The following is a 548,162-nucleotide window of genomic DNA, read 5'->3' on the forward strand; positions in this document are numbered from 1 at the left end:
TTTTAGAGCAAGCACTGAGTAATGGCTGCTGTGTACTGTTCCAGCCCGTGATGGTGTCACTGCCTGCCACAGGAATGGGCAGCTCCTGGTTTATGTTGGTTTTGTTGCAGCAGCTCAACTGACAGAAACTTCCTTTCTTTCAGCAGCTCTGGCTGATGCTGGGGAAGACCTGATGGATTTGTTTTTGCAGTCATGATGGTTTTCTGTGTATGTTCCATCTTTTATATACTTTTTATATCTCCTAGTGATGTTGCAGTCACTTGACAAAAACCATTGTGCCTGCAGCCAGCACTGTACCCAGGAAGGTGCTGCCAGTAGACAGCCACGAGGTGTCCACGTGGTGCACAGAGGAGCCAGGTTCATTTATTTAGGCTGAGATGTGTAAAACTTGGGAAAATGGGGGGGGGGGAATGGAAGTGTGCAGAGACACACTGAAGAAGCAGATGTTCTGACACATGACAATGGACATGGATGATATTTCAGGACTTTAACAGAAGAAAGTCAAGGAGAAAGAAAGAAATCAAAGAAGGGAGTGGCTTTTTTGTGTGAATTGCTGAAGCCTGTCAGTATTTGTTTTGAATTTGTCTGTGGCTGCAGTCAAGCTTCTGTGTGCTTCTGTATTGATGAGAAATTGCTGTGAAATCCATCCCCTTGCTCCACTGCCAAAACTTTACATTTCCAATTCTAACAGATTTTGGGTATCTGAGTCTGAACTGGCCACTTTATGGCAGGCAGTGATGTGGAGAGAAACCAGCTCGCCTGGATGGTGACTCCTGCCTTCTGTGCTGAGGTGACAACCCTGTGAAGGTATCTGCTGCTCTCCATTGCCGCTGAACACGGCCCTGGTTGACTAAATCACTGTTGGACATCCAGTGTTCAGACATCAGTGTGGGGCTGGATCCGAATCCATTTATTAAAGCTCTTAGAGCTGAAGGAAAGTTTTCAGGTAATGCCATTCTGTTCCATTCTAACTTAGAGGAAACATCTGCCTTCCTCCTCTAAGCTTCTCTTAGGTGCAGCGCTCAGTACTCTGGCGTGAAGTGTAGGTAAGGAAGATGTGGATTTCTCCTCCTTCTTTAATGCCTTATTCTCAAAACCAACTTCCTTTCTGAGCTTAAACTATCCCTTTTCCCATTACCTTTTGGAAGAGTGGTATGCCACAGAAGAAAGACTTGCTTTTGCATGCAGGAAAAGAAATTATCTCTGTACTACTCCACTGCAGCGGCTTCAGTCAGCAATAATTCAACCCCAACCACTCAGAAATCTTAATTTATAATGACCTAAAACTGTTGTGTGATTTGGAGTTAACTACAAAGGTGTTGAGAACTCTCTGTGGCTGATATGACAGCCACATTAGGTAAGAGGTGGGGGACATGAACAGGAGCATTGCTTTGTAACCACTAAGCGTAGTGAATGGTATTTCGGTGTATTTGGGTCTCTTCCCACCAACTACCATAGTCTGATCTGTGTTCTTGGATGAACTGCAAATTTTTGTTTTCAGTTGACCACTTGTCTTAGTGTGGCAAACTTGAAGATGGTTGAGAAATTCCCCTTTCCTCATCTCCTGTTGCCTCTGTTGTTTTTCTCAAGCTATTCCAGCGGTGTTTAAATATCACTTCACTGTGGAATTTGTTTTCATTTTGGTCTAGGTGATTATTTGTATGAGTAACAATTATTTGCATTATTATTTGCTTAATTAAAATCCAAAATGGGTAGGCATGGCTGACCAGCTTTCCAAAGCATTGTCAGTATCTCAGACTAAGAGAACCATTTCATGTTCTGCTCTTTGTTATCCAAGACCATAGCTAGGAAAGTCCAGAGAAAGAAAAGATGGAGATGGATAATCTTGTTAATAATTGGTTCATGTTTGCGAGAACCTGCACACAGGTGGCTAAATTACTCCTAAAAAGTAAATTTAAACTGATAAAAGGGAAGGTTAACATCCACAACATCTAACAACTTGATTTTGGTATGTTGCTATGGCAGGAGCATTTGCCACCCTGACAAGTCAGGAAGAAGGGATGTTTGCAGTGATGCTGTCTCACTGATGGCATTAACAAAAGCATCCTGACAGAGATGTCCTTCACTGATGCATCAGTAATCCCTGCTTCTCACTGCAGTAGCAGGAGAAATGGTGTAAATCCAGGGGAAGGAGCAGGGGCAGTGCTTGTGAGGGTGTGGCAGCTTTCCCATCCCTAAAATCTGCTGTCCTGTAGCACCTCCCGCTCGCCAGGTACTGCAGGAGTGTCAGGCTCCTGACCCCAACTTCATCACTGCTGGGGAAAATCAACTGGATACCCTTTAAGCAGGTCAGGTACTTGTGATTTTCTTTTTCTTCTCTGAGTGCATTTATGAGACATTAGGTGCTGGTCACCCACCAGAAATTCCCCTTCCAGAATCCAATAACGGTAGTTGTGAATCTGCTGTATTTATTATTATTTATTATCTTTCCCTCTGTCACCGGTCCAACGAGACTTACAGGCTAAAATAGCTATGGCAGAGATCAAGAAGCATTTGGACAACACTCTCAAGCACAAGGTGTGATTGTTGTGGTGTCCTGTGCAGGGCTGGGAGATGGACTGGATGACCAACGTGGGTCCCTTCCAGTTCAGGATATTCAATGGTTCTGTGACTGCTCTTGGTACTGTCGATTATAGAATCTGAACATTTTGGGTTGGAAGGGACATTAAAGACGTGTTCCAAACATCTTGTTCCAAACCCCCTGCCATGGGCAGGGAGACGCTCCACTAGACCAGATTGCTCAGAGCCACATCCAGCCTGGCCTTGGACACTTCCAGGGATGGGGCAGCCACAGCTTCTCTGGGCAACCTGTGCCAGTGCCTCAGCATCCTCACAAGGAAGAATTCCTTCACAATATCTAATCTCACTCCGCCTTCTGTAAATTTGAATCCTTTCCCCCTTTTCCTATCCCTTCATGGCCTTGTCCAAAGTCCCTCTCCAGCTCTCTTGTATCCCGCTTTAGGTACTGGAAGGGGCTGTACGGTCTCCCTGGAGCCTTCCCTTCGGACAGCAGCTCTCAGCCTGTCCCCACAGCAGAGGCGCTCCAGCCCTCAGCGATCACCTCAGCGCTCCCCTCTGCCCCCTTTTTCCACACAAACACGATTTAACTCGGACCTCGCCCGCGGCACTCGCGGCACCCAGAGCCGCGGCAGCGCCGGGCCCCGCGGAGCGACAGCGCGGCAGTGCCATCGCATCCCGGGGCGGTGCCATCGCATCCCGGGGCGGTCACATCGCGTCCCGGGGCGGTGACATCGCGTCCCGGGCGGAATCGCATCACAGAGCGGCGCGTTCCGCTTCCGGCGGCCGCGATGGTGGAGCAGGGAGGCGGCGGCGGCGCCATGAGCTTCCTCAAGCGCTTCCCGCCGCCGGCCGACGGCGTCCGCCACCAGCAGCCGGACACGGAGGCGCTGCTGGCGGGGCGCAGCCTGGGCTCCGGCACCCTCTACATCGCCGAGAGGTGCGGGGGACACGCGGGGCTGGGACCCCCCTGAGGGGCCCGGGATGGGGGCTCGGGTGACGGGGCCGTGATGTGGGGCAGCCCTCAGGGCTGTGAGGCGCTGCCGGGCGTGCCGCTGCTCCTGCTCGTTTTAAAGCAGGCAAGAGGGAGCAGCACGGCCAGGGACCCGGCTGGCTGGGGAATTCTGCGCTGGATGGGACTTGGAGCAGCCTGCCCTGGTGCCAGGTGTCCCTGCCCACGGCAGGGGCTTGGAAAGAGATAGCTGTAAGGTTCCTTCCGACCCAGACCATTCGGTAAAATTCATCACGGTGGACATATGTGCACTTGGAGCCCAGAAAGCCAGTTGTGTCCTGGGCCACAGCAAATACAGCATGGCGAGCTGGGCAAGAGAGGAAATTCTGCCCCAGTGCTTTTGTGAAACCCCACCTGGAGTGTTGTATCCAGCACTGGAATCCCCAACATAAGAAGGACCTGGAAATCTTGGAGCAAGTCTAGCAGACACCACAAAGTTCATAAGGGGACTGGAGCCCTTCTGCTACAAAGACAGGCTAAGGAAGTTTGGATTGTTCAGCGTGGAGAAGAGAAAGTTGTGTGCAGATCACACAGGAACCTCCCAGTATCAGAAGGGGCACACAGGGAGGGCTGAGAGGGGCCCTTTGACTGGAATGTAGTGATAGGACAAGGAGGAATGGCTTCAAACTGAAAAAGAGCGCTAGATTGATTATGAGGAGAAAATTCTTTACTGTGAGCAGGGTGAGACCCTGGCACCGGTTGCCTGGAGAAGCTGTGGATGTCCCATCCCTGGAAGTGTTCAAGGCCAGGTTGCATGTGGCTCTGAGCATCCTGGTCTAATGCAAGGTGTCCCTGCCCAAGATAATGGATTGGAACTAGATGATCTTTCAGGTCTTTTCCAACCCAAACCATTCTATAATTAAAACCATAGCAGCTCTTCTCTTTTGACAGAGGAGTAGACAGGGCTGTTGGGTTTCTGCTGTTAATAACTACTCTGGTTCTGTGAAGTGTTTCATGTTGTATTAATCATGTGGAGACTGTTCTTACTAGGCAGAAATCAGTCTGGTTATTCTAGAAGATGTTATCTGAGCTCTTTATGGTCTCCTTTCAATTCTTCCTGCATTGGTATAGCTCAGGGAGACAGCTTGATGATTAAAACAACTTAATTTTCTTTAACCATGGAAAAGTACTCATAATATATTCTGTAATTGAAGAACACTGTTGGAACAAAAGCATAATTTAAAATGTGCACTTCTAAAAACCTCAGACTAGGAAACTTTTATGAAATGGCCAGTATTGTCAGAGGAGCTTTTGCCCCACCTGAGCTTGTTAGTGGTGTGTTGGAGAGAAATCTCTCTGGAATTTTGTTCACTGTTTTATTTAGTCTGGTTACAACTACCAGGACTTTTGTTTGTGTGGTATCTGCTCTGAGGACGTGTAATGTTGAGTTTCCTTGTAGGTTGCTTTCAGTAGACTTTAGTGTGAGGCACCTGCAGGTCTGCCAGCTTCCTCTCCACATGTTTCAAATGCACCACAGAGCTTCCACCAGAGTCACTTGTTGGGATGAACAGAGAACACCAGTGTTTGCAGGAGTGCTGTGGGAGAATGGGGCATCCAGGAGCACAGTATGGCTCTTGATCCAAGTACTGACTCTCCACCAGCAGCTGTAAACATTGAGGACCGCATAATTGAGGCTAGGAAATAAACTCCTTGATCCCACTGTACTAGCTTTTGCTCTCAGCCAGATTTTTCAAGGCCAGGAGTCTTCTGTGAACTTCCCATTGGTTTTGTCCCACCACAAAAGCTTGTGAATGCTGAGTTTTGCACATGGTGGAGGTCTTGCTTTCTGCTGCTGAGTATTTCTGTTCACTGTGTGACATCATTGATTACAGGCACCCAAATCTAGTTTGAGTTTGATTTCTCAGTGCGTAGAAAGGTGTTGATTGTTGTGTTAAGAAGGAGGCAGCATCCTGGTGGTGCCAACCTGTGCTGTCTCTTGCTGTGTTTAGGAATGACAGTGAAAGTGGGGAAAGCAGAGGCTATGGCACAGAAGTTGGGCTGGAGGAATACCCACAACCCAGCTCTGCTGATGACAGAACGGGCTGTTTTTCTACCTGCAGGCTATATCCACATCAGATCTATAATCCTCTAGGAGTTATGACACTGTCTGGCCTTTCAGTGTCCTCTTTGTCTTGGAAAATCACATTTAATAGCTTGAGTTACAAATCACACTCTGGAACCTCTGTAGTTGGCTTTGGAATGATAGATATCTGCAGGGAGGAGAAAATGGAGAGGCAGGGAGGAAAATTCAGCATTTAGTTCAAATGTGATAAAGCTGTGATGGCTTTAGGGTTTTTAGCTTCACATTCTGTAGGCAAAGGTGTCTTTTACCTCAGCCATCAGTTAATGCTCTTGCAAAGTCCTGTTCAGGCAGGTCCAGGACCGTGTGTGCCTGCAGAGTGGGCTAAGTGCCCTCTCCACAATTACTCACGTTTTGGGGCTGGTTTGCTTTTCTGCAGGCTTGAATCCGATACTGTGAATTCCTCTGTTAGTTTCTAACTTGTCTCTTCTTTTTTTCCTCCCTCGTTAGTCGCCTGTCTTGGCTGGAAAACTCTGGAGTTGGCTTCTCCTTGGATTACCCCACCATAAGTTTGCATGCTGTCTCCAGGGACCTGAGTGCCTACCCAAGGGAGCACTTGTACGTCATGGTGAACGCCAAGTTTGAAGGTAAGGAGTGTTGCTTGCTGCTCCCACTCAGTCCTGAGTGACAGGATTTCCTCCTCAGTGGGAGGAAATGTTGATTTTAGGTAATTGCTTGTATTTTGTTTTTTATTTTCCTGAAGGATAGTCATTGTAGAAACACAGCACTTGTTTAGAGTCACTTCTTTGCAGTTCTGCTCGCAGCTTGTGGCTGTGTACACTGAAGCTGTTGAGAATCAGTTCTCTGCCCTTTTACACTGTTTTAAACCATTTAATTCCTCTGCCAGTCTCCCTGTGATTCCATCTTGAGTACATTTTTTTCTTTATTGAATTTATGTTAATGATGCTGCCCTCTCCAGGCTTGATGAATTCCTGCTGTTTCACAGCCAGGGAACTTTTCAGTAATTTTCTCCCACAGCTTGGTTAAATACAAATAAGAAAAGGCAATAGGTCATGTTACCAGGCTTTGATGAATCTTTGTAGATGGCCCACAAAACATACCTTTTGGACCATGTTGCTTTGATGTAGAGAAAGCAAACTTTCTGTTTCATTGTTTGTATAAGATTGTACTTATATATATATAGATAGATAGATATTTTTCTTCCTGCAGACCTGTTAATATTTTAAGTGTGTCAAAAACTGCCATCACAATTGGAGATTAAATGGGTGTTTGGTCTTAAGCAGGTCTCCTTTTCCCTTTCATGCCTACTGGTCATCACAGCTAAAGATTAAAATCTGGCATTTAATTTTTTTTAAAAAATGTATCCAGAAAGTAATGACAAGACTCTGAGGAGATGGAGATGCTTTTAAGCTATTAGTGCATTATTTCCTTCCCTTATGTTACTAATGTTCTCTGACAGTCTATTACTACAAATAATAAGAGGACATTTGCATATTCCTCTTGGTTCTTCCTCATTTTCCTTTAACTGTGGTTATTTTGAAGTAAAAAGAGTCTCGTCTGAAGAAAGATACTGTTTGTAGCTTTTAATTCATTATGATTATGGCATTTGAAAATATGCCATAATATTTCACAGGATATCCTGTGAAAGCCTTTATCTAGAAATCCTTAATAGACTGATTTTTTATGGATATATTTTTTAGTATATCAGCTCTGCCTACAATAAATCTTCCAAAGCAGATAAGTTTTACTTTTCAAAGTCTAGCCCTGGCCTGCAATTTTAACTGCTGAATAGTGTTAAACCTTTCCACTTAGTTGGCTTCAGGAGCCTTCATTTGCGGTTGTGCAGGGTACATTGTGTTCTTCCTCTCAAAGTTTTGCGTGTGCTCTCTGTGTGTTTGTGCCTTGTCCTCACCCCTTTTTTAGAAAAAGGCACTCAGAAGTTGACTGCATTGAAAACCAAGAGCTGGACTCAGCAGTAGCAAGCTGTGCCTGCGGGTGTCAGTTGGAAAAGAACTGGGTAGCTTCCTTGCACACTTCATTTTTGCGGCAGCTGGCTGGCAGCTTCTTGGCATCTTTGTATTCTTGGTGATGCCAGTTTTGTGTGTGATAAAAACCACTCTCAGTGGCACAGCCTCTTCTCCTGTAGAAAATAATTATGCACTTCTGTGGCTGTCAGTGCATTGTCCCCAGCCCCAAAATGAGGAACTGCAGCCATTTTTGTGGGTTTTTTATTCACAAAAGGTAAAACACCACAGTGGTGCTTATTTATTCATGTACATGGCATACAGAAGTCAGGAAGCACCGGACATGTCACTGGTTCTGGGTGTACTTTGTATTTCTGACATCTTTCTGGCTGACTAGGAATGTTGGAAATGGAGCAGATGATCCTCTGCACATGTCAGAGTCCCCCGTGAGGGGCCACACTGGAAGCTAGCTGATTTCTTGACAGTAATTTTAAGGATCCATAAAAAAATCCATGTGATTTGAAAAATGGTAATAGTTGTGAACTGGGGGGTTTTGAGCACTGTTGTTTTTAATAAGAATCAGGCAATTTTCCTGAAATACTTGAGTACACTGTGTGACCAATACAGAAATCTTTACTCCTTAGGTTATAAACAGAGAAGATTTCACATGTGTTGCAAGTGTTGTTGAGGTGCTGTGAGAGGGCCTCATATATCCATGTGGGTCTTGGACTGTCGTGGAGTTTTTTGGGAGAACGGAGTTGAGGTTTTGTGCCTCTCCTGGGTTGTTTCTGATTTGATTATGTGTGTGTTCCTGAAAGAATAACCAAATATGACTTTTTTTTTTTACAAAATAAACATGTTTCTTCTAAATCTTTCAATTTCTTAAAGAGGAGACAAAAGAGGCTCCCATGACTGAAGAGGAGGGGGATGACAGCGATGATGACGTCGAACCGATTGCGGAATTCAGATTTGTACCTAGCGACAAATCAGCCTGTAAGTGCGAGTGGGAGCTGTGTTTTACTTCAAACTGCTAGTTATATGTGGGAGACACTTGGGTGCAGAGGTGTAAATACTATGATCCTTCAGTGTCCTTCTCTAGTACTTGATTCCTCTGTGCTGGAAAGAATAAAGCAAGTTGTTTTGTCTGGCTTGAAAAATGGACTCCTTCAAGCAGCTGCTTCTCAGGGAGAATTCCAGTTCTTTAAAATAGAAACTGTTGAGTATAAATACACAGCATGGATAATCTCACTTGTATACATTTGCAGAGAATATGTATGGGAAATGTCTTTTTAATTACAAATTCAGTGATATTTGAGTCAGTGACAATTTCATTAGAAACATGCTAATGCCCAGGCACTACCACTGGAAAGCTGTCATATCCTGTCTGGTGTGGAGCTTACAGTTGGATTCAAGTTTTAGGAATCTGATGGATGAGATGCTGCAAGTTTTCCTGCAGTAGGTAACCACAGACATAACTGTCCAGAAATAAACCTTTATCATCAGTGAAATAATGCAAAAGTGGTGTTAAGAGGCTAAAGCACCAGGCTGGATCTCTGAAACCTGTTTGTTTCTTACCTGGCTTCTGGCTTGTTGGGTGATGTTTTCAAATATGAATTCAGTTGTGGTTCTCCTAAAGGAGTATTCTGGCTCCCTCTGCTCAGTCAGAGGGGGGTTCTTGCCTGTTGCTTTGGGGCGTTGGTGGAGTTTGTGTTCCCTTGTGTTCCTGCAGTGGAAGCCATGTTCTCAGCGATGTGCGAGTGCCAGGCCCTGCACCCAGACCCGGACGATGAGGACTCAGACAACGATTACGAAGGGGACGAGTACGATGTTGAGGCCCGCGGTTGGTAACAGTTGCTTCTTTTGAAATACCTGCCAGCACTTGGTTACCTGGTATCTGTCATAATTGTTTATTACTCATCTTGCCTAAACATCCCTTTTGTCACAGGCACAGTATAGAAATTCATAAACCTGCAGAAAATCTGGAGTTTAGCTGTCACAAATGACAGGAATTCCTCAAAAGCATTGTTCTGGCTCTCCAAAACCCACAGACACAAAGAGCAGCCTTTCCTCTTCCCAGTGGCTGTGCTAGCCCGGGTTCAATGCCTGTGCTGCTTTGTGGTCAGTCCACATTGCTGTGTGTATTCTTTACCTGATGTAAGCAGCTTTTTAATCTCTCAGTTAATCTGAGCATAACTTGCCCAGCTGCTCCCCTATTCCTCCACCTCTGCATGTTTCTGGCTTCTCAGCTTAAGTCTGCCAAACATAAACTTGTTTTTGCAGAGCTAGAACAAGGTGACATCCCAAGCTTTTACACATATGAAGAGGGATTGTCACATTTAACTGCAGAAGGCCAGGCCACGCTGGAGAGGTTAGAAGGCATGTTAGCCCAGTCTGTCAGCACCCAGTACAACATGGCTGGAGTGAGAACAGAGGACTCCATAAGGGAGTTTGAAGGTAAGACATGCTTTTGTTTTACTAAACAATATGTCTTCATCAGTGACACAGCCAGTGGGATCCAGTGCACCCTCAGCAAGTTTGCAAACACCAAGCTGAGGGGTACGGTTGACACTCCGGAAGGATGGGATGCCATCCAAAGTGTCCTGAGCAAACCTGAGTGGATCCATGGGAACCTCATGAGGTTCAACAAGGCCAAGTGCAAGGTGCTGCACCTGGGTTGCAGCAACTCCCAGTGTCAACACAAACGGGGAGAGGAAGGGATTAAGAACAGCCCAGCCAAAAAGGACATGGGAGTGCTGGTGGATGAAGTTTCACCTAACCTGGCAATGTGCACTCACAGCCCAGAACACCAGTCGTGTCCTAGGCTGTAGCCAAAGCAGTGTGGCCAGCAAGGTGAGGGAGGGCAGTCTGTTCCTCTGCTCCACTCTGGTGAGATCCCACCTAGAGTGCTGCATCCAGCTCTGGGATCCTCAGCATAACAGGATATGGACCTACTGGAGTGAGTCCAGAGGAGGTCATTAAGATGATCGGGAGTCTGGAGCACCTCTGCTATGGAAACAGGCTGAGACAGTTGGGGTGTTCAGACTGGAAAAGACAAGGCTCTGGGGAGACCTTACTGAGGCCTTTCAGTACTTAGTCCCCCCTTTCAGATGGGAATGGACTTTTTTGTAAGGCACTTGTGGGACAAGGGGGAATGGCTTCAAACCAAAGGAGGTGAGACTCACATTGGTAAAAGGAGAGATTTTTTTACCATGGGGGTGCTGAGCCACTTGCCCAGAGAAGCCCCATCCCTGGAAGTGTTGAAGACCAGGCTGGATGGGTCTTTGAGCAACCTGGTCTAGTGGGAGGTGTCCCTGCCCATGGCTGCAAGGTCCCCTCCAACCCAAACCATTCTGTGGTTCTAAGATAGTGTCGTGGTTTGGCCCGGAAATGTGTTTCTGGAAAGGTCTAAGTCGGGCCAATCAGTGGCCAAATTCAAAATTGGCATGTGATGTGGCCACTGAGGATCTGGATAGGCCTCTGAGAACACACGGGGGTTAAAAGCAGGAGATTCCCAGAGAACTTCCTCTTTGGGAATCCGGCGTTGGTGAGTAGGTCTGGCCTCTCCCCTGCCCAGCTGCGCCTGGGTGGGGGAGGCCATGACAGGGAGGAGGCCGGGAGCCCCAGAAGGTGCAGAGGTGGAGGAGAACATGCAGGGGTTGATGAGAATTGAGATGTCTGGGCAGCCCCCCCGGAGAGAGGGACAGAAATTGTGCTGGCAGCTCAGCTGGCCAGAAGCGGGGGATGCGGCAGAGAGGCGCCTGGCAGCTGTGGGAGTCCTGGACAGGCAGAAGTGAAGATTTTAACCCCTTGGTAGACTAATAGAAACCTTACAAATACTGAATCCTCCTGAATGAGGATGAGGTGAGAGGGAGAGATGAGAGATGAAATGGGCAAGCGTGAGGAAAGCTGGAAGAGGAGAGAAGAATCCTGAGTGGAAGAGATAATGGAGTGGCCTTGGGCTTTTTCTTGTATAGCCATGGACAGACCCGTGTTTTTTCCCTGTGACCCAGAGACTGTATTTAGGGGGAGGCAACACCCGGGAGTCAAGAGTGAAGCAGCGGCGTGAACAGAGACAGCTGAAGAGGGTGTGGGATGCCCTCTGTCTCCGTGGAGAGGAAGATCTCTGTTCATGAGGCCCCTCGGCCCCAGGGGGTGAAATTTGGGGGGGACTGGTGTCCCAAAGTTGAGAGACTGCTGTTTCTGGAAGTGGGTGGAACATCTTTAAACGGGGAGCCCTAAAAGCAGTCCTGGCCCGTGTGCAGTGGTGAGAGCACTGGACATGGGGGGGAGAAGTCACGAGGGCCGATGTTCTCTGGGTGGGGCCATGGGTGACACGGAAGCACAGGAGGTTTTAATTGTGCTTCTGGGGGAGGCCTATGAGGCAAGGGGGGACTCCTCTCTCCCTGATGGATTTGAGGGTTGATAATTTGAGGGGTGGTGAATCTGTGGAGAAAAGGGAGGGGGAGGAGGAAGGTATCTGGAAGGTTTTTACTTTTAGCTTGGTATGTGTTCCTTTTTAGATTTGTAATAAATAAAGTGGTGTGTTTTTCCCTCCATCCCCGAATGGGAGCCTGCTTTGTTCTGTTCCCGGGTCACATCTCACAGCAACCCTTTTGGAAATATACCCTTCATGGGGGCCCTGGCATTGTGCCAGGGTCAAACCATGACAGATAGGAAAGCAGTGGCTCTCCAGTTTGGCTAATCCATAAAGCAGGACTGAGCGAGTGCGATGCCGTGGGTGATACCTCCCTGCAGAAGGTGGGGGATCACCCACATGGCACCATGTTGCCTCCTGTGGATTGAGGGCTGCTCTGTTAAAGAGTGAGCCCTTCAGTGTTAGAACACTTGATTCTTCTTGGTAGGATTTCCTGGAACAGTGGTAAAGCGAAATTGATTTAGGATTAAAAAAAAATTAAATTTATCAGTCTACACCAGAGTTAGGAAGTGGTTTCTACTCTAAATGAGTTGTGGTTTTGATTTGGGGAGTTTTTTTTGATGCCCCAAATTATAAATTAATGGTTATCTTAACAGAGTTCAGGGTGAATTCTGAATCAGCACACTGAAACGAATTTATTTAAAAAGATCTCTTTTTTCTAGAAGGATGCTGTCTCTTAATTCTATTGATTGTTCAAGTGTATATTTAAGGAGTAAAATTTTTTTTTTGTATGGGGAAAAACACCTGATTTCTCAGACTCGTCTTTTCTGTGTACTGTTTTCACTAGAGCAGTATATTACATGGGAGAAGAACAGGGAAGTAGTTTAGTAGTATTGCTTCTTTTTTATATATAAATTGCAGTGTTTTTTATATGCCCTCATGTTTTTGAAAGATGGAAAATGATCCAGAAGTTGTGGATTTCTTTCTCAACCACAGGGAGAGCTTTTTAATCTTACTTGTCTTGTCAGCTGTTTTAAGGTTCTCTTTGTTCCGCAGTTTTGAATAAATTTATGTAAAGACAACTATAGGTGATAGGCTCCTGTTTCAGCAGTGCCTTTTGTTTGAAAATTTAGTCAGGTTTCTGAATTCCAAAATTCCAGAAATGAATGTAAATCGAATGGCAAGTATGTCACCTGTCTCAGAGTCATCTTCATCAATTTTGTTTACTTTTTAATCTTACTTGCTAAAGTACTGCTGTTTGGTTTACTGCAGTTACAAATATCCTCAGGGCTGCTCAGTTTCAGAGTTACTTTATATTTTGACATTGTAGCACAGGGCAATCTTTCTTTTCAATGATTGTTTCAGAACAGGATACAGCCTCTGCTAGAATAGAGTTATTCAAAGGAATCATGACATTTGTTACACCAAAACTTCATTTAAAACACGAAATAGTTAAAATCCAATGTTTAAGTCTTTAAATAAGACATGGTGAGGTGAGGTTGTAGGAAGTGGTGACATCTGTAAATGACTGACCAACAGTGCTGGAGCAAACCCAGAAACTTGTGAGCTGATCAGCGTTTCCTTAGGCTACTTTCAGAAGTTCAGTGAAGGGGTTTTCTGTCCTGGCCTCCTCTTGTCAGCAGAGGGCATCTGCTCTCTTTCCTGTGAAAACATCATCTCTCATCCGCTTGTTTACGGAGCACTGCCTGTTTTCTTTCAGATGGGATGGAGGTGGACATAGCACCAGTAGTTGCCGGGCAGTTTGAAGATGCCGAAGTTGATCACTGAGGGGGACAGATGCTGCTGTAAGTTCTTCTGACTTCTCACACCAATGCTTTTCAGTCCTGCAGAGCCTTCCCTCTCTGTAATTTGTGTAGTGTATGTGATCATAGAGAAAGTGTTTCATGATATCAGGATGATGATGATATAGAAGGAAAAGGGAGCTGTAGTTATCACAAATAGAAAGATGTTTAATGATCTGTGCCAAAATGCCTATTGGCATAAACCATTACCCTGCAGAGGCAACCTGCATGGATGTGCCTGTCTGCAAGACAGGTCAGCCTTTTAGTTGATTTAGGAATTATCTGACCTCAAAGGCTCATGGATGCTGATATATGAACACTAGAAGCCATCCCTGGGAAGTTACTGTCTTTAGTGTCTGTTGTTTTGCCCTTAGTGTGTAGGATTTCCCAGGCTGTTCCAGGGGGCAGAACACTTCATAGCACTCCAAGTCCATCTCTTCCTTCATTATAAGCAGAGCAGGAACAGTTCCTGGTAAAGTTACTGAGCTATCTGGATGGGGTTGCTCTCAGGAGTGAACAACTTAGAGACAACACCCTGCTCAGGTGGTTGTGCCAGTGTGATCCCTTGTCTTCCATCACCTGCTTTTCTGCTCTTAGTAGCATTACAAGATGTGCTAGTGGTTCCTTGCTGGTGCTGGAAGGGAAAGGAAGAGCAGCTTTTTCTGGGACTGTCTGTAGAGATGCACAGGCACAGTGGGGTTGTGATGCCACCCTTGCTTCAGCAATTCCCTCTAGTGCTGAGTCTGTACGTGCTGCTCAGGTGGTGCTGTGTTGTCCCAGTTCTGCTGCCTATCTCAGAAGGGAGACTGACAGCTCTTACCTTAAAGTGAGTGTCCAGCTATCCCACTTGAAATTCTGGAGAGAGCAGCTGTGGAGCAGAAAGCCAAAAGCTCAGGGGAGGAAAGAGGAAAGGGACACAAAAAGAGTGTGACCCACTGAAAGAAAAGTGGGAAAGTACTTGATTAGGGACTACAGCATCACAAAGAAAGAAGCTGCAGTCTCCAAGGAGGGCTGTTGTGGAGGGGTGCTGCATACCTGCATTCCTCCTCTGTTGCTTATTTTTCTTTGCTGCTGCAGTTCCGAAAGTCTCAAGAGTAGTCTTGTGTTCTCTTACTGACCTCCACCTCTGCCACTGCTCCTGAATTGGTATTTACTGTCTAGTGTAAGAGCTCAAACTTCTGTAGTCACATGTCTACCCTGGGAAGGACTTTCCAGAACAGAGAGGAGTTCTTAAAAAATAAAAAAATTAGATACTGGTTGTCTTTCCATGGGCTGGTCCACCAGTTTGGTAAAGGACACACTTAAAAATCAGAGAAAAGCCTTTAGCTGTAGATCAGGTGCCTCTTAGTAAATGAATGGAAATTTAAGAGTCTGATGACTATCCCCAAGATTACTTCGGTCAATGACTTACTTAAAAAAATCATGCTGCTGAAAATTTCCAATTTGACTGCTTTATCTATTATCCTGGTTAAAATTTAACTGGATTAAGGAGCTAGTTAGTACCTGATAGCAGATCTCTAAGAAGTCTCAAAGTGCTGGTGGAAGTGTTGTAGACTGTTCTTCTAGAAAAGGACAAAGTGCACCCAGTAAGAAGTAGTGTTGGTTAGTGGAATTATTCCTCTGCCTTCCATGGTACAGCATGTGCCTGTGGGAGATGAATACTGTGAGAGGTGACTGGAGAGGATTTCCTCCTGTGCTTGTGCTTGTGCTGATCACAGCTGAGGGGCTGCTCCGTGTCAGAGCAGATCAGTGACCTGCACCTGCAGTGTCAGGTGCTGCAGTGACATCACTCCAGGCAGCAGTTTGGGATGGCCCTTTTTAGAGCAACCACCAGCCCGAGTGTGTGGATGTAATCTAAGGAAGTTTAGGAATCTGGGATCTAAGGCAGCAGCAAGGAACTGAAGGTAGAAAGTGACAAGGACAGCTCTTGGAGGTCTGTGCTAATCATCTTGCTCAGAGGGTGGCTTGGCTCACACTCTGTATGTAGGGGTGTAGACGGAGCATGCTGTGATCTTGTAGGTACTCCATGGAGCAGCTTGGCCCTTTTAACCTCCTGAACTGCAGAATGATCTACAGGAACATCTTGTTGGTGATCCCTTAGAGAGCAGTGTGCTGCCCTGCCTCCCAAACAATGCCCTTGTGTGATGCTCATGCTGCATGCCACCCAAATGAGATGTGACAGTCTCCTGCTGAAGCCCCTGGAAGACTTGCTGGCAGTTGGTTGGTGCAGGACATTCCCAGTGTTCCTGCAATAAGTGGGGTTTTGTCCGTGGCATCACGAGGCTGCAGCAATTGTTCTGAAGCAACTGGTGTGTCTGCATGTGGGTGCAGCAGGGTCTGCCAGGGCACCCCGGTGCCTTCTGTGAGCACATGCTGTCCTTAGCTGACCTGAGTTAGAGCTGCTGCCAAAGGCAAAGATGCTCAGCCCTTCTGACAATTCATGGGCTTGTAGCAAAGTGCTGTCCTCTGACTGCAACCAACAGATAGCTACTACTCTGTGATGCTTAATAACCTTTTATTTTAATGCCAATTATGTAAACTTGGGTGTCTTGTGTCTTTCAGATTCCTCTTGTGGCACTTCCAGAATAAGCTGTAAAACCGAAGGCATTGCAGTGACTATCGGGAGTTAACCTTTCTTTTAATGACCTAAGTTTAGACATCTAGGTCTAAAAATGCTTGTAGAGATGTTTAAAACAGGGTTTGACATTTGTGACCACTATGGGGTTATTTAAGAAAAAACAAAATAAACAAAAACAATAAAACCTCTTGCATCTAACACTTGAATGGGGCTAATCAGGGGTCATTTCATGGAATTACAAAATGATTTGGGTTGGAACAGACATTAAAGATCATCTGGTTCTAGCCCCACCTGCCATGGGCATGGATGCCATTGAGTAGATCAGGTTGCTCAGGACCCCACCCTAACCTGGATGTGAACACTTCCAGGGATGGGGCAGCCACAGTCTCTCTGACAAAACTCTCTGGCCTTTTAAAGAAGCCTTTGTAGGCATTCTAGGACTTCAGAAATAAAACTGTAAGTAGAACAGAATTTTAGATGGTCCTAGAATTTTCCGTATTTTTTTACCTGTCATTGACTCTGTGGAATAGAAATGGGAATAGAAATGTTATGACTAAAAGGAAATAGGGTTGGCCAAGGATCAAAAGAAAAGCTAAATTAAAACCCCCTCAAGTAACTGGCTTTACCATTTCAGTGCTATCCCTTTCATTTCTCTGAAAGCTGAGCTTGGGTGGTAGAGGAGATGGAATAAAGTCTGTAAGGTCGAGACAAAGAGAACTGTTTTGTGTCTTTGTATTAAATGTTAACATTGTTAAATAAACTAAGATTTTTGTATCTCACAACCAGCTCACTGTTGCAGGTCTCCCTCCTTTACTTCAGCAAGCATCTTGAGCCCTTGAGTTTCAGAACTCTCTTCTGTAACAAAAAAATCTTCAGTGAAGCCAAAGCCATTTTCATCATTTACCTGGATGTGAGGATAAAAGGGCAGAGCACTTGCAGAGTATGCCTCTGACAGAGTTAGCCAGACACATTCCAAACTTAGGAACCCAGCTTTAGATTGCCAAGGTGTTGGTCCTGCTGGAGCTCCTGCTGGAGCTTTTCCTGTTTCGTCTCTCTGTGGGGTGGTGATTTTTTAACCATTGGAAAAAAATCAGCAAATTTGGGTTGTTTCTCTTTTCCTCCAGTATTGAAATGAAAGTCTGGACCAAACTTCTTCCATTTTCTTTTGCTTTGAAGTTGACCTGTGATTTTTTTTTGGGGGGGGTGAGGGTGAGGTATTGCTGTGTATGTGAACAGTTTACTGGCCCTACATTCTGCTTACACGTTAGGATGTGATTTGGTTCCAAGGTACATGCTAATTATAACCACTCTTTGTTGAATATTCATTAGGAATGCCAGTCAAATATTCATTAGGAATGCCAAAGTGATGTGATTTGGTTCCAAGGTACATGCTAATTATAACCACTCTTTGTTGAATATTCATTAGGAATGCCAGTCAAATATTCATTAGGAATGCCAAAGTGATGTGATTTGGTTCCAAGGTACATGCTAATTATAACCACTCTTTGTTGAATATTCATTAGGAATGCCAGTCAAATTAGGGATGTCTTAACAGTGCTGTGAACCACTGATGTAGCTGAATAAATGAGGTATTCAGCATGTTATGCAACAAGACATTCTACAGGAATGTCTTCACCAGCCCTTTTGTATACATACAAACTTATTCATGTGAGTGTGTGAGTGTTATTGTCATGGATTCGGAGTTACAAAGGAGGATACAGAGTTGATTTTTGCACTGTCGTTTGGAGAATCTTGGCATGGTGAGATTTTGGGACAGGTAAAACTCTTACCGACACCATAATTGAGGCAGAGGGTTCATTGAATTCTAAGTCACCATCCACTGTTGAAGCAGACTGGTGGGGGTTTTTTAGTGTGTGAAAATCTGAGTTGGAATGTGGTGTGTCTGTTGTTTTCCACGTTAAAGGCAGCCTGTTGCATACCAGGTGGGCAGATGGGCAAAGTTAACTCCAGGGCAGCTGGACTGTTCACAGCTCCTCTCAGCACTCACTACATCCAGAAGGAGAATTTGTGCTGTACTAATGTGGAGCTCCAGGAGCAGATATCTCGTAATGCTTCCAGTCAAATCAATGGAGCAAGATGATTGAGGTGAGGTGGAAACAAACCTGGATGAATGCTGAAGGTAGCATTGAGAAGTGCCTTGTGTGGGTTGACAAGTTTTATTTTCAATACAACTTTTTATGTGTAAGTGTTCTGGACTTCATAAGCATTTGTTAGCTCAAATGTAAAATACTCCTTTTTGCCTGCACTACCAAAACCAGGTACATTCTTCAGTTCCTAGTTTAGGTTTCTTTTTCATTATTTCTGCTACTTTTGTTGTTTTTCTTTTGTTTTGCATTAATTTAGTCAATTTAAGCCTTGTCTAATTCCTAGTGATTTTAAAAAAAATTATATTCTAATGCCTGTAAATACAGCAACTACTTATTAATAACCCAGATATGTACCAATTTCTTTCTTTTAAACTATATGTTATATGCCAAAATAAACAAGGCAGACACGGAGAAGTCAGATCTGATTTGACCTCTTCACTTTATGGACTTTGCTTTTGCAGGCCATCAAAAATGAAGAGGGAGTAGGGCCTCTAATCTCACAAATCTTGGCTGCCTGTAGGTTTGTATATCTGTTTTCTTTTTAATGTCTATTTTTATGCTCTGAGGTTTATTTTTGAGACCTTTATCCTGTGGGCTCCATGGCTTTAGAGAAGACATCAAATAATGTAGATTTTGAAAGACTTGTTTCCATAAGAAATGAGATGAAAAAGTGGGGGGGGGGAAGTTATTAGGTATGGATCACTTTAAAAGGAAGTAAAATAGATAAAAAGCAGTAAGGCAAGAAGGGGAAGGTAGAAACCCCCAAAATGATGTTTTAGAAGCAGAATGTATAAAAATATGTATTTTTTCATAGGATCACATATTTTCAGGGTCAGTGTGCTGGTGTATGGTCCTTGCTAGGGAGAGTTTTAACAAGGCCAATTTTCCTTTGGTAGATCTATTCACACTGGTTGAAGAGCTGCTGAATGATAACCCAGCAGTTCTAGTTCTCTTCAGCATATTAGCAGGCTAATTTTTTGTTATTAATAACTGAATACAGGGTCATAGATAGGACTCTTGTATGTAAAGCACGTTCATATAATTGATTTAATTTTGTAATACAATCTTACACGTACCTTGGAAAAATAAAACAAGAAAAGATTTTATCGCAACAAGGAAGAAATTACATGGAAATATTTATTTCCCAAACCCCTGCAAAAAAGATGGCTGACAATAGTAGCTGTTAAAGACTTCATCAGTTTACTGTGAAAAACCCCCCCATCTGATTTCCTTTCTCTTAAAATACAGTTTCTAAGGTGACTTGAATGATGAGGTGAGGGACATGATACTGAGATCTTTGTAGAATTTGTTAACCATCTCCTTTCAAACCAAGTAAACATAAAAAGAAAACTGAATTTACTCTTAAATTTGAGAAATATATTTTGGCATGTTTAAAAATTAAGCTGCAGCCAGAAGTAGAAACCTTGTTCTAGGAACAGAGCTTCAGAGGGTAGTACCCATCAGTGGTGTTTGTCTCAGCTGAGGCTATAAAGGGCATGCTTGTGTATGTAGCATTCCTGTAGTTTTTATCTCTGTTATTTATTCTCCTGCACTGCAGATTCGTTTGTTTTTTAAAGAAGTTGGTAAGAGCTACATAAAATCAAGGACAAATTGAGTACTGCATGATTCATCCCTATATACTGTGTCTATGTGAAGAGGGAGCAGTAATTGATGATAAAAAGTCGAGGTTTTTGCCTAAAATACCATTTGATGTGTGTGTCTACAGAATTTTATGGTATTTTATTGCTGCTTTTTTCCAACCAAGGTAAACATTCAACAGTCTCCAATGGGACAGGATGTGACAGAGCCTTCCTGGAAGGAAGTGAGGGGTTACTTACCTGCACTCAGGTATTAAAATCATCATTATTAAAAGAATGTTGGTCATACAGGCTGTAATTTTGGTGTAGGGTGCCTCTAGAACAGAGCTGTGGAGACTCTTCTAGGGAGTAGTGTAGCCTTTTCTCCTCTCAGAGGTAGGTATATGGCAAGTAGGAATATGATGATGTCAGTATAAAAAATCTTCAGCTCCCTTTTTGCAGGTGCCTTCAGTGGGAAGAAATCCAATAAAATCAAACCTTGAAAGGATGGGGTATTTCTCTAAAATTAGTTTTGCATGCTAATAAAGGTCAGCAAATGGCACTTATGGCTAAAGTGACAAATTTGTGTTTTAACAGTCCTTCATATTCATATGGCTTAACTGAAAATGGTGGCAGATATTCCCAAAATCCCAATACTCATTTACAAAATAATTATTTTAATACAAAGTGGTAAGTCAAATATTTCAAACGTGAAATCTGAAAATACAGCATAAAGATGGCACGGAAGTCTGTCAACAGTTCTCTGAAAGCTTTATGTCTGCAGAGGTTGGAAATATTTTTTAATGTAGTGCTCCCAAATTTCAGGATTTGATGTCTCAAGATTTCCGAGGAAAGATTTCATCCCATATAAAAACCACAAGTATTGTACCTGAAATGAGAGGTTACAGAAAGGACCTTTATTTAAATATGTTTGAGAAGGACACAGTACTGGTATGGAAAATAAACATTGCTTTCAAGTATTTGAGTCTCTAACACAATACAGCAGTACCTTTTGCAAAGGATGCTTCAACAGGCCATGCAAGTGCTCCCTGTGAGATAATAATCTTGTTTTTCATAGTTCATGCTTTGATCTGTGTAAGCCAAGCCAAAGGCAGAGAGTTTGTCTGAGTGAAGCCAACACCTTCCTGATCAGGGCTGCTTTCTTTGTGGCTGGATGTGTAAATGACTGAACCAGCAGCTTAACCTCCATCCCTCACCTGGGTTTGTTAGCTGTGCCTGTTTTCATGGTATGGGATAGTGGGTGTTTTTTTGAACATCATTCTGATTTAGGGTTTATTTTGAAGCTGAAAAAATGGTAATTAGAGATAGTGTATGATTCTCATAAAGAAACTTCTACCTCAAGTTGCTAGGGACCCACAGGGATCACTGCGTCCAAAGGCCATCCAGATACACTTTATTTCCCACAGTAAAAAAAACCAGATTATTCTTTCAGAAACAAAGAGGATCCTGTTTGATGGTGTTGCCCACACATAAGCTTGTATTTATGAAACTTCTCAGATCACAAAAAAAGCTTATTAAAAGGGATTCTGTTTAGGAATCAGTGCAGGACTTTGCCTATGCTGGATGGGTTAGTGAGACTTTCCCTGGCTGAGTCCCAAAAATCTCCATGCTGGAGACTGTAGCATTTCTCCAGGAAATGAATTTCAGGGTTGCTGCACCCTTCCTCCTGAATGTTTTCCTGGAGTCGAAGCTGAATTTCCCATGCCCCAGTTTGTGGCCTTGCTGTTACTTGTTACTAAAAAGAACAGTTAATCTCTGTTATCCTTGAACTACTCTTGAAATAATGCTTGATTGTGCTTAAAACACACTTCCATTTTAATTTTGCAGCCCATACAAGTCTGGTTCCCTCAGCCTGCCCCCTTAGATCATGTACTCTAGGCCCTTCATTGTCTCTGGTCCTCCACTGCCTGGATCCTGTTTTTTGACACTTTGCTCTCGAACTGGGGGACTCCAAACCACCCATGTTCCAGATGTCACCTCACAGGCATTGTGTAGAAGGAGGCAATAATCACAGAATCAATTTATTTGGAAAAGCCCTGTGAGACTACAGAGTCCAACCTGTGACCGAACACCACCATGGCAACAGACCATGGCACTGAGTGCCACATGCAGTCGTTCCTTGAACACCTCCAGGAGCAGTGACTTCACCACCTCCCCAGGCAGATCTTTCCAATATCTAATCACACTTTCAGTGAAGAAATTCTTCCTAATGTCCAACCTAAGCCTCCCCTGGCACAGCTTATGTCTCCTTATCCCATCACTGGTTGCCTGAGAGGAGACTGACACCTCCTCTACCCCAGCTGCAGCCTCCTTTCAGGTATGTGTGGAGAATCATAGAGTCCTCCCAGAGCCTCTTCTTTCTCCAGGCTAAACAACCCCAGCTCCCCCAGACACTCCTCACAGGACTCGTGCTCCAGCTCTTTTGCCCTTCTCAGGACCCACTCCAGCACCTCAACGTCCTTCTTGAACTGAGGGGCTCAGAACTGGACACAGGACTTGAGGTGTGGCCTCACCAGTGCTTGAGTACAGGGCGACAGTCATTTTGCTGGTCCTGGTGGCCACACTATTGTTGATGCAGGCCAGGTGCCATTGACCTTCTTGGCCACCTGAACACACACTGGCTCATATTCAGCTGCTGTCAACCAGCACCCCCAGTTCCCTTTCTGCTGGGCCACTTTCCAACCACTGTGACCAAAGCCTGTAGCCCTGCATGGGGTTGTTATGGCCAAAGCACAGGCCCCAGTACTTGGTCTTGTTGAATCTCATGTTGTTGGTCTCAGCCCACCTCTGCAGCCTGTGGAGAGCCCTCTGCAGAAGTGCTGATCCCAAACTACTGAATCAAATCAATGTGCTTTGTCTTGGAGAGACACCAAACTGTTGTGGACAAACATCAATTCAGGTCACTGTTAAACATACTGGGGCGTATGAGCTCCCAGTACTGACACCAGCATACTCTGCGTGGTATTGGCCACCAGCCCGTGTCAACCCATTGATTGTGCCAGTTTGAGGTCAGTGGTTTAGCCAATCTTTATTCCATCTAACAGTCTTTTTGCGTGACCCCACTTTGAACCAAGAACACTGTGGGAGGTGGTATTGAAAACCTTACTGAAGTGAAGGTACACTACATCCCTGCTCCTTTGTCATTCCCAACACACTCATCACAGAAGGCACCAAGTTAGTCAAGCATGGATTACCCTCATTAAGTCTGTGCTGATTGTTCCTGTGTTTGTGTGTTCTACATGGTTGGGAATGGATTCCAAGACTAGATACTCCACCATTTTCCTGCTGGCTGAAGTGACACCAACTAGTTTACAGTTCCCTGGCTTCCCTCTCCTCCTTCTTAAAAGCAGGCATAGTATTAGAACATTTTCCATTGGCAGGAACCTCCTCCAACTTCTCTAACTCCTCATAAATTAAATTCCAACATTAGCCAACTCTACCTTCATTTCTTGGTGAATCCCACTAGAGTCAATGGATTCACAGTCACATACGTTGTTCCTATTTATTGTTCCCTTTCCAAAACCTTACTGATTTACACAGAGGTTTGGGAGCAAATTTTGATTGGGAAGGCTGAGTGGTACCTCAGCCTGTTCCATGCCACGCATCACTAGGTTGTCTCACCCATCCACCAATGGACCTGCATTTTCTCTGGACTTTTTATTTGTGATTAGTATATTTGTAACTCTGCATGTCCCTCCTCTGAGTTCCAGTAGAGATCTAACCTTCCTGTCTTTGTTTCCAAGTTGAGGAAAGCTCTTATACTCCTTTGCTGTCTTTCCCAGTTTCAACCTCTTACATGTTCTCCTTTATTGTAGGGAATCTCTTTCTCTAGCCAACAGGGAAAGGCTTTTTATACAAATTCCCAGTCTAACACCATGTGACAGATTCCTTCTGCACATCTAAATCTATTACTGAGCTCTCATGAGCTTTTTCTAAAAATCACCTTTTCCCATTTATAGCAGTTTCCAAGGGAATTACTACTGACTTAGCAATTCCCTAAATAAGCAGAATTTTGTTTTGAATCCCAAAGTCTGGACAGCTCTGCTATTTACCTTCCCAGTCCTCCTCTGCACCCTGAACTCTTGGGAGGACTACAACCCAACTGGCCACATTCAGGACCCATTCTTCTCTGTAGGCAGGTCAAGTTCAGCATTACCACTCACTGGCTGTTTAGGATTTGAATTACACATAATTACTGTCAGTTTCTAGGACTTTCAGGGATTGCATCCACTCATTGCATAAGAGTTTTTGCTCTGTCAGATGATGTCTATGGAGCTGAAAACCCCTATGAGGACCAGGGCCTGGGAATAGGGGTAGTTTGTTTTCCAGTTGTTTGTTGAAAACCTCCTTTGCTTCCAAGTCCCTGAAATACTGAACACTTCACTGCACACGGACTTGGGATTCTTGTTTCTTTGCTTAAGTGTCCTGAACTTGCTGGCAGCCTCAGAATAGCCTCTCCTCTGAGCAGAAAGGTCAAAGTCTCACCTGTTGCCTTTTCCCTTGCTTACCTCCTCCATTTACATCTACTGCTAAGTGACTGTTCTGGCACTTATTTTCTCAGGAATAGTATTAGTTTTTCTGGTAAAACTGATCTAAAGAAGGGGGCCTTGATTCTGGTTTTATAGTGTTAGAAACGTAGCAGGAGGCTAGGCCAGGCTGGATGGCTTTGAGCATCTTGGTCCAGTGGAAGGTGTCCCTGCCCCTAGCAGGGGGTTGGAACGGGATGGTCTTTAATGTCCCTCACTCTACAATACAATTCCATTATATGCTAAGCTGGCACCTGTCCATGAAAGAGCATTTCATTTTATTGACCTCATGACTATCTTGTCACCAACTCTTCCATTCATAGCTGCCATCTCCCTGCTACTGAAAGAGCAGCATTAGCTCAGTCCCCCATCATTACTGATGGTATAATCATGCCTGGACAACTAACATGAATTCCTTTGGCAGTAAAACACAAACCATCTTTGTTCCACTGGTACTTACTGAGTCTATGTTCACAGTGCAGAACTTAGGCCTGTCTGTGCTAAGTCTAACACTTGCTGGCATCTGTGGTTATTGCAGGAATCCAGACTTTAATGCTGCTGGAGAATCACCTTCACCAGAACATCGGTGAAGCCATTTTGAAAAATGAGTAATTAACTACAGTTTTGAGGTTAAATTCCTGAAAGACCACAAACCACCAGTAGATTTTTTTTTATCCTAAAAGAAAACTTCCATTTCATCCTTGTCTTGTGAAAGTGATAATCAATCTTGCTCTTCTTCCAAGTGTCCTATCTAAGAACATTGTTTATGATGTGCTTACAGCCACATCAGGATTCAGTTGTATTCTAAACTCTCTCCATATCTTTGCCCTCATGGATTTTTGCCACAGCCATAAATGAGAATATATTGCACTCTCCACTGGCTATTTTAAGTTTCATGATATGTTCGTCCAAGGTATTACTGTGAGGTAGTTATTACAGAAAAACACCAAAAAAACTCTTCTGAAAGAATTTCCCAAAGTAAGAACAAAGTAATTTAACCAGCTGAGAGGCTGATGCTGGAAGAAGTAAGACATCAGATTAGCCTAACATTGTGACTCTGCCAGTTTCTAGGAAGTTTGAAACAGCATTTCTGCTGACAAATGGATTCTGAAAGTAATTTTTACAATTGAATTTAAAATATCCCTTCCCTCATCATCTACTTTCATGATTCTGTTTAGAGGTTCTTTCTACAAGAATTTATCATCATAACAGTTCATTTTCCTAGACATCTCATCATTTTGTCCAATCATGACAGAAAAAATTCTATTCCTATTATTTTCTTATTTTCAAAAAGTGTCAGAAAAAATTCACTTAATGTTAAAATTTGTAGATTTGCACTCCTGTATTCATCAAGTCAGTTTTCAAATACAATCTCCTCTATACTTGTACCTCAGACATTACATTTGTTTTGAACTCTTGAATTATAAGGTCTCTTAAATGTATCCATGAAACATCCTTATTCTGTAATGAGATATTTTGGCACCAATAGATTACTCAGTCCTTCAGGTGATCTACAGACCTGAGATCTGCCACTAAATGTTGGCTACAGTAGTGACACTGTGCAAGAGTGATGTGTTCTGAGTATTCACATCTTTACAACTGCTCAGTCTGGAGGAGTTCCTTTCCCTCATAAATCAAGAGACACCATTCAATGTGTTCTGTGTGCATATTCTAGATGTTAACTAATGACAAACCACTGTTTATGAATTTTCATAGAAAGGTAACATTGCTTCATAACCACATTCTAAGTTCCTCAAGCCATGGGTCCATTTCACTTAAAAACTGTTGATTTTCTTACATCAAAAATCACCTGGAGGTTAGCTGCTATTCTGCAGGACACATCTTGGCATGTACATAAAACATGGGGTTTTGTCTCCTGTTTCTTTAAATTACTTGCCAAAAGATTAAATCTCATATACTTACAACTTGGAAGATCTTTAAATGTTATGAGGTTGAAATCAGTTAATGAAAGCTAAAGCTGAATTGTGAGAAATATTATGTGGTCTGTCAGGACCCGAGCAAATCTGATCAGCTTTGCCCATGACATTTCATTAATTACTCAATGAACACTTATCAAGCTTACTCTATTCAGTCATCTTGTTTAGAGATCTAATTCAACAAGATTGTATTAAAGTGAATTTTAGTTAGCTTTAAACTTCTATCTTTTTTTTTTTGGCTGACTGAGAGTCAACGCAAGCAGAACATGCACAGACATGAACTCAAGAAAAGGAAGTTTTTGGTCATAACAGGATCCTTTTCCAGTGTTTCCTGTGTATATCTTACATGCTGTTCTGCCTTCATCACTGTTGTACCTTCTAATAGGATTAACAGTCATGAAAGAACCAGGATTAGCAGCCTGCTTCTTTATATACCCTAAGCAGAAGGCTCAAGATTTGTAGGGACCAACTGTAAACAAACAACAGCATGAAGTATCACATGGAACATGTTCATCTGCACACAGCTAGAAGTCAAAATCAATAGCTTCCAAATTAAAACCATAATTTAAGTTAGGAAAAACCTAGTTGGTAACACTTCTTATTTTTAAACTAAGAGCAGTCAGTGTCCAACATTGACTAGGGGAAAAACACAGAATGAGAACTGCAAAGTTCAGACACTATGGGGATAAAAAAAGTGGTAATTGAGAAAGCATATTTAAGGCACTTGTCCCAATACCTGTGGGTCGTATTTTTTTTTTAATTTATCATCCCTATGTTTTTGTAAACTGTCACAAAACAAGACAGACACTGTGTGGTAACCAGTATGTTTCTCTTTTTGAAGGTAATCAGGCTGATATTTACTTTCAGGTAAGGACCACATGATCTTTAAAGGTCCTTCCCAATCCAGGTAATTCTATAATTCACTAAACAGTGCTGCAGGCACTCTACATAGAGCATTAAAAAATGTTAAAAATACACAGCCTGCATTTGCAAAATGGAACCACGATTCTGAATGATTTCAACACATAGATTATAATTTACTATTTTCTGGATTTATTTAATGCAAAAGTCAAACACTCTCAAACAAAGAACACATATTCCTTGATTTATGAACCATGTATTAAATAACACTTTCTCAAACACATAAAGTATTAAGAACTTACCTAAGCATGGTGCTAGCCAATACACTAGAGAGTAACTCAAAAATTTGTCATAGAAACAATCTGCATGTAATGAAAACGCCAGTGCTGGGTTAAATATTGCTCCTGTAAGATTTCCACCTGCAATAAGATGTAAACAGCATGAAATTAAACCATGTTTTTAAATATTTACTTTAAATTCAAATGCACCATACTACAAGAAATCTACACCCCACAATAAAATGAATTACCAGAAACAGTTTGAACAGGTAAAACTCTACTGAAGCTCTTCACCTGATGACTCAGTAAACAGTTTAACTGTTTTCTCAAAGGCTTTAAAACATGGAAAGGGTAAGCTATAACTTCCTTTATCTCTTTCTGGCAAATATTCTTTAAAGAGATAGGTCTGGCTAATGCAGAATGTTTCTATTGATAAAACTAGAAGCTATTTCTGTATCATGATTTTAGAGGAGACAGAAATTACATAAGCCATTACATTATAGCCTCGTGTCACATGAAACACATATGCAAGATAAAAGAAAAAACTGTCAAGTAGTGTTCTTGCTAAGCTGACCTCTATACTTTCTTACAAGAATACTAATATTATTATACCAATGTACAGAATGTTAGGATTTTCACATGGTATATGAACTGTGGGAAAACTATATATGTTGTTCAAAGAAAATAGAAGCAAGTGGCACTTCACTGTCTTGTAGAATGAAGCCAAGCATCTTTCCTTGCCTCTGATTTCAGATGCAAATGAAGTTGGCCTAAACATTTTCAAATAACAAGATCCAAACACATTACACTGGGGACTAAACTGTAATTACACTGCAGGTGAACCTGGAGCTAAGTGTGTTTAATTCTGACATATGCTGCTCCTCTCATTGCAATTCTGCAGAGAAAGCATTACTCATAGCTAAATTACCTGTATTCCTGTACTGTTAGCTACTAACCACCCCATACCTGTTTTATCTATTAACCTATTAACATATTCTATAATTGCATCTGTATAAGTCCTTACGCTTTACTCTTGACTTCTCCCCAGATAAGCTTGTATGAGCTTTGAACTTAGCCTTTGTACAAATACCCTGCTGCTGTAATCCTCATTTGCTATGACTGTGCAATCATTTATCCAAAGCTTTAGTAAGGTCTTTGTCACTCTCTTCTTCTGTACCTCTCTTTCCATATTCTCCTTATTATTTCTTTCACTATTATTACAGTTAAAGAAAATTTTAATCTTTGTTTGCCTGCTCAGTTTACTGTGGTTCTGCACTTGTTCTCAAGAACAAGTCAGATTTACTGTGCAGTCTGTTTTTCTGCACACTGACATATTAGCAATGTCCACGGTTGCCAGGAAGCCCAGCTACAATAATTTACTTTGCTTTAATCTGTTTATGACTCCACTGCTTCTGTTGTTATATCTACAAACATACAGCTGAAAGCAGAATTTCACTCTCAGGATGCAGTTGATGAACATTAAGCATTGGACAGAGTTTTAACTGCTGTATTTCTTCAATATTCATTACTAATAACTACTGGAATATCAACCATAGGCCAAGGGCATCACTATAATCTTACTTAAAATTATTAATTTAGCACCTCAGTCTGTGTAACAGAAAAGACAAATTATTTTATGGCAGAATAAGTGTAATCTCTTTGATGGGGTGTGCATAAAAACTTTAAAAGGGGAAGTAATGCCACACAGTGCATGAGAAAGTATTTTTACCTTTTTGCCTTTATTAAAGGCCAAAATTGGGAAGAAACTCAGAATTAAAAATATGTATGTCATTTGTACCTTGACATGTTAGGTTCAGAAAATCTAACCAATTTCATATGATTCTGACCTAACTATAATGCCGCCTGTAAATGAAAAAGCCCTCAAAAGGTGTATTTTTTTAACCCCTGAATAAGTACTTTTCCAAAGGAGTTATATAGAAATATTCTTTACCAGCTTGTATGTGGTCTGGATCGTTAGCTAATCATTAGTAATCATTTGTAAGGGTAATATGTAAAGACATAATGTTCTCTTTTCAGTCTTTATTTAGCAGAAAAAAGAATGAAGCAGTATTGGAGCTTCTATGTACAGTATGTACTACTATAAAAATTTGGATTATGTAGGATTAAATGTAAAAAAAATACAAATGTTTTTAAATATGAAGAAGTATAAGAAAAACTAAAGTAACAGCTTGTGATTTTGAAAATACTATATAACCTGATGTCATTTGTTGGAATAGGGTGCATGGCAGACCTATAAACAGTAAACCAAGAGGTGCAGAAGATTTCCTGAGAATGATCCAGCCCAGCCAAATTATGCATCTGCCTGCTTTCAGAGCCTGCAGATGAGAACCCACCCTGCTGGAGGTCACTATTTGTGACACCTGATTTGTGAGTGACTCTCCGTACTGCGTGTGAGCAGCAGAGGTGGGACAGACGTGGCTAGGGCTATGCCATGACATCCACGGGATATATGGGATATGTGCAGCAGCAGGCATCGTCCATGGCCACTTTCCAGGCTCCTCATTACCGCCCCAGCCACAACAGGATCTGAGAACCTGTATATTTTTCCAGTAGACAAGCAGATTGTAGTTTAAAAGAAATGCAAAGAAAAATGACCAGGTGGCCCAGGGTGTTGTGCACACGATGCAGAAGAGGCCTGAGGTTTCCTAGAAGCTTGTGCAGATCGATTGCACCGGGCAGTCCCAACAAGCCCAGGTTTATGGCACAGAAGGCACTTGGAACACTCAGCCTTCACGTGGCACACTTAGCCTTCTCCTGCTAGGAAAAGATAGGAACCTGGCCAATGACACTAGGAGTGAATTCTTTGCATGAATTAGCTAAAAGAAACGCAGTGTGACATGTATTATTTTAAATGACTGTGTGCTAAGCAGGAGAAGAATGTTAGGAATCAGGAATCCAGATTTCCGTGCTTGTAGAAGAGGGAGGAGGATATTTGGCTACACTTCCACCAAGCAACTCAGAAACAGATTTAATGTCCTCAAATGCACTGACACCTTGCTTCTGCTTTTAGAAAGTAGTTCAAATTGCTAAGTTAATTTTCAAAATTCCCCAACGACTTTTATCTTTTAGGTATTAGCTAATCTCAGCTAAAGATACTGAGTTAAGATTTTTACATTACTACATCTAAAAATGTGACTGTACACTGTTCTAGATGCTATTATGTTAAATAGCATCAATACAGCTAAGCCTTTAGGACAAGGCATCAATGACATCCCAGATGTCTGCAGGTAAGAGAAGTGATCTCCCTCTCTCAAAGGGATTTGGTGATTCCCTAGATGACTTTTTCTGTGGCGGGGGCAGCAGCAACAGCAAGAGTTCTGTAATCATCTCTTTCACTTCTCCAAGCTGCACAATCTCCTTGCCAGTAGGAAAAGGACTCCCAGCAGGGCAGACCTCAAGTGACCTAACAACTCTTGTCACTTCCGTGGGGACAAGAGGGAACACCTGCAGTCAGAAGAAAGAAGTTCAGACTGACTCCCCTCACCTCTCCCTTCCCATTGATCCAGAGGGGATGCACAGGTGACAGCGTTTCAGCTCTGGGAAGCACGAGGTGACAATCAGGTACCAAAAGGCAGGGATATGGACACACATGGCATTACAGACAAGGGAGGCTCTAATAAATCAGGCACCTATTTTTTTCCCCTTTTTTGCATTTGGTCTCATGAGGTATTATTTCTGTATGCATTCCACAAATAACCATTCCCACTTCTGATTTAAGGAAGTGGTTAAATGAACTGCACTGATATGAATTATGCATTATTTAAATGCAGAGCTTCCATATTACCTACCAGTCTGTAGGCTGCTGTTGCACAATCAGCACTTTCTCCTGATGCAGCCAGCGGTGCTCTCCCAATGTCACTTTGTAATCAGAGCACATAGTATGAAATCTCTCACGCTGTATAAATAGTTGGATTATGAAACAATCCTCCACCGAGATATTTTAACAGTTAACCATATGTACTTGCAGACCTGACATCACTTTAACTGCATAACTCATTTCATTCTTAACCCCATACCTGCCTGGAACGCAACCAGGCAAACTTTATATAAACGCTAAATGAACTTTGCATACGTAGGACGATACAAAAAGAACTCATCAAGGAAAGTGTAATTTAAGAAAAAGCATTTTGCATCTTAATACTTCTAAGAAAACAGTAAGAATCCCTTCTGTTACAACTTTATTGCAGGAACAGAAGAAGAAAAAGTAAAAGGACTAACCTGCATACACGAGCATGGTGATGAGAAGAGCAATTAAATGGACTCTGTATTTGGGGTTAACGCTTTCGGCTTGCAGGACGGCCAGCTGGAAAACGACAGAAAAGAGCAGTTCTATGCAGAACGCCTGCATCTCTGTAGTCTGCATGGGGCTGCTGCAGCCCTGTGAGAGTGCACCAAGATGCGGCTCTGCCATCTCCAGACTCCAGATAAAGTGCATGAACACTCTGGCGAGCACTGCAGCCACGAACTGAGCGGCGATCTTGAGTCCCCCCATCGTGAGCGACGTCCCGCCGCCCCACATGGGCTGCAGGGTCCCGCAGGGATTGCATGTGCTGCCGGCGAGGCTCAGGCCGTGCAGGACGGTGAAGCCGTAGGTGAGGGTGAGGGCGGTGTGCGGCTTCGGCTCCACGTTGCCGAGCAGGCTGAGCTCGTTCGTGCAGGCGCAGATCTGGAAGGTGCTGAACATCTCCACAAGGAAAGCGAAGAGGAGCGGGCGGGAGCGCAGCCGGCGCCGGGCCAGCCTCCGGCACAGCCCCACGGTCACCACCACGCCGGACATCAGCAGCAGGGAGCTCCCGACCCCACGGACGGCCATGCCCGCAGCTGCACAGGCCCGAGGGCTCGCGGAAGGTCCAGCCCCACCACCTGCGGGGAGAAAGGAGGCAGGAGAGGGAGGGAAAATGCCCCCGCTTTCCCCTGGAGGTAGGAACCAGCTTCTGTCGGCACCTGCCAGGAGCCTGACTCACCCTCCGCTCGGCGGAGCAAAGGGCAGGGGTGAGGGCAGGGGGATCCCGCTCCCTGCAGGGCACGGGTTAGGACAGGGAAGCTCTCTCCCTGCGGTGGAAAAGCACGGCGAGGGCAGCGGCGGCAAGGGGGCTCTGCTGCCCCCTCAGCCCCTCCGCCGCGGGACGGACCGGGCTCCCCTCTCCCCTCAGCCTGCCAGAGGACCGGGAGCGGAGGGAGGGCCTCGGCTCCCGGCCGCAGGGGAACGGGAGGGGAGCCGATTTTCCCGGCGAAACGCTGCGGTGTGTCCGTGGCTGCGGAGCGGTCCCAGCCCCAGCGCCGAGCCGGGCACGGGCTCGGCCGCGCCGCCCCCTCCGGCGGGCGCTGCGCAGCGCGCATGCGGGCGGGGCGCGCGGGGCGCTGAGGGAGCGGCCGGGGCGGGCAGGGGCAGCTCGGCGGGGCCGGGGCCGGGGCCGGGCACGGCAGCGGGCACCGGGCACGGCTGTCCCCGGGGATCGCAGCCCCCGCCCCGCGGTTTGCAGCGAGCTCGAGAGAGAGACTTTGGTTATTTGTTTAGAGTTGCGCAAGCCTGCGTGCTCGGTGTTGTTCAGCAAAAGGAGCACGCCAACTATCAGAACTTTTTTTGCTATTTGTACATTGTATCACACACAGGAATTGCAGAATCACAGAAACAGTTAGGTTAGAAAAGACCTCTAACGTGACATGAAGTCCAGCCTGTGACCGAGCACCACCATGGCAATAGTGAAATCAGACCTCACTGAGTGCCACATCCAGTCTTTGCTTGAACATGTCCAGGAGCAGTGACTCCACCACCTCCCTGGGCAGCCCATTCTAATGTCTGATTACCCCTTCCGGGAAGAAATTCTTCCTAATGTGCAGCCTAAACTTCCCTTGACGCAGCTAAAGCCTGTGCCCTCTCATCCTCTCACTTGTTACCACAGGAGCAGACCGACCCCCGCCTGTTTTCTTTCAGGGAGCTGTAGAGAGACAAGGTGCCCCCTGAATCTCCTCTTCTCCAGACTGAGCACCTCCAGTGCCCTCAGCCACTCCTCAGATTTGTTCACCGGCTACAAGCTGCATAGTTCTCTTATTGATTAGTGCTCTATCTGCTATTGGTTAATGATTCTCTCACTTCTCATGCTAGTTAGTCTGCATGCTCAGTGTTTATCTTTTTTGAGTGTTTTTCTTGGGTCAGGGGTGTGTGAGCTGGTGGTCGGGATCTCACCCTGCCAGAATTACCTTTTACCCAGTTGGAGCTGATTCAGCACAGTTGCTGAGTTGTCTTTATTAGTTTCTTCCTTATCTTGTGAGTTCTGCTAAATGTCCTTGTGGCCCGTAAATTCTGTGCTGTGCCCACTATCAGCAGTACATCCTTCTTCCCAAGCTCTCCCTAGGTCTGAGGTCATGGAAACATGTTAAGCTCTAAACCTTTACAAGGCAATTCTACTGACAGTTAGTTTGTGTTTCTAACACCCGGACATCACTTAGAGCTTGTTGGCTGCTCTGTTTCATGGATAAAACCTCCTTTATTGTTGATCAGGCTTGAAATATACAAAGATCAAACCTTGAAGAACATCCTTTCTTAAGAAAAATTTTACATTTACCACATTTTGTAATGAGAGGGGTTTCTTTCCTGTATTTTTGGGAACCTGGTGGTGGAAAAAGCAGGTGCACAGATTGATTCAGCCTCTTCCTCCCACTTGCTTGCTGGGAGAAGGGTGTTTGACAGAGTGCCCGGAGGAAGCAGGTGCTGATTCTCGGGCTTCTCTGGTGGAAGCAGTGCTAAAAATAGGCATCAGCCTCATTCTGCTGAATGTGGTAATGTTGGCATTCATAGCAGGGCCCAAATGGCATCAGGACCATCCTGGAAAAATAGGCATGGGCTCCTTTAGGATAATTCTTTGGGCCTGTAACTGAGAAGGATGAGTCCAGCGTGAGGTAACTGGGAAATGCGTCCTGTCCTGTTAGGCTGGGGCTGAGTTTTCCTTCAGTCTCTCCCTGCAGTGCTATTTTATAGTATTTGGAATGGGTTGTAGCTCTTGCCAGAGTGTTTTTCTGGTGGGAAAAGAGAAAAAAATGCCCAAACTCTGAGCACATGAATAGTTGTGCCATGTATCATTGGTTATACTGATTTAGTTTTCACCCTAATAAAACAAAAATAAATTTATTTCGTGGTGCTTCTTCCTACTTTTTCTCCTCTCTTTTACAGACTGGTGATGTGTTTTTAGGAGTGTCCAAATACTGGTTTTATGAACTCTAAAACTGAAGCGCTGCAAGCAGCAGTAGCCACTGTGCTGCTATTCAGTGCACCTGCAAGGAGGGGCAAATGCTGGACGTTTTTCCAGAATTCCAGTGTCCAGTAGTTTCGCCACAAGGTGGCATCAATGACAGTGAATCAGACCTCACAGGAATGACTTTAGCCCGATCAAGGGCTAGGGTCTGCAAGGAGGCAATACACAAATCTATTACTTCCAAGCAACAACAGCCAGCTTTCAGTTGAAGGTCAACCTACCAAAAAGATCAAAGTTGAAACATACATAATTGTTTCTCTAAAAGGGAGTGACATGACAAGCTCTTCCGCATTTCCAGAAATGTAGGACCATTGAGACATCTGGGCTTAAGAAGTCTGGTGATTAAAGAGTATTTGGAAGATGCATTTGGCCTTGAGAAATACGGTTGTTTTTAACAGGAGAGGAGAAACACAGCAGTTGAACAGTGATGATATAGAGAGGGGAAAGGAGAAAATGACAGAGCAGTTAGTATTTGGCTTTTACTGTTTGTACAGGATTAGATGTCAAAAAAACCTGAGTGAAGCAAGGCAGGAGACATGACTGTGTTAAGTCATTACATAAATCTCAAAACACCTCCATGAAAACTATGCATGAAACAATTGTTTTTCCCAGCAATGATGTTTTGTAGATGTGATGTGGAAGAAAAAAACCCTGGTCTCTTTCAGAGCCCTGGACAGTTATTTGCGCACACGGCCAGTCATGAATTTGTCATTTTTAAACAGACAAATAAGATGTCTGATTTAACAGCACGGTCTCGAGGTGGATTAGTGGAGTGTGGATTGGAATTTATTGTATCTTTTAGTTATCTGTACAGCCAGCTGTGAATATTTTACTTCCTGGTGTACATATAACTATATTTTTTGACCACCAGAGGGTAGTACCATTCCAAAGAATTTCTTTTGGTGTGCTCCTGTAGGAGCTTTATTTTGTATTTTGCCACAAGGAGATGAGAATAGTAGATCTCCTATGTATAAGTTCAAGCCCTTAATTTTGTCATTTGTAAAAATGAGTGTTCAAGCCTGAAATGTCTCTTAAAATTCACTTTACAACATAGAGTTTTTTGGTACTGAATTAGTTAGGCTCATCAGTTTCTTCTTCTTGGTGGCATTGGTGGCTCTGTCTCATTCCAGGTTGTCTTTGTGTAGGCTCTTTCCTCCCTGAACAGAATTCCCTCACAGTCCTGCCTGCTCTATACCAGGACATATATAATTTCCCTTTTGTCTGATTTGTCCCATTTTCTTTTCTCCTCATTTCAGAATCCCTCCACATCCTTTTCTTCCATGTTCCCTTCCATGCAAATCAGTCTTTGTATTTTCCTTACTATTTGTTTGTATTCCTACTTTCCTTCTTTGCCCAAGCCCTTGTATTTCCTGCTTTTTCTGTATGCAGTTAACTGCTCTTAGCTGTGTGTATGGTTTCAGCCCCTTTCCTTCCTAAAATTCCCTCATCTACTTCCTTTTTCTATGGCAGGCTGAGTCATTTGGAAGGTATCAACATGTCAAGAATTCTTGGATGGGTTTTGCAGGGGTAAAATTGGGCATTATCATGCTGGAAAATGCTTCCATCCACATTAATGTTAATGAATAATTGCAGAGGAGCTGAATCTGTAGTTCAGGTAAGAATATAGCAGGGAATCTGTGTGCCCTGTTTTCTCTGTTGTGGTTCAGCTGGTTTCCCCCAAAATTAGTCTGACATTTAAAGGTGCATTGGAAATACAGAAAGTAAAAGTAGCCTTAGTGCCTCCAAACAGAAAATCCTTGTTGAGCAGGCCCTGGCAAACTCAGGCACAGCTTCAACACAGCATTTCTTAGCAAGCAGCTGTGGAGGTTTGGGACATTTCCCCTTTCTGGCTACATTTCACAGCAGTTGGATGCCAGAGGCAGGATTTGCACCAGAGTGCAGCTCTGGTGTGCAGAGAGGGATCCAGGTGCATGGGCAGTAGAGAAGAGCCAGGGATCACAGCAGCTCAGTGCAGAGGATTCTGAGCTCTTAGACTGATTCTGAGCTCTCAGACTGAGGATTCTGAGAGCCTTTGATTTCAGGGCAAGAAATGCCACTGCCTGTGAGGGCTCTTGCCACGAGGATTTGGTGAGGGCATTGGCACAGATGAAAGTGTGGAAATTGTAGAGACTCTTTAAAGCTCCAGCAAATTAAACAGCGTCAGGAATGCTCCTGAGCACGGAACTCAGCTGTTTCTACTGATTCTCATAATCCTTACATGGTTTTAGCCTGGGCCAATGAGCAGTATCCAAAAATATTCCAGGGTGTGGGTTAGGGGATACATTACAAATAGGCAGACTGTTCTTTCACTGACTTTCTGAGGCTTTCATAGACTAGACATTGGATGCCCTGTGCCAGCTGGCCTCAGGCAGAGACTGGTCCCAGACTTGTTTAATTTACTAATGTGAGTATAATCACAGTGACCAGGGCTGGCCACTGGACTGAAAGTCTGTTTTTGCAAACCCTGTTTGGTTTAGACTCCAGAAACTGAAGGGACCTTGCTTCCATCTGTTCCCCTACTCTGCCTCCAAAGGTTACTGTCTTGTACAAAAGGACCAGAAGGTTTATTTGCTCTTCAGTCATGACTGGCCACCTTGCACCTCTAGCACTGTGTTAGTAGACCACTGGTTTTTGTTTTCTGATTGTGCTGTTGGCTTTGATAGGAAGGACATTTTTTTTCCCCTGTAAGTGTAACAAGCAGTGCTATTTTATGAGGTGAATCATGGACAAAGGAAATCTCTAAAATATCTGATGTTCCTAATCTCTGAGGTAACAAGACATATACAAATTAATGTAGATAAAATCACTGCTTGGGAATGTCCTGACTCATATGCAGGACCTTGAACTTGGCTCTGTTGAACTTCGTGAGATTTGCAAGGGCCCACTAAATCCACTCTAATCAAAAAGGATAAAAGTTAAAAAAGCTAAAGGCAGAGAAGAAGCTTCACATTTTTTAGAAGCTCTTGTTTTCCATGGCCATTTCTCTTTTTTTTTTTGTTTGTTTGTTTTTCCAACCCCTCTTCTGGATTATGTAATACAAAATAATCCTTAGTTTTGCCTTTTCTGAAGTATTGCTGTTAGCTGCCGTAGCCCATTCATGATAGTGAAGTGACACTTGCTGATAAAAATTGCAGAGAGTGAAGTCCTTCATTTTCTTTTCCCATCGTGTTGCTTTTCATCTGTTTGAAGCTTGTTCCAGAATCAAACTGCTTGCCTTAAAAAAAGGTCCTGTGTTGAACAGGGAGTCCATGAAGTGAATGCTTGTTGTCTCAATATGTCTGTTACACCCAACTTTCAAAAAACTTTTTATGTTGCTTATGAACATACTTTACTTGATTATATGAGGTAACATAGAACCATATTTTAAGAACTGTAAATGCTGAAAAAACAGTAGAAGGCCCTGAGCTGAAATGACTAATTTTCAAGTATGTTTAGGACTACAATCTCCAAAAGAACCAACTGAAATCTGCTTCTATTTAATATGCATAGTGCCATAGATCAACAAAATTATCATTGATTTATTTTTTTTTTTTACTTGTGTTTGTTTCTAGGAAAAGGAAATGTGTAAGTGCAAAACACAATGTTCTGCTGAACTTGTAAAGAAAGATTGATTTCTGAATTGCACTTGCTCTCACTAATAGTTATCTTTCTCTCTGTGAAGTACATGAAAACTAACAAATAAATTACCACTGTCATTTAGAGTGCCTCCAATGAATATTTTTGTACCCATACAGTTTCTAGGGACTGTATTGTGTCACATCACACTGAAATATATTTAGGATGTCTTTGTGTTTTGCAAGGCTGGGTTAGAGGCTTGAAATCCAGCAGTCTTTTTAGCTCACTGTCTTTACCCTCTTTGGAAACTTTTCAACCTGGTTCACACTCAGTTTTATCTTTCTCCTTCATGTATCTGGGTTGTGAGTGGCATTCACTGTACTGTGTGAGCAGGAGGGCTTATGCTAGTAGTGCTTCCTTTTACACTTGTTACCAAAGCACCTTGGATTCGAGTTTTATTGTAGGTAAACTGTGCATTCAAGTGTAAATAATCTCTCTGTATGATGTTGGTGCACACCTGCCAAGTGTCCTTCTTTACCACTAATCAGACATCACATTCCCTCGACATGTATGAAAGCATTTATCAAAAAAGGTGTTAGCAAGCGTGCCAGAAATTTCTTTGTGGGAAAGAAGTGAGCTCTTTTGTTCTCCCTCTCTCAATTGTCACTGATAATGACTCATGTGTTGCTTACAGCCTTGAAAGTACAATAGCAGTAGTTCAGAAAGCAAAACGGAGCTCTGCTTTTCTTTATGAACAGGTGAGGAAAGATTTTGAGAGAAGGAGGCAGCCCATCTTAGAAGGATTTGAACCAGACAGCTGCAGCAGCAAGCTTGACCAAAGGTGAGTGGAGAACCAGATATAAAGGGAACAATCACAACTTGTAGTTGGCTCTGATGTTGTCTGCCTCTGGTGCCAAAGGAAAGATTGTTGAACTGTGGAAAAGGAGCATGACTGATTTATGCCTGTTTTTATGCTTGTGCCTTCACCTTGAGCTGTACCATGCCCATGTCTATTGTGGTTTCCTTCAGAGAGAGCATTTTATAAGCTTGTCTTGTCAACAGCTGGAATTGCTGTTGATAGGATGCGTTTGTTCATTGTCTGTTCCTGATGCCATGAAGCTGAAGCAAAGGAGAACTTCAGTGTCAGACAGGAAGATAATTTTGAGTGAGTGACTAGTGAAGTTGTTGCTTCTAGTACTAGGAGACATCTCGTGCCAGTTTATCATTACATTCACATAATTGCTTTGAAAGTTTAATAAGATTATAGCTTTATTAACACAACTGGGTTTCTTTCAATTCACTCAAGCAGATACAGTATTTTTTTCCATGGAGGATTATTTTGTTTGCTTATATTTTGTATTTCAATCCATGTAATTTTTGCAGCGTAAGAAGAAGCGTTGAGTGGTATTCCTTCCATAAAGAAATCATAATTCGTTTGTGAGAGATGAGGTAATCTGGTAGCAAAGCATGCATGCTAGTCAAGAGATGTGCAGTCTAATCCTTATTGCATAACCATGTGTTGTGGACTTGTTTTGAATCCAGCTGACACTGTCTGCAGCCTTCTACTTGTCAACTGCCACTGTCATCACTTGGGTGTATGGCTCATCATTGCTGAGTGGCATGCAGTCACATCTCAGATGGGATCTCTATCCCTCATGTAATACAATTAATTAGAAATAACATGATATTGGAATATTACATGAGCATTAAAAAGTGTTTTTCACAGCACTATTACAACACAGTGAAACATTGCTCGTTTTACTGGGCAGTAAATCAACAGATTGTTAAATGCCTTGGCTGAGATGACAGGAGGGCTGTAGATTATGTGGAGCCTCTTGCCTCCCAGATTTTAACCTTGATCATAAAATCAAAGTATTGGCACCCTTGACACATACTCCCTCCAGCCACTTCAAACTATTAGTAAACCCAAGAACTGTGACACCTGAAAGTGTAACAGAGTTCCTGTGCATAGAGCACACAATCTTGCTCAGGGGACTGGCTATGATTTTGTTGGGTTTTCTTTATCTTCAACTGCTCCTGCTCAGGTGTTCTGAGCCTAAAAATTGAGCAATGGGTTTGCTATTTGCTGTGGACATGCTGGACCCAATCTGAATCAACTGGAGCTTTGAAAGTTTTTATGAGGGTGAGATGAGGGCACTGAGCATCAAGATACCCTTTTTCATCAGTAAGATGTTAGACATCATACTTCAAGACAGATAAGAAGAGGTAATTTGAAGGGTAACACTGAGACAGCAGACGTAAGAAACAAGTACTGTGTCAAGCCTGCTGCTTCTCAGTTATTTGACCTTTCTATGAGTTTTAACCTGTTGAAGGGTGCCACACTGAAGTCTGTCAAGCATGAACTTCCATGTCACCTAGGGTCAGATTCAGCCAGTGCATAACTACAGACAACTGCTAATTTTCTGTAATGCCACTGGTTTCCCAGAACTGAAGCTTTTGTTGTAAACACCCATTTTCTCCCACCTTCTTTGATTTCTAGCCTGCAGGATTTCAAAAAACAATTCAATATGTGACTGAAATGAGTTTCCAGAGTTCTTTCCCTTTTCAGAGGGAAAAATAGGCCTGAGAACCATGAACAGATGCCTTTCTTCTCAGTAGATAATATTTCTGAACTTAACAAATGAAATAGTTTCATTTTATTTACCATATTATTGAGGAGTTGGACTGAAGTGCCACAACAATTTCCCAGTCCACTAGGGGCCAAGTAACCATGAAAAATGACACTTTTAAAGTTTATAGAAAAAGTAACAACTGTGCTAACTGCTTAGATAACCACTTAGATCTAACAAAGAGAAATGTTTTTATAGGCATGTCAAGAGAACAGTGATACAATACAAACAAAAACCTATAAAAGCAATAAATTAACAATATTTTTAGGGCTAATTTTCAGGCAAGAGAAAATTTGCTAATTAAATTTAGCAATGACATAAAATTGGAACACAAAATCAAAACAAAGAAAAACTGGAACATCATGTAGAAAGCCTGCATAACCTTGAGGACTGGAGTAATAGAAGTCATATGGTCCTGTACTGGGGACTAAGGAAAAAGTATGATAGAAGACAGGAGATTTGCAGAATGAGTAGAGGTAAAACATCTGGATTCAGTTGCCAGCTGCCAGTGTACTGTGGACCAGCTGTAAGATGTGCCTAGATGAAGGCAAATGAAATCTTGAAATGTCTCTTTTTGCTGTTTCAGAAGACATGGAAGAAGCTAAAGCTCCACAGAGAGATGAACTGTTCACTGTAAAAAACTATATTGACACAAGAACAAATGGAAAGATGTGTGAAATGTGAAGTAGGCAATCATTGCTAAGCCAGAAATCAAACACATTTATTTTCAGCTTTGATCCCCATGCTTCTAGTAGCAGAGAACCCAAATTAATGATTCAAGGATTCCTTTCCAGTCATGTTATCAGTTATGTTCTGAGAATCACAGCTGAAAAATGTGAGGGCTCATTTACTGTCAGTAATACTTCTCCTTGCTAAAATACAACAACCTCCAAGAAACCTGGGAAGTAATCTTAAAGAAAAGCCAAAGTCAAGTTACCAATTACATCAGGGTTCATTAGACTGTGCCAGAGCACCACTGAACGTGCATAGTTTGTCTAAACAATAAATATAAACAGGAAGAGGGGTTTTAATTAAGCTGAGGATCAAACAGAGGATTTCAGTAATACAATGTCTCTCCCAGTCTGCTCTCAGCAGAATCTTCAGCCTGATCTCTGGAAAGTGAAATTGGACCCAAATCGGACAGGGGGAAACTGACTTGCATGTAAGAGCAAAACTGAAACTGAAGGTCAGGAAAGTGAGAAAGACATTTGTTTACTTTCAGAAGCAAATGTACCTTAAAAAGACAAAGCCTGAGCCTTTCTTAATGAGCTAGGGCTTAAAAGAAATCTTGGTTATGTAGGACTCTGCATTAGTGTTTGCAAATGTCCTCACTCCAGACCAATTCCATAATCTCCAACTGGTAAACCACTAACAACAAGGATAATAAATGCTTAAGATTTCAAGACACAGACTTATAAGGAACCAGGGAACTAGACTTGGTAATATTACTTGGAAATTAAATCCTACTGGTTCTAATGAAAAGGGAGTATGGAGAAAAAAAATGTAGCTTTTTGTACACTAAAGGATGCAATGCATTTAAAGCAAAACATATTCAAAGCATAATAATTTGCTGCATGGATTCCATTGGGTGAAACATTTAATAAGAATGTGTGAAAACCTAATTCCCTCAGTGTTTACAATCTGAGATAAATCTAATGAACTGATGTTAAGAGTCAGTAGACCATAACTTTGCACATTTCTTCAGAAATGTGACTGATATCTTACCAGGGTAATCACAGCTCATATGGAGACCACAAAGAAGCATAACTTGCAAAAAAAAAATCAATTTCCTTTAATGACTTGTAATGGGTCCTCTGTTTGAGACTACCTATTTAGTGTTAATTAGCTCTGATGCTTTTCAGCCAGGGGTCTGTTTTGGGCTGACTCATCCCTACCTCCCCCTGAAATTTCAGCCGGAGATGTTTAGTCATTTCCCAATATGAAACGAGAAGAATAAGTTGGTTTTCATTGTTAAAATATCTTAAAAGCCCAGATGCTTTTGTGGTGTAGTTTTGGTTTTTTTTTGTTATTGGATTTTGAGTTGTTTCTTTTTGTTTGTTTGTTTGTTTGGCTATGTCAGGTCTGCACTTTTTGTGCCTGTGAAAATTGACCTAAATTTGGCCAAGTCAGGAGCCTTTAAAAAAGAATCTCACTTCTCATGTTCTGGGGAGTTGTGCTAAACTTCAACAGTAAAATAAAACAGTGGGTGGGAGAATGACAGAGGTTGGATGTGATGGTGAGAGAGAGGGGACATAAACAGGAAACTAGGACTGGCCTTATGAAGGTGTTGGATTGGCTGCGGGGGAGTACAGAAAGATTTACTTAACAGTTTGATTTGTGTGGGGACAAATATATTGGACAAACAAAACAGAAATGACAGGATGTATGGGAAGTGAGAAGCTGAGACTGAGCAAGAGATGTTCGCTATAGGACTGGAGAGGTTAACTCCTCCATCTTCTAGGATATTATAAAAATAAGAAAGAAATGCTGAAGTTCTATCATGATGAAAATCATAGAAAAATTGTAGAATAAAATAAAATATTTTCCCTCTCCAATTTTGGCCAGCTTACAATGAATAAGACTTTGGAACATGCAAGAAATTAGGGGAAAAAAAGGAATTGAGCTGCTGTTACTTTAAAAGGTGGACTACTGACATATCTATGAGATATCTAAATTATAGTTTTGTAAGTTCACTGTGGTAAACTCTGTATTTCCAAAGGAGACTCAGCTTACTTAAGACTCAGATTGCGTAAACTTGGTGCCTAAAGACAAATTACATCAATCTCCTCTTGAGTGAGTGTTCTTTTTTGAACCAAATGAGGAAGCTGGGACCTGTGGAAAAACAGCACCAACTCAGGTAATTAAAATCCACCATAAGGAATATACTCAAAGGGCAATAATTAACGTGGTGCAGCTGACTTCACTTTGGCATTTTGCAGCCTTCAAATGCTTAGATTTGCAAATTTTGTGAGTGTTCTTTCAGACTCCTTTTTGTGCCTTTAATTAACGTTGTGTATTGTTTGTATAGAGGTAGAGCCTGGAAGCCCTAGGCAAGGATTCTAAGGCTTTGCAGTCACAACATGGAATAGCTGTCAGAAACCCAGATTTTTCAGTTACTACTGTCTTGGGCTACATTTGAAAAACTGAGATGTATGAGCTTTGGCTGGGAGCATGAATAGCAGTGTGTAGTCCCTGATTTGTCTACTTAGACTGTGTGCTTTTTCAAACTGGAAACATGTTCTCTTTGCACCATCTCTGCTGTCCTTTGTTACTACCTTAGAACTCTAAATTCTGTGCTAATCTTACTAACATAAAGATGGTTAGTAATAGTCTGTAATATCAAACGTTTTAAAATCCTTAAGCCTCACTGCTTAGAGCTCCCCAGCTGGATGTTGCAGGCTGAGTGCTGTTAACAAACAACAGAAATTGTAATTTTGTTTGGTTGTAAGTGCTTGTGGTTTTGAAGACATTCTTCTTCTCCTTCCCACAGAGCTCAAAGTGAATTGGACATGCAGTAGTGACTGTGAAAGATTCTGGCTTCTATGCATTTCTTACACTATTAGATAAGCTGCTTGGTTTTGTAGCACGTGAACCAGGTAGAATTGTCTTCCTTGCAAATGCTTCAGTGAGTGTCACTCCTTGCCTCAGGCAGGCAGCCAGAGACAGTCTGTCTGTCTTGTTCTTCATCCAGCAGTTCCTCTCACTGAGCTGTGGGAATCGGGCTTTCTCAGGTCAGGGAACTTGTCTGAGGAGCTCAGTCCCTGTGGATGGCAGCCATCATCCTGCTCCAGCTTTCTTTGGGTCTCCTGATGCAGATCTTGGAGGTCAGTGCATTCTTTGGCAGCTGTGTCTCAGCTGTGTCTCTCTGTGTCTTCTTTTTTAAACTTATTTGGTATGTTTAATACAGGGAGGTTTTGAGATATGCTTTGCTTTCTGCAGCATCCTAGAAGCCTACATAAAAGATTTGGTGAAAAGAAAAAATAGATAACAGTAGACTAAATATGCTGTGATTTGATTGCCTGGGAGTCTGTAGACTTACACCTGGAGGGACCCTGGTCTAATGTGCGTGGCAAACGTGTGACTGACAGGAGAATTTGGCTCAGATTACAGGCATGTGGATGAACTGCAAGATCAAAACTTGCCATTCCAATTGGAATAATAAGAAAAGTAATCTCAAGCACTCAGACAAACTTTGGTTTCTTCAGCTGCCTTCTTTTGATCTGCAGTAAGTACCAGCGATCACACTTTGTATGATTAGTTTGTTAGACAAGAGAGAAGTGCTGGTGTAGATGTTCCTAATGACGTCCCTCTCTGCCACAGAAGGTGACACCACAGCAAACAAAAATAGTGGGCATAGCTAACAAAACAGTTCCCTTGCAACCAAAGTGTAAATAACACTTTGACATTATGACTTCATTGCTATATAATGCTTTCTTTGGAATTGCATTGCAAGCAAAAAGGCAAATTACTTTAAAGAAAACCCAAATCTCTGTGGAGCAGAGGTCTCAAGCGTGCTATTTCTTCATTGGCCATCTTGCAGAGCAACCAGCAAACTGCAGCTTAGCCTGTAAGCCTCTCTGGAGAACTAATCTGGCCTTGATGGGAGCAGAGGCTTTGCAACAAATCTGGAGAATTTAGAAACAAATGGAGATCAGGTAAGAAGTAAAAGGAGTTAACCAAAATAGATAATATCACACCAAGAGTATGTTTATTTTGTGAAATAACTGATTTTTGAAAAGGAAAATGGGGTCTTTTGGGACTTCAGTGAAGTAGTTGGTGTGTTGCCACAAAGATAACTGAGCTAACAGGTGAAAGTGAGGATTAGGGCAAGAAGGGTGACATAAACAGGTGAGGTCAAAGTTTCCTACTTATTTGGGATTTTGCATGATTGCATCCTGTGAGCCCATTAAACTGGTTGGTTTGTGCCATATTGTCTATGTTAGACTAACAGGTCATGACGGAAAGACTCATGGAAAATATGAAGGTAAACAGCAAAAGGGGCCAATCCCACTCTGGTTTTGCCAAGCTCTCTGGGTTGACAACTAGCAGCTGTCAGGGTGTTGTCACTGCATGTGTGTAGGCTGTGCATGGGGTTTTTTGGCTTATTTGGATGTGTAAAATTGTCTGTGACTATGTGCTTGACATGGTCTACTGGTAAGTCCTGGGCAAATGCAAATTCTGCTCTGTATACTGTCTGTAAACCTACAAAACATCTTTTTTCTACTATTTTATAAAGTAGACTGAGACTTAAATAACTGGTTTTGGAAGTAGTTTGCTGAGTGGACTTGAAAAGGAAATCTCTAATTCCTCACTCCATACAAAGCAATAATTTCAGCTGTGTTTCTGCTCACTCTGAATACCTTCAAACAATTGCACTGTTAAAAAAAACCAAACCAAAACAGACCTAGAAGAAGGTTGAAGAAGGGGAACACTTTGGAAGTAGAGAACTTCTTATATAGGTTTTGAGGATTTGGGTTGCTTGCTGAGCTGATTTATTTTTTAAAAGCACTTAAAGTAATACATTTCAGTTTATTTTCCTTTAGTAAGTAAGCCTTGTAACCTGCTGTGTTTGTGATCTTCTCAGTCATCACATTACCTTCCAGGGTTTGAGAAAGAAAACCAGGGAAAAAATATAGGCACTGGCCATCTCTGATTGGAATTTGTTTAATAAAAGCAACCTGCTTACTTCTCTTTCATGTTTCAACACAAATCTTCAGTTCTAGATTTACTTATTAATCCTGAGGACCATCTGCTGAAGGAATTTAGCTCCTTTGTAGGAAGGAACCACATGCAATTCCTACCTAGGCTAATAAAATCTTAAGTGGACTTACTAGTGGTTTGAATATAGTAGCATATAAGCTGAAGATAATTTTTTAAATAGCTCTAATTTGTATATGTACATGGTGCAGGACAAAACAGAGGTGATGAACTCTTGTTTTCCTACTCCCTGGCATAACATAAATGACTATCAAGGATACTGAGCAGAGGAGGATTTGGCCCACTCAGATTATTAGGTTGTTTTCCTGGGTATATTTTCAGTGCCTGTTTGTTACAGAGATTAGTCATGTATCTGCAATGTTGGATGGTTTTCCTCCATTTCTACAAGAGGATGTGCTGCTCCCAGTGGAATTAAATAAATAAGCACTGATTTTTGCAGTACCAGTGGGTGGTTTGGATGTCTGTATGTGTCACGCTGGAGCTGTGAGTTCAGGCTTGGCAAATTATTACTGGATCATTTAGGTTGGGAATTATTACTCATAATTATTTTATGGCGGTGCCTACAAGCCATGGCCTAGCCATTGTGGGGACTGATAAAAACATCAGAGAGAGGCCTTGATCTTGGTCTGTACAAGACATGATCCAGGTATGATTTTCATGTATGGACATTTAATGGGATTTTAATGACTGTACAGCTTAGGCTGGGTACATGTTTTGTCTGGTTAGTTTTTAAAACTGAAATGCATCAGCCAAAGATTGTGGCATCCCTGGTGACTGTGCAGATTATACACAGGCTAAGAGCAGAAGAAACAGGCTAGCTGTTTCCTGTCTTTTTCTGTTCATGAAGAAAGACAACATAATGAAAAATTAAGATGATTAATAAAGCAAGCAGCATTTCCAGCATACCAATTGCTTCTTTGTGGCTGAGCATGATGGCACCATCCTTATCTTAAATTTTATTATGGAAGCTGCAGTACTATTCTTGTGGATTTTGTGTAGTTCTTCTTGCCAAAGGAAAGCATGGGAGAAAGCATCCCTGTGCTTGAGGGAGTTCCAGCCTGATGAATAGCAGATGATATCTGGTGCTACCTGGTACCCCATTGCTCCAGATACACCACTCTGCCCTGCCCAAGGGCATTCAGTGCAGCTGGAGATGCTGCAGCTCCTAGAGAGAAACTTCTTTGATCCATTTGAACAAGAAAATGTAAGCACCATCCCACAGAAATTATCTTTCTGCAAATGCAACTTATTGAATTTGTTTATTCTGGTGGCATTCTCTGGCAGGAATATCTAAGGATCAAAATATTAATTTGGAAGCATTATTTTATTGGAATTTAGGTGTGTAAGTTCAAAAGCATTGTCCTTCAAAATCACCAGCCCAAGTGATTTCTTTCTGGCTGGCAAAGTTTCTTGCTTTCTGAATTTTTCTTGGTGAGCAGTTCAGCTCCTGTGTTGCTCTTAATTCTACCCATGATCCTCAGAGCAGGCATTTCTTTATCTGCATCCACTGAGGGTTATGATCTGGAAGCTGTGCCCCAGGCACACCTGCCTCACAGGGGACAGAACTGACCTAAACACACATCACAGCACTCACAGTCACATCAGGAAAGTAAATAAATAACCACAGCATTGCAGTTAGGTAGTCAAGATAGCTTGGACCAAGACTAGATGTCCCTTTTCCCTGGGGTGTCTTCTAACCTTTTATGCTTCTTTTTGACATAGTAATTTCTAAATAGTTTGTTGCACTGTGACAAAATTCCTGTAGCTATTTTTCTTGTGATTATTTCCTTGGGCACTTTCATGCTTTTTCGCAATTCTACTTTAGTCTTCACTTCAGGCACTGCTGGGTACACTCTGGTGATTATTGTTGTGGTAGTTTAAGATGTGGCTGCTCGTTCTGCCCCTCTGGTGTGGGTTACTGCTTCACCTCACAGCTGTCAGAATGAACACGTGCCTGATGACAAAACCAAACCCGTAGAAAATAGATAAAGATGCATCTGAATTAAGACACTTGTTTTTGGAGAGAAGCAGGCAAAATGCAGGCACGCACTTCCTTCTGCTGACTTTGGTGGAGGGATGAGTGTACCCTCAGCAAGTCTGCAGATGACACAAAGATGTGTGGTGCAGCTGATGTGCTTGGAAGATGGGATGGCATCCAGAGGGACCTGGATGAGCTTGAGAAGTGGATCTGCGGGAGCTTCATGAGGTTAAAAAGGCTAAGTACAAGATTCTTCATGTGAATTGGGCAGCTCCTGGTATCAGTACAGACTGGAGAATGAATGGATTGATTGAAGGCCTGAGAAAAAGACTTGGGAGTGCTGGTGGATGAGAGGCTGGACATACCCGACAATAGTCACAGCCCAGCTGTGTCCTGGGCTGTATACTGCAGGCAGCAGGGCAAGGGAAGGGATTCTGCCCCTCAGCTCTTGTGAAACCCCACCTGGAATATTGAATCCAGCTCTGGGATCTTCAGCATGGAGGGGACATGGATCTGAGTAGTGCTGCAAAAATTATCAGGAGGTTGGCACACCTCTGCTGTGGAGACAGGCTGAGAGAGTTGGGGTTGTTCAGCCTGGAGGAGAGAAGGCTCTGGGAAGACCTTCCAGTCTCCTGGAGGGGCACCTTCCAGTGCCTAAAGGGGCTACAACAGGGCTGGAGAGGGACTTTTGACAAGGGCATGAAGTCAGAGGACAAGAGAAAATGGCTTTAAACTGAAAGAGGGTACATTTAGATTAGACACCAGGAAGAAATTCCTCTGTGTGAGGATGGTGAGGCACCGTCACACATTTCCCAGGAAGCTGTGGCTGCTCCATTCCTGGAAGTGTTCAAAGCCAGGTTGTATGGGGCTTTGAGCAACTTGGCCTAGTAGAAGATGTCCCTGCCCATGGTAGGGGGGCTGGAACAAGATGAACTTTAAGGTCACTTCCAAGTCAAACCATTCTATGATTCTATGGGAGCTCCAGCCTGAGGTACCAGCTAACAGCTGCAGAATCGAAATGTCTTAGACTGATGCAGCTGTTGCTAAGTGACTGAGCCAAATATAGCATTTTAGTTTAGCATTTCAATTTAGCAAATTTCACACATTAATATAGCATACAGGTGTTAATTTATTGCGTTAGCTATAAATATGTTTATGTTAATTTTTTTCACCTTGCATTTGAGACTGTCTAGCAATAATGACAGGAAATAAATTGAAAATTAATTTGTCTGGTTTCACCATTTTTTCTTAGCTGATCCTGTAGTATGGTTTGCATCTTGCCTTCTGATTCCTTAATTGCAGTTTGCACTGGAGAAAACCATCTAATACTTGAATTGCAAGCTAGCCTCAGTTAGAAGCAAATTACATAATTATTTGGGAAACCAATCAGGAAGCATTCAAATCTTCCTTGGTGACGTGGCTCCTTTAGTTGTACAGCTTGCTTCCTTTTGGATGGCAGACGTCAGTGTTAAGATTAGCTTGGCACTGTGAAAGTGCTTACTTGGCATTTAATCACCAGAGCGAGCACTGCTGGATTTGTGATGCTGCTCCTTTGCCAACGTCCAACGGGTTTAGGCACAGCAGCCCTCACATGTTCCTGCTGAAACCTGGTCGGCTCTGAAACAGCGTGTTAGAACAAGAGCCAACAGTTTGATGCACAGCTGAGAACTCAGAGACTGATACAGATACCTTGCAACTGGATACCCATGAGAATTAAAGAGCTGAACTGAAAGAGATTAGGCAGCTCTTTGTACATTCTCCCCTTCGAAGCGTAAAGAACTGAGAACTTCATTGTTTTGTAACCACTTGTAAACTAAAGGGGAAAAAGAATTACTTCAGCACTGGCTTCTTGAATATGGGTTGATGGAAACTGCTCTTCCCAGAAATTTAGCCACACAGGCAAAATAAGAAATCCTCAATACACAGATTTCACAACAGAGCATTGTCCATCCTGACGCTTAAATGTTCCCAAACCTGGTTTCCCTTCAGCAAGTAGCTTTGCCCTCCTGTTTCAAACACAATCCGCATACATCACAGTTGGCTCGCTTTCTGCACTGTTTTTTGAAAATAATTTACCTTGGACCTCTAGGCTCTTTTTCTCTAGACAGCCATTTGCAACTTAATCTCTGTGTATGATAAAGGCCACTGTCACCAGAGAATCAGTTTCAGTATCACAGTTTCCTGCAGGGCTGCTCTCTGCAATGCAAAGCCTGTGGACAGAGGCTACCAATTGCAAATGGCAATATCAAATGTTTCTTCCCTATAGTTCACCTGCCTGCTGAAGGTTAGTTCTCTGTATGATTGCAGGCCCAGATCCCTTCTGCAAGGTTTATATTTGCTGCGATTGGAAGCTTTCAGAGGCAGCTTAAAGGATTGATTTAGTCTGAGAGCAGAAATGGGAAGTAGGAACTCCTGAATTCAAAAGGCATTATTGCAGTAGTTTTGCTGCAGAGCCTGAGGCTACAGATTGAGCTCTTACCTAATTTTCCCCACCTGCAGTACAACTCCTAGGATGGTTTGGTGATTAATTTATGCTGATGAAGTTAATTGTTTGGTAAGTATATAATAATTCAATGAGAATCTCTACATATCCTGGAAAATGTGGCAAAAAGAAAGGCAAAATAGCCATCCCTGAAACTGTTAATTAACAAACTGAAACAAGATGGTTAGATTCAGGATAGAAATCTCATCCGAGAATTTATGGCAAATTACAGCCAGTGCAACTTGACATCCCTCTGATTGCAGAGGCAACTTGACAGGAATGTAAAGTTAGATGTTGGTATGTTCCTGAAAGCTCAGTTTTATCCTGGCAGTTTTGCAAGACCTGTGTGGTATGCTGAGGCAGCCACTGAAAAAACTCAGGCGATTGTATGTTGTTATTTAGCAGTTCCTGGAGGTATATACAAGGAATCAATGGGAAAGGATTATGCAATAAAATAATTTATTAAGCTTTCCTGTGTCCTGCAGAACAATCCATGACTCATCAGCAATTTGGACAGCATGGAGATGTACATCATATCAAAGGAATTCTGCAGGGCCAGCTCTCTTGGCAGGCTTGTTGTGATCTATATCTCTAGGGTAACTCTGGTTATAGTTGACCAACCAGTATAATTAAATTATCAGTATCACTGTCCTCAGCCAAATTGCCCCTGAGCTTGTATAGCTCCCTCTGTTGGGTTAACTATCAAAGTCACTCTCTACCCTGAAAAATAGGTGTTCCATCTCTCCAGCTTTTTGATGAGTTAATAATTTGAACTGTCTTGTTATTTCTATGATATTTTTTCTGCTCCAGGTCACTTCAGATTATGTTGCTGAAGACCTTTACTTTGCACTTTAATAAAATTTCACTGCACTCGTGTTTGAAGCTGCCATGAAATCTCAAATTCAATGCAGTTTTTCCAAAACATTTGAAGTCAGCTACTCCATAATCTTTCTGTTATGATGCACTAAAGTCCTCTTGGACACAATGCAAATAGGTAGAAGTGAAGGACAGAGTTTTCACATGTTCAAAGCTTGCTTGTGAGACATCCAAATGCCCAGAGACACCATGTCTGTCAGTGCTCTGCAGTTTTTTGGTTGCTATTCATGTAACCCAGTGAGGCAGAAGAGCAGAGATAAGGGAAAGAACAGGGGAAGATTCCTCTCTGCAGTTTATTCTCCAGGGTTTTATTCAGTCCAGTTTTAAATGGCTCAAGCTACTGAAGTGATTCAAGCTATGACATTTTGGCAGGGTGTGAAACAAAATCTGGCAGAGGTGCTATGACTGAAGGGCTGGTTTTGCACTCTGAAATGTGTGTCAAATCTTTCACTGGCTTCAGTTAAAACAGAATCAGCTCTTCAGTGTAATTCAATTTGAATAAGCTCAGCAAAACCAGCAAAATAATATACTTTTGTGGTGCCATTACGTTGTTACAATCTCTCTCAGCCTCACCCTCCTCTGTTTACAGTGTCCTCTCATGCAACTAAGATTTTCTGCATAGAAAAATGAGCTGCTTTTGTTAGGTTTTGAGTAATAAATAATTCTGGATTAGTAGTCTCTTGTCTGATGTCTCATTCAGACTGTCTTTTGCATTACCTAGCTATGTTTTTAAGCCCTGACACTGGAAGTGAAAACTCTCCAGAGGCATTCTGTAAAAAGTCAATAAAGAGAGGAAAAGCTAATTGATTTTAAAATTATCTTTATTATTATTTTCCTTGAATGGTAGCTCATTAAACTTGGGGAGTTCCTAATGAAAGGTAAATTTAGTGCACTCTATTTTTTCCACACTTATGGAGTTGTGTCCCCTTGATGTTATGCTTTCTTTTGTATTTCTCCCCACTTATAGGTAAAAGAATTTTTTTTTAAAAAATAGCATAGTTCAGAATAATTTGGACTGTTTTAAATTTCGGTAGTGTTCTTCTTGCTTTCTTACTGGTTGAGCAGGAGTCACTGAGCACAAATGCATAAATCTATTTCTGCCGTGTTCTTCTACATTCTCACAGAGGAGGATTTTGCTCATCATAAACCACAATAAAATGAATGGAAAAGTGATTCTGAGTGTCTGTTATAAAACTATTGTGACTCTGTAAGCTGAATCCTGGAAGGAAAACCTGTCACAGACTTGTCTGTTGGGAAACCTGTCCTAGGCAGCAAATATACATTTTGGGCAGTATTGAGTTATTTTTTTCTGATTTCTTTATATTAAGGAGAGGAAATTAAAGTCATGGTTCTGGGACAGTTCAGAGAACCAGTTCACACCTGAGGACAGTCACCCAAACAGTTCTAAGAGGGATGTGCCACACAATTTCATAGGTCCTTTTACTGGTGGCTGAACGAGAGACAGCAAGCATAGATTGTTCTGTGATTTCTGCAGGTATATTGTCATTTGGGAGACAGGCTCTCATGCTTGAAATGTTTTCCTGCCTGCCATTACTATGCTACTTTCCACACTTCCTTCACTGGCAGCAATTCCTTCATGCTCCAAAGGCCCAAGTGAATGAGCAGTGAATGACCTCTCCCTTCCCTCCCCTCCCTCTCAGCAGTGCCCCTCTTGTTCTCCCTGGGTGCCTCATTCTTTGTCTGCTGCTGCCTGTGTTTTGTAAAGCAGAGCTGTTGCCATGATTCTTCACTACAAAAGTGGTGAAGCACTGGAATGGGATGCCCAGAGAAGTAGTGGATGCCCCATCCCTTGGAAATGTTTGAGGCCAGGTTGGAAGGGGCTCTGAGCAACCTGGTATAGTGGAAGGTATCCCTGCCCATGGCAGGGGAGTTGGGACAAAATGGTCTTTAAGGTCCCTTCCCACCCTACTCATTCTAGGATAATTTCCAGTCCAGATGGGACACGGATCCCTAAAGGAGTGTCTAGACTGTATTCACATCCTTGCCTTAGATTGGCTGGCGGGATCAGGGAGGAAAGGGACTTTCAAACTGAGGTGAATGATTGAATGAGGCTGGGAGATGGAAGGAAGGGGAAAGGAGAGGAGGTAGGAATGAGTAGATGTTTCTTGATACAGCTGGAGAAGAATAGGGGCAGACAGGGATAGGTGTTTTTTAGACTGCAGGCAGAGGGAAGTTTGATGTAGGGAACCATAGCTATGACTGAAGTTGGGAGATTGAAAGACAAAATTCTGAACTAAATTCCGGTTTTTGGAGCATATCAGTACTGTTTTTAATATCTGAAAACAGGCTCTTCTGTTATGGCACTCATCTCCACAGATTCATGCACAGTGTAGGATTTACAATACAAATGGTCAGTCTGTGGTATGAATTCTTATAGCTCCAGTGACTGACCCAGTGTGTTTGAAGTTTATACCTCCACCCACAAAGAGCTTACAGCATTTAAATATGTTTTTACCTAAGATTACCAGTGCCTAGTAATATTTTAGTGCCTAGTAAAACCCAAACTATTAAGATCATTGAGAGAACATACAAAACTTAAGCCAAAGCTGTGATTCTGTACAGCTCCAAAGAAACTCACTGCACAGGGTAAAACTCCCTCCTTGCTTTCAAGCTTGAATTAGCAGCATGCCTCAAAACTCAGATATATGTGCTTAAATTCAGCTGTTAGCTAATGAATCAAAGACTGACCTCACTGTTAAGCCATTGCCCATCTGTATTTTATGACTTTCAGAGATACACTTCCAGGCTGTAGGAAGGCTTCCAGAATCAAACAGTCATTTGTGGCTTCCCTAGTATTCCCTGACTTGCTGACTGCTCACCAAAGCACTGAGTGCTCTTAGCTGTCTCTGTGCAATTTCCTGGCTAAAGGAGATCTGGAATGTAAAAGTGTATTCATCACCAGAGGTTTTGCAAGATTCCAGGACTCCAATGAAGCGGTAAGAGATTATTTAAAATTGGAATGGCATGAAGGTTCCTCTGAGTTTTCAACCAACTATAGGGTAACTTAACCAACAAGAAAGTAACCCATAAAAAGAACCAAATTATTTGGGATTTAAGCATCCAAAAAAAAAAAAGAAAAAAAAAGAAAAAAGCACCAAGTTGTAATTACTGTTATAACTGTACCAGACAGATCCTGACCCTTTACTGTGAGCTTCTCAGTACAGAAACAGAGGACTTAGTGGCAAGTGGGAACGTGTACAGTATGATGCCTTAACCATTTATCTGGAATGAAACAACTGCATGGAGTCAAATACTGAGAAATGTTTTTGCATAAGCTGGATTTTTGACTTCAGTGCTAAGATCAAAAAAATGTAACTCAGAGCCAGTTTTGCTAAGATGGTGACCCTGGTTCTTACTCCTGTATTTGAACTTATTCTAGGGCAGAGAAATTATAGCAAACCTTTCTACAGGATGGTGGGAGGTGCTTGTTGATGTTAAATATGCATCAGAGGTAATCTGCTATCTGTATACATTTTGGAAATTATTTTAACTTCTGTTGTGATGGGTATTGCATACCATCTAACACCAGGATATATAAGATAAGAACCAGATGCTACTCTGTGCTACTCAGGTGTTCTGGCCCTTTATTTTTTACTTTGCTTTTCTGGCACTAAAACTCCTTAAAATTTACTGAGGAAATGAAAGATTGTTGTTGTCGTGCTTTTGTGTGTTTGTTTAGCAAAAACATTTGTGCATCATAGATTTGTGTCCAGAAACACATTCCACACTGCTTTAGTGTACTGCATTATCTGGACAAAATGAAAAGGAAATAGTTGTGATTTGAAAGTGTTTTTACATACATTTTATAGAGCTGTACAAACTTATATGATATGTAGGGCAGTGATGAATCGTAGTTCTGTCTTCTTCTTCACTTCACACCACTATAACAACATTACTTTGCTGCATTGACTTCTGATTTACTGGGTGAGAAACCTCCAGGCAGTAGTGTGCTGACCCACCATCACCTTCAGTTTTGCTTGCTGGTGCTTGCTGTTTCTTCATCTTCACAGTATGATATTTAGCTGAGGAACTTTGTAATTTTGTGTTGTATAACTATAGGACTCCATTTTTCTTTTTATCTTTCCTTTCCCTGCTACTAAAATCCAGAGACCTGTAATTAGTTTTCAAGTCATTCATGAACTCTGTTTTCTTCCATGTAGACCGAGTCCAATTTGTCTCTGTTTGCTTGAGCAGATTAAACGAGTGGACAGGTTATTGCAGGGGACTAAGTGGGCACATCCTAACAAGTTACTGTCCCTCAGCTAAGCTTCAGCTCCTGTGATTTCACATGCTCTTGTGTTCCTCCTGCATCGTGTCAGCCAAGGTATTTGGGGATTTGATCTGGGTAAAAATACCTAGGAATACTCCTAGGTAGACCAGTTCTTTGATCCCTTCCATTACATAGCTGCACAAATAGCTGTGTTGGCACAGTGCAGGGAGTAGCTCAGGAACAGAGATGCACAGCAGAGTAAGAACGATTGATACTGGTGCTGCTGACAAAGAAGAAATCATCAGGCTGTGCCCCATGGCCATGTACTGCTTGTTCTGCTGTGTGTCTGAAGGGGAGCAAAACGCAGCTCTTACGTGATCACTGTGAAATCGATTGCTCAGCTGAGTTGGTCTTTGAGGCTGGGGTCTGCTGCCAGGCTTCTTCCCACAGAACACAGGAGACCCTTTTGAGGCATAAGAAATCCCCTTTTTCCTCCATATTGGAAAAGGGCCATCTGACTTGAACCTGAGTGCAAGGCAAGATGGATCCTTTGCCTGAAGACCCCTGAACTCTTAGCTGTAGTGCTTAGAAATGCAAATAAAGAGATTTACATTTCACTCATTCCTTTCTGAAGTATCAAATTCTGGTTTGCAGTGGTAGCTTTCTTTCCTGTACTTAGGCTGTTCATGGACTGTCTTCCTCCTTTCATTCAGGGGCTTTCTCTGAAATATCCAGCAATAGTTTCAGACAAATGAATCTTGAGCTTTGGGTAAATTCAGAAAACTCTAAGTATTGTAATTCCTGGATATCTCATTAGGATTCCACATTACTACAGAGTAGGAAAACAGCAAAACTTAAGGATTCTTAAGGTTTTGGTGGGATTCCTTGGCAGAAAATATACAAAGGTTCAATCGAAAGAATTTCTCAACTGAGTTAACCTGTGCATTGATTTTTCCCTCTCAGCTGTTTCTTCTCAAGGCTGAACATGCCCAGCTCCCTCAGCCTTTCCTCACAAGAGGGATGCTCCTCTCCCCTCATCATATTTGTAGCTCTTTGGGCAAACACTATAGCTACACAGCCCACTCCAGGAGCTCCATGTTTCTCTTGGACTGAGGAGCCTGGCACTGGTCACAGCACTCCAGATGGAGCTCTCCAGGGCTCAGTAGAACTCAGTACACACGGTGTGTATGGACCAGGCCTTGGGTCAACCACTGCAATTTCGTGACTTATCCATTCTCCATGTGGTTGAATGAATGTATTTGGTAAAACATCTTGTCAGGCATGTTTATGGAGTATTTTGGGCTGTTCTCTTGTCTGGCTTCAAAATTTATTTTTTAAAAATTGTCAGTGTGCATCCATATTTCTGAAAAGGTTTTGGGATTTCAAGTGAGGCACAAAAAGGAAGTCACTCTTCAGCTCTCAGTTCAGGGCCAAAGGGTAACTCTTGGGTTTTAACTCCAGCTTTGATGGAGCACCCTTTATGGATCCAGGATTTAAACTGAGCTGCATGGCTTTTGCCTCAGTTCATTCCCTCCCCACCAGCCCCCCCAGCAGCAATCCTGTACGCTCCCATGTATCTCTGGGATTCTTGACACAGTCTGATCCTGTCTTTGAAGTGATGGGACTGATACATATTACCCTGAACTACATAAAAACCTTTATGTTGCAACTAGATTAGGGACAGAGGATGCTTGAGGGAGCTCATGCAATCTGCCTGTGTGCGTGGATTTGAATCCAATGTTGAGTGTATCCGACAGAGGGAAGTGCTTCCAAGTGCACAATTCCACAGCAGGTTCAGCTGACTGAAATCAGCTCTGTGGCATTCCCACTCTCCCTATCAGTCCCAGACTTGAATTCTCGCTTCCTCCATTTGTTTACTTTTGCGATGTTAATTTTCTGCAGGTTTAGCTCCCGAACAAACTTATCACGGGAACTGATAAGCGTTGGTACAAGGGGGAAGGGCGAGACTGTGGCAGCGCTGTCTTAATCTGTCGTGTGTAGGGGCATGCTGTCTCGGTAAAAGCTTGTCTCCCTTTTGCCTGTATCTGCTTCACTCCAACATTTCCCCTTCGTACCTCTAGAGAGCACGTCCCAAGAACACCTCAGCACGCCCGCGCTCCCTTCTCGAGAGCCCTGCGCTGTACGCGCAGTCAAACCCCTCCTCTTTTTCTCTCCAGGCACAAGCGCGGAGCCGAAAACTCCTGTTAACTAGGGTGACAACTTTCCAGCAAGCTGTGGGTCACGGGGAGAGGGGACACCCGGATCCCGGCAATATAAGGTATAGACGCCTCGGCTTGTGCAACACCAGCAGCAGGGCAGAGCTCATTTTATTCTTGCCTTTTTTGGATCTGCACGCACACAGACCTCGGCACAATGGAGCCGGCTCCGCGATAGCGCAGCGCGATAGCAGCAGCACAAGTAAAGTCATCGCAGCGCTGCTCGCCAAGGGTGCAGCTGCGGGCGATCCCCTCCCCGCGTGGCAGCTCCGCTGATGGCGTGATCGCCCAAGACTCCTACGTCCCAGGCAGGCCAGCGCCGCTCCCGCCCTCTGCCCGGCGGAGCTGCGGGGCTCCGGGAGCCGCCGGCAGCCGCAGCACGGCGGAGCACATCCCGCGGCTCCCCGAGGCGCACCGCGCTCCGGGGTCCCGACCTGCTGCGCCGCCAAGGTACCACCCCCTCCCAAAAAAACTTTCCACCGCGGCCACTCGGCTGCGATGCCGCGCCCCGGCCGCCGCCGAGCCAAGCGGGAAGGACCTGCCCCCAGCTCGCAGCCCCTCCCGGCTGCCCACCTTGGCGGCAGGGGGGCTGCGGGGCGGGCCCCCGAGCCAATGGCCGCGGCAAGGCGGGCAGGGCGCGGGGGCGGTGCCGGGCCGACAATAGGGGCGGTGTGGGCAGCGGGGCCGGGTGGGGAGCCGGGCAGCACCTTGCGGCGGGCGGAAGGTGAGTCCCACCGCGCCGGGGAAGGGGATTTCCTGGCTTGTTTTGTAACCGGGAAGTTTGCGCAGGGGTTGAGCGAACGGGTGCGTTCTTCTTCAGCCCTTCTCTTCCCCCCTCCTTTTGAAATTTTCTTTTAGAAGAGAGTACTGACCCTGCCTCCCCCCTCCTGCCTCCCCCTCCTGCCTCCCCCCTCCTGTCTCCCCGCTCTTGCCTCCCCGGCCCATTCATTTAACAAAGAGAGTTGTTCTCAGTCCCCAGGCTTTGCGAACGGGGAGCCCTTCGGGACCGCATGTTTGCCCCGCAGAGGTTGGGGCTCAGCCCACAGTTTTTGCCAAGCACCCCATCCTGGCTTCGGCTGGAGGGGCGGGCGCTTTGGGCAAACACAAAGAATTGAGGAGCTGGCCCCATGCTGGGCGATGGGGTGATGAAGCCTCGGGCTTTGTGTGGCTGGAGGGATGGAGAGGTGGGAGCTTGTCTTTTAACCCCTCCGCCCGCGTGTGTGTACGAAACCGTGGCTTTTTTGTTAGTAAAGTATTTAAAAGCAAAGCTGAACTTTGGGATCGTGGCACAATTCAGATTGGAGGGAACGTCAGGTGGTCTCTAATCCAGCCTCCTTCAACGCAGGAGCTTCTGCCTGGGGAGTGGGGAGCAGGGAAGGGACATCGGAGATGGGGGGCACCTCTGGTGGCTCTTGGATGCACCTGGGAGCCCGAAGGAGGAGGCAGCAGCAGCAGGACGAGACTTCGGAGGCAGTAGCGCTCCTGTCTTCTCTGTGCATGGAAATGCCCCAATCCGCAGCTCTCCCATGCCTGCAATCCCTGGTCTTGCTGCTTTTGTTATCCAGAGGGTTTTAAATTCATGGTTGTTGGGAATAGCTGGCTCCATCCGTATGTGTGTCACGGTGCATCTGCTCCTGCTGAGCATTACTTGATTCTTATTTCAACATTGCCTCCAGGAGTTTTTTTCTTCAGGAGCAAGATTTATAAATAGGTGTCAAAACCTCGCTCTTGCTTGGGACTGGCTGTAAGGCGTATACTTTATGTGGTGATTATGTATGAGAGATGTGTGTTAGAACAACCATAGAAGCTGTTCAGTTAGCTACTCTTTCCTTTTTCAAAGTGAAAGCAGGTATTGTAGCTGGGCGAAATGGCTGTGTCGGGCACAGACGGAAGAATGTTTGTTTTCTTTGCTCGCAATTACTCTTTGCCCGGTGGCTTACGGATGCCTTTCACGGAGCCACCTCCCCCTCCTCCATACCTGGAGTTTCCCGGTGCTGCGCACATTACCTGGCCAAGCAGGGAGCATCTTCCTGTCTGCTGCTCCAATATCTCTTAGTGTGGGTGTGCTGGTCTTGCTCTGAGCTTTATAGGGTAAGGCTGGAAAAACTCCTCCTTGTGGAACAGTTTGCGTGTGTGTCCACTGGATGCTTGGAGACTGCTTTTCCCCCTGCATATTTTTGTGGGTAAGTCAGAGAAGTGAAGCTCATCTCTGCGCAGGGAACAGAAGGTATGGTGGGAATTTGAATATGTCTAAATACTGATACTGTTTAACTCTGGATTGCCTGTCTTGTGCCACAGAACAGAATTTGTTCTCAGCTGTACTGTGTAACAAAGCTAGTCTTAGGCTGGACAATAAACTGCCAGGTGATTTTTTAGCCTTTTTTGAGTCCTGCATCTTTAAATGGGATGATATAACTGCCATTCTTTGATTTGGAAATGAAAGTTAAAAATAAACTTGAAGAGGAAAAATGCCCTTGTAGCATGATAGCAAGAATGCTTTTACTGGTTTTTGAGGAATACTATGTGCTCTGGGTGTTGCTCAGAAAAAATGAATAGGGAAAAGTGAGGCTTTTTCATGCTTTTCTGTGCATCATGGGCACATAAGAAGAAATATGTGCTAAGTCCAATATAAGTGCTGCAAGTGAAAATATATTGCTTGTCTGTTGTGTTTCTGACTGCCTTGCTTGCACTGGGTTGAAAACTGATGCTAGCTCTCTTTGTTTGAGGGGTCAAAGAACTATTTTATTATCCTTTTTCAGGTCTCTGAAGGGAGACTTTTTCTCTCAGCTTTGATTCCAGTGCAGGAATTTCACCAGTTTGCTGACTAGTATCTTGTCTTTTTATAAATGTGAGCTGCAGTATGGCTTCTTTTCTTCTTTTTCCCTTTTGTGCACCTGTCTCACTTCCTTAGTGTGGGAAGGTTTGTAATTTCAAAAGCTTGTTGCTATGGTCCAATTTCCTTATATGCTTAAGAGTACAGAACAACCTACAGCTGAAATAAACTTTTCTCAGCTGAAAAATACAGAAATGATCCAGGGTTCCACCCTCAAAGTGTTCTGGTTTTACAGTTCATCCTGTCAACAGCGGATTACAGAAGCAAAAAGACTTTGGAAAGAAACTGACCGGTCTTGGTGAGGATATGCAAGACACAGACTGAAACTAGACAACTAAAAATTAGCCATATTTCTTAAAAGCCTAGTCAGCCATTAGCCCTCTGACAGGTGCAAGAATGCCCACTGTTGGCTTTTTACCTCTATGGGAAGGAAAAATGATACTGTGTACCAGAATTGTACTGTCAAAGAGTGTTTTTCTATACTTGGCAATGGGCCGGACTAATTTTCTCAGCCTGATGTCTTGGCTTGTATAGGAATTGAGGACAATGTAAGCATGTTCTGCTTGATGCTGAGGGCTTTCTTTTGTGGAAAAAATAGTCCAGTGTGTGATTTTTCTTATGCACTTGCACAGCTCTTACCTGGGAGGAGCTGCTTTGCACCCCTATTCCCAGAGATGGGAATAGCTAGGTCCATTCCTCTTGGTGGCAGCAGAACTGGGACCGTCAGCCAGTTCTCACTGATGCAGCACAGAAGTTAGTGATTAGTTTTTCCCATCTGAGGTTAAGCACATAATGCTCTTTGGGAATGAATAGGTTAAAAGTACCTGATGCTGCTTGTCTTAATCAGGTGTTTATGCAAACTGAACTTCAAGTTTGAAATTCCTGCCCTTGGGTGCATTTATGCACAGCATGTGCAGATGTGATGTTTTAGCTGTGAGGGGTAACGCTCAGTGCTCCAGTGGTGATGACTGCTTCTGGCCTTGTGCAGGAAAGGGAGCTGACTGTTGTCCCATCTCACCTCAGGCATATTCTCAGAGCCGTGGATGTCTTTGGGTCCTTCCATGGTCCGTCTTCTTTTGGCACGTGACACTGGGGTGCATGTCACAATTTCAGGGCCCTTCATGGGATCCATTTGATGAAAACATGGATGCTCCGAATTAAAACATGGTTGCTCTCAGCTGAACATGTTTCCCCAGGCTCCCAGTATGATCTGCAGAGAGAAGGAGGCCCTTTCAGGATGTGTCTTGTGTCACCCTCCTGTAGGTATTTTTAAAATAGGTCAGAGAGTTGCGCTCTAAAAATGCTGATTCCTCTTGTAGTCTCCCTGGTCTCCTCTGTCTGCCATGTGTTGTGTTGTATATTGGAGCAGCAGAGAGGAGTTTTACCTGCTGCTCTCGCTTTGGGGATGCAGGCAGCATTGCTAACAAATCCATCAGCAAAACCACTGTTGTAGTGTGGTTTTCACCCTTCCTCTTCATTTTAGCATTTTTTTGTTGGGATGGGGGAAGAGGAAACAAAACAAAGAAAGCCATCTGAGAAGTGGATTTCCAGGGGAATTTGAAGTAAAAGTCCAAGTATTCAGTTCTGGTTTGTGTACTAATACACTCTTTCAGGCTGGCAATCCAAGTGTTCCGGCTTCCACTTGTACACTATCAATCTCTAGTGTGTAGTCTGAGATGCAGGTTAAACAATAACTTCCCCTCCTTTCCTTCTTGCAGTCTGTACTCTTTGGACCTGCCATATAGCAAGTTTGTTTTACTCTTAAGCTGGTATAACTGCCTTCAAGCCACTCTATTTCTTACTTCCTGTCAAAAGTCAGAAGTGGTGCTGAATTAGGCAAACTTGTATCACCTTAGGTTTAAAGAAAAGAAGAGAAAAAGTTGACTGGTGTAGAGAAAAAGAAAAGTCTTAATTAGTGAAAATTGGGCCAAATCATAAGATTGCAGAAGTAGTAACCAAATGTACTTTCTGGAAAGAAATAATTTCCACCAAGGTAGTCCTTTGTGATCCCAACTACTGTGTGAGAGACAGTGCACAAAATATATTGTGACTACCTTGAAGCATATGACATCCAGATGCAAACAGTTCCTCGATCTCAGTGGGCCTTCAGCTGTGGGGCTGTGAGGAAGTCAAGTGGAGAGTATGTGCTGCAGGCAGGTGGGGCATAAAGACTTGCGTCATGCCTTTTTTTTTTTCTTCTTTTTCCATAAAGTCTGTCCACCTGTAATCTAAAAGGAAAACAGGGGAGGAAAATAATTCTATTCATATTGTGAGTGTTTCAGGAGTGGAGAAGTCTTCCAAGTTTACCTTAAGGCTTTGTTTCCTGCCCTTGTGAGCTTGCTGTGTGTAGTTACATTGTCTTCCCATGGTTTCCTGCTGATGGCGCTTGATGACTTTCCAGGTGGCAGCAGAGAGAAGGAAAATCAAATACAAAAGGTTAGGAGACAGTTTGTCAGCCTGGCTTGCTAAGGTCACAGCATGGCTTTGAGCTACTTATTCTAAGCATCAGGAGGGCTTTGAACTATTTGTCACCTTTCTTAATGACTGTAGTTGCACACCAGTATTTTAGATGATGCTTCCCTTACAAGCCAAAGCCCATTTCTCAGGGCTGATCTTCTGTTCATGAAGTAAGAGCTGGAGTGAGAAATGTTTTTAATTGAACCAATGACTTGCATCATGTGTTTTATTCCCGATTTGCATGTAGTGTAATGCAAAATGCCTTGTCACTTATTTAGCATAAAGAAATTGCAAAATAGATTATTAGTACCTACATATTCCCAAAAGAACATTCTCTGCTGATCTAAAGAATGGCTTGCTGTCTTAACCCAGTCTCTTCTGAGACTGGGTTAACAGAAATTGCTGTGGAAAGAGTAGAAAAGTGATTACTTTTGTAAAACCTGTATTTAATTTCCCCAGCTATCTGTAAGTAAACATTATGCAATTTTGCCAACAAGTTCAACTTGAGGGCTTTGTACCAGGATGATTCTGTGATTTGCCTTTAGTAGGTATTTCAAGAATGCCTTATTTCAATCATGCTTTGAGAGGATGGAAGTCACAGCTGAATGTGGAATTCATGTGCTTCCAGGGTTCAGACCTGTTTGGGGTGAAGCAAAAGCTCATTTGCTTCAGTAGCATCAGGGAGGGATATTCCAACCCCTCTTTCCCAATGCTCTGCACACTACTGAAGCTGTTAGATTCATTCAGCTCAAGGCCCTGTGCTTAGCTGTGTGAGGTGTTTGAGGCTGTTATGGAGCTCTCTAATGCCAGCATTGTCAAGGTAGAGGAGGGAAAAAAATGAGGCCAGGGTGGTAATGTAGCCCCTGCTTTTCTCACTCGTTAAACTGGTCACCTGAGCCTGAACTTCTGTGCCCCTTCACAATAGAAGGTGGATTTGTCAGGTAACAGCTGCAAAGACCAGGGAGTGCACAGCACAAAGAGGGATTAGCAGCAAATGGACACATCAAGATTCAAAATGCAATATTGATTAGCTCATTAAAATTAATAAGACGCTCAATTATCAAAGTCCTATTGCATTTTGCAGTTCTTCTGGAAATAGCACAATTTCTATGTCATTTTCCTTTCAGGAATACCTTACACAAGACAAATTTTAATGTCATTTTCCTCTGCAAACCACAGAATGTGTTAACGTTTAATAGAGCCCTAGTTCATCAGTGTTTTATTTAGTAAAACATTGGTTTTGTTAGGGCAACGTTTTTAATAGACTTGAAGATGTAGGCATAGTACTAAAAAATTTCTTTTATTGAGAGTGATCTAAATTAGTGTACAATTGGGCTAATGTTGTTTTAGGTATGGTCAAAAACTAATATTGGGCAGATATTCACATACTGGCCAATTTTAGCAAATCAGACAATTTTGTCTCAACAGCACACAGAGGGGAAAACTCTTTGATTGTGTGGAATTTTTTTTTTCTTTTTTTTTTTTTTTTTTTTCTTTTTCAATGGTATCTTTAATAAAGGCTTTACTTGAGAGGGTTTGAGCCCCCTGACACAGGACCAATCTTGCTGAAATGAGAAATTGCTCTGGAATACTCAGTTTCCATGCAAGAGAGAAGCTGGAGGAAGATAAAGTCCTAGAACTAAGATCCTGGAATGATTGCTAGGTGGATGGCACTTCTCATGGATGTGGTCGTTGCTACTTCTTTTTTTCTACAAAAGTTTGATTGAATTTTTTTGCCACATTGCTCAGGAGAGCTAATTTTCCTGTTTAACCACAAAGTGTTAACCGCAAGCTTATAGTTCCCATCCCTGTTTTACCCTGCTGTTGTGACCATCTTCAGTCCATCTTTGGAATAAGATGTGTGTTCACTTCCAGTGTTCCTGCTTTGGTCTCATGATCACAGGTGATAATGAAAAAACTTTGGGAGCTGAACTCAAAGAGAGACCCAGAAATGAAATGGTGATGACACCACATAGTCCTTCATCAAAACCATCCCCTTTCTGATAATCAAAGTCATTGGTAAGGTTCTTTGGTAAAATGTATGCAGTTGTGGGTGTGTGTTAAGGTGTTTGATGCTTTCTGTTAAGCTCCAAGATTCTGGAGATGTAAAAGCTATGCAAAAATATGTGTCATATAAAAAAGACTTCTCCCACTCCTATCTGTAAAGAAAAATGACAGAATTTGATCAAAATGTGCCTTGAACACTTAAATAAAGAGATTTAAGCACACAGAGGCTTTGGTTTGAGCCTCCAGTTCCTAATTTTGGGTGAGGAAATTATGATATCCACTAACTCTTTGCAGTGAGTTACTAGCATTATAACGTAATTCTTCAAAATCACTGAAGTCTTCACTGAGTAGCCTTACAGAAAGTCAGAAAAGTTGTGAGGGAAGGACGGAGAGGAAACTGCAGCACCAGCAGCAAGTATTGTCTCACAATTATCTTGATCTAATATAAAAATCTGCATTTTACTTTCTGGCTCATCAGATTTCTTATTGTTGCATCAGCCTATATGTCTTGGTAATCAGGTGTCTGGGAAAAATTGCAGTCTCTTACATTTGTGTGTGCTATAAATTCTTCTGTGCAATTTTTACTCCCTTGGTAGCAGAGAGAATGAGTAAAAGGGCTGTACCATATTCACAGCAATCAGCAGGAGTCACATCCACTACCTTGTCACAGCCAAAAGACTCTGCAGAAGTGAGACTGGAAGCACTTTTCCAGGCCTGCTTCAATTCCTTTGCATATATTCCTAAACCAGATTTTAAAGAGTATGAATAAAATTAAAGTGACACTTTATCTGGAGCTGTAACCTCCAATGTCAGATTTGTGTCTCTTGCCATTTCTGGGAGCCCTGACCACAGTACTGAGCTTAATTTGCAGTGTGTATGGGGGAAATAACTTTTGTATTTTTCCTGTTTGGTTTCTTTTCTCTGCTTTCATTCCTTGATCATATCTCTTAAAGCATTGTTTGTTAGTTTGTTTGTTTTCCTTTTGCCTTTCTACAGAAACCTTGTTCGTCTCCTGCCTATCTTTACTTTCCCCTGCCACTAAGACTGATGAGAAACAGATTCTTCATTCTTCTGTGATCCTGAAGATACTGGGCAAGAACAGATGAGCAGCAGGGAGGTGAAATATTTTGTCCTCCACCCCACTACAAAGCATCTTGTTTGGGGCTTGGGAGGAGGATGAAGAGTGGATAGTGGAAGAAACCCATTATCTTCCTCTATCAGCCAGGTAGTTTTGGTGATGAATATCTGGGAATATTTAAATCCGTAGATTTCATTAGGCTGAGGAGGTAAGGGTAGGGCTGGGAATGACAAAAGCAGGTCTTGATTCAAGAAGAGAAAGCAAACAACTCAAGATTCCTTCAGGGCTCTCCTGCAAGACAGAAAATATGCAACAGTGTATTCCTGTGTCGGCTGTCTTTAGTCGGAGGCAGAGGGTCACAGGTGGTGTTTGGATTGCAAGTTCAGTAAAGGCGCCTCCTTCCCTTAGAGGAGGCAAAACAGTGTCACTTGTTAGAATTCAAAATCCATCTCTAAATGCCTCAGTGACTTGTCATCGAGTGACTCACTGCACTGTCATAGTAGGGCTACTGCCTTCCACATCCAAGTTATACTTGCTGAAACAGTGTCCTGCCAGCTCATATTAACAGTCCCCCCTCCCAAGCTTGTTTCCAATTGACTCACAGTGAAGAGGGGGTTTGGGGGTGTCAGGGCAGGAGAAGGCTGCGAGGGCAGATCAGAAATCTCACTACTCTGTAGACTTCAGGATGCCAGTTTTTCTTTTGTTCTGCGTGTCTCTGAAACAAGTCCTTGAGTTGCAAAAGAAAAACATTCAGAAGTGATGAGCTGTAAAAAATTGTAAGAATTTAGTCATTTACTTTGTCCAACCAAAAATGTCTTTTCTTGTAGGCAAAGGCTTAGTTTAAAGTTATTTGCTACTTTAGAAAAATGCTAATGTTGAAATGCTTTCAGCTTGATTTCCTTTATCTCCTGCAGCTCGTTAGATGATCATCAAGATATTTTTTTAAAAATGTTAGTTCACATAATAAATTTTATTCTAGGTGACCTTTATGTTTTTTATAAGAGCCAATTCTAACACTAGGTACATCCTGCAGGAGCCCTTCCTGCCTTCTGATCCAATACTTATTCATCCTGGGACCCAGTCCAAATGCCACCAACAGTGTTTGTGTGGGCTTTTTTTGTTTGTTTCAAAAACATTTCATCACATGATGACATATGGCAGCATTAAATGTGCAGCTTAGGATGTAATGGTCATGAAGATGAAAATAATCTCACCTGAGCAGGAAGTGGCTTTCTGCTTTTTACATTATACCTCCTTTAAATTTAGTATTACAGTGGGTGCATTGTGTTTCTGATGATGCTGCTTTTTAAATCCCACCCTGTTATTTTGGCTCAGTATTGAGGAGCAGTGACTTCAACAAGGTGATCTCATCCAATGTTTGGTGTAGCTGTGTTTGTTTTTGAAGGCTTGAGATCCTGTTCCATCTGCACTTCCTGTAGCTGTAGGTAAATAATCTGAAATCCAAGATGATGAGCATGCCTGATCTCTGTGCTCTGAATCTCCTTTCTCATTAATTCATGTGCTTTCCTTCCATGATGGGGCTCTTGTGAGTGTTTTTTCTTTTTATTGGGGTATTAATGGGGTGAGCAGGGAAAGGGTTCTCTGTAAACATAACTTGTGCTAGTTTCAGCATAAAAACTCTCTCAGTGAGGGCTCTAAATTGCTAATGAATTAACAACAAATTTTGGAGGAGAGTGTGATTGACTTAAGATTCTTCTCAACTAGCATATGAGAAGCTTGAGCTTTGCTTTTCTTCTCAAAACCAGTTTGCACTCCCCTCCTCCCCCAAACTATAAAGCAAGGATGTGGTCATTGGCAGCTGTTTACCTTTTGATGTGGTCAACTCAAAATTAACATTAAAAGTATAATTCTGAAGTTGAATTTTCTTGGAGACTGAGTGCATGATGAAAGGACAGGAGGGATCTCTCTCCACCTGCTGGGAGTGTGCTCTTTGCTTGAGTTTCTTGGGAGCTGAGATCGGAGGATGAAGCTTGACACAGCTGAGCTCATTGTGGCACACAGCCATCCAAAGGCAAGGGTGCTTTTCCCTTTCAGCACTTGGCTGTGAGCTGACCTGGCAGGAAACTTTGCAAAGCAGTATGAGTGACTGTAGCTGTGGTGTAGTATTAAAGATCACAGAGCTGCCTGCAGGTCTGAGTGCTGGAAGCAAGGTCTGTGAGACATACATACAGTGAGATCTAGTGGCCCCTCAGAACTGACGCTCAAGTAAGTGCCTTTTTATTCTGCTGTTGTGATACCTGCTGTATACAGCTTTTTAGTTTGCTTATTTTGTTCCTACATCCCTCTGTCCCCAAGCTCTCTGAACCTCTAGCACCTGCCCAGTCAGCTCCTGCAGGACCTGCTTATGCTGAAGAACTGAAAGTCCTTAGTGTAGAATGGATTTTATAGAAACATAGAATTGCTTGGCTTGAAATGACCTTAAAGATCACCTAGTTTCAACCCCCCTGCCATAGGCAAGGAATCTTCTACTAGAGCAGATTACTCAAAATTCCATCCAGCCTGGTCTGGAACACTTCCAGGGATGGGGCATCCGCAGCTTCTCTGGGCAACCTGTGCCAGTGCCTCACCACTTTTCTATAAAAGAATTTCTTCCTAATATCAAACCTAAACCCACCCTCCTTCAGCTTAAGCCCACCCCCCACCTTGCCCTGTCACTCCATGCCCTTGTAAAAAGTCCCTCTCTAACCTTCTTGTAGCCCACTTTAGGCACTGGAAGGGGCTTTAAGGTGTCCCTGGAGCCTTTTCTTCTCCAGGCTGAACAGCCCCAACTTTCTCAGCCTTTTGATTTTGACTCTTCTCCAGCTGGTTCTCTGTCTTTAATAAATGTCTTTGTGGGAAAGACCCTGACAAAATATCCTGACTGGATCATGTATTTCTCCCCATCCTGTTATTCTGTTGCTCTGAATCCTGCTTTGGTGCCGTATGGAGGAATAATTCTTGTAATCCCTGCCATGCTGTAGAACTTCTGTGCTTGGCCTAGTGGGTTCATTTGTTAGTGTAGCAGAGCACTTTTGGGATTTTCCCATCACCTATCTGGATAATGTCTTGTGCTGTGTAAGTGTTCTATGTATTCTTGAGAAGTTTTTCAGAATTGAGAGAATAATTATAAGCTGGGCCCAAACTTCTTCTGGTGTTCAGCTGGAACTATATTTTTATTCTGAGACAGAATTAAGTTGCTAATGCTGCAGCCAGTCTCACAAAATTAAATAAGTCTACTGTTCCCCTTCTATCTTGTAGTCTTCCACTTCATAGCCAAAGTGCTATAGTGTAGGAGTTGTACAAATGTTTGATGGCTTTTTCATGGAGGTGCTGTGATTCTTTGTCACCTTCTACCTAAACACTGCCAGTAAAGGCTCACAGTGAACATAAAACTGTGCTGGAGAAATAATACGCTTAGTTCTGTTATATAGGTGTAAAGGGCAAACAGGGAAGCAGCAGGCACAGGAGGAGTGGGAAAACACATTTCTGATATAGCATAATGTCATTTTATCTCTGAATACCCTACAATATATACAGAAAGACTTCAACAACATCTGTGCCTCAGAATTCATAGCCAAGATGAAAACAAAGCTTTCATCTGGCGGGAACTGTGTAGCAGGTATTTGGTAAGATCTGCCTGGCATGAAAGAGCAAAAGCCAAAACTTGTGGAGGGCTTTTTCCTTTTGTTTCCTTTTTCTTGTCTTTTCCCCTACCTTGCTTCTTTTTCTTTTCCTTTTTTTTTTTCTTTTTCTTCTCCCTAACCAGGAGGCATAACTCTGTCAGTAGCCTGTGTGTTTCAATGGGAACATTCAGGGACTGTCTTAGCAGCACTTGTGAGCCTAACCTTGAGAACAAAAGTAGTGTTTCATGTGGTTACGTACTAAAAGATGTGGGTAGGCATCTAGTGGGAATCCAGAAAGCGCGTGGGCGCTTGATTCCCTCAGAAACTGTTGGGATTTGGCACCTAAGCTGGTAAAGTACTTTAAAAAACTCTTAAATATCTTTCTGAAAATTGGGTCTGATGTTGCTAATCAGTGTGAAGGATTTTTTTATTGTGATGTAATGGTGGCTTTGATCGTTGTTACTTTCTAGTAGATAAAGAGAAGGAAGTTGAAAGAAAGCAACAGAAGTGACTTTGGGATTGGAGGGATTGACGCAAGAGGAAGATAAAAGCTATATACTTGTGTAGTTTTTATAAAATGAGTGGGAGGGCAGGACTGCTATGGGCTTCTGAAGGGTATAAATGCCAAGGAATGGAGGGTGTGGAAGAAAGAAACTGAATCTCTACTCTGCAAGTGCTTGTGCAGGCAGGTAGCCTCACACACAGCCTCATTCAAAAGGAAAATTTTCATAGAACCTTGTGAGTGTCACAGGGATGTGCCGCTGAGGAACAGAAACAAAGGGGTGGCTGCAAGGAAGGTACCTGCTTTAGTACTTCAGTCAGGGTAAACCACTAAAATCTGCAGTTGTTTGCATCTCAGACTGGTTGGCATCTATAAATGTCATCACATCACACAAAAGCTGCTTCCCATTTGTGCTGGCCTTCTCAGACAGGAGAAGCTTTAGGAAACTCTGCTTTAGGCCTTTATAGCTCCTGTCCTAAACTTGGATTGTTAGGCAGGGTGGAGATCCAAGCACTTACAGCTGGCTGCCATGGTGACACAGTTTAATCTCACTGATCTCTTGTGGTATCTGAAACTTTCACCAGGAGGGAAAAGCAGGGTTACAGCTGCTCCAGGGCTCAGGTTGGTAGGAGGGGGACAGCAGGAAGGTAAAGCAGTCTGTCTTGGGACTGTTCTTCTGAGATGTTAGGACATCTCTTATTATATCCACTAGGACATAAATATTATATTTATGTCTGAGGATATAATCCAATAAGATTTGGGTGTCGTGGGGAGTGCTTGATGTCAAAGGCATAAGCAAGCTACTTGAAGATGATAAAGCATTAGCAGAGAATATCGAGTCTTAACTGCTGGAGGTGTTGGATGTGTCAAGTGCATTTTTCGTAGCTAGTAGATCCATAAACTAATTAGAGATAATTACTAAAGGAAAAATTAGACCAAATAGAGAAATGTTAATAAGTCACCAGAGCTGGATGGCATTCAAGAATCCTGAGGAGCTTGAATGTGAAACTGCAGAACTGCTGGCCAAGCTGTTTAATTTATCACTACAGACAGACAGCCGCTGTGCCAGAGGACTGGGAGCTGCCAGTGTGATTCCCAACTATAAAAAGGGCTCTAGAGGGGATCCTGGGAACAACACAACAAAGTCATGCTACCAGGAATGGAAAGGATCTCTGAATATGTAGAGAAACGTTAACTGTTAGTGGGAAAGTTCGTGTGGCTTCTGAAAATGAAAATCCTGTTTCCCAGTTCCATGAAGTTCTGGGGGGTGTCAATAAGGAAGGGCTGAAGTTTGAATTTGCAGAAAGCTTCTGTCAACACCTTAAGCTCCTGCAAGTTTGGAGGTAAGGCTTTTTTTATGGTTTGAAAGCCACATGGATAATAGGAAGTAAAAAAATTCACATCTTATGATGGAGAGGGAAACATCACTTCAGCAGCAACCACAAAGGCCACCATCCTCATTGGGAAGGTGATGTATGACACCATTTGGCTTTGGTATCAATGCTCAATGCACCCATATCTCGTGGGTGATGTGAAGTTCTGGTCTCCACATCTCTTGCAGAGCACAGTGGCATTTCAGAAAGGGCAATGAAATGGGCTACCTTCCAAAAAGAAGCTAAAATAGTTGAGACTGTTCCATATGGGAAGAAAGGGAGGAACACAGGTTTAAATCGCAAAGTCAGCAGGTAAAGCCATCAGCTCCCATGCTTTTACAACCAGGGAACTTTTGATTAAACACGATGGGCTTTGATTTTAAAATAGAAGACCATACTAGTGCAGTGGAGAATTGGTGACTGTAGCCTCAGAATAGGTAGAATCTGGTGACAGGCTTTCAGGCACTCACCTGTGCAGGGCAAATCCCACTTGTACTTTGCAAGACTCTTGCCTTTGCAAGAATCTCTGCATGACCCTTCCTTTCCCCAGGGCTCTCCTGTGCAGTTTTTCATAGGAAGCAATTATCCAGGTGGCTGGCAAGTGTTTGACACTCCCTTGTGTGCACAATGAGATTTTTTTTTTTTAAATTTTAAGTGACTTATTCCTCATAGATGTAATTTTTTTTTTAATGCTGCCTTCAGCAGGGTGTGCATGTGAACTTTATTTTAATTAAGGGTGAGGAATCTGTTTTACATAACTATATCCCAGATTCTCATGAGAGAGTGAAAACAGCCCTGAGGGATTGATGAAAAGGACAGTGAAATCAGGTTGCCTCACCGATGGAAGGCTTGATTCCAGCCTCTTAGGTTTTCTGTACCTGTGGGACTTGCTCCAAGCTGGTTGACAGCCAGAGGAATTGAACCACTGCAGAGGCACTGCTTCCTCACAGCTTTATTTTGGGCCACTAATTTGTGGTTTCTGGGCAGATGCTGTGGTGGCTGTTGCAGCTCTGCCTGAGGTTGTTGTCCCTGTAGTGGGAGTGGCCAAATGGGATGTGAATCTGCTTCCAAGCCCTTTCAGCCATGTCCTGTTGCTGGCTCAGACAACTTCTGCCGTGGTGCCTGTTGCCAGGGTATTGTATTGCAACATTTGGTTTATCCATCTCCTTGGATCATAACAGGGGTGCCTGTTATGATCAAAATGTGATTCCCACCAGCCAGAGTTGCTAATTTACTAGCAGTAGTATTGGGATTGGGTCAAGATGGTTCTCTGAACCTTTGAGAAAGAAGACAAATGGCGCTGGAAGTCACAAACAAATGCTGTTGGCTAAAATTTGTTCTGGGTTGTAAAACCTGGAAGGGACAGGGAGCTGATGAGTAAAATGTTTCTGTACCATTAAGGAGGGAAAATCCAGGGTGTGCGTGTGGCCTTTTGTTTATTTATTTTTTCCTGTTAAGAAAAAAAATGTGATAAAGGCACTAAAACTCAGCTGTTGCTTGAAGTGTACTGGAAGTGGGGCATACGAATAAAAGATGATCTCCTTCACTGTGCACAAAGAGAAATATGAAAAACAAACCACAAACTCTGTAAAGAGGCTAATGAAGTTTGTGAGTCAAACCTGGCATGTTTTTAGCACCTGCTGCTTGTTTGTGGTGACTGAAGGAAGCACCCCTTTCAGAAAGAAGAGCAAAACTATCTGTAGAATGAGGCTGTTATCAGAACTTCGGTGTTTGAAGAAGCTGAACTGGTGATAGACTGCACACCTGAGACCTTCAGCTTGATTCCTGCTGAATCTGGTGGTAGCTGGCAATTTTTTCTGATGCCAAAAGCCTAGAGAGATTTGGCATGATGCCACTCCATGAGTGCGGTGTTGGTTTTGTTCTATTTCTGCTTCTGCCCCAAGGGCTGGCTGTAGAGAGTGTCTAGAAATATGGCTTCTCTTACCGGAATCTTACATGAATTAAAGGAGGGTTTTGATGCTCAGCTCTTAATGTTTCATTGAAATGGCAGTTCATGCCATTGATCTGAAAAGTGTTTAGAAATTAAAATGGATGGGAATTAACTGGTGATGCTGGGGCTTTGCAGCCCCAGGTGAGCATCTGCCACCAATCTCCTGGGGCAGGAGGAAACATGAGTAAGGAGGTGGGGCAAAGATAGGCCTGTGGGAATAGATGTCCTTCAGCTGTTCAGCAGAGCAGCATAAATGAGTGCACTTTAGAGAGAAAGAAAGGAATGTGATGGTCGTGTCACAGCTTGGATGTGCTTTGCTCTGGGGTGAGTTCATAGGTTGGAGCATGTGCTTTGAGTGGAGGGCAACAGGTTCAGCCTGATGTGAGGTAAGTGGGGAACAAGGTCAATGTCAGTCATGGCAGTCTGAGGGGATGTGCTGAAGGCTTTAAGCACCTCAGAGTGCAGAGGCTGTAGAGAAATGTCTGATGGTGAAATGTTTTTCCAGAAAAAGAGGCCTGACCATTTCCTTCATCTTAACAGAACATGAGGAAATGGCCTCAAGATATGCCAGGGGAGGTTTAGATTAGATATTAGGATTTATTTTTTTTTTCACAACGTTATAAATCATTGGAACAGACTGCTTAAGAAAGTGATGGAGTCACCATCCCTGGAAATGTTCAGAAAATGTTTGAATATATCATTTGAGGATATGGTTTAATGGTGAATGTGGTGGTGCTGGGTTGGTAGTTGGGCTTGATGATTTTAAAGGTTTTTTTCCAACCTTAATGACTCTATGATTCTATGACATGAAAATTCCATTCCTGGCATAGGTGGTCAGAACAAGAACACTATAAGGTGTGCCAGCAGCAGTGATGCAAATCTCTGGTTTATGCAACTTGTGCCCTGTAGGGACTAGGGTAAAGTGTTGTAATCACTTGGTAGTTTAAACCGGGAACAAATCTGAGGCTCATTAAGGTGGAAAGGCAAAAGAGGGTGAGCAGTGCCAATATCTCTGATTGGGAAAGTTGCACAGATGATGGTTAAGGGTGGTAGAGCACTGCCAGTTCCTCCTGTTCTCTGAGCTGTTTCCATTCTGAGAGTAGTGCCAGCTGCAGCAGCTTCTGCCTGGCAGCCTGTTCCAGCAGCAGATCCCTGCTCCATGCCTTGCTCAAGTTGCTTGCAAAATTAAGAGGGTTGGAGAGTTGCAAGTGCAGAACCAGAACAGGACAGAAACCTGGAAGATGTATTTCTTCTCTGCTGTACACCTGTGTGACCTTTCTCAACTCACTTCAGCTATGTCTTCATTTTATAGAAGGGCAGTGGAGCTACTGTGCACTTTCAGGTATTCTGTGTTACCTGGCAGAAGTTGTTCTTCCATCCACATTAGTAACGTTTTATCACTGAGTAGTGTTTTATGCATGAATGGTTTTCTGTGCAGTGCTTAGAATTTAGAAAAAGTCCTGAAATTTTATGAGCCTCTTGTACAGGCAGAGCTGGCCAAGGGGGTGGGGGAAGGAGGAGTTGAATGCTTTTCTGGAGAAGCTCTTGTGCATTTTCTCTTCCAAAATAATTTCAGGCTATTTATTTATATCAAACCTTCATTAATTCATTGTACATTGTGAAACAGCAGATAGTGGGTTCTTTTGGAAAGATGTACAGATTAGAAAATACTTCAACACGTAAGCCATAAGCAAGGAAATAAGAACACCCCAAGGAATCGTATGAAGTGTGATGCTTTCTGGGCCTGCTACACAGCAATGGGTGAAGTCATTTTTTGCCCACACAGCTCTCCTAAGCCTGAGTACTTTGAGTTTTACTTTGCTTGCTTTGGCTTCTGAGGCAGCCGGTGTCTGGAGCTGAGGCACTCCAGTGCTTTGCTTAGTGTCCCCAAAAGACCTGCAAACTCAGCCAAGCTTTTGGGCTTGAAAGAGATGAGCTGCCTAGCTTGAATTGCAACTGGGTGCCTCTAGTTCTGGGAGGCTGCAATGACTGCGACCTTTTGAAATCTTGTTCAAACTGTTTTTGTTGCACTCAGACAGGAATGTTGTGTTCTTTGTTCCATCTCCTAAAAGGCAAACTTTTCTGTATAGACTGCTTGTGGCTTTTAGATTTTGATATATATGGGTCAGGGGAGGAAGCAGGCATAGACTGTTGGATGTTTTCAAGCTGCTGAAAAAGTCCTTCTGAGTGCGTGAAGTGGGTTTTAAGATCCCAGCTGGATTTTTGCAAAAAACCTCTGTCTTGATTAGGAAAAGAAATAAGCCTCCAAATGTGGATTGCTTCCAATTTGTGTGCACACAAGCGAGTGGGCTGACTGTTCTCTGAGACAGACCTGTGTGGTAAAGGGTTACATCTTTAATTCTGAACCCCTTCTCCTGCAAGGAAGCGCGCAACATCTCAGCTACCATTACTGAAATGTCATCTTTGCCCAAGCAGAATAAAAATGTGCATTCAGTAGTTAAAATTGAGGCAAAAGTTTGCATTGTGTCTTGGAAGGGCTCTTCTTGATGCCTGTACACCTTTAGGTACATGTCTTCACAGAATCACAGACTGGCTGAGGGAAGGGAGCTCTGAGGTCATCAGGCCCAACCTGCTGTAATCAAGCAAGGCCACCAACAGCCAGTTACCCAGGACTGTGCCCAGATAGCATTTGAATGTCTCCAAGGATGGCGACTCCACCACCTTTCTGGCCAGCCTGTGCCAGTGCTTGATCACCTTCACAGTGAAAAAGTGTTTCCTGATGTTCAGAGGGGCCCTCAATGTTTCAGTTTGTGCCCATGGCCTCTGGCCCCGGGCATCACTGACAAGAGCCTGGTTCTGTCTGCTTTGCATCCTCCCTGCAAGTATTTATAGACACTGATGAGATCCCCCTGAGCCTGTGCTTCTCTTGGCTGAGTACTCCCAGCTCTATCAACCTTTCATCATTAAAGAGATGCTCCCCTCAGCATTTATGCAGCCCTTTGCTGGACTCTCTCTGGTCTGTGTGCCTCATAGAGGAAAGCCCAGAACTGGACCCAGCACTCCAGGTGTGCCTTCACCAGTGCTGAGGAGAGGGGAGGGACCATCTGCCTTGAACCTGCTGGCAACACTTGGCCTAACGTAGCCCAGGATGCCATTTGCCTTCCTGGCTGGAAGGACTCACTGCTAACTCATGCTCAACTTGGTGACCACCAGGACCCCCAGGTCCTTTTCTGCCTGAGTGTTTTCCATCTGGATGATCCTCCTGTAGGTGCCTGTGGTTGTTCCTCCCTGAGTGCAAAACTGTGTTGCTCCTTGTTGAACTTGATGAGGTTCCTGTAGGTGCACCTGTGGTTCCCTGGGTCTTCTGGAACATCAGGATTGACATTTGCCTTCATCTAGTCTATGGTCCCTTCTGCCAGTTGCCATGATTGATCAAAAATTACTGAGCTGGCCTTGCAATCGCATTCTTGGATACATCCTGTTAGGGCCTTTGTACTTATTTAGAGTCTCTATCTGTAGATATGAACAGAAACTTCTAGACAAGGCCTAAGGCTTGGGAATCAAGCTGCTCTTTGGTCCTCCTTTCTTCTCTACTTTCCCTCTCTCTATTTCCTGCTGATCTCAGTCCTCAGCTGCTGCTTGAGGCTCTTTGCTTGCATGACAAGGCTGTTGTGGGTTTGGCTTTAGATTTAAAGCCTTCAGATAATGTGGCTTTAAAACCAGGACACCTCTTTTGCAAAGGTTCTCATGCTGTGTGGGGCTGCTTCTGAGGTGGTGTGTCATTTACATGCACAGTTTGGTGTGTGTCTCCTGTGCAGTGCTTGCTGTTTATTCCTGGCTGAGGAAGGGAATCTGCCACAAGGACTGGCTCTGCAACTTCAGCTCAAACTGCCTTAACTCACACTATTTACTTTGGAAATAAAAGTTTCAATTGCTGCTGATAACCCAGCTGATTGTTATGTTTTACATTTAGCGCAGTTTTTTTAGTTCATTCCTTAATGACTTATGAAAATAATTTTAGAAGACTTAGCATTAATTTTGGAGAAGCTGGCGTATAGGCCTGCGAGGCTAGCAGCAGGTGCTGTAAGTAATCACTCTTCTAAATTAAGCAGCACTTTCTGAGGCAGTAGGTCAATTTCTGGGTAAGCAGCCTGCATAGAGATTCTTGGAATCAGCTGGATCTTGACCCAGCAAGTGACTCAAGGCTTTGTGTAGGTTTAATTGCTTATCTCACTGAAACCTTTCATTTTTAGAGGAAACTGGGGCTGTGCTTGAATGTCTGTTAAAACTGTGTTATGATGTTGAAATCTGTGTCACCTGGCTTTATACTTGTCTTTGTAGCTCATTTTTCACTGCCATTGGAGGTGTGCTTGGAGCATGGGCAGTGTCATGGCTTAACCAGGTCAAGCTGCCTGCAGCCAGGGTATCTATCATAGAATGTTTTGAGTGGGAAGGGACCTCAAAGATCATCTCATTCCAACCTTCTGCCATGGTCATGGAAACCTTTCACTAGACCGTGTTGCTCAAAGCCTCATCCAACCTGGCCTTGAACACTCCCAGGGATAGGATATCCACAGCCTCTCTGGGCCACCTGTGCCAGTGTCTCACCACTCTCACAGTAGAGAATCTCTTCCTAATATCAAATCTAAACCTGCCTTCTGTCATTTTGAAGCCTTTTCCTCTTGTCTTATCACTACATCCCTTGTAAACTGTTACCCTCTGTTTCTTGTAGACAATATATGGGTACTGAAAGACTGCAGTGTTCATGAGTTGCTTATGCTAAAGTCTGTGCTGCTGTGGGTTTCTCTCATTAGTACAAGAGCAAGCCAAGTAGTGCTTGAGAGCTTTGTACTGTTTGTTTCTCCACCTTTGTGTCTGTGAGAGGATTTCTGCAAAAGTTTTTCCTCTGATATCTCTAGTGCAGCTCTCATGGGATCTCTAAGCAGTAACTGTTGACCAGATTGTGCTCAAGTGCTGCCTGTCACTTGTGCATTGTCACAGCTCTGGCCAGCATTGTTCTTGCTCAGGGCTTGGAGATTGCCTGCAGAAGTGTGACCTACTCTTTGTAAATCCACTATTGAGTCTGTGAGGCTGATGGGGTCAGTGGTGTTTGTGACTTCAAAACTTAAATGATTTTTCATAGGCTCTGCAAAACTCTGAGGAAATGGGCAAAATCTTAATTGCTGTTACTACACAGAGTATGGTTTTGGAACCGTTTGTCTAACTTGTGGAGTGGGAAGGTGCCGTTTTTACAAGCTTAAGCTCTCTTTAAAATCTATCTTCCCATGTGAAGATCGTGCCAAAAAGTAATGTGAAAGGTGGAATTTCTGCTTACATGGAATCCCATGTAAAGTGGGATAGAGCAGGAAAAATGTCCTTCTGTAAGGATTCAAGAAAGGAGAGAGTTTCAGATAGGTGGAGAGGAAGAATGGATTTTTGTTGCCTCTGTATGACTGTAGGCTGGGACTTGCCCTATCTTTGGCTTAGAGTTGGTGCTTGCTGTGCTCTGTTGGTTGTTCAACCTAATATCAAACTGGCGCTTGAAATCATATACCTGCTAAAAAGGTCTGAAGCCACTTTTTGCATTCTTTATCTTGATTTTTTGGCTATAGTCAATCATCTTCAGACCAAAATGCTCTTAGGCTTGAAAGTCAGTGTTGGAATACAGCCCTTTCACATTAAAAAAAAATTAATAATCCAAATGACAGACTCCTGAAAGTAGAGCTCAATTCTTGTGAACAATGTTACAGAATGATATGGCTTTTGTAATTTTTTCAGAGGTCTGTAATCCCTTCTCACTTTTTAGGTTAAAAATTTACTGACTTCTTTGCTCTGAAATGTTGAAGAGGAACAGTTTACATGTGCAGAGTGTAACAGATAATATTGTACTTCTTCTCTAGATGTATAAGCAGCTTGTTTTTTTGATAGCTCAGCTTTGCTTGAAAACCTCAATTCTCATGTAGCTCTGAAGGCAAACAGTCCTTTTCAGGTGATATTCTAGTTCTATGGGAATTGGGACTGAAATATTTTTAAAAAGAAATTGTGGAGAGGAAGTCATACACACTGACTCTTCACTCTTTATGGATCTTCGACAGTGGATGCCTTGTGGGTTTAACAGATTATTCAAATGCATGTTGATGCATTCAGATGATCCCGGTATATTCTCTGGGATGCTGTGAGATGTCTGTAAGCTTGGAAATGGAGAGGTGCAATGGGCAAGAGCTGGATGGACAATGAATTGGTGATGGGAGCATAGAAACATGCTGATCATGGACAGGCTTTTCAAAAGGGTCAGAATTTGAACCTCTCTTAAATTCTGTGGGGTGGAAGGCAGGGAAGTCTTCCTACATGAGTTAGCTCTGTGTGGGCCACAGGAATTGAAAGCATCAGGTAAAGAAGAGACTAGATGTTCAAGAGGTGTCTGGAAGGTTGGCTTTCTGAATGGACTGCTGAAAAGAAAGCAGAGGACCAAAATTCTCTGCTCCAGATTTGTAGATTTTTATAGGTAGCTTAAATAGGTAATTTAAGAATGTTGCTTTGTGCCTATCTCAATGACTGCCCTAAACTCAGTCTATCCAAATATTTTTTCCAGGCAGCATGAAGAATTTGTAATGCTTTCTGTTATCAAAAGCAGAGCTTGAAAGAGTCCTGCACCATACCAAATATATGAATGCTGTGTTAAGGAATTTGGACATATTAATAAAAACAACATATTACTCTTCCACTCTCTCCTCTGAAATTAAACGCGTCAAGCAAATTGCTGAAACAGTAGATGGAAACTTGGCAATTATGTTTGTGTGGCAATTTGATTCTGTTCTCCCAAAATACCTCTGGAGAGCATCCAACTGTAGCTCTGCTCTGATCCCAGGACTATCCTGCAGATGCCCTGAGAACAGACATGTAAGCAGCAAGCTCTGGTGGCCTGATCTGTGTAGTTGCTAGAAAGCTTTAAAATCTGGTCTGCTCTCTGACTGCTTTCCATTTGGGAAAGGAACTGATACCATTCCAATTTTAACTCTGGAAGAAGAAGGGAAAATATACAAGCTTCAGAGAAGCAAGTTTTTGTCTAGGCTGTGGAGCCAGCTGGGTGTCTTGTTCTGTCTTGTCAGGCTGCCTTCTCGTTTGGGGCTGTCTCTGAGTGTTTGACAAGTGTATTAACTCTGGGAAAGTAAACCCACTTTTGGTGTGGCAAATGAACCCTGGTCTTCCATGACCATCCTCTGCCACAGCTGTTTCAGCACAGCTTTACTGACCCATAAAAAGTGCACGATCTTCTCTCCCTATCCTTTCCCAGTTATCATGTGAAAAGCCGTCCTCTGTTTTTGCCTTAAAAAGTACTTTTGAAGTGGAAGTTCCCTTTCGTTCCACTGACTATAAAGTGTGCATGATAATTACAGGACAATTGCTGTGTTAGCTGAGATACTGAAGTTTCTGCAGGACAAAACCCTGCTCCAAGCAGCAACAGTTCAGCTTCTCTCACTCAAACCCCAGAGGCCAGGAATGAGGACTTTCCTCAGTTTTATGCTGAGCAGTGACAGTGGTATCTGTGTGGATACAATTTATTGCACTGTAAGTAATAGTTTAGTGGCCTTGCATATCATAAATGCTGTTTCGTGCTGGTGTCTGGTTTTCAATAGTATGGCAGAGAATTACTTAGGCCTTTTAATCTGCATCATTCAAGAAGGCAATATTTTAAAAATGTGATTATGATATCAAGGGTTTGTGAAGTGAAGGGCAGAGAGGCTTTTGCTGCTCCAAAGTTTTCCTGTCTAGAGAATGTAAGTCATAAGCATGACAACTATGGGATTTTTTTTTTTTCTATTTGATTTGGTGGTTTGGTTTTTTTTATTCTTTGAGTCAGGCTTCTTTATTTCTCCTGCATTTGGATCCTCTTAAAAATGACTAGTTTCAGGGAAAAATGCAAGCCTACCACATAACCTGTGGAAGTTTTCTGTCATTTGCTAACTAATTAATGCTTTTAGAGTGGTACCTGTCTTGTTTCTTCAGCAATGTGTCTACTTAGCTGTGCTCTTGCTCCAAAATGAGTCATGTTTCAGTCTCTGAAAGCCCCACTGTCCTTGACTGTCTTTTAAACTTTTTTTTTAATCATTTGTTTGGGTTATTTTCCATTGGTTGCTGCCAGGGAGATGCTGTGGTAATTGAGGAGGCTGTTCCTCTTACCTGTTGTATCCCAGTTGCTGTATTGGTTATTTAAAAGAATATAATCTGACTTGCACCCCAGGTGTTGACTCTGTCTTGTGCAAAGCCCTGGTGCCTCCAGGGATCCAAATAAAGGATCTTTTAAATAATTGGATGCTACAGACCTTATGCTGTTGTCTGTAAAACCAGGGGCTTTGGGCAGGACCCAGACCCCCCATTCAGGGCAGAGATAGTGTACAAAGCCTTTGGCCCCTGGAATACCTGAGTTCCTCAGCTCCCTGCAGGATCAAGGCCAGGATGGGTTGAACAGGGCTCATAGACATGCTTCCCTCAAGAGAAGCCCTCAGCTCTGGCACATACTTCCTGGTCAATATTTGCTCAGTTAAGGGTGGCACAGGGATGGTAAAGTTCATCAGCCAGTGGTAAACTGGTTTCCTGAGCATTAATATCATTAGATTTTGGTTCAAAGGCACTGTGTGGGCAGAAACTGGTCTCAGACTTCAGTGACTCCTGTCTGTAAACCCATCCACCTTGTCCCAGGTCGTGTTGGGAATGGCAGTAGCTATTTTAGGGCAGTTCTGGAGGTATTGGGTGGGAAAAGATAGGGATTTGGGTGCTGGAAAAAAGTTCTAGAAAAGCATCTGAAGGTGGGGGTATTATTGCACAAGTTAAATGATACCCTGCATGCAACTGCTTTGTGGTTGGGGTTGTTTTAAAGTGTGGTTTATTTGGCATTGAATAGCTATCTGAGAGGTGTTTTTAGCCACTGTGCTTTTAAAATCAGCATGCTAAACCCCCTTGGAGTTGTGAGAATATGTGCATATGCAGACTGGTGTTGGTTGAATTCAGTTGTTACAAAACACACCCTTGGAAACCTCATCTGGGATGGTGTTGGCATGTCCCTCACATTTTGCCAGTTTCCAAAAGCTGACAGGTAGTACTGTGTGGGAAGTGTTACAGGGATAAATCCTGAAATCCTAATTTGGGCTAAACTCCCACTCTTTTCAGTGGGTGGCTTGCTGGCATTAAGGCCAAGTACCCCTCAGCTATTACAGATGACCTTTCTGTCCTTTAAAAGTCAAGGAGACTGAGACTTGATGCCTCTCTCTTGTACTAGAGATCAAACTGCAGGATTGCAGCCCTTGAAGTTTGAACATGTGCTGAGATTTGTGAACAAGAAGTTGGTTAACCCAAAACATTTCCAGTAACTGTTCTTTAGATTCTCAGTAGTGCTGGTGAAATGCCAGAGATCTGGAAACAGAAATTACCTGGTGATTTAGAACAGTGCATGAAGAAGGCACTCATTCTGTAGAGGAAACACTGATGTTCTGAAAACTCTACTTTTCATAAATGGAGAATATATAACCCCATTTTTAATGTATTTTAAATTGAAAAATTTTAATTATTTCAAATTACCAGCATAAATTTATTGAATTTTTTTGCTCAGATAACTGATTTTTATTTTTTTAGGAGAATGTTTCTATGAAATCCCTGCAACTTTTGTCAGTATATTGCTTTCCAGCAAAATTGAATTAAATGTATTTTAGAAGTCAAGAGTCTGAAAGTAGGTACCTGAACTTCCTGACTATCACCAAGTGATTGAGATCATAAGTTTTTCTGGCTTCATCTCACTCTATGCAAGAAAGAGGGAAGATGTTGTGTTTGTGTTGGCAGCACTTAAGAAAATCAAACAATATTTCAACAGTAAAAAAGGCCCAAATCCCTTCAGAAAATGTTGCTGTGCAAACCTTAGCTGGCAGAAGGTCTTCCCAGCTGAAGAGCTCCTTTCCTGCACCTCAGTGGAGCATCAAAATTAAAGTCTGACTGAACCCAACTTGATGTCAGCCTCAAATGTTACGCAAGGGCATCCCAAGAACTTGCTCATTTGCGGCTGAGGCTCTGAAGCCCACACTGAATTGTTTTTCTTGCCTGTTTCTCCTTAGGTGGTCACTGCCTATTCATACTTCAAACTCAGGAGGGCTCTTCCATCCCATCACTGGGACTCCAAGGGGGAAGAAGTGTTTTCAAATACTTCCATGCCCCTCTTAACCACTGTGTTCCCCCTCTGGATTGTGTACACAGCTCTGTTTTTCCTTTTTTTCTCTTCCTGAAAATGTTTCTTGTGCTAGCTGAAGTTGCAGAAGCACCTGGAAGAGATTCATCTCATGCTGTGTGCTCTCTTGCTACCTGAATTGCCTTTCCTCTAAAGAAGTGATTGATAGGGGGAGGGATGAGCAGACAAGAAGTACTTTGGCTTTCTCTCCCTCTTGTGCCTCCAAGATCACAAATGAGGTCTGTGAGAACGGGACAAGAGCTGGCATCTCCCAAGTGCTGGAACTGTACTCCACACACTAAAATTCATAATGAGAGTGTTGTGGTACTGATCCCAACTCTTCTGTTGGTTTTCTGCTCAAGATTGTCACAACCACTTTTGTCTTCATCACTAAACCGGGGGCTTGGATGCTGAGGAGTAAAAACATGTTTGATACAAGTAGTCTGAATGATCTTGTGTATCTCTTTCCTTTAAAGCCTCCCTGTCAGTTTGTGTGGCTTGTAATTGCAGAATTGTAGGCTGGCAGGAACCTCTGTGTGGATAATCTAGTCCAATTCCCCACCTAATGTGGTGGCAGCTGAAACAGTCAGCTCAGTGGCATGTCCAGTGGGGTTTGGAGCATGCCCAAGAATAGAAATTCCCATTATCTTCCTGAGCAACCTGTGGTTTTCTGAATCCTGTGCTTTTGTGTCCATCTCCCCTCATTCCCACCCAGAAAAAAGTGTGGTTTTGTTGTGGGGTTTGTTCTTATATTTAAATGGAATTTCCTGTATTTCAGTTTGTGCCCACTGACTCTTGTCCTGTTGCTGGATACCACCAAGAGAGCCTGGTTTCATCTTCTTTACACCTCCATCAGGTATTTATGCACATTGATAAGACTCCTCTGGACTTTTTCTTCTGCAGGCTGAAGAGTCCTAGCTCCTTCAGCCTCTCCTTATATGCCAGATACTCCAGTCCCTTAATTGTCTTTGTGGACCTTTGCTAGACTCTCAGCAGTATGTCCACATCTCTGTTGTACTGGGGAGGGAAGGACTTGTCCCAGCACTCCAGATTTGTCTCACCAGCCCTGAGCAGAGGGGAAGGATCCCCTCCCTTGACCTACTGGAAGTTGTTTTTCCTAGTGCAGCCCACATGCTGTTGAACTTTTTTGATACAAATGTGCATTGGAGGCTCATGGCCAACTTGATGTCCACCAGGAATCTCAGGCCTTTCTGTGCTTTTTCTGCTTCCTTTCTGTCTGTTGGCTCCCAGTGTGTGCTCCTGAGCAGCAGGGCTTTGCATTTTCCTTTGTTGAACTGCAAAGGTTGGTGTTGGCCCATTTCTGCAGCCTGTCCACATCCCTCTGAGTGGCAGCAGGCCTGCCTGGTCTGTTAGCCATAGCTTCCAATACTGTATCATCTTCAAACTTCCTGAAAGTGGATTCTCTGCTGCCACCCATAATCTTTCCTTTATAAAGAATTTAGAGCCCTGGGCGAAGTGTTTAATGAATCAAATCTCTCAACAGTTCTAGAAAGTACATTGCTGTTCACTTGGGAAAGTCAGACAGAGATGAGGAAGCTTCATTAGCACTAACAGAACATTAAATGCTGTGCCTTGTAGTAAAGGACTTCATTATTATTATTTAGGACTTTCATTCCTCGACTCTCTGATACTTCATGCAATACCAGCTCTTGCCCTTTGCTAACACCATAGCAACCTGCTATAAATGTCACTATATAATGTGGTTTGTTGGCCAAAAACTGGACAAGGAATGCTTTCTAGGGCAGGAAATCCATGGGGGCAGTAAAAATAAGTGCAGTAGAATGCAGAAAAAGTCCTAGTGTTATTTTATAGTATTGCAAGGTGATTTTTCTTTTTCTCTCCAAAACTGTGCCCTAGAGGAAATAGAGGCATCAACCGAAATTCTCTCAATGCTTTATCTATATCCCCCTCCCCCAAAACCTACATCCTAGGCACAGTCTAAACCTTTGGGCTAACAGATGGTGTTGAGAGGGGGAGGGAGGGGGAACAATTTGCATCTAAATAGCTGAAATAAGAAAGGGTCATGTCCCACAGACCAGCCCCACTCACCTGCTGTTTAAATCCCCCTGAGAAACAGGCAAACACATTTGGTTTTTTAATGTCTGCGTCAGCTGTACTTGCTCACTGGAACTTTCTGCCCTGAAAAAGCTGCAATCCTCTGCATCTTGCTGTATGGATTCTGTTCTGCCCCCAAAAAGATGAACTTTTAAGGCTTTAGTTCTTTGAATGGATTTGACAGCTGTGTCACTCCTGTTCAGCCCTCCCATCAGAGCGACTGCTGCTGTTGCTTAGCACAATTAGCACAACCACTAATGATACAGAAAAGGTTCAGAGCAAATATTGCCTCTTCTGTCAGCTTGCTACACTCACGGCTGCCTGATTGCACCTTCAGAGGTGTTCTTGCCATATGGTCCTGTGGCTTCGTGACGCAATATTCCTTGCTGGTTTGTGTGCGTAGGTGGGATGGGCTTTGGCTCTAGTGACCACCAGGCTGCAGCCCAGTGGTGATCCTGATCCTGCAGAACAGTGGCGTGGTGTTGAATGCCTGTGCTTAATCCCGCAGGCATGCAAAGCCAAGTTGCTCTAGCTTCCTGACTGTATCCTGTAAGGATTTCTCGGGTCGAAGACCTTGCTGCTTTGTAATGATTTTGTTTTGGAGTGTAAGGGTCATTTGCCCACCTCTGTTACACTTTCATGGAGACTACTCTGGGTCTACCCCCCTGTCCTGTCCTGGCAGCAAGAAGTGTGCTTTTGTCTTTTTAGGCAGAGTTTCTCAAAGTTTAAGGCTGTGGAAAGCCTGTAATAAGGAAAACCTCCCCAGTTCTTCATAATCATGTACACATTCACCACCCTGAAACATAGTAGTTGCTTCTTAAAGCTCATAAGCTTTTGGAGGTCTGTTACTCACTTAAGATAGCTTAGCCACCTTCAAAACCACCCTACCTTATTTTCCAGGGATATTTGGAGAGGCAAGAGGGCTTTGCAATGAAGTTTAGTCTTAGTACAGAACACAAGATGTGCAAAACCTGGTTCTACCCATCAGTTCCTTGGACTTTCACACTCAAATGCTAAAAATAAATAATGTGACAATAGTCCAGGTGGTTCAGGAACTTCATTACTTTTGTCTGTTGACAACATCTTCTGTACTTCCCAAGAAGCCAGAGGCATTGAAAGGTTGAGTTTGGCAGACTGGAAGGCTCTGCAGGATAAGGAGGGGTGCAGATGATGTCTGGGGACTCACCAATGTCTTCTATGTGTTGATCTGGTAGAATAAAATATCTGCAAAGGAGGATTTCTATTTCTGGAATTGCAAGACCTTTAATCTCCTTTCTTCAGCACAGCCTGGAGGGAATTGGTGAGGTTAACCTTTGCTAAACTCCTGGGCCCACCCACCCACAAGTGTCTTGGAAGAGGAAATGGCCTCAAGAAGTGTCTTCGTTTTTTTTCTCATTTAATTCCCAAGTATATTTCAGTACTGTGGGTAGTAGTGGTTGATGTGCATTAGGGCAACATGGATCTGGGCAACAGCCTTGTTTACATGCCTCTGGGGAATAAGTTTATTTTATAATTTAACATAGGTTCCAGTTAATGGAAACAAGATCCGGTGTATGAATGCGTAGAAAAATAACTGGGAAATGCACAATACCAAATTATATTAATTTAGAGCAGTCTGTGGTACTTTATAACTTTCCACAACTGTTTTTCTTTTTAGAACTTTGTCACTTGAGGATAACTATGTTTTATAAATGGTCATATCACATGATGCATGCTCACTGTCTGGGAGTAAACAAAATAAGTGAGTTAACTTGGGTGGTGCAAGTTATATACACACATGCACACATAAATCTGCGTGTATGTGTGTGGATATACATGTTTATACATCCACACTCTCTTCTGTAGGACAAATCTCTGCCCTGCTCCTTCTGTCCCCTTCCCCATTTCAGTGATGTGGGCAGGTGACTGCCTCTGGCTGCTGTACTGCTGGTCTTTGCCATGGATAAAATGCTTGTAATGCAGCAGGACCCCGCAGACCATGTAAGAGCAAATCCAGAAATGAAAGATGCTATTGGAAATATTTATTTTCTCTGGTTTTTAAAAGCAAGACCATGTAAATTGTGCAGGTGTAGCAGAGGTGTGTGTTACTTTTTGACAAAGGAGGCAAAAGGGGGAAATATGAGGAATTGGGTGCCCTTTGAGGTGAGGTTTGCAGGTAGTGGGATGAAGACTGGGAAACTGGATTTCACAGACTTCTAGAATGGCTTGTGTTGGAAGGGACCCTAATGATCATCCAGTTTCAACCCCTTGCCTTGGGGACTGCCCTCTACTGTGCCAGGTTGCTCAAAGATCCATCCAACCTGGCCTTGAAGACTTCCAAGGATGTGATATCCACAGCTTCTTGGGCAGCCTGTTTCAGTGCCTCACCACCATCACAGGAAAGAATTTCTTCCTGGTATCTGCAGTATACCTGCCCTCTGTCCTATGGCCATTCCCCCTTGTCCTGTAACTCCATGCCCTGGTCCAAAGTCCCTCTCCACCCCTATTGTAGCCCCTTCAGGTACTGGCAGGTGCTCTGAAATCTCTGTGGAGCCTTCCCTTCTCCAGGCTGATCAATGCCAGCTTTCTTAGCCTGTCTGCATAGCAGAAATGCTCTGGCCTTCTGAGGCTCTTTCTGGTCTCTTCCATTTTCGCTCCAGCAGGTCCATGTCCCTCTAACACCGAGGTCCCCAGAGCTGGATGCAGCACTCCAGGTGGGGTCTCACCAGAGTGGAGCAGAAGTGGAGAATCCCCTTCTTCTACCTGCTGGTCACAGTGGCCTGTGATATAGGCTGCTTTTATTTCAGCAGGTTTCTTTTTGTTTCTTTTATTAAGTGGCTTACCAAGTGGCTGACTGACATTGGAACATTTATTTCTGTATCTTCTCAAGCTCTCTCATTGGAAGAGGAATTGGCTGTACAGAAAAGACCATTCTGGTGGTCTACAGTGTTACTTCAATCACTTTCTCTGCTTGGAACAAAAATACTGAAGAAAAAGATGTGCTGGATTGGAACCATGCCTAAAACATTTCTTGGCATAATGGGATTATTTTACTTATTTTTAATTAAAATAGAGTTCTAACTGGATTGTTTTGAGCATACTTACAGCTCTGGTTTGTTGTTCTTGGTCTAATTGCCTCCCATGTTAAAGATATCAATATTCTAATCCACCTTCTCCCTTGGGATACTGGCATTAAAAGAGGATGTGGAATGCTATGTAAATGATTTACAGGCAGGCAAGATAGAAAATGGTCTTTAAAGGCATTAGTGAAAACTTAGGTCTTCCTTTACCTGTGATGTCTTGACAGAGAGACTGGTGAATTTTTATTTTTTGGTATGTATTTATTTCTCTGTCCTGACAGGTCTTTTAAATGGTTAGAAATGTAGTCTGAGAAAAATGCCAATAATCTCAGCCTTTGAGGAAGAAGCAGTTAATGAATCTTCAGGGAAATACCCAGAGTCCAGATGCTCTGTGGGGAAGAAAAGGTTGGGAGCCAGTGGACCAGGGGTTGGAGACAATACATCATCTGAGATCTAAGATGGAAGCTGTCTGCTGACAGCACAAGATACTGAAATGACAGAATTATAGGCTTATTTGCTTAGGACTACATTTTGAGAGCCCATTTTAAATAGTAATGACTTGGGATTTGAGTACTCTACTTAAGATACCTTGGTTACATTTTGTCAGAAATAAAGCGTTATCTTTTTGCAGATTTTTAATTATCTTTACGAATGGAAACCCTTTGGGGAAGTTTTACCTGTGTGGGATATAAACTCAAACCATGCTGTAAGTTTAAAGAATATATATTAGGCTGAAATCCAACTTCTTATTTCAAAGCTAAAAGGGCCCTTACAAAATAAAAGGCCACAAGTTTAGATGTCGGTTTTATAACATTTTAATAGAGTAGCAGAGTCTGACAAAACTTTTGTCCATGTAGAATATTTAAGCTCCTCAGATAAAACTAGATGTACATTGAAGAGTGTTCACAGGAAAACAAGAGTTATTTCCAGCCTGAAGAGATTTTTTCTTAGAAATAAAAGCAGCCAAACATGCCATGTATGTTGGGAGGCTGTGAATGAGCACCTGCAAATACCAGTGGTACAAGAATAACCAGGAATGGAACAAAAAGTTGGATGGGGCCCTGAGCAACCTGATCTGCTGGGAGGAATTGCTGCACATGGCAGAGAGGCTGGTCTTAGTTGATTTTTAAAGGCCCTTCCAACCCAAGCCTTTTCTATGATTCTGTGAATACTTGGGCCAAAAGAAACAACTGAAAAGAGTGGAAGAAGCAACTCATGCTTGCAAAGGAGACAGTTCACTTAAGCTCTGTTTTGGTCATGCTCTGTAGTGGATTGATTTGGAGGATCTCTTTTCCCCCAGCAAATCTATTTTACTTCACTGAATCCCTCTGCAATGAGTGTAAGAACAGGAAAGATGGAGTTAGTGCAGGTTGTGCCACAATAGGAGTATGAATTATTAGTAAAGAAGAAGGCAGCACTTGCCTGGGAAAAGTGTGAAGGGGGAAAAATTGCTTTGGGAATGCATTCCCATGCATTGCTCCTGGATGTGCTCAAGAACCAAACCTGGGATTTCTTGAGAGCTGTGAAATAGCTGTTTCCAAAACTTGCTGCCCTGTTCATATCTGGAGTATTTTTAGCAAACAGCTGTTACTGTAGAGGTGAGAGGAGAAATTATGGTGTGCTAGTTACAGAATTTAAAGTATCATTTTATATTCTCTTGCCTTGGATAGGAGAGAACAAGTGTGGTCAGGTAACCTGAGGTGGGTGCTGCGTTTGTGTGGCCAAAACAGTGAGAGAGCTTTGGGTTGTGGGTAGGCACCATACCTCTATGACAGCCTGCTGTAAACATTCTTGACTCTTAATTGCTGAAATTTGGGGAGGATGATCAGAAAACTGCACCTGGAATTGCTGCATGCTCTGCTCTCCTAGTTCTTATGCTGGTGGCCTTAGGAGCAAGTAGCTGTAGGATTTGAGCAAGATGACTCAAAGCAATGGGAGGGAATACTGTACTGAACAAAATACCTTAACTCATACAACTTCCTAGAGCATCTGCCTTTGGTTGTTGTCTTCATTTTGGAAATCAGTTGAGTTTTATCTACCTATTGGCAAAGTTACAACCTTGTCTATAGATCTGTCCAGTAGTGGCCATATAAAGATTTTTAGCATTTTAACCACACAAAGGACAAATTACAACCTGACAAAGCAGTCTTGAGATGAATAAAACATGCATACTGGCAATCCATCGAAATCCATCCATCAGTGAAATCCCAATTCTGCTGAATGTGCGGTTCATATTGTTGCTAATTGTATGATGTAGATGCTTGTCCACTGGGAATTGGATGGAAATTAGCAAGTCACTTGCTTCAGATGCTGACAGGGCTGTGAATGGGAGCTCAGTCAGTCTCCTCTGGGTTGGGTTTTATGGCTGCAGTGCTGCTGCTTCTTGAGAAAGAATGAGTTTTAAATAGGTAGCAGTGAAGATCCATGCATCCTACTGAAAGCTGCTTAGGTCACTGTAACAAGAACAGAGGGTAAGAATATCTGTGCCCCAGAAAAGCCTTGCTCAAAGATGTTGAGGAAAACCTTGCCTGCTATATCTAGCCTTGCAATTAACTCCTACTCCTAATTACATAGTGCCTTAAAATGGGCCTGCCACTGTAATAAATGATGTTGTTATACTTCCTTTTGTTCAGTGGAGTAAAAATAGTTCACTTGGCTCATGGGCTTTATTTAACTGAGCGCTAATGCAGACTTGGTTGTAATATATTGCAGAAACAGCAGTTCCTTTGTGCCCGTCCTATAGAGCTTTCTTTTCTCTACTGACATACAGTAAGTATGATTGGAATCTGAGTAAATGATGTGATAAAAGGCTTGATGGTGCTTCCTAAAAACAAACTGCTGCTCATTAAATTAAACGATGATGATTCTTAATGGGCTAGTTAGTGCTCTGCAGCGCATTTGGTACAAGTAAGGAAGTGTAGGGATGTGAGACCTTGCCACTATGGCTCCTCCTGTATGTTCTGGAATCAAAGCAGGCAGAATAGGGAGTTTTGCTAGATAGTATATAATTATAAACACAGAGGTGGTGTTCTTGCAGCAAAAGACTACTGTGACAGTTTAATTAGGGTAGAAACCACAAGCCACCTTAGGCTTTTTCATTTTGCCTCGTAAGTGAACTGCTCATAGAGCATTTAATGGATTGCACTTGAAGGAGTAATCACTGTAAACCTGAAGCAGATTTATGTGCAGTTCTCAAATTTCTTGTCTTCACTGATATTAAATTAGGTCTTGCAGTGCTGGGTATTTGATGGTGCTTGCCTCTAAGTTCAGTTTGTCTACAAAAACCTCATATTTGATGCAGAGCTTATTCTGTCTTTGGAGAACTATTCATTCTCCCTTCTATTCCCAGCTTTGAAGAACCAAAACTTTTAACAAAGCAACATGAAACTGAACCAATCTTTGTGATTTTATTTAATTGAAATCTACTGCCAGTATGAAAATGCTGGCTAGCAATTAAGGGAATGTGACAGTTTTGCCAGTCATTACATAAATACTATGGAGCACTGGGCTTCCTACTGTCATTAGCTGCAATGAGCACAATGGAGCTATACACAGGAGCAAGAACTACTCTGATGATAAATGTTTGCATTTCCAATTAGCACTGAACTGTTGTGGCATTTTCCCCTCAGTCTAATTGAGGGTCTTGGGTGGTTTCATTCACTAATGATAATTGGGTTGTCTTCATGCTCTTTACTTTCCCAGCAGCAAAGGAGTTGAATGAGTTTTGCTTTTAAGAACATTGGTTTCCTCCTTGCAGGTCTCTGTGTCTCAGTGTTTCTTCACCTCAGAAAAAAACTGAGCTTTTACAGGTTAATGTAAACTTTTATCTATTTATGTACCGTGGCTTTTTTTGCTAACCACTGCATTGCGGTGTCCTTTGTGCCTGTGGGATGTCGTTGACTTGATCTGACAACGTTCTTGTTTTCTTATATGTTTCTTACCCCCACCCCCATTGCTAAATGACAGATCTCTGGATTTAAAAAGGTGCAGTTTTTGCAAATGCTAACATTTGCAAAACATGTATTTAAAGTGTGAATACATTGTACTGGGAATTATTTCACATTGGGAGATAGCAGGGCTGAATTCTGAGCCCTGTGCTCCATGTCCATCTTCCTGCATTGGAAACTTTTGAATGGAAAAATGATTAATGATTTGGCTGCTCTCAGTTGCTGTTGCTGCTAATGTGTAGTTAGGACTCTGAGCCAAGTAACTTAGGCAAGAGTAGTGGGGGTGGGTTTAACTGTGTGCATTAATATATTCTCTTTATGCTGCATCTAGTCATTTCCTCCGGAGCACAGATTTCCTCCAGGAAACCTGCTTATATGGGCTTTGGATATGCTTTAATATAAGAGGCCTTTATTTTTCCCACCCTGCTTAGCAAGCTCCGACTCCAGTGACTGCTTTGACTTGTATGGTTGAAGCCCTGCCCTCCTGTGAGCAAAAGCAGAGCCGGAGCCAAGGCTGCTCTCTGCTGTGCTGGAAAAGGGAGCCTGTCCTGACATCTGTAACAGCAAACTTGCTTGTTCAGGCATGTAGGCTGGGGGAGGGGAGGCAACTCTTCTGGAGATGAGGAAACAAGGAGGATGATTTGTGGGCTGAGAACTTTTAAAAACGATACTCTTGGTTCTTTGTGTTGCAGCTTGGATTTTTTTTTTTCTTCTTGAATATGGATGACATTTACTTCTCCTGGGCTGTTTAAAAGCACTGTTAGGAGTGGGTAAATGCTCAGTCAAAATGAGGAGGCTGCTGCCCAGGGATGGGATCAGCCAGAGCTGATCCCTGCAGGTCTCCAAGTTTGAGTACTCGAGCACAATTAAGGGGAATTCATCATGTGTTCCTGGTGCTTGGGCATAGCTGGCATTGATTGTGAAGTCGTTATTGTTTGGCATGGCCATTTATTTGTGCAACAGCTGAAGCCAAGTCTAAACACGGCAATTTAAGCTGGCATTGTCTCTCTGTGGTTTTGGATTCAACCCTTATGTGGTGAAAAGGGCTTGACCTGCCTCAGTGCTTCTGAAACCCTCAGTGTGCCTGGGTTACTGTCACAGTGGTCATGCATGGGCCCACACTGTGGAAGCTGGTGAATGCTGGGCCTTGATTCTTTCAAGCAAAACAGAAAGAAGCTTCCTTAACTTGAATGAAAGGAGAACTCTGTTGCTAGGAATCGAGTGGTTATAATTAGTCTGTTCTTCTTTAGCGGTGTATCTGTGAAGCAGGATGGGTTAGCATGGATATCTGCCCAGGGACAGATTTTGCAGCTCTCCTGCCCAGTGCAGGAATGTTCATATTTTCCTGCAAAATCTGGACTAGGGAATCTCACCTTGCATTTAGCCAAACTGTTGGGGTTGAATTAAAGGCTTTTTTTAAATGGACAGTCCAGACTTTTGGCTTTTAAAATTCCAAGCCATGGGATTGCCTAGCTTTTCCTGTTGAGTTGTAAGCGGTCAGTCATCCTTTATGTCTGGCACTATGGAAATAATGCTGGCAGTGGAGCAAGACTGCAACTGGTAGTTGGCCATCTGCCATGAGGGTGTCTCCCTTCCCCCTCCTCACACCCACCCACCCACCCGTGCTGTAGCAGTGGATGCATTCTCTTCTACGTGTACACTGATGTTGAGAGATTATTCTTTCACTTAATTTAGAGATTTCATCTGCGTCTTTAGGTGTTGGCAGCACCTGCAGGGATCTAACAGGTAAGTTCTAAAAAGACATGAGCAAACACTGCTGTTTTGTAATTATTTGTTAAAACTTTATGCAAACCCGTTGTTTAGTCTGTTGGAGGTTTGTGTTATTTGTTTATCTGTTGTTATTTTTTTGTTTTTGTTGTAGTTTACATGTAAATGCAGGGTCTGGGCTGGTGCTTTCCTGGTCCTTGGCTTTTTTGGTTTAATTGGCACATTTACACAGAGCTCAGCTGTGCAGTAACTGGTTGGGGAGACAGCTCCGTGCTCGGGTTTCTGAGGGTTTTTTTAATCATCTCTAAATGCAGTGATTGGTCTCTCCTCCCTCAGAGTATGTGTGTTGCAGCTGCCTTTTTTGTGACAGCATGTGTTCCAGGTCCCATCTGGTGTTGGGTGGAGGAAGAAGACACCTCTTGCCTCTTTTTCAGGTAGAAGGCGTGGGGTGCCTTTCCTTCAGCGTGAGACTGGTGTTTGAGACTTAGTCCCACATAAAGTAATAAAAAACGAATTACTGTCTTTTCATCCTGTGTGGAAACCCAGCTGGTAAACTCTGATGTTACTTTTTCTGCTGGGGTTTGCATGGAAGCGTGACACACAGGGAGGGAATCTGCTGCTTGCAATGTGTTTGAACAGGGCAGGGCACAGCCTGTGCCCTTTCTCACCAGGGCAGTGTGAGGATGAAGGAGGTGATTTTAACTGTGTGTGTGTGTGTGCACACAAGCAATTTCTAGCCACGGGGTGGAAGGATGCAGGAATACTGGTGCAGAGGTAAAACACTTGTTGTGATCAGGATCAACTCAATTAAAGGTCAAGATTCTCTCTGTCTCTCTATGTTTGTTTTTTTTTTTTTGTGGGCAAGACACCCTTTCCTCACCTTGCCAACAATAGAATACTATTGTCCTGCAAAAATGTGAGATTTCCTTTTGGTAGTAGGCAGAGAGGAAAGAGCGGTTGCTGAGCATCTTCTTCCTCCCCATCTTGTTTAATATAGTTTATTCTTCTGTAAGTTGTAGTGAGTAACTTACAGCTACTCTCTTGCCAGACTGCCTGAATTATAGATGTCTCTTTTATGAGTTTTCATGTTGACTCCTGCAATTAGTATGCATTGGACGTAGTTATCTGTATGGCATCTACTGTAGCGTAGGTTTCAGCCTTTCTGACTTTTTAATTGCTTTCTGCTTTAGCAATCAGTCATCTGTCAGTCTTGCTAAGGAATGCAAAGAGAACACAAGCAGCTTGATAGAAACCTAGAGTTCAGTGTGGAGCAGCAGGTTTCAAATGATGTGCTTAAGTTAAGTGGAAGGAAAAATTACATACATAGAGGGTCTTTGTTCTCTCTTTTTTCTGCTTGTGTGTGTGCTACAGTAGGGTCAGAATGTCCCACCTACTTTTGGGTCCCACTCTGCGAGGTGAATGTCTCAGGAGGCTGTGCCTGTACTACAGTTTATGCCTGTAGTTTAGGCATAAACATGATTTCCAAGGCATGCAGATGTGGCACTTGAGAATGTGATTTCGTGGTTAACACAATGGTGCTGCGTTAATGCTCAGACTTGATGATTCTGTGATTGTCCTTTGCGTTATATCTTCTTAACAAAGATCAGCAAATCTGCATGGATCTTTGCATCTGTGAATGACCTCTGAGCTCTTGGATGCCGCTCTTGGCATCTGTGGGTGCTGTGTTCTCTTCAGTACTTCTGCTTGTTCTATCTTATGTCTGTCTTTTTCCTGTCTGCAGTTGGACTCTGTTGAGTCTGAGGCACTGATATGTAGTTAATGGGCTGCAAAAGTTGATGGGAAGGGACAGGGGTGCATTGAAGGCAACCATAACTTGACTACAGCAGTCACAGATTGCAGTATGTAATAAAACTTTTCATGATTTCTGTATGCTGAAACAACTCAAACTTTCAGTATTCTCAAATGTCTGCAGAAACAATAATCCTACATTACAGCTATGCCTTCCTAGTGGTGTCTACGGAGTTTGGTTTGAGTGCTGGTATTTTAATATATGTAGTAGTTGAGAATAATTGTGTCTGCAGCTAAAATGTATTCCCTCATCTGACTCTGGCTGAAAAGTTCATGAACTGTTTCATTGCTTCCACTGTTCACTTAATCACAGCGTGGAAACTTAAGATGGATTTCTCAAGGCAGAGTCGTACTGGTGTGAAGAAGGAAATAACTCAGTGCAGCGATGCTTTGCATTCCTGTTGGAATGGATTGTGCCGAGCTGGGTGACTCATTTCAGTGGCCTAGCGCTGATGTTCTGCCGGCTGGGGAAGAGATTGCCTGGTGCTCTCAATTTGAGCAGAGCCTACATGAGGGGGTTTGTTTAAAGCCTGCTTACTTGTGAATTGGCAGAAGATTATTTTAGGAAGAAGAGAATTTGCACAGCCAGCTGGGCTGCAGTGAGGGAGATGGGTACCTCTGTAACCACTTGGCATGACTCTGGGCTCTCAGTTCTGGCTTGGGGGTATAATTCTGTCAGAAGAGGCTTTCATCTACCTACTTTGAAGCCAATAGAAGTTGAAAGTATAATGATCTTGCATATGACCTCTGTATTGCAGTGGGGAGATTCACTCAAGCAGGTTTTTAGTTTCCCCTTTAAATATATAGTGGCACAAGGCTTTTGGGAACCCTCTAGTGCAGCTATTACAGGGGGTAACTTCTGTGGAATTTGAGTCTCTTAGTTTTATGGATCAAGGGGTTTCTCTCACTCCCCCATCTCCAAACAGCTAATGTAACTCCAAACATAAGACTCTGATGAAAAGAAAGGTCTGTGAACTTGAGTCATGGAGGGAAAATGAGAGGGTGTACTATAGGCTTTGCCTACAGCAAAGGTGCAGTTATCAAATAGGTGTGAAACAATATTTCTTGTAAAACTATGTAACTTCTCAGCAGTTACTTTCTCTTTCAGGGAATAATGTAACATAAACAAGAGCTTGTATTGCTAGTTTCTATCCCTGCGGTAAAACAGTAATTCACTTGTGAGCTATCCTTTCTGGCTGAGGGATTTTGAAAAATTTTCTTACATTGAAGAAACTGAGAGCAGATGTCCCTGGGGTTTTGCACTGGTGGAACTGAGAGGGAGGATGCTTGACATTCAGAGATCTTTTTTATACTCTTTTTTTTTTTTTTTTGAGTTTTTTTTCCTTATGTTCCTTTTTCCCTCCCAACACTAGCCCAGCCTTTGGCTGTAATCTGGGGCTTTTTTTTTTTTATTCTTCTCACTTTTTTCTTCAGCCTGGAGCCACATACTGCTCTATTTCGGTCTGATGTTGCATCCATTCCCCAACTTAGTAAACTTTACTCTGTTTAGTCTTTCCTCCCTGTTTAGTTTTGTGCCTCTGACAGCAGGTATACTGAGCTCTCTGCTCAGTGGGAGAGGGACCCAGAAGTGAGTCAGTCTCCATCCCAGCCATGCCTGCAGCTCCAGGAAGTCTGGCTGATGGGGAAATCTTTGGATGCAACTTTATTCAAATCCCTGCTGGGGGTAAATCAGGCTGTTAGAGCAGCAAATGTGGTGCCACTCTTGGGGAGGTCTGTTTGGCAGGCACAGGGTTGCTAACATTCCTTTTCTTTCTGCTTCTCTGTTTGCAGTATATTCCTAGCACCTTCCTGGCAATTTGTTCTTTTGTAGTTAAATAAGATCAAAGCAGAGACTGCATCTTTTATGGGACACTGCTGCTTAGGTTGTTTTGAATGGTTTAGTTGTGCCAGTTCAGTTCCAGCCACTGACACTGTGATGTGCAAAGCCCATCAGGAAGGCCTCAGTATCTTCATGTTTCACAAGATACTTGTGCAGCAGTGGCTGCCAAAATTATCAGTTGGGTTTTAGCTTCGACTTTTTTCCACTGCTTAGGCAGGGAGAGTATTCATTTGCACCAACCACTTTATGGCTGGCACTCCAGCTGTCACTTAGTTCTGTTTTATACCCGAGAATGGCATGAGGCTGAAGTGTGAGTGGTGGGACATGCACAGGGCACATGCGAGGACACGCCCAGACAAGTGCACAGATAATTTCCCCCCACCCCTCCCAAATGCCAAAGCTGTCCCACCATTAAAAACAATCCCCAAATGCTAGTCTGTCATTTAATATTCCTTTGCATAGTGTATTGGAAAGAGAATGGGGCTAGGGTCAGACCTTTTATAAAGTTCCCTGTGTGTGAAGACTTGCCCAAAGCCTTGCAGGCTGTACAACACTGCCAATCCTCCCATTTAAGGTCAACTGTGAAGAAACTGGGAATCAATCAAGTGGAAGCAAAGGTGGAGCTGCAGGCCAGCCATGGCTTGGCAGATGACAGGGAAACTCTGCTCTTGGCAAAATCTGGCACATTGCTGTTGAGTGACTTCTGTGGCCAGTGTTTGCCTGCCGTAGTTCCCCACAGCAGTGAGAGCAGTGTGCTCTGGGTCCAAAGCTTGCCAGTTACACTGAGGATCAGTAGCTTGGCTAAGGAAGACTTTGAAGGCTGGCTGGGTGCTGCGTGGCCATAGGACTGTGGTGTGCTGGTGAGATCTGTTCAGTGTGACTCAGTGTCACACTGAGTCCAGCCTATGGAAAGTGGCTCCCTGGCCAGTCAGCAGTGATCTCAGCTTTATAACTAAACTTCTTACTTGCAGAGAGCAAACAGCTTCTGACTTTCTGCCACCCTGTAATTCTCCCTGAGTGAAACAACTTCCCTTACTGCCTCTGAAAGTGGTAAAGCTGTTGAATTGCTTTTTCCACCCAAACAGAAATTGTTCCCACTTTGGTCTTTATTCAGCAGTTAACTCCCAACTTACTTTTGAAAGAAAACATAGTGCAGATGAATTCTAGTTTCCAGAAGGATCTTGCTGCAGCCGGGCTGTGCCTGGAGTAATGCTGATCTCATTTGGGTGGAACAAGTTAGCTGTTGCAGAATAATCTATTACCCTGTTCCCAAGCTTCCGTCTTTAAATCTGCACAGCAGGGATTATTTACTTATGGATTTAAGTGTGTGTTGGGGATCTAGTTTCGTTTGACCCTCCCAACAGAAAAAAATGCAATCAGCTTCCTTGCAGTTGGAGTTGCAAGGAGTCGGTACAGCTCAGGGCTTTGTGGCCATTTCTGCTTCTGAACCCTCTCAGCAGCTTTTTAGCAAAGGAGCCTGAGCAGCTGCATCAAAACTCTTGAGTACAAACTTCAGTCTCTGTGTTGTGCTGTGCTGGAGACTGATGCAAACCTTTTGACATAATTTTTAGGAGAACTAGCATGGATCTGAGAGGTATTACAAACTCAGAAACTTGTTGGCTCCTCTCAGGTATCCTTACTCTTCACTACATCATATTTACCTTCTCACCCTGCACTTCTGCTCCATGGTTTGCTTGAGAATTTGTTGTACCCTGAAACAGGCTTTTCTCAATGATCAATAATGCAAATGCTCAAGTATAGTCTTATTAATAGGAAAAAAAAAAGGGATCTTGAGTAGAATTTGTTGTGCTGACACAAATTTTTATGTTGGGTTTGTGTTGCTATCATTATCCTTGGAAGAGTTCAAAAAGCCTGTGGATGTGGCACTTGGGCATATGGTTAATGGTGTACACAGCAGTGCTGGGTTAATGGTTGGGCTGAGGTTGCAGGTCCATCTGCAAATACCTACTTGTGATTTACTTGGTAATGTGTGGTTCTAGTCTACAATAAATAAATAAATATGGCTTCTAACTTGTTTTCTTTTCCAGTTCCCAGTAACGGCCTCCCCAACTGAAGATGTCTAACAATGGAGTTGAAACAGAAGACAAACCACCTGCTCCTCCAATGAGAAATACCAGCACTATGATTGGTTCAGGAAGCAAAGATCCTGGGACTTTAAACCATGGCTCAAAACCTCTGCCTCCCAATCCAGAAGAAAAGAAGAGGAAGGATCGATTTTACCGATCTATCTTGCCAGGAGATAAAAGTACAGTATTTTATCTCTTCTACTAAACCTGTCTTGGTTGTTTCAGGGTACATAAGGTACTGTAGATATGTTGTTTCTAATGATTAATCCTGTAACATTTAATCCATCTCATTTTTTTCACAGGATCATAGAATACTAAAATTATTTGGGTTGGAAGGGACCTTAAGGATAATTTTGTTCCAACTTACTTGTCATAGGCAGGGATAACTTCCACCAGACCAGGTCCCTCAGAGCCTCATCCAGGCTGCCCTTGAACACTTCCAAGGCTGGGGCAGCCACAGCTTCTCTGGACAACCTGTGCCAGTGCCCCACCACCCTCACAGTGAGGAATTTCTTCCTAATAGCTAATTTAAACCTGCCCTCTCTTCTTTTTAATTCATCCCCTCTTGTCTTATCACTCCATGCCCTTGTCAAAATCCCTTTGCAGGTCTCTTTTAGGCCCCTTTTCTTGTAGGCTTTTATTTTTTTTTAATTTATTTTGCCTTTCCCATAAATTATGAACACTGTCCCTGAAAACCTGGACTAACTCTGGGACTGGTTCTTTTACTTCCCAGCTTGGCTTGTCCATAATGTTTTTGAATATCATAAGGTTTTGTGCCAATTACAAGCTGGCCAATAAAGCTGGCACTGGCAATTGGTGGAGAGCAGAGAGAGGTCATTTGCTTGTTTTGTTGTTTTAAACAGCAAATAATTTGAGTTACACAAGACTAACATGCAATCTCCTACTAGACTTGTAATATTTTTCCTCAAGGCCATTTACTCTGTTCTAATGTCTGGGTCAGGCATGGTCTACTTGGTTTTAAGAACAATCTGTCACTGAAAATTCCTGCATACTTCTTGTGAACTGAAGGAGTTTTTAATGTTCAAGGGACTGTAACAGATGGAAAAAGAGATAGGAACTGTGAACTGTACATGAAATTCTAATTTTTAGTATGAGGATATTTTAAAAAAAAAAACCTCTCTCCTATGAATCTTTTGAAGTGATACAAAAAAAGAAAAAATCCCCATCTCCTAATATGTGCTGGTTTCTTTTTATATCTGACCTATTTTTTTGGAGTTCCTCTTCATAATACATCAGCTTTTTCTGTATTGCAGTGGTTTCTAAGCACTGGGTAACTAAAGTCAAGACTAAATATCTTCAACTCCCTGGCCTTCAGGAGGGAGGCCGCCTCCTAATTTTTATTAGTGAAAAGACTAATTGAAATGATAGCTTCACTAATTTAAATAAGCAAGGTGGTGGATAATTTTTCTACAAATTGAATGTGGAATTCATTATTATTATCCTTATCTGATTCTTCTGGCAACTTTGGATTGTTTTACAAATGTGAGGTTTTGAACCTGCAATCCAGAAACTCATAAACTCAATGTTAAAAATCTGCCAGGTCTGGGTTAGAACTTCCCATTATGAGTATGAATCCTAAAAAAGCTGCAGGATTTCTGTGTTGACTTACTTAAGGGAGAGGAGTTTTTAAACCTCTAGGATGAACTGTTCCAGAGATCAAAGAAATCACCTGAAACTTGTAAAGGGGAAAAAGAAGTAGAACCTGAAATGCTAGTTTGAGTTGGATTATGAAGGAAAGCTACAAACAAGGAGAAAAATGAAGTTTTGGGGAAAATCACAGACAGACTGCAACTGATCCAATGCTGCCCATGTTTACTGAAGATTGGCCAACATGGCAGATGCTTCAAGACATGAGAGATTTTTGTTTAGCCAAGCCCAGCAGAGCCTTCTGTTGCAATACACCTGCCCAAACGAGAATGATTGCTTCTGTCCTCTAATTCCTGTTGAGCAAAAAATTCCTTTAACACTGTCACCTTCACTTCAAATTGGTTGATTTTCATCTTATGAAGACTTCTAGTTTCATGGTGACAGCTAAATTCCTAGTGTGTCAGGCTTCTTAAATGTAGGGAAATTCTTCAGTGTTCACAACACTTCTCTTTTTTGTGCCTGAAATAATTTGGGTGTTATTTTTTAGGTTTGTTTTGTTTTTTTTTTTAAAGGGAAGTTTTGTTATTTTTTTAAAAGGGAAGTTGGTTTCCACTCAGTTAGAGGAAAGTAATTTTGAGCAAATCTGTGCTAGGCCTGTACATGAGCAGAGGTGCTGTGCAAAGGACACATGGGGCATAAATCCAGGGCCTCATGCATGTTTGCGCACTTGCATTGAACTGTACCCCTTGCCAAGCAGCTATGGAGGTGTCATGCTCTGCCTGAAAAATGTAGGATGTAATTTGTAGTCCTCATTTCCTCTGTCCAAGCCTAAACCACAAACCTGCAGGCTTAATACTGAGTGGGTCCTGCCCAATAGGATGCAGAGCTTGTGTGACTTGTTGCTCTCAGCAGGACTTGTGAATATTTTGAATTTTCCTGGGCTCAGGGGGCTCGTCGGTGTCTAACTGGGTGTCAGTCTGGCTTGAATGGAGCACATTTATCTCCTTTGAACTTTGCTGAGCTCAGCTGCAGCTTCAAACAGAGGCAAGGTTTTACCCACAAGATGACAGTGTGCAGCAACCAGGAGCCTTTCCATAGTGACTGGGAGCACTTTACTCCATGTTAGCTGTGGTCAAGACCTTTCTCATCTCAGTGTGCTTCAGCATGGCCACACTGCATGGTCAGACATCATCCTTCACAGTTGCAGCTCCAGTTGCCAGAACATTATAAGGAAAATTTTTGGGAGGCTCTTGTAACAGCGTTGAACATGGAAGGCTGTGAATGAGAAGGTGATGAGGTGTTTGTGGGAATAAAGCCTTTGGTGGTAGTAAGTAGGTCATCTTAAATATATTATTTCTCTTTTGTATTTTTTTTTTAGATTAAGATTCTTCAAGTCTTTTTAGCTCATTGCAAGGATAATGCAATCACTTTAAAGGGAGTGCCTTTCTCTTTAGTTCTTTTTCTCTTATACCACCTGCTATGACATAAATATCTGCTTACAAAGACAATTGTATTACTAATGGTTTAATAATGTTTAGGCTTTTGGATCTGTCAGATCTGCCTGAATATGGAAATTTAAAAACAAAAAACAAAAAAAACCCCAAAAACCCACAAAACCACCAAAAAACTAAGACTTCTGGATAACAACCTAATGCCCTTAAGCTTTGTTTAGGAGTATGTTCAGCTCTGTGGTGGTAGCTGTCCCTGGATCACGTGTGGGCGTTCATTTTCTGTGTGGAGCTCGTGCACAGTGGTGCTGGTAGAGGTGTCCTCTTCTTGCTCACCTGAGCAATGGACTTCTAGGCTGAGATGGCACCTCAGTCTTTGGCTTGGAAGAGTGCACTGATCCTGTAGGCAGGCCTATGGAATATGGTGGCTCTGGTGGCACTCCCTGCACCTCTTTGCCTCTCATTTCCATCCAGCGCTAGTGGTGCAGCAGCCTCTGTGCTGCAGATGCTCACCATCTGCTAACCAGCAGCTGCTCCTGTCTCCTCCTCGCTCCCTTCTCAGGGATGGCTCCTCCAGCATTGCTCTTTTCCCCTTGGCAACTCTGTCACTCCTCTGTGACTCAGCTTCTCTCATTCCCTTTGTTTGAAAGAGGGATCAAAAACAATCTGTTCCATCTTTGTGTCCCAAATGGAGCATCTGATCCTTTTCTTTCTCCAAAATTACTCTGTGCAACTGTAGCTCTGTAATGATACAGAGAACAGTGCCAGAACTGGCATTGAAGGAAATGGGATTCAGTCCTTTGGGGCCAGCCCTGAGCCTCTCTACACAACCAACCACAGCAGTGTCTTGAAGAATTGCTATACTGAGTGTTAGCCTTGCAGGCTTCTCAAATACCTGGGGTTTGGCATTCACGTTGCCAAAAGTGCACTGGGGAATGTCAGCCACAAAACAAATTCTGTTTGGCTTTGGATAAAAATGGGGAGCAGCTGGGAAATGTGAGTGGTTTGCTCACCTTCTCCTGGCTCCACTGGTTTTAAAATGCAGCAGCAAAGCCAACTAGAATGTGGTTCTTCCTTAAACTAATCTCAGTTTCTGGAATACAATAAATACTAAAAGGAAGGTGGAGTCTTTAATAGATAATGAATATGGATGAACTTAATCCAATGCATAATGATAATCTTGTTTGAAGACCCCAGTTTAAAATTTGCAAGGTGCATCTGCTTTGATATATTTCCTTCCCTGTTTCTTTATGACTTCTGCTCCTCACCTGCCAGATTCTGCTATCTTGCTCATGTCTTCAAAGCTGGTTATTAAAACCATCTTTTGTTCATTTTGTGAGCAAAAAAAATTGAAGTGCTTTTGCTCATAAGATTTTATAGCAGAATCCCACATTATATTTAGGTTTCTTCACAAACTTTTGAGGAAATAAGATGAAGGAAGCAATTTCTAAGCAGTATTTGTAGTTAATTTTGTCCCTGGCTTTTCTACGAGAGGCAAGTGTATATTTAAAAGCACATAATATTGTTTTGTTGGGTTTTTTTAAAGTTGCTTAAAGCAACAAATACAACTATGTGTTCAAAATGGACTGGCTTCCACTTACTGCCACTGTAGAGCTTTTGACTCTGACCTGTGTAAGTTTGAGTGAATATTTTAGGTAAATAGCTCTCATGCTCTTGAGTCTAGATATATTAGTTGATACCTTACATACTGAATATATCAGTTTCCTTCTTTTATGCTTGTCCTGTGTTACAGGATTTTTATTTCTGTTGTCCACTCACTGTGGCTGCTCTTAAGTGTGGAAAGAAAATTTTTAAACTTGCTGTTTGTCTGCTTCAAATCAAAATCCTATGACTAGTGTATGTGTGTGGGAGGGTGATTGTGTAGGTGAATTAGAAGCTATTGGGGAGATTTTAATTCTTGATGCATGTATGGATTTTTTAAAATTTGTTGTTGTTTTTGTCTCTTGCAGCTAATAAGAAGAAAGAGAAAGAGCGGCCGGAGATCTCCCTCCCTTCAGACTTTGAACACACGATTCATGTGGGGTTTGATGCAGTCACGGGAGAATTCACAGTAAGTGAAGCTGGAGGAAAAGATAACTGTGTGGTTTAGCTTATTGCTAGGAGGAGCCAGGGCCCATTAATCTTTTATATATTAATGCTGGAAGGGCTGTTACCTAGTTTGATCTCATTTGAAACACATCTGCAGAGGTTACCCACTAATTTATGCTGAGAGACTGTCAAATTTGGCACATCCCAGGTGCTCAGGCTGCCAGCAAACTTTTCCTTTCCTGTTTTTTTGGCTGCTGTGGTCAGCTAAACATGATATATCTCTCCTCCCTTCTCTTCCCCTCCCTTCCTCCTCTAGAGCTGAAAGAAGTCTATAGCATAGTCTGTGTCCCCCAAGTGGGACTCTGAGAGTTTTCCTTTGGGAGGCATACAGCTGTGTACAACTACTTAGGAGAGATCATGTATGTGCTGCCCTAAGGCTAAATGTCAGATGCTTTTATGTGTGATGGTTTTTTTTTGTTTATTGACATGTAAAATACTGTAAAGACAGAGTTGTATTCCATCACCATCATCATATTTTCACTCTTATTTCGGTTATGAGATAGTGTTTCCTAGCGGCAGAAGTTGTTTGTGAACAAGGTGTTTCTACCTATCTATAATATGCTGCTTTTTCAGGGACTTTATTCCCCTACCCTGAGCCATGTGCACACATGTGTTTTGCATGGCAGCCTCTAGGCTTGCCCAGGTTACCCCACCTGGGTAGTGGAGCATTACCTGAGCGGTGTGTCTAGCCATCCTTTCGAACAGCAAGGATAACTTCATTGCTCATGGATCCCAGTCTCTGCCACTTTGTCCATACAAACTGTTATCCCTGCTGGTGAGGAAGGGCACAAGCCTGGCTGTTTCCCAGGTGTGTTTATTTTCTGGCTGAAATGATGTCCCTCTAATGAAATTCTGAACTTCAGATGTGAAGTTAACACCTCTGCTCTCCCAGCTCTGGTTATAGAGGGCACCACACTGCTGTTACCAAAGAACTCTAGTGCTACTCTAGTGGGAAGACCCAAATGAGTGCTGCATGTCCATTGTGCTGGAGGCTATGCAGTGCATGTTACTTCTATAGTCTTTCTTGAGTATATGTAAGTATGTGAATACCTGTGCATAAAGGATTTTGTGTTTTGTTTTGGTTTGTTTTTTTTTTTTTCTTGAGTCTTTTCCTGAACTGCAGTAATTGGTTCTTCTCCATTCTGGTTTTTGAATTTTGGTCTGCAAAGCACCTGGGAGTCACCCAGAGACCTAAGAGCAGAGTGACATTTACATGCCCAAGTGTGATTTGTAACACAGGCAGTGGCTAGGGAGGCAGACATTCACCTCTTTTTCTTTCCTCTCATCTTCTGTCCTCTTTTCTCCCTATTTCCCTCACAATACTGTGTAACTCCAGAAGCTGGGGCAGAACAGTGACAGTGGGCTTATGTTTTGTGCACGTTAGACCAGCTGTGTGTTACCAAGGTGCCTCTTCCCACAGGGAATGCCGGAGCAATGGGCACGTCTGCTGCAGACTTCCAACATCACCAAGTCAGAGCAGAAGAAGAACCCCCAGGCAGTGCTGGATGTGTTGGAGTTTTACAACTCCAAGAAGATCTCCAACAGCCAGAAATACATGAGCTTCACAGGTATATGGTGTTGGTCTTGTGTGGCTGCTTTGTCCAGCTCTCTATGGTCAGGGCACGTGGGGCTTCTTTTGTTTAATTGACAAGTAGGTCTCTCTTTTCAAGGATAATGTGAATGAGATTCCCTGGCTGCTCAAGCACCCCTCTCCCTTTAAAATGCTCTTCTGTTAATCTGGATGCCCAGCATAGCTGCAAAAGAGGAGGTCAGTCAGCTGGCTGAGCCTCCCAAACACATACTTTTTCTGATGCTCACAGCCAGCATCTGGAAGGCAGATCCCAGACTGCTGGGTCTGGGTTCCCCCTGATGACAGTCCCTGCAGAAAACAGGCAGCTAAATTTTGCACGAGTTTCAATTTGCAGGGTGGGTGTGGATGTTGCTTTTTGTGTACTTGGGGCGAGAGTCTCTCTGCTCCCATGTGCCATGGTTGAGGAATGGGCCTCAGCTGCCTGGGTGCTTGAAAATTGCTGGCTGGGTTCCTCTAAAAGTTGAAACTGCCAAGGTTTTGTGCTTCTTTCTATGGGTTATCTGCCCTCTGAAGGACGTCTGCAACCACCACTCCTTTTCCTTTCAACTGCAGCTCCTTCCCTTTCTAAATATTAACCCCTACTTTGGTTCTTTTGGGGAGATAGAATCATGTCACCAGATCTGGTACTAATTAGGAAGGCTCCAAGCAGGGATAAAAACACAAATATTCCCCATATGTGCCAGGACAGTCAAATGAGAAGCCCATCAGTTGACTTGTGGGGTCCTCTCTGCTGTTCCAGGAAGTTTAGGTGGCTGAGACTGAGTATTTTGCAGTCAGGAGTCAGCTGCAGTGCCTCTGCTGGGGATTTAGTCCACTGATAGTATTTTGTGCACATGCACAGAGGGCAATATTCATTCAGGTTTTGCTTTGGGCAATTCCACCCTCCAGGATTTGTGACCCCTGCATTTGTCTGCATTTATTTACCCTCTGTTCCTATATCTTCCAGGGTTCAGCTGGTTCTGGGAAGCTGGAGTTAGGGAGCTAAGTTGAGGAGCATCCTTTTTTCCTGCCTTTTCTAAAGAGAACTTGTCCCTTGCTCCTCTCCCTTCTGCTGCATTTATAACTCATTTCTAATGGCATTATTATCTGTCTTTCAGATAAATCAGCCGAGGATTACAATTCATCTAATACATTGGTAAGCCTCACATTCTGTCTTGAGTTTGGGGATTAAAAAAACTTGCAAAAACTAGTTAATTACATGTAAACTTGTAGTTTGCTTAGTATTTTAAAATCTGAACTATATATATTTGTATTGTGAGTACATGTGTATAAAAGCAGGCATGCTCCTTTTTTTTTGACTGGTGGGGAATAAAGCAGACAGCAGTAGGATTTATAGTGAATAGAGAATTAGTAAATGGAAATGAGTGAATTAATTAGTAGAAATAGTTCTGTTTTCATAGAAGTTGGTCTTTTCCTATACCTAGAATTTGATAACCACTCTGCTGTCAGGGTTTATTTCTCTATAAACATCTGTTTTATAACAAAGTTTATTTACTAACCTGTGAGGTCTGATTTACTAAAGCTAATGTTGATTAACCAAACTAATCTCTAGCAGAACAGGAAATAAAAGTCTCTCCTCCTCTCTGTTTGACCTTTACTCAGTCCTCGCCAGGGCAGGCACCACTCCTATTTACTTTGTTAGGAGACATGATAAATTTTTGTGTGTGCCTGTGAGATGGAAGAAACAAAACTTTCAGCTTAAGATGGTTCATAAAGCCCCACAATTCTCTCAGCTCTTGTTTTCTCATGGCCATGTTATTACCTAGAATAGGTTTGTTCTTCTTCCTTCTAAAGGCAGATTATTCAGGTCTGATAATTTAGGACTCTGTAAAAAGAAAAGAAAAATGTTTCTGCCGTTGTTCATTATTGCACATCATTGTATGTCACTCCTCAGAAGTTTCAGAGGTGGGATTTTTAAATAAATCCTGACAAAAGCAGTAGTTACCAGTCTACTGAGATACCCAATGCCCTCCCTCAGGCTAACATTTAATTTTGGTGATATTCAGGAAATTCCCAGTGCATAGTTTTTCCTTGTTGTTTTTCACAAACTAGGTTTTTGTGTTATGTCAAGTACATTTTGACAATTATTTGATGTGATGATGACTTCAAGTACTTTAGCACAGTGAAATACCATGTTCCTCTCCCCCTCTTTTTCTTAGGATTTTAATACTTTTCCCCCCCACCACTCTTAGGGAGGTGATGATGCATAAACAGAACTGGTCTAGTGGGTTGAGGACCTTACCAAGTTTATTTTGAAATGTTTGTAGTGTAAAGGATGTAATGAACTTCAAATCCAGTTTCATGTGGATAAATTTAAAAGTGACTTTCATTCCTAATCAAAGTATTGCAGGAAATTCCAGATAATTTTTTAACCACCTATAAAACTGTTTTCAAACAAAATAATTGTTCCTATTTTTCCATAAATGTTTATGGGAAGTAATTCTAAAAGAGATTTGAAACAGTTTTGCCAGATTCTGCTTCCAAAATCTCACATTAATTAATTAGTTCTCAATCACCATATCAGAGGTGATGCTAACCTGACCTCCTAACTTTTAGAGAAAGCATTAGGAGTTTGATGCAAATTCTAGTGTTTAAAGTCTGAAATTTTCATACTGAATGGTCAGGGTTTGAAGCAACAAAAAGCCCTAAGAGACATAAAGAGTATAAATAGGGACAGATATTTCCAAACCTGGGTGTCCCAAAACCTGCTGGTCAGCTGTGTGGGTGTTGGGAAAGCAGTGAGAGAGCCCAGGTCTCCTCAGGTCCTTGGGAAGAGGGTTGCTGTGACTCAGGCAGATGAGGAGCTCTGCCTGAGCAGTTATGTCAGGCAGTGTTGGACTGCACATCCATTTCCCATGAAGACCCAGGAACCTTGGGTTTTGAATTTTGCAGACACTCTAACTCACCAACCTGTTCTGCAGTGTTTTTCTGCACTTGCTTCAGTGCAATCTCTGTTCGGAGCTTAATCCAATGTTTGTGATTTTGTTTATAACATGTGATTGGGTTTTGATTTTTGCTATTTGTGCAACTCCATGCAGAATGTGAAGGCTGTCTCTGAGACCCCTGCAGTGCCCTCAGTGTCTGAAGATGAGGACGATGAAGACGATGCAGCTCCACCCCCTGTGATAGCTCCACGACCTGAACACACCAAATCTGTGAGCAGAAATTGTTTGTTCAGCCTGCACTGCTGCAGTCACAGACGGGCCTTGACTGTGACTCTTAGTCCCTCTGCATGGCTTGATGCTGAGCCCTTCTTGGGAGCAGGAGGGAGGCAGTGGGAGCCATTCCTTCTGGCAGAGTACCTTAGTGTTCTCACCTGCCTAGTTGTGGGCTGCTAACAAAGCAGCTATAGAAATGCATCCCTGACAACAACAGTAACAAGATGAATAGAAGTGTTTAAATCTTCACCTGACTCCTGTGTTTTTCCCAACAAAATTAGATATACACCCGCTCTGTGATAGATCCTCTTCCTCCGCCTACCAGAGATGTGGCCACCTCTCCTATTTCTTCTCCCTCGGAAAACAGCACAACAGCACCCGACATGCTGGTCAGGAACACAGAGAAGCAAAAGAAAAAGCCAAAAATGTCAGATGAAGAGATACTGGAAAAATTAAGTATGTCCTTGTTCTTTAAAAAAGTTAAATTCCAGGTCCTGTGGAGTTGGTTTCTCAGAATGTCAATAAGCTGAAATGTTTCCCCATCTTGCAATCCCTTAGTGAAGACATGGGTACACAGTCACAACACAAAATTGGGGGCAGATGTAAGGGGGGAGCTTGAATTTAGGCTGAGCCCCTGTGATACTGGCTGAAGTCCCCAGGGAACTACAGGTCTTCAAGCTCTGCAAAACAAGCCCTGAATAAATAACATCTATTTAGCTATGAAGTCTGAGATCGTTCCACATCTTATTCTGTAGCTCTGAAGCATGAATGATTATATTGCAATGTTAGACATGAGGTGTCTAAAAGATGGAGAGAAAATTAATGCATCCCCAAGTTTGCCTTCCACAGTATCATGGTGTAAAGTGACTTGGTTATTTTTAAGTGCTTTAACATTTTGTGGGTAGCCAAATTGGTGGGTTTTTTCTGAGAAAAATTCATCAAGTCTCTCAGATGTGTCCTCATGTCTTTAACAGTTCCTATCTTCAATGCAAGTGCTCCACTGCTTCCCAGTGGTTTTGGGTTATGCTGTGGCATATCCAGCAGCTGAACCAGCTCTTTGATGCAATTGATTGCTATCCTCAGCCTGGTTTTATTAGAGTGGAACATTTCTAATTCTTTGAACTACTAATCCTGTATTAATTATGTCCATGCCTTCCTTGTCAGTAGACTTAAATTGTGTTGGCACCTCTATGATAAGGCTGGCCTCTTTGGCTTGAGGATATATTTGCCAGTATTTTAGGAGTAAGAGTCTAATAGTTAGATGAAGACTTAATCTGAGGATATAACTTAATTTTTTTAAAAAAAATTAAAATGGTATCTGAGTAGCTAATTTCTCTAAATAAAGCCTAAATTGACTTGATGGCTTATTAATTGGAACTGCTTGCTATTAGAAAACTCACATCCATTGTTTCAAAACATCAACTTCACCAACTCAACTAGCAGGACTTTTGTATCATTAAGGATTCAAGACATTTTTGTGACCAGGCAGGGCGAGCAGCAACTGTGGCAGAAGAAAAAGTGCTATTCTAATAAAAATACACCCACTTCAGTCATGCAGGGAAGTGCAAGTGCTACTTTTGGGAGTGTTGGGAAGCAGATGTAACTTCTGACACCTTGCTTGCTCCAGGTGTCAGCTTCTATATGTGGGCTAGTCAGAAAAATGTTATGAAGTTTTAATCTTTAGTCTTGATCTGAGTAAAAATGTCTTTTGACTGAGGGTAATGGAGCTGTGCTTATGCAGACAAGCAGCCTTTGGACATTTTAGTTTGACATGTAACTAAAATGATGGGAACCATAAAGCAAAAATATATTTACACATACAAAAGATGTGCTAAATGTATGCTAAGGTTAAAAGGAGGCTGCTCAATCCCTACCTCTCAGCAGAAACACAGCATTGGTGCAAGCATTAATGAATCCTCACCTGACTCTTTGGAAATATCCCACCATTTTAGAGTCACCAGCATTAAACTGGGCAAAACTGGCAACGGCCACTTGTCACCACAGTATTCTGTCCAGTCCTTGCCTTGGGGAAGCATTTGCAGTCTGAGCTTGTAGCCTGGGTTAGGCTTTGAGGGAAAATTTCTGAATATTTGTCCAGAAATACCAGTCCTCAGGGCAGACAGCATTGCTTCTGTAATTGTAGAGTGGGTTTTGTAAAGCCAGATTTCTCTTTCTGCCCTCCTCTCCAGACATGAGTGATATTCCCTACTTCTACCTCTGTCTTTCCTAAACCCTCTAGGTTTGGCTGCTCTCCAGTGCTGTCTGAAAATAGCCTGCTCTTGCTCTGCTTGCTACTGGATTTCTTGGCTTAATGACCACGAGCATTTTCTTTGCCAGTGTACATCTGTTGAGGCTCAGCCCAGACCCTGTGAGAGCAGCACCGTGTGTCGGCAGCTTCGGTGACTTGCAAACACCAGCTCGGATGCAGCTCTACATCCTTGATCCTATTAGCCACCCTGGTGCTGTTAGAGGAGACTGGCTCTCAGCTGAGCTCTAGAAATTGCTGGCTCTGGTTCCTTCAGCCTAAAAAGGATGTAGTTCCTGCCTGCTGTAGGGAAGTTATCAAATTCAGTTTAAGTTTGCAGCCACTTGGAGCCCTTTGCTATGGAACACCAGGCAAAGTGTTTTTCTCTTTGAGGAAGGCAGTAAGAAACTTTCTTTTGCTTTTGGGAGAATGAGCTGAGGTGGTCTCAGGTTGCTCTGCAAAACCAGAGGGATGCTAGTAACTGCTCTTAAAACCTGTGCTGACTGTCAGATTCCTGGAAGAGCAACAGAGCATTGCCCAGGACAGGCAGGGGAGGTCTGGGTCTGGAGGGTCTCTCTACTTTCTCTCCTGAGTCTTGCAGCCCAGTCACTGGGTCAGTAAATGGTTGTGGTTGTCCTGTTACAAAAACATCATAAATACTTTTTTTGCTGCTACAAATAGTCATGCATAGGGAAATCTTTGACTAGTTTTACAACAGACTGTTGCCTCCAAGATGATTGAGAGCCCAGCCTCCAAATTCAGAGACATTGCAGTGCGGGAGCATCTTAGATCATCCAGGGTGTTGAAGCTGGGAGTGACTTTAAGTAGCAGGTTTCGAACAAATAATTGTTTTTCCATGTGTTAGGCATGTCTATCCCCATCCTGTACCTAGTAATGACTGCCAGTGAAGGTTAAATGTTCTTAATTTCTGGAGGGAAGTTCCTGATACAGGGGAATGCTGCAGCTGGGATGAGCGTAAATAACTGAGGACTTCCATGGTGTCCATGTGCCTCTGGATTTCTGATGAGTGGCTCATGAGACAGAGCCTACTGTGGTTGATGGAGCTGTTCTTACAGCTAGCTCTTGTTGCTGTATGAAAAAAGGCCTTGAAGAAAATCCTCTTGTTTTTTGTTTTTTACAGGAAGTATCGTGAGTGTGGGCGATCCAAAAAAGAAGTACACAAATTTTGAGAAGATTGGACAGGGGTTAGTATATGCTGCTTCTCTGCCCTAAACCTTTCTCTTCCTTATGCTAAGAAGAATTCACCAAAACCAGACTAAGTTAGCTTGCTGAAAAGGCTGTTGTGGAGGCTTTGAAAAGTTTATTTTGTTTGGTTGTTTATTTATTTTTTTTCTTTTTGTCTTTGGTTGTTTTGCTGGGTTCCACATCCTCCCAAATATTCTCCTGTTCCTGGCAAAATCACAGGGACTGGGTTTTTGTGGAATTGTGTTGTAAGAAATTATGCCATTAGATGATCAGGTTGATAAATACAACTACAAGCAGGGAAAGAACTGCAAGACCATCTTCAATTTACAGATTTGCTTCTGAATCAGCTCTCCTCAAGGCATGTGCTATGCCCCTCTAAGCAAAGGTAGGGGGAAAATAGAGGTTGTAGGAGAGACTGTCCTGAGGCAAAACACAGATCTGCAGACAGATCCATGTGCTGAGGCTCAAACTCCTGTTTTCCTCAGTACAATGTCCCATTTGTTTACTTCAGCTGATTCTGCTGCTCTGTTATCATGTTGGGCATTCTGCAAGCCTGGGTAGTCATGCTGCTTGAAATGGAATAAACTCACAGTCCCACAGTTTGCTGGTTTAGCAGCAAGGGTTTGGACAACCATAGTGTTCCTTATTAGGAACTTTTCTCCCCATAAATCCTCTGGCTTCTGGCTCGACAACAGCCTTGTCTCAGAAATATTTCAAATGTTTACCACTGGAATTATTGCATGTAAAGGAATGGGATTGAGAGCACTTCAGAGAGACAAGTGGGAAGGGGCATGTGTTAAGCTCTCACTTTTACTTTGAGACACTAATATATAATTTCTTTTTCTTTTCTCTGTTTTGTTTAGAGCCTCAGGTACAGTTTACACAGCAATAGATGTAGCTACAGGACAGGAGGTAAGTGCTGCCAGAGTACCACAGCAGTGGCTTTTGGATTGTGACCCAAAAGTTCAAGTTGATGCTACAAAATAAAGACTGTCTTTCAGGGATTCATGACATCTTATTTTTAATGAGGTCTTTATTTACTTACTAATGAGACATGGTTGAGTGGTCTGAGCAGAGAACTGGAAAAAATTACTTCACAAGTTTTGATTGCTGAATCATTTCATATTTATAAAGATTCTTTCTGTGATTGGAAAGGCTAGAAGCAAATGTTTGGACTGGGCAGTTCCTCAGTAAAAGTTTCTCTCTTTTTCCCCAAGATTACTCCCTGTCTCCATACAAACTCTTTTATTTGCCCTCTGCTCCTCTGCTTCCTACACTTACAGGACTTAACTCGCATAGAAATAGTTCCTGTCCCACCCTTGGCCACGTACTTTCTGCCCTTGAATTGTGAGAGAAGGAATGCCTGTATTTTCTTTTTTCCCCTCACAAATATGAAAAAGTGCTATACTTATTGCCTGCATCATAAACTAGTAGTGATGGATATGCAGCATCTGTGGAAACCTTTATTTCTAGATGGAGGATTTTTTAAAAGATGAAAGTTTGTGTTATTCCAGATATATTTATGGAAGTCTGCAACAATGTGTGTCTGCTTTGCATTTGCACAATGTAAGAGTTATTCACCAGTAAATTTCATGACTGTGCTTTTTGCTGAAATTCCTTTACCTCCTTTTTCAGTTCCTGAAGAATTAACACACTTTAATTGCAGCCTTTAAGGAAGGGTTCTTATATTTATTTTGAAGCAATGAAAAATTTTATAGGAGGGGAAAATCCTTTGGTTTTCTGCTTTCTTTCTGGACCCCTTGGGTGACTCCCTTGTGAAAATTTGAACTCTTGTATTACAACAGACTTTTAAATCATTCCTATTACACTAGTGTGATCAGGCCCTGAATTTTTAAATCTGCCTTTGAGATCACTATAACTTTGTCATGCTGTTGCTTGTTCCTTTCTATGAAGTGCACTGAACTCAGGAGCTCAGTGCAGGGAAGCACTGAGAATTTCTTTATCTGCATAAAATGCCTTCCCTTTCTTCTTCATCTTTCATTCTTCTCTCTGGTCTTGTACAAAGAGCAGCCTGGGGTTTTTGTTTTTGTCTCCTTAAAGTACAGCCCTCATGAGTACTGTGGAAAAGCAGCATGTCTGTCTGCTTCTGCCTTCTCATGTTTTGGGATTTTTGTGTAGTCTTCCCTGCTATACTATCAAAATGCTAATTGTATCCATCTATATTGGCTCTCTGTGACTTATTTTTTTTAATCCTTGTTTTTGTGAGTTACTGTAGTTGCTGGCTCCAGTCCATTCACTCAGGCCTCTTTCTCTGCATGTAGCAGTTTTGTAAAGGCATAGTTTCACTTCATTCCCTTTGCCAAAATATTGTACCAAAGGCAGTTGAGGTGTAACCTCTGTGAGTTATCTCTGCCTCCAGCTGTGCTGTGTAGCTTTACTGATTTGAAAGAACCTCTGAGGGCCAGGGGCTCTCACGAAGTACTGGTAGTATGAAACCTGAACACAAGAGTTACAAACATGTTGTAACTCTTCCTTCCTGCTCTTTGCATACATACATGCAGAGCAGGCATCCTAAAACAGGAAGAAAGCTACAAAACCAAAGGGTTGCAGCTGAAAAATCCATCCCTGTTGCCCTTCAGGCATGACTGGACATAAAGCTGACTCCAATTCATTTATTTTCAGCCTTTTATCTAAACATTGGTGCTTCTCTCCCCCAGGTCTTCTTGTGACAAAAGAAATAGAGTTACTACCTTGAAGTACTAAGCATGGTTGTGTTATTTACTCACCCTACTTCTGATTTCTAGAAGCCAAAATTTACATGGGAGCAGGGAAAAAAAAACCCAAAAATTTTCCGAAACATCCAATTAAAAATAAAATTAAGAAGAATCCTTTCAGAAACAAAAAGTTTTTGACATACCAGTCTATGCCAGAGCAAGGGGATCTCTGTTACCAAGAAACTGTAGATGGAGACAGCTGTCCAGCTGTGACATTAAGGTCCAGTATGAAAATGGCAATTCCCCTCGTTCTTTTTTCATTAAGTATTATCCAGCAGATGTGGAAATGGACTGGCTGCAGGAACCTGCAGAGTTATGGAATGGTAATGATGATGATGAAAAAGTGACCTCATGATCAAAAGGTGTTTTTCCTCCCTCATGTGGATGTGGGACTAAATTGACTGGTACTGGCAGGTTTCGGGGACTCCTGCAATAATGCTTTACTTGATCTCTTTTCATTGCAGGTTGCAATCAAACAGATGAATTTGCAGCAGCAGCCCAAAAAAGAACTGATTATTAATGAGATCCTTGTAATGAGGGAAAACAAAAACTCCAACATTGTCAATTACTTGGACAGGTATGTCAGTATTTGAAGGGCTCACAAAGGGACACTGGAAAACACATCCTTGTCTTAAGGGTTCCTGGCTCAGCTTAATGCAAGTGTAGGACAACCTTGCACTGCTTAAAGCATTGTGGGGGTGTGGGTGGCCTGGCAGTCTGTCCAGAACCCAGTGTTAATGGGATGTCTAGGGTCTCTTCGGAGATGCTGGCAACTAAGGTCCTGTCAGGACTGCATCTTTCATCTCTCTCCTTTACCAAATTTGACATAACAAACTTCCTGCTTATTTCCTTCCTGTTACTAAAGGAGAAGTAGAAACGGTTTGAAATGTATTATTTCTATTTGCTTTCCTCTTCTTTTCTTCTCCACTGAGCAATACTGGTGTTCTGCTGCCAGAGGAGCAGACTGCTGCCAGAGTTAGATGTAGTGTTGTCCCTGTGACTGTCCACTGAGGTTTTTGTGCAGTAGTATGACAGCAGTGAGGGTGAATGACATGTGACATGTAACATGAGGTCTGCGGAGACCTCAACGCAGCTTTGCAGTACTTTAGGGGACTTTTAGGAAGAGGGACAGTGACTTTTAAGGCAGACAGTGATAGAACAAGAGGGAAGAGTTTTCAGATAAGAGGGTAGATTTAGGTTAGGTATGATGAAGAGATTCTTCACTGTGAGGGTGGTGAGGCACTGGCACAGGCTGCCCAGAGAAGATACAGCTGCCCTGGCAGTGTTCAAGGCCAGGTTGGGTGAGCCTCTGAGAAGCCTGGTGTAATGAATGGAAGGTGTCCCTGCCCATGGTTCCAGGTTTGGAACAAGGTGGTCTTTGAGGTCCCTTTGAACCCAAAGCATTCTATCATTCCATGATGCTGAAAGCCTAGCAGGCAAAAAGCATTGCATGGTGGCTTGAATTCACCATCAACATCACAGTGCTGCATTGTGTCAAGCCTGTGTCACTGACTTGTTAAAACTATAGCTTGTTTTCCATTTGAGCTGCAGCAAGATTCTCAGCCTGCTGCACTCACCATCTGAATGTAGCAGTTCTGATGAACCACAGGTTTGCCTTATTATGAGGGTAAAGACTGCTTGGATAAGGTGGGCTGCAGACTTTTAATCTCAGCAGCTTGGGTTTTTTGGAAGATACAACAAAGGGATATGACCTAGAATCTCTGGAAATATGAGAGAGGATTTGCACACTTTTTTTGCTCTGTGTGTATATCAAAATCTAATCAGCTGTTTCTTTAATAGGTTTCTTTTGCAGGCTTTTAGTGTCTTAGCTAAAAGAGGTGGTACTTACAAAGTGCAGTAGTTGATTTGCTGAATTTTTGTGGTGCTGAGTCCCATGCAAAGCTGTAAAGAGCTACTTTGTTGAGGAGACAGTCTGCTCCTGAAATTTTTGACAGAGGTGTGTGTGCAGGGATCTGATGCTGGGCACATGGCCTCTTCCTGGAGAGAGGAGAAGAATGTTACCAGTGTAAAATGAAACAAGTGGTTAAGAATTGCATCTGGGCTAGAACTATTATTTTCCTCTGGCTCATTAGAGGCTTTGTTTTGACAAAACTGTTTGAGAGGCATTCTTTTCCCGTTAGAGAGCATTGCTGTGCACATTCACTTCCCTTGTCTAGCCAGTGCATCCCAGCTGCAGGATAGCTCCACATCCCTGTCTTGTTCAAACTTTCAGCAACAGAAGCTGCTGCTTTTGTCCTCCACTTTCACTAATCTTTTTCAGAGGGATTAGCTTTTGTTTGAGTGCTGCACATGGACAGAACAGCAGCTGGGATGAACATGGCGGTTCTTGTGCCTATTATGCCACTTCAGCTCTGCAACTGCAGGATTCTTTTGCTGGGGAGCTGTGTTCCTCTTACCCAGCCTAAATGTCCCTGTGCTTCCCAAGTGCTGAATTAAGCTGATATTTGAATGCCACTTGCTGGCTTCTGCCTCCTGCTGAAGGAAGTGGAGAAAGGATGTGCTGATCACTGTGGGGCCTGGTTTCTGCTTTGTGGTTTTGTTACAGTGTCTGTCCTTCTGAGTCCCTAATGGGAGCTGCAAGGTAGTCACTGGCATAAACCAGCTCTCTCAGCTCCTGCCCTTATGCAAGGGTTTCCTGTGCATTGTCCTCTGTTAACTGCCTGGCCTACTTGGTGTGGTTAAGCAGCTTTTCTGCTGCAGCCCTAGTGGCCGGTGTTGCACAAAGGTGTGCTGTGATATTTAAAGTAGTGACATGGCCTGTACTTAGGAGCTGGATTTAGAAGCATCTGGCTCTGAAGACAGTGACACTACTCTTCTGTGCAGACAAACAGCCACTTCTGCTGAGTTACCTGCTGGAGGTGCCAGTTCCTTTCTGCTGCCTGAGAGGCCCTCAGAGCCCTGCTTCTAAACACAGGCATCAGATGCCCAATGCTTGGCAAAGCAAACCTCCTGCCCTTTAGTTTTGCTCTGAACAACTCCTTAACTTAATAAACCCCCAAATAAGTGGTAGCCTCATTTACCCCAACCCCAAACTGTAGTGGATGGATGGTCAGTGAATAAAGTGAAGGTGTAAGACAGTCATGCTACAAGAACACACTGGTTTCTTTCCAGGCTACATTCATGTTTGCGTGTTGGAGGCATGTTACTGGTGCAAAATTCTGTACTAAATTAACTCACACTTATGGGCAAATCCAAATTCCATCAATTTCATCAATAAAGAATGTGTATTTGTGATAGAGAGGGCTTGGTGAACGGCTTCCTAAGGTATCTAAGTGGAGGCTGAGGAACACCTTATGGGATCAGACATTACCTGCTCTTGCAGATGGATGAAGAGAAAGCTGTAGACCATCTCCTTCTTCCTCACAGATTTTCACCAGGTCTTTCTTACAGCCAGCTTGTTCTGGAAGGTGACTGTGGGTGACAATATGTGACACCATGCTGTGCCTGATGTCGCATCACAGCAGTGTGTAGGTGTATGGGCTTCCTGGTGGTGTCTCTAGAACTGCTGAGAGTGGGTTTGAGTCATGCCTACAGTGGGCAGCTCCGTGACTAGGACTGGCAAGAGAGTGGAAAGATCCCCAAGACAGTACCACCCTGGAATGACATTCCTTTGGTGACAGCTGGCAGGGAGCCACTGTTAAGTTCCCTTCCCTGTGTGTTATGTCAAATCTATCAGCTATTTTGTTGCCAGGATCTTGGCACATATTTGTGGCTGCTCATGGCTCAGCTTTGTTTCCCAGTGTGGTTCTTGGCTCGCTCCATCTGTTTTGGATGCAGAGAGATACCAGCTTGCTCCCAGCATGTGGAACCTGAGATTGTCATGCAAAGAGCTCATTCTGCCCTCATTCTTACAGTCAAGTGCATTTGGGCTGCAGAGAGTGCTACTGGCAGTGATGGGAAACCTTGTGATGTCCATGGTGGGTGATGTGTTGAGAGGATGCTGATAAAATCTGCAGAGAGCCTGATTTGGCAGAAGTGAAGAAGCAGCTTCACTTCTGGCATAGGGGCAGGAAGGAAGAGTGTGGATGGAGTTGGGCTTTCAGAGACCCACAGAAAGTAAATGACCCACAGAGTTAGCAGGAGCGCTCCTGAAAGCAGTCTTGCTGCTCCCCTCACTCAGAGGGGCTGCTCTGCAGGTGGTACTGCTGTTGCTGGGGTCTGTAATGCTGGGAAAACAAAATGCAGTGCATCAGCTTCTGTTCCATAGTGGAATTTGAGACCTCTGCTGCAGCAGAGCCCTGTGCCCCTGGGCTTTGTATCCTGGAAGAATCTGCAGATGGCACCTCCCTGCACAGTCCTCAGCATCATCAAATCAAGACACCCACTTTGTCTCTGGAATTAAAAGCTGTCCATAGCTGTAACACTACTGTCATCCAGGTGTAGCTCAGACCATTATAACTAGTTAGGGGGATTTTTTTCAACAGCTTAGTGTTGTCAGTGTCCGTCCTTTGGGGATAAATACCACACCTTGATCACTCCTGTGATGTCTCACTCATCTCTGTCTACTTTCCATGCCAAGCTTAATGGCTTCTTTCTCCTTTACTGTTGCTTTCTTCCTAGTTGTTCCCTAGTACATATCCCTGCTTTTGCATTTGGCTCCTGCCAAATGCGTTCCTCAGTAGGATCAGTGTTTTATAGAAAGCAAATATGTCCTTGATGAACTCTAATGCCAGATGAAGCTTTTAATTAGATTCTCTGTCCTCTCACTTTTGACTCATCTGTCCACTTGAAAAATGAGAGGATAAGCTGAAAAGGTGGGTTTTCATACTGATTGTTCTTTCCTTCAGAGATGTGTCATCCTGATGGCCTTACTGGTCATGGAAGTTTGTGTTGATGGGTCCAAAAATGGGCAGAAATAGTTGGTGGGTTTTTTAATGTGTTTGTTTTTCCTTTGGTTTCTTTTTTTGGTTTGTTTTGGTTGGTTTATTTATTCTTATTTGTTTGTTTTTAATGAGTTATTGCTGAAGCCTTCATTGCCTCTCTTCTACTTTTAAACATGGGTACACACACACTCAGCAGAGCGGAATATCCCAAGTGACTGAGAAAAGCCACTCTCATCTCAGCTGTCTCCTCCCCGTCTTCCTATGAGCTTTTTTAGAAAAGACCTGCCTTTTGGGGGTTTCATTTTTTGTTTTAAGTCTTTAGAATTGCTGTTTTATCCAATAAGGCGTACTCTTTTGCCTTTATAAATGGTTCTGAAATTTTCAGACCAAATCACAGACTAGTTTGGTAACATGGAAAAGATTGAGGTGATTTTCAAATGCACGATGCTTAAAAAAAAAAGAAAAAGTGTTCTTTGATTGATTGTGGGTAGCCATCTTTTGTGTCACCCAGAACTGTCCCTGGGCTGAGGCAAAGCAGTTGTTGCTTAGGACAGCAGGAAGCCAGGAGTAATGAAACAGCCCCCAGCATCTCTTCCAGTGCAAGAGCCCTCAGAAGCCATTGCTGTGTGCCAAATATCTGGGTTGCATGCTTGGACCCCATCCTTGAGTAGTAGCTTTCTTTGCCTTCTCTCCCAGCAGCGGGAGAAGTTGTAAGGTCGGGTCTCCATCTTAGTCTGCATTCTTTCCATGGCAGAAAAATTCAGCCTTGCTTTTATGGACAGGAAACTTGTAGCCAGCTCTCGCACTACATCTCTCCTCAACTTTCTGCACTCGCCCTTCTCTTTGGTCATTCAGGTTGTGATTGGATGCTCCCATGCACAGACAGTACCAGGAGCATGTGGTTCCCCAATGCTGTTAATTGCAGCTCTTGTTTTTATTGCGCTTGTAAGAGAGCTTTACAACCCTGTGCATTCTGATTTTAAAATCTGGCTTGGGCTCTTCAGTTACCTTGTAGGAGAAGAGCTCTGGGTGGTGATGGAGTACTTGGCAGGAGGCTCCCTGACCGATGTCGTGACGGAGACCTGCATGGACGAGGGACAAATCGCCGCCGTGTGCCGCGAGGTGAGGCAGCACTCACGGGGAGCTCTGGTTGGGAATGGGACACAGACTTCCCACAGCCTGTCACTGACTCCATGGAAATGTTTCCAGCTTCTGTAACTTGACAGTCGTTCCTTAAGAGAACGGCTTTCATCTGTGGGGATGCAGCATGCAATGCTAATGCAAGCCTCGTGTTTCACCCCAGAGGCAAGAACTAGAGTGGGAAATGGGGCTGGGATCCTCTTGGTTTTGTCTGTTCTTTAAGTCCTTTGGGACTAGCTTGTCCTTCTAGGACCTGCTGATCCCAGTGTGACATCTCCTGTGCCCCTACATATATTGCATATGTGAAAGGTCCTAACACACAGCGCCCTTACTACCAAAAATACACAGTCTGTTTGAGTTCTTTAGTTGGCTAATTGTGACTGGTGAATCATTTCATGTACAGTAAGAATATCTCAATTATTTTTCAGTGTCTCCAAGCCCTGGAATTCCTCCATTCAAACCAAGTTATTCACAGGGACATCAAGAGTGACAACATCCTGCTGGGAATGGATGGCTCTGTCAAACTAAGTATGCAGGGAACATTACTGCTGATGACTTATCAACCCCTGCCAGTTATCTGCTCTGGGCCAGGCATTTTAGGGAGATGGGTGTTGGAGGTGCTTGATGCTGTCATGATGAACAGGCTGTCGAAATGCTACTGTAGATATTTCTGTGGCATTTGCTTTAATGGAGACTGGCAAACACAAATCCTTGTGAACTGATAGCAGACTTGAAGTGAGGCTTGGGCTTCACTTAGCTTTGGGCCATCTGTTTATGTGAACTAAAATAACTGTTTTAATGCTACTCCAGCCCAAAAAGCTTTGTTGGAAGGTGTAAGGCTAGAAGTCTTTATTTATGAACAACCTCTTCAGTCTGGAAAATACTGCAGGTACTCAAGGGGCAGGGGAAGTGGAGGGAGAATTGAAAACTGTGTAACTAGAAATCATTTAATCTTATAATGCCAACCCAGACTGGTGCCTAAATGCTGTTTCCTCCTTGTGGTATCAGTAGTAATGAAAATCTTGAGACTGTTCTCCCTGTTGAGCGCTAAGGTAGCTGTTGTGCTGGTCATTGTCCATGCAGAGATAACCCTGGAAACCAGTGAATTATTATCTTCCACCTGTAACTTTAACAGAATGGTGCTCCCTTTTTCTTCCTCTCAGTTCTGTTGGCTAGCACCCAACAGGCATAAATAAATCTATTTTTGTCGGCAGCAACAGCAGATATGACTCAAAATTCACAGAGTGCAGATATGCTGAGTAAGAAGGTGGGGTTTTTTTGCACATAATTGCTTTTTAAACTAAAACTGAACTTTGATAGAGCCAGGTCTCAGGAGCATTAGCAATGAATAGTTGATGGGGGCCAAAGTGCTCTATTCTTATGGAATAACTTCTTTGAACACAGTGGCTGGTGCCAGGCTGTAGTTTAAAGTTAGAGAAATCCCTGTGGATATGATGCAGTAACCTTCTAGATCTGAGCTGCTTGTTGGCTTTGCTGGATATTTGCCCTGTTTATGAACCATATGTCCTTTCCTGGTATTTACCCTTGATGAAAACTCAGCTAGGAATCAGTTTAATTTTCATAATTCTTCCTAAAATTAGACCTGTGATGCCATAGGATGTCAAGATGGGCAGTGCATCTTGCTGTGTTGATTCTGCTGGGCTCACAGGAACAGATTTAGTTTTCTTTTGGTGAGCCAAATACAAATTAGAGCCCAGTAAAACATAGGGTTCAGCAATCTTTGTATGAAGACCCTCCATTTTTCTCTCTGTTCAAAGAAAATAATCAATATAAATTTAGGCACTTTAAATTTATTCTGAACACTCTTTGCTCTGTAAAATAAATACTGCTTCAAGGATGATATGTCTACAGGGGAAGTAATACCCGTGGACTGAAAATATCACCAGACAGTGCAGCATGTGGTTTGAGAGGAGTATGTAGATCAGTCTTGCATTAATTCCTGTTTTCACATACCCAGGAATGGTCTTTAGTCCATATATTACATAGTGTGTAACATCTCAGTAATGCTGCAACACAGGTGAGTGTCTTAACTTCTGTGTGTAGTTATTTCTTGATCCCCATCTTTCACACTGACAAGTTAGCAGCTCTAGAATCCTCATGGCCTCTGAGAGCCAGGTTTAGAAACTTAGCTCTAAACACCATCCTCTGTGTTAGCCACAAAACCACTCCTCCTGTCACAGCTGCAGCAGCACACCAGACAGTGCAGCAGTGTGAAGTGTACTGTATCTGGTGTCAGTAAGGATTGTTTTTGGAGAAACTTGCTGATTCCTATGTCTTTTCCCCCCACCCTATTTTAATTTTCCAGCTGACTTTGGCTTCTGTGCCCAGATCACTCCTGAGCAGAGCAAGCGCAGCACCATGGTGGGCACCCCGTACTGGATGGCCCCCGAAGTGGTGACACGGAAAGCTTACGGGCCCAAAGTGGATATCTGGTCTTTGGGGATCATGGCCATTGAGATGATCGAAGGAGAGCCCCCGTACCTCAATGAGAACCCTCTGAGAGTAAGAGAGTGCTTTTCTCCTCAGGTCTTCACTGAGCTGCTGGTGGAGCTGAGCTTGTCTGAATCCTCTGGTGTGGTTTCATCACCTCCAACCCCGTCTAACTCAAACGATCCCGTGGCCTCCTTAGATGTCATAGTGAGAAGACTGAGATAGTCTTAGTGAAAAGCCATGGTTTGCTCTGGGTAGCAGAGGTGTGGGCTCTTCTATGAGTAAGATCATGACACTCCTAATTTCCCACTTTCTGCGATGCTGATAGAGGCAGAAGTTCTACCTTAAGGCAACAAAGCAGTCATGTCTTGAAACTTTCTACACTATAAATGAGAGAATTTTCCTCTGAGCAACCTGGTGTAGGTTCCCTGCCCATGGCAGGGGTATTGGAACTAGGTGATTTTTAAGGTCCCTTTCAACCCAAAGCATTCTATATTTCTATGATTCTATTCAATTCTATTCTGGTAGGAGCTGTTTCCTATGGGCAGATTGTTCCTCCTTGCATGCTCCAAGTAAAATTCAAAGTGTAATAAGCCTTTAGACAGGGCTTAAGCCTCCTGATGTCTTTCCTTTGTTTAATTATTAACAAAGGGAGATATGCTGTCAGGATGTAGGGACGTCACTGCTCTTAATGTAAGCTAGGTTTATGGTTCTTTCCCCATTTACACGGGTTGGAGGGATCTTTATTTTCCCATCTCTTGCAATGGAGGGGATTTTTGGGACAGAAGTGTAGCAGCCAAGAAGACTATAAGGAATAAAACAGTGCTGAGTTAAAGTAACAACACTTTGGCTTCATTTAACTCAATTGATGGCAATTCCCAGGCTATCAGACTGCTCCCATGGGACATGTTGAGTGATGCGCTCAAAAAGCCTGTATATTAACAAGTCTCTGACCGATTTCTGTTTCTCTTAAAAATTGATCCAGGAAATTTTTCACATTAAATCCTGAAATGGATGAATGTTGAGTCTCTCTATTCTCAGAGGAGCATGTATGTGAATGCTTTATCCCCAGGCAGTAGCAAAACTGCTTTTTTCCTGCAGGAAAGATGCCCAAGGGTCTGTTTGGCATCCTTTATAAGGAGCCAGCTGCATCTTTATAGTGTTGATGTGTTAGGCCTTGTGCACTCAGGCAAAGTACCAACAGAAAAAAAATCTATTTAGTCAGGGTTACCTTCCCATGAGGATATAGTCATTACAGGAGTAATGTTAGAGTTGTGCCAGTTAACTTCCCTATGTAAACAGGGTCTGGAATGTTGTTTTTGTCCTTGTAATCTATTGAGAGGGCTGCAGGATTCAAAACCCAGATTACTAGGGTAAAACAATAAAGGATTGGATCTCATCCACAAAAAAAATAGGGCTGGCAGCAATTCGGTTTGCTGAAATGTAGGCATTGATTAGTGCCCCTGATAAGGTGGGTTTTTTTCCTCCCTGTTGAACTATGGGGAGGGAGAGGAGAAATGGGTGTCTCTGATCCAGAGATGGAATCTAATCTTCATAACCTCCTGTTTCCTGGGTGCTTGTTTTTGTCTCAGGCCCTGTATCTCATTGCTACTAACGGGACTCCAGAACTGCAGAATCCAGAAAAGCTTTCACCCATATTCCGAGACTTCTTAAATCGCTGTCTTGAGATGGATGTGGAAAAGAGAGGTTCTGCAAAAGAGCTGCTACAGGTACGTGATGGGGAACAAGACTGGAATACTATAATCACACAATCCTGAGTGAGGCCAGGCTTAGGGGTGAGATCCTCTTTGAGGTCTTATATACTGCATCAGCTGAAAGCACGAGGTAAGGTAACCTCTCAGGGGCAAAAGGCAACTGAAAACCACAGCCCTCCAGCAAAAATCTATAATAAAGTGATAACAGACTGCTCCCTTTCCAGGACTGGCTACTGGCAGCAGCTGTGCAGTGTGTTCTGTGTCCAGACTCAAACAATAGCTGTGTCCCAGGCCTGCCAGATGCTGAGCCCCGTGATTCCTGTGGTTTCTTCATGTGGCTGGCCATGACATCTGTGTGTCTTGTCTTGTCATGCTTGTTCCAATTTGGACAGCAGAAAGGCTTCTAGCTATCAGATATTCTGGCTGTCTCCTTTTGGGAGGAGGGATCACTAAGCTCTTTGAAGTGTTCATGGCTTCAGTTAACTGGAGCAGTTCACTTTTACCAAATTTGCCTGATACTACTCCTTAGAGAGATGATGGAAAATGATGGAAGAAAGCTTGTGAGATGTCTTAATTATAGAATGACCTGGATTGGAAGAGACCTTAAAGATCCTCTGGTTCCACTTCCCCAGCCATGGGCAGGAACACCTTCCACTAGACCAGGCTCCTCAAAGCGCCATCCAACCTGGTCTTGTACAGTTCCAGGGATGGGGTATCCACAGCTTCTTTGGGCAACCTGTGCCAGTACCTCACCACCTTATAACCAGATATTTCACTGAAAACCTGGTGTCTTAGTCTGACAGTGAAAGTTGAGGACCAAGCTGCCAGGATTTTTTACCAACACGGATGAGAAGAGTGTTTTGTGTGTTCTTTCTGTCAAATTTGCCATGAGGGTAGGATATATAAGTCTTTATAAAATAGATCTGTGATCAGGAACACTCAGACCTTAAGTATCAGACAGTTTACATTTTGTTTTCCTTTCTCTCCACTAATTTGTGTAGTGGGCTTGGATGTGTTGCTGCCTTCTGTAACTATAATGAAGCATAAATGTCTGACAAGATGGTAGTAGCTGAAAGATCGTTTTTTCTTCTGGACTTTTCAGTCTTTAAATATCAGAAAGAAGTTATGTTCTGTTCCTTGAAGCAGGAGAACATTCTGACTGTAACACTTCAGCTTGTTATTAATTACCTTGCAGCCTCTGAATTTTTACTTTTTATTTTTTCTATCTCTGAAGCATGTTGCCTTGGATGATCGATCCCTTCTGATCCTCCAAATTCTTGTGGATTATTGTTGCTTTTTGTTTTCAGAACAGCTTGTGGACTTGCCCTTCACTCTCACCTGAGAGCTGTTTTGATAATCAATATTGTTTTATTTAAAAAGAGCACCTATATAGGAGACTGAATGGTGCTATGTTGCAAGCTCTGTGCTGCTCTCCCAAATTTCAGCTGCTTTGAAAATTTCTGATATCTGGTGGAAGGCCAAGGCGGTGCTTTCTCCAGACCTGTGACAATGGGGAACAGGGAAATGAGAGGTGATTCTTGCATGGAGCCCTATCCCTTGTGTCTGAAACACATAAGTTGATTTTGGTACACCTTCTTTCACACTGGATTTCACTATAGATTTTGCAACTTTATAATTCCCCAGGGGAATTTGCTGACTTTTGCTTGATCTTGAACATATGCAAACATTGGATAATTTAGCATGTGTTGGGTGCAAATCTTTTCATCACTTCAGGCAATCCCCAACATTTTGTCATAGAATCCAGAGCTTCTGGATTCATGTATTCAAAGACTAGAGTAGGTTCTTAGATTTCATATGGGTTTAGGTGAAAATGCTTAGATAGCCACTTCTGGGGCATGTTCTGAAAAATCTAACCATTTTTCCTTTTGCTTTGTCCTAGCACCAGTTCTTGAAAATTGCAAAGCCTCTATCCAGTCTCACTCCTCTGATTATTGCAGCTAAAGAGGCGGCCAAGAACAACCATTAAAGTGGTGAAGTCAACACAGTCATCATGTCAAGACTTTTAGATGTTCATTTCAGAGACTGAATTACTTGCCCTTCTCCCCTTCTGCTCCTTCTTCACAGGGGTGTTGTTAAAACTTTGAGTTGCCCTGGAGGGTGGCAGAGGCATTGTTCACTGTATGTGGAAGGGCACCCAACGGGACATGGCTGATCTTACATGGTGAACTGTCCTTCCATCCTTGTGGTGGGGACGAGAGGGGAAGAACATTTTGTATGGATGACAAGATCTTTCTGAGAGCATCTGAACCTGACTGACATATAGTGAAGCCAGTTTGTTTTCCTATTTCTTACAGTGTTTATTTTTTAAAATAATGTGGAACCTTACGCCATGTTTATCTTAATAAATTAAATCTTTTGCTGGCTGCACTTTCCCTGCTTCTGCCAAGCTGCTGTTACACCATGGAGGCTGCTCTATGCTCTGGATGACTCGAGGAGGGAAGGAAGCAGGCAGCAGCAATGTGAACAGCAGTCAGCTGAGAGGGGAACGAGGGGGTGAAGGTGCATCCCTCCTGCAGCACTGCTGGATGCTTCGAGGAAGCATGGACAAAGCCTCTGCGTGCTTCCTGCAGCCATTGAAGAACTCAGTTCGTGGATGATCTCTTTGCCAAATTGTGTGAACTGCCCCCTACTCCCCTCTTCCCCTTTTAGTGGCAACTCTGCTAGTTAAACAAATCTCAAATAATTTTTGTTGTTCTAGGAAATAAATCACAGGAAGAAAATGACAGAGCTCTTCTAGGGTTATTTTGTCAGTGCTGTGAGGCTTTTTAGAGCTGCTGTCCTGTGTGATTAACAAACAGAACAGTTACTATTGTAAAGGCAAGATTTGCCCGCAAAATATGTTGAAAACTCTTGTTTCTTAGAGCAAGTCCAATGGAAAACAAACAGATAATGGATGCTGCTTTCTCTGTGGAGATGTGGGGACATAAATTTTTAAAATTATGGTTTCTTTATGCTACTGATTCCTTGGGTTGCCAATAGTCTGTAAAACAACAGGAAACCTGGAGCTACTAGAAGAGGGACTGGTTGTAAACACTGGGCTGATGTTAAACTGTACACTGATTTTTAATAAAGTGACTGCTGCGTTTCTTAACTTGGGCATGGAGGAGAACTGGAGAATTCACTGTCACCAGACAAGTCTGTCATTGCGCGTACAGTCAGCAGGTACTTGGATGTGTTGGATGAAGTAATTTAACCTTGTTTTTTACCTCTTCTGCAGTCCTTTGGGATAGCAAGTGGCTCCCAAGGGCCACTTCACACATAGTGAAAAGGATACAAAAAATGTGTATTGTAACAGTGGGAGCTGCTTTCTCTTTACTGCTTTGTTCACTTATGGGGTGAGTTTAAACCTATTCTGGAGTAACCTATCATCCTTCTGTTGGACAGACATTCATTACTTCATGCTGAGACCTGCTGCTGGCTCAGCCCTTTCCTCTCTGATCCTGGGCTTTAATTAAATATATTTTTCTGATTTGGCCCCAGAGTCCATGACAGCTATTACACTAACTTCACTGGGTGCAGGTACTTAGTGAGTTCTTTTGCTTCTGAGGGGCCTTCTCCTATCCTTTGTGCTCCAGGGCAGTCACTATTTGACAGAAGGCCGAGGGGTGAAGTCTATTTCCCCCCTCTATAATTTGCAGCTTCTCTCCCTTTGTGTCTGTATACTACATCTACCAGTATTGTTAAGGTTCCTCTCGTAGCGCTTGTATCCAAGGATGAATTCCTTGGGCAAAACAGTAGAGATGCCAACCTGGAAAGTGATATGATCTATTGATGAACTCATCTGCTTGGAGCTCAGATGGTGACTGTAGCATGGAAGGCCACTATGCTTGAATAATTCCCTTTGAAAAGGACTTTGTATTCCCTCTGGAAGACTCAGGATGGCATATGTGGGAGGAATAGAATTAGTGGCTAGATCTCTCTTGATCTAAAATCTCATTTGACTGGCAGATTTGGCAGTTGACTGTTTTTCAGACAGCGTAGGGTTCAATTTGATCCACAATGTGTTTCATGTCTCTGACTTCTCTTTGATTCCTTTTCCCACTCCCTTCTCTGCATCTCATTGAGATGAGAACCTTAATGCAGATGTGCCCTGTCTGTGAGCATGCACGGGAGTTTATTTTCCTGCAGCAAGATTTCTGCTAAACTTCCCCAAACAAGATAGAAAAGGTTATTTTTGTGTGTTTTAAGTTGTGCTTCTGGATCCTCTATTGCATAATGAAAAGGGATCAGCAGTGACTGTTTATCCTTCATCTTACAATGTGCTTCTGTCTCGTCGACTTCCACATGGACTCAGTCATGCCTGGTTTCTGTTGGCTGCTGGAGAGGGGTGCTGCCAAAGGTCTTTCTTTCTGCTGGGAAAAGCTGCAAGACTGTGCCCATGCTTGTGTCTCATCTTGTCCCAGGCTGTTTTGTCCCCACCTGTGGGGGTTGGGTGGGAAAAGGAGGCGATTCCTACAGTGTGCCTAGACCTAATTTCTAGTTACCAGACACATTGTGGTTTTATGTTCTCAGAAAATATTTTAAAATATTTTAAAAACATTGTAATTAACCTAGTCTTAAGAGAATGGGTTTATTTTGTTCCAGTTGTTCTGAAATGCATCCTTTCCTGCCCTCTCCTTTCATGTGTGAGTTGCCCAGCACCAGCACCTCTGTTTGCATTTAAAGAGCCCTTCCTGTCTTCTGAAGCCTCTTAAATAGTGACTTTCTGACTTAAAATTTAATCTCCAGGGCTTATTTTCTGAGAATATCTGTCCCTGATGTTACTTGAAAGTGACTACAACTTGACAGCTTCTTTGGTGCCTTTTTCCCCCCTAACTTTCTCTTATGCCTGAGTTGAAACCATTTTTAATCACAGCCATTAATTATTAATTTGCATGCTAATATTAAAGTTCTCTCTTCCATATTAGAAAATTAAATATTCAGTTGTTTCGACTGTCTTTTCAGAAAGCTGATTTCCTTTTTGGGGGATCTCAAGCAATCTTATACCAGAAATAATTTTGTATCCTACAGGCTTGGTGGAGGGAAAGGAAAAAACTAATCTTTTCTTAAACACAGAGAGTTGTCTTATTTGAGTATCAGTTGGTATCTTCAATAAGACTTTTCCTATGTTTTAAGAATGGGCATTGAGTTTTTGTATTACTTTAGCTATTAGGGTTTTTTAGAGTTTAAAGGTTTTTTTTTAAACCAACAACTTGACTTGTGTCTAAGAGTTTGTGTGTGAGAGGGGTATGGAGACCACGTGGGAAGAAGGCAGGTTATTTGGACAACACTCTCAGGCACATGGTGTGATTCTTGGAGTTGTCCTGCTCAGGGCCAGGAGTTGGACTCAGTAATCCTTGTGAATGCCTTCTAACTCGGGATATTCTGTGAGGCTGAAAGTGAAGAGCCAGGACAGGGGTGGAGGGCACAGCAGAACTAGCTGATTGCAGCAGCAGTAACACACCTTTAGCCATCCCTGAAATGTCTTCATTGAATGGATGTGTTTTTAAGGAGCATAAATCTGACTGATTTGTTGCTACAGGCACTTCTCTAGGCAGGCATTATGCTCCTACCAAACTGCCTTCTCCTTTTAAACAAAAGGGGTGCAGGGATTTCTCAAGCAGAGGAGGCTCCTTGAGAAAGGAGGTTTCCATGGAGACACTTACTTAACTTAAACAATCTGGCAAAGGCTTGAGAAGAGGTTTGGTGGGTAGACACCACATCGACACCACTGTTTTACAAAGCAGCTGGAGTTGTTTCAGTGTTTTGTTGCCAACTTGATGCCCCTTTTCAGGGGATTGGTTTTGAAAAAGTGCTGAGAGCATTGCCTGGTCAGGATTGTGAGGTATATAAAAGTCTGGCTCTTCTTAGCTTAGCTGAGAGTCTGTTAGTATCCTGATCTATCTGTCTCAAAACACCCCAGGTCAGTGTAAGCAGGGCACGTTTGCAGCAGAGTACTGTGCAAGACAGGATTGCAATGGTTTGTAGTCAGTGCTTGCTTTCTTAGAACAAACCCACCCTTCTTGGCTGACAGCAAAATTGGTTCTGACCAGTTTCTAAGAATAATACTTGTTTGAAGCCCACTCCTAATTAAGAGCATAGTCCATTTGTCTGGTGAATGACAACGTCCTCATTGTTAAAATTGCTAAAGGTGAACTGATTATCTGCTCATCTTTCCCCCATAACACAGTAAGACTTTTTAATGGCTTCTTGTTTCAGCTGTAGTAGACAGCCTGTAAGTGCATTTTGGGGTGATAAGCCCAACTGGATGGAGCATATGTATAATGAATGCTGTAGGTTCTCACAGTTTATTGCTAAAGACAGCTCACTGTGGCAAAGATGGGACCTTAGAGAAGCAGCTGCCAGCTTTGACAGGGAATGGCCAACAGCAGCCAAACTGCAATGCAGATGGGAGCTGGACAGAAACCTGCTGCCAGAATGGAGCCTACAGCGACTGGTGGGAAAGAGAGTTGGTCCAAAGGCTAGGATGAAGCAAAGGCTAAAACTTCAATTGCACAGTTGCTGAGGAAATTCAGGGAATGTCACAGCAGCTTGCTGCATCTCAAGGCAGCAGTGTCTCTGAAGGAGGAGAGCAGAAAGGAGCCTGGAAAGGTGCTGAAAGTGGAGAGTGGAGCAGCAATATGGCTCTGAGTCACAGCTTGTGCTTAAGAGCTGGAGCTAATCCAGGAGGTTCACAAAAAATTACAAAATTCAACTGAAAAGGAAAAGTAGAGCTAGAACCAAGGAGATGGCCTTGATGTGCCAAGGAACTGAAAAGAGAGGCCAGATTTCCTGAATGTGTGAAACAGCAGAAACAAATTTAACACCGGCTTCTGTGGATGACAAGTAGCTCATTCCTTCCTGCCTTGCAGCATCAGTGTCTTGTCTTTTTGAGATCAGCTCTGTTTTGGGATTGTGTCAGCAGCTGCCCAGCTTCGCTCTTATGTTTGTAAAGAAGGCTTTTTGCTCTGCAACTACTGATTTCTGATGCAGCTCTCAGCTGTTAGTAGGTGTTCTTTGTGTCATGTCCCACCTGGAAATATGGAGGCTGTTGCAATTTTAAAATCTGCTGGATAATGTACTTCTCCCCATGCTGCCTTGGCATAACTCCTGTACTGTACTGCTGGGTTTGTTTAATGTGCCAGGTCAGCTCAGCCATTTTAAAAATAAAAATTGAAACCTTATATAAACCTTGATTAATTATTTGGTTCTGCTTGACTTGCTGTTTCAATGATCCTTGCAGTGATAGTAGAAATGAACGGGGGTGCTTGAAGGTGGGGTTGTGTTTCTCTGACCTATTTTAGATTAATCAGGTCTTATTTGATTGAGCCAAGTGACTACAGTAAAAGCTGTTGCAGCAAGTGTGCCTTTCACCACTTATTTTAACTTGTTTGGACATAGTTAATATTCTGAAAAAACAGACTGGAAGCAGGATCTAGAGCACAGCTTGAAGAAGAAGGGAAGGAAACTTGGATGCTTGTTTTCTCTGCAGGTGAAGTTTGGTGTCTGAGACTCCTGGTGTGGAGGAGGAATCGGGGATAGGTTTGAGATGGGTATGTGCACCCATCACTTTTTCTTTTAGGGTTGGTAAGATAAGGCTGATGAGAAGAACAGGAGTTCATCACACTGCCAGGATATCATCTGACCTGGATGTTTTACTCTGAAGTCTGAGAATCCCAGCCTGGTGCTGAGAGGTTTCTGAGGTCAGCACCTGTGGAATGTGGGGGTGAGGAGCAGTGAGAAGCTCTGACAAGCTCCCATGAGTCAGCTGGGTGCTGAGCCAGGTTTTAGAGAAATCACTGAGACACAAGGGAACACCTTGAATGGGGGACTTTACCAACTAGAATAAGGAAATCTATGTGACTCTGTAAAATCCCCTCTGCCTTGAACAGATGCTGGAGCTGAATAGTGCTTTCCATCCATTGCTTTTCCAGGTCTTTTTCAGGAAAGCAAGAGGAGATACAGCCATCAAGTTGTGTTTGACAAAGATGGGGGCCACCATTGTTTGAGCAAGAGGAATGTTGCAGCTCTACTGGCAGGGATTTGGGGTGATTCCCTTTGCCATGGTGTGGTAGCATCCCATGTTGGATGTCCTTGTCCCATTAGAGAAAAGAAATCTGACTGGGCCAACACCACTTCCCCTTCCTAGAACCATAGAATGGCTTGGGTTGAAATGACCTAAAAGATTCTTTAGTTCCAACCTCCCTGCCATGGACAGGAGCACCTTCCACTAGACCCAGGTTACTCAAAGCCCCATCCAACTTGGCCAAGAAGACTTCCAGGAATGGCGCATCCACAGCTTCACTGGACAATCTGTGCCAGCGTCTCACCACCCTCACAGTGAAGAATTTCTTCCTAATATCCAATCTAAACTGCCTTTTTTTTAAATTTTATTTTGAAGCCATTTCCCATTGCCCTGTCATTCCATGCCCTTGACCAAAGTCCCTCTCCAACTCTATTATAGCCCCGTTAGGTACCAGAAGGTGCTCTAACATCTCCACAGGGTCTTCTCCAGGTTGAACAACCACTCTTCCTCCAACACTTCACAAAGCTGGGTACCAGGCAAACTTTGCTCATGGTAATGTATGTCCCCACAAAGTTCCCCTAAAAATACTACTGGATTGCTGTTCTGGTGGCTTTAGCCCCTACCCCATGGAGGGGGCATAGTCTATTTTAACTAGCTACCATTATCCATGATTTCTGGGGAGAACTAACTTTCTTGGAGGCTTCTCTTGAGATGAACTTGGTTGAGTTGCCAGCAGTGGATGGGTGGTGGGAGATGTTGGACAATGAATGATGGCAAGGCTTTACAGAATGGTGGATGTTGATTTCAGTGAAGTATAACTTGTCTGAAGATTTTTCAGAGCCCAAGGCAGCTTTTCTTAAAGGTAAATTCATAATCAAATTTAAAAGCAAATAATTATTGAGGACTTTTTTAATAGTTTAATAGCTGGGGAGTCAAATAAATAATTCTGATTATCAGATCAGCTGATCTGTGGAGGGGGAGATGGGGAGGAAAGACAGCAAAGAGCTTTGGGGAAAACACAGCTTCTGAGGGGTCTGAGCCAGACAGCAAACTGGCAGCTAAATCCTAGTGGCAACAGTTATTCTCTGTGTAACTGCACGATTTATTGGTTGGTTTATTTAGGAGTGAAATGGGGGAATGAGTGGTAGGAGAAGCAATACGCTGGCAGGTGCCACAGAGAGGAGTGTTCTTTATCACATGCTGCAGGAGCACTGCAGCTCCTCGAGCAGAGGATGCAGAGGTTGAGGGTCCCCTCATTTTCTAGCAGCACCCAGAAGACTTCCAACTTTGGTTCTCAAGTTCGTCTTTGAGGAGGATCTGTAGCTTGAGCACGGAGAGCAGAGAGCTGGCGAGGCTTGCCTGGCCCTTTCTCATTCCTGGGGCTGTGATGCCCTCTCTCGGCAGCTGCACCCAAAAGTCATTTCCTTTCATGCTCGTTTTCTATGAGCAACGTAAAAAGGAACTTTTTGTATTTCGTTTGGAGGATGCACACTGAAAGCAGCCAGGGCACACAGGCATGGATAAGGAGACCATCCTGACATGGAATCTGGTGTTCTGCTACGTCTGTTCCCTTGTGATCACCCCACCTCCTGCTTTGTTCCTCTCACATTTTTAAGTTGCACCAGCCTTGTAAGACAATGTCTTGCCCTAGACCTTGGGTTATGTGTGAGCCCTCTGCTCCTTAGCATGGATCCCTAGTGCTCACCGACACCTCTGTGCTTCCCCCAGGTCTGGTGGGACTTTCTGCTGGGCCAGGCCTGCTCAGACAGACTGGTTAAGCCTGGTAAGGAGAAGGGGCACCATGCCACAAGGGCTGGCAGGGTTAAGCGAGGCTGCTGGGCAGAGGCTCCTCCCCTGTGGATGCAGTCGGGGTGAAGTGAGCCCTGGCTCATCCCACATCTTGCGCCCTAAAACCACTAACCTGCATAAATTTGGGGCTAACAGCTCTTGTGGCAGCCAAGGTCATGGTCGTGTGCAGCTGTAAACGTGTCCAGGGCTCAGGTGTGCCTGGATCATGCCCTGGAGGACAGTGGGCAGGTAAGAGTCCTCTCTTTTCTCACCAGTGGAGAGTTGAAATGCTCAAAGGTGGACAGGGGAGAGGCTTGACTGGCACAGGGGGGCAGTGAACTGGGGGGAAACTATTCCCTCAGTCCCACTCCTTTTCATTCTCCAGCCTCATGGCTGCATGAAAAGTGAGTCCCTAGATGAGAAGCATCCACTGCTTTTTTCTATTTGTCACATTTTATTACCACATCAGCCTCTATCCCCACTTCTCACTCAAGGTCTTTGTGTTTTGTAGTCACTCTGAAGCCCCCCAGGCTCTGGGAACAGCCCAACCCAGGGATACTGTAAGTTGTCCCATCTCTTTTCCACTGTGAAGAATCCACCAGGTAGGTCCCAACACAGGAAGGACCAGCATGAGATCAGTGGCAGTGCTGGGGCACAGAAAGATGGCAGTGTCCCCAGAGCAGGCACCAGCCAGTTGAGGTGTCCCCTTGCACAGGGACAGTGGGTTGGGTGCTCATGAGTGGGTGCGGGAGCTTTAGGCAATGTCACCATTGGCACTGCTGTGCTGGGGAAGGGAGGTCTCATTGATGTCCTTGTCCATGCCATCCACCATGCGAAAGGTAAGAAGCACCCAGTGAGTTCTCTGGACTTATCCTGGTGATGACAAGTGTCACAGTTTTAAGAGCCTGAGTGGTGGGAACCATCTTTGCTAGTCCAAAATGGGACAGCACCTCTGACTCCCCACAAGTCTCTTTGACTGCTCAGTTCCCTGAAGGGTGGTTTATTACCCTGGGATAGTGGGGGATCTTGCTGCAACATCCCCACTGAGGAGTAGCAGGTATCCCCATCACTCTTGAGACAGGAACCATCAGGGCAGAGCTAACACTGAGCTCCAGGTTCACCAGCCAAAGAGGAGGAGGAGGCAGCACAGAGCTGTGTGTGCTGCCTGTGTACTCAAGAAACAAAACTCTGAAGTGCTTCACTTCTGAGACCTGTCACAATCCTCCCTCGCCATTTGCCACGTTACCTTTCTTGGACACAGAAGCATTTGGCCGAGAGATGTTTTATCACACCCTTCTCTTCCTCGCTGGTCCTTGCGTGATTTTCCCCTCTGGAAATCCCTTGGCCACTCAAGGTACCTCAAGCTGTATCCTCCTGCGTGTGCTGCAGTTCCCTGATTTCTGGACAAAATGATGCTGTTTCTTAAAGAACAGCCACAAACTATGGAAGAAGAGTGAGGACTGTCCCTTTCTCCCTTTGGACAAGGCTGCAGCCAGCAGCAGCCAGTCCTGACGTGGGAGAGCGGACAGCAGAGCTGCTGCAGCAACAGCTGTGAGAGGCAGAGTCTGTCCACACCAGCTGCTTTGAGGACGATGTAAAAGCTCCTTCCATCCACTGAACACAGCCTGTATTCCCGCTGGGGGCTGGTTCTCCACAGCCAGGCTCTTGGTGTGTCTGCCTGGTGTCTCTTCCTGCCTACCTGAGGGATGTGGCTTTCCCAGAAACGATGCTCAGAGCCCCTCGTTGAGCCCCAGGACGTGGGAGGACTTGCCTGGCAACTTGGCATGCATGAGGTGGTTTTTTTAGTTTATATTTTGGCTCTTGGTGTATGTTTTCTATTGGGTGGGTTGCACACTCCAGAAGAAACTGCCGCATCTTGGGCTCAACTGGTTGGACTTTGCACCATTACCCACAGCCAGTCCTTGGGAAGGGACAGCAGCATTTCTTGGGAGCAAGTGCATTTGGAAACAGCTCTGATCAACCCAAGCAGCCTGAGAATTGTTAGTGAAGGACATGTCCCAGGATGCAGGAGGAGGGCCAAGCCCAGGTTTCCCAGGAGGCTTGCCAGCATCCTGCAGAACCTGCTGCTTCCCATTTTCACTGTGCCTCTACTTCACCCTGAGTCTCCCCACACCAGCAATTTGGGGGCAGCTGATGCTGATGATGCTGATGTGTCTTCTGTGTTGGAGCTGTGTGTCAAAGGCTTCAGGCTGGGGGATGGCAAGAGGACCTCCCAGCCTGCCCCTTCCCCTGCAGCCTCATCCTCTGGGGCTTGATGTGGAGCTGACTGTGGACATCTTTATTCTTGGACATGCTGTGCATCGAGGGACTGGAGGAGTCTCTGCTCTCTTGTGATGGGGCTTGGAGCTGGCCAGGGTCCCTTTCTTCCCTCTCAGCCCATCCTGTGTGCCTCTGGGGACTGAGATTTTGGTGGGATACTACTTGCTGAAAAAAAAGCAGATGCTGCTCTCCCCTGGCTGGGAGTCTGAAGCTTGGATCAGTTCAGGTCACTTCCCTCTCCCTCCATCTCCCTTGTCATTCCTGGAACTGCCATAAACTGTGCCGTTTCTATCACAAATCTCATGGGAACATCATTACCTGCCTGAGTCCCTGCTCTGAAAGTTGAGCTGTTCCTTGGGCCACTGTGCTGTGTGGGATGGGGGACATGGTGGGGACACACTGGCCCTTCATGCTGCCAAGGCAGTGTGTTGTGAGAGGACTTAGGGTAGGAGGGTGTGAACATTTGTTCATTTCCCAGCAAAATCCTCCATGATGTGGCTGGCAGCTGGGCAGGGACACCATCCCCACTCCCTGTTTGTGCCATTTTTGCCCTGGATTTATCTTCTCCTGATACAGAGACAAAACGCACTGGGTTCAAGGCTGACCTGCCCTGCTCTCCCCTTGGAGAGGGTTTGTACAGCACCTGTTCCTTGCAGATATTTCCTTTATGGACTCATAATCTCCAAGGCTGGACTTGCTGGTGGCAGGGCTCCAGCAGATCCTTGCTTGCCTTTTTTTTCCAGTTTCTGGCAGGTCTAGGACAATGACTGGAACACTGGGTAGGGATTTTGTGCTCAAAATAAGCTGGTGAACTCTGAGCTGAAGATACTGAAGCCAGAGCAGCATCTGCCCAGGTGGTCAGACCTTTGCCAGGTGTCTGGAGAGCAAACTGATGCTGAATGCTTTGCTTTTCTATACCTAGAAGAAAGCAAAACCACAGGAATATTTTTGGGCAGAGAATAGAGATATTTGGTTTTTTTTTTTTGCTTGTTAGGAGGTAAGGCTATGGTAGTGCTTTCAATAAGCTTTTTCCATTTTTCAGGCTCTTACCTCCACTGAAAGAGCTTTTTTTGGGCAGGTGAAGTTGCTCAACCCTGTCCCTTTATCTTCATGCAACCCTTGGGGTTCGTCCACGCCGTGAGGAGGCAGCAGCTGGAAGAATGGCAGCCTGAACAGGGATGATGGTGAAGGCCCTTCAGAACTTTTTTTTGGGGAGTTGCTGACCCTACTACTGTCTTCAAAGGCAGAGCAAAATGCTCTGGCTCTCCGTGCTTTCCATTACTCCTTAAAGCCTTCCAGGCCACCTCCATGCCATGCTTCCCCTTGTCTTGGACCTTCAGGACTTCAGTGTGGCCCCGTGGCGAAGCTGGGCTCCACACGGCCCAAATACATAAGGAGAAAAATCCAGTGGATCAGCTCAGGAGATTAAAGCTGCAGGGTACCTGGAAAAGCTGCTGCTTCCTAAATCTCATTAGTGCCACCAGTCTTCTAAATCTCACCCTTTCCTGCCCTATTTATCAGATTTCCAGGAATTAGACCATAAAGCACCTAATTTTTCTGGAAGCTCCCACACAGCCCCGTGCATTTTTGCTCCAGACAGCTAAATGTGAGCTGGAGAGCCACCAGCAAGAGAACCAGCTGCTTCTACCTTCACGTCTTGTGGTTCCTGCATTTATTTAACTCCAATTCTCCCAATTCCACAGGAAGAGTGATGTTATTTTAGGACCCAGTGCTAAGGAAGGATTAGCAAGGCTGTTCCAAAGTGGAACTCCTCTATGCCTTCTGCTCATCGTTAAGTTTTGGAGTGAACCAGACTGTCACCTCTACAGCTCATCTTCTAATGAAAAATTTCTCTTTGTAAAGTGAACTGCACAAAAAGTGCTGGCCCATCCTTTCTGCTCATTCTTGCCCTTTCTGTTTCCAAGGGTAGTTTGCTGATTTTGCTTTTGACGGACTCCCTGATCTGTCTTTACCTCTAACAAGAAAAATCCCAATGTGAGAAACTACATCAATGGAAAAACTGCACCAGTGGTGTTTCAGAGAGCCCTCCAGGGCGGGAGGGGATGTTTGTTTAGCTTCTGCTGCAGTGAAGAGCTCTTATGGAGCAGGAGGAGTTGCATGAGGTTGTGCAGCTTCCTATCCTGAGAAACTTTATTATGGGATTTCGCCTCTCTGAAAGCCCAGAGTGCATTGGAGGTTACAAAATCCAACCTGCTTTTGTTGTACAGACCTGTCCCCTCTCCTCCTTCAAAGGAAGTTATAAGTCTAATAGGATTTAGATATTAAAGCCCCAAACCATGCAAAAACCCAAGTAAAATAAGCAGTTTAGCATCCAGGGTTGCTCAGAAATCTGGTGCAGTGGATTCCTGCCCGGGGCTTACAGTTGTGAAAAATATTTTAATGGAGGAAGTTCAGAAGTTTTAATTCTGAGGGTTAACAATGACACATCTTCCCCAGATCTCCTTTGGGATATTTCCTCAAACCCCATCCTTTTGACACTTAATTCTGCCAAGGTGGGATGTGAACACTAACCTCTCCTATTCTGGGTGGGCAAGGGATAAGTGAATCAATCCCAGGTTTGTCCCCAAGTCCCGGGTGTCTCCCAGAGCCATGCCGCGAGCAGCTGCCTGCGTCCCATGGCGAGATTTTAATTTCTCTAGCCTTGGGGACTGCATTTATTAAGCCTCTCATGGCCCCTCCTCCCGTGGGAGGGACGGCTCCAGCAGCCTCTCCAATACCGGGTGTCACACAGCGGTGCCACCATTCGCGTCCCGGAGTGTCACAGGCAGGGGACACAGCAGCCCCAGAGCAGCGGAAAGCAGAAACAACCCGTCCGTGCGCCTCACGGCGCGGTGAGTTCCCTCCTCCCTCCGAACCCTCCGAGATGCTCCTGCCGGCCGAGCTTCCCCCCTGCCTCCTCTCCCCTGCTTGCCTTGAAAGTTAGCACCGAGGTTTTTCCCACTTTTCCTTTGTTATCTGTGGATGTTTGAGTGTTGGCTGGGATGCGGCAGCGGGCGATTGACCCGGCTCCCGCCTGGGCTGAAGGGAAAAACGGAGCCCGGAAAGCCGGAGAACAGGGAGAAGCGATAACAAAAGGGGAGGCAAGGCGGGGATTTGTGGGCAGGGGGCTCTCTAGTACTTTGCTGGGGAGGAGAAGGTGCTCAGCAGAGCTGCTTCGGCCCGGTCCGTGCTGGATGGGTCGGCTGTGACCTGTTGAGCGGATAAACGGGAGCCGGGATGAGGCGGGAGCGGCGGCGGCTCCTGGGGTCGCTGTGGCCGGGGCAGCGGCGGGAGGGGAACGGCGGCTGAGCGCTTGCAGTCCTCGGGATAAAGGGCTGTTTCCATAGTAAAAGGGAGAAAGGAGCCTCTCTCTTTCTTCCCCTGAGCTTGCCTAGCGTGTGAACGGGGAGCTTGACTCAGGAACAAATAACCCGTGAAAAGGTAACATCTGGGAGCAGCTGTAAATAATCACGACTTGGGTAGAAAGGCTGGAAGCAACACTCCAATCCACCATCTGCCCTGATGCTGCAGCCGGCGTGGGAGCTCTGATGGGCAACTCTTTGGAGAGCAGCTCGGTTTGCAGCTGAAACAGGATTTGACCCTGGCTTTAGGCTGCTTTTGTGGTCCGAATGCTTCCACATTATTTGTAGGCATAACCACAATTAGCAATGAAACAGAGGAATTTTTGCTTCTAAGAAAGAGTGAATTTTAATTCAGTATCAGACACTGGGAAGATGTAAACCTGGGGACTGGCACTGGGATAACTTTAAGTTGCAAAATGTAAACTTTGATTAGCTGGACGTTCAACCCATGGTGTACATCACCTTCTCTTCACTTCTAGACTTCTCTGGGAATCCTGACCTCACAATGCAGCATCTCTCCTGATAAGTTCTGAGAGATGATACCAGGTGGAAGGACTAGAGAGAACAGAAATCATTTCCTACAGATTCTTCCTTAAAGATTTTTACAACAAAAAAAGGCAAAATATACTATGAGACCAGCTGGATTTTAATTAGAAATTGTTCTAAATGTGAAAGGAGACAAAGCTGTCACTTCCTTTATAACTTTACTATCGAAATGTCTAAAAGTTGTGCAAGATTTTCAGGGCAATTTGAAATCCTTGCAGAGAATACAAACACAAAGCTTGTTCTCACGACCAGTCCTGGGACTTCCTTACACCATGACATTGGACCAAGGAGGTGAGCAAACCTTGTCTTTATGTATCATTTCTGGTGATGGAAACACAGTTTTTAAATTTAGTTTGTCAGCTTTTTTATGAGAATGTGTGCAGCTCACAATGTAGCTCTGTGCAAGTTGTTACCATACAGCTCTGCTTGGTGTGATAAAGTATCAGCTAAAATAAAAGAGAAAGTTGCTGGGTTTTCTTTCTATACGTTTGTGGCCTTTTGACAGTATGACCTTCTTTTCTTTGCAAACCCAGAGGCTCTCCTTCAGGCAAGCCTTTCTGGCTGTGTGCAGACACTTTGAGAAGCTACCATTACCAGCTGAGACCCACATGCTCCAGTGTGGAGCAGATCCTGCCCACTGGCAAAGCCCCAGCTCGGTGACTTTTCATGGGGGACAGGCTGCAGGGAGCTCTGCAGTGGTCATTACCTGCAACACCATGCACATGTGCAGCAGCAGCCTGGCTTTGGTCCCAATCCGACTCCATGTCCCAGGATATCTCGTAGGAAGAAGTCTGTGCCTCATCCTGGAGTGACCTGCTGTGTGTTGGCCTGTAGAACTGCCCCAGACACCTCTGTGGTGTGCAGCAAACAAGGGTCCTGGGCTATGTTTTGGGTGAGCAGAGAGCATAGAAAGTGGGAGAAAATCCTTTGTGTTACAGATTTTACTGAAAGGAAAGAGCTGGTGTGGGTAGAGCAGCTTGGAGACATGGCCTGTGATGCACCCTGGGCTGTGCCTTCACGGCAGGATGAGCCCTGAGGGTGCACAGGCTTGGCTCCACACTGCACCCTCTGCTCCAGCTACAGACACGTGGTGTGAGGGAGCTGAGCAACCAGCCTGCAGGTGCTCCTCTCTTCAGCATCTTGTCCTCATCCTGTTCTTCTTCATGAGCTGGACACTGCTCTCCCAGCAGCATTCAGGCAGGACTCACAGCTGGCTGCTTTTTGGTGGGTGAGGGCTTGGCATTTTATGAAATCCCAGTAAACAGAGGATATCTTTGGTCATGTTCCCTGTTATTCTCCCCACCATCAGGACATTGACATTTGCTGAATCTTTTCCTTTCTCCAGGAAAAGAGGAGGGAAGTAGAAACAGTGACATTTCAGAGGCTTGAACAGTAAGATGTCCCTGCCCATGGCAGAGGGTTGGAACCAGACGATCTTGAATATCCCTTTCACACCAGGCCATTCTGTGATACATTGATTTTATGAACATGCCTGTGTCCTGGTCTCATATTGATCCTTTTCTCCTGTCATTGTTTGCCTTGCCAGACTTCTGGTGTCTCCAGGGAAGATGTTGTGTTAAGCAGGATGCAAACCTGCTGTCAGGGTCAGGATGGACTCTCCATGCTCATGGCCCAGGTCCTTTCTGGTGGCTGAGCAGTTGTAGCCTATGTGAGTGCATATGATGCTGCAGCAAGAGTGAGATGAGAATCCCTGTCCTGGGACTCATCCTTGCTGTTCTGGTGCCAAGGGAAGCTCTTGGGGCCACCACAGTGTGCCAGCTCTTTTCTTTCATTGACACTTGCAAGGAAAGCTGGCTGGGTGAGGGGTTAGCTGTGGTGGTGGTGGTGTGCTATAATAAAAGCAGGGAGCACGAGAATAGCAGCAGGCAGGGAAAGAGGGCAGGGCTGGGGGAATGAGTGCATGTGTGAATGAGGCTGTGGCTGCTGCCTTGAGGGGCTGTTTTGACGTCAGCTCCAGTTTTGGGTGCAAGAAGAAGGAAGCACATATCTGCAAGCAGGGCAGGGATCAGGAGCAGCTCAAAGCATCGCTGCAGGCCTGCTGGAGTCTCAGGCTGGACTCACTGCTTGTGCAGAAGTGCTTTAGAGTCAGTCCCTGCCTTACTCTCCTGCTTCTTTTCCTCTGTTCTCCAATGCAACTGTGAGCAATTCCTTGTTTCTCCAGCTTCCATCTGCTCCAGTTAGGCTGGAAGGCCCTGGAAGGTTTTCAGCCCCTGAGACACTTTCACAGGACTGTGACAACTACAGGTCCTGTCCTCTCTGCTCCAGCAGCCCCGGCTGCCACCACCAACCCAGCCTGGTCCTTTTGGCAGCTGCTCTTAATCATTGACCTTACTTTGGAAGGTCTCCAGAGCTGGAGAAATAAAAGACACTTTAGAAAATGGGGAGGGGGGAATTGGCAAATCAGTTGCTTTTGAAAAGATTACTTACTTCTTAAGATGTACTTGCTACTGATTAACCTTTGCTCTGTGATTGCTTTAATTGATTCATGCCTCAAAGCTGTCAGAAAGGTTCTCTGGGGTCATGGTGCCTCTGTCCTAAGCACTCTCATTCCCTGCAAAGCTTTTAAGAAGTTTTTCATTGAGCACAACCCAATCCTTGCAAGAAATGCAGGTGAATGACGCCAAGCCTTTTATCTTCTCCATCCCTCAGATTTGCCAGCCTTCATCTTAACATTTGCTGCTGTGACCTCTTCCTTCCCTCCCTGCTGCCAGCTGGCAACCTGTTACCAACAGGCTGGGCTTGTTCTATATTCCTTTGCAATTAATGGTGAATGCTCTCTGGGGAGATGGGGGAGTGAGGTTTTGGCCCTTCTGTGAGAATGAGGCACTGTAAGGTTAAGTGCTACTGCCCTCAATCAGCCTGTTGGTGCCCACCTGTGGTTCTTGTGACTGCTTCATTGTCACCCCACATATAGAATTCCTGTGGCTGTTGCTTTGTATGGCAACAGGATGATGCCCCCCTGGCAGTTGTGGCCTTGTCCTCTCCATGCCAGGATGCAGACGTTCCTTGAAGGAGAACTGGCAGGGCTTGTTGGGTTTAAGGGGTGAATGCCCTCTCATTTTGGGCTGGGCTCATGCCCTGGCACTGTGGATGTGTGTGAGGCCATTCATCTGGTTTATTTATACATCTGCCCTTGCATGAGCTGAGTTGTGCCCATTTCTCTTTGCTGGCTCTGTTCTGGGTGATCAGGGTGACCACTCAAACAGAGGAGATGGAGCACAAGTCTGATGAGGAGCAGCTGAGGGAGCTGGGAATGCTCAGCCTCAAGAAAAGGAGACTGAGGGGCACCTTAATGCTCTCTACAACCACTGAAAGGAGGCTGTGGCCAGGTGGGCATCTGTCTCTTCTGGGTAATGAGATAAAATGGCCTCAAGTTGCACCATGGGAGGTTTAGATTTGATTTAAGGAAAAATTTCTTCACTGAAAGGGTGCTCAAGCATTGGAACAGATTGGCCAGGAAAGTGGTGGAGTAACCTGGAAAAAATGTGTATATGTGTCATTTGGGGATATGATTTAGTTGGTAGGCTTGACAGTGTTAGGTTAATGGTTGGGCTTGATGTCAGAGGGCTTTTTAATCCTAATGATTCCATGATTCTAACCAGTCCTCCAGGAAGACCAAGGGAAGAATGAAAACACGTGCCCCAAGCTCTCAGCTAAAGAAATCACTTGTTTCCTCCAGGATGCTGGAATGTGAGTGCTGCTGAGTGCTGATCCAGCAGATCTGACTGTTCTTCGTGTCCTTGGCCCCGAGGAGTTCCATCAAGGCTCTGCCCATGGCTTGTCTGTGCTAATCTTCTTGTTTTGCTAAGCAAACTCCATGTTTCACACCAGCAGATGGATGAAAATCAAATGAGCCATACAATCCTCACCTGTTGATCTTGTGGCACTGTTGGCACAACCCCGAACTGGGAAACTGAGGCTCTGGGTGATGGCTCCGCTGCATCCATAGTCAGAGGTTAGGTCAGGGGGATTTGTGTGTCAGAATATCCTGTTGCTCTGAAATGAGTTCAGAATTTTCTGAGCTGGCTTATGCAGAACTGTGGTAGTGTTTAATTAGCTAAAAAGGATTTTTCTCTAGGAACAGCAGCACCACATTCTTATGGTGCAAAATCTGGCTAGTCCTCATGCATTTGTATACTGTCAATGACTGAATGGATAAACTTCTGTCTGGTGGCATGGAAAGCATCCTTTCCTCCCCTCCTTGCAGGGTGTTTTGCTCCAAGGCTTGAACTTCAACACCCACACTCTGAGGGAGGGCCAGCACTGGGCTCTTCAGAACAGTGGCTGTCCAGGGCCCCTGTCCTTTGTCCAGGCAGAGCTGCTGAGCAGAGATATGCAATCTGGAAACCTCCTTTCTCCTCCCCTCTTGGCTCAGGGATGAAGTCTTCCCCCAAGGGTGTTGCTTGGGGCAATGCACAGCCCTTGGTGGGCTGTGGGGCTGGAGAGGGTCCCCGACACTGTGTTCCAATGTCCTTGTCTCCCCTTGACGGCAGGGCACAAAGAGCTGCTTAGGCATTCCCAGGAGCAGAGAGGGACCCAAGCCAGGGCATGCTGAAACACACAAAGTAGGATTTATATCTTCAAAGAAATATTTCCCTCCTTTCTGAGCTCTTTTAATTTTTTTTCCAAGGGATTTATTCCTCCTCCTCCTCCCGCCCAGGCAGGCTTTGAGGCATGGAAGCACTTTTTGCCTCCCCACAGTGGCTTTTCAATGGAGGGAGAGTGACTTCTTAGAAAGCTGTGGGCCACCCAGGGGCAGGGCCTGGGGCTGTGCCCACATGCTGCACAGGGCTAGCTGAGAACAACTGCACACATTGCTGCTGGTGACACTGCCTGACCACAGGCACAGTGATAACAAAACTCTTCCCTTCTGCTGTTGACCACGCTGAAGTGTGGGGAGCAGCATCTCACCCCAAACTGGTCATGCTGAGTCTCTGTTTTCAGGCTTGACCTGGGGAGGTATAACCTCAGCCATGCTCCTGATTCCCTCTTTGGGTGAGCAAAGTGACACCCAGACGTGGACGGCTCGCTGCTGCCATCTGGGACCAGCATCTGGCTGGGGGATGAAGGTCTCTGTGTGATCACAGATGGAAGGTGGCTGTTCCTGAACCCCTCTGGGGCCAATTTCTGCCTCTGCTTACCTGTATTGCCAAGGGGCAGGGTGCTGGCTTCCCCAAAGGGTTCTGTCCTTTTGGGGTGGGAACCCAAGACTGAGATAAGAGGTGCTGTATAACCCAAGATAATGGGTTATATATGAGGTATATGAAGGCTGATTAGGGTCAAAAACAGAGGAAAGACTCTGCTGAGGGTTCTGGCACCAACAGAGCCAAAGATACCTGTCTGTCATGCTCATTTCTGCAGTGCTGGAAAAGTGCCCATGTACCCAAGAACACTTGGATCAGATTATGCCTGAGTCCAGCCAAAGACATGGCATTTGTAAAAAACTTTTCTCCACCTCTTCTTTTTCTTTCTTTCTCTTTTTTTTTCTTTTTTTTTTTTTTTTAAAGCAACTATTCAGCTTTATTCAAAACACTCGTTTTGCTCCTAGCAGGCAAGAGAGAAAATCTATTGTAGCACTTTGAGACCCTTTTACAAACATGATGATTTCCCCTTGCCTGTTTCCATGTGAAGCTGAAAGCATTTGTATAAAACCCATTGTAAATGCTCTGAGACTTGGCCAATCATTTCCTGGGCACACATTTGTTAATGTAGCCTGCAAAGTGCTTTGAAAATGAAGAAAAACAGCTGTAATTTCGAATGATGATAAGTATGATTAAGGATTAAGGATTCTGCAAGTTGTTGTGAATAATGAGCCATCACTGGGCACTGGACACTGGGGACAAACATACTCCAAACACAGAATCATAAAATTATTTTGGTTAAAGAGAAATTTAAGGTCATTTCATTCCAAATCCTCTGCTATGGGCAGGGACACCTTCCACTACATTAGGTTGCTCAGAGCCCCATCCAGTCTGGCAGTGGACACCTCCAGGGATGGAGCAGCCACAGCTTCTCTGAAAAACATGTACCAGTGCCTCACCACCCTCACAGTGAAGAATTTATTCCTAATTTCTAATGTAAACCCACCCTCTTTCAGTTTAAAGTCAGTAACTGCCTCAACTCTCTCAGTTTGTCTTCACAGGAGATGTGCTGCTGTCCTCTGATCATGTGAGACTCTTGAGAGAGGTATCTTGAAGAAACGGACTCTAAACAGTCCTGGGAAAGGGATTTGGGAGAGGAAAAGTGTGCCTGGTGCAAAACTGTGTTTCAGTTTTACAGCTTTATTTTCTATGGTGATCACTCTGGAATAAAACCGGGGATTAAAATGCCTTTTGTATGCTAAATTCTCATGTTGGGTATTGTTTCAAGGTGAATAGATCTCACCTTGAAGTGAGGCTTGCTTCACTATACAGGAGTATGTTTAGAAATTTGGGGCTGCAGCAGCATTTCCAAACCTGTATCGCTCATTCTTAGCCATGGGGGCTCCTCATGGGCTTCTCAAATTGACCCCAGAAGATCAACTGGTTGCCTGAGAAGATCTTGCCTTAAAGCATGTACCCACAGCTGAGGCACTTGTGGCTGAGCAGAGCACACCACCCATTCCCAGCACAGCTCCTCCTGGATGTCCTCTGTGATGGGGTAAGACCCTGTGTATAGAGACAGGATTTTGGCAGTTTTTATTTGAAATGGGCTTGTTTATTTTTGTCTGTTCAAAATGTGACAGGATGTTCCAAAAGGTAGGGCATGAACCTTGGTGGAAACCTCCCCATGTCTTTGGAAGCCACAGCCACTGCCTGTTAGAGGTGTACTACAACAAATGGAATGGAGAAGCATTGTCCCTGCAGTCTCAGGAGCTGTAATTCCTTGTTAACCCCTTCTACATCCACATCTGTTGGTTGTGTCCCATGTTAAGCCCTGTTGTTTCTTTCTGCTAATGGCTGTGTTCTTCCACCTCAGAAGCCAACAGATAAGCAATGCACGAGACATGCCTTGCACATGTTTGTCCCAGGCTATACCACTCCCTGGGATCCCAGGCCAGGGCTTATCAAGCAACTGCTGAAAGTTGTACTGATAAATTATAATTATTATCTGTCAGGGAGAGGATGCAGATGATATTCTTTATCATAGGGAGGTTATGACTATCTTTATTTAATTTTATTTTATTTGATTTTTTTTCATTTCCTGAGTTACGCCTCATTAATTTCTTGCAGAAGATCTGAAGGTAGATGATAGTCAAATAAAAAGGATCCTAGACTGTGATCCAGAGCCTTGGGCAGACTGTAGGGTAGAAATGCAGTTTAAGGTTGCTCTTTGTTGGCCTTTCTGGCTAGTGGCAAGATCTGTGTGCAGCTCATGGTGACAGTGGTCAACCAGCAGCTTGCCAGGAGGTTTTACTCCTTCGCTTCTGTTGGTGTGATGCTGTGAAAGAACCCCAGAAGAAAGGCCAGGAAGTGATGCCCTAAAGACTGGTGGCAGGAATCTCCAGGCTAAGGAGCTGCAGATGCTGGAGAGGCTCAGCTCAGGTTCAAGGCATCTCCTAGTCCTGGCATGGGGTTTACTTTCTCTCCAAACCCCTTGGAAACAGTGAAATGGGCAGAGTGGGCATCACTCCTTTCTGCTGTCTTTTTCTTAGGAGAAGCTGGCCATGCTCAGGGGCCGAGAAATTACCATCTCCATGTCCCTCATGCGGCTCCTGTTGTCCATGTAGTTTTTTTCGCCCAACTCTCTTCTTGCAGTGAACGGGGAAATGTAATTTTAAGATCTGGAAAGAGCCTGCAACCACAAAATCATGGAATCAAAATGGGTCATGATGGGTCAAAATGGGACCTCAGTGGGTCATCTAGTCCAACCTCACGGCTCAAGCAGCATCACCCTGGACCACATTGCACAGGTGGTTCTTGAGTATCTCCAATGGGAGACTCCACAGCCTCTCTGGGCAACCTGTTCCTGCACAGTAGAGAAATTCTTCCTCTTGCTCAGGTGGAGCTTCCTGTGCACCAGTTTCTCGAGAGGAGCCTGGCTCCATCCTCTTGTCACCCTCCCTGCAGACACTTAGGGGTGAGGTCTCTTGATCGTCTCGAGGCATCCGTGGCAACTGACTGCTGCCGGTGCTGGAGCGCCTCAGCGCCCTCCCTGCGCCAACCGCTGGGACAACAGCTGGGACAGCCGCTGGGATGGCGGCGGGGACGGCCACTGGGATGACTGCTGGGATAACCGCTGGGAGAACCGGTGGGACAGCCGCTGCCCGCGAGAGACCCCCCGCGCCAGTCCCGCGCCAGGCCCGCGCCAGTCCCGCGCCAGGCCCGCGCCGCTCCCGCTCGCGCTCCCGGGCCGGTTCGAAACCGCCGCGGCGCTCCCGGCTCCGCCCGCTCCTGGCCCGCTCCGCCGCCGTGAGCTTCCCGGCGCTGCGGGTGCTCTGCGCTCCTGCCGCCGCTGCTCGGGGTTCCCCCTTGGACAGCCGGAGCTGACCCTCGCCCCCGGCCGCGCCGCCGACAGCGCCTTACAGCCCCTGCGGCGTTAGGTACGGTGTGGGGCACACCTCGGTGCAGGGGAAAGGAAAGATGCTCAGGAGGCCCCAAGGGAAAAAGCTACAGGGCAATGCCGGATTTGGCTGCCGTACCTTTGCCCCTTGGAAGATGGATGCTCCAGCCCCAGTACCCAAAAAGACACAAGATTTTAATCCTTGTTTAAGCGCTGGCCTCTCAAGCAGGTTCCTCTTTTCAGTGCTTTCAGCATTCAGGCTGTGTGGCTGAACATATTTCCTGATTTTTCTTTCCTTCTCTTTCCTCTCTCATCACCCCAGGCTATTTCCCATGCTTTTCCTCACTCTCTGCCAAGCAGTGGGAAAGCAGCAGCTCTGTTTGACTGCCTGTGATTATGGGGACTCTTATCTGCAAGCAAAGTCTCTGTTTGCCATAGAAAAAACCTGAAGTCCCCGGGGTTTATGGAGCAGAAAAACATATGTTACTGCTTTCATGCCTCACTTGTTAAGGAGTCCTAAACTTTGCCATCCTACTGATGCGTGTTACTTGCTTGCTCTCTACTCCCATGGCTTTTCCAGCAAATGGATGCAAGTTTGCTGTTTCCCTTCTCTATGCATTTAACTTTGCCTGGTAAAGATGGGCAGGAATTGCAGACGATCTCTGAATTTTAAGAGAACCGTGTTTCAAATCTAGATGCAAGGACTGTGAAGCCTCTTGCTAAGTCCTGCCAAGGACTGAACTGGTTTTTTTGGCTTCTGCATCTGTCATTTGTTTCGGTGTTGTTTGCCCCTTAGGTGGTTGTTGGGCCCAGTTACTGGGATATTATCTTTCTTGGGATCAGATACTTGTGAATTCAATCAGTGTTTGATGTAGTCTGAGGCACTGCAGATTCAGCCAGATCTTGGGAGTTATAATGTTTTTATGGCTTCTAATTGCCTTGTCCCAGCTGTGGCAGCAGACTGGCAATTGGTTACCATGGATGAAACCATGAAGGATGAAATCATGGGACAGAGGGTCATGGAGAACCTGGAAGGTGGCTGATTGGTAAGGAGGGAGCTTGTGTTAAATGGAACACAATTACTTGAGAAGATGGAGATGAACCTGAGGGTAAAGACTAGGGAAAATATGCAGAGGTAAAAGGGGGGGAGTGATGCCTCTTTGGAAGGACGCATATAAAGAGAACAATGGAGTGCCTGGACATATGAGTACATTTTAACTGAGAAACACCCTTCTGACTGTCCTTGTGTCTGTCTCTGTTTTCCTCATTCTCATGTGAGACCTGGCACATCTAAGAGGGATTTCTCCTGGATTTGTCCTAGGAGTTGCCACTGGACTGTTTGCTGATAGCAGCAACAGCACAGTGTAAATGCATTGCAAGACATCAATCTTGCAGAGCTGTAGAGGGAGATGGGCTCTTCTTAGGAGTCACTGCCTTTAGAGTGAAGCAGCCTCAAATTTGGTGAGCTGTCCTTGGTCTTCCCTCTCCCTGTGAATTCTTTCCTTTGCATCTCCACACAAGCATCACCTATTTTCTAGTGTCTCAAGTAAGCCGTGTGCTTCATTCCTCAGCAGAGACCCAGCAGTCCCTGAAGCTGCTCAAAGGCTCCCCTTTACCAGGTGAGTCCTGTATGCCCAGAGGGAGCAGAAGCCTTGGATCAAATCATGGTCTGGGAATTGAAAAGATAGTTTCTGCTTTGGACAAGAGCTCACTGATATTTCTTCCTAAGATCTAATCTCAGCCTACCTCCTTTCAGTCTGAAGCCATTCCCTCTTGTCCTGTTACTCCCTGCCCTTGTCAAAAGTCCCTCTCTAGCTCAATAGTAATCCCTTTAGGTACTGGAAGGTGCTACAGGGTCTCCATTTACATCTTCATTTATTTGAGTGGAGATATGCTAGAGAACATCTGTCCCCTACTTGACAAGATAAAATTTCAGTCCCAGTTTATTGCCTTTGTAGAATTCTTTGCCCCTTTGCAGGCTTCAAAGGAGCAGCTGAGTCAGATCACTCTGTCTGTCGGGGGCTGGGAGAGGAGGGAAAAGGTCTCTGGAAAGAAAAAAGGGAAAGGATAGGAAAAGAGGGATGGATGGATGGATGGATGGATGGATGGATGGATGGATGGATGGATGCCCGCAGAAGCTAGAGTTTAAAGCAGGGGACAAGTTATGTTTTTCCCAGTCTCTTGATACTGAAAGGTGTTATTGCCATAGTGATACTGCTTGGGCAGCAAGGTTAATGGGGATTCAGGGGATGCCAGAGAGAAAGGCATCTTTTTTTGCTCTTCTTTGGCCAGCCTGATGTTCTTGGGAGAACTGGAGGCTGGTGGAGGGGGTTGTGGACAGCAGGTTGTGTTTGTCCCTCCCTTGTTCCCCAGGCTCTGCTGCAATGAGCTGTCCCTTTCCCAATAACACATGGACTTGGAGAGGTGACTTCATTGGAAAGACTAAGGCAGGAGACAATGAAATTCTTAATTATAGTGGTGTCCTAAGTACTCTGAGATGAAGCTCTAATACTGCCCAGAGAAATTTTGGATGCCACATTCCTGGAAGTGTTCAAGGCCAGAGTGGATGGCACTCTGAGCAACCTGATCTAGTGGAATGATCTTTAAAATTCTTTCCAATACAAACAATTCTGTTGCTGTGTGATGAAGCTGAAAACACCTTTCCCTTTCTGCTGGGGTTGAGTCTAGGGTAAATTATTTAAGCATTCAGAAGCTCAGGGCCAGCTGATGTTTGATACATGAGAGAAACTGGATGCTGCAGGTATCGAGTAGCCTGTGCTGTGGATGAACAGGTGTAACCTGGACAGACTGTGGCTACTGTGTGCCAAAACTCATGGGAATTGCCACAGAAATCCCAAATAGCAGGTGACTGTGCACTCCATACAAGGATACTCTCCAGAGGAGGAAACATGACCTACAAGGAAAGACTAGAAAAGCTGGGATAGTTGAGGCCAGAGAAGGTTTAAGAGGAGACATCTGTATGTGAGTACTTGTAATACCTAACAGGAAGAGTTTAAGATGCTCACTGTATCCATGATAAACAAGGCATGAAGTAATGTCCATAACTGTAATGCAGGGGACAAGACACTGGGAAAAAACCTGCCAGCTTTTAATTATAAAGCAAGTTAGGACTTATTCAGCCTGTCTTGAGAGATGGTGGGATCTCCATCACTGACAATTTCATGTGGGGTAAACTAACACCTAGGTTTAACACCTGGCATATTGCTGTAGCCAGACAGATGATGTGGGCAGTGTTCCAGGATCTCCATAATCTATTTTCCTGTCAAATCCAGTGTGCTCATAGACAAATATTGATGTGTGAGCCTTGTACCACACCCGGGAATGTGAGTAACCAACCTGATGACAGCAAACCTTATGGGCTTGCCTTTGACAGCAAAACTTACGGGTTTGGTCCAGGATCCTGAATTCCTATTGCTGAAGGAGAAGGGCTGAGCAAGAATGGATGCTGTGCTTTGGTGATAGAGGAACTCATATTTTGGGGGATCCTTTTAGGAGGTAACAAATATTGTAGTCCCATGGCATGTGACAATCTTCTGGTAAGAACTCTGAAGGCTCATATATTCAAAATATATTCAAAAGCTGTGGCTGTTACTTGGTAATTGCTGGGTTTATGCTAGGTGTGCTTTAGGCCAGCTGATGAAACCAGCCAGATCAGCTGTCATCTGTGCCACATCCCCCCAGCTCTGCTCTGGAATTCTAGAGCAGGATCTCCATCCTGCCACATGAGATTGGCATCAATTTTTTACTAAGGGTGACTTGCTGGTGCCAGGATCTGGCACTGCTGATCTTCTAGGGATGGCTTGACCCCACCAGATCCAAGTGTGTGTGATTCCCTATGACTGTCCTGGATGGACAGACAAATCTGTCTCAGGAAGGCATTTAGGGCATGACATTCTTAGTGCTGCATAATAGTTACTGGTCCAAACTGAACCCCCTTTTTGTTTCCTTTCCATCCTCTTTCCTTGTACTCCAGCTGCCAGTAGGCTGGGCATTTGGAAAGGGTATGAGGGGAGTGTCTTTTCTCTTTTAACTTGTGTCTGATGTCTCTGATTTGTTCGTGCTTTCTGCAAACAGGTCAGTTTTTTGGATGTGTCAGTCTGCAAGGATTTATGCACTGATTTCTTCAAAGTCACACTGGGATCTGAGTAATTTCCAAACCCTTTACATGTCTGTTTCATCCATGTGTATAGTGCAGCAAACTGTTTATTCTTCTTCTTAAATCATTGTTATTACATCTGAAAAAGCAGGGAAATCTCGAGTCTTAAGCTGGGATTTTGCAGCAGGTGTTCCAGGATTTGAACGTGGTTGATGTGGACTCAATGATGTGATGGCACTTTTAACACTACAGAAAAAATCTTTGACTAACTCGACTCCAAAGAAGAGCTGTATAATGGGGCTTCTTTACATGCCCCCACAAAACTGTTTTCCTAAATCCTTCCTTGAAGTCTTGGTAGTGCCCTGCTGGGTGAACCACTCTTCACCTAGCACTAGTCCCTGTGCTGTTTGCTTCACTGTAACTACAATGGTTGCAATTTACCACAAAGTTTTTTATTTTTAATTATGGTTATGAATAGATCTCCTACATGTACATCCTTGCAGTTGGTCTTTCTACACTTGAAAATCTGTACCAAGTAAAGTTGTTTCAGCCAGGTAATAATTATCTCTTAAGAGATCAGTCTCTGCAGTGCTGCAGTTTTGCCAGGATAAGAGAGCTGTGTACCTGGGGGGGAGGGTTTAGTGCCTTTTTACATGAGCTAGTTAAACTGATAGCATGTTTCAAACAGGTCACAGTGATGCTGAATAATTCCCATAGCTAATCCTAGATTCAGGTTCATGTGACATAATTTGAAATGTGCTTAAGTTAAGGAATTATTTTCCCAGAACCTCCTGTATAGGAGGCAGAGGTAGACCATCAAAGGTGACTCAGAGTACCTAAGTTACAACCAGTGGCACCACTGACTACTAAGAGGATTTGCAGTGACCATCCTTCTTAGCTGAACATCTCCCTTTGGTATACAAAATTAGTTGGGATGTTCTCAGCATCCTTTCCTGCTGGTCTCAGCATCTGCTTGGGAAAGCTTTCTCTCCTTTCTCAAATATGGAAAGCTTACCCAACAGTCTCCCTGTTAAACGTGTGTTCTTGTTTCAGGAGGAAGATGAGATAAAGCCACTCAGATGGAGGCCAGGCCCACCACCCTCAAGAGGCTGAAGCTTGGGAAGCTGAAGGTGGTCCGTCGGAGCCTGCTACAGAGGTACGAGCAGCAGCCCTTCATCTCCTGCCTGGCTGGTTTCTACAGCTGCCGCTGGAAGCGGTACCAGCGCGAAAGGACCGAGCCTGGGAAATGCTGCTGCAACATGGTAAGTGAGCTCCAAGCCAGCACAGACTTGGATTTCTGTACTGGGGCAGGGAAGTCTAAACAGACAAGGGGTTGACGACACAGAATCCCAGCCCAATATCATTTGGCATCTGCTGGGATCTATTGGGCTGTTTAGATTTTGCTCTAAATGCTTGATGAATTGCTGCTTCTCTGGCAGGTTCAATTTGTCTGTGCCACCACACAGCTAATAAATGTGGACTTTGCACCAACCTCTCCTGGCCAGTGAAACATCTCAAAGCCATAGAATCAAATTAAAGAAGTAACATTAAGGTTGGGTGGGCAGTAAGAATTGTAAAGAAGGTTGCTCTACAGTGCAATTTCCTCTCATGTGAAGTAGTTAAAATCCCATTCATTTGGGAAGTAATGAGTTTTCCACGAGAGTGAGTAGTAGAGAGTATGCTTTTGAGGACATTTTCCTGGTTACAACGGACAGGATGGGAATTCCCCTCTATATTTACTTCAGTTAGAATTCCAACACCAAGCTACATATGTTTAGGGACAGTCTGAAAGTACCTGCCATTTGCTTTGATTGCTCTGGGCTGGCCGTAGCTCTGACTGCTTGTCCTTCCTCTCCCTCTCCAGCGGGAATGCATGTTTTTCCCATTGCTCGTTGCAGCTTTCTGCTTTTCTCTGGTCTTTCTGTACACGTGGGGTGAAGGTAAAAATGACTACAACAGCTTTGACTGGTAAGTACCATCTTTTCCCCCTCTTCCACCCCTTTGGCCAGTCACTGGGATGACTGGGAAGGGATGAGCACCCTGTGGGGCAGCTCTGGTGCAACAGGGCACTTTAGTCATGGAGCAAAGATTTGGCACCATAAACTCTTGGTTACAGCATCCTAACTGAATGTCCAGTGACTCTGGAGGTGCCGAGACTTGGTCTTTGCTTGGGTACAATTTTTAGGTGTAAATGTGAAATTAGGAGAAAGAGGAGAATCATCGTCACAAAAATTGTGAATGGAAGGGACTAAATAATGTTTCCTTCTCTGAGTTTTTCTTTTCCTCCTTCCCTTTCTCCCCCATTCCATGTCAAGAAATATAGTGGCTGGAATCAGAGGCATTGCACCAGCTATCTCACTGAAAGAGAATTCCGTGTTCCCAAATTCAAAAGTAAGAAATAATCATCAGGGATTTATGCATATCTTTTCCTTCTGTACTACGTAGGCAACAGTTATGCAAATCTGGCCCCTAAAATTAAATTAAAGCTGCTCAAATATTATGGGAAGGAAAGGTATAATAATGTGTTTTAGTCTGATGGTTGATGCAATCAGGGATTTTGGGAAGGAGGCTCCTAATCACTTTTGCATGTTACAGCATGGGCTATTTCTCTACCTTTCTTTGTTTTATTGCTTAGAAAATTTCAGAATTTCAAGGAAGAAGGCTGTTGGTCCTCTCTAGTCCACATGCTAACCAAAAACACTGTTACAGTTTTAAATTGGTTTATTTTTAGGTATAACTATGGGAATCTGGGCTTCTGGTTTCTCTGGTCTCTTGTTATCCTGATTGTGGCTGCAGTCTTGTTCGCATACATCTCACTGTTACTGGTAAGTAATGCTGACCTTGATTTGTAGTCCTGAAAGGTGAACATAGGGGTGGCTTTAATGTGTCAGACCAAAGCTCAGTCTAGTCCTCCATATGATCCTTAGACAGTGAAAGTTGGGAAATGATCTGGAACACAATGAGCATTTACAGTACTTTCTCCCCGTATCTACCTGCAAATGACCAGTTTCAGCTCAGGAGTCTCTGAGCCAGGTGTCGTTTCTGTGATTTCTTTCAATGATTTCCCTTTGATAAATGCATACAATTCCTCCTTGAACCCAAGGAAAGCTGACCCAGCAGTGTGTGGATTTCGCTTTAGAGGGAACTAAAAATTGTTGCTTTGGCAGCAGGGAAATATGGGGCTCTGAGTCATGTGGTGGTGGTGATATGTCATCACAGCTGAGTTATGCTTCTAATCCTGGATAAAAAGATCTACTAGAGGAAGGAGAACAGAACTTTTTCACTTGACTGACTCTGATTTGCTGGAGGATTTTCTCCAGGTAGAGGCTGTAGATGTGGTCACAAAACACTGCTGAAGTTTATGCTGAAAGAGGTTCCTGAAATCTTCACTTTTCCAAATCCTGTGAAATTTTCTGATATAATGTCTGCTTTAGTTAGGGAAACATACCAACCCCAAAATGTTCCTAAAATTTCTACTTAATCATCCTTTTTCTTTGTTCTTCCCCTCATAAGAAAGCTCTCAAATAAAGACAGATTTGCACCTGTTTTTCCACCTTCTTCATCCAGAGCTATAGGCCATGAATTCACTTTGACTGCAGGCACTAGAGTTCACATCAGTCCCTTGCCTACTCTGACTTTCATTTGGAAATGCCAGGTGCTGAAGGTGAGGTTATGGCTTTGTCTCACCTCTGTGACCAAGACAACCAGCTTTTATCATCCATTCCTGCTGTCCTTACCCATTCCCTGATGTGTCATCATACAATCAGTCTGTAAATTGCTCATGACAGGGAACCTCCTTTGGCTTTGTCCATGCAGTACCTAACACAATTGGTTTCTGGGGTGCTTTTTTTCCTGATGAAGTACAAATAAATAGAATTTGTATTCTAGTGCTAGTGATAAAAACCCCATAGTGATAAATAGGACAGGTGCTTGTTCATGCCCACAGCGATCAAGAGCATTGAAAGAGATGTGGATTGACTGAGCTCTGAAAGGGACTAACAACAATAATTAATTAGAAGGATTTTGCAACACCATGGTGGCTCCAGGGCTCATGGGCTATTATTCAGCAAAGCCTACCTGGCTTTTGCAGGGGCCATGGAGTAGTGTGGGTAGTTTGGTGGTTGCAATACTATTTCGGGCAACTCAGAGCTTTGCCAGAGATGCCCATATGACACGGATACATCTGAGATGGTGCTCAGCAGGCTGTGGATTTGGAGTCAACCTCAGGATCACACTAACTCATCATAGCCCATGCTAGAAACTGGCTTTACAGAATTTCCTGGGCTTAAAGAGGCTGAAGACCCCTGAGGCTGATGTGTCAGCTCGGTCATGCTCTGTCTGAATCCAAATGTCAGCCAGTGTCCAAGTAGTGGATTTTCTTTGAGCATTTTCAGGTTTTTGTCACTATGGATATGGTGACTACAAGCTATCAGAGCAGGTGATGGGCAAAGTAAAGCCAGAAAGGAAGATGGAGGACATGAAGTGAAATTGGTGTCCTACACAGTTTCCTTCAGTCCTGGTCTTACTCTTTATTATGTAGCTACATCATCCTCTTCCTCTCAAGCCTCTCAGTTCTGTCTAACAAGGCTAACAATATTTGCCTTCCTCAGAAGGGTGAGCATGGATAAACCTGAAAGATTGCAAGTAGTCTGGATGGTATCAGACAACAGGAGAAGCACTTCAGAGGTTCCTCTGCTCCAGGAACAGCCCCTGCAGGGAAGGTCCATTTGCTTCTTGCTTTTATGAAGCGGTTAAGTGACCCATCCAAAGCTGTTGGGTATTTCTCAGGACACTTGTCCTGCCTGACAGCCTCAACATGCCAACATGTCCTTTGTAGCAAGACCGCTGCATGCATCCATGCTGGGAAATGGTTGCTGGGGGTGTGATGCTGCTACTTAAATGTTACTAGGTCTTGAGGGAAAGCGGGGCAAGGAAAGTTATCACTGCCACCACTTACGCTCCTGCTATCTGAAAACATGAAGGGTATTGTAGCAACTGTGGCTGGGCAAAGCTCATCCTAGCAGAGCTCTTTCAGAGGAGGACTCTACCAGGAATCCACCCCTCCACCAATGTTTGCAGAGCTTCCCTTTCACTGAAGGCTTTGATGGACCACCCAGCAAAACACTGGGAGCATCACAGGCTGGTAAGAGTAACTCAGCCCTTCCACATCTAAATAAGTCATTCAGTGTGGGAACTATACCATAGGTGGGTTGTTCTAATATATTTCAGAAAACTGATGGCCAAATAGGTTTCTGCCATGATGAATTACATCCCACATTCTGGTTGAACAGTGTTGGATGGAGAGTACCTTCACCTAGGTGATGTTTTCTGGTGGTGTTTTGCATGAACAGCCCATCACATCATGGAAAAATGTGTGATGGAAACTGAACACCCTGGTCCCTTGCTGGAGCAGAAAGATTTGATATCAACCAGTAGCTGGTCTGGTTTTGCATGTGAATACCATACCCTCTCTTATTGATGGCGCCCAGCTGGAATCTGCAAGCCTGCTTCCATGACCTTATTGTGACCCACTGAAGCATACAGACTTCTGCCCACCAGGCACAAGTGGTTGAAGAAAATGCTGCACAAGAAAGCGCTGTCTGGACAAATATGCTCTCCATCCACATGCATCATTGTAATTTGTTCACACAATCAATTTCAATTAATTCAATTGTTCAACCACTCCCCAAAACAATTTTCTCATCCCCATTATGGCTAAAAGGTTAAACTGAGGGGTGTAATTACAGAACTGTTTATGCTCAGTGGAGAAGAAAAATCTTTTCTTGTATAGTCTTTCAAATCCCAGCAGATAACATTTGCCTCTCTGCAATTCAACCATGTTTTTTTCTAAGGGTTGTGAGAGGGTGACTTCAGACTGTACAAAGTGAAGAGGTTCAGATGTGATGTGACCTCTTCACTCATAGATGGAGAAGACACAAAATAGTACATTGACACTGAAATCCAAACTGTGACCTCAAAAAACTCCATCCCTAAGAGACTGGGGTACCAGACAAGTTCTGAGTTTTTTGCCATAAAGTGAATTAATCCAGCTGCTGTGAACATCTGAGTGAGCAGATGTTTCAGGTGAGCCAAGTGTCTAAGTGCCTGCTTGCATTTCCTTGTAGTGTAGGTTCAGAGCCTGCCCACACCTCACCAGAAGTATTGAGATGATTACAAGGTAGTTCCCATGCTGAAGTAGAGTGGAGTTAAGCAGCTCCTGTCCATGCTTTGCAGAAAAACCTTGTGGACATGCAGAAAGAGGGAGACAAAAATTAAATTCTCATTGCAGTGAATTCATTTCTCTTGACACTGGGAAGCATCCCTTAATCCCCATTTTGCAGGTAGAAGGTGGAGGGGAGACACTTCCACACCTCATTTTAATGAAGAGAAGAGTGCAAGAGTTGGCGGTTGTAAGATTCTGGGAGATTATGGGATTGGCAAGAGGGATCTTCACTCTAACCTTGGCAGTATTAGTCAGAAACACACTGATTACCTAAGCCCTCTGTACTTATATTAGACAATCCCAGAAAGTGTGTGGAAGTAATTTGGAGTAGACAGACCAGTAAGAAGACATGAGGGAATATCATAAAACAGTATGAGCGCAGATTTAGGTTAAAAATTAGGGGAAGGTTTTTCACCCAGAGGAATGTTGGGCACTGGAACAGGCTCCCCAGGGAAGTAGTCATGGGACCAAGTCTGTCTGAGTGCCCTGAGTTCAAGAGTATTTGTACTATGCTCTTAGGAACATGGTGTGATTCTTGATGTGATTTTGCACAGGGCCAGAAGATGGACTTTGATAATCCTTGTGTGTCCCTTCTGGCTCAGAATGTTCTAAATATTTGGCTTTACTGTATGCAAGGACCAGGTCTTTGTGTAACATCACTTGCAGCAAAGGAGCAGAGTGGCTTTTTGCTCTCATTTTGTCACCCTGAAATAGCTTGTTTTCTTGGGGCTGATTTAAGATATTTAGCAGTACTTCAGTTCTCTCTCAATTGCTCCCATGTTACTCATCCTGTACTGGGTGCAGGAAACCAACATGTCAAAAAGCACTTACATTCACTGCTGAGTTTATCACAGAATTGTAAAACAATTTGTGTTGGAAGGGACCTTCAAGGTATCTAATTCCCATCCCCCTGTCATGGACAGGAATGTCTACTACTAGACCATGTTGCTCAAAGCCCCATCCAACCTGGCCTTATATCTTGCTTCAAATCAGCATGATCCTGGAAAGAGAGTGTGTTTGTAAATGGAAAGGAAACAACTTGCAGTCGAGTTTCAAGAGAAAGACCCTCTTCCCCAAAGTCTATTTATCTTGGTTTCATACAATCCCACTATCTTACAGTCTGGAGGGACTTGCACCATAAATGATCTTCCTCAGTGGAGCACTGATGTCTACGAACAGATATTTTTCTCTAAGCCCTGATACCTGGTGATACTGGTCCCAAAATGATCCTTTATAGTGGTTAGGAAGTTTCCCCAGGCATTTAGACTCCTGAGCATAGACCTCTGCATTTTCACAGCAGCAAAGTGTTTCTTGGAGTAAAGTTAATCTCCAGACTCACTGGTTACTTAGGTATGGAACTATGTGAAGAAGTTCTGCATGAGAACCATGGGCTGACTTGCCTCATTCTTGGCCTGCTGGTGTTCAAGGCATCTCAGGTTGTCCTCTGTCCTGGCTGGGGTTTGCAGCATGCTTCACAAGAACCGTCCCCAAGGGCTCCATCCAGCTTGCCATCAGTTGGAAGACACATGCCAGCCATCAAAAACTGGAGTCATTTAGTCCTCAAGACACTTTTCTCCAAGACAGGTCTGAGATGTGCCTGTCTCTTACATTCCCTGTGGTAAATGTGGAAAAATTGCCTTTTTTGCTGTCTGCTCTGTACTTTTGAGCTGGTCTGAGGCATTTTTTATTCCCTGACTTCTCTCCTGTGGTTGATATGCCTCTAATCACAATAAATGCATATAAAATAGTAAAGGTTAGTGCTGTATTGGTTTATACAATAATAATTGACCCTGGCCATCATTCCTCTTTTAGAGTCTTTCCTCAAAAAATGTCATTGTAAGCAAGTACCCCAAAGTGCCCAATTATCTGTTACCTGGGAAAATGTCTTTGATCCTGAAGGGCAGTCTTGGTATGTGCTTGGCCATTTCAGAAGCATTTTTACCGTAGCACTAAACTTTTCTCTCCATACACCTGTCTTGCAAACATTGACACTGTGCAGGAAGACCTAGTGTAAAGTAACTTCCCAATGCAAAATTAATTCCAGAAGTGCGTCACGGGCACAGGTCACACCTTCCACCAGGATGCATACAATCTCTTCTTGATTTCCCAGGTCCTCGCGATGTGTTTGCTTGCAGAAGGTCAGCAGCTGTACCTGCACTGGAGTCACAAGGTGGGGAGAGTCAGGCCTTTCTGGTAACTCTAATCTATGCTTTTAATTGAGTCTATTGTGTTTCTTTGCACAGAAAACCTCTTGGACTATGGGAGAGAAGGAAGAGAGGGAAGAGGTTAATCTTATGAGATTGAGATACCCATGAAAATGATATCTCCACCTGAGCTGATCGCTCACACTCCTTTTGAACTCAGTGGAGGGAAATGAATCCTCTGAGGATGCAATTCATCCAGCTGGTCATAGGCCTCTAAATTAAGATGAGATGAATCAGACTTTTTTCTCTCACTGACTCTAAAAGGTGGCTGCAGTGACTCATTCAGGTGAAGATGTCTATATTTGACACATCTACATCTGGTAATATGAAGTCAAAAGCAACGTTTTCATGAGAAGCATTGCATGATTTTCTGGATCAGACCCAGCAACAGTGTTTGCTCTCTCCACAGGAGAGAAAGATGGCTTTTCCAAGGCATCCTGGTGCCTTATGCCTTTTGGTCTTTGGGTGGTTCCCTGGGAGTGTTCAAGACCAGGCTGGATGGGGCCCTGAGAAATCTGATCTAGTGTCCATGGCAGGGGGGCTGGAACTAGATGATCTTTAAAGTCCCTTTCAAATCAAATTGTTCTGTAGTTTTTAATTCTAGGATTTGGGAAATGCCTTTTGGAGTTTTGAAGGCACGGAAACAAATTATCAAGGACTTGTTGCTATAAAATTATGGGTTAGAATAATCTTCCTTAAGTAATTTTTGAGGCTGTGTGAGGCATTTAAAAATGCTTCTTTGTCCATGCAGTTTAGGGTAGGATGCAATGCAATTGCAAAAGCTGCAGGGGGAGGGAATAGCTGAACATGCTTGATCCTGTGCTTCTTCATTTAAGTAATGGTTCCAGAAGAACCAGAAAGTTGTAGAACAATTTGTAAAAAAACAATCAACCAAAAAAAAATTTTAAAATAATAATAATAAAAAAGAGGCATTCTTGGGTGCAAGGGATTAGGGATAGATTACTAAAGTATTGATCCACAGAAGATCCCCTGAAGAATGTTTAGGGCCTTGGTGCAATTACCTTTACTTGTCAGCAGAAAGATGATATACCAAGAAATGTCTGCCATTACCAAATAAGAAGCTGAAGAATTGACTGAGGCATTGCCTCACGTTTTTGGTTAAAAAGTGCTTTCATCTCTTGATTATGGGAGGGTTTGTTATTGCTGAAACCTGTTACAAGGCACCTCATAGAGTAAGGAAGTTGTGTTGTTGTCCCTTTTGAGTGGATTTTGTCACTTCTGAGTTTAGAAGTGGTGGATTCCATCTGCAGGTTAGGGACTTAATGTAAGCTGATCACCTAGGCTCCATCTATATCAATAGAGAGAGAGAGAGGCATATTCCATCATAGTGGAAGCAGGAATGGATCATCTCTGAAATTCCTCTTTCTCCACTGATTACAGACAGAATCCTGAGAGATGACTTAGTTGGGTATCCAACTCCTGAAATCAGTCCTGCCATACTGATAGCATTGTGGATTTGGTTTTAGACCTGTTGGATCTCTCTGCCTCTGAACTGGCAGTCAGTCTCATGCATCTGAAACAATTTTTCTAGCTGCTTAAATTAGCCGTGACTAGGATGGATGGCATATCCTATGCAAAAATGCTGAGGCTGATTTATGTCTTCTTTGTGTACCTCCCAGATTGGTACTTTTCTTGTCCTGGGCTTCTCTATCGCATCCCTATTTGCATTATCCATACTCTGGCGAGATCACCGGAAAACTGTCCGCCTGTCATTCCAGGTAAGAGGGCTTAGGAGGTCTATTTGAAAGAGCAGCTTGTTTAAGGGAGTATTTTGTGACAATTGGCAGAAGATACCCTGTATCGTGGATGCTTTTCACATGGTCTTTGTTAGCAAGGTATGTCCTGAGAAAACTTTTATTATGACTTTACATTTCCCAAGGTTGAGTTTCAAGCTATGTGATTTAACACATCCCACTTTGGAAAGATATAGAAAATTACAGCCCTGTTTTCTTTTCCCTCCTCAAAAATTTAGGTGTACTGTTAAATTTCAGGTGTCCAGGGCAGGTAAATCAGACCCCTTAGGCTGGTAGGTTTGCTGAAGCATGAACTTTCTCCCTCATCCCAATCTGCTGGTACAGCACAGTTTCAGTCTTTTGTGACTCACAAAAGCTTAATCTTCTGAGAGCATGAGCACATTGGGTTTTTGGGAGCAGGTGGAGAACGCTGGTGTCAGGTGGGACGAAATGCTGGATGCAGGAGGTCAGAGTTCATAGTTGCTGGCCTCCTCAACTCTCACCAGATCTGAAGGTGGAGGCAAGAGCTGTCCAGTGCTGCTCAGTGTCTGAGCATCCAGGTCCCCACTTGTATTGGGACGGAAGAAGCATGTAGCCTTTGACTGCACAGCTGCTTTGCAGGATCCAAACCACTCTACAGTTCTATGATTTCATGCTGTTTGGCTCTGCTACCTCTCCCCTATGTGACTTGGTGCTTGTGAAGGCTGGGAGCACAATGCAAGTAGACTGGCAGAGGAATTGAAGATGTGGTGTTCGTAGGGAGTGGTTAATTGCACATTCCTGTTCTACAGGTCGCTAACCACTGGGTTATCCACTGGCAAAGGTAATGAGAGACCATCAGCTTCTCCTCCTCCTGACAGCCACCAGGGGATGTGGATGAGGAGAAAGGGACACAAGAGCCTTTGTTCCCCAAAGGTGCTGTTTATTTCAGGTGTCCATGCCCTTTGAGATGGCCTCCCATTGCTGTTCTCAAAGGACATGAACCTCTTGTAGATACTGTGCCATGTCCATTAGGCCAGCAAATATATCTCAAGTATTCTAGACATCTCAGATGGCACCTCTGCTTTCACGACTGAATCCTGTTTCTGGTCAGGAGATGTTGGTATCAGGTGTCCAGGGCAGGCAGTGTCATGTGCAGTAGCATGTCCCAGTGACTGCTGCTTTCTTCAACCCTTCCAGCTTAGAGAGTTGAGCATCAGGACTAAGAAACAGGAAAGGCTTGCATCTGGAGAGTTGGGTTTTTTTCCTAGCACATACCTTAATAACTGTCAGTTGTATCTGGAATATTTGCCACAGGGCACTGATGTGCATGAGAAAAAAAATGGACTGGTTTCTAGTTCAAATTTGCCTAGTTTTAGGAAAAATGTGTTAGACCAACAACCGTTCAGATTCTGTATTTCTGCTTGGATTCCAACCCTTTTCATGCATTCATGCTAAGCATAGAGTTGATTCCTGTTTTATGATCTTCTTGTTTAATCTTTAGAATTAAAGAAATCACATCTATTAACTATATCTGCCCAGCAATATAATCTAATATATCTGCTTCTATTATGGTTTCATACCAGAGCTAGTAAATACCACATTTTATCACTCAGGGTTGTTGACATCAATTTAATGATTTAACTGCAGTGTGGTGTGGTGTGGAGATAGCTATTGCCTGGATGGGATTGGATTGGAGTTGTTTATATTGGGTTAAACTGGAAGATGCTCACAGATTATGGATATCAGTAGTGGCATCATGTCCTCACGGAAGAGAGTAGTTTTGTCCCTTTCAGCTGATTTAGGAGAAAGTAAAGAATTGAGGAGCACTCCTTAGGCTGGGACACACTCCTCCATGGCCTGGTCAGGGGCACATGTCTCTCTTCTGATTCCTGAGGTGTTTGGTGGATCCAACAGAGGTGAGGGAGAGTGGTTAACTGCTGGTGTCTGCAGCAGGAGCCCATCCAGGTGTAAGGACTGTAGCTCTAATGGGATTATTTCCATCTGTCTCCACAGTTCATCCTTTGACTAAAATTCTTTTTTTTCTCCTTGCCAGGTCACAGCTCCTTACCTCCACATAGGGGCAATTGCCATCATGGTCCTTCTTGCTTGGCCTGTGGCTCTTCATGCCATCAGAGCAGATAAGAAAGGTATGGCAGCTCTGGTTCCTGCTTCCAGAATGATAAAAGATATATGCAAGCATGGGAAGAGAGGCATGCAGGAGCCCTTTCCTCCCACACCTGCACTCCAGCTGGAGGAGACTTCCAAATTCTGCATCTCTCAGGGAAATTAGTAGGGCTGGGGCTTGGGCTGTGCACAGCCCTGTTGCTGTCCAAGTGTGTTGCTGGTTTGCTTGTTATTTTGCAGTGTTTTGCCCTCTACTGAGACAGTGATCTGTGTTGAGATGGAGGAGACTAGCAGAAGCACCCATGTTCTGAGTCATGAGTGAAAATTTGTTTGGCCCTCTGCAGGAAAAAACAACCAGTGGCAGCTCCCTTGGCTGATTTTTGCTTGCTGTGTACAGAAGTGATCTTCAGTCCAGTCAGACAAACCACTTCAGACTAGCATATCTCAGGAGAGGCCAGCTGAGAAAGGGGAAAGGTCTTTTTGATCAGTTCCTAGTGTTATCTCGTGGGAAGTCCCTGCCCACCTCTAGGAAGAATGACCAAATGTGTAAGGATAAAGCCAGATGCCAGGAACAACTGCAGAAAAACCTAACTGGAGTGGTTGTTTTTCTCTTATTGTCTCTCCATACAGCCAAAATTATCTACCTGACATTCAACTTCAGATATTGGTTTGCTATAACAATCACAGACAGAATGGACTGGTGAAAGTGTGTTTTTCCCATCCAAGACTTTTCCTGTTGAACTGCAGCTGGGGAGGTTGGGGACCATAGACATTATATACCACCATGCCTGAGGTTGTCCTAGCTTAGTACACCATCATCTTAGTGTAAGCCCAAATTCCTTCAGAGCTACTGGCACAAAGGATGGTGGTGCCCATTCAAGAAAGAGGCGTTGGTGCATAGGTGCTCATTTCTCAGAAGAACTCTTTTGGTCCCTGAGGAGAAGGACTCCTGGGGCTCTTGGGTAATGTGTCAACAGACTCGGGAGAAGACAGATAGATAATGAGTTGGCAAGTGTCTGAGGTGCAATATCCATGCTCTCAGGGTCCGTAGGACTATCTAGGTCACACACAGAAGGTCACTACCAACCATCTGAATGAACCAGGGAAGTATTCAAAGTAAGGAGATGCAACATAGTTGAAGGAGAGGTAGCTACTTTTCTTCATTGGGAATGAAACTTGAAAATGTTGTTTGTTCTCATCTGAGCAAGAAAAAATTAGGATCCTTCTGCTGAGGATTGGTTTTCTACATATGGAGGAGATTTCATTGCATCATGTCTAAAGAAAAAAAAAGAAATAAAGCCATATCTTGCTGTCAGGCACAGTGAGATGTAATTAAAGCTTAAAATCTGCAGTCCTGACTTAGCCTGCATCCTTGCTTTGACCAATTTGTTTCTCTGAGTTCCATAGTTTGGAGAGAAAGTGAAAATTAGAGGAAAAAGTAAAGGAAAAAGGGATGGGACAAAGCCCAAAAGCTACTTAGATGGAGGATTGGATTAAAAGTTAAGTGGCAAGGCAGACTCATATGTTATGATGTGGATTAACTCTAGCCTTCCTCCTTCAAATTCTTTCAGTTACTCAGGTGATAATTGTTGGTCCATACCTGGCTATCCTTCTCTTTCTTTTCTTGATACCTCTGGGGATGTACTCTCCTTGCATCAGAGAGATGGGAACACTTGGACCAAAGCCAGCCCTCATTGGACACCGTGGAGCACCAATGGTAAGTCTGAAGAAATGATGTCATTTCTTCGTCCTGTGTGTTGCTATGTTCATCATCATGTTTTGTTGTTTCTTTTTTTTTTTTCCCATGAAATCTGTGGAGGGTGGGAAACATTTCTGGTCATTGGGACTGCATGCCAAAGGCCTCACTGCAAGGGTTGGCTTACAAGGAAAACAATGTTCCTGAGGGACAAGACCAGGTTGGAGGGGGCCCTGAACAACCTGGACTAGTGGAAGGTGGCTCTGCCCTGACAGGGAAATTGGAATAGGGTGACCTTCAAGGCCCCTTCCAACCTAAACCATTCTATGATTCTGTTATTCTTGTACACAATGGGTTTGGCTAAAGTGGGAGAAAACAAACAGTAGACTTTAGCAATATAATGATGCTCCCTTAATAAAAAGCAGAGATGTTACAAAGAGGAAGAAAGTATTTGCAGAGTCCTCCAGAGTGTGTTTGAAAATTATCTGCTCATGTGCCTTTTTTTCAGCTGGCACCAGAAAACACTGAGATGTCATTTCTGAAGACGATTGAGCATGGTGGGGATGGGCTTGAAACAGATGTCGCCATAAGGTGAGGGCAAAACGTCGCATCTCACAGAATATATGCTGGTTCTTCTAAGAGCTGTCTTTGGAGAGATGCAGGGGGCATCTCTCCAAATGGCAGTTGGGTTTTACTGGTGGCTGGGACAGGGTCCCTCAGCTGTCATGTGATGACAGGGGCTGTAGGGCATGGTTGTTCTCAGGCAAGTCAATAAACTGCAGCTATTGATTTAACAATCGTTATTTCTACAGTGTGTTTTAAATGCCTGGCAGAGTATAAAAACAAATCCCTAATCTAGCCTGACTTCCAGGTCACAGTGAGGGTTATATCAGGTCTACAAACCAACAGAAAATTGTGTTGAGATTTGTGGCAACATTGCCCTCATTATTAGATCTTTAATTGTCTTTCAATGCCATGAAATCCTAACATTCTGTGCAGGATGAGCTGTTAACAGGCACTGAATAAGAAAAACACTAACATTTGGACGTTCTACTAAACTATACCTTTCTGTAAAAGAAAATTTTGTGTTTCTGTTGCTATCCATTCAGAATTCAGTCCTCTGAAAACCACAGAAACACTTTTATGTCAGCAAAAAGATATTTTAATCATAAGTAACTAACCATTTTTGAGGGAGTTGGCAGGCAAAAAGGTCACGTCCTTCACGTTGCCCCTAGGGAAACTGAGACACAGACAAGCATGACTTCTGTGAGATCTCCTAGAAGTATTTAAGCTGGAAATAACCTGGTCTCATGAGCCTCATTATTCCTCTGTGTTGCACATTCTGCAAAGAACTGCTGTACTCTGCTGCATTCACAGTGGCCCACATGTTCTTCTGACCTGGCTTGAGTCTGCTATGCTGTGAATGAACCTGCTCCCCAGGTGACCTGAACTCTTGTTCTCTGGCAGCTATGATGGGGTTCCTTTCCTCATGCATGACGACACCTTGAGGAGGACAACTAATATCGAAGAGGTCTACCCTAATGACACTGGTAAAGCTGCTTCGTTTTTCTCCTGGGACGCCCTGCAGAAACTGAACGCTGGAACATGGTTCCTTAAGGTAAGCATCATAAAGGGCTAGAAGCATTCAAGGTCAGTTGGATTGAACTCTAGGCAACGTGATCTAGTTGGACACATCCCTGTTTATTGCAGGGGGCTTAAACTAGATGAGTTTTAAGGGTGTCTTCCAATACAAACTTTTCTATGTTTTCATGACTATCACCAACCGGATGTAAAATAGACACCAACTGTCTGTTATTTAACGGAATCAGTGTTAGAAGAGGAACTTCTAGTTAAGTCAAAACTCAAATAATTTGGTCTTAATCCATCAGTTTGGGTCTCTTTGCTTTGTTCAGTTTGCCTTCAGGCTAAGGAGACCTGTAACAATTGGCTGGTCAGTGTTCTCGTGTCACCTTATCAAGGCAGCAGCAGATCTCATGGGCTGGGGGAAGAAGAAAAGAGCTACTTATGCAATGTGCTGTTTATAATATTCAGAGCTAACAAGGTGGCACAGAGAAGCACAGCAGAGCTAGCTTTGAACTATGCAATTTAGGTCCCAGAAGCAGTGTCCTCACAGCTGGGGTTAGCTTTCCCTATTTCTTATGTAGAAGAAATAAGCAAAATAAAATACCCCCACCTGTTGAAGACTGACATAAAACTTTTTCCCTCTTAGAGATACAGCTGGCTCGCAGAGCAAACTACCTGATTGATTTTTGATTTCCTTTTTTTTTTTTTTTTATATCTGTTTATTTCTAGAACAAACCATTTGTAGGGATGGGCTCCCTGTCAAAGGCAGATCAAAACCAGGCAATGAATCAGTCCATTTACACGCTAAGTAGTTTTTTGCGCCTGGCAGACAGTCACAATAAACTTGTGATATTTGATCTCTACCGCCCTCCAGAGAAACATCCTTACAGGAACTTGTGGCTCCGCAAAGTCCTGGATGTCATCCTCAAAGAGTCGAAGATTAAACGCCATCTGGTAGGGTGGCCTCACTGCATATCCCTTTTTCTTGCTCTCCTCATTGGGACTTTGGGGCTTACTCTGCATGATTTCACCTGCATAAAATTGGCCCGTTGCATTTCACTTGCTTTAAAAGGCATCATTTGGAGTATATTCCTAATATTAGTTCCTCAGAAGGTTCACAATAGTGTAATCCTTCAGCAGGTCAGGAAAAAAGGCAGTGTATATACCAGCTGATGCCTTAGCTCCTAAACAGCACCCCTCCATAAAGGTAATAATTATCACTCTATTCCCTGCTACCCATGTTTGTTTTATATATTGCATAAAACTTCCTGGCTTAAATTAAAATAAATTGCAAGTCTTTATTGCTTTCCTCTCCCTGGCAGTGGATGAATGCTAAACTCATGGGACTCAGGTTGTGCACCCATTGATGTCTGGGGAGTTATGCTGATCTGTATCTCCTGAAGATCTTTTCTTCCATGCTGGAAGAATGGTAGAACAGAACATTTTTTGTTGCCTTTTCCATAAGCCAAAGCTGTGTTTTCATTAGTTTTTAACACTGCATCTTTTGTTGGGCTGTATGAAGCATACTCACTGATTTCCAGCAGATAATCAAGGAACAGTGGATACTTATTTCTTGATACAAGTGATTGCAAATTCTAACCTTGCATCGGAATATTATTTGATCATTGGGAGAAATATTGGGAGAAAATTTGACAGGCTGGGTTAAGTCCCTGAAGACATTATCTTTACTGGGCTTGTGCGCACAGTGGGACATATTGGGGCATGAATTCTTCTGCTGAGAATTCACTGGTTCCTCTTGCTGCCTGCAGGTCCTGTGGCTGCATAACAGCGTGAGGTCCTTTGTTCAATCTGTTGCTCCAGGGTTTCAGCACACGATGGGCAGAAAGGCACCAATAGAAGACCTATTAAAGCACAATATTGTCAAACTCAATCTGGTTTACACTGAGATGTCCAGTGAAGATATCCGGTAGGTTTCAGCCCCAGGTACAATCTTTGGGGTGCATGTGGACTATGTTTGCCCCATGCATGAGGCAATGTCTCCCTCCAGTGACCAGTTCCAGAGACTATAATAGATCTATTTTGGGAATAGATCATTCAGATCAAGTAGCCATCCCTGATGTATTTTAGGAGTGACAGATTGCAGTTCACTCCTACTGTTGATTAAGAGGTGGCAGGTGTAATTAAATCTGGCTGTCCTTATTTCCATACAGACCAGGATCTGAGGATCTTCTGGTAAGAACAGCACAGCTGTATCCTGATTTCTTGTATTTTATTTGTGCCATCCCCAGTCCCACCAGCACCAAATCAAGGAGGATGAACAACTATTTAACCTCCCATGGCTCTTCCACAAACACCAGTGGGAGTGCATAATGCTGTGGTGAGAGACCATCACCCTCTGGTAGCCAGTGTTTTAGAGACATCATTTATTGTCTGTTGCTACCAGTAGTCTGTTGCATGTGACACACTGAAAATGTCATTTCTATGATGAAAGGCTCCACATTCATTGCAGAAGTTCTCAAAATGCTACTCTCACATGGCAAAATAACCCAACAAATCACCAAAAAAACCCCAGCTTTACCTGTCCAGCTCTCCTATTGTAAATAGGATTTTTTGCTTTTTCCAATGCCCAAAACCATTGAAGTCTAGTTGAAATGAAAAAGAAATGAAAAACTTTAATCCTTTTGACAAGAGTAATGTTAATGGTTTCTCAGTTATAATTGTTACAGGATGTAAAATCATAGAATCATAGAATCACAGAATGGTTTGGGCTGTAAGGGACTTTCAGTGCCATCCAGTTACAGCCTTCCTGCCATGGGCAGGGAAGCTCCCACTAGACCTGGTTTCTCAGAGCCCCATAGTCTGGCCTTGAACACCTCCAGAGGTGGGGAGTCCACAACCTCTCTGGGCAGTCTGTACCAGTGTCGCAACCACCCTCACAGTTAAGAATTTTTTCCTAATGTCTGATCTAAACCTTTCCCCCTTCAATTTAAGGCCATGGTCCCTTGTCCGGTCACTCAATGCCCTAGTAAAATGTCCCTCTCCAGCTCTCTTGTAGCCCATCTCCATACTGGAAGGTGCTCCAAGGTCTCCTCAGAGCCTTCTTTTCTCCAGGCTGAAAGGCTATAAAAATCACAGGCAGATCCATTTGGGTAAACCTTGGAGAATTCCTGGGTAGATTTATAAATGCTGATATTGATGATACATCACTTTACCTTTTATACAAGGAATGAACTTATTTCATATTAAGTTTCAATAGCTTATAATAACTTGAGAAATGATGCGTTGATGGAGCAACCATAACAAACTTGGGTGGCCAGCTTTGAAGATTAGCTCAGCTGGTCTAAGCAAGTCAGGTGCTCTAACCAACACCAACATTGTGGGTTCAATCCCTACCTGAGCAATTAACTGAAGAGCTGGACTCTGTAGCCTTCTGTGTCCCTTCCAGCTTGGGCTGTCCTGTGATTCTGCAGTGGCTTGGAACACACTGTGGGAATATTATAGAATAACATGAATGGTTTAGATTTAAAAGATCTTAGAAGACCATCAAGGCCAACCATTATCCCAGCACTGTCTAACCCACCACTACACCATGTCCCCAAGTGCCACATCCACATGTTTTAAGTACCTCCAGAGATGATGATTTCAGCACTTCCCTGGGCAGCCGATTCCAAAGCATGATAACCCTTGCCATTAAGAATTTTTTTCCTAATATCCAATCTCAACCTTCCCTGGTGCAGCTTGGGTCCATTTCTTCTTGTTCTATTGCTTGAAGATCTTCCATGCTGAAAGAATGGTAGAACAGAATATTTCTGTTGCCTTTTGAAGGAAGAGACTGGCCCCTACCTGGCTACAGCCTCCTTTACAAACGCATTGTTACGTTGATTCATATGGCAGAAGGATTAGAAAGGTTTTGACCTTTTGGGCATTTTATCTAAATTTGTTTCCAGCTGTTCAGCTATTCTGTATTGACCAATTGTTAATGATTAATTATTGGCTGGTTGGCTTTCCTTTATGTTCCTTATCTAGGTCCTAAAGTAAGCACTCCCTACAGAAGATTACAACCATTTCCCATGATCTTCCCGAATCAGCTTGAGTAAACCCGAAGGAAGTGCTATCTCCTTGCTCAATGAAGGTTGTTGCCTTTTGGTCTTTTAAAGGAAATATGCTGAGGCAAACATCACCACCAACTTCTATGTGGTCAACGAGCCATGGCTCTATTCCCTGGCATGGTGCTCTGGGGCACACTCTGTGACCACCAATGCCGTCCACTTGCTGAAGAATCTCAGCCAGCCACTCTTCCTCATGGTAAGTGGAAGTCTTTCTCCATCTCAGGGGTGGGAAACAGGGTGGGGATGTTCATGATTACCTCTGGAGATGATGGGCCAGTTCACACATGGGTAAAGCATCCTTGAAGGATCCTTTGTGTAAGAAGGACCTGAGTTGAAGCCTGGCTTACCTGGAACCTCAAAGCCACTAAAGGTATTACCATACCCTTCTCTCCTCTCCTGGCTCAGGGTGAAGCACCCTATTTGTTTGGATTATCTCCTTAGGCCTTGAGATAAGGGAAAAGAAGCCATATTGAGACTTGTGCAGGAAGAAAGGAAGGGCCTTTGGGGACACAAGTTGATACTTGAGGATTTCCATTTCTAAGCTAGCTTTTGAAGCACCTTACTGATGTCAAAAATTTCTCTTTTCCCAGAGCTTCCCACTGCCCTTGTTAAACTTGGTCTTGTTCTGCAAGTCCAAGGCAAACAACCACAGAAATAAGTCTTCCTTCTGGGAGGAATTTTCACATAATTTCTCTATTTGTCATTCTGCCTTGGACAACCTCTGGGACCAAGAAGAGGAATTGGTGGGGAATTGGTCCCACCAGAGTCTCTTTAAGGGATTTAAACAGTTGGCTTCACAGTCTTGAATTAGATTTTACGATGCTCTCCTACAGAGAAGATCAGTGTTTCAGTCCATTCTAAGTTTGGGTGGAGGTCCAGAGTAAGAATGAATCTTCAGATGCTCTTAGACTTAAAGTGGGAACCACCCCAGACTCTCTGTGGTGTTCAGTAAAGGGCAATTTTTGCCAGAGAAAATGAGATGCCACCAGTTGATGTTATATTAGGGGTGAAGCTGAGAAGTGCAAGACCTGCCTTACAAACAAGAGGTCTCTGTGGCATTCACAGTGATATGGTAAAATCTTCTTGGCTACACAAGAGACCTGCTTGTATAAAGGAGAAGGATTTGGCACCAGCACCCAGTGCTGAGTGGCCACTTTGAAGTGCCACCAAATGCTTTAAACATCCAAGGGATGTTACTGCAGATGCAATGCAGCTGAACAGCCACATTCAATCAGGAAGAAAGAACTTGAGCAACTTTTTTTGTAAATCTCATGGTTCTTGGTGGTGGACGCAACCTCTGTTGTTTTCTTCCAGACTCCACAGCAGTACAACATCATGTGGATTCTGACAGATCTGACCTCTGCCTTCCTCATCTCACTCATCTTTGCTCTGCACTGGTAACTACCAAGTTGTTAATGGCCATCCTAACCTGATCTTTTCCTCCAGGTGGAGGGAAGGAGGAATGCTTTCAGATGACCTGAAGGATTAAAACTACACTTGAGAACATTAGCTTTCCCTTCTGGAAAGGGAAGAAAGACCCAAAAGTCCCCCAAAACTTCTCTGTTTCTCCTTCTTGCTCTCATTTTCCCTTTCCATTTTGGCAACCCAGGCGTTGTCTGCCCTGAGGGTTTAGTGAAAAACTGGTGGATTTATAGTAACAACATAAAACCAATTATCAAAGTTGGTGGGCTGAGAAAGGGACTGATTTTTCTATTATTACTATTTGACAGTGTTTCATTGGACTGATTTATTAGGAAAGCTCTCAGTGTTAATATTTGAGCATCCCATGTCTCTGTAGATACCAGAGCCCCACAGGAAATCCATCCTCCCACACAACAATGTCTGACCATGTCACAGAGACCACATTCTGTTTCCTTCCACTCCATCAAAGATTATTGGGGAATTTGGGGTTCATGGAACGGGCTCACCTCAGCTGGTCATGTTTGGCTGCTGGATGTTCTGCTCTGCCTCAGCTGTATGAAGAACGTGCCTGTGCTCTCATCCCAGTAGTGCCCAAGAAAAGCAAGATGTGCTGGGCTCATCAGCTGGCTGGCTGTGGGTGGGTGGGAGCAGCCAGCCTAGGGGAGTGTTTTGGCAGGGTGCTGGCAGTACAATGGTGCTGCTGGTGGCAGCAAGCAGAAAGTTTGGGAACCCCCAGGATGAGCACTCTTCGCTGCTGTTAACTGACTTGGTTTGGCATAGGAAAAGGTTGGAGTGCTAATATTGCTCTGGAAATGGTAAAAAAAAATTAATTAGTAGCAGTTTGACAGTGATTAACTAGCAGCTGTACAGGCATTTTTGCTTGGCATCCAGGTTTTTCCCAAGGCAAGGTGGTTCTTTCCTTCCCCTCTTACCCTGCTCTGCTTTCCCGAAGTCCTGCTTTCCCTTTGTTTTCAAGGCTACAGATTTCAGGGTGGTACACAATCACCTCTGTAAAGCATCACCACCACCATCAGACCTTGCCATGCCCAACTCCTCCAGGATCATGATCACGTTGTGTGCATTTCCCAAGCAAGGGCATCCCCAGCCCTCCTGGGACCAAAGGGCCATTAGCAGTGCCTCAGTGTCCTGTGTGGTCTTGTCAGGTTTATGAGCACACCAAGATCACAGTTTTTAAATTTGCCTGGCTGCTTTAGAACCAGTGTCTGTAAACATTTTGGGGGTTTTGGAGCTCTTAAATCTTACTTAAAAAACAGGGCTTAGTCAGAAAGTTGCCTTCAAAATGCTGCTGCACACATGAAATGTGGATGCTTAGACATCAGTCATGCACTTGAATCCTTTCTCAGTAAGAACCTGAGAAAATCCCAAAATACCTGCCCTCAAAAAGCAAGAAAAAGCTGTCCAAGGCAGTAGGAGGCTGTGAGGAACATCACAGCAGGCAGTGGCCTGACCCAGGTGCTTTGCCCCATGCAGGTGTCGAGAGAAGAATCTCTCCTCCTGTGCCCAAGACAATAACCCGATGATAGAAAGTGGTGGCAGCTACAACAAATTCAAGACAGGTGAGCAGGGCAAGGAGAGCAGCTGCATCCTGCTCAGGGTGGTCTCTGTGGGAGTACTGAGATCCTGAATGGGTGGTTGGGGATGGGTGTCCATACTTAAAAGGAGGGTAATGAGGAAGGAGGCAGTCTGGGTTATTTCAGCCCCAGACCCCACAGCACCTCAATCCAATTGGCCCTGCTTCAAGCCGAGGCTGGGGCAGATACCTCCAGATGTCCCCTCCAATACTCATTACTCTGCAATGCTGTGAAAAGAGACTCTGGAGACACTGAGAGCTCTTGGTTCTGCCAGGCAGGATGGGATTGGCTGGGGACCCTCCCACGCACCACATTTCTGCACCCATGGGGCTATCAGCTATCACCCAGACAAAATTACCCAACCTGGGCTGCATGCATTTTCATACAGGTTCTGTTTGCTCACAGTGGCTGTCAGAACCGATGTAGATGTTTGGTAGCTCACTGTGTGTCTCCTTTTCCAGAGCTCAGCAACATGCCTGCCGTCCTGGCCTGACATGGGCAGAGAGGGGACATGGACCTGCCATCTCGATGAGGCTGGGGAGACCAGCTGGTGGGGGCTCAGATCTACCTGGTGAGGAGGAGCCATTTGCCTTCATGGCCCTGCTGGAGATGAGCACCAACCTTCCTCTCCTACAGCTTTTCTCACATTCCCATGCCTGTCAGGGATCCTTGGGGTGCAGGAGAGCGCAGATGGAGTTGCAGCCATGAAGAAACTGTGTTATGGTGAGATGCAGCAACCACATGGGAGCCACCATTTACCTGAGACCACTGGCATCCCACAGGGCAATCATTCCTGCTGTGTGCAAGCCCTGTGCTGCAAGCACACGTTCTGCAAGCATCTGAGCATCCTCCAGACCTCCTCATTCTCAGGTGCCCAGATTTCTTGTATCAGACCAGCCTCTTCTCCACACACTACCTCCCATCCTCCCCCCTTGCAGATGTCCTCCATCCCCAAGAGCACACTATTCCCACCACAATGATCAGGTGCTGCTGGCTGGGTCATTACTATCGGTACCTTTCTATAACACAGTCAGGAGCAACTTTGGTTTTCCTTTTCCCCACTCTTGCCCTGCCACAGAGCCTAACAGGACAATCTCCTCACCTTGTCTGTGGGCGAGGGCATGTGGGGGCTGAAGGACTTTTTAGTGTCTTGGCCATGTAGCTACTAGGACTATGACCAGTAAGAACCACTTTTCTTCAGAAGGATGGAGCTGTGTTTGAATTGGTCCTACCAAGTATTTGCTTTTCCCTTAGGAAGGTCTGTACACCTGTACTATAGCCTGGGATTTATTCCAATTTTTATTTCTCCCAGTGGCTGCTGGCACACAGTGGGGAGGGGGCCTATGCTTTGTAAGGGAGATGTAAACATCTCTCAGGTTTAAGCCATATCTTTCTACTTGAAGAGATAATATGTTTTTTGTAAATTGCAAGTGATGTTTTAAATACATTTTATCTATCCTATCCTGTTTTGTTCTTATTTCAGCAAACTGGGAAGGGGAAGAATACAATAGTCTTTATGTGATCTAGACTATAGACATTTCTTGTACGTGAGCATTTTGTTAAATGAAATGATCACAAGTGAGAGGGCAGCATTAAGTTTCAGTTATCTGTGCTGAGAAACACCCAAACCTTTCCAAGTTGCAACTTTGGAGTATTTCGGAGGTTAGAAATGCTAAAAATGAAGATCCTCCTTTGGAAAAAGGCTAAAGAGCTGAATAATTGTAGAGCAGCTCCAGATCTATGAACTACGGGGAGTGGATGGTGTTAAATCGCCCTCCCCGTACCCTGCATACATAGGTGGTTCATAACCTTTTGTGGGTACCACTCACGTAGGAAATGTGAGCAGCAAAAGCAGGAGGTGGGGAATGTGTGGGTTAAGCATGGTGTGCACCATGGGCTCCTCAGCCTGTGCCTTGGTGTTCAAGTGAGGGACTTGGCTGTGGCTCCCCAACTGCTGCCTTTAATGTACATTGGGAAAAGCCACCTCAATGCTCTTTGATGCGTGTTATCTAGCTGGTGCTTGGCCAGTATACACTGATAACGCCCTGTACTCACCTCCTCATCCTCAGAAGCCTTGCCTAGACAGAGCCTGGCCAGTAAGACCTGTGGTTTCCTTTAATGTCCTACACTCTATCACATCTCAGCTACTATTTTTGTTGCTTCTCAGCTAGCAAGGTCTGGCAACCTTGTTAAGCACATGACTGGTCATCTGACTCCCATGCAGAGACTTTTCACCCAACATTTCCTACATGCAGTGATTAAGCTCAGAACTGGTTGGAAGATTCAGCCGTTGTCATAGAGGACAAGCAGTGGAGACTCCCAGACTTCAGTGTTTTTTTACCCCAAAAGAAAAGATTTCAATTAATTTCCAGTCTGGGTACACTGATGGTTTGTTCCCCCTTGCTGGATGCTCTCATCAGGAATTGAACAGTGCAAGGAGGAATCTTGCCCACAACAAGAACCCGGGAGCCCTGATCCCACCCTTCCCCCTGGAGATGTTACCACGACTGCACAGTGCAGAACAGCCTCCCACAAGCCACTTGATGCTTTTTAATTGGAGTATTTCACTTGGACATATGTTTTTTCATTGTACATCGCTTGGTGTGAATACAAAGAGGCCAGCAGATGCTAATACATAAGACACACAGGTACACACACACAGAGTCCCAGCCCTGCCCAAAATTATGGGGTGCACGGGATGCCAACAGAGCCGTAAGTGGAGGGATGGGGGTGGTGGCAGGGGAAAGATGACCAGGACAGCTCCAGAAAACACTGCTGTGGTGCATCGTCTGCTGAGTGTGCAATGGGTGGCAGGGATGGCTGGAGACTCAGAAAAAGCAGTGATGGTGTGGTGATGATAGGCATGTGTCTAAGGACAGGTGGGATCCCTGGCTTATGGCAGCTGGGGAAGGGAGAGAAATGTCAGAGATAGATGGTGAGAAGCCAGCTGAGCTCCCAATGTAGCCCTGGTGTAACCATATTCCCATCACCAGAGTGCTTTGGGTAGGGATGACGGAGGAAGGGGATCTCCTAGCAGCCCTGTCTGGCTGGTGGATGTCCCTGTGCAGCATCTCATTCTCTTTGATGGAGCAACCAAAATCATAAGTCACTGCTGCATCCCACTTGAATGTCACAGTCCTCGAGGTCTGGTAGGCAGTGCTGCCAATTCTGCCTGGCACACCCTGGTGTTGGAGACCTGAGCTCAGCTGAGCTCAATAGAGCAGCATGTGACACCCCACAATGTGGACTTCTACAAAAGCAGTCAAACCCAACCCAATGCACAGGACCAAGAGTGGCCTCAACATCTACTGAGATCCACTCAGTGTTGGCTACACCAACACTAGATCTTGGTGTACAATTTTCCCCTCTCTTGCTACCCCACACCCAGCCATGTCTTCCTTTGAAGCCTGGATTTTGGAAAGGCACCCCCCAGGTTTCTCTCCCTGCATCCTTCCAGACACAATATGGTTTCAGGCTCCTCTCTGCCAGCAGGTCCCATCTCTGCTCCAAAGTAAGTTGGTCCGCACTGTGTGACACTGGGTGGCAGATGAGACAAACAGCCAGCAAATGAGTACAGCCAATCAAAGATGGAGAAATGACCATCAAAATCAAGGGTCTGCCCTTGCTGTGAGTGGTTCAGGTCCAGTTAGGACTCATGAAGAGCTGCTTTACACAGAAACACGCACACAAATCACAATAAAATCATCAGCTGGTACAAACCTGATGGCCAAGTTAATGTTTGAATTACAGCCCAACATAGGCTCGGCTTCAGTCTTCCAAACATGGGGTGTTCAAAACCCCTATATCCATATTGAAGTTTGCAGTAAAATCAAGGTTAATTGTTCTGGACACAGGGAGCAAAAGAAGATAATTAATTTTCCAAGCTTCTCTTCCAGCTGAACCCTTAGGTTGAGAAAGATGAGCCTTACTCAGCCTCTGGCAGTCATGGATCTTGGGGAAGCTCTGGGCAAGGGATTGTTCTGCAGGTCAGCATCCAGATACCGGCACAAAATACAGGATTTTTTTTTCCTTTTTAATATTTTAAAAAATAAATAGAAGAAGAAACAAAACTTTGAGATTTGTTCTTTAAATATTTCCAGCATTGCACGGATAGGACTTTAGTACTCTAGCCTGTTCGATCAGTAGTTTGTTTATTCTGATTCCTAGTTAAAATGTGCTCCTCCCTGCCTGCTTTTTCTTTCTGTACATCTTAAGAACACAGTGTATTCTTCTGTAATGACTAAAAATCAAGCCCTGCACTGTTTGCTGGACATCTCTCCAGCATGGGTCAGGGCTCTCTTATTCCTCTTCAAACCTGAAATTCCCAGAACTTCACCAAAAACCAGTTAGCATCCCAACATCTCTCATATTTAAGAAAAAAAAACAACAAATGAAAACAAAGCAAGCCACACACACACAGACACACACACACACAAAAATCCTCTTCCAAGAGCTTTTGTGACCTCCTGCTGGAGTGTCTTTGCCTTGGTCACTCTCTGAGAGCAGTGGTTTCCCCTGGAAATCTTTGAGGTGTAGGATTGAGTTGGGATGAGGGTGAGGAAGGTGAGTAGGAGGTCAGAGATAGTCATCTTCACTGGAAGGGGAGGTGGGATTGGAGCCCTCAAGGTCAGAGTCCATTGAACTCCCTGATGGTGTTCGGCTCATCTTCCACATCTGGGAGGCAAAGTTTCTTGCCCAGCTGCACGGGTATCCCACAGCCCTCAGCTGGTGAATTAGCCCCATGACCATGTGCCAGTGGCTTCTTGCAGTTCACTTGCTACCCTTTGCACTCCTCTGTTTGCTCATGGCTGTTAGCATCTGGCTGATGTACGAAGTCAAAAGATCATCCATCTTGTACCCCTGAAGAGGAGAGGGAGGATGTTACCAGCTTCTAGAGTACAGCTTATAGTCTCTGGCTTGAGCCTCCTGAACACACTGGCTACCAGGTCTTGTCTTACAAATTTTCAGGTACATTTTGATCTATTTCACCATTCTCTGTGGGTGAAATGTCACCACCACAAGGAACACTGTCCAAACACAATTTGCAACATTGAGATGGAGGAGCTCCCTGCTGAGGTTCAGGACATAGGGAGCTTTGGATAGGACATAAATTTTCAAATGACCAGCAAAATACTGAATGCCTCAGATTAGTAACAATTAATCTAAAAGGCATTTTTATCCTTTGTACTTTAAGATGGTCTAGGAGGAGGTTTATTGCTGTGATTGTTACTAGGGTCAAGCTGGGTAAATGGTATTGGTTAAAGGGCTCAGGAGTACCCCTTGTATCAGCTTTAATGTCTTTTTCAGTCTAGTTACAGGGAGCAGTCCCTCATGCTCCTGACACAGCAACATCCCAAGCACCTTAGGCTTGCTTGCTTGTTGGATGATGGAGCAAATGAGAGCCCTGATTCATTGAGCAGAGCCATGGGAAATTCAGAAGAAAAAAACTGCATCAGTGGATCTTCTGAGAGACTACTTTCTGCCCAGAGAATTCCCGAGACACAACTTGCTGCCAAAGTCAGGATTTGGTCTAATTTTAGCACTTCTTACCAGGGAGGTCTCACAGAGCAGCTTGCTTCCTCTCACCAAGTTGCCAATGGTTATGTGGAAATACGTGTTGCCACTGCTCCAGTTGGAGATCTTGGTGAAGGGGTGAGTGATGAGAATATCCTGGTGGGAACACAAAACTGATACTTAACATGCAAGAGAGCCTCAACTTCCATGAGGGCTGTGGACACTTTTCATTGTCCCTGTTCACTTTCCATCACAGCAGGCCAAGAATGTCTGCTGTGATGAGACACATTGGAATGGCAGATCAAGACTCCAGATCCTCCAGAGCTTGTGACCACATGAAGGTGGTGAAAGTAACTAGTAGGATCTCATTTATTCCAACTCCTGTCCTATTTCCTGTGAAATGATTAAGGAAGGAGTGCATGCATCCTCAAGGTACAGTGCCCTAATAGTTGATGCTTCCAACTCATATTTTGTTGAAAAAGTCTGGGCTGGCTCTGTGCAACAGTGCATTTCTGCCTCCAGAACATTTTCTGTCTATCCAGCCTTTTTAACCTGGCTTAAAGAGAACTCACTAAGTACTAAAAATCACGCTCCTTGGGATGTCTCCTGTGAGGGCCTGGGGACTGGGCTCGGGAGAATCTGGTGAACACCCAAGTTTTGCTTACCTTGGTTTTGGGATCAATGAGGCTGACTCCATGCTTATTGATGGCAATTAGAAGGATTTCTGGATAATTTGGCTCTGTAGTTTGCTGTTGGAAAAGAGATGAACTGGTTATGGGACATATCAAGCAAAATCAGACCCCTTCCTACTTCCTCTCTCCCTGTCTTCTCCTAAGAGCACTGGCTTCTACTGTCCTTGATGGAACTCTAGTGCCATGGTGGATGGTCTGGATTTGGTTTGTGGTGGGTAGAGACACACCCCTTGGAAAACCACAGCTTTCCCTTTGCATTGGGAAAACAGAGAAGAGTTCTTCTGTGTTCAGCAGCACAGCTGTGGGAACAGCCCCAATGACTGAGCTATGCTGAAGCTCTACAATTCTTCTGTCTGTGTAAAAAGGCACAGCAGCAATGAACAAATGTATTTGCCCTTTACCGATTAAGAGTATTACATTTTTCCCTGTTTCATCAGGATTATCCCAGTCTGGTTCAGATCTGGAGCCCCTCTGTGGTACAGGGCTCCTGATCTTGGCTAAAAGCTGCCAGAGAACCCCCAGGGCAGGTACCTTCACTTCAAAGAATGCTGATCCAAATGTAGGCCACTTGAAGATTATCTTTAGAAAGGCAAGCTTCGCTTCTTCTCTTGTTTTGCCCGCATGTTTGTTGTAGTATGCCACGATGGACTGCAACAGAGAACACAACAGAGATGGAGGGTTTGCAGTACCTGGCACCAGGGATGTTTGCAGGCAAGGAGCATCAGTTCCTTAATGATAGAATCATAGAAGAGTTTGGGTTGGAAGGGACCTTTGAAAGGTCATCTAGTCCAACTCTCCTGGCTGCTTTCCACTAGACCAGATTGCTCTGGCTCCTGCCCAACCTGCCCTTGATGCTTGGTTCTAGCCTCTGTTCCAATAACACTTCAAAAATGTGCTGGCTGGTCACCAGAGCAGGGCCTGGAACCAAGGCAGATCCTTCTTAGATAAGCTGAGCTGATGACTCCATTAAAGAGATTATAAATTGTGATTATCCAATTTATGCAGCAGAGGAGACTGAGAGACCTTCAACCCAGAGATCCTCATATCAGATAGGAAACAGAAAGCACTTATTGGACTATTTCTTGACAGTGAGACACCTCTAATTTTTTAAGGCTAGACTTGTTTGCACCTGTGCCACAGCTCTCCCTGTGTAAAGCAGGAAGGATTATCCCTTCACTCATAGTCTGCATTAAATGACAGACCACCTCTTCACGAGAACATCTCTTAGCATGTTTCCATCTGGCTTTGCATCCACCAGTACAGCCATGGTCTCAGGACAAAGAAAACCCACGGCAAGGCATGTGTATGTGAACATGCATGTACAATCTCTCCTCTTAGTGGTGCCAGGGAAGCTGAAGCTCTGGTAAGGCTCGAGAAGGACCAGGTGTCACTGATTTTGGCAGTCCAACACTGAATGTCAGACAAGCCACTGAGAGACTGGGCTTCTCCCATTCTGGTGTATGAATCAAACTGCTGGTTTACCCTTTTCCAGTCATCTGGAGAGAGCTGCCGGATGAGGTCCTGAGGCACCAACTCCTTCAGTAGTTTGGGGATGCTGGGGAAATAGGACTTGTCATCCTCAAACTTGACCCGGTAGATGAGAGCTGCCAGCTGCAGGACCTCTTCCCGTGAGCACTTGTGGTAGCCACGCAGGTACTTTGGTAACTCCTGCATGGAGGAAAGAACAACAGAAAGATAGAGAGGATGTCTGTGGACCTTCACCCTCACATGTTAAATGGAGTTCGTGGAGGTATCCAGCCCCTGGCTAGGAGATTGTTCCCCGGAAACATCTGCAGATGGACAAGCCTTTGCAACCTACTCCTAATCCCTCCCAAGTCTTCACTGCTACTGCAGAGTCCTGGCGCACCTGGTAATAGTGGAAGATTGAGTCTGCCATCGAGTCTTTTCCAGGCGTTGTGTTGGTCCACAGTTTTTTCATGAAGAACACTTGGTAGGTGAGGGAAGGCACTATACCTGTGCAAATGAAGCAAATGTAACAGTGATGGTGTGAGTATCAGCTGGCAATCAGTGTCTGCATCCAGCAGTGCCCATGTGCCATCACAACCTGCAGGGACAGGGGCATTCACAAGGCAAACTGGGCTCTGACTTTGCAGAAAAAACTACATCACTGCCATGCAAAGATTAAATAAGATGGAAAAAGTGTCTGGGTTCACTTGCACAACTGTACTTCATTGATAGTGCCCATGCCTAACACAGGACAGAGGAATTGTACCCTGGAGGCACCTGTGTCTTGCAGCCACTGGTAAATTCAGCAGAGCTGCGGCCAGTTCCACTTTGGATGTGGTCAGTGAGGTGAGATGAATCCCACCTCTGAAACCTTCCTGCAGGCACTTCCTGGAGAGGTGCCCTCCAGCAGGTGCTTCTCACAGGGGCCAGGACCAGCCTTGGAGCAGAGGTTCTGCTGCTCCTGGATGGACCCCCTCCGAGGTGATGTGCCCAGGGATGGTGCAGAGAGCACTACCCCCACCAGTGTGACCCAACAGATCACAGAAACACAGAATCACTGAGGTTGGAAAAGACCTCTGAGACTGAGTTCAGCCATTAACCTAACACTGCCAGGAGCATCACTAAACAGTGTCCCTGAGCACCACATCATTTTTTTGAACACTAGAGGACAGTGATTCCACCACTTCCATACACAGCCTGTTCCAATGCTTGTGGCAGACTATGTGGTCAATCTTGTTTGAAAGAGCTGGAGGGCAGTAGGAAGGCTGTGTGTGACCCATACTGGAAAAAAACTAATCATTACCATCTTTTGCTGGTCTTGCTTTCTTTATCCAGTCTGTCAGGTGTCTCACAAAGTCAAAGAAGAAATCTCCCTCTGGCACACTGATGACCTGGGAGACACAGCACATAATCATGAAGGCTGAGCAAATAAGTTATACAGTAAGATCACAGAATATCCTGAGTTGGAAGACACCCAGAAAGATCATCAAAGTCCATCTTCTGGCCCTGCATAGGATATCTGTAAGAATCACACCATGTGCCTGAGAGCATTGCACAGATACTCCTTGAACTCTGTCAGGCTTGGTGCCATGACCTGGGGAGCCTGGTCCAGTGCCAAACCACTCTCTGTGTGAAGAACCTTTTCCTAGTATCCAACTTAAATGTTCCCTGACTCAGCTTCATGCCATTCCCTTGAGTCCCATCACTGACCACCCCAGAGAAGAGATTAGTGTTTTCCTGTTCTCTTCCCCTCATGAGGAAGTTGCACACTGCAATGAGGTCTCCTCTCAGTCTCCTCTTCTCCAGGCTGAACAAGGCAAGTGACCTCAGCTGCTCCTCACACACCTTCCCCCAAGGGCCTTCACCATTGTTGGAGCCCTCTCTAACAGCTTTATTTCCTTCTTATATTGTGGTGCCCCAAACTAGGGGCAAGACTCCACAGGCAGGGTTGGCCATTGCCCAGCCCATGTCCTGTAGTTGTTGCTCACTGCTTTGCACTTCTTGCACTGATATGTTATAAACCGCTGATGTGAGAAAGCCAATGCCAGCACCTTGCTTCAGGCTCTGTCTCTAATTTCACCCATTACTCCTTATTGCAACTTGTTTCACCACAGCCCTTCCTTTCCCTTCCTGATGACTATCTCCATATATTTCTCCCAGTTGCCAGAGGCAGCTCTAAGCTGCACATTTTTCTTACTTAGTCCTTTCTTATAAACCAAACTCAGCAAGAGGCTAGGAGAGCTTTGCATGTCTGTACTTTAAGTCCTTTGGGGTAACTGCTGTTAAGTCAGGGCTGTGGGACTGCAAACCTCACCTGCATCAGGTCAGATCTGACTTAGGAATGCCACACAGCTTGTAGAGAAATGCTTCTCACCACACACCTCTGGTCCCACCAATGTGTACCTACTGGCAAGAGGGTTGTCCTGGGTACCTCAGGGCTACCTCAGCCTCTGGGTGGGTCACTCACCTTGTCAGAGATTTTGACAAAGAGGCTGAAGCCCTCAGAAGACTTCAGGAGCAGCCTGTTGGAGATGTTCTGGCAGAAGTCCTTGGCTTTTGTGCTGGACTCCACCTCAAATGCCTACAAAGAGAGGAAGATCACCACTGCTATCTAAGGGTTAATTTCCACTTTTTGATCTCTTTGAGGAGCTCCAGGTGCACATGCACAAAGGGGTTTAGGTGGCCACCACCAGTGAAATCAGTGACAGTGTGGACTGGGGCTCTGGGCGCTGAAAGAGATATCTGCAAAAGCTCTGTCATGCTACTGCTGTACCATTGTGTTTTGTGATGCTATATCCTGTGCTGGCTTATCCAGAGCTCTCCAGGCAATGCAAGAGATTTTTCTGATCTAACAGTGAAGTGTCAGAACTCTTTGCTTGAGGGAAGAGGGGTAGGAAAGACAGAGTGAGAGACCTCCAGGCTGATTTGTCCTACCTGTCTCTCCAGTGATGATGAGGAAGTCAGATGCCTGGCTTAGACTAGGTCTAAGCCAGATGCCTGGTTTCTAGATAGCTGAATAGAGGGAAAATGATTCCTCACATTTTATGGATGTTTAGAGGTCTGTCCCATTCGTATGCACATCCCAATTCTGATTTTGCCTTTTGAGCTGTGCTCAGCATTTACATTGCCTCAGTTTTTCTCTGACCAATTACTGAGATTCAGCTCATAGCAGCTCAAGGAATTTAAGCTTCTGACTACCACGTGCACAACTAAACCACCAAGCCACCAGGACCCATGTTCCACATCCCACGAGAGTCTGATCTGGGGTTCAGTGCTGCTAATGCTCAGCACCACGTCAGTGCAGATGCATGCTGTACTGGAATGATGCTACTCTGCCAGTCCACCTGGTGACTTCCATGGCCAAATGGACCACAGCAAACCCGTCCAAGTGTAGAATTCCCCGCATCCTCCTTCTACTGGCTCGCACACAGATGCATGAGTATGAAGTAGTGTCATGCTCATTCCTGGTCATGTAGGAAAAAATACTCAAAGAGATGAGAAACCCCAAGAATTCTCTCAGCTCTCCATTACAGATAAACAAGGGCACTCCCAGCTACTGCAGAGGAATCATACTTTTCCTTCCATGGGTGTGGACTATTTTACAAATAAATAAACTTGGAAATACACACATTTATTTGCACCAAGGGGTATGAGGGAAGAGAGAGATGTGAACCTCATAGGAAGATTATTCAGTAGGTGAGACAGAAGTATCTGCAAGGACATGCCCATCTGCTCTGGCATCAATATGACTAGCTGCCTTACCAGCATGTAAGATGCTTAGTGAGAGCTTCCTTAGTGCAGGTATAATTTCTGTGTCATCTCAGGTCAGAAGGGGTAATTTCAGTCACCTATTTGCCAGTCCTGCAATAGTCTGCCCATTTCCCAGGGGGGCCCATCATGGTACCCCTTTGGGTATTGTTGGGTGGACAATATATGTTGGTTTAGGCTCCAAGTAACTGAGAGCCAAGGTCTGTGAGCTACTGTGAGTGAACGGATGAGCCCATCCAGTTTCCCTCTTTCTGCAGTCATTCTCTAAAGCCTCCAGCGAACACCAGCAAAGCACCCATGTCTTGAAAAACACAACTTGCAACAAATCTGAGTAGACAAGGATGGATTTTCCTTGTTAGGCTTTGGCCCAGAGGCGTCTGGAAAGGCTGAGTTTTCCTGGATCAGAACCAATACTAGCCTCTTCTGAGATTTTAATAAGAAAATTAACAACCATCCTGACAGAAAAGAATTTCCTTCTCCCCCATTTACCTCATCAGTGTCATCAGGGAAATAAACCTTGTGGAAAATTTGGGTAGTTTTGTGCTGAATGGCTTCTACCTCTACCAGATGGGGTGGGTATTTTCTGGATCCATTCCTGCAAAACAGGAGGTAGCAAGTGTCACAGCATCATCATAGCAAGAATCCCTTTTTAAAATCTTCCCTTTTTAATGCATATCCTTTTTGAGTAACTTCAGCTTCTCGCTTAATATTAAGATTATTTTTCCTCCAAAAAAGAAGGAAGTGACTGAAATGGACCTGGATGAAGTTGATTAATTTCTATTTTTCTGCACTGCTTATCAGTAACCCAATGTCCCTCTCAATCATTTTGGTGGAAGAGAGAGAGGCTGTGAGCTTTCACTGTGCCCCCAGTCATGAAAATATCTCCCAGCTGTATTTTTTCACATATATTTGGACGTTGTGGTACAGTCAGGACTAGGAGGTCTTTCAGTGCCACACCTCAAGGCCTTCTGGAGTCTCTGGATGCAGTCTGCTGCCAAGGGGTGATGTTTCCGGGATTGCAGGAACCTCTGGACATGGGGCAGGAGGATGTTACTTGGAGGGAAAAGGCCTGTACACAACCACAACAGCTCCCAGCCTTTCTCTTCACTGTATCTGCACAAGAAGAGACCCAGGAGGAAAAAAAATCACTTGTGGCACAGACATTTCATATCTGCTTTGCCCAACACAGTCTAGTGTATTTGGGCCAAGGGGAATGGACAACTCTTACTTGATGTGGTTGTCTGTGAGCTGCTTGAGGGTCTGGCAGTAGATTTCATCCTTTAGGGGTTCAGCTTTCAAGGCACCTTCAAATATTTGGTCTGTCAGCTCATTGACTGAGCGGGTCCTTTTGGATGGGTAGTCACCCATATATTTCAGCACAGGTGGGAGGTGGGGGTCAAGGATGAGCTAACTGGGATATTTGGTGAAGGCCCTCTGTTGATGGTGTTGTTAAAGACATCCTAACATGACTACAGAAGTGACTGAAAAGGGATATTCAGGCATCAAAGTCTGTCTATAAGGCCATGTGGATTCATTAGGGCTGTGGCCATCCACAGCAGGTGCACCAAGCCAAAACAGTGCTAGTGTGTGTCGACCAGTAGGACTCAATAACTGGTCCCTGAATCTTCACTGATTAAGAAGTAGACACACCTCAGATTTCAAGGCTGCTTAAGGTACAGATTTGTGGTGAAGACCCATTTCCAAGCCTGTGGCATGGTCCCACAGCCCTCAAGAGGGACCACAAACTGTTCTTTGGGCTTTGCTTGGGGCCCTAAAGAGGCCCTGCTCAGTCCTTTGCTTATCAGATCTCTTGCCCAAGGGGACTCCCAAGCAGAGGAAGGATATCAATAAAGGCCATACAGGCTTCTTGGGACAGCTCCTCGCTGCCCAGGATCTTCTTCAGCAGGGGCTGTTTGATGGGCTCACGGGTGTAACACCACAGCTTGTCCTTTCCACGGCTCTTGGTGATCATGACCCGGCTGAGAGTGTGCTTTGGGGGTGGTCTGGTGCCAAATGCAAAGCAAGAGGTGGAGAGATTAAAGGGATGATAGGAACAGCTTATGGCAAATTTTCACCTAGGACAGTTGCTCACAGCACCTGGCTAATGAACTCTTACATTACAAAGGACATGATAATTTAGCAAGTATCCAGTTCCAGTCCTGCTCAAAGAGAATCACTTTTACTCTCCTATGGCTCAGAAGAGTCTCTTATAGACCCTACCCCAGCAATGACACCACACTCACTTACCCTATCCCAAAAAGCTTCTAGCCACAGGAAGGATGACGGCAATGAATGGTCAGGGCAGCCGCACTGAAAGAATATCACCTAGCAGTATAAGCCTGACAAGGGGAAGACATCTCAGAGGATCCGGTCTGCCTGTTTGGATTGCCAGCCCATCCAAACAGAAGTGGGAGCATTGATCAGCAGCATTCAGCAGTGGTGCACATTTAAATTTTTAGAGCTGAGATGAAAATCTCTATATAGCCTAAGCACATCCTCCCATATAATATTAAATTTCAACTTGCTACACCTCTGCTGAGAAGAAATCCTTTATAAAACCTTGTCTGTGGAAAACCTGCAGCTCAAATGCCATGACCTAAACCAGAGGTTGCCGTTGTACAAAGTCACACAATGGGGTATTCAGAGTCTTTTCCAGTAGCAAAATTTACCTGATTCCTAAGCTACCTGCAGATGGACTACTACAATTTTTGAGAGTGGTTTAAAGAAATCACCTAAAATAGTCATAGGAAAATTCCTCCAAAGTGTATGGCTTTACTCTTTCTTCACTGTCTGAAACTGCCATCTGAGAGGTTCTGATAACATCTTGTCGTTGGTCAGGGGTCATTGTGACCAGGGCCTGTGGGATGAAAAGCTCTCTGTTACCTGGTGTATTTGAAATAAAATATACCTGATGTATTCAAAGAGAGGAAGCAGATACAAAACAAGAACAGTAAAAATGAGAATAATCCATCTATTCTCTTTAACAGCCAGTTAGAATTGTGCAGTTGTCATTTCTCTATGCCATTCTCAGTCACTGATGCAAGGAATAACAAGTATTTCCATAGTGTGGATCACTTCCTAAGGAAGATAATGTGCTCTGGAACCTACAGCTCCATAAGTGAATGTAGCAGTTCCCTCTAACCACAATACACCTCTAAGCAATCAGGACAGCTGGAAGGATTTAGCACAAGACATGGATATTCCAAGTCACAAGTTTGTGGTGTCCTGAGAGCCAAGGTGAGAAGAAAGGCTGAGATCACTTTTGCCTTGGACAACATGTAATCTCTCTCATCCACTTTGGTTTCTGCCTTACATTCAGGGAGACTCTGGCCAAATCTAAGCCCTTCACAAAGGCTTTGACCTCCCTGGACATTGCACCAAGTTGTGTAATTCCGTAAGACTACTTACCACGATCTCCAATGGAGGCATGGTGACAGTAGGCAAGACATAGACAGAATCAGTTGGGAAATCCCCTCTCTGCTTGGTCCGTTCATTGTACCCATTAGCCCACCCCGAGTTCATCACTTGCTCTCCTGTGTCCTGGTCCAGAACTATCAGGTCTCCTTTAAGGAAGCTGAGGAACCCAGATTCTTCTCCCACTGCAAAAAAACCCCAGCCATTGGTTAGAACTCTTTTTTTTTTTTTTTCCCAAACTCCTCAAGAATATTTAATCTATCTCTATGTTTATCACTGGGCTATTTACTTGCCTGGATTTGGGTTGTCTTGGAGAGTGACCACATACTTGGATCTTTTCCTTAGTCCTTCAAGGAAGGTCACCACCAGATCCCGGATATCCTCTGCATTGTTGGAGGTGAAAGTGTATTCATCACCTTTAATAGTGGCCAGGGTGAAACTCTGCCCTTGCAGCTTTCCTCCTCTGGGATATATTTTTATAGGAGACATAAACATGAAACATAATGACATCCAGAGGCAAGGCCTGAAAAAAGACTGATCTATGGTGAGATTGTCAGCCAAGTGTATTCCTCCTTACCTGCTGCTTGACACAGCTGTGATCTCTGGGAAAGAGAGCTCTAAGAGAACCTGCTCCTGTTCATCCACGAAGTACACCCCTGTCCAGTTGACAGCTACAATCACATCATTTTTAGGAAGGCTTGGCCCTGGGGTTAAGACAAGACATTCAATCAGCTCATGAAGGCTTTTAGGATACAGAAAATGTTTCAAAGGAGGATGCAATTATCAAAAAGCTCTGGTTTTTTTTAAGGAAGAGAAATAGTGGCAGACCCATAGCCCGAGCCATTGTTAATCAGGATGCAACAAAAAATAATGTGTCCAAAAAAGACCAGCTAGATGGTCCCCTTCTTGTCTGTGGAATCCCCATCTCTCCTTCCTTTTGTTTTAGAGCATCTTGTGCTCTGGGGATGTGCTCTACTGACTCACCTGAGAATTTGAAGGCTTCATAAAACCGAGAAAACAGCAAAGGCCACTTGAAACGTGCAAAATCCACTACTTCTTCCTTAACCTTTTTTGGGTCTGCCCTCTTCTGAGTGTAAATTCCCTACAGAAAAAGCAAACCACAACCAACATGAAGCAAAACAGTTATATCCAGGAAGAGAGCAAGGAAAATCAATCAATGTAACCTAAAGATCTTGGAATAAATATTAATGGAGGTCTCAGTGTGGCTAAAGGCCAAACTACTACAGGAACAAGTGACAGTTTGGTCAAAGTCCTGGCCTTCAGTTCCTACTTTATGGAATAATTTGACTTGGGGAAGGCTGGGCAAGCATTTGGACTTACCAGTCTCAGCAAGGTTTGTCTCAACGGACTGTGGGTTTCCCTAAAGTAAGTGTTTACTTTTCAGCTTGACATTCCTTTAGCTGGAAGCAGACACTCATCCCTTAAGCCCCTTATTTAGGGCATCCTTAGACACCTGCCACTTCTGTACAAAGCTGACAGGCTGATGGGGGATGTGCAAGATCCAAGTGAATCCCTGTGTCTCCACTGACAGTTAAGTTGAGGTGAGACTCCCTGTGCACATGGAGATGTTTACGTAGTAGGGAACCTAATCTGAAGCTGGCTCCTGATGTTAAATGAGTGCTCATCCTCATGCCAGGAACATCACCCCTCATGAGTGGTTATGAGTACTGGGTAATGAGTTATGAGAACTGTTGTCATGTGAGAGTGTCACAAATGTTCTAATTGAAGCCAGGGAGGTTTTATAAAATCTTGGCACAATAAAGTCTTGACATTACCCAGAGACATGAACCTCTGTAATACAGCTGGTAACACCACAAACTTGTGTAACAGGAATGCCACCCCTGACAGGGTGTTTTGCATCTCACAGTAAATCTTTGGAGGATGTCTTTTGTCAGATCTTGCATAAAAACCAGTGGTAAAGCTGAATATGGTTAGTACAAGCCCTGCCCTTTCTCACTGTTTTAGATTCAGGCCAGGCTAAGAGCTGAGCTATGATGTCTGACACATGTTTAAAAAGCACGTGAAGCTATTGAAGCATGATGTGGTCCTTGACAGGTGATCTATTGTCCCCACCTTTTTATGTGCAGCTATAATGAGCTGAGCCCATTTTTCCACTGTTTTTGAAGCTGTGATCTCTCTGTCAGGAATGTAGGATGGAATTAGATTTAGCAGCCTTTCCAGGACCATCTCTGACCCATAGTCCACGTAGTACTGCTGGGAAGCTAGTTCTGCCAGATCTTCCTCCTGTGGGAGTCAAACAAACCAAGTTAATGCTGTCACCAAGTCATCACAACATCCATCCTCCACCACTCAAGAAGCCTGTTGCGGAAGCTGGGTGTACTACAGAATTGTGTGGGCACGCTTCTTTTTGGCAGAACTTCACCTTTTGCACATCTAAAGTTCAGGACATTGACCACTAAAAGCTATGATTAAGCCTTAACATGTTCATTGTTAAGAGTGCTCATGCAGCACAAGGAAGCATCCAAGCCCAGTCAAGAGTATCTGATTGCTGTAGCTCCTGTTTTCCAAGTGAGTACCATAATGCCCAAGTTAATGGGTGTCCAGGGAGGAAGAGTTATCATCCCCTTTGTTGTAACCTATTTCACCATCTCAAAAGCACTTGTTGGACCAGACTGGGAGCTGCTGAGGTCACATACCTTGTCACACCGGTACTCCCCAAACTTCACCCCTCTCACGATCTGTTGGTAGATGAGATTGGTGGCCACGTTGTCCTCACTGGGGTTGTGCCAGGGGGTGAAGATCTCCTTCCTGAAGAAGAGCCGCCACGGTGCGTTGCGCTCCTGCGCTCCCTGCTCCTTGGCATACTGCTCACATTGGGACACAGCATCCATCACGTGGTCATTGCCACTCCCCAGCGAGGACACCTAGGCAGGGCAGAGAGAAATGTGGCATTCACCTGACCAAATGCAGACCTTTTTAGGTAGAGACATCTATTTTGAGTTGCTCAGACTACCTTTATAATTAAAATAATCAAAATAATCAATGGTTCTATGTCATCTAGCCAGCCAGGTCCTGCTGCATGGCTGGATGAGCCATTCCATTTTGAGCTCCAGCTTCCCATCCAGACTGAAAGGAGAGCATCAACGTGATTCAGCAAAGCCAATGGTCCCATTTTAAACTATTGTTGATTCATACTGTTCTTTGAAACACACTGTTTCAAAGTCATGGGCTTGGATCCAATCTAGCTAAGTAAGTATCAGAAAAACCCAGAATAAAAGAGGCTGTCCTGTTACAGAAATGTACCTGTCTTCTCACTGGGGTCTGCCATGAAGCCCCCAAAGCATTATATCTCCTCAGACTTAGCATCCCTTGCTGAATGTCTCCTCAAAAAAGATGAAGAAGACAGAGTATAAAACCATTTTCTTCCCCACACAGAGGCAGAAGTGGCCACTTCTGTAGGTGAAAATATGCTTCATCCTCTTATACAGAAGCTTGGAATACTTGAATTTCATTGACTTATAGCTGTTGTCTCACCTGATGAAGCTTTACCCCTCTCATTTATGCTCACCTGTATTTTAACAGAACTTCTGAAAATATATATGTTTTTAGGTTAAATAAAGTAGGTTAAATGCCAATACAGGCATGGCAGTTTGGATTTTAACTAATTTCAGAAGATTAATTTCAACTGTTACCTTTCCAATTAAATTTAATTGGCTCCCTTGCATAAAAATCCAGGTAGGATGTTTTACTGAAAATTCATCTCTAATAAGCTCAACTGAAAGTAAGAGAATAGCATCTCATAAGTTTGTAGGAGGAAAGGAATTTCTGAAGGTTTCTGGTCCACCACATTAGTCAGAACAGGTGCATCTTTGAATGGGTTTCTCTGTGCATTTTCCTGTTAAATTCTGAATATCTCCAAGGAGTGAGATTTTCCTACAACCCAGCTGCAAAGTTTGACAACTCTTTTTGTGAAAATCATGCTGACACTAGCACTGTGGAAATAATCCCTTTGCCTTTGGGAAGTTACGTAACAGCAAGGAGAACCCCCCCTTTCTCTCCCAGAACTATTCAGGAACAGAATTTAAGACATACCTTGTCAAAAAGTGCAATGTAGAGCGAAAAGCCAAATCGGTCCTTCAGGCTGATTTTGTCAGCCAAAGAATTACAGAGCTCTTTAGCAGTTGTTGCAGAGTCTGTCAACAGTGTCTTTGTTGTCCCATCCATAAATGTGACAGGCAGCATGATCGGTTTCTTGGACTTGGTCGCCTAAAGCATTAAAGTCAAACTTTATAATGTTACGTGTATTTCAATACTATTTACCTGCATACTCTTCCACCCCACTCTGGTAACCACTTACTAATTCCTGATCCCACTGACTCGCTGCTTTCCAGTGCTACCACACCATAATTATCAACAGGATAATGTACGGCCACTGGAAGCACTTGGAAGTCACAGGTATTTTATTTACTACATTCAGTCATCAAGGTGCCTAATCCAGAAGATAAAAGCATGCTTGGGAATGCTCACGGACACCAGAACACAGCTGTATATGCTTGCAAACCAGTTTAGAAAATGAGCAGTTTTTGTACAAACTGCCTGTTTCAGCTATAATTATCCCCAAACAAGCCCCAGGGACCGTTCACGGGAGGCAGTTTGCCTGCAGCCACCTTCATCTGGAAGACAGTTTTTTGAACACACAGGGGCTTGCTCTGTGCCAGCTGGCCTCAATGTCAACAGCATACTTTTAATTTGCAAATACTGATGCAGCCAAAAGGATTGATCTCCAACATACTCTGGAGCAAATCCAGGATGTACAGGGAATGCAATATGTTGGAATGTCATGAAAATTGTTGACAGAAATAGGCATTTTGTTGTCCCACATTCTGTCCTGACAGTGAAAGGCTTAACCCCTAAGCCCCATCTCCCTGAGGAGGACATGGAGGGGCTCATACCTGCAGCTCCAGCCAGCTGGGTGGCTGTGTCCTTGTCCCATTGGCAAACGTCCGCCTCAGCCTCTCTTCACAATAAGGAGCATAACCTGGGGGGCCTCCATTGATGAAGTTCCTTAAATACTGTTGGCAGCAGGGAACACATTGTTTAGACCTTTGGCTTAAGAGGCCAAGCATTTTCAAAAAGTAATGTTTTACTGGAGAAAAGCCCTCTGTGACTAATGACAGTGATACCACTCAGGCTTGGATGTTCCTACATACAATCACTGGAAGCTGAGAGACAGTAGGACAGTCTGCACCCCTGCCCTGTTCTTCTACTGTGCATTTCTGGCCTCACAGGAGATAAGATACCAGACCAGATAGACCTTTGATCGAAGCCAGAGCAGCAGCTTTTCTGTTCCTGCTATTGCTGCCAGTGATTTCTATCTTTGTATTTTAAAGCTGTGTTATAAAATGCTATTGAGTTGGCCAGAAAGATGGGAGCAAATGAAAAATATGTGTTGGTAATGATTCTGGGGGACTGTAAGTGAACACCACTCAGAACATTTAACTGACATCACAAAAGATCTTTCACAGTGACATTAAACAGATATCGCCTTAGTCAGATTTAAAATAGCATTTTGGCCTAAACAAGAATTTGAAGCACTTCAGTGTATGTCAAAAATATAACCACTTTATTGTGGAGAAAATTAAATCCAGTGATTTCCACAATATGAAAGATAACACACTTAAAAATATTACCCAAACATCTTGGCCAAAATGTTAGCTAAGACTAAGAAATCTGTAAATTAAATTTTTCTGAGAGACTTTGTCGAAAGATAAGAGTTCTCTGAATGATAACACACAGCTATTCCTTCAGAAACACAGACTGCTTTATAACACTGCCAGTCATAAATAACATGGCCAGAGAGACAGATATCTCTGTCAGTCCTAACTTACAGAGACACTATGAAGTACCTATGTAACACGTCTAGGTAACAGGGATGAGATCTGCTGCAAAAGATCATAAATGGTCGATGCAATGTAAAAGTGTGGTTCTGATTATGCTATTGCTGATAATGAACTATGCAATTACATATTTTTTCACATTCCTATTTCCTTGTGACTGAATCTTCCCATGTAGACCCACTGTTGGTTGAAAGAAAGGAGTAAAAAACAGGAGTGCTAATGTGCCTTGGCCCATGTTTAATACATGATGCGATAAAGGTGTCTAATGGGATCCAAAGCATAACTTGAATATCTGGGAGCTGGAATACATATTGAAGACCTGCCTCATTATCAGTGAAATCCTTCTCAAAATGTTCAGTTCTAATTGATACTTTGAATGACAGAATCATAGAAGGAAATGGATGCCATCCAGAAGGACATGCCTAAGAGCTGGGTCTTTATGAACCTCATGAAGCTCAACAAGGACAAGAGCAATTTCCTTCACCTGGGCTGGTGTAATCCCAAACACAAACACAGGCTGGGCAGAGAATGGATTGAGACTAATCCTGGGGAGAAGGACTTGAGGGTATTCATGGACAAGAAGTTCAACATGACCCATCAGTGAGCACTCACAGCTCAGAAAGCCAAACGTTCCCTGGGCTGCATCACCAGCAGCGTGGGCAGCAGGGGGAGGGGGGAGATTCTGCCCCCTGCTCTGCCCTAACCATATGCCACCTGGAGTGCTGCATCCAGCTCTGGGGCCCCCAGCACAAGAAAGATGTTGAGCTGTTGGACCAAGTGCAGAAGAGGCCGCTAAGATGCTCAGGGGGCTGGAGCACCTCTGCTACAGAAACAGCTTGAGAGAGCTGGGGCTGCTCAGCCTGGAGAAGAGAAGGCTCCAGGGAGACTTTAGAGCACCTTCCAGAACTTACTACGGCTACAAGAGAGCTGGAGAGGGACTTTTGATAAGGGCATGGAATTACAGGACAAGGTGAAGTTGCTTTAAACTGAAAGAGGGCAGGTTTAGATTGGGCATAAGGAAGGAATTATTTCCTGTGAGGGTGGGGTAAGGCACTGGAACAGGTTGCCCAGAAAAATTGCTTCTGCCTCATCCCTAGCCAGGCTGAATGGAACTCCGAGCAATCTGGTCTAGTGGAAGGAAAGCCCTCCTGGCAGCAGGGTTGAACTATAAGATGACTTATAAAGATCCCTTCCAACCCATTGTATGCCTCTGTGATTCTATGATCCAGTGGTTGTATGATTCTATGTCTGAGTCTCCAGAACTACTTATAAATTATTTCTGACAACTGCTTCACTATCCTAAAGTAATCTTCTATTATTAAAGATTTAAACCAACACAGCTTCCTGCACCATACTTCTCAGATCTCATTTCCACACATAATTTAATTTTCTGTGACTTTGTCAGTGATTTATCTTCTTTATTAAATTTCACACTGACAAGGCCTGGGGATGAAGGAGGCATTTCTATTCCTGGCTTCAGATCTTTCAGTGCTGAACACCAAGTACCTAATCTGATATCTATGGAAATAAATGGAACATCTTTATTTCCAGTCAGGCACTGGAACAAATTGTCCAGGGAAGTGGTGGAATCACCATCCCCGGAAGTACTAAAAAAATGCAGATATGGCACCTGTGGACATGCTTTAGTGGTAGGCTTGGAAGTGGCTGGACTTGATTTTACACATCTTTTCCAACCCAAACAATTCCATGTCTCTGTAACTTATTTGGAAAGCAGACTGTTCAAATCTAGGCAACAGAACTTTGCTCAGAAAATAGAAAATGCTTAAGAACAGCCTGATTTTCAAAAATGTCAGCCGCTTGGCATCTCCCACTGACTTCAGTCCTGCTGATTCACAGTGCTACTGAAGATGTGTTGCATGGCATCTCATGTGGCAGCTTGGAATTGGATGTTCTCAATATGACACATGATGGGGAACATAACATCATTCAGAGAGCACCTTTGCAAATGTACTTCCACATAAATTAAATCCTTCCATTTCTATGTGCATTTTTTTAGTATAAATTTATATTCGTAATTGGCTGTGCTCTGTTCCTTGCCAGTTTTGGTAGAGTAGGTGCCTGAGGTCAGACTGCCAAAGCCAGTAAATGCTGAATTCACAGACTTTGCAAATAAGAAACAGAGAAGAAATGTGGGCTATTCTGGTTGTGTAAATTGCACTTGCAGCCTCCCACAAATAAATTTCCTACCAGAAGTTACTTAACCACATCTTCACACATCTACATGCAGGAGACATCATGTAATTTGGTTGTCTACATTACCTTCAGAGTCACAGGAAAGAGACAGTCACTTCTCAGGAGTGATTCATCTGATTGACATTAGACACTGAACTTGGGATCATGAACAATTTCCTTAGGAACTCTGTCATCTTAATTTCTGGCAAAGACTGGGATTCCCTCTACTGTGAAACCCAAGAGAAAAGCTGGTCCCATGAGTGGAAAAGAAAATGTATTGGTAGATAATTCATTAGACAAATGTCATCTACCATTTACCTTCACAAACTTCTCAGAAGGAGCAAAACATCCCACACAAAGGGACATCAGTATCCAACCCCTAGCATGGCTGCTTTTGGATGGGTTCTGAGTCAGCTGCTTGCAGATTTGACAGTAGATTTCATCCCTACAATAAGAATAAAAAAATAATTAAAAGTTAAACAATAAAAAAGAGAAATTGTTTCACATTAATTTCTATTAATAAACATAAACACATAAATTGGCTAAACCAGAGATTAGCAAGTGTCCTTCATTTGACACTTTCCAATTTTTAAATGCTTAATTTAGCAGCTGAAATGAGTTTGAGTTTTTCATTAGCAGACCATTAAAAATATTCACACAAACAAAAGTGATACAATAGTCAAATGGAAAACAGACTAGTGAGGAACAAGAGTGGGCATTTAAAAGAACAATCCAGTGTCATTAGGACTTTTAGAAATGTTTGAATCTGTTTCATGGTCTTTCCACTGGGCCTGATATGGGCAGTAAAGAACATGATCCAGCCTAGCCTGCATTATACAACATAACCATAAAAATAATGAAATGAGAGCTTTGTAAAGCTGCAGATAATATCAAACTTGTTTGAATAGCTCAAGAAAAGCTCAAGGAAGAAGGAATGGAAAGAACAGCATGTTCATGCGTTTGTTTTGATTTCTAACCTTAAGGCTGGCCGGAGGATGCCATTACCAATAATGAAATGGAGTTTCTCCAGATTGGAAGTGGGTCTGTCTTCAAGCATGCTATTACCCTGCAGCGTAGACTCACCGTCATGAAGTCTCTTTGTCACCTGCCAACCAAACAAATTGGTCTCTTTCAGGACAGCCAGTTACTATGTCCCCCCCACCCCCATCCCAAGTGTGTTGTGCTCCCCCAGGAGGACTCCTCCACCAGCCAGGAGGGCTCTCAGAAGTTCTTCCATCTAGGATTTTAACAGCAATGGAAGGGTTTGACTGTGTTTGCTTTTATCACGTATGGGTGAAATTAAAAATGGTCCTGTCTAGTTACACTTCCACCTGCTTGGTCCTTTCCCAGGGTTTCTACAATGATACCCCCTTGCATCCCAGCTCTGAACTGGTCCTGCTGCTGGGAGAGGGCCACCAAGGGTCCTCGGAACAAACCATCTAATTGACAAGGAGGACCTGTCCCTTTAATCTAATCACATTAAAATAATCATCAGTGTTTTCACTGGCAAAATGGACCCATTCCCCACGCTCATGGTGCAGCTGAAACTGCATAAGCATGGTGCTGTTTGTGAAAACAAGGATGGTGTTTGTCTGCCTAGCAGCTCACTGTCTCAGCTAGTCAATCCCATCTCCATTTAGAGGAGATGGACATCTCTAGAGCACCTTCAGAGCCAATTAGGGTGAGCTGGATTGGGTCCTGTTTCTCCCCACTGAACCCTAAGGGAATATCTCACAGAGCAATCTTCATGCTCTCAAGCAGCTGTAGCCAGGTAAGATGATGCCGGCTCTGGAAATGGGCAGTCTATCAATTGTTTCTATCACCCCCACCTGAAAGATTTATCATTCCTCACTCTTTTGAGATGGCACTTCTCAAAAGCTCTCAGCCTGGGGTTACTGCTCCCACAGGGAGTTCTGTCCCTGGCACTGGAGTGGAGCAGAGTGCTGTTGGAGACCCCACCTCTGCTATCTATGGGCAGGAAACTAAAAGCAGGGATAACAATCAGACCATCACACTGTGGTGAGAGGTATCGGCAGCTGGATGGAGGGCTGTGAAAGAGGGGAGGGAAGGTGCTGGATGGATGGAGAACAGGAGCCGAGGGGAGGCCGGCGCGAGGTGCAGAATGACTCAAGGAGACACGGGAAGCCAACCTTTCCCCTTAAACACTCCTTAAATCTTTCAGGCAGAGAGACAGGTAGCGCCAAACCCAGAGGAGGGCTGGTTCTATGTTGTCTAGGGAAAAGCAGAAGAGAGTCAGAGAGGGCTGCAGACAATCCAACGGCACTTGTGCTGCCAGGCGGCCAAGCGTCTCCCCTCACCTCCTCCGTCAGTTTGGATTTCTTCTTGAGAGTTAAGGAGACCAGTTTGTGCCGCACACTGTTCTTCTTGTGCCCATCAACATGAGTACTCTGCAAAGCAAGAGGAGTGGATGCAAAGTGGTGAGATGCAAGTGCTGAAAAAGTGCTCTCTCTGAAGCCCTTCCCTGGGCTCCTGCAGAAGATCATTAATCCTGAGCAGAGAGTGAGATGTGCCAGAGGCTGGTGGGAACCAGAAGTCTGGACCCATATTCCTGTGCCCCTTGATAACCCAGGGCTGGCTCTGAATTTTGTAGATACTCTCTAATCAGTAAGGGTCCCTTAGAACAAAATTACATCTTAGGAACATATGAAAAAACTTATGTTGGATACATGGCTGATTTGTGCTGAGCCCAGGTCCACCCAGTTCTGACCTATGACAGTGGAAATGAGATGAGCAAGACCACTCTCTGAGACAATCCATTTGCACAGCAGGCTTTTAGCTGGAAGTCATCTAGCCAGGGATTCATGGACATGTAGTCCACTCACTGTGGTTTCATAACTTTTAACCAGGCCTGTGCTCTATCAGGTTTCCCAGAAGGATACCTTTCATGTGGGACAGCTCCAGGCATGACTCCATGTCATCAAATTACTTGCTGACTTTCTACTTTTATAGCAAACACTTGGACCCAGTTAACCTCTACCCATTTAAACAGCTTTGAAAAGACCATAATTTCACATTCAATTGACACTTTGAGTCCTGTGGCTGTGACAGTTTATATCCATTATAAACATGAGCTGGTCCTGTAAACCTGGATTTGCATATCATTTTGCTCAGGCATCTTTTTGTACTGTGAAGAGATAATGCAACCAGAGAGAAAAAGGACAGCTTAAATTTCCTTCTCTTCTGTACTACCAGTTGGCCAAAATACACCTTTTTGTAATAAACAAGTAAGAAATTATGGGCCGAAGGAATGAAAGGTGATTGTTGGTGTATATTTTTAAAGAATTGTGGTCCTGAGGCTACTCTCGTCAGGTAATTCACTAGAAGTGCTGAATGGTATTGTCACTTTAAGAACAAGGAGATTTGTTATTTATCTCTGCAAATACTACAGAGATTTGTCAAGAAAACTTGAAAATTAAACTGTGGCATCCAGAAGATGCCAATAGTAGATTATATCTTGTCCTACTGAATAAAGCAATTGCCAAAGATGAAAATGTACCAGCACTGTGGACATTGATTTATTCAGAATAATGTCTTGTCTGGGAAGGATACTAAGATGAAGTCCTCCAGTGAGATCCAGAAGGCACTCAGGATATAATAGAGATTTTGTTTTTTAAAAAAAAAATTATTTCCACAGCCTAATCTCCTGGTAACTAATTACTTCCTCCTCCAAGATTAAGGGCACATTTTTAATTTAGTCTCTTCTGACTCAGGGCAGATCAAAAGGAAATCCCCAAATAAGAAACACAGGACATTGCATTCCCCCCTGTACTTTAGCCCTGCAGGGTGGAGGAGAGAGATCAAAGTCCCAGGAGAGATATCAGGGCACTTCCTTCACTGGGGAACATTCAGCTGGCAGACATTCCCTGTGAGGAAGGGACAGGATCACAGGCAATTCTCCCTTCATAGCATAAATGAAAATAAAGTCAACAAACTGATTGCCTGCAGCAAACCCCTCAAGTTGTTTCTTTCTGACACATTTCAATATCCCACACCTAATAATAACAACATCTCTTTTACAGCCACAGCAGTTACCTCTCCTTCTCCCTGCAGAGCCTGCAGCTCTTTCTTATAGGTCTTCTTCCCAAGAGTCTCATAGATTTTTGTCATTACTGGTATCTTCTCACCACCATCACTCATGGCTGTGTGGTATTTTGGCTCAGGGAGGTCTCCCATGAAACGCAGGATAGTGATCCATACAGCAAGTGCCGCCTATTTGAAAGGAAAATTACAGCCCGTTAGCTCACACCAGGGCAGCGGAGGTAGCGGTCCAGGTGATCCATCGGGACCCCACTGTGGTCTCTCTGTACATCTGCAGGAGATAAAATACTTCCCTGTATTTCCGGTGCCACATGTAACAGTGGCACACTGGTTTTTTTGCCTGCAACACACATCTTCTCTGAATGCTGGGCAGGCTGCTGGCTGGGACCACAGGGCTGGCTGGGACATTCAGGCTCTGTCTTTGTGCCACCATGAATGTGTTTATGAACCCTACAAGGGGTTTGCCGCTTTACAGAAGATGCCAACCTTACCAAGGGGCAAGGACTGGCAGCTCCTAACCCACTGCAGAGGGGAAGAAGAACCACAGTGAGGGCAAGCTCATGGATAATGTAATATGCATTATAGCCATGGAGGCTCAACCATTTCTGCTCATGTGATGCTGGCTATGGGACAAGCAGTTTTTCTCTTCTAGTTCTGCATTGGTGTGTATGACAAGGTAAGAAGCCACTTTTCCAGCTCCCTAGAAGCTTAACAAGTTGTACTGAAGCAACAATTTCCATTGCCCATGCCCTGAGCCCACAGCACCTCATTGTTTTAACACCAAGGTACACAGAGGGACCCTCCTCTCTAATGCCCCATCCTTCTGATATTCACTGTCTTACCAGCACTCAAAGCATACTGGTGGGACAGTGGCCATGGACACATGTGCAGCAGATGAGTTTATCCCAAAATGGAAACTCCTGATACCCTTTGGCTAGAGGGTTATCCAGGCTTGCCCCAACCCACCCAGCCCTGCTCAAGGTTTTTCATCCCCTGCCTCACCAACTGGTCTCCTTCATCTTCATGGTACAAGAGAGGCTGCTTGAGGGGCCGGCGGATGTATGTGTGTGTTGTTGTGCCCTGGAAATACGTGGCAGCAAACTTGGCAAATTTGTACTCTGAGAGGTCTTCTTCCTCCTCTTCAGGGAGAGGCAGTGCTGCATCCAGGTCCTCTTCCTCCAGCTCCTTCTGGACTTGCTCAAGATCCTGTTGTGGAAGGAAATGTCAGACACTCAGCATGGCTTTGGATATCAAACTATCATTTCCATTTGGGCCTGACTTTTCTGCCAGTCTGATTTCCATCCCAAAAGGAAAAGTCAGCTGGAGGAAAGCCATGGAATATAGCTCTAGAGCCCAAGCTTTGAAGGACATGCCTGTGCCCAGGAATGTCCCCAGGGCAGTAGGAGAAGCAACAACCATGGCCCCACTCATAGCATGGGGAAAGGATGTCTAAGAGCTAAATGCCCTAAGTTGTGATGAACCTAAAAGGGAAGATCTCAAAGGTCACAAGTCCTTGATAACCTTATAGTGATAGCACTCTCCTCCATTTGGGAGTCAAGGGGAAAGCTGCCAGGATGCCTGCCCATCTCTAGCCACAGCACAATAACCCTCTGGGGTCACACAGGAGAGCCTGACCTTGAAGAAAGCCTTCAGAGACCCACTTTTTAATTACTGTATTCTTTCTTGATCTATTAATGTTTTGCCAACACCTGTCATGTGTTAGCCAGGCTCCTGTACATCTTCCAATACCTCAAAGCCATTGGGTGCCTGTCCCTCCTGGCCAGGAAGGGAGGAGGTTGTTCCCAGGAATCCAAACATTTTGTCCACCATTTCTGAGTCATTCACTGGCTCATTGCGAGCTCTCTCCATTTTTTCTAAGAGCTCTTTCTTCCGACGTGCTTCCTCTTTCTCCTTTACTTCTCTCTCTGCATCTTCCCGTGCCAGCTGGGCCAGGCGTACCTGCAAAAGAAGTGCAGTGACTGAACTGCTCCTTCCAAAGAGCTGGCAGTAAATTCCACAGGGCATGGATTTAGGGAGGCAGGTGGCCTGTTGCTTAGGGCACTATACTCGCATCATAACTTGGAGCAAATCAGTGACATGTCCATGTCTAAGTTTCCCAACTGCAGAAGGACAAAGCAATTCATTTTCCCTATTCCTTAGTGCCTGTTTAGGGGTGTTAGTCCATGCACAGAAATTCTCACTGACCTAATTTTTTTTCTTTTATACAACAGCCCTGCATGTCCACACATACACAGAGTGTCCCAGTTCCCCCTTTATACAATAGCAAAAGTGAATAATAACTGTAATCTCTGGCATTCCTGTGCAGCAAATCAGAAATTCTGGAGCAGACTCAAACTAATAGAGCACAGAGTACTTTGGAGAATTAAATACAAACCACTCAAGCAGGGCAGAAATCCCTTCGATATTTTTGTCATTGCCCGTCAAAGGAGCAAAACTAATTCCTGGAGAACAGACAGAACCCCACAAAGAGATCAGTCCCCATGTACTTGGTGTTTCTTTTCTGCTTCTTCTTTGGCTTTCTTGGCACTCATCTCCTTTCGAAGTCGTTCCTCTTCTGCCAGTCGAAGTTTCTCTGCTTCCAGGCGTCGATAATACTGTGGGAATAAACAGAAGAGCCTTTCTGAACAGGCATCTAATTATTTTTTGATTTTTTTTTTCCTTTAAAATTGGATCCCAAGAGCACATGATGCAGAAGCATGTATTTCTCCCCTCTCCTCATTTCCTTTTTTCCTCCACGGTACTTACTTCCCCCCGGAGGCGCTTGTAGAGCCTTCGGGCGATCATGCCCCGGGCGTAGGCCTGGACGGTGAGGACAGCCCAGAGGCGGTGGCGGAAGGCCCGACGGACCAGGTAGCCCCGGCACCGTGCCTGAAACTCGATGATCCGCCGGCGAGCCATGTGGTACTGCTTGTGAAGCTTGCGGGATCGGTACAGGGCCTGCAGCCTCAGGAAGCCAATCCGCATCTGCAGGAGGGAGCAGGATGAAACCACCCCGCCAGCCAGGGGCTCACCCACCGTAAGCAGATTTCCACTGCTAATCTCCTGCTTGCACGGCTATAAATAAGAGCCACTGAAATCAGTCCCCACGACAGCAAACCTTCTGGAAGGAGGGTCTACAAGAGGGTGGAGAAATGAAGCACCGTGGCTGCTGCATTGATTCAAAGCCCAGGAAAGACAAACACAGTTTCTTCTCCAATGAGACTTTGAAGGGATTCAGGATGTCTGGTTGGCCATCCCAAGGCAGCCACAAGCCATGATGGCTGCTCCTACAGAGGTCCAGCATCTGCACAACTCCTGCCTGACAGTCAAGGTGCTGTCTGATGGCAGGAGGCAGCATTCTAGCCAGCCTGGAAGTAGCACTTTCTACCAAGTTGCAGGCTTGAAAGATTGTATTGAGATACTTTAGACCTTAACACACTTTCCAAAAACCACTGCTGGTGGGTCAAAACTAGATGGTGCAGGGAGAAAAGAGCACTATGGACTGGGAGGGTGAGAAACTCAAATATGATCCCACATGGAGATGGAATTAATTTTTTAGAGGAAGCTGCTCTTGAGTTTTCAGTCATCTGGAAATTAGGGGAAGGCTTACAAAACCCCAAATGACCCATTGGTGCAATGGACATATAAGTCACAGGGGAGAGGACAACTACAAGGTGGTCTCTTCAATGAAATGACAAAGCAAAAGAGCAAACTTCTATTCATCACTCCAACTGATAAAAGCCAACCTCACCACTTCCGACATTCAATGGGACATTTTGAACCAGGAAACCATTATGTATGTCCCAGGCTAGAGAGGCAGGAAGGCAGAGGCATGAGGAAGCACCCCTGTACTTACAGCACCATAGTTCTTCCTGCAGTTATGTCCACGCCAGTATCTTTGAATCATCAGGACTGAATTTCTCACTTTCAGAAAATTGGACCTGCAAAAGCATTTCAATCATTTGCCTCTGTGGTTTTGACACATCATCTCCTGGGTCTCATTTCTTGGAGATTTGAACCTGAGTGTCCAGGTGGAATAAACACTGCATTTTTAGTTTGAAAATGTCTCCTTCCCCAGCTTTCCATGCTTTCATAAAAACATCTGTAGGCACTCTCTCTGAGAGGTCTCTTCAGGGAGATTATGCCACATTATGGAAACGGGAAGAACAGGAGATTATAGGAATCCCAGCCCAGCATCCCCTTCTCACACCTAAAATCTTTTCTCTATGTGTCCTTCCCATTTCATTTTAGCACCTGAAAATGGATTGAATCCCACCCACACGATCGAGAGCAAACCTCACCAACAGCACACTGCTATCCCTATCTGCTCCTCCAGTCCTTCTCAGCCTGATCTGATCCTACCTGCAGACAACAATTGTGTTGGGAGGTCTTGGGGGTCTTGCTATAATCAGTGTGTGAAAGATTGATGAGTTATTTAGTATGTGGCCTTTCTGCAAAACACAACCTGAGTCACAGCTGAGGCTTGGACAATCACAGAGCATAAAACCCCAAAAACTGTCCCTCCTTCATAGGTGTAGCTTGTCCTTGGCTGCGGCTCCCTCTCTTCATCCACAATGGCGCCATGAGCTACCCATTCTCTTCCCATGTCTTGAAACTGGGCTGCAAAGGGAAGAGTTCTGAACCCCTTGGGCCGAGCAACTTTAGTAGTAGGTGACTGAGCGTTCCCTCTGCAGTCGTGGGGATCCCCATAAATTGGAATCTCAGCATGGCCCTCAGCTGGCTCAGAGCCCACTGCTGCACTGTCATAGCAAACACCACATCCTCTGAAGATGGCAATGAACAGGGACAGAAGGTCCTGTTTTGTCCAGATTTGAGGCAGATAACACAGTTACCCTCTTGTTTCCTCTACTGTTTTCCTCCAGTACTTGCTGCACCTGAGTGCCAACATATTGGGGTCCCCTCTGGTCATCTGGGCACCAAAGAAGTGATGCAGCCTCCAGGATCCCCTTGCTGGATGAAGCACCCCACATAGCCCACCTCCCATTTGGCCGTGGGGTTCATACCTACCTGTCTTTATAACCACGAACCACCTTCTGGATGAGGATGACTTTGTCCGTGATGGCCTTGTCTCTCTCAATCTCCAGCAGCATGTCGTGGTGGTCCTGTGGGAGGAAGCAACACAACACCAATGTCTCAAGCCTGAGATGTGGCCAGAATGGGTGGTACAAGACCCTTCCCCAGGATAGTTGTCCCAAATAAACTCTGGGGTCATTTTACATACCAAGTATTATGCCACCTGCTCACTGGGGAAGTCCTAACATAAACCCTAGTGATTTACAGTCTTCATTCCCAAATGAACAAGGTCATCCAGAAGCTGCAAATGCAATACTTCACAGTCTGAAAACAACAGAATTACACTATCCTTCCCTGCAGAGCTCCCTCCTAGTGCTCTCAGACATGGGAGCAGCTCCTAGGAGCACTGGAGAGGTTTGCAAACAAACTCCAGGCTACCTGGGTCCCATCACTTCTTCCAGCCAAGACTGCAATGCTTCCCTAACCTAAGGAAATAAAAAGCTCCTCAAAACACGGAATTTCCTTTGCCCTGAGGCTTTCAGGTGCACCAATCCAAGCTTTATTCTGATTCCTCCCACATTATCACAGAATCACAGAATCACAGAATTTCTAGGTTGGAAGAGACCTTCAAGATCATCGAGTCCAACCCATCCTATCTTATACCTCAACTAGGTCATGGCACTAAGTGCCACATCTAGTCTCCTTTTAAACACATCCAGGGATGGTGACTCTACCACCTCCCTGGGCAGATGATTCCAGTGTTTGACCACTCCTTCTGTGAAAAACTTCCTCCTTAGGTCTAACCTGTATCTCCCTTGGCGCAGCTTGAGACTGTGTCCTCTTGTTCTATCTGTTGTTGCTCGGAGAAAGAGACTGACCCCCAGCTCACTACAGCCACCCTTCAGGAAGTTGTAGAGAGTGATAAGGTCACCTCTGAGTCTTCTCTTCTCCAGGCTAAACAAACCCAGCTCTCTTAGTCGTTCCTCATATGGCTTGTGTTCCAAGCCCCTCACCAGCCTCGTTGCTCTCCTTTGGACACGCTCAAGCATCTCAGCGTCCCTCCTAAACTGAGGGGCCCAGAACTGGACACAGTACTCTAGGTGTGGCCTCACCAGTGCCGAGTACAGGGGAAGAATGACCTCCCTGCTCCTGCTGGACACACTATTCCTGATACTGGCCAGGATGCCATTGGCCTTCTTGGCCACCTGAGCACACTGGTGGCTCATGTTCAGCCGACTGTCAACCAGTACCCCCAGGTCTCTTTCCACATGAGCACTGTCCAGCCACACCATCCCCAGCCTATAACGCTGCAGGGGGTTATTGTGGCCAAAGTGCAGGACTCGGCACTTGGACTTGTTGAACTTCATCCCATTGGATTCTGCCCATCCATCCAACCGTTCCAAATCCTTCTGCAAAGCTCTCTGTCCCTCTAACTGATCGACACATGCTCCCAGCTTAGTGTCATCTGCAAATTTACTAATGAAAGACTCTAAACCCTCATCCATATCATCAATAAAAATATTAAACAGAACTGGCCCCAGCACAGACCCCTGAGGGACACCACTGGTGACTGGCCTCCAGCTGGATGCAGCACCATTCACGACCACTCTCTGGGCTCGGCCATGCAGCCAGTTCCTAACCCAGCACAGAATGTTCCTGTCCAAGCCACAGGCTGCCAGCTTATCTAGGAGTATGCTGTGGGAGACAGTGTCAAAGGCCTTGCTGAAATCCAAATAAACAACATCTACAGCCTTTCCTGCATCCACTAGGCGGGTTACCTGGTCATAAAAGGTGACCAGGTTGGTTAAACATGACCTACCCTTCCTAAACCCATGCTGACTGGGTCTGATATCCTGGCCATCCTGTAAATTCTTCATGATGGCACTTAATATAAACTGTTCCATTATTTTGCCAGGTACTGAGGTCAGGCTGACTGGTCTATAATTACCAGGATCCTCCTTTGCACCCTTTTTGTGAATGGGTGTCACATTGGCCAGCTTCCAGTCTTCCGGAACCTCACCAGTGAGCCAGGACTGTTGGTAAATTATGGAGAGTGGCTTTGTAAGCTCATCTGCCAGCTCTCTCATTACCCTGGGGTGGATCCCGTTCAGGTCCCATAGATTTATGAACATCCAGGCATTTCAGTAGTTCTTTGACTGTCTCCTCTTGGATAAAGGGGGAACCATTCTGCTCCCTGACCCCATCAACCAGCCCAGGGGGGCAGGTATCTTGAAGGCAAGTCATCTTCCCACTAAAAACTGAGGCAAAGTAGTCATTAAGCACTTCTGCCTTCTCCTCATCTGCAGATACTAAGTTCCCTGCCTTGTCCAATAGGGAACTAAGGCTGGTCTTACCCTTCCTTCTAGCATTAATGTATTTGTAAAAACATTTTTTGTTATCCTTTACAGAAGTCGCCATTCTAAGTTCAAACTGAGATTTGGCCTCCCTAATTTTCTTCCTGCATGCTCTAGCAGCCTTCTTGAATACTTCCTTAGAGACCTGACCCTCCTTCCAAAGCTGATAGGTCCTCTTTTTATTCCTGAGTTCCTCTAGAACCTCTTTGCCCAGCCAGGCTGGACGTTTACCCCGCTGACTTATTTTTTGGCACACAGGGACAGTCTGTTCCTGTGCCCTCAAGATCTCCGTTTTGAGGCATGTCCACCCTTCCTGAACTCCTTTGTTTTTAAAGGCTGTCTCCCAAGGGACGCTTTGAATAAGTCTCCTAAACAGGCCAAAGTCTGCCCTCCGGAAATCCAGTGCAAGAGTCTTACTGGTGCTCCTTCTGACTTCACCAAATATTGAGAACTCTATTATTTCATGATCACTCTGACCCAAGCGACCTCCAACCATCACATCTCCCACCAGCCCATCTCTATTTGTAAACAGCAGATCTAACATAGTCCCTCCCCTGGTGGATTCACCCACCAGCTGTGACAGAAAGTTGTCTTCCATACTCTCTAAGAATTTCTTGGACTGCTTCTTTTCTGCTGTATTAAGTTCCCAGCAGATGTCTGGTAGGTTGAAGTCACCCACAAGAACAAGGGCTGACGATCTTGAAACATTACCTAGCTGCTTATAGAACAAGTCATCAACCTCTTCTTCCTGGTTGGGTGGACGATAACAGACTCCCAGTAGGGTGTCAGCCTTGTTGGCCTTCCCCTTAATGTGTGATGCAGCTTTCTTTCCCAGTCATGGCAAGCTGAGCCATGCCGCACTGCGTGCAGCAGAGGCAGTTCCACATGTTTCCTGCTTTGCTCGACCTCCCGCGGCCCCTCAGGGCCTCCCAATTTCTCTGTTTCCTGTCCTGACAGCTGTGAAATCTTGATAACAGGCTCTGCAAAGAGCAACTAGTGGGAACAAGTTCTGGGGAAGAGATGGGGGTGTTTGTACTGGCAGTGGGATTTGGGGGTGAATTTAGGTGTAAGCAGTCAGGCTTTATCATTGTGATTTTTGCTCAAGAGAAGCCTCACCTTCCCAGAACAGCACAGGAATGGGTTTGTAAGGAAAGATGAGTGTGTATGGGGCTGCAGGGGACCTGCAATGTTGGACTGCTCTGTGTCAGCTGGACTGATGCAGAAAAGGAGAATGTAGGCATATCTTGGGTTGCACAAGGATGTGCAGAAAGCAAAATGTGCCTGTTGTGCTCATGTCCCTCTCTTTGGAGGGCTCTGCATGGGCACCTGTCCTGCTGCTGTGTCTTTTGGGTGAAGGCAGGACACAAAACTGAACCACTCAGCCCAGGCGGGAAAAGGCTGTGCACTGGATGTGACCACTTTTGTGTTGGTATGGATTTGTGAATGCATCAGTGCTGACACCGTGTCAGGACTTCCTCCTGCCTGCTGCTCCTAAACTGCCCCCAAATGCTCTGCCTTAAGCCAGGCTCTACCCGCCTCTGCTCTATGCCAGCCCAGAGACCATGGAAAAGGGTCATGTCTTGTGATGGAAAGGAAATGGTAGGAGACACCTCCAGAGGCAAGGATCCAAGATGGCAGAGGGAATGTGGAGAACCACCCACCTTTAGAAATATCTTTGTCTTGCCAATCTGCCAGTCATCATCCTTCCCCAGCACTGCTTCAGCAATGCGCTGGCACGTCCCACGCAGGTCACCCTGACAGAAAAGGAGCTGGGATTCACCAGGACCAGACTCACCCATCTCTCCTCCCAGGCCCAGTGTAAACCTCTTCTGGTCCCAAATCCTGCAGTTTTCTGCTAATAAGGCTCTTATGGCTTTACTGTCACTCTGTTTAGGATGAGTGAGATGGACAGGCTGAGTATGGCTACCTGTCCCTGCCAGCCCTGTAACCATTTTTCCTCACTTGGAAAGCCCAGAGCACTACTGTGACACCTGGGGATCAAATGTTGCGTAATTGATTTTGGAGAGGAGGCACGCCCCTGAAATATCTCTGGAGATTGCCCAGGAGAGAGCACTCGCTACCTGTGAAGGAGGATTCTCACCTGCTTGTAGGCTGGCTTCACCCCAGGCATGAGCACCCGGTAGCGGTCCACAAACTCTACAAAGGTGTAGCGGATGGGGTATCCAGCCCGGCGGATGCGGATGGTCTCCATCATCCCAGAGTACCTCAGCTGACGGACGCACAGCTCCCGATCAAACAGCTAGGGAGGTTACGGGACACCAGGGTTTGATCACAAATCTTTTAAGAGCTAGTTCATTGTACATATGGGCAACTATGCGCTCCTCCACATGGGCCTGATGAGGCACAGACTGCTGGAGACGGTTTTGATTTTCTTTGCATGGTTTTGTTATCTAATTCATCCCACGCCTTACTCTTGGACTAACCAGAACAATACTCAGAAGCAGCAGCATGGGATGATATACAGACCCAGAGAACTCCAGCCAGCATCCCGACACAAACAATTTTTTCCCCCCTAAAGCACATTTCAGAAGGAAGTAAAAGTTTTAGAATAACATAAAGTAACAAACAGTCAGGACTTTCCACTGACCTTTTGCTTCCGCTATGCCATTTCCTATCACTATCAGTACGTTTTCCTTCAAAGGCAGGGACAGAAAAATGATCTCTCAGACAATGTTCTCTTTTGCAATCACCCTGCACAGCTCTGTGTGCCTTTATCTGGGATTCCTTTTCCTTTGGATTATTAAACCAAGGCCAAAATTAAATTTAGCAAGAAATCACATTTCATATCACACTGCAGTCTCTGATTCAGTGTTAGCTCACCCATTTATTTCTTTTATGGGGAGATTAATTTCTCTTTGTCTAATTCTTTCAAACTTGAAACTTGTTTTCCTGTCCCACTGTAGACAAATAGATTGAACAGAGACTTCTAGCTTAGCACTTGGAAGACCCGATGAAATACAGATTTCCTATGCAGAAGTCAAAATACCAGACTGAATTCCAGACATCCAGCTGTAAAAACAGCTCAGATTCAGGGCATACAGAATAATTTGCTAACATCAGTTCAGGATGTACACCTACTTCTCAACATCACCTATGTCCAAAAAGAAGGTCTTGTTCTAATCTCTGCTCAGATGACAATCACACATCAGACATACTATTAAATATTTACCCAAAATATTCCATTAACAGGCTAACAGGTTTTTACTCTCACCAAAACCAGGATAAGAGCACAGTAAAATGACCTGAGAGATCCACCAAACCTTTCGCTCTACATCATATTAGGTTCTCTGAACAGCAAAAATAAGTTTCAAACAAACACTGCTTGTACATAAAAGCCCTGAAATTCAGGATTTTATGCTTTTTTGCACTCGACTGAGCTTTGCTAACACTGACTTTAGATAAAGCTCCAGCCCTGGCTAGATTATTTATTAAATAAAGCTCTTCCTTTCCAAGCAATACCACAATTAAGCTTGGTGAGCAGGAAACAGTGATTGCTCACAGCATCAGAGTCTGATCCTGGCAAGTGGGATCAGGGTGTGCAGCACCCACCTTACCACCTGTCTTCTGCTGCAAAACTCGGAGTCCCTTCCATGAGCAGTTTGTGGTCAGGGGGATTGAGAGCCCTCCCCCTCCTTTTCATTTGCTCCCAAAAGTTTTCCCCCATAATGTTCATTGCTTTTGAAGCAAATCACTGTGAGTTGGAGCAAGATAACTCCTCTCATATTTCTTCTGTGCTATTTTGCCTCTTATTTTCCTCTGGCTTTTAGAGCCATGCTTTTTAAAGCATGCCTTTTAGAACCATGCTTTTGTAATTGGTGAAGAAAAAAAAATAGGCAGTGGAAATGATCAAATAGGATTTAAAATAAGGCAGATCCACTGTGAGCAAAGATTTTCAGGAAAACACCCACGTAAAGATGATTTTCAGAAAGCACTGAACTCTGTCACAGAACTAAACCCATGGCTCAGCTGAAGTCTCTGGCAGGAAGGAGCCTACCCCCAATGGAAACGGAGAGGCATTTCCTATAGGATAAGGGGCTGCAGGGTGAATTCCTTGAGATTGTCCTTGGGAAGAAAGGCAGGGGCTGGAGCTACCCCTGAAAAAAGTTTTGGGGTGCTGTTGGACTACAAAGCAAGTGCCTGATTTTGCCAACCCTTTCTTGACTCTGCTGCTTGAACAGCAGGCTCTGGGTTGGTTTTCCAAGCATGCAGGGTCAATCCTGACTCCACTGATGCCCAAAGGAGTTTTGCCAGTAGCTCCAGAGCAGAATGACCCCAGGGGCAGTCCCATACAAAAAGCAACCAGGAGAGAAAAGCAGGACTTACCATGGGCTTCTTGTACTCATTGGGCTTGATACAGCGGACAAAAAAGGGCTGGCAGACACTGAGAGTCCTCATCAACAGCTCCAGGGAGCGCTTGAACTGGCTGCTGAGCGTCGGTGAGCGCTTCCTCGTCTCTGCTCCCTGCAAAACCGCAGCGCAGCGCACTCAGGAAATGAAAGGATAACACTGACTTTCCCCTCTGGCTGCGGCCCCTGGAACCTCCTGCAACAGCCAGGGCTGGAGCAGGGAGCAGGGCCAGAGGTGGCTGCAAGTTGTGGTAGGAGAGGGGAAGGGCAGAGCTTGTGAACTTGCAGTGGCCGGGCTCTGGCAGCCACTCCATATGGCTCTATGCAGGCAGAAAAAGTGCCATGATTTAATTTCTCCTGCTTGAACCTCCCTGTGTGACTGGAAAACCCATCTTCCCTGTGCAGAGCCATGAATAAGATCCGCCCATAAGAGCAAACAACCTCTTCTGGGCCACCAAAATTCTCTCTATTACAGTCTGGGGCAGTACAGCTGCCCAGGGATCCTCTCAGGAGCAGCGTGGGCTTCCCTGTCCCCATGCATTGCAGCACGGGCATGCCAAACCCTCTGTCATGGTTCCTCATGTCAGGCAGGGCTCCTCTTGAAGAAGAACCAGAGACTCATTCAGGGTAAAAAATAATCCAGGAGAATGCTTGCTGCAGGGTGACTCTGCAACAGTTCCAGAAACTTCTGCTGAGATTCCTCAGCCTGTACTACCACAGATTTGAGTTGTTTTTGGAAAAGAATATTAACTAGACTAAATGAGGTGAGTATTTAGGGGGATCAGGATGATTTGGAGTATTTTTCTTGGTTTAGCTCCCCTGGTCAAATTAATAATCTATTTTGGGGCAAGTGTTTCTAAATGAGACTGTGTATGTTTCCCTTAATAGTCCCTTCTCCCCGCTCTGGGAAAACCTTGTTAAACCACCTGCAAATCAAGTCCCTAGCTCATTTCATGTGCCAGACACTATTACCTGAGCTCATTACACATCAGTCACAGTGGTGCTATGTGTCTAGTGGGATCTGGTGCTCAGGGAGCTTTTGTGGGGCAGCAGGTAGTGCTGGAGGGCTGGAGGAAGAGTTGGGCACCAGGAGGTAACTCCCTCTTAATTAAAAACAGGCTGAGCATGTAACATGACCTGTGATATGCCCTGATGGCCAGAGAATTCCCAAAAGGAGAATTCCAGCAGGATTTTAATTAATTTTTTGCTTCAAATATCCTCTTATTTGCAGGTGGTCAAGCCATGTGTGGAGTCACAAAATCCTCATCTGCACTGGCCTTGCTGCCATGTTTTGCAGTGTTTATTTGCACATTTCTGTTACCGTGTTTATTTCTACTTTTGCTAAAATTTTTACATGTGCTTCACCACCTATCAATAATAACCTTTAACATTCCCACCCCTCAAAACTGAGGAATTCCACAGAACCACAGAATAATTTGGATCGGAAGGGATTACAAATTCCCTCTAGTCCAACCCCTTTGCCACAAACAGGGAGTTTACACAGCTCAGGTTGGATGTGATGTTGAGACAAACCCAATCAAGACAAACACAAAGTCATCATGGAATTCCAACAAGAGAAAACCCAGCTCATGCAAACACCACAAAAACCTGGCCTGCTTGCCAAGAAGAGCATGGGGGGTTACCAGCGATCTCTCCCAGCAAAATCCTCCCCAGAAGGACAAATTGCTAACAAATCTAGAGTAATTAAAGGATACAGCTGCTACCTGCAGAGCACTGTAGAGTCTGATTCTCATATTTTGTTGCAGATTTTCTGAGGAAAAGGCTGTTTCAGCAAGAATCCTGGTTTGAAAGGCTTTGATGAATGTTCTTATCACACTGCTAATTATGCACACAAGGTCACCTCTGTGAGGTGGGGAAAGATAGCCACAGGGGTTGGAAGCAGCAACAGATGCAGGAGCAGGGCTGGCAGTCCAAAACAATTACCTGTTAGCCAAATTTTAGTCAGTTTGGGCTTGGCTGGGAGAGATCATTTTTAAGCCATGGTGTTAGGAAGGGAGCAAAACTTTGTACAAGGGTCTACAAGGGAATGCATGAGTGGTTTGCTCCCAGACAGCAAGAAATGCCTCCCCAGCTGGCTGGTGCCTTGCATTTCTTTCCTGCATGCATCCAGATCTGGCAAAAAGCAGTGGTGCCATCTCCATCCTTACATCTCAGGACTTTTTGCTGGGAGGGATTTGAAGGAAGGGACAGTGACCAGAGAGCAGCTTGTCTTCCTGTCCAAATAGTCAGAGCGGTCTGGGCTCCCCCTGTCAAGACCACATCATCCCATTCAGGGATGATATTTCAGAGCCTGACATTTGTGCACAGACCCCTCTCAATGGTGGGCACCACCCCTATGGGCACTTTTTGGTCTCTCAGACACACAATAAATAACAAGTGTTTTGCATCAACTTCATCCTTCAGGGATGGGTGACCCCTCTCAAGAAATTGTCGTCCCTTCTGCCTCACCTCAACACCAGCTCAGAGAGAATCACACCTCTTCCCTTACTTCAACAAAGTGACCCTTCAATAAAACGACTTCAAAAACAAGGAGTGGAGCAGCCTCTCAACATAGCCTAGCAAGTCACTGAAAATATAGGGTTTACTGCAGAGGAGAAGCTTTGTTTTTTAAGCTAAAACCAGACCCAGTCCCCGTAGCCTGATGGATAAAGGGCTGATGCATTCTGCTTTTCCCCAGCCAGACACTTCCTAGCTTTCAAACTTTGAGACTGTAACGTCTTTGGGACTCAGACTATCTCTTCACTTGTGTTCATACAAAGCCCAAGCAGAAGGGAGGATGAGACCGTGTAAAATGGGGAAGGATGAGCAGGATTCACAGGTACCATACCCCAGACTGAAGCACTCAGCCTGTGCTTAATATCAAGGAAGGAAAATACTCAAAAACAGAAGAGCAAAACAAGAAAAAGAAGATAATAGATGATTTACAGAGAAGAAGCATGCAGAAGAGAGTTTAGAATGATGTGCAGACCAGCATGACATCCAGACATGCTTCAATTCCACTTCTTTCTGCCATCTCAAGCCAGTCTGAACTTTGGAAGTGCAAACACATACATGGCTGTTTGCAGTAACACCAAGACAAAAGGCAAGGAGAATGGTAACTGAGCCAGAAATGGTAGAGATTATTCCTTCTGTCTCTTTGCACCTTCTCCTCCTTGAAGGACAAGGCTGCTGGTGCACCAGAAACACCATCAGGAGACAACAACCTGCTTCAGTGGAAATGCAGAAAGATGAAATACTTGAGGAGAGCTAGGGAAGGAGGGCAAAGCATGTGCCGCCAGCAATACTTTGGGGAAAGGTTCTGGACAAAGGACCATCCTCCCATCTCTTTAGGATTATAAAGCCACTAAATTGAGCCATGCCAATGTGACATGCAATTTCTGGGCAAAATTATGTTTTTTCTTTGTTATATTTTTGTATGAACTGTCACTGGGGTGACCTTCAGGTGACCACTGAAAGCTGAGGCCACCTCATTCTGCAGCATCATATAGTGAAGAGAGTCTTTCTCCTAAAGGCTGTGCAGTCTGGAAAGCGCCTTCCAATGCAATGGTGACATGGGCTACATAACAGTGCCAAGTATCACTATTTTGAACTACAAACTTTTATATATATATATATATATGTGTGTGTGTGTGTGTGTGTGTGTGTGTGTGTGTGTGAAAAATCATGTGTCTAACAAACATGAACAATTATTATTCATTAGAAAACCTACAAAATGCAATTTAGTTGTAAGATCAACTATGACAACAACAAAGCTCCCATTTCCCTGTATCACCTGTTGACATCTTCAAAGGAAAAAACTGGTCTAAACATTTCTGACAGATTTTGCACATTTGTCTCCTGGATTTAATCCCACCATAGAATCACAGAATTATTAATGTTTTGGGTTGGAAGGGATCTTAAAGTCCATTTAGTTCCAACCCTGGTGCCATGGGCAGTGACACCTTCCATTAGACCAGGTTGATCCAACCTGGCTTTGAACACTTTCAGGGATGGGGTATCCACAGCTCCTCTGGGCAACCTGTGCCAGTGCCTCAGCACCCTCACAGGAAAGAAATTCTTCCTAATACCGCAACTAAACATTTTCTTTTTCAGTTTAAATCCATTCCCCTTGTCCTATCACTCAAGGCTCTCTCCAGCTCTCTTATCCTAACTCAGGAAAGACTATTATTTTTGCTTCAACTCTAGAGCAAGGCCCAGTGATATGTTCCAATTGAAACAATTTAAACTATGATATAGAGGGGAAGAAGTCCACTTCTGGAATTAATGGCTTTCAGTCATTTTGGGTCAGATCCTCCTTATTGGAATTCCAAATCCAAACATCCAAGACACTGCAGAAGTAAAAAGGGATGAAATTCAGCCCCATGCAAAGAGCTGAATTTTGAAAAGCAGGCTAATCCTCTGGTTATCAAGGGTTTGTGGAAATGTGAGCAGAGTCACAAAGCCTATATCATAAAATTTTTAGCACCTTATGGCCAAATAACTAGCAAGCAAGTTTTGGGAAGTAATCAGAACCAGTCAGCACATGAGATGTAACAGAAAAGACTTAAATGAGTGCCAAAAGCCTGTTTTGACAATAATTACAAAATTTCGTATTATCTCGTCTTTGAATGCTTGGATCTGAGGTCCCCCCTGAACAAGTACTAATCCTCCACCTCCAAAAATGATAGCATTTCCTAGCAACCCAGAAATGCAGTCCAAGGGTATCTCTTTGCATGTGAGCTGTCTTGCCTCAGAAAGTGCAAAACAGGGTCAGATTTGCAGCTGTTTTGAGGAATAATGTCCCACTGAAGCCAATTGCGGCACCATGGTAAACAACAGCCAAATCCCAGATGATCCATCTGAAGTTATTTAAAGTGATTCAAATATCAGGGAAAAAATACTCAAAACTTTGGCCGAGCCTGGTTCTGATTTTATCCAAACCAAATTCCCATCATCACAAAGTTCTTCTGAGTTGAGTCCTAGAATTAAGTGACACGGTCATATCCCTGTACCTATTCAACAAGCTGTAAAAATGCTCTCCAACACATTGGTCACTTGAAATGGATTCTCTATAGATAGTACAGGAAGAGGAATAAACCAACAGGAGTAAAGCACAATCCTTGCCAAGGAGAGGTGAGTATACAAAAGAGGAACTCGTATTCAGTTTACCTTTGGTGTGGGTGTGGGCGACTGGCCAAATGTGCTGGATGCATAGCCACAGAGAAACTATATGAAGCACAGGTAAAAAACAAAACAAAACACAAAACAGAGACAGAGAAGAGCAAATAGTGAAAAGAAGGAATAACTGAAATGGGAGCCTGACATTTTTAGTCTCGGAAGTCCAGCTATTATATATTTCATGAACAAAATGCATTAATTCTTAGATTTTTGTATAACCCTCTCCTGGATTTTCTCCTTTGTCTTGATGTTTACTTCTCTGAATGTGAGGGATCTGCCAGTGTTCAGCTCCTGCTTCTTGGAAACAAACTTTATACATTTTTTTAACCTCACTCTTTATCCATCCAATTTCAGCCACTCCCACTCTTCCACACACATCTCTGCTCTCAATATACAGCGATTGGGAAGGTACCAGGAACAAACCACAAAAATTGTAAAGAAATCCCTTCCTTCCTCCTCAATTTTAATCCCAAAAATCACGTATTTTTGATAGAATTTAAACTTTTGCAAGGGGAAACCTCCCCCCACCCCCCAGGTTCCCATTTATTTTTCACTTTACAGAGTTCCATCCCCCACTGCTCCTTCTACCTGTTCCTTGAACAAGCAGTGCTGCCAGACCATACTAGCTAATTCCTCAGTGGAACAGTGTATAACTCCCACTCAATCCATAATTTCATCTGGCACAGCTCAAAGCAATGTTCCTGTTCAGCAAACACATGCAGATAAACCCTCTCTGTGATGACCATGAATAAATGAGACATTACAGCCCCATGTGATCCAGAAATACCCAGTTCTCCCCACAGATTTCATTGTGTGCAGGTATTAGGTCTTTCAGGGACCAAACAGTTACTACAACATTCAAATATACAATCTCAACCAGTTTTCAAATTTCTCTGATCTGTGGCTTTCTCAAGTTTCTGGAATATAAGGGCCCCATTTGAAAGACTGAATGTAAAGCAGATGTGGACTTGTAACTGACTCACAAAATCCTACAAACTCATCAATAAGCTCCTGAGGACCACCATTTGGAAGGTGTTGAGCAAAATGCCTCATGATTTGATTTAGCCCTTAGCACAACAGCCCCTTGTCTCTCTTTAAGAGAAGATGTTATATTTGATTGACCAAGCCTGAGTGTCTCTGGAAAGTTCCTCCACAGACTGCCTCACAGAAGCTTGGGGAAGGCATGCACAGCTCCAAGGCATTCCAAGGACGCTTCACCACAGAGCTTTGCAACATGCAATGTCCATGACCCAGGCTCACTTGCTCCTTCTTTTGGGGCACATAGCCTAAAAAAGGGGCTGAAAACATTACGGAACATTGGTGGAAAGCAATGGAAAAAGCATCTCAGCCCCATGTTGGATCCTGCTTGTCTGGGAATTTTTGTGTGGTGGTGTTCAGGGAATTAGTGCCCTCCAGGTTCACAGTGACATTGTGCATGACTAGAGGAGCTGGCACACAATGTTGGCTCTTCTTCCAGTTCCATGCCATCAGGCTAAAAAATCTCTCATTCCAAAAAGAAACTCAGGCATCATTAAAGTATCAAAGTACAGAGACCACCACTTGGGACAGATTCTGAAGATGTCTAGCAGAACTATAAAAAAAATCTCAAACAGTTTACATTAAAAAAGGGATCCAATGCTTTCAGAGGTTTCAGTTCTCAGATCCTAGACAACATCCAGGCAGACATCTCAACTTTGCTATTATATACTTCCAGCATATTTTAAAGATGCTTTGGTAGGGATCCCTGTGAGAAAGCTTGTGTAACTGTTCAAACCCTTTCACTGATGCCCCAGAGTGCATCTCTGCTCTGCCCAAAGAAGAAAGAAATCACTTCCAAGGTCAACCGCAAAGCTTACACCAAAAATAAAAAAGCAGCGAGGAATAAGCAATAAAAAGCAAAGTAAGCAGCAGCACTGATGTTAAGGGAGTTAGCGTCTATTTCAACAGGAGTATCCACTTCTGAGGATAGCTCTGAACCCAACAGGAGTGTCATGCCAATTGGCAGCTTAATTAGTAATTGATAAATGTTTTCTTATTCCAAATGAAGTCAAAAGAATAATGATCATTAATTTCAGCAGGAGCAAAACTGAATGGCTGAAGGTTATAAACAAGGCTTGCAAAACAGCACGTAGCATTTTCAAAGAAATGTTTTGGGAATGTAAATATTTCTTTCCCTTGGCAAGTAAAGGAATTCAACACTTACAACTTGGCACTCCTGAAAGTCCCTAAGTCCCTTGGTCCATCAGTGGCATTGGCTGGCATTTGGAAATGGGACTCTGACTGCCAGAAAATTTGTTTGCTTTGAAAAATGTTATCCCCACACCTTCTGCAGTCCCATGATTTTTGCCTTGGGAAAGACTGGGAGATTTGGCCATAGTGACTGATCTGTATAAGCTTTCAGATCCTGCAAGACTGACATTTTAAAAATTTGGAAGCAGGGATGAGTACAGAGATTTAGATGTTTAACTTTCCGAAGAAAATACCATACATTTGTGTTAATAAAGATGGAATGATCACTAATCTCAGCATTTAAGCTGGTATCCCAGTAATAAATGCTCATATGGGGTGGAAAGGGTTAAAGCAGTAACTCTGCCTTTCTCTGAAACTTCAGGGCACAAAGTCTTCTCCCACACTGAGCATGGAGTAAACACATAACCTCCTGGAGAACTCAGATATGAAAAGAGGAGCTTTGAAGTTCAGCTTTCATAACTGGTGTTCCCTCTCTGTGCTGTTGTAACAGTAAAACACAACTGTTCCCTCCAAGTCTTGTTGTGGTGCTTAAGGACCAGCAAGATTGTCCTTTTGTTCTACTCCGGTTGACAAATATTTGGCTTTTAGCTGGACTCATAGAAAGCTTTGGGTTTGAAGGGACCTTCAAGGTCACGTAGTTCCAATCCTCCTGCCATAGGCAGGGACATCTTCCAGTAAGCCAGATTGCCTGAACACTTGAACACTTTGAGGAATGGGGCATCCACAGCTTCTCTGGGCAACCTATACCAGTATCTCATCACCCTCACTGGTAAGAACTTCTTCCTAACACCTAATTGAAATCTGTTAGTTTACTTCTCATCCTATTATTCACATATCTGGATGACCTAACTGGAAGGCACAGTTACTTTTCTCTCAGATTTCTACAATCACAAACCTAATTGTTCCAATCCCTACACAAGTCTGAGGGGCCATCAGAGAAAAAAAAAAAAAAAAAAAAAAAAAAAAAAAAAAAAAAAAAAAAAGATGAACCAAATGCAGTGAACTGGGGGCATGAATGTGGATACACCCATGACACTGCATTAACACTTCCTGATGGTTGACTCTCACTAACAGGTTTGGAACACCCCAAGGAGCATAGGAGCAATATGACTCTGCAAATCTTCCACCCCTTCCAGGAACACCCCTCCTCCTGAATGAAGATCTTCTCCCGCCTGCATTACCATTGCCACATCTGCTTGGAAGATCTGCTTGATGAATTTGTTTTTTGAGGAATGCACCAGCTGAATGATGTCTCCATGCAGCGTGTCCCTGTTTTTCTCCAAGAAACCTAGAGAAATAATGGGACAACACATAGATGACACAGTGCAACATGGTCAGCACGTGAGCTGCAAGCAGCTTCTGGGTTATTGGATTGCTGGATGTTCTTGGTGAGGTAATGGGAGTAATGAGCGGGCAGAGAGAGAGAGAGACCATGAGAAGGAAGACAGAGGTGCATCTTCAGACTGGACTGAGGATGCAGTGGTGCAAAGCACTGCCATTCTGTCACAGGCACACGTGAATGACACAGCACCAAACTCTGCAGCTCATGGGCACAGCTGGAGGGTCAAGTCATTGCAGCCAGAAAAGGAAAACATTGACACGACCATGGACTACCACCCTGCCCTGCTCCAACACAGTAGTGGCTTGTCTGCCCGTGAATATCCCCTCATACCCTGCAGTGCTCTAGGAACTGCCCCATACCTTTTGTTTCGTAGTAAACAATTCCAGCAAAATGGTTAATGCCAAACTGGGTTTCGTAGTTATTCTTCGGAGGAATATAGTTGGTGTTAAGCTTGTGCTGGGAGTTCAGCTTGTGTAACATGGTGGCATCTGTACCCTGCACATGCATGAAAAGATCTGACATTTAATCAAGTCTATTCCCATTGAAATAACTTTCCAGTAAACAGCACGTTTTCTTTCTTGTCTTGGTGACAATGTGCATTTATGTTGAGAAGTGATATGTTGTAGAAGATATGTCAAGTGCAGAAATTAGGGAAATTTATTAAATATCACTGCTATGTAGTGCTGTATTCAAAATAATGCTCCAAAAGGAGTATATTTAACATTATAATCGCTTAAACTTTGCCAATAGATGTTTTTGAGCCTCTTGCAGGCATATTTTCCCATCAGAAACACTTGTTTCTGTGACAATGATGGAAGAAAATTTAAGAGAGCAATAAAAACTATAACTAGGCAGGCTGCTGGTGAATGTGTGTTTGGGGCTGAGCAGATCCCTCACAGGATGCCAGCATACAAGTGCAAAGGGGATAAAATCAGGAGAGTCAGTGGCAGCAAGGCTGAGCCCAAAACTCACCTTGGGGAACTTGCTCTCCTCGTCAATGAGGGAGATGATGTTCATAGGCTTGATGGCAATCATGTCCAAGGCATCCTGGTTGTCAGTGAACTCGATGTGCTGCCAGTTGATGTTCTCCAGGTTGTACTCCTCCTGCTCTAGTTTGAAGACGTGGCGCACAAAGAACTGTTGCAGGTTTTCATTCGCAAAGTTAATGCAAAGCTGCTCAAAACTGTGGAGGGAAAGTCAAGAAAAGGCCTTTTTATATACATCCTGGTTAATTTTTCTACATCTCTCTGCATGCTTGAAGCAATACTCTCAGACCTTGTCAACTACTCAATAAGGCTGCTGTTAGCTTAGAATTTCTTTATTGGTTCGGACAATCAGTTTTTCTCCCAAATCAATGTTATATGTGTGGTCTAAATCAGTTTAGAAACTGATTGATTAGCTCTGTTTCTCATATTTCTCATATAGAAATTTCTCATATAGAAAAAGGCTTGATCCAACACAGTCCAGTTCACTTCAGGAGATGTGAAAGGACTGCAAGACTTTGAGCTTGGGCTTGTGAAGGAGGATTAAGACCTGGTTCTCTTTTTGGTGGCTCCATACCTGTTCACAGTGAAGTTCTCAAAGCCAAAGATGTCAAGAAGGCCAATGGATCTCCTGATACTTTTGAGTTCCTGGGAAGGAGGTCTGTAAATTGCAGCATTGATCTTCTCCACGATCCACACAAAAAGTCGCCCATAAATTCCCTGCAAGATCCCAAAGATGGAGCTCACTGAGACAGTTCAGCAGTCTGTCCCACTAGTCTGTGTCACCATTTCACCCTTGATGGCACAGGTTCTCCGGAAGCATGGCCAACAACTAGAAAGTTCCTGAGGACGTGCTCACTAACGTTTGTGCCAGTTGCCATAATCTACCATTATGTAGATCAAGGAAAACAGACCTGAAAGCCTAGCTAAAAGCCAACTAAGAGCAAAGCCCCAAAATTGGATAGTGCTAAATTTTGGATCTATGGGCTTGCTGTGAAGCCAGACAGTCCTTTCCTTGGTTTCCACACACTTCTCTTTACAGATTAGCAGAGCAGAGTCATGTTTTGCTGAAAGAACATCTTGCTCACTTGAACAAGGTGCTCACTGAAACACTGCAGCACTGGCTGAACAGTCTGATGATCTAATAACACAGATACTGGTGCTTCAGTAATTCCAGAACGTCATGTTTTAAACTGTTATTAATTATTATTTTATAAGCTACAGCAGTGTGACCAAGAGAGGAGCCCAATTCAAAGGCCCATCACCACTAGGGAATACATTACCAGGATTTGCAGGCTGGTTAGCTATCAAACCAACTTGATCGACCAATTCCCCACAGATAAAAGGAGGACTGAAGTTGGCCAAAGCATGCCAATAATGATTGCATTGCAATTTTACATGGGGCTGCAAACAGCACAGCAGTGATGCCCACCTAGCCAATCAACCTTCTTCACTCCAAAGCCTCAAGATGTTCTAAATGCTCTGATGGCTTCTGGACTGCTCTATCCCTGGCCCTGTGTTTTTCAGCTGTATTTACTGCTGCTTATGTTCCCAAATCCTGAAATTCAGATGTGTGTGCTAGAGGTGTTGGTAGAGGTAGGTGTTGCTCTGATTTACAGCAGCTGAGGATCTTTCTAGAAGCTGAGGTAAAGTAATTTCACAATGCTGAGCGCTTCGTCAGGTTCCCCTTTGAGTACAATCTCCAGTCCAGATTGCGAATCTCTTGCAGAGCAGGTTACCTACGCTCTTTCCATCTCAACTTTTTGTACATCCCAATTAGAACATGGTTTCAGGGGCATTTACTGATCTGAGCTCACACAGGCACCAAGTGAGACTTTTCCTGTGCAGTGGATGCTCCAGAAGGCAGATTTCTTCAGCTTATCAAGAGAAGACATCAGGAAATGCCCTGAGACTTACCTTTACAAAAGCATCCCTCACATCCAGCGCTTGTTCCATGCTGAGAGGGGTGGAGACAGTTTCACCCCTCGTGATTATAGTCCGGCTGGTAAGGCAGTTCATCACGTCCTGAGGCTCAACCTGACAGACACAACACCAAACACAGCTGCTGTACAGGGGAGGTACCTCAAACGAAGACACAGGCTTTTTCAGAGAGAAAAATTAACATTTTTTACTGTATTTTAATCTGGAAGGTGTTCCTGTGACTTAGCATGAGATGTTAATGAAGTGTGGGAAGAGAGGATGAGAAAGCAGAGCAAAGCCTGCAAAGCTGTTATGCTACCAGCATGGGTTAAAGCTTTGCATCACCTTGACCCCTTTTTATACTTCTTCAGGGAAATGTCCACTCCCTAAGTGGACAGAGAACTGTGGGTCACACTCTGGGACCAGCAGTGCCTATGGAGATGAGATGACGTCCCTGTTAGGTCTTGAGAAGGCCACTGAAGAATGCTCCAATCACTGCATGGATGATTTCAGTGAGGGTCATCTCACGTCACTCTTCAGATACACAGAATATATATGACATCTGTCTCAAGTACCTTTATGAACTTTCTTTATATCAGTGAAGAAAACACCCTACTTTAGGGACTGAGGTATTTTGGATGCCCTTTCTAGGACAATGCGCTAGACCTATCTGCTGGTATGAAGGGGACCTCAGATAATTGGATCATGGAATCATAGAATATTTTGTGTTGGAAGGGACCTTTAAAGATCATCTAGTTCCAACCCCCAACAGGAACAGTTTCTTCTAGACCAGGTTGCTCAAAGCTCCATCACACCTGGCCTTGAACAAGCCCACAAGTGGAGCAGCCACAAAATCCCTGGGCAACCTGTTCCAGCGCCTCACCACCCTCAGTGAAGAATTTCTTAGTATCAAATTTAAACCTGTCCTCTTTCAGTTTGAAGCCATTCTGCCTTGTCCTATCATTCACTTGTCAAAAGTCCCTCCTCCAGTTCTCTTGGAGCCCCTCTAGGTACTGAAAGGGGCTCTAAGCTTCTCTTAAGGGGCTCAGAGCCTTCTCTTCTCCAGGCTGTCTCCATAGAAGAGGTGCTCCAGCCCTCTGAGTATCTTTGTAGCCTCCTCTGGCTACTCAGCCCAGATGGAGACATTCACCCTTCACGCTGCCAATGCATGACACAATATTGCTTATCCAGGCCTCTTCAGCCTCCTGGAGCTGGTGGTGCAAGGAGAGGCTGGCTCAGACAAAGCTTTGCCGCAATACTAAAAACGTGTGATGGAACCAGAAAGGAGCAGCAGCACTGCAGGGCCACTGACCTCTAGCAATGTTGCTGCGGTGATGAGCGATGCTGACTGAACAACCTCGCAGGCATCCAGGTTGTCATAGGTCCGAGCTGGGGAAAGAAAGGCAGAGGGAAAGCCATCAGCAAGGGACGTGTCTCTGAAGAAAGTGGATGGGGTGAGGGAAAGGGTCTTTCTCCACTGCCTCTGTGTGATGTCCTGACAAAATCTGGCCATCAGAAGGGAGAGAAAAGTTCACGCATCTGCAGAAGTCCTGCTGCTGACTGCAAAGGACCTGTACTCTGCTCTGCCAGACCAGATAGTAAAGAATGTAGAAATGTTTTAGCATCTAAGTGCTTTAGGCTTCTGTCTTCTGAAGAGGCTTTTAAAATCACTGTGTCATTTCTGACAGCAGAGCTGCTTGGTACATTTACAAAGGCATATCCAACCACACAGGCACCTGTCAAACACTCCATTAGTCTCTCTTTGTAAAACCTGAGTCTACTGAATGGCCTGTGTCCATATTCCACCTCACAACACTGTGAAACAGAAACGTGGATGTCATTGAGCACACTGCAGCCTGGCAGTGCTGCTGTGGGCAGGTGGAATTATTCCTTATTCCTTGTCCTTACAATGCCATAATAAACACCTGAGTGCCTGGCATGGCACCATGGCAGGTGTTCTGGATACAGTCCTACATCCCTAAGCTTGGCTCCCTGTCAGCAGCCAGAATAAAGAGCAGCAGTGCACTGGACCATGTATTTTGTCCTTTTACCTTCATATTGCAGGTTGCCCATGTGCAGGATGGCAGCCAGCAGCTTGGAGATCTCCCAGTTCTCGGTGTCGGTGAACATGAGGACCTTCATAGCGGAGCGGATATTGGCGTACTCCTTGCTGTCATCTCTGCCATCACAGGTTGTGCAGTTACCCTGGGGAGGCAAATGGGGCACACACTGGGTGATAGCACTGGTTATACTCCAGTGCTCCCTGGCGTGAGGCAAAGCCAGGGAGCACTGGAGTATAACCCTAAGCTATCAGGGCTTCCCCCAGAACCAGCAAGGTTTTGTTTAAGGGATGATGCTGAACTTGGAGATCTGGCTCTGCTCTTTGTCATATTCTATGACTCAGTGCTGAGCCTTGTGATCTACACTTACCCCTGTTGTTCCCAGGTACCCTGCATCTGACTGTCATCAGCAGAAGAGAAAAAGCTCTCTGAGATGGGGATAGAGAGCTGGAGGCTCCCACTGATCCAGTTAGAAAGCTGGGTCCCAGCCTTATTGATGATGTACCAGCTTTAATTACACCTGCCTCTATCAGCTCCTCTGGATATCAACACTGGTATATAGGGAGTGGGATTGGAGATTGCTGGCCCAGTCACGCACTTGGAGCACACAGAGCTCAGTCCCATACTTTGCTGAGAACATGCCATCCAGACAAGCACTCCTCTACACCCATCACTGCCTCAAGAGCAGCAGGTCTTATCTAACACCCTGGCTACTTCCAAACACGTGGCATGGGCACCACACGCCATCCCATCCAAGCTTGTGTTCTACTTCACAGAAAGTGTGGAAATAGCCTGGTCTAGACACAGGGATTAAGGATTTCCACTAAGACTATGAGCCTTGTGGTGGTGAGACAAAGAGATCTGTCAAACTCTGTGGCTAAGGCTCAGAAAGGTCATAACCAGCAAAGCAGCTCTTGGATGCAGAAGCACCTCTCTTTTCCTTCTCCCTTGCTAAGGACCTTTCACCACATCACCCCACCAAACCTCTGTTTCACTGCTCTCTCACCATCGCAAGGTAGTTGTAGTCCGTGGCTTTCCCAAGACCCAGCTTCTTCTTCTGCTCCACAGTCATTCCTCTCAGCATGCAGTAGAACACGTGGTAATTCCTCTCATCCTGGGCCTACAGGAAAAGAGCAAGTGCCAGCTCTGTGAGAACAGCACGGCAAAGGTCGGCTGCCCACGCCTCGCAGGTGTATCACCTTACCTGCCTGCACACCCGGGACTTCTCCAGCAGGTACTGCTCAATCTTTGCCCCCTCTATGGCTCCCCTTTTGTTGAAGTGGATGTCGATGTACTTCCCAAATCGGCTGGAATTGTCATTACGGATGGTCTTCGCGTTCCCGAAAGCTGCAAGAATTATGGTGCGTTAGAGAGGGTCTGATGCAGGGAGGATGATGGATCAGGTCTCATTAAGGGAGGAAAAGTCAAAAGAATGAGGCTGAGAGGGTTAAAAGCAGCCTCAAAGCCTTCCTTTAAGTTTGGCTGATCAATTTCATCTCAATGTGAGGAAACAAGATGTATACCAGATGACTTTTCTTGGAAATACAGAGAGGAGCACAGAAGAGGAAGCTTGGGAATAGGGTGACCTTATCAAGGAAGAAAGGCTAGGATGGTAGGATTTGGGCAGCAGCTGATGAAATTAGAGGAGAGTTGAGCAAGAGTATGAAAGATGACACTGTGCAGAAAATGACAGAGATGCTGGCGAGTAATTTGATGACTAAGAGGGAAAGAAAAGGGAAAATATGTCCAAAAGGGGAATACAGACAACTAAGCCAACCTCCAGTGGAAAACTTCTCCCTGCAAGCAGACTGTGCAGAGAAAGGTACCCGTGTCCATCCTCTGTTGGGTGTGGATGAGCGCCCTAAACCAGCACACCCTGCAATTTCTGCTCCAGGATTTCTGGAAGGTGATGGACATGCACTTGAATTACAGAGCTTCTCTTTCCTGAATCTCAGCAGTGACCAACTGCATATTCAATATTGCCCTGTGTGGTTGTCACATTTCTGTTGGTTCCTAGAGGGTTATTTACCAAGCAGAGGAGGTAAAAATCACAGAATGATTTGGGTTGGAAGGGACCTTCAAGATCATCTAGTTCCAACCCTTCTGCCAAGGGCAGGGGCACTTCTCACTAGACCAGAACAGCTCCAATGTTATTCTTTAAAGAAAATACAGTTTTTCTGTGTAAGCGTAAAAGGTACATCTGGCATCATGTTGGGTCAAGAGGGTTAGATAACCTATTTAATTTACAGATATCCAATTAAAACAGTGGGGTTGATCACAGTAACAGCCTGCCAATGAACCTATTAAGGCCACAAGCTGATTCTCATTATCTGGTTCTTTCTTGGACTCCTCTATTTCTTTTTCTGCATTTTGCTGCCATTCATTGGTCTTAGAAGGAAAAGGTGGGGGGCGGGGGGGGATGGTTTGCTATTGTATACAGCCAGCAAAAGGTGCTGTGAGGCTCAGGTCCTATTAAACTGATGTTTTATGGAACCATCTGAGAATAGGAATAGGATTTTTGCAGCTATGGCTAAAAAAGCAAGCAATTAGTCAGCTGAATGCAACACTGATGGGACACTGAAGCTCTGCATGCAGTCCAGCACTGGAGGAGGTGGTGAGATTTTTCAAAAGAGCTTTGATTGAACATCAGATATGCAATAACGTATTGACCAGCACTTTTACACACTACACAGAGAATTAGGTAAATTTCAGGGGTTTGTATGGATTTTCTGGGGGGAAAAAAGTACTGTTTTAAGTGGAAAACGACTTTTTTTTTTTCAATTTTTAAAGTAACAAAACAGTTGAAAAAATAATACAGGTCAGCTGAAATGCTTTGCTTTCAACAATAGTTGTCAAAAATATTAAAGGAAACACTGACAGCTCGAATCAGAGAAAATGAGTATTGTGAAAAATAAATTTAGATGGAAAGAATCTGAATGTGTTGTCTAGCAAAAGTGTACTTAAAAGAAATAAATTTGTCACTTTTTTGGAAACTTAAAGTGTGACGGTTTTCTTTTATGGTCCTGAATCTGTTTCTTATTTTTTCCAGCAAAAGAATTCTTTATTATCTGAGGCCTCACCTTCCAAGATGGGATTTGCCTCCAGGACCTGCTGCTCAATCCAAGAGTGCTGACCACTGATTGCTGCCAGAAACTGCAGAATCAGTTTTGTGCTTTCTGTCTTCCCTGCTCCAGATTCTCCACTGCAAAGACAAAGGAGTGGAGGTCAGTGCGAGCCATGTTGCATCCCTGCAAATGCCCCTCCCTCTGTCTCCAAAGGAACTTCTCTCTCTTGTGTCTCTTCTGCTAGGATAGGCAGGATGAGACCATTAAGGATCAGTTTCCAGCATCCCAAGGACTGGTTGTGGGACAAATGGTAGGACATGGTACCAGACAGCTTCCAGCCAAGATCCAGATTTTCTCCATGTTCCATGTGGCCCAAGCTGTTGCTTGAGTTTGGGTATCCCCAGCAAATGCCATCATTCAATCAGCACTAAGAAGGTCATGAAATACTTTCAGTCAGTGCTTTTCCAGGTATGATCACCAGACCATGACCCTGTGGTCCAGGATCTAGCTGCTCCCATGGGACATCATCACCAGTCTTGAGCTGTGATAAGGCAGACTGAAATACAGCCTTTTACCAGAAGAGAATAGACAGGTCTCCTAGGCTTGTTCTAACAAGGAGCAGGTGAGAGAGGAGAAGCTTATGGGGCAGGAAGCCAGAGCTATTCCTTAAACTCTTCTCTTCACTGAAAGATAACCTCAGTTATCTTGTGAAAGGCTGGGCAGAAATATTTGGGTGTCTGATACATGGGGTAGCCAAAATAAGTGACCAAAACAGACCTTCCTAACATTGAGTATCTAGCCTTGGCCTCATGGGCAAATAGTTTCACTTTTCAGGCCACTGACACACTGCAGGGACTCTCCTATGAGCCCCATGTGATGCTTTTTTAGACCAGCAAAATAAGCCTTACTTAATGGCCTTTTCAGACTCATGTATGTGAAATACTGCACACAGGATGTTACAGAGTTATGGTTTTTCATGCAATGAAACTTAGGGTAGGCGTGCCTTGGTGAAAGGGGTGCTTCATATGAAAAAAACCTGTGGTTTCAACATTTATTCGATTGTGTTGGAGAGTTGAGGACATCAAATCTGGCTCATACAACCATCTGGGACAGATACTGGAGGGAAGTATACCCATAACTGTGACCAGGTGCTCCTTGGTGCCCAAGGATGATCATTCCAGAGCAGAGCCATGCATGGAGACACCGTTCAGGAGTGTGAATGACCACAGGTCCAGTGACCAAGCTTGTCCCTGACCTTTCCTTGTGCAGAAAGCATCCATGTTTGCATTTTTCATGTCTGTGGGAGTACTGAGCTTAAATTTAAAAGTGGAGGTTAAAGATGAATATTTGGTTGTAAGGCTAAATACCAAAGTATTGACAAAGCACCTCTACCAGGAACAGAGTGACTGCGAACAGAGACCTCCTCTGCACTGGGAATATGTGGATGGAAGATCTAATCAGTCATTCAATGTCTGACTCTATCTATAAGCTATTCCAAATCAAGCATGTTGCATCTGTTCAGCATCTGCTGTCAGGATATGACCCATTTGGAAACTCACCTTATGATGCAGCACTGGTCCTTGTTGTTGCGCTGCATGTTGAAGTAGCAGTTGTCAGCAATTGCGAAGATATGTGGTGGCATCTCACCAATCTTTTTGTTGGTATAGAGGCGTATCTGCTCAGGTGAGTAGATGGGTAGGAGCTGGTAGGGGTTTACTGCCACCAGTATTGAACCAGTGTATGTCTGGAGGAGAAGCACATAAAGGTTTATGGGGACAGTGAGGTGTAGCTGAGAGACTTCAGCAGCGTGGATGGGGTGTGGATGGAGGCCAGAAAAATCAAAGCTTTTTAAAAGCTGGATGAATGATGATGCTCAAGTCAGAAATGCTTGCAGGGGGAGCCTGGAGTAAAATGGGAACAGAAGTACCAGAATACCTAAATCAGTTCATATTCAGCCTTGCTCATGCACAGCATGGTTTCAAGCCTTAATTCATAGTTTGTATGCTCCAAGTTAAGATTCAGAGACTTAAGAGAAGCTCATATTTGCAAAAATATCACCAGAACGAGCATATATCCAGACGTATCTACTGCATTGCATATACAAGAAACCATAGGTGAAAGAAACCTGACAATTACTCCCATATCTCAAGGCAGGACCAATTGGATCTCAACCATTCTGACAGATGTCTATCTAACCTGTTTTTATCGATCCACAGCAGCTGTTAAACTTCCCTCTGCAATGCATCCTTCTCTACATCTCAGTCTAACCAAATCTCTCCATACTTCAGTTTAAATCTTGTCCTGTGCAGATGGATATTGCCCACAAAGCCCTGACATATCCCTTCTCATCTATTTCTGAAATTTTGTAAATGGCCTTTGGTCTAGCTGTCCTGGGCCTTGGGTAGCAAACTCCTCTGTAGTGCCTTCCTCTTTCCTTTCTGCCCTTCCAGATGCTGTTTCTCTCAAGCCTCTCATCAAAGGACTCATGAACTTTGTTATCTTGCTCTGATGCAATGCCAAGCTTATGAAGTTTGGCCACATCCCAAGCTCAAGGCAGAGAATAAGGATCTCCTTCCCATTTCATCTGTCTAAAAGTCCATGTCTAGAGCAGCTGAGTCAATGGGCCTCCACCTTGGGCTAGCCAAGGGGCATGAGATGCAGGCTACTTTCACTCTGTGACTTCAAAGAATTCAAGTCACTTTCTCTAGGTTAATTTTTAGCAACTGAAGTTATAAGATTAATCTTACCTTTCTTTCCTGCTGCAACCAGCTGTGAAAGTGCCCCCACTACTGCATAAGTTTTTTCAGGAAACAAAATAAGCAATTTAAACATTCATATAATCCTTATGGGTTTTCATCTGCATGGCTTAAACCCAGTAAGACTTTGGCACAAAGCAACAAAGTGGCACAGCCAAGGATGCTTGTGAGAGAGAAGAAATAATTTGCTCCCATCTGTCCGAAACTTGCCACCAGTTCAGGCCTCCTGAAGGCAGCCAGTAGGTGGCAATTGTGTCCCATAGTAGGGAGGGTGAAAACCATTAGGGGCTCCTCACCTTCTACTCTCATGGCCAACACGAGAGCAACTTTCACTTCAGTCCCATATGAGGTTTGACTTTACAGTGCTAACTGAGAATGGACACAATACTCTTCTCTGTAACGGGGGATTACGTGCCAGTAAGGGAAAAAAGCTCTTTGAGCTCCAGAACAATGTTGTCACAACTCCATAGAGTAGAAATTGGCTGTGAAATTATGTAGACTAGATTTTAGAAGAAGAAGGTATTGGAAAAAGGGAGCAGAGACATCCCAGAGAAGCCTTCAAAGGGGACAGAACAGGTAACCTCAGTGCTCAGTGGAGGAGGGAGCTCAATTTCTGAATGGAATTATGACACCAAGATCCCTAATGAAGACTCCTTTGAGTCTTCATTACTTCATTCATTTCCTCTTTACAATTTATCATCAGGTTAATTTTAGGGACATTTTGACATTTTTAATCTTCCTTGAGCTTTTTTTTTTTTTTTTTTTTTTTTTAAAATCTAACTCCTTGCAGAGGTCTCTGAAATCACTGCATTTCAGTAACACTGGTCTGCCCTGCCACAAATGTAAACAGAGAGGTTTTTAAAGTGTTAACCATTAGGTATTCTTTCTGGATGCTCCCACTGACCCTTCCCTTGTGATCCACAAAACACTTTGTCAGCATGAACTCTCGTACTGCTGCTTGTTTTCGTGGGTCATTCCTAGTTGATAAATAATCACAATTTGCCCAATTCTCACAGCTGACAGAAGGCAAAACCTTGTTACTCTGTTGATCAGGGGCCAAAGGGCACTTCCAAGGAAATAGTAGCTTACTGGTTTCTATTGCTGGGTGATGTCAAAGCCCTTTTCTATTGGAAAAATAAAGCTTTACTGAGAGCAGGGACTCTGCCTTAGCTGACCACAGGAACCACATCTCACAGCAAATTCATTACTGCCTGCATGACCTACATTTTAATTAGCCCCAAACAAATCCTTTCTGAGCCTGCTTCCCTCGCTACCCAGAACACCATGGCTGACTTCATCTGGATTGTTATGGGGTTAAAGCTCTACCAAACATTACTGCATTTTGGCAGCCCTTAGAGAGCAACAGCAGGCACTGGTTTTATCTCCAGATAGAGATTTAACCTTACTCAGAAGTCCAAACTCCCCACCAGACTCTCTTGCTATTCAACATAGTTTCTCTTGCTGTGTGCAAGCCAAACTAAGGGCAAGAAGCCCTTGTTGAAGATTTTCATATTTTGCTGCAGACATTTCTTCCCTTCAAGTTAAGGTCATTACTGAGAAGCACTTAAAGCTTTAACCACATTCACAGGTTGGGGACTTTCCAGCTCTGGAAACCTGTCACAACTTCAACATGTGGGTCAAGCTCTGCACCAAAGTGGATGGATGCTCTCCATGAATTTATGAAGCAGCAGCAATGGTGGTGCAAAGTAAATGAGAAGGCCACAACGGTGAACAGAAAAAGGTGATTCAGTGGAAGGCATGACAGCAATTGCAAATGACATTGCCAGGCATCATACTTACCCTCCCGCCGCAGTTTGTCTTATGAGTAAAATGTGAGGGAGAAGAAAAAGGGAAATTATATTTTATTAGAGCAGAACTACAAGCTCCAGAAAGCTAAGGACACAAGGAAACAAGAGGAACTGAAGTCCCACTGGGAAAGTAATCATTTACTCAGGAAGCTCAGAAATCCTTTCAAGCAGTGAAACTTCACTGTCTTTGAGACAGTGCTAATTCTACCACAGAAGAAAAACCAGCTCAGCAGACTGGGTGTCCCCTGCATCCATGGCACTCATATGGTGGTACCTTGGCTTTGCAAAACTGTCATCAATATTTACCACATCCAACACAAATCTACTCCTCCTAGTGCCATCACTCCTAATAGCTGAGATCTAAGGTTGGGCTCCTGAGCCTCCAACTACACACCTGTAGAAAGAAGTGGTGTGCATGCCTCTCTATCAAGCTATGCACTCTCTGTCATTTTGAGACTGTCATTCTGATTTTGAGATTGCTCTAATTGCTGTGCTGTGCCCAGTTCCCGGGCTGGCACTCCAAAGCCATTAGTGGTGTGGAGTAATCAAGACACAGTAACATGGAACCCCTGTGATGCAAATGTCCTTGTGGGATGTGGCCATCCCTTAGGCAGGAACTCTGTAGGACACACTGCACTGTCACCATCGGACCAGAAGAACTTGTAGAGAAACTGATGTGGTTATTGTGTCACTTCAGCCCAAATCACCACCCACACTCACCTCCAGGCTAAAAGTTGCCCTTTGCATCAGCCTTTATTAGGATGATGTTGCCAAACAACACTTTGCACAGTGCTTATTTGTGTTCCTAATCTTCCTGGATGCCTGTGAATAGCTTGGCAAGGGAGCTCAGAGACAGAGCTCTTCCGAAGGAGCTTTGTGTATTCACATGCAATCTGATGATACTGTACACACAGAATTGTATCTGTGGACCTCAGGTCAGTTGGAGAGGCAACAGGCATTTGCTGGATAACACAGACACCCCAAAAGAGATACACAGACACCACTGAAAAAATACCAAACACAATTCAAACTTTCTCAGAGAGAGTGGCAGGAATCCACTTTGTGCCACTGCAGGGTGCCCACAAGCAGGGGGAAAAGGGGCAATGCTCAATGGGTAAATTCAAGTTCCTTGAATGAGCCAATCAGCTACAAATTACTGGCCATCTGTACTTCGCAGGTGGCACTCAGGTTGCTTGAATTCAGTTATCCACATGAGTGCTGCACCTAACCTTGAAGATGGATATGCTTTGAGCTGGGAGAGGTTGGACTATAGACCTCCAGCTTAAAATTTTCTTCCAGCGTAAACTCCTCTATGATATCCAAGCTTCAGTCAGCTCAAAAGCATCTGAGAGGCACTTCTGTTAGCATAGCTGAAAGGCAGTCTTGGCTCTGCTGGCTCTATTGACATGGATGCCCATGGAGACACCACCTCAAGTATGAATTTGGGCTATTAACTTACTGGTTTACCATTATAAATGGCAAGAAAATTTGATTACAAAGGGAGAAACCCAGTTCATCTAATGTGGGAATAATTTTCTGATTATACTGTTTTCATCTAAACTGACAATATATGGCCTTAGGCAACATGCACAACAAATAAAATGTCTGGGGGAGAGATGCATTTGGAGGTCTCTATTCTCCCCCAGGCTTTGGGGACTTATGGGTGCCTTTTCAGCACCCATGTCCCCTTTCTCCAGAATTGGACTCCATCTCTGAAAGAAGAGATGGATATCTCCCAGAGAGGGGAAAAGAGCTGTCAGTCATATTAACAGCCTGTGCAGCAGAGTGGTGTCTGCTCCATCACTGTCCAGCCCTAATCCAAAATCATCCAATCAAAAAGCACTAGACATCAAGCAGTGATGAACAAACAGACTTGATAGATAACATCCCACCCATACTCTGTTAGCTTATTTTATCTGTGAAGTCTAACTGTCTTGCAATTCCCTCCAGCCTGAAAATCTAGTAGTCTCTAGAGCTTTTAAAAATTAAATGGCCAGGAGGCTTTGAAAAGGCCTTCAAAGGCACAGCAAGCACTTACCTGAACATCTGAAAACTGTAGGATTTAAGAGTAATACCAAATTTTCCATCTTTGCAAAGGCTGTTTGAGTACATTATCTAGCAGTAAACACATGTGCACTCTGAATTTCTGTCTGAAGGATGTGCAGAAGACTACACAGCATAGAGAACATTGATGAAACCAGCAGAGACTTGAATGCTGACTCCTGTCCTGCTGGGGAGGTGGCATTTGGAATGCTGTCACACAGAAGAGAGATGCAGCTCTGACTGGTTCCCTGTAAACCCCTCAATCTGTGAATGTCTTGGATGGCAAGGCTGCACTGGGTCCACTGGGCATGACATGACTGAGCTGACCAAAGGAAGGACACTGCTGTCCTCAGAGATCAGCTGCCAGGATCCCAGGCAGCTAAGGGCTAATAAACCATGAACACAGACTGGGGAGGTTTTTTAGAGCTGTTCTGGGAGTTGCTTACTTCTTTGTTCCCAGTTATTTCATGCATGCCCCTCATCATCCTTTCTCCACCCCTTCCACCTCCAGCAATGATTGTCTTCAGCCCCTTGGGTTAAATAAATTAATAGCTCAAGGGGAGAGGGCAGAAGGGTCACATTCAGTTTACACCTCTACAAAGGTTTTTGCTTTAGGATGACTACAACATGCTCATGGCCTGGGTTGAACTGGTTCCTCTGTGTGCAGAAAGCTAATGCACATGCCCAAAACTTTTACAGGGGTTGGACAGCACGGTGGTGTGGACTTTGGCCATCATCTAACTCATGGGGTCTTTCACTGGGGCATCCAGAAGCTCTGCAATGTTCTCCAAAGTCAGAAGCCCTTCACCACCGGGGACAAGGTGAAGGTAGAAACCCAGATGCTCAGTTCAGTCAGGGTTCCCCCCACATGGGTTCTCCAGAGCTAAGGAGAGCAGGGGGTGGAGTGCAGAACCAGAGGTAGGCTGAGGTGGACACTCACATAGATGAGGTGCTCCCGATAGCGAATCAGCAGGTTCCTGAGAATTCCTGCTTCATTCAGGTCCCCCAGGCGGATCATGTCCTCCACCCCATGGATGGAGGTGGGGTGCATGGGTTTGATGTGGCTGGCATTCTGTGGGGAAATCCAGTGCTCCTGGGAAAAGAGCAAGGCCACAGAAAGGTAAGTCAAATGAGAAACCACTTGGATGAAAGACACAAACAACCCACCCCAAAGAGAAAGACCAAATGGAAGAGCATACACAAGAGATCATCAGCACATGTGCCACAGCTTCTATTCCTGGAGCAAGGCAGTGATGAATGTGAAAGATTTGTAACAGAAGAAGAAAAACATCTTTTTATTGGAGTTCTATTGCAGCAACAAGAGACAGGAGACACAAGCCATCCTGGCAGAAGCCTCCTCCAGGGCAACATGGTCATCCAGCACACCAGGGGAGTTTATAACAAATAGCACATTTGTCTTCCCCTTCACAACTGCATTTTCACATCACTGGTTAACCCTCTCCCACAAAATACTGTTGAGCAGAGCGAAGATTTAAAAAAGGAGAAAGGGATAGACAGGCCTAGCAAAGTCATACTTTTATTGGCAGTGTTATTTAGACTCAGCACTTCTAAGGGCTTCAAAAGCCACTACAAATTGCCCCCGAGGACCTTGCCAAACCAAATCTCTATTACCCTTGAAGGGAGTGAGAGCATTCACAATTACCTCAGCAAGAAAAAAAAGAGAAAAGAAGCACAGAGAACCACCTTAATATGAACCTTACTCTAAAATAGCCACCACTGCACAAAAAAGGGTGGAAAATTAAAGGAGAACCAGTGTTTTGGCACATCAGGTATTAGTAGGAGGTCAGGAAGGACTGGATAAGAACAGAGGAACCTCAGGTGTAGGTGGGTTTGCTCAAATAACTACCTAAATGTATTTGGGGGCTTCTGCTATCATTGCTCTCAAGAAGGTTCTCAATTTTGCACTTCCAGTACAGCCATGAAAACAGGGACACAACATTGTCTTGTCTTTACAAATAGAAAACTACAGCACAATTGATTTCCAAGGACATATGGGAATTCCATAACAAAGTTGATTATCATGGACCTGGGACCCCGGGCCTAGCAAGGCCATAGAGCTGAAGAAGGGACATCACAAGCCTTTGTACGTACATTGCCTTCATCATCCACGACCTGGATCTGTCCAGAGTCACACAGTTTAACCACCGCTCCAATGGGGACATCGAATTCCCGTCCAGTTTTGAGGTCCATCCACACATAATCCCCCTGGAACCAAAGACAGCACAGTTACACTCAGCACTGCAGGGAGTTCAGCATCCCTTGGGATACAAGCAGTTGATGTTTTGTACCCAAGTCATTAGCACAAGTCAAATGACTTCCCTCGCAAACCACAAACCACCCCTGTTCACAGAGGCTCAGGAAAGCTGATGCTTTGCATGTGGCACTTGGGGATGTGGTTTAGTGGTGAACACACTGCTACTGGGTTAATGGTTGGACTCGAAAATCTTACAAGACTTTTCCAACCTTAATGATTCCATGAATCTGTGAAATCCCCTGCGAGGTGCCAGCAGCAGAGCACGGTCCACACAGCATATGGACCTAACTCTTTGCTGTCCCACTGCCCTAACTCTCTGCTTCTCAAGCTCATGAGTGGTTGTTGGTCACAGAGTGGTTACAGAACAGTGATACAGGCAGAAAAACCCACCCAGGTAGAGGTTTTCCTCTGTGTAATGTACAAGCCTAGGAAGTCACATTTAGGAGATCATTCTGAGCTCTGCTAACCTTATCTGGAGGCTTGGGGCACCTTTCTTCCTTGCAGAGAATCACTATCAAATATACCTTGGAGACTGCTGAAAAGGGAATGGCTAAAGATGGATTAAGAACATAAACAGAGAGGCAGATATATGCTCTTGTTCAGGAGTTCTTCCAGCTACAGCAATGTGTAGTGGGCTGTTTATATTTAATAGTTCTCAGTGGATTTTATCTGCTGTGAGCACTTTCACTGGACTCCTGAAGCTGTGCAAAGTTTTGGCATCCATTACCCCAAAAGGCTGTGTCCTTTTACACATTTCAAATGTTTTACCTCTTTCATTTCAGACCTCTGTGTTTTCATTTTGAAAGACACAGCAAGCAGTTGACCCCTATGCACTCACTTCATGCCACTACTGCTCTGTCAGTCCTGCTGGGCAGGCACTATCTGCTCATCAGCTCTGTGGATATTAAATTACTTAAATGCAAAAAAGCTTTTAAATAAACTGTTTTCTCAATACAAAAGCAAACTCCAAAATAACTCCAAACTAAAGCCCCAGACAGGACCCATGCTGGAACAAAGCAGAATTTTTTTCCACCCCTATTTGCAAGGTGAAAGGGTATTAAAATGGGGATCAATCTAGTTGTCAAGTGTGTTTTCATTCATGAACCTGAGATTAATGCTGTGGACTTGTAGCCCCACCTAACACCACATTCTTGGGGACCAGCTCCACTTGTACCTATTATGCCTGATGCAAATGCAGTATCTACCTTTTGAAGTCCTGAAAAACTGCTGTGAGAGGGAAAAAGGAAAACCAGCATGTATCACTTTGCATGTGCTCTGATATAACCCCTGTCCTGAGTATCCATTATCAACCATTTCTGTGGGCAGAGCATATTTATAAATTTGGTTTGGCCCAATAGCTGCCAAACAGTGTTCATCCCTGCGCTGGGTGGTGGCAACTGGAGACGTCACCATCCAAGTCATCATTCATTAAGACTTCCAAAAGACACAAACCTGTGAGTACTACCAGGATGTAAGGTTACACTCAGGGAGCCACACATGGAGAAACTACACACCAGGAATTCCCAACCATTTTGTGGCAGACTCTACCCTTGGCAGCTGCTTGCTAGGTTTCCACTAGTATATCAACAAAGTCATCCTGCTTTCATGGAGCTCAGGATCCAGTCCTTAGCTTGGGTTTTCATTTCCTCAGAGGGTTGTGCTACAGCTCTAAGTATCTTTATCCAGCTCATAAAAATATAATATTAATACATTTTTCTCATTGACTGTCTTAACATCTCATAACTTAGTTAAAAAGGAAAAAAAAAATCACAACTAATGAAGGCAGTGTCAGGAGCAGACACATTATAAATCCATTTATATTAATATTTATTTTTTAGCTCCTTTGATCCAAGACTCTCAAAGCATTTCAGAACATTCAGCACTGTTATCCTCTCTGCACCACTGGGCAAATTCATGCACATGGTGGGTAACCTGATCAAGGTATCAGCAAGAGATGAGTCGGGTTGCTCAGCTCCTGCTCAGCAGAAAACCTTTCCAACACCTTAGCAGCTCTGTAAAAATTGCTCTTGATCAAAAATCCAAGAATTGTAATGCCGTTTTCAAAAAAAAAAATCTCTACTATTAAATAGCTGTAAAAGCAGCCTGCTTCATATGCAGTATTACAGCACAGCTGAGATAAAAGGCAGTCTGCTCTCCCCAAGGTAAATTGATACTCTGCTACCACTAAGACAACTTCTGTGCTTTGTCTGCCTAATGCACAGAGTGCTCATCCCCTCAAACTGCTCTTTTTAAACCCATTAAAGTGCAGTTCTTAATACTGGTGAAAAAAGTCTTATGGGATGGGCTAAGCTGGTAAGCTCAGGAAGGTTGAGGAAGTTATAAAATAACATCACTTATTAAGAGTGCCAACCCATTTCCTTTTCTAACTTTAATCAATTTCAAGTAAACCCCATGGAAGTCAGTTACATTCCTTCTGCTGAAGCAATCACCCTTGGATCAGCCCGAAACCCAGCAGATATATTGAGGATTTCAGGGCAAATCAGGGTGATTCATGTATTTACCAGCTGTGGCTTGTAAGTTGCATAACCTGCCTCATGCCTACACTGGTGCAGTTTATTTCCCAAAATACAAGACAGAGTACTGGAGAAGTGAGAATGCCACCAGACCCTTTACAGTATCAGTGTAGTCTGCCTCTTCCTCCTCAATGCAGCCAGTGGGTTTTCGTATCCTTCCAAACTAGAAAAATCTTCCAAATTGCTCTGGGGCAGACCATGAGCACCTCACAAACTGGGGGCAGTGACAACCAAACAGTGGTGCAAGAGGAGGAAACAACACACACAGATCCACACAATTCATGGAGAGGATCTTTAGGAGGAGCTTCCAAATGTGAAGAGCAAGAAGGCTGCACTGCAGGGGAGCTGCAGTGCTTGGTGGGGGGGACAAAGGAGGAAGGCGAGAGAAGCTGGCGTAAGCAGTACAAGGATCCCATCAACAGCAAGACAGATTTCAAAGCAGCCTGAAAGCTTCCAGCCATGCTCAGGGCTTGGGACCCCCTATCTTACCGCTAACATGGTCGTGGGCTTCAGGACCTGGTTGACATTGCGAAGTAGTGTCCATCTGCCCTGGTCTCTCTCCTGGTCTTCCACCACCTCAGGGCACGGCTGCACGAAAACGACTTTCTTCTTCTTCAACATCTCCAAAACTCTGTGGTGGTATTTGTCCCTCTCCCTGCTTTCTATGTGTATTCCACCATGGATGGTGGCCGGTTTGCTCTAGCCCTGCGGCACGGCCATGCCTGCTGCTCACAGGACACCCTCTGACCTGATTCACAATATGGCTCTTGGTGAAGATCTTCTCCTAGCAGAAAAATTTCCACACACCAGCCATGGTCCTCCCTGGCCAGCTGACACGCTCACTGTATGTGACCAGCACTGTGGGAATCTCAAAGCAAACTGTACAACTCTGCTTCTCTTCACTTAAATTCTTCCAGTCTCTCCAGCAAGGGCTGATACTCGGTCAAGAACCTGAAGGACACTGAAACTACTCGTTCAGGAAAAACAACTGCAGGATTAACAGGAAACTTCTTCATTTCTCCAGGACTCCTCTCCGTTACCTTCCTTTCTTAGTGAAATAACCGTCTGCCAGCTTGAGGACTTTCAGCACAGAACACTCTGGGATACTTATTAATCCACAAATGCAGTCAGTCCCCATGCAACACATGGCATTTAATTAACCTAATACCTTTACATACCAAATTAACCAAAGCGCAGCAGGAACTCAAAACCAGAGGCCATCTGCATTTTCTTTAAACTGATCGCCTTGAGTAGATCCATAGCAACTGAATTTTAAATAATTGAGTGGAAGGTGTTCAGCACAGCACGGCCTCCGTGCCTATAGGTGAGGATGAAAATGGGCTCAATACAAGGAGCACAGAGATAATGAGGTTGCACAGACTCTACACCTGCCAGCTCCACAGACCCACTTCTGCAATCACTCCTTCTCTACAGGGAGGACTGTTGTAGTAAGGACTAATCAGGACCACTGGCCAAACCAGAAGAGCACAAGGCATTTTGCAGTCACCTCAGATTTGCTTTTGTCTTGTCCTGTATTTGATACACTTGGAATTTCTCATTTTCATCTAAGAAAGGCTTTTCTGGTCATTTGGAGAATTTCAGACTACTACAGCTCAGCCCCAATTTAATCCATTAAAATTTTGAATCTAAAGCAGTGCCATTTATAGAGACCAGAGCAATTAGATAAAACAGTGCATCTGCTAAGACATTCTCATTTATCACTGTTTTAATACAAAGCTCTACTAATGCCTTGATTCCATGGGGTTTTGAATCCATTTGTCCATGAAGAACAGGGCACAGGGACATGGTTTATTGGTAGGTCTGGCAGCATAAGGTTAATGGTTGGATTCGATGACCTTGGTGGTCTTTTCCAGCCTTAATGATTCTGTGATTTTATATGCTTGAAGGTAAGCTGTCTAGACAAAGAAAGGCTTCATAGGTACCCTTCGTGGGACACAGTCTCCAAGGACATCAGTAGATGATGGGCACATTAAACTCAGAACGAGCTAGTTCTGCTCATCCATGAGCAGCAGTGACAACAGCAAGGTCACCCTTGCCCAAAGGGCAGGCAATGTTGAAGGCTTAAGCTGTATTACAGAGCCCTAGAACAATACGGTGTATAACCCTGTACACCTGTATGGCTGCACAGGGAAAGTGAGGAAGAGATCATGTCTCATGGATAAGAAGCCAGGTGAAGATGAATTAGATGGATGTCCACCAAAGCAAGTAAAAATGTACATGAGGCATGCCAGTAATGCAGGGAGAAGGGGACAGAGTGAATGTAACAATCCCAGGGGAGATGTCTACCTCCAGCATGACCTGAACACACGATGCTGTAAACGACTGCAGCTCTGCTCCCCTAGAAAGCAGAAGACAGATGTCAAATCAAAGCTGAAAAACAATGAGAGGACCCATGTGGAAGGAAAGACTGATTAAATATGTATCAAGGGACCCATAGAACTGGCTCTTTGGATTTGAGTGGGGTTCTACAGAGGCTCTTTATTCACCAGAATACCTCTCCCCACTGCTGTGCCACAGAAACTGGAGCAGTGTGGGAGCAGCAGATCCAAGAGAGCAGCTGGGGTATTTATCTCACCTTGCACTGGAGCAGACAATACCATCACTGCTCATACACTGCGCCATATTTCTGAGGCTGTGTATCCCAGTGTGCTGATAAAGAGTAAGCTAAGGAGCAGAGAACTGCAATGATTTGCCCCAGGTTATCCTTGGAATAGGATCCAAAGGACAGATGGGACCCTCGAGGGCTGAATCCTGCCTCTGAAGTCCCATTATATGAGCGTGCTTCTTTTTCTCCTGGCACTGGGGCTGTTGAAGATCTGTAATTTCACACATTACCACTCTTTTTTTTTTGCACAGCTCCTCTGCTAGCAGCAGATTTTCTAGGGACACTTAGGGAGAGTCACAGGTGTCAGCCAGAGACACCCGGCATTTGCAGTGAGGTCTGCCTGAATGACCCGAGCGTGCTGCCTCCTGGAAATTGGAAACCCCATTCCTTGGAAGGGATAACCTAGCTTGGAAACCAGCCTCCCTTCTCTATGCATCAAAAGACAGAGGAACAGCACTAAGCCTCCTGTCAGCCTGCTTTTTCTGAGGGGATGTGCTATGCCTTATGTGGGAAACAAGTAAACACACTTAGTACAATAAGGGGAGGAGGAAAATAAACCTTTAGCTGGCTGGCAGCCTGTCAGAAATGCCATCCGGTTTAGATTACAGCTCTCTGGGGTAACATTAGACCCTTCCCTGCAGAGACAGAAGTATGAGCCAGAAGAGTCATGCTGGACCCTGCTCTGGTGATTTACTACACCTCTGCAGCAGCAGGCACAGCTGAGATCAAGGTCCTGCTGTGACACGCTTTGTGCATATTCAAAGTAAGGGATAAATGTTTTCCTAAAGAATTGATGTGACACAGGCAATAAGTTCATGCTGCTGCTGAGGCCTGAGCTCCCATTAAGTGCTATTGCAGCAGCATGGACCTTACTGTCAGAGAAAGAAGGGAAATTTCACCTGCAGAAAGCACCCTCACAGCAGGTAAAACACCCAGTTTAATGAAAGCTTGAGTTTCTTTGTCCCAGACTGTTTTTCACTCCCAAAGAAAATGCATCAGACACTAACAGGGTGGAAGAAGTGTTCTTGAATCAACTATTTTGCAGCCAGCACTGATAAGCTAAGTTATTCAGTGACAAAAGGTCAGGTACAACTCAACTAACTCAGTGTTCACCTCTCAGCAAGACATCCAGACCTTTGCTAGATGATCATCCCTTTCAAATGAAATATCCTAGTTTAGCCTAGCTTATTCTACATTCAAGGGGAAAAAAAGAGGCACTTGTTTGGTCACCAAAGCAGGTAATTCAACTAGGGCATATGATGCTGTGTGAAGGAGTGTGTGAAGGGGACAGTTTGGAGCTACAGAACTGCAGTACATGTGTCCAAGGCTAGCTAAGGTGGATATGGAAAAATCAGTGGTTAGCAGAGGTTGTCTGGACTCAGGCCAGCAGTTATTCCCTGAAGCTCTAAAACTTGCTTTTCTAAAATAAGAAAGATGATACCCTGCAGAATGACTGTTGATGATTGTGTGGGCCAAATGTTATCTGTGGGCCATACCTCTGACAATTGATGTAAACCAACCTGTTTGTGCATTTGTGCAGTTGTTTGTTGTTTTGTTTTTTTTCTTATGGAAAGAGTCACAATAATATATTCAGGTTTCCAGAGCTGAGTCCTTTATTCCCTTCCTGTTCATCTTTGAAGAAAAAAATCCTTAGTGCACATGACACCAGTGCAAACATAGGGTGTTCCCCCAGCTGCAAATTTCAGTGTGATTTAGAGAGCAGACTGAAATCTGAATGTACTGGTGCACTGCAGTTGATTATGCCAGTTAGGACTTGCAGCAGCTACCTGAATCCTGTGGGCAGTAGAATGTCTGTGCTCTACTAAACCTACATATCATCACCTCTAGATATCACCTGTCTGATTCAGTTCAGCTCTCAATTACACAGGTGTACCCTGCTCAGTTTAATGGAGCTCCTCCTGGATTCACAGCTGTGTGACCCAAGGGAGAACCAGGACTGCTCATCACTATTCTTTGCACTCATTTTCAGTTGTGCATTTGCCACTATCATGAGGAAGAGGTAGAAAAGGAAGAAAAAGCTTGCATTTCTGCTTGATAACAAATGGTAACATAGAGGAGAAGTGCACATGCTGGTAGCTAGTAACACTAATAATATTCCTGTTTCAAAGAACATTCCATTCACAATTTCTTGTAGCACACCAGGCACCAGCTGTCAGCCAAGGTAATGAGCTACACACAAAGGTTTCCTAAAGCAAGGGGAGAGATACAAGAGGAGTTGTTAAATAATTCAATAATTGATGCACTGCTTACCTACCCTGTAACTCTGATACTGACAGGAGTGAAAAATACCTTCCACAAATACCTACCAATATTTCCCCATTTGGTGCTGAGGGACAGTCAAAGGCTCTGGGAGTAAAAATTATAGATTTAGCCTGATTTACCAGGGTGCAACCTAGTGTGGTGTAATGAGGCTCAGCTCCCAGTGATGCTTGAACTCTTCCCTGGCTTTTGGCAAGGAGCTTGTTGTTGACTGTTTGGGACCTCTTGGCTCAGGAGAGGAGTTAAGCATGCAGACAAACATGGAGATAGAAGATTTAATCCGTGACTCTTACGGCATTACTGCCATGGGTGAAGTGGAGAATCCGGCAATCCGTTGATGCTACAAGCAGATTAGGCTGTCCTCGGGTGTCACCCACCCAAAAGCCATGCCAGAGCCCTGCCTATCAGGTCTCAGACAAAAAGCTGAAGGATGCTGCTTGGGATGTGATTGAAAAATCTGCTAAGATGCAGAAGTGGAACAGGAAATGAAGACTGAGCCTTTTAGCCCCATGGCTGGGTCCCGTCCTAAATGCAAATGGATGAAATCCAAATGAAGACAAAAGAGCAATCATAAGAAGTACAAATCTGGAAAACCGGATTGAGGGAAAATAAGAACAGGAGGAATCAGAAGGGGAGCACTTTAGGAGGCGAGCATGTAATTCAGTACTGTTTGACCAAGACATATTCCTTTAGGTCCTAGGAGTAAGAGGTTGCCGGGTACCACTCTGGGAACTTTCAGATCCACCCTAAACCTGCCAGGAACAATAAACTCCATACCCCCAGACAACCAAAGGTGCAGCTAAATCTTCCTTAGTTTGCAATAGCAGGCATGAGGGAAACTGCTTCTCCTTACCCACCCGGAATTAAATACTCTGGATATTTTTCTAGAAATGAATGTTCTATATGTCAAGTTTTAGGAAGATGGTACTAAGGGAATGCCATCTCCTTCTCTAAGCATAGTTTGGGAGGGATTTCAACAGGTCCCTAAGGCTGGACAATACCACTCAGCTATCTGTTCCCATCCCTTTGACAGTACCAAGCCCTGTAGTGCAGTAAATACACCTTAAGGATGAGATGCCACCCAAGGGACAGGCTCGAGGAGTGCACCCATGGGAATCTCGTGAGGTTCAACAAGGCCAGGTGCAAGATCCTGCACCCAGGTCAGAGTAACCCCCAGTGTCCATACAGGCCAGGGGATAAAGGGATTGAGAGCAACACTGAGAAGGACAGGATGGATGATAAACAGGACATGGCCCAACAACGTGCACTGGCAGCCCAGAATTCCAACTGCATCTTGGGCTGCACCCCCAGCAGTGTGGCCAGCAGGCCAAGGGAGGGGGTTCTTTCCTCTCACCTCCATTCCAGTAAAACCCCACCTGCTCTGGGGCCCCCAAGATGAGAAGGACATGGACCTGCTGGAGTGAGACCAGAGGAGGCCATGACAATGCTCAGAAGGCTGGAAAACCTCTGCTATGGAGATAAACTGAGAGAGTTGGGGTGTTCAGTCTGCAGACGAGAAAGTTCCAGGATGATCTTAGAGCCTCTACAGTGCCTAAAGAAGATCCAAGAGGAAGCTGGAAAGGGACTTTTGACAAGGGCATGTAGTGATATGACAAGGGGGAATGGCTTCAAGTTGAAATAGGGTTGATTTAGGCTACAAGAAAGCTTTTTAGCAGGAAAAGGGGGTAATGGTTTTAAACTAAAAGAAGAGAGATTTAGATTAGATGATAGGAAGAAGTTAATTTACAGTGAGGGTGGTGAAACACTGGCACAGATTGCCCAGAAAGGTGGTGGATGCTCCACTCCTGGAAGCTTTCTAGATCAGGCTGGACAGCGCTTTGTGCCACTTGATGCAGTTGAAGATGTCTGTGCTCATTGCACAGACATCTTCAACACGGGGGCTCTGGACTAGATCAGCCTTAAAGAATCTGTGATTTATTTCTTTGATTTGATCCCCAGTGGACCAGCTCAGGACCAGCAGCAATATTTTCATGTGTTTCTACAAAGTGTTGTGCTGGTTTAGTCCCTGAACGAACTCCCCAGGCAAAAAGCAAAGCCCCAGCACAGGAGCAGGGAGAGCAGCAAGGACACAGAGCTGGCAACATGGCCAGGGGAGTGGAGCTGCTCCCTGTGAGGTACCTGCTGTGGCATCACTGAGCAGAGCTGATGGATGCTCGCCACACTCTGGGATGAGCTTTACTCCCTGCATGAAGGCAGAGAACTGTTTGATTTGATTCATGAAAGCAGAATCCCAGCTGATGAGCATGAGAGCTACAGAACTATGTATGTACTATTTACCTCCTATGATGGAGGTAAATAGGTATGTCTACAAAACATTTTTCTGCCTCTGAGGCATACAGCCTTTTCAAGATCACAATGATTCACAGAAAGGACAGTTTGAATTACATTGTACAGTACTGATTAAGGGAGAAAATGAAAGATGATACGCAGAAATGTACATTGGAAGGGATGTTTCTAATCCTGGTTCTTGCAGACTGTTCAAAGAAGCCTAAAAACAACCACATGAATTTAATTGTTTTGGCTGATTTTATTCCTTTGGAAACAAGGAATATTTTTCCACCATCTGCGATAAAAATATATTTTACTTTTCACATGCAACCTGTCAAATTGTGTTTCAGAATTTTATCTTTATCTTCCATGCTGTGGGAAGGTGCTTTCTGCTTAATTCTTTGCTTCAGGCTCTCCTTTGCTCCTCCCTGCATTTTCACCACCTCACTGAGACCCAGTATGCAATTATTTCCTGTGTACCAAATAGACATGGGACTATTGTACACTGCACAGCAATTCCTGCATAAACAAAAATGCAAACTTAGGACAAAGAGGTGCTTAATCATACTGCGAAAGTATTATTTTCCTATATAGTAGTACTCTATACTTGTGTAAATGCAATTTTCCCAGCAGAAATGTGTCTGTGCTAAGGGTCTGAATTAGCCAAAGTCACACTGATCTGTCTAGATAAACCCTACTACTTGAACAGAATATCTCATCTTTGGAAATATTGAATGAGAGGGGAGTAATGCTACTTCTCCTTCATTGCCACACCATATCTGAGCAGATCTGTCCTTTTTGCACACCATGTATGCTTACCACTGAGGGTTGTGATGATTACTGGGGAGAGGAGGGGTTCTGGAGGGAGGTTAGTTTGCAGCTCAGAGAGCAGCATCCTGAGGGAGTTTGTGATATACCTGCTGAAAGAAGAAGCTGACTGCTCCAGGGATGTGTTTGAAGAGCAAGTCTCTGAGGAAAATGGAGGTCAGGAGAAAGCATAAGAGAAAACAAACAAACCCTCCTTGCCACGCTTGTGATGCAATTCAAAACATTTCAATACTGCTCTTTGTTCCTTAGGTGTCAGCAAAAAAGTTGCAGAGATGCTGCAATACAAGTAGCATCCTTTCTAAAGGAGAAAAGACACTCCAAGATGTAAAACACCCCAGGTTTAGATTAGGTTTAGATTTGGTATCAGGAAAAAATTCTTGACAGTGAGGGTGGAGAGGGACTGGAAGAGGCTGCCCAGTGAAGGTGTAGCAGTCCCAAACCCAGGAGTGTTGAAGGACAAGTTGGGTGGGGTTTTAAGCAACCTGATGCAGTGGAAGGTGTCCCTGTCCATGGCAGGGGATAGTAAGGAGATGATCTTTAGGGTTCCTTCCAAGCCAAACCATTCTATGATACTGTGATTCTATGAAAAAAAGTCTTGAGAACATGAATCACATGTTTGGTTTTTTTTTCATAATGAAATAGAAAACAAAAAAATCCTGTGAGCACTTACCAAAACCCAGAAAAATAATCTGTATTTCATTGCTTGCTTTGTGGTTTTGAAGACTCCAGAGTTACCTCGTACAAGATCACCTTGAAAAGGAAACTCGAAGCTGGTTGATAATTGCAACCTCTTGCCTGGATTCTTCAATCCCTCTGCCTACAGTATTGGAAAAACTTACCAAAGTGCTGGTGGTGGGCCCTTCTGGAGGAGGAGGTGGATCAGCCACAGAGCTGTGCAGAACAATATCAGCCCCATCTGCTGTAACTCTCTGGAATTACCAAATGCACCAGGAGACTCGTTTCTGATGATTTCTCCATGGGTTTTAATCAAACTTTGATGCTAATAATATATGAAATTCCAGAAGGCTCATGGATAATGTAGAGACCACAGAGGACAACCTGGCTCATTAAGGGTCTGAAGGGACCAGTTGGCAAGTTCAGCTAGACAAACCCTAGAGGTTGCAAACTGAGATGGAGTGGAGTTTTTAGGCTAACACAAGATGACAGAGATTGAGACAACCATCATTGTTCAAATCACACCTGCAGCTGCCAGACCCAGATGAGACAGTCGACTTGTTGGATCAGGACACACAGAGATGTACACTGTGGATGCCTTCAAAGTGCGAGCTTGGAACAGCTCTACAGCTAATGGTTTAGAGCTTGTTGGGCACACACTGAAGAGACCTGGCCTTCAGAAAGTGACCATTAACCAGACATCAGTCCTTTTCACACACATGAACCTAGAAATCTGTTTCAAAATCCAAGTCCCACCAAATAATCCCCAGCCGCTGCAAACAAAGCAATGGTTACAGCTTGGAAAAGGAAGTTGGACCTATGTCTTCCATGAAATTTCTAAGGAATGTTGGCTGGCAAGACTGCCAGTTGGATAAGACTTTCATATAGGCATCCTGAACTCTAGTAGCTGTAAAATTGAAACCACAAAAGAAATAAGCTCAGCATTGTGACACAGCAAATAATTCCTGTAGTTTTGGTACTTCTTATATTCCTCATGGATATTTTATTACATGGACAGTCCGTTCTGCACATGCTGCACAAGGGGGATATGGCCTCCAAAACCCATTTTGAGAAAGGTAGCATTACAAATAAGTTTTGTTAAATGTTACTCCTGGAACCAAAATTTTGGTTTGGTTGTGGGGGTTTCAGGGAGCCTAGCATGGCATAGAGGCTTGTTCAGAAACTGGAAGCTAATGGGTACTCATGTAAACCCAAATCATGTGAAGGGAAATCAATTCATATGAGTAATACTCATCAATTTTATACTTGTTTTGAGAAACTCAGTAATTGCCATACAGATTTAATTTTGAGACTGCAAAGAGTATTATCATATAGATATATTAATTAAACCTATGTTTCAGGAATTAGCTGACAGTATCAGCATGGAAATATGGTTAATGCCCCCACTGCATTTTGCTGGATGCAAATGTTGTTTCATTTCCAGCATCTATGTTATTGGAAAGACTGCCTGCTCATCTCACATCGAATCTAGCAACTTTATGGGGTAAAGGGGCAGTAAAATGCCCTCACAAAGTGATTTGTAGATCATGAAAATGCAGTGCGTGACCTTAAGAGTCATTTGCCAGCAAAGATGCTGGCAATAAAACGCCTGGCTGAGTGGTAGGGGATGCACATAATTGCTCACATTGCACTTGCACGGGCTGCACAAAAGGCTTCTCAGTCACGGTGGGCAAATCACTGTCCCACACAGGTGTTTTCCCTAACCTTAAAACCAAGCATGATTTGGCTCCTTCTTCAGCACACAGGATAAACCAACCTTGTCTTCTCCTGGGTTCTGCTAAAGTGGCTGTGAGGAAAGGACGGAGGACATCTGCTTTTTGGTAGAAGAGTTGGGAGGGAGCAATACCATCAGGATGCAAGGGGCATTACTTCAGGCAGGACATGCAAATGGGAGTGCAAGGTTAAGGCACACCAAAGACCATCTATGGCAGGAATCATCTTGCTTTCTCCAGTGGCCCAAGAGGTTTCCTATGGCAGAGCAGGACAGGCTGGATGAGATACTTCTTTAAAATACTCTTCTCGTCCAAAATTAAGGGGAGATCAAACTCTGGTGGGTAGGTTCAGAAAATGGCCATGGAGGTGGATGAGAAGTAAGGACACTGTACAAGTCTTAGAAGGGAAATGCATTAGGGACTGCTAACTAAATAAGTCACATCAGGCTTAGGAAATAACCAAGCTGAAAAGTCAGAGGTGAAGGCCAGGAAATTAGCTGAAGGCTAAGAAAATACTTTGGGGAAATAAGAGTGTATGCTTATTGGTCCCTTGGTGTTCAGCTACAGTAATTTTGGATACAGAATGCCACGTTAGACACACCTGGGTCTGAACAAATCTGAACATTTGATATAAATTCCCAACTTTAGCCCTCTGTACCTCTCAAGAATTTTACAATTGTTTCTGTTCAGGAACAAAAGTTCTTACAATTTACAGCTGGTGAAGTTTTTGCCTTTCACAAAAATTGCCTTAAGGAGGATGAAATCCTTGTAAACCTTTAAGACTGACCTTTGGCCAGTGCAAGAAAGCAGTTGCTTTCCTTTGCCAAACCCACCTCCCTTGTGCCACCTCCCAGACAGGGCTGATTTGTGAAGCAGAGAAGAAAAGGACTGATCCACCATCATATCACCTTCCCATGTCTGTAAAACTTATCCATGTGGGTGTGGCCAACAGGGAAAGGGCAATTCCCTTACATTGCAGCACTGATGCACAAGCTGGGCAGTACTGCTGACCACTAGAGCAGTATCTGTAAATATACTGCTCTAGTGGTCAGCAGTAGTAGTAAAATGGTCAGGAGTAGTAAAATGGAAATGCTAAAGTATCAGAATGCAAATTCCCAAGTCGCAGTCCATGCTTACTCATCTCATTTCCCTGTTGTCGAAAGTTCCAGTACAAATTTCTAAAGTGGCAGCTGGCTCACTGGCCGATCTCAGGTTATTTCACTCCCACAACTGAATTTTCTTTGTTCTTCAATAGATTTTGAATTATTTTTCAGAACTCTCCTTATGTGAATTCAAGCAAACATGTAAATTATCTGACTATTTTGGCTACATTTATGAACCATCTCAAAATTTATTTACTCTTCAAAAATTCTCACTATAAATTTTCTTTAGAGATTACCATTTCACCAAAACCTGTAATGCAACAGGAAAAACATACAAACAAAGCCTTTAGGGAAAACACTTGCATTTTGCTAAAGTATAACATGGAGAGTATAATTTTGATGTTCTTATTGGAATTCTATCTCCAAATCAAGCTTTTAATTTCAATGGAACGATTTTATTTATTGCCCAAGAAATGACATCCTGACAAATATTCTCTATACCCCCACCTCAACTTTCTCCCAAGAAAGAAACGCCATTTTTCAATTTGTGTTATTTGAAAAGGTCTGTTATTGCTTTTCTTCCCCTGGGCTCCAGGAGATGTGCTCAGCCTCTTGAACCTGATTGTGAAAGCCAGAGCTAAGTGGGTTTCTTTAGGAAAACTGCTGTCAAGTCTACTCTGTGCTAGCAAATGATGCTGTGTCTTGAAAAGGGAATGAATTTTACACCATAAGAACCAAATCTTTCACTGGTGTACATCAGAGTCATTCCATAGAAGTGTCTGTAACCCCAGATCCATGAAATGTTGAGGGTTCTATCTTTAATGCGTTGCTGTCAAACATTTTCCAAACTTGCAAGAGGAATTTGATGGAGAGGAAGGTCACCTTGTACAGGGAGAGACACCAGCCTGCTGCACAGCCTTTTGTATAAGGAGAAGACAGCAAGCATGGCCCCACACTCCTCTGAGAATGTCACACCACAAACACTCCTTACAGCAGACATGTTGGCCTAAATATCTACCTTTTACTCAAATCCCTCCAATTGTCAGTCCTTATACATATCCCACCTGAGAACTGACCTAAGTAAAAAGAACAGGGAAAAAAATCATAACTTACATAAAAGATTTTTAAAAGTACATGTGTATTCTATGATTTTTGTGGAATTATGGACAAGGTTTTCCAGGTAACAGCTGTCTCACACATCTGGGACAGAGTGGAGGGCAGACAGAGGCAGGGGGTATGAAAGCAGGGGGATGGGATGGGATGGGATGGGATGGGATGGGATGGGATGGGATGGGATGGGATGGGATGGGATGGGATGGGATGGGATGGGATGGGATGGGATGGGATGGGATGTCCTTTGCTCTGCTGCTTGCACAGCTGGGATGAAGATACCTCCTCCCATTAAAAACAGTAATCAGAGGCTCCACGGCTGGATGAACAAGGGAAATCAACACCTGTGTTGATCCCTAGCAGCAGGATAAGATATGGGGTGGATGAGAATGAATGATTTCTGATCTCCCTCCCCAAACCTCACTCCTGAAAAAGGGGTTGATAGATGGGCCAGCAGCCCCCAGCTCCACCAGCTGGTGCATTGTGGCCAGGTGAGATTCAAGATTCATGACAAGATTTTTTTTTATTTTTTTTTTACAGAAAACCTGTAAATACAGTGAGACTTCTTCAGGGTCCAGTTATAGAATCATTTAGGTTGGACAGGACCCTTAAGATCATCAATTCCAATCATTAACCTTACACTCTATGCCACATCTTTAAAATACTTCCAGGGATGATGACCCCACCACTGCCCTGGGCAGCCTATTCCAGTGCTTATGGTGAGGAAATTTTTTCCTAATATCCAATCTCAACTCCCCTGGCACAACTTGAGGCTATGATGAGTTGGAGCGTTTAAGAGAAAGAGGCAGTTTGAAGAGCTGAATTCCCTCTTCTTGCTCCAGATGACAGGTCTCAGCAAGTTAAATGCATCTTTAAGGGCTCTGACAGTCATAGAGAAGTTACCATCAAGTAAGACAAAATGATATATGAGCTATTCTGCAAGAGCTGTCCCTGGGGAAACATGTGGCCCCAAGACTGAGTCAAGGTGAAATTTGTTATTGAGTCCTTTGAAGTTTCCTATACCCTCAAATGAATGTCCTGCTGACTGGGTATTTTGTTACTGCCTCTTAAAAAAGCAATAGTAAACTCAGCTGCACATACAACGACTCTCACTCAAAGCCTTCTCTGTCTTGAATTCAAACAGATGAAGGTTTCAGTGCATACACTTCAGGGAAGATGAATCCTGGGGGTTTGCCTGAGGTATCAAGGAGCAGGAATGAGTGCATTTCAGACAGGCTCTCTCAGAAGGTATCTCCATGCCAGGGCTGAGATTGCTTGCTCTACCTTTATTTGACATCACACAATTTATATTCCACAGCCATAGCACTGCAAGAACATTTCCCTAGCCTGCAGCTTCATTTTCAGCGCACAGCAACCCCAGCACTTTAATTGTCCCATAAACGTGATGGAAAGGATTTGATGCAAAGAACTGTTAAAATGCCAAATGTCTTGAGCACTGCAACTAATGAATGGCTCCCAAAGATTCATGTTTCAATCTATATGCAAATGTGCCCTTTGGTTGGCTTGTGCTGGACTTTTCACTGCTGCATTACAGCTATCCAGGGAAGCCTCAGACTCATAGATCAGACAAATACAAGGCATAAATGGGAGAAGACTTAAATTATTCAGTGTTTATGAGAAAGAAAATCCAAATAGCAGAGTTGCACTTTGCTTTTTATAATAACATGATTACAGATGAGCCCCAAGCAGACCTACAATATCATTGTTTTTCTCCCCCGCCCCTTCCTCCTTGCTAGCAAAATACACAGCAAAATAAATCACTTGGCAAAGCTGAATGTGCTCAAAACAGCTCCAGGTAAAGCCAGTGCCCACACAGCCCAAGTGGAAGATGTCTGTGAAAGATTTCAAAATCTGGGCTCTGCTATTCTTAACCCCAGCACAGTAAAAAAACCTCCTGGAGCATCTGGTAGTCACATCTATTCCTGCTCATTTACAAACTGCACAAATCCCCTTCACCTGCATTGCAATGTGCAATTCTGGTCTTAACAAGAAGAAATTAAGCTGGAATAGTGAAGGGCTGCTGCCATCACTGGCAGACGGCAGAATTTGTTTTACAAGGTGGGGGAGAAAAGGTTTTGTAGGATTTTGGTCAATTCCAGGGGTACGGAAGCAAACTGTAACTCTGTATACAAACACTGAGAAATGGCAAGAAGGACAATTTTATCCAAAGGCCATTCCTGACATGCGAGCAGGAAGCCACAAATATCCTCAAAAACCAGAAACATGAAGATATTAAGGACCATCCTGTTCATGTAGGCCTTGTGGGCTTTAAAGCTGAAGCTGTACTGCAGACTTTACATTTGAAGAAATGCCAGAGGCGTCACAGGAATTGCAGGGTGGATAGGAGCAAGGAAACGGTGAGACTTTGGCACTGCCCCCAAGAGTCACCTCCCCAGCAGCTCTGACAAGCCAGGAGAGCAGAGCTGAAGTCTCTGACCAAGCCTTAGCTCCTGCAAAGTTTGAAAATAGTTGGAACAACTTCCTTGTTTTGGTGTTGAACTAAAAAGAACTTTATAGTGTGAGGCATCCGCTGTGCTTGATCCCTCAGGATCTTAATACCTGGCTGAACTTTGGTTTCCTTTATCTACTTGTGTTAGGTCTCTACTGTTTCTCTTTGCTCTTATTTCGACTCTTCTTCCTATAACTGCAGGAGCAGGTTAGGGGGACACTAAGAATGGGAGAACCCTGCAATAGCAGCAATGCTCTTCATGTGCTATGGACAGAGTCAGGTGCCTACAGTAACACAGATACAGTAATCTGAAAAGTCTAGCTTAATGGATGAGATTTGCAGGATCACAGAATATCCTGGGTTGGAAGGGATGCATGAGGATCATCCAGTCCAACTCCTGATGCAGAACTCGGTCCTCCACAAAATACTTAAATTTTGCAGCATGTTTTATTCCCCAGCAGATAAGTGGGTTTGATTTCTCTTGGGCTGGCCCAGCAACAGCAAATTTGCAGCACCTTGGATTTAAGAGTGGGCTGTGGGAGGGTTGCCTACAAGAGTGAGAAGATGGATCTGGCAAAAAAGAGCCGTGCAGCAAGCACCAGTCTGCTGCCATTTTTTACTAGGAGAGCCCTCTTCCTGGCCAGGCTGTGTGGTCAGCTGTGGGCAGGACCACCACACCCTCCCTATCTCCAGCCCAGTTCCAAAAACATCTCTACTTTAAGTAATAGATGGAATGTGCATGAATGAGCTGCTGCTGTGCTGCAGAGCCAAACTAACTTGTCAGGCTGCCAAGGCAGGAATTCAGGAAGCCCTCCTTTTCCATCTTCCCTTTCTTTGTGCATAGAAATGGACTTGCCACTAGTAATTTGCTAGTGACTAAAGCTGATAAGTTTGGCTCTCTGCAGGCCCCTGCTGGGGAACAATATTGGCTTTTCTTTTGGATTACTGGGTGGAAGACACAGGGCAGGCAGAAAGCTCTGTGTGCTTTCTCCTCCTCGCTGGAGCTGTGTGCTGGTCTCAGTGCTCAGTTCTCCCTAAGGGAGAATCTGGTATGAACTGTTCTGATGAGAGAATGGAAGAGAAACAGTGTCACAGACTCATCTTCAAAATTTCTGGATTTATAGCTGGGTGGAAACCAAGCAGTAAGGGCCAAATGCTCTGTGCTCATCTATCTCAGGTGACGATTTGGGGTTTTGTTTGACCTTGCTGGAGAAAGTTCCCAGGGGAAAAAGGGGTAAGCATGTTGCGCACATTCAAGAATGAGGAAAAAAAAAAGAGAGAAAGCTCCTTGGAAATAGAGGTCATGAACAACATAGATGTATTTCCAAAGTCTTACAGCAAAACTGATATAAGTAAAAAAAAGGAATATTGCTGCTATTTGTAATTAAGAATCACATAAACAGCAGTGTTTAGGAGAGAGCAAAGTGTTTCCTGTGTGACTCAGAAAGGACCTTTAGATGGGACAAACTGGTGTGAAGTGACTTCAGAAAGGGCCTGTACCTGCTAACAACTGGGTAACCTTACTTCACTACAGAGGGGTCCTTCCTCACCTTATCCACGCTGCAGAGATGGTTGCAGTAAGCAACAAATAAAACACAAACCTATTTCTCTGATATTTCTGAGCAATTGCCTGGCATCTGAGCCCACAAGGAAGAGTGCCCAGAATTATTCAGAAGCACGCTGCAGCCTTGCCTAGATAAGACACTTTGTTTTTAGATAATGAGCAAGGTATTCAATTTCAATAAAGCTCCACAAAGGGTGAATTCAGACTGGTACAGAAGACTATGATCCAGCAGCTGAACCACAGAGGGGTAACCCCCATAGAGAGACAGCAGGCAGCCTGCAGTGATTCCATCCTAGACAGAGTTGTAACAGGGTATTTCTCAACTGCTATTCTGACCTTTTTACCTAATTTGTTTTAATTTCACATCAATTTTCCTTGGCACCACTAACTGCATCAGCTAGTTTGTGCACGGGGCCAACGCCTCAGAGCCTTTAGAAGGAGGACCAAGCTCCTACACACCCCTGCCAAAGTACAGCCTGTTTTTGTTTGGCTCAGGTTCCAGCAGATTGGGGAAACACTATAAAAAGCATTTCAGTTGCTCCACAAAATCTCTGGCATTCCTTCCACCCAAAGCTATCCTCAGCTCTTTGTGTCACTGCTGTACAATGAAGCTATGGGAAATCCTTCAAAGGTCCAATGCTTCCTGCGGGACAAAAGCAGATTTACCAAGCAAAACACAGAATTCAATCAAAATTCTTGGGTAGATCTGGTCCATTGCATCAATGTTTGACTGTGTTGACAAATACACTCGAGTCTCTGCAGCCCCAACCCAGGATACGTGGGGGGACTGTCAGTCCTCCCCAGGTGAGACATGGCAATGAGAAGCTGAGAGTGAGACATGTTATCCCCAGACAAAGGGAAAACACTATAATATGAAGCCCTAAATTATTGCAGAATCTACATGTGACCTGCTACGCAACTTAATTCTTCAATTGATAGAATCACAGAATGGTTTGGGTCTGAAGGGACTTCAAGGGTCTTCTTGTTCCAAACCCCCTGCCATGGCCAGGGACACCTTCCATTAGACCAGACCGCTCAAAGCCCCATCCAACCTTCCTTTGAACACTTCCAGGCACGGGGCAGCTTCTCTGGGCAACCTGTGCCAGTGCCTCCCCATGCTCACAGGAAAGAATTTCTTCTTAATATCTCATCTAAACCTGTCCTCTCTTAGTTTAAAAGGACTTCCCTGGTCCCATCACTGTGGGCCAATATAAAAGTTGCTCTCCTTTATTACAAGATGACTTTAGGTACTGCAAGGTGATATAAGGTCTTTCTGAAGCCTTCTCTTCTCCTTCTCAACCCCAACTCTCTCAGACTGTCTTCATATCAGAGGTGCTCCATCCTTCAATTTCTTTTAAATGTGCAAAAATACTCCATTTTTACACAACCAAAGCAGAATTGCTCCTGGAAATTGAAAATCAATTTTTGGACTAGATCCTATTTTAAGGATAAGGCAGTAAGTTGCATGTCCAGGATTCACATGCAGCTTTTGGGCCACCCCAGATGAGAAAATAGAAGTGGAACATTGTGTGAGGTTAATCTGGACTACACACAGAGAGTAATGATTTCCTCTAAGCCAATCAAGGATTAAGGCCAATGAGTATCTCTGCATCTTGTAACAGTCCTTTTAAGGAAATAAGAAAGGACAAAAATAACCTGACTTGACCCGTCCCCTCCAAAAATATATTTTATTAGTGCCTGTGGTGATGGAGTAAAAGTAGAGAAGCTGAAGACAGGAATAATTCACTTACCTGTCGTAGAATGACCATGGTTCCTGTATAAACACATCAGCAATCACCAGGAATGGACCTAAATCAAAAGAAGTCAGCAATTAATGATTCTCCCCCTGACTCAAGAGATGCACCTCGGGGACCATCCCAACCCTACAGCACTTCCACAGCCCTAGGTGTGGAAGAAAGCTAGTAGCACTGAAACTCCCAGTGCTTTCGTAATATTAACTCCAGACACTAGGAGACAATCCTCTAAATACATCCAGATTAATGCTGGCACCGTGGTGAATGAGACTGGGACTGCAGGTCGCTTATGCAAGTAATATTTTGTAAACTGAGTCCTAGAAAGTCATCCAAGGATTAACCCAGCAAACACACTGATACTGATTTATTACACGTGTCTTTGGATCCTGTGGTATGAACTAAAGCACATGGAGGTGGCGAGTACTGTCCTTAACACATGACATGGCTGAATAGGTTTTCATGTTTCTATCCAAACTGATTTCAAGAGAGGAAAGAAAATATCAAGTCCCCTAGCACAGCCTGAAACTAAGACCTGGATTGGATGGAGCATTTCCACTCTCTGCTCCAGCTGTTGTGCAAATTGTATCTTTGTGGGATTTACGTGGGAAAGTCCCATGCTGCCCCTGAGTTTGTGCTTGCTGCTCTACTGCCATTTCATAGCTCCCAAAATTAAGTGTGTTGGGTTTGGATGAACGAAAAATGCTTTCAAAGAACTGAATTTCTGCAGCTTTTAATCTCCGAGTCATCCTTCCTACCTGGCAATCAATAATAGTTGTATTTATGGTGTGGAATGTTTTCCAGCACAGTAAAAATTCTCATGCCTTAAAAAGCAGGGGGAAAAGCACTCAGTTTCAGAGACACAATTCACAGGACATTGGACATTGAAGGATAATCTTGAAGGACACAAGGCATTTCCATTCACAGAGGCAAAATAATCTGGATTCATCATAAAAACTTGAGTACTGTGTTTCAAGTTTTAGACATAATTTTCATTTTTATGCTCCCCCCTCTAAAAGGCAAATATTTCTCAGGGGGATGGGAGGGAGAAGTCTTTCCACCTTCCCCACAATCGTCTCCAGGTGGGATGTCCCAAAGAGAGAGAGACTCAGTCTCACAAAAAAAGGTATAATAATGTCCCATGCCAGTGTCTCTACACACTTTCTTCATGGCAAGGAAAATGATCTCTCTCCCCACCAGCAGCAACTGCTCACATCCCATTCAGCAAGGTACAGACTTGGCCTTCGGTGCTGATCCTGCTGGCTGAAATGCTGTTGCCTCTCAGGTGCAGTGGGAAACAGATGTTCCCATCCTAGCTGGAAAGGTAGGATTTATCTCCATTAACTCCTGCAGAGACTGTAAAAGGCCAGCAGATTTATTTATTCCCTTTCCCTCTCTAGGCTGCCTGCACCACCTCTACATTTTCACAGACCACATATATGAAGTAGATAATTACCCCACTGAAATTTGTAGGCTTTTGCCATTCAAGTGCCTTCAACCACCTTAATGAAAACATCCATCTGCAAAAACCATCTACATGATCCACAAACACTCTGCATTGCCTAGGAAAGGAACTGGTGTCCTAAGAGAAGCCAAGGCATCACTGTTCTTTAGAAAATACTCACTAGGCAAACTTTGGCCACAGGCCATATTTAATGAATTAATTTTGCTTTTCCTAGAAGGTAAATGAATGGTGGAAAATCACGTGCACACTTTAATAACTGAAAGGCTGTCAGGCACTTTTCCTAATTCTAAGATTGAACCTTCTCTGTAGCACTTTAAATTATTACTCTTCTCTTTAATTCACATGGATTGAAAATAACCTTCTAACCCTGCCAAGCAGCGATCCCTGAGGCAGACTGCCTAGGGATGCTGAAGAGTCTGTTCCACTGGGAAGAGTTGGTGAAATCTTAGCCAGGCTCAGAGCCAGCACTGGGGGAGGTTCTTCAGAGGTCAGTGTTGGACACTGGAGTGGATAGCTGGATAGCAGTTGGAGTTTCCTGGTTGAAGGACATCTGCTATGGACAAGTCATCTAGTAGTTCCTTTCCTCCCTTTTCCTCTCTGAAAAACAGAGATCTCACCCAACAAGGGAGCTCCTCAGTATCCCAGACATAATTTTTATGCTAATCAGGCAAGTGACCTAGGTGAGCTGGCCCCACTGGGTGTCCATATGGCAAAAACCATGCATGGGACATCTATTCTGACAAGTTGGGCTAAAGCCACAAGTCCACACCTCAGAACTGCTCCTTCAGTTTCTGCCCTGCTGCTGCTGAAGCAAAGCACTTTTCCATGGTTATCTGGGCTCCCAGCATTAAAACTACCTGGTGTGTGGGCACCCTACTTAGCCTGGCCTGTGGTGATGCTGAATACTCTTCCAAAACTTGCTCCAGGTTTGTAAGAGTATTTACATACCAAATCCAGTCTGGCTTCAAACAGGACTTTGGTGCCCAGAATCTTTTGTGGGTTATTTTTATTTTCTGAAGGTGTAGCCTCAGCTTAATCTTGTTCAATGCATTGTCAGTCCCTTCATAATGCCTTTGCAAGATGTAGACAACAGACATCCAGCTTCCCCTACAGCTTGCTCAGCAGGGAACATCCCAAAGGGGAAGGGGCAGACTCCCTGGCCTGTTCTTTCCATAGGGATCAGTAAGAAGGATTGGGCTTGTCTGAGCACCAGAGAGATCAGCTGCCTACTAATTCATGAGGGCCGTGGTGGAGCAAAACAGCCATCTGGACCCTCTGACCCTCACTAGCAGGTGAGTGTAGGGCACTTCAATCCCAATCCTGTGAGAAGCTCTACAGATGGTCTGGGAAATGAGCTGGGCTAAACAAAACATACCCAGCACCTCTCCCAGATCACTCATATGTAGCACAAGGGCACAGAGACAACCCTCTGGGAAGTGTGTTTTTTGTAAATATGGTTAATTTTGCAGCTTTCTGACCATCACTGGTTGAGTATCATCTGAACTGAGCATCTGAGGGAGGCAGTGGGGTGAGGCTGAAGGGGCTTTAAAGTACATCTGGATGCAGAGTGATGTGTGACATGGAACTATACATGCCACTTGCTTGCAAGCTGTGGTCTACAGAAGCCAAGGAGCACTTCAGTATGAGCTCTCCACCACAGTGATCTCCACCATGGCTTTCCTGGTTATGGAGAGATCCTCCATACAAAAGGAATCCATCAGACTCTGGAGGGAGAAAGTCTGAGGAACCTGGACAAAGCCATTATCCTGCAATTGCAAGGAAGGGGGTTGCTACTCTAATCTCTTTAACTGGCACTTCTGTGCCCCTTGCTGGCACTTCAGGACTGGAGTCCAACCACATGACTGGCCATACTTCCTGGGGGATCACTCCACTGTGCTAATCCTCCAGAGCACATGCTCATTAATCATTGGTCAGAAGAAATTCAGGAATTTAATCTAAATGTAAAATCTATTCCTTTCTCCTGAAGTTCTGCAGCCTAAATGATTTTCCGAATGCAAGTGCAGTGAAAAAAAAAAAAAAGAATAATTTATGGGATGTGTGCATTCAAATTCAATGCTTGTCCCCAACTGTACCCACCTCGGTGTAAAGCCTGTCTTTTGGAGAACACTTTGTGCACTCCAAATTGTAAAAAATCCAGAATTTCATTCAGCTTGTGTCTACTTCACTTGACTGGCAGAAACATGTGTCACCTTAGCTGAGCAAAGAGATTTAACACGTCAGTGATCTCTGCACACTACTGCTTTCACCTCCTGCCCTCCTGCAAGGGATCTGAGAAGGATTAAGGATTTTCCAGCATATTTTACTGTTCATCTGAGAAATGGTGAATAAAAAGATCAGACCTACACCCTCAGGGACAAGCACCTTTGTCCTTACCAAAACCAGGATTACAATCAGGAAGGAAAACAATGGCTTTTGAATGCAGTTAAGCTCACAAACCCCTACCATCTCTGGGATCTCTAACCACTGGCTGTGGATGGCAGTGAGCAGAAAGGAGGAAAGCAATGTCCCTATGTACTACTCCTCCTAGTCTTTGTCTGTCTGGAAGCTGGCATGGTTGGGAAGCTGTGACAGTTTGTATTTTTGCACTCTGCCTGGAGCCCTGAATGGGAGGCAGGGCTTTCAGGTCAGAAGGCATCAGTCTGAAGATGGCAGCCATTCCTCTTCTTCTTGACTTACAGCAATCTTCCCTGCTAGCTTGATCAACAAGCAAGCTCTCAACAGAGACAACACACTACTTCTTTAGGTAATTAGCTCCAGCTCAAGCAATCCTCAGTGTTAAAAATTATCTCAGTATCCTGTCCTAGGGTCTCATCCTCTGTATTTCCCTTCAGCTTCCCACCTGAGGAAGTCACAGATTACCAACGACAACTGACCACATAGATGGGCCCACATGGAGAGTTTTGTCTGGTCTAGTGGAAGGTGTCCCTGCCCATGGCAAAGGGGTTGAAAATAAATTATCTTTAAGGTACTTCTCAACCCAACCCATTCCATGATTCTATGATATTCCCCATTTCTCCAATCTGAGTTTTGAACTGAAGTGTTACAGTAGCGGCCATTCACTTGCATCCTCCCTTCCTGTGGCACCAGTATCCTCATCCTAGTAAGAAGAAATTGTCATTTCTAACTCCTCCAGAATAATGAAATCCAGCCTTCTGGTTTTGTTACCTGTTATCTCCTATGGAGAAAAGATGCATTCCCATGGAAAGCAATGATATTGCCTGGGGGGGCAATAAAAAGCAATGGGAATTCACCCAGAGCATTCTCTGGTGGTTTGGTTTTTTTTTTTTTACACACAGGACAGCACACCCTGAGCTTTTGCTAGTGAGCAAACAGTACAAGACTCTCTTGGCAAGGACATGGCAAGCACCACCTGGCCACATGTTGCCTGCCACCGGTGCTGAGAAAGTTCCCTTATTTATGCCTTAATTGCCGCCTCCGCACAGACGGATCAGCTCGGGGTCATGCTGACAAATGACGTGAGGAATGCAAGGAAGCTCTCACCTCATCAAGGCAGGTCACAATAGCAATAAGCCGCAGAAAACATTGGAATTACCATTGCTCATGTGAGCGGCGCATCCATGACACAGCCTGCCTGCGGGCTCCACCTGCACTGGGATCAGCAAAGAGCCTGATTTCCTGGAAAAGCTCTGACCCAAATTCCATGAAGGTCAAGAAAAGCCTTTCCTACAGCTTTTGCATCAGAACTTGAGTGACTACCAGATTTCCAGTGAATGCTGGTCTCAGGAGAGGAACAGCTGCTTGAACAAGAGGTGTGCTTTGGGGTAAAGAATTACCTCCCTGTCAGCTGCAGATCCATCTTCAAGGACAACTGAGGGAAAAAGACAAATTCAAGCAGAGCTGGAAGCTGAGATATAAAGGTAAACCTGAGCAGGGTGGGTAAAGAGCCCTTGGGAAGTCCTGGAGCCTCAAAAGGGCTCCTTGGTGTGCAGTACTGTGCAACTAAACAACAGCCTGCAAGGGCTCTTTTAGGAGATGTGCAGCTTTTTCTCTAGCTATTCCTGCAACACTCAGCCTTACAATGATGAAAGGCACAGGATTAGGTGCTAATTAGATTTGAGGGTACTCCCTGTCAGGCTTCTCCTTCTCGTGGGCGGATGCTGTTCTCAGGGAAGACCTGGTAGTCTTTAATTGTGGTGGGGTTTTGTTTGGCTAGTTTGTTTATTTTGTGTTTTGCAAAAAAGGGATGTTCCAGATCTCCAAACTCACAAAATCCCAGCTACTTGGAGTAAAAACAACCTTTCCTACACAAAAGAACACAGAGAACCTGCTAATCAATTAGCCAAATAACTACAGGGTGAAAAGACCACAGGTGCCAAGTTGGCTTTCTGTCGTAAAACAGCCCAGCACAGGAGCAGCCTTGCTGTATTACATACACAGATACTTTGCATTTTTGTACATTTCTGTACATAGGGCTTTTTTTTCCCCATGCAAGGAGGTCCAGGAAGAAAGTGCAGTGTTAATGCACACTGCAGTCTGTCATTCTGCAAGTGCAACTGAAACCCAGGGAAATGATGCTCGTAACTGAAACCTCCAATAAACATGGTGTCATCTACACAACATGAGTGACAGACAAGTGTCAGGGGCTGTGCAGTAGGTAGCGCTTCCAGCCAAAGATTTCAGTACCCAAAAAGAGGGTATGATTTTCAACAGACCCTTGGGTAGAGATGAACAATATGAAAAACATGCTGAGCACTTATAAACTGAACACTTACAAACCATGTGCTGAGCTCTCCTCATTGGTCAGGCTGACTATGGATCAGCTAAAAATGCAAATGATGTTTCTTTTGACCCAGCTAAAAATCTCAACAACCAGATTCCCAGCAGTATCAAATGATTGAGATAAAATTGGGTTGAAACTTGGGTTGAAACTGTGCTGATTTCCACAAGTTGTAAAATGCGGCACCATGAAATGCTGAGGCAGTGATCTCTGCTGAGACTGTGAAGGGTTTGAAAAGACAGCAAAGAAAAGCAGTGTGATCCTCTGTGCCTTCCTGCACCAAGAGCTGCAGCACTAATCAGCGCCTGTAGTGACAGCTCCAGGCTGTGCCATACTGTTTGCTTTTGCAAAGCACTGCCCTGGTCAGTGAAAGGACCATGGAGACTCATTCTCCAGCTGCAGGGTCTCAGAACTTTTTTAGAATCATAAAATAGTTTGAGACAGAAGGGACCTTTAAAGGTCATCTGGTCCAAACTCCTTGCCACAGGCAGAGACAGGTTCCACTAGATCAGATTGCTAAAAGCTCCATCCAACTTGACATCGAATACTTCCAGAAATGGGGTATTGATCACTTCTCTGGACAGCCTGTTCCAGTGCCTTACCATCCTCATTGTAAGAAATTTCTCTCTTATCTAATCTAAATAAACTCTCCTTCAGCTTAAAGCCATTCCCCTTTGTGCTATCACTACATCCCCTTGTCCAAAGTCCCTCTCCAGCTCTCCTGTAGCCCCTTTCATTATTGGAAAGGGCTGTGACTTCTCCCAAGAACCTTCTCTTCTCCAAGCTGAACAAACCCAAATCTTTCCTCTCAGACTGTCTTCATAGGAGAGGTGCTCCAGTCCGCTGAGTTTCTTCATGGACCTCTGTGGTCCCTTTGATCCTCTGCTTTGTCGCTACCAATCTCCTAACAGAGTTACCCAAACACTTTATATTTCAGCTGAGGACAATACAGACAGTTCCCCAAAGAGGCTGACACCCCCTGTGTGTTTAGCTGTGCTGGGGGTGCATTCTGAGCTGTACTCTGTGACTACCTCAGATGTAGCCAGGTGGGCCATCTCTTTCTTCTCCCAGACAAACAGCAGCAGGACAAGGGGACATAGACTTAAGCTGTACCAGAGAAGGTTCAACTTGGATATCAGGAAGAATTTCTTCGTAGAACTGGTGATTAGACATTGAAATGGGCTGCCTGAGGAGGTGGTGGAGTCACCATCCTGGAGGTGTTTAAGGAAGGACTGGATGTGTCACTCAGTGCCATGGTCTATTGACATGGTGGTGTTCAGTCACAGGTTGGACTTGGTGATCTCAGAGGTTTTTCCAACAGAACTGATTTTGTTATTCTGTGCAAGAGTGCAAATCTCCAAGTCAACACCATGTCTCAAAAGGTGATAAACTAGCTAACTCAAAAAACTAACCCCAAAACACTTCAGACCTCAGGATGTGATTTTAAGCAGAAATCAAGACAGAAGCAAATTTCCACAAAGCCAAAAGCCTGTTTTGTGATGCACTCACTACCTAGGGATGGTGGAAAGCAATGCCTGAACATTTCCTTGCCTCCTCCTGGCCATGCCACAGATCAGAAGAGAGCTGGGAGCAAATACTTGTCACTGTGTTTATCCACACAAGCCTGGGGACCATGGAGTAAAACAGAAGAATGCAAATCCTAGAATGGGAGCCCATTAGCATATCTCTCTGTTGTGGCTTTATGCCTCACATCAGCATCCATCATTCCCGTGACACTGCTGTAATTCAGGTGTCTTTGTGGTTCTCAACCTTTCCTATTCATGCTCCAAGTCCCATCTGACACCCAGAGTGGGACTGAGCTGTTTATATGCAGACACTGGGCTTCATCAAGTCAGCAAATATTGGAAGGGTGAAGGATCTGGAGGACAAGTCTGATAAGGAGCAGACAAGGCTGCTGGGGGTGTTTAGCCTGGAGGAAAGGAGGCTCAGGGGTGAGCTTATCTCTCCTTACAGCTCCCTAAAAGGAAATTGTAGCCAGGTGTGGGGTCAGTCACTTCATCCTAGTAACAAGCAACAGCACAAGAGGAAATGGCCTCAAGTTGTACCAGGGGAGGTTTAAACTGAATGTTAGGAAAAAAACTTTTCATTGAAAGGGTTTTCAGTGAAAACCCAGGACAGTGGTAGAATTACCATCCCTATGGTAAGTGTTCACAAGGCATGTGGATAGAGCATTTAGGGACATGGCTTAATGGTGAACATGGCAGTGCTGGGTTAATGGTTGGAATTGATGAATTTAGACATCTTTTCCAACCTGAACGTTTCTAAGATTCTCTAAGATCACCTCCATAACTATGGGGACACACTAGTGCTTCCAAGGCCCAATTCATTCCATCTGTCAGGATTATTTATCACCATAGACTACAGTAGAAGAATGAGGTGACTGGTTTCACTTTTGTGTCCCCTCCTTTCTCCCATCCCTGAGCAGCTGTGAATATGAAACAAGACCACTTAGCTGACTCTGAGGGTTTGAACCCCAGACCTCTATTTGGAGGGTTTTGGTAGCAGTGCCATGGAAAGAGACACCTTAACTGAACGAGTCCCAGCCAAAATGTGACATTAAAGCAAGAAATCACAGAAAACTCGCCCCTCTGGAAAGTCAGAGAATTGATATGCAGTAGCCTCTGTTCATCTGAGAGTGGTCAGGAAACAGGCATCAATTTTTTAAGCCTTCAGCAGGAAGTTCAATAGATTTGCCCTGCATTCAATCTCCTCGAAAAGTCCAGCAGGTAGAGGAGCTGAACAAAAGACCTGACCTTTTCTCCCTCACTGAGCTTTCACACAGCCCAAGCAGAACAATGGACCACGGCGGCATCTGATCCCGACTCTGCGCAGAGCACTCAGCACAGCCTCCCAAGGAGGGCAATTTCCTTTGTGCACCAACCTCTACCGCCAGCTGAGTATTTTTCAACAGCCACAATAATTAATCAAATAAAGTATCCTTTTGCAAGGAGGTCAGGTGTAATTTCAGCATAATCCACACGCAGCAGGCTGAGCTGATCTAGGGAAAATGCTGCACTTGCAGGTTGGCTGAATGGTGTTTGCAACTGTTTTCATCTCCTCTTTACCAGCACATGAACTCCCTAAGTTCTGCCCCTACACACAGGGCCCAGCACATGACAAGAATAAATTAGGAGTAAAGCCTTTGTTTGAAACTGGGGGTGATCTGAGACATGAACATGCTCTCAAGATTCTCCTCCTTGGAGTAGCCAGTGCTGGGCTGTACTGGAAGCCCTCTTGCTTGTCCTGAGCAAATTGAGATGTCTGGACAGCACTGTACCAAGACCAGAGCTCAGAACCTGCCTACCTGTGATTCAGAGAAGCTCAACTAGCCTGGACTGAGCAGACCAGCAAGTGCCAGTGGGATCACCATGGACCTGCTCCTTCATAGGCTGGTAAATTCCTGCTGTTTATAGAGCAAACAATACACACAGATGTGGTCATTGACTTCAGCCTGATGTGTTTTACACTGAATGCTTGGATTTGGGAGGAGATTCATGCATTGGGCATCCTGTTTTGGGACAGGTTCAGGAGGCTACAACCTTCTGAGACACCCAAGCTGTGCCAGCCCTGCAGCTGAATCACAAGACATCAGCTCTTAGCCTAGATGCACGTGTAACCCTTTGGCTGTATTGTTCAGGGACCTACAAAGACTCTGTTATCTGAAAACAACTCTGTAAAGGTCACAGAATCCTAGAAGGATTTGGGTTGTGAGGGCCATTAACATTATCCTGTTCCATCCCCTCTGCTGCTATGGGCAGGGAGCATTTCCACTAGATCAGGTTGCTCACAGAGAGCCATCCAACAGGGATAGGGAATCCACAGCTTATCTGGGCAGCCTGTTGCAAAGGCTTGGGAACCAGAAATCTAAGGAAAGGAAAGGTGCTTAATTTTACAACAGTCTCTAGATGACCCTCCACCACACAGACAATATATGGCAGAAGTAATTTAGTGAACTTAGCTCAGCTCAGTAAATTAATTACTAACTCACTTCTGGTTTTTTACCTATAGGAATGTTCTCTAAAGGGAGCCTTTACTGCAGCCACTGTTTAAGCAACAACTCTAGCAAGATATTATCCTGTGTTATTCCTTCTTGAATCCCAGCCTATTTATGGAGGAGGGGCTAATGCTATCCTCATTACACACAGAGGGAAACTGAGGCATGGAGTGAGGATGCCACTTTTCCTGAGGTCATGCAGTAGAACCAGGGCACCCAAGGCTGTGCCTATGACTCCAGATCAGAATGTCTTTATTAAAGGCAGCTCCTCTACCCTTCGCTATTCTTAAATTGGCATAATAAGCAGCTGTCTCACCTCTACTCTTGCAGGTCCCTAATGATCTGGCCTTGGCTCTCTCCTTTTGGTGCTACTACTGCTGGCTGGAGCAGGACTTCTTCAAGCTGTTATAATCCTGTGAGGGTTTTGTCTCAGCAGGAACCCCTTTCCTGGGATTTTTAGTGAAATCGTCCTTCTGCCCTAACACTATCCTCTTATTTTTTCATGGTCCTGGAGAAATTCAGGGTGGCCCTTCAAAAGACTGGGCCTCCAAATGCAAGGGCTGCTAGGATTAAGTGGGTTCAAATCATAAGATACCAACCCTGTTTTTTTCTGCTGAGACTCCTGCTGACTGCTGAGGTTGTTTTGCTTGAACAGGGACTGTAAAATTAAGTGGAGACTCTGCTCTGCCCTTTCAGGATGCCTTTGGTGCAATCACCATCACACCCCTCAGGGCAGTATCAGGCAGAGCTGGGAGACATCAGCCCTGTAATAGTCCAGATGAGAGGGGGAAGGACACTCCCTGACTCATTGGCTGCACATGCAAAAGTCATATTAATTTTTCAGCTGGGGATTCTGAGTCACAGGGGCTGCTTGCTGCTGATCTACTGCTCTCCTGCTTGGTGTTATTCAGTGCATGGGATGCTCTGCTCTAAAGGGCATCATCTAACTGAGCTGAAGTCACTCATATAGGTCAGAGAGTTAGACTAAAGGGCACATAAAAAGGTAGATTTAGATTAGATATTAGGAGGAAACATGTGAGAGTGGTGAGACACTGTCACAGGCTGCACAGAGAAACTGTGGCTGCCCCATCCCTGGAAGTGCTGAAGGCCAGGCTGGATGGGGCTTTGAGCAACCTGGTTGAGTGGAAGGTGTCCCTGCCCATGGCAGGGGGTTGGAATGAGATAATCTAAAAGGTCTCTTTCAATCCAAACCATTCTATGATTTTATATGTCAGGTGTTGCATAGGCATAAAGTAGAAGTCATTGCATCCTGAAACAGCCTGGATGGACAAAAGGACTGGAGTCTCCAGGAAGTAAAGCAGCTTTGCTCCATGCCAAGCTCCCACCTAGCAAAGAGAGAGCCAGAAATAGATAGAATTTAATCTGTGGAGGAGCAGCGCTAACAAAAGCCTCATTTACAATGACAAAATTCCAAATAATAAGATTTATAGATGGTCGGTTGGGCATAGTCCCTCCTAAGAAGACTTTCCTGCAGCTGGGGCATCCACAATAGCTTTCTCACCCCACCTGAGAAGGCCAACAGGCAGTGGCATCATGCTGCAGGGCACCAGATTTCTCCCATGCTCACCTGTGTCATTTCAGGAAGTGTTTAGGAACTTTGTTTCCTTGTTACAACTCAAATTTGAAGTGAACTTGATCATCAAACTACTGTGATTAGGTGACACATCTAAAGGGACAGGTAAAGTGGCCACACAAGCCTTGTTTCCTATGGTAATCAGCCTAGATGAGAAAGCTAGCTTTAATCAGGTCCTTAAATGATTCCAGCATTAACAAACTGCTCTGTTCCTACCCTTCTTTACAGTACTTTGAGATACCCACACAAAGAAAGGTGAGGCTGTTGATAGTTTGCTATCATTTGCTCTCAGCTACATTTAAGAAATTGGTGGTTTCTGGAGACAGGTCTCATTTCCCTGGCTGAAGTCAACATCACACCTCCACCTGAAAAGCTTGAGTTTTGTTCCTGTTTACTTAATATCTTCCCTGACTGCTGAGCTCAGGGCTGGGAGGACAGGACCTGGTTTGCTACCCTGAAGGGTAGTCTGCCCTGGGAGAAAAACAGATATAACCGGGCATTGGGGGAGGTCTAGAGGGCTTTTTCTAAGAGCAATAAGGCTGTCCTAACAGCTTTCACCTTCTGTTTCCCACCACCCAATTTGTATTGGTAAAATTAACCTAAATCAACTGCAGTCCTGATTTACTTCATCATTTGGCCAAGATCTTAGAAGTCTTTTCCAGCTATAGAGAACTCATGCAAACTCATGCAAGAAGACTTGACTTGAGGAAGGCTCTTACACAGAAACTACAGATGAAATGATCACTCCTTTGTTTCTCCAGACCAAAACCTTGTGTGGGCTGCATGAGAGACAAACCCAGTGTGTGTGTGTGTGGTTTCTGGAGTTCATCTCAGCCCAGGGTAAATCTTCTGGCCTTGATGGCACTGATCCAGCAAAGCTGAGGGATGAGAGGAAGCAGGACAGAAATAGCTGGGGTATCACTGCGTAACAGCAACCTCCACTGATGCTGGAAAACACCCAAAGGCTCAGACGTGGGAGGCAGCACTCTGATGTGCTCTAGCTGGGCTTGAGGGCTCCTTCCACCTCAGCACAGCACACACGTGCTGGACTCCTCTGTCCCAGTGCAGGAGGCCTGCCTGTCCCCAGCCTCATCATCACCTCAGCTCTGGTGATGAGAGGTGGTATGGTGTGGTTTGTAGGTGCTCCTCCTTCCCTTCCAGCTCCACTGTTGCTGGGAAGATGTTTGAGACCACTGAGCTCATGGGAGCTTTGCCTGAACTCGATGCCACCAAGAGGCAAAGCATTTTCTTCTCCCAGCATCTCCTGTTGGCATGAATTCAAACTCCTGGACACCAACACACACCAGGCACATGGAAAACTGACTTACAAAGCAAGCCTCACCCCAACAAAGGCTCTGGAAATCACAGGAATCCACACACAAACCCCAGCTTTTCTAGCAGAGATCCAGCTGATCAATATCTTTGTGACAATTCCCTAATGGCTTTCAGGAAATCTGATACTTAACCTGCAAGAAATCCCACTAAGCTCCTCTCTGTATCTGCTGGAATAAAAATATTTTCAATGAAAAAAGAACAGGTTTTGTTGTATTTCCCTTGGCCCACATGACACATGGGGCTTGTACTAAAATGATGTGCTGACACTTTATCTTCTCCAAGATAACTAAGAAGTGCAGTGAGGCTGATCTCTCAGAAGAATTCTTTGAAGGAGGATCTCTGGGCATGAACAACTTTTTAGTGAGTTGAGCTCCACATAAAATAGCCCACACTGGATCCAGCCTGTGGGCTCCCCATCTACTATATTTCTCTGACAGAGGATGCCTAAGGAGCAGTATAAAAGCAGATGGAGTGGCATTACTCTGCAATGTTCCCCCAGAAATTAGTAATTTGCAGCTCAAGAACCTCTAGAGCCAAAAAAGGGGTATTTTCCTTTCACATACATGCTTTATAGTTTTTAGAGGCTTTTTGCAAAGGAAACTTGTCCAAGTGCTTTTTTAACCCAGTACTTTGAGAATCCACAGAGTTCTGCCATAAGGAGCACTACAGATTCCAGATTGTGCAAACTTTTTTTATCTTTGAGCCTGGCCTCTGTAAACTTTATTTGATGCTCCCTAATTTTTGTATTTCAAAAAAAAAATAAGGAAAATCTTTATTTTGCATTCACCACGCAAACATGACCTTCCAGGATTTATAACATACCTTCCTCTCATCTCTTCTCAGCTTGGAGCCTTTGTCTAAACAATCATTCCTCCTGTGAAAGATGTCCCAGACCTCTCACCGTCTTTCCTTTCTCAGAATTCTACCCAGTGAAATAATTTTTGTTTCAGATGACTTGAAATGAGAAAAATCACCAGAGGAGTGGAATGTGCTCTCTGGACAACAGCAGATATCAGGAGGAACACAGAAGGGCTTATTCCTAATATTTGGGTCCTGGTCCCAACCTAGCACAGCCCAGAGCACCTTTTCCCTGTGCCCTGGTGTTTTGGGCAGGTGAGTCCTGCTCAGGTGGAAGGTGCTTCCTAATTACAACCTGCAAGCCTTACGAGACTAAATCTCAGTGATCAAGGCCAGGTTGGGTGGGACTTTGAGCAACCTGGTCTAGTAGAAGGTATTCCTGTAAAAGTCTTTACAAATACATGGAGACATTGAGAGCTACCATGATCCTAGATTTATCTTCCCATTTCCGAAGTCAGGAACAGCTGAAGAGAGTGTCTTTGTCTGATGGGGTGAAGCCCCTTCCAAGCACAGCTCCCACTGTACAAGCCAGTGTGGGGAGAGGGGACAAAGCCTGGATTCACAGAGGCTCTGTTCACCCAACACTCCATGTAACATCAGGCATAGCCTCGTGTAAATCTTCCTTTCTCCACACTCATAAAGTGGAGACCAAGCTAGTTGTGCAGCAACAACAGCAGTGCAAACCTCTTCCCTGGACACCTGTCAGTCTACAGCCATCCTCACAGTGTGAGTTTTAACCCCTTTCATGCATGTGAAACTGTGTTCAGGTCATCTGCACCTACACAATGCTGTGTCATTACACCAGGTTAAATGCAGGAAAGGGGATGGCAGCAGCTGAACCAACATCCTGGGAAGGGCATTTGCTGGGACTGCAGTCTCAGAAGAGCTCAATAATTTTCTGTGACTGCTCTGAGGCTGACAGTGGGACAAAGCACTCAGTTTTTAGATTCCAGCTGGGCTGAGGTAGAAGTTGCTACCCAGCTGCTCAGGCTGGGCAGGTCTGGGGGGAGACTCATCTAACAATTCCAAGATATGAAGGGGTCCGCAGAGATTTATAGCTATGGATTTCTAACTTTTTTATTTTCTTTGGTACTCAATCTACTTCAAGTGCCTGTTTTTTACTGGATTTTCACATTTTGCGCTCCCATTGTGCACAACTGCACTCTGCTCTCTACAAGTGTCTGACTATGAGAGGTTTATATTGGATACTAGGACAAATTTCTTTGCAGACAGGGTGGCCAGGGAAGTAATGGAGTCATCAGCCCTAGAGGTATTTAAAAGACGTGTCAATGTGGCACTTCAGGACACAGTTTAGTGGTGGACTTGGCAGTGCTGGGTTGAGAGTTGGCCTTTATGATCTTAGAGGGATTTTCCAGCCATTGTGCTTCTACAGGTCAGAGCAGGGGCTCTGTGCACAGCTCCAGGCACAGCAGGGATTGGGAGGGTCTGCCTGGGGATGGTGCAGCATAGCCATGGACTCTGCTGGGGCAGTGCTGTCCTGATAAGCTTTCTGGCTCTACCTAGCACTTGACTGGGGGACCAAAAAGTCACAAACACATAGGCTCATCCCATATCAGTTCTCCTCTAGGACACTGCCTAGCAGAGAGGAAGGTTTCACAGTGCAAAGCTCTCACAGTCTTACGTGCTGTCTCCACATCCTGCCAAACCCTTGGTACAGTGACACTTGTCCCACTCTGCTTTGAGAGAAAAACACTGGCTCTGCTCCAAGAGAAAAATACTCCCCCCCTGTTTTTCCTCTCACCTTCGAAAGGGACTGGCAGAACTGATGTGACCGTGATTGGAGCCAGCATGGTCTTGATGTGGACAACCGAAAATGTGCCCAGGACTGAGTGCCTGCAGCCACCTATCCTGCCAGCCCCTTTCTGCCAGGCTTGGAAGCTGCTCTCTGCAGCTCCAGGAAAGGCTTTGAAAAAAAACCTATTAGCTGACAATGCCTTCATTAATCACAGCATAATCCTTTCCATGGCAACCCAAGGATTGCGAAGTCACAAGTTAGCAAGTGCAAGACAGAAATGCTGTACAGCACCCTTGGCCCAGGGAAACTTCACAGCTAGCGAGAGGAATCAGTTGCTCTGAGGAGGGGAAATGAGTTAGAAATAGTATTGCCTCAAAAAGAGGGTCATCCCTGGCCAGGATTCAGATCTCATAAATGCCACTGTCCGTGGGGAGATCCTGTAGCTCCATGAAGTTACTCCAGTCTCACCCCAAAAAGCCCAAGAAGAGATTTTGGCCCTACACCTTAGTTTTACCGAAGATCAACGCTTTCAAACAGGTCAGGGAGAGAAGAAGGACAGTTTGTCACCAGGCCATCACCACAAAGTTAAACACAATTTAGATACACATATTTAGGAATTATAAGGGCTCAGAGATTGCAAAGCCACAGGTGAAAACAATTTTGACCATCAAAGAACAGGAGAGAAGTGCTGTCCTGGATTTCTTTGCCCTTTTTTGTCCCTCTTTGATTTTCCCTGGGACAGTTTAGGCAGAGGGTAGGGAGGAGACTTCATGGGGCCTCACAGAGATGCAGATTTTGACTGAAGCTTTGGCAAAGCTCAGTCAAAGCTGCAAATCCATTCCATACCTTCACACTACCAGTGTTGGGAGCTTGCAGTTCCTCACCTCGTGGGAAGAGTAAGATCCATAGCATCCTATAGTGAAGGATGGGTGAGGAGTCAGCTTGCAACAACCATGTCCTTGCCACCTTTATGTAATGCATAGGTTAACCCTGCAGGGTTGGTTCTGGGACATCCTTTTGCCCAGACTATGGAGAGAAGCACTCACACTCACACCAACACCACAGCCCAGGGCTGTGAGAAAACCACTTCTAGCTTCTGCCACCTCCTTCTGCAGGGGAGACTTAACAGCAAGGGGCAACCAGGCAACATTAGACCCACCAGTGTGCTGCCTTTCAAATCCCCCTCCATTTTGCTTACATGGCACAGCCTCTACCATACACCCCAGTCTTCCCAGAGACACCAAGATATGCCAGTTCCACTGTTCCACTTTCCTTAGGATAACTTAATTGTAAATACCCTAGGAAATCCTGGGATTTTTCTTTGGTACTGTGCTCAGCTGGTCCAGCACAGCCCACGTACAAAACATCATACTCCCAAACCAGGCAGCAAAATGCAAACTGCTTTGTGGGAATTGCCTATCCCATATCAAGCCTCAGTCCCTTCCCAGGGAGACTCCTAATAATTTAAATAGCCTGGAAGGTCCTGAGTGCTGCTTACCAGCACCGGTGTGACCCCAGAGACCCCCAAAACCAGCCTGGACACAATCTGTGCTGTGCTGCAGCTGGGGAAACTTGAAGAGCAGCACCTGCCTGAGCACAAGTTGTGCTTTATCCACCTAAATGGTGTGTCTGGAGCTGCGTGAAAGCAGGGAGGGGGTGAAATGGACTGGGAGCACACCTGGGGCTTGTGGCACTGCCAGTGGATCCATGTACCAGGGACATCCCCCAAAGCCCCTCCCCATCTTTAAGCGCATCCAGAGGTATCCCTGGATGTGAAAGGGCTGTGGAGCAAAGGCGTGGAAGGTTTCACGCCCCAGCACACGAGGGAATGCCCTCCACCCTTCACTCCAGCTCCCTGCTAGGTGACCCCAGCCAAATTAAGCAGCAGCTAGAAATTACCGAGCCGCTAATCCATGCGGCAGGAGCCGAGTGGCTCGGGGCTGCCGGGCACTGCTGGCAGGTCTGCGTCGTGTCGCCTCCCCCCTCCCATCGAGCTCAGCCTCCCGCCCAGGTTTGATCCCGCTCGCTGCCCGCAGCCCCGGCGGGAGCACCCCCACCATCCCATCCATCCACCGCACCGCATCCCACCGCATCCCACCGCGCCCGCATCCAGCCCCGCCCGCAGCACGCCCCGGCTGCCCCGGGTGCCGCTGCCCCCGCTCCGCCTTACCTCAGCGGGGCATGGCCGGGACAGGGACAGGGACAGGGACGGGGACGGGCACCGGTGCCCGGCGCGGAGCCGCGCTGCCGCCAGCACCGAGCGAGGGCAGCGCCGGCCCCGGCTGAGCCTCTTAGCGGGGGAGGAGCCGGGCTACAGCCGGCCCCTGGGTGGGGGTGGGTGTGCTGGGGGTGTGAGTGTGCTGTGGTGCCTCCGTGCCGGGAGCCGGCAGCGCCGCGCTCCCGCAACATCCCCACGCCCCAAAGATGCGTCCTCCCGCAGCCCTGGAGTCTGCCCCGCTTCGTGGTGCCATAAAATCATAGAATGGCCTGGGCTGCAAGGGACCTGAAGGATCTCCTAGGTTCAACCCCCCTGCCATGGGCAGGGACACCTTCCACTAGACCAGGTTGGTCTGAGCCCCATCCAGCCTGGCCTCGAACCCTGCCAGATATGGGCATCCGCAGCTTCTCTGGGCAAACAACTTGTTCCAGTGCCCCACAATGCTCACAGGAAAAAATTTATTCCGAGTATCTAATCTAAATCTCCCTTCCTTAAGTTTAAAACCATACCCCCTTTTCCTATCACTATCAGCTCATGTAAAATGTTTTCATGGCACCCATGCTACAAGTTTAGCTGCAGTTTCAAGTCCTTGTTGTGCAGAGCCCTGACGGACCCCTAGGAAAAGTGTGGCTGGAAAGGTCCTCCTGCCCTGTGCAAAGAGGTCTCTGGGCTGTGCAAGGGACAGTACTGAGGTCCTGTGGGGTCAGGGCAGGAGCTGACAGGCATCCTTGTTTGAATGCACCAGCCTTGTGCACTTTTTAATGTGAAAACTGGGACAGGAAAACACTTGAGGACCAGGAAACTCAGAGCTGAGGTTTTGCCTAGAAGCTTAACTCTGTCCTGGTGACTCCCTGCCCAAATCTGGGCTAGTGTCTTTTTTCCTTCCTGCTGAGAAAGGTGGGGTTGGATTTTAATTGTGCTACGACACACCACTGAAGTTTCTTACTTAGGTATAAAGCTTGTCATTTTAGCTAGTGAAAGGCGCAAAATACACCCTTTTATTTGCGGTGCTATCACAAAAGTTGTTTCTAAGCTCTACTTTGGAATAAGAGTGTTGGAAATCCCCCCTGAGGACCTGATTGAATGTGGTTTTTTGGTGATACTGCAGAATTAAGGAGCAATAAAAGGGAGCCTCCTTGCTTCAAAGCTAACCCTGTTCAAAATGTAGAAGTCACAGCACAGTAACCTGGTCCCTTCTCCAGCCCTTAGAAATGCCCTCCTGATGCCCAGTTCTCAGCTGTGAACAGACTCAGCTGACTTTAATCTCAGGACAGATGATTTGTGACCACCTGGAGCTGTGCCCATGTCACTCAAGCCCTCCTCACTGTGTCAGTGTAGCTGGTGTGGATGTGAGGGCAGGTTCTGGCTGTGTCTGGGCTTTGCTCTGGACTGCATCCAATGTGCTTGGAATGGCTTGGGCAGCTTGCCTTGTGCCCAACAGGACCCATGCATGTGTGGAAAGGCAGTGAGGGAGGCTCTGCCAGGAACACAGGGCTGGATGTGCTTCCTGCTGCACCACTGGCCTTGGAGGTGGGATTTGGAGAGTGCAGGGAGCCTTTGGACAACTGCACTGAACATATTCCAGTGGCCAATCCCTGGGTATTAACCTGGACTGTTGGCCAAGGATGTGGCAGCACCTGAACACTTCTGAGGGACAGGCAATGAACCCATCCCATTGCTGAAGGCCCTTCCATCTCTGCAGCCCCTCCTGCTGGAAATCCCTCATCCTTTAGAGTGGCACGAGGCTCATATGGCAGGGAATGCATACAGGCTCACGGCTATAGGGGATCCAGGTACAAGAAGAAATACTTCAGCACTGACTTTCAAGCATAGGATGGATGTCTGTTCCTCCATGAAGATGTTCTTTCATGTCAAAGGCAGACCCTGAACTTCCAATCTATCATAGAATTGTAGAATCATACAGCCACAGAATCACAGAATCACAGAATGAGTCAGGTTGGAAGGGACCTTAAAGATCATGTAGTTCCAGCCCCCTCCCATGGGCAGGGACAACTTCCACTAGACCAGGTTACTCAGAGCCCCATCCAACCTCTCCTTGGATACTTCCAGCATTACATCACATTCACAGTTTCTCTGGGCAATCTGTGCCAGTGCCTCACCAAGCTCACAGTAAAGAATTTCTTCCAGATATCTGATCTAACCTCACCCTCTTTCACTTTAAAGCCATTCCCCATTTGTTCTATCAAAACATGCCCTTACAAAAAGCCCTTTAAAAAGTCCCCTATGAAAACTAATATGGAACTATATGAAACTAATGTTGCGAGCAGAAATCCCTGGAAATGACCATGCTGGAGGGATGGGGAGGTGCTGCAGGACCCTTGGTGAGCCTGGACTAGATTGTGCTTGGAGCTGGGCACTACTCTGTTACTTGTTCCTGGTTCCAAATATGCACAGTCTGCACATCTCCCCACTGACGTGCTCAGGTCCCACACCAATTCCAGAATCCCTGCTTCCATGGTGGTGTGCACCACCAGCAGACACAGGCAGGGCTACAAAGCAACCTACAACTTAAGCCCACTGCTCCAGTACCAGCAAAATTGAGGTGTGGATGCACAACCTCCATGCCTACATGATGGTCTGTGCCTTACCCAGGCTTGCATAGACTTTTTTTAGGATGTGCACAAAGCCAGACTCAGTAAGGCCACCTGGCTGACACCAGAGCTCCTTTGCTATGTCCACCATCAAGCATCACAGCCCCATAGGTGCCCAGCCAGGTCTGCTGCTCAGAACATCCTCCAGGAGAGTATCAGGATGTTTGGGGGACTGAAGTGTTTGTAAGGCTTTCCCCCTAAGATAGGTCCTTGCAGGATGTTTCAGTGGTGGAGGCTGAGGAGTAGGATGCTCATTCTCTGTGTATTATTTGGTGACACATTTTGTCCCAGTGGATGATCCCAGAAGCTGAAAAGTCTGGGAAAACTCCTGCAGGCCACAATAAAAGGGCTGTTTCCAGATGTCTCCTCTGGGCTCTAAAGGGTGGGCTGCAGAAGCACCAGCCTCTTCATGTGCAAAGACTTTGAGCACAGGCAGCTGGTGGAGGGAAGCTGAGATGGAAGCAAGATCCCAGTGCCAAAGCTTTGGGTCTGTGTGTTACAGCAGCAAGACTGGAGATTGCCATGGGCAGGGTGAGGCTTCTCAAATGCTCCCCATGTGCATTGTGCAGGTTTGTTTTCCGAGGGAAAGCCATCCAAAATCAACTTCCTCCTTCTACTTTGCCCATAAACTCTCTCCCCATTTCTATTTTTTCAGCAATCTACAGAGCTCTTTTCTAAGTCAGGCGAGGCTCAAAAAATCCCCAAGTTCCCTGCAGTGTGGTGAGTCTGGGGCATAGGATGCAAAGGTTTGTAGTCAGAGGAAGTTACTCATTCCTACCATGGATTTTCTCATCAAATGTGAGTGTAACCTTGTGTGAAAGACTCATGCAGATCACCTTGCCTCAGTCTCAAAGTTCACAGAGAAAATAATTTGAATGGAGTTTGGTGAATCGAGCAAATTCAAAAGGCTCTGCAGAGCCACCTTGTGCCCATCAAAAGCATTCTGGAAGAACACAGCAGTTCAAAAGCAAGGAGTCTGAATAAAATATACATAATTTATTTATTTATAGGAGGTTTACAGCTGTACAATGTTGGCTTTCTGTTTGGACCACTCTCTGATCTTGTGCAGCACGATACATCAGTGCCTTTGGAGATGAAGACAAGTCACAGCCTGTTTTAACAGGCAGATGTCAGAAAGAAATTGATTCCACAGAATGTAATGCCAGGCTGCTTGCAACCATTGAAATGATTAACAAAAGAAATGTGAAATAATCAGACACGTGTCCTACTCCACTCAAGAGGGACTGCAAAGTGCTTTTCAGACCTGCCCTTCTCTCAAAAAAAAAAAGAAAAAAACCAAACCCAAAACCCCCTGAATATTTCTGTTTACTTCATTCAAAGAGAAAAGGCATCAGCAATAGGAATGGCATTTCAATATTTCCTCTCCCTCATTTGCTTTACAAATAAGAGAAAAAGAAGAGTAAGAAAGGTATTTTTTGTTCTTCCATTGAAAATGTAGGGGAAGAAGGCTTCTGCTCTAACTTTTCCAAAACTCTTTTTTTTGCTTAAAAAATGACATATATTACTGATATTAAGACAATTTGGTCCTGATATAGAGTGATTTTTTTAGAAGCTATTAAAAAGCTGCCTTTCCTCTCTTTATGGCTTGATTCTCTGTAGGGAAGAAGTAGATTGCCCATGGGTACCAGAGCACCACAACTCCTTGGTGAGCTTTGGCACTGCTCCTTGGGGATCACAGTGCCATCTGGCACATGGCAGGGCACTCCTGGACAAATGGCTCTCTTTTGCTGAAGCTATCCATAGCCTGATCTCCCGAGAAAACACGGCTAATGCAGGCAGGCTGGACACCTCCACCTGCTGATGATGGTGCAAAGCTCCTGTCATGTTCCTGCAGTGCCAAATAGCTCATGCCTCTGCCAGGTGAGGTATCTTTGGGCATCCCTCTCACATATCACTCTGAACATAAGCCTGTGAGATCTTCTCCTAAGGCCCAAATCATACCTTCTAGCCCCACAGTCCTGCTTCCAGTTATTTTTGGTGATGAATCTCATTAAAAAAAACCAAGATAGAATCAAAATATCTCTGAATTGGTCTTTCTAAATTCAAGGATTTGCTGTGAACGTGGGATCAAAAAGTTGCTTTACCTAACTAGAAGCATTTAAGTAAATTCTGGAAGACACTGAACCAAACTTGGTCCCAGTGGTGGCACCTGGAGTTGGAGAGTGCTCAGTACAAGCAGAAGTAATTGAGATCTGGAAAGAGCATCATGGGTACCACTGCTTGCCTTTAAGTCCTGAAAAAAAAGACCTAAGAACATAAGGAAATCTGGTAAAAAAGCAAACTCTTAACTGCAGGACTGTGAAGAGGAGGAAAGGGGAAGAGCAGCCCACAAAAATCAGTGCAGCTGCACCATCTACTTCTGGTTGCACCAAGAACTGAGCTAGCAGGTACTCTGGAGAACACTTCACCATGTTTCAGACTTAGCAGACGTTTAGGGACTTTAAAAAAAAACCCCAGACTTGCAGGACAAACATGAGTATTTAATAGGACAAGCAGAAACCCTTTGCCATAGCAAAAGAAGGCTTTCCTGTTCACTTTTGTTGCAGGAAAAGGACTCTGCCAGGTCAAAATTTAGGAAGATTCAAAGATTTTATCACATGTATTAATTTCCACTTGCATGCAGGTGACTGCAAGATATTTGCTTAGAAAATCTGACAGAAAAATCCCTTGCACCACTTTAAAGGCACATGAATAAAACCCCCAAACAACAGGAGAAAAAAAATTGTTTGAAACTTGTCCTAGTCAGCTGCTGAAAGGTCAGACAACGGGTTGTTGTTTGGTTTATCTGGGATGGTTTATAAGAAGCCAGATTCTGCCACCCAGTGGAACAAGGAAGATTAACCCAGTTCTCATGGAAACCAGGAGCAGACTGTGGCCCCAGACACGTTCCCAAGGATGCATTTGGGTTGTGCTCGTGTGATTGGCTCTAGACTGTGCAACTCATCCTCCACAACAGGAGACTGGAAATTAAAGGTGAGAGATGGACACTGGTATGAATTAAATATTCCCAGCATTTTCAGGATGCACTGGGAGCAGTGCTCCTCTAGTACTAGCTAAAATCCCACTATTTTTAAAAAGAATTTGAGAAAGCGAGGCACTGAGAAATGATGCATGTAGGCAGCAGTACAGATGGAGCTCATGGATCGAAGCTCCCCATCCCTTGAACTTGACACTTTGGCCTTCAGAGGAATGAATCTTCTCTTGCCTAAACAGTGAACTGCCCCAGCAGACAACCCACCCCAGCTCCTGGGGTGAGCTCTTGGGATGGGGACGGCATGGAGACACGGAGACAGTAGGCACCATGGGAGTTGAGGAGGCATCCACAGGAGCTGGGTCCAGACTGATTCAGAACCTTGACCCAGAGAACAGTTATCCCACCACAGCTGTTGACATCTTTCTGTACTTCAGAGTTGTGTGGGGCTGAACAAGGCTTGGGTGGAGACAGCTTGTCCCCAAAATGATGGAGCCTTTGGTCTTGTTGTCCCTGTGGATTGGGGCTGCCTTGATGTGTTTTCCTTGCAGTTGCAGTATGCAAACCCATACCCAAAAATCATCCAACAGGCCCCATCTGCTTGTCCACTTCTCCTCTGCTGTGGTGCCTCCACAGATAAGTGATTACATGGCAATTTCAAGGGAGACAACTCCATGCACACTACTCTTAACCCAAGCAGACACACTGAAGATGCACTGAAGCAGCTGGTGGGACCACCGTGGCCACACGTGTGTGTGGTGGCACGTGTGTGTGCCAGCCTGTGTAAACAAACAGCCCCAGGGCATCATGCTCTGGCTGTCAGGACACACAGCGTGCTCACAGCGGTCCCACAGCGCATGTGGCAGCCAGGGGGGCTGCAGAGGACGCCAGCAGAAGGGTCATTGCAGTTCCCCAAAAAAAGGCACCATTTTTTTAACATTGAAAACACAAGATTGGCTCCTTGGAGTGGAATGCATGCGTGGTTCATATACATTTTGCAGATGGTAGGTAGGCTCTGTGTTTCTCTCCCTATATATATATGTATATGTATATGTATATGTATATGTGCATGTTTATATTCACATATGTGGCACCAGAAGAGTCACCCTTGAGCACTCAGACATTAGTGAGGATGTTACTGCTGCGCAGCATCACAGCAATGGTTCCAGGGAGATCGTTTGACCTCCTGTTCCCCTTGTCCTGAAGGTGCAGCGTGTGCACTGACTGCCGGTCGCTGGGATCCCCCGTGAGCACCACTTGGCCCAAGAACTCGTCGCTTATCAAGTTGTGGTTCCAGATCTGCGGAAACAAAACAGGGATGAGGGCAGCTCCTTCAGGGATGCAGCCAACCTCCATGAACTGGAGAGAAGTGGTTTCTGGGGACATGCCCTGAGCTGAAGCCAGGGAGGTGGTGAGGTGTGGGGGTGTCACTCTGGTAGAGAGAGGGGTGAAGGACATGCCTTTACCAGATGTCACTCTGGTGGTGAGAGGTTGAGCTGCATTAACGAATGATGCCCAGCCTGGGGAACACATCTGTCATGGACAGTGTGAGGAGAGGGCAGGGGGTCCAAGTGAGAGAGGGTCTCCATCCCTCAGCCCACTGCTTGCCAGCCAGGTACCTGAACAATGATGGGTTGTCCTGGCTTCTTGCGGTAGAAGAGCCCTTTCACATCGAATTCTGGTGATACTGTGTTCTTCTTCACTGGAGAACGAACCTTCTGCCCTTCACACTTGATGATCACATAAGGATCAGCTCCTGAGGAGAGAAAAGAGAATGTTTTTCTTTGTTGTACCTTGTGTAATTTCTTTTTTAAAAAAGTTCTTTTCCAGGGGTGTCATGCCTCCATACGGATGTCTGCCAAAGAGTTTGTCATACCCCAGATGATGTCCATGGAGCTCAGCTGTTTGGGTCAGGTTGAATTCTATTAGGTGACATTGTTTCTGGGGAGCAGGTGCTGGTGGACTGCTATGAAGCTGGGGAAGGGTCTGGATGGAGCACAAGTCTGATAAGAACCAGCTGAAGGAGCTGGGGGAGCTCAGCCTGGAGAAAAGAAGTCTTGGGGGGACCTTATTGCTCTCTACAACTGCCTGAATGGAGGATGTGATGAAGGGGAGGTTGGTCTCTTCTTCCAGGAAACAAGCAACAGGATGAGAAGAAAGGGCCTCAAATTGCACCATGGGAGGTTTAGACTGGATATTAGGAAAAACTAATTCATCAAAAGGGTTACCAAGCACTGGAATAGGCTGCCCAGAGCAGTGGTACAGTCACCATCCGTGGAGGAAATGAAAAGATGTGTACATGTGGCACTTGGGAACGTTATTTAGTGGTGGACTTGGCAGTGCTGAGTTAAAGTTGGACTCCATGATCTTAGAAGGCTTTTCCAACTGAAACAATTCTATGATTTATGAAAGGGCCGCCTCTCTTGTCTCCATATTCTACAGGAACACTCCTTCATCACCCCAAACTCTTCTGACCATTGCAGTAAATGCTTCATGGAGGACATCATCCTACTCAAATCTCCTTTCAGCATTTGCTCTCCTAGAAGCAGGCAAAAATAAACCATGGAAAAGAGAAAGAGGCTCACACAAGGAAATACCAGACAGAGGATAAAGATGGAGGACCAAGTTCACATAATACCACCCCACAGCTGGAGGGGACCTGAGCTTCCAGGAGAACGAAACAGTCTCTCATTAGTGAATACTTTTACCTTGCCAAACAAGTGCTTGTTTTGGGAATTTCAGTAGAGAAAGAGCTATTGCTATGGAAATAACTACCAGAATGCATTTTCTTACCATGAGCTTTAGGCTATGATGGAAACACAGACCAGCTGGATGAGCTTTCTTGTCCAAGGGAAATGTGGAAATGAGGAGGAACAAACAAGTCCCTTCTGAGGCCCAGGAGTTTTGATTGCCAGACCACCTCTTTGCTAACTTTCTGTTTGCAAGGACCTGACTCCCCTGGTGAGACACAGCTGCTGGATTTCACAGCTGCTTTTCCAAATTACCTTGTCTTTTGGGATGTCCCATTAAATACTCAGATTCCATCAGCCAGAGCCAAATTCCTATCTGCAAATCACTATTTCCAAAGTAGTGTATAAGGCCTGGCCTGTGACACGTGAGAGAAGCCACTGCACTGGAAAACACCAAACACACTGTTGGTGGTGGGAGCTGAACAGCTGGAAAACAGCTGGAAGAAAGCAACTCCCAAGGGGTTTTTCTGGAAAAGATGTTTCATGACTCCAGAATCCACACGTCTTCCTGTCTGAAGGAAAGATAAACCTCCTTGTTTCTGTGAGCACTTCAGAGACCTTTGGCTACAGATTTCCCTGCATTGCTATGGGTGCACTGACCAGTTGTGAATAACACAAAAACCCCCCACCTGCCTAGGGTTAAATTCCCTCCCCAAACACCAGATAGGGTATAAGGACTCCCTTTGTGGCCTGTGATAAATAAGCACACTTGACTAGTCCTTGCTTAGAAAAGACCCTGCTCATTACTTTCAGGGTTATAGTGATAGGCAGCCCTGATAATAATTATTGGGTGAAAAAAAGTATAATTTTAATTGGGTTTTATTTAGAGTTTTTAATTTTTCAATTTTTATATTTTAAATTCAGCTTGAAAGTGTTTGGCTAAATCTTGCCACAATTACCACATATCCTTGACTCAGGAAATGGGGGAGAAAGGCTAGGATCTGGTCTATTGCCATGGTGGAAAGGTATTTGCTTCTCTAATCGTAGCCTCTAGACCTTTTATCCCTTAGCAATCTCCTAGTACAAGCCATCACTACCACTGGGTTTCCTGGTCCAGAGGCAGACAGAACATGGGGCTCTTGCCATGAGCCTCTGTGTGGCTGCAGGGCACGGGGAGGTATGGTCTTCCATGCAGGAAAAGTGATGGATGTCAGAATTGATCTAGATCCACACCATCCCAAAGTGAGCTAAATTTGGCATACCCTCTGTAGTTAAGACATTTATCCAGGGTCCAGTGATAAATATCACACATCAGGCTCATTTTCTGTCCTTCTAACTAAGAAGCCTTTAAATACAATTCCTGACTTTTACAGCTGCTCATACCTGGGAGGAAAGCTTGGGTTGTTACAGGACCTCTGCTAAGGTCTCTGGGGAAGTTTTGGGAGGGTGTCATGTAACAGCCTAAATATAATAGCTCCCAGATCATGTCCACTGCAAGTGAGTTTAGCTCTCCATGGACTTTCTCCTCCTCTGGTGTCTGAATCAAGCACGTTCACTGAAAAAAATATCTGAGGATATAAATTCCAGCAATATCCCATTTCATAAACCCCTTCCCAAGTCCTCTGGGGCCAGACAACCGGCAGGGAAAGACCAGTACCTCCTTGGGAGTCCTGATTCTTGAGCCCAGCTGCAGCAAGGACATGGATCTGGGATACTAGTTGTGGGTAGCCACACATCCCCGTCCAGCAGGTGTGTGGTGGCTCATCCAGTATCAGCTCTCTGCAAAGAAAAACACATGGCCTTTGAAAGGCACCCAGTCTTATCCCAAAGAATTTGCTCTGGCATGTTGAAGGACTGTACAGGCCATTCATTTAAGTGTTGGACTCAATGATCTTTGACTGATCCTTGTGGGTCTCTTCCAACTCGGAATATTCTGTGATTTTGTGACTATGCACTGTCCACTGTCAGACTCTGTTCCCCATTCCAGTCTCCTCAATCTGGGTTTGGGATGCCCTCTCCTATCATGTTTAGAAGCAGAGTGGGAATTTCTCTGCATGTCTGTGGAGATACCTGTAAGGATGTTCTGTCTCTTGACCACCCTTAACAGAAAGCCAAAGAGCAGCTGCAGGCAAGGCTATGACTATTCAGATAAACCACAAATCAAAAGCTCAGGGCTGTCTCCAAAGAGCCAACTCCTCCCCATCCCTGCTCATGCTCCTTACCGGCAATCTGAAGGCACGTCTGTGAAAATCCTGAGAAGGAACTCGCCTTCATGACCAGGGTCAAAAGTGGTGGGGATGATGACATAGCGGCCTTCCTTCAGGTCTGTCCTCAGGAAGACGCTGCGGGAGTTGATGTAGATGGAGCTGGCCACCTTCTGCTGCAGCGTGTGCATCCGGTAGTTCCTATTCAACTCCACCTGGGCAGAGACCACAGTGGATTGTCACAGGCTGAAAAGGTACTGGGATCCACCATGGGGGAGGAAAGATTGCAAGGACTGAGTCCACAGTGCCAGGAGACCTGGAGATAGGAGAACCAGGAAAAAGGGTCCCAGCTGTGCTGGGTGGAAAACAAGTGTGGATGTGGCTCACTCAATTCTTTTGATTCAGGGACTCATCTCTTGCATCCCAGCTTAACATTGTGAACCCAGCAAACAATACATAAGGATTAGTCTAACAGATTTCAACATTGGGAGAGAAAAGACTAATCATTGCTTTTAGCAAGAACTGCATGCAATCACAGAATGGTTCCGGTTGGAGGGGACCTTCAAGATCATCTGGTTTCAATCCCCTGTCATGGGCAGGGACACCTCCCACTAGAACAGGTTACTCAAAGCCACATCCAGGCTGGCCTCAAACATTTCCAAGGATGGGGCATCCACAGCTTTTCTGGGCAACCTGTTGCCCATGCTGTCCCCTTTGATATCCCTCTTCCTCTCTAGAGGAGGGCAGGCTGTGCTGATGGCATTCCACAAGAACCCTGATAATTCTTAAATGAATGATCTGGTCATGCAGGACTGCTGCACCACTCCACAACCAGCAAATTTACAGTGGCATTCAGGCCAACGTGCAGGAACCCCAGCCTACCTTATGGATATCAAAGCCTATGGCCAAGTTCTCTCCTTTGCCCTCTTTGCGACTCGTCCTTTTGGGCTTCTGCTGGATGGAGATCAGCACTTCGTCTTCTGACTTCTTCACATCAAACACATACTAGAAGGGAAGGTAATGGAAATATTTATTAATACAGGATCCTCGGGTATGGGTGGGGGTGAATTTAACAGATCTGACATCAGCTTTTCCCAATCCACTTCCATGCAGGGACAGCCTGGCTTCAAAAGGCTAATACAGAGCTGGAAGCTGAAAACAACTCTCCCACATTCTTGATGACAACTTCTGCAACGGACCAGATCATCCTTTGACTGCTAGTTAGATGAAAGACTCAAAAAGGCCTAGCCTTCATGAGAATCCCAATTCAGAGAGGACAAGACAATTGTAGAATCATTTATGCTGGAAAAGACCTCTAAGATCACCCAGTCCAACCCTTAACCTAGCATTGCCAAGTCCACTGCTAAACCACGTTACCAAGTGCCACATCCACATGCCTTTTGAATGCTTCCAGAAATGGTGACTACACCACTGCTCTGGGCGGCCTCTCCTAATGTCTTCACCCTTCCTTAAGAAAGAAGTTTTCCCTAATATTCAATCTAAACCTCCCCTGGCACAACTTGAAGCTGTTTTCTCTTGTCCTACCACTTGTTACCTGGGAGAAGAGACCAAATTCCATCTGGATATGATCTCGTTTCAGGTAGCTGTAGAGAGCCATAAGGTCCCCTTCAGCCTGCTTTTATCAAGAAAAGTTTGTTCCAGGAGATGAACTTCAAGATAGAAGATAGCTCTATGGGCTACACCTGTCCTGGTAAATTAAACAGCGTCAAAGTTTGGGCACAAAAACTGGAATTTGGTCATTCAGATGTCCAGATTGTTGGAAATTACTCCTGACCCTGTTTGACTGGAGCCAGCCAACACTGCTACCCTGTGGCACAGTTTGTTTTTTTCCTTGTGCCAAGATGCTCTACACTAAGCACTTGGATGCAGTCTCCTTGAAAGAGGGATAATGTTAATAGAGTTGGCCTCAATGCTGGGCGTGCTGTGCCAGAGAATTGCCATAAGCACAAATAATATATTAGAGGTCTGGCAGCATTTTGGCCTTCTAGGTCCCTGTAGGAGAGTTAAACACTTGGAAGCACACGTGAAGGCCCTCTGCCCCATTACTCACTTGGGGGTTCTGCAGAAAAGTGTCCTTGTGGTTGATGCAGCCTCCGGAGCGGTTCTTCAAGGGATCACTGCTTCTGGTCCATGCCCCGTGTAGCACTGCCTCCTCCCAGGTTTTGTGGATGCTCAGGTAGGAGGTGTTGATCAGACGGCACTTGATGATGTCCGTGAAGTATTTGCAGAAATCTTCAAAGGTCATCCTGAGTCAGGAAAGGGCAGAACTGGGTTATGCTGCTTCATTCCCTGGAAAGGTACACTGCAGGGATTTTCTTGATCACCTGTTAGAGAGTGTGGGTTGTCTCTGATGGCTGATGAGTAACAAAAGTTATTCATCAAATATTTCCAAAAGAGATAGAGATACCTTTCTCTATGCCTGCAGTAAACACTTCTTGAGTTCACAGATCCCTGTGTTTTGGAGTGGGAGAAGTAGCACATTGGCCCTTTCACCACACAAGAGTAAGTGTTGTACTGAAATATTGCTGTATGAAGTCAGCACATTTATTACAGGTCCTCAGTACCCTGGTGAAACAGTTTGGCCCCGAGTGGTGCCCTAGAAAAGCATTTTGCAATTCCAGGGCCATGGCCATCAAAAGCTAACATCCATGGGCTCAAGGAAGGAGCTTCACTAGAGATGATATGGCTTGGAAGCCTGTTTTCTCTGGATAGCTGTATGCATGGAAAACACGTATATGCTCCATGGGGTGGAAGGATGCTGTGGGCATGACCTGTAGTGACAAACCCAGGAGGGACTCACCAGAACTCTCCATCATCTTCCACTGTCATTCCCATCTTCTCTCTCTCACTTTTACTCACTTTCTGCCACTCCTCAGAGCTGTGGGAAGAGATCAGGATCATTACTCAGAGGTAAGGGACACACAAGAATTCAAGGCACAAGGCCTGTATAAAGGCAGTCCCCATGTTGCTGTGGTTAGGTCATCTGCCAAACACAGGGGAAGTGCAGCATGGCTTGGAATTTCAACTTCCTTCCTGACCAGTGGAGTTGAATCCAGTCTGGCAGGGTTTCATTTGCCCAGTACAATCACAGCCCTATCCACGAAGATAACAAATTTGACTCTGCCAAAGGCTCTGGTTGCCTTTGGCAGAGTCAAATTTGCCTGTGGTTCCTCATCTCATCCCCAGCCATCACAGCAGTCAGTGGTGGCAAAGCCTGATTCTCTTGGGTGCTCATTTTGTTGGAATAAGACTGGGAGCACAAAGGTGACCTATGAACATCCTTCACTAGTATGAATGAACATGGAATAATACAATCACAGAATGGTTTCAGTTGGAAAGGACCTTAAATATGATCTCATTTTAACCCTCCTGCTATGAGTAGGGGAACGTACTGCTAGATCAGGTCTCTCCAAGCCCCATCCAACTTCTCCTTGAGCACTTCTGGGGATAGGACATCCGCAGCTTCTCTGAGGAGCTGTGCCAGTCCCTCACCACCCTCACAGGGCAGAATTTCCCACTGAAACAAGCTGTCCATCCCAACTCACGTGTCACTCCAAGGGCCGTTCCACTCCCGCTCGCCCCACGGGTTGCGCATGCGGATCATGTCCAGCTTCTCCGACTTGAAGAAGGACAGAAGGCCGTGGCCCAGACGGACCTTGCGCACGTCCGTCACAGCGTATGCGTGGCCCTTCACCAGCCCGCAGGCCAGGCGAGCCTCCATGTCAGCTGCTGACGTGGCCTGACAGGGGGACACAGACAGTGCTCAGACTAGGGAGACATGACCACCTCTGCAGGGGCTGGGAAAGAAAGCAACTCAGATATCCCTGCAGGGTTCTTTAAGCCAAAAAGACGAGCATCAGTAGTCAGGGAGAAGGCCAGGTGGCACGTCTCAGATGCCATTTTATGTGCTGCATCCCCCCTTTTCTTCATTTGCTTCACGAGGTCTCTGAGCTCCCATACTGGCAACTGATAAAGCTCATATACTGGTTATACTGGGAGGTCTGGAAACCAGCATTTGTAAAGATGCCCAGATGCAGACATCAAAATGCCTTTCTCGGAAGTGGATCCCCTCCTAGCCTTTAAAAAGTGCTAGGATGAATCTGGGCTCTCGGACATAACAACAAGGAATAAAGAGGTTTGATATTCAGGATTCACTCCTTTTGCCATCATCCAGTGTCACCATGATATTTTATGAAAATCCCTTTGCTAGGATTTTCCCCTGAGGAGCTGAGAAGCCTCAGAAAAGAAATGTAAACAATTAACTATCTGATGGCTGTGGAATGTGGTCTGTGGAATTGTTTACCAACAGGTGCATCTTTGATTGGTCCGTGTGAGTTGTTTCTACTTAATAACCAATCAAAGATCCAGCTGTGTCAGACTCTCTGAGAGTCACGAGCTTTTGTTATCATTCCATTCCATTCCTTTCTAGCTTTCTGATGGATCCTTTTCCTCTATTCTTTGTAGTATAGTTTTAGTATAGCATTATAATATAATATAATATAATATAATATAATATAATATAATATAATATAATATAATATAATATATCATATCATATCATATCATAATATAATAAATCAGACTTCTGAAACATGGAGTCAAGATTCTCATCTCTTCCCTCATCCTGGGACCCTCGAACACAACCACAATCCAGAAGTCGGTACCCTTGGCCACAATTTATCTGATCTAATTTAGAAGTTTATGACTGTGTAAGACAACTGCATCCTAAAACGCCCATTCCCATGGCACCGTGACCGTACTGGTAATGTTGCTTACTTTGATGGAGCAGCTGATGAGGCCTCCTCTGTTGTGCACCTTCAGCACGCGCTCAAAGAGGAGGTTTCGCTTGGCTTCATCAGCGATGTAGTCCCCTTCGGTCAGGTCGATAGGTTCCGAGACCCCACCAGTGAAATCCACCAGGGCATCAGCTGTGTTGCCTCCATCCAGGGCCTCGTAACAGCCTGACAACCTGAAAGAGGGTGGCAGGGATGGCACAACAATGGCCTGACATTTTAAGGGGTCGTGGATGATTCTTTGAACTTCAAGTGGGAGAGGACAGCAAACTAGGGTGAAAAAATAGGACCCACATTCCTTGCTGCACTCTTGCTGTCACAGGAACAGTGTAAAAGGAACTTGAAATCTCTAGAATAGGTGTTACTTAAAGAAACATTGAAGGGTGTTTTGCTTTGAGGGTAAATTAGGGCTAGAGAAGGGGTTTTTTCCTTAGTGTTTGCCTGTTTGAGTCAGGTACTACTTCTCCACAGGAAAGATGTTGTTTCCACTGCTGCAAACCAGCTGGTGAATGAACAGAGAGGAAAAACAGAGTTCCCAGGTCCCACTTTATCCTACAACTGCCTGGGTACCTACTTGGCATAAGCTTTCTCCACCAAGGCACACCAGAACTCATTCCTGGAGTTGGAGTGGCAGTAGATGAGCTGATTGTGGAGGGTGGGCAAGCGGTCATCGATCACCACATCCAGCCACTGACCAAAACGCCAGAACTGGAAGTGGAAGATCCCCACGTAGCTCTCAGGTTTCTCAGGGTTCCACTCCTGCTCCTTCCAGTCTGGGATGACCTGTAAAAGAAGAGGAACATAAACTTCCTTTTTTTTCTGGGATTGACTCTCATCCTGGAACTAATGCAGACAATATCAAAGACAAGGAAGAATATGAGGGGGATGGACTTGCTTACAGTCTTCTGGGGCCAGATTTTGGACCTGGTTCTGCCAATATAGACTAGATTAACATGTACTGGAATAGCTTAGGCTTCACTGCCCCTTGGAAGGTGATGTTAAATACCTTTGTCCTCTTTCTTATAACCCTACCCTGGACATCTGCTGCCATCTACTTCTGCAGATAGTCTATTGGAACAGATGAGTTCTTTGTTGAACCAGGTTTGGTTATTTTTATGACCATGTTTTTGTTTTTGTTTTTTTAGTGTCAGTAGGGTACCACTAACAAAGGGCACCTTCTTTGATTCTTCTACTTGATTCTGGTGTGACTTGACTGGCCCAAGAGCAAGTGTGGTATTCATCTACCTGGTAGAAATGAACAGGCAGCAGATACTCTGCATGAGCCTACTCTGTTAAGTAAAAGTGGGAAAAACAGGATCCCTATTCCCTCAAGGTCTCCATTCTTCCCTGTCAAGAACTACTACACTCACCCAGGCAAGCACATGGAGGTGATTTGATGAAAGATGGAAAAGAAGGCCTGAGTTGAAAGAAGCCCTAGAGCAGCTGAGGGGTCAGAGGAGGCACAGGTTCGGTGTCACTGCCAGCAGGGCAGGCACAAGCAAAGGGGAACTGCCAAAGTCCATAGCCCACTGTGGCTGCAGGCACCACCAGCTCTGCTTTGGATGGAAAATTCACCCAACAGCTGGGAGAGAAAAGGGCAGAGCCAGGCACAGATGCTGCATGTAGGGGGATGTGCATCTTGTTTGGAACCAGGACACAGAGGCACACAATAAGGACTACCACACTGCAGTTTAGCTTCTGCTGAGGCTGGAGGCAATGTGGTTTTACTGCATGGCATGTGAGGCCACGTGTGGTTACTGTAATTGATGGCTGACAAGGACTGACTTACACAGCAGCAGTGATGTGACTGACTGCCCACACCCCTGCTACTCCACTCACCTGCTCCCAAAGGATCACGAACTCAGTGATAAAAACCCCAAGGTGTCCATGCAAGCATGCATTATGTTATGTTATTATGTTCCAGTGGAGAGCTGAGCATGTTGGGATAGGAGAGGACACACCTACATTGCATGGAAAGAGCCTCTTCAAGAAGTAACCTGTGAAACACACCTAACCACCTTTACTGTGCACCCTTGTCCAGTGGACAGAGCTGTTTTTCTTTTTGGTCTGCTGTCACAAAGCAGGAATTGTACAGAGAGAATTCCCTCTGAAGAGCCCCCTAACTCCTTAGCTACCAGCAATGATCCAGCCCAGGGCTCTTATTGCTCCTATACTGAAATATTAATGATGCCATCAGCCCTGAAAGCTCACAGGCACTCTGGAGTCATCTGGATCAATAGAAGCAGAGCAGACAAAGCCATGAAAAAGAGCCACATTTGGAGGGTTTGGTGTTTTATAGGAGTGCTAACAACTGTGTCCCAGAGTCCTCTCTGGAGACTGCCAGGAGAGGTCAGCCAGCCCTCCATCAGTGCCCATTGATTCCCTCCTGACTGGAGCTCATCCTAATGAATTGTCATAGAGGGACATTGTGGTAATCAACTCGCTATTAATGTGGGCTTAGAGATGATCCCAGCATTGATTAGAGGCAGCTTGTCTGCCAGAGCTGGTAGTGACAGCTTCCAGCTGGCTGGGTCTGAGACTTGCTCCTGCTGTCACTGGTGGCAGGACACACAGGTCCCCACCATCCTCCTCATTTCTCCACTTGGGGACAGCTCTGGGAGCAGCTTCCACCACTGAAGGCAGCAAAAATGGTCAGCTTTCATCCAGAGCAGGCTCCAGGAGCAAGGACTGGTCATTCTCTACACTGACCCAGGAGGAAATGAGAGGAGTCTGATCTCCATAGGTGTTCCTTGCTGGAGAGTATGCCACGGACCACCCATCCCAGGATCCCACAAGACCTGCACTCAGCTTGGTTGTGGCACTGGGGCAATGGGGAAACCACATTCTCCTCCTTCACCCAGCTGTCCTGCTTTTTCCTGAGGGCTGGAAAATTTTTCACAAAATCTGGACCTGCAACACCATTTAGTGTGACAAATTTACAGTGAAAGGGTTCAGAGACAGGTACATTGGGAGCTCAGAAATGCCAGGCTGACCTCCCTAAGCTGATTTAGAGCTTTTTTCAATTTTCTTAAGAATGGCTAATTAAGAGAAAATGTACCTGTGACCCTGGAAAAAATCCTCCCTGATTAGGAGAAATTGGTACATGTCAAGTTGTCCAAGCCTCCTGCTGGGAACTTGCCAGCTCAGAATAAGGAGAGAGGCACCCAGCTGTTCCAATCTGCTGAGCTGTGGTACAGACTGAGATGAAATTCCCATGGGAGATGGGACAGGGTATGTATCTGAAAGTCTTTATGGGATGCTGAAACTGTAGGGATAGTTTCAGTGACTGGTAAAAAGAGGCTCATCTTCCCTGCAGCAGAGAGAGATCACACTGGTCCCCTCACCTCCCTCCCCAGTTCTGAAGGAAACATGGATCCACCTGAGAATCATTTCCTCTTTTATGCCCAGCTTCAATCCCCTCTTGACCACAAAAAACCTACTCAATACTCCATGAAGCCTTTCACACCAAGAGAGAGGAAAGCAAATGTTCACCTTACATTTTACAGGAAGTTAAAAGAGGCTCAAGAATACTGAGTTGAAATTTGGTGCTTTATTGATGCAGGATTAGGGCAGCTTCCCAAGGGAGCATGAAGAAGACACAAACAGCCTCAGTCTTCAAGGTGAACCCATTGTCTAGGCTTTTATTTACTACTTACTTTATTTACTACTTTTTTATTTACTGTGGTACACCAACACCCAGCGGGATATCTGCAGCAAGAACTCTACCCTAGCAACGTAGCAATGGCATATTGTGAGACTTGGCATGCAATAACCCCTTTGGATGTTGCCAGTGGCTCCTGTTATTTGGTCTAAAGTGGTTTGTAGTCAGGAGCTCTGCTCTGGGATGTACAAGGAGGGGTTTTTTATGGCAGTCTGCTAGGACCCTAGAGGTGTGTTTGTCCAAGCATGGATGCATCCACTTTTCTCTCTACTCACCAAGTCCAGCATTTCTTAGGGTCTAAACAAACACATCAACTTGTCTGGCAATGGCCATGGCATGGCTGTAGGATTTGGTGGTTACTGGGCCTTGGTTTTGGGCAAGACTGAGCTCCCACCATCTCTCCAGCCAATAGCTGGTCTGCTTTCTTTCTCCTCTCTGCCTGGCATAACTTGTGCATGTCATTTTACACACTATTGTTGGGCTGGGGAAGGCATACGGTCTGCATCGCTGGAGGTTTGGAGAAGATGTTGGACTCTTTAAAGGGACTTTTCTATCTGTGTGTCTCAGAAGCTTCATTGAAGTACTCTCCACTTTTTGGTGGAGGAAAAGGAAACATGAAACATAGCATTTTACTTGCAGTCATGGGGCAAACTGGGAACAAAACACTCTGCTGTTCCAATACTTATAAATGTACCACTCCCCTCTGCTCCCTTGGTCACCCAGACACCCTTCCCTGTGTTTTAGAGGGCAGGAGACACTGCTTTTCAGGGACAGAAGCAGCAGGTTCTGCTCTGTGGCTTGCAAAGTGCCCTGCAGCCTCATGGCTCTCTATAGACACTTCAGAGTAAATATTTTCATAGGTGCTTTAAGGACAGAATAAAGCACAAATTAGCTCTGTTGCAGAGGACTCATTGCTGGTCTAGGCTGCTCTGAGCTGCTGGCTCTGCCCCCACACACACATCTGCTCCAACCCATCCTGGACCAACAAATTCCACAATCCCCCCAGCAAGAAATGGTAGCAGTGGTCAGAAAAGGCTGGTCCAACCTCCCCATTAGTCCAGTGGGTTTACAATCTGCAGAACACAGCGAGTCCAACTGTATGTACTTCAGCTTCACAGCAAGGTGGATTCTCCATGGGACTGATCTTCAGAGACTCCAAGCAGCCACAGCAGCAGCACAAGTCACCAGAGCCTGCAAGCACCCAGCACCTTGCAAGGAGAGACACTCCATCACAAACAATGGCAAGGATGGAAACTGGAAAGCAGGGCTCTCTCCAGGGGTCCCTGCTGTTTTCTGGTATGGCAATTACTTATTTTTCCAGTGGGTTTTTGTTGTGCAGTGAGAGGACTTAGGGCAGCCTCGTATTTCCAAGCCAGTAAGACCCTGAGTGAATCCCTGATGAATTCACAAGCACACAGTCTTATACTTCAGGCAAATGCAGCAGGAAGCTCATGGTCCCCTTCTCATCATTTAGACAGAGAGCAGCACATTTGGGGAATATTTCACAGGGCTGAGGGGCTCCAGAAGCACTGAGTTGTTCTCTGCTTTACCACAGTGCTGTCTCTCATTAAAAAGAAAAAAAACAGATGTAAAAATGGAACAAAGAACTGAACTGAAAGAAGCATAGCTGGAGCGAGAAAAGCTGAGCAAGAGGGGATCAGGCTTTAAAAACAATGGAGCCTTTCAGCTGAGCTGGTTCGAGGCCACCAGTGAAAGTGAGGAGAAAATACATCACCTTGCGGATCTGGGCTAATTCTGCTATCCGCTCCCCAAATTCCTGGGCATCTGCCTCATTGCACTCCACCTCCTCGGCCCCCAGCTTCTTCCAGAAGATGCCCACTGGCTCCAGCAGCTGCCGGTTCATCAGGTGGGTGAGATCAGGAGTCCAGTGCTGGGAGGTGCCAGTCACTGTGACCTTCCCAGGGCTCTCCAGCTGCACGTTCCAGCGGAGGAAGCGCAGTTTGTGCTGCTGGATGAAATCCACTCGGTAGATGTGCTCGTTGGGACGCAGCAGCCTCTCACCATCCTGGGGCCTCGTGTTTCTCTGCTGCAGGCTCTGGAATCGCAGCCGCATGCGCCGGGTGAGCTGCTCATCGCAGCTGAAGGGCAGCTCAAGCACCCCTACCTCGGCTGCCATCACCTCGGCTGCTTCTCTGCCCCGTCCTCAGCAGCGCGTGGCTCTCAAACGGGACACGCAGGGGGGAAGATCAGACAGGACCCCGGAGCTGGTGTCCCTTCTCCACAGTCGCAGCAGTGCTAGGCAACCCGGGCCGGTGACGCAAAACACCTCTGGGGCTTCCCCTGGGTGCCCTCCCCACTCATTTGCAGATTCAGAACTGCTGTTGCTGCTGTGCACGATAATCTATAGGGAAGGGATGTCTCATGTCAGCCTGCCCGGCAACCTCCCTGACAACCATGGCTCATTATCCCAAAACAAAGCCAGGGATGCCACCTTGGGAGGGATGAGTGGCAGTGGCTTTCTCTGAGTGCAGGTTCATGGCTAATTCAGGCTAGAATGAGACTCTGGAGGGGTCTGGTCCAACCTACTGCTCAAAGAAGGACTCACTTCAGGGTTAAATCATGTTTCTCTAGGCTTCATCCAGTCCATCTCTGAGTATCTCCATGGACAGAGGTCCCACAGCCTCCCTGGGCCCTGTTCCAGGGTCTGACTGAGCTCATGCAGAAGATGAGCTGCAGCTTGTGCTGCTGTCTTTTGTCCTCCGATTGTGCATCCCCACAAGAGCCTGGGTCCATCTTGTCCACACTCCCCTATCCAGGCAGGATGGGGCTCTGGGCAACAAGGTCCCTTGGCAGGTGTTTCTGCCCATGGCAGGAGGGATGGAACTAGATGACCTTTAAAGGTTCCTTCCAAACAAACCATTCTGTGATTCTATGGTTAAGTAGCTGCACACAGCAGTAAGTTCCCCTTTTACCTTCTCTCCTCCTGGATGCATAAACCCACTTTCCTCCTGACCACTTTGGTGGCCTCCATCAGGCTGTGCCATCCAGAAAAGGACATGAGGGTCCCAAGGGACAAACTGACTATTAAGTCAATGAATAGCAAACTAACATGACCATCATGCCCTTTTCTGGATGGCACAGCTGGCAGGAGTCAGACACCACACTGCTCCTGCAGCAGCAAATTGGCTCTAGCATCCTGGCATGGTTTTGCTCCCCATTTTAACAATTTATTTTCATAAAAGCTAGACACATCTGAAGGGTCATAGAAAGGGTGTTACAGAGCCAGATCACACCTAGAGCCATGTAGGGTCATCCAAGACTCAGGAATTTAGAAAACAACTCTCAACTAAATTCTAATACCCCATTCCCACTCAGTGATTCACACCACACAGACATAATGGGAAGCAGGGACATGGAGAAAGCAAAGTGGAAGAAAATGTTTGAATAAAATAACCTCCTGGGACCCACAGGGATGTGCTGGCCTGTCTTGTTTTCTTGAAGATATTCCTCCTCCCCACACTCAAGAGAGAGAGTTTCACATGCAGAGCCTCTGTTACATCCTGGTGTACACCAGGAACACATTTTCTAGTAGCCATGGGTGATCTGGGCCAAGATTCCTGGGCTGATATTTCAGAGATACTAAAGCCTGCATCAGCATCTCTCAGCTCTTGCCAGACCCCAAATAGAGACATTCTGCAATGTTATCACAACTGCATGTGTAACCACACTTAACAACCGTGGGCTCATTATTTCTGTCTCTGAGATCTTCAGCAAATAAGAAATGTACAGTGAGCATGGTGAGACACTGACACAAGTTGCTCAGAGACTTTGTGGATGTCCCATCCCTGGAAGTGTTCAAGGCCAGGTTGGATGGGGCTTTGAGCGACCTGGTCTAGTGAAAGGTGTCCCTGCCTGTAGCAGGGGAGCTGGAATTAAATTGTCATTAGGGTCCCTTCCAACCTATATAACTCTATAAATCAAACCCTTCTGAAAGAAAAGAGAGGGCAGGTAAAAAAAACCTCTGAGAGTTAAAGCAATGGAAAATGAGAAGTCACAAACACACACAGCCAAATTGCCAAGGGAGGAAAATCAATTCCTGGCAAACTGAAATAATGAAGTGTCCAAAGGGACCCAGCCTCTGTTTGGCTGGCATTTCCCAGGGCAGAGCTGGAAGTAAATGGTGAGGAAGGATGACAACTTGCCCACTCACCCTTGGGGGATGCTGATGGTGAGGAACAAGCTAAACAACCCTGTGCATCACCCTTGTGATGACAGCCACAGCAGTCACCACAGCCACCATGGCTTGAAGCTTTATTGCTTATCTAGAAGGCAACAACAGCCATCCTGTTCCCATATAAAGAAAAACCTCAATTTTAACAAAAAATGGGGATGCTGCAAGAAATCCCTGAGCTTGGTGTCCATGCTCACCACAGGAAGCAGAGACTGGAAGAACCACAGCACACAGAGCAGATGTAAAGATGTGGGGTGGAGGAAACCATCTCAGGCCCACAGCTGTAGGAGGCTGTAGGTGAAGGAGGTGGTGCAGCCTGCTGACCCTGGCTGCCTTTTACAGTAAAATCTGGGAAAAGTTGCTTACAACTTGCTGGTCTCTTGCCCTACATTGATGCACACCTGCACTGGAGGCTGAAGTCCCCCTGCCTTGGCTTTCACAGGGCTGACATCCTGCACCACTGAGGCCATGGTGGAGATGGGCACAGACTGTCCAAGGACGTGGCACTGGGCACCTCCTTCCCCCTGTACCTCTCTGCTTGCTCCCCAGGCCTGCAGCCCCTCGCTCTGGTGCAGCTCTCTGGTGCCTTTCTGGCATACAGTTCATTCCCCTTGGACTCCCCACTTGAAGGAGCACTGCCATATGGTGCCATCCAGCCATGGGACACACCAGGGATGGATGCTTTGGGCAAGCAGTGACTTGGGAGAGATGCTAACACCCTGAAATCAACCTTCCTGCCCCAGCATGAGGTGTCTCTGCCAAGGTGGAACACAGTAAGCAGTCAAAGAGGGGACACCATGGGAATGAGGGAAATGGGGCCTAATGCTGCAGCTGAGCATCCTGAATTTTGTTCTTCCTGTTAATTTTTGGATGATTTTGGTATTCAAAGGATCAAATATGGGATCTGAAAAACAGGAGGGGATTTGATCCACTTGCTTAAGGAGAAACTGGCCAGGGGTTTGGCTGGAGTGTGGTGACTGCAGTCATGATGACTAATGCCCTTTGCAAGTTAGTCTTTTAAGGGAGATTTTTTGCACATTATCAGCTTTTCAGGACATGATGCATCTCTGAGAACCAGTTTTTGACCTGGACAAACACAATGCAAAGCCAAAGTGCTGACAGGCTCTCCCCTGGCATGGGGAACCACTTACCTTCTGCCACAGAGACTCCCGAGATGCCAGGGAGGAGCAGGCAGCCACGAACCAGCAGTTCCCAACCTGGCCCTGGTGCAAGTCATGGGAGCTGATCCCATCCACAAAAAGATGTGGATCATTGCAGATTTCCTGTGGGACAGGAGAAAAACAGACACACTGGCTCAGTGAGCAGACAGGGAAATCAGGGCTTCTTGGCAAAGGAAAGTCACTTCCTCTCTTCCTCAGACTCCACATAAACCTGACCTGCAGCTTTCTGCTGGCCTCGCTCATCAGGCTAGTGGCAGAAGGACCTGTCCTGCCTTCTGCTCTCACCAGGACATGGGCAGCATCACAAGACCTACTCCCTGTTCTGTCCCAGCACCAGTGCAGCTTTGTTATAATTATCCCTGTTGATAATGGTATAGTTTCATACCATTACAGCCCTTGTAAATCTCTTCCTTCAGATGCCTCTACTCTGTGACTATTTTACCAAGGGTGAGGGATCTGTCCTTCCAGATCCTAGCACAGCAGATAAAAAAAAAATTGGTGAGCCAAAAGCTTTGTAGCTGGGCCAGAAGGATTAAATACTCATTCTGCCAGGATGGTGGATTGTGCATAGACACTATGAATGGAGAAACTTGGGTAGGAGGCAGCTGGGAGGTAAGCTCATCCCTCCAACCATGCACCAAGACCATTGGCTTTTCTCTGCTTGACTCCTCTCCAGGCTGCCCTCCCTGCTTCCCACTCCCACTTAGAGCCTGACCAAGAAAGCACTTAAATAACAGAGGGTGTTGAGCAAGCTTCAGGTGACACACTGCCTTTTTTTTTTTTTTTCTCCTGCTCAATTCCATTTGTAAGTTCACTTCCAGCCGGAGGCTGGCAGCAGGTGGGACAGACAAAGAGCTGAAAGAACCCTTTCCCCTTTGTTATTACATTTAATTTCAAGAGGAAAAAGGAAAAGCAGATTATTCTTCTTCCCCCACACCTCCCAATTTTTCAGGCTGGTTTTTCCCAAAATAATATGCCCTTCCCTCCCCCGACTTTGCATCTGAGGACTTGTGCTACCTCTACCCATAGATTCCTGGAATGGTCTGGGTTGGAAGGGACTCTAAGGATCATCTAGTTCCAAGCCCTGCACTCTATGCACAGGCCCCACCCATCAGATTATGTTGCCTAAGGCCCCATCACAGGGAGGAAAAGGAACCACAAGCACCTCCTGCTATTCCCACCCAGCCCAGCCAGCACCAAACACCTCCAAATTAACCTGACACAAACTGGCCAGGATGAGACCCAAGGAAAAGGACTAATGCCCTGGAGCTGGCGTTGCAGGATGCTGGGATGGGCGCTAGGGGGAGGCAAGCCGACAGCAGCAAGGGCAGGAGCCACTGCGGCTCTCGGCATCGCTGAGCGCACACCGGGATGCGAGAGGAGCGGGTTCAGTGTCTGGGGGTGGGGTGTCTGTAAGATCAGCTCTGGGGAACAGAGCGCACACCGGGATGCGAGAGGAGCGGGTTCAGTGTCTGGGGGTGGGGTGTGTGTAAGATCAGCTCTTTGTGATCCTGCTCTGGGGAACAGAGGCTCTTTATTGCACCTGAGGACCACAGCTGCCCCTTCTGCCCTTGGGGGGATACGCAGATTACAATAAAGGAGCTGCTTGGTATTACACAGGTGAGAACACGAAATCATGAGAAACAGAGAGATGCAAAATGGTTTGGGTTGGAAGGGATCTTCTAAAGCCCATCTAGTCCAAGTCCCTACAATAAATGGGGACATCACCAACTGGATCAGATTGCTCAGAGCCCAGTCCAGCCTGACCTTGAATGTTTCTTGGGGCTGGGACATCGATCACTTCTCTGGGCAAGCTGTGCCAGTGTCTGACCACCACCACTGTAAAAAACTTCTTGCATACAAGTAGTATAATCACCTGTCCTTCAGTTTAAAACCACTACTCCTTGTCCTGTCTCAACAAGCCCTGCTAAAGTTTGTCCCCATCTTTCTTATAAGCCCCTTTCAAGTACTGAGAAGCTGCAGTAAGGTCTGCCCTGAAGTGCAGAGCAGAGCTACCACGCTTCCCTGCAGAAGGCCCTCACACCACACGCAAGCCCTGGGACTGAGCCTCGTCCCAGTGGACTCCCAGTGATCCTAAGCAAAGAATCACCAAATCAATGTGGTTATAAGGAATTTCTGGATGTCATCCGGTCCACACTCCCTAATCAAAGCAGGGTCAGCTACAGCATGTTGCTCAGGACTGTGTTCAGTCAGGTTTTGAGTATCTCCAGGAATGGAACCTCTCTGGGAAGTCTGTGCAAGTTTTTGGACCACCCTTGCAGTAGAAAGTCTTTTCTCATGCTTAAATGGAATTTCCGGATTTTCAGTTTGCAGACACTGTCTCTTGTACTGTCACTGGACACCACTGAGAAGTCTGGCTCTGTCTCCTCCATTCCCGGCTATCTGGTATTTATGGACATTGTAAAGATTCCCCTGAGCCTTCTCTTCTCCAGAGTGAAGAATCACAGAATCATTAAGAAGACCTCTACGATCATGAAATCCAGTCATTAACCCAGCACTGCCAAGTCCACCACTAAACCATGTCTCTCAGCACCACATCTGTACTTTTCCTGAATATTTCTATTCCACTGCTTCCCTGGGCAATCTGTTCCAGTGCTTGAACACCTTTTCAGTGACAAAATGTTTTCTAATATCCAATCCTTGTGAAGGGGAAGGCAGCACTGCCTCCTTGTTCTAATGCCGTGGAACTGATTCTATCAGGATGAGTCTCATCCATGGGTCAGTCTCCTCAGAAAAATCCCCTGGGAAGGTTTGCCATATTCCTTAGACTGGAGCTTACCAATATTAAATTACTTGGATTCTTCAGTCCCTATGGAAGATGCTGAGTTTCCACTCATGCATTTTGTACCTGTCTAGACTGTGTGGCCTCAATCACTGGGATGACATTCCCTGTATTCTCTGGCTGTACTGAGGTGGGAGCCAAGGACCAAGGCACTGCTTCAGCCAGGTTGCAATGCTCCAGGACTGAATGGAGCACACTGGTGTGTGATGCAAAGCACACTCAGAGCCATGGAGCACCATGCCCACATACAGAGGTGGTTGATGAACAAGATACCAGTGGGAACTAAGTCAAAAAGCCTAGAAAAGCTTTGGAACATTTAGCGCTCCTTTTCCTGTGAAAAGTGCTAAGTGGAAGTGATAAGGAGCTTGTTCTCCAGCCAGATGGAATTACAGGGTCTGGGATTTGCATGTGTAAAGGGAGGAGAGAAGTAGAGATTCCCAGATCAGAGAAGGTCATGACCTTGGTTTCCTCCCCTCCGTACCATGCAGCAGACGATCCAGGTGAGCAATAACATTTATCCAGGCAGCAAACACCACGTCACCCTCCCAGCATCATGACCCTGAGAGAGGAGGGCAGCATAGCAACATCTACACCCACACACACCCTGGGGCTTTCTGGGTTCAGGCTTCAGCCACCACAGAACCAGCTCAAACTGCCTCTTGCCACCTGAGGCTTCAGCAGACAGGAAGTCCATCCCGTCCTTCATTTATTGCAGCCAGATCCTTGGTCCAGGTTACTCCTGGACACAGATGGAGAGCAGGAAGGAATAGGGAGGGGAAGCCAAAAGCTATGGCTGCAGGGAAGCTGTGGTTTCAAGTGTGTGGTTCTTAACTCTACCTTGGCCAAGGGAGAGTTAAGAACTCATGTCTCTTTACCCCTAAGGAGAACCTGTCTTGGAGGATTCCAAGAATCACCAAATCATTGAGGCTGGAAAAGCCCTTAAGATCACCAAGTCCAACCATTAATCCAACATTTTCATGTTCACCACTAGATCATGTTGCCAAGTGCCACACCCACATGTTCTTTGAACACTTCTGGAGATGGTTATTACAAGGATCCTAAACACCATCAGAAATGATGTGCCCTCCCTAAAATTGTCTGCTGAAATGCTTGCTGAGCTCCAGGCAACAAAACACAATTTAGAGAAAGCCTGTGCAGATGGTTCTATGGAAAGATTCAGCTGATAACACGAAGAGGGCCAAAATAGTGATTTAAAGTTCTGGTGATTCACATCCTCCCTCCTCCAATGGATGTGGAACAGAGGTGGAAATCAGAGCCAGAGCAGGTCCCTGTTGAAGAGGGGCTGATTGCAGAGGTCTGGCTTATGAGAGCCCAGATTGGGATAGTTTGCTCCCTCTGGCTTTGGGTTTTTGAAATTCATTAAGGAAAAAAAAATACACAGAGCAATTATTTTGTACTTTTTTGCTTCCCACCCAAAAGCACATGGTCTTTCCCTCTGCTCTCCCTTTTGGGATATTTCCCAAAACACACACAATTTTCTTCCAAATACATTTAAAGCAGAAAATATCTTCCTCACCTTTTCCAGCCAGTCCAATTCCACACAGGATTGTAAGGAGAAAGACACTCTCTAATTTACTTTACAATTGGTGAGTGTTTTATCATAAATGTTTCCTGGTGCAGGTTTCTGAGATTCAGATTCACTGGGGATCTAGATCATGTCCAAACAGATGTGGGGAGGAAAAAGCTACGGCAGGAGGAGGAATAACCACGAGAGATACAACATCTGCTGCATGCCAGGACCATTTTTTGCTAACAAGATTTTGTAAGGAACAGACTAGTCTAATTTCATTGCAGAGCCTGGCTGTTTCAGAACAATGCCTTCACTCAGACTTGCAAAATCAGCAAAATAATCTATTAGCATGGCTGCGTTCCCTCCCTCCCTTCTGAGCAAAGGGAACCAAAAGGATCCTGTCTTAAATGTCACTCCCACAGACAAGAGAGCAAGAGGCCCCCAGGCATGGCAAGCAACGGTGACACAGCAGACACAAAGGTCTCTGTGTTGCCCTGCTGAGGTATCTGCAGCTGGGGTGTGATTTTGCAAAAAGGGGAAGTAATAAAATTTGCACCAGGGAGACAAAGGAAAGGGAAACGGGGTGAATTTAGAATACCAGGTGTCTATGCTTTCAGATGGATTAATATAGGCTTCTGGAATCATGGAGTGGTTTGGGTTGGAAGGGACCTTAAAGACCACCTCTCTCCAACCCCCTGCCATAGGCAGGGACACCTTTCACTAGACCAAGTCGATCAAAGCCCCATCCAACCTGGCCTTGAACACTTCCAGGAATGTGGCAGCCACAGCTTGTTTGGGCAACAGGGAAGTGACTGTGACAGTATCTCACCACCATCACTATAAAAAAATTGTGTTGTTATATCTACTTTTAATCCATCCTTTTTCAGTTTTAAACCATTATCCCTTGTCCTGTCACTACGGGCTCTACTAAAAAATATATACTTGGCAGATCAGCTTCAGACACATGGAAGGAGGGTAGGCTTGGGTGGGAATATCTACACCCTACAGAACAGTTTGTGGGGGTTTGTATTGCCTCATTCAGTCATCCCTAATGCTAATCCACTCTCACTATCTCAGTGTGTACACATTTGTATTGTTATCAGCTCCCACACCATGCAGAGGGCACTGAACACCACCCACAGCAAACAGGACTTGCTTGTGAAGGGAGGCATCCAAAAACCACACTCCCAGCAACCTGCTTGACTCAGTTTGTGTACCACAGCATCATGCAATGGCGTTTGTTCTGGCACCAGGAAGAGTGGGGACAGAGGCAAACAAGATCTAAAGGTCAGTTTGCAGGACCTTGTCAGGTCCCTCTGAAGTTTTATCTTCTGGGTATCCAAAGTACAAAGGCACCCAAAAAAGGATAAAGCAATGAGAGGTGGAGAGACACAAGAAGCTGTGAGAGTACTGCACTTCCCCAGGAGCAGTGGAGAGAGACTGGAAAGAGAATAGCACAACTACAGGGGCCCCAGACCTGTCATTCCCCGCACATGCCCTTTCCAGGGATGTACTCTTGGGAAGTCTCACCATTACTCCACCTAGGACTACTTCAGTCTCTACCCAGCCAAGACTGATGCAGAGGCTGGCACAGCCTGGCTTTTAGCATCACCACACATCCAGACACAGCCCTCCCCAGGCCATCTCGCCCACAGCAAGTGCTTTTGTCTGGTGGCAAAGGCACTAAGAAAAAAAATACTCCCTGGACACCAAGAGCCCTGAGGTCTGCAGAAGTCACTGCCAAAGCAGGAAAGTCTTCACATAGCTCACCGACAAACTGGGGGATGGGGTACTCAGAGCAGGGAGAGGACATGCAAGGAAGAGGAAAGAAGTAAGCTCCCAAGGCTGTTTAACACCCGTGACAGATACACCTCTCTGACTCAGCACAGTGCTGCTGGCCACCTTCACCCAAGTTCCCGCATCCTCCATCACATCCCAGTCTTGAGCTCTCCTACAAACTTCCTTTGACCACCTTCCCCTGGGAAGGACTTGCAGGGTGAACCAACCCTGGTTTAACAGTATTGTGAGTTTAAAATACACCCACATACAAAGCCTCTCCTCCCACATGGAACACCATGCTCTCAGTTGCTCCAACACTTTTAGTTGTGGGTTTAACCCCAAACAGAGGAACTGCTTTGGCTTGAAACTATAAGCATGAAGCCCCAGACCTGGAGGATCATGGTCATGCAGGTACAAGTGAGGGACCACAAAACACAGGCAGGAGCCCTGAGGATGCTCCACATCTTGCACCACTTTTGAGCCATCAGCCCCCACCCTGGAGGAAGCAGAGGTGGGGCCATGCTGGTGGAAAGGGAAGAGCCTATCCAAGTAAGTCCTGCTGTGAAAAACTACAGTATTTCAGGAGGAATGGTCCAAACCCAGCCAGTGAAATCCTGGAGGAAGCTGATGTGGTCACGAGCTCAGCTGCACTGTTTCTGCCTCCTAGCAACATCATTCAGCAGCTGCCCTGCCTGAATCCCAAATCTTGTGTTCCACTGAAAGCCAATCTTCTGAAACAGGATTTAGAAATCTAAATTGTGCAGGGGTTTTCTGTTGGTTTTGTATGTTTGTTTTTAATTAACATAAGAGTCAAGTTATTGATGGGAAAAGAAGAACTGGAAGCTGCAAAGGAAAACTACCTCCACACTCCATTGTGCGTACCTCAGATCAAAATCTCCAAACTGCTTTTCTGTAGGGACACCTCCCATGCCCCCTTGAGCCATACTCTCTCCATTTCCTTCTCCCACGGCAAGGAAATACTCTGGTTTGTGATTGTGTCCCATTCATAGCACCTCCATTCAAAAACAGGACTTGACCTCACCACAATCTAAATTAATCCCTGACTATGCAAAGATGATGAAAAATGAGGTTATCATGAGTTTAAGCCATTTAAAGAAACTACTTCCAGCCCACGCCTATTCTGGTTATTCATACACTGGGTGTAGCTTTACAAACAGAATCCTGGTTTATGAGAAAACCACCCTCTAGAGATGTGGAGTCATGAGCTTCTGCTAACTGGGAGAAGGGATATTAATTCCTATGTAACTCTGTCAGTGGCATTCACATCAGACCACAATCAAAATTTAACCATCCATGACAACTCTCCACCAAGATGGCTTATTCATCCTTTTCCTTCTTGGATGGGGACTGTTAGGAATGCATCACTGAGCAGTGGTTTCTTCACAAAGGTCCAGAAATATCAAAGAAGAGCTGTTTTATATTTCCACTCACACAGCTCACTCACAAACTCACACATTTGCACATTCACACACACAGTCATACTCTTTGTATTTTATTTTCCTTCTGCAAGAAGCAGCATCATGTCTGATCAAGTCTTTTCAAGGGCTTCAGTGAAGACACTTAATCCAGCAGGAACACCTGCCCTTAACACAGGTAAATCACCCCAAAATGCCATCCTCTCTGAGGGCTCAAAGATTAGAGCTCACAGGCATTGCAGAAACTCCCAGCCTGCACCAAGATTAAAAGCCTTGGCTGATTCAGAGCGTGCATCCAGCTCTGGGAACCCCACCATAAGGAGGACACGGACCTTGCTTGCTGGAGTAAGTCCAGAGGAGACCACAAAGATGCTTGGAATGCATAGCAGAAGCAGCTCTGCTATGAAAACAGGCTGAGAGAGTTGGGGTTGTGCAGTCTGTAGACAGGAAGGATCCAAGGAGACCTCAGAGCTCCTACCAGTGCCTGAAGAAGCTCCAAGAGAGCTGGAGAGGGACTTTTGACAAGTGCATGAAGTAACAGGAAAAGAAGAAATGGCTTAAACTGAGTAAAATCAGGTTTAAGTTAGGTAATAGAAAGCAATTCTTTCCTGTGAGGATGGTGAGGTACTGGCACAGGTTTCCCAGACAAGCTGTAGACGCCCCATTCCCAGGACAGGCTTTGAGTGGTGAGGAACACGTTCAGTGGAGGTATCTTGGTGAGCAGCTGCAGTTTGAGCTCTGGGGGAAGCGACCCCAAGCCTGAGACAAGAGGCTGTGAACTGCTGACCAAGGAACAAAGGGCACCTGTGTCCCACCCATGTGATCTAGGAGACACTAGGAGACTCTCCAGCCTTTCCTATGCTCGGACTGTGAGAGGTTTCCTTTGTTCGGGGTCTCTCCTCAGAGGCACCAGCTCGGGCCATTTTTCTATCACTGCACCAAGATTAAATAATTTTAATGATCCAGATCTCTGAGACTCTGTTCTGGGAAAGCTGGGGTCACAGTAAGGAAACCTGTTCTGACCATGAGTGTAGGGAGCCAAGTGGGGCACCCACGGTCTCCCTGGAGCCTGGAGCTACAAAGGGGTTTTGGTCCCAGCTCAGGGGGTGCGAGTGTGACTGCCAAAGCGGCTCCTAGATGGCTGGACAGGGAAGTTTCCTTAACACTGAGCAACCAGGTCTAGTGGAAGGTATCTTTCCCATGGCAGGGAGATTGGAACAAGGTGATCTTGAAACCAAACCACTCTGTAGTTCTGTGATAAGCAGCTCTGTAATTGCTCCACAGGATGCTGTGCCCCTCCAGGACCCCAGAGCCCTGTCTGTGAGGGAGGATTGCACATTCTCTGCCATGGAGCTCAGAGGCAGTGGATGCTCAGACCTTTCTGCAACACGCTTTGCTATTGTTCTGCTCTTCCTCATTACCAGTACAATAATTTCTTGTCACCAACATGCAGCTGCACTAAGAAGTACGCCATGAATCTAATCCAGGGATTTTACCGTCGCTTTCATTTTTAAGGCCATGTCCTTCTGATGCTGAGGACAGAGCAGACTGGCTGGAAATTTCTTATCAAAGGCTGCACTAGTGCCAAGCAGCTTATCAACTCTAGTCCTCACTGGGGCTAAGGGGGAAAGTGTGCTCACCTGGCACCACGAGGCCGTGGCCCTGGGAGGATCTGGTGAGACCTGCTGGAATGCAGCCAGGGTCAGCATCGCATCTAATGGGAGTAGAGACCTTTCAAAAGTGCAAATAATAACAATGAATCTCTTTTTCATCCTTGAGGGATGGAGTAGCCTATGAATGGCTTAAAAATGTAAAAACAAGGTCAATTCAGAGATTGCATTAAATGATGACCAAATCCTTTCCTGGCAAGGAACAGCCAGACTGGCAATCAGCTCCAGTTTTACTGAAAACAGCAGATAAATTAACAGGCAAGTGGCTCATAAATTCTTAAGATGAGAAATGCAAAGGTCTGGAAGGATTTTAACCCCTGTGGTGGACCCAAGGCAGAGTCTGTTGACTCTGTTCAGAGGAGATGATCCCTCAGCCAATCCAGCAGCACAGAGGAGCCCCAGCATCAAGACTAACCCCAAGCATTCTTTGGAAGAGACCAAAACTGAGAGAGACAGGCCAAGACACTGCAAAAAGCTCAGTAAAGACACCTGGAGCACAGAATTTAGTATTTTAGTCTTTCTGGAAGAAACATCTGCAAGTGGGACACCAGAACGTTTTTGCACCCAATTGCCATTGCAAGTGTCTCCCTGCTAAACTCTTGGTGAACTTTGGAGAGCAAAGAACTGCAAGATCCTAACCTCTGTCCTCCCCATTATCTTCACTCTTGTGTTTTTGCCAGCTTCCCAGCCTGCACTACACACTGGGGAAACAACCTTTTAATGCAGAAACTTGTGGGCAGGGAAGTGCTGGTCCTGCTTTTAGTGAAATAGTTCATTGACTCCTTTCCCCCTCCAGGAAACCCCCAAGGGGATTGGCAGTGTAATCCTCATACAGCAAGAGAAAAGAGCTAAGTGATTAATAATGTAAAGAAGAGTGGAGCTAAGAGATGCTCTCTCATCCTGCATCACCTCCCCCAAAGACACCAGCATCCAGTTCAGGAGACAATGGACATAATGTATCCTGCATGGCAGGACAAGGGAGAATGGCTTTAAGGTGAAATAGGGTAGATTTAGATTAGATATTAGGAAAGAATTCTTCCCTGTGAGGGTGGTGAGACCCTGGACCAGATTGTCCTGAGAAGCTGTGGATATCCCATCCCTGGAAGCGTTGAAGGCAGGCTAGATGGGGCTCTGAGCACCCTGGTCTAGTGAAAGCTGTCCCTACCCAAGGAACTAGAGGATCTTTAGGATCCCTTCCAACCCAAACCATTCTATGATTCTGTGAATGGACAAAACCCCTATACACAAGTCACAGTAGATATATACCAGGAAGGCAGGGAATGGCTATTGAAAAATCCTATTTTCTTGGTTTCTAAAACAAGATTTCTCTTGTCTGTCTGGGAAAAAATCTCAGAACTGTGACTGAGAGCATCTCTCCCCAGTTCCATAGTAGGGCTGAAAATGGCATGGTCCTAGCGCCCTAAGATCTCCTGCTTCCATAATTTTTCCCAAAATACCTGGCCTCTCTCTCCCTCACAACTACTCTCTCAGGCTTTCCCCTCCAAATGACATTGTCCTCATCCAGGCAAAATAATATTACCATTTTTCTAGAATCTACCTTAGCATAGCTCTTTAATCAGCAACAATCTCCCCTGACAATTAATTCCTGCAGAGATAATTCAGTGCTTGCAACTAAATACTGCAGAGAGATAAAAATACTGAGAAACAGGTATGGAGGAAAAAACCTCTTCCCCTGAAGATTGGGAGGGTGTAGTCTTCATCCAAGAGAGTTTCTCTGGTGGTTGCAACCATCCAGGCTTGAACTCACAGTGCAGGGATGCAGCTCAGGTTCAACAATGACCACAGGTCACCTCGAGCCACACAGTCACTGTGACACTGCTTGGACAGGAATACACTCAGCACACAGCAGCCCACCTGCTGCCCAGAACGGGGAGAAAAACACCATCTCCATGCTCCACCTTGCTCCCTGGGAAGAGCTGAAGGACCAGAGCATGCAGCTCATGTAGCTCAATATCACACCTGTGCATGATGTAAGCTAAGAGATGCTCTCCCATCCTGCAGCACCTCCTCCAAAGAGCATCCAGTTCAGGAGACAATGGGCTTAACGTATCCTGCATGACAGGACAAAGGAGAATGGCTTTAAGGTGAAATGGGGTGGATTTAGATTAGGTATTAAGAAGAAATTCTTCCTTGTGAATGTGGTGAGACACTGGACCAGGTTGTTCTGAGAAGCTGTGGATGCCACATCCACCCGGCTTCACTTGCTTCCCACAGGTGCAGTGATGCCCAAATTTTTCCTGGCTGGTGACCCACCCCAGCAGCAGGTCATGGCTTGGCAGGCTGAACCTGAACCAAGTGGCCCTCTTGCTGCAGAGAGAAAACAAGCCCTGGGTAAGGCCCAGAGGTGTTAAAGACAGACCCTAACGAAAGCCTGTAGCAATCCCATGGCATCACTGGAAGCACTCTGTATGCAAGAAGAGAGCAGTGATGATTAGACGAATTTAACTCTTTCTCCAGTAAGAGTAGATGAGTCTCTAGGGCTGTAAGGGTAGATTAGACCCTTACTTCCACCTTAGACCATCCTTGTTTTTTCCACAGGGTATCAACAGACACAGCAGATGCCCCACATCTCCCCTTATTTTTGCCTTCCATCCTGCACCTCATGCATCCCCTTCTACTCATGTCTGTGCCACTCCTTATTTACCCACCTCCCAACCATCCAGACCAGCTCACCCAATGCACAGACCAAACCTCTCACTTCCAAGGTGCACTGTCAGCATTCCTGATCCAAAAGTGGAGGGCAAAACTCAGCTTGAGGGTCAGGCTGAGATTTCCACTGGGAGTGGAAATACTTGCCTGGATACAGATTTCCCTCCCCTCTGCACAGCAGCATACAGAGCACAAGGGAAAGAAGTTTCAAGCAAGGTGCTGGGATTTGGGCTAAGCTAAAAAATACTATTTAATCTCTAATGTAACAGCCGAGTACTGCTGCCAAAAAGAGCCACTGATGCTGCCTGAGTGATCTCCAAAATCTGCTTTGGCAAGGCAACCAGCAGCCAGCTTTGTTTTTAAGTGGATTCACTGAGCAGGGCTCTCCAGGACACCCTTCCCTGCTCAGGCTGATGCTGTGGTTTCCCTCCCTCCGAAGCACTCCAGTAATTGGCTTTCTGGCTTCGCCAGGCCGCATCACGAAGGTGTCCAGCAAACAACCACCAGAGCCAAAACACGATTAGAGGGCTCAAACAGCTGCTCCCTCTGCAAAGATCTGGCATCCAGAGCAGGGTTGGAGGCCAAGGAAAGCAGGGAGGGAGGGAGGACACCCTGCTGGAAATAATAAGGCTGAGCCCGTTCCAGGAAAGGCCATGGTGCCGGATGCAGGAGGAAGTTGAAGCAAAACAGCCTGACCAGGGAAGGGACCAGAGTTGTTCCTCATCCTCTCCCTTTCCCCTCTGCCCAGAAAAACCTCAAACAAAAGGGAAAACACTGCAGAGATTGGGGGCTTTGTTGTTTTGCTCGATTTTTTTTTTTTTTTGCCAAAGCAGCCTCAAGCTTTGGGAGTGCATGGAGGAACAGAGAGAATGCTGGAAGAAGAGTTGGGATGGTAGAGATGCACACACAGAGGATGGACTGTTTAGATCCATACTAGCACCATGGAAGTATGAGGAAACAAGATCCTGCCTCTGCCAAAGCACATTCCCAGCACCCCAGTGAGTTTACTGTGGTTGCTTTTCACATGCAAGTGCTTTATCTGAAAAATCACAGAACGGTTTTACATTCAGAAGGACCTTCAAGATCACCTAGTTCTGATTGCCCTGCTGTGGCCAGCAACACCTTCCATTAGACCACATTGCTCAAAGCCCATCCACCCTGGCCTTGAATACTTCCAGGGATAGGGCAGCTACAGCTTCTCAGGGCACAATTTATCTCCTACGTCTGATTTCTTTCCACAGATCACAAGTGACAACTTTTCTGAGAAAGCAAGTGGTTGTTTTTAATAGTGGACAGCTTTTATATCCATTCTCCACCCACTCTGTTCTCACAGCAAAGCTAAAGACACAATGAGCTCTTATGTTCTATCACAGTTTTAGCTCAAACACTCCAGAACAACCCATGGCCATGGCCCTGAGAGATAAAAGTGTGTGCACACCATCCCTTCCCTGTAAACAGTATCCTTGGGACTGGGGACTCCATTTCTTGGTAAGGAAATCCCCAAAACAGCATCTGCCAAAAGCTGGGAGTATCACTACTTGCTTTTTGCTGAAAGAGATTTAACTGGATTTACTAAGATAAGATTTGCTGGTTGTAATAGAAACAAGATGTCTTTGTGGTTTAATAACTGCACCATGCCATTCAATAGCACACAAGCAGAACAGTTGATTTAAACTTCATGGACATTTTGGACTCCACTGAATCCTGCATTAACTTGGAAAAGCTGACAGTGATTGCTTTCTTGCAGAAGATGCTGGGATTTTTCCTGAACTCCCTCCCTTAGAAAGTCAGTATGAAGTCAGGAAGAATCAGGTCCAGCAACTAAAAATGTCATTTTGCATTTTCTGCTGGCACAAAGCAATTCCCCCTGTGAAATTGAGTTACTTTTGCTGAAATGGACAATTGAGAGAAAGAACATAGAGAAATGCTTTTGAGAAAGAGGTTTCTCGAAACTTCAGCAGCAAACAGGGCAGGTGTGAGCTCATATTCTTTTTTGAATGGTGATTTTGTGGTCAAGGCAGCTGAGTAGGTCTGATCAAACAATCCTACCAGACAGGGGCATCATGAGTCTGCCACTGCTCAGCATGCATTCTGTCTGGCACCCAAACTGCTGGCAAAATTCCCTTTATCTGCTGCAGAGGCAGCAAAACAACGACCACTTCTATGTCTTGTTAAGCCACAGGACTTTGCTGGCACATGGGACTCACTTCCAGCCTCCCACACCAGAAAGAGCCCTGGTTCAACATTCTATGCCAATTGCTTTAAGGATCTCCTCCTACCCAAAGAGTTCTATGATCCTAAGAAATTGCAGAGCTGGGTAGCTGGAAAAAGTTTGAATTCACTCTGTGTTTCAGCAAGGATGGGTTTGAACTAGGTGAGCATGACACCTTGCAGATGAGGTTCAGAAAGCTTTCTTAGAAAGACCTCATGCTCCATAGAGCAAGGCAGCAAGAGGATAATACCTGCCTGAACACCAAGGGCTGCAAGTGAGATGAAAAGCAGAAAAGCAGATGGAGAAAGGGCTCTGAGATGCTCAGCAGAACACATGCAATCTTTGTCCCTCTATAAAGGGATCCAACCCTCTGTCCTTAGGCATGGGAATGAAATAATGTGTGTGACCTGACTGCAAATCAGCAAGGGGGTCTCAAATACATCCCTACCTTTTAGTCCCAGAAAAAGTTGTTTAGAAAGTCTCAGCTATCTCCTGTGTGCTGTATAAATGGGATGTGCATGGTGTGTTCATGTTGGCCCCCACAGTGACACCAAACCATGGTCAGCCCTGTCTTCAGAAGGCAGCTGTGCACAAAGCCTATTTTCCTTCCAGCAGACAAGGGGAATAAACTAAAACACACACAGAGCTTGGCACAAATCCAGTGTCCAGGCAGAGCTGGAGTGGAAGACACAAAGGCAGAGCAAAGGGAAATGAGGTCTCCTCCCACAAGGAGCCCAGTGGGATGCTGGGGGGCTCAGCCCCTCTGGCCACACAACAAGAGTCAGTTCAGCTCCATCTCTCCCTTCACACAAAGCCTTTTGTGTACCCCCCTCCAGACTGCCCTCGCCCAGACAGACACAGCACTGTCTTGTGGAAGGCCAGCTGATTTTCTGGGCTGTCAGCAGGGGTGAAGACAATGATGGCAGCTCAGGCAAGCCTACAACACTCAAATGCCATCAAGTCACATGTGGAAAAGCACAGGCTCGGCAGAGAGAGCTGCTGCTCCCCATAGGGAAGGAAGGAAACCCAGGTGTGGGAGATGCTGGGATACTGCCACTCCCCAACCACAATGATCGCTGCTACCTGGGACTCCCTGTGCTTCATGGCAGCCAGAGAGCTGCTCTCATGGGCAACTCCAAGCAGACAGCCATAACAAGACATACAAATTCCCCATAGTGCCCTCAGGTCCTGATGTGTATCCTTTGGGCTGGCACTGAGGACAGCAGAAGAGGGACTGGCGATGCTGGGGACAGGCAATGTCATCCCCAGCCTCCTGCCTTCATGACAGACACAGCAGCATGGAGGAGAGGCAGAGGACATGGTTTTTGCACAGAAGAGGAAGGATAGGTACAACCACCCTCTTCCCCTAAGATGCCAAAACCACCTCACCTACCCAAAGCTGATCTTCTTTCCCCTTTCCAAATGGACCACCAAGAGTATTCTAGTGGAAGGTATCCCTGCCCTTGGCAGGAGGGTTGGAACTAGATCTTTAAGGTCCCTTCCAATTCAAACCATTCTGTGATTCAGAGATAACACTCTGCCTTGCTGGACCCACCAGCCTTACAGAAGTGCACAACACCAACCCAGCTGCAAACCATCTCCCTGGTTTATGCATGGGGAAACTGAGTCGCAGAAAAGCCTCCTTTGCTCCTGTACCTCACTGGATGCAGAAAAGCTTGGACCTGAGTGCAGCAGGCACTCTAGAGGTTCACAATATCAGGTCTGAGTAAATAAATGCCGTTGAGGAGAGGAGACGTTGACTGGGGCTTGGCAGCCTTGGTGAAGAGTGCACTGTGCGTTTTTAGGAACGCCTGAGAGCAGAGATGGTAGAAAGCAGTGCTGAGGGGCAAGGGGATGGGTGCACTTACTTTGGGTCGCTTCCACTGGATGCCCTGAATCCTTGACTTGTAGAAGAGCGAGTCGTCGTTGGCAGGGAAAAGTGGGTCCTCGAAGAGCTGCTTCCGCCGCTGGCACTCCTTCTTCAGAGAGGCGTAGCGCTGGTTCTCGTACGGCTTCACCGAGGAAAACATCCTTCCCCACCGCCTCTGGAGGACAGGCAGAGCAGCAGTGAGACGGGGCACTGTCTGCCCAGGGACACTCAGTCCTCCTCTGCCACTCTTGGGTGGCAGCACCAAGACATGGTGGCTGAAGACAACCACCTATGAGCCCAAGTGTACTTTGTTGATCCCCCAGGGCTGGGACTCCCAGTTATCCCCCAGGCCGGCCAAATGACACCAAACCAAGCATAGCAGTAAATAATAACTGGTGCCCTGCTTCTCAACAAATTTGTAACTCATCTGCGGAAAACACAGCCCTCAGAGGTAAAGGAGGAAAATACACGCCCTGCAAGATGGGTGTGCACAGCTGTGGGGGCTGAGCCCTACCCAGAGCACCCCCACTATGGAGCCTCAACTCACAAAACTGTGCATTTCATGATTTTGTCAGTGACACCAATTTCTCAGCAGACTTTATCAGACCAGGTTTTAATTTAAAAAAAGGTCTCCTGGCAGAGAACTGCGTGTTTCTGGATTAATTATTCTTTGCTGACAAGCAGGGCAGAGATGTGAATTTAGCAATCCAGACAACAGCAGGAAACCACTGCTCAAATGCCCCCCAGAGAGAGATCAGCACCTCTCCATCACTGCTCCACCACGCCAGCCTTTTGGTCACTGGGTGCCAACCCCTTTGCTCAGGCATGAGGAAAAGGGGTGCTCTGCATAGCTCCCCACTGCCTAATGACAGACTTCTTCCAGAACTCCTTCCATAAAATTTCTCTGTATTTATTTATAACAGTTTATTGTATTTATATTTATGTACAATCCTTATCTCTCCCCAAATGGGATGTCCTTTTTCAAAAGCTGGCCATTAGCGACCTCAGTCTGGAAATATCTAGTGTGGTTTCCTAAAGAAACGGGAATGTGTGTGCTACATAACCATGGAAGCATGGAATCATTCAGGTCAGAAAGGACCTCTAAGGTCACCTCTGCCAATTGTTAACCCAGCAGTACCAAGCCCACCACTAAAGCATGCTCCTAAGTGACATAAGCCCAGCTTTAGTCTCCAACATGGTAAAACTAAAGGTGCCCCATCCCGTGGGTGGATGCATCCAGCAAGCTGATCTCTCATCCCTCCTAGTGAGACATACAGAAACCATATGCTTGCTGTGGCGTCACAACACGTGGTAGGATAATGAAGTTGCGATAATGGCTAATCGGAAGCAGCTAATTTGCAAACACCCCAAATCCCAAGGATCATATGATCACTTATGGTTGGCACCAATTTAAGCAGCAGTGTGACATCCCTTGTTAATGAACCACTAGGATTAGCAGAAGGAAAGTAGGTGTCTGAGAGCTAAACTAATGCCCATTCTGATGCTCCAGGAGCACGGCCCACCCAGCCAGCCTTCTCTCCTCTGGGAGAGACAAAAACACTTCACTAATGGAAAGCTGAAGGGCTAAGCACAGGTTTTAATTGACAACATTTATCAGCTTGATTAGCAGCACAAGTGCTTATCACTCAGAGCTCAAGTGAACCCAAAATAATCCCCTTGCTGGCTGCTCCACAGGTCTGTGCTACTGAGGAGGAATTGCAAAAGCAGCTTGTGGGGATTTTCTGCCTCCCATCAGTACCAGATGCTTTGTAGCATCCCAGATGACACAGAGGTCCAAGTGGATCACCTGCCCTCAGAAAAGCCTTAAAAATAAATGGCCTGATATAAACCCCCAAATAATACACTGAATTTACCCCTTGTGGAAAGGCTGACAGCCTCATTGAGTAGTCAGGGAATGCACCCAGTAGCCCAATCCATCCTGCTAAGAGGGCCAGGGAAGGCACTGGCCTTCAGATCTCCAGGAGAGAAAGGGGTGAAAAATAAGGGAAATTTACCCAGGGAGGTCATGGGGACATCCTGTAACTGAACAAGCTGCTTTTGGGTGACAATGAGGCCAAGACTTTCACAGTGATAGCACTCATTGCTACAGAGACACGAGGAAAGCAGCAGTGCTGGGAAAGGATGGCTGGGAACTGCCTTCTGTAGGAATACAACAGGCTGAGAGAGGAGGAAGATGCTGTTAGCTGACATGCAAGATGAATTGCTTGGACTGGTGCATGAACTGGGCTGAGAGACACAAGAGGATATTTCCATGGGAGGCTTTGCAGAAAGAGCCAGCGAGATTAGGAAGGGAGCCTGGAAGAGAGGGGAGGAGGGAGGTCTGGTGCTTGTCTAAAAGCAATGTTCAAGTTAAAGGCAGGAGTTTTGGGTTTGATGTAGGAGATGCTGGATGCTTCTCTGCAGCCTGTACAGTGGCCAAGGGCTGCCACTTGGCTGCTCATTCATAAAATTACTGCTACACACCCTGCAGCTTGGAGCTGTGCTTTCCAGTGATCCCTGCAACACTGACTTTCACAAGACAGTGCAATGTCCATCCCTATGAGAACAGGATGGCAGTCATCTCAGCCAAGGAGTTCCAGCCTTTCTGATGCCCAGATTTGCCTGAAATTTGCCCTGCTGTCCCACCCTACAGTGACTGTCACCTTGCCAGCCATCTGTCCTCACTGCAGGGCTACTCTCACATGACAGCCTGTAGATGGATTTGAATTACAAAGAAAATGCCAAGCAGAAGGGGAAGGGACACTGTTCAGGATCATTTAGAAAAACAAACAAATAATTAAAAAAACACCTTGCAAAATAATTAAAAGGAAGGGGCAGAGGGAATGTTCTTAGGGCAGTGTTAAAATTCATTACCCTTTCTAATTTGCAGCATTTCATGCTTACCAGGCTGAACTTCATCTCTGCCACATTAAAATGCCCAAAGGCTGTCTAATTACTCTTTGCCTTCTTGGACTAAGCTCAGATGCTCCAGGAGCGTAAGAACTGGGTGTTTTCATGCCTGATTTGAATTAACAACTCTACACTTGCATATGCATGTGTTTGCCTTTGAGCAGGGAGGGGAATCTGCACTCACTCCTCTTAACATGAATTTTTATAAACAGTGGTCTGATCCCAACCTCAGTCCTGCCATGAAGGAGTTAAACAAAAAACCATTTTGTTGGAAGACTGAGCCAGAGTTATGACTCAGGGATGTTATGGACTCCCCTTTTCACCTCCAGCATCATCCAGGTGCTCCAGCTCCTGCCAGCTGGTGACAGTCATGGCTCTAAGAACTGCCACAGGGAGAAGGACTGAAAGCCTTTGCATTGGCCAGGACCAAATTCCAGCTGAAAGACTCTTCCCTCCTCCCCTCCAAACATCTCCCTCTCCTTGCCTTCCAGCTCAGAGGCTTCTCGGGTGGCTGGCATGGGCTCACCAAGCTTGTGTTATGCAAGGCTGCAGCCTGTCCAGGAGCAAAGCCTCCTTGCTTGTAGATCCTACAGCTGCCTCCAGGCCAGACAAAACACTTTGTTCCAAAGGACAGGATCTGCTGCCCTTCAGCTCCATTCCCACTAAACAGGAGAGGGCTTCGATATCACATTGCAAAAGCACAGGATCAGCCATAGAGAAGATGAAGCAGGAACCAGGCATGTGGTTGCACAACCCTCAACCAGGTGCAATGTTATGGGGCTCAGTATGGGGTGTTCAGAGGAGCAGGCAGGCTTTTTATAAATATGTTATTTAAATAATTTTTTACAGCCTCCTTGGGTGTTTCTATTGACAGACATGTGGCAACACCAGGGTTATCCTCTCACCTACCAACACAAAAGTCCAGCTCAGCAGAGGAAACCCTGTTGATGCAAGGAGAGCTTTACACACTGTTTCTCCAGGGCCCGGGAAGAAGAAGAAGAAGCAGCTGAATTGCCACTCACTGTTTACACTGAACATAAGATAAGCACTCCACACCTCTTGGCCAACAACTCTATGCCAGCCATGAACAAAAAAGCCTCAAGTCCTTTTAGAATCATAGAATGGTTTGGGTTGGAAGGGACCTTCAACATCCTCTAGTTCCAACCCTCCTCACACAGCTCCTCTGGGCAACCTGAGACAGTGCCTGTGCCATTCCCAAAGCCCTTTCCCGCTCCCAGCGGCGCATGCACCCTAGTTTTGCTTTGGACTCCAAAAAGCATGGCCCAGAGCCAGCAGCACAGTGCAGCATCCTGCATTAAAAATGTCCACAAGGAAGGGAAGCCGAAACCGCACTGATGGAAATTAGAAAACAAGACATCATTTCTTCTCAAATTGACTGTGGTTAACCAGGGAAGCTAATTCCCATGGGAAGTTACAGGTAGCTCGTGTCCAGATGTTTTTGAGCACAGTTGGACATCTTTACAGAGCAGCTGTTTTAGCCAAAATGCAAATTACTGAACATTTACAGTGGTTACTTGCTGAAACAAAACTGTTGAAGGACAAAGCACTCAATGTCCCCTCCTGGACTTTATATCTTTTCTTCATCAGGTCATATCTCCATTCTCATTTAAAGGCTAAAGGTGAAATTATGCTCTTAATTATGCTTATATCAAGCTCTGATTTTAATCAGTGATTTGCTACAGCACAGGTGGCATCCAAATCAGGACACCTTAACACGGCACCTTTCAGCCTGAGGGTTAATTTTGCATGAGCAACCACAGGGACTAGCTGCTCCCTCTCAGAAACTCAGAGCAGTAGATTTAGCCCTAAAAAACATCCTGATGGGGCTAAGGGCTATTTGTTCTAAGTGAGTAAACCCTCTGGCTTTGTGCAAGCATGTAAGTAGAGCAAATGTTCCCTGATGAACATCCTCCTCCTCCCGGCAGCAGGAAAAAGCATCCCTCTGCAGAGATCCTGGTCCCTTCTGCAAAGCACTCCAAGACCTGCAAAGGAATTTGCTGTCTAACAGCTGGCTATTACTGAAAATAAACTCAAAAAAAATGCCCTTTTGACTAGGGCATGTAGTGACAGGACAACCTGGAATGGCTTTAAACTGAAAGGGAGTAGGTTTAGATTTGATATCAGGAAGGAAGTCTTCAATGTGAAGATGGTGAGGCACTGGCACACATTGCCCAGAGAAGCTGAGGCTGCCCAATCCCTGGAATTGGTCAAGGCCAGACTGGATGGGGCTCTGAGCACCCTGCTCTAGTGGAAGGTGTCCCTGCCCATGGCAGGGGTTTGGAACTGGAAGGTCTTTAAGGTACTTCCAACCCAAACCATTCTATGGTTGTTTGAATCAAGAGCAAGCCTTTATTAAAAACTGCATTTGCACCCGGGCCAGGGAAAAGGCAGGGTCACACATCCTGGCAGAAAGCTGCTGCAAGTGACTCCATATCACCAAAACATGCCTGGCTGTCAGCATCTGCACAAAATCAACTGGAGATAAGATGTCACATGTGGAGGCCGTTTCCGGCAATGCACAATAATCTTTATCATACTTGCTTTATTTCCTCTGAATTTTTTTCCACCAGAACAGCACTCCTCTATTGCTTAACAGCAAGATGACAGCATAGGGAGAGACATAGCCAGTCAGCAGGTCTGCATGCATGTGCAGGATTGGAATATTTTCTTCTTGGGAAGGCCAGGGTTAACAGGGGGGTCTGAGCATCCTTGAATACCCATCTCCTTTAGGAGCCAGCGGGGTGTGCTGACCAGGAGCTCCCTTTCTGCTTGGATGACTCACACTGGGACAGAGGCCTTTGGCTGGGGAGTTCCTCATTCCTTGCAGCTATGAGTCACCGTTTGCAAACACAGTCAGATGCTGGATGCAGGAGAAGAGGCAGCCCCACACTGGGAACACTCTCATAACCCTGTGCTGGCTCCAGCTCTGCCTGGCCAGAGCTCTGCACACAAATGGGGCTTGTGGCACCAGCCAGACCGGCCCTTCCCTCAGCACAGGCTCTAAGATCAGATGGGACCAGGACACATGTCTGAAAGCATCCTGACACGGGAAGGAGTAACAAGCTCAAAGCAAAGCTGGTGCCAGCCTCTCCTACTGGATCAGAAAACGCAGGAGGCTGGAGGGATGCAGGAATAGCAGGGAGAAGAACGAAACAACAGCAAAAGGTGGTGGCAGAGAGACAGACCCAAAAGTAGTGGAAAAAGCAAGGCAGTAACATGCCACCAGGCAGCCTGAGGGAAAGCAAAGATGTGCTGAATATATTCACCACTCAGGTCCAGCTCACCCCAATCCACTCATGATTTGGGAAGAACCAAGTTTTGGGTTGCTTCCACATGCTGTTTGGTTCCTCACCCAGCATTACTGATTGTGTGAAGGCATGCTTCCCAGGCCACAGCAGGGTTAAAAACCCTTGGAGATCACCAGGAGTTGCAAGACAAGTAACAAAACGTGAATTAAGAGGCATTGCCAATGCCATGTCCCTGGAGACAGCCATGACTTCACTGACCCCTCACGCCTCAGCACACCTTGACCCTGGTTAATAATTGTAAGGAGCAGCACCAGGCCAGCAACACCAAAGCACTCCCAAGCTCACTCAGCAGCCCATGCAGCTTCCAAAAAAACACCTTTGTGCGGGAGAAGGCAGGAACCTTCTCCAGCACATGACACTGCTCACGCAGAGCAGGTTTTCAGGCACTGGAAAAATACAACCTAGGAAGAGCAGACTCACACATACAGAATTTAGCCACCTGCACTGATGGTCATCCAGACACATGGCCCCTGCTTAGCCCAGGAGGCTGTCACCCCACACGAGGATCATGCTGAACACAAACCACACACCCCCATGAGGTTACAGAGATGCTGTGCCCTTCTCAGCATCCATTTTGATCACCAGAAGAGGAGGGAAGAGGATGCTATCTTTGCAGGTTTGGACTGATAACGTGTTTTTATTATTTATTCAGCATTTCTAATTGAACAGCTAGATCTGCTCCTTTTAAATCCAGTCACACTGACTCCACTGGGAACCTTGCACCACATCAATACACTCATACTGGTTTTCTTGCCAGCTGGGCAAAAAATTATGGTCTAAAGCCAGTATCTTTGTGAGGTGGAAAGAGGGAAGGACTAGGACGGAAGAGTAACAGGGCATTGCCTGATGTAGCCATGTGAGCCTTTTTCTTGGGCATTATGGATGACAGAGATGTTTATTTAAGAGGTTGAGGAACTGGAAAATCCACTCAGAAAACTCATCATTAGTGCAGCTAAAATGCAGCATGTCCTCCATGCAAATGCTCTGCCTTCAATAGCTGCCGCAGCCTCTGGGATGATTAAAGCAATTGAACTTCAAACTGCGCATTCGGGACAGGCAGAAGAGATAACGGGGCTGCAGCTACTCTGTAGGAGAGTGAGGAGAGGCAGCTGGATCCTTCAAGATCATCCCTCCCATGCTAGCTGTGATGTTTGTCCTTCTGGCTGATCCAGGGCATCCTGCCTGCAGCTTCAGCCTTGACCACTTCATGGCACACCCTATCTCCGTCTGGGAGTGTTCAAGGAGAGGATGGATGGGGTGTGTGGGATGTGTCCTTGCTCATGGCAGAGTACTGGAATGAGATGATCTTCAAGGACCCTTCCAACCCAAACCATTCTGTGACTCCATAACAACACCATCCCCAAGGCAAGAAACCCCAAGGGTTTCTTCTCTCCCCATCACCTTCACACCTTGCTGCAGGCAGAGCCCAAAATTCCATCCCCACAGAGGCCCAGAGGTACAACCAAGTCCTTCAGGTCTCCTCTTGAGAGCTCCTGGCCATTCCCAGAAATGCATCTCTTGACCTGCTCCACTTCAAGCAGGATAGGAACATCTCCTGCAATTCCAGATGACGGGGGCACCTCAAATGCTTCTGACAATAGGCTCCACACCACAGGTTTCACCCCAGTCCTACAGCTGCTGGCCTCAAGTCAGGTCTCAAACCTCTGTCAAGACTCCCAGCTTTTGCTAGTAAACCATTTTATGATTTTCTCTTTGCCTGACCCAAACCTGAATAATAGCACCAAGGCACTCTGTGAAAAGTCCAAGAAGGCACAAAGTCACTTCAGGCTTGGGTCCTCCCTGCTCAGTTTTCTCTTTGATAGACCCTTAACCCCCTTGCCAGTCACTTCCTGAAACCCACATCCTATAAATTCCAAAGTCACAACAGCAAATATCAGACCACACCTGGGTACTGACTGATAAGAACATTCTCCTTGTCTGTAAAATTTTCAGGATCGCCCAGCAAAATCTGCTGGTTTTAAATTTAATTTTGCCTCCTTTTCCCTCTCTATCTTAACTGAATTTTTCTTTCTGTGACTCTTCTAAAGCATCATGAGCACAAAAGTGACATTTAAAGGCTTGCAGCAGCTGAGAGTGCTACTGCTTTTGAACAGGTCTCAGGTAGATTGGACCACCTCAAACATGTGAGATTTATTAGAAATCCTTGTTATTGGATCCACTCAGTTCTTACAAGCTGAAAGGTCTGAATGTAAGTTCCCCCGTCTTAATCTGAGCTCTTCAAACTGTTTCTGCCTTGGATGCTGCAACTCTCCCAACCTCCAGCCAGATTTTCCCCGCATTATTCCTTCATTTCAGCAGTGCTGCCCTTCTCTAAGCACAGAGGTAAGAGCTTGCCATACAACCCTTGGAGCAGAAAGGCTGCTGCTTTCTCCTGGCAGGGACTGGACATAAGCTTTCCCCCTCCTTCAGGGAGTTGGATACAGGTCAGGATGCTGGTCACTGCATTCACTCAGTGTTCCAGATCACAGAGTAATGGAATGGTTTGGGTGGGAAGGGATCTTAAAGGTCATGAAGTCCAACACCTTCTGCCATGGACAGGTACACCTCTCACTTTCCAGATGAGGATTCCTCCTCTTAGGAAGACCTATTGCTTTGCTGCAGGCCAGCAAGGCTGCTCCTTGCAAGCAATGGTTTGCTCCTGCTACCACGGCTGGCAGCCAGATCCACCACACTGCTCTCACGCAAACAAAAATGCCCACCACTGCTCTGAGGTCTGTCTGGATTCTCTGCACAGCCTGGCTTGTCTTCAGGAGGAGGCTCAGAGCATGTTCCTAACCCATGCTGAGCAGCAAGCAGGCGAGCATGGGCTGAGCACAGCGCTCTGGGATCAGGACTAAGCCCCCTCCTCCTCTCCCAGACATTACCCCACCACAAGCCCTTGCTCTGCATCTCTTTAGACTGATGTTGCAGCAACTCTGAGCTGGAGCAGTGAGTCTCGGAGCATGCAAGAGATGTGTCAGAACCCAGGACATTCCTCTGGGTGCCCTGGATGGCTCAAAATCCCAGCAGGGGCTCGGAGACCCTGCCAGGAAGCCAAAGACACTTGGGATTTCGATCTTAACCCATGGAGCAAATTACCAACCTTGTATGAAGAATTACAAGTCACAAAAGTTTAAGTAGCATAAGTTCACTGGGTGGAAAGTGGAATTTTGAAGATTTTTACTATAGGGGTCTAGGGGGCAAGATGGAGGGATTTGGGTGTTGTCCTGTTCTTCCCCCTTCTTCCTAGCCTCCATCTTCTTGGTGATGGTGGCATTTTGGAATTGGTGTAAAGTAGAAAGTCACTGTCTAACGTAGGCAATGGGTATTGGAACATAACTGTAAATATTGAATACGTAGTTTGTAGTAAAAAAGACAACACCAGCCCCGTAGGAGGGCAGTGTGCCTCGGACTGATCTGCTGAACACACCTCAGCAGGCCAGAAAAAAAATATTTTAGGTAAGAAATAATAAACAACCTTGAGAACGAGAGCCGAAGACTTCTGACTCCTTCTTCGATAGCTGGGTTGGGGAAAAGAGACTTTTAACACACCTTGGAATCATCTTGACCATAGGAGATCCAGAGAGAGATGTACCCTGTGACACAGGGAGGAGTTTAAGTCCCCTGCACAGGACAGGACCCTGACACAGCTCCGTGTTAGATGCAATAAATCACCACTCTCCTGCTCCTGCATGAAGACCCGCCAGGATCCAAAGGCAACACTTGCTGGGCAGGCAGCCAGCAGCCACCATCCCCATCCTGCACTCATGCAACAGTGGTAGTCTGGCTCTGAAAAGGTAGAGTTTGCAGCTGCAGCTTTTATCAAATCAAGGCTTCCCTTTGCTCAGCAGAGAAATCACCTCCCTTAATCACCCCTAAGCAATTCTCACAGTATTTACATATGCTCAGACAACTGGTAGGACCAGCTCTTCAAGGATTTGGGAGCAACAAGCCTGCAAACATTTCATAGGAAGCTTTTGATTACCAGGGTGTGCCTCAGAAAAAATAAAGCAAATGAACCCCAAACTCAGAGAGGCAAACAGACATGCATCCTTCATCTCTGTACAGGACTGGAGGAAATGGTGGAACAGCCCAGGAGGGCTGTGAAGGGATGGAGTCAACCAAAGCCACCTGAATCCTGCACCACGGAGTCAGGGGAGCTCAAACCATTGGAAACATGATGAAAACTAGGATGGAGGGTGCTCGCTGCAAGGGAGGGATGCCTTTTGTCACCCAGAGAAATCACTGTAAGGATTATTTGGAGATATAACAAAAACCTCCAGCAACAAGCACAAAAACACAGTGCATCATGGTTTAAGGGACGGCAATGCAGGAGCAGAGCTGGAGCTTTCCCCTTTTCACCAGGAGCTCATACAGACCTGCTGCTGCCTGTCACGCTGAGCTACATAGGGAGCAATATTTTGGGTACCTTTCCTGATGGTAAAAGCATGACCCTGCCCTGGTCTGACACAGCCTTGTTTGATAGCTGTGTCTAGGTCACAGGATAAACCTCGAAGGAATCAGCCAGGGCTGCAGTCTCCCTCACGTAAGGATGAGCTGCAGCGAGTCAAGGAGAACATTTCATAGAGTCATGGAACCACACAATGGTTTGGGTTGGAAAAGACCTCACAGATGATCCAGCTCCAACCTCTCTGCCATGAGACATCTTTCACTAGATCAGGCTGCTCAAAGCCCCATCAAACCTGGCCTTGAACACTGCTGAGGATGGGGCACATGTTGCCCACAGCTTTTCTGGGCAACATGTGCCAGTGCCTCAGCATTCTCACAGGAAAGAATTTCTTCCTACCATCTAATCTAAACCTGCCCTCCCTCAGTTTGAAGCCATTCCCCCTTGTCCTATCCCCCCATGCCCTTGTAAAAAGCCTCAGCTCTCTTGCAGCTCCTTTATGTTCTGGAATGTGCTCTAAGGTCTCATTGAACCCTTCTCTTCTCCAGGCTGAAGAATTCCAACTCCCTCAGCCTCTTTTCATAGTGGAGGTGCTCCAGCCCTCTGACTGTCCTCATGGCCTCTGCTGGTGTCTTTCCAACACATCTGTCTCCTGCTGGAGGCTGTGATAAGCTGGGAAAGTCCCTGCATGGTACGGAGAAGGAGCCCTCTCCCACAAATCATTTCAGAGCTTCACATTAAGGTTTCCAGACTCCCAGAATGGGGCAGACTTAAGGTGGTTGGGATGCTTTATAGTCCCCTCTCCCTTTAACCTTCGTTCCCAATGGTTGGAAGTCACAGGACAGGAAGGAACATCTGATGCTCAGATGGATGGTGGAATGACTAAAACTGGTCATTTCTGCACAAGGGCAAACCAAGGGGCGGGGAGAGCTATTCTCTGCCAGAAGAGTATTTTAAGGCAAAATGCATCAAAGTGTTATTGAACTGGGACACAAAAGCTGCAGGCAGGGGCTTAGGAGCTCAGTCCAGCCCCTCTGAAGGGCTGGACCAGGCCCAAAGGAGCCAGGCTCTGACCTAGATGCTGCAAACCCCGCGGGCTCCCAGCACGGCTTTGCAGGGGTATCATCTGTCACATCTCCAGTCCAGGAAGATCCCCAAAGCATGAGGATCTGCAATATTGGCTGAAAAACCAATGCATCATGCAGAAAAGCAAAAACTGTTACGTCTCCTTGCCCACAGTGTGGAGCGGAAAGGATTTTTTCCCAAAGAGGGTGAAAAACTCAATGGCAACCATTCCTATTTCCCTCCACAACCTCAAGAAGTCACCCCTATGTTAAAGAGGTGCCTCCTACAGTGCAAGCGAATTTAGCAGGAATAAGCTATGGCTGAAAATTCTCCATGGTGTGAAAGGGAGAGCTCGGAGCAGGTAAAGGGTTAATGCAGCCAGACAAATGCTCGACTGGTGAAAAACGTAGCTTCTATGAAGCTACGGGTTTGTGTCCATTTTCTGCAGTGCCCAGAGCCTGGCCCTTTCTCCCTGGGTAATCAACTGGAAGCGAGCAGAGCGGAGCCATCACCGCCCCCATTCCCCACCTGTGGCACTGCCCGCAGGGCTGGGAGATGCAGGAGCACCATCTGCCCTGGAGCAGGTCAGCACAAGCCACTGCCACAGCTCTGTGCCCCCCAGCCCCTCAGAAGAGCAGGTGAAGGTGAAAGCATGAAGACATAAGCAAGTAAATGGTGCCCAAGTGTGCCCTGCACAGCACGAGCAGAGGACAAAAAACACCTCTGGGTGAGCTGAGGAGGCTTCTCTGTGGACCGGGTTTCACCTCTGGACATCTGCAGAGAAAGGACAACTCTGGAGATTAGTGAGGAGGAAGAGAGAGAGCGCCTGATCCCAGCCTTCAAGCACAACTGCATCCTTCTCCTTCTCTCTGCATTAACCTGATGCTGCCCTGCTTGGAGAAAGCATTAGGTGAAGAATCTTGGCATCTCTGGACAGCCAAAAATATCCAATAATTAATGCACAAGTGTGAGCAGAGTTAGAGGATGCACCTGTTCTTCGTATTGTCATACCCCAGCACGAATACTGTCTAAATTCCTCTTGGGATCAGAGCCAAAGCCTTTTTTAAAGCATGGATGCTTTGTTATTAATCTGCGCAGCAACCAGGAAAGGGAGAGATGGATTCATTTTTTTGAGGCATAATCAAAAAGAAAAAATTATCTCAGCTGGGTATCATCTGCTTCATAGCTGGTCTGGTCCCACACCAGGAAGATGGTGAGACCTGCTTGGCTAACACAGCCCTTCCCAAAGGAGACACCAGGACAGGGTGTCTGGACCACAGAGTCCTGGCCTCCCACACTGACAGATGCTCAGACCTCCTTATATCACAGCCAAGCACCTTGCAAGAGAGGTGATGTGCTCTAATTCACACTCTCCCACTCTCCTCTGATGTGACACAGTTGCAGAGCCTCTAGACAAACCTCCTAAGCTAAACTGAATGAATTCACACTGCAGCACCAACACTGCCCTCAGTTTAAATCGCTTTTCTGCCTGCCTGGAGCTCACCCTTTGGATATATTTGGAGTCAGCAAGCACATCCTCTCCCTGCCTTTGTTTCTCTGGGCTTGGCTTTTATAGCCTCATATAATAGCTCTCCATCCCTCTGAGCAGCTTCAGAGCCCTTTTCCCTGCACCTGCTCCAGGCTGAGTTAATCCCTCTCAAGCACCAGATCGAAGAGCCTGGTCCTTCCACATTAACTCTTCCCTACCCATGTCCCACAAACACCCTTTGCCTGTTTCCTTTCACCTTTTTGCAATGCTCCCGGGGGCATCCGGGACCAAAGCAGCCCTGAACCCCCAGTCTCAGCTATCCCAATATGATTCAATCTCTAAACATAGCACAAAGTCCAGACACAGTGCTCCCCACTGTCCAGGCTGGTATACAACTTAGGGGACAGCCCCATAGCCTGAAACCCCTTCTCGAGGTCAGCTCTTGCCCTCTGGCTGAGCACCTCATCCACCTCTCAGCTTGGTTTCGCAGGCAAATCTCAGCATGAAAAATGAGAATGAGCTCAGATCCTCCCTTAAAGGCTTTAAGCAGATTTAAGCTCTGCTGTGTGGGCTTAATCTGTCCAGCAGTGCCCTTTGTCACCTCCCCCAGCCCTCCCCAGCAGAAATCTTCTCCAGTGACATACTTCCATATGCACCATGCAAACTGCCAGCACATCCAGGTAAAGGAGCATCTCCTTTCCCCAAAAATGAGAGCACAGCTACAGGTCAGTCCCCTTCAGGAATAGTTCTGGGTTTCTATCTCTCCCCCACCTCAGAGGCTTGAGATTACCCATGGCAGTTGTCTGTCACCAGTGTAAAGCTCCCTTGAACAGAAAATGCCATGGTGGACACAGCAGCTGGGCAGGGATTTTCCCGGGCTTGTGACCATGTCAAACCCACACCTAAGTCATTTCATACAGGGACTGGGGTGCTGATGACAGGGAGCAGGATAGGCTTGAGTCTGCCACAAACCTGAGTGTCTTGGTCACATCACTTTGCCCTTGTTTCATGTGCCATTGCTTTGCAGATGGCATCACTCCTTCTGTGTGTCATCATGGTGTCCTCACAACATGACAAAGGGACTTGATTTCTACTCTGAGCAGGGCTTGCTAGAGCAAGCCCTGCTGGCTTCCTCAAAACCTGGTTTTCCTTTTGCTCATGACTTGATCCTTCATTCTGGTGCCAACAAGAAGTTTTTCCCAACCAGTTCCAGCACATGGCTGCTGGCAAGCACCAGCCACTGAGCAAGCCAGCCCCCATGCATGCAGCAGCACTTGTACACATGCACCCATTGCAGGAGGGGTTCAGACCTCACATCGCACTCCTAAGGGTAGAAAAAGGGTTTCTGAAAGAGCATCTCTCACTCCCTCTTGGGTTTTACAACCCCCTGGGTCATGGGCTGGAGCTGAGCCCCCAGTGATTCACATGAAAGAATTGCTTAAATAAGCAGGAGGCAACTGATGTTCCTGGGAAGAGCAGGGGAAATAGAACCTACTGGGACAGATGTGCCTGTAGCAATATGTTGCACCAAGCAGGAGTAAGTGGTGAGCACTTACATCAGGCTCTGCACCTCCATCCATGCCTGACTCTGCTGCTTTTCCCCTGCCCTAGTCCTTGCTGCCCCAAGGATGCTGCCAACAGGTGATACCTGCTCTCACCTGTATCCCAAAATTTGTTCCTCCTCCATTCACTGCTGCCCTGAGCAGCAGGGCCAGCCAGGCTCCCTGCACCTTGGGCTACCCACTCTCCATGTGCAGAGCAAGGGACCCTGCATGCAGCTCCAGGGACCCTGTTCTGCCTTCCCTCTAGTGTAACAGTGGTTCAGCACGCTTGGAACCCAGGCTGACCCTGGCAGGCGGATCCCTCTAAGATATGAGATGGGATGGAGATAAAAGGTGCCCTGGGGAAAGCCTGCAGCATGGTCCTTGCTGGATGCAGCAGATAAGCAGCTGAGGATTTAAGAGCACTCTCCACCACGCACTGAGCTCCCTGCTCTGCTTCCAGCTCCATTTGCCGCGGCTGCACTCCCCACCAGGCTCAGAGCTAACACGGCATCCAGGCAGAAATGGTAACTGGAGATCAATAACTGGTAATATAGCCAAGCATGACACAGGCTGGATCTGCAGAGCCAGGCGTGCAGCCCATGCTCACCTGCAGCTACCAGAGCGGCAGGTGAGGGACAGGAGACCAGAGCCACATCCAGTGAGACATCCTTGGCTAGAAAGCACCAAGCTGGTGTCCCAAGCTCAAAATAACATTTTTCAGGGAAGGGAGGAAAGACTGGGATTTGGGAAATCCAGACTCATCTCACTGCTTGGAAATCCCAAAACCCATCAGTCTCCTCAGTCTCCTACACCCTAGAAGCAAGTTAGCCTTTCTTGAGAACAGGAGTTCTCTCTTGCCTTAACTTTCCAGAAGACTTTCTAAAAGCCCCTGCGTTTGTCTAAAAAAAAAAAAAAAAAAAAAAAAAAAAAAAAAAAAAAAAAAAAAAGGAACAAAGAACAATACTGAAACCTCAGGATTTTTCTCAGCGCAGAAATCCTGCTGCTCTCCAGCCAGCACCCAGGCCTCGATGCTCAAAGTTCCAGTACAGCCTGGCTCCACAAGCTGAACTGGGGGGAAGCTGTGGGGTTTTAACCATCCGGGATGCAACTTTCCTATGCACCACGGCAAGTACCCCGACTTCAGCACGCCCAAAGCCCAGCGCTCACACCAGCGCTTGTTGAAGGCAAGGGCTGCAGCGTGCTCCGCGCAGGGGAGGAGCAGGGTGCCTGCCTCGGGCTTTTTCCCCCCAAAAACCCTTTACGCACACACAGGCTGACATACAAACACACACTGCCCCCCAGCCCGGGATGCAGCTGCTACCCGGTTCCCAAAGCCACAGGTGCCCCCGAGCATCCCCCGAGGACGCGGCGGGACCCCCGGGCGGGGCGCGCAGCCGTCCCCCCGCGGAGGGAGCAGCGGCGGGGGGTGCAGGGACCAGCCCCCCGCTCCCGGGGCCGGGGGTCGCCTTACCTGCCCGGGCTGGCGCGGGTCGCGGTGCCGCTGCCGCCGCTCCGGGCGCGCCGCCGCCCGCAGCGCTTCGCCTCCCGCAAGCACCGCCCCGACGGGCGGGCCCGGGCCGCGCCTGCGCCCGGGCACCGGCACCGGGCACCGGCACCGGGCACCGGGACTGCGAATGGCGCCCGGGATGAGGAGCGGCACCCGGAGTGGGAACCGGCACTGCGATCGGGAATGGGAACCGGGAACGGGATCGGTAACTGGACGGCGAACCGGCACCGGGAATTCTCACTGGGAATGGGAAGAGGCACCGGAAACCGGCGCTCCCCACTGCTGGGAACTGTGGTCACTACTGGGAGTGGGGACTGGCACCACCCGGTAGGGGGAAATGGGAACGGCGCCAGCTGGCGCCGGTCCAGGAGTTGGGGACCAGTCTGGTGGACTGGGAACGGGGATCCAGGTCCAACATTGCCCGGGCACCAGGACCTGGGATCATCCAGGAAATGGGCCCATCACTGGGAACAGGAGCTGGCACGGTTCTGGGTAGGGAATAGGAATGGGGAACTGGGGCTACCCTGACACCAGCAGCACCAGCTGGGAGCTGGAACTGGGACCAGCACCTGCATACCTGGACACTGGCACTAGCCACTGGGACCTTCCAGGCACTGGCACTTGGCCCAGCATTGCCCTGCACTGGATAGCAGGACAAGGTCCCACTGACACTGCCTGGGACCTTGCTCTGGCACTGGGATTTGGACAAGCTGGAGCACCATGCACCACCAGGAGCTGGGCACCGAGACATGGGGAGCTGGGAGGCATTGGGACATAACCCATGGAGGGTGCAGGGGAGAGTCATCAGAGGGTGCAGGATTTGGGTGCCCTCTACATCCCCCATAAGGAATAGCATGGGGCATGATCACAGAGGTTGAGAGGTTGAGAAGGTTGGGGTTGAGAAGATGTGTTTTCCAGCACAAGATCAAAGCTAATTCCCTTTTCTCTTCTGTAAGAGGGAAGCTGAGGCACTGGGAGGCAGGGGGTCAAAGGCTGGGCATGCACTTGGCCCACCTGCACATCCGTGGAGGTCGATGTGCAACAGGCACCTTGGTGATGGGCCAAGGTGTCCAGACTGGTGGAAAGCTTTCCCAGCTCACAAAAAGACATTCAAGAGGGGAAAACCAAACAAGAGCCATGCAAAAGCGCATCCCCCTGGGTGGGAAGGAGGCAGTGAGGTTTTACAGACCCTCTGTCGTGGGCAGCTCTGATCTGCTGTGCTGACTTGACACACAAGCCTCATTGGTAGTGTTCATGGTTGATCTTAATTTAAGCCAAAATAGATGGCAAGGAAAGAAAAAATAAAGAAAACATTTGGAAGTGACAAGAATGAACTTCTCATGTTTAAAGTCATGGGTGGCCAGACTCTTCTAGACAACAAAAAAACAGGGCTAAAAAACCAGGGTTAGCTGCTGCCTGCCAGTGGCAGTGTGAATGCTTAAGGACATCTGCTTGCCACATTAGTGGCAATGCAGTAAAATTTTGGTGATAAAATCAGAAAGGAGGCCATGCCCAGAGCAGCAGGCTTCTGTTCCCATCGAGGTGTCACCAGCAGCTCTCTGTGGTCACCACGAATCACATGAGTGATTCACCTCTAGGACCAGCCATTTCCTCCAATTTCGCATTATCTGAAACCCTCCTGAACTTTTTATATTAAAGTATTTTCCTGTTAGTTTTGTAATTTCATTACTTATTCAATTCATGCAATATTTGTGCTACAATTATTTCAATTCATTTATTAGTTAAATGAATTGGAAAGCTAAAACTCTGTAGTTCCACAAAGGCTTTGTTTGGCAGCAAAAGCTGTTTTCTAACATTTTCCTTCTCTTTGCTTGTTCTCCCCTCTCCCCCACAGATCTCAGGGCTGCTCAAAACCAGGTGTTTCATAGACCTCTGCTCTGTCCCCTCATTAAAGTCACCCAAGAAAATAACCCTAACCCCTGCTGTATTTAGGTCTCAAGTCTGTCCATGTGCAGTGCTGAACCATCATCCCTCCATGGTGGGAAACTCCTGCAGCAAAAGACAAAGACAAAAATAAAAGACAAACCCTCAGTCTACTAAGATTTTTAAGGGGGAAGAGTAGATCCTAAACCCCAGTAGATCTTCAACCCCAGAATCCATTTAATAGCCTTAAAACCAGCTGCCAGGCAGATTAGGGAAGGGATGGAAGGTGCTGCTGCTGCCCCCTGGGAGGGCAAGGAGAGCATAGAGCCTCTTTTGATTTGTGATTTGTGTTTTAATTGAGAGACACTCCATCACTGTGAATTAATTAATGTGGTCATCCATCCTTCGTCTCACCAGTAGAGGTACCTCTTGCCCAGCTAGCCACTATGGGCTTGCTTAGATAGAAAGTAATTTCCTACTGAGCTGACCCCAAAGCTGCTGAAGGGGAGGATCTCACTGTTGGGGACACGGGGATAGAGGGGCATAAGGTGGAGTTTGTCACCCACAGGGATGATGAGTGATGCTGTGCAGAGCTGGCTGAAAGGATTAAAAAGAGGAAAAATGAAAAGAGAAAAAGGACTCACCCTTGAGACAAATCAACAGCAGGAGCCTGGCTTTTATTTTGTTAGCAGGCTAGAAAGCACCAGGGAAAAGCTGGAAAACATTAGGGAGATGCTCTTCCACCGCATTTAAGCAGCAAGTGGGTCCCCAGATGTTCCTCTTGCCCCACAGGGAAGTGGAGCCCCAGCCTGTACTCGTGGCAGGCCCAGATCTTCCTGATTAACTTAGTTGCATTTTCGATTTCAGCCTCAGCGGGGGAAGGAGAATTATGTAAATACAATTTATAACGACATTTCACGTGTCTTCAGGGTCACGCAAATGAAGCCACAGTGACAGGGCTGACATGGAAGCTGTGCAGGAGAAAGGAAGAAATAACAATGCTTTAAAACCAGACCCCAAAAATAAGTAGGAATAAGGTAAAAGGCAAAGTGGATGAGGAAGGCTGCAGCTGGTAATTCCTCCAACAAATAGAATTCACTCTGGGATTTCAAAGCAGATGACTTAGTGAGGTTTTCCTTCCTTTCAGGAATATTTGTTGTTCCTTCTCATTCAGGGGACTCCCAAGGTGAGATTTAATCCCAGGATGGTTCGAAGTGAGTGTCTGCCTGCCCAAAGCAGTGGGAGTTGAAGAGCTGCTCAATCCTGCCATCCCTGCTCCTGCAAGGCCAACTTTCCCCTCCCGAGGGCATGTTTGGGTGAGAAAAGTGAGATAATTGCAGGTGGGTGGTTGGTTTCTGTATCCTCACTTTTATGCCATGGAGATACAGGGAGCAACCTCCAACAGCCCCATCCCCAAGGCAGGAACTGCCTGGTGAGAGTTCTAAGCACTGGTGATCCTATCAGGTTGCAATCTGCTGCTCCTTTTTGAAGACATCACAAAATGAGCCTCTGGTTGTCCATCTGCACTTGAATTAAACCTCATTGTTCCGAATTCTGCAAAGTTTTTCACCCCTGAATTGCAGCCTCTGGAATACCAGTAATGTATTCTCTCCTTTCCCTCTCCACATGATTGCAGCATAATCTCCTACTCACTTGATTTATTTAAGCAGGCCTTCAGATGCTCCAGTAATGGGAGTCATTTAGGTCCCTCTGCAGATATGTATTTATTTATTGCTGTTCATTTAAACTGCAGAGCCAGTTGGCAGGAGAGACACAAGACTGGGGTCACAAGGATGTTAAATTATTCGCTGTCAAAAATAGTTGGTTGAGAAAGTTAAATTAAGCAAGGTCACTCAAGGTCATAGTCAATCATCAGTGGGAGGGGATGGACATTAATTAGCTCTTTTATTTATGGGGGTCATCGTGACCAAAAGACCAGCAGCTATAACAAAAAGGCAAACTGTAGCACCTCCTTGTATTTTTGGCAGAAGCAGCTCTTGGATGAGAAGCTGAATTGCTGCCCTTGACCACCTTGGAGAAGTTGAGGCTATTGAAAGGCAATGTTGTGATGTTCAGCAAGACCCCGTGGAGCCCCACAAAGCATGGGTGGGGGACTTTCCCCTTTCAAAGCCTGTCTCCGGGCTGAACTCAGCAATGCTCCTTCCACAAAGAACCTTTGCCAGAGGCTGGGGAGATGCTTAGCAAGGGGGAGGTTTCAGAAGGCACCTGGGATACCCAGGGATATCTTTGGTCACTCTTGCAGACAGGCCCTTGCCTGAGATTTTGCCACCTCTCTTGGCAGACAGTTGTGCAGACATGCAGAAGCTGCATATCCATTCTACTAATACTTGTATTTCATTTCCCATGTGAACTTCATCAGCACCTTCTTGCTATTGTGGGACCTTATAATACCCTTTTCTTCCTAGTTTAAAACTGCCTAGGGTCAGGCCTCTCCTCCCTTTCCATTCTCCTCTACCATGCATGCCAGGGACACGATTTAGTGGTGGAATGGCTGGGCTCAATGGCCTTAGAGCACTTGCCCAACTCAAGTAAGTCTATGACCAGTTAAAGCAGGAAATTCAGCTCATAAACTAGGTAGGGATAACCTGGGGTTACTGGCAGCCAGAAGATCCTCACTATGTAGTGAGGACAACCATGCCCAGGAGAGCAGCACGAACATGACAGCCAAGTATTTATGGCAGCAATGACATCTCTACCCAAAGATCCGTATTGTAACTGCTCATCATGAAAAGACCCCCTTTTTCCCAGTTTCTGCACACAATGCAAGGTGGAAACCATAAGGCCTGATGAAAGCCACCCTCTGCCCCACTGAATTAATCAGCCACAGTTCGGGGTGCGCACGCACTGTCATCTGCACCGCGGCCGGCTGGCAAACAGCTCACACTAATTGAGAACTCTGCTGGGAAATCCATACCATTAATTAATTGTCTTTATCAGCACTCACTTCTGCACAGTCACAAATCAAGCAGCTCTCTAATGGGCTGCCTGCTAGTAAAGCAACATGGAATGCAAACAGCAAGGAGCTCCTTGATTAGAGGAATGAAATCATGGCATCAGGGTTTGTACTGCAGAAGAGGGTTGATGCTGCGCCTGAGATCGGGGTGGGAGCTGTGGCCCTGAGAGGTGCTGAGAATGGCCTTTCTCTGAAAACCTAGTGAGGTAAATCAGCAGAGGAAAGGTTATCTGGGATTGTATCTAAAGAATGTAACTCAGGTATCACAAACCAAGCTCTAGCAGCACCTGGCTGCTTAAGCATTTAGTCTTCTCCTCTATCCTGAATCCTCCTTGAATTCTTCTTGTTAGAGGTGACACCAGGTGACACAAGCATGGAAAATGGGGCTAAGGTCCCCAGTCTCATGGCCATGTGAACAGCCTTTTGCTCAGCAGTGCATCATCAGAAGAAAGTTGGACTTACTCTGACATCTTTCCTACTCTGCATCACTCTGGCCTCCTGCGTGAGTGCTTCACAGAGCCACAAACTGGATTGGGTTGGAAGGGACCTTAAAGATCACCTAATAACTGTCCCCCTGCCATAGACAGGAGCATCTTTTTCTAGACCAGGTTGCTCCAAGCCCCATCCAACCTGCCCTTGAACACATCCAGGGATGGGTAGGACCTCTGTTAAAGAGGCAGGCTGAGAGAATTAGTGTTGTTCAGCCTGGAGAAGAGAAGGCTCCAGGAAGACCTTGGAGTATATTCCAGTGCCTAAAAGGGGCTACAAGAGACCTGCAGAGGGACTTTTAACAAGGACATGGAGTGATAGGACAAGGGGGAATGGCTTCAAAGTGGCAGGGAAGGTTTAGATTAGATATTAGCAAGAAATTCATTCATGTGAGGATGTTGAGGCACTGGCACAGATTGTCCAGAGAAGCTCTGGCTGCTCCATCCCTGGAAATGTTCAAGGCCAGGATGGATGAGGGCCTGGAGCAACCTGGTCTAGTGAAAAGTGTTCTGTCCATGGCAGGGGGTTTGGAACTAAATGGCCATTTAGTTCTCTGCCAACACAAACCACTCTACAATTCCTGGCCACAAACCCTCCAGGACTGTGGTCATCATTCAGGCATGACCACCCTCCTGGAGGGGGCCAGGGCTCAGCTGCTTTGTCAGGAGAGCAGACAGTGTTATAGAAGTTCAGTCAATTACCTTGATTTTTACACAGGATTTTCCACAGCGAGAAGCCAGACTGTTTGGAAAACAAGCAGGTTGCCAGCAATCCTACATTCCCTAGAGTGGAGAGGAATGAAAGAAGCAAATGGCACCGCTGTCCTCTCATCTGCTCTTTATTTATGACAGGTCAGAAGCCACCCTAATAAATGCTGACTCCAAACAGTCCTAACAAGCATTTTTCAGGTAATTTGCCTGCCCTTCCTATTCTTCACCAAAAAAAAAAGGGAAGTTTTTTTCCCCTTCTGCCACAATCTCTGCCTTCACCTCCCAGCAGAGAGACATGGAAACTCCTGATTCCAGCAGCTCCTGAGCCGGACAAGGCAGAGCTCTTCCACAAAACTCATCTTGCAGATAAGTAGTTTGTTTTGATAGAAGATCAAATAAGATATTGGATTGACAAGCCTAAATCATCCCTGGGATCACTTGAATTACTTTGGATTTACTCTGGTACAACAGAGACCTAGTTTTGCTTGATAAAAGCTTCCCTCTCTTACCAGACATGCTCTCTGTGCAAAAGCAGTGGCTTGTTCCCGAAGGACTCACAGAAAGGCAGAATTTGCTTGACCTAAGGAAATTTTGGAAAACCCTGCTGTGTTTTGAGTTTCTCCTTGTTTCCCAGTTGCCTAGCAATATTGCCCATTTATAAGGTGTAGATACACAAAAGCACTGCCTGGTTCCTGTGGCAGAAGACTTTGTCCTTCCAGGCAGTGATCCTCAGATGTTACTTTTGGACTGCCCTCCTTGGCTTTTGGAGTGGCCATTCCTGGGGAAGAGGAGCAGGCAAATCTTGGACCTCATAGGAACACCTTGACCATGTCCTTGCTACCACTAATGTTGAGCAAAGCTCCCAGATGAAGACAAATGTGACTCAGATGATTCCCTGCAAGACAAGACAGTAAGATGAGTAGCCAGCAGATCTGAAAGGACAAATTTCTCCAGGAATTTATTAATTTTGTGCAATACATTTCTTACTGAGCTACCTCCAACATACTCCAGGACCCATGGATTGGCCACTCACATCCACTGCACTTCAAGGAAATGGATGTTTTGGAGTGGCTGAGGATACTTTGTCATGGTGGCCATGTGTTCCAACAGTCCCTTTTCCCCCTGCACCAGGAACCATGGTCTCTTTTCATCACTGTCACCCCATGGGGAACTTGACCCCTGTGAATTTCCCCAGCACTTCCAAGGCAGATATTTTCATTCTACAACCTTCTCTTCTTCAGCAAGGAACATCTGTAGGACATGTTCTGGAGGCTTGTAGGGTATTTCCTTCTATGTATTGTTTATCAGCCCAACCTTGACCTAGAATCAGTGTGCAGCCAGCTCTAGCAGTTGTGCTGACTCCTGCAGTTGGTGAGGAAACCAACTCCAAAATCTGCTCCCATGTGTCTCTGATTACAGAGCTCAGGGGAAATTGCTTGGGTATTAATTGGAGAGGTCACCTCCACACCTCAGCTTCATCCAGGCTGAGCTTCAAACACAAGGCAAGCATAAAACCATCAGTGCAGTCAAGATTTATTTGCTGCAGTACAGACAGGCTGGAAAGATAGGCTGTGGAGGAAAAACAATAGTGATGTAATTCTTTGTGAAAACCCCAGGAGCAAGGCACTTCTTAACATCCTCATCTAAGTTCTGAACTGTAACTGAGATGCTGTGCTTGGGAGTTCACAAGAGCCTTGACTTGGGTGCTCAATGCTTGCTCAGAAATCATCCTCACTTCTTGCAGTGTCTGGTGATTGACTTCTGCCATGTCCTCCCCTCCAAGCGCTATGTTTCAGGGGAAAAATACTGTACTGTAGCCAAAAAGACTATGTAGGAGAAGGAGATGTTCCCAAATGTACTTTCTTCAGAGATCTTTGACACCAATAGTCTTTCATGCTGCCAGTCTGAGAAATGAACTCAAGCATAATTTTAAAAGCTCCGGATATGCTTTTTTAAAATGCACTGGGGAAAGCAGCAATTATCCAGCACAGCTGATGAGACGGGTGCTTACCAGCAGACAGTCCCCTCACACACCCATAATCTGGATGCTATTTAAACCAATGACATCTTATATATCTCCATTTCCTTCTTTTACAATGTTTTAAAGAATGGGAATGTTTCAGTCTTGAGGAGAATATGACAATAATATTTTCCCAGAAAAGCTGTGACTGCCCCATTTCTGGAAGTGTTCAAGGCCAGGTTGGATGGGGCTCTGAGCAACCTGCTCTAGTGGGAGGTGTCCCTGCCCACGGCAGCAGGGTTGGAACTAGATGATCCTGAAGGTGCCTTACACCCAAACCATTCTGTGATTCTAATTTTAGATGCTCCGTATCACCAGTGCAGCCTCAGGCATTGCAGACATGGTGACAAGGCCCCCTAAGTTTTCAGAGGGTTCCCAGAAATGCTTCTCCACAACCCCCCAAACTATGATGTGTCCAAGGCCTGCCTAAACTTCAGCAAACCCTGCTGATTTAGCTATGGAGTTCTTTTTCAAACTTTATTTACTTGGACCCCCAAACAGGTTTCTCCCACTTTTTTTGCACAACACAACTGCATTAGTCAAGTAAATGAATATCGATACCATTCTGAGGAGAGCTGTGGTGGTGCCAAGAAGCAGTTGCCTCGTTAAATCTGTGTCATATCTACTTACACAAAGAGGCACATCTTGGCTGCTGGACAGTGGTCAGAAGCTGTGAATTTGGGCTTTTTTTTGTTTCGGACTCTCTGCGTTTTTTTAAAAGGAGTCGGTGTTGCACAGTCTGTCAGATGCAATGGCAAAGAAATCAGGAACCCTCTGATCCTGCAAAAAAGTAAATATCAATCCATCTTCTGGAAAAAAATTATATGCAGCTGACAGTTAGCATTTTCCTTACAATGTGGAAGAAGTGGAGTTACTCCATTTCTCTCCTGACTCTGCAACTGTACAGCTCGTGCTGCAATTACTGATCTCATTAACAAAGCTCTGCCAGACCTGGCTGGGATTTGGAGAGGAGATCTAGGGAAATGATAGGTATTGCAAGAAGAGGTAGGGCTGATTCACAGCTTGGCTATCTTCCCTCCGAATCAGCAGGAAAATAATTAATATACAGGCTAGCAATCAGAGACAGCAGCCAGCAGTCCTCCTTATTTTTCAGTAACTCAGGTAATTTTACTTACTTTCAAGTTGTGTTAATTAGCAAACAATTGTGTGAATCATTTGGTGAGGAAAAGCAAAGACAAAATTATTAGCTTTACCTTTACCTTTAATTCTCAGTGCAGCCTCTTTTTTCATCTGGGCAAGTGTTTGCCACCTAAATGCCCAGGACTTGCCACAGTGCTTATAGTGGACCTCAAGTACTCTGGGCTGTGAAAATAGATAATTTCTGCTGCATGGGGCCTGTGGAAGGGATTTGGGATGCCTGACCCAGGTATTGCATCCTTTACGAGCCCCTAATCTCGCTTAAAAATTTCCCTGGGGATGGCAGTGGCTCACATGTACATCTCTGTATTTTGAAAGGGAAAAAGAGAGGAAAAGCAGACCCAGCATTAGCCATATAGCACAGAAAGCCCAATCACCATGTATGAGGCTGGGAAATCTTACTGCCCAAGGATATAAATCCATCTCAAAGCATCCAGGTTACTTCATCTTTGCATACGGTGTTTTAATGGCCGATGATACACACAGCCAGTGGAATGTCTTTTCATTGTTAGATGTCTTTGCCAAAAAGAAAGTATTAAAGCCAAAAAGAGACAGAGGAAAAAGTGTTTCAAAAGTTTCTATTTCAACTCTGAAGACTGGAAAAAAATTCTAAAAAAACCAACAAAACAACAAGTTTAGTGACATCAATAACTTAGTGAAAAAAGGAAGACGAAATTCCCCTTCACATTCAGCTTCTTACGAGGTAAAAGGAGGGACAAGGCTTATATCTAATTGAGCTATTGGGGAATACTTTCCAAGTCTAGCTTTGGAGTGGGCAGGCAGGGGACGCTGTAGGATCCCTGTCACCAGAGGGTTCAAAGAGGCTGAGCTGTGCTAGGGCATGGCAGCTGTAGGGATGGAGCATGCCAGCCCTCACTGGCTCATCTCGTTCCCCCAAGGGGAAACAGGGTAAGTCCCAGGCACAAACACCCCGGTGCTGTTAGTACAGCTGTCACTGCCACAGCGTGGCTGTGTTCTAGTTTTGATCTGGGAGTGAGTTAACCAGTGAGACGCTTCAGCCAGGGATGCAGGGCTTGTCCCTTCCTCTGGGCACTTTAATTGAAGAGGCATTGCTCCAGTCATACCCACAGATTAATGCTGTCAGCCTGAGGTCTCTGTCAGCAGAGGTCCCACAGCCTCATATCTGGGTGAGTGCAAGTGATTGCAGGAATCACATCAGTCACTTCTCATTAGCCAAGCCAAGGGAAAAAAATCCTTTAATGCAAGAGCAGTAGAGTTTTAGTCCTCATATTGACATGAACCATACCTTCACAGCTCATGGAGATATATGTTCTTTTCCAGGACCCATGTATGAGACTTAAAACTACTGTCACACTTTAATTAATAAAATGAGACTCCTTCTGCCCTCTCTAATTTGCTGACTTCCAACTTCAAGCTTCAGGAGCTTGAAGCTTCAAGCTGCCATCTCTGATACTATCAGGCAGTATATTTATACCATTAAACTATGACTCTCTGAGAAGAGACAGCCAAGCTGGGCATGGATTCAGGCAGAATAACACCAGGGTTTCATTTTAAACCAGAGGTTGTAAAGAGATGTTCTTTACCTCCAGCCTTCCAACGTGATGTTTCCACTCCAGATGCAAATCACCACCCTTGTGGGAGGTAATTTCCTCCAGTACTGTGTTCAGCACTGTTGAACCTAATTAAGGCCAGAATGACCAGGTTTTTATTTTGATTTAGGATTCTGCCCTTAATGTGTTTAAACAATGATTTCCCCTAAAGCCTGATCATCATGAGTTTGACCTGGGTTGTTGCTCTCGTGGTTGTACAAACCTGACAAGGGCTTGCTGATGTGCCGTGATGCTTACTGGAGAGGAAGGGATCTGCTGGGATGTAACACAGCTCATGGCATGGGAAAAAGGCTTTTTACTCCACCCTGAACATGAACACTACATGATGTGAGCATATGGACAAAGCCACTTAGTATCAGCTGTCCTGGGTGTTACTGAAGAGCCACAGCCTCTCTGGAGGGATGTGCACGAGTGCCTCGGTTGCAAAGCAAATTGATAGTGAACTGTCAAATCCAGGGGGATGTGGCACAAAGATTTTCAGCAGAAACAAGTCCACAGCATTAATCAGCCCTCCTGCTTTAATTAATGTCAGCAGCAAGAAAACAGCTGGAGTTTGTTTGCTTTTCAAATAACCTGTAAAAAATATCCCTTCAGTAGCAGCTCTGTTTTCATGCTGTGGCTTGCAGGTTCATTGTTGTTTTTCATTTTGTAACTAGCACTTAATCTTGCTTTCATTTCAGCTGAGGTGGGATGTTAAAAATGAGATGATTAAAGAAAAAAATCCCAAACAAATAGAAGAAAAGAACCCCAAAACAAATGAACCCTCAGAGGACTCTAAATGAACAAAACCCGGTTAAGCAATAAAACCGTGTGAAGCAATGACTCACAAATGCCTGGACAGGTTTGCCTGGCTGCAGAGGGGATCTGGTTGTTCTGTTCATCACTTCTCCTACCTGAGAAGTTGGATTTGTCCCCAGGCTTCTACAATACTGCAATATTTTAACAAATGTACTCTGTTCCACTGTTTGGCACTGAGTCAACACAGCAGCTATGAGGAAAAAGCAGTGCTAAGGTTAGACATCCACATAAATCACTGCATCTCTGATACTCGGCCAGCCTATAAATATTAGGGGTTTGACATCAGTTTACATCAGCAGAGTAACTTGCTTAATTCCATTTCTGTGGGATCATGTGAGCTGCTGTTGATTAGCATTCACCTACCTGATCTCCAGGATGAGAGATCAGAGTCACCACCCTCGATGTCCCAAGGTGTTGCTGGGTGCTGTGCTGTGGGCACAAGGACCTGCACATGCTCCAGCTGGTCCCTGTGTTTGCTCTACGTGTGTGTCAGGGCCACTAATTACTGCTAATTTCATTAAGGTGGTGTGTGCCTCTTGCATGCATTATAAAGTCAGCCTGAGTGAAGGTGATTAATGAGGTTGGATGTTTTTAGTAGCTATTTGTATTGCTGTAGCAGCTGGAAAGTGTCATGCACTGAGAGCCTTGGGTGTTGCATGTGAGCAAGGTGAGATATCAAGCTTGGGGGTAACTCACCTTGGAAAAGAGTTTAGGAGCCAGGATGCTAAATTAACTATAGTGATTGCAAAATAGGTCTAAAGTAAATCCACAAAGTTTCTGCTTGTAGGTTGGAATGTTTTATCCATTGCACACAGTGCTTCACACAACATTAGTTCTGTCTTGGCAAATACAGAGTTTTATGTGTCCCTCACATACAAAAGGTGAACGAGGACATCATCCCAGCTCTGTTCCTGCTGAGGGTGCAAGGGACCTCTTCTTGAGCTCATCACATTATCTTCTCTTGGATGACTGAGTTTGAATCCAGACATTTGTCCTTGTCCTGCTTCTGCTGATCTTCTCCCATGCCAGCACAACCATGCTCCATGTCCCCATGGGGACCCATCAGAGAACCCTTCAAAAATAACCCACAGAAGAGACAGACCCACCACACCTTCACCAGTGACTCCATTGTCTTGTCCATCTCCATGAACTTATGAACAAATATCCAGGCTGGATAGTCAGCTCCTCTGCTAACTGGCAGCAACTCTCTCCATACAGCAACATGAACAGCCAAATCTATGATTAGAGACACTGGGATTTAAGTGGTGCAAGTACAGACCTTCACTTTTAGCTTTTGAACAGGCTGAATTAAAAAAAAAAAACCAAAACAACAAAATTAAAAACAAAACAATAACAACAATGGAAAAAAAAACCACCAAAAAACAAAAACTAAGGAGGGGAGGAGAGAAATGAATAAAGCTGCAAGTAAACTGGCGGCCTTGAAAGGGAATCGTCAAGCTTAAAATTCAATTTTCTGTTTGGGAGGAGGGCTTTGACAGAACCACAGTATTTTTATCCCCAGGGAAATTTCGAAGTATTACTCAGCTCTAGACCAGCCACAAGCTCAATATGCAAAGCTGGATTTCACCCAGCCTCAGTTTTGGCAATGCTTGTCTGCAGAGTCTGGATGTGCCTCTGTATGCAGCACCACTGAGGGGAGATGGCACAGCTTGCCCCAGCCATTTACACCACTGGCTCTGGGGTTTGCTGCCCTGTGTCTTGGCCCCTGAATAGTTAACTCCAGGTTGTCCCTGCAGACACACAGCTTCGACAGAGATAAGTGGGAGAAAATGGGGTTTCTGAGCACCTAGAGAACAGCCAGAAGTGGGAAAAACACCTTATGGTCATTACTGGACTCCAGCTGCTGGGGTGTGATGAGACTTGCTGGATTAGTGCCTGGCTATCCACAATTCCTGCCTGGAAAGGTTGTGCTCTGCAGTGATTATTCTGCTCTCTCACTGAAAGGAACAGGAAAAGGCTGAAGCAAAGGCTGTGCAAATTGCACACTCTGGGCTGCTTGGATGTTCACCTGACTCCTGCTTTCTCCTCTCCCACCCATGTCACCTACCTGCAGTCCCTTCCAACTGGTGCGTGCTGGGGAAGGCCTTTGAGGGGAAGATGGTCCTGCAGTGTTTACTGCCAACACTACAATCCAAGCAAGGCCCAGTGCTCAAAGGGCCCCAGCACAAGGCAGAAAGACTGGGGAACTCTACTGCCATGGAGGCTCTTGGCTGCAGGCAGGCAGCTTCCCCATCCATGCAGGACACACGAATCCTGCTGTCCTACTTGCACACCATCAGCCAAGATGTACAACCACCCATCTACTGAACAGCATCCAGATGAACCAACCAGCCCTGTGCAACACAGACGCCAAGAACCACCTGGGAAATGTTGTATTTAAAACAAAATTCTTTAATAGTTTGTACTATAAAGACACAATTTAGTGCTTGACAGCAGCATGAATAACAAATGAAACATATTAAATATTTAAAAGCTACTGTGCTTTGGAAAACAAGATATGCTGATACATATAAGCCTAATGTTGGTTACCAGCTGGTTTGGTAGGAAGAGTCAGTTCGGTGTATCAAAATTGTCAATAAGCATTTCTCAGTGTAGCCGTGTTCTACAATCAACTGCTACTCATCTGTCACAGTGTTATTATCTATCTGCAACAATGTACTGAATTTCCGGAAGAGAAACCCACCTGTTAGAACCCATAGTGTCAATGTTAGAGGTTTGGTCAGGTAATGAACAGATTTCATGTCCACTCCAAGTGGACAGATGGTGTTTGATCAGACTGCAACGTCATCCATGCATTACACTGAGATCAACAATCAGCATGACACAGTCAACATCAGTTTGGAAAATCAAGAGAAAAATCAGTTTCTGTTCAGTCTAAGGAGTAAATACTGCTTATGCTGCTTGAAACCCTCTCTTCCAAAATCCAAGGAACAATAGGATACACAAAGTTCTTCCACACCTTTAATGTGGAAAACATTTTGGTACGTAACTTGCTATGAGTCATTTTATTCAGCACTGTCTTTGGAGAAACATATATATGTTCCAGAGCTTTGGGAACAGAAGAAGGAATCTAAGATTGTGCTTATAGCTATTCCTGTGGACAAATAAGCAAAAGACCCTTTATCTTTACATTTTAAAAAATCTTAACAATCTGCTCTTATCAATTTGAGTGATATATGTGCAAAAAAACCAAAATTGCAGGCACCGTTTTAGGGTCTCACATGAACTCTGAACTTGGTTCTTCTTAAATCTACAATTAAATACTTAGTCAAACCTAAAAAATTTAAAGAAGTAAAATGGGAGAATTCTGCAGTAAAGTAAGAGGTTCAGGCATTAAACCTGCCTCTCAAACTGTACATACAAATCCCCCTGTCCCCAGTTCTGTTTAGAGCATCTGGCTGGGAGCTCCAATAAGGGAGCTCCACATAAAGTGCTTGCTTGACTGCTGTGCCCTCACACTGCCTGTCACTGAACTATACAACCTGAAATAAACACCTCCTGTACAGCTAAATCCCTCCCCCAGTTTTCAAACCCTGGAAAGATGGAATAGCATCAGGAAGGTGGGTAACCAGGCTCAAGTTTGAGTCAGAGGCAGACATGTATTGGATACCTAACAGGAAAGCTACTAAAAATAGTGCTGGGATTTCTGCAGAAGGAGGGTTTAAAAAAAAATATTGACTGCCACCTACCAAAGACTTTGTCTTAGAAACCTCAGAAGGAAATACAGCCCCAGCTCTCATAAAAGCCTTGTAACAAAGAGATCAGGCACTTGGCAGCTGTAGGCAGTTGTGCGTGAGAAACTGAACAAAGAAACCCAAAACCAATTTTAATAGTTACATAGAATGTTCTCTGTCTTTAGGTTACAGACTCTCTAACAAAGCTGGCAAAAGACATTCCAGATAGGTCAGAAATGCATTCATTCATGTACAAAACATTTCAAAACATGTGTCATGTTCCATCCTCATCAAACAGCCTCTTAAGTCATCTACAATGAACTGAATGTAACAGAAACTACATCACTTCTGTGGTGAAGAGAGCAGTATTCAACATGGAAAGTTAAATGTGTAAATAGCAAAACATTCAACTATCTAAAGTGCAGATACCAGGAGGGTGGTTGACGTCATACGATGGGATTCCGTGCTTAATCTTTTGTTATTCTCTTTTCACGTAAAATTTCTTAATCTCCTCCTGGATTTGCTCTGCTCATGTGTAATAAAGACTCCATCATTTATCCCTCTTTGTGGTAAAGTCTCACAGTCAAACAGCACTTTGCAGTTAAAGCCTCCCACTGCCTACTTATAAAGTGCAGATGGGGTTTAAAGTAAACTGAAATTTTACCTGAATATATTAATCTAAATTACTGGGCACACATTCCCCAAAATGGATGTGTGTTCTTGAATTCGCTGTCTACTAAAGAAAACAGCATTGCTGCTCTGTTACAGCTCCTCTGTACTGAATTGTTTCACCACTTGCTATGAAAATGCTTACCGTACTATATCCACAGAGAGAAACAGGTTTTAAAAAATGGCGTTACAGAAATTCTTGAATGCAGATTAAATAAGGTGATAGTGACTGTGAGAAACGCTGGTAGTATTGGGAAGATTTTCTGTTGCTGAGATTCACGTGGAAGTATTTGATGAAAAAGACATTCAGCTGCTTGAAATGAGGTGTTAGAAGCAAATCCACGATTGCCCAAAAGAATCAACTGCATTTCAAATCACAGAATTCAGCTTTAGCCAAGCAAGACAGCACAAAACAGGATTAAAAGAGAATTAAAACTAATCATAGAGCAATATTTTCTACTATATCCCTCCCAAAAGATTTCACTACACCTGTCTGAATTGAAGTCCTCCTACTCGAATGTCTCTCTAAAGTGGCCAGACTTACACAAAGATGAGGGGCAGACTGAGCACAGGCTGTAAGTGACAGACACCAAACAAGTGAGGACATTTACCGGCAGTGAACAGTTGGCCAGCAATCAATACAACACTGCTGCCACTCCCAGGGGCTGCAGGGTCTAAGGCTGTTCTGATGTGCACACATTCAGGCAAATGGAATTAAGGGCACAGGTATGGTACAATGTATGACAGAGGTAGACTGGCAAGTGGTAACGCTGCATATTCCAACTCTGACTGGGGGGAGTTTTTAAACACTCATGGACAGCACAGCATCCCTGTGCTAACAGAAAAACCATTAAGATGAAGTCTGGAGATGACTAATACTGCTAGCCAATAGCAGTGCCTTCGAAACATGGATGAGATTCCTTCTCTCTAGAGAATGCATACCTTGAGCTGTATTTAAAAAATCTAAATTCCCAGAATAAAGTATCAGTTTGATCTGTACTGTGAGAGTAATTTTGAATTTTTTCCTCTTATTTCCAAGAAAGGATTTTTCAGCTCACAGACTGCAGAGCTACTTACTGCTCATATGTGTCAAACTGATGGTCGTACGGTGGCAGATTTCTTGGTTCTTCATAGGTGTTAAGGAATAGAAGAATTCATTGTTATCAAGTCTGTCCAACACCACTTGCAGAATGCATATCAAATGACACCTGCTACTTCCATAGTTCTCTTTAAAGCAGCTGCTGTCTGAATCCTACTCAAAAATAGGACCACACATGACTTACTAAGATGTAGTGCAGGAAAAGTTTGTGATATACTGCTCTAATGTCTGTAGAAAAAAAATCAACATTGTCATACAAGTGATATAAATAAAAAGCAATTAACAGACATTAAACAATTACAAAAGTAAGAATGTATATCTTTCCAGGCACTAAAAAAGGCAGTCTGAATTTCAGTGACATGTAGTTAAAACTGGCTTGTCATTTTCAATATCATTCATAAGATCAGTAAGGCAGTCAAACCAAAGCACCCATGATTTTAGATTATTTATGCTAAGAAGGATACACAGGTAAATTACATTCCTCAGGGTCTAATACAACCTGTTGAAAGAAAGGCTGCTGGCAGGGTGGTAGAGGCGTGCATGTTTTTGCTCATTTGGAATACAGGAAGAAGCCAATTTGCCTTTTTTTTTAAGAAAAAACATCAACAAACAACACATAAATGAAAAACTAACAGCACTCTAAAATTAAAATATGAGCTTTTCAGTTTTTTTTAAATCCTGACAATTCAATCCAAGATCTGAAACCCCTCATCATAGATTTCCTAGTTGCAAATATGTAGAAGAATCAACAAATATCTTTAAAATATACCATTGTAGAGATGCCTGATCAATAAGAAAGTGGCTTTTCAAGACACTCTGGTTCTGGCAATTAATTAACTAAACAGAACCCCCATATCCTTCAGTAACAAAATTAAGGCCACTAAAATAAAGTTTTTTTTCAATTTCCATAAAAATAGTATCATATCTAGCAGATTTCACAAGTGACTGTTGATATGTCTTGCTGCTGCACTGCTTCTCTTATGAGTCTCCTTCCCTAACTTATGAACACATGTAAACATACTAAATAAGAAAATGGGATACAGTGTGTGGAAAAATGCTCGAGAAAGCCTGGAGGTCAACAGGCAGGCACTTATTTTCAAGCTACATTTTTGAAACAATTCTCAAATCTCTTTACAAAAAAATATGCCTTCTGGATAATTAAAGACACCTGATCCATAACAGCTTTTTCCTACCTCTGTGCTAGTTCTGCTAACTTCTTTCAGTCTGAAGAGCACTCAAATTTCCCAGCACAAATGCTGACCTTGTCTATGGAACTGGAGCCTACTGGTATCAAAGCTGTTCTAAAATTACCCTTTAGGTGTCTTTATAGGGTGTACAGGTTGAAATGCACTGCTATCAGCACGTGCTTAAACCTCATTGAACTCACTCAAGGTTAAGGATCTTTTCCCAATGCAGTCTGGGGTTATTTGATCCCAAGGGTCCAGGGTTGTCACATAACAGGAGCTACATTTTCATTTGGTTCACATCAGTAGAAGACTTACTGATGGATGTGAAAGATGCAGAGAAACTGCAAACAGAGAAAAGGGAGGAGACCATTTTAGCCAGCACTGATTGTTCAATAGTCAGGACTCTGAGACTTGGGAGACAGCTTTACAGCTGTATTACCATGCTTTGCTGCTGTGAGCACGCTGTAAATCAATACAAAATGGGATTTTGGATCAGTCTGAGTGTTTCCCTGTTTTTCTTCATGGCAAGAAGGATAAATCCCTCAGAGCATCAAAAGCAGACAAAAGTTGCATAGAATGGCAGCAAGTAGGCACAGAGATAGACTCTGTTTGTTGCCCCAAAATTAAGAGCATCAAAATCACAGCCTTCATATGAGGTATATTTTGAAAAACTGTGTTAATGTTTTCCTTAAATTTACTTACTAACTTGCATCAGCTGGGTAAATAAAAATTGCAGAAAATAGGGTTTGTCTCCCTCATTAATCCCCTAAGTCTGGTTTCAAAAGGTGGTCAGCTTTCTCACAGACTAAGCATGTGATAGATTAAAAGTAAGCAAAGCAATGGCCCTTGTATTTGGGGATATCCTCAGCCTCAGTCTTGTTCTTTACTCCTCCTTCAAAGTTTCAGAGAAAGAAGATGCTTCTGAAAGTCACACCAATATTTAAGACTTGTAAAGTAAGAGGAAGATGAATTCCAAGCTGAACTAGAGCACATCTAAAGTGTTTGTCAATCTGTTGTATGTATGGGAAATGGGAAGTTAAAGAAAGGGATAGAAAAGTTAGGTATGTAAATAACAATTACAAAAAAATAAAAAGGAGTGTTTCTTACGTTTCTACAGTCACTCCACAGTTTTGCAATGAATCACTGATCAAAAAAATTAGGAATTGAGCTCCCAGACACAAACAGGAACATCTATAAAGCTTCACTATTCCAGTGTCTTCCACTGGTCACACATTGGAACATCCTCCACGATGAACCTCTCAGTTGGACTAAAGAGAAAACGGAAGCTTGGTACAAAATTAATTGTACAGGTATCCCAACCATTTTGCTTAAAATATCAATTGCAAAGGAGGCTGTGGAAAAGCAAGATAGAATAAAGGCCTAAATCAACCATTACATACTTCATTAATTGTATAAAAGTGCAAGGTTAAAGTAGTTTGGGTTAAGCATTCAGTTCACTATAGGCCACACAGATGCTTAGCTTGGCCATCAATGGCCTAGTTTTGTCATTCAGTTACTAATATTAGTTTAGACCACAGAAAGAACAAAAACTGAATGAAAAACCGTATGCAATCCACTTCAAAAATGGTTAGTTTTCTGTGACCAGCACGAAATATTACCTCAATATCATCAGCTGTACAATATATACATAAAACCCTTGTGTCTTAATCTTTGTTTTAACAACTTAGAATAAAGCTGTACTAAGTGCTATTTCCCTAGTGTGCCAGCTCTTTGCTCTGTTCCAGCTGCCTGGCCTCGTAGCACAGAGAAGTCCTTTAACAGCAATGGTACTTGGATTGATCCATAATTTTGACACTTCAGCCAGAGTAACTGTTGAAATGCTTTATTCAGCCAGGCCAGGTGATCACGTGTGGCTGCCCAGGGCTCAGTCAAAGGTTCTTGGGTGGCTCCACAAGAAGAACAGGCCATATACCAAAAATAAACTGTCAAAAGAAAAATAGGAAGGGGGGAAAGATTCCTTGGAACATTATGTTTCTTGGAACAGAAACCAAACACTATTAAACATAATCTAATGATAGGATGAAAGGGGAATGGCTTTAAAATGAAATAGTGTAAGTTCAGATTGGATATTAAGAAGAAATTAGTTACTTTGAGGGTGTTAAAACACTGGCACAGGTTGCCCAGAGAAGCTGTGGATGTTCCACCCCTGGAAATGTTCAAGGCCAGGTTGGAGTAACCTGTGGGCTCTGAGTAACCGGGTCTAGTGGAAGACGTGCCTTCCCATGGCAAGGGGGCTGAAACCAGATAATCATTGAGGTCCCTTCCAACCCAAACCATTCTGTGATTCTATGAAAATTTCAACTGCATTTCTTGGGATGTAAGTAGAAGTCAAAGACAGTACCCTAACAGGCATAATTATTGAGCCCCACCAACAGTTCAAAGCACAAGATACCTAAATGTACATTAATAAATACAAAACACTGCTTGCTTACCTTCACCTTTGGCCTGTGTTTCAGGAAAAGTGTCCTTGTATATAAACTGAGGAGAAGGAAAAAAGCAAGCTTAAAATTTCAAGTATAAGACAGCATATAAAATAAGAATATCCTGATCCCAGTTTTATTTTCCAATTAGAAAAGAATTGTTTCTGTGATTGCAGAGCTACCCATTCTACCTAGACTTAGTCAATATAGGAGATGTTAACCTCCAGTACATCCCCCTGTAGCAGACTAATCAGCAAAATAATTTACCCTATCACCTATGTGGGGAGAAAGAAAGAAACCCTGAGAGGTAAAAAAGAAAAACCAAAAAAAACCCCAGGGACTGGAGTCTGTAATTTTAGAAGGATGAAATTAAATCAGTGTATCACAAAATATAGCAGATGTTAAAGGGGAGAAAAAAGCAGCACAGCTTGATTCTATATCTTATTTTTGTTCTTAGATGCTTTCTCCTCTCAGTAGATCTTTTCCTGGGAATGACCTCACATTTTTTTAAGTGGCAATGCCACCTTGTGGCATGTTGGAAAAACCTTGCCTATGCTTGATTCCTGCAAGGAATTTTCTTTAAAAATATTACCTCAAGCTCTTTAGGGTAGCAGACAACCTGCAAACCAAAATGGAGCAACTGTTTTCCATATACCTTTACATATTTCTACGTATATATATATTTACATATGTGTAGGTAAATATGTTTGCATATATATACACATAAATGTAATGATGAGCTATCAGATCATCTAATGGAAATGTACTTATTTTCCTTGCATTTTCCTTTCATTATGTATTTTAACATTTGACAAAATAAGGTGAATACATGTTAGATGTAGAAAAATTGATATATCATCAAGTTCTCGACTACATAGGATGTAAAGACAAGACAGACATCCTCTTTGTTATAGGTTAAGTGGAAAAATTTTATTTCATTAGATGACAAACAAACTGCAGAAATCCTTCAGATTTCAGTTTACATTCTATCCTTGCCCCTGGTTCCACTAGATGGCGGTATGGAGCAAAAATCAGACAAAAATCTGCTGGCTCCAGACTTGCTAACTTACATTCTTGTTTAAGTCTCTTCCTCAAACTAATACCCTGCCCTTTTGGGAACAGCTCCTCTACAACTACTTCAGCCATCACCCTTCTGCACTACAGCAGGATGCCTGCTGGTTTTCAGGAGTGACAGGGCCTATCAAAGATTCATTAAGCTCCTAAATTTAAACATGTTTAAGTACTTCAGGATTGCTGCTCAAGAACAGACATGTATTAATGGCTTACATTCTGAAATTAATATACTCTCAAATAGTTTTGGTTTAACTGCCACAGGGTTCCCATTTCTGAATTAAATTTTCTTGAAGAACCATGACTATTTAAAGACTAGTGATTACATTTTGAGAAATATAGATTAGTTTTAGAGAGTTTTTAGATCAATTGCAAAGACGAAAGAAAACCCCACACCAGTTTAATAAGTAATTCTCCTGCTCTTCTGGATCGTACAACATTCTGAAGTACACCTGAACCCAAGAGAACTCATAAGATCTCTGTGAACATCCAGTTTAGAAAACATTTCCTACCTTAGCAGGATATGAAGGTAAGAACCCAGGCCCGTGAGAATATGCCACCATGCATGAAACTGTGTCACAGCTCCCACCACGGGAGGCATCTTCTCTCGTAATGCTCTGAAAGAAAGAAATACCATGCAATGGAATAGTTTTTCCCAGCTAAGCAATCTCAAATCACAATGTTGGATTATCAGATCACACATTATTGTTTCCGTATCTCAGGCATGTGCTGGACAGGTGAGGCTTCATGAAGTCAGGCTTTCAGCAGGTGAGGAGCAGCAGTTATAGTTTACACTGCCAGTACAAAGAAATATCAGCAAACTGACTTTCTTATACATTTAAAGGAAACAGACATTTCTTCATATGATGAGTGACCAGTTAATTCTGAACTCAAATTTCAGTGAATATTTTTATGGCATCCCACAGTTCCAAATGAATTCTACCATTCTCCTCCACAAAACCCTTTGCACTACTGTCAATAGGATGAAATGTTGAGTTTAAAGTCCAAGAGAGGAAATGAGATTTATCAGACATCATCACTTTAAATTTGGCAATCACACCACCTATTGTGCAGGTCCATGGAAGCTCAACTTTCCTTTCTTGTTGGACTCTAAAACAGGGACAAAATGGATGTTTATTGAGGAAACAATTAAAGTAGAGGGCCTGAAATATACCACCAAAATGCTTTGTATTTTGTAGTTATGGGGCGTGAGCAACTTGGGAAGGGGCTAAGGGATGTAGATAAAGAAATAAAGAGAAAGAACTCCATTGCTGGTATTTCTCCTGCTCATTAGGCTTCCACAGATAATGCCTATTTTGGTTGATGGTGGAGGAACTTTTTGCATCTGCTGGGGTTTTTTTTCCACTTTAATTTCACTTATCAAAGTTAAAAATGGAAAACAACGATTGCATGTGTTAAGGAAGAAAAATCTGCAGCTCCTGGAATACATCCTTACTGTTTGATATTACAGTGCTTGGTCCAAAGCTGCTCAGTGACAAATATTAGCACAAAGCTTCAATAGAGTCAGCCCAGCAATGACACAGTGGAACATGCAGCCCGGCAGCCCAGCATAACCTTTGAGCCTTTTGATGGTAGGAAATTTCAAAGCTCAAATTCAGAAGTGTGTGGTTCCAACCAGAAAAAGTGAGTACTACAGATTTTTTGTTATTTTGATTTCTTTCTTTCTTTTTTTTTTTTAATAAGCTGCAGAATTACTGAAATACGGAACAAAAAACCCTGAATCAAATTGTGGTTTTAAACTTTAAAACCAAACAGAGCAGGTAGGTGGATGATTCATAAGCTAGACATTCAGAGAATAAAGAATTTCAAGGGATTTAAATGCATTTTCTCCAAAGGTTCAAATTATACCACCTCCTGTAGAAATCCAAGGCTCTGCAGATGTCTGATTAAAGCTAGTGCACAAGCATATTTTTTTTCTAGCACCATAACCACACAAGTATTACAGAAAAGACACTAACATTTTTCCCCTTATGAAATGAGGATGGGAAAAAGTGCCTCAGCAGCTGGTGTCATTTTTGGGCCTAGGAACCAGTTCAAAAGCCCCATGGACCCACAGCAGCTCAGCAGGTTTGGTGAATTGGGGGTTATGATCAGTGATGTGAGGCAGCTGCAAAAATCAACCCTGATGCCAATACTGACAAAGTAACTGTAAACCCAGGCCACTTGTGCTGCCAAATAACTACTCTATCCCATCTGTATCAAGTGCTCCTAGGGCTGAGAATCATGTATTATATTCATTTTTTAAAAGTTTCAAGAATACTCTGTTGGAATTAACTTTCAGTTGGCCTAACCTAGCACAGGGATTGAAGAGCCAGAAGGGATGGAAAACTTTAGACTTCTTTACAACACACTGTTATTTGGATCTGACAAACCAGCCTACTAGGACAATTCTGTACAACACAGACTCTGTGGCATAACAGTGTTTCAGATTGTCAAAAATGTAGTTTTCTGGTTGCTGGAATTAACCTTTCCATCTTCTCCAGCTTGCTGAACAACACATGAATTGCAACTAAGAGCTGTTTATTAATAACATGCATATTGAAATAGGTATTTGTTGAACAGTACTAGCAGTAGTAGTAGCAGTAGTTCTGCATTTAACATAATGTCTTCTTTAACACGCAGAATTACTGTTCTTTATATTTTTGTAGGAAATGGAAGAGCAGAAAAAAACCCCAAATAAGCAGAATAAAAACACATTCAAATGGAATCAAGTCTGAATAGCAGGCTTTAGTCAGCTATAGATGTTTAAAATTACTTCAGTGACATTATTTCTCTCAATTTAATTTGAAGTTAAAGAGGAATGACAAACAATAAATCTATAAATGGTTAAAAAAAATTTAAAAACCCCTGTTGAGTGCTGACTCTAGTCATGAACACTCTGCATAAAATCCTCATGGATGTTTTGTAGGCAGCATACCATACATACAATGAGATGGACTTGAATATCCACCTCAGAAATAATCCAATCTTTATACTTAAAGGCTATTAAGAGCTATCCAGACAAGTGAAAAGACTCACCTCAATTTATCACAGAAAATGTTGTCCACATTCCAGAGAAAAAATCCCATTAAAAATACAGTTAAAGATGTATAGCCTAAACCTCTAAGCCATGGGTATACCCTAGAGAGAGAAATAATGCAAAGTTTAGTTCAGAATGCTTTAAGATAAAGAAATATACTAATATATACTACACTAAATATGTGTAAATAGAGAAATGCTGTTATATGTAAATAAAATTCTTTATCAATTTGGTTTTTCTCTCAAAAGAAAAAAATACCAAATTCAAATTTCGTCTGTTTAAATATTGTATTTTACTTCTCCTCTCTCCTGATCTCATATTCCCTGAGTCTGTTCATTTACTTCTATAATGATAATTGTTTTCCTAAATACTGAACTGAGTAAAACCAAAAAGTGGAAAATTAATCTTGGCTAAAAGGTACTAATTCTTCAGTCCCATGTATATACTTTCATTAAAAAAGAAAAAAAAAAAAAAAGAAGAAAAAAAAAAGCCCTGTTACCAACTAGGACTCTCCCAAAAGAAGAGGGTCTTTATCAAGAGATGATATCTCTATTCTAGGGAATTTGTATAAATATGGTCTTTCAAAATTACTCTTTCGTGAGCATAGACCACCATGACCAACAACTAACCAAATTCAATTTAATTCTGGCAGAAAAAAAAATCTTCTTTAAGATATGAAAAACACACTGAAGAATCAGATGCAAGAAAGTGCATCACTAATAAATTCACTTTCCCTATCTACATTCAGGTTGGACCATGGAATTATTAACTTCCTACATGGAAGGCTCCTTTCCCACTAATAAAGACAAGTCCAAAAGCAACATCAAATCCAACCCTGAAAGGCTGCCATGAAATACTGTTCAAGTTATTTTTAAGCATTGTGAATGCACAGTTGAGATTCTGGGTTAGAAAACATTCTTGAGCTGCCTTTCCTCCACTGTGTGTATTACAGGACATTTCAGAGCTGTGTGCACTGGAAACCAAAATGTGCAAAAGAAACAGGTAGCTTGCCTTTGGAGGAAGCTCTAACCAGAGACAAGTTGTACATATTCACAAATTAACTGCCAATATAAACTAGCAAAATTATTGTTTAGTCTAAAAAATGTGTGGAGCACCATGCAGTACCTGGCAAAGATTACACTGTGATATTACCCCCTCAGTGCTCCAGAGACATAAGTAAGACCATGGCATGATAAAGCACTAAATGGTATATTAAACATGCTGGAAATTAGGTAATTATAGCTGGAATTATTGAGGAATAAACAGTGGTGTTTTGTGCAGGAATCAACTGGGATCACTTATTAATGGGGAACATGCTTTGTGAACAGAGAGTAACATTTGCCCCGTTGTAATCTTGGGAGGAAACAGACCTATGAAACAGATGAAAAGTGTGGGGGGAAGAGGCGGGAAGAGGAACAACTGGTGAGGATAGGATGAGGTAGTAGCCTGGAAGGAATAACATGCTGTTCTTTGGGATTTTCACTCTAATCTCAGAGTGACTTCAAGGCCCACACTAAGAAATAAGAGTGATAGGAAGTGAAGTAACAAAAAAACAAGCAGAAATCAGGGTCAGTATGTAAGCTGGAAAAGGCTTGGCCAAGTGCTCGCACTACTGATGGAAATACAGGAATATATATTCTAGCTGTGCAGAGAAAGTAAACCCAAAAGTGTGCTTGGAGACAAATTTTAGAGAAAAGAAAGGGTACCTTCAGGTTGGCAGAGCTTCTCTAGCAGAAGTAATTTAAAATTAGTAGTAGTTTAGTTAAAATTTAGAAGTAGTTTAAACCCACTTCTCTTCCCATCCCAACTTTCTACCCACTTTGCATAACAAGACCAATGGGGGAAATAAGTCTTTGTACGGTGCTGATGCAATGAAGTGACCAAGCCAATTAAGAATATACACTCCAAGCCCCTAAAACTGAAGTGAAAAGTAGGTGGAACTTCAGAAAGAGACTTTGCTGGAGCAAAACAATTAATGATACTCTGGGAGGGAAGGGGTTGATGTCATTGATAAAGAGAGAAGACTATGAAATGCTCCAGAAATAATGAGAATGCATAACTGTGTGGAATTTTCAGAAAAATAGCAGACCCAAGAGTTTGTCTACACAGATAGAAAGAAATTTAATCTAAAAGACTAGAACTGTGTGAAATCCTTGAATAAGAACAAAATTAAAAGGACTTCAATTTGATTCAATTTAGTTCCCCTTGGAGGTGAATTAACGTGGTATTACTTAAGATCTCCAGGCAAGGATTAAAATTTCCAGTCCATAGGTTTAAAAAGTGCCATTAAATTGATGATTGTTTCTGAAGCTGCAACACACTATCAGTTTTAAGTTCCTCTTCTTTTGCTTAATAAAAAAGTCTGTGAACATTTGTACTTGGTCTGTGGGAATTTCTTGGGGAAAGCCATACCGTGTAAACTGAAATGGCAATTGGAAAGCGAGTTAATGAATGTACTTGATCCTTGTGGGTCTCTTCCAACTCAGAATATTTGAGGATTCTACAATACTTCAAATTCACATTTTGTTAAATTCTTCCTTGTGTTCCTGAACAGACACATGTGGAACTTGAAACAAAGTTTAATAAAAAGCACATTTAAAATGACAGCAGAAATATGTAATTTTCAGAAGCCATCCCCAAATGCATGTGAACACCAAATATTCAAAGGAGACAGACAGAAATGGGCAACCAACTGAGCCTCTGAGAGCTAAAGGTATGTGTTTACTCCAGTGCTGATTAAATTCCATTTTTTCTCCCTTTTACCTCTCAAGTCTGTGCTCTAATTATTCTAATGCTTCTCAATGTCTCCTAGCACTTTTAATACCTTTTGTTTGTTACAGTTTTAATTTCAATTTCCATAGCATTATGCCTAACTTTATCCAATCAAAACTGTAAGAAAAACTATCATGTGTTATTATTTTTTAAATACTTGAGCAGGGAAGAGGAAAGGAAATTACTAAATGATGGTTCCACTCTGCAATCTTGCTCTTAGCACTCTCCCAGTGTTATCATTAGAGCTTGGACACTAGCAACAGATTTCACACTACCCAGCAATAAGAAGACCAACTCCATTTCTGTTTAAATCCCAGTCTAACAGCTGAAGTCACCAGCAGAACACCTGACACTAAACACTGATCGTAAGTGTAGAAATCTCAGTTTAGTTTAATGTTATCCCAGTGGCTTCAAAAAAGTGCAAGGTGATGAGTCAATCCCTTCCAACCCAGGGAAGCCCAGGAGCTAACATTATGTACCTAGTTAAAGAAATTCTCCCATTGCCAATTTCTCACGTTAATCTGACCAAAAAAAAGCTGCAAATGCTATGTTGTAACTTACAATGCTGAATTAAATGGTTACTTACCATAATACTATATAAACAGATCTTAGAACTATGATGGAAACTAGTGTTCCATACATGATCTGAAAATAAAAAAAAAAAGATAAAATTCAGCAGTTGGGTCCAGGAGACTTTATAAAACATTACAGGAGTGAAAACAAACAGAGACTTCAAAAGATTTTTTTTTTTAATTTTTATGTCTCAGGAAAATAGCATTCCTTCTAACTTCATCTCCAGAAAGCCTTCTGTTTAAGTTTCAAATAAAAGTATGATTATAAAGCATGCCCTTTATACAATTACAGGAAAAGTCAGTTGTGTAAAACCAATGTTCCACTGTTCTGAATCAGAAAGCAAACACTAGATGGCACTCGGAAAGCACCCTGAAATCAAAAATGGTAACTAACCCCTATTATCTCTTCTCTCTCTGTGCATTTTAGCCCAGGACTGTAGAAGCACCAGCTAAAGCTGTTTTATAAAACTGTACTTCTTTCTTTGATACTTGATTAGTATGTTTTCCTGAAAGCTAACATCTGAATAGACTATGTGCTATTCCCACACTGAGCATCATTATGGGGAAAAACTTTCCAGGAAGCATTTCAAACAACTATTACAGATTGTTTGGATTCAATCTAATTATACAGTGGGAAGGCTGCACAGTCTGAAAAGATCCATGAGGAAAATCTGTCTCCCTGTAGGCTTGATGAATTTGAATGCAATCACCTGACTTATAAAAAGTCAAAGTGATCTTTTTGCCTTCTGATCTTTAAATCACTCTCTTTTTTTTTAATTCACAAACTTAAAATCCATGTAACACCACCTCCAAGACATACAGATTAAAGAAGAGAAAAAATTTGGCCAGTCATGACTGAGAGTGATGCAGAAGTCACTGCAGCATGGAGGATTTTTAGACACTAGTGACATTCAATTACTTTCTATATCTTTTATTCTGAACAGTGGCTTCCTCCTGCCAAAAGGCAGTTTGTTCCAAGCAGCTGTGTCTTGTTCTTTTTGCCTCTCTCCAGTGGCCCACAGGCTTCCCAGTATTGTTTTCTTCCTTGTTCACTGACTTAACTTTCTCATCTTGCTTCTAGTTAGCTACTATCTAATTATGCTTTTAACGTAAAACAGAAAAATTAAAAACCTTTGCTGTCTTTTTTTAAAAGCCACTAAACCTCACAGAAGGAAGTGTGCATACAAACGGGTATCCTTACCATGTTCTAGTGACCTCTTCACACCCTCCTTCTTTTTCACTGTCTTTGAGACAGGGACTGCCTCTCACTCTGCTGTAACTGGGGCATTCAGAGCCTACTATCCTGAAAGCATGTCTAGTCATCTCACATAAAACAGGTTACTGTAATAATGCAAAGTGAAACCCTCCTTCCAAAAGTCTATAAAGGCAAATTTTCAAACTCCCTTTAGATTTAAGGATAAGGTTAGTAGTGCACTGTATTATCAGTGCACGTATACAGAGCAAGAGAGACAACAGAGCCCTTATGTTTGACAACAGGTAAAGTAAGCCCTAATGCTGACTATTCAAAGTCAGTCAGCACAGCAGCTCTTTATTTGCATTCAGCACAAGATTAAAGAATTTCAGTAAATAAACTACTACTACTGTGTGTTCTGCTCTGTAGAGCTAAACAAAGCAAAACTATTTGAAAGGCTAATTGGTTCTGGCTTGTAATTTATACAAAACTGTTAGTTAATTCCAGTCCCGTTGTTGGGGTACAGCACGTAAACCAGGAAAAAAAGAAAACCAACACAACCTGCTAGACACAGCCTGAGTATCAAGTGCTCATCAGTCCCAAGCTAAGGGTAGGAAGGGGAGCACTCAGGTGTGCTAGGTGCTGCCTGCTGGTACAATTCTTCATTGCTGACATTTTGCCTAAAAAGATCCCCCCACATAAATATATTATCAGTCTCATTTAAAACAGTCCTTTTCATTTTTTCTAATCAAATCCAGAAATTTATTCTAAGAGAGGGATTGCACAGAGGAAGATACTCTTAAAAAGGCTCCCCCAGGATCCAAATTACAGTTTGATTTGCTGATCTTCTCCTCCTTAAAATTTGCATCACAAAAATACTCCTTTGCAGTAGAGATAAGGGAAAAACTTATACAATAAGAGCAATTTCTGTCATACATATTAGGGGTTGTGACCACCCTTATGCTTGTACCAAAATTGCTTTTGGATTCTTTGTACAGGGAGTTCAATAGTGTCTGACTATGCCTAGAGAAACAGATCATACAGGCAGCCCAAAGCCCAGGTAAAATGTTACCTTCTTCAGCAGTTGCTAAAAGCAGGAAAGAGCAGAAGCTAAAAAAAGCTTTCTTTGCAGGGTTTTTGGCTTGATATTTCCTCGTGACTTAATGGCTTGCAAAAGAAGACAGTATTAATGGAGGAAGGAAGGGGAAAAAAAAGAAAGAGAACCTTGCAGCAACTGAAGAAATATATGCCCATCGTTGACACTGCAATTTCTTGCCTTTTCCGCTTCCCGACCCAAACAGGCTGTTAGCAGTAAAACACATTTGTGTTCAAAAGCCTGTGAAAGACTGGAACAACAAACTGCTCTGCTCTGCATGCTCCCATGCTCCTCGATGAAGGTGAGCACCCAGGAGGTTCAGCTGTGATATACAGAGAATGTAGCTGCTCGCCTTCCCCAGCTGTTTCTTACTAGAGGGCCACACCCCAAACTGCACAACTTAGTTCAGATGTCAGGCAGCAGTGCTTACTTTATCTCTTTTACCATCCCTGGCTTTACTATTTTTATCATGGTAAAACTTTGTTAGGTATTACCCGTCCACCCAGAGAAGGACAAAATACTGTATTATAAAGAAAAAAATCTGCCTTATTCAAGTTAGCTCAAATTTTCTCATTCCTTTAGCTTCCTTTGTCCTTCTTTACTTAAACTAACATATCATTTAAGTGACAGATGACAAGCCAAGCAAGTTTTCTGCTATTTTGTCTCCCACTGCCAAAGAACATCACTTTACTGCAATTGAAACAAAAGGAAAGATCAGAATTTCAATCTTCTGTTACCACTAGACAGTTCCCTCTTTGCTGTTTCAGATGCAAATAAAGCTCTGCATATTTCAGCTTTGAAGGTATCTTTGCAATTGAGGGAAAAACCCAAAGTCTGATGAAGACAAAGTGGATTACCTCATAAGAAGGTGAAACATGAAGAACTTCCTAATTCACAAATGGGAAGTAAGCACTTCAGGGCCCAATGTCTGGCAGCATTTTTAATGTGGAGGCAATTAAGCAAATCATATATAAATTCACTTATGTAAGTCAGAAGCAACGTTGATACTCCACACTGAGAGGGGGAGCATACAAAATTGGTTCTTCCTCTACTCTTCTAGTACAGAATGCAGCAATAGCCTGCTATTTCTACTTCTCTGTTTCCTCTGCTCCTGGCTTTCTATCCATCTTTGGTTAATAAAGTCAATTTACCATCCTCAAATATTAGTATATACATTGGGCACTGTACTGAGAGATTTTGGGTTCTTGACAACCAGCTTATCTAATACTCCAACCAGGTAACGAAAGACAGTTACTTAAATACTTGAATGTGGAAGCTGTATTTGCAATTTGCAACAAAGAAAACTGAGTTCTACATAGGTTTGGATTTCTGGAGAAGAAATCTGAGCTGAGAGAAAAAGGAAGGACAACCCCAAGATGACATTGAAACACCAAGTAACTCGACACAGTTACAGCTGTGTAGTACCACAGGCTGCCTTGACAGCTCCTGAATGAACTAACTCAGATTCACTGTGTTTGGTCCTGTTTAGATGCATGTATGTGATAGCAAAATGACACACAAGTCACTGGTCTGTAGAGCTTGTGGGACACTGTCTGCCACAGAAAGTCAAGCTTCCTCTCCAATGACTTGTAGAGCCGAACCTTTGAAGAGCTGGAATATCCTTCCTTATCCCCTAAGCTACTGTGCAGGTAGAAGCACCATCCAGAATGAAAGCTGTACTCGCTTGGGAAGACATCCCCAAATGAGCTGTGTAAGAGTGAAATGTCACTCAAGTTAGTTTTATATGTGCTCATCAGCAGGACAATGACAGAACAGAAAAAGCTCTGTGGTGAAGACATGCCTGAAAAGGTCATTTTGGACAGAATACTGGGGAACCTGAATGTACAGAAAGTAAGAACACATTCTACCAAAAGGCACAATATATTATCCACAAGCCTACAATTAACTATTGCCTTTGCAGCAGGAAGGAGTCTGGAGAGCTGTAAGACATCCAGTAGGTCCACACAGATTCCCCAAAATGGTGAATCCTGCAAGTCTGAACAGGTTGTGCCCAGACACAATATATTCTTCATGCAGTTTCAGGCTCCCTTACATACTTCCATACTTCTACATGTTTCATTCTCGATTTCACCTTCTTCTTTGCACTTGTATATTTAAAACACCCTTAAAGAAAAAAAACCTTTTTTTTTTTTTATTAAGGCAAATGAAATGCCTTTTCCTGCCATGCTTACTTTCTCCCTCTTACTCAAAGTCACCTAAAGAAGTAAATGCAATACTTGTATTTTATGTCTTTCAAAAGTAAAAAAAAAAAAATCCCTGGTCATGTTGTTATGCTGTAAACAGTGAACATGTCCAGGCACTCCCTCCCCTCCTTTGGTGATCTGTAAACAGTTTAGAACAAGAATAGTTTGTATTTGTCCATCAGTACATCTCTTCCTTTTTTTTTTTTTTTTTTTTTGATTCAGTCCTCATCCTCCGGATATCCCAGTTATCTCTTCATTTGCCATCTGCCCCCAGTACTCAGTGGTAACTCTGAACTTTGTATCATCACAAATACCAGCAGTATACTCTTTTTCCAGCTACAGGTTGTTAAAAAAGAAATCAACCAAACAAGTCAGTCTCACTATTGATTCCAAGAAAATTCAGGCTTTCTCATAATCTCCTTCAGTAATTTTTCACTAGTCACTACCTTACCCTATTTGCAACTCTCCCACTGATCTGTTCCTCCAGCTGGCTTGGTTTCCCATGGGATGTCACAAGAACATTCCAGAATGCCTATTTTTTACATCACATTTCCTAATGTAGAAGAAACAGCTATTTAATTTTCCATTAACCTTTTAATTATTTGTTTGCTAAAATTTGCCTCAAACTGTCATAGCAGATGACTACACAAATAAAACAGGTTTTTAGAACTATTTCCCTATTCACATAACTTGGCCCACTAACTGAACGAGGTTTTTGATCACTCCAAGTGATCAGATATGGTATGCAGCAAGCAGGAAAATCAGGATGGAACATGTTGCTTTTTAAGTGACAGCTTCTCAGGCCTCATCATATTAGGAAGAAGGCTACTTGTAATACTTGAGTTGAGAGTTTTAACTTCCAGAGTAACTACTTCTACTTCCAGGGCTGTCTCTGTATGTCTGTGGATTACTTCACACTAGCAGCCATCCTTCCCCTTTCCCCTTCATCCCTTTCTTAGGGATGAAGAACTAATCTGATTTAAAATTAATTCCGAGGAGAGTTTCAACCTGTTGAGTTCCCCAATCAAATTCACATCAGAAAATAAATTTGTGTGCCAGATGGAGAAGAGGGGAGAGGCACAGCTGTTTTCTGTGACAATGATACTGGCTTAAAAACAACCAGGCAGCTGGGATGTAGGGTTGTTTAGCACCTTGAAAATTAGGACTAATAGTGCTGTAGCCTGAGAGATTTGAATATAAACAAGACAATATATGCCTGTAAAGGCCATTAAAATATTTCATTTAATTGATGAGGTGGCAAGAAATACTAGATCAGCTGTCAAACAGGAATTGTATTTTTCCTTCTAATGATGTGCTGCCTCTACCTGCCCAAAACATGTATCTCATTCCTCCTACAGCTGAAGCACTAAAATCCTTAAAGATCTCCCTTAATATGTGGATGCAGAAAAAGAAGTTGGTCTCTATTGCTGCTGTGCTGTGGATAACAAACTGAAATCACCTTTGTGCCCTGCTGGCAGCTGGCAATTTATGAGCCTAAATTGGAAAGACAAGTAGAAAGTAATCTGGGGAAAAATGAGGCTTGGATACTGGTTGCTAAATATAATAGGATCCTTTTTTCCATTCTTATTGGCCTCCTTCCAGAGGGAAAAAACAAAAAAAAAAACCAAAAAAACCCCCCACAATCTATACTAAAACAATGAACAATAAAGTTATCCTTGCAGTTCTTCCTCGTTTTGCAAGGCTGGCAGCTTAAAATGATCACAAACACCTAGAGGAACCAATTTCTGCTTTATCTCCTGATGCTACTTTCTAACCCAGTTAGAAAGATTGTGATTGAAACTATGACTGCATGAACATATTTAATTTTACTTCAAGCCTAAGTGACTTGAAAAGCAGTTTGAAAATGCTTCCAGAAATTATTTAACTTTTTTTAAAATGCACTCTAAAATAATATACAAGTTTTAAGAAAATAACCTTGTTTAGCTGTGCAGTCAGGGAAATATTTCCTCAGGATTTACTACATATTTGGCAAAGACTGTGAAAAAATAAGTACAGTACTTGAACATCTGGAATTCGGCTGTAAATGTATGTTCTCCATAAAAATCAATTTGCAAAGAATTGTTGTAAAAAGTCCAACACTTTTATGGGATCCAAATATTTTCTACATTGATTCCTCATGCATAAATTATAGCAGGGAATTCATATTCTGAACCTAAGAGAAACCAGATGCAGAAAATTAAAGGTCTGGGACAACAGTTTAAACTTTCTCTATTTCCCTCTTTCCCAAAAAGTTGCAATATCTATTGTTTTAGTTTTTGTGACATGGGCCACCCCCCATGTCAATGCATCAAACTGGACTATAATGAAGCTGTGATGTATTTATTTCAATAAATGTAGCTTGGGCAAATAATTGATTAAAGATAAAAGTTCATTATAAATAGTAAATTTTGCCACTGCTGTTAACAAAACTACTCTAAGTCACTTCATTCAAAACTGGTTATGACCAGCTCAGTAAAAGCACGAGTAATTGTCGCTTTCATCCCAGCCAGTATCTTTCTACTGGAAATATAAATAGGGGAAAAAAGGAAAGGATTTAATTAATATCATCAAAAAAGGCCACACTGCAATTTTCTGTTTCATCCACAGGTAGGGTAATAAGTCATGTTTCTAGCGGAGATTATTTGGAGAAGCTGAAAATTTATTCTCTTGATCAGCACTTCACTAATCCACCAACAGGAGCCAGTTATCATTTTTACAACTGCTGATGCAGCAGGCACATTTTGACAAGGAATGGCATTACCAATTTCAAAAATTAAGGCTTTAAAGCTGTGTCCTGCAAAGAGCTCTGTGCTTTTTGCTTGGCAATTTGTCAGTTGTTATCCCTAATCAAAAAATCATAAATGAGGGAAAACTACCCATGGCATACAGAAATGAGCATCATTTCTAACCTCCTGTGAAGAGGTAAGCGATGCAAGTCCTATCCCCACACGCAGGGGATGCATATGAATACTCCTGGGCTGCTACAAAAGGAGCCTGTACCAAATATTCCATTAAGCCTGTACAAAGCAGTCTGCTACCTAACCCTAGAAGGCATTCTGTGCTTAAAACCACCTTGAATTTCCACAAAGTAAAACTGAGTACTTAAAACTGAGTACTTAAAGTACTTAAAGAACCCAGTTAACTAATGTATTAAAGCAGAAAGAAGAACGTGGTGCTAAGTCAATCAAGACATCTTATGATGTAAGGTCATGGTTTCAAAGCAGCTGCTAATGGAAGGCAGCAGAAAGACTCACTTAGCTGCTCCTCTCTCACACAGCTTAGGGTCACCTCATTACACTTGCCACTGATGAAAACCATGGGAAATATTAGGTCACAAGCTTAAACACAACACACATTGAAGCATTCCAGTTTTTCAGGTCACTGAGTAAGAGGATGGTGACACGATAGGCAGCAATACTGCTTAAAGAAAAAGCAAATGGCAAATTGTGCTTCCCTTCCATCTTTCTTCTAGCAGTAAAACAGCGTAACATATTCCACTAAAACAGCATAGTTGAAAACCAAAATTAGCTGCTCCAACAAAACAAGATTTACCTGATGGAATACAGGCTCTTTCAAATCTAGGTAAACCTGGAAAGATTCAAAATGAGAAATAATTTGCAACAGAACCATCATAATGTTATTCATCTAAATATTGCCAAGGCATCTCCCGTTAGAATCAAGCCATGAGTGCCTATCCATGCACCATTAAAGTTGATCAAATATTTGAAATTTCCTCTGGCAGAACCTGAGGTTTTAACTGTGGAATTATTTTAAAATAAGAAGCACAAATATCAATATTAATAACTAACATAAGCCTTCTAATTTAGTAGAGTTGACTACATACAAAACCAATTAAGATGCTGAAGTTACCAGATGTTCTTGATATGCACTGCAAGAAGAACACATACTCAACTCTAACTGCTTTTCTTGGTTTTGACAATCATTTAACGTTTCAATTAATTTTACAAAAAGCTAGTACCTCTTCCGATTTGTAATACAGTTAATTTAATTTATCTTCCTGAAGAGGAAAAGGCACTAGACCTCAGGCATAATGTGCCGCGAGTGTAAAAACTTTTAAGAGAAAGAGAAGAGGCAAGCTGAAGATGACTTATAATAATACTTTAATTTTAAAAGAAATGTTTATCAATAAAAATTACACAGGAAATTCCATCTTTGATTGACAGTCAGCATGAAACTGAATTTATTCTTAAAGGAAGAACACTGCACTGACAAAGGGAGTCAAGTTAGCTGTGACACAAAAAATTAGAAGCATTTTAACTAACAGCTAAGTTCTTCTCTTATTCTGCCTGTTTTAGAACACCAGTCTGCATCCTGGACTGGATATAAAAGTTCACTTTTTTGCAGTCAAACAGAATGATTCTTATTTCTACAGATGAATTAAAGTGAGAGAAGCACGAACACAGCTTATCCAAGGTCTCATATCAAGTCAATAGCAACTGTTTTTCTCACGTTCCTGTTCTAGCAACAGGATTATTGCTCTTCTTCCTTATTTATTCTATACAGTGGTTCAGATAGAAAGGTTTTAGGTTTCTCTGGCCAGCCACATAATTTTCCCAACAAAAGAATAATTTGTCTTTCTTGACTGGAAGTGACAGAGATTTAGTATTGCCTCTATAACATTTCTCCACTGTCAGAAAAACTGCCAACCTAAGGCTGAAAATGCCGTATTAGAAAAAGTTACTTACTATGCTGACTACGACGCTGTATGTTATTAACAAGAAAAGCAGTGCATAATTGACTGTATTCTTGTACTTGAAACATTCATACCTGGAAGAGAGGATAAAGGAGAGAGAACACATTCATCACTTACCATATAATGGATGCAATTTCCAAGGTATAATATTAAAAATTTTGTGAGAAAATTGATCCAAATTAGTCTTAGGCCTAACTCCTTAAATAAAGACACATTATTTTAAGAAAAAAAATCATGCTCTTAGCAGTAAATGTTTTTTAAAAAATCTAAGGCAAAAAAATCCTAACAACAGTAAGCTCAAGCATATGCCAAGAAGTAACCCACTCTAAGAAAAGAGTTTGTGAAGCAGAAGCGTTTTCAGAAGGTGCTTACAGGGCGATAATGGATGGCAAATTAGAAATTAGTTTAAAATGCAACACAGCTGTCAAAATCATTACTGAGCAAGCAGCAGTGTAGGAAAAGAACTGCCTTACAAAACACTGAACTCAGATTTACTAAAATGTAGATTGTTTATGGCTTCACTACAGTTGCAGTGCAGTACATTTGCTAGATTGGGTATTGGTAAAAGTGGAAGGTAAAAGCACCTGGCTGCTCCCAGTATGTAAAACAAACAATTAAAATTAACTTCACAATCTCTACACTACACCTCAGTCTCAGCCGTGATGGAAACATATACACATCCCAGACTGTATCTACATCAGAAAAAAGGTCTAGAAAACCCCAGCGAAAATGAATTTTGAGAAGCCCATTATCATCAGGGCTGGAGGAAGCTGTCTATATGATTCCAAATTACATCTGTGTAGCTCCTCTCCAATAAACCTGGAGAAATTGATACCATCATGAATCGTTATAAGGAAATAAAATAAAAACACATCTGGGAAACAAAAAGTCTAAAGGCAGCACAATGTGCTACACTGCAAAATGGCTTGCTGAAATAATTACACAGTCTGAGAATCAGCAGAACTGAATGATGTATAAGGGAATGTCCTGTGCACAACCACCTGCAATCTACCTTCAAGCAAACCAAAACAATTATTAAAGGCCTCCTAAACTACACATTAGCTCATTTTTTGGAGCTTTTTAATTGCTACCGGATGTAAATACACAGAAGCTTATTGGAGTTATAAATGAAGTAACAGACTTCAGTGCTTTTGAAGATAATAAAGCAACCACTGCAATTAAAAAAAATTCAGATATATTTTCATAGCCACTTCTCATCCTTTTTTCCAATCACATTCAAATCAGACAAATGCAAAGGCAATTTCAAGGAGATAGGGAGCTACAATGGAAATATTTCCACTAAAAGAGGCATTATGATTCTGGTCCTCAGTTTGTACAAATCACACTAATGTATGAGTCATAGACTGAGGGCAATTTCCATAGATAGGGGTTTAGTCCTAAAGCATCCCATCTCCATTGCAAGCTACCAGTAGTCTTTACCAAGACATCACAATTTTCAACAGCTGAATATTTGATGTGTTCAAAAGCAAAAAGACAGGGGTTTTTTCTCTTTTAGTCTGCAACAAGTTAATCTATCATTTGGATTTGCCAAGTGACAGAACAAATTATATTAAATCCAGAACTTGCAGCAACAGGCAAGAAAAAGCTAACTTAGGGTATCCTTACAGTTGTCAAATGCTACACTGCTCCCAAAATTAAATGGCAGAACATATCCTGGCATTGCATTAAGCTGTCATGCAGGTTCCAAGACACTCTCCCCAAAATATGCGTTCAACTCCTCATAAAATCTTGTCCCTTTAATTTTCCACATGAGTGAAAAGCAGGTTTAGCCAGAAACCTGAAATTTGCATTTAAAGCCAGACTACATCATACAAATCCAGCTCAAATAAACTATAATGTTGCTAATTTTGTAGGCATTACTGAAGTTGATTTTCTTATGTCTGCTGTTTTTATACAAGTAGCACTGAGCTCTGATTGTATACTACACTAAGTCTTTAAAGAGTAGGTTTTTTTCCCTACTAAAAAAAAAAACACTGGTAAAACATATCTAAATTAGTAAAAACTAGGACTAAAGCCAGCCTGATACTCTAATATCATAATGCTGTACAAAACCAGATCTCACTGAAAGCAGTAGAAGCTTTCTCTCTATATATGCTAAATTTGGCTTCAGAGACTCTACATTTCAAAAGTTAACATTTCATAAATATTCAAGGAAAAAAATTAACAAATACTTACAGGCAGTAGACAAACACACAACAACTGTATATCATTGGCAGTTCATCCAACAGCTATAAAAACAAAGACATCCAAACATGAAAGCTACTTCTAACTCACAAGCTTGTCTAAGTTAATTAAGGAAAGGGTAAGTCTCAAGTAAACAGGAGTTTTTAATTCATTTGGATATCCATCTTCTTGACTGTACCCTAACACACAGCACTGTAAAACCCTGTTCAGCTACCAAAGCTGCTGCATTAAAAGTTTATTACTCTGAATCTTTTGAATATTACGCTTCATAAACGCCCACGCCTTCAAAGAATCTTGACATTTTTGCTGCTTATATCTCTTAAAATATTTGTAAGAATTAATTCTGTAAAGCCAGGCTGAAGAACACCATCCCATCTATTGCCTTACAGTCAGTACCATCTTACTTGACAGAGAAATTGAAATTTAATTTTTCCATAGCATAAAATACAATTTTAGCCTATTAGGATGGGCAACATGCTCACATGTTTACTTCCTAATTTTAGAAATTTCTTACATTTTTTTAATTCAGAGACAGGGTTTTTTGTTTGTTTGATGTGGAGTTCTTGTGGGCTGTATTGTTGGGTTTGCCCCAGAAATTATGGTGGCATATAATGTTTTATTATCTTAAATAGTTTTTGTACTTCGGGAGAAGACTGGTGTGTTACAGCTAAAATGGTTATTTCTCCAGGAACTTGTCACCTTAATGAATGGAATTAAAATGGTAATCACAAGAGAGTTGATTTCTCAATAGCAGGTAAACTCAAAATTGCCATTTATCAATAGAAGGAAAAAGAATCATAACATCATTTTCTTGTAGAACTTCTCACCAAAGAACTTTCACAAATTTCTGCTCATAAATATAAACTTACCTCCTCTTAAGAAAGACTAAAGAAAGACTAAAGAAAGAAAATCATGGAAATGAAAAAGGATACAAATAGATCAATGAAGATCCACAGCCTCTGATTTCTAATATGTTAAGCAAACATTAATAGTTAGGGCTTTTAGAACTTTTAGAGCTTGACTTTTAAGAAAAACAAGAATAGATGTAAAAAAGATTTTGACCTTTTTCCATCATCACTCAAAGTTCTTGGCGGCTGTGTCTGTAAATTAATTGCTTTCCTACCACTGCTATAGGCTACTTAACAAGTTCACAATCATGTTATTCTGATCAATGAAACTTGTTAAGAGCAGTGAGCAGTTTACTCAAACTCTTTTATAAAGCCAGCCTGATTCTGCTCGGTTTGGGATAATTTTCTAACTTCACAGTCAAAAACTTCATTTTAGCTTTGAAAAAAAGTGGATCTAATTCTTTACAGAAGGAAAGAGATGAATGATGATGATCTTGAGTGGCAAGATGATGATCTTGAGTGTGAAGTATTAGCTTGTTGTGATTTTGGTCTTATAAAGCTCAGGAACTGTTCAAGAGTGCTAAAAATCTCTGCTGCCCAGCAGCCACTGATAAGGCAGATGTTGCTTCTTCTTCCACACTGCCACTGCTTCTCTCCAGTGGGGAGATCAGATTGGTCTGACTTACAGGGAGCCAGGTCCAGGTGCGGAACCAGCACACAAGCAACCTTGCAGAGTGAGGTTAAAATCCCAGGACCTGTGCATTACAGGGACAGAGGCCACAACAGGCAGAACAAAGACAGTATCAAGAACATTGGTAGCAGCTGAAGCTAGCAGGCAGGTTCGGTGGCACCTTGCCATCACAGTAGTTTATCTTTGCTGTGATGCCTTAGAGGGAACAAAAGCAATAGCTGAATTCAGCTTTATAGCAATATATTTTACAAATTCAGAAATGTGCTTTTCCAAGTCTAATAGGAATTAGCTACAGGATTAATTCATGTGGCTGTTAAAGAGTGTGAGTCATTTAACACCTCATTAAAGAAAAAGGCAGGGAAAGAACAAGAAATACAATACAGGAAAATTTTTCAAACTTGGACAGGCACTTGCACTCATATGCTAGCAGCATCTCAGGGACATTACAGTAGCAACAAAGAGCCTCTCAAAAGATTGTAACTAGAATTTGCATGCAGAAGACAAAGACTGCTGTATGCTTCTAGGAGTACTGTCAAAGGGATGCCTGGACAATGAAGAACCATGGAAAGAAGGGAACTCAGGGAGCTGATTTCACTGGCTAAATAAGCATTTTGTGCATTCCTCAAGAATCCAATCAGGCAGATTCCCATAAAAAGAACAGAAAAGGGATGATCGCCTCAGAAGTATTCTAAACAACTGCTTTAAAGAACAGAAGTGTTCACATTTTTCTTAATTAAGCAAATTGAATTGATCATTTACAGTATTAAGACTGCAAAACAAATATTAAAAAGAAGTCTCCTTGAATAGCTATGCTGATTTTTAACCATAAGAGATAAAGTGAATTAAGAAAGTTTATTTACTGGTTGAACTGTTTCCTCCATGGTGATCAAACAAAATAACAAACAAAGTAAGCAAACAATTGGAATAATTATGGACCACTTGTGGATTTCACTAGGCTGCCAAAATAAATGTACTTTCCCTGCCTCACACGAAGCCTTTTACATCAGTTGAAAAGATGATGCAAGACATTGTTGTTTCCTCCTCATCTGCTTCTGCCCCACTTTATTACCACAGTTCATAGGTCCCTTAGTTGTTCTGATGCAACACCAGAAGTATTGAGCAAGTACCAGCAAAGTGACTTGGATTAAAATAAAGCCTCTACACATGCACAAAACCTCAAACAACAACTGAAAAAATAACCCAAACCAAAACAAAAAAAAAAAAACCACCCCAAAAACCCCTACCTGAAACAAAACAAATAAAAACCTACAATCTCCCCCTTCATAAAAGGTTTTAAGTCTGGATTATTTTAATGATCATGATTTCAGCGTGCCCTTGCTCATCTCTGCATCAGCATGAGAGAGGATTTGAAATACTGGTCGTGATAGGAACAAGCAGCTGAAGGAAGTAATATGAAAAAGGTGGAAATTCAAGGCACTTTCACCACCAAATACAGGTAAATGGCACCCTAATTTGGGAGAGAGTGGTGAAATGGCTCTACAAACTACCCTTTTCATATCAAGAAAAGCACCAAATATTCTTGCATGGTGACAACAGTATGCTCTGTAGAAACTGAAAATCTCCACCACATGACAGAGATAGAAACCAGAGCATTATGGAGGCAAACAACAAACAATCAACAATATGTAGGTCCCACTGTGATCAGCAGAAATGCAGGACTCAATTCAGCTGCCACAGCATAGCTGCCTAATGCCACCTGAGATGCTCTGTCACTCCCAATACACCCAATCCAGGACTGGCAGATGTGATGGGAGTCTAAGAAACCTGCACCTCTGTGGGATGGAAGCTGAAGGCTTAAGAGAACACCCACAGGGTCTAAAATAACACTAAACATCTCTGTTTAGACAAATGAATCTGTTTTGAGCAAAGATTGCCAGCGGAGTCTGGAGAATGACTCAGCCCAGCCAACTGCCTCTCTCCACTCCACTGATTAAACTATTTCCATTGACTGTGGTGGGAACACAGACTTCCAGCACAGACTTTTAAATGTAGGTTTCTTAATCTTGCACAACATCCCACTTTACCCTGACTTTAATTCAAAGATGCATTTCCTTATTCTTTGCAGACCTAAAAGAGGACAACAGGACAAGACTTCCTGTATCCCTTTAGAAAACAGGAAATACCAGGACAATCCCTATGTCCTGTGACTTGTTATAGAATGCTGTCTACTTGAAAATAGAGAAAATGACTCAATTACTACTACTCAGAAGATACCGATTTCAGTGTTAATACTACAGATACATCTAGATAAATAGAAACAAAGATGAGGAAAGTTACAATAAATAGCAATAACTCCAGTTTATACTGCTTGCTATTACGCCAAAGCTGTGAGAATTTTAAAATAACATCTTGTGTAAAAAGTTAACGTGATTTCCCAAAGGATAAAGTGTCCTTTACCACCATAAGTAATTGATGATAGCTCTTATTTTATACGCAACTATATATTTCTGTATATAATAATGGAAAATACCTACTGAAACAAAACCTGCATTACTACCTTGTTGAGAGCAGGAGTGATGTACAATGATACTTAAGGTAGATTAACTCATTTTATACAAGTTTCATCTAGACAAGAAATGGCAAAATGACTGTACAGCATGATACACACAGCAAATGATTCACAGCTACTTATCAGTACTCACCTGCATTTCATACTTCAGGGTCATGTGGAAGCACCAAGATCCCAATCCCACAGCTGAAAACAAATCAAAACTATCATCAGCATAATAGTAACCATGTAAAATTTTCAGATACATTAACATAAATGCTTGACATGCATGCTTAACAGTGAGAAAGAAATTAGAACATCAGCATTCTACTGCAGGGACAAACCCCCATTTTTCCACAGCCTTCTACTTTATATGTTAGTCTCCAATGAAACCTCTGAATTTATGGGGCTTTGGGTGTGAGTGTCCTCTTTAACTCTTCTCAATACTGTGTCCTATGAATTGGGCATAATCTCAAAGAGGAGAGGAGCATTTTTTTTTCATTTTAAGTGAATTAAGATTTCTCTGTTCCAACCCTTCTATAAGGCAAAGCACCATTCAATAACGAGTACTCCTGGAAGCCTCTCAACATTTCTGCTTACTGTTCAGTTTTAAAACATGGATTTTACGAAAAGCTTTTTGCTGTCTACATAAAACATGGTGCTAATAACACCAGGGTCTGGGGTTTGATACCCACAGGGGCTGTTCATTAAAGAGTTAGACTCGATGATTCTTGTGGCTCCCTTCTAACTCAAGACTATTCTGTGATTCAAAAGCAGAAGTGAATTGCTACTAGAACTCAGAACTAGAAATTCAAGGTAAACAAATCAACCCCACATAGGATGGATTCGTTTTGTGAAATGAGATCACCATTTCCAAACCTTCTCTATAGAAAGATGAGATTATAAGAAATTATTTCTATTTATTTGAAATGCTTTCTTTAGACATTTTGAATTTACTTCTGAAATTACTTTATGAGACATATGCTTTGCCTATACAGTTTTTTCAGTCAAGCATGAATAATGCTTCTTGGAAGTTAGATTTCTCTGTTTAGAGCAAAGCTGGTACAGTATTTAATGCATCATACATTACTTTGAAATATTATCAGTAAAACACTCACATCAAACACTAGCTCAGTTTTATATTGCAAGAACAAGTACAGTAATGTGATATCTTGTCTTCCTTCAAGAAATTATGTTTTACCTCAGACTGTAGTTTCAGAGAAAGCCAAGTAATTTGCACTTAAGCCTTGATTACCGAGTAGTGCTGCCATATTTTGTGGCTAGAGTATCACCTTGTCTACACACACCAGTCAAGTTTCACTGATGCATAAACAAGAATTCTATCTCTGTGCACTCTGTAAAGGATTGGCAAGACAGTCAAGAGACATGTCTGGAGATGCTTCCTTAGATGTTATTAACTAGAACTGTGATTATTACACTTACTCAAGGAAATTAAATACCTAAGCATGTAACTTTACTGAAATATTGTAATACAGCAATATTTCAAAATGTATTACCAAACATTTCAATGCCATTATTTCTCTGGGAAAACTAAGCGGAGTTCCTACCAGAAAATAAACAACCACATGCACTTCTCTAAACTTTGATTACATTGGTTTGCTTCTGAAAAATCTTTCCAAACAGCAAGCTACAATGGCTTTCACCTTCATTGAGATTCTGATGAGAAATTCTCATAGCCATTTTTCTATGTATACAGAATATACGACAACAACTGCTCATTCGGGAAGAAAAAACCCATTAAGACCATCATTAAAATAGTGCCATCCATTATCCTGCCTGTCACAGAATGCAAACTCTTACAATTTGCAACAAATGTCATTTTCAATTATGGGCAAAATCATTGCATAAGAAATTTCAACAGATTTTAAATTAAAAAATGTGGTTGGGGTTTTCTTGTTTGTTTTTTTTACTGTTATTTGGGTTAATAAATCTCAATAATCAAGGAATTCCTTTCCTTCCTCCTATACAGTAAGAAGCAATTATTTCTAGACTAATTCTTCTTCAGTCTTTGAAAAAAACCTAGAATGCTGCAGATATTAGTATTTCAAGCAATTAATCCCATGACTATAATTAGTTTTTACAGTTAAAATTGATAGAACCCCTCTTTCTTCTGTGCAATAATCATACCTGGAGTTTCACTGATTATGAAATTTTACTATGCATCATAGAACAATGTTTTATTTATAGTATCTATATAAAATAGATATCTGGAAGAAGAACAGCTTACAGGGACGGATCTTATGGTTCCAGGCTCGAGACATTTTTAAGAAATATTTACTTTACAAAAACCATCTGCAATGAGACATTCTCCCAGCTTTGTACTTTTCAAAATATGAGTGATCACGATCACTGCAATGACACAAGTTTTCAAGAGAAGCAACTCTCCCATACAGCAACTGACATGCTGAACAATAAATTTGCTCCTTACCTTGTAAGCAGTTTTCATATATTAGGTGTTTGCTTTAAAAGGAGGTTAACTCACTAAAAGCTGCACATTGGTTGGGAAGCTTTAACACCATCTGAAGCAGTAAGTACTATTTCCTCTCTAACTACTGTAACTAATTTTTCATAAATACTACAAGTCACTTGGCATTTTTACATCAATGAGCCTCCCAAGTTACGGGGGATATACATAATTTAATGTACTAAGCACAGAATACACATTAAATCCCAATTTTATGAGATCAAAATGGCATTTCAGAAGACTAGAAATGCAAAGTCAGGGCTGCTGCTCTATGCAGACTAACAGGGTCTTTTTCCGTCCTGCAGCAAACACCCTGTGTGGTTACTGCCAGTGGATAAAATAGTGGTGTGATGATGATGTAAAATCAAAGCACCTACAAGCTTCATACACACACTGTCAAAAAACTCATGGGCAATACCTATGGCTAGAAATAATTGAATATTATACAAAAGATCCAGCACTATATATGAACCCTAAAAACCTCCAGGATTTGAATCCGAGAGGGATTTTTTCCAATAGTTTTAGGAAGCATCATAACCATCATATAATCAGTGATAATTCACTTTGATGTAACTATTCCATCAGCACTCAAAATTCTCGTTATGAGCCTAAATCCTTTCCAGAAAAAGCAGTTTATTAGGATTTCACAGAAATGGTAACTATACAGGCACTGCATGAAAATATTCTGAAGGAAGGATGCTCCAGATGCAAACACCATTATTTAGGTATCTACACATGAACTAGGTATCAAAGCTTCCACTGTCATTATTAAGAGTAATACAGCTGGCCAAATGGGTATTCTAGAACAAGTCACATGATTCTCGTGGCTTTACTGACTGCACTGGCAGGCAGAACCTTCTGCACAGGTAGACACATACATTTAGGTGTTTAATTTTGGAGCTGAATTCCATTTTATTTTTTTACAATGGTAGCACTTAATTAAACAACAACACACTGTATCATTAATGATATCATTTTAATTATACAGCCACACTGTACCATTAAAAGTTAAAGAATGAAACAAGATGAAAAAGTAGAATTAAATTAACTATTTTAATGGATTATTTTGTGTTGTAATGGTTTCCCTCCACAGCATAAGAGACAGGAGAAACACTGGTTACTCCAGAGGTACAGCTCTGCAATTAACCTCCAGCTTGGCTGGTACTATTCCCAGACATTGCGGTACAAGTGTCTGCACTAGTGAGTTGTTGGGACAGTCTGTGCTATGAATCTGGCTTGTTCCAATGAGCACTTTCCCCAGGCAGCTTCCAGGCACAGCCCAGCAGCAGGCAGAGTCTGGGGCTGGCGCTCAGCAGGGAATCTGTATGCGGTCACGTTGTTCTGGAGGCTAAGATGAACAGACACTGGCTGTTCCATGCTGCTTGGCTCCAGCACACAGGAATGTTCCCAACCACAGCTGATTTAACAACACTGACGTGGCCCTGGGAGCTTCTCTACAGGTGTTAGGTAAGACGAAGGGAATTAACTCCGACTGAAGAGGTTCTAACAACTGTTTTCACAGACACAAAGTTTCACTGGAAATTAGATTTAGTAAATTGCTTAAGAGTTCCTATGGCTGTTCCTAATATAGAAAAATTTTTACACCTTTTTCCTTTCCTCCACTTAGGCACCGTTTGAATGACTGAGCCCTGATTAAACAGGCCAAAAAAATACAAATCAGAACAATCCTTCCAAATTTCAAGTGAAGTATCTAACAAATATTACTTCATGAAGTGTGTTCTTATTTCATTAGATTCAGAAGTTACACTTCTTTATATATATATTTATATACACAGACACACAGATTTTAAAAATCAAGACCCTCCCTTCCAGAATATGAACCATTTCAGAATCACAGTTCCCCAGGATGTATGAGGAACTGGCATGTGTAGAACCTGATACAATGCTCCAGAATCATAAGAAACTACTCAAAACCAACTGCTTATTCCTTGATATAGGAATGGTCTGATGATTTGTTCCACCTACTTCAGGTGATGCAACATACTGCAATAATGGTTTAAGATTATTCTTCATAATTTATATGTTGATTAAATGGCTCTCTACAGCTTAAAAGTCATATCCAGTTCCTACTGAGTTAATTGAGAACATGCACTTTATGCTGAAAGGCAGCAGAAAAAGGGCTGAGAACAGTGTGCTGTATCTCAAAGGTCTTGCTGAAAAGCATAACTCCGTATTGGCACCAGTATGAACAAGAAATTTATTTGAACAATTATTTAGAAATACCACTTGTTGTTTTGCCAAGATCTTACCGTGTATGTGAAACAAACAGAACTTCCATAGAGCAAAAGGCATTTACTTCAAAAAGGAAATAAATGTCAACCAAAGAGATTGTGGGTATAAAAGGCAAGCACTGAACATGGCGTGGTAAAACACAAAGAAACTGACAATCATCTAAACGTCTGGAAGCATGCAAAAGAAGCAGCTGATTTGGATCAAAATAATGTCTAGAAACAACACCTCACATTCTTAAATGTTAACAGATTTAATTTTAACGTTGGCTTTGACAGCTGTCTTTCAGTATCTTGTAAAATCTCAGTAACTATTCAGAATTGTTAAAACCAAAGTACCCTCCTTTCCACCCCCATCTTCAGAGCAGAACTGTTAAAGAATTTCTAATTCAACAAAACAACCCTCACTTAGAAGCTCTGCTGCATGATCTTTAATGAAGCATGCTGTCTCAAGTAAAATCACAAGTTTGTGTTAAATTCACTATCTTTTCACAGATTAAGTCTACATTTATTTGTAACAAATTAAATAAATAGAGTGAAACCTGTTAATAAATAAAATAAATAAATGGAAAGAATTCTGTCTGGTACTTCTTACAAGGAGAATTTTCTGTACACTTACTCTATCTCCATTTCAGTATGCCTCTTGTTCAGTCACAAGCACAGACAGAAAGGCAGTGTTCCTGACATATTTCAACCATATTTAAAATTCTTTTTATGCTTTCATTCACTGCTTTTATTCTGTAGTAGAGCAAATGTTAAGTGGTTTGTGATTCTAAATCATCTTGTTCCTGTTTTTCACTGCAAACTATGAAGTCTTCTACATTTCTTTACATCTTTCAACTGCTGTAAAACACGGTTACAAATACTGAAGCAGACACAAAGCAGAACGGAACCACTCTTGGGAGAGACCTTTAATGCTAGGTTCCAACATATGAGACAAAAATCAAGCCATTTATTACTTCAGACAGGAATCAAAGCCAACTCAGACACAGATGAGCCTAGATGTAACTCAGGACTGCCTTCCAGCACTGCTGTCTAAATACAGGCTGAGCTCCTCTTCAGCAACAACAGAGAGAGGAAAAACTGAAATCCAAGGTATTTACTGTGATCAAAGACAGTTAGTTTTGGTGGGTTTTTTTGTCGTGGTTTTTTTGGTTGTTGCTTGGAGGTTTTTTGAGTGTGTGTGTGTTTTTGGGTTTTGGGGTTTTTTTTGTTTGTTGTGTTGGGTTTTTTTTTTTTTTTACTATTTTAGACATTAAATGGGATATGAGAAATGGCCATCTGGTGTGACAGCCTGATATTCTGCTCAGATAGAGACCGCACACTCTGTCCATCATAGACTGTCACTGATAGAGGTAGCCACAAATCATGGTGAAAACAGTTTCAACTGAATTTAATTTAAGGGGTTCCTCCTCTTCATAGTTTAAAAAGAATGGCAGTATGGGACACTTTGATTCAAGAACTTCCAAAGTCAATTTCAGCAAACATTTACACACCATTTCTTACCACCTCTTTTTAAAAGTAAGCCCTGACCTTTAAGAATTCCCTCAGTTTCACACTGAGACAAGAATTAATAATTATGTGAAACCACAGAAAGCCTACAAATGGCTTATTAGAAAGTGCTCAGACAACATGAAATGCAGTGCATTGTTGCTGCCTATTTTTCACATAGATCACGAAAGCGAATATAACTGAAAACTGGTGAATTTGCACCTTGTGTATGCTACAGTTTAACTGGCAACAAGGATACATTTGACATATGGATATGTGTTTTTCAACAATGTCCGCCTAAATACATAACATGCCAATCTTAAAAGTAACACTTATCAATCCCTTACCACTCCAAAGACTGGGAAAAATCTCCATAAAGACAGGAGGTATAGCAAACACAGAAATCCTGTGAAACACAGAAATTCTATGAAATCTAGTTTTGAGATCCTACTGCCAAATCTGAACCATCTTCAAATGTCTTTTCTCATAAGGAACAAGACTTCTAGTCACACAATTAACATTTAAAAGGAAGTTGGCTATTTTCTGAATTTTGTTATTTTGGAATGGACAGACTTCCCTTGAGTTGATCTAAACATAAAAATCATGTTGTTCTTCCATTCTTGCAAAACCTTCCAGACATGATGGCTGGGTGATATATGCCAAAGAGGAACTGGAAACAAATTTGAAGTAATGAAAGAATGACTTTCTAGTTCCCTCTACATCTTGGCCACTTCTTATTCTACTCTCCCATACAAAAGTCACAAAAATATTAATATAGTGTGAAACTGTTTATAAATAGAATACACAAAACACATTCTGCAAATCATCAGAAAAGTACAAGGAGCAAACTAAGATGCACTGAGCAGGACCCAAAGCCAGAAAAGGATCACTTTAAAATCTAATAGAATTATATAGTGAATTCTAATATCATGTTCCTCCAACAGATACAAATTTCTGTAAACATTAGCAAGTGTAGCAAACTGAGGTCTACTTTTCACACACATAGTATTTGGATTTAACTACTGGGTTTATTAATATCTAGATATATTTTCCATTGCATATCTGAGCTCTCTTTATAATGAAAGAGCAAATTAAGTTTTACACATACCTGTAAGACACAAATATGCAGCTAAATACCGTTTTTCAAGGCCATCTTTATAGGTCTGAATCGCACCATAGATTGGAGGTAGAATGAAAATCAGGTTACTCACTGTGTTCCCTGTAGGACAGAAACACAAAGCAGAGATTTAGAATTGGGTACTAAGCACTTTAACTAAATCTAGCAAAATTACATTCACTCATTAGAGACTGGTTCAACAGTTTTCATCCAGAAAGTGACCCAGCAAGACACCACTGCTCTCCATCCCTGGTGTAGTAGAATGTGTCCCTGCCCACAGCAAGGGACTTGGAACTTGAAGGTTCCTTCCAACCCAAACCTTTCTAGGACTCTATCCTACATTCTACCCAGTGCAAAGAAATGACATGTGCTGCAGAGACCAGAGAAAGCAATAAAAGCCAGGAGCTCAGCTCTTGTACACTGATTTAGATTTGGCTTGTTTTTCTTTTCCCAACTGTGCTAACCTAAGCAAAAGTGCAATGAAATCCTGCAAAGTTTAAGTGAAACAAAAGGAAATGGTCCATCTCTGAACAGAAGGGATGCAGATTCAGCTTTTTCACTTAACCACAAATCATAATTTTGAGAATAGAGGTTATGTTATGGGAATTAAATGCCATACAATTTGGAAAATGAGCAAATCTGTTAAAAAAAGGCTTATACAAAATAAACTGCACAATTTCACACACCGTCAGTTCAATATATATAAAACTGAAATCTAATTTGCTAATATCCCAATGAAATATACAATTTATGAGGCTATGAAGACACCAAAACCCCCGTATTTCTGTATTTTTTATTCAGCAGAAAATCCCATAAGCATTTCACATTCTAGAACAAGGAACAAGAGTGAGCAGGTCCTTTCTGAATCACACCCCTAATTCAAGCAGCCATTTTTTCAGGAGTCCTACTTGCCAAGATCCAGCCAAAAGAAAAGCAAAACATAGCAAAATATATTCATATAATCCTAAGGTATTGCAGCACCTCTAAACACAAAAATCCATACTTCACAATTCTAAAGAAAATTTATACTCAAATGGAAAAAAGGTTATTTCAGAACACATGTAGCAGAAGTGTACCTAGTTCCCTTGAACAAGGTAGCTCTTCTACATTCTCACAAAGTACATACAAATCTCACTTGGAGACAGCCTTCTCAACCAGTTAAAAATCTCATCTGATTTTTATCAGAAATTCTTTAAATCACTTCCTTACTGATTTAACATTGTATCCTGCCCAACCATGAATTTCACCAAGTTATAACAAGTCAAATCAGATGTGCCAGAGATCTCACTCTTCTAGTCAGCTCAGAAGTAAGTTCCTCCATGTAAAAGAAGCCCAGCTGAAAACAAAAATCTTCTTTAAGGATGTACAAGTTTATACCAATATAAAAGGCCTTTTTTTGTGTTTAAATTCTTTGTGGAATCATTACTCTTTTACCATATTCCCGCAGCATTGCAGTGGGTAGTGATTCACTTTTAACAGAGACCACGTTTGGAAGAAATTCACTCAAAAATGCTGTTGTGTGACACACTGACCATTGCCATGTCCTCCAGTAAACTATGCAAGCATGTCATTGAGCCTTGAAAAGTAGAATAAAGGTTACATAGTCTGGATAGCGAAACTTCTGCTTTCTAAAGCAGTGCTCAGCTATGCCCATTTTCAAGAGTAGTCAGTAGACATTATATAAATGCCACTATTCAAGGTCACTTGGTTATAAAACTGTCAAAAGCCTGGCAAAAATTCAAATATGAAATGCCAAACAAAAGAAATACCATTATGTTTATCCACAATTGGGAAGGCACATGACTGTGGAAGAGAGTTGCCGTAGGATAACAAACTTCAGATGGGTGTAAGAATGCAGAAAACAGATTCTTCTCTAGGAAAGGGAAGGGAAGGTTTCAACACTTCCTGTAAAGCTATAATTACATTAAATTATTGAAAATTTATGAGCATTTAATCTGGGAACATCTTGCTGAGAGAGGAAATACCATAGACCTAATCTAGCTGTACATTCCTGCCACTCCTTCTCTGCACTTTTTGGCCCATATTATTCAGAACATTTGCAGCATGGATTAGGCAAGCCTATCTGCAAACATACTTACTGAAAGTTGTGTACATTTTTTTTTAAAGGGGAAATGGGGGCAGGGGAACAATAAAGTCCTCTGGCCTGCTGCTAGCAAAATTACTTTTTTCAAGAACAAAAACTCCAAGGCCTCTTGCAAATCAGATCCCCAGGAATGCATATTTCATAAAAGTCTAGCTAGTCTTTACAGGATTATCCTCACACAGAATAGCTTATAAATTCATTAAAAGGGATTTTTACTAATTCCACCAAAAAATGGAAGTGGGATATGCACAGAGATTAGCGAAAAATATCAAGAAAGAATAAAAAGGTGACACAATGCAGACCCATAACTCTACAGTTATTTCATAAACAAGGAAGTGAAACAGTTATTTAACAAACAAGGAGGTCGAAAATGGGAAAACAGTTCAAACTGTCAAAAAAATCATCTTTTCACTAAATTTCCTTTTTTTAAAACAGGGGAAACATAATGCAACAGAGCTCCATGGGAAAACCAGTGAATGAAGAAATTGCAACTTAAGCACAAGGCAAAAGAAACGTAAAATAATTAAAGAAGAAATGATTGGTTGTGCCTATAAGAAATAGGATACATCAGAAATTTGACAAATGCACATGGATAGACCTGAGCATAACTCTACTATACTTTCACTACTCTACTACCAGTACTTTCACTACTGGATTCCTTGAATGCTGGTCCAGGGAGTAACCTAACTTTCCTTTAGTGACCAAAGACTGCTTCTCAACATTTTATCTTCAACATGTCCATCAAAAGAAAGGCAAACCACATGATCTAGGGGATAAATGAATGAACTTGCAGACTGAAATGACAAGAACAGGATTAAATATGATTCACACCTTCCAATGTGAATATGAATCTTTATTCCATATGTAGAATTAATCTATTTGAAGAGGCAGAAAAGTGAATTTAGACTGCATGGTAACTGACCATAAACCATCACTGTATGCACCAAACCCCTTAAACTTATTTCCAGTAGAGGCAGTGAAAATAGTAATGTCTTCATGCAAGTCAACAGAGGAGCACACTGTTCTCTAGTTATTGATAAAAGAAAAGAGAAAGCTCATCAGGTGCAAAGAAGCTCCACTCAGATGAGAGTGATGAATGGGAGCCTATAATTTCAGAAGGGACAAAAATTGCTCAGCTCACTGAACAAAACAATGGCTGGATGGAACAAGACTGTGTTCTGTAAAGACATCGTTTGTCAATGCCAATGACAAAAGGGAGCTGTTTGAACTGAAGGATAATACTGACAATGACTAAATAGATATAAACTAACCCTAAATAAATTCAGGCTAGAATAAAGAGGGGAAAGCTTCCCATTAGAGAGGAAATATTTACAACTGCTTCCCAACAGAAATGAGCAGCATGGTGAACCTGCTTTCAGAGTGGAGTTCAGGAAGCTCCACAATCAGATTACATGCTGCCATAGCCTACCAGAGTACTAAACCAGACCATAACCACAAAGATTATACACGGTACTAGTACAGGGCTAAATTAAGGTCTAATCACGATAATGTGACTGACTGCACAAATTTCCATGTAAGTCTTTCAAGACTGTTTTAATGCAAATCATTGTTTCAAAGTAATGTTTTATTCATTGAGAGAATGCCATAAGGTACCAGAACAAAATCAAATTTATGCAAAACATCTTTTCAACAAGCTTCTGTCTGTAGGAAGAAGAACAGTATGAGTGTTAAACCACATCTGCTTCCCGTTCCACAAATACAGCAGCAAAACCTGATAAGTGTTTTTCTAATGCATGTACATTCACAGACATCTTCAGGCCCTAAGAAATACATGTACTATCATTAACATACAAAGTTCTGTACAAAGACTGACCACAAATACAAAGAAAAATAACTTAAAAAGGGAAATTGTTTCTACAGGCAGATCTAGGTACAATATACAGCTTACTGTTGCACAGCCACTGCAAACACATTTAGGAAGGTCACAAATTTGAAGTACCTTTCATAAAATTTCCATTTTTCCAAATATGTAGTTAGTTCCACACTAGAAAGTAAGTGCTACAATAAATTTGGATGAAGAGTTAAAAGAGGAAAAAAAACTGTGAAGTTACAAATAAGTTGCAAAATATCATGGTCATAAAGGAATAATAAACAGGATGCAAAAAGAAAATGCTGGGAGTTACAACAAAGATGCTGGTTTTGGTGAGGGAGGAAAAGTGCTATCATAAAAAAGCAAAAATTATAATGTTCAACTTTTGATAAGGTGATCAGTGTGACTTAGCATGTGTTAAGACATGTTTTCTCCTATGTTTGTATACAGAATGACAGCAAGATTCACCAAGCACAAGGATCTTTTCAAATTTTAAAATGTTCTTGCTCTCTCTGTCAAACAAATCAAGACTTTTCACTCTCTTATGGTTTTTAAAAGACTCAAACCAACAGAAATAAATGTTACCCTCAGAGAGAAAAGAAGAAAACATTTGCTGTTTAAAAAGTTGACTATACATAAAGAGCTAATTTAATATCAGGACTAACAAACCACAGTAAGATTTTTCATTATAGTAAGATTTTTGCATCCCACCATGAAACAGGAGAAAGGTATATATTTTAGAAAATAGCAGCCACTTTCCTAAGTTGTAATAGAATCAAAGTATCCCTTTAAGTAAACACACAAGCAAACAAAGTTTTGGAGCTGAAAACATCAATTTCATTGTCTGGATATCATGGTGCTCTGCACAGTCAATTCCTGAATCATGTAGCTTTATCTTTTTACATCACTGCAGGAAGAAATTAAAAATTATAAAAAACAAAGCCTGTCAGATGGCATCATGTAGAACTTGATTCATCTTTCTATCTGCTTTCAGATATAAGCAATTCTATTTCATAGTTTTGTTTCTGGAATCACCTTACTCAGTTGTGGTGCAAAATACAGCTCATTATTAGAGAGTTTACCAAGTTTCAAGAAATTACAAAGCAATGCAATTCAGGCACATTTGAGAGCATAACCATCTACCATGAGATATGCTTTCTGCTCAGAAGCACCAAGTACACAGAACCACCTGGTTTGGCCACTAACTTCAACCTTGCGCTGTTTTCACTTATGGCTTATCACCAGGAAGGCAGAGCAGCAATTAGATTTTCACTTCCACCAGCCAGTTTTAATATATTCCACTTCAAAGTCTACAACAACTGCACTTCAGAGTGTCAGGAAATGAAAACTCCTGTTTCCATTTGATATTTCAGAAGGACCTCAAGGGGAGAAAACCAAGTCATCCCAACAGGAATTTTGCCAACTTGTAATTATTGGACTCCCTACTTGCTAATGTGCATGAAGGATCAATATAAACTTCCTGTCAATTACTGAAATACAACACAGTGTTACTGCAGGCTGTAACACAGGACCAACACTGACTTAGAAATAAAAATTATAAAATAAATTTTAAAAAATGGGAGTATGGGGTATTTGGTTTTAAGCTACAAGATCCATTTCTTATGTTGCATAATTCTCCTTTCCAAATACTAAACTAGCCTTGATTTTCTTTACTGGGACATTAATTGAAGGTACAACTTGAGCAATTCAGCTGCAACTTGTACTGGACACCACATTTCTAATAACCAAATGGGAAAAATACTAAAGGAAACAAATACTGAAGGAACTAGTGAACTGTATAAGCTGTGTATGAAAGCTTCCTGAGGAACTATAAAAATGGGTACACATAAATAACAACACAAATCAATGAATCTTTACTGAGACTACTAGATCTTCCTCAGAATTTAAAATAGTATCAGAAATCTATGGAGCAAGATCACATAGATCATAGGAATAATAAAATTAAAAGACAGATAAAACAGCACAGAAAAATATAATGAAGTACATTACAAAAGAATGCTGCATTAATTTATCTCTGTATAGAAACTGTCATACTATTATGAGAAAAACTGTAAGGCATAAATAAGAGGGAGGGAGTAGATACAACAACTAGGAGTACTACACAGGAAAAGGAAGACCTGAAAAGGGAAAGAACAGCTACCTAAATCTCAGCCAGACAGAAGCTACAAGAAGGCAATGTGGAATCTAAAGGATTTATATGGGGGAAGAATTGAAAAGAAATATTATTTGCATTACTAAAGAAGAGCATTCTGATGAGCACTAACAGGCTGAACCAAGGAAAAGAGAAGTTTCAGTAGGACATCTAGAAATCTAGCACCTGGCAGCAGCAACATCTCCCAAAAGAAACCATGAATTCTGGAAGAGTTTCAAACAGAATGCACTGCAAGAAGGAAACAATGCACCATGGGTGAAGAGAGGTGGCAAACAAGGTAGGAACACAGGCTCCTTCCCAAGGCCAGCACCAACTCAGATGCATACCACTGATGTGAGCACACTGCGTTCCAGTCGCACGTGTCTCAGCCCAGCAGCAGAGCTGCTTCCAGTAAGTCCAAGTGCTGGGACAAGGCCAAAACAACTGAAGGCAACATTGCTGCTGCAGAGCTGGTGGCCAGCTGGAAGTTTAAGTGTTTGAAGTCAGAATGCAGGGCAGCGCTTCTAGACCTTCTAGGCTGCTTCTCCCTTGCTGGGCCTCCATTTCTCCAGGATAGCACAGCACAGATATGTAAGCTGATATCCTTCTGAAGAGGTAAACCATTGCAGTGATATACTGGATTGGGGAGCGGTAAAGAGGCAATTTCAGGAAAAAAAATTAATTATTAACAACACAATTTGATTTTTATTTCCAGTTTACATTTATAAGTGGTTCCAACATACTGCATCAAGTGATACATTCCAATTTATGGTTTTACACACTTTATATTCCAGCTGCAGAATTCATTCCCTTGGTATTCATCATACTAGTCCAGCTAATATTTTTAGATGGTTTTAGTCTGATTACACTATTTCATGTTACACTTGTGTTCTTTAAAACAATCAAAGAGTATTTAGAAGAGAAAGCTCTCGACACTGCTGACTAACAAAACACACACAAGTAAGCTCAGTTCAAACCTGTAAAGTGTGGGAGTATTTTCTTATGCACAAGCCTCTTTAGAATGCACATCCTACAAAAGCCCTTATTATAAACTGTTTCTAAATAGCCCTAGGTTACAATTAAGCTATCCTTTTCCTTACCCTCATCTCTGCAAACTGGTATTGTATAGTAAAGGCATTTGAAAATTACAACCTAACAGAAGACTATACTAACACTGACTGTTTCTTAGGTAAATTATACTAAAAAAATGAGAGAAAGCTAATACTTAAATTCATATTTTAAAGCTCCACTTGTTTCTTCATAAGAAAACAATACCCTTGAAGATATCCTTGCAATCCCAGAAATACAACAGTTGTGTTTATAGTGCAAATTTAAATTTAGACAGTGAAACATTTATTGCAGGGGTAAATAAATTTTTGCTCTTTCCCCTCAAATCTAAAACACATTGGTGACCTATTTAGTCTCCTTTACTGCAAGGTCTAAGCAACCCCAGTCTTCTGTCTCAATATCCCTGCAAGACAGGCTGGATAAAGCTGCCTGAATCACAAAGAAACCTGTATAAAACTGAAGTCAGGACCTTCAAACACCAAAGTGTTCCTCTAGCCACTTGACCATCCTCAGCCACCACAATAAAATTGAATGAGTTCATCACACCACTTCTCGTAAGTAAAGCTGCAAAGTCACGGTAAGAGCTGGGTACTTTCCAAAACCAATGTTTTTGTTACCAATTCTCATGGTTAACACAATGAACTTCTCCTCCTGGAATTCTTAAAGGCTATCACAAGTGAAGAAAAAGTGCATAAAGCCCCAGAACTTGCACTGATTTTATTTTTTTTTGAGGAAGGGTCCACTTCTGATTTTTTCTGAGGGATCTGTCTCAAAACTTTTCATGAGTGAAGTCTGAGATCAGCATGAACTGCCTTCCCCAGAAGAGCATTAGAAGGGCAGATTAAAATGTGGAGGACCAGCTGTGAAGTTTAACAGATAATTATGAAAGCAATTGCAATGAAAATATTCTGAGGTGATAGGCCAGAATAAGGATAGCTACAACACCTAAATTAAAAAGACAAGTACTGTCTTCTCTTTTGAAGCCTATTATCTTACTGTAGTTGCACCTTTATCACACCAATGCCTGTCACAAGCACAGGGCATGGTGGAACACTAATAAATGGTTTTTACATTTTGAATATAGCATTACCTGAAAAATAATAGTATTTAGAAACACGATAATAAAGATAAAAGCATCTATTCATGATCATTTTTTTGAGACTGCAGGAAGCAGCTTGGACAAATATGATAGTATACACCTTCTTTACATGACATTTTATTCTCAATCCAAGAAATTAACAATTAACCAGACTGCAAGAAATAAACTTGCATTACAGCCAGATGCTATGCCATTCTGTCATATTTTAATATTGCTTTCCTAGGTATGGGAAATCACATGCAAAAGAAAGCATAATTTCTCTAATAAGCATGAATCTAAGATGATAGCAAGCACACCAATTACTCTGAAGTACACCTGGAAGGATTTTGAAAGCAAATTTAAAGTAAAAACAGTTGACATAGGCAGATGATTTGAAATACCAATCTAGAAAGCTCACTAAAAGCAAGTGCTTACATCTGGAAAATGCAATCAAAGTCTAAAGAGATTAGGCTGAGATGATGTAAAGTTAGAATATTACATGCAATAAGCTTGTTGCTGAAGGGCAGATTTGCTTCTTTTACATCCTTTACTGGAAAACAAAATAAAACCTAATTTAAATGTTATTTTAAGGCAGGTTGATGATGTCAGACTGTAAGGAAATAACAGACATGGAGATTACTGTTCAGCCCCTGGTAAAACTAATCAGTGACCAACATATCACACTGATCATCCATGTAATTTTCATCATTCTTAACTCCTTCCAGCCATCCTTCTCCTATCGTGACATCAGCATCCTGGCTTCCTGTTCAGTGTCTACACCAACTCCTTTAAGTCTAAGGGTCTGTCCAGAAGAGAAAGCACAGATTTTAGCAGCTGACACCTTTGAGCTACCAAGTACATCCAACCCAGCATCTGTCAGTCCTCACTACAGCACGAAAACCAACTTGAGGCACAGAAGCTGTGGGTATCAGCCCAGAGGCTCTGGAAGGACTGTCCCAGGCACTATGCAGTGACAGAGGAGAGCTGAGCCTTAGGGGAGCCCAGCATGCTCACGGGATGGTGAGCAGCAGAGAGAAGCCAGTGCTTCTCTCCAGGTATTTGTAGCTTTAGCTTGGGTAGTCCATCTTCAACATCCAAATCCTCTCACTTTCTTCCTTTTCTTACTATCAATATGGATTTCCCCTGGGTGTCCAGGACAGTTAAAGCCTTTTCTACTAATGACTCGTGCCATTCTTTTGCCCTACTTGGACGGCAGGAAATTAAAGGTGAAATACTACGTGACAACTGTAGGAGAACACATGAGGATAATGAAACTGGTCAACTACAGCCTGATTCAGACACACCACAGCCACTCAAATACTGATTGGTGACATTCATCCTCTTATCATCAGTAGTCATAAAAAATTCCTTCTGCAAATAACCATCTTTTTTCTTTTTTTTTTTTTTTTCAGGGCTGCCTTAAATGAAAAACCCTAAGGCTACCTGGAACATGTGACGGCAACTGGTCACAGAAATGACCCAGAATCATCTTCACTCCTAAATATCTAACTTTATTGCTTTTATGTAGGTACTTCATTTCTCCAAAGTCTTCATAACCTTTTCCAGTTCACATAACAACCTCCAGCAAAAACTTTCAAAAGTTATCACTCAATTCAATAATGCAAAAATCAAAAGTTGTCACTCCTAGTTTAAAACTAACTCGAAGTGTATTCTTCAGTTATTGTCTCATTGTCATTTCAAGACAACCTTGTTCATGCTTGAAAAATAAAAAAAAGAAAAAAAAGATTAGCAATCATCAACCACATATCTTGGCAAAAGCTATTTTTCTGGAGGGGAAATGAAGCTTCTCCACAGACAGAGTAAGATCAAAGTCCATATCTTAAGTATTTCACAGTCTAAACTAAATAAAGGAAGAGATATAAAATACATTGAAGGTTCAAACTTTAAACACTATCTTTTTGTTAAAAACCTAAATTAATATAGTACCTACACAATAATAGTTCATAAAGTGTGTGGCAGGAATTTGGGCAGAAATCTATTTTACTGAATAAGATACAAAATAGTTGAAAACCATATACAAATTAACCATGTTCCCAACAGAAACGTGGCCGAAAGGCTGGCAGAGGAAATCTTCCAGAGGAAACGCCTGAGACGATTGTAGAAAAAAAAAATACAAAAGTCAAGTGGAAATCAGCATGGAAGAGCTTGGAAGGAAATGCACTTAAGAAACGGAAATTGCTTTACAGTATTTCTCTGCAACCCAGAATAAAGGGGAAAAAAAGGACATGAAACATTAAATTGGGATAGGCTCAAAAGAGTTTCAGCATTTCAGTATTGTACTGATGTTAAGCATTGTGCAGAAGAATATATTCTGAGGAGCCTTGCAGGATTGTAAAACTTGGGCCTTGAAAGACTTAACAGCCACCAAAACTCTGAGTGAAAAGCAACTGTGGGATCACAGATCACAAAGGCATAGCAGTTTGTTTAAGTGAATGAAAACAACATCTGCTGTATGATTTCACTACCACAGCGCATTTCTCTGCTGCTTTCCAAGGCACTGACACAATTAAATTGAACTGATTCTTAGAGAGACACTGCGCTCACCAGTAGCACAAACCAGCAATGATCCTCTGGATCTTTTCTAAAGAAAGCCCTGAACTTACACATTGCTACTGCTAGCAGCAGCTTATGGAGATACCATTAAACTGGTATGAATAGAAGCACATTGCTAACATTTTTTCTACATTTTTGCTACTAAACTGAAAAAAATAAAGCAAAAAGTTTTGTTTCTCTGATTTTCCAGGCAGTTTACTCACACACTGGGGTCAGAACATTGTGTATAGTTTATTCTTTCTGCTTATACAGCTCATTTTCACAACTGTGAAAAAGACTTGGAAAAAAGAAAAGAAAAAAAAAGACAACACATCTATTTTCATTCATGAACAAAATATTACCTGGAGCAACTCTGAGTTTATATATTTGTAGATTTTTTTCTTAATTCCGTAGGATTTAAAATCTAAAAAAAAAAAAAAAAAAAAAAAAAAAAAAAAAGGTGTGTATACTGTAGAAAAAATGCAGGAATACCAGTAGAAATACACCTGGCACCACCATGCAATAGACACCAAAGCAGCTTGGCTGCTGCAGTCTGGGGTCAGCACCAGACCTGGAAGTCTCTGGCAGGAAAGCAGCACTACAAACTCCCTCCAGGAACAATCAAATTTGTAATGAGACTCACACAAATATGAAAAGGTTTGCTGTGCAAGAAAGGGTAAGTACTTGTAGAAGAAAAATACACTCATTTTACCTAGAAGTAATGTAAACTCTCTGTGACAACAAATTCAGTTCATCAGTTCTGTTGGTCATTTTAGCTTCCTGTTGCAGATGACCCATTTGATTTCAGAGCAAGCCAGATCTGCAAAGTGTCTTCCTCAAAGACATACAAGTAATTTTTCAGTTATCTCAGGGTTTCCTCAATGACACTTAAAATACCCATTTGAAGGGCTCACAATAGCATGCTTTCCAGTCAGGAAGCAGCTCTTTGCTTGAACAAACAAATGGCAAACAAATGGTGTTGACAAGACAGGATGAAGAAAGAGATGTCATTTGTTCATCAGGTTAACACAGAAATACCTCTGTCCCAAGACTGAAAGTGTTCAGACTAATTTTAATGCTCAGAGCTCTAAAGGACTTCTTTGAGCTAATACTGTATCTGTTTCCCAGATGCTGATTCTTGTTCAAATGAAAATCCTTATCAAACAGGAATTAGCAATTACTAAAAATCCAGCCTACAGAGCAGTGGCATCATGAGCTTACTGCAAATAATGAGCTCATTAAAGCATTGTATAAATCAAGAGCTTCTAGGGTCATGTCTTATGACTATTAAGTTGATACCTTGAAACCCTACTAGTTGGAATACATACAAAATTCATATCAAATTCATACAAAACATACCGACGTTCAGCTCACCCCTAACACCATGTGCTTTCCTAATTCTGTTTGTCTGCTTTCTTGTCCAAAGGTCTAAATCTTGCCTTCTCAAATATAAAAGTTAAGTCTCAAACAAACATCCTGAACCTCACCCAGTTTAATCAGGCCACACTTGTTCTTTTTTCCAGTTACTCTGTTTAGAGAGGAGAATTGCAGTATTACCTGGACTTGGCTAAGGAAAAATACCTTCCTGTTCACAAAGCCAGCCAGAGATTCTTGAAGAGACACACACTCTGCACATACCATTTCAGAGTCACTCCAAGGACACTGCATTCAGAAAACACATCCACTTCAATCAAGGAACAATGTAAAACCAAATATAAGAAACTAAAGCCTCAGGACACAGCTGGGAAATAGACATGCTGCTGGACACTAATCTCAAATTTGAAATAAAGTTTGGAATTTCCTTCAGGAAAGTGCTGCAATGTGCAGGGCAGGCTGAGTCACCAGTTGGTGGAGAAGCAAAGAACTGAAGAGGAGAAATCTTGTAAGGCTGAGGAAGGGGCACAAAGGGTGTAATCTCACCACTGAGACTGACAGAGAGAACAACTTCTGCCTCCCGAACTCCAGACATACTGAAGTAGGTACTCTGCTAGAGGATGATGGACCTGACTGTAAAGGAGATAATGATCCTGGAGATGCTGACTGCAGTGATCATTTAGAAACATCAGTTTTTCAGTCACTGGTCACAGTGTACATGCAGCATATTTCTTCAAGGAAATTAATTTTTAGAAACAGAAAAAAAATATCATGGTTAGACACTTCGTTTTTTTGAGCTAGCACAAAAACTCTGAAAATTTATAATTGCCTTTTCAAGTACAAAGAAGGGTCTGTGCCTGAAATCTTAAATCTAAATAGTACCCAGCAAAATCACTGAGCCTCTACACAGAGCTTGCCTATATAGGCATATTCAGATCAATTAATGGTAAATGATTGGCACTAAAGCAGTGTTGCTCTGGGTTGGTTTTTTTTATTGCAACGTTCTCTAGAATTTCTCTCTTCCTCACACATTCTTTTTCAACTGTAGTACTTCCACAAAGACAGAATAACCAAGCACCTTTAATTCATGCAGCAGCTCAGCTTCTCTGCTAATGGATGGAAGAATGAGTGTAATTAATGAGGCAGGTACAAAGAGCCTCCCAGCTAGAAGGCAATCTAAGGTAGGTAGCTTTGCCCTGATAGCCACTTGCAAATGGGTTCTCTTCTAGCATTATCATGTCCTGTTTAGACACACATTTTGAATTAAAAGAACTCTTTGCATTTTATAACCTTTCATGAGCCACAAACCTTTCCATGATCCTCTTGAAATAGTCAGAGAAACAGAGAAACAGTGTGTGAGCACTTGCACATGTTGCAAGACAAAACAACCATACGCTGCTGAGCTGTTGGGACTGAAGACAATTCCCAGACTTATTTGAACATTTTTGCATCAATAATTAAGTCTTTCTTCTTTAAAGAGAAAAAAAAATCTTTCCTATTTATCTGTGAAAGGCACCAGAAAATATAGAAAATGCATTACATAAATAGCAGTTTCATACACACAAGACACAGCAAACCCCAGACTGAAGACTTTTTGTCTTTCAATTACGACAAAAGTTTTTAATCTGTGAGTAAAAGCTCATTAAAAGTAACTTAAAAGTCAGCAGTGTTCCTTTACAATCATTTATTTTACATTAATCTTCCTATTTCTAGCTACAAATATATATTCTGCAAATTCATATCATGGAATTCATAAAACTGTCTGCCTCAGTTTGGACAGAAAAAAATTAAATTGTACAAATGTCACCATTTGGAGTGGCAGATGTCCAACTGCTAGCTGTACAAGTACTGAATATGAAGCACTAATTATAGAGTAATCAAATGCTTTGTTAAACCATATCTAAGAATTTTATTGTCACTTAATAACTACACATATATTAGTAGATAAACACACGTGGTCCATTAGCACAGCATCTGCCAGGTTTTAAGCATACCCATAACATGATGGATAAATAAGAACTGACGATTGGAGAAATCAACTTGCCAAGAGCCTTTGACCCCATCTTTCAATGACGGCTTGTGGGAAAACTGAAAATTAAGCTGTCATGAGATCAAAGGAGAGCTGCATCATGGATGAAAGATAAAAAGCAAGGAAGAATTAAAAATAATATAGAAATCATCAGTGGTGTCAAAATGCATCAAAACTGTGTGACAAGACTATCTTTAGGCAAAAGCCAAGAATGTACTTTTACAGCCTAGGAAAGGAAATAAGTTAATGCAACAGTATTTGCTACTGATTCAAAACCAAATAGAAAGAAACTTTAAAAAAGTGACAGCAGAGACCATCTGGCTTATGATTTTGCTTCTGCTATATTATTTTTTGGAGAAAGGAACCCCTCTTTCAACTTCTTTTTGTCTGCAGCACAAAAAGCAAGCTAGAAGTGTTCATCCTAAAACGCGCTGCACAGCTGAGCACTGTTCTGCACACTCCACTTGACTTTACACTCACCATCAATTAGTTTTATGCTTCCTTTACCCTCTTGCTTGCAGTATCTCCTCAGTTCAGGGAGCTCCCTCAAGAAGCCAAATAAATTTCCAGAGGAAAGTTGTGATGTGGTTTCCTCCAATGCAGTCATTAAATTTACACACTCAAATCTCTTTCAGTCTTAAAGTCTACAGGTCTGTGACATTGTCTTCTGTTAAAGCACTCTTTAGAACTCATCTGTGTCATGTCATCTTTAAATCACTCCATCTCAGTCAGGCAGTTGGGCTGATCACACCCAATTAAACTTGATGATGTTTCCCTCATCTGCCACTTTATCACTGAAAGAACAGGAAGAGTTCTTGAAGGCAGACAGTTGGCTTTATTTTAGTTTTTTCTTACTTTCACTTAGAGAGTACCTAGGCCAACAATCTCTGGCTGCTTTCCAAAGCCTCTGGCAAAAAAGGCAAAATGCAACAAGACACCCACGAGGAACAAGTGACAATACATATGTGGCAGTACAAATTCAACATTAATGACATTATTCTAAGTTTAAGTAAATTTTGCAAGTTTTTATGTTTTAGAGTAATGAACTCCATAGAAAATAGAGATCTGTGCATCTCTGGCAGCTGTATTCTCTGAGCAGTGCCTAAAAGGGAACAGCAATATTTTTGTGTCACTGTTCACGATGTCAAGAATGCTTGGACAGCACTCTATGCCATCCAATGTATGAGGTAAAGAGATATCTCACATTGAAGAACACAAGTCACCATAATCTTATCTCAGTCTCTTGTCTGAGGCAAAAATCAGAAGCTTGAAGGAAGCGGAACAAAAATAGCTAGAAACATGGGCAGATTCTCATGACATGGGTGCGTTTTTTTCCTAAATAAGAGTCCCATAAGGAAATCCCAGTTACAAGAAGTCACTTACAAGATTTCTAATGAAAACAAAAACTAATGGATTTAACTCTGGTAATGATAATAATAACAAAAAATTTCTTATATGAAGATATCAGAACATGCTTAGACAAGACCAGAAGCCAAAAAAGAAACAAATTTCACCAATTCCTTGAGAAGCCTGAAGCAATGTTCTAGATGCTCACTGCTGTAAATGCCAGCATAAGGATATACTATCTCTAAACCTGTCATGTTGTAGATGATGTATATTACTCACAGACAATGATAGCTCAAAGCAACATAACTGGAAACATGACTCAAGTTTGATCCAAACTGGAACACAGCATTCTGTTGATAATAGCAACAAATTCGCCCCCATAATTCTCCTGACTGAGGAATTATAAGCCCTCATGTACCACACAGGGCTCCTTTTAATCTAAAATATTTGTTTGAATTTATACTACTCTACATGCTTTCAGCAAAGGGAGTATGTGAAGATTGCTTATATTCACTCATCATATTCTACAAGAGAAACTCTTCTTACAGGGATGACTGAATGCAAGAAGGGTAAGGCTCCTGTGATAGACATTCACGTCAAAACAGACCCCAAAAACTCAATGCTACGTGGGCTCAACTGGCCTGAAACATCAAGTCTGCTAAAATAAGGAGTAAGCTGTAGCATTTGAGCGATAAGTGCTAAAGCCCAGAACTTATATTTGCCCTTTTTCTATTGCCTGTGTGGGAGGATGGCGGGTTTATGCTTTACTATTTTCTCTTAATCAAGTGTACAAAAGTTTGGATAATTCAGCTTTCAAGAACCGGGACCTGGAAAGGTTTAGATTAAAGAAGGAAAAAAACCCCCATGTCTACTACTTGCCCTCCAGCACACAGGAGTCAATCAATGAGAAACCCTGAAAAAGGAATTACTCCACCATACAATAGGTTCGATCAGCGGGGGTTATAAGACTCATTTTAAGGCTTAACAGAGTTAAGCTTGCAAAACAATTCTTTTTAACTGGTTTTCCATTTCAATTGGTTTAATATTCTACAGACGGATGTAGAGCAGTTAGTCATCCACCTCCACAGGGGAGAAAAAGTGACTAGATGCAGACTCAGAAAGGCAAGAAAAAGTATTTTTCATTATTAAAAAAAATGAACTTTTGAATAAATGCCACTGTGTTTGGGATACATCAAGGGAATTCAAGTATTAAGTGCTACACCACCACCTTACCTCACTTCCCCATCTCTCACTACGTACAATTGATAAGCTGCTATCATTTACACTAGTTCTTTAAGGAGTAAAGCTCAAGGAACTGCATGTGGGCTTTTGGAACACAATGTAGCAATTTTGTACTAAAAGGAGCATGTCAAAACCAAATTGCTCAATGTCACAAAAACGTAATTTGCACAAGCTTTCGTTTGGTTCTTTAGCCTGCAACCTATTTGGTTTGGACCTGCCAGTATTCTTCAATCTTTGGGCCTCCAAGGTTTCTTAAAAATTATTAGTAACAAACATTTCATGCAAAAATTTTTACATACAATCAGCTGTACCTGATTCATACCAAGTCAGAAATGGATTTTCACTCTTCTGTAATGTAAAACTTCAAATAATATCCCCAGAACACTTATTGTCTCAGACCCTGAAAGCACTCTTAGAGAACCACTGCTGAAGAAAATCTAACCCATCTTGGCATCTGGACTGAAATTAGCTGCTGTTAACCCTACACCACAGCGGGCTTACTTACTGTTTTGCATTTTAAACTTAGACCATTTAAATGCTTTTCATTACAGCACAGCCCTTATATACAGGTTTTTTTCAGTGCAACTAACAGACCAGCAAACTGTGGTCCCAAACACCAAAACTGTAAGGAGGGACCAGACCTTGTATAGTTACTCCCTTTTTCTTCAGAACACAAGCCTTTCTGCCTCCCATTACTCTCATCCTCATCTTCCTTCTCCTGAATAATCCAAAAGTAGACAAAAAGTATCAGTTAACAAGGCCAACAGTGTGGGGATTATTTTAGAAATTTACATGCTAGTCAAATTCATTTTTACATTAGTGAAGAAACAGAACTTCCTCTTCCCTATGAGAATTATCTGCAAATTATGCTTGACAAAAAGGAAAACACACATATACATACTGTGCAAAAGTCTATTCTATTTAGACTTCTAAGTTTGTTCCTTTTTAAGAGTATTTAATTTTATTTCCCTTTCAGTCAGCCTGCCTCTTCTCAGCCATAAATCTACACACTAACTTCCTTTTTCCTCTCAGCTTCTAAGCTGCTTATCCTGCCGTTGTTCATTTCAGATCCTGTTCTTCCAATTCCTACACACTGAACCCTCTTTCACAATTATTCACTTTGGATCCTCACCCATGTTGGGGTTTGCAACCAGGAGTCACAGCTTGGCATGGAAACCCAGAACCTTCCATCTTCTGCATGTCAAACTCTTCCAAACCACTGCTGAAGCATCCCAGCTATGTGAAAGGCCTCTGCAGATTGCCCACTTCAAGCACTTCAGGGTAGGTGAGCCTGGTCACTTTAGCACCCAGGGCCCTAACACTTCAAAGGCAGCTACGTACCTTATGCGTGTGAAAATTTTTTGTAGTACAGGGCGTATGCCAGGCAGCGGCACATAATTATAACTGCTACACCCTTTAAAGTCACTGCCCAGGACACAAAAATATTTAGTTTTTCAACAAAACCTCAGTGACATAGGGCTTGATATTTTATCACCTGCAAGACACTCCTTTCTCAAGCACCTGATGGATCACCCTGTAGTTGAAGCCCCTTCTTTCTTTCCTTAAAACATGCCAAATCCTGACTGTTTCTGAATAACAGAGTTTTGAGGTCAAACCAATGGCCTGCTCTCTTGCCAGTACTCTGAGCTGTCCTAAAAGACAATCACATGAAACAGAGAGACCCTTGAAGTTTCACTGAACTCCCACCACCTGCAGCAGAGCCACCTGATTGATGATGGTCTTCACGAGGCACCAAAGACCAGCTGGGCGAAGGTGTCATTCCTGGGTGAAGCATATCTTGCATAGGAAGATACCTTTTCTCTCCCTGAGCAGTTTCACCTGGTTTGACAGTCCAGGCTGGGCAGATGGTTCCACCTCAAGGGGAGCAGAGTGAGGAGTGACAGGCCGAGCACGACTCCAGCGAGGGTCCTTCTTCACCCCTGCCTGTGTGCCACAGAGCCAGCCCAGCTCCCAGGATAACCCCCAGGACACACCTCACGGGCCACCCCAGCCCAGTCACCGCCGCAGGCCCCCGGCACCCCCACCCTGCCATCCCTACGGACGCAGGCCGAAAGGACACGCTGGGGAGAGAGGGGCTACACCATCCCGTGCTTCCGACGCGGATTTGTGGGGAAGGCGGTAAAAAACACCTATCTCCAGCCACCAGGGCTGGCTGAGAGGTAGCAGCACCTCACCCCGCAGGAAAGAGGGGCCAAGGAGGAGGAGGGATTCCCCCGCCGCAGGGAGAGAGCACGAAGGGTTGCGGAGAGGGAGAAGGAGGCGGCGGTGGGACGCGGCCCCCGGGGCCGGGGCAGGACCCGCGGCCGGAGCGGACACTCACAGAACTCGGCGATGTAGTAGGAGACTGCGTAGTTCTCCTCGCACCACTCCAGGGTGGAGGTCGGCGGACCCCAGTAACCCTCCCGGTCGGCGGCCGGAGCCATCGCGGCGCCCGCTCCAGGCTAGAGCGGAGCCAGGGCACGGGGCAGCGGAGGCAGAAGGGCGCCGGGCCCGAGCGCGGCGGCGGCGGCGGGAGAGCGGGCGGGGCCGGCGCTGGGCCCGCCCGGCGGGGCGGAGCCGCGGTCGCCATGGGGACGGGCTGCGGCCTGTCGGACGGAGCAAACGGGGGCGGAGAAACACCTTGTGGTGAAAAACGTGGATGTGGGGAGTGTGTGGGGAAGCACCGGTACCGGGCGTGTTTGGCTCTCAGGGGGTCCGCGCGATGCCCCTGTGGGGATGAGGCGGGACGTGAAACATCACGGCGCTCTCCTCAGCCGCTTTTCAAGCCGGTCTGGGGGCAGTGAGGAGGTTTCCTCCCTCAGCTTACCATTCCTTTTTTCTTTATAGACTTCATGAAGGGTTTGTGAGGCGAGCGGGGCAGCGTGGCCTTCATGTTGTTGAAACACAGCTTCACAGCATCGTAGAATGATCTGGGTTGGAGGGGACCTCAAGGACCATCCAGTTCCAATCCCCTGCCATGGATAGGGACACCTTCCACTAGACCAGGCTGCTCCAGGCCCCATCCAACCTGGCCTAGAACACTGCCAGGGACAGGGCACCCACAGCTTCTCTGGAGAACCTGTGCCAGAGAAGTGTCTCACCACCTTCGCATTGAAGAATTTCTTCCTGAAAGCAATGAAGAGGCAAGTGCTCCTCATACTCGTGGGCTGGGAGAAGGAAGGAGGCTTTTTATAGCACTGCCTATTAAATGGGGGTTTTCCTCTCCTCTGATGCCTTATTTAGTTTCCTCAGTGCTTACTACGCATACTATACTTACACCCGTAATATGCAAACTGCCTCTCAAGCAGAGTTGGTATCCAGAGGCAAGTACAATCTAAAAACGGAAAGACTTGAGACATAAGGGAAAAGAATAAAGTGTACCAGTAAAGGTCTGATAATGCTGTGTGTGTGTTTTGTGTTTCAGAAGGCGATCCAAAGACTTGAGTAGAAGCTTCGGGCAGACCTTGGGGGCTGTACACAGTGCTTACACCCTGCTGGCCAGCAGGATTTATTACACCTGCATGCATACACACAGACTTCTTTTTCCACATCTTATTTCTTCTCACCTTTCCTCCTGTAAGCTAAGAAATGCCAGTCTAGACACAGACCTTTTCTATTCTAAATACATGGCAGAATGTATACATCTGTGTTGAAGACCATCTTGCCTTCTGAAGTTCAGTTTGTGTATAATTGCTTCCAGCATCAGGTAGAGATGCATTTAACATATATCACTACTTTTCATCATGCTATAAAGCACTAAAATAAAATTTATTTTAGTGATGGCAATGACAATACACCTAAATTGTCAAAACATCATCAAAATGCCTATGGATTTTTATATGCAGACCTGTCTTCCTATATTTTTCAGACCTACATTATTTCCACAGATTTAGAATTTCAAGATTGGGGTCAGACTGATCAAGATGCATAAAACTGACTGTAAACAATGAGGAGGATTCTGGCCTGCTTGATGCACTTTAGCTTTTCAGACTTTTGAAGGTTCAGTTTATGTAGCAAGAAAGTTTGTAGGGCTCTGATTTTTGTTCTCATGATAAACCATTTTAAGATTAGAAGTTCTTGACAGAAAAATAATTAAAAATTTGAAATTGCAGTGGCTCAGAAACTATGGAGAGACCTATTAAATATTTTAAATATTAACTTATAGTTAAATATTAAAAAGTAAATATTTACTCAGCAGGAGCAATTATGGCAAAAACATGGAAAAATGTAGACAATTTTTATAATATTGAATTACAGGTGGCTTTAAATAAATAATTTAAAATTTTGGTGTTTGTTTCTTTTCTCATCACGTGCATGCTGGCCATGAGAAGATTTGCCACCACACTAGAAAAAGAAGTCAGACATGAAAGTAGCTTTAAAATTGGGCAAGATTAATGAAGGGTTTTATGTGGTAGATACCAATAATGTAGATTGTCTTCCATTCTGATTTCCTCAGAAATACAAGAAAAAAATCATAGCTAGGCCCTGATTTCAATCACTATGGAAATTTCATTTATTTTGCACTTTTGTGGAGTATTCTCCATCACAAAATCCATTTACTTCTAACTTGTCCTGTGGCTTGGTTCTCTGCTTTTGAACTCTGGCAAACCTTTCAGTCACTGCACTCAGAAAGATAGTATTGAAGAGGCAGCCTCAAATTATTATAATAGATGATTTTTTTCCCCCTGAAAATATTGTGTAAACTTGATTTCCACAAAACCAACTTTGACTGCTTCAGCTGATACAAGAATACATATTAAAATCAGTACTTTTCCTCTGTAACCTTGAGCTATGCCTTGTTCTGTCCATTACTGCACTGGATATAATGTGACAGCCTAAAGTTCTTTGCATCTAAATGTGGTCTGTCTGATTAAAGGATCAAACCTACCCCATCCAGGCGTTGGGTCTTCTTTATCTGATCTGTACAACATATGGAGGGAATGTCTTTTTTTCTGCAATAGCAAAAACCAAACAGAGCTACTGAAATTCTTATTTTCAGTATTACTAAAAATGTGTTTGTCATGCCAATGGAGTAGTTTCCTGTGGCCTCAGGTTACCTGTGGCAAAGGATCCTCTTTCCATACAGTTTAATGTTGCCCTGAAACCTAATGGCTTAACTGGTCGGTGGGTGGTTGAATAATGTCAGTTTACACCACTAGAGGGATATGTCCTGTCACTTTAATGTGTGGATGCAGTAGTATTTTGCTTGGCAATGGGAAAGGACTGCTGCTCAAGAATGGCACATGTTCAGCTCCTTGTGATTAGGTAAATTCAGGGAATGACACCTTAGAACACTTTTATCTCTCTCTGCTCTGTGCAAACACTTTATCATGGCTTGTGTTGCTGGTTGTTTTATTTCTGCATAAAATGAGACCTAAGAAGCAGATTGTTTAGAACTCATTATGGAGACATATGTTGGGGAAGATTGTACTTATTCCCTCTCATCAGTGTATGTGTGCAAAGGGGAAGATAAAATTTATATAAAATCTTGAAGATGTTTTCACTGCTTGGTTCTCATGATGTTAAAATAAAGATATCAGTCATAAAAAATAAAAATCAATTTTGTCCTACGTATTGCCTGCTCAAATTTTACAGATAATTATCCCAGAATGGTTTGGGCTGGAAGGGATCTTAGTATCCTCTACTTACAACCCCCTACCCCCACCATACGCAGGGACACCTTCTAAAAGACCAAGTTGCTTAAAGCCTCAAACAATTTCAGGGATGGACATCCACAGTTTAATTGGACAGCCTGTTGCAGTGCCTCACTACCCACACATAAAATAATTTCTTCCTAGTATCTGAGTCTGCCTTCTGCCAGTTCAAAACCGTTTCACATTGTCCTAAGACTCCATGCCTTTGTCAAAAGTCCCTCTCCTGCTCTCTTGGAGCCCCTCTAGGTACTGGAAGGAGCAATAAAATCTCCCTGGAGCCTTCACCAAGCTGAACAATCCCAACTCTCTCAACCTGTGTCCACAGAAGAGGTGCTCCAGTCCTCTAAGCATCTTATGATCTTGTCCCTCTTCTAAGGCCTTTTTTTTATTGGGTCGTACCATTTACACCATCTTAGGTGTGGAATCCTGAGTTGTGACTCTCAGCTCTAAAATCTTACTTTCCAGGATAAGGTTGGTTTCTAAATACTGCATTATTGGCAGTTTTCTTAATTTCCTAGTCTATACTAGTTACAGGGAAAGGGCATCAACACCTCTAGATTCTGCAAGCCCAATCCTGTGTAACATGGAATTTATCCCATTGATTTATATGCAAATATCATGAATAAGGTCCTAAAAATAGGATTATAAGAGGTTGAATCAGACTCTTCATAATGTACCCTGAAGTCTGAGGGCTCTTTATGAACACTGGTGCCAAGATGATGATAATTAAACCTGGAATAATATCATAGTAAGTCATTGGCACCTGAATGAGTGAAAAAGAGAAGTTGTTTCCTGACATGAAGAAGGATCTGATCCAAGAAACTCTAATGGACTTTAACAGATCTGATTGCCTGCTCACTGCTAGGTAAAGCAGAAATGCCTGTGCTGGAGTTAAATGGAGTCAGGCATTTGTAAATTATCATCAAGGGGACTCATGTCCTGGAGTCACATAAATATTCATAATTTCCCCAGTGTAATATGGCTGTTCTTAGTCATATTCTCAAGGCTATTGTTGTATTTTGGCAACTGATTGCAGTGGTGAATGACAGGATCATGAATTGCAGCTCTGTGGATGCTGTGAGCACCCAGCACTGATGGGCTCAGATATTAATACAACCATCTGAAGAGTGTTATAAAGGATTGATGGAAACAGGAGCTCTGGAGTGCAGATATTTAGGGAAGGAGGCGCGACTTGCCAGCGACAGAATATTCCCTCATGCAGAGGATGGTTCATTCCTAGAACTGATCTCAAAGCAGATTTTAGGGAGGTATTTTCTCCTCTCCACCCTTTTTCAGCAAGAGACTTTCTGCTCCAGTCTATCAAGATGTACTGCAAACCCAAAAGCTGAGGCAGTTGATACCATGCACAGCAGACCCTATTTTACCAAAATGAGGATGTGTGCTTTCTTGTTGCAGTGGATTAAGCTGAAGCTTTTCTGCACCTGGTGGTTATTGCTCTGCAAGCACGCAGCCTGCGTAGGTGTCTCCAAACACCTGCAGCTTTCAACCCATTGTACTATTATGAAGTAAAATTCATGTCACTTTGCACGAATTTTAAGGGTTGAAATTGGTAAGGGAGTAGAGAAACCTGCTGTTAATCCATTCCCAAGGGAGAAGCAGTTGACACAGGGCGAATTGTGGAAGGAGAGCTCTTCTCTACTTATCAGAGCTTAATTCACCCTTATATGTGAATCAGAGCCCTTACCAGCTGTAAAATGTCTATGGTAAATGTACACTGGTTTAAACAGAAACATCAAATGAAAATCTGTCAAGGGAAGGAGACTTTTCAAAAGCACAAATGGCATGTGCCTCAATCTCATTGACTCGCAATGGAGTCTGGGAATTGGTTTGCCCTTGTGTTTTGGAATTCTTCTAGTACTTTAAAATAGTAAAAGCAAATTCCATAACAGTTCATTGTTTACACTTGTAAACAGCTTTCTCTGTAGGAAAAAGCATAGCAAGCTGCCTTTTGCTGCCTGATAATTTACATACACAGATCTCAAAATAAGGAGACTCACACCAAGTTTGTAACAATATTTAAGTGTGTTTATTTCAGTTTGAATCCTGCTTTACAGGCTCAGTTCACTTTCATAAATGCTGGCATCTTGTGTCATTGGAGATTCTTTCAAAGCAACAGCTGAAGGCCAGGCAGGATGCCCTGGGATCACTGGAACTTCTTTACATCCAGTGTCATATCCTGTACGGTGCTCAGGTGCTTTATCTCCAAGGGCACTAAATGTCTATGATTTTATGAACTGAATTAAACTTAGATGTCTGGCTTTTTTGGCTGGATGAGGTTAGGTAAGGTAATGAATCCCAGGTCTTTACTCTCTTCTGAAAAAGGACTGCTTTGGTTTGAGATCAATGAAGCTCCTGTTAGGTTTTCTGTACTCACAGCATCTATGTAAGGTGCATACCTAATTGGTTCTTGGACTTGCTTTGACCTCAGCTGGCTGGAATTGAGGCATTTAAGGGAAGAAATCTCACTTAGAATCACAGAATCATGGAATCCTTAAGGTTAGGAGAAAACCTCTACATCACTGAGTCCAACTGCTAATCTCCACCACCATGCTCACCACTAAGCCATGCCCCCCAGTGCCACATCCACAGGTTTTTTGAGCAGTTCCAGAGATGGTGATTCCACCACTTCCCTGAGCAGTCTGTTGCTTCTGTATATTATAACATTCATTGGAGCCACTTTTCCTTAGGACAAATTATAAATTCCCTATTTGAAATCTGGGAGGAGAGATATCCTGGAGGACGAGAGCCATAGAACACAGGCTCTCTGCAGTCCTTGATCAGCACTGAGTCCATTTGGGATGCAAAATGACAGTAGCACTTTTTGAATGGTGAGAATAGGAGCAGCACTCCTCTCTTTTTGTTCCTATCCTAGCTCCCTTGTCATGAATGGAGACAAGAAAGAGTGTGGAGGAGAACACATCACTAGTTCTCTCCTGCAATCAGTTCTTTTTGGGGAAGAGAAAGGAAGGCACCAGCAGCTTGCAGTTAAGGTAGGAATCTATACATAGTATTGTGATATTGCTGTGGCACAGGGGTAAGAAAGTTGTTTTCCAACAAATTTGTTTTCAACCCTGCAGGAAATATTTTGGAATGTTCATGTTTCATGTCACTTGACAGTGTTCAAAGCCATTGGGTGGATTAGGCAGGAATTTCCTGGTGATAGTGGCTGCCTTGTGCAGGTGGCTATCAGCAGAAAGCTTTGGGGTGTCAACATCAGTTTGCTAACCTGCCCTGCCCAGGCTCTTCAAGCTGAGTCCTTCTGCCATCTACATTCATACTGCTAAAGTTTCTGGTATCACTGATTTCAAGTGTGAATTCCTGGTGTGTATCTGTTCTTCCCAGTGAAATTGAGTGTACGATCACAGAATCATAGAATGGTTATTGTTGGAAGGACCTTAAAGTTACCATCTTGTTCTAACATCCCTGCCATGAGAGACAGGGTCACCTTCCACTAAACCAGGTTTCTCAAAGCCTCCTCCATAACTGGCCTTGAACACTTTCAGGGATGAGACATCCACAGCTTGTCTGGGGAACCCATTCCAGTGCCTCACCACCCTCACATTAAATAATTTTTTTCCTACTATGCACATAAGCATACCCTCTTCCAGTTTCAAACCATCTCCCATTGTCCTATCACTGCATGCCCCTGTAAAAAATCCCTCCCCAGCTCTCTTGTGATCAATTGGAGATTGGTCAAGGACAGCTCAGTGACCACCTATTGAAGGAATGGAAGTCCCAATGATATAAGGGTTCCTTAAGGCAAATTTTGAAGGAAAAAAATTGTCAAGAAGCAGGAAACTGGCTGGAAAACAGGCTAATCTATGAGGGAGAAGGGCTGAACCTTTTTTTTATCTGAAAACAGGAGTAGGAACGGATTTGGAATAATTAGCTGTTGCCAGTGTTTCTGCTTTTCTTATAACTTTCAGTTTAAAGAAGAAAGCACCCATAAACCATTCATCACCTGTATTTTGTGTAATGAATTGGTTAGTGTCTGAACATGGAAGGTAATTTATCATACTCTATAAACCTTGTCTACCCAATTGTGCACTGCTTGTCACTTGGTCTCATGGACAGCAAAAACAATTTCCTTATATTGCTACGCTCAAAAAAAATCTCTAGAATAAAGGAGAAAACCACTAGGAACAAGCGAAGTCTCAGTGGTAAGCAGATGCACATATATTAAAATGTCAGATGGTAAAAAAATTAAAATTTGAAATATCTTCAGTTGTACTGCACCAGCAGTGGGGAAGGCAGCTGCTATTCTTTCCCTTGATCACTAGAAAAATGGCATATTTACCCCAAGCATATGCAAATGTTTCTATTTAGCCTGGGAATGAAGTGCATTCTGCTCATGTAACGTTATATTTCTTTCATTTACTGCAGGAAGGAGGAGGAAAGGAAAGATCAAGTCATTATTTACTTGACAAAATCCTTTGTTACTTTTCCAGGTATCAGTTAATTACCAGTGAGATAATCAACTTACACCTCAGCCAAACTCTTTTCTTTAACAAGTCGTTAATAAAAGAGGCCGCTCAGACAATTCAAATTGACTTTGTTAGCATAGCTTGGATATTTCAGACCTATGAACTAAAGGGGGATAAAAGGAAACACAAAGAAATACAATAACACATTTCCACTTCCCACTTTCTTCTGGGGTGACTTGTGTTCCTCCATTTCCACAGTAAATTGTTGATGAGCTGCTCACTGCTAGACAAAGAAGGAAATTTTCTGGAGCTTTTCCATCAAGGACCCTACTTTATTGTGGCATCAGCTATCAAGAAGTGGAACTGATGTCACAGAAGTGAGTCACAGAATTACAGGAAAGTAAAGACCTGTTAAGATCACCAAGCCCAACCACTAACCCCATACTTCCAAGCCCACCAATAAACTGTGTCCTTAAGTGCCACACCTATATGTCTTTTAAATCCTTCCAGGGATGGTTACTCTATCACTTCCCTGTGATGGAACAGGGTAGCCTGTTCCAAAGCTTGACAATCATTTTGGTGAAGAAATTTTTCCTGATATCTAATCTAAACTGGGGAAGAAGACCAGCCTGAGTCAACAGGGAGCTTTTACTGGAACTCCAGGGAAAAAAGAGAGTTTATGACCTTTGGAAGAAGGGGCAGGCTACTCAGGAAGATTACCAGAATGCCATTAGGTCATGTAGAAAGAAAATTAGAAAAGCAAAAGCTCAGCTAGAATTCAATCTGGCCACTGCTGTGAAAGATAATAAAAAAGTGTTTTTATAAACACATTGACAACAAAAGGAGGGCCAAGGAAAATGTCCATTCTTTACTGGATGCAGGGAGGGACATTGTCACCAAGAATGAGGGTAAGACTGAGATACCTTCTTCACCTCAGTCTTTAACAGTAAGGCAAATTATCTTTAGGACGACTGGCCCCCTAACCTGGTAGATAAGGACGGGCAGCAGAAGAGATCCAGGAGAAAGGGCTGGGGAGAGTCCTGTTTAACACCTTTATTGATGTTCTGGATGACAGGGATCAATGACATACATCTTCAGTAAATTCAGAGGTGAAACCAACCTGGGTAGGAGTGTGGATCTGCTGGAGGGCAGCAGGGTTCTGAAGAGGGATTTGGACCGGCTGGATCCATGGGTCCAGGCCAAGTGCTGAGTCCTGCCCTCGGATCACAACAACCCCTGACAGGGCTACAGGCTGGGGTTGAGTGGCTGAAAAACTGCCCAGTGAAAGAGGACTTGCAGCTGCTGTTTGACAACCAGCTGGCTGAACATGAGCCAACATGTGCCCGGGTGGCCAAGAAGACCAATGGCATCTTGAACTGTATCAGAAATAGCGCGGCCAGCAGGACCGGAGCAGTGATTGCCCTCATGAACTTGTGCGCACCTCAGATCCAGGGTTCAGTCCTGAAGCCCTCAGGACAAGACATTGAACATGCTGGAATTTGTCCAGGGAGGACAATGAACCTTTGGTCTGGAGAGTGAGTCATGTGAGGCATGGCTAAGGGAGCTGGAAGTGTGGAGAAAAGGAGGTTCAGGGAAGACCTTATGCTCTCTACAACTACCTGAAAGAGGTTGTAGCCAGATGGAGGTCAGCCCCTTCTCCAGGCAGCTAGTGACAGGACAGAGGGCATAGCCTTAAGCTCTGCCAGAGGAGGTTCATTTTGGATATCAGGAATAATTTCTTCACTGAAAGGGTGGTCAAGTATTGGAATAGGCTGCCCAGAGTATGTGGTTGAGTCACCACATGTGGAAGTGTTCAAGAAACCACAGGATATGGCACATAGTGCTATGGCTTAGTGGATATGGTGATGTTTGGTCAAAGGTTGGACCTGATGATCTTGGAGATGTTTTCCAACCTAAATGATTTTTTTGATTATATGACACACCAAAATTCATAGGTGTGTCACATCAAAACTTCAGGTGAGAGTGGGTCCATCATGACACACTTTTCTGGAAAGTTTCATCCCAAAGTGTGACATAATTATTTCATTACAATGTGAATTCCCTGATTATAACATATGAAGTTATATCATGGGCATAAATCATATACTGAATTCTGCCTGTGTTAGAGCATTATGACCACAATGGTAAGTCAATATGTATAATACTGAATTGAATTCCTGTCTTGGGCCACTTCTCCTTGCACTGACTGCTGAGCATGGCAGCTGTGGACAGTCTGAATCACTCAGTGGTTGAGTTCAAATGCCACAGTAGGTGTGACTTAAATGTTAGGCAATGCTTATGTATAATTTAAACTTGACCCAATATTGCTTAACACAAACTGTAGGACACCCTCCATAAACACTGTGATTTCTGTGATCTGTATTAATATAGCTTTGTAGCTTTTTGGTAGAACCTTCAGTGTGACTGTCTCAGGGAAATGGGTACAGTGACTTTTTTGCAGGCTAGACTTAAAAAGCCATGTCTAGTCTTATCACCTGTAAAGTAAGAAAAACACCCTCGGAATAAGCTCTCCTGGTTCTAGGACTGGCTTTTCTCTGGGACCATTGCTGAGCAAGGGTGGGGACTGAATTGTCTACATCAGTTTTGCTACCCAAACCAGGTGCCCTGCTCACAAAGAGGTGCAACTGTCATAAGTTAGAGTAGTGCTGATGCTTGAATGAAAGAGGAATAAAATTAAGTGAGACTCCAGCACAGATTTGCTGGTCTCTCATGCCAGTCTTCCCAAAGAAAGCTGCAGTGCACTCAGAGGTCACTCTTGTGCATCAGCCCATTTGGTCAAAGCCTAAGCAGTGCTTCTGGAAGAATTTAATTGGGTTTTGGTGTTTTTTTGGGGTTTTTTTGTTTGTTTGTTTGGTGGTTTTTTTTTTTTTTTTTTTTTTTTTTTTTGTAATGCTGCCAAATCAAAGATGCTCTCTACTACCCAGAACTCCTTATGTACCAGAGCCAACCAGAAACAGCTGAACACCTTCCTCCTTGTACTCCTTACTCCTGTACTTAAAAGGAGCATTTCTACCCACTGCTTCCATTGTCAGGGACTGTGGTATTCACATGACCATCTCAGTTTTGAAGGCAATGCTCTCTGAAGGTTTTGGAGGCCAGACTGCTAATCCCTTGACAGGCAAGTGTATTTCTTGACAGTGTGATTGGTGTTGGCCCATGGCCCTTAATGGCTTGGCCCTCTGACAGCTGGCAGTGATTTCCTGATGGCTGGAGCCCCATCACATGCCCCCTGACAGCAGCAGAGTAATATTCTCATGCCTGTGATAATGGCAAATGTGTTTGGAAAGCTCATGAATAAAATTCCCTTCTCTGTCTCTTTTTATAACTCTGATGTGCTTTTCTCTTGCCCAGTTTCTCCTTGCATTTTTTTTAACCCTCACTCCACACTTATTTCTCCCACTATTATTATTCCTCATGTTATTGGAGTGGCCAGGACAGACACTTCTAATTTCTTCACAAGACTCAACGCTCATTCTTGGTCATTGAGAAATATTCCCCAGATACTGTTGGCAGGAGGCTGAGTCCTGTGTGAAACAGCCATGCAGAGCCCCTCTTAGTTTACTCCTACCAGCTTCTAACAATGCCGGTTCCGTCTTCCATCACCCTTGCCTGCCAGCTTAGCTATTTATTTTCAAAACATGCCTTTGACTCTGGTGTGTTTTCTTAGGAAAGTTTGGGCTTGGTTCCACAAGCCTGACATACCTTCTGATTTGAAAGTGCATAGTACTTACTCCTTGGGTATAGGGAGGCAGGGGAAAGATGAAACTGTGGTGTAAAACCTGGTTTTAATTTTTGCCTCACCTCATGGACAGTAGGGTTTGCCCTCAACTGAGCAGGTGGAGGTTGGGACTTAGAGCTCATCTACCTGTCCAAGTAGGACTCAAGGGAGCAGAGTCTGGGGATTTTCTTAGTGGGACTGACTTATTATCCCAGAGAGACTGGTCATGAGAGGGAGGGAAGAAGGAGATGGCTGCCAGCAGGCAGGAAACCTCTTGTTTCAGCAATCTGGAATGCAAGATTTATTCTCTAGGGGTTCTGGGAACATAAGAAAATAGATTATCTTGCCGTTTGCAATGGCCTCTTCAAAAAGATAATGTGCTCCTTAGTCATAGATTGGCAGAATGGTTTGAGTTGAAATTGATCTAAAAGATCATATTCCAACCCTACAGCCATGGACAGGAATACCTTCCATTAGACCAGGTTGCTCACAGCCCCACATGAAGAGACCTACTTCTTTTTCAAAGGTGGGACAGCACTACACAAACCAAAGAGGTACCATTGTGCATCACACCCCAACCTGGCCCCCTTCTACTTCATACGTGACTTATGATTGCATTCATTTTAGCAGCACTAAGTGGTGCTCTACAAGTCTGGCTCCAAGGCTGAAGCAGTTTCTAAGCTGTGCTTGCTGTCTGAAAAGAGGTCTCAAATCATAGAATCATAGAAGCATTTAGGTTGTGAAAGACCTTTAAGGTCATCAATTCCAGCTGCTAATCCAGCACTGCCAGTTCCATCTGCTCACCTGTGTCTTTGTGCTTCTTTCCAGGGGCACTAGTTCCTACATAAAGTTCTTGAAAATGTAGTTAGGACAAGCTTCTGTTCTGTGCCATGTGGGTGTCTAAAATTACAAACAATGCCCTGCCATTTCCTCCTTTTGCTGCACATGCTGTTGCTAACAAGGAGCTGCCACAGGGGATCTTTATTTCCATAGAATCATTAAGGTTGGGAAATAACTCTAAGAGATCATCTAAGAGTCCAGCTGTGAACCCAGCACTAAACAATGGGTCCAAGTGCCACATCCACACCTTTTAAATCCTCCAGGGATGCTAACTCCACAACATCCTGGGCAGCCTGTTCTAATGTCTGACAACCCTTTCCCTGAAGAAATTGTTCATGATATCGAAAAATATCCTGAAATCTAAACCTCTCCTGGCACAATTTGAGACCATTTACTCATGTTCTACTGCTTGGTACCTGGGACAATTGGTTCCTATTGTATGGGGCTTTTGTTTCAATGGAACTCCAAATGTCTTATCCATATTTCAGGAGGATCCTGCAGCATGTATATGTTAGAGTAGGGCTGGTTCATCTCAGACATCAGGTTTTGAATCCTGGCATCTTCTGCATCTCAGGACATCTTCAACATCCTGAGATGTCTTCTGCATCTCTAGAGCTTTCTTTCCTTGGGTACTTCAGCAGCAAGGCTGGACTCCAAACATCCCTTCCAACCTCAGCCACTTTGATTTTGTGATTCTCTGATGAGGCTGTGGTTTCCACCCTGCATTTCTCCTGCTGTTCATTATCCCTTTCTGGTTTAGGGCCAATAACGTATTTGGGACTTTTCCTCCTTTTTCTTTTCCCTGAAAGAGATATTTCAGGTTCTTGAATTTCTTAATTTTTTTTTTTCCCAAGCTAGGACAGTTAGAAATGTGCTTAGAACTTTAGACTAAGAATCCCCTGTATTGAACACTCCCAAGAGATGGGACTCACCCAATTCCAGCACTGCTTCCCAACCTTGCCACAGTGTTAGATTCATGATAGCACAGAGATAACTGAAAACAGTGAAAGGTGCAATAGAGGATGATTTGGTAACTCTTGTTTGATGTATGCCTCACAGCCAGATTTCCATGGGACTGCAAGCATTTAACTGCTTCAGCCTGCTTTGTGTCTAAGTCTAAGACACTATGGTCCCATCTTTTGCTGTGTGGCAGCAACACTTCCAGTGCCAAATGCTGCCCTTTGTTAATCCAAGCATATCAAGAGGCAGCTGCCTTTTGCTATTTGCAGCACATAAAAATCAATATGCCACTTACATATCTCTGACTGTTATCTCAGTCACTTCTGCTCTGCTATTATATGCAGATAGTTTACCTCCTTCCAGCAAAACACTATTTTCTGCATGAATATGAGAAATGCTCCAGCATTGTGTCCCTATCTAAATTATAGGTGAAAGGATTTATGAAAGAAAAGATAGTACTGGTCCCCATGGACAAAGATATCCTTTCTGGCTCCACAGACCTCTTCCGTCTGGTGACCAATGATGGGACCAGAGGGAATGACATGAAGCTGTGCCAGGGGAAGTTTAGGTTGGATGTTAGGAAAAGGTTCTTTATCCAGAGGGTGTTTGTACACTGGAACAGGCTCCCCAGGGAGGTGGTCACAGCACCAAGCCTGACAGAGTTTGAGAAACACTTGGTTAATGCTGTCAGGCACATGCTATGATCTTGGGGGTGTCCTGTATAGGGCCAAGAGTTGGATTGATGATCCCTGTGGTTTCCTTTCAACTCAGGGAATTCTATGATACTATGATTCAAATTTTGACTGTACAGCTCAGCTGTAAGGTGTTGCTGGAGCTCTGTCTTGGAGGTGTGGTAGAACAGGTGAGATCCACAACTGGGGACAAGATGGGATCCAGCAACCAAGAATCCCCTATACAGTTCTCTCCTATCTGATCTGCCCCAAAGGAGACTATTTCAGGACTTAAGAGCCAAGCTGCTGTTCAAGGCCACTGTGGCCTGTGGGGTTGTGATTTTAAAAATAGGATACAGGTGAAAGATGCATGGAAAGGCAACAAAGGAGTGAAAAAATGGTTGAGGTACTGAGAATTCCCTATGGAGAATGAGCTGCTATGAAGCACCCAAAGGCCAATGCAGCACATGTAGACACCTAATTTAGATATCTAAATCCCGGAATCCCTTGTTCCATTCCCCCATGGAGGCTCAAAGGAGACCTTGGGGTTTCTTCAGCAGCCTTTTTCTGCTCCCAGACCTGGCCATGGTGAAATCTCCAATCCCGCCCCAGCTCCTTCTTGGGGGAATGTGCCAGCAGATGGTGCTCAAAGACCCCAAATTTAGCTTTTCTGCCCTATATCCCAGGACAGGGCACCTAGTTAGTCAGGGCTTTCCCACTTTAGGCACTCCACCTTGAATCTTCTGTAGAGCCAAATGCTCAAAACAAAGTTTCGAAGTTAGATGTTCACTTTGACATCTTTCAGCTCCATGCATTCATTCCTCCATCCTCCAGGGCCTTTTGTATCAGCAGAATTTTTCCTTGGCAGGGGGATGTCCAAGGTAAGACAAACATATTAACTTCTTTCATCAGAGATGATCTGTTCTGGAGAAGGTCAATTAGTTCTTTCCTTTAACTTACTCATAAAAAACTGTGGCTTACATCATATTGGAATAAAAATTCTTGTACTGCCTTGACCTGAGCACAGTGCTTTGATGAGACTGTTCCAGCTCAGAGATGTACCCAGCAATCCTCAGGATGGACAAAGCTACTTTCTTTGACTCAAAAAGATGAATTTCAAGGCAAAAAATTGAAAGCATTTCAGCTGATTACAATATATCCTGGACTCGGGCAAAAACCAGCAGTGCGGGGGAAAGTGAGTTATAGCTGTGCTCTGTAGTTTATGTGAGAAGTAACGTCTGTGTTTACAAAGCAAGGAAAAGTGTAAGATGGTGCTTTTAAGCTGTCAGCTATTTATGTCCCTTGCTTGTTTAATTATGAACTAAATATAAAGGTGGTAGAAACCAGAGCATGCAAGTACTTGATAACTTGGCACAAAAGCAGTGTAAAACCTTTAAATCTGTGCTGCACTACTATTTGCTTCATGGTGATGGTTTGTGAGGAAGTGACAAGAGGTGAAGGCTTGCCTGCAGTGCCTGGGGCATGCTGCTTCGGTCAGAAAGTAATAGTTGTGACCTTGAGGCTTAGAATCATAGATTCATAGAGTGGTTTGGTCTGGAAGGGACCTTAAATATTATCTAGTTTCAAGCCCCCTGCCATCAGCAAGGACAACTGCCAACTAGACCTCAGAGTCCCATCCAGCCTGACCTTGAGCACTCCCAGGGATGGAGCACCCACAAATGCCTCTGGACAACTTGTGCCAGTGCCTCATCATTCTCACAGTAAAGAATTTCTTCTAATATCCAATTCAAATCTACCCACTTTCAGCTTCCTCTTCAGTAGTTACTATGAATACCTGAATTATTTGTTGATCCAAGCTCTGTTACAATTTCAGTAACAATTCTTCCTTGCTGGAAACTTCAGGTGATGCTCACCTGAGAAAAACAGGAATTATGGTGTTTGCCCTAAAACCCACAACTGGTTTTGATGGCCAGATCTACAGAAATCACCTTCCCCACCAAAATGCATCTGTCTCTGAGACAAACCACAACAGAGTATTAGCAAGGAGACTCATGTCCTGCTGAAACTGTAAGAGGGACTTTGGGTTAGCAGGATATAATTACCCAAGCTGGAGTCTGGCTTTGTGACTAGACTTAGACCTGATATCCTTTCACTTCAGAAAATTGCTGTGAAAGATTTCAGGTTAATATGAATCTCATTCTTGAGTTCCATCCTGGAGATGACAGCTCCTGTGACAGCTGTGGTATCCATTGTGGGAGGAAGAAGATGCTGCAAATGGTGTTTAGGAAGCCCTGCAATCCTGCACCTTTGCTTTTGGGAAGAGCCTGGGGGAAGAAACAAACAATTTGATTGAAAAGGGAGAAATACACTAGTAATGAGATAGTTGTCAACACTCCCTGTGGATAACCTCACAGCAGCAGAATTATTTATAGACAGAAGTGTCTGAGAACTTATTTTCTCTGACACTGTGGTCATTGCAGAGAATTATAGCTCTACAGGGTGGGTTTTCAAAACCACTCAATTAGGAGCAATGAGGTGCAAAATTACATGTGCACAGAGATGGAAACATAGATGTTTGAGATGAAAAGGGCCTTGCTGGCCTGCTAGCACCACGTGACTCCTAACAGGTCAGAAAGAGAGCTCTTTTCTAAGGTGGAAAATTGTTCTTTTTTAATGGATATCTTTGAACAGATGACTGTGATGTGTGGCGCCTGAAAGCTAGAGATGCTTGGGTTATTGTTTGTTGCTTTGGATGTCTCTGTGTATATAAATCACTGCCTACACAAAGAATTTGGTTTCCTTCTCTCCAGAGTAAGGAAGTTAGAAAGAACTTGATTTAAAGTGGAGTTTCTGTTCTGATTTATTCCTTGGAGTAAGTGAAAAAGTAGTTTTTTCCAAAAGGGCATATACATCTGAAGAGGTCATCAGACAGAGAGCTGATCAGAAACTTCTCACTATAAGTCCAGCCACCAAGCTCTCCCTATTTTAACTCTTCTTTGCCATTTCCTATAACAAAAAAAAAAAAAAAGCAAAACCAAAAAACAAAAAACCAGACCCCACACCCCCCCAAAAGAAAGAAAACAACAAAAAAACCCCATCACTAAAAGATGTACCACTAGACTGAAAATGAGTGGTTCTTTCTGATAGGGAACATTCTGACAGGGAACATTTTCTCGGGGAAGATTTTATTTACTACTAAAGATTTATTTGTAAGAATGGACTGGCATTTACTGAATCTTGGGTTTGTGAAGGATTCAGTCTTTCAGATCACACTCAGTCCCTGGGAAAAAATGACCTTCCAGTTTTGGTTTTTCTGAATATGATGAACTTTAGTACTGAGAGGAGAGTACAATTCACTGCTTATTTCAGTTGTCCTCAAGGATTTTGCAAGTCTTTATTCAGGATGTCTCTTGGTGAATTAAATTCAGGAGAAAGAAGGGAGGAAAACTTGTACCCAGTAAACCAGTTTGCAATAGAGATGTTTCCTTCTGTGCTGCAGCAGAAGGTGACACTCTTTCATAGAATAAAGGAGCAACCACTGATTAAGGGTCATAAAGATGCCCTGGTTGTTATTAAGACTGAACTTCAGATGCAATGATTTGAATGGCAAAGGGCTCCAAAAATGATCCATTGGCTCATTGGGTCACCTAGAGCATGGGCTTTGCTCCTTTCTTCTTTCCTGGTTCTTCCTCTGCTTTCTTGACACAATCTCCATCTTTTTCTGTGATGTATACATAAAATAAAAGAGTCTCCTTTTCCTGCATCCTTGTGCAACTATATGCAAGCTACATCCATCACTGGGTGGGATTAACTTAATTTTCCTTCACACATGTAAATGCAAGCATCTCCCCTCCATTTGATTGAGCCATCCTCAAGTCCCATTTTTAGTCACAGAAAAGAGCACTGCTAATGTAATTTCCCTACCCATTTTAGGTGCCTGCCTTAGGATAAGTCAGATGATGTATCGTGGCTCTAAATAAAATCAGACAGCCCCTTTCTGACTTGGATTGCCTATGCCAGTTATAAAGGATTGAGATACAGCCCCTCTAAAATTTCACCAAGCCTCACGTGCCGAAGCAGCAAGAGGATTTTCTCCCAAGTATTTAAGAATCTAGACAAAAATCAGTTTAGCACAACAGTGAACCCCAGAGTTGTTGGGCAGTGTTTTGGTTCTCTCTGCAGGTCACACCCCTCTGTGGTATACAAGAATAATAATTTACTCATCTGGTCTACTGATGTTTGTGAGTCCATGACACCTCCCCAAAGGGCTGGTGGAGGGAAGAAACAACAGGCTTAGCCAACTCAACTGTTGCACATGAGTCTGTAGCTCCATGAAGGAATTTGTCTGGTACAGGTTGAGCACCTCTGTAAGAGGTGTCCTATTCTGGGCTATCCTCACATATGCATCAAAGTCAGTTGATGACAGCAAACCCTATCCTCCTTAGAATTCAGATTCCATTATGTTGGTTCTCCCTGTCATTGCAGGTGGGCACCCAGGACACACTGATTTGTCCATTTGGGAGAAGCATATGTGGGGTGGGATTGTGTCCTCCCCTGTGCCCTGTGTCTGCTGCTGAAAGGTGCTGTGGATCATGTGCCATCCCTGAAACAGGGGCCCAGACTCACAGCGTGATGGGAGGCACCTGATCTAAGAAAAATCTCTATCTGAGACCGGTGGCAACAAAAGGGCAGCCAAGACCTCACTGAAGGCAATTCTCAGTTTTAATCCCAAATTTTTCCCTTCCCTTAGTTTGCCATTCTTGCCTGATTCCCAGAGCAGAAACCAGGAAGGGCTTGGGGGCAGTGAGTAGGAAGGAGTGCCCCAAGCTCCAGCCTCTGGGGTTGCACAGGTGTTGGTCCATGTACAGGTTTTGTGCCCATGGTCCTGCCTCCTCTCCACACCACTACTCCCATAAAATGAGCCTTGTTCAGCCATTATGGATGCAGAATATGTTGGCATGAAGGGAGTGCCATTCATCAGGGAGCTTGAGTCTCTACTCACTGTGTCCTGGCTACAGTGAATCAACATTAATGAGGCAAGTTTTGGTCATTTCTACTTTGTATGCAGAATAATTATTTTCCAACCTCCAACCTTGCAAAATATTACCTAATTAAACTGATGTATTTCAGCCAAGTCTTGCGAGACCAAATCCTGTTCCTCTTTAATAGGGGCAGCGTGGCCTGTGAAATCCATTGTGACTGAGCTCTGCAAGGCACAACAGCATTTTGAAATGTCTCCCTTTGGTGGCATTAATAGCCTGAAAAAATTGAGGCCTTTGGTGAAATCTAAGATAAAGAAATATAAAGAAAATATTGTGGAATGCAGAAAACTAAGCACCCAGCCTAGTTCCTTTAAATGCCCTAGGACAGTGGAATATCAAGTATGCAGGAGAACTATATGAAACTCATTAATTCACTTCAGTCAGGAATGCCTGCTCAGGAAAATGCGAGCAGGAATCTGCTGGTTTTATGGTCTGAATTGAACTAGAGGTGACATTCCCACGTGTTACTCCCTGCTTTGTAAACATCCCTGCTACAGAGTCCTATTTCTTCTCAGCGATAGCTGTTGAACCAAATGGAGGTCAAGAGCCTATTGCTTCCAGCCTTAAAGGCAGTGATGCTCTTCAAGGGGCCTTTGCTTTAAAGCTAAATGGTCTCGCTGCCAAGCTGTAACTGCTGTCCTTGCAGCAAGCTCTTACAGCAGCCTCAGAAATGGTTGGTGCTTGTTGCATGAGCAGCTTACAACAAATGAGCTGAGCCACAGCAATTTCTTGGATGTAAACTCATCACCAGGCTAAAGCACTATTATTGGTCTCAGTTTAGCTCACAAGTGGAGAGGATGAGCCTAAACTAGATTACCTCTCATTATCTGCAGGCTGCTGATGAGCAGTACCTCAAGACAGTGTAATGTGACCTTGTGCTTGTGTCTTCAGGCATTAGGAACATGACATCTGTGCTGCTTGTTTATTTGGGTGTTGAAAGCTATAGCAAAGAAGGAGTCTAAGCCCTCATGTAGAGGGTCCTAGCTCATATGCTCTGAGACCAACAACTGCTTTGTGGGAACCTTCATGGTAGACAGATACAGAAGCAAATTGGGGTGATCTCCTCACACCATGTAGGAGCTCATCCCTTTATGCCTGAACATTTTTTCTGCTCCTAGGGGAAGTATTACTCAGGCAAGCACTGATAAGACAGAGGAACTCAAAGCTGAAATGTGCAGGGCTCAATCAATAGCATCAATAATGATATAAAATGCCTCTTCACCCCAAGGGCAGAGTCGTGGCAGGTTGAGACCTTAAAACTGGGATGGGACTGGGACTGGGACTGGGATAGGAAGTAAATGCTGTGACTGTGAAATTCTTACACAGTCAAACCAATGCCAACTGCAGACCACTGCTGCCTCTCCCTCAGCCTGTCTACAGGGACCATACCATGTACCTTTCCTTCTCTACATCTTCACAACTTTCAGCCTGATTTTCTTTTTTATCCTTTTTATGTGCAACCACCAAAGGAAGTAAAAAACAGAGGGAGAATTTGAGTGAGACCTTAAGAGATATGCTAGCAAAATTGTGCTCAGAGCAGAAATACATCAGTTTAGATATGGAGCATTGCTTTCTTTTTATCACTCTGCTTATTAACTATACAGAATTTGGTCTTAAGAAGAAAAATAAATCAAAACAAGCCTAAAGGAACTGTGAGAGATAGGAGAAGGATGTTTGATTAAGTTATTTCTCATCATGAAATGCTTTTAGCTCCAGTTCTAACGTAGGGAGCCAGCTCCCCATCTAACTTTCCAGCAATTAAAAGGGGAAAAAAAAAGCCAACCCAAAAAATCCCTAGCAGTTTTCCAGACATTCTTTACACATAGAATTATTATATTTCTATCTTCCAGAGATAATACATTGAGCTGGAGGAGTCAGATCAGAACATGCATATCTTTGTAGTAATTCCAACTCAAAGGAACTTTTTTTTTTTCTGTAATAAAACCTGACAGTATTAAGTGGCCTTGATTTTCCATTGCTGTATTGTGACTTGCTGCCTCATGTACCATCATATGGCTGAATCTGCATATGGGGTAAGTTGGTTGATTTACCACTAAGGTAAAAGCTGCAGCTGTTGGTTTAACTGGGGCTCTTGCTCTCATTAAACAAAGAAACTAGCCCATTGTTTTTGGTAGAGTTATCTTGAGGTGATGCAGCACATCATCAGCGTTAGAATCAAATTGCCTGACACAGGAGTCAATTAGTGCAATAAACAATGCAGCGGTGCTGGGAGAAAAAAAAAAGTAGCCCAAGGAAAAACAATCAGATTCCTCAGATTCAAGGAGACAAACAGAAATTCAGTGGTGCTCCTAGAAAACGTGGTATTGAACAGAGTCAGTCTTTACACTAAAAATCTGGCAACTGTGAATCTCCTGCCTGAGAACAGCTCCTAGTCAGGAACCTGAAAGAAACAAAACAACCCTCTGCCTCCCTCAGAAATTCTTTCCTTTGATTATTGCTTACTTGTTTTCATATCAAACACTCTACTTGGGTGTCTTCTGTCTTGGTTATCACCATCACCAAGGAATGAGCTTCAAGTCTACCTTCTTGGAAGCTGGCTTCTCAGGAAACCTTCTTCAATAACAGGTTTTTCATTTCTTAAAACACCTTTCAGAAGCATCAAAGCACCCACTCGTTGTTCTCGGCCTCACAAATACCTGGATTTGTATGGCTGCTTAGGGATCATCTCAGATTTGTTGACTCTAAAATATTTCATTATTTCACTCTCAGATAGACTATCAGGAGTCAGAAAAATTTGCTATAGTCAAGTGACTTTGACTGAATTGAGCAACTGAAGATTGTCTCCCACCTTGTGGTTTTCGGGGTTTTCCAAGGTCTTGTTCATGTAATTCCAGTCTTCAGGTAATTTCTGAGAGATTCCCACAACTCTCATCTTCCTGTACCATCATAGATGAGCTCAAGAAACCGCCTACTCCTGTCCTAGATGGGCAGGACCCCACAGTTTGATGCCTATGTCTTGATGAGATCAGTTGCTGTTTCACCAGATGAAACCTGGATTCTGATACCAAATTGCTCTGGTATTTGCTCAAAAGGAAAGGAAAAGCCCCCACAGTTTCTCCACAGATTCTGGATTCCAAGACTAGGTATCTGTAATGACCCCATATGCCCTAGCATCAAACTGTTTCCCTCAGCGATGAGAGCAGAGATGGGACAAAGAAGAGGAAGCAAGCAAATTTAATCAACCTTCAGCTGCAGTTTCTCATACTTAAAGCTGTGCTGTAAATCCCCAGGCTAAGGATGTCACACAAATCATCTGAGTGCCCACCTGGCAGGATGGCTTGGAGATGAAGTCTGTGAGCAAGGAGAGCAGCTCATGGCCCTCGGGCCCAGCCCCTCCACAAACAGGACCTTGCAAGCAAAGAGGAATCAGAGCAGGTGGAATGTTTGCTGTACAATAGACACTTGTTAAATTAATCACAGAAATATAAGTGCTGATTAACTGCTCATTCTAATGAAAATGTTGGATTTTGGCAATGCATACTCTTTTTTTTGATTAGAGAGAGTTGTGGATTCTGATGTGGAGGATGTTCCTGAGAGAGTTACAAGGGCTTCACATTGTGGGTACAAAACATTATTTTAAAAGCTTTTGTATTAAAAAGGGAATTAGATTCTAACAAGAGAATAACAAGCTGAGATCTCATGTTGTCAGGTGTCTTGCTGCCACACAGACCAAGGTATGTGGCTGTGTGTGTGTGTTCCTGGTTATTTATCTGTGAATTTACAGCATTTTTAAGTGAATTACACTGATTCAACCTTGGATGCACTATGGAACTATCAAATTCCCAGTGGCCACCCAGGCCCATGTTCGCCACCTGAAGATGCACAACAGTTTCCCAGTACTTTGATTTTCCTAAGGAGTGTATGTGTCTTCAGAGGGATTATGTAAATGCTACTAATGAACGACATTGGTTAATGAGATTCCTCTCTCATTTTCACAAGCCTCATTCCTTCAGAGATCTTCTGAAGGACAAGTTGATCAAATATCTGGTCCCATTTTTCCATCTTAATAAATTAACCAGTGCCAGAGCTTTCCCTGGGGCCTGGGTCACCATTAAATTATCTGTTGCTGTGTTGCCACATTGGGCTGTGGTTTGGCTCACATCTCTACTCGGTTTCGGAGTAGGTTTTGAGAGATAACATGGGGCAGGAACCATTCCCAATAGGCAGATGTGGGCAGTGATATTCAACCTTCCTTTTGCTGACCATCAGGGAGCACCAGCAGACATGCAGGGGCAGTAGCGCAGTGTCTCTTTATCTGTCTGTCATGCTGGACAGCTCTTCCTAGGCCAGCCTTTTCCCATTTTCCTGGTGCTCCAAGCTGTCACCAGGACATGGTTAGCACAGCACTGGGCCCTGACACAATTCTGTGCAGGGGATAGGTACAGGAACACAGCTATACTCCCTGACGCCCTGGAGCATGGGTGGAGAAGATATGCCTCAAAATCCTTTCCCAAAGCTGGTAGGGAGATAGAAACAACTTCCCAGTGATTATTAACAAAGTGTAGGTAATACCTTTAGATTTCTGTTTCACATCTAAGTAGATTTATCATTTAATAATAACCACCTATTCTCTGAAAGACTGCTGTGGTGGAGGTGAGTGACTGTGTGAGCTGGTCTCATGTTCCTAGAAGAGGGCTGATGATGCTTTTTTGTAGAGGAGACCCAGTTTTCCAGAAATTTCTGCCTGCCCTGCTCTGGCAGCCTGCTGTCTCACCAATGTGGCATCAGGGAGTCCTCAGCCCATTGGGACAGGAGACAGCCAGACCCAACCAGTGCATAACTGAGCTTTCCATGTCCCACTTCCCTCCTGCACCTCCAGAGCTCTGGCTGTTTTGGCTCTGGCTGTTTTGTCCATCTCTTGGCGGGTGTCAAGTCCCATGTAGGGATTTGGCGCTGATGCAATGATCATTGTCAGATAAAATTAATGGAGGTCATCTCATTCACACAGAGGCTGGTCAGCAGAGCAGAGCAGCGTGACAAGCTTTAATTAGATCCACAATGATTGTCCTCCCTGAGGGAGTTGTTTGGTGGCTTGCTGAACAAATTCAGTGTAAGTGGCTGGTTGCCACTATGTCCCTTCTAACAAGCGTGGGGAGAATTTGTGTGAAACAAATTGGAATGGGGTTTTGGGATTGCTTTCCTTCAAACACATGCTTTGATGTTGTTCCTTCCCACAGCTGTGTGTTTGCTCTCACTCTTCCACATACACCTTTCATCACACGCCTATTTCTGCTTTGCACACCTATTTCTGCTTTGCACACCCTATTTCTACTCCTCTCTTACAACTCTTGAGCCTTGCTCTGTTCTCTTGCTCACAGCCTGCCCCCCCACCCCGCAAAACCAGTTTGACTCTATCACATATTTGGGCTCTTTTCCTGTTAGGACAAAGTCTGGTCATTGAAATGCTTGCAAGCAAGGAGGTTTATGGGAAAATGCCCCTTGTCCCAAGCTCTGCTGCAAGAGACCTCTGGAGGGGGGCTGCAGGCTGGTGTGACCACCCAGATGCAACAGCAGGTAGATAAAGGTGGGTGAGAGCCATAGGACCTTCAGGGGAGACCAAAAAATGCGTTCTGCTATCAGTTGCAATCGTGTTAACAGTCAATTAAATTACCTTGGACTATGGCCAGGGTCATCAAAGCCATTCTTTAGAGCATGTCCAAACCAGAAGGAAGGAAGCTGTATAGTATGAATGAGCTGGTTGTGTGTTTACAGTTCTCTCTGCTTCAGGCTCCTACGCTTTAGCTAATCACAGTTTTTCTGCCCCCTCTTTCTTCTGTAGATCTCTCAGAGATAATATTTTGGACAAAGACCTGAGCACAGCCTTACTGCTTCTTCAGTGTTCAATATTTTGACAGCTGGCAGCGGGGATCTTCCCACTGCAAGATCTCTGAGCTTTGGTTGGTGTGAATGAAATAGAGAAAAGTGGGAAGTTCACATTCCCAGAGATGCAAGTCTTCTCTTCCACCTACACTGCAGAACAGCAGCTCCTTATCCTATCAAACCCACAATCTCCTTCACAAGCTTCAAATGGCATAGTTTTGTTTAACCTTCCCTTTCCAGTTCTTAAACAACTTCCTTTTGGCTTTACTTATACCAAGCAGTGTTTCCCACTAGGATGTTGCCAGGCAAGGAATTAATTTGTTTGGATGGAGCTATGAGGGGTCAGCAGGCAAATTTTGACAAAGCTCAAATGTTGGGTGGACCATCATAGCATCTGTCTGTACCAGTACCGAACTGGATTTTTCTCTAGGAATTTCTGGCATAAATGGGGCAACCTGGGAGAAAATAAATGGCAGAAGAGCAAGGATCAACTTCTCACATACCTTTAACAGCAGCCTTTCTTATAGCTCAAGTATATCTGGCATTCAAGCTTGTGTGTGACCCTGCTCTACTGTCTTGTAGCAGATACTGTTTCCATCAGAGCCTCAGCCTTTTACCAAGTGACCTTACTCCTGCCCAACTATTCCAACTCATTTGGGTGCTATTTTAATGAGCAGAGGTGATGCTGATGATGATGCTGTGTGTCTCCTTTTCCAGGTGACAGGGGAAAGAGCAGAACTCAGTGTGACAAGTTGCAAATCAGCTCTTCTGGAGGAGAATTTCTGTCCTAACCTTTAGGACATGTCTGCCAGCACCTGCCCAGAGCATCAGTCTCCGAAACAGTCAATCATACAGTGAGATTCTGAACAGTTTCCCTTCAATTCTTAAATTGTTCTTTCTCCAGTTTGCCACCTTTGGCAGCTGTTGGCAAACAGACCAATTAGGGACAGAACAGATTGGCTTTGTTCATAGCTTTATTCCCATTACTGTCTTTTCCTGTGCCTTTTCTCCACAGGGAAAATCAGGAAGAACAATGAAAAATCTCAAAACTTGTGGAATCAGAAGGACCATGGGAGTAATTTCTTGTTGCACTTGCTCTGAAAGGAATTGTTTCCCTGAACAGCCCTATGGTGGGACTTGATTAATCTCTCTGTATCATCATGCAGCTGGTCACCATGGCTTTCCTTACTAGTCAGTGGATGGAAAAAATACTTCTGTGGTATGATCCTCCCTCTTCAGAACTTCAGCCCTGGATGAACTAATTCACACACAGCAGTCCCCTCCCTTGAGTCTGGGCTGCCAGTTTGAATGGGGATACTTACACAGGATAAAACAAATCCTTGCCTTCTGCCATTGCTTCTTGTCCCAGCTCCTGAGCTGTCTCTATTTTTGGACCAACATGCTCAGCTCTCTCATGATACAGAGACCCTCCACAGTTATAGAAGGATGTCTTCTCAAATAACTGAGAATGGCTTTAAATCAGAAACACTTCTGCTCAGTGTAACTCAGCTTTGGGATTACACGAGGCATCGGATGAGGCTCAGAGGTGAACCTTGGAGGAATTCTCTGCTCCACTGGGAAAATACAGAAGGCTGCTTTCTAGGACCATCTTGGTTTGAGGGCATAACTCCCGTGCCTCTGTATTGTACAGTTCTCACCAAGGCCCACTCAGTGGCTTCTGGATAAAATTCTCGGTGCAAAGACAGCTCAGACCCCTACCTCCAATCCAATGCATTTGCCTTCACAAGAAGGAATGGTAATCAAACACAAGGGCCCTAACCTATCCATAAAACAAAAGACAAGCAACACCAGGCACAACAACAAACACTTTCCTGACAGAGTTCAGGAAGCATTTGGACAATGCTCTTAGGCCCAGGGTGTGATTCTTGGGGCGTCCTGTGCAGGGCCAGGAGTTGGACTTGATGGTCTTTGTGGGTCCCCTCCAACTCAGCATATTCTATAACTCTGTGTTTCACTTAGGTGGTAGCAAATGAGTCAGACAACACAGCAAATTCCTCATTTAGATATTACCTAGTATTTTAAATACCTATTTAGCTATTGACCATGTTAGTCTTCAGTAACTTCATCCCTTGCTTAGCAAGAACTGAGGCAGTCCTTCATATCTTCTTTCCTCTGGCTGAAGGAGAATAATGTGATCTTCAAGGTCAATGTAATTATCTTCTCCTTCTCATTAAAGGAATTGACAAAGTATCCATTTAAAATTGTTAGCCTCCCCACCCCTTTCATTGCAAATGATTTATGAGGCAGTTAGTGCCTTTTCTTTTCTTTTGAACACATTTCTGATTAGGAGTGGCATATTGAGATCCATCCTGGATAAGGATGGATTCCTATTTATTCTAAAAGGGAGAGTATGGCAAGCTGTAAAATAAGGCTGTTTATTTTAAAGGAATAAAATCCTTCTCTTGGCTGAAAGAGGAGAAACAGCTCCAGCTCCAAGTCCTCTGCTTACAGACCGTAGGACAGGGCAAAAATAATCTGTATATAGAAGAGTTTAATAGGGGCTGGCTCATCTCTTGGACATGCAGGTGAGAGGACAATGGAGTGAGTTCCTTAATCTGTTAGTTCCCCGCCCATCAAAAAGTCAGTAATTTTGGCTCATTTAATCTCTCTGGAGCTGAGCTGTCTTCCCTCTGGTAAGGCTGCATGTCTTCCTTGGCAACAAAAACCAAGAAATCACACTTGACCCCTGCCTATTTCAAGCCAGCAGAAGAGTCATGCTTGGCCAGGCTATGAAAAAACACTCCCTAGAGCCCCATTAAATGGGAAAATTTGGAAATTTCAGCCTTGTCTGATGATGCTGGATGCTGCCAGAAGTGACAATAGCCTTTAGTTTTATGTGTTTGGAAACTACAGCGCTGATGTTGTGACAATGCAATTAGTTGTACATTTTTTACACTTTTTTAATGGTGTTTCCTAAGACTACAGCTACACACTATTTGAAATTAGGTGCCAGTACTCTGCAGACCCCTTAGCCAACAATGTTATTCATTTAGACCTAATAGTGTGTATCTTGTAACTAGAGCCCCCTGGTCATGAGCTGTGGGAACGACCTAATTCCTGTTCTGTCTATCCTAGGAAAAGCCTTGTGGTGAGAGAGATGAAGAAGTAGCTTCAGGGTCTATGGATTTTGTCTGTTGTTGTGATCATGGTGTGAGGATCTCAGGGACTGAACATATAGCTAAGCAGCATAATTTATACTGTAATGACCTTGCCAAGCTGTTAGCAAATATGTCCAGATGATGGAAGGCTGAGCAGGGAAGTTTTGGATTTAGGGGATCGTGCTTGCACACTGCTGCCGAAATAATCACAAATATTTGCAGGATTAAAGTCAAACACGTGCAGGGTAAATGTAGGTGTAATAAAGAGAAAGAGGAAGGTGCCCAGAGAAGCTGTGGAAGCCCTATCCCTGGAAGTGTTCAAGGCCAGGCTAAATGAGGTCCTGAGTGACCTGGTCTAGTGGAAGGTGTCCCTGCACATGGCAGAGGTGTTGGAACAAGATGATCTTTAAGGTTCCTTCCAACCCAAACCATTCTATGATTCTGTGATTCTGTGGCAGAGGGACTAGATAGAAAATCAGGATAGAAGTGGTCAAGTGCTGCTCACACATCACTGCTGGGCTCCTGTTCCACAGGTATGAAAGGAGCAATTTCTAAAATCTCCCTGATTGTGGCTGAGCAGAAGCTCTTGGTGTAAGTATAGCTATTAGCATGAAATCTTTTAAAATTAAAAGAGTTAATTAAAATTAAAACAGTTGTGTTTCTCTTCTTGGTCTCAGAAACCTTGCTGAGAAACCCAAGACCTGCAATTCCCTCTGAGTGTTTGTATTCTGTCTGCAAGTGAATCAAATCTGCCTTAATTTACTCACCTTCAACATCTTCCCATTACTGGCCCTTATAATTACAGGGTTGGTCTTGCAAGGTGTCCATTCTGAATGAACAGGCAGGATCTTCCTGCTGCTGTTCGGTGCAGTGGGAAGTCTTACGGGTGCATGATGGTCCTAGCTCTGTGCTTTCTGCCTTTGTTTCCCCAGTGGGGAAAGGAAGATACTGGCTTTGGAGAACATGGGATATCAACCACCTGGGGATAAGAGCTTTAGTGAACTCCCTGGTTATGCTGGATTTTCTCAGCCTCCCTGAACAGTCTTCACTTGAGCTCTTATCCTGCACCAGAAGCACAGCCTGTTGCCAGAAGAAGAGGGAAATCAGATTTCCTAGTAGTGGTTTCTTGGAATCAAATCATAGAAGGATGCTCAGACAGAAGGTGAGTTTGCAATCACCTCCTGAGCCTCCATTACAACCCTGCTCCACTTCTGAGGCTTTCTCCCAGCCCTCCCAGTCCCTCTGTCCTTTCCCCACCTGGTTGCTGGAGATGGTTGTCTGTCTCAGAGATGCCTCTCCCATATCTCAGGCATGGAAACACTTCTGTATTTACTGATTCCTTGTGAAGTGTCAATAACAGGTGGATTTTTGGCACGGGGCAGGGAGGGGAATTTATCTCTCTGTGGGAGCTGTACCTTAAAGGATAGAGGACATGAAGTCCCATCATGAGGTGGTGTTACCTTCAACACCACCCAGTCTTTTGGGAGTGGAGATGGTGCCCTTGATGAGTTTGTGCAGGGCACAGCATGACGCTGAAGGATCAGCCATGGTCCTCCAGCCCCAGCCCCATCTGGAGGCTGAAGGGCCACCCCTGACCTCATGTCCTTGGCCAGGTGTGTGCCCTGGCCTGGTTTGGCACCACGGGCAGGGAACAAACAGCCAGGTCTCTGCCCTCCATTCCTGGTCTGAGCCTGGCAGGCAGGAGTGGTTTGGGTCTGAGCTCCCGGCGCCACGAGGAATGTTTTGATGAACAGACGTGCTTGTTCAACACCGCCTCAGCTCTGTGCTAATTAAATCCAAAGGGTAATCATTATTTCATTGAGTTTCCTCCAGCACTGTAATTCCATCTCTGCTGAGGCAGAAAGCCCTGGACAGAGAGAGTGTGACAGGGGCTTTCTTTTTCTTTCTTTCTTTCTTTCTTTCTTTCTTTCTTTCTTTCTTTCTTTCTTTCTTTCTTTCTTTCTTTCTTTCTTTCTTTCTTTCTTTCTTTCTTTCTTTCTTTCTTTCTTTCTTTCTTTCTTTCTTTCTTTCTTTCTTTCTTTCTTTCTTTCTTTCTTTCTTTCTTTCTTTCTTTCTCCCTTCCCTTCCCTTCCCTTCCCTTCCCTTCCCTTCCCTTCCCTTCCCTTCCCTTCCCTTCCCTTCCCTTCCCTTCCCTTCCCTTCCCTTCCCTTCCCTTCCCTTCCCTTCCCTTCCCTTCCCTTCCCTTCCCTTCCCTTCCCTTCCCTTCCCTTCCCTTCCCTTCCCTTCCCTTCCCTTCCCTTCCCTTCCCTTCCCTTCCCTTCCCTTCCCTTCCCTTCCCTTCCCTTCCCTTCCCTTCCCTTCCCTTCCCTTCCCTTCCCTTCCCTTCCCTTCCCTTCCCTTCCCTTCCCTTCCCTTCCCTTCCCTTCCCTTCCCTTCCCTTCCCTTCCCTTCCCTTCCCTTCCCTTCCCTTCCCTTCCCTTCCCTTCCCCTCCCCTCCCCTCCCCTCCTCCTTCCTTCCCTCCCTCCCTCCCTCTCCCATCCCTTCATTACTTCTCTCTCTTTCATATACAGGTAGTTCTTCATGCAATGAGTAATTCCTTGCTGAAGAACCATGGCAATGTGACAAAGTCACATAAATTCTGTGGGAAACTGGTCAGAGGCCATGAGTGTGTCTGGAGTCAAGGAAATCACTCTGGGAAACAGCACTTATCCTATTCTTGGGCATTTCTGGGTGCGTAGGGGGGACTTTTGATCTGGCCAATCCATGTTCTTATTTGTCCTTTGCTCCTGCTTGGCCCACCCCTGGGGATCTGTCATGGTCAGCTCTTGACAATTGCAGGGTCCCTTCTGTCCTGTCACTGCAGAGCCAGATCAGGCCCCACTGGCAGCAGGGTCACTTTGCAGTCCATTCAGCCCATGGGAGAAAGATCTGTGTGGAATCATGCAGAAGAGGGTTAAAAGAATTCTATTCCCACTGGGAGCAGGGACTTGAGACAGCAGAAGAGGAGGGAAAGGTTGAAGTCCTGCCTGATTTGACCCTTGCAAACCCACTCCTGCAATGTGTAAGAGTGTGTGTGCCCTCTGGGATGCTCCATCCCCTCTCTGCTCCTGCTTGCACAGGGCTGTGCAGTGAAGAGGGGCCTCTGCACCACCAGTGCCCAGGGCTGTCTGGGAGACCTGAACTGAAATTGGATTTCGTGCTTCACTGACTGATATCAGAAAGATTAAAAAAAATTCCCTTCTGTTTGAAGCAAGAGGGGTCTTCTAAGGGGGTTTTGGTGATATGATTAAAAACATCTACCAAATAATAGAAACCACTGAAAGTGACTTCATTGTGGCTTAATGCTTGCTATTCACTTTCTGTCCATGATGAAATATTTTTGCTTTAATTTGCATTGTTTAGCCTGTTTTATCTTTATCTTTCCCCCTGTGTTTTTTGTTTTCCTCTCTGAGACATATCATTAAAAGAAACAACAAAAAGAGAGAAACACCAGTCTGAACTTCTGGCTACCACACTTCATCCGTGACTGCTGAATTGGGATTTTTTATCATCCTCTCCAGTCGGTGTAGAAGACCACACAGCGACCTGGTTTGCAGGCAGTTTCAGCCTCTCTGAAGTTTCCTTTGCCTTAGAAAAACACCTGCCTCCTGTGACTGCTTCAGTCTGAGCCTCCTCTGGCTCTTTGGAGTTCATCTCACCTGACCTCCAAGGTCTCACATATTAATGTCACCCTCTGTGGCAACCACCCCTGACTCCCTGTGGTCTGTGTTTTGATGCTGTCCCTGACAAGAGGCAGGTGAGTCCTTTTTTGCTCATATCCTCAGCAAGATTTTAAATTTTTTTGAGGTAGAGGACCCTTTCCAGCCTTTATCAATTCAGCGCAGTCAGACTGCATCTCTTTGTTGCTGTTACAATATATGTACCAGGCAAAACCAACCCCTGCTAAGTTGTTCTGCAATTTGTATGAGGTTTGAAGAAATGTGGAGGCTTATCTGTCTTCCAGTGGGCTAATGGGAAAAGAGCCAGGAATTTCTGAGCTCTCTTCCCAGCCCTGGCTGTGTGCTCTTTGCTTTATGAGCTGGGATCTCAGCCTGTGTTATGTATTTCCCCTTGATTGGCCTGACACGTCACGTACCAGATGAAGATGGCTTCTTACACAGGGGAATTTCTGCTTCCTGAACTCACAGACTGCTCTTTCAAAAGGCACCACAAGGATCATCTTATCTGACCTTATGTATACAGAAAATAGACTTTTCTCAGAAATTGGATTAGAGCATCTCCTTTTGTAGATATCTAATCTTTATTTCAACATAGGAAACCCTGGTGACTTGGCAGTCTCCCTGATAAGCTTTTCCAATATTTAATTACCTTCATAGCAGTGAGTTGGTGTCCACTTCAAAGACTGAATTAATCTTGTTCTATCTTCCACCTATCATGTCTTGTTCCCACTATCAGCATAGCTGAAGAACCTCCCCTTCTCTGCCTCACTATCAGACAGTTTTTTCCTGAGTAAATACCCATATGTAGTGATCCCTTTCAGCCTTCTCTTTGATGAATAAGGTTGTGTTCCTAAACCTTTATGTTGACATGTGTGCAGCTAATCTCTGGCCTTCTGCAAGTTCCCCAGCCCCTGTTGTGTGGCCAGCAGAATTGACCCATCACCTCCCAGCAGCCCTTGCCTGCTGTCTACTAAGGCAAGAAGAAATTCTTTCTGTGAGACCTTTCTTTGTTTTGGATGCCCCAAGACCTTTGTCAGCCTCTTCTGGCACATCAGCTTGGCTGGAACTCATCCATCCCCAACTCTCTGCAGTCAAGGCAGCCTCTCACCCTTTAGGGGTGAAGTAGCCTCTGTCAGGGTATTTGTCTCCTAGACTGATATCCTATTGACTCTCTCTCCTTCCATGGATGTACCTATGTATAAGCCCAGTACATTTCCCATTCCATAGACCTTTGAATTGCTCCTGCAAACCCCATCTGCTTCTCAGTCCCCTTAAAGTCCTTCTGCACTTCCTTTCAGTGCCTCCTTCCCTGCCCATCTTCCTGAGCCTGCCTCAGGGCTTTGAACCCTCTAATCTTCCATGCCTGGACTTGCTTCTGTCTGCCTCTCCATGGCTGTCCACACTCAGCCTTCTCTATTAAGAAAAGGTTTACAACCCCATCCCTTTACAGACACATTTCAAGATCTGTCAAGAGGCCAGTTCTGACACCATTTAATGCATGTTTGGTTAATCTCATCTAATGCAGTTTAGAAGAGAAAAGCAGAATACCTTGGAGGAACAGCAAGGTATGACATTGCCACAGCTGCCTTTATCAGCAGAGGCTCAGGGGCTGAAGTGTGATGAATGCTGATGAAGGTTTCCTGCTCTGCCATCTGACTGTTTATAGACTTGTCCAGATTGCAAGCTCACTGATGAAATCCCAAATTACCCGCTCTGTTGTTTTGCTAAGAACTGATGGTGCTCACTCTTCTGGTTGTCCCCTTCTGCTCTGCCAATATTGCCATGACCTGAGCCCTGTGCCAGCCCATTCCTTTTCCCTGTGGTTCCCCAAGGCTTGTTAGACTTCATGTTGATGTCTCCTTGCGTCATCTCTTGATGGCTCCGGGCAGTGAGTTATCCAGTCCTACAGATCTGACAGATGCCATTACAGCAGACATTCCCCTTGCTGCAGATTGTTAGCTCTCAGCTCTATCCACCTTGTCACGCTGCCTTCTTCCAAACAGGGCCTGGAGAGGTCTGTCAGGGATTTCTGAGTGACTGCCTGTGATCCTGCTGGGCACATCCAGTGATCAGCCTCATCCTGACCTTATGCTGCCTTTGTATGTGTGAAATGTTTGGAAAGATGCCTCTGAACCTCAGGCCTGGGGCTTTCAGAGCCTGAGCCAGACTGCCTTGCTCCATCAAGGATCTACTGAATGAGCTTGGTTTTAAAGCAGTTTGCACCCGTGGTCACCTAAACTTTTCTGCCAGAAAGAAGTTAACCTGAGGCAAAGGTTGAATCTTAATTACAACTCACTCCCCATCCCCAGCAAAATGAGTCCTCCTTGGACAAGAAAGATCAGAAGAAAAGGGCTTTTTCCTGTTGTTGGGGTGGAAAGAATGTGGATGATCCCTTCATTTCCCAATGCTGTTGCCTTTAGCTCTGATAGATATGTTTCTCTCCAGTGCAGGGCCATATCTTTGCATGGATGAATTTGGTAGCTGTGCTACTTGTCTGGAGGTCTGGCTGACTGTAATATCAATACAGATATTACAGGAAATTGACAGGCTCTGCCTGACCAAGTGATATGCAGATGCTCATATGAGATCTCCAGGCTTTTGCTTTGGGAATTCCCAGAGACTTGCCATGCTCTGTAGTTTACAATGGCTTGCATCCCTGGTGATGCTAACATTGCACCCTCCTCCTGGCAGCAAAGTGGCACCCACCACCATGAGGAGGTGCAGTGTCATGGTTCCCTAACAAAGTCATCTCAAGGACAGAAGAAGTCTCACTATTTATGAAAAGAAGTGATATCTAATAATTTCTTTTTCCCCCTGAATGCATGCAACTTCTGAACAAGCAGTGACAACCTGTTTCACCCTGACATTCCTCTTAGCAGTTCAGTGTGTCGCAGCACCACTTCTGCTTCCATGGCTGTGACAGGGATAGATCCTAACCCTAACCAGATCCACCCTAACCAGACCCTAATTCCCTCCAGAATCTCACTTCTGCTTGTCCCAGTAGAGGGAGATCAGCAGAAGCTCAGTCTCTGGCCAGCACTATTTACCTTGTGACAGGACAACTTGTGACCAAGATCACCACCATGGGGCAATTTCTGTTATCTTTTCCCAACAGAGCATCCCTTTTGTTTTCGGTTCATACTGTCTGCTCCCCGTTTTACCTGCAGCATGTGGCAGGTGCATGGGAGAAGAGCAGATCCCCCAGTTAATTTCTGCAAAGCTGATAAAAACACTCTGTGCTGCATCCCAGGCTGTGCCTGGGGCTGGAAGGTGCTTAATGAGGGAACCAGCCTTCAGCAGGGGCTCAGCAGTTCACACATACCTGAAGCTCAGCATTGTTCCTTGTCAGTCATTAATTTCATGGCCTTGTTACCACATTTGCGGGGGTAAAGACAGGAGTCACCTGCTCAGGCTGAGGCTAGATTCAGGTTAGAGGCTGCGGAGTAGATTTAGATTAGGCACAAGGAAACCTTTTTTTGTTATAGGGCTGCTGAGGCAGTAGCACAAGGTGCCCAGAGAAGCTGTGGATTCCTCATCCCTGGAAATGCTCAGGGCCAGGCTGGATGGGGCTCTGAGCAACCTGGTCTAGTGGGAGGTGTCTCTGCCCATGGTAGGGGAGTTGGAACTAGATGATCTCCAAAGTCCATTCCAAACCATACTATCATTCTGTGATTAAATTTTGAGTGTAAATTTTCACAATCATCAGGGAAAATCTATATGTAGTGGATCTCCAGAGCCTGTCAGTTTCAGGGATTTTGTCCTTTCTTCCAACTGCTTCTGAGATAGCTCAATCCCTGGGAAGAGACATGCAGCTTGTATTTAGGCTTTCAAACACATCTTGAGAGTTTGAAGGAGGGAAGACAAATGATAACAGCAAATATAACAAATTCATCCCTGCTTATGCTCAGCACCACCTTTGTAAGATGGAAGGAAAATCTCTGTTCTTGGAAAAGCAAGTATTTTGCTTGGAAGTATTTGAATTTCAGGGATCCTTGGATATATGAGAGGTTTGGAGTCTGAACAACCCCTCTAATCCCAAGTCTGTAGCCACCCCCATTGCTCAGGTGGTCAGGCACAAAATCTTGCACTTTCGGAACTGAAGCAAGAGTGTAGGGAGGTGTGATGAGGAGAGACCCAAGCTTGTGGGAGAGAAGCCAGGCAGGTCCAGCTGCAGCCAGAATGCCTTGGCTGGGTGTCAGAGGAGCTCAGTGCCAAAGCTAATAAGCCTGCCAGGAGCCAGGACTTCCTTGCTTGACTGAAAAACTAGGCTAATGGTGCTTGGCTGGCTCCAGAGCTCTGCTGGAAACTGCATAGCTGCTCTGCCATGTGAAACTGCTGCTTCAGACTGGGCTACTAACTTTTCTGCAGCAGGTAATACAGGGATCTGTGGCACTGAAATAGACAAAAAGACACAAGGGGTGTCCTGGGAACTTTCTCCTCTGCTGTGGCTTGCAGAGAGAAAAGAAAGGAATTGCCATCTCATTTCCATTCTGCTGCTGGGGCTGTTACTGTCATTTCAATATCCCTTTGGTGACACTAAAATGGGATCCCTGCCAGCTGTGGGGCTTTCCTCTGCTTTGGGATACTGGAAAAATGCATACTTTATACCCCTGACCTTTAGCTTCAGGGAGGGGGAAGATGTAAGTGTGTGAGGCACTGGCACAGGTTACTCTGAAAAGTTGTTGACATCTCATCCTTGGGAATGTTCAAGGCCAGGCTGGATGGGGCTCTGAGTACCCTGGTCTAATGGAAGTTGTTCCTGCCCATAGCAGGGGAGTTGCAGTTAGTTGATTTTTAAGACCTCTTCCAACTCCAACCATTCTATGATTTTATAACTCTAACACTGCTTTTCTGGGGTGCTGAAACCCTGCAAACTGTATTTGCAGAGTCACCTCAGAAAAGCACTATTTTTTTCCCACAAAACAATGATCCCCAAACCCATTGAGAGCCTGGTAGTGTTCTTTCCCAGAACAGCATCTCTGTCCCTGGCATCACCAAGCATCTTCACTTTTTCTGTGGAGCAGGGATTTGAGTGCAAATGTAGATTTCTGCATGCTGAGGAGCAGAAGTAGAGACAAGAATATTCTTATGGGGAATGTTTTAGGCTGAAAACATTCAGCCTAATGAAAAGCTGGGAATTCAAACCCAGCTGGGGAATTCAAACCCAGCTGGGAAATAAATTCCAAAAGCAGAAGCCCACTGGACTTGTCAAAAGGCTGGGCACATCATTAGGGCAGTCTTGGGGCACGTAGATATGGACTTGGTGGAGTCACTGTGGGTTTCTAAAATGATCAAGGAAAAATTACAACACTGTGATGAGTTTTGGGGAAAACTAACTGAAACACAGTATTAATCATCTCATATTTTCTGTGACAATATATTTTTTGGATATTGTTTGCAAGACCCCTGGGGCAGGATCATTTCCAATTTAGACATGGTGTATTGTTTGCCTTGGGAGGTTGAGGATGCTTCCACAGGACATTTAACAAACCGTGGTAAAAATAGCATTGTGACATGATTGCCACCATGGATTATCCAGGCATTTGTCATGGGATATCACAGGTGTATGTTCCGTGCCCTGCCCCTTTCCTGTTTATTCAAGAGGATTTTCACCTCTGCAGTCTCTGGCATGCAGGTCCCAGGTGGCGCTCTGACAAACAGACAGCTGTTGGGTGTGGGGGGGGGGGGTTTGAAGGCAAACAATTACTTCGTTAAAAATTTAAATGAGAAAAATTCCATGAATGAATATTTCTGGGGGAGATTAAGAATTTTTACACTAGTGATTAGGATCAGGAGCAAAATAGGGGAAAGCCTTGCCTCTTGTGTTCCTGCAAAGGAGGCTGCAGGTAGGGACCAAACCAGAAGATGTTTCCCACAATGAATCTCACAGGAAAAGCTACTCCTTCTTCAGAAGTTTCTTACCTTTGGCACAGACACCAGATTAACAGGTCTGAGAGTTACCGCAGGCCTCAGGATGACCTCCATGGTCAGTGGGGAGCTACCAATGCGGGTGACAGGTCTGGTGATGCAGAGCTTGTCTTTCAGGATAATTTATAACCTAATAGTCCAACAGCTCACAGCCCTGCATACATCTATCTTCACAGAAGACCAGCCAGGGCCAAGTTTTAAGTTTTAAAAAGGCAAGATGCTGAGAGGTACTTGGGAGCCCTCAGAACATCTGTTTTGAACCTAAGGTGGATGCAGCCATCACTCTTAGAGTTACTATTGGGAAGAGGGATTTTAAGTGTTCATTTTGCAGACAACCCTCCTCTTCTAGCTGTGCATTCTTTTTAGTGACTGCATGGGATGGTTTAGCTCATTGACCTGCCTGAAAACTGGTGATCTTTTATCTTTTTTGGATACTTTGAAGGGCTACACAAATTCCAGATTTCGTGTAATGTAGAGGAAGGTCAGGATAACATCTCTCTAGTACCCTGCAGTCACAGGGTGACTTCAACCACCCATTCAAACACATCTCATAAACATTGTCATTTGTTTGTCCAAGCCCATTCAAAAAGTCCAGCATGGTAGAGGGGCTTGAACCTAGTTTCTGGGTGAGCAACCCATAACTCTGGCCCTTTCTAGGTTCTCCATTGCTGAAACTCCGTCATATCATATCAGGACAGTGATGTCACCTACTTCTGCCAGTCCTTTGCTTACCTCTGGACCATTTCTTTGTGTTTAATCATCTCTAAATTTAAGGGGCAGCTTGATTGCCCCAAAATGCCTCATCACATGCCACTTAGCAGCACCATGCTACCAACATCATGGCTGGTAAAAACCCACCAGCTCTGATGTGCCATGCTCCCATCAAAAGAGGCTCTGGGAGGAAGGAGGTGTGTGTTTCCTTTAACCTACAACAAAGCAAAGCAGTTCAAAGAGCTGGAAAAGGAGGTTAACAATCTCTTTGAAATGTAGGTTCAAATTCCCAGCACAGCCCCAGTCAATTATCAGCAAGTGCTGTGACACTTCTGCTACTAAGGAGGAAGAGGAGGGAGGGGAGATGTGGCACAGAGGTCCAGATGGGCAGCAGTGGGGGTTAAAGGACATCACCAGGGTGGTAGTGGGAAAGTCACCAGGATTTTTTCAGGCTGATTAACCCTTATGTAGTGCCCCCAGAGTAGAGGCCAGACCACTGGAATGGGTGGAGCTGGGCAGGGTGGCAGCACATTCCCCTGCCCAGACCCCTTTGCTCTGGCAGATCTTTTCCGAAGGATGCCCAGCGCCTGGCCCAGCGGGCTGCTGCTTTCTCCAGGGTGTTCCTCTGTGGCAGCATGAACCACTTTTATTTTAATCCTGTTACTGAAAGGCAGTGAGTGCAGGGGTGGGGATGGGGCAGGAGAGGGGTGGGTTTGTTTTGGCGGTGAGGATGGGTGCACACAGGCATACAAATGCTGAGAGACAAAGGCTGTGATTAGGGGCTGGCACTCCAACTCCCTGCTTATTACAGGAAAGGATTTATCTGATGGCCTAGTTTCAGCTCCAATTTTCCACCTTTTAATCAGGTTCCCAGGTCTCCTTGTCCACTCAAAGAGGAAAGGAAGAGGAAATCTCATGTTGGTGAAAGAGGAATAATACTCTCTAAACATGCATGGGTCAGAGGGTTTTGCTGCCCCAAAACTTTCCCAGGAGGCAGATCCCAGGACAGGCAGAAGAATTATGCCCAGCCATGCAGCATTTTTTTCTGGCATGGCAAGAGTGCATTTGTGCTTTCCTGCCTGACTAAGTCAGGGTTGTGTGAAACAAACGTGCTGGAAATAAAAACCTTCTGCAAAATGGAAAATGTACAGAGGAGCAGCTATTTTTAAAAGGGACAGCACCTACTGCTGTTATGAAGTCAGCCACATAATCAGTCAGCAAGGGACTTCTGTGGGCTGACAGCTGACTGCCAGCAGAAATGGTTCTAGCAGACTGATGAGAAGAAAATAAGAGTTTTTGGGTACTGAGAGGTGCATGTTCTCTAATAAAGGGAAAAATGTCTGTCCTGTGCTGCCCTGGGCATAAGGCAGATGGGGAAAGTGACCCTCACTGTCTTTCCCCTGGTGCTGGAAAAGAGGGATGAGATGCTGATAACTCTCCAGCAGACAGAACACCACAAACAAATGCAAGCTCACTCACTTCTTCTTCCCTTACCCAGCCTAGCCTTATTGCCGAGCCTCTGCTGAGGTTTTCCTGCTTCTAAAAATGTTCAGCCTGTAATTACGCCCATCTTACTTGCCAGGGCAAACATATCCGGCCACAGAGCTGAGCTGGTTGTGGAGACAGCCAAAGCTTGCAGCTAACCAACCTGGCTGGCCTTCCTGGCATGGATGGCTTTCCTGGCATGGACGGCTTTCCTAGAATGGATGGCTTTCCTAGCATGGATGGCCTTCCTGGCATAGGTGACTTTCCTGGCATGAGTGGCTGTTGATGCCTGACACCAGGTCCATCACACTGTGTTATCAAGCTGACAGGAAGCTTGAATGAGGCCCTCCTCAATTCATCCAAGCCCCAGCGTGCCCTTCCTCCTCTGTGGGGATATCAGTGCTATTTCAGGTGTTCATGCCCCACTGGTGCACAGGGGACATACGTGGGTGATGTGGGGGCTCATGTTTCTGGTAGAGGCTTGCCTGTTTCTTCCCACTCAGAGGATTTTGGAAAGACTATTTAAATAAATAATAAACAAAGCAATATTTTAATTAACATTAATCAAAATAATAATTTGAGTCTAATTAAATAATGAATAAAAAGTAGTTGCAAAATAAGATATTAAGGTAAGGGGGCAAAGGAGTACTGGGAGGGACAAGAGCTAACACAGTGCTGGAGCATCACGTATGTGGGGCATTCACAAGGAGGTGGAAGAATACAGCTTCAGATCCTTGGGTGCCAGGATATTGTCCTTCTCCAGGAGAGGAAGACATTCTCCACCTCTTTGACTGAGCCCACACCCCTGGGCAGAAGTGATTCCACCCCAAAGGGGTGTGGTGGTGTAGCCTCATGGTCATAACCTTGTGGTGAATACCAGAGGAGCACTCATCTCTAATGGATGTTGGTGGTGGCTTTTCCCCTACAGTCCATAAAATAGATCTCACCCCCCAGGCTATCATCTGACTACCTTGAATGTCATCTGGGAGGTTGGGGCATTTTGGGGAAACAGGTAAAGAACCAACAGCCTCTTCCAAGCTGCCTGCAAGTCTGCCTGCCTGGGTGGAAGATGCAGTTGTTCCTTCAGGCTTGGGAAGAACAGGAACATTGCAACTTCCTACAGGCAGTTTCCTCAGTGAGTCTCTGATTGCACCACTTCTATACACAGCACCAAGAAACCTTTAAAATTAAATTTGCTATTTAAGAGCAGGAAGACTGCTCTGGAGAGGTTTCTGTTTATTCTTTAGGTGCAATGGCTCTGCATGGTCTTCGCCCTCTGTGCAGCAGCCTCAGCTCTGCAGAGGAGGGTGCTGAGACTGGATTATGTGTCTCACTGCCAGAAGCTCTGTGGTGTGGCAGTGTTCAGCTTTCTGTGCTGTGGCATTACTTCTCCATCCCTTTACTCCCTTCCACCCCCACAGAATCATAGACTCTTTAGGCGTGGAAAAGACCTGTAAGATCATCAAGCCCAACCCTTAATGCAGTACTGCCAAGTCCACCCTTAAACCGTCTCCCTAAGCACCACATCTACATATTCTTGAACACTTCCATGGTCTTGTAGTATGTCCCCACATCACCCTGCCTACTGCAAATCCAGCCTTTCAACACTAGCAGACCATGTCCCAGATTGGTCAAATCCACAAAGAAATCTCCACCTGCTCCATAAGCTTTGGAAGAGGTCCTGGAGCAGGCAATTTGCACCACATGCTCTCTGCTGCTTCACGGCCATGTGTTCCTAATTTCCTTCAAGTCAACCAGAGAAGCTCTCAAGTCTTTCCATCACTGAAAAGCACAGCTAGCCAAGCACCACGGGACAAATCCTGACCCCAGTTTGGAGATGCAACACCCATGGGGCAGTGGAGATCAGCAGAGGAGGAGAGAAGCTGTGGTGCACTTCAGACCTGGTGACAGCTATCACCCGCTCAGCATTAAAGCAATAAATCTGGGGGATCTGGGTTTATTCTCCTCCAAATCACTTTATTATATTGTGAGTAATCACAAAGCCTTACAATGCTGCAGAGGTTCTTTAAAAAGACTAACACAGCGACAGTATTTGCCAGCTTTTGCTAAGACTCGTTTAGCTAGCAGCTAGCATGAGATTACACAAGGAAATCTTGCAGTCTTCAATTGGATTGTCACATTGGGTTTTAAATTTACCACAGTGGTGCAAAGACAGTAACTTTGACAGTAGGTGATAACCATAATGTTTTGTCTATGTACAGGCTTAAAAAAGTAAACAGCTTTCTTTAAAAAATAATACATTTTCTGCCAGCAGAAAATAATTCTCTCAAAAAGGCAAAATCCAGTAAAACCCCCACATCTGTCCTCACAAACTGCCCCTGTCCTGCACTGCAGTTTGTTTCTGTTCCCCTCCAGATCTCTGCCCATAGGCAGCCCCATTGCCTTTTTAAGAAAATCAGTGTTTCCTGTGATTGTGAAGGCTGGTCAAACATTGCAAAGGCTCAGTAGAGGGGAAAAATCCCCAAAACTGAAGGAAGGGGTGAAAATCCCACCCTAAGCTACCCAAACAAATCATTGAAATTGAGATAGATGGAAATGTGGGAGTATTTCAGTACCAAATTTCAGTATCCAAAGTTAGGTGTTGACTCTGACTTTTGTGGAGTCAGTGGGTTTGGGCAACAGGGTTTCCACTTTTCAAGACTTTTGGGGTATGAGGACAAAACCTGAGCTTGTTCCAACACTCCCAAGGGCATTTGTGAGATGAGTTTATATCTGCATCACCTTTACATGGATCTCCCTAAATCAAACATCAAAAGTGACCCTGATGCAGGGCTGGGTTTAGAGACCAAACTGCAGATCAGCTTGAGCATGACTCCCATCCACAACATCCCATCCCCCTGGACAGAGCATGCCAGATGTGGACCAGACCTCAGCAGTCACGTCCACTGCTCCTATAAGCAAATGGGAAGCTTCACACATGGCATTGAGTCATGTTGTTCTGCCTTCTCCCACTTCCTCCTAGACTGGAGTAAAAGAGGGGCCAGAGGGGTTCCCCTTTGCCAGCATTTCAGCAATGGAGGGGAAAAAATCAGCAGAACTTTGAGGACCAGGCTTTTTATCAGATTTCAGTTTATCAGATTCACATGGCAACCAAGGAGCTGTGTGAGAGAAAGAAAAGCCACAACTCTGGAAAAAAACCCAAAGATCTTTTCTCCGATAAGCAAAGTGCTCCAGGGCCACAGGCATCAGTGTTAATTCTTCCCCTGGCACATTCTCAGAAGTGTTTTGGCACTGCAAGTTGCCTCACATATGCCCAGATGAGCTGCAGATGTTGTGTTCAGATGGGGAATGTCAGCCTGGAAACAATTTACTCTCATATCCTCTAGGACTGCATCTTGGTTTGATAAGGTCATCAAGAAAGAATCGCTGTCAAAGTTTCCTTCCAAGCTTCCCCAGAAAGGGAAGAGGGATTCTTTTCAATTTTGTTTTTTTAAATTTATCTAGGCTACATGATCTCTTCCCTTTGCAGCCTCCTTCATCAAAGGCTGGTTCCTGGGTGAGATGTGGCTGTTAGCAGACTCCTCTGCTTCCCTTCCTCTGACCAATGGCTCATTGAGGCTAAAAAGACAGGAGGTTGCCAAAGCTGGACTTAAGTTAATTAGACATGAAAAGGATCAAGGTGGAAAAACAAGGAGAAATTGGTGGGAAAATGTCTTGACTTACTCAATGTTCATTGCACACCTATGCAAATAACATGTAAAACCCAGCACATTAGGTGCACCCTGTATTCAGGTTTGTCTGGAAATGTTTCTTCGAGACTGAAAGTGCATGACAGAAAACAGGGTGCTGCTAATGAAAGCAACATCCAGAAGGCACATTTTGGGGAGTAACAATTAAAAGAAGGATGATACATGGGTTTGTAAGCAAGCAGCTACAGAACTGGTATATTTTGGTGTGTGCTCTGCAGAGGTGTAGCTTTGCTCCTACAAACGTGTCTGAGGCATGAAGAGTTTGCTCCAGACTGAGTGTTCTGCCCTGGGACCTGCAGAGCTACTTGTCCTCGCATGGTCCAGCATCATCACTCCTGAGCCAACGGCATGAGTGAGGACCTCAACGCGCCGGGTAAAATCTGGAGCCTGAGGATAATGCGGACCGAGATCTGAGAGTTTATAAAATCCACAAACAATCAACTATTGGCAAATACAAATATATAAATTATTGACAGTTTTACAAAAGGCACACTGCAAGCCATCTCAGTCCGACACCTGTACAAGTCCAATGACCCCCCACCCTCCCTTCCCCACCCTTTCTTCTCCCCAGTTTTCATCACAAAACATAAGGTGCTGCTGCTATGGATCCATGGCTGTCATGGCAACTGAGGATTTCTTTTTTGGTCAGCCCAATTTGTCGGTGGTACTGTCCTTCTTTGATGGTTTTAAGACACTGTATGTCCTTCCCTAAGGTGATGCTTTTGATGGAAGGCAGGTATTTCAGCAAAGTCTTTGGCAAGGATGATATGCCTGTCCCAGAGAGGTTGAGCTCTTGTAGGGAGTTCAGACCAAAGATAACTTCAGCAGACAGTGACTTCAAGTTGGGATTGTTGGATAAATCCAGAACCTGGAGGGCTTGGAGTTCCTTGAAGCTCTGAGGAGATAACTCCCAAAAGCCATGCAGGCCACTGAGGGATAAATGGATCAAGTCTTTCAGCCCTGTGAAGTCTCCTTTCTCAACCTTAACCAGAGGGTTTCCATCAAGATTTAAATATCGGAGAGGAATGCCTTGAAGGTTTGGTACAAATGTTAGCCTGTTTCCAGAGAGATTTAAATTCTGGATGTTGGGAATGCTCTTTTCATGGTGTCTTGTAATTGTGCTGAGCATATTATTGGATAGATCCACATTCAGGGATTTACCTTGACCTTTTGAAGCAAAAATGTCCATAGCTATATCCAAAAGTTTGTTATTGCTCAAATCTATGTCACTTAGAGGAGAACTGGAGAAACAGTTCTCCGGAAGGACTTCCAGAGAGTTATGACTCAGATCCAAGGACTCCAGGTAGCGAAGCCTGGAGAATGTAGTGGAGGAAATCTTGGCAATTTTGTTGTAGCTCAGGTCGAGACTCACCAGGGTGGTGTATCCAGGGCCAGTAAGCATAGATTCATTTATTGTTTCCAGATTGTTTGATGATAGATCCAAGTAGGAGGTGTCCAGAGGGATTGGGACAGGAACAATGTGTGAGCCTATTCCACTGCAGTCCACCTTGGTCAGGCTAAAGCTGTCAAAGAGACCAAAGGTTTCCACTTCACAGTGGCAGCCAGGGAAGCAGGTTTTTGTGGTACCAAAGCAAGGAAGTAGAAGCAGCAAATTGAAGCAGGCCAGGAAATGCATTGTTCTCCTGGAAAACAAGAAAACAGGAAAGCAGATTTAATTGCTGTAGAAATTACTTTATGAAGGATGTGTAACTGTTTGATTTTATGTGGTCTTGTCCTTTGTCTTTACAAAGGGAAAGATTAAGCATACCCTTAAATAGCATGGATATTCCAAAAACTTCTCTCATGTTACGAACCCCAGTGGGAACTTAATGGAGGAGAAAAAAAATGGGTCAGCAGTCTTTACACGCATAACCAAATTGAGGCAAAATTGGAAATGAGCTGTAAGAACAGTAGGCTGCCTTAAAGCAAGACCTATCAAATGCATATGCTCTTGACTGGACCATGGAAGAAAAGGCCAGCTCCTTACTGCACAAATGGACATCCCATCTCCCTTCCTTGGACTTCACATGTAAATTTTAGAAGTCTGGATTTGTATCAGGTGGCTAAAAACAACCCTCCTTGTCCTGGAGGCAGCTCCTACCAGAGCAGAGGAACCGAGGCTTGTTCAGTCTAACCCAGTCTTTGCTGTGGTGGGCCCAGCCCCCTGCACAGTGAAGAGAGGCAATTTACTTCATATAGAGTCTTTGGGGAGCCTCTGCTAATTGCATTAAGTAGTCTCGCTGATTAACAGGGCCAGTTAGCAAGGAGTTCTCTCCATTGCTTTGGTTTTGACCTGTCTCCCTCCAAGACATTTCTGTCTCTCCATCATCTCACACAAGAGAGGCAGAGAGCTGATCTGCATGCTGCGGCTTTGCTGAACCTCTTCAGATGGCATCCTAACAACTCGCCCACACACCAGTGGGCAACAACAGCTGCATGATTTCCAGAGACAGCCAAAACAATATTTAGCTCTGCATCTCTGGAGAGGGTACATAGGAGCATGTCAGCATCCTGCAGGTCAGCACAGAGGCAACAAGGACTGTCCTCACTGGTTCCTATTGCAGTCATGGGTGATGACTCCCCATGCCTTACAAAGGAGTTCTCCAGAAGGCTGGAAACAAAAAAAATCTCACCAAACCAGACAAGCAGATCCATCAGCTCTGGTCCTTGGCTGTGCTGCTGGCCATAAATAGACAATCACATGCCAACTGCTCATTTAACAAGAAAAATGTAAAAGAAATCCCTTTAAATGAATGTTCCCATCCCCACTTCAGCCTCCCTAGTCTCTTACCTTTCCCAACCCTGGCTTAAAAGCTTTTCATTAACTTCCTTGCAGTATCGTGTTTCCCACACACCCTTTGATCTGGCTGAGATTCCTTCCTCACAGCTCTTGCACCTTCCCAAGACCATTTCCTAAAAATTCACACTTCATCTCCCCTCACCCACCTCTTGTATTCAGTTTCTCTCCCTTTTCATCATGGTCTTCTTGGCCCTGCTCTCATTTCCAGGAGATTGACTGGGGACTACTTGCCAATGTGCAAAAAAAGCACAAAGGGGAAAAAATGTTGCAAAAATACTGTCCTGATCACTGATGTGACTTGTATGGCAGCGTCTCCCAGACCTCCTGCAAATAGGGAGCAGAGACTGGGACTCTGGCCAAGTTGCCTGCAACTAAACTATTGCTAAAGGCCCCTCTGGGGTCCATTATTCCATAGAAACAACAGAAAATTGGTAAGATGAGCCCTAGCCTCAGCCCATCTCAGCTGTTTCTTGAGAAACACATGTGTGTGCAGAGAGGACATAGAGGGTAGGGCTCTTCTCTGTAGACACTTTTTCAGATATCCCTTTCCTAATGACATCAAGGCTGATCCTCTCTGATTCTGTGCAGACAGACATGTTGCCTTCTGCAGTCCCTCCTAAAATAAATACTACTATTTTTATTTTTTCATGAAGCTGCATTTGGATTGCACTGAAATGTTTTATTACTAGGGGAAGTTACAGCAGTGGGGAGTTTCTTGTAAACTAAAACTGCAAAACCTCAACTGTTAAATATCTCACATACAGGGAAATACCTACATTGGTATCAGCCCAGTCTACTGGCATTTCTTCTCCCAAATTTTACCTAGTGGCTATTCATTTGATGTCTCTATATGGAAAGGACCTTCCAAATTCTCCTTCAAAAGTGCGGCTTAATTCCTCATAGAATTGTTTTAGCTCTGGTGGGAGCTGAATCATACAGCAGGAAGTCCAAAGACACACCAGTGTGAAATTCTGCTTTCTTAGCACTGCTAAAACTTTCATTGGCTCCTTATGGATCACCTGAACAAAAGTAAGAGGACAAAATCCAAAGCCCTAATTTAACTGGGAACAGACATTTAATAGGGCCTGTAGTGGGAGGACAAGGGATAATGGTTTTGAACTAAACCGGGGTGATTCAGACTAGATCTGAGGAAGAGGTTTTCTATGATGAAGGTGGTAAAACACTGGCACATGTTGTGCAGAGAGGTGGTAGATGCCCCATCCCTGGAAATATTCAAGTCCAGGTTGGATGGGGCTCTGAGCAATCTGGACTAGTTGAAGATGTTCCTGATTTTTGTGGGGAGTTGGACTGGGTGATCTTTAAAGGGTCTATTCAATCCAAGCTATTCTATGATTCTATGAATTGAGAGAAGATTGAAAACTTGTGCTGGGCTTTGATATGGACCTGCTCAAACCCTTTTGACATGGGAATTCCCCTCCTGATCAGCCTCAGAAATGATTGCCAGATACAGTGACTCACTGCAACATCTATAACTTCAGCCAGCAGTAAAGACAAAACATGACACAGCTGAAATGCAGTCCCCAAAGCTCAGCTGAAGTATTTGCACAGCATCTATTGCCTCTTCCCTCCTCACAGCACTGCCACAAATTCTCCCTTACTGGTTCTGCAATTGCTTTGCAGATGGGATACAATCCATTAGTACTAGTTGGAAACTCCCTTATGGAGCAGCATGGAGCATCATAGGCAAACATGACACTTGGTTAATAGCTCTGATAAAAGATAGGAGAAATAAAGTTACTGGTCATCTTCCAGTCCAAGAAAAAAACTCCTGCATTGCCAGATAATTGGCAAAGAGCTTGGTCAGGTACAGGCATGTTTTATTATTGTGTGGAACAGCTGATAGCTCTCTTTGAAATGGGGAAAGAAACAGACCGCAGGCATTTACAGTTCTGCATACAGTGTGTATTTGAAACTGCACCAAAATGGCTTTGGATTGCTACCCACGAGCTGCTTTGTTGATAAAGGCAGGAAGCCAAGGTAAAAGGAAGAGGAGTTATCCTCTTGCAATACTGGGGAGTTTTACCTAGGTAAACACCATGGACAAGAAACCACTGGCACCATCACCTAGGACAGTGAGGGGAAAGTCACTGGGAGAAAGCAGCCCACCCTGGGGCTGGTTTAGCCATGTCCTCTTCATTTCTTTGGCTATTAAGGTACGGAGAGATCCCAGTGATACATTTTGGCCATCTGGGAGCTCCAGGGGTCTTTCTATACCCACTGAGTGCAATAGCAGCTGCTGTGGGTGCAATATCTTCCCCCATGCTTCAGGTGCCTGTAGTGACTGCAGGGCTCTGGTCTTTATATCTTGCTTATCCTTTCTGCAGGGCACATATTCTGAGACAATCCTAAGGAAAGCCTGTGGTGGTTAATGGAGCCAGTGTTGGACCAAGCTCCTAGCAGGATGTCAGCCTTTTCCTCAGATCCCGCATCTCTCTTTAGCCTGCGGATGCCGTTATGCCTTCTCCCTGCTACACTCATCCATTGCAATGCCCTGTGGCAGGACTCACATAGAAAACTCACACTGAGATTTCCCCAACATTAAAAGCAGATTGCAGAGGAATGCCAGGCTTCAGATGATGGTCAGGGAGCAAGATGGGAGAAAGGAAAGCTTTATTACTGTGTTGTTGCAAATTCATGCTTCTCACTACATTTGATTTCTTCCTTCTCCTCTCCCTTAAAGACTTTTCTCATTAGGGAGATCAGCTGGCACATCCCTCCCTGGATGAAAGCCCATTGCCTGGGGACTGGTCCCCCTCTTTGGGAATGTGGATATTAAGAGGATGCTACCTAGGCTACCTCCAGTTGCCCTGGCAACCACCAAGCTGGAATTCCCCATAGCAAAAAATCAATGACTAATTAAAGAAATAATACAAGGGGAGGTGTTTTAAAGTTTGCTGTTTGATGGAGTCAGGAAACAGCTGCCCCATTCTTCATTCTTTCAGCCTCTTTCAACATGCCTCTGAACAAAGCATCGTCTGAAATGCAGCTGGGATGGGCCTAAAGGCTCAAATTCACCAAATGAAGCTTGAGGTACATGCATAAGACATGCAAAAAACCCCTAAAACACCAGGTTATCTCTATGGTGGGGTGAAGAGAATGAAATTACCCCAGAAGGAGATGAAACCAACCTAAGACCATACACATCCCTGTTGATGTCCCTCTCTCCCTTGTTGATGACAAGGTAGGATGCCCAATCTCCCTGGTTACTGCTTCCCACTGCATTCTTGGCTGCACCTTCCAGACCCTAGTCCCTCCCATTAACCAGGTGCATTTGGATAAACCAGTTTGGATCACTGATCCAACAAAAATCCCTCTGATCTTTCTCCTTCCCCTTTGCTGGGTCAATTTCCCAACAAATTCTGGTGACCATCCATAGGGTTACCAGCTCTCACACAGGAGTGGAGAAAACAAAATCTGTCTTTTTCATAGCCCACAACTAGACCAGATCAGATATGACATGATTCTGTAAGGAATGGTGGACAGATCCTGGTAATTTCTACATTTCTTGCCAATATTAATTCCGGATTAGCAGCAAATAGACCAAATTTCAAAGAAAAAAGGCAAAAAGGAGGAGCTGTCCCAAATAGAGTTGTTGTCCTAGCAAAGGACAAAAGAGTTGTATTAGCAACAATATTTCTGGAGGAAAATTTTGGGATTGTCTTCTGCCTCTTGTATCAACCAAGTAATGAAATAAACAAAGTCTTCATAGCAAAGCTCACCAGGCCCACTTGGCTGCCAGCACTAATTGGGGTCAGGGGAAAAGGAACTTTATTGGAAAGTGAAAGAAGTGCATAGGTTATGATAGAGGCCATAAATCGTCCAGACTGAAGAGAAAAAAAAAAAAAAAGTTGGCTCTGGCTCTTTCTCTTTTTAAATATCTTGGAGGCTGATATCAGTGGCAGCTGGGACAGCAGCTCCAGAGAGCCAGAATGCTCCAGAGTTGCTTCTTGACAACAAAATTGCATAAGAGACCTTTCCCCCCCTTCTCCACCCATTAATTATTCTGTAAAATTACAATAATTACCGACTAAAGTGCAGCACTAGCGGCAGCTACACTTTTCCAGCGTGGACTCTCCCGGCTGAGCCCAAATGACGCCACAGATGCAATCGCGGTCGGGTCTCCAGATCCCATATGCCAATTTGAGCAGGCAGCAAAACCAGCTCAAACCAGCCTACAGCCAGAGACCATTAAACCCTTGCTGCAGACACACACCCCTCCCATAATAAAGAGACTGCTGCTGACAAGGTTACTCTTTTTTTGTTGTTGTTGGTTTTTTTCGTGTGAATCTATTGAAAGTAAAGGTCATTCAGGCTTTTGCTTTGCCTGCTTCAGACTGGCTCTTCCTGCAGAAGGCTTCCTCACATAAATGCTGCAAAGAGCTCTTGATAAATATTATTAAACCTCACAAAAAATGTTGGTGTAAATGGGAACAGTGTTTTCTGACCTGCTTGTTATGTTTTGTTGTTTGCTGGTTTGGGAGACACTTTGCAAACAGTCCTGGTTTTATACTCAGTGTACGAGACTTCTGGGGTTTAGAGAGAGGAAAGCTAATGGGAATCCAAGAAGTATCTGTTTTTTGTGTTTGATCTTGCATTTGTAAGATGGGTTTGAGAGAGTTCTGTGGAGTTACTCTTGGTGTAACTCTCTCAGCAGGATGAGAATCAGTGCCTTGGCTCTTCCAAGTTGCACTTGATTTCATGGGGGCCTCCATCAGGAGACATTGCACAAGTCACTTTTAGAGGATAAGTTATCACCCTTCACTTCACTCCGATGGTTTTATCTGTGGGACTTGTAAAGCTGCTTAGAACAGCAGAGCTATCCCAAATTTTCCAATACAATATAAAGACAGGGATTTTCAACCCTATTTCTCTCACCAGTGCATACAAGTGTTAGGATGAGGGAAAGCTCTTCCACTGGGGTGGTGACTTTAGCCCTTATGGTTTAATGTAAAGAGACACCGAGGGTTGAGCGGGAGTGAAAAAGCATCCTGCAGGTGCCTGAATCTTGCTTTTTGCTCCATGTTCCTGCTCCCTGGGACAAATCAGAATGAAATGCAAGGAATGAAAAAAGAAGAGATTTTGCTGTGAATTCCTTTGTGCTTTAATTATTTTGCCTGGCAAGATCATGGAGCAGATCCTCATGGAAACTTTGCTAAGGCACATAGAAAATAAGGAGGTGGTTGGTGATAGCCAACATGACTTCACTAAGGACACATTCTGCTGGACAAATTTCACAGCTTTCTATGACACAGTTACAATGCTGGTGGATGAGGGAAGAGCAACAGACCTAATCTACCTGAACTTGTGCAAAGCATTTGACACAAATCCACACAACATCTTAATCTCTCTGGGGAAAACGTGGATTTGATGGTTGGATGACTCAGTGGATAAGGAATTGGCTGGACAGTCACATTCAAAGAGTTAAAGTCAACAGCTTGATGTTCAAGTGGAAACCAGTGAGGAGTAGAGAAACTGCATAAACAGAGACAAGATGTTGCTTCCTGATCGGGACAAGAGCCCCACTGCTCTGCATCAAGTCTGTGTTTGCAAGACTTGAATCTCACCAAACCCCATGGAATAAAGGTTGTGGACAGCCAGAAGGGGGCAAAGAACAAAAAGCAAGATACCATTTCACATTTTTCCATCTTGGTGATTTCCATTTGCTTTTCTCCTCTCTGGACAGAAATTGCTGAGCCAAAACTGCAACGACTTTCCAGCATCCAAACATGTTCTCCATCCTTCAGGGAGACTTTGGTAGATGTTACAGGGGAGGGGATAGATAAGATTAGCAAAGGCAAAGCTAAATTAAGCATCAAAAACATCAAAAGCATTTCACAACCCCGAAGGCAAAGCCAAGCCGCCCCTCAAGCCACCACATGGGCTGCAGAGAAGACATGAGGCATTGACCTAGAGGGAACCCAGTGCCTTCAAACCCTACAGCTCCACACTATGGATCTCCGTTCAAATATATAATCATTTAGGTTGGGAAAGACCTTGAATATCATTGAATCCAGCTGTTAAGCCAGCACTGCCAAACCCACTACTAAACCATGTCCTCAAGTGCCACATCGGCACATCTTTAAAATACCTCAAGGGATGGTGACTCAAACACTTCCCTAGGCAGCCTGTTCCGATGCTTGACAACCCTTTCGGTGAAGAAATTTTCTCTAATTTGCAATATAAACATCCCCTAGTGCAACTTGAAGCTGTTTCCTCTTGTCCTATTGCTTGTTACTTGGGAAAAGACACTGAAATTCTTGCTTGGCTAAAAGTCTCTGCTCTATATTTTTATGTAAAAAGAGAATCCTTTATTTAATAAAGAAATGGAAAGACTTATTAAAATAAACTTTGTTACAACTATTAATGTCACAATTCCCATCTGCTTTGCAAGAAGCCACAGATAATTTATCATCCTCATGCTTAAACAGCTAGTAGTTTATTCCACTTGTGCTATCTTCCCCCTCAGGCATCCCTCATTCCCCCTGGAGGAGGAAACCAAGGTGCAGGGTGGTGTATTTTGGGATCTGACAAAAGAAAAACATGTGCAGACAGGTCTGCCAGCCCATACAGTAACTTCCAGCTCATTTACATCCATGGCTGAAATACAATTTCTGCCACACTAAAAGGTTTGTGCCTTGAAAAAATGCATTTTGTGAGGGAAGATCAGCCCAGGGAATTTTTCCTCAAGTGGGAAAATGTTGGTGCCACATCCAACACAGGAAAATTAGGAATTAAATCACCGTGGCATCAGGATTTGCACAAAATTCCCACTTCTCTGCTCAGCCCAGAAAGCTGTCAGCTTAATAGCAGTTTATTTCCAGGTGGAGGAATTAGTCTCCTGTGGATTTTGAAAGCAATTTTGCTCTCCAGCCTCAAGTCAAGCTGTGCTTGTGTCCAGAGGGGGCATTCCCAAAAAGAAATTGTTTGCCAGGCCTCCTGAGTGGCTAGGGGTAGGGGAAGGCAGATGTTGGAGTGGTGCAGCACCAGGAGGGATTCACAGGGTTTTATGGGAGCAGACAGGATGTGAGCATCCCAGCCCCACCATTGCCTCCTAGCTATTCCAGCTGCAGAACCACTCCAGCTGGGAGCTTTGGCAGACACAAATGGTTCCCAGCAGCCCAGGATGCACGGAATCAGACAAACAGGTGCCAGCAAGGGATGTGAGAGCTCAGAACTTTCTCCTGCTCTAGAAGCACTTCCAGCATGGCCACCCTGAACTCTTTTACCCCTAACAACTCCTATTTCTTGTCCTCCCTGCTCTGCTTGTTAACTGTGAGCTCTTCCAAGAGCAGGAGGCCTCACTATCCTGGCACTCACTGAGTATAAGAGACACTTCATTTCTGCCAGGAACACAAATATTTTCTTAACCATCTCAAACTCAGCCTGAATAGAATTTTTATCGTAGCGACATGTCCCAGAATGGGAGGTCTCTGTTATTTTGGCACAAACTCGGGAACAGACCAGCCCTTCAACATGGTGCTTCATAGCCAGAGGAGAGGTTTGTACAGAGTTTTAAGCCAGTCCCAGAGCATTTTGCTGTAGAATGACCTGGTGAAGTTACCTGCCCCATCACCTCCAGTCCCCAAGAGCCCACTGTGAGGCACGAAGGGAGCCTGCGAGTGCCCAGGCTTTACCCAAATCATAGCAGTAACCTTGAGAGGACTAAACCCTCCTCCTTTCTTAACTAGTCAATTATTGAAAGAAAAAATGATGCCAGCAAACTTCTCCTGGAGTCTCAGCCCTTGGCAACACACACCTGACAGCCAGCCCCAGACAGCTCCTGTGCTGGCTTCTGCTATGATGATACCTTTTCACTGCACTCCAGCTCCCAGAGACATGATATAATTCCAGAGGAATGCACTCCAGGATGAACACCATATGCCAGCAAGGAACATTAAGAGGTGCAGCACAGGGAGAGGAAACCTCCTACCCACACTGGATACTTCTTGTTTTTAGCTGTTAGAAGAACTGATCAGCCATGCCACTGCGCCCAGCTGGGAAATGCCACATGCCCTGCACATCCCTGGGATGGCAGGTACCATGTCCCATGCCAGGGAAGTGCAGGTTGTAAGGACCCACCAGCAGCTCTCTGGTCAGTGAGGGAAAGGCGTGATGCCTACGGATGTACCCCACATCCCTGATCTGGATTGCTTCCAATCACCCCAGAGGGCTGGCCTGAGCTGCAGACAGACCATGCTGCATGGATAGACATGGATGGGTTCCCCCAGAGGAGATGAGCTAGGCAGGGGGAAGGAAACAAGAGAGAGGAGGGAGAAGAAGGTGATACATCCCAGGGTGGTGTCTCTCCTCTTCCTGGTGAGACATATCCCACCAAGAGCGAGCAACTCATCACAGCCTCATCATCCTATATTCTCTAATGGCTTTCCAGCTCTTTCTCCTTGAATCATAGAATCATTAAGGTTGGAAAAGACCTCAAAAAGAATTTAATCCATTACAGCAGTGGTGGCTGCAGATCAGGTTTAAGCACTGCCTCCAACAGCATGCCTTTGTCATGGTGCAGCCAGCACTGGAAAAAATCATTAAAAAGCAGAGGGAAAAGAAATTCAGCCTGGCTGGGCAACACCTTCAGCCCTGGCACAAGGATTTTAAGAGGACCCCATGCAGCTTTAGCTCTCTGAAAGGCAGAAGCTGCCAATCTCCCTTCTCCTAACAGCCCTGAGGGGTTGCTGACTTCAGTGAGGAAGGGCAAAACAGGGACACTGGGAGTTAAGCTGGGTGCCCTGTGGCACTGCTCCAGCTGGCCCAGGGATCCTTTGTGGGCTTTTTATTTATTTTTGTGGTTGGATTTTTTTTCCATGCACAATAATCTCTGGGCCCCTTGCTGTCTGTGGCTCACAGCGTGCAGCTGCAGGCCCTCCACTGAGGAGATAATAAACACAATCCTGGCCATTATTGTTGCAAACAGCACAGCTGGAGGCTCCCATCTCATTCCCCTGATGGCCTTTCTTTGCCCCTCCTCTCAAATAATTCTTGCATCGTGATGCTGCAAGCAATGAATGCCAGTGATGCCTGGTGGAGCATCAGCTGGGGCTTCAGGAGCTGCCCCCACCCCAGTGAAGCATGTGACGCATTTACTAGACCCAGTGGATTTCCTACAAGGTTTGGGAAGGGGGGATTTGGGGAGGAGAAGGGTTGTAGGTAGAGCTGATAAAGAGTTTTACCAGTAGTGTGCCATTCCCATCATGATTCCCACTGCAGATGATGCTTCACTGCCCTCATGATGTGCACTATCTCCTCAGCTCTTTTCCTCCCCTCCTTGGCCCAGGATTCTCCAATCCCTCTTGGCTGGTGGAGGATTTTGAAGAAAGATCATCTGAAGTGGGCTGGGAGGGCCATTTCCCCAGCAGAACCAATTTCTCACCACTGATGCTACACTGAGTCCCCATTTAAGTGCCTGAGTTTCCCTCCTGACGCTTTAAGGATAACTAGTACTAGGTCTGAGAGGTATTCACTCACCCCCATCCCCAGATTTAATTCCCACCAGTTTAACTGGGAAGGGAGCACAAGGCCTGTGGGTGTCACCCCACACCGAAGTCCCCAGCCAACACAGCCACTGCTGTAACTGGTCCAGCCAAATGTTACCACAGTCCCTGGGCACCATGTCCAGCTCCTGCCTTCCTGGACAGCAACTCTAGGGACAGCAACCCTGCTTTGCCCTCTGCAAAATGGGCAGCCAGGTCAGGGGAGAGGGAAGGGGATGGATGAGACTCGCCGGGTTCAGTTACCCTGTGATCCTATAATTCTTTGAATTGGAGATCACTTGCAAGAAGTTGCAGTGCTCTGGTCCTGGGCAAATACAAACTGAACTTTTGCAGTAGGATCAAAGTGCTTTGGAGAAAGGATCTCCCCTGTCCTGCTCTGTGACTTTGGCCTCACCATGCCAACTGCTACAGACATATCGTTCTCAAGGATGGGAGGAAAACAGGCTCTTTTGGGGTCAGGGACATCTCCTGCCCCACTTGGAGACACAAGCCCCATGCACATGTGTCACCTCAGACACAATGGGGTTGAGGAATCATATCTGGTTTGACCCATCAGTCACAATAGGAGTTTGAGTCTCAGTTTTTCCTGAGGAGGATTATCTTATTCAAAGTAAAAAAAAAAAAAAAAAATCCTTGAAAATACAGTCCCCATCCCTGAAAGTGTTCAAGGCCACGTTGGATGGGGCTTTGAATAAGCTAGTCTAGTGGAAAGTGTCTCTGCCCTTAGCCAGGGTGTTGAAACTGCATGATCTTTAAGGTTCAGCCCAAACCATTACGTGATTTCTCTCCCCACCCCTGGGTTGGAGCTGCTGGCAAGAATCAGGGGAAAGGAAAGGAATCACCATCACAGAGACACAGACTGCAAAAAAGAATGAGGAAGGGAGAAATGGGAAGGAAAAGAAACCCTGCAGACACCAGCACTCAGACATTACACACAGCACGTGGTCTTCTGCTGTGGTGAAGATAAAGTGCTTTTTTCCAGTTTGCCACTGCTCTGACAGGAGATTTCCAGCCTGGTTAATGCAACTCAGGAATGTCCCATGCTAAGGCAGCCAGGATGGTTTAATCTTTTGCAGTGTCTGCAAGCAGACGAGAAGGCTGGGGTGATTTTCAGAGCACATATTTCCTTCCTCCCTGCTGCACACCATGAATACAATAGAAACTCCCAGGAAATTAACCCCCCTCCAAAAAAAATTGCAATAAAAATTAAAATATCAAGATTTCCTTGTAATGAATGGGGCTGAGCCATTCATACAATTGCCTCGATAGGTCCAGGTGCCAAGTTTTAAGACAAGAAACAGCTTGCTCAAGCCAGCCTTTATCTCTTCCCAGCCCTCAACATCTCCGTGTTTGGAAGTTTCTTTTGATAGCCTGCCAAGGCGGCCAGTGCTGCAGCTACCGTGCAGAGCCTGGGGGTGCCAGGGGTCAGGAGGGCTGCTGGACAAGGATGCCTTGTCTCATCCCACCCTCCAGACTCTGCTTCTCCCCACCAACCAGCTAACAAAAGAGGAGAAGGAGGAGAAGGAAGGAGGAGAGACTGAAAGGGGATTAAAAAAAAAAAAGCAGTTAGGGATGGAGGGAAAACTCTAAACCTCTGGAAGACAGTGGCTCACCTTTTATTCCCAGCTCAGTCTTGCCCGGGGGTGACACTCACAGCTACTCACTGTGTGGCTGCCTGGGGGAGCACAGGATACTTTCCCCTATATTTAAAAAAAATAAAATAAAAAAGAATCCACAAAAACCCCTAAAAACTTCTGCATGTTTCTCCCTTTTCTCCCAATTTCCTCTCATCCATTCAATGCTGATTTATTCCTTGCACTTAGTTGTAAAGAATAGAGGTGCAGGAGACCCTCACCCCAACCCTGCAGCCTTTCCTGCCAGTCCAGCCTGTCATCAGAATTAATGTCCCCTGGGATATCTGTCACGTCCTCGTTCCCTCTAGGCATTATGTTATTGCTCCCCACTGCCTCTGACAGCAGCTGCTCAAATTCATTCACAAATCAGCACCGTCTGCCCCGCTCAGGATGCCGCAAGGGACAATCCGTCCGAGCGCTGCCACCCGCTCTGCTGCCTGCCCCGTGTCACCGCTGCCCCGCGCACCCACCGCCTCTGGAGCAGGGCAGGGGCAGCTGCTCCTGGGGCATTTATAACCCGAGTGTGTGAGCAGGCACCTCCCCGTCCTCTCCAGGCCGGGACTGGGGTCAGGGCGGAGCAGCGCCAGGGCGATGGCACACACTGACCCGCTTTGCCTCTCAGCGCCTGGCTGCCCGCAGCGAGCCAAGTTCAGCCTGCAAATCCAGGGACGTGCCAGCTTCCTCCGCTCCTTTCAGCATCTAACACATCCCGCGTGCTTCTTGCTCCCGGAGAGATCGGCGAGGCGGCCCAACGCTGCCTCTCCCCGTCTCTCCTGCCGGTGCTCGCCCTGCTCCCCGCCGCTGCAGCAGCCCGGCGCCGCCAGCCGAGCTCCGGAGCGGCGATCAATGCGATGTTTCAGCGCATCGCCAGCCTTCGGCACCGGCTGCTCTCCGCACAGCAATGGCACAGTGTCAGCCAGACAAGTTTCCTACTGTAACTTCAGTGAATGCTGTTATTCAGGCGGACGGCAGCTGATTTATCATGGCAGGCACACGGGGAATGCTTTCCATTCGGGAGACCGGGGGCTGCTCGTCCCACTGCCGTGAGCTCAGCAGGGTTCGCTGTGCTTTCCTCGCAGCCCTGCTCCAATGTCTTCGCTGCCACGGAATCGCGTTCACGACCCGTGCTGGCGAGCGGCGGCTAGCGGAGGCGATGCCACTTCCCGCGACAAAAGCCACCAGCTCCATCCCCACCGCTCTCCTCCCAGGCTTCCCAAATCCCAAGCAAGAGGAGTGAAGTTGACAGACCCTTTTGTTTCCGGAGAGCTTGGCACGTGTTGTGGTTTACTGAGCTAATAAATCTGCCGTGGGCTGCGCCTTTTAATGACTGTAGCATTAATAACAAGTTTCCTGGGAGCTGCTTGAAAGTTTACAGGGTGTGTGCACTATCAGGGGAACCCCGTGCTTTCTGACCTCCTGCTTCAGAAGTCACACCCAGCAGCTTCTTTCATTCTTTCTTTCTTCTTCTTTTTTTTTTTTTTTTTTCTTCAATGAGAGAATGAATAAATCTTGCTCGGCTTTCTCTCTCCCCTTCCCAAACACACCTTCCCTGTCAGCTTAATCCACTCACAGATGGGAAATTCCCAGTCAGGAATGCCTTTGCCATGCCTTTATCAACACAACCCGGGGGGAAAGGACCCCCGCTTCTGCACTTTCCAGCTTCTACACCCCATCCAGCCGACCCCTCCAAGCTTTCCTTTCCCTCTCCTTTCTCTCCTTACCTTGAGTAAGCTGCAAAACCCTGCGAGACTCCCAGCACCAGAAACCCACCACAAAGCTTCTCTTCGCTCCCGAGAGTTGAGGGGAGGGCCCGGAGAGGAGGAGGAGGAGGAGGAGGAGGAGGAGGGAGAGGAGGGGAGACAGGGAGCCCTGTGTGAAATCAAAGCCCCGAAGCCGGGCACGGGAGGCGGTGCGGAGCCTCCAGCTGCTGCTCGGATTACTCTGCAGCCGTGGCGATCCCGAGACCTCTAGAAACCACGATTCCACTGGGGAAGGAGAAGAGATTCCAGCTGGAGACGTTTCATCCCAGGAGGGGAGCCGGGCTGGGCACGTACGCCCCCACCGCATCGCAAAGTTCCCCCTCTGGAAAAACCAGAGCTGGGGAAAAAAGTAGTTTGCTTCCACCCGAGACTTCTGTCCTTCCCCCTACCCTGCATCACCGGCCTCTGAACCCCTTCGAGAGGAAAAACTCATCCCACCGAAAAAAGTTTTCGCGCTCTGAGGCTGGGGGAGCTCCGCAGCAGGGACCCCCGGGCTGGCCCTGCTCACCCCCGGGGAGGCGGCAGGGAGGGCTCAGCCCATCGCGGCACAGCTTCCCCCCTCCCCAAAAACGAGCCCCACGGTTCTGCACACCCGGGCAAGTTTGGAAGGGGGTGCAGAGCGGTGTGCAGGGTCCAGGGAGGGGATGGAGAGCGCAAGGAAGGGGTGGGGGTCAGGGAGGGGATGCGGGGGTGGGGGCAGAGGGGCACTCACCGGGGCCGGGGTCGTTCCCAGCGCCGGGCCGGTTCCCAGGGCGGCAGCGGGCGCGCCGGGAGCCGGCAGCAGCAGGGCTTGGGCCGGCTGTCCCCTTCTGCTCTCCTCCTTCTCCCTCCTCCTTCCCGTGCAAGGCGTGCAGCTGGCCGGGCAAGCTGGCTGCCCCCTTCCCCGCAGGAGGAGGGAGGAGGGAGCTCAACAGATGGCTGCACACAAGGGAACATCTGGGAGGAGGAGGAGGAGGAGGAGAAGAAGGAGGAGGAGGAGGAGGAGAAGAAGGAGGAGGAGGAGGAAGGAGGCAGGACTTGCGCTAGACTGTGCCGCTCCTGAGCTGGCAGACCCCCCCCTTAACAGGGGAAGAGGCGAGGGGGCGCGTCGAGACAGCTTTGCACACGCACACAGTCCCCCTTCCTGCTGCCTTGCAACCCCCCGGCTAAAATTCCTTGTCGCTCCTTTGCTTTCTTGGGGATCACACCGGAGCTGCCCTTTCAGCACAACCGTGTTACAACCGCGTTTCCAGCTCTGACCTCTGCAGGGCTGCATTTGCAGACGAGAGTTCTATTCCTGAACACTGCCTTCATTCAGTTTTCCAGGCCTTTAGTGCCAAGGTCAGCTCTGGCACCCCAGGGTGCAGGTAGGACAAGGCAGCACCAGCGTTTGAGCAATGCCAGCAGGCAGGAGACTGGGGCTTACGAACGCTATGGTGCAACCCTTGAAATAAATAAATAAATAAATACATAACCAATAAAAAATACCCCAAACCAAAAAACCCCAACCCCCTCCCCCAGAAAACAAACAAACAAACAAAAAAACCACCTCAAAACCAAAAACAACAACAACAACAAAAAGAAACCCAAAATAACCAAACAAAACCAGATATTAATCCACAGTGTGGGGTACAGAGAGTCTGAACCCCATCACTGGAGGATAGGCAGTGCCTGGGGCTCTGAATGAGCAGCCCTGCATCAGAATTTCTTGGCTATTAAATATAGAGGTACAGTGGTGGCTTTAGTCATGATGGTGGTACTGGAAAGATAATCAGAAGTCACAGATTCACAGAATATTCTGAGCTGGAAGGAACTCACGAGAATCAAGTCCGGCTCTGGGGTGAATTGCCCATACAGGGTTTGAACCCACAACCTTGGCATTTTTAGCACCAAGCTCAAACTGACTGAGCTTATCTCAGGGTGTCAGGTGCCTCGTGTCATGATGCCGTGACACTGGAAGAGGCACAAGGGACTGCAAGGGTCCCTGGGGCAGAGAGGACATCTCCTGTGGCTGGCTGCAGCTTCTCATATTCAGCATCTTGCACCCTTTGTGTATTACTGGTCTGTGCCAGGTCTCAAGACGTGTGGTTGCTTGTTTCTTAAAAAGTTTAAGTTAAGAAAGCACAATCAGGCTTCCTGTTGTTTGCTTTTAGTAGCACCAAAACACCCCACTTGCTCCATACTGACAATCAGGGTTTGCTCAGACCACAACCTTCAAGCCTGGTGCTGAGATTTGTATTTACCATCTCTTTTTTGATGAAAAAGTGGTGAAAAGGGTTTGGTTTGTTTTTGTTCCACTCAGCTGCTTTCTCCAAGAACATCACTGCATGGAGATTTGCTGGGTGACCTCCCTGCCCAGCAAACACAGCTCTGGTCAGGGGGGCTGAGGCTCGAGGCAGGAGGTACTGGGGCATCAGGAAGATGTCACAGTTGTTCCTCTCTACCCTCTGCATTTCCAAGTGTGGCTTATCCAGGATATGTGCTCACTCTGCCCGTCTCAGGAGCTGCTTTTCGGGAATCACCATCAGACTGCGAGAGCTCTGCCAAGGAGCAGCCCCAGGGAGCCAGAGAGAGGAAATGTGTGCTCAGGACTCAGCTGGGCTGAATGCTTTTTGGGGAAAACCATGGGAAAACCCCTTAGTCTGGGTTGTGATTTTCCTTGTAAATGCCACAGTGATATCTCCTTGTAAGGATCCATTCAGCAGGGTCTTTACACTGTTCAGTTTTTATAGCTCTGAGTAGGAGAAGTTGTTGAACTGGAAACTTTTGTTTAATTTTCCATTTTGTTCATTTTTTCCCATGCTTTATTCTAGGCCTTTGCCATGTCAAAGTTGGCCTCAGGAAAGCAAAATGCCAGCTCAAAGGTGAAGAAATTGGGAATTAAATCCTTTCGTTGAGATCCAGCTAATATATAATATCTGTTTATTGTATGTATGTAGATATAATACAGGCCCAGTTTGATGTAGTTGACCAAAGTCACGACAAGGACAGGGCTGGCAATTCTGGGTGATTTGGGGATAGGGATTAGACCTGATGTGATGCTAACACAAAATTAGCTATACATCCATCTGATTCTTAGCTACTTCAAACAACAACTGTACTAGTGTCTCACCACCCTCATAATTTCTTCCAAAACTCTAATCTAAACCTACCCCCTGTGAGACATTTTGAAGCCATTCCCCCTTGTTCTATTACTACAAGTCCATGTCAAAAGTCCCTCTCCAACTCTCTTGTAGCCCCTTTAGGCACTGGAAATTGCTCTAAGGACCCCTTGGAGTCTTCTCCACATTTAGCAAGCCCAGCTCCCTCAGCCTGTCTCCACAGCAGAGGTGCTCCAGCCCTCTGAGCAACTTTGTGGCTCTCCAGCACCCTCCACCAGACCAAAGAGTTAGTTAACTCGCATAATAAGACCATTTTTAGAGGACATTTAAGATCCTGTTTCCCACCATCACTATTTCTATTTCTTTGCCACATGAGAGTATATTTTTGTAAAGATAAAATAGGATTTGCCCAGAATTGTGTGGTCCCATGGACTGAACATTCCCACGCAAAACCAGCCACGCTGGTTTTGGACAAATATCCCCATCTGTCTCAAACAGTTCACTGCCTGGGACACGAGGGGAGGGTAAAAGATGGAAATGGAACTTCAGTTTTCTCTCTCCAAACAGCCCTCCTGTACTGCTGGAGAAGAGACCCCAGCAGGTCTGGGAACCATAGGACATATTCTCCCAATTAGGTTCTTCCAGGACCATGCTGAGCTTTCCTCAGATCTTCTGTTCCCAGAAGACACCAGCTCAGTTCTGTGTTTCTCAATGTCTGATAACATCATGGCTGGTGGGACTTGTTAAAATCCAGAGAATTCCTACGCTAAAGGAAAGATGTCTGAGTCACTCTGACTTTCTCCTGAATGAATCCTAATAGACCTGCCAAGGAAAAGAAGTTAAAGTGAAAATGAGGATGACATAAACTGAATTAGTAAGAAGAGCTAGAGTTGGAGTTTTGCCCCGTGATCTCTGAGTCCCTCCCTGAAATCTCATTTCCCTTCCTCTAATTATGCAATCCCATGAAAGGAGGTTTTTCATGCACCAAACTGTTGGGAAAAGCCACAAAGCCAGGTCAGTGGCTGGCAATCCCCTACTCTGATCTTGTCCCCTACATGAGAGTACTCCTGCAGAGAGGGAAGCCTTCCCTGGCAGCTGTGCAAGGGATTGCTCATGAACTCTCTCCTTTGTGGTGGAGGTGGAAAAGATGGCTTAGGAAGCTGTCCAAGCTCGATTGCCATTGATGTGATTTCTCAGAAGGAAGAACCCACAGCAGCAGCCAGCAGGATTACTTGTGAAAGAGTTCAGTTATTGCAAAAGGTTTAAACAAAATACTGTTGACAACAGCAGCAAACAGCATCATCAGTTCCCAGTGGGGATGAAACAGGGAGGTCTACCTGCCTGCTCTCGGAATGTTTCCTGTCCTTATGGGAGTCCTGTAGTAACTCAAAATTAGAAGCATAGATTTTTTAAACTTCTGTAACAAGGAAGGCTTAAAAAAACAACCACTTGCAGCTGTGGTTTTTTATTTAATTCAGAGGAGTGTGGCAGTCTTGGATACACTTTGCACTCTAGTTGTACAGCCTTGGTCAAAATTACAGGTTTTTCTGTAGGTCCATCCTCCCTGTTTTTCATTGGACCATGTTCTGTGGATGTGAGCCCCTCATCAGTAATTAACTGCAGTCAACTTGCTTGGTCTGTATTGACCAATGGACTGGTATGGAAAATTGTCACCTCTTTGCTCACCATGTTGATTATATCAATACCATTTTTTGATTGAGAGCCAGTAGGAAAAATACACATATTTGGGAAAAGAGGGAGAAGCCAGCTCCTTTTGGTAGAAGCTCCGTGGCTTTCTGTTGGAAAGGATCAAGGCTCCTCTTACTCATTCTTCCTGCCTGGCCTCATGAATTTTGCTCCCCTTAGTGCCTGGTGACTCAGCTTGACCAAGAGGTGCAGTGGAGACCCTCACTGTTTATCCCCTGGCCCTTGCTTTCCCTCACCCCAGTTGCTCCATAGCCTCGTGGATTTGACACTGTTTTGGCTAGTGGGATCTATGGATTTCAACTCACTTGAGCTGAGGAAACCTTCTTTTGCGCATTTCAATTAAAATTCAGCATCAGAAAGGCAGGCCAGCCCTCTCCATCTCCTTGAACATTTTCAGGCATAAGACAGTCAAGCTTCTCAAGGAAAACTGTGCCTGTTCCTCACCATAGTAAAGAATTTCTTCCTAATATTTATTCTAAACCTATCCTCTTTCAGTTTAAAACCATTCCCTCTTGTCCTGTCACTGCATGCCTGTGTACTAGATTTCTCTCTCCATGGACAATGGAGGAGGCTTGGACACTTATGATAGTTTTATTCCCACACTGGGCAAGCATGTTCTTTTCAGGTATTGTGGAGCCTAAATAGCCCACACAAGAGAAGTGTGGGCTTTTTTCCTCTGCTTGTATTAGCTGCTCTTGGAAGTGGGTGGTTGTTTCCTAGCAAGCTGCTCACTAGAATTCTTGTTTCTTTTTTATAAGTGTTGAGACTCCCGTTGCAGATATTTACTTCACTTTGACATGAAGTCAATATTTAGCTCTTCAATTAATAAATATTTAGGTTTGCTGGGTTCAAATCAATGTATCCTGAGATTTTTCTACTATGATCCATGGTTAAGCTCTGGGGCCAACAAGTGGAAAAACTCTGTCATGCTTTCAAGACCTGTTTCTGTAAAGGTATTGGTAGATTGAGTTCATTCTGCTACTGAAAGGTCACATCCTCAGCCGTGTCAAATGCTGCCTGGAGTCATGAAGGTTCATAAGGTCGCACAAGGAAGGAAAGAAAGCACAGGGATTTTTATAAATTTTTGTTTCTCAGATTTTTGGAACTGCTTCAATTTGGTATCAAGAAATCAACTTGTAACTGTAAATTGAAGGGCTGTTTGCATCTTTCTAACACCTTGTTGGGATTTGTATTCAGTTCCATGTCTTTAGATCCTAAATACTCAGAGGTTTCTTTGTCTCTGTTTCCCATATAAAATTGATAGAATCAGAATCCCTTTGAGAAAGTGGAAATTTTTGAAGTCAAAGCCAGACTGCCTGGCCCATATTTAATCCACCAATCCACATTGAAATAGTCTGAGTGGTGTATTCAGGGAATTTGCACCCTACTTGATGCTGCAAGATGCTTTGGACATCTCATCCCCAAAGATTGTATTGCTGCATGGGTTGAGGTCCTTCATCCAGACAAAACAGAGACTTGAAAATTCCCTAGAATTCTGGCCTATAAAATAAGGTTAATTTACATTGACAAGGTGAGAACCAAGGACGAATATGGTAAGAGCTGTGTACTGTGCATACAGACTACAGACACAGATCTTAAGAGCCAAACTTAAAGAAAACTTTAGGCTGGAAGAGACCCTTGCAGTTCTTTGCTTCAAGTCTCCAAAGTCCAGCTTTTATCCCAGAAAGCTCTTAAACCCACATATTTTGAATTTGTTAAAGCTCCATTGACTTCACATCTAGAGGATCCTGGGTTTCCCAAGACACCCATGGTCTTTGTTAAATGTGTGGGTACAAGTCCGTTGCTGAAACAAGCCCAACAGCAACATGTATTGTGGAAAAAAAGGAAACAATAGACAAGATTTAGATTTTATTTTTTAAATGCTGTTGTTGGAGAAAGCTGTTGGCAGACTTGTCTTGCTGCACAAGCAATGAAACCTGGTTTCCTGGTCCTATGAACATTTGCATCCTGCAGTTTTTCCAGTGTCCCCTACAGTTTTGGTCAGGAAATAGCAACCTATAAGCCATGCTAGTAGGGTCCTGAGTACTGGCTGGTGGACCAGTAGGTATTTTCTGGCTGATTAGTTGGCTGCTGCCTTGCAAGATGAATAAGAAATTGCCTTTCCATTAAGGGACCCATCAAGATAGATTAATTTGCATTTAATTCTTCTTTAATTTGCCTTGAATTCTCCTTTTCCCTGGTTGATGATATTAATGAAACTTGTAGGGACTTCCTACCCCCAGAAAGTGGACCATTTTCTGAAAGTGGGTGACAATGGCCAACATGCCATTAAAAATGTTGATGTTTAAATGCTAGGCAAAAGACCACATAAGCATCATTTTGTTCACAAACCAGGCTAAAGGACAAAAATAACTACTGTCCCAATAAAAGGCAGCATTTTTTCTATTCTTCTGCTTTTCTCTAGTCTCAGCTAAAATGATTATGAATTTTTTTCTTTTAATTTGAAAGGAATAATTCACCTGTGCACTGAAGCCTTCGAAGCAAGTTTTTAGCCCAAAGCACAAAATCATTACTCGATGAAGTTAGCCTTTGAACAGCCAAATTTCAAAAGAAAATATTGATTTGGCACACTTCAGCTTGTCAATTGAGAAGATTAAGCACTATAGAGTGGGAAATAGAGACAACAGGAGGCCAGATACTGTGAAAATCTTTCATCTGGTGGAATTGCCTGCTGAGGGAAACAAGGGATGCCCTTGTTGCTCCTACTTTTAAAGTTAGATTAGGACAAGAATGCAAACACCTACTGTCTAATATAAAGATCCTGCTTCCTGTAATCTTAATGAAAATACTCTGAGAGCGCACAGCACAGTCTTCCCCCTTTTCTGTCTGCTAATCACTCTTCCCCTCCCTTGAAGCTACCTATAATGTCCATTGCCATGGCAACCAAGCATGATATGTATCTCAGACAAGATGACATATGCATCTTTTCCTGCTTTAATAGATACTCTGTTTAGGCTGCAGTCTCCTCTGATTGCCCCGTTCCCCAAAGGACACACAAATGCTGACTCCATGAATTGGCATCTCCATGCAGGAAGAAGCTGCTGTGGGAAACTGTCATTCAGACCTCAGATTTTAAATCTGTGATGTGCTCCTCTGAGGTTTAATTACAGGTACTTTTAACTGAGTGGCAAGGAAATGCTTTTAAAGAAACAATGTTCATTGAGCTTAAAGTGTAATTACCTGATCGCTAAACTTGCCTAAAGAAACGGGAGTTATTGCATTCTTGGCCTGCCTTTGCCAGGCAGGTCAATCATTAAAGTTTAACAAATGAAGCCAGTATTTCATCTCAGCAAGTTTGTCCCAGCGAGCATTGATCCATTGGCTGTTTGTTCATGCTCCAAAATGTATGCTCATCAATACCAGAACCTTGTGAACCCAAGGATGGGGTTGTAATGAAACAAGCAGACAGTTGTCAGCAATGCTCAGAAGCTTTACATCATCCTTAAACTGAACGAGGATGGGTTTAGATTAGATATTCGTTATATAAGAAATTTGTTATGGTGAGGGAGGTGAGGCACTGACAAAGGCTGCTCAGAGAAGATGTGGATGCCCAGTCTCCTGAAAGTGTTTAAGGCCAAGGTGCCATGGGAATTGGAGCAACCTGGTTCAGTGGAAGGTGTCCCCACATGGCAGGGGGGTTGAAGCAAGATGATCTTCAAGGTGCGTTTCAACCCACCCCATGCTAGGATTCTATGGAATTACAAAGAGTGAGTTTCAGAGAAAGCCCAAGATTTAATGATAAATTCAGAAGCTGGTCTTTCTCACAGAAGGATGAGTGGGGTGGCATTAGCTGCTACCAGAGCCTGTTTCCAGCCCCGCAGTCCCTCATCAACAAATAGACTTTATTTCTGCTGCAAGAGACAAGAGCAGCAGAAGCCCCCACTGACATGGATTAATGAGTGATGGTGGCTTCTGTGAAGAGCAGGAACAGGCACACACATCTTTGGATGGGAAGTGGATGTAGGGAAAAGGGCTTGCTGAAGCCCCTGACATCATCCTGACTTAACATCAACCTTGACAAGGGTGACCTGAGGAAGTCTAGCAATGAGAAGCTGATTTCATGGTGCAGCAAACAATGGTCCTCTTCTTTTCCCTCCTGAGCACTGAGCTTGGTGTGTTGCCTCCTTATATTCATCCACTCCCCCTCAAGAGGTAAATGTGTAGGCCAAAGGTGTTAGTCTTGACTTTTCTTGCCAAACAGAAAAACTGAATGAAGACACAGTTTCTCTGCCTAAATGTATGGGGATGTAAACGCTGGCCATGGAAGGATGAAAACTGCCTCTGTAACGCAAGATAAAGTTACACACAATTGGATATGATGGGGCAGAAAAGTTTTACAGCTGTTTTGTGATGTTTTCTGTCTCAAGTTGTGGGATTAAGCTACCAAGGCATAGATATAATGGCTCAGAAGGTTTTGCTGATTATTTGAAGATTGCCATATTTTGTATCTCTGGGCAATACCCTACCTATTTGGTCAGTTTCATCTCCATCCTTCACTTCCTTTTACTCTTACTATGCCCTCCTGCCCGCAGTAAAGCTCCCCAGGACATCACTCTCTACCGAATCCCAAATTCCAAACCCTAAGCCCCCTGTTTTCCTCTGAAGCATACTGATGACTCAGAGTGTTCCAGGGAGCTGTGCAGCAAAGAGTGGACTCCAGGGGAGAGAAAAGCTGCATTTCCCTTCTGGCAGTAGTGGAAGTGTCTGAATTATCCCAAGATAAAAGCTGAGGAATATAAGGCAGCTCTGTTTTTTAAGGAGGTTTGTTTCCAGGAAGCAGCATTGTGAATGACATGTAGACACCTGAAGTGCCACTTTGCTGTGCTGGTGGGGCTTGTGATTATTATTCCTGCTAATCTAAAACCGTGTTTGTCTGTGCTAGCTGTGACAAGGCTGTATTGCCATCAAAGCTGGGTGTCTTGACAGATCATCTTTTCCCCAGAATAATACAATGATTTTCTGCTGGGTCTGCCTATAACCTTCTCCCACTGAGTCCTTTGGTGAGGCTACTGGACTTTATTGTCCAAACGGTTAACTTTTTAGGCATTATTTGGATGAATGGGTGGTTAGATAAGACCAGGGTTTTTTAAAGCTGTTCCAAATTTCTCTTTGGTCCTCTCTTCTTTTGACCTGAGTCCTCTTCCTTTTTTTCTTTATTGATCTTAAAATGGCTCTGCTCTGCATCTGCTTTTGCCCAAAGACATCCATGGTTCCTTCTCTTTGATACATGCTTTACAGACGGCAGGTGATCCAGCTGCCCAGGGCAGTGCTGTAGCTATCTCAGGCTGGTACACCTCCATGGAGACACCTTAAGTCTCTGAGCCTGTGATTTTCTGCATAGCAGTGTTACCAAAGGAAAATGCCTTTTAAAACCTCTTCTGGAGGAAGATCTCAGGTATGCTTGTGCTGCCTGAGAAATACAAATTAATCTTTTAGTTCTCTTCCTTCATTTTTCTGTCTCCAATTGCTGTCTTTACTCTGCAGCAGTCACTTCAGCGATTATTGCAAGCTTGTGTAATTGCTTGGTGTCATTTGCATAAGATAAGGATCTTAATGGTATAACACCCATTGTCATGAGATTCATCTCAGTTTAGGTTGTTACTACACAATGTGGGAAGATGAGGAAATCTTAGCAGCCTTCTGACTTGAGGCCGTTACTTAACTTCCTCCCTACTCTTACTGCTCCATAGATCAACTGTAGTTACAATGCTTTTAGCTGGAAAATGTCTGATTTTCTTACATTCCTGGTGCGTCTCGCAAAATACAGATCGTCAAAAGCACCTTTAATCACTATCCTTATTCATTTTGTACTCGTAGTCAGAGCATGGGTATTTAATCTAATCCTTTCCCATTCTTCAGAGTTTTTCACCACTTGCTTCCTATGCAATTTGCTTTAACCATTCCTCAATTGCTTCCATTGGACTTTCCCCACTGAGCTTTAATAGATGTCTTTGTAGTTTCACTGGTGGCAGTAACATGTAAAAGAGTTTTGAACTCTTTTCTTTTCCTTAGTTGTAGGGTGATCTCTAACATTTCTGTGGCAACATATGTTGCTAAAAGGATAGAAGGGCTGCTGTACAGTCCTTTCTATGTCATCGGCTCAGAATTGATGCCTTTTGTTTTCTTACAAGACAAACTCTCAATCTTGGTCTGGGGTGATTGTATCCAGGTACATCATAGAATCCTTTAGTTGGAAAAGACCTCTAAGGTGATTGAGGCCATCCTCACCTGACACTGCCAAGCTCACCACTAAACCATATCCCTAAAAGCCACATCTACACATCTTTTAAATCCCTCCAGGGATGGTGATAAGAGTGTTCAGCCAATTGCTCTTTCCATGACTCCACCTTCTCTCTTACTTTTCTCCCAGGCATGAGGATTCCTCTTGGTGCTCTTAGCACAGGCACACTGTTGTTCCCATTGAACACAATCTTCTTCCATCTCAATTTCACACCTTTTTTTCCTGGCGCTTCTCTATAACCTAAAGGGGTTTACTTGCATTTGGAAATTTTCCTCTGCTTTGTTATGTGCTTTTGTTTCCACTCTCCCATAATCCTTGGCTCTGTTTGCATTTTCCCTCTAATGCTTTTGTTTTGATGTTTGTCCAGCTCCTCCTTGTTTGCTTAGGCCTCCCAATAAGTTCCCTACTGTGTCCTCTATTGCTTCCTTAAATATTTCCCATCTGGTCTCTACTGAGAATTCTTTATCGTTCAGCAGTAATGGCCTGAAGTGCTCCCCAAGCATTACCTCCTCTATCTCTCTCAAAGACTTGCCTTTTAACTTTGCAGGATCAAATTTAACTCCAGTGTCACCCGTCTTTCCCTTGGGCTTTAATGCATTCATCATCTTTTCAATAAGTAATTCATGATTGCTGCTGCCCTTCAGCATCGCTATAGACTTTCACATCCAGCAGTGACTCTGTTGTGCCTTTTCCAGATAATCATGTGGTCCATCTGTTTCAGTGTGTAACCAGCTGGTGACCCTGTAAATTCATGAGGGACCCAAATGCCACCAGTGACCAGACTATGCACCCCACATCAACTACTTCAACTTCTTACCTGTCCAACTCCTTCCATATGGCCCAGCATGTTCTTTTGCTCATTTCTGTTTTCCTCCTCTATGTTTCCAACTTTCACCTTCACAACTGCTTCATGAGCTGCGACCTTGTTTCAGACACCATATTGGTAAAATTTATATTTTCTCTTCCCTGCAACTTGTTTTGGTGCAAAACAGCAAATCACAGCCAGGCAGAGATCACTGCAGGCTGCAGTAAATATTGCTGTGATGATCCTGTCAGGCATGAGTTTCCTGTTGTTCGCAGAAATCCTTACACTTTTTGCTCACAGAAGCAATATTACTCATCTGGGAAAAGCAAGCAAACAAATAAACAAGCAAACAACCCCAGAAATAAGTATGATATCCGAATTACCTGTGTTTCCAGTGTGTCTGGTTTGGCAACTGTGGATGCATCGCTCAGCTGTGGTGCTCACTGCTCTGGGGTGAGAGGGAGCTCCAGGTGCCCATCTCAGAAGCCATGTGGTGTCTCCAGCCATTCTCCAACCTCCACGACTGTTTCCATGTGTTTGGGTCATCAGTCAGATTGAATTGCAAAATTCTTCCTGTAACAATTTATGGATACAATACCTGGTTATGCCTCTGTGGTATATGTGAAAGCCTCACAATCCTTTGCAGGACTTATTGGCATGGGTATCAATGCCACCTTCATATCTTGCCTTCAACAAATTAAGTTTAGATAGTTTTGACTTAAAAATCTGACTTTTCCTCTTCTTACATACACTATTCAGATATGTTGAAGTGAATTGCTTTAGCAGATGATACAACTGTTTTTATTTGATTTGATTTGTTTTGTTTGTTAAGTTTTTTTGCTTAAACAAATATGTTACATTTTATTTGGTAATATTTGATGTGACATTTTTGGATCATTGCCATCCATCACCTAAATATGGAGACACTAAGCATCTGTATCCTAGCACAGGAGCAACCTCTCTTCTCTGATTTTTAAAGATATATGGCAAAATGTTTATTAAAATATCTTGAGGTAGAGAACACACTGAACATAAAGGCTATAAAATTATTTGATTGAGTTTGAAATCAAGGTACCCACATTTGGCATTAGGTGTTTTCATGTGAGATGAACATCTGAGCTCCCAAAGCAGGGAACAGAAATGCAGTTGCTGCCCAGGTACAGCCATCCAGTGCTATGTGAGATGCTGGCTGGGCTGTCCTACAGCTGCCACTCCCTTGGTTACATGAGTGAACAGGTCTTGTATCATGTCACCCAGCACCACACAAATGTGTCAGACACCCGATACCACCTCAAAAAGCTGTTGTTGTTTTCATTTGCACTAGCTCAGCCTCTGAGCAAACCCATCAGTGTAGTCCAGATGCAGCTAACCAAACAAAGGTGCTGGGTTTTAGAGGCAGCTGAATGCCTTTGCAGCCCTGCTGACTGTGCAGACCAAACCTCCTCAGGTTGTGGAGCACCCTCACATGCCCACAGAGACATTTATGTGCCTCACCAAGGAGCAACAGGGAGGTCAGTTGCCTCAAAGAATTATGTCATCAACTTAAATCAACCTTCTTCCATTATCATCCCAAAACATCAAGAGTTTAGATTAAAAATGGACACTCAATAAAAATTTTTAGTAGTTCATTGTAGAATTCTCCCAGAAACAACCAAACCCAAATTACCATTGCATTACTTCTAGATTTTTCATTTAAACCATTGCAAAACCATATTTGGTGAGGCCAGAATGGTGGTCTTTGGTATCCTTTTGTGTGGTGCAAATGAATAAGTTCAGGGCAATTCCCATATCCATGGAAACATTCAAGTCCAGGCTGGATGGGGCTCTGAGAAACCTGTGCTAGTGAAAGGTGTCCCTGCATGTGGTAGGGAGTTGGAGCTAGGTGGTCTTCAGGGTTTGTTTTCTGTCAAACTATTCCATGATTTTATGAATTCCCAAAGAATTTCACTGGGAATTTCCTGCTAGTCCAAACTGGCATCCTCGCAGGCAGATACTCCTTGGGATCCCAGACTATAGGGTTCAATGTGCACAGCAAACACAAAGACCAGTGATCCCTGATGGCATTTCTGAACAACTGAAGCCCACCTGAAAACACTTTATGGAGGAAGGAGTTGAAATGTGACAAGCAGAGCATGTTTCATCCCATTCAGTGTAGAAAAATCAATGTGCAACTAGTGTTTCTCAAGAGAAGTACATCAAAAGTGAGTGGTGTGAATGTAGATCAGCTGTGATCTTTCTGTGATTAGAATTAGTTTTCTTTTGTGAACTGCTAATGCAAATGGGTATATTGATCCAAAATCCCCATTCCCTCCTTAACAGCTAAAATATTCCTGCCCCAGGACTAACCAAAGCTGAAATTGGATAACGAAGGATGAAACCATCTGTAGCTAATATTTTTTCTTAACCAACCACAGCCAAAGTTCCAATGATTTGGAGATCCCAGAGCTGAAAGGATCTACCATGATCATTGAATTTACCTGCTGCATCATTAAAGCAATAAAATTTCACTCATTATGAAGTTCACAAATATGGGACTGACTATAGCAGAGCATTTCTTCTAAGGCACTTCCACTCCTGACTCACAGCCTCTTACAGTAACAGTCAATACTGCAATGTTTGTCAATAGTTATGAGAGAAACTGATAGACTGTTCTCAAAGACACATTGCTTGGAGTCTGCATTTAGGAAAATCAATTACATTTATCAAAATGCCAAAGCGACTCTATAGGATGTAACAATCAGTAAAACCATGGTCAGGCTGGGGAGATGCCAACATACGATTTTCTCTTCTGGTGATTTTCTTGAGTGTTCTTTTCTGCTTATAACTTGAAGTGACTTGTGCTAGAGCCATGTCCTGCAAAGCCAAGGTACAGATGGTTTTTTTGGCTTGGACTGCAAGATGGTACAGACGAGACCATGGTTTGCTTAGACTAGCTCTTCCCCAGGCCAAGTCTTCTCTGATGAAACTGAGTTTTTCTTCTAGATGGATTTATATCTTGTGTCAGTGTTTTAAACAGACACTTCCATTTTCATGAGCTGCAGTTCACAGATGCTAAAAGTGAGCCAACCCAACAGATGCTGGAGAGAACTGAAGGCCTTAATGGCATCCTGACCATTTGGATTCCCATATTCAGAGCTCTGGTAGCTCAGCACTTGATAGTAATGTGTGATGTCTGGAATGGTGAGTAGAGGAAGGTTCATGCATTCCACAGGAAGGGACTTCAGTGACACCTCCGTTTTCTTTCAAAATATGTTAAAAGTGATAAAGCTTAACATCAGAAGTAGAAAGTTTCAAAGAACTTTTTGGGCATCTGGGTGCCTGTTTCCTAGTAAGACAGATGTTGATATACAAATTCCAAGGCTTGGAAAATTCCAGCTCTTTGCAGAGGTGCAAAGTAATTGGTCTAAAGTCCAAGAATTTCTTTCCCTGGGATTTGAGTATTTAACAGTCCTATCTCCATCTCAGAACTCCTAGAACTAATTCAAATTTTTAATTTTCTAAAATTTTTATATAAAACCATGGGGACAAGCTTTATACAAGTTCAGCATATTACAGCTTGGAAATTCACTAGTAGTTAGAAGACTAAAATTAGCTGTATCCTGGGCAGCATCAAAAGAAGTGTGGACAGCAGGTTGAGGGAGATGATTTCCCTCCTGTACTCTGCTCTGGAGTCTTGCATCCTGCTGTGGGCCCCCCAGTATAAGAAGGACATGGACCTGCGGGAGCAAGTCCAAAGGATGCCATGAAGACGTTCAGAGGGATGGAGCACCTCTCCCAGGGAGTCAGACTGAGCAAGTTGGAGTTGTTTAGCCTGGAGAAGAGATGGCTGTGGGAATACTTTAGAGGCCCTTCCAGTACCTAAAAGTGGTACAAGAGAGCTGGAGAGGGACTTCTGATGAGGTGGAAAGACTTTAACCTCACACAGAACACGTTTAGATTAGATATTAGAAAGAAATTCTTCCCTGTGAGAGTGGTGAGGCACTGGCACAGGTTTCTCAGAGAAGCTGTGGCTGCCCCATCTCCGGAAGTGTTTAAGGCCAACTTGGATGGAGCTCTGCTGTAGTTGAAGGTGTTCCTGCTGGCAACTAGATGAGCTTGAAGGTCCCTTCCAACCCAAATAGTTCTGTGATTCAATGGAATAACTGTGAAGGCTTGTAATGGAGATGCTCTCCTCATGTTGTGCTGTTCCCAGTACATCACCCCTGTTTGTGTGGTGCCACCCCCAACTGCAGCATGAAGAGGGGCTCCAGGTGGTGTAATATGAGAGGAGAAGCCGATGGCATGAAAAGACTGAGAGACCAGAACTTGCTTTTTGTTTAAATTTATTGCAGCCAGAGTTTTTGATCTGCAAACTGCAGCCTCTGCTCTAATTCCCTCCAGCCATAGGGATAGAAGTGGGACAAGGAAAATGGCATATAGTTTTAGAAGCAGCATCTTTCTTGTAGTCACAGATTTTAACTCTGAAGAGACATTAACTATCACCTTTATTGTCTTCCCTCAAGGCTCAGAAGTCTCATGTTCTGAGGTGAGCTTGTTATCAGTGACTAGGATGTTGTTGCATTCCTGAGTAAGTAGACACAGCAATGAAATAAGCATAAAATCTCAGTGGCAACTGAACAACAACTTTCTTCGCCTCTCAACCTCCCCCCAAATGCTTATACAATTGAAAATGAAATTGCACCTCTGGGCTGAGCTGCAGCAGCTCTCCTCAGAGGCCCCTTCAATACAATTGGCAAGGAATGGGTCTGCTGGCAAGCCTTACTCAGCTCATGTTTGCAAAACGCTTTGGAAAGGAAAACTGCTGCGCAGCACTGAGTCGTGCAGTTGTGACTGTGGAAAAGTGGAGTGTGTGGAGCTTAGGAATGCATCTGGATGCCTTGTGGAGAAAACTGGGGCCTGTGGGTGAAGTGTAGAGTTCATATTAGCAACCATAACCAGGACTGAGCACTGGGGACTTCAACACTATAGACTGCTCTTGGAAAAGTGAAGTTTTGGGTGGTTTTGTTAGCAGAGCAGCCTGTTTGGGGCTGACAGGCATTGTGCTTTGGACATATATTCTGTCCCCAGGACAATGGCAGAAGTCTGGCTGTGCCCTGTGGAGGGAAGCACTGCTGCTCTGGATTAATGCTAACCTCACCCAAAGGGAATTAATCTCATCAGTAAAACCAAGTATTTAGAGAAAGACAAACAAGACCAAGTAATGTTTCCATTTCCAGGACAGTTCTCATCTCCCATATTGCCTGACTGCCAAAGTAACTGGTGCCCTTCCTATCTCCTGTGCCCACTTCTCTGCTGGTGATGAATCCCATCTGATGGGTGAGAAATTGGGGCAAAAGGGCCATTTTCAGGCCCCCTTTTCTGGTGCTTCAGCTCAATAAGTGAGGAGCCAATTACCCATTTCAGGACTCACAACAACCCATGAGTGGGTGGGTAAATGGATGCTGTAGGTGCCTCCTTTGTGTGTCTTCTGCATTTCTTCCAAAGGACCTGAACCAAATATGCTATAAGCCACTGGATTTGAATCTGCACTTTAGGAAACCAGATAGCCCGTCTTTATGCTGCTTTTCTTCCAGTTACATAGTTCTGCGCTTATGTTTCTTTTTTTTTTTTTTTTTTCAAGTTGTGGAGGGAGGAGAGAGAGAGAGAGGAGAAAGGCCAACCAGGGGAAAAAAGGTAGGTGCTTCTGTTCAAACACCTTTGCTTTCTCTTTGGTATTGTTCACCGTTCCAAGCAAACTTCCATCTGCAATATCAATTTGGGTTGATCCTTCCCTCTGTCTGCAGGGAGAGGTCTCTGTTAGCCAAATTATTATTCTTGGAATAATAAAAACTTGCAGCTGGAACCAGGAGCCTGGCTGATGCTGACAATAAATCCAAGGAAGGCATACAGAAAGAAGAGATTGCTTTGTCTTGCCATGCTCAGAAATCAACCTGGCTGCATGGCTGTGTGCTTTCACCCCCATGCAGATGAAACCCTTCAAAATTAACCCAGCTGCTGACGTGGAATAAAACAAGAGAGTATAGAAGGAAAGCTTTACCTGAAATAACAGTGATGCCTTTAGCAAGAGAGGAAGGTAGGCAGCCTGAAGCTTGCAGCCCTTTTTAACAACTTGTATAAAGACTGAGGAATTGAAACAGAAACCAAAACAAAAATACCTTCCTGTAGTACTCTGCAGATATGGGGATCTCCTAAATTTTGGCCTGACTAATTCAGAGAACAATATCCCAGCAGATGCTGTTATAGCAGAACAGCATAAAAACAGCAACCTGGGGTGCCTTCAGAATGCATTAAAGCCTAGAATTCCCTTAAATGTGTGCTTAACTCCATTCCCTGCTCAGCAAACTGATATGTGCAATGTGTGCGATTGCCTGATCCCCAAATCCTTTTTATTTCTAAGGGTTTCAAGACCTTTGCAAGCGTTAACATGACAAAAGATGACACATCAATACATATATAAAGTACAATACAACATCTATCAGAATCCCTGTCAGAACCCTTCAGCTTTGGAGTACTAGGATGTGGCCAGGAAAGCCTGGCTGGGGTCTAGGAAATGATGGGTGAGCCTAAGAGAATTAGGTATCTGATGTGTTTGAGCCTAGGCTCTGACCTTTGTAAAGAGAGTGGAGAGAGTGTCTTTGAAATTTAAGGATGCCCATAGTCAGAATATATGCTGGTTAAGATTTTAGTCCAAAGGTGCTATGAATCCTCATCATAAAAGGATCCAATTCACTCAGGAAAATGCTTTCTTTAATCCACTACTCAATATTTTCCAAACTGGCAGAGGCAACTGCCCCTTCCCTCTTCTCACTCCCTTTGGAGCCAGTGGGCCCTGGATGGTTAAACATTTTGAGGCACAGGGATGTTCGCTGTCGTGCTGTGTGTCTGAGGCAGCCAGTCTGCTTCAGGGCCTGGCAGAGGAACCAAATTCCTTGGCCTGGCCCTCAACCACGTTCATCTTCACATACCAGGAGAAGGAACACTGCTCCCAGCTTTTCATAGAGCAAGAGCTGCCACTGGACACCAAATCAAGAATAAATGACAAACAGTCACACATATTTTGTTTTCACGGCCAATGCAAACAAAGATATTTTGCTTTTACAACCACAAAATTCTGCCGTTTGCAAAGAATTCCTTGCATCTCCTCTAACACTCACTGTTCTCTTCTCTTTTTACCCTCCTCCTGTGCTTCATGTTCTTACTGAATTTCCTTCATCCCATCCCAGAGAAAAAAGCAGAAACAAAGCATATCCGTACCAAATCCCTGGCACCCTGGAGGCAAGTCAGTTGTGTTTTTTGGCGTTTTGGGGATATGCATGAAGAAAAGCCCAGGTGGAGAGGGGTTATATCTGATTCAATCTGGATGGTCCTGTCAAGTCTAGAACTAGAAGAAAAAAAGAGCTTTAGCTGTTCAAGATTCTTCCCTCCCTACTGCATCCCAATACTGACACCATTCCCACCATTGTTCTCCTCTGCCTTCTCGCCCCTTTGCTCATATTTAGTAAGATCTGAAATGCGAAGAGCTGCAGTGCCAAAGGAATGGCAATAGAGGAGAAATTAGCTGGAATAGGAGGGCAGCTGTCAGAAGGTCTCTCTCTGTTGGTTCCCATCCCTTCTTGCAGCCCCAAGGGAGAACTGGATCCCACTCTAAAACAAAGCTCCAGAGCCAAGCGCTGGTTACCAACAGAGCCTGGCCAGAGCCCATCTCTACCAGACTTGGGCATCTCAGACCCTCCTCAGCTCTATTTCCAAGTTTGATGCAACTCTCTGCACACACATTTTAGGTCACATCACCTCTCACTGATTCCTTCAAGTGCTATTTCTCAGTAAGAAAAAGAAAAACAAACTGATGTTCATCTTTCCTTACTAGACCCTGCCCTGACCGCTCTTATACACCAGTCCTTGTTGTTTCCAATACTCAAACATTGTGTGTTTTTCACCCTGGCACCTCTGTGTAAACTGATACCAATCCCAGCAAGCTCTTTCTCTTGTTAAGGGGTTTAGTTTGCCAAACTGAAATTTGAGAAATTCAGACCAGAAGGAAATAGGAAGAGCAGTGGAAATTCCCCAGGGAACAGGATCAAAGAGAGAAGTGGGAGGTCCTCAAACACAAGAGTGGGGGGACTTCCCACCTGACACAGTTTCATCTGACCAGCAGCAAGGAGTTTTCTTCAGGATCTTAGAAAAAATCCTCCTGGAATCTGTTTGAATTGAAGAATGGATACATATTATCTGTAAAACATGAATGTACCCTGTAGGCTGATTTTAGGGGAAAAAACCTATCAAGAAATGAACACAATTAAGGAAAAAGCTTTGAACATGACCATAGGAGGTATTTTAATCCTATCAATCCTTCCAATAACTCCAGGACACTCAGTGGGAACCTCTCCATTGCCACTGAATTTATGGGAAAGGATTCAGTTACTGCCAGAACAGCACAAGTGATAGGTAGATACAGAGGTAGATGGATGAAGGCAGGGAGGGAGGAAAAGAGGGAGAACACAAGCAGTTGTGATTTTATTACTTCTGGCTGCATCACCCAGACTCTGAGTAAAACAAGATCAAAACCCTTCGCAAATCTGCATAGCTCCACATGTGTAGAAGAGTTAAGGCAAACACTGGAAAATTCTTACACCAGGATCTTGCTTTTCTTTATACAAAATATTTGCAAATTTTAGGTTCTTAAACCTGAGAAGAGTCATGGCTGGTCCCTTCCATTCCAAAATGAAAGCTACCTTTTTTGGGTGGTGAAACAGACTCAGGTACCCGAGCTGAAAACATGCACCACCAAATGCTACAGCAGGTGTAGTGTTCCCAGCCCATAGTGTCTGTCTGAAGTAAGGAGGTTAATAGGTTAAATATGCCTCTTTGGCAAAATATTGCAAAGAAAGTATAGAGTTCTCACTTGCTTCCTGTATTTTGATTGCTTTTTACTTTTCACTGTCAAGACATGAAATCATAAAGTTTTCACTATTTGGTGAAACAAGGAGGGGCATGAATAAAATTTCCCTATTGGACTTCTAGAGGGCAGACTTTGGCCTATTCAAGAGACTAATTTGGAGAATACCTTGGGAAGCAGCCCTTAAAAACAAAGGAGTCCAGGAAGGATGGGTGTGCTTCAAAACAGAAATCTTGAAGGCACAGGAACAGGGAACAGACTGTCCCTATGTGCTGAATGACAAGCTGTTGAAGAAAACCACTGGCCTGGATGGGCAAGAAGCTTTTGAAGAAACTAGGGATGAAAAAGAGGATGTATCACCTTTGGAAGGAGGGTCAGGTATATCAGGAAATGTTTAAGGGAGTTGCTAGGTCATGTAGGAAAAAAATTAGAGAGGAAAATGCCCAGTTAGAACTCTGACCATTTCTGTAAGGACAATAAAAATATATTTATAAATACATTAATGGCAAAAACAAGGGCAAGGACAACCTCCATTCTCTATTAGATGTGGGAGGGAATTTAGTAAGTAAAGATGAGGAAAAGGCAGAGGTACTTAACACCTTCTTTGCATCAAGTTTCAACAGAAAAACAGGTTGTCCTCAGGACAGCTGTCCTCCTGGGTTGGTTGATGTACTAGGGAGCAGAATGGTCCCCCTGTTATCCAGGAAGAGACAGTCAGAGATCTGCTGAGCAGCTTGGATGTTCATAATCTATGGGACCAGATGGGATCTATCCCAGGGTGATGAGGGAGCTGGCAGATGAGCCTGCAAAGCCACTCTCCATCATTTACCAGCAGTCCTGGCTCACTGGTGAGGTTCCAGATGACTGGAAGCTGGCCAATGTGGCACCCATTCACAAGAAGGGTGGGAAGGAGGATCCTGGTAGGCCAGGTAGCCTGACCTGAGTACCAGGTAAGGCAATGGAACAGTTTATATTGGGTGTCATCACACAGCACTTAGAGGGTGGCCAGGGTATCGGACCCAGCCAGCAGGGGTTTAGGAGGGGTAGGTCGTGTTTGACCAGCCTGGTCTCCCTCTATAACCAGGTGACCTGGCTACTGGATGCAGGAAAGTCTGTGGATGGTGTCTATTTAGACTCCAGCAAGGCCTTTGATACTGTCTCCCACAGCACACTCCTGGAAAAGCTGGCAGCCCACAACTTGGATAGGGCACTCTTTGTTGGGTTAGGAACTGGCTGGATGGCCAGGCCCAGAGAGTGCTGGTGAAGAGTGCTGCATCCAGCTGCTGGCCAGTCACCAGGGGTGTCCCTCAGGGCTCTGTGCTGGAGCCTGTTCTGCTCAAAGTTTTTATTGATGACATGGATGAGGGGATCAAGTCCACTGTCAGGAAATTTACAGATAATAAGTCAAAGCCTGCCTGTTCTCAGGTCCTGGGACACAGGCCTTGAAGCCAAAGATGGGAAACATGTTCACCTTTGGATGGTTTGAGTGACAGTAGGTCAATTTGTGAGCTCTTGTGTCATAGAACCAGAGAATCATAGTACTATAGAATCATAGAATCATAGAATGGCCTGAGTTGGAAGGGAGCTTCATGATCATTTAGTTCCGAAACCCCTGCCATTGCCGGAGACTGATTCCAGTAGATCAGATTGCTCAAAGTCCTGTCCATCTGAGCAGTATTTAGAGCTAAACTGCTCTGCTGGGTGGGTAGGTATCTCCTTCAACTACAGCAGTCTCCTGTCATGAACACCTGCAGAAGTTTTGGGGCTCTCCAGACCATAGCAAGGACCTCACCAGGTCTGCCCAGGCTGCTCTGAATTGGTAAACAGACTCCTTTCCTACTGCTGGGGAAACAACCATGGCTCTGAGTTACCTGAGCAAAGACACAATGAACAGAATAGGAAAATATTCAGCTTGGTGGTTTTGGCTCAAGCAGAGAGCATTTTTCTCATGTTAACAGCCTTTCAGAGCTGACTTCAGCAGGTACCTCCTGGCTGTACCTTAACAGGAACTTCAGCTCAGGGAAAAAGCTCTCTAGAGGAATGAAGAAGGCATTCATCCCCACCAGCGCTGGTAAATGTGAACTTGGGTGCCCAATTCAGTTTTGAGAATCTTTTCATCTCTTTTTTGTGCCTCTTTGAACAGAGGAAACCTGGCTACATGCTGACCACACTGGATGTCCTGCAATGCTCTTCTCAAAAAACACCCCTTCTGTCTCTCCCCATATTATATCCTTGCAGGAGAGCTTTTGCTTGGATCAGAAAAGAGCAGAACAGGTCTAGCCCAGGCTTAGAGTGAAGGTCAGAAAAAATGTTGTTTTTTTACAAGACTGACATTCTCTCATCATTCTCTCTGCTGCTTCCCACCTTTCCTAGGACAGCTCAGTATTACAGCTTCCTGTTAATTATTCATCCCAGCCTGTATTTGCTTAGGTAAAGTTCACATAATGAATTGCCTGAACCCGCCTGATCTGGTCTCCCTGGGCTGTAAATTGGCAAGAGCTGAGACACTGGTGACGAACGATGGCCACAATGAACAGGCAGTTCTTACTTTCTTATATAAGCATTTTCAGGACATTTTGCAATGGTTTCAAGCACTCATGAACTTTGCTTCCCATTTTTACCTTCACTGTGCCTGGCCGTGGCATCACCATGTTCCAGAGGGGTTTATTAGGTCTAGACTTAAATTATGGGTGTCATAGAGTGAAATAAAAGTTAGTAAGGTAATGATTAAAGAACAATCTCAGGTCCTGCAGGTCCCTTTCTTCCTTGTGGGATGATGAGCTGTGTGGTGAGATGGGGCATGGGAGAAATGAAGGATGCATGGAAAGGGGGTGACTGGAGAGGTCCCTTGGACCTTTCACCTTTCATGCAGCCCCTCTCCTGGGCACCCCACACTGGGAGTGGCAGAGTCACAGGAAGGAGGTACCAGGGCGTGAAAATGAGGTTCAGTGTGGATTTCGAGGGGTTTTGAGCTGAGCTCCAGTTATCCTGGGCTTTTCAACCTGATTTTACTTCATAGGAGTCACATAAACCTTACTTGTTTGAATACTTTAAAGAGGAGTAACATCATCGGTTTCAAGAGATGCACATCAGCAAAAAGCCAGCACAGACAAAATGAATGAATGAAGCCCCTGAAGCATGTGGGACTAACACACTGGAGTGGGAAACATCCACATAAAGAAGGTCAAAAGGGGCTACTAGCCAGGAAAGGAATTTGTGATCACAGTAAAAATATCCCTGAAATGTCTGAAGAGGCCTTACTTAGGAGCAGAAGAGACAGCAGAGATGAAGCTGGATTGCTTTCTCAGGGCAGCACTGCACATTAGATGCTTAGTGCTAACTGCCCTAAATAGTGCTCGATTCTGCTTGGAGGAACAATTTGACATCCCAGGCACTTTGGTGTGATTGCACCGTAGGCAATGACAGGAGTTCTTCTTCATTGTCTGAGCTTGAAAGTAGAAGGTAATAGAGCGTCAGGACTGTGGGAAAGAGCATCTTCTGGAATTAGACATGGTCAACATGCTGTTGCTGCAGTAACCAGCCCTGCTGAGGGGTAGGGAAATTAGATTTCTGTAAACTTCACCTCCCTGAAGGAAGGATGTACCAGGTGGGGATTGGTGTCTTCTCCCAAGTAACAAGTGACAGGAGCAGAAGAAGTGGCTTCAAGTTCTACTGGGCCAGTTTACATTGGATATTAGGAAAAATTTCCTCCCTAAGATGTCGTCAGGCATTGGAACAGGTTACCCAGAGAAGTGGGGGAGTCACCATCCCTGAAAGTGTTCCAATGCATGTAGATGTGGTAGTTGGGGACAGGGTTTAGTGGTGGGCTTGGCAGTGCTGGTTAATGGTTGAACTTGATTGTCTTGGAGGTCTTTTACTTACTAAATGATCTTAAGATTCTAACCTGAACGTTGCCCAGTTGCAGCTCCAAACTAGGGGTTGAATAATACCCATGTGCAAATCTTGGGATGGTACTGTACAGGAGATGAAGGCACGATGATGCAGGGTTCCCTGACTTCTGGCCCACTCAGCATCCTTTATACCGTTTGCTCAGCTCTGGCTTTTTCCACTCAGGAGGAATTTCCCTAAACAGAAAAGTAATGGTGGTGGGCAATAGCTGCCTCTCTCCCCTAAAAGAAAGGTTACATCTATTTAATAAGACAGGTAAATAAATCAAGGGGGTTATTACCAATATAGTGGGCAAATATGCTGTTATTAAGCATCTCTGGACAACACATTTTGATTAAGTGGCCTAATTTCCAGTGTGAAATACCTGACAACTTACTGCATTAAATAAAGAGCTGGCAGATAAAACCCAGGGCTGACACTGAGCATTGCTCTGCTTCCATTTTTTTGGGTGTATGGGTGGCTGTCCTATTCATTCATGCTCTCCTCTGTCTTACAGAGCCAGTTTTTGAGCTGGGATAACCTCTAACTGGATTATATCAGGGTATGATCCAGGAATGTTCATGTAAGAGAGTAGCTATTGAAGGGGAGGAGTGCCTGTTGCCCTCCTGGGACTTCTTAGGGACATGTGAGAATGAGTTTAGCCCCAGGGTTAGATTACCCTGGTGTGGTATCCAGATGGATTCCATGGGTACCCCAAGAGCATCACTCTGTGCTTCTACTTTCAACCCAAAATGACTTGCTTGCTCCTTTCCCCACGTTGCCTTTGCTTCTAGACTTCAGCCATGGTACTGAGATGAGGCCTCGTCTGCCGGTGGGACAGGGTCTTGCTCCCATCTTCTCACCCTGATTACAGGGGAAGGAGTTACCCTATATTGTCATAGCTGAGGAAAATATATTTTGGAAAGGACTCAGCTTCTTCCTCCTTCTGAGAGATATTAAAGGAGTCCAGAATTTTAAGTGTTCTGCTCTCAGCCCTGTGACTCTTCCAAATATCTGCCTCCTTTCTCTGGAAGCTGTCCCAGCTCCAGACTCAGCAAACACTCGACATGTGTCAGTGAAAAGAGAAAAAAACCAACATGAACCAACAAGTGCAGAAACATCCAAGCCCCATATGAAACAAAAAGGGGCTTTACAAAGCCTAACAAAGGCTCATGCTCCCTTACAAAAGTTACTATTTAATTTTTTTTTTTGCTTCAACTTTCATTTCTTAACTTCCTCAGACATTTTGTGGGCTTTGATGGAAGGTGGGGTTGATGCATGGCTCTCTGTTGCTCTCTGCCCTGACGAAAGCCAGCTCTGGTCCTGCAGTCCCTGTCCCAGTAAAGCCCCTGTTGTCTCAAGAACTCTTCAGGGAAAGTTTGCTGCAACTGCTTGGCCGGGCGCACGGCCAGCAAAACCAGCCCCTCTGGGCTCATCAGGAGAGACCTTGTACTACATTTTCCACTATACTTATCTAATCTTGGCTTGTGTCCATCTAGTGTTTGTGCAGTAATTACCTCACTAGGCAAAACAGTTCCACTGCCTAATTGTCTTCACTCTCAGGAAATTGTTCCTAATAGCCAGCTAAATTTAATCTCCCCTTCCTTGCTCGATCCACCACGGCTAAATCTGCACAGCCCCTCTCCCTCTGCTCACAGTCCTGTACATGAAGTGACTGTATGGTGTTATCTGCTCTTATTTCTCTAGGCTAAACAAGCAAAATCATTTTCCAGAATCCATGTGAGTCACAACCATTGTTCTTAACTCATTTTCCTTGGCTGGTTCGAATTTCTTTCTGCAATCTTTCAGACCACATCCAAAACTGAAGTGTGTTCAGCTCCCAAGTGCGTTGAGCTCATGAATCAGGTTACCACAAAACAGCTTTTCCTTACAAAAACAGAAATGTGAAAAGAAGATACTAATTTTTTAAGCTTCACCAAGATCTTGAACCCTAGAATCATGTCATTGATTAGGTTGGAAAAGCCCTCTAAGGTCATTGAGTTCAACCACTAACCCAGCACTGCCAAGCCCACCACTAAACCATGTCCCCAAGTGCCACACCTACACCTCCAGACATGGTGATTCCATCAACACCTCTGGTGCTTGGCAACCCTTCTGGGGAAGAATTTTTTCCTAGTAACCAATCTAAACCTCCTCCCGTGCAACTTAAGGGCATTTCCTCTTGTCCTATCACTTGTAACTTGGAAAAAAAGACTGACCCCCACCTGACTACACCCTCTTGTAGAGAGCAGCAAGGTTCCCTTGAGCCTCCTTTCCTCCAAGCTAAACACTTCCAACTTCCTCAGCTTTTCCTCATCAGACTTGTGCTCCAGACCCTTCCTCAGCTCTCTTGCCCTTCTCTGTACACACTTCAACACCTCAATGTCTTTCTTGTCATAAGGAGCCTCAAGAGTTTTCTTTAAATTATTTTTCAGTGGCTTTTGATAGTTGACATATCCTTCATTTTCCTAATGTAAGGTAAATGTTTGCAGATGATCAAGAAAATGGATCTTTAAACAAAATGTCATGTAGTTTACTGAATGAGTTGGCACTTCAGATTCCCACCAGCTTGAATTTATAAATATTTTTGGTGTGGTAGTACATGTCAGGGACACTTCTATGGAGCTTCTCAACTTGAGCGCTTTCCCAAGAGCCTTGAAAACAGCAGCAGAGAAAATTCTAAATCACTAAGTCCTTACTTTGGGCTGAAGTTAATGGTATTTTAGGTCTGTGTGCTGGAGGTCGGTGTGAGAGAGGAGCAAAGCTGGGGGCCAGTGAAGGAAGGATCCAATGGGGTTCTCTTGTGGTGTGTGCTGTGTAGGGATTTAAAAGGTGTGCATTGAGGGAAGTTATCAGGGACATCAGGGAGATTCATATTTGACAGCCATCGAATGAGGAGAGAATGGTGCATGGACCTTGCTGAAGAACTGCCACATGAGAAAGGACAGAACCTCTTTTCCAGGCACAGTCCCCTGAGAAAGAAGATGGCCTTTCCTTGCAGCCCTTTGCCAGTTCAGAGGACTGAGGAACCCTATCTTGAATTGTATCCATCTTCTATTCCACAGGGCAACAGCAGAGTCAGAGTCAGGGTCAGGGTCAGGATCAGGGTCAGCCAAGTATCTCAGTGGGACTGCTTGGGAGGCAAGTTTCTGTTGCCTGTCCATCCTGTCTGCTCTGGTGAGACTCCCAAATGTGTCCTTTACCACAGCTCTGTGATGTAGAATCCAAACCCCCACACATACACAGGCAGCCTGCTTCATAGAAACTCCGTGTACCTGCGCTGATTTCTCCACCAGCTCTTTTTCATAGAAGCTTCTAATTGCTATTTTCCAGTTCACAGACATACGGAACTGGCTCAGTGGAGCCTCATGGTGGGAGCAGGTGGGAGGAAACCGTGTGTGAACTAAGGGGATTGCACCACCCTGGTAGAACCAGTTTCCCCAAAGAAATGCATCCTGCTGGGCTGTTAACACCTCTGTGCTGGCACCTTTCCAAGTCTCTCACATCTCTGCTATCCCCAAACCCTATTGGAAACAGGGCTTTTCATCTCCCTGGGAAAGCATGTAGCTGATGGGGAAGCTGGGATCTCTCCAAGCATCTTCTCCTGCTTGGAGCCTCAGAAGTGGCAAATCTGTTTTATCAATGCACAGGCTTCGATGGGGGGCTTAACCCTGACCCTTATCACCAAGGACTGTTTGGGGAGCAGGCACAGCTGGCATGTGCTGACAGCTAAGCCACAAGCTAAGGAGTTTGCCCCCTCTCTGCCTTTAGGTCTCCAGGTATTTGGCTTAGGGATTTGACCCCTGTTTCTGCAGGACCCAGTGCAACAACTTCAGTTTATGCTGGGGACTCATGCATTCCCTCATGAAAGGTACTCCATAGCAATAAAGAAGAGAATCAAGGTTATGAAGGGGGTGTTACCACCAACCTATGTGCTGAAGTGTTTTGACAGATGATTGTAGATGAAAAGGGAAAGTGCCTGTGTTAACTTCTCCAACTCACAATGAGTCTTTGGTCTCAATGGCTGATGGAAAGAGAGCAAACAATGTGTATGTCATATTGAAACCAGGGGAGGCAGGAAACACAGAGCCCCATGGTGCTGTTGTTGAATAAAGCCATTTTTCAGAGGCAGGACTGGATTTTAAAACAGAGCCCTGGCTTGTGAAAAAACTGACTCAGTGTGTGTTGAGATCTGTAGGGTCCCAGGGAGGAAGCCAGCTCTGGGAGGATTTTTTGTTATGGTAGGAACATCTAGTTAGTTTTCTGTCACAAAACCATTCACAACCGTGGACACGCACACACAAATGTGCACATGCACAAACTCACACACAGAAATCCTCATGACTTTTCCCTAATGGGAAGAAATTTAGTGATCAACATTTTGCCTCTTTTCAAACCCCTTTGAAGTCAGAGGCCGAGGTTTCATAGTTGTTTTTTCTAAAGCTCTCTGTAACTGCTGACATATGCTGCACATATGGTTTTAATGTGATTAGACTTCCGATCTGGGTTATTTTTCCTTTCAGACTTGACAAAGTACCTACTTACCAGCCACATATCCATGAGGAAGGGACTTTTAATAAGTTTCCCACAAAGAAATGTACTTCTGCAGATTCATTAAGCAAATATTAATCTCTCCTTTTGATTTCTTTTTCCTCCCTTTGAAATATGTGGGAATTTGCTGAAAGCGGGGAAACTTTAGGTGGGACCATGCTTTCCTTCCCTGAATGCCCTCAAGAAAAATTACTCAGGGGTGATTACACATCTTTGCAGGTGCCCTGCACCACTTGGTCTAGTAAGACAGCCTGCATTTGTGAGAATGCAGCTGAGTTATTTTTTGTAGTGTGAAAAATGTCTGGAGGCCTTGGTAGCAAATGAGATGCCCATGGGCAAGATGAGACTTGTGGCAGGGCTGGGAATTCAGCCCCATCTCCCAAAGAAAATGTGTGGTGCACTGCTGTTATGGAGATCAGTGCAGACAGTACAGATCCTCTCTGGGGTTTCCCCCTCAATACTATTATTGGGTTTAGGGGTTTGTCATTAACACCTTCATGGTAGCAATGACATCTCACATCTTGGAGACTACTGGAATCTGCATGAATCAAGAGCCACAGGTGAAGATCCTCCTCACTCTTTTGGCTATTCTGAAGATCTCAGAGTGTATTGCCAGAACAGCCTACCCAGATCCTGCAGCACAGAGGCTGCTACTGGTGCACAAAGTGTATCAACATCTATGGTGCCTATGAAATTTTGGCCATCTCATTTTTTTTTCTGCACCCCTCTGATCTCACACTTTCATACAATCATAGAAAGGTTTGGTGCCTCACCACCCTTATAGTAAAGAATTTTTTCCTGATATATAATCTAAATCTCTCATCTTTCACTTTGAAACCATTCTGGTATAATTTCATTTTACCCTGTAAAATCTTGTAGTTCTGTCATTTCTCATTCCCCTTAAAATGCCTAATCCTACATTGAATTCTGCTAGTCTTACCCTACATTGAATTCTGCTAGTCTTACCCATGTAGTAGTTATCCTTGAGTGATTCCTGTGGCTATGAATCCTACAGGCTCATTAGACACAGGGTAAAATCAGAAGAGCTGGTGTGAAAATGCTTCCTACCCTTTCCATCCCCTCTGTAGCTAAGCAGTCCTGAAGGAACCTGTTTCAGGAGACTTGTTTTATTGTATATGCTCTAGTTCAGTGCTGGTTTTTTGGTTTTTTTTTCCAGTAGTGAACTTTGCATTTACCCACACTGATAAAAATGGTTGTGAACTTTCCTGACCCATGGACTGTAGATTATGAAGTTCATGAGATATATGATTAACCCTGGGCTGCGAAGTTTCTAGACTGAAGTCAGCTGATAAAAGCAGAATGTGAAATCACTGCTGTGCTCACTTTGCCAAGATAATATTTTACTATCAGTGAGTTTGTAAACGCTTGCAAAGTACTTATGTAAGAGAAGAATAAAGGTCAGGCAAATACCTGGGTAGTCATGAGGGAAGGGGAAAAGACTGTAGGTGCAGAGATATACAGAATATTTTGACTAGTTAATAAAACTCTTTGATAAGAAAGTGCTGGCGTCACACCCTCGGCTCTCTGGCAAACAAGAAGTTTTTTATGTCAGAAATAAAGTAATGAGTAAGCAAGATTTATTCTTGAGATTTCTACTGAAAATTTGTCTTGTACAATCATGCTACTTTATGCAACACCAGCTACTCTACCAGTCCAACAGGCATTTTTAAACTAGCTTGCCAGCACAATCTCAGCTTTCCTCTCCATGTACCCTTTCTATCTCTTGGAAATAAGCACCTTTTTCCTTCATTAATTTCACCTCTACCCTAAAGGTGCCTGCAGGTAGGATGTAGTCTAATTTGTACACTGATTAAATGCAAAACACTTTTTCTCAAAGTTTGCTGCTCTCACTTTAGCCTTAAAGAAGCTGGTGCACCCAATATCTGGCAGTGTCAGCTATATCAGCTGGGTAATAAAGCAATGCTCATGTTGCAAACCCATTCCAACTCAGCTGATTTGGTGTTTCGTGTCGTTTGCGTGCCTTGAACTGTATTAGGACAACCTAAGTTAACCTCTGTCAATCTTCAGCCCTTGCCTTTGTGACCTCAATTGTCAAGATGCCAAGTGGGGTTTAGATGACAAGTCACCAAAGTGTCCTACTCTGCATGAAAAGAGCAAACCTTTAAACATGAACTGTGGCACACTGGGGCTTGATGGGCCGCGGGAGTCATGTCCTGTGAAGACAGGCTGAGGGGGTTGGGGTTATTTAGCCTGGAGAAGAGAAGGCTCAAGGGATACATTCTAGAACCTTCCAGTACCTAAGGGGGACATGTATAAAAGATGGAGAGTGATTTTACATGTCCAGACATTGACCGGAGAGGGGGGAATGGTTTTAAACCGAAAGAGGGGAGATTTAGATTAGATGTTAAGAGGAAATTCTTTAGTGTGAGGGTGGTGAGGCACTGGCACACATTGCCCAGCCACCTTGTGTCTGCCCCAGGGGTTCAAGGCCAGGTTGGAGGGGTCCTGGTCAACCTGATCTCATGGATAGCCCCCCATGGCAGGGGGATTAGAACTCAATGGTCCCTTCCAACCCAAACCATTCTACCATTCTCTGAATCTATGATTTCCAAGTATTCCCTTCCAGTTCCAGGTTGGGTGGCCTGGCTTGGGGCACACATGCTCCTACTGACATTCCCATTATTTTTGCATGACTCTTGGTGGCATCTAGGCACATTGTGCCTTGGTGAGATCTGAGCAAATTAAAGGTTAATTTGTGATAATGTCACTGAGCAACAGCCCATTCCTTAGGTGACAAGGGGTCAAGAAGCAGAGGTTTTTGGGTAATAAAAGGAGTTATCTCTGAACTAATAGTAAAATTCAGATTTATCAGCTGCCTGTCACATCGGCCAGTTCCCTTGGCTAAGAACCATCCATTACTTTCCACTGACTACAAAGTAATAAATGCCAGGTCAATGACATGTCTGAGCATCAAACAGTTCTATTGCAGAGTTTCACAATAAAGTGGTTGTAAATATGGCATTTTGCTCAAGGCTGCAAAGCTCCAAGTGATCTGAGTATGCTGGGTTTTTTCTGCTAGGCAGCTCTGCTGATGAAGTGGTGGGACAAGGACTTTTTCCTCTGCAAAGGTCATTCTGGGAAATCCTATTTGTTTAACCATCATTTTCCCTGTCAGGACAGTTCACCAAAAGTGTATCATCAGTGTTCTACTCCTTTGGAAAGCCAAGGGGAAATTCAGACAAAACTTCAATTTAAAAATTATTAGCACATTTGCAATTCTTGATGACAACATAAAGAGCTCTTTAATCACCAGGAATGAACTTGTGGACCTACAGAGTATCTTTAGCTGTAAAACACTTGTGTTTTTTGTAGGAAAATGAGACATGTCAGAAGGAATATTTTGCAAAATAACTACATCTTGTTTTGAAGATATTTAGACTAAGATTTATCATAAAGGTAACCTAAATGAAACATCAGATGATGTCCCACACGTGTTCTGATGCTTCAGGAGCCCACATCCGTGGACTCAGCAGCCTGAAGAGCACAGAAGGGATTTGCCTTCATGTCTGTACAACACTGATGTACAGGACCCAAACTCCCTTGGGGGAGTGGAGTGGAGAGCTGTCATCTTATGCCTTTCTGTAGCCACCAGCAGCAATAAGGTCCTGTGCAGGTTTGCTGCCTCACTCTATGAGGCTGATACTGGATGACACCCTTTCTGGTGTCTTCAGGACATGCCTAAATCCAACTATGGGAAGGGGAGAAATTCAGCTTGAGGATCTCACCTTTCTCAGTATTACAGGAGAATTTGGGCTGCAAGGAACCTCAGGAGGTGCCAGTTCAAGCTGATGCTCCAAGCAGGGGTGGATACAAGCCTGTGGAAATACACTATGAATGTCTTTTCAGGTGTTCATGGTAGGTATTAACTTCATCCCAGCTGGCAGACAGAGATAGTCTGGTCTGAATCATCCCTGGCTGTCAAGAATATTCAGTTTCCAAAATGTGTGCCCTGAATATGGCCCAAATGCATTCATGCCCTCAGGTCTTAAATCTCCTCAGCTTCCAGTTAGGAGTCAGTGGGAATGTACCCACAGGCATCTTTCCCTTTTCTTAAGCGTCAGTCATACAGCAGAAAAGCTGCCCATGGCACTGTGAAACATAGAGATCCCAACCTGATTTATTACCAGGGATCTGCTCATTAAAGATGCATACTTTCCAGAAGTCATCATGCAAACAAAGAACAGCTTCCACAGGCTCTTAGAGGAAAAATCATAATTTCCACAGTCCATACGGTGTTTCTCTGACAATATGCTCACAGTGTCTTTCAGCCCAGCAGCCAAGGTTACAGCAAATGCCTTATTTCAGCCTTGCAAACTAACATCCTTGGTTTAACATTGCTTTAATGAAATCTCCATGAGGACTCAGAAGAGAAGAAAAGAAATGAAAAGGAACAAATATACACTATCTGTCTGACGAAGTTGTTCATTTTACACTGACGACAGCAAAGCCCTGAGGTGTCAGAGTGCTCTTTGCTGATGGTTGACAGAGACTTCATTCACAGCATTAAAATTGTGGCCCTCTTGTAGCATTCAAGGTCCCTTGGTCTTCCTATGTAGAAATGCCCTTGAGGGCGGCATTTGCTTTCCCATGCTTTTGGCAGGTCAGGGGCTGAGGCATCAAAAATTCCCGGGACACACGTCATCAAGCCCAGTGAGGTCAAAGGATTCATTGTGTGTGAAAGCTTTCGTTAGAGAAGGATTTGCAAAATCAAACCCTGACTGACTGTGAATTGTGCTGGCTCAGAGTAGCCACATCCCTGGGATGTGAGAGAGTTGCTTGTTGCAAGTACAGTGGGAAGAACTTGGAGGTGTATTAAGTTTTAACCCTGATGGCTGCTTGGCATGGTCAAATGAAATGTATGTTAAAGGACTGACAACTTAACTGCCTTTTTTTCTAAAACAAAACAAAGCAAAGCAAAGCAAAGCAAAGCAAAGCAAAGCAAAGCAAAGCAAAGCAAAGCAAAGCAATACAAAACAAAAAACCACAAACAAACAAACAAAAGCAAACCCAAAAAACACCAGCATGGATCCTGTATTATCTGCTAGAAAGAACAGACTGTGGTGCTCCTTTTGTCGTCATGATCATCTTCACTCATGATCATCTAGATCCACTCCTCTGGATCCCATTTCTGGGTGAGTGAGATTGGGCACTTCCCTAGTTCTTTGTTGTGAAACACCAGGGAAAAAAAGCAAACCCTGGTTTCCTACCTCTTCATGGAAACACAGAACCATTAATGTTGGAAAATACTTCTAAGAACATGGAGTCCAACCATTAACAGAGCACTGCTAAGCCCACCACTAAACCATGTCCCCACGTGTCACATCTTCATGCCTTTTAAATGCTTTTTGAGGAATAGTGACTCCACCGCTGTCCTGGGCTGCCTGTTTCTGTGCTGTTCATCTCAGAGGAATTCCTTAGGCAATGGTATATCCTGCCTTATTTATGAACTGAGACCAGTAAATTGTAATTGGTCTAAGCAGATTTTCAGAGAAAATATCAACTTTAAATTTCCAAAAGAAAACGTTCATGTGTTCCAACAGTTAACCACTTCTTTGTTATTTCTGTCTCTGCCTTCAGGTAAGTGCATCTGTTCCTATTAGATCAGCAGACCTCACTTGTGCACTCATACGTCTTTCTCAAATGCAACTTCCAAGGATATGTCCTTAAGGAAAAGCAGTAGCCAAGTGCATCTGGAGGTGCTGGATGGGCTACATAACACCTTTGGCTCCCTTGCTTCACAGCAAAGTGCCTGCTCACTGGGGCTCACTAGACTGTATTTCAACTTGAGTCTCACACCTTTGATTTCCTGGCAAAACGCTGTTGTTGTTCCAGCATCACTCTCCAAAGGACCTTTCCTAACTGCTCTGCCTCTGTTCAAGTCATTAGCTGGAAACTTGGACTCAAGCCTACAAACGTGTGACCCTCTCTGCCATTTATTGCTACTCTCCAAGTGAGAGATTCAAAAACACCAAAAGGAGAATGTGACTGAGAGAACATTTTGGGAATGGTGGGAGTTCAGGAAGTGCTATATTCCTGTAAAGAAAAGCCTGCACTCGAGGGGAAAACTGAGCACAACAAAGCATGGCCCAGCTCCAGAATGGTCTTGAAAAAAAAAAAAAAAAACAGCAGAAAACCTTGTTTTTCATGCTCTTCCTTATTGGTTTTAACCAACACTGATAACAAAATAAAAATAAAATAAAACTAATTCTCTTCTTTAGTAACAGAGGTCTTATAATTGCACAGCCTCTTCATGCCTTTAAACAAAGAGCTCCTTTGACATATTTCTGCCGGCATTGAGCACTTTCCTACCATGTGATTGGCTCTTATTTCCTTTCCTTTTCCTCAGCCTCACTTGTACCATTACTTCATGCACAATATTTAAGTCAACCAACCTCCTTTAGATATATCTATTTCCATTCTTTCCAAGGGCCCAGAGTTCTTTGACTTGGATTGCTTTTAGAACCAGCCTGTGGAATGGGACAGGGGGATGAAGGGAAGAGCTCTTCTAAATCAGTGATGTCGGCACAACTGTCCCTGCACATCATCTGATAAAAACACTATGGTCAGGGAAATGAGCTGGTTCAGCCTGAATGATTGGGATGGGAAAAGTCCCAATTTGCTTGGCTCAGCACAATATTTTGGGACAGTGCCCTGAAGGATTATTACTGCAATATCCTTCCAGATCAAGCCCAGATATCAACACGAGCCCGTCTTCCTGTTTACTGTGCAGCTGAACAAGGCATGGAAGCAATATGCAATCATCTAAGGCATTTCAAAGCATTTAAGGAATTTCATGAATGCCAGCTACACTGGCAAAAGGCTTCCTCTCCTGTGAAACAGCATGGTTGCCCAAGGATACTTCTGTGAGACATATATTGTCTAAGGAGTCAAGGCTGACTGAATCCAGTTGTTGTGTTCTAATCTTCCGGAGGTCCACAGAGTAACTTCCTTCCTGCAGAGGGAAGTGGTGGAATCACCATCCCTGGAAGGGATCAAAAATAATGGTAGATGCTGTGCTTGGGGACATGGCTTAGTGGTGGCATTGGTGGTCTTAGGTTAATAGCCGGACTTAGTGATCTTTGAGGTCTTTTCCAACCAAAATGATTCTATGATTCTTGACATTCTCTCAGTAGGTAAGGTTGCTGAGAAAGTTGTTCGTGATAAAGGAAATGTTTGGCTAGCGGTGACATGTCTGGCTTTCCAGGATCCTGCCAGATATGCTGGAAACAGAACCGAAGATTTTTGGGTGCACTGGGCACATTGCTGCCCAAGGAGCTTCACCAACCACTCTGCACCAAAGGCACTGGGAGCTCTGGAGCATCATGTCCTGCATCCAGGCTAGATACCATCAGGTAGCTTGATGGTACCTAGGTACATCACAGGGGAGGAACCAGCCACATGGACGTGTGTCCTTATTCTTTTGGTCTTTGACATCAGTGTCTGAAAGCCCCACTGGGTGGCTGGAATGGCTGATCTGATCATTCCCTTTCACCTTAAGCACCATGGGCAACCAGCAACTCATGCAGTGCTTTCTGCAGAACATTTATTTTGCCTAAACACACACAACAAACATTTATTTTGCATAAACACACAAAATGATCAATCAACATGAAGGGAATCATGGCTTGTCCTGAATCCCACCCATAACATTTAGCAGCAACTATTGGTTTTCACAGGTATTGACTGCTCCAAATCCCCAAATTCCATGGTTTTGTCTTGAAAACTATATTGCACTGGAACCCAGACCTGCACTCTGGAACTCATTTCAAAACTTAGAGAACATGAAAATGTGGATACAAATAATAAGTAACCCCCCAGGGCTTTCGGTATCAGTCCCTCCTGGAGTGCCTTTTGGGATTTGTGCCTCTCAGAGAAGAGGGAAAATCAGATGTAGCGATTTCCTCCCATTCTTAATACCGTACACTTCAAGCATGCTACACTACTCTGTGGCTACCCTGTCGCTGGAAGTGTTCAAGACCAGGATAGATGGGGCTTTAAGCAGTCTGGTCTAGTGGAAGGTGTCCCTGATATATCAAATTACTCTGATGGTCTCTTTGGTGCACCTGCTTCTGTGGTTTCTGGGCTTCACAGTAGGGCTGAACTGGTTTCAAAGTGAAAAATTTGACAAATTGCACTTGCTTGTTCCTATGAACTTCCCATGTTCTGCGAAAGCCATCAAGTTATCCTGATAGTGGAAATATACCTTTGCAAAAAGGCTCTCGGAGAAAGTGGAGCATTTGAGGAGCTCTTTCTTGCTTTTCCTCTCCCTTTTTATGTTAGGTTTGTGAACTGACACTCAACTCCCTCTGTGAATAAATAACATACAAAAAAGAAGTACCAGAACTTGGCTAAGAGCTACTGCCACTGCTTGTGACCACAGGATGGAATATGTACATTGGTCAACTAAATAAACCCTAGAGGCCAAAAAAAAAATTTAAAAATGTTGTAATGTTCTTGGAAAGCATAGTATTTCCATGGTCAGTGAAGAGAGGAGAAGGAAAGGTAATATGAACTAATAAGGAGAAAAAGGCTGCATACTGGGACAGAAATAGACACCACAAGTTCCTGTCAAAGAAGGAGGCAAGAGCTCCCATCAAGTCACCTATTTTTGTGCTGCTTTTGCTCACCAAGAAGGGCTTCCTGGTGTAAGGTCTTCTTGTGAAGATGTTCTTCTTATAGCTAAGAGGTTTTGGCTGTGCTCTCTGTTTTGTTGTGCCCTCCCAAGAGATCCTGCAGAGGTGGGAGGTGGGTGTACAGAGGGCAAGGGAAACCCCTACTCCACATGTAACCCTTCACTCATTAACTTGGCTGAACTTCAAAGATTCAAAGGCACTTACTGCAGAGCCAAACCTGGCTTCAACAGCTGTCACCCTTTCCCTGGATTCCATTCCCTTCCATGGGCTGCCTCTCACTCTCCTAAAGTGCTTTTCTTTTCTTTTTTTTTTTTTTTTGGCAAGATTATTTTTAACTTGTATCAATTCACAGGTTTAACATAAGACCCCCAGCCTCTCACATGGGAATGACTCAAAGTAGTACCATGGAGCCAGCTGGGGAAAGTCCATTTGGATGGGGAAGACGTGGAGAGAGAGGAGTTACATCTGCTTCACCAATGAAAACAAAGCTGAGGAAATGCATTGGCTGCTGAGAGAAGTCCTTCTCCCCTCTGGGTGAGGAGCAAGGGATAGGGGATGATGAAGGGCAACAACCCCTTTTCAACAGGAAAAGATTACAGTCTTGGCTTACTGAAGGAGGTCAACCACAGCCCAAAGGTCTTTTAGAGGCTGGCTTTGGGAAGAGATGAAGTCCTGATTAGTCATGGCCAGTGGCAACACCCACAAGCACTTTACATCCTGTCCTGAAAATGGCTTTATCCACTTTGTATTCCCTCCACACCACCAGGCTGCAGACCAAAGAAAATTGCAAGAGCCTGTGCTGGAAATTCCCTTAATTTGGGTAGGAATGCATAATTTATCTCTTTCACCTTTTTAATTTTATACTGCTCTTGCTGATAGTGAGAGCAATCCAGATTGAAGGTGTCTTTGATGTTTTGCATTATGTTTACTTAAACTCAGTGTTCCTATTTCTTTTTGATTAATTCTGTTTGTGTTCGTTTTATTTGGTTGGTGATGGAGTGTAGGATCATGCATGTCTGAAAGACTCTGTAATTGCATTGCCTGTCTTCTGATAGTGAAATTAATCAGGCATATTAACCATCTTTGCTTTCCAATTATTGCCTCCCATGTAGACATATAGGCCTGAAAATTCAAGCCTGTATCTAGATCTTTACAGACTTATTCCTATTAATAACAGTTACAGATGTGGTGACTTCCTCCATAGCCTCTGGCTAAGGAGTGGCTTTTTCTGATGATTTATTTATGCTGGCTTAATTTGATTTTAAGAATTTGGTCATTTACATAGTTTAATTGATGGAATTTATTTCCCTGATGCTTGATGTCTTATATTTTATTTACTTCCTGAGAATAATCTTTTTGTAGGTGTTCTGGAAGGACAGTGATTTGTGCCATTTCTGTTACTGCTTTACTTTCTAATAGTCAATGCTTCACTTTCTAATAGTCTACGAAAAGTATCTAAGTTGCCTATTAAGAGGAGTTTTGAGTAAGATGTGGCCAGATTAATGTATGACCTACATGGATGGCAATACATGGGTGGATTATAAACCTGTCAAAAAGCACTTTGCCTTTTATTTATGTTCTTTGGCAAAAAATTAATGCCATTCCTCTATGAGCTCTATTCTCTTAAACATACCCATGCCTCCTCTGAAGGAATGGGTAAGATTTGTTGTCCATCATTTGGCCACAAGGAGCCAAATTGAAGGAGTGTCCCATTGCTGTGGCTCTGTTAGGTGGGAGAAGAGGCTCCTGATGTGAGCAATGTATATGGAGTAAGGAGATAACTGGGAATTCAGCACAGCAAAGGTGAAATTTTCCCAGATATTATTTATGTGAGAAGTTTTGGTGATTTTGACACCTCAAATTTCTCCACAGTGTTGTCCTAACACATGAGGACTGCTGCAACACACAGAGAATCTGTTCTTGGTATGGTACCTGGTCTTTTATAGTTCTGAAATGCATGGCTGGGAATCACCAGTATGAGCCCTCGTGTGAAGGTAATTTTTTTGTGTCTGGCTTAGGACAAAGGTGAGGACTGGACCTACCAGATGCTGGACTTGACTGCAGAAGGGCCATAGAGTGTTTTCATAAGCATTTGGTTTGGAACAGCAGAGTTTTCAACCCAGGGAATTTCCAAACCACTGAGGAACTGAGTCATGGTATATAAAAGTGAGAATTACTGGAAATAGTTCATTGCACTTATTATGCAAGTGCTTGTATTTACACTGATAAACTCAAGGACACCACTCAGCTCAGTCTGGGTGCACCAGGTGTAACTACAAAGTGAAGCACAGTGCAGCATTTCTCTTGTCTCAGGACCTTAAAGACCTCCAGTGAACCCTGTCTGGCCACAGATAATGTAGTAAAAGGCTGCCCTCAAGGACAGAAACTTGGTTTGAAGCTTTTACAGAGGGGCTTGGCCATGGAAAGACCTATATTACAGCTGTCACTGGGGTACAGAAGCTTTTTCACTCCTTGCTATCCATTTTATTGCCAACAGTTCTCATTTCCCTAATTTAATTAGCTAACGAAAGACCATTTACATTCATTAAATAAATCAGCATTCTGGTTCATTGTGAAGCTAATGATCCAGTCTCTAATTCACACAATTACAAGGAACTTGATAAACAAAAGTAACTGCTGCTGGCAAGTGTCTGCCCTGGTGAAATCCAGTTTTGCCAGCTCCATCCATTCAACACTGGCCACATAGAGAGTCCAGTGCCCCCTACTCTGTCCCTTTCATACCTGGATACTGTAGAGCTCAATGGGAAATGTGTGTGGTCCTTGTTTTTTCTTCTTCCAAAGGCATGAAGAGTCCTTGCTCTGTGTGGTATGTATCCACAGAGGGTAGGTGTTATAAGGAGGGCTGCCTGGAAAAGCTTACTATTTAGCTAAAAATAAAGTATTGGGGTGTTTTTGCAGCTTTGTAGGCAGTTGGTTTGGTCCTGGGTACTGTGAAGGTGGGAGGTCTCAGACAGTTTCCAGGAACAGAGAAATCCAGTTCAGAATCACAGAATAGATTGGCTTCAAAGGGACCTTTAGAGGGTATCTAGCTCCAGCACCTCTAGAATGAGCAGGGACATTAACTGGACTGAGTTGCTCAAATTCCATGTAACCTGGCCTGTAACATTTTCAGGGTTAGGGCATCCACAACTTTACTGGGCAACCTGTGCCAGTGCCTCACCACCCTCATAATAAAAAAACTTCTTTCTAATATCCAATCTAAACTGATACTCCTTCAGTTTAAAACTGTTCCCTCTTGTCTTATCACAGGAGTCCCTGCTCAAAAGACTGTCCCTTTCTTACTGGCCCACTTCAAGTACTGAGAAGCCATAAAAAAGTCTCCCTGGAGCTTTCTCTTCTCCAGTCTGAACAACCCCAACTCTCAGCTTGTCTCCAGACCTCTGAGCATCTTTGTGGCCTCCTTTGAACTCCCTCCAACAGGTCCACATCTTTCCCGTGCTGAGGACCTCACATCTGGACACAGTACTCCAGGTGGGTTCTTAATGAGAATGCACTAGAGGGGGAAAATCACCTTCCTCAACCCATTGGATGTAAGAGTTTGAAATGAGTAGGAAGTGGACAACTAAAGAACTTCGTGATCCAGAGAGGAAGTCCAGGGGTGAGCAAAAGGGTGCAGCTGCCCCTGCTGTGTGGTGTAGAGCATGTGGTGGGCTTTGGATCTTCATGAAGAGGAGGGTGAAGGGACTGTGGAGCTTGCACTGAACATGGTGTTGGACTTAGGGGGTCACATGGATGGGAAATCTCTTAAGGGGATGGGTCTCATTTCCTCACCACTTTGGTAAAGCAAATTATTCCACTTGAGAAACTATGAGAATCTGACCAGAGTCTCATGTCTTTTACACCAGTAATGTTGGAGTCACTCCAAGTTCCCAGCATAATCCAAACTAATGGAGAATTCTTCTTCCATACCCTTGAGACTTGGTTTCCAGAGATAGATGACCTTATATGAATCAATTCCTGCCCACCATTTCTTCAGACACATGACAGTTGTGCTTTGAAGTCTGAAATCCCCGCTTCATCCATCTGAGATGAACTCCACACAGAAGTGCCAAGATGTCAGAATGGAATTTGGCTTTCTGGTCACTGCTGGGAGGTTCTATTGACAGCTCTGTAGACCTTGACTCCATTTCCCCCCTGACACCCCTGTTCACTTTGCAGATTCGTCCAGGGCATTAAAATTCCCATTCTTAGGAACTTCTTCTGAAGAGCTGGCTTTTGAGATAGTTTAGTCATGGATTTCTAAAGGAGGTATCTGAGCCAGGACCTTTTCCCAACTGATATAAACTGTTTCAGCCTTCATAGTTAATAGAATTAAAATGAATTAAAGACAATTGAACCATAATCCTGTGATTTTACTGTAGCCTGATCACCCTGTCTCTAAAGGCAGATAATTTCCAAATGATGAACTACGCAACAGCTGACAAAAAGTAAGCTTAGCTGCAGCATTGTTCCAAACCATAAGAATCTATAGTCTTTTTTCATATTTCTAAACCAAAAGTCCTGCTGTTACCTGGAAGTGTTTCCTTTTTTCCTCCACCACCATTAAAAATAAAGCCTATCTATCTACATCAGTACACAGAATAATTGGAAAGGAAAATTAGACAGAAAGGTGGTGCAATAGCTTTCTAGATATCTGTGGAAATGTACAATACCAGAATAGAAAATAGCTTTGTCTTTGGAAGCCGTTAGTCAAAGCATCCAAGGCTCCTTTTCTAATGCATGGAAAGGCAATGGTGCAGCTTAACTCAAATTACCCTGGTGTATGTGTTCCAAGTGGATTAGGTGTATGAACGTCTGGACATCTTTTTCCCTTACCTATAGAGAGAATACGTAGACTAAATACTCATCTTTTGGTAAACATGTAGACTTACGGGACATGAATCATAGCCTGACATCTGTTCAAATAACTGACAGAGATTGCAGAAAACAAGGAGCAATCTCCAGGTGCATTAACCAAGCAAATGCCTCCAAGACCTGCAGGCAGAGGCATAAAACCTTTTTCAGGAACCTTTCTGCTGTCAAGTCTGCAACTTCTGTTTGTATGCTTAGGTCACAAGAATGGCAAGTGGAGAGAAAGGGACCCCTTCAGAGGGCAATTCATGCAGGAACATGAGCTGGATTGACAATAGATGCAGTGAATAGGGCTGTCAGGGTAGGCAGTAATCACAGCTTGTTGTGATGGGAATAGCGTCTTCCTTATGTCCACCCACCACCACGGATGTCAGGGCTGCCACCAGAACCAGCCAGGAATCTCAATCAGGAAACGGCATCTGCTGAGCAAAGGTGCAATCACCTTTCAGAAACAAAGGCCAGCACTTCTTTGTAGTTCTGGCTTCAAAATCGATTTGGGTTGAAAACAGAAGGCAAAGGAAAACTCTGGTTCTAAAACACACTGAAAACAATGAAGGCATTTTTGATTTACAAGATTGTTAAAACATGAATCCTGAAGTGAAATATGGTATGGTTTTGCCCAATATGCCTTGGTTTTCTCTCTCCCCATGATATCGCATGACAGCAAAGCACACTTCTTGAAGTTTAATGGGAACAATGAGTTTCTTTTTTCTGAGGTGGTGGGGCAAGATATTAGCTTATTCTCACTTATTATTGGATGAATGCTTGTGTTTTGTGAAGGACCTCCCAGTAAGTTTGTGGATTCTGCCGTTGCTTAGTTTAACAAATAGGACTTGGAAGCAAAATTATTTGGGTTTGAAATTAGGGTGGTGCTGCAGCTGAAGTAAAGTCTCAAAAACAACTTGCAGCTGTTGATAAGGTGTGGTAAAGGTGAAGGAGTTTTCTTTCTTCCCAACAGAGGCACCAACCCTGTGCTGGCAAGTCTAGCTGTGACTAAATATACAAGAAAGCTTGGGCTACCCACTAGACAACCAACTTGTCTGGGTGGGCTCCTGGCAAAGTGGGAAGGCATAATGTATTTTCCTTCTCTCTGTATTTGTGTGCTTTAATGAGGCAGTTGTTAACTGCAAAACACACACTCAAGGAGGCCCAGACACAGTTCCTCTAACAGATGCACAGCAGTTTCTCCCTTGCCATGCTAAGCCTCCCTCCCCTTTGAGTTATTTGCAGCTTTAGGGCTTGAACTTGAAGCTAAGGACAGAGATCCCTGACCATCCACATTCATTGCTGGGGTCAGAAATGGGACTTCATGAATTTCCTAAGATGTGACGGTAAACTCTGCATCGCATGGCAGGCTTTGGGGCAGGGAGACATAACCATGAATGCAGCACACCCATCTCACCCACTTCCATTTGAATCCAGCCCTATACACAACATTCCCTTATACATTCAGACCCACTTCTTGTTTCCAAAGTTAATTACCATTCCTCCCTTAAAGGGAATTCCTTCACTGTTGACATCCATCATCCTTGTGTCAACCTCCCTGTATGAAGACGTATTGTGCTGTGTATTCCGTGCAGAGCCAGAAGTGTCTCAGTGGTGTTTTCTGAAAATAATTTTGGGCATTCGTCCCTCTAGGGTCCCTTAAACACATTCAACTCTATATAAAGCAGTATCACCTCTGCCTCATTAGCATTTTGCAGAGCTGTGCTCCCTTCCCCTTCGATCCTTTTCCCTCTCTTCACTGAAAGACAGACCAAGAGAAAGTCCTTCTCCTCAGAGAGCTCCACCACTGCCTCATTCATCGTACGGCCTAAATCAGAGCTGCCCATGTGCCTGCTGGGAGCTGTTGTTTTTCATTCTGTTCCATACCCTTCTCCTTTGGTGCCCTTCACTGCACTTGATACCAGCTTGAGACCCTTCTCCCCTGCAATTCCTACCATCCATTTACCTACACATTACCAAATGTTTTAGATAGCCAAGACAATTTCTACACTGATTTTAGGAGCTTTGAAAGATTTCCAGAGGCTCGTAGTGCTCACCCTGTTTCCCTTTCCATATGTATTGTTGCAAAATCTTTCTTAAAGCTGCAGTTGGAAGTACCCAGGTGTGGCTTAAAGGTGCACAGGTCTCAAGCTGAGTCTTTCCAAAGTTTCTTCTTGTGTAGAACTCAAGGCATGCTGGTTCTCCCTCCTCTTCTTCTAAGTCCCTAATGTAGGGAAGGGCTCTGCATTGCTACTGTGAGCACTCTAGGCATTGCTGGGTGATGGGGAGGATGCAGGAAGTAAATTACCATTTTTTTTCTCATGGAACAGCTGCATGAAAAGCCACTAATTGAGTCTTTAGCTTGAAGGTATGTTGTCTTTGATGGCTTTTCTGCCCTCCCTCCCTCCTTCTGCTGCCTCTCAGTCCTGTAGTCAGGCTTCTGCATGCCATCCTTTCTTCCCTGCCAGCACAGCTGCTCTGCTCAGCGCTGGTTTGGGGAATGGATCCAACAAAACAACAGAGCCAAACCAGATTTATTGGGGATAATAATTTTCTTCCCTAATTCTTTTTATCTTACCCTACTTAGCAATAGCTTTGTGGCATTACACCACGATATTGTAGGAGCAAACACTTGGGAAAGGGTAAAGGACTGTGAGGCAATTCTTTAAGCTGAAGTTGCCACCAAAAAAAAAAAAAAAATGTATCAAGAAAACACAGCATGAAATGTAAAGCCTCTAAGTGAAAAAACAGGGATAGTATCATGTTCCTTTAAATCCCTCAAGGAATTGGACTCACTGGACAGAGATCCTTTCTGCAAGTAAAAAAAAAGCACAAACAAACGGCCCTTTATAAATTAGGAAATGCTTATTATCTCTGTCACCCTCTGTTTGTTTCTGTGCCTTGTCCTCTTAAAATTGGAGTCATGGGGACATACAGAGATGTAGACTATTGCAATAAATAAACAAGTGCCCTGGAGCTCAATTTTGATTACAATATTTTAGATCTGCATGGATTGAAAGCTTGTCAGCATACGTATCTCGTGCTGAGAGCTGTTCAAATATATCTTTAAAGAAAAAGAAAATCATGGCAAAAGCTGAAGCCAGGTTTTTTCTCTGCTTTTTCTTCTGGTTTCTCAGTTGAGGACATCCCAATGACATTTCCTCAGGTGTTAAGATCAGTGCTTTGAAAACCTGCCAGGACTACATTTTGTTCTTGGCATTAGAAGCATCAACTCCACCACCTGAAAGGAGCTCTTATCACCTAGGAAAATGGGTGTTGCACTCCAGGGCTTTTGGGGAGTGGAGGATTTTTTTTTTGTAAGCGGGAATCTGCTGTTCACATTAGTCTGTGAGGCAGCTGAAATATTGGACAGTGAGACTGTTTGGAAAACACCTTCACTTCTCCTTCCCTGGCATGGCCCTCCTTGAGCTATTTGTTCTGCAACCAGAAGCAGCTCAAATTCCTGAGGCATGTGGGTTGGGATCTCAGAGGTGCTTGGCTCTTTCTGGAGGTATTTAAAAGTTGTGTAGATGTGGTGCTTAGGGACATGGTTTAGAGGTGGGCTTGGCAGTGTAGGTTAATGGTTACGCTTGATGATCTTTGAGGTCTATTCCAAGGCAAATTATTCTGATTCTATAATTTTGTGGTTAATGGAGTGCAATGGGAGCCTCCAGAAACTGATTTGATGGTGTTAAGATCAAAATCACCTTTCAGGAGGGTCTCTGAGATGACCCAGTCTGTAACATGACTTTGAGCTATTCAGTTGCCCATGTAGGCACGTAGGTCTGGTATCAAATGTTGGGATATACTCTCCAGACCCAGTGGTGCTACTCTTTTGGAAGCCAGGGCAGAGAAATCACAGGGATTTCATGTGACAACAATCAGCTCACTGGGGACTGTTTGTATCTGTCACTTCTCTTCCACCTACTTTCTTCACCTCCTTCATCTGATCTCGCTCTGGTCCTTTGGACTCCCCCTGATCTCCAATTCCTTACACATCCTGCACCAGCTTCTGCTTCTTGCTGTGTGCCAGAATGGTCTGGACCTTGGACGATCCAGTGTGTGTAGTTACAGTGTCTGAGCCAGGTAGACTCATGCTAGTTCTGAAAACAATCACAGCTGCACTTTCAGACCATAGCACAAACTGCTGGCCCTCAGGCAGGAGCTGGGATTTAAAATGCTTGAAGTGAACAGAAACTAAAGAATATCAGGCAGTGCAAGATCCTGGAAAATCTGTCCATGTGTAGCACAAAGAAAGTAGTCAAGAGTCAAAAATGCATCCTTCCTGAACGTAAAAAAGAGCCAAAGTCATGGGGATATGTCCAAGCAGCAAGCAAGGAGACAAGACTCCTGTTGCCTGGAAACTGGGAGCTGAGTTGTGACTGTGAGCCTGGTGCTCACGCTGGAGTCACTAAAAGGCCAAACCCTTTTCTCTTCCTGCTCACTAATATGAGGCTGCAAAAACAGAAATGTGGCAAGCAAACATCTCCGGTTTCTTCTTCTGTTTTCAAGGCTGGCTTAATCCAGCATCAGCCTGATTGTGTTGCTCTGTGGTTTACTGTACTAGTCTGATCCTGTTCCCTGTGGTTCATACTAGCAGTTGCTAGAGACTTTATGCATTCAATTCTTCTTTTGATATCTCTTTTTGTCCTACCTTAGGCTAAAGGGCTTAGATTCTGAAACAAGCAACCTGGGTATCTCTAAAACAACCTAGTACCTGCAAGAGCAATTTTTAAATACACTTGTTTTAATGCTTCTCCTTAATTGCAGGGTATAAGCAGACTTTCTATTCTGTATTGATGCAGTATCTTACTCAAAGAGGTCTTTGTTCATGGCTGGAGTTTCCATGTCTTCTAAAGAAATCTGCAACTTGATAGTCTGCTTTAAATCTGTATTTAACCAACAGAGTTCAGCTGCAGACCCTTCACAGAGTGGTTGGGAGCTCACTCAATCTCCTTTACTTGTGTCTAGGGGACCCTAAATCAAGGTATCTCTCTGTAAGCAGGGGCAAATGTGTGCCACTGCTCTGCTGGGAGACCTGGAAAATCCTTCAGCTTTAAGTTTCCCAACCACAACTTTCAGGGGAACAGCTCCAGAGAGGTCCTGGTGAAACAGAGCATCCCTGGGACTGGCCACACTGCCAGTGTGGAATCACAGCCTCTACCCGTGGCACCTTCTGAGCATCTGCTGCATTCAGCACAAAACCCTTGCTGTACTACAGACTGTGGGGGCTGGGAGCTTCCTTTCCCCTCTTCTCCAAGCCCTTCCACTTAATTTGTGTCATTTTGTTCAGATGCAGCTGGAAAGAATTAAAATGTCAGCCAGGCACAATTGCCTCCATTGAGATGAAAAGCTGCTGGAAGAAACAATGCTAACAAGCATGGCAAAGAGAAAAAGGGAAAGCCTGGTGCTGTTTAGCTGGTAATAATTAGCCCCACAAATGGGAAGAGGCAAGATCCAGCGTGGCTCCCGTTCAGTTCAGGGGAGGTCCAGTTAGGACTAGGTCAATGAGCACTGCTTAATTGCTGCTAATCTACTACTGGATGGAGTCTGGTGTCCAAGATGTGCCCATCATGCAAAAGCATGTAGCAAAACAGCTGCAGAGAGCAAGAGCAGGCAGAGATGCTCCCAAGACTTGGCTGTTGTGGGAGGTCACCTGCTTGGATAGGGTTACCTGGGACCAGTGGTTGTGAGGGTGTCAGGTTTAGGAACTAGCTTGGATATTCATATGTTATCCAAAACCAGGGTGATAGAAGAAGTTTTCAGCTGTTTAAGCTACATGACTATGTGAAGTCAGGACTTGTCCCACTGCAGCCCAAGACATTACAGGTAAAGAATAAGAGAGCCCAGGAAACCACTGAAGCTCCTCAAGTCTTTACTAGGAGAACAGATCAGATGTGTCATGTTCCTGGATCAGGAACATGCAACAGCCTTGCTTCAAAGACTCAGTATTTTAGCCTATTGCTTAGCTTAGGATTAAACATAAAATATGAGTCCATAAAAGTACTTTAGGTCATATTTCTTCCCATTCTTGTGTTCCCATACAGACCTCCTTACCAGGGGTAAGTTTCTGCATCAAGGTGTATGGAGGATGCCCTAAGTCCACCAGACCTTCTTCCTTCCTTCTCTTTCCACATGTTCCTTTTTTTTCTGGACAATGTGGAAAAAATCCAGACATTCTTGAGCACATTGGGAATACAGTCTCAGTTTGTACCAGGAGCTGTAGACAATTCCTAGCTTCCTTTTCTTCCTTATATATTCCCAGTGTAGTTCCAGCATAGCACACATTTAATAAAACAACCTCCCCAGATGAGAGACTGGGGTCAGGGCTTCTTCCATGATGTGTGAGTGGCTTCATTTATACCAGGATGGCATTGGGAAATAATGGAATAGAGAGTACTGGGGAGGCAGTGACATCCAAATCACACTGAAAGGACTTGTGAACTCTGGTCTACCTGGCTCTTTAAAATCCTTCACAATTTCATGGGTTGTTCCAGATCTTTCTTCTTTATCTGCCCTGGAGTAGGTCAGTGTTTGACTCTGCAACTGCAATGGCGTGCTGGTGGCTGGGTTTGCACCCACCATCAGGTCAAATGTTTGATGTGCCTGAGAACTGCTAAAGCAGTTGGCTTAATAAAAATTAGTTTCCCTCCCTACAGGTTTTGCTTAAGCTCAGCCTTGAAATCTTTCAAGCAATATTTATCCCCTACCAGTTCTGCAAACACAGATTAGTGCTTCTAGAGGGAGCAAGATGGGAACTGGGACAAGACATCATAAACAACAGAAAATGAGGGTGGGGCAGAACACCCTGAAAATTGTTTTAAAGGTCAAATTTATGGCAGAAAAACACAACTTAAATAAAAATGCAAACTTGTTATACATTATTGAAATAAAAGGATCCAAGGAATATATTTAAATTTTCCTGGGAAAAATTTAGAGTTTGCTCTTCAGCAAAAGGCAAAGCAGAGGAATGAAAGCGCATTGCTGACCAAGGGAATATGACTGCACCAGAAGCACTGTGTAGGGCTTTTTGTTAATAAAAAGCCCATCATGGCAAGGTGAGTTCATCCTGCAATACTAACATAGGGGTGCCTTTCACTGCTTTTAGACATGGAGATCAGCCCTGCCCCTGACAGCAGGGCTGGACCTAGATGATCTTTAGGGTCCCTTCCAACCCAAACCATTTGATGATTCTGTCCTTATCCAGCTCAGTAGCTAAGTGTCACGATTTCTCACAGCAGTGCAAACACCCAGCTGAAGCAATGTCCATCACTTTTGACATCTGCGTGCGTGTGCCCTATCTTTTATGGCAAGCAGCAGCACACTCCTCCTTTTGCTGGGACAGAGAGCTGTGATCTGTCTTGATGTATGTTTTCAAGGGAAAGGCAAAGAAAGAGAATGGGTACTCAGACAAAGCCAATTCTTACAGTCGAGTGGTTCAGTCAAGCCATTGTTCCAGTTAATCCTGTCTTCTCAGATAGCAACTGCTCACTGGGAGGATGAGACTCTTCCCAGGATGCGTCTGGTGAGCTGTGCAATATCCTCAGCCATGTGAAAAACAGCTTTCTCACCCTCCCATGTAAACTTCTTGTGCTCTTTGAAGCATAATGTTAGATTACCTGAATAATATTGTCTTCCGGCTTCGTTTGGCTAAGCCCTTTCTTCAAGCTCAGATTTCTACAGTGAGGCATTGAAGTGGAAATCATTCCTGACTGGACACTGCTTTAGGGACTTTCACAATCAATACTCTCCCTTTCCCCCAATTTATCTCTTCCTTTAGGACTAGGAGGTAAACAAAGTAGTGTATGGTTTGCAAGTGTGAGACATGGTTGCAAAGGGAGCATTTCTCCTGTGCCCAACAGCATGATCCCTTGCCCAGATTTAGGGAGTGTTTGAAATAGGAAACAGACATGGAAATATCTCATACATAAGAAATCAAAGAGGATGCCACCTGCACTCTGTCCCAGTTTGAAATGCATTGCAGTTTGCACAAACTCAGGGATATTTTACTATGGCCGTGTTGGATACAGGCAGCACATCTGCACAGCAGCATAGAGCTCCCTGGGCTCCTCTGCATTCCAGGATGGGGTTGGAGCCCTCAGCAAACTGCAGGATGCTGCAGCTTCAAAACCTGAATGCTTAAAGGCAGCAGTAGCTTCCTGACCCTGTTAGGAAATTGGTATGTGCTGCTGCAGTGACACTGCTTTTATTGGTGAAACATCTGGAGAACCTCTGCATCAGTCCTGGGAGCCCAGCTGAAGAAGTCATGTTTGACATCTGCTAAGCCACCATCTGAGCTTGAATAACAACCTCTGAGGTTCAGTGATGCCAATGCAATATTCCTTATGAAAAGCAATTCTTTATACCAGATGGAATAAACTGTATGCTGGAGAAATTTGAACTTCAAGTAGGATTTAAGTTCCTCATTTCTAGCTTGGTTCTCTTTTGTATCTTATAAAACCTACCCCCTCAGTTCTCTCTCTGTGGCTAGATGTCCTGCTGCTGGAGGTGATGTGTCCCCATGAGCCTTTGTCTGCCTAGAGTTCACTCCAACTTAGCTGCATCCTGCCAGCCTTACGGGAGACAGTCTGCTAAGGGTATTGACACTTATTAATGCAGGCTTTGTCCTGGTTTCTGGCACTTTGTAACAGAATTTGTGGCTCTATCCAGGGGTTTGCCCCAGGGGTTTGCCCAAGAGCTGTTGCCACATCCAGATTCCTTCAGAGAAAGGCCCACAAAAGCAGTTGATGCTATCCAAGCCTGGCACAAGAGACAGGAACAACACCTGTGCATGACTGTGCCTCCCTAGAAGGCCATGACATCTCATCCTCTTGCAGCTCAAAGGCCTGGCATGCCAGGAGGAGGCTGCTGCTACAAGACAGTGCCCTGGCTCTGCAGCTGTGCTCCTTCAGAGCACATCTTCCCCTCCTTTTTGGTGTTGCCTCCTGGTGCCAGCCTTTGTGAATCCCTGTAGGGGCCTCAGGAAGAGGAATCAGCACCACTCGGCACCCCAGGCTCCCATCAGGAGGCCCTGTGAGGAGGGCTTTGCCATCAAGGCAGTCAGTCCCTTCTCCAGCTCTGCCAAATTTCCCCAGGGTGCCTCATTAAGACCGCTGCTCCCTCAGCCCCATGGAGCGAATTTCTTTTTTAGTGCACGGGCTGACAGACCTGGAAACAGCAAACTCAGCAGCTTCATGCCCTGCTCAGATCTGAGGCACAGTGCTTCAGAGCTAATTAGCTGGATTTCAAATCAGAAGGGCAACTGACTGCTGTCTCTGACAGCCCTGTTTCATCAGGACCTCCCAGGAAGATTGTTTTAAAGTTTTTTCTCTTCCCAGGCATGAAATGAAGTCACAGAAAATATATCTTTTTTTCTTTCCTTTTTTTATTTGTTTGTTTGTTTGTTTGTTTGGGTGTTTTTTTGGTTGTATTTTTTTGTTTGTTTGTTTGCTCTTGGTTTTTCGTTTGGTTTGGTTTGGTTTTTTGGCGAAGGGAAGGGAAAGAGGCATTAAATAATTGTATTTTCCTTTGCCTCATCCAATACACTTAATATTTGCTTTCAGGCAAGTAAATATAATTTCACACCTATCAACCACCTTTGTTTCAAGAATCACTGGGAGAGACAGGCCTGTTTTCCTGGAAATGTCCATGCACTACCGCTTTCTATCACTTGAAAACCTTAAGTGCAAGAGCTGCCTTGAAATGATGCTGTACTGTTTCCTGCATGCCATGAGATAATTCTCCTCTGCCTGCTACTCTGCCTCTGGGGGGCCACCATGGTGCTCAGTGACCTGCAGGACCACAGGTATCAGAGCTGGAAGAGGGAATTCTGAGCATCAAAATTGATTTTCCAAATTATATCCCACATTCCCCATTCTGAGCCTTAAACTTTCTCTACAGCCAGGGCATAGCCAAAGTCAAGAGCTGAATTCACAGCTTTTGGCTCCTTGTACGTTGCCAAAATGAAATCAGTGGTGGTTTTGTGCTGCCCAGCTTTTTACAGTTGGAAGAGATCTATGTTTTAAAGGCAGTTGCTTAACATTTTTTGCAGACCAAGCATTCACTGAGGGAGCATGGAAATCTCTTCCCCTCCATAGCCTGCCCTGATTTCCTACAGAATTCCCCTAAAAGCTTCTTGTGTGGACTTGAGCCCACCTGGAGTTGTTGTTCCCACTCTAACTCATTCAACCACTCTTTTACCTCCATCTCTGGACCCTTAATCACCTCTGTGGTGGAGGCTGTGTTCCCACACAATACATTGCTATAGGCAATTGGCAATCTTGGGAGCTGCTACAATAAATTCCCACCTGAGCCCTCTGGCACCAATTCAGCCAGGCACTTTCTTCTTTATTTTCCTTCTCCACACCCCCAGTTAAAAGTAATAAGTCATTAAACTGTCTTTATATTTGTGTTGGTGGGCCTGTGAAATACTTGCACAATAGCAGCTCTTACAAAGCCTGAGACAAAGAGTCCCACACGAACTGGCTGCCCTCTGTCACTCCACTGCAAGGTCCTGCCTTAATAAAGGAACCCTAATGAAACACCAGAGGGGTTCCCCAGAAACACGGGGTCTGAGGTGGGGGAAGTGTGATGGAGGGGGCTTTCAAATCTCTGAAGCATAAAGTAGCAGGATTTATTTAACTGAGTGGAGCTGGTATTCTCCTCCAGGAAAAGCTGGCTGAGCTAGCTCAGGACAAGGATTTCCAACACCACCTCATGCTGGGGGCCGGATGTCTCCACTTCTGGGGAGTAAAGCAGCTCCCCATCCTCTGCCTGCAGAACAGGAGTGCAGCTATGGGATCTGTGGGGAAAGACTTCCTGCTGAATGTTTTGACATGTCCTACACATGCTGCCTTATGAATCCCTTGCAGTCCTCCAATGGAAGATGGAAGGATGGTTTATTCCCCATTTGACTGAAAAACAAATCAGAGAATGAAGACATTAAAGGATACCAGAAAGAAGACTTTTACCCTCCTCTCCTGTTTTGGACCTTAATTAGTGTCTCTGGGTATATCTGTGTGGTGTCTGGAAACAGGGACGAAGTCACTGCCCATGCAGAGTACTCTGGACACAAGAAGGATCAGAGCAGAGCTTGGGCTCTACAGCTGGATCATGTCCCTGATATTTTTCTCTCATGCTATGGCACAGCACTGTGCCATGTGTGTTTTGGGTCAGGGCTGCCCATAAGCTGATGGATCAGAATGACAGCGTCATCAAGGTTGGAAAAGACATAGAAGGCATTGAGTCTGACCACTAATCAGACACTGCCAGGTCCACCACTATCCATGTCCCTAAGCACCACATCTGCATGCTCCTGGAGGCATTGATAATCTGGTGATAAGGAGGGTGCATCTGTGGTGGCTTCAGACCTGCAATTTGTGTTGACAAGATGGTCTCATGGGAATGCACAAAGATACATGGGCAGAGCGTGGTCAGCTGAGGATGTGACTCAGAAGACAGTCCATAAATCACCTTTTTGTGTTTAGGGCATGCAGTCCTGCTCCTGAGCTGCAAACCTTTCACTCTCATGGGTCAGACCTTGTTGCCCTGTTGGAGGGTGCTGTAGCTGGAATCAAATATCTGGCTGGAAAGGTCTCACATGCATGGGGCTTGTTCCTGGGCAAATGAGCTCTGAGGAGCTATGAAGTTCTCCTGAGATCAGCAGGTAGGGGTTCAAATCTCATTTTTGGATTTGCATTAAAATCTGTCTCTATGAAGCACTTAGGTGTCGTGGAAAGTTTGAGGTGATCAGTGAAAAGTGCTCAAAGTGAATCATGTTAATTTTCAGGAAGCAGCAATTAAACCCCAGATATTCTTTTGCCAGAAGTGAAGGAAACTTCTACTATTTTTAGGTGGTGGTTGTGTGAGGAAGAGGGGGGACTGGCAGGACTTGCCTTCACCCACTTGTCATTGCTTTTCATAACAGGAATGAGCTGATCATAGCCTCAGGCACATAACACCCTTGTGTACTGGAGAATCAGGTCTCTGCCTGTGGAGGGGAAACAAAGGTACAGCTGGACAGGTACACATCTGCTGTCGTGGACCTCTTGCTGAAAAAAGGCTGAATCCCAGTGCCCTTCCCTGGCTGCTAACCATCCTTAAAAACTCTCCCCATAGGGAAGCTGGGCCAAGGCGTGGTTTGCTGTATGAAGTTACTCAGCATGATGCCATTCAGTATCTCTGCCAGAAGCCAAGAATTTCATGACTTCTTGCATTATCCCTGTTTTATGAATTACCAGAGTGCTGAGTTTGTGTAGCTATCATGTAAAAAATATGTGCCTGCCCCACCCTAGCAAGGAGATTTGCCTTACAGTGAGCTCCCAGCTCTGAACCACATCTGTTGAATCAGCCCTGCAGGGACACAAACAAACCAAGCCAAGCCATATCCAGTTTATGGATATTGTTCTAGTCCAAATCCTACTTCTAGAAATTGTCAAGACTGGCTGTATTGGAGGGTGATGCATCAGCCAATGCACAGTGCACTTTGTGTACGGGGAGCTGAGCACATCGTCATGTTGGACAGCATTTCATGTAATAACAATTGCAATGAGACCAGTCAGCATCATGCTCTGGCCAGGAAAACTGGGTCCTCCCCCTTCTGGCATGCAGATGTTTTTAACAGCCGCAACATTTTCAGTCTTTAAAGCCTGCAACCATATTATAACTCAGCTTCTGTATCACTCAATGACCAGGTTGGCAAAGCTGACTTTTTGCTTCAAAGGTATTTTCAGTGGCTCACCAAAATGTTGGAAGATGGTGACAGGGGGAAGTGGACAGGTCCTGTAACTCACAGATCAAGTCTGGCAGAAAAGCAGTTTTGCTTACAAGGAGTTGATGGTCTTTGTTCTCTCTCATCCTTTTTTAAAGTTGCAGAAACTGACTGAGAACAGACTCAGATCTGGTTTGTTTAACAAGCCTAGTTTAAATTCAAGTGTACAAATGTGATCAGATCTCTTATAAACAGATAAGGTTTTTGCTGGCACAGGTTTCTAGAGGAACTTCTGGTTTATGGTATCAGGCAGTTAAAACCAGGTGAAAGCTGCTGGAGGACTGGACATTTCTCATCCAAACTGTAAAACACACCAAGCACTATAATCCATCACATGTGTTTGAAGCCAGTAGGCAAATTCCGCACTGCTTTATATCCTGTTCCTTGTCCATTGCCTCCAGGCAGCCACTGTGCTGTCCAGAAATGTGTATCTGGTTTGAACTTTGTTTTGTATCCATGAACTTTGTTTGCTCTGGTGCCCTGTGGAGCAGGACTGTGCTTCACCCAGGTGATGTGCTGTCTGCCTGGGCAGAGATCTGGAAGAACTTTGTAACCAGCCACTCAATGCAAAACAAAGCCCAGCACCAAACAATTCAGGTGCTGTATCCTGAGGGTCTTGGTTTTGACTCAGCTGGATCCTAGGACCAAGGCTATAGTGAGAAGCCAGACCTTGCCCCAGAGCACTCAGTCAGACCACAGTCCCTCAGTAGAATTTATTTGAAAACTACCAACTGCACTCATGACTATTTAAAGATTGTATCTATTTAAAGCACACACATACACACAGACACACATGAAAGAGAGCTAGAAATAGCAGGGGCTCTGAGGAATGGGGGCTGAGCTTGAATTCTTCCCTGTCTGAACACATGGCAACTTGGATGCTTTCCATGGATGGTCCACAGCCACTGTTCCTGAACTGCCAGTAGCAGGAAAAGCAACATCTTCCACACATGGTGACAACGCCTCTGCCATTACTCTTTGGCCCTTTGGTTTATTTGCAGGATGTTATCACTGTAATTATAGCTGGCTCCTACTTCTAACCCCACAGACTTATTTGCTGCTTCCAGAGTCCCTAGAGAGCCAGATATGTTTGAAGTGTGACATATGTGAGGATAAATGAAGAGAAAGTCTGACACAAAAGAGAGATGCAGAGGACAGACAGGGCACAAGGTATCTTAGGACCATCACCAAACTGATACTGAGGGAGTATCCCTCCATATGATGCCATCTGTCAATCCTGCCTCATAGAGTTCATAGTCTGACCATGGTGACAGGAGAAGAACTACCCTGGCATAACCCCCAAGGTCTTTTCTTTTTGCAGTATTCTTCTCTCTGTCTCCTGGCTTGTCTCTTCAGGCTCAATTTCTTCTCTCAACATTTCTGGAGACAGTGATTGTTGTGGCCCAGTAGGATGAACCTCCCTTGGGAATGAGGACCATTCCAGGTACAGCTGGTCTTTCTACAAGTGCGGGCCTCCCCTGTGGGATGTGCTTCCCCAGGAGCTGCCTGACTCCCAGCCTGAGCACCCCACAGGCTCTGCACCAAGCAGAGACTCGGCATCCGGCACTCTGTGAAAATGTTGGCTGCTGCCTGAACTTCTGCCCGCCCATTATAGCACAACAGCTGTGAAATGCATGACTCACAGATGTCTATAATTAGGGTCTGCCGCTGCCTTCCAATGGCATCTGAGCCAAAAGGGCCAGTGAAAACTGAACAGGTTCTCCTGAGCCACCAGATGAAGAGTCATGCTCCACAGACCCCAGTCATTCAGTTTTACTGATTTAGCTCCATCCTAAACGTGGCAAGCAATGCGAGGAATCCTGAATCCAAAGAGACCATAGCTGAGCATTTGTTGGCAGCAAGGCATTCCCATAAGTTCTGGAGGCTTTATGTCCTGGAGCTGTATGGAATCCTAAATGACAGAAGTAGGTCTTTATTGCTGAGTTTTGGGATGATTATTTGTGCCTTCCTTCCTGACATGGAAAACTAATTTGCATCTTGACTAACACCAGCTGTTTGCTACTGTTGATGAGCTTTAGTCATCTGTAAGTTTTGTCAACAACATCACATTTTCCAACTGCATTTTCCAACATGAGCACCAAGAGCCTTTCCAGCCACCACAGTATCAGAAAATCTATAGAAAGGAAGAACACAATTTAAAAAATCATAGTTTTTCAAAATAAAACCTACTTAAAATTGTGTATTCAGGGAGCTCTGTACGCTTTTTGAGAAAGCAGGCAGAGTTTGTTGAAAACATTGTGTGTTCATAGTGTTGGGGTGTCTCCTTTGCATCTCCTGATGACCTCAGCCACCATTGCAAAAATATTTGTATGTGCTTTAAGAATACAAGCAGCTCCAACAGAGGGTCTTTGTTGGGCTAAGATAACAGGCAACCGATGGAGACAGGCAGTAGTGCAAAAGATGATATTTAAAGGTTGGTGGTCTTTTCTAATGAGGATCTGTACATGTCTGGGAGGAGCAGTACAAGATCATCATTAATTCAGAATGAATGATGAGGATGAAGAGGCAGAAAAATGCCAGAACAGAAGAGAGATGGTTAAAATGTACTCTCACCAAGACACAGAGCAAGAAACAGTAGGAGCCAAATCAGAGATTTTTTCTTTATGTCCCCTGCGCACCTCATCTATGCACTATTATCTCCATCTTTGCTGCCATTTTCAATTTGTTGCTGCAGTTTTACAGAAGCAAAGAATAAAGCCATGTTGTGCTTTGGGATTTTACTTTATTTTATTTTATTTTATTTTATTTTATTTTATTTTATTTTATTTCTATTCCACTTTGCAAATAGACTGTGCTAACTTCACAGCCGTGGATAATTCCCATTTGTGGCTCTGCTATTTCCAAAGATAGGATATCCATCATTCTTGGAAGTATATGCAAGCTGACATTTTCTGTTAGACCAAAATATAATTAGATTTTCACGTATCAGGCACAAGGTTATCGACCACGAAAACAAAAAGACATCACATGGACAGGGAAGAACATCTGGGAGACACACCAATTCATCTAGGGACCAACAGAAACAAAACCTGAATAATAGATGGGCTAACACAACACTACCAATGTCCTGTCTGATTAAATCTACTTCATCAAACATCACCAACAAGGACAAAAATGTCCCCTTTGCCCATAGTTGGGTGCGTGATGAGTAAGAAAAAAATACATGACTTCTTACACATTGCTGAGTTGGTTTATGTCCTTTGCATTTTGCAGTAAGTGCTCACAAGGTACCCCTGTACCCTGGGCATCAAACTGGTTTGCACGTATCCCAGTTTTAGGGGTGTTAATTTGTTAGTTATTGGGTCAAACTGGGAAATTTGTAGGCAAACTCTACTTTCCAGTCTGCCATGCTGCCTGCCAGTGGACTGAAGGGATGCTGAATGTTGGGAGAACTTTGGATCTTCTGCTCATGTGCATCCTGGAAGATATGTATTCTTGTTTGTCTTGATGTCTCCATGCGTAGTGTTTGTGCAGTCACTAAATTTGGTCTCTCTAAGAGTGTCAGGCTGCCTCTGATAAAACAGCATGAATTCACCCAGTGGGTCTGTGGCCATTGATATTGCACCCACTGTGTGGCCTCAGCCTCAGGCAGGGGTGGGCTTGGTTTGGGGGAGACACACTTGCTGTCAGGGCAAACCACCAGGGGGAAAATATCAACCTCAAACTAGGTCAGATTAAAAGGACAGAAAGTGAGTTATAAAAGTCAGTCAGCAATTGACCAAGAACTTTGCTGCACACCTGTACTTTCCTGGGGAGCCAAGGAGGGATCTCTCTCTCTCTGCCTTCAACTTGGTGACTGACAGAGACTATGCTCATGTTCAGCACATCTTGGACAAGATGAACTGGCAGGTAAATTGGAAGTATTGGGTGAGACAATAATTCAATTTCTCTCATCAGTTCAGTTAATGGCTTTCATTTAGAGGGTTCATGGAAGATCATTACTCTCCATTAAGCTGCCACAGCTAGACACAGACAGATGGCAAGCCAGTTTCCTCAAAGCACTCCACTAAAACTCTCTACCTGGGGAAAAGTCCCTAAACCTGGCTGTCAAAGAAACCTGTCAGGCACATGGATGAGAGTCTGGGAAAATCCCAGGAGCTGGTTCCAATGAGCTTGGATCCTGGTGGGCCTGCAGGAGGTCTGCAGCATACAAAGGTTGAAGATGATTGCTTAGGACCAGACATGCTGCAAGGTAAGGGTGGACAGAAGCTCAACCCAGAAGCTCTGATATTCCACTGCAGAGAACTGTGAGCCTGAAAATCCTTTGATGCTGAGTGTGTGAGGCTGCAGGGAGCAGGAGAGCCCCCTCTGTAGGTCCATGTGTGCCCTCCCTTCTGTATCCCAGGAGACAGTCAAGAGCCCTTAAATCCAAGATGTTCTTCTGATCTGTGTTTTAGGTGTTTAAACAACCTCAGAAAATTAGAAGCTCTGCTGATCAGAGTCTCAGGAGCCTCTTAAAGCAATGATGTCTTAGTGGAGTGGACAAAAAAATTGGGTTCAAAAGACTTGCATTCACACTCTTTCTTTCTGCTATGAGGTGAGTTTGAAAAAAGCACATTTGCTTTGCATGAAGGATGGACAAAGAAGTACAGTGCCCTCTGCTCCTCTGCTTTGACATGTGAGAGATGGCCTGGGGCTAGTTACACTAAGAGAATAGTGTAACTAGCTATAGAAAAACAATCATAGCTTCATCCTTTGTGCCTGGTCCCTTGGCTTCCCTCCTGCAGTTCCCTCATCATAGCCCAGGGCTAGTACAGGCTATATGGCAGAGGACAGAGGCACCACACATTTTCCTCAAAGGATCTCTTAAGAGACTGCCTGGGAGATAAGTTTTAGCCAAACTTTTCCAAACTCTCAGAAAAGGAAATTTTGAAAGGGTGGTGTTGTATTTTTACCATCACATTGAATGAGGTTTTTTGGGTGGAAAGGATTTTCTTTGAGTTGTTTTGCCCTGTGCTACTCAGTAAAATTGCATAAAGCACTTTTGAACAGCTCCACCTTTTCCAACATGAGTTCATGTTTCCTGGATGAGACTTGTTATTGCTGAATTATCCTGGAGAAGAGAACTTTGGAAAGCCTCCAGAAGGCCTTGTGAGGGTCTTTTGGGGAGGGCTGTATCAACACACTAAATAATGGATGTCTTGTGTGGGCATGCAGATCCAGGGCCAGAGCTATGCCAGGCTCAATGATGAAAGATTCAGGCTGACGTTGCAGATGCAAATTCTAGAACAGCCCAGTCCAGATGTCTCACAGCTCTTTGTGACCTCACAGCTTCTTGGACAGATTTGACCAAAATCTCTTGGACAATCCTAAGAAATGAGAGATGCTGTGGACACAAATAAAGGACTATCTGGGCAGCTGAACTAGACTGTGAGGTCACAGAGTAACAGAAGACATGACAAGGGGGTGATCTGTGCAGGATGATGCTTGGAGATTGCTGTTAGAAAGCATTCTCCCTATGGACACCCCTCTGCCATGTGACCTCCATTTCTTCTATCCATGACCTGATGCATGGAGTCAGGAGAGCAGCAACATGACACTGGAGAGAGAGAAGAGATGCAATAGGAATATCCACCTCTAGAGTCTCACACATGCCCTGCAAATTCCTGTTTATGAGTAAAACTCACCACAGCCCCTGAAGGGTGGAGTTAGTCTCTATGTTATGTACTGGGACTGGCAGACAAGAAATTACTTCTGCCTTGGAGGTAGACGTTAACTAGCTCTATAAAAGTCAAACCAAATATGTCACTTCACAGGAGCAATAACCCAGCCACTTGCTGCAAACCAGGGCAGCTCCAGGGTAAGCAGAGAAGGGCAGAGTGGGTTGGGCCACAAAGGACCTTAGAGATCACCTTGTCCCAAACCCTCTGGCCATGGTTAGGGACATCTTCCTCTACACCACATCACTCCAAACCCTATCCAACCTGACCTTGAACACTACCAGGAATGGGACAGGGCAACCTGTGCCAGTGCCTCAGCACTCTTATCATAAGAATTTCTTGCTATTATCTGATTTAAACCTGCCCTCTGTCAGTTTGAAGCCCTTCCCACTTGTCCTGTCACTCTGTGCCCTTGTCCAAAGTCCCTCTCCCTCTCTCTTGTGTCTCCCTTCAGGTATTAGAAGGCCACAATAAGGTCTCCCCGGAGTCTTCCCTTCTCCAGGCTGAACTTCTCTCAGCCTGTCTCCATAGCATAGGTGCTCCAGCCCCTTATCATCTTCATGGCCTCCTCTGTACTCATTCCATCACATCCACAACCTTCTTGTGTTGGGGGTCCCAGACTTATAGTGCAGGTGGGATTTCACTAGAGCAGATGGGGAGAATCCTCTCCCTTGATCTGCTATGGCTGTGCTGCTCCTGATGCAGCCCAGGATACAGTTGGTTTTCTGGGCTGGGAGCACACGTTACTGCTTATATCCTCCTTGCATGTGTTATTTTTCAGTTGCTTTTTGCCCACAGGTTACTTCATCAGCTCTCTGTTCGTACCACATTTATTTTAGGATTGCAGAGGTTTGTTACAACTGCCACAATACTAATAAATAACCACTGAATTAAAGGTCCTCCAGATCCACTGTAATGACTCACATGAGAAAAAACTCCAAAATAAAATAGGGAATTGTCTCTGCAAACTGCTAATATTGCCTGAGGTGGGTTGATTTGGACATAGCATTTTCCTAGTGGAGACAAGAGCTTGTAGTGTTTCTGTGCTTCTTTCCTTCAGCCATATTCAATACAGTGATGGCTCACTCCAACATGTGGTGCTCCCAAAACCTGCCTTCCTATGGATCTGTGTCTTGTGGTTGATCCTTTAATGCCCTGTAAGGGTTCAGGCTTTTCTACAGAATTTCCCTCTGGACAACCAGTAAAGGTTTTCTCCATTGAATATGAGCAGAAAATCATTAGCTCTAGAGTGCGTCTGAGGTATCCAACTTTCTGCCAAAAGTGATTGAAATTTTGAAGCTTGTTCAAAGATACTTGGGGAAAAAAGAAGAGGACTGCAAGGTTAAGCAGGCAAAGGCACTTACAGGGAGGCAGTCACAAAGGTAGCATGATTACATAGTGCTCCTTTCCCTATGAAACTAGGGCAAACAACATTTCCATTGCTTTTTATTATGTCCTGCTGTGCACTGCCATCTTCCATCTGCAAACATCAAAGAGCCACTGCTGTAGTAACCACACATGTTATCTGATGCTGAACAGGAGCAGTTGAAATCCTCAGCAAGAGGGGATCTATTTCTATCTAAACTTCCCAGGCAATAACACTGGAAAATGTTTTATAAAATGCATAACATAATGAGAAGCTGAGAAAACATTTTCCAAAAATTTGTTTCCAGTCTGCTCTAACAATTGCCATCAAAATTTTATTCTCATTTCAGCACAGAACAAATTAAGTTTTAAATAAGGTCTGCATTATGGCCTGAATGAATAGGACAATGTTTGCATTGAGACCTCTACCTTTACAGGATAGGAGAAATGGGCTTGTGGCCAAAAAGCCAAGACTGGACAGATGGTGATGTTTCACAGCACTGTCCCTAGACAGCCCCACATCAGTTCCAAGATTTACTGTGCAGCTTGCTAGATCACAAGCTGCTGATCATCACTGTAGAGGGAAACTGCTACAGGGATGTGAAGGTAGCACAGATGATGTGATACACAGTCCTTCCTTGGAAAAAAGCTATGTTACACAGGGATGGATTTTGGTCTTGTTGCAGATGAGCGTGTTACCATCACTTCTGCTATGAACTATCTAATGCCCCAGGTACTTCTACTTCATTCTTAGCCAAAACCAGGAAATAAGTGTCTCCTTTACCACTGAATTGCAGGAACATTTAAGTGCCACATTAACAGGAAGAACCAGCAGTGAGCCCTTAAAAAGAACAAATATATGTGCTGCTCTATCTCAGATCTTGCTTTTAACAGTGGTAAAGGGATGAATTTCATACCCTATATGATGCCATGGTGTGCTGAAATGGGAAAATTTGATCATACATGTTTCTGTGTATTAGCAGCATTCTTGAGAAGGTTGTTCAAGTCCTTCTCTCCCGAGAGAAAACTCTTTCCCCTTGCACTTATTATTGCAGCTGGACTCACCATTTCTGTCCTGACTCAGACTTCTCCTTAGCTCAGGAGATGCTCAATGAAACTTTAAAAAGTCACTCCTGTGATTGGATGAAAGACACTGCACCTGGGCACAAGATTTCCATTGGGTACCTTGGAAGAGGTGGTTGTGCAGCTGCAAACACATCTGTGTAAGCCCTCAAGCTGGAATAGGAACAAACATTGAAGCAGCAGCTTCATTCTGCAGCAGAGAATATAATTTTTTCCTGATGGAAACATATGGCCATCATTAATAATAGTCATTGATTATGCCAGTTTCTAATTGGGCACAAGACAACTTCGTGTGCAAAATAGGATAAAACTGCATTTTCAGATGATCTAAGGAGACAAAAGTGCAAATTGTGTGGGTTTGTTTGAGGATGTGAGAGTCTAGAAGAGTGAACCAGAGCCTATCTTGACTAGTCATCTGCCAATCACACCAAGATGTCATTTTTTATTGCAGCTGAAGAAAGGCTTGCTCACTATTTCTTTCTTACATTTGAACAATACTCTTTTCAAAGTATGAACTACATTGTGGAGTCAGACTCATAAAGGAAGCCAATAATTAACAAAATTATTGCTACATCTATTAACCATGGAGTCATCCTCCCAGGTCTTGGCCATTGCTCATCTGGGTCATAACTTCCCAGGCTGTTTCATTTTGGCAGAATTTTCAGACATTCACTGCTGGGACACAGAATGACACATATTGTCTGGAACGACAGCTCTAAAGACATTGCATTCATCACTTATAAGATTTTATCACAGCTAAACACTCTTAATTTCTTCATATTATAGTAGCGATTTGGATGACGATTTCTGGGAATGAAAGAAATTTGGAAACTTGGATTAAAACGCAAGAAAGTTTTTTCTGGGTCAAATCGTCCTTTCTCTGACATGTCAAGAACCTGTAGGATAATGTGCAATGGATAAAGAAAAAGGGAACCTTTCCTACCAGACCTTCTCAGCTTTTACTAGTGGTATAAAGACCTCCTGATCTGGAGTTTGAATATGGGCTACACTTTGTGTGCAACCACCACAGACACATGGGGCTTTTTATGCCATCTAGAAGCAGATTTCTGTGCACCAAGTGAAAAAGAAACATGCAGTTCCTTCTTGTTTTAAACCTGACACCAGGAGCTTTGTCAGAAGTCCATTCATCACCAGTGAATAATCTTCCCTTTCTCTGCACCACTTGTGGCGGTACAGATGATGATCCTAAAAGCAGTCCAGGTAAATAAATTCCTCTGCAGATTACCTAACTGGGATTTTGATAACCTTCTTCCCTTCCAAATGATTATTGTTATTTATATTTGGATTTTGCTTTCAAACCAGCTCCATCTGACTTGGCAAAAGCTGCTACTGAGCTTTGTTTCCAAGGAAATATTTGGATCAAACATAGCAACCAGAAGCTGCTGTTATTATTATTTAGCAAATAGCCCAGACCTTTGTTTTCTATCCAAGCATCCCTCAGACTTTGAAGAGTTTGGAAATCTAATCCCACACTGAATCTTTGCAAACAATGGCTCTTTTTAAAATGGGCCAAGCCGCAAAGCCAAATCAAATCCTGCCGAACCTTTTCATTGCTCAATACTTGACGTGAGCTCCAATCACTGCCATCTGTTTCCAACTCTGTTATCCATTACTGTTGTTATGCTGTGCCTCCTGCCCCCTGTATCCATAGGAAAATGCATCAGACCAAAGCTGATGAGGCTTTTTTATACTGCCAATGGTGTTATTGCAGAAGTGTATTCATTATGTACCTTGAGGCTTATTAGAAGCATCTGGAAAGTTATGCTTCAAGGATATCAACAAAGGCTTCTGGGATTTCACCTTCTTCCTCTTACACAGGACACCAGCCTGTTTTAAATTTATTTTGGGCAAACAGCTCCAAAACACCTCTGTTTCATCTCTAGTAAAAATATCACACTAAGTAAACATACCCCATTTATATTCAAAATTTCGCTTGCTAGCTTGTTTTTTCTGTTTTCAGTTTGGTTTTTTTCCCCCTCCAGAATTGCACAATAAAAATTTAATGATCCCTTGCATATATTACAGACTTATATGGAGATCTATGCTGCTTAAAAGTTAAGCATAAGTGTTCGCTTCATAACAAATTACTGTAGAGGTTTAGAAAGTCTGCAAAACAACTCTCAGCATGGGGCAATGATAGCCAGGAATAGGCATTTATCCTTTGCTCTTTGGAGATATGACCCACTTTAACCAATGTTAAATGGAAATCCATCCTCTCATACAGGAAAAAGAGTAAATTGAAAAAGATAATCAGGGCCTGGTTCCTACATACTTGCATGTCATTGTTTCTATCTGCCTTCTTGCTTTTATGAGTTTCCAGTTCTGCTGAATTTTAATTTTGAATTTTCTATAATCTTCTGGGAAGATGTGCCATCTCCTTGCTGGTTTTCCATCAATCTCTTTGGACTACATTGTTTCATCTGTTCTACTAAGGAATATTCTTCATCTTTGAGGCCAAATAGTACTGCTCAGATTGTGTCCAAGACAGCAATGCCAAGACAGTTATCTCTCCCCCTCGTTCTTCCTTCTTCCCTTATTTCCCACATCCAGAGTGTGCCATGTTCAAGCTCCCAAGGAAACCTCAATGTTGGTAGTAAGCCTGAGCCACAATTTTTGCCTCCAAAAACACCCCAAAACCTCAGCCTGATGTGTTTGCCCTCATGCATCACATTCACATAGCATGGAAGACAAAGCCACCACTGTGGAGATCTGGGATGCTCCTGCTTAGTTTCCTTCATCATTATAGACTTATACGGAATCAGTTCTCTGTCCTCATTTCCCCCTGAACTAAACAAAGTGATAATTGAATATAAATACGCAGGTTTTGACGCTGTGACCATGCAAACTGAAATCTGGTTAGCAATGAATTTTATCCTCCTTCATTACTACACCTCATCTTTGCTTAGTCACTGCTTGGTGTCAAGGGGTTTTTTCCCTGGAACAATGTGTCTTCTTCCCTGGAACAAGGCTTCCTTGTGACGAAATGGATGCTGTAAATAAAAATGTCCACCCAGCTGGAGGGTTCAGCTCCAGGGGTGAGGGTTGGACAAGTTTTGTGCAAAACAGATCCTTTAACACAGTCCTTTCCCCTACTGCAAAAGTGAGCTCACAGGAGAGCACAATCCTTTCTGTACTCCTTGCTGGGAGTTCCTTCAGGATCAGCACAGATCCACTCAGGAGAATTAGTCGCCTTTCTTCTGTTTATCTGTTTTTCTGCCAGACAATGAAATAGCAGGGGTTAGCACTAACCAAACCATGGGGGAGAGGTGTATATTTTACAAGACCTCAGAAACAGAGAATGTTGATAAAGATACATAAAAGCCTTGTGGGAGACCATGCCCTCTGGCCAGGGAGTGGAGACAACCTTTTGTGTTCTGTTCCTGGAATAGCACAGGACGGAAACACCAGTGGGAAAAGACCCGAGCTGGAGACACAAATGCATTTCCATGATAATTTTGACTTGGCTACATGCACCCATAATTCAATGGCTTCTGTTGCCATAGCAATGGAGTGTCTCATCATTTTTATGGTTTTTTTTTCTTCACAAAAATCATGAGAGTTGAGGAGGCATTGTGTACATGTTACAGACATGGCTGGAGGTGTTTTAATTCCCCTCTTTTATCACCCAATTGAAGGGGTGCATTCATTTCCATACCTTGGGTCATGGCAGGGAAGGAGCCAGACACCAGCACCCCATCCCAATATCTCTCTGCTCAGGAGGGGGAATTGCAGGTGGAAGGTACTTTATGAGTTAAAGGAAGTCTAAGCAGAATTCTGAGGGACAGAAAATCTTGAGGATGTTTGAACTTTTCTGGAAGACTTCAAAGTTGAATGCTGACCCAAAGCAACCCCTCCTACTACACCCCTGATTGCTCAGATACAGCAGTACCCCCATGCCTGTATATGCTTGGACCTGGAGCCACCATCTCAAGGAGATTAACTTGTACTAAATTCTACTTGATTAACTTGATTAACTTGTACTCCATTAGCTCCATCCACTTGAAGTAGTATGTGGTAGGGTTTCCTTTTAAACCCCTCTTTATGGTCAGCTAAGCTATGTCACATTCTCACCTTAGGGCAGTATCCAAACGCCAATTACCATGCACATACTGGGCCCTCAGCTTTGAAAGGACAAGTTAAAGCACTGTATGAACAAGAAATTAGAAAATTAGAGTAATTAGAGTAAAATAGTGTTGAACCCTATGGCATCGAAAACTCAGCAATTAGCATTTCCACCCTTTTTTTTCAACATTGTTTTCAGCAAAATCTGAAGATGATCCTTCTGAAACACAGAGAGTCTTCTTGCAGCTGTAATTTGCAGAAGAAATATCTTATTTATACCCCTGCTTCTATGAATTTAGTGTTTATCTTGGTATATGAGCATTGTAGCTGGTTACTCTCCCTGGCAGGATGCCAGGCTGAGCCTCCCAATGTACAGGGACCCAGAGGCTTTGCCAGGTCCCATCTGCTCTCATCCACAGCTGAGCCAACCCTCTCTGGTTTTCCTGTTTGAGGCTGTGCTTTGTAGAATCATAGAATGTTTTGGGTTGGAAGAGACCTAAAAGACCCTTTAGTTCCAACCCCTCTGCCCAACAGCAACAACACTTTCCACTAGACCAGGTTGCTCAGACTCCCGCACAACTTGGCCTTGAACAATTCCAGGGATGGGGCACCTGCAGCTTCTCTGGGCATGGTGCTAATGATAGGTGTGACATAGCCTTTGAGAGACCACTGGCTTTTTTGGATGTGAATGGCAGTCCAGCTGGGACACCCTGGGGAGATCAGAAGGCATTAGGGAATGAGAGAGATTTGTGAGACCACTCATGTGTGGGACAGAAGATGGCCTTAGGGTGGTGAAGGCCCAGCAGAGCTTGTAATTCCTACCTAAAGCTTGTCTGACACCATGTGGATGTGTTAGACCCAGAGGACATCATGTATGTCACTATATACCTGGGAGTGGAGCTGAATGGGGCTACCCAGGTTCTCCAATGTTTTAGCAGGAGCTAAACTACTTTCCAGCTCCCTGATGGCTCCAAAAACACTCATTTACATGACAGCTCAGTTAGCCTGTGGACATGAAAGCACACCCTGGCATCAGATGGAGGGTTCAAATCCTACCAGTGACACTGTAAGGGACACATCTGCCAACGGGCACAGCTGGGAGGGGATTTCTTACAGCTAAAGGGCTGTTCTGGGAGGAAACTTCAATGGATGTTGGGAAAGGAGGGACAAACTCAATGCCCAAGGCATTTTTGGAGGACCTGGCTTCTGAACCAATGGCCACTGGTGTTTACCCAAAGAGACGAAGCCCAGGCCAGCCCCAGGACACAGTGCTGGGTGCTGGGCCCCTCATCTTCCCCAGTTTTATAGCAGGGGCTTACCTTGCCATCTACCATGTTCTGGCTGCACTGCTCTGAAGACAGATCTTCTTTCCCTCTCCAGTGCAGCAGGATCATGGATCACAGGCTCCACTTCTGTCTGACACAGAGGCGTGTGCAACAGACACAAGACACCAGGCAGACTAAACCATCCTCCCCCAGCCATCACTCAATCCATGGCTTAGGGCATTCCCGTTCCCTGGAGGAATGAGCGAGGTGTTTTTCAGGCATCATGCTTCATTAAGTGTTTTCACAGCATTGCTTTGCAGCTGCAGGGTGTGGTGCTGGGGACTGCAGCTCTGACTTGCTGATTAGTGCCTGGACTGTTGTGCTCACAGCTGGATGAGACCCAGTGATTGTCTGAGCAGGGAAAAATCCACAGAATAACATAAAATCAGGAGTGGCTATAGGCTTGGCATTTAGGGAGTCCTCTGAATTGTTTGTCATACTCAGACGTTCACCAAGAGGGAAACTTAATTAAAATGAGTGCTGAGAGAGGCTTGACACTTTTCTCTCCAGAGCAGCTCACTGCTTAATTGGAGAAACAAACTGTGTTCAGCGACTTGGTGGAACAACCAAGGCTTTTTTGGACAGGAATATGAGAAGGAAGGCTGAGGGCAGTGAAATATGTTTTACCAGCACTGGTTTCAGCTTGGCCTAAGGATCAAAATCCTGCTAGTGACGGTTTAGTCTGGATGATGAACTAGCAAATCACACTTACACATGGAAAAATGTGTGACTGGGATAACAGAAATCCCTTCCCTTGTCATGCTCTCTTGTTTTTCTTGCAAGTGGTTGTACCCTGCACAAATCTCTTTCCTGGAAACAAAATCCCTCTCTGACAGACCCGATGATGATGCACCATGTCTGATTCCCAGGGAGCTGATTTTGGTGGTATTTGAGCGTGAGCAGGGGATTAGAGGGGAGCCCAGGGATCAAACTACCCCAGCTGAATTGCTTTCCAGTCTAACCAGTTGGGAAATGTGCAGTCTACCAGCGAAGGAGCGCTCTCTTGTGGGCTATACAGAGTGTGAGTGGAGCCTGTGTCAGCTATGTTGGCTCAGAGGTGATTAATAAAGAAAATAAAGACTGGGGAAGAAAGGCATGACATAAACCGGCACAGCAGCTAAGTGCAACCAGATGTCAGGTTGTTTTGATCTTCTCCTTGCAAAACCAAGGAAGAAGGAGCACAAATAAACCCCCCTCAAAGTAAGAGCACTTTAGGCATCCACTGTTCTGCTTGAGTCCAATTGGGATGAAAGGTAGGGTCCAATATGTCACATGCTCCTGGCTGGGGGCTGTGAATTGCAGAAGCATGTAGGACAGCTGGCCACAAGGCTCAGACACACTGGGTTTGCTCTAACTACTCCTGTGCTGGGGCTTTGGCAAAGCAGCCAGCAGCTGAGGATGGCAGCTGGACCAGGCAATTAAAGGTGAATATTCTTCTGCCTATAGTCATGAGAATGTGGTAAACACAAGGAAGAAGAAACACAGATGATGAATGAGAAGAAGAGCCTCTTAATTGATACAAGATGGTTTGTTCAAGGCTGACAGCAATGCTTGTCTTTGCTGGGTGGGTGAAATAATTTGCCTCTGGACTTAGAAAAAGCTTATGACAAAACACAATAGTCTGAAACAAGTTTTTTCTCTTTCTGGGGCACCCTCCACCTCTTTGGACCTGCCTAGGTGTACTGAGAAGAACTCCATTCACACTGTACCCACATAACCATCTCTGCTGCATCTCATGGCCCAGGAGTGTTTAGAAACTAGAATAGAATCACAGAATTGTTAAGCTTAGAAAAGCCCTCAAAGAGCATCAAGTCCAATCATTAACCTAGCTCTGCCAAGCATACCATGTACCCAAGTGCCACAACTACATGCATTTGAACACCTCCAGGGATCTGACCCCACCACTTCCCTGGGCAGCCTGTTCCAGGACTTGACAACTCTTCCAGGGAAGAATTCTTTCCTGCTATCCAATCCAAACCTTCCCTGGCACAAATTGAGGCCATTTCTTCTTGCCCTCTAGCTTGTTACTTGGGAAATATCCACCAGAAAACCTCAGGAGGACAACTAAAGCCTTTCCCAGTCCAGATCCAATACATGGAGCTGAGCTAATGTGCAAAATGCTGATTCTTAGAATTAAGCATATCCTTACACACTTCACTTTAGTATGCTTACATACTTTACTGTATTGAGATTCCTCCTGGCCCAGGCGAATTTCTCCTTGGCCTTTCCACTCAGAGGACAATGCTCAGAGCTTGGGATAGGACCAGAACCAGAGTTAGATACTGCTGTAGATGAACATCTTCACTCCTCACCAGCTGAAAGCTGATGGAATATTTACATTATAGATTACATAGATACCATATATATCACACAGATGGAATACTGCTGGCATATTTACACTCCTGCTCAACACCCCTCCTCCCAGTCAAGCAGATAGGAAATCATTTGGCAGATCCTCATCTAAACAAGTCTAGTGCTCAGGAAAAGTGGCATAAATTTACTCAAGATGGGGTAAAACACGGCTTGCACATACACCCACGGTCTTAGGGAAGAAGCAGAAGTGAGAGCTCTTTGCTGCACCTGCTGCATTTTGCACTTGGTATTTCAGTCACCCAGAGCGATGTTGATCCAGGTTCAGGCCTGGTAAGGTTTTGTGCCCTTTAAGACACAGGAAAAGGTAACCCAGGTTCCAGTGCCTTATTGTACAAGACCACACACACAGTCTGCTTTAGAGACATCTGCAGAGGTTAAAGTGATAGAAGAAAGGAGGCAAGGACTGTGTCCCTATTTCACATGCTGGCAGTGCTAGTAGGAAAAGACAAGCTGTCCTCCCCAGTGCCTTTCTCCTACTAAATCCATATGAGAAGGAGGCAGTCCTAGAACCTGGGGAGGTGGTTGCTCATCAGACTGCTCTGTTTTGACCACCTTTGAGCACTGCAAGCCTCACAAAGATATTCTGATGTGGTTTGAAAGGACAAATGAGAACTGCCCTGGCAAGGGTTGGAGTCTGGGCTCAGATGCTTGTGGAACCTCTTAATCTTGTAGTGGGAAGAAAAGGCCAATGAAGCTGGAAACATGGAAAGTCGGAAGCAGTCTATGAGAGCCATGGACCTGCTATGGGTTAACATGGACAGTTTAGGACAGGGCTTTTCTGGCCCTCCTCTGATAAATCCCCCGGCAGTTCTTTCTACAAATACCTGCAGACATTTGTGCCACTGATCTGCCCATGGCAAACCCAGTGGTTCCCAGGGCAGCAGTTTTGCTGCTTTCCCAGACCTGGATGCTGCCCTTTTTCTCCCATGGCTCTGAGCATTCAAGATTTCCATTCTGCCTTGCAGAATGACTGCATGTTCCTCATGTCTGCCCCTCATCCACAGTAGCACTGGAGGTATCAGAGCAACACACCATCAGCCTGAGAGGCTTATCATTATCAGCTTAGGAGATGTAGGTCGTCAGGGAATTTTAATCAGCAGAGACACTTTCACATCCAAAGAGACATAGATATTATCAATTCCCTTAAATGGGCATCAGAAGGGATGAGCTGCAGCTCTTGGGACTCTTCCTTTCTTCATCGTGTCTGAAATAAATTGTTCCATGAAATGCAGTGATCCTGTGCTGATCCCCAACTGTTAATGCCCTGGTTTTCAGCCACAGATGTGCTTAGAAAGTCAAATTTCTCTGAAGGTTTTTCTTTTCCATGAGGAACATGCTGTTTATTTCTCTCACTGCTCTGGAAGGCACCCTCCATTATGGCCACCTGGAAAAGCTGTACCAGGACACAGCAGGCTGCTGGTATTTGAAAATGCCTGTCTGTCTTCTGGGTCAGTGCTTATTTCCACCAACAGTTTTGATCTCTTTTCCTCTCCTTCTCTCTGAGGGCATTCCTCACTTGCCCTGCTGTAGCATTCCATGCTGTGCAGCAGCAGCTAATGGGGACTTAGTGAGGTGTTAGCGTGGATACGTGTGTTTCAGATGAAGGGATTAATACCTGGGGGCTTGTTTGGGACTCCTGCAGACAGCATGTTAGAAACACAGCAAGGTTTATCTTTTGTCTTGCTTCTGTCAACATCTTCATTAAATTACAATTACATTTAAAAAATCACACTGTTGGCATGAAGGAAGATATGAACAATTGGTAATTCTATTTTTTTCTCCCTTCTGTGGTTAGTTGAATTGCAGGTATTGCTCTTTAGGTAGCAGTTAGGACTAGTTACTTCTGTAATCCCAGAAGGCAAAGAAAAAGTGAAGCTGGGATGTGTTTTGCTCTGTTATCTCTGGTCTTGCTGAAGAGCTAAAGTTAAAGTGCTTAAAAGATGTGTTACTCTAGATGGGTTAACTAAGTTTGAGCAGCTCTACAAATAACCATCTGCAACCATCCATGATGTTTCAATGTCCCCTGGAAATAGTCATGTCAAGAGTTACCATTATAAATGACAATTAATAGGCACTAAAAAGTAGATGTTCTCTGAAACCAGGTACATTGACCCTCATTAAGCTTTTTCCAGGCTCTGGAAATGATGAAAATATTTCCTTTAGAGAGGGAGGGTTGTCAAAAAGGCTTTAAATACAGTTTTTTAAAATGCTAGTAATCCTTCAGATTAGTTTTTCTGTCAGTCTGAAACAGGACCAGTTAAACTCCAGCAAATTGAGCAGGCACTGGTCCAGTCCTGTGGATACAGAGGGGATTAGTGGGAAAGCTGAGGCAGAGCACAGGCTTTTCATGGGAGAGAGGTTTGGAGGGAGTCAACAGAACCAGGGTGCAGAAAGGTGGTGACTCTCCTGCCACAATGCCGTGCAAAGGTGTTGTCAGACACTGTGAGAGCAGCCCAGAGGATATATATACATATATATGTATGCATACACACAAATAAGAAGGATGTAGACCTGTTGGAGAGAGTCCAGAGGAGGCCATGAAGGTGCTCAGAGGGCCAGAGCACCTCTGCTGTGGAGACAGGCTGAGAGAGCTGGAGTTGTTCAGCCTGGAGAAGGGATGGATTTGGGGATCCCTTAGAGCCCCTTCCAGTACATAAGGGGGCTACAAGAGAGCTGGAGAGTGACAAGGACATGGAGAGATAGGACAAGGGGGAATGGCTTGAAACTGATGCAGGGCAGAGTGAGATCAGATATTGGTAAGACAGTTTTCCCTTGTGAGGGTGGTGAGGTACTGGCATGGGTTGCCCAGAGAAGCTGTGAAAGTGTTCAAGGCTGGGTTGGATGGGGCTTTAAGAAACCTGATCTAGTTGAAGGTGTCTCTGCCCATGGAATGCGAGTTGGAACTAGATGGTCTTGAAGGTCCCTTCCAGCTGAAACTACTCTATGATTCTATGACTCCATGAAGATATATATATACATACATACATACATACATACATACATATACACACATATATATACACACACACACAGCTGATGCAGAAGAGATGAAGACATCGGGTTGCTGGAGGCTGCTGCCTGCTGAGACCTTCCATCTACCATGGGATGTTCATACCTAGCTCATGTTCCATAGTAATGAATCAGTTAATTCATTGATTTATGAATTTTCTGTAGCTCCTAATTATGGCTAGACATCTGGGTATTGTGATAACAGAAGATAAATTTTCTGATAGGCAAGATGAGAGCTGAAGGAAGGCATCATACCAATACTGGGTGGCCTGTGCTGTGGTTCTGTATCCAAGTTAAAGTCTATCCAGCAGACATTTGAAAGCTCAGATATCTCGATAAGATTGTAAAACTGGCTATTTTCTTAAAGCTTCCAAAGATGCTGGAAAAAACCTATTGGGACAGAAGATGTTCTGATGTAATTTCCTCTGTGGGGTTTGTAAAGCCCTCATGCAAAGAAAATGCAACTCACTGTCATTTCCTGGCTTTATTTTAGGGATAAATGCCAGTTATCAGATCTGTCAGGACCTGATGAATGCTCTAGTGAGATTATGTGGTTATGGGAAAGTTTGCAACATAGCATAGGCTAAGACATCATGCAAAACGTCAACAATCCTTGAGTCCATTGACGCATTTGGAAGTCTTGTTATCATTCACTGTGTGCAGGCCTGGCCAAAACCCATCATTCTTGGTCTGACAGAAGATTTATAGTGATATTTTTTGTTGTTTTTTTTTGTTTTGTGTTGGGATTTTTTTTGCCACACTTCATTTAAGCCATTTATTTTTAAATATCCAAGAAAAGACCAGCTTCCTGAACTCTACAAGTGCTGTATGGTTTTGCTGTTCCCCTGAGGTTTTCTGTTGAGGCCACAAATGCAATTGCAGTTGTCACTGAGTGTGCTGGTTTTGGCTGGGGTGGAGCTAACTTTCTTCCCAGCAGCTGTTATGGAGCTGTGTTTGGGACTTGTGCTGAACACAGAGTTGATAATATGGAGATGTTTTTGTTACTGCTGAGCAGGGTTGCACAGAGCCAAGGCATTTTCTGCTTTTCACACTGCCATGCTTGTGGTGAAGCTGGGGGTGCCTGGGAGGGTAGGAGGAGTCACAGGCTGCACAGGTGACCCTAGATGACCAAAGGGATGTTTGGGACGGTGTGACATTATGCTCAGTGTATAAAGAGGGGGAAGAAGGAGGAAGGAAGGGACATTTGGAGTGATGTTTGCCCAAGTCACCATTATCTGATAGGGCCCTGCTCTCCTGGAGATGGCTGAGCACCTGCCTGCCCATGGGAAGATCTCTCCTTTAGCAGATGGCTGAGCACCTGCCTGCCCATGGGAAGATCTCTCCTTTAGCAGATGGCTTTAACTTACTCATTAAAATTCCTGCCTGGCTAAGACTCATGTAAAAAAAAAAATTATGAACAGTAGCCACTTCTCAGGCTGAATCATATTCTAAAAGGTTTGTAAATGTCCCCTGGAAGAGGAGTGAATTTGAAGGCTGTCAAATTCAACACTCAGGTTTTCAAGCCTAAATAAATACATGTACAAATATCTCATCTGGTGTTATGAGATTCTTTCCTGCCAGCTCTAATATTGACTACCTAAACCTGCAACATCATGTATTCCACTAATGCCAGTGTCAGAGACATCAGATTTCACAGACTACAAAATCTGTTTCCAAGAAAATCAAATGAATCTAGCCTTTTTTTGAAAAGTGGACTTACTTGAACTTGACTCTGCAGGACTCAGGGTGTTCTGATGCAAACCAGATAATCTGGAGGAAAAGGGCTTCCAAATGCTTGACTGCATCTTGCAAACAGGATAATATGCCACAGCAGGACAATCCTTCCCAAAAATTCCAGTCCCACCAAAACCATGGGCTATCAGATACTTCCTGTGCTGCAGAGTCAAGAAAGTGAGCTCAGGCTGGCTTGACATCATGCAAACTCGATGTCATGGAAAGGACAAAGTGGAGAGGAACGTCTGAAGAATTAAAGGGTGAAGGTTTACTCATGCAAGACCATGAGGCTGCACTGAAAATAAATCTTGTCAGTCAGACTTTATGTAACTTTTGAGTTAAGTCACAATTCTGGCATGTAAGGTCAAATGGTGATGCTATCTTCCTAAATACCTACAAACTGTCATCCTACTGAAAGCTGATATTGAAGAGAAAATTAGTGTTATATAGTTAAGGTCTCTGCATCATAGAAAAAAATTTAATTGCTATTTTGACATAAAATAGTAGATGAGGACTCTCCTTTGTTAGTGTTTTCTAGTGGAGCCTCTGGGATATGATTTTTTTCCCCGAGTGCTGTTCAATAACTGTACCATATCACCCAGAAGAGAGAGAAAAATCATTATTCAGATAGCTTTCAAATTGGTCTGGACCTCTGATTAAATGAATCTTGAAAAGCACCTACTAAACCAGATGTGTTTGTAAACATCTGGGAAGAAAAATTTATACTATACTTCCAAGGCAGATGCTTGCACTAAGAAGAGCAGAGAAGGGCTTAAAAACAGTGGTTCTGCAACTGTGCTCATCCAAGCTATAGAATTAAAGCAGAGAAAAATCAAATAGGTGATGAAGGATGCCATGACTCCTATATTCAGCACTAAGGAGTAAAGCTTACTAATTGATACTGTTTTTAATTTAGCCAAAAGAAAGAAAATTAAAAATGAATGTTAAAAGAGCATTGCAAGGATGAAATCCTGAAAGCGTGCTCTATGGCAAGAGCCGTAACAAGCTGTTGATTTATTTTGCCCAGAGAATGACTGGGATGTGAGCTAATTATGGTGAGCAAATGTCTATAGGGAGGTGATATTTATTGTGCTTCCTGTTTTGTAGGGTTTTTTTCCTCAGGCAAAGGCAGAGTGAGAGGCAGTTGTAGGAAGCTGAAGGCAGACACCCTGGATGTTAAGTGGGTATTTTTAATGTCGAGGGTAATTAGCTCTTGGAATAATAGACGTAGGAACACGGTAGATCCTCCAAGGTTGCAGTTTTTAATTAGGGCTCAGAGGACATGAAGAAAGCCTAATGTGAGTCTTGCTGTACTGCTCTCTCTCAATTTTCTGTATAATCAGTTGAGATATGAGACTTTTCTTCAGGGAGAGCAGAACATGAATCAAACCTTTTGCCTGTCTGTCGCTGTTGACAGCAGAGATTTTCCAGAGAAATCAGTTTTATTGAGTGGCACCCTCTGGTACAATTCATTACCAAACACGTTTTGTATCCAGGATCCTGGAAGAGCTCAGAGCAACAGCAGCTCCTGGGAGGCTGCTTAGCCAGGCTGATGAAGGAGGTCAGACTGAGAGATTAGAGCACCCTCTCCTGCTCTAAAAATTAAAAGCAAAGCAATACGGCTGTGGCTTGACTGTCCCACAGGAAATGTTGTGTCACTTCCACACTTCAATGAGCACTGAAGAGTGTTGGGAATTAATCTGATGGTATGCAAATAACACAGCATTGTAAAGAAATCTTTGCTTTCTAGTGCGGTTGTGGCAGTAATGATAAGCTGTAGATGTGAGGGGGAAAAAAGCAAGGTTTGGAAATACAGGCAGGGTTTTAAACTTCAGTGTTTGTTTCAGCCAGATGGGTTACATAAATAGTTGGGGTTTTTTGCCTCAGCTGCTTGATTTACCTTGTTTGTTTATTAGTGAAACCAATCAGGCAGTGCTAGGACCTGAGCTTGTTTTGTAGAAGTAGGAGTGTTGTCCCTAGTCTTGGATAACCTGAGCATGGGAGAGATGTGCTGGAAACATTTGGGATAACCAGCTTTTCCTGGGGAGGATGGATTACTGCCACAGTTATTACCTAATGGAAGGAGGATTGTTACATCCACAAACAGAAGGAGAAGAAAATGGAGACAGTGATTAAGTTCTCAACCCACTCTGCTGTGAAGTGTTAAGGGCAGAGTAATTATGCTAATGAATAGACTGCCGTGATTATTTTTTAATCTTTCATTGCTGAGATTTGAATGCTATAAACAAACATCCTCTAGAAGTGAGTCACTGGAGTTTTGCAGCTTCTCCTGGAGACTTTGAGTTTGCTGACCTGAAGTGGAATTAAACTGTGCAGCCCCATTGCTGATACAGAAAGATACCACTGAGCATATGACATATGGATGGAGCTATAGGTATATCTCTATGTGGATAAATCAAACTTATAAGTTCAAATTAAAAAAAAATACTTCCAACTGCAAAAACTTTATTTAATGTTATTTTTTTAGTAAAACCTGGTGTTAAAATCTGATGCACTGGTAGCATACAAAGCAGTGTTCTGAGTTCAGGCTTGACATTAAAGTGGGTCTTAGGGACTTTCCAAATATGAAGCTATTTTATAATCCCTAATAGCTCTCTTGAGCTGTAACAGCCTTCAATGAAGCACATGCCCAGGAACCTCCCTGGATCTGGACTGTGCAAGGAAATTAATGAATGGGAGCAAATGAATGAAATTAACAGAGAGAGCTTCTCTCCCCACTGCATCTGAAAGACTCTGTGGCTTCCCTCAGTCATTAGTCATGAGGAACTGTTCTTGAACTCACGCCAGTGAGGTGTGTATAATTTATATCATGTAGCTGAATTACATATTATTCCCTCTAGACTACAAATGCTGGACCTCTGACCACAGCTAAATTATTGCAAGGGGCTTTCTAGCTAGGGCAGGCATGGAAACACTTGAGGCTTTTCCAGGATGATAATTGTATTGCCAGGTCCAGGGGAAGGTACCTGGGAATGATTTATTGGAGGGCTCACCTCTAGGGAAGTATATACAGTACCCAGAGAAATAACCAAGAATCATTAAATAATGGAATAGTTTGTACTGGAATAAACCTTTAAAGGTCATCTAGTCCAACCTCCAAGAAGACTTTGATACAAGTGTAAAAGTTCTGTGTATGTCATGATAGGTACAAAAAAAGCCCCAAACAACTATAGGGAAAAAGGGAACGTGGCACATTAGCAGAATGGTGAATCCAAAACTCAAATATTCTGCATACTCCAAACCTAAATAGTTCAAGAAGAGGAGCCATCTCTGCTGTGGTGCAGAGAGATTTAAAGAGCTGTTCTGCAGGGGCTGATCCCAGTAGCTAAATCCCACTAATCCAAGGGCAGAGTTTTAAGATGCCATCCCTATAGCTTCTGGGTTAGACTGGAGTACAATCTGTACTGAGACAGTTCAGTGTGAGGAAGACTTGGACCTTGACAAGATCCTCAAGGAACTAAGGGCTTGGGAGGTTATAGCCCAAACTCTGAAACCCTCAGGAGAGGAATGGCCCTCACCAAAAGGGACACAGGAAGATTTTGACAAGGCACGGAGGATCCCAGAGCACCCACCCAGCTGGAATGGCCTGTGCACACAAGAATTTGAAGGAGGTGGGCACCAAAGCAGAGGAAGCTGACCGTGAATTGCTCATCCTCATGGTGGTACCCATATCCAAGGACGGCCACTGACTCTGGAGGGAGGCTGCTCTGCTGTGGCTTCTTCCTGGAGGTCTCCCTCCATCAGGGACATGCTGTGCTGTGGTGCTCTGTGCTGCATGTCCCGGTGCCTCAGCATCCAGGATAAAAATACTTTTCCAGAAATGAGCAGGTAAGCTGGAATAAGGGGCCTGCTATTTTTAGAGCACAAACTTGCTGGGATCAGCAAAGTTTTCTAAGCCATGGGTTGACACGGCAGATGGAGGAGAGCTTGCTATGGCTTTGGTATTTCTGTGCTTGGCTGTGAAGGAGGAAATTGTTATTAAAAAAAAAAAAAAAAACCCAAGCAACCCTATGGCTCCTAGTATTTAACCAAGAATATTTGAAGCCAAGAGTATACACAAGACTTTTGACCTGACAGTTATTTAGCAGTTCTTTATCTAAATTCAAATCATAATCCTCCTTTCCCGTCATTTTCTGATTATCTGTT

The 548,162-nt window shown here is 44.2% G+C and overlaps 9 protein-coding genes and 6 long non-coding RNA genes across 57 annotated transcripts; 6 read left to right on the top strand and 9 right to left on the bottom strand.

Annotated features, from left to right (window-relative positions):
• The first annotated feature begins 3,299 nt into the window (after window positions 1-3,299).
• CLNS1A (chloride nucleotide-sensitive channel 1A) lies at window positions 3,300-17,095 on the top strand. 2 transcript variants are annotated; one of them, XM_064409796.1, is made up of 7 exons: window positions 3,301-3,478; window positions 6,081-6,217; window positions 8,444-8,548; window positions 9,285-9,395; window positions 9,836-10,009; window positions 13,651-13,735; window positions 16,295-17,095. In XM_064409796.1, exons 1-6 carry the CDS (start codon window positions 3,330-3,332, stop codon window positions 13,716-13,718), a joined length of 744 nt encoding a protein of 247 aa, XP_064265866.1. In that variant the 5' UTR covers window positions 3,301-3,329; the 3' UTR covers window positions 13,719-13,735; window positions 16,295-17,095. The 2 variants fall into 2 exon arrangements, with proteins under 2 accessions (XP_064265867.1, XP_064265866.1); XM_064409797.1 differs by lacking the exon at window positions 9,836-10,009 and having other exon boundaries at window positions 3,300-3,478.
• Window positions 17,096-20,153: 3,058 nt separating this feature from the next.
• On the top strand, window positions 20,154-32,085 carry LOC135294478 (uncharacterized). Of its 2 annotated transcripts, XR_010356576.1 has the most exons (4): window positions 20,182-20,266; window positions 27,321-27,346; window positions 29,856-31,200; window positions 31,827-32,085. It is a non-coding gene; the product is annotated as an uncharacterized LOC135294478 (long non-coding RNA). The 2 variants fall into 2 exon arrangements; XR_010356577.1 differs by lacking the exon at window positions 27,321-27,346 and having other exon boundaries at window positions 20,154-20,266.
• On the bottom strand, window positions 20,653-32,994 carry AQP11 (aquaporin 11). Its single transcript, XM_064409795.1, has 4 exons — window positions 32,604-32,994; window positions 31,858-32,502; window positions 27,643-27,759; window positions 20,653-20,884 (listed from the first exon to the last, which is right to left on the bottom strand). The coding sequence occupies exons 1-4, from the start codon at window positions 32,977-32,979 to the stop codon at window positions 20,832-20,834; spliced, it is 1,191 nt and encodes a 396-aa protein (XP_064265865.1). The 5' UTR covers window positions 32,980-32,994; the 3' UTR covers window positions 20,653-20,831.
• PAK1 (p21 (RAC1) activated kinase 1) lies at window positions 32,430-180,105 on the top strand. 26 transcript variants are annotated; one of them, XM_064409774.1, is made up of 20 exons: window positions 44,568-44,673; window positions 44,769-44,901; window positions 45,181-45,302; window positions 45,618-45,732; window positions 54,884-55,088; window positions 58,540-58,640; window positions 101,084-101,301; window positions 106,149-106,249; window positions 107,708-107,855; window positions 108,976-109,013; window positions 110,917-111,033; window positions 111,318-111,492; window positions 114,423-114,486; window positions 115,351-115,399; window positions 117,687-117,799; window positions 123,071-123,188; window positions 123,635-123,734; window positions 125,533-125,729; window positions 127,250-127,387; window positions 129,273-130,484. In XM_064409774.1, the coding sequence occupies exons 7-20, from the start codon at window positions 101,112-101,114 to the stop codon at window positions 129,357-129,359; spliced, it is 1,635 nt and encodes a 544-aa protein (XP_064265844.1). In that variant the 5' UTR covers window positions 44,568-44,673; window positions 44,769-44,901; window positions 45,181-45,302; window positions 45,618-45,732; window positions 54,884-55,088; window positions 58,540-58,640; window positions 101,084-101,111; the 3' UTR covers window positions 129,360-130,484. The 26 variants fall into 26 exon arrangements, with proteins under 26 accessions (XP_064265857.1, XP_064265844.1, XP_064265851.1 ...); XM_064409781.1 differs by lacking the exons at window positions 54,884-55,088; window positions 58,540-58,640; XM_064409769.1 differs by lacking the exons at window positions 44,568-44,673; window positions 44,769-44,901; window positions 45,181-45,302; ... (15 more) ...; window positions 127,250-127,387; window positions 129,273-130,484 and adding exons at window positions 142,194-142,318; window positions 157,047-157,255; window positions 157,858-157,961; ... (13 more) ...; window positions 178,544-178,629; window positions 179,106-180,105.
• LOC135294479 (uncharacterized) lies at window positions 174,902-177,695 on the bottom strand. Its single transcript, XR_010356578.1, has 3 exons — window positions 177,559-177,695; window positions 175,147-175,303; window positions 174,902-175,005 (listed from the first exon to the last, which is right to left on the bottom strand). It is a non-coding gene; the product is annotated as an uncharacterized LOC135294479 (long non-coding RNA).
• A 1,066-nt stretch (window positions 180,106-181,171) lies between the features above and the next one.
• Window positions 181,172-282,120, bottom strand: MYO7A (myosin VIIA). Of its 4 annotated transcripts, XM_064409762.1 has the most exons (51): window positions 281,981-282,120; window positions 264,029-264,086; window positions 242,903-243,016; window positions 241,731-241,883; window positions 238,740-238,757; window positions 235,743-235,927; window positions 234,199-234,320; window positions 232,323-232,465; window positions 232,125-232,238; window positions 231,110-231,263; window positions 230,371-230,447; window positions 229,056-229,175; window positions 227,716-227,858; window positions 227,128-227,338; window positions 226,515-226,650; window positions 225,995-226,101; window positions 222,555-222,611; window positions 217,363-217,500; window positions 215,120-215,278; window positions 214,680-214,772; window positions 210,659-210,753; window positions 209,487-209,571; window positions 208,397-208,615; window positions 208,138-208,245; window positions 207,380-207,589; window positions 206,633-206,836; window positions 205,625-205,801; window positions 203,722-203,979; window positions 202,549-202,676; window positions 201,890-202,016; window positions 198,434-198,553; window positions 197,574-197,747; window positions 196,178-196,405; window positions 195,594-195,764; window positions 194,484-194,601; window positions 194,077-194,203; window positions 193,793-193,962; window positions 193,494-193,684; window positions 192,818-192,942; window positions 191,931-192,088; window positions 191,314-191,467; window positions 191,043-191,198; window positions 190,575-190,680; window positions 188,785-188,898; window positions 187,621-187,708; window positions 186,718-186,824; window positions 186,333-186,518; window positions 185,382-185,498; window positions 184,824-184,907; window positions 184,195-184,314; window positions 181,172-183,504 (listed from the first exon to the last, which is right to left on the bottom strand). In XM_064409762.1, the coding sequence occupies exons 2-51, from the start codon at window positions 264,044-264,046 to the stop codon at window positions 183,415-183,417; spliced, it is 6,777 nt and encodes a 2,258-aa protein (XP_064265832.1). In that variant the 5' UTR covers window positions 264,047-264,086; window positions 281,981-282,120; the 3' UTR covers window positions 181,172-183,414. The 4 variants fall into 4 exon arrangements, with proteins under 4 accessions (XP_064265832.1, XP_064265833.1, XP_064265831.1 ...); XM_064409763.1 differs by lacking the exons at window positions 264,029-264,086; window positions 281,981-282,120 and adding an exon at window positions 246,089-246,657 and having other exon boundaries at window positions 203,890-203,979; XM_064409761.1 differs by lacking the exons at window positions 238,740-238,757; window positions 264,029-264,086; window positions 281,981-282,120 and adding an exon at window positions 246,089-246,657.
• LOC135294477 (uncharacterized) lies at window positions 211,287-212,049 on the bottom strand. Its single transcript, XM_064409798.1, is given in 3 exon segments — window positions 211,287-211,735; window positions 211,737-211,827; window positions 211,830-212,049. Coding segments are annotated over 3 exon segments (696 nt in total). The 5' UTR covers window positions 212,032-212,049; the 3' UTR covers window positions 211,287-211,332.
• Window positions 282,121-285,615: 3,495 nt separating the features above from the next.
• CAPN5 (calpain 5) lies at window positions 285,616-338,684 on the bottom strand. Its single transcript, XM_064409799.1, has 13 exons — window positions 338,562-338,684; window positions 322,344-322,520; window positions 306,345-306,476; window positions 297,915-298,123; window positions 297,324-297,516; window positions 296,093-296,286; window positions 295,348-295,425; window positions 294,598-294,793; window positions 293,409-293,531; window positions 292,545-292,741; window positions 291,980-292,101; window positions 289,252-289,388; window positions 285,616-288,931 (listed from the first exon to the last, which is right to left on the bottom strand). The coding sequence occupies exons 2-13, from the start codon at window positions 322,503-322,505 to the stop codon at window positions 288,749-288,751; spliced, it is 1,926 nt and encodes a 641-aa protein (XP_064265869.1). The 5' UTR covers window positions 322,506-322,520; window positions 338,562-338,684; the 3' UTR covers window positions 285,616-288,748.
• Window positions 301,015-303,138, bottom strand: OMP (olfactory marker protein). Its single transcript, XM_064409801.1, has one exon. It carries the CDS (start codon window positions 303,136-303,138, stop codon window positions 302,659-302,661), a length of 480 nt encoding a protein of 159 aa, XP_064265871.1. The 3' UTR covers window positions 301,015-302,658.
• A 20,015-nt stretch (window positions 338,685-358,699) lies between the features above and the next one.
• On the bottom strand, window positions 358,700-409,397 carry ACER3 (alkaline ceramidase 3). 5 transcript variants are annotated; one of them, XM_064409802.1, is made up of 11 exons: window positions 409,175-409,385; window positions 389,561-389,671; window positions 382,382-382,434; window positions 378,171-378,223; window positions 375,967-376,048; window positions 374,813-374,848; window positions 366,783-366,841; window positions 363,424-363,525; window positions 360,897-361,001; window positions 359,326-359,371; window positions 358,700-358,815 (listed from the first exon to the last, which is right to left on the bottom strand). In XM_064409802.1, the coding sequence occupies exons 1-11, from the start codon at window positions 409,368-409,370 to the stop codon at window positions 358,762-358,764; spliced, it is 897 nt and encodes a 298-aa protein (XP_064265872.1). In that variant the 5' UTR covers window positions 409,371-409,385; the 3' UTR covers window positions 358,700-358,761. The 5 variants fall into 5 exon arrangements, with proteins under 5 accessions (XP_064265872.1, XP_064265874.1, XP_064265875.1 ...); XM_064409804.1 differs by lacking the exon at window positions 409,175-409,385 and adding an exon at window positions 408,689-408,896; XM_064409805.1 differs by lacking the exon at window positions 409,175-409,385 and adding an exon at window positions 408,073-408,188.
• On the top strand, window positions 408,938-410,633 carry LOC135294483 (uncharacterized). 2 transcript variants are annotated; one of them, XR_010356580.1, is made up of 3 exons: window positions 408,938-409,033; window positions 409,195-409,490; window positions 409,772-410,633. It is a non-coding gene; the product is annotated as an uncharacterized LOC135294483 (long non-coding RNA). The 2 variants fall into 2 exon arrangements; XR_010356579.1 differs by lacking the exon at window positions 409,772-410,633 and having other exon boundaries at window positions 409,195-409,745.
• A 39,040-nt stretch (window positions 410,634-449,673) lies between these two features.
• Window positions 449,674-468,783, bottom strand: TSKU (tsukushi, small leucine rich proteoglycan). Of its 8 annotated transcripts, none has more exons than XM_064409809.1 (4): window positions 468,565-468,697; window positions 466,072-466,158; window positions 460,583-460,704; window positions 449,674-453,777 (listed from the first exon to the last, which is right to left on the bottom strand). In XM_064409809.1, exons 3-4 carry the CDS (start codon window positions 460,690-460,692, stop codon window positions 452,712-452,714), a joined length of 1,176 nt encoding a protein of 391 aa, XP_064265879.1. In that variant the 5' UTR covers window positions 460,693-460,704; window positions 466,072-466,158; window positions 468,565-468,697; the 3' UTR covers window positions 449,674-452,711. The 8 variants fall into 8 exon arrangements, with proteins under 8 accessions (XP_064265879.1, XP_064265878.1, XP_064265880.1 ...); XM_064409808.1 differs by lacking the exon at window positions 468,565-468,697 and adding an exon at window positions 467,814-467,921; XM_064409810.1 differs by lacking the exon at window positions 468,565-468,697 and adding an exon at window positions 466,699-466,713.
• Window positions 468,784-484,011: 15,228 nt separating this feature from the next.
• Window positions 484,012-494,639, bottom strand: LOC135294486 (uncharacterized). Its single transcript, XR_010356581.1, has 2 exons — window positions 492,507-494,639; window positions 484,012-492,050 (listed from the first exon to the last, which is right to left on the bottom strand). It is a non-coding gene; the product is annotated as an uncharacterized LOC135294486 (long non-coding RNA).
• Window positions 490,177-499,008, top strand: LOC135294487 (uncharacterized). Its single transcript, XR_010356582.1, has 2 exons — window positions 490,177-490,673; window positions 490,841-499,008. It is a non-coding gene; the product is annotated as an uncharacterized LOC135294487 (long non-coding RNA).
• A 7,193-nt stretch (window positions 499,009-506,201) lies between these two features.
• On the top strand, window positions 506,202-522,592 carry LOC135294488 (uncharacterized). Its single transcript, XR_010356583.1, has 5 exons — window positions 506,202-506,536; window positions 507,589-507,710; window positions 508,987-509,208; window positions 520,137-520,378; window positions 521,242-522,592. It is a non-coding gene; the product is annotated as an uncharacterized LOC135294488 (long non-coding RNA).
• The last annotated feature ends 25,570 nt before the right edge of the window (window positions 522,593-548,162 follow it).

The sequence above is a fragment of the Passer domesticus genome, chromosome 2 (genome assembly GCF_036417665.1).
Source record: "Passer domesticus isolate bPasDom1 chromosome 2, bPasDom1.hap1, whole genome shotgun sequence".
Classification (NCBI taxonomy): Eukaryota; Metazoa; Chordata; class Aves; order Passeriformes; family Passeridae; genus Passer; species Passer domesticus.

Coding starts and splice junctions, on each gene's coding strand:
- AQP11 (XM_064409795.1), bottom strand. CDS start 32,979: ATGCGCGCTGCGCAGCGCCCGCCGGAGGGGGCGGCGCGGCCGAGCCCG. Junction 27,760..31,857: donor CACCATGCTCGTGTATGCAG/GTTAGTCCTTTT, acceptor ATCTTATTGCAG/GTGGAAATCTTACAGGAGCA. Junction 20,885..27,642: donor TTGGCTAGCACCATGCTTAG/GTAAGTTCTTAA, acceptor CTCTCATTTCAG/GTACAATACTTGTGGTTTTT.
- CLNS1A (XM_064409796.1), top strand. CDS start 3,330: ATGGTGGAGCAGGGAGGCGGCGGCGGCGCCATGAGCTTCCTCAAGCGC. Junction 3,479..6,080: donor ACCCTCTACATCGCCGAGAG/GTGCGGGGGACA, acceptor CTCCCTCGTTAG/TCGCCTGTCTTGGCTGGAAA. Junction 10,010..13,650: donor CTCCATAAGGGAGTTTGAAG/GTAAGACATGCT, acceptor GTTTTCTTTCAG/ATGGGATGGAGGTGGACATA.
- PAK1 (XM_064409768.1), top strand. CDS start 157,073: ATGGAGGCCAGGCCCACCACCCTCAAGAGGCTGAAGCTTGGGAAGCTG. Junction 158,819..164,326: donor CATACATCTCACTGTTACTG/GTAAGTAATGCT, acceptor TTGATTTCCCAG/GTCCTCGCGATGTGTTTGCT. Junction 177,028..178,543: donor CTCATCTTTGCTCTGCACTG/GTAACTACCAAG, acceptor TGCCCCATGCAG/GTGTCGAGAGAAGAATCTCT.
- OMP (XM_064409801.1), bottom strand. CDS start 303,138: ATGGCAGCCGAGGTAGGGGTGCTTGAGCTGCCCTTCAGCTGCGATGAG.
- ACER3 (XM_064409802.1), bottom strand. CDS start 409,370: ATGGGGCCTGGAGCAGCCTGGTCTAGTGGAAGGTGTCCCTATCCATGG. Junction 359,372..360,896: donor TACCTTCATATCCTGCTAAG/GTAGGAAATGTT, acceptor CCTTCTCCTCAG/TTTATATACAAGGACACTTT. Junction 358,816..359,325: donor AACACAGGCCAAAGGTGAAG/GTAAGCAAGCAG, acceptor TTCTTTTGACAG/TTTATTTTTGGTATATGGCC.
- TSKU (XM_064409809.1), bottom strand. CDS start 460,692: ATGGAGAACATGTTTGGATGCTGGAAAGTCGTTGCAGTTTTGGCTCAG. Junction 453,778..460,582: donor AGATGGAAAAATGTGAAATG/GTATCTTGCTTT, acceptor CTTGTTTTCCAG/GAGAACAATGCATTTCCTGG.
- MYO7A (XM_064409761.1), bottom strand. CDS start 246,220: ATGTTGAAGAAGAAGAAAGTCGTTTTCGTGCAGCCGTGCCCTGAGGTG. Junction 193,963..194,076: donor ACAGCTGTGTCAAGCAGCAG/GTAAGGAGGAAT, acceptor AATATATCCCAG/AGGAGGAAAGCTGCAAGGGC. Junction 188,899..190,574: donor TCCCTGATGACACTGATGAG/GTAAATGGGGGA, acceptor CTCTCTTTGTAG/GCATTTGAGGTGGAGTCCAG.
- CAPN5 (XM_064409799.1), bottom strand. CDS start 322,505: ATGTTTTCCTCGGTGAAGCCGTACGAGAACCAGCGCTACGCCTCTCTG. Junction 296,287..297,323: donor TCATCAGCTGCTCCATCAAA/GTAAGCAACATT, acceptor TCCCCCTGTCAG/GCCACGTCAGCAGCTGACAT. Junction 293,532..294,597: donor CTTTTCTGCAGAACCCCCAA/GTGAGTAATGGG, acceptor CTTCCCTTCTAG/TATGTGTTTGATGTGAAGAA.